The 487587-nt window shown below is 50.6% G+C and overlaps 24 protein-coding genes, 2 long non-coding RNA genes and 1 other non-coding gene across 77 annotated transcripts; 10 read left to right on the top strand and 17 right to left on the bottom strand.

Annotated features, from left to right (window-relative positions):
* Positions 1-1866: 1866 nt before the first annotated feature.
* Positions 1867-67010, top strand: DNM1 (dynamin 1). Of its 16 annotated transcripts, none has more exons than XR_013184919.1 (24): positions 1868-2198; positions 25436-25509; positions 26045-26194; positions 26569-26772; positions 27276-27374; positions 28055-28215; positions 29084-29226; positions 29305-29440; positions 30600-30667; positions 35029-35167; positions 39789-39875; positions 40060-40130; positions 40575-40626; positions 41838-41849; positions 43110-43223; positions 53413-53522; positions 54115-54226; positions 55392-55403; positions 56655-56825; positions 57002-57243; positions 57579-57797; positions 59448-59605; positions 61098-61134; positions 66327-67010. XR_013184919.1 is itself a non-coding variant. In XM_077189046.1 (23 exons), exons 1-22 carry the CDS (start codon positions 2038-2040, stop codon positions 61117-61119), a joined length of 2559 nt encoding a protein of 852 aa, XP_077045161.1. In that variant the 5' UTR covers positions 1868-2037; the 3' UTR covers positions 61120-61134; positions 66327-67010. The 16 variants fall into 16 exon arrangements, 13 of the variants coding, with proteins under 13 accessions (XP_054502322.1, XP_077045161.1, XP_054502324.1 ...); XR_013184918.1 differs by having other exon boundaries at positions 64930-67010; XR_013184917.1 differs by having other exon boundaries at positions 64927-67010.
* A 1477-nt stretch (positions 67011-68487) lies between these two features.
* GOLGA2 (golgin A2) lies at positions 68488-87604 on the bottom strand. 4 transcript variants are annotated; one of them, XM_077189042.1, is made up of 28 exons: positions 87414-87604; positions 86097-86219; positions 85676-85756; positions 82251-82385; positions 81647-81690; positions 81459-81522; positions 80940-80999; positions 80383-80463; positions 78634-78672; positions 78049-78111; positions 77720-77813; positions 76974-77080; positions 76370-76428; positions 76017-76158; positions 74927-75016; positions 74653-74760; positions 74469-74556; positions 73621-73967; positions 72692-72805; positions 72189-72413; positions 71771-71870; positions 71612-71688; positions 70890-71043; positions 70684-70751; positions 70310-70412; positions 69955-70061; positions 69630-69798; positions 68488-69522 (listed from the first exon to the last, which is right to left on the bottom strand). In XM_077189042.1, exons 1-28 carry the CDS (start codon positions 87459-87461, stop codon positions 69275-69277), a joined length of 3138 nt encoding a protein of 1045 aa, XP_077045157.1. In that variant the 5' UTR covers positions 87462-87604; the 3' UTR covers positions 68488-69274. The 4 variants fall into 4 exon arrangements, with proteins under 4 accessions (XP_077045157.1, XP_054502409.2, XP_077045155.1 ...); XM_054646434.2 differs by having other exon boundaries at positions 71612-71691; positions 87414-87601; XM_077189040.1 differs by having other exon boundaries at positions 71612-71691; positions 73621-73964; positions 87414-87560.
* Positions 87460-91054, top strand: SWI5 (SWI5 homologous recombination repair protein). The gene is made up of 6 exons (XM_077189395.1): positions 87460-87532; positions 88236-88566; positions 88656-88704; positions 89067-89188; positions 90117-90211; positions 90462-91054. The coding sequence occupies exons 1-6, from the start codon at positions 87460-87462 to the stop codon at positions 90524-90526; spliced, it is 735 nt and encodes a 244-aa protein (XP_077045510.1). The 3' UTR covers positions 90527-91054.
* A 1860-nt stretch (positions 91055-92914) lies between these two features.
* Positions 92915-97206, bottom strand: TRUB2 (TruB pseudouridine synthase family member 2). The gene is given in 9 exon segments (XM_054646358.2): positions 92915-93546; positions 93549-93803; positions 94441-94577; positions 95026-95098; positions 95651-95732; positions 96030-96091; positions 96585-96659; positions 96757-96885; positions 97020-97206. Coding segments are annotated over 9 exon segments (957 nt in total). The 5' UTR covers positions 97120-97206; the 3' UTR covers positions 92915-93502.
* Positions 97207-97369: 163 nt separating this feature from the next.
* Positions 97370-102548, top strand: COQ4 (coenzyme Q4). The gene is made up of 5 exons (XM_077189195.1): positions 97370-97504; positions 99594-99696; positions 99804-99933; positions 100712-100805; positions 101355-102548. The coding sequence occupies exons 2-5, from the start codon at positions 99628-99630 to the stop codon at positions 101515-101517; spliced, it is 456 nt and encodes a 151-aa protein (XP_077045310.1). The 5' UTR covers positions 97370-97504; positions 99594-99627; the 3' UTR covers positions 101518-102548.
* Positions 102549-103544: 996 nt separating this feature from the next.
* TRNAR-UCU (transfer RNA arginine (anticodon UCU)) lies at positions 103545-103633 on the bottom strand. Its single transcript is given in 2 exon segments — positions 103545-103580; positions 103597-103633. It is a non-coding gene; the product is annotated as a tRNA-Arg (tRNA).
* A 62-nt stretch (positions 103634-103695) lies between these two features.
* SLC27A4 (solute carrier family 27 member 4) lies at positions 103696-118607 on the top strand. 4 transcript variants are annotated; one of them, XR_013184949.1, is made up of 14 exons: positions 103696-103853; positions 106210-106376; positions 107044-107438; positions 108132-108290; positions 108659-108728; positions 108835-108926; positions 109445-109554; positions 109984-110193; positions 110406-110532; positions 110707-110844; positions 110971-111135; positions 111540-111686; positions 111930-112540; positions 113527-118607. XR_013184949.1 is itself a non-coding variant. In XM_077189192.1 (13 exons), the coding sequence occupies exons 2-13, from the start codon at positions 106216-106218 to the stop codon at positions 112085-112087; spliced, it is 1932 nt and encodes a 643-aa protein (XP_077045307.1). In that variant the 5' UTR covers positions 103696-103853; positions 106210-106215; the 3' UTR covers positions 112088-118607. The 4 variants fall into 4 exon arrangements, 2 of the variants coding, with proteins under 2 accessions (XP_077045307.1, XP_077045308.1); XR_013184950.1 differs by having other exon boundaries at positions 113524-118607; XM_077189192.1 differs by having other exon boundaries at positions 111930-118607.
* A 1865-nt stretch (positions 118608-120472) lies between these two features.
* On the top strand, positions 120473-137310 carry URM1 (ubiquitin related modifier 1). Its single transcript, XM_054646364.2, has 5 exons — positions 120473-120582; positions 123196-123266; positions 135192-135273; positions 136296-136344; positions 137057-137310. The coding sequence occupies exons 1-5, from the start codon at positions 120548-120550 to the stop codon at positions 137123-137125; spliced, it is 306 nt and encodes a 101-aa protein (XP_054502339.1). The 5' UTR covers positions 120473-120547; the 3' UTR covers positions 137126-137310.
* LOC143695577 (uncharacterized) lies at positions 134054-137109 on the bottom strand. The gene is made up of 2 exons (XR_013184951.1): positions 136971-137109; positions 134054-136130 (listed from the first exon to the last, which is right to left on the bottom strand). It is a non-coding gene; the product is annotated as an uncharacterized LOC143695577 (long non-coding RNA).
* Positions 137311-143709: 6399 nt separating the features above from the next.
* Positions 143710-155436, top strand: CERCAM (cerebral endothelial cell adhesion molecule). Of its 5 annotated transcripts, none has more exons than XM_077189187.1 (14): positions 143710-144099; positions 148311-148423; positions 150871-150981; positions 151174-151291; positions 151370-151504; positions 151595-151799; positions 151872-151991; positions 152099-152175; positions 152352-152458; positions 152562-152694; positions 152872-152999; positions 153075-153278; positions 154165-154401; positions 155051-155436. In XM_077189187.1, exons 3-13 carry the CDS (start codon positions 150908-150910, stop codon positions 154397-154399), a joined length of 1536 nt encoding a protein of 511 aa, XP_077045302.1. In that variant the 5' UTR covers positions 143710-144099; positions 148311-148423; positions 150871-150907; the 3' UTR covers positions 154400-154401; positions 155051-155436. The 5 variants fall into 5 exon arrangements, with proteins under 5 accessions (XP_077045302.1, XP_077045301.1, XP_054502377.2 ...); XM_077189186.1 differs by having other exon boundaries at positions 148311-148758; XM_054646402.2 differs by having other exon boundaries at positions 148311-149371.
* A 1163-nt stretch (positions 155437-156599) lies between these two features.
* PTRH1 (peptidyl-tRNA hydrolase 1 homolog) lies at positions 156600-159108 on the bottom strand. 4 transcript variants are annotated; one of them, XM_077189022.1, is made up of 5 exons: positions 158992-159108; positions 158316-158535; positions 158053-158173; positions 157408-157453; positions 156600-157005 (listed from the first exon to the last, which is right to left on the bottom strand). In XM_077189022.1, the coding sequence occupies exons 1-5, from the start codon at positions 159004-159006 to the stop codon at positions 156820-156822; spliced, it is 588 nt and encodes a 195-aa protein (XP_077045137.1). In that variant the 5' UTR covers positions 159007-159108; the 3' UTR covers positions 156600-156819. The 4 variants fall into 4 exon arrangements, with proteins under 4 accessions (XP_077045137.1, XP_077045136.1, XP_054502445.2 ...); XM_077189021.1 differs by having other exon boundaries at positions 158941-159031; XM_054646470.2 differs by having other exon boundaries at positions 158053-158152; positions 158941-159021.
* Positions 159109-159139: 31 nt separating this feature from the next.
* Positions 159140-160087, top strand: LOC129128770 (uncharacterized). The gene is made up of 2 exons (XR_008535340.2): positions 159140-159368; positions 159928-160087. It is a non-coding gene; the product is annotated as an uncharacterized LOC129128770 (long non-coding RNA).
* On the bottom strand, positions 159545-164111 carry TOR2A (torsin family 2 member A). 2 transcript variants are annotated; one of them, XM_077189020.1, is made up of 5 exons: positions 163910-164111; positions 163381-163646; positions 162117-162292; positions 161655-161782; positions 159545-161116 (listed from the first exon to the last, which is right to left on the bottom strand). In XM_077189020.1, exons 1-5 carry the CDS (start codon positions 164061-164063, stop codon positions 160872-160874), a joined length of 969 nt encoding a protein of 322 aa, XP_077045135.1. In that variant the 5' UTR covers positions 164064-164111; the 3' UTR covers positions 159545-160871. The 2 variants fall into 2 exon arrangements, with proteins under 2 accessions (XP_077045135.1, XP_054502260.2); XM_054646285.2 differs by having other exon boundaries at positions 163936-164073.
* Positions 164112-164949: 838 nt separating this feature from the next.
* SH2D3C (SH2 domain containing 3C) lies at positions 164950-188806 on the bottom strand. Of its 4 annotated transcripts, none has more exons than XM_054646284.2 (12): positions 188752-188806; positions 186227-186872; positions 181741-181780; positions 171404-171532; positions 170679-171124; positions 168907-169031; positions 168063-168643; positions 167707-167822; positions 167362-167533; positions 166549-166660; positions 165751-165957; positions 164950-165631 (listed from the first exon to the last, which is right to left on the bottom strand). In XM_054646284.2, the coding sequence occupies exons 1-12, from the start codon at positions 188789-188791 to the stop codon at positions 165456-165458; spliced, it is 2790 nt and encodes a 929-aa protein (XP_054502259.2). In that variant the 5' UTR covers positions 188792-188806; the 3' UTR covers positions 164950-165455. The 4 variants fall into 4 exon arrangements, with proteins under 4 accessions (XP_054502259.2, XP_077045132.1, XP_077045133.1 ...); XM_077189017.1 differs by having other exon boundaries at positions 165751-165954; XM_077189018.1 differs by lacking the exons at positions 186227-186872; positions 188752-188806 and adding an exon at positions 185104-185162.
* A 1110-nt stretch (positions 188807-189916) lies between these two features.
* Positions 189917-196591, top strand: CDK9 (cyclin dependent kinase 9). Its single transcript, XM_054646531.2, has 7 exons — positions 189917-190057; positions 190603-190684; positions 191107-191197; positions 193011-193177; positions 193756-193927; positions 194010-194158; positions 195953-196591. The coding sequence occupies exons 1-7, from the start codon at positions 189966-189968 to the stop codon at positions 196316-196318; spliced, it is 1119 nt and encodes a 372-aa protein (XP_054502506.1). The 5' UTR covers positions 189917-189965; the 3' UTR covers positions 196319-196591.
* Positions 196592-198241: 1650 nt separating this feature from the next.
* On the top strand, positions 198242-203072 carry FPGS (folylpolyglutamate synthase). Its single transcript, XM_054646455.2, has 15 exons — positions 198242-198371; positions 199265-199393; positions 199493-199546; positions 199657-199721; positions 199796-199910; positions 199995-200072; positions 200344-200405; positions 200508-200610; positions 200697-200774; positions 200851-200998; positions 201077-201175; positions 201357-201507; positions 201610-201685; positions 202017-202083; positions 202179-203072. Exons 1-15 carry the CDS (start codon positions 198273-198275, stop codon positions 202604-202606), a joined length of 1752 nt encoding a protein of 583 aa, XP_054502430.2. The 5' UTR covers positions 198242-198272; the 3' UTR covers positions 202607-203072.
* Positions 202922-215126, bottom strand: ENG (endoglin). Of its 2 annotated transcripts, none has more exons than XM_054646453.2 (15): positions 214938-215126; positions 210384-210541; positions 208132-208266; positions 207380-207545; positions 207037-207193; positions 206753-206882; positions 206342-206513; positions 206116-206258; positions 205846-205983; positions 205529-205573; positions 204699-204809; positions 204364-204609; positions 204129-204192; positions 203932-204033; positions 202922-203537 (listed from the first exon to the last, which is right to left on the bottom strand). In XM_054646453.2, the coding sequence occupies exons 1-15, from the start codon at positions 214993-214995 to the stop codon at positions 203368-203370; spliced, it is 1995 nt and encodes a 664-aa protein (XP_054502428.2). In that variant the 5' UTR covers positions 214996-215126; the 3' UTR covers positions 202922-203367. The 2 variants fall into 2 exon arrangements, with proteins under 2 accessions (XP_054502428.2, XP_054502429.2); XM_054646454.2 differs by having other exon boundaries at positions 202922-203557; positions 214938-215090.
* A 2461-nt stretch (positions 215127-217587) lies between these two features.
* Positions 217588-222341, bottom strand: AK1 (adenylate kinase 1). 3 transcript variants are annotated; one of them, XM_077189203.1, is made up of 7 exons: positions 222262-222341; positions 220955-220995; positions 219791-219826; positions 219128-219291; positions 218809-218925; positions 218098-218289; positions 217588-217808 (listed from the first exon to the last, which is right to left on the bottom strand). In XM_077189203.1, exons 2-7 carry the CDS (start codon positions 220962-220964, stop codon positions 217743-217745), a joined length of 585 nt encoding a protein of 194 aa, XP_077045318.1. In that variant the 5' UTR covers positions 220965-220995; positions 222262-222341; the 3' UTR covers positions 217588-217742. The 3 variants fall into 3 exon arrangements, with proteins under 3 accessions (XP_077045318.1, XP_077045319.1, XP_077045320.1); XM_077189204.1 differs by having other exon boundaries at positions 220955-220998; positions 222241-222275; XM_077189205.1 differs by lacking the exon at positions 222262-222341 and adding an exon at positions 221192-221224.
* A 2495-nt stretch (positions 222342-224836) lies between these two features.
* Positions 224837-228004, bottom strand: ST6GALNAC6 (ST6 N-acetylgalactosaminide alpha-2,6-sialyltransferase 6). 6 transcript variants are annotated; one of them, XM_077189029.1, is made up of 6 exons: positions 227850-228004; positions 227288-227402; positions 226112-226229; positions 225548-225945; positions 225248-225355; positions 224837-225168 (listed from the first exon to the last, which is right to left on the bottom strand). In XM_077189029.1, the coding sequence occupies exons 2-6, from the start codon at positions 227302-227304 to the stop codon at positions 224979-224981; spliced, it is 831 nt and encodes a 276-aa protein (XP_077045144.1). In that variant the 5' UTR covers positions 227305-227402; positions 227850-228004; the 3' UTR covers positions 224837-224978. The 6 variants fall into 6 exon arrangements, with proteins under 6 accessions (XP_077045144.1, XP_077045145.1, XP_077045143.1 ...); XM_077189030.1 differs by having other exon boundaries at positions 227808-227963; XM_077189028.1 differs by having other exon boundaries at positions 227802-227960.
* Positions 228005-228909: 905 nt separating this feature from the next.
* Positions 228910-232100, bottom strand: ST6GALNAC4 (ST6 N-acetylgalactosaminide alpha-2,6-sialyltransferase 4). Of its 2 annotated transcripts, none has more exons than XM_054646486.2 (7): positions 231981-232100; positions 230998-231074; positions 230582-230752; positions 230032-230444; positions 229789-229896; positions 229522-229707; positions 228910-229236 (listed from the first exon to the last, which is right to left on the bottom strand). In XM_054646486.2, the coding sequence occupies exons 2-7, from the start codon at positions 231007-231009 to the stop codon at positions 229224-229226; spliced, it is 903 nt and encodes a 300-aa protein (XP_054502461.1). In that variant the 5' UTR covers positions 231010-231074; positions 231981-232100; the 3' UTR covers positions 228910-229223. The 2 variants fall into 2 exon arrangements, with proteins under 2 accessions (XP_054502461.1, XP_077045142.1); XM_077189027.1 differs by lacking the exon at positions 231981-232100 and adding an exon at positions 231380-231496.
* Positions 232101-233022: 922 nt separating this feature from the next.
* DPM2 (dolichyl-phosphate mannosyltransferase subunit 2, regulatory) lies at positions 233023-235943 on the bottom strand. Its single transcript, XM_054646487.2, has 4 exons — positions 235867-235943; positions 235092-235181; positions 233707-233809; positions 233023-233419 (listed from the first exon to the last, which is right to left on the bottom strand). The coding sequence occupies exons 1-4, from the start codon at positions 235867-235869 to the stop codon at positions 233361-233363; spliced, it is 255 nt and encodes an 84-aa protein (XP_054502462.1). The 5' UTR covers positions 235870-235943; the 3' UTR covers positions 233023-233360.
* Positions 235944-237080: 1137 nt separating this feature from the next.
* On the bottom strand, positions 237081-274025 carry EEIG1 (estrogen-induced osteoclastogenesis regulator 1). Of its 2 annotated transcripts, none has more exons than XM_054646595.2 (12): positions 273815-274025; positions 271835-272526; positions 253423-253543; positions 253063-253092; positions 249452-249568; positions 248927-248973; positions 246317-246468; positions 245104-245208; positions 244626-244815; positions 244315-244436; positions 243142-243211; positions 237081-242208 (listed from the first exon to the last, which is right to left on the bottom strand). In XM_054646595.2, the coding sequence occupies exons 2-12, from the start codon at positions 271978-271980 to the stop codon at positions 242163-242165; spliced, it is 1146 nt and encodes a 381-aa protein (XP_054502570.1). In that variant the 5' UTR covers positions 271981-272526; positions 273815-274025; the 3' UTR covers positions 237081-242162. The 2 variants fall into 2 exon arrangements, with proteins under 2 accessions (XP_054502570.1, XP_054502571.1); XM_054646596.2 differs by having other exon boundaries at positions 271835-272465.
* Positions 274026-280472: 6447 nt separating this feature from the next.
* NAIF1 (nuclear apoptosis inducing factor 1) lies at positions 280473-284821 on the bottom strand. Its single transcript, XM_054646173.2, has 3 exons — positions 283864-284821; positions 282590-283039; positions 280473-282002 (listed from the first exon to the last, which is right to left on the bottom strand). Exons 1-3 carry the CDS (start codon positions 284651-284653, stop codon positions 281983-281985), a joined length of 1260 nt encoding a protein of 419 aa, XP_054502148.1. The 5' UTR covers positions 284654-284821; the 3' UTR covers positions 280473-281982.
* A 406-nt stretch (positions 284822-285227) lies between these two features.
* On the top strand, positions 285228-312505 carry SLC25A25 (solute carrier family 25 member 25). Of its 8 annotated transcripts, none has more exons than XM_077189359.1 (12): positions 285456-285589; positions 287093-287217; positions 304940-305066; positions 305154-305241; positions 305685-305720; positions 306021-306132; positions 306866-307024; positions 307770-307922; positions 308031-308138; positions 308369-308536; positions 309010-309160; positions 309982-312505. In XM_077189359.1, exons 2-12 carry the CDS (start codon positions 287176-287178, stop codon positions 310164-310166), a joined length of 1329 nt encoding a protein of 442 aa, XP_077045474.1. In that variant the 5' UTR covers positions 285456-285589; positions 287093-287175; the 3' UTR covers positions 310167-312505. The 8 variants fall into 8 exon arrangements, with proteins under 8 accessions (XP_054502147.1, XP_077045472.1, XP_077045474.1 ...); XM_077189360.1 differs by having other exon boundaries at positions 287090-287217; XM_054646172.2 differs by lacking the exon at positions 287093-287217 and having other exon boundaries at positions 285228-285589.
* A 2074-nt stretch (positions 312506-314579) lies between these two features.
* On the bottom strand, positions 314580-319943 carry LOC129128963 (alpha-1-acid glycoprotein-like). Its single transcript, XM_054646613.2, has 6 exons — positions 319655-319943; positions 318942-319084; positions 318263-318336; positions 316939-317049; positions 316124-316227; positions 314580-314721 (listed from the first exon to the last, which is right to left on the bottom strand). The coding sequence occupies exons 1-6, from the start codon at positions 319937-319939 to the stop codon at positions 314626-314628; spliced, it is 813 nt and encodes a 270-aa protein (XP_054502588.2). The 5' UTR covers positions 319940-319943; the 3' UTR covers positions 314580-314625.
* Positions 319944-322036: 2093 nt separating this feature from the next.
* LOC129128936 (alpha-1-acid glycoprotein 1-like) lies at positions 322037-325397 on the bottom strand. The gene is made up of 6 exons (XM_054646576.2): positions 324362-325397; positions 323589-323731; positions 323308-323378; positions 322872-322976; positions 322565-322665; positions 322037-322244 (listed from the first exon to the last, which is right to left on the bottom strand). Exons 1-6 carry the CDS (start codon positions 324470-324472, stop codon positions 322191-322193), a joined length of 585 nt encoding a protein of 194 aa, XP_054502551.1. The 5' UTR covers positions 324473-325397; the 3' UTR covers positions 322037-322190.
* A 1955-nt stretch (positions 325398-327352) lies between these two features.
* COL27A1 (collagen type XXVII alpha 1 chain) lies at positions 327353-471980 on the bottom strand. 2 transcript variants are annotated; one of them, XM_077188949.1, is made up of 61 exons: positions 471384-471980; positions 463556-463626; positions 457091-458514; positions 448209-448262; positions 439935-439988; positions 434369-434422; positions 432475-432528; positions 427502-427546; positions 426637-426690; positions 424222-424266; positions 421920-421973; positions 420679-420723; positions 409590-409643; positions 405938-405982; positions 403635-403688; positions 403240-403284; positions 398638-398691; positions 397884-397937; positions 397693-397746; positions 396679-396732; positions 396316-396369; positions 394397-394441; positions 393670-393723; positions 392508-392552; positions 386870-386923; positions 384074-384127; positions 383245-383298; positions 380085-380138; positions 372802-372855; positions 372404-372448; positions 372243-372287; positions 371978-372031; positions 371224-371277; positions 368929-368982; positions 367106-367159; positions 365836-365889; positions 363873-363980; positions 351208-351261; positions 350979-351086; positions 349537-349590; positions 349203-349256; positions 344831-344887; positions 344619-344672; positions 343659-343712; positions 342267-342320; positions 340280-340333; positions 340097-340204; positions 339759-339866; positions 337208-337315; positions 334898-334951; positions 334267-334329; positions 333792-333845; positions 333112-333147; positions 332391-332408; positions 331981-332016; positions 331644-331670; positions 331363-331428; positions 330802-330970; positions 330532-330641; positions 329579-329797; positions 327353-328437 (listed from the first exon to the last, which is right to left on the bottom strand). In XM_077188949.1, the coding sequence occupies exons 1-61, from the start codon at positions 471437-471439 to the stop codon at positions 328291-328293; spliced, it is 5226 nt and encodes a 1741-aa protein (XP_077045064.1). In that variant the 5' UTR covers positions 471440-471980; the 3' UTR covers positions 327353-328290. The 2 variants fall into 2 exon arrangements, with proteins under 2 accessions (XP_077045064.1, XP_077045065.1); XM_077188950.1 differs by lacking the exon at positions 439935-439988.
* Positions 471981-487587: the final 15607 nt, after the last annotated feature.

Here is a 487587-nt window from a genome sequence, read left to right as displayed (position 1 = left end):
AGTACAGCTGGTAAATTGTGTGAGGTGATTGAAGTGATGCAACTGGGCAATCTTTCTCTGTATTGCAGCTGGTGAACTACAAGTTACAGCAGGCTCTGGGAAAAGGATGGTTTTCTTCTTATGGTTCCTCAAATAAAGCTTCAAAGACCCTCATGGTCTAAAGTTCCCTGAGCTTCAGCTCTGATCCAGGGAGGAAGGTGACATCATTATTTGAGCCTTTGATACTCTTCACTGTTCTTTTTGTGGTGACCTCTTACAAAGAGCAGCTATCCATAGCAGATTTTTTCCAGAATCCTTCAACATAATTTATCAGAATGGCTGCAAGGATGCTCAAAGGCTTTTGTCCACAGTCTATATTGAATTTCTTAAGCTTATTTCTTGAGATTTACTGGGTAATTTGCTGAGAGGAAAAAATAGCATTGACAGCCCCCAAAACTGCCCACGTATGCCCTACAAAGGTGTTACCCATACAGATGGAGCAGCTCCCTTCCCTTCCTTCAGTGCTCTTACCTGCACACTGGTGATGTGTTAGAGCATGGGGCAAATTCATCCCTCACCATGGTTGCCTCAGTTTCTCTGCATGTCCACATAGGTATTTTTGCATGGATTAAATTTGATGGACATCTGTGAAATATTCATCATAATTATTATAACTAAAAAGCTGCTGGTTAAAACAAAACAGACAGCTCAAAATCTGTTGCAGTTTTTTGTATTTCGTTTCCCCCTCCACCCCCATCTCTCTCTGAGCTGTGAATAGGAGTCTTGGGTAGCACGAACTGAGAGGTGTTTGAAATGCAACATTCTCCATCCTTCTGAGTCATTGCTAGCCATCAGATGCTTTTTTGAACACTTGTTTTCATTGCTATACTTGGAAATCAAATATGGCCTCATGTTATATTCTTATTAAAAACCCATCCCTTTTAAAAACCTAAAACCAAGCTCTTCCCTCTTTATTGCAGACAAGTAATTTTAAAAACAAAAGCTGGGTATGTAAAATGAAGCACCTGTTTCCATTTCTCTAAAACAAGCCTGGCAACAGATCTACTGTTTTACAGCTATAAACAGAAATTGATACATTTTTCATCTGTGTTTGAATGAAGCAGCAGAATCATAGAATGAGTTGGAAAGGACCTTAAAAAACATCTTATTCTAGCCTCTGCCATAGAATGGGTTGGACAGGACTTTAAAAAACATCTTATTCTAACCTCTGCTATAGAATGGGTTGGAAGGGACCTTAAAAGACATCTTATTCTAGCCTCTGCCATTTTATTCTAGCTAGATGCTCAGAGAGCAGTAGCATTTTGCATACCTCCAGTTTAATCTCAAGTCTTTCCTGTATTCTGGTGATTTTACGACTGCTGCCTTCACACAAAGCCCACCCGTACAGGTGCCAGCCCATTCCCAAGTACTGTCACCAAACCGCGGTGCCCTGACTGAAGGGTGTGGCTGTGAGGATCAAATAGTGCAGGCGCAGTAACCAAGCCATGAGGGTCCTTTGATCACATTTTACCTGTTCTCTGGCAGCGCTGCACAGCTGCAGGCAGGGAATGCCACAGGGACCGTGGCACCGTGCTGGTGGCTCGGCCTCACGGACACCGCCACTGACAGTGGGCCGGGCTTACCAGGCTGCGCATCCACAGCGGCTGGGCCATACAGGTGTGCCAACCTGCCACACACAGACGCAGCCCCGGGACAACCTGAACTTCTCTGGTTTTGGGAGCGAGCCCTGTTCCCAGATCTCTGGGCACAGACACCCGTGCCATGCCCTGCCGTGCCGATCCCGGCCCCCTCGGCCCCTCGCAGCCGCCGGACTACATCTCCCAGGATGCAGCGCGGCGCAGGTACCTCTAACGCCCCCTGGCGGCAGCACGGGGCTCTCCACAGGCGCGGCGGGCGGGCTGAGGCGAGCGGAGCCCGGGCGGCGTCGAGCGGGGCGAGGGGCGCGGGCTGGAGCCGCTGCCCACCGGCCCCAGAGCCGGGGAGGGCTGCGGGAAGTGTTAGTGCGAGCTCGCCTGTGCGAGGAGCCGCGCCGCAACCATGGGGAACCGCGGGATGGAGGATCTCATCCCGCTGGTCAACCGGCTGCAGGACGCCTTCGCCGCCATCGGGCAGAACGCCAACCTCGACCTGCCGCAGATCGCCGTGGTGGGGGGGCAGAGCGCCGGCAAGAGCTCCGTGTTGGAGAATTTCGTCGGGAGGTGAGCAGGGGGTGTCCCCGCGGGCGCGGGCAGAGCTGCCGCATGGTCAGCGCGGTGCGGGGGCAGCGCCGCGGGGTCCGCGGGCGGCGCGGTGCGGGAGCAGCGCCGGCAGAGGCTCCGCACGGGCAGCGCGGTGCGGGAACGGGCGCAGGGGCAGCGCGGACACAGCGCGGTGCGGGCACTCTGAACGCGGTGCGGGCACAGCGCGGAGCGGGGACAGCGCTCCGCTCGCAGCTCCTCCGCTCCGCTCGGCGCGTGTGTGTGCGCGGGCAGCGCTGCAGGACGCCCGGGCGCTGCGGTGCAGGGGTACGGGGAAGGAGGGAGGGCTCCCCGCCTGGGGACGTTCCGCAGCGGGGTCCCCGCCGCTGCCGCACCTTGGCGGCCGGTGGAAGCCCCCCCTTGTCCTGGCTGTTACATAACGGAGGGGGCTGAAGGGGCTGTGGGGGCCGGCCCCATCCATGCCCCGCTCGGTGCGGGGCTCAGAGATGGATGTTGTCGCTGCGGGGGGGTGATGTGGAGGGTGTTTAAGTTTAATCTGCTCCGTCCCCCTCCCCCAGCCCAGGCTCGCTGTCCTCCATAGCGGATGCCATGTCAGGAGCTGCGGGGAGGCTATAGGAAGGACGGGGTTATAGCTCTCCTATATGCTCAAATCCCCGGGTGCTACCATTTTGTGACAGGCAATATACTGATGCCTTCCCTTCATGTGACCTTCGCATTCATCATCTGCAACTTGAGTAAATTGCAGACCGCGCTGCTTGGGTATCTGCTCCAGTGCAGACACACAACACCTGGGGCGGGGGGGGGGGGCTGTTCCTCACCTTTTTCCTTGCTAATTAATTGTATTAAGTTATATACAGGTTTTAGTTATGAAGGTGTTTTTTTATGCTGTAAGGAGCACGCAGGTTTCTGGTGACTTGCCTTAAAAGCAGTGACTGCTGATACCTGGTCAGATGCTTGCGTGGGTTTTTCTCTTTCAGCAAACTGCATTTGTGACAACATCTATTGGATCTCGTTTCCCTACATTTCCCTACCCCCACTTTTTCTTTTAAGCTGTTTGCTGTTGGATGGCTTATAGAGCTTTTCCACTGTCAGAAGGGTCTGTGGTGTGGATTAACTGCTTGTTTAGCTGCAAGTAGCCTCAAATTCTGGACCTGTGCAAGGGTATCTTTGAGCAGTGAGTGCTGGGTATACTAGGAGGAAGGCTCAGGGGTTGTATCTGGTATAAAGAAAGCATGGTCAAAGTAAAAATTCTTCTTCTCTGCCATAGATCAAAGAGTTTTGAAAAAATAAGAATATAAAATTTAAAGAGTTTGGTATCTCTTCTAGCTAACTTCCAAAGGTCCATGCAGTGTACCCCCCAGAGATGCTGGGATTATGCCAAAGGCAGGACATTGCAGAAATACATTCTACTAAGCCTCAGGTCATAGTCCAGGATCCGCTTGTTTGTTTATAGTCACAGAAAAAAAATAAAAATTCCTGCCACCCAAGTGAAAAACTTGCTGGGCTGTGGCTTTCGAAGAAGGGGAAAATGGATCTTCTGCAATCTTTGAGCAAAATGGGTTCACCTGTTGGCTCTGCTGTTTTCATGCTTTCTAAGTACTGGCAGTCAAACCTCGTAAATCCTTTTTAGAGGATCTGTGCAGGCAGTGCTGCAGTGGTGTCGTAGATAATGTAGGGCTGCTGGGCCAGAGGGGGATTTGTTGGAGGAAGGACAGTCGGTGTATTGGGGTAAACTGCTCCTCTCCTTTAGACCAACCACACAAGAGGATTTACTAATCCTTGGTGCATCTTCACTGGCACCAATTTAGAACCAGGGGTTTTATCTGCTTGGTGGAAAATATATGAATTCAATTATCTTCTGTCTGTTTCTGATGACTCCTGTCACAAGAGAACTTATGACCTCACCGTGTCCCATCAGCTGTCTCTCTAGCAGCAAGTTCTAGTGCTGTGGCTTTTAGAAAATGAAATAATTAAGGGTCCCCTGAGCAGGAGCTGAGAGCTGTCTGTAGAAAAGCATTTAGAGGAAATAATTGGAGGGGAAATGGAAAATGTCAGTGTGAAGAGGTCTTTCTCCATTTGATACCCCTGAGTGCTGGCTGGTTTAGACTGGTAACTTGAGACCTCTTACCACAGAATGTATGTGTATATGCTGCAAATCCCAATCCTGTTAAAATTGTGTTGGGGCCCTGCTGTAATGTATAGTCTCTTTTCTTTCTGTGTGGGTATTGGAAACCATGATAAGGAGCTATGGAAATAGTATCCAAAATGAGCATGGTTCTTCAGTGTGATTGTGACAAGGGCTGTTTTCTTGTCTGAACAGTCGTAAGAAGAAATTGTGTGTAGACCTACTGTGTACAAATACAATTATTGCTGTAGTGTGGACATGACATATGTCACTGCTCCTGCTTGATACCAGGATGGTGGTGCAGCTATTGCTCAGCAGCTGCTCGCTGCACAGGGAATGTGAGTGCTGCTGAGTTTCTCTCTGAATGGATGGAAATCTGTGCAAGAACAAATGCTGATGTGGTTGGTACTGGCTGATGGGCATGATGCAGACACTTCAGCACAGGGGCTGGGGGCCCCAGCAGGGCTGGTTTCACTGCTCAGCACCTGTGGGGCTCCTTTCAAATGATCATCAAATCACGTTTCCCTAGCGGGACACTTGCCCCCTGCCAGACCTGTGTTGTGGCTGTGCAGGGCTTCAGTCCAGGGCTGCTGCAGGCACCTCGCAGTAGCACCGAGTCCCACACTCAGTGGAAATCTACAAGCAGGGAGGGAGGAGTGATCCTGCCTGCAATCAGTCTTTAGTTACATGTCTTACCAAACTAATATTTTTCTCCTCCTGAATTCGCCGGCTTAGTAGTTGCTGCTAATTGCGTTTTCAGTGACACTTACTCTGCTGTTAACAGATTATCCAACAGTGCAGAGCTTGTATTTATAATACCAGATGTCAGTGTGGCTGCTATGTGTGCTTTTGCTGCTGGAGTCTCAGCGTGGTGGCTCGGATACCGGCTGGTGGTGATAAAATTGCTGAAGAAACAAGAAGCCATGTAGAAGCCAGACAGGTGACACATCTGTCCACAGACTGGTTTGTCCTGGGCGCCAGAACTGCAAGGAAGGTTAATTGGGTGAGCTCCAGGCATTTCCTGTTGGTGTGGTTATAAGGTTGAAGGATAACTCAGGTTGGAAGGGACCTCAGTGATCATTTAGTCCGTTCTTAAGGTGTTGTTTCTTCCCTGCAGCCTCCTTTTCTAAATAAATTGGTCCTGGAGCAGGCAGCTGTACCAGCAAAATTGGTCTGATAAAAAGAACAAAGCATGTGGTATGTGCTAATTTGACTTAAGAGCCCAAATGACTGAGGAGGTTGTACGAGACAGCCCACAAGGCTGTTTGTATAATCATCCCTGTTCATGCCACTCTTACTTTACCATGTGAAAACAACAAATATGCTTTCTTTAAATCTTATGATCTCAGAGCAGCGTTACACAAATCTTTGGGTTTCTGGGAGTATTACTGTTACCTGTGCTTTACAAACAGGAGAACTGGAAGCCCTGGGCTGTGTTCAGCTGGTTCCTGGCATGGCTGTGCCTCTGATCCAAGGCAGGGGTGCTGCTCAGCCCTGCTGGGACAGCTGCATTGCTCTTGATGGGGAAAACAAGGCACCTCTGACTTCTCCAGAACAGATGGTTTCAGGGGGCTGCTGAAGAGGCAGTGACTAAGGGCTGGGAACAGTGGGTGGAAGGACTTGAATGGAGATGAAACCATCTTGTTTATGATCAAGGGACTTAAGCAGTGCCAAACTTGTGCAAAGTGAATCAATGTTTACTTGACCCCAGACCCGAGCTGGGATCTGGTACCCCATAAGCATCTTCTCTTGGAAGCTGTGCACTCAAACCAGGGGTACTTAGCAGTTTGTCACCAGGCTCTGATGGTATATGCTGAATTCCCTGATATTTTTGTGTTGCCTGGAAGGAATCAGGAGACAGGTGTGGGCCTAAACTCAACCATGTTGGGCTAACACAATGAAATTTCCACATGGGTAAAAGAGCAGTGAAAATGCAGCACTGCAATGCCTGTGGCAGTCAAAAGGCTAAATACTCATTAGGCATAGCTGCAGTAATTGCTGTGACAAAATCAAGCATGGGCCTGGCAGCAAGTGTCTCTTTGCCTTTCTATGTCCCATACTGGTGATGCAAAGCTAGATCCTGAAACCACAGGGTTTAGTTTGGCTTCAGGTATAACTCTGAGGAAGAACTTAATACCTTCCACAATCATTTAGAGATAATTACACCCCCAAGATATGATGAGGGAATGCTTTCCTTGATAACGAATACTTTGCTTTGTTATGGAAAGCTTCCCCAGCAAAATACCTTCAGAGATCAACAGCAGTGTTTAGCAACTATGCAGAAGTGAAGGATCCTAAAGGGATGCATAAAGATATCCAGATACTTGGCCTATTCCTGCAGGAAAACAGTTTTGTTGATGATCTTTGTACTTTTAAGTTGCTCAGGCTTCTGCTGCAGTATGTGGTTTATGAGCTTGAGTGTTGAGGACTGAGATTTCAAATCTTGTAAAATAGCTACATTATGTATAGATTGGGGATGTCTGTTGTACTGGGCAATGCTGAGCATCACTGCAGTACTTCAGGAGCAGATTTAAATTTAAACAAGAAGATATAGTCATGTGCTTTGACCACAAAAGAGGTTCTTAAGAGTGATTCTTCTAAATTTTTGAGGTTTGTGATTTGAGATGTGTGCTGGCAGAGAGATGATTAATTGCAAATCATGGACCTTTAATTGTTGTATGATAAATACATCTGTGAGCCAGTCAAATCCTGTTGTCTATTTGCAGCTTAAAAACACAGGCACTGCTTGGGAACTGACTTATTCAGGGTTGCAGTGATGGTGCAAGAGCCAGGAGTAGGATTCTGCTGCTTAGAGAAATAAACTATGGTCAGGTAACTCCTTCAAATGGCAGCCAGTCTTTGGTCTCCAGTGAAGAAAATGCCTATTTTCATCTTGGATTAATTGGGGAACGAAGAAAATATGGAGCACTGGGGGAAATGGGTAAGGTGTTACAGCAGACCCCAAGATAAAATAATTAAACTTAAGAGAAATCTGTAGGGCTCTGAGCAAACACTTGTGGGAGGAGGACTGCCAGAAGAAGATACATAATTAAGTTAAAACATAACATAGCATGGATGGCTGTGAGGGAGAACCCCGTGAATCTCAGTGTTCATAGATGCAGCAGCAGTGTCTGCCTGTGTTTGTTGTCAACTTGTTTTAATCCTGTTGGGGCTGGCTCAACTAAGTACAAGTCTAATATTTTTTCTCCTTCCTGCAGCAGTTACATGTTCTCTGCAGATCTTTCTAGCTGTATCTTTCAGCTTAGCTCTTTAGTGATGATCTTGTGCTTCTGATAACTGCCCACTAGCCTTATATTCTCTAGAAGAAGGGATCTTTATGGCATGTCTCAGATCATATCAGAATTTACCTAGGGAAGGGAAACCAGCTGCAGTCCAGTGGGGAAGGTGGTGCTCAGTGTGGTGCAAGTTGGTGTTTGGACCTACTGGTGTGTGAAAATGCCAGGTTGCCTTGTCATTGCTGGAATTCATCACCTGACAGCTGACAGATCAGGGACGCTGCATTTCCTTGTGGGCTCTTCCTTGTTAGCATGATAATCCTCAAGTTGAGAGCCTTAGAACATCTTGAGGTTTTTTTATTATTTCTTACTGTACTTTGTGATAAATACATGTGGAATTTTTTGTGTGCTTTCTCAATGAACAGGATGCAGTGATACAAAGCTGTAAAGAGGGAGCAGAACCAGTGGGAAAAGGAGTCAGAAGTTCCCAAAACCTAAACTGTCAGCTGCTCCTGTTTTTTAAAACTTGGTGTGCTTAGCACACAGTGAAAAATCCTTAATAAAACCAGGCAAAGCAAAGATGACCTACTGTTTTTAAAGGGTACTGATTGTTTTCAGAAGCCATTCAATACCTATCTGGGAATACCAAGCCAAGTCCTTGACCCTGACTTTTCCAGATGCTCAGAGCAGGCAGAACCCTGCTAGACTTAAACAGAAGGAGTGGGAGTCTGTCTGCAACACCTCCTATCTGAGGCAGCTTCTGAAAATGTTATTCTAAGGCAGGAAGTTCATCCCCTTCCTGATCTGGTGAATTCCTGAATGTCCCTACTTTGTACTCCAGGTTTGAGTCTGTCTGTACAAGCATGAACAAAAATTCGGAATAAGATTTTTTTAGGATGGATCTTACTGAGGAGAAATGGAAGCAACTTACAACTTAGCATAAGTTAATTAAGAAAACAGTTCTTGCTGTGTTCTAGCTGCTGGGGTGAAACTTATTATGATGCCTTGAGCAGTGAATTTATTGGACAAGAACAAACCATGTGTGCTCCACCCATGTGAGCCAGTACTTAGTTTTTTGTTTCAGGCAGTGCATGAGTAGCAAAACCAGAAGAATTAGTGAAGGGGTGGCAGGCAGTCATCTAGAAGCATATGGTGTTCAGCCTATGTGCCCAATGTAAAATTGGTTTTGAGGCGGTGTCTGTGAAAGGAGATTTACTGATAATGTGCAGGGTAAACCCACTTCCTTGATATGCCACTAAAAAAACCACCCCAAAAACTTTGGGTGTAATACTTTCCTCCTTCTTGGACTCACAGATCTGTAACCATATGAGTCAGAGTACTGCTAGTTGGGAGGAGAGACTAAATTAAATCTGGTCCAAAAAAAACTAAACCCCAAACCCAGAAGTCTAGTCATGCATGGTGGGAAAAATAGCTTACTAGTGGGACAATTTCTCCTTCTACTTGAAGTTTCCTCTTCCTGGCCTCTGAGCTGGTTTTGCACCTTCTGATAGAGAGTGGAATCTCTTGGTTAAGGAATATTGTCTCTAATTACAGACAAATGGGCATGTTCAGCCTTGAGGTAGAATTCTGTTCTTTGCTCTGAAGCTAAATTCTTAGTGATTAATTTTTATACCTTTTTCTCCATCCTTTGAGGCTGTTGGTGTCTCCCATGACATGTAGGTGTATATCATTAAGGACACTTGGACACTGGACAACGTTAAGCATAAAGTGATGCACTGTTTTTCTTAACAATAAATGAAAACTCTGTAAAGATGGCACTGCAGTGTCTGTCTGAGCCCTTGCAGACGCTTGCCTTCTCTCTAGAAGTGTTGTGCCAAGAACTTTAATTCTTCATTTGCAGCAAGTATTTTGCAGGTTACTTAGGTCTGCTCTGCAGAGGTTGGGTCTGGTGCAGCCACCTTTGGCTGCTGGCATAGATCAGGTGCAGGATTTGAGGAGTGAGGGTGTTCTTAGAAAGCACTGGAGATGAGACACTGTCCTACTGGTAGCATTTGAATTTTTGAGCATGGTGTTTCAGGGCAGGGATGGGTAGCCCAGCTCTACAGAGGAGTGAGCCCAGGGTTTTGTACCTAGGGACTTTCAGTACTTGCATGTTCTGGTCAGGTTTGGAGGTGGTCAGCCTGCAAGCAGGTACTGATTCTGGAAAAACTGCAAAAAAGTAATTTCTCCTAATTTACATTTATCTGTGATCCATGTCAAGCACACATCATGCCTATTTTGGGGTGACTTGATGGAGTTTAGTAATGCAAACTGGAGAACTAACTACTATAGATACTGGGTTAGCTACAAAGAGAGGGCTGAGAACATTTCAGTGTTTGCTGACAAGCAGGCAAGACTGCATCAAAACACTGATGGGCAATTTAAAGTTAAATACTTAAACAAATATTCCAGGTGACTCATTGATACTTTGTAGTTAGGTCCAGCTTTGTTTTCAAAGTCCGTTAGTAAATATTTTAATAACAGTTGAATAAAAAGTGGCTCCACAGTTTTCTTAAGCTGTCTTATGTCAATGGGCAGACAGGACAATTAAGTTGCTGGCATTTGCTTCCTTTGTGACCTTCAGGTTTGTCACAGCTCCGAGCCTGCTGCTGACTGTAGTAGATAACTGCTTTGCTTTCCTTCAAGATGCAGTACAGGAATAATGAGCCCTGAGTCTGAAATCGTAACAGTGTCTCTGTTTTCTCCAGAGCATCTGACATGGAAAGTTTTGGCAGACCCTGCCATGACCAAATGGAAGTGAGATGGTCCCTGGTTAGTAGCTTCTTGCAATTCAGCATAACATGCTTTTGGGAGCTTCTTGGAAGCAGACGTTATGCAAGCTCCTCAAGCTGTGTCTTGCTGACTGGAAGCAAACTTGCCAGCTTCTGCCATTTTTCTGCAAGTCTTGTGACTTGTGTGGCTTTTCTTAGAGCCCTGGCCACAGCAATTGAGCGAACAGAAGAGCAGTGTAGCTTTTGTATTGAAAACAGCAATTTCTAACATGGAGGTTTGAGGGTATTTTTTTTTCTCTAAAAGATGCTGTTTCCCTAAATGCTTCTGGAGACAAGTATAAAGACTCTGAAAGCTTCTAAGACCTGCATTGTCATCTCTTCCCTTCCTAAAAATCAGGGCTTAGTCTCAAAACTATAAGCTCTGCTGAAATACTCGTGTTGCAGTGGCAATGAACAATAAATGAGGTTTGGAATAAACCCAGTACCTCACTTGTGACGGAAATGGGAATTGAACTGGAGTCTCTGGGGCTGAAAATACTATTTTAATAATGTATTGCCTCAACAGTCTCCTTTAACTCTCCCTTTCCTGTTTCTTATGACTTTAGGCTGCATTGTTGCAGCCGTGTGGAAGGGTGAAGAGTTAATACAACCATAACAGACATGGTAAGTCCTGTCTGACTGCTCAGACTGTCATTTTGGGGCTGGGAAACACTCTTGCTGCAAGAGGGGCCAGTGTAGTATATGTGATGCCTAAGAGAGGACACAGCCAGTGTTAAACTGATACTGCTGTGGATTTTGGCTGCAAAGCCAGGCAGTGTTGCTGTAATGCTGGATAAAAGCTGATCATAAATTGCAGCTGTATTTCAGAGTAGTTTTACAGCTGCATTCAGACCCTTTCTCATATCAATAGGCAGAAGTCTACAGAGATGCTGAGCAGTCGGTTCTCAACATCTGCAAATGTTTTCACAGCACAGCTAACTTACCCTGGAGAGCACTAGGAGAAACTACAGTGTTTCCCTTTATTATAAAATTGAGAATGGAGATCCAGTGATGAGGGAGGTGGTGCTGAATTTTTTAGAACAAGGAAAGAGGTACCTAAAGGCAAAAATCTTGAAGTCTTTGTTCAGTTCCTCCTCTTTGTCTTCCTGCCACTCTTACATGTGTAGAGACAGAGTAAGTTACCTAGGATCTGGCTCAGTGCTCTGACAAATTACCAGACTGTTTCAGCCCTGAGAGCTCTTCCTCATCCACATAGTTACAAACCTCTAAAAATGAGGCTTATAATGACTGTCCATTTGCCACCTGCCTTCCAGCACAGGAACAATTCCCTGTCAGCAGGGGAATATGTCTGGTGGCCTGTTAGTTCAGAATTAAACCAATAAACAGCAAAGCTCTAACCCTCACAGGTTTTATGCTGTTATTTAGCCTCACTGACTTGTTTATGATTTACTCTGAACTTACACTGCTCTGGGTCATGATGGGACCCCTGGATTCTAATACATGTTAGGTTTTCTCTCTTTCTGGCTGCTGTGATCTCTTGTGTAATCTCTGGCTATTTCTTAAGCTGATTGTGCTTTTACTTTTAATAGAAGCTCCTCTATGAATAGCTGGGAATTGCCTGAGCGTGGTGGTGGCCTTGAGAGGAGATCTGTCGCAATGGGGTTAAAGCTACGGGTGAGGAGGAGGAGGCTGGTACATTCCAAAATGCAGAATAACCTTTAGGGATTGGTGCATGACATGTGTCACACTGCAGAGCTGATGCTGCAGCTCCAGCACTGAAACTCAGGTCACCTCTTCTACATCATGCAGCTCTCAGCAGAGATCCCAGCAATAAACTTCTTCCCTCTGGGCTGTGCTACTTTGATTTGTTCCTGTTCCTAAGAATTACTCTGCTTATGCCTATTCGTGCAAGATGTGTTTGTTATCTCAGGCCTGCAAACTACCAAGCATCCCAAACTAATTTTGGAGAAAGAGATCCATTTCCTGAATGAATTTGTATAGACTATTGAAGGAATGATATTTAAGGAATGTTTACTGCAAAAGAATAAGTGACTTACTGCATTGGCACTTGATACTTTGCCAACTTCTGCTTGGACAAAGTTGAACTCACATTGGACACCTGGAGGGGCAAAAGCAGATGTCTTAGAAATCACTGTATTGGTGGAGTGGAGATACAAGAGAGAGATATTTAGTTAAACCCTTTACTTCTGGAAGATAAGGAAAGGAATGGAAGGCTGTAAGACTGTGGTCTGTCCAAGTCACTACACCACAGTTTTGCTATCAGAATGCTCACCGATAAGGCAACACCTGCTTTGATCTTCCTTTTTTGTTGTTGTTGTTGAATTTAAGTGCAGCTTTTTTGTCACCTCCCATGGTCACTGCCCAAATTTGACTAGAGCAAATGTGCCTTTTGTGCACATGAGAAGTGCTGTTCCACTGGACATTGGAACCAGACAGGAGGTCTGAAGCTCATCTCTTCTGGGACTATTGATCCAATTTTTGTTCTGGTACAGTGGGAAATGGAGATGTTTGTGTGGTTTTTTAAGTAGAGTTTAATGCTTCTGACTTTGCTCTGCACTAGAGGTGTTTGCAATCAGTCTGCTGGGTCTTCTTCAAGGGCTTTAAGTGGCAGTGCCTCTGCACCATGTTCCCAGCTTGGGTTGATCCTAATTATATCTGGAGCTGCAGAGGTGCAGTGCATAGCAAGGAGCCTGGCACTGTTCCTGCATACTTCTCCAGGCTGAGCAGAGATGTAAATTGACATCTTAAATTCCCTCTGCAGGACAGCTGTGCACTGTGGGCAGTTTGGTCAGGATGTCTGAGTGCAGCATAACTCTGTTACCCCATGGAATTCTGTCCTTCCTGCCTGGCCTGTCGGAAAGGAAGCAGGCTGCCTCCCCATCCACAGCACTCTCTGCCTCTTACCACTGACCTGAGATAAGCTTTGGGGTTCATGCATTCAGCTTTATAAACTCAACACCAATATGCAACACATCTTGGCTTGTTGAGGTAGCACCCTTCTTCGTGCAGCTTCTGTTTGGTTTGTGTCTGTGGGCTCATCAAAGTGACTTTGCCTTTCCCAATGAACTCTTTCAGTTGTCTGTACCCTTTAAGGAATTCAGGCTCTGGGCAGCCTGTCTCCTTTGCTAGCACACAGTGCTGTCTGGGAGTGGAGGAAGTGTCATGCTGCAGTGATGAAATGTGCCTCCAGCTACGTTTGTTCTTCTCTTGGGTCTTGCAGCAAATATCAGGGCTCCAGAGGTGGAGTTTTGACAAGAAATCTAAGATAATACTTAGCACAACTATTTGATATCTTTGAATTTGCCATTGTACCTGGTTTCCTTCTCTGAAGGAGAGAAGGACAAAAAGGGGGATAATCCCCTTTTTTATCCAGAGCCTCCACATGATGAGTAGTGTGAATATTAGTCACTGCTGCACAGTATGATGGTGTCTCTGAGCACAGGAGAGCTTCTACTGCTGGGCAGCCTTTACACTGCCTCTGCTACTGGGCAGTCTGGACTCAGCTGCAGCCTGGCTCCAGAGATTAAGACACTGGTGGTGGGAAATAGCCAGGTCAGCCTGCTGCTCGTCAGTCTTAGCATCCATTAATCCCAGGGTGTTATTGTGGCTGTGCTTTCCCATCAGCCATTCCTGTCCCAGAGTTTTAGTGTACAGCTTGTCCTTTTGTTTTCTCACAGCTCAAGTTGCAGGTGCTGAACAGGTCACGTTTTTCAAGGCTGCAGCCTTCTGTTACAGCAGTGCCAGGGGTTGGGAGCTCTGTTTGTGCCAAAGCAGAGCAGTGTTGCTGCAGTGTTATGACAGATCAGTGCGGCTTGAAAAAGAGGCAAAGATGCTGGGTCATGGGTTTACCTTTCTGGCCTTAAAAAAACCTGTTTCTTCACTACTGTTATAGGGACTGAACTAATTTGATGCTCTGTGGTGTTGCTGCTGTCTGGTATTGTCTTCTTGGGGACTGGAAATTACAGGGAGATTCTGCAATTGCAGAGTTTTTTGCCAGGGTATATATGCTTTTGAAGTAGCAAAAGGAAAACTTGCTTTTGTGCTGTGATGGTGAAAATTAAGCAAGACAGACATAAAGGTCTGGTTTACAGTTTTTGGGGTGGAGAATGCATCATGCAGTGCAATGTTTCTGGTGTTACTTTTTTTTTTTCCTCACATGAGTAAAACCAGCCTTGTTTCCTTTCTCCTGGGATTGCAATTCTTGAAATCAAAACTGCATTTTCCACAAATGTGTAATCCTTACTGCCACATCCATTCAGGGTACACCAGGCTGCTTATTCTCTTGAGTTCCTGATATTGTCATGCAGAATAAGTACTGTATTATTTTTTACCGTGAATATCCCAAGGCAGCAAACAAAATCCAGGATTTCATTTTCTATTACTCAGAAAATCCTAGAAGAAGCTGCACAGCAGCAGTGCTGCAGTTTTGTGCTGTCTCCAGCCTGTGCTTCCCCAGCTCTGCAGCCTGGAGTCAATGCGGCATTTGCTATAACGGGCAGTGACTTTTTGAGATCAGGCAGTGCACTCTAGGCTGTACCACTCTAAATAATTCTCCACAGTAAAATGCAGAGCTCCAAACAAGAAAATGCCTTTACAGTTTTTTCCCTGCAGAAGCACAGAGTAAATTGGCTCACAAGTGCACGTGAAGTGCTGGAGTATTCTGTTTTGATTTCCCATCTGTGTTCTACGTCCTCACGTACTCTGGACTAACCCATCTGCAGGAAGATAGCAGGGAGGGAGCTGGCAGATAACTCAACCCTCAAAATGGAGGAGGAGAAGAATATTCCTGATTAATTCTCTCACAGCAGAGATGAACTGAAGCAAATGACATTTTGGATGAGATGGTCAGGTTTGTATGCTGGGAGTGCCTCTTATTTCTCCTCCAAACTCTTGACCTGTGACTGTAGACACTTGCTTAAAACCTCAGCAGCTTGGGGCTGATGCCCACCAGTGAGGGATGCAGGAGCTGTGTGGACATCAAACTGATTTGTTTCTATGGAAACAGTAGATTTCACCATGTTTTAGGGAAGTAGGAGGGGAATTATACCCCTGGGCCTGGTTCTGGCTCTCAGATTGGATTGGTTGCTGCACAGCAATTGTAGAGCAGCAGCCCATGAAAGGATTATCTATCAGCCAGTGATCACAATTAGGGAGGGAAGCACGTGGCTCCAATCTGCCCCCATTGTGGGATTCCCAGGGTCACTGCCCTCCATGGCACTTAAAGAGTTTAACCTTGGTTACTCATAGCCCCCAAGGAGAGCTGCATTGCAGTGCAGGCAGCTGCACCCAGACTCCTCAGCTGGGATGGCTGAGGGAATGAGCTCTGCTTGTACCTCACAAGAACTGAAAACTATTTGTGGGATCTGCAAGGTCTGGGGGAAGCTGAGATCTTTTAGACAAGCTTCAAGTGATGCCTGGTGATGAAATTATTGTAAGTGCAATTTGTTGTACTGATCTCAGAAAGTCCCAGCACTTGAAGTGCTGTGACTAGGGGTGATGATTTTGAGACCTTTTTTTTTTAAAAATGAAAGGTAACCTCATGAAACCACAGAAGGAATCAAAGCATGAATATGAACCTCAAACAGGTTCAAGGAAGAAGAGTTTTTACTAAACCCCATATATTCTTAGTGATCTGTAGAACTGAGTCTCTTCAAACTGGCCTGGTGCCCTTGTGCAAGATCCCAGTGCTGGTCCTTCTGAAGGAGTTAACCAACATCTCTGTATTTCAGACACTCTGCTCCTAGAGGCACTTACCTATCCAGGCTCTAGCACTGACTGAGAGGGGGAGCTTGTGTTTCTAGATAGAAAGAAGGCAGACCATGGAAAACTGACAGAAAGGGCAATGCCTGTGTGTGTTTGAACCTTTTCCCAAGGTACTCCTTGTTTCCTACAAATGTAGGACAGGAGCTGTGTAACTCTCTGTAATGGGGAGAAATTCTCTTTGCTCAGCTTCTGTTTCCTCTTACTGTATATAGGGACTTCCTATATTCCATGTTATGTAAACTGAGTTAGGGATGAAGGGCAGCTTCCAGCAGAAATTCTTTCTTTATGCTTTGTAATATAGCCAGTAAGTCAATTGGATGGGATAATCCTGGTTATGGATTTGCAGGGGTGCATCAGAAGAATGCAGCAATATATCTGCTTTACTTTCAGGTCATCTAAAAATATATATATATATAGACCTTGAAAGTCAGCCAGACCCTGCTGTAAGGTTTACCAAGCATACAGCTGGGGTGTGCTGGCTTCTTTGGAATTCCTGTAGACATACAGCAGCAGAAATGCCTGGGGCAGACTCATGGCTATGCCAGTTTAGTCTGCACGCTGGCAGGCCCTCAGGCCATTGACTAGAAGTGTAAGATTGCCTGTGACTTCCTTGGAAGTCCCTTGCCCTGTGGAAGCAGGGCAGCCAGGAGGGCTCTGTGGTTGTGCATTTGATGAAGTGGTGCACAGCAGCTCCAGCACAGCCATGGCTTGGCATGATGCACACAGCTGTCTTCCAGATTCTGATGTATCCTGAAGCTAGTGGAGTGTGAAACAGAAAAATCAGCCCAAAGGATTCAAATTAAAATAAACAATAGCAAAACTTATCTTATCCTACTGCTTCCAGCAACCTGCATAGAGGCATGTACAGGAGAGGGGCTGAGATGCAGAGAAAGGAGAGGTGGATGTGGAAAGAGTGGATTAAAGAGGCCCCAACTGCTATGGATGGCTCCTGGGAACCAGTCTGTGCAGTGAGAGATAAGCCAGAAAAGCAGAATTTAGTGCACTTGGGGAGGGGTGGGGGAGAGAGAGCTGTTTCCAAGTGAGCATTCATGTAAAAATTGCTGTGTGCTTTCCTTCTGGCTTTAGCAGTGTTAAGGAAGGTGCTGCAGGCAGGAGACTGAACACAGCCACTGCAGCTCAAGTATCAGTTCTGTGAGAGAACATTGCCCCAGGGTGTTCCTCTCTCATTGCCTGAGCCCCCTCAGCCCACACTTGGCTCAACAAACACATTCTGAGTGGGCAAAACACGTTTTTGATTAACACTTCTGATGTTCAAGGCTTGTAGGTGCTCCCAGAGGCATGAGAGCACATGAATATGACAATGCCTCCAATAACAAAAATCTTTCTCCTGTTCTGTAGGAAAGATCTGGGCACTACCAAAAATTACCCAGACAAAGTACTGGACACTGTCATCTCTGTATATGTAAATCAGTGGCCAGTAATTGTGTTGTGTTCCAGGGTGAGGAGACAAGCTGATGATAAAATAGCTAAGATGGAAGCTTGAAATTCAAGCTGTCCCTCTGTGGCACATCATTTACCCCAAATGTCAGTGAAACAAACCTCACCATTATGCCTGTCCATGAGGAACTGGATTTGATTTGCCAAACTCACTGTGTAGGCTTTCAAATAGCCAGACATGCAGCTTTCTATGGAGGTGGATTCTCTTGGAGGGGGCAGTCTCCTGAAAGGTTTCTTGTCTTTTCAGCAGAGACTGTGGTGTGGGGTCATTGTGGTTTTTGAAATGTTGTGTTTTGCAATAGATGTAAGTTTATGATGTGGCTTTGTTGAATTTATATGTTAACTCCATAAATACACTGTATTTTTCTTATTTTGAATGAAGTGAGAGCACAGTGTGGGAAAAAGATACAGGAGAGCTCCAGAACATGGCATATCCTGGTCATTGGTGAAAGAGCTGCAGGAACCACAGCAAGGGTGATTCTTGTGGTGAGAATCATGGCAGTTCTGGAGCAGGATGTGGTGTGAACATGTAATACTACTATTGCTACACTCATTACACTGAATTAGCCTAGCTGCTGTCCTTTGATGTTTGGAAACCTCAGTGCCTCAGTCTGCACAAAACCTTGGGCAGAACCTCTTGCTGGCCCTGTGGTGGTATTGGGTGCATTTCTGCACAAGGGAATAGAACAACTCCAGGCAGACTGGGAGAAGATGCCAACTCCAGAAGTTATTTTCTACTTCATTCTCTACCCTCTCTGACTGGTGTTTGCAAATTATCCAGTATTATGTTACAAATGTGTCCAGCTTATACTGGCATTTGTGTTTTGCCCTGCTTAGGCAGCACCTGCGAATTTTCTAGGACAGTCCCTGGGAACTCACCTTAAACACAGCAAACTTCCACACTTGAGAGGCTTTTTGGTCCTTTTGCTTACTAACTTGGGAGAAGTGACCAGGTGTTGGAGAAGCTGGCCTGTTTGAGGGTCAAAATTATTTAACAAAGCAATTGTAAGTGTTCCAAGCCAGCACAATAGTGTTAATCTCCCTCTGCACTATTGTAAATAGGAACTCAAGGTACAAGGCAGTGGGAAGCCTTCTCTTTATTTTTTTTTGTTTCTCCTAACATGTATATTATGATGACACTCATGAACTATTGCCTGTCTTTATTTTTCACAATTGTTTTCTTGAATAATGAATCATTGTGCACAATAATATTGCCAGTATACTGGAAAATGGTGTACTTACAATAGATCTTTATTTCTATATGTATCCATTGTGTGACCAGTACCAATTGCATCCTAAGAAGTTACATTATGTTAAGTGCTTATGGAATTGCTCTTGTTCACTGTGGGTCAGGACTAGGCATACTTGTGCTGTGGGGATTGGCTGATAAATAATGCACATCCTCTGGCCTAAAGCTATCTAAAAGTGCTAACCTTAATGGAAAAAACCATGGCTTAACTAGGAACAAGATTTAGATTATGATTATGAGTCTGTATGACTGGTGTCCAAGTTGACGTGAAGCAGTATGAAAGGAATATGAAAGCTTAGGGCAGAGGAGAGCAGAATAGCAGGTTGATGGATGTTTTTGTTCATAATGCACCTGTTTTTAATGCTTGCTGTTCCTCTTGGCCTGTCTGGCTTTTTTTTTTTTTTTTAGTTGAGAAGTGCTTTGGCTCAGGCAAGAGAAGAGCTCACAGAGGCACCAAGTGGAAATTCTGAATCTGCAATGCAGCCCTCTTGGAAACCTGCTGGGTGGCAGAGGAAAGAACAAACTTGTCCTTGTTCTTGCCCCACACCTGAATTATGGAATTGCTTACAAATGTACTTGCATGTTGCTTGAAGGATCAGACCAGGAAGGTGCTCCAAGGGCAGTTCTGCATCTTTCTTCCTTGTAGTAGAACTACATGATGTCTACTGTGAAGGAGCACCAGGAGTCAGTGACCAAAAAGTACAAAGCTCCTGCTGTTTGAGGTGCTTTCTTTAGGAGTCAATATGATTAATAGTAAATATTGTCAGTGTGTGGTTAAAGTGCCCCATAGGTGTCAGCCTGTGTGTTAAGGATTCATTTTGATGTGCTGAAGTAAGAACACGTTTGAAAATACAGGTGCTGTGAGATGAAGTGCTGTTCAGGGAAATGTGCAAGCTGTCCATAGAATGCAGCTTGTGTGAAAATGTCACTGTTGCTGATGGGCACAGTGATCAGAAGAATCATGTGTCAAAGGTACCAATACCTCTGGATTGGCTTGGGATTCTTGTTAAGCACTGTGCCATCATGAGCTAAGCAGGAACTCTTGATCTGGATGTGTGAGAATGATGAATGATCAATTATAAGCCTTGACAGATGAAAATGGTTTGAAGCTTAGGCAGGAGCAGGTCTGAACTGTGTAACCAGACAGTAAAATCCATAGGGACAGAACTGTATTTCTTGTGGTATATTGGCATAGTGCTTTGTGCAGTGCATTTCTGACTGAATTGCTGTCCCCAGGCACCATCAGAACACAGGAAGTTACAAATACTCAAATTAAAATACAAACAGCCATGTGAAATTATGGAGGCTGTGTGAATTTTAATTTTCTGAAGCGAATATAATCCAAACTGGGGATTAATGACATCCCTTAATACCCTGTTTTTCTATAGATGTTTAATAAGAAATCAAATAGAAATTAAATGATCAGATGCTGGTGTTCCCTTCTGTTCTTTGCAACTACTTTTATGTCTTCATAAACTGCTGTTTTGGCTCTTCAATTGAGGCTTTACCTTCTCTGGTGCATTCTAATTCAAAAATCTCAAAGGTCTGGCAAACAATTGACTGCAGCTATGCTGTTGGTTTGTCTAGACTAGGCCTAGATTTGTATTTCAGAGCCCTCTCCAAACAGTTTTCCAAGCATTCCAGCTTCTCTGGAGTCAGGGAAAGCAAGGTCTGAGTTCATGTGGACCAAGAGATGGTACCTGGGACTCTGTTCTGGTTCTGACTGCTGAAGAGTTCTGCTGCAACTTCAGTGAAGACAATAATCATGCATGAAAAAGCTTTGACTCAAAGTCCTTTCAGAAATACAGATTACCAGTGGATGGAGAAGGTGCAAAACTTGAATTTGCTGGAAGGAGGGAATAAATGATGCTCATATTTGCAGTGGAAGAGAATCTATGGAGGAGCAGTTGCAGCCTGAGCTGATGTGTGGGGATGCCATTCTTGCTGTTCCGTTAGGAAGTTGTGGTTATCACTTCTGATATCATGGCTACAGGGTCAAAAAGAGATTTGCAAACACCAGATTGCTGGAATGAAACAGCACTGTAAATGTTACAGGAATCTCTAAGCCTTGGAGCACAAACCTAAAGCAGTGAGCTGACACTTCTGGCAAAGCATGAAGGGACAGACTGGCTCATGCAATCACTTGTCTTGTACTTATCAGGATTTGAGAGCATTTATTCCAGCAAAGCTGGTGGAGCAGGCACAACATGCCCCTGACAGTCACTGAGATGCTCAAAGAATTGCTCTCAGTGTCTCATTTCACAGGACAACTTCAGATCCAAGTGTTTGACCAAAGGAGTAAACAAGTATTCTTTGGTCTGAGCAAACTGTGTGTGTATGTGTGTGTGTGTGTGGACACAAACGTGCCCCTACTGCAGCAAACTAACTCATCTGAGTATCTTTTAATGGACAGTCACATTTTCTTCAGTGTAGCAACAGTGAATAAACACAAGCAACATATCTGAAAGTTTCAGTATGTGCCTCTTCAGGTAATCCCAAGCTTTCCATATGGGTATGTGTCCTACTTTTTTTGATTGCATCTATCTTTGCTTCCCTTTCCATACAATATATGTTGGTTTATACAAGCAGTTTGTCAATTTCCTTTGTTTTATGAATAGTTTGGGCAAAGTATCTTTGATTGATGCTACGTTTAACTTCCAATCCTTTGTATTGTGCAAGTCATTAAATGAATTCTGAAACTTGTTTATAGAGCAGAGGTGGTTTTTTTGGTCACTAATAGCCACTAATAACCTTTCTGTTCTGTAGGATTCTAAGTTACCTAATGCATGAATGCTTTTCGTAGATAGTGTCTGGCTTTAGTTAAAAGCCTCAAACAAACAAACAACAAAACAATTAAGGAAAGCCCAATTCCCAGTGCTCTGATTATAAATGGATTGTTGCATGACATCAAGATTGCTTTAATGTGTTTTCAAGGTCTTTGGATTTTATTTTGGTGTTGCTCTACAGTAGCTGCCTTCCCTTTAATATTTTTTTACTGCATTACAAATGCAGCTTTCAGCCCAAATCTGCACTCTCATGCAGCTCTGCATATGAAAATAGTCATAAGACTGGAGGGGATGCTGTGATTGTGCTTGCCCTGAGGTAGCTAGTCAAGAACATGTGTAAGCACTTCAGAACTGAGCAATGCAAAATACAACAATAAATGCCTTTTCAGGTCATTTCCTTGCCTGAACTCTTTCAGCCTGAGACCTGTTAAAATTTGCATCCTTGGTTCTTTGTGTTGCTTTGGTTTAGAGGAGGAGATCTGTCTCTGGCCAAGAATTTACCTACCTCAATATTCTCTCTGCCTGTTGTTAATTAAAAAATGAGCGTGAAATACATAGAAATAAGTCTTTCAATAAGTGATGTTTTGGGAAATGTAATTATCTGAGCCTAGTTTTCCAACCTTGATAAAATGCTTGGAATTGCATTGCTAGAACTGATACCTCAGTATCTTGATTCAGAATTTTGAGTCAATAGCTAAGAAAGCTACAAGCAAATTAAGTATTTATATTCCCTGAATACAGCTCTGTCTGTTTTAGCTGCTGCTTTGTGTATTTTCTAGATGAAGCCTAGCCTGGAGGAGTGGCACAGTGTTGTATTCCTGCTTTAAAGCACAGGAAATCAAATGTTGTCGTGCCCTTCTGTGTGTTACAAACAAAGAAACAGAAAAAGGATTTCCCAGTTTTTAAGATAAAGAGTGAAAGAGGAAAACAAGGGGGTTGGTGCCCTCGACCTGAGTAACATAATTCAGGCAGTCGTGTACAGTGGTGTATGTAATGAGGCTCTGCTGCCATGCTGCAGGCTGCCTTGTCTCAGCACTCCAAGCCTTTCTAACATTTTATCTCTGAAGACTTATTCCATCTTTCTTTTTCCTCCCTCAGCCTTACTCTTTTACATCTCCCCTGCTGGAAGTGAATGAGCCATTTTAACCCCTCTGCTCTTGCCTGCCTAGGTCACCTGGTAACCTGGTGGTTTTTACCTGGTGTGTTGCCTTCCTGATTCCAGCTTGGTGCCATCACTTTGGGCTCTTTTGGAGCAATAGCTCTGTGTGTGTAGCTCTTCCTTCAGGCTCTGAAGTGAGCTCAGCCTGTACTGGGCATGTTGTCTGTGCCACACGTGCTCTGTGGTTGTATTTATTTGCAGCAGCAGTTTGTGCACCCTGCAAGAGGGCAGGCAGGGCTCTCCACTCCTCCTGCTCCTCAGCACTCAGCCAGCTCCCCACAAAAGTTACTAATCTCTGCTTTTTGGTTTCTGTCATTTGAAAGGCTTAGCTGGAGCTGGAGGAGGAAGGGGTTTTCCAACAGGCTGTAGAGAGAAAGTAAATGAAGAATAGGAAATAACATGGAGACAATGGGATGATACTACATCAGTTGTAGGGTTTTTGTAATAAAGCTTTTTGGCTGTGACTCCTGATAGGAGTGTAGAGAAGATTGGAAAGTCGAACTGCATATAGCTCCCAGTACTTTGTGGGTAAGAACACACATTCATTTTCTGATATTAGGGATCAAAATTGCATGTATTTTCACTCAGAACTAGAGCAGCACTAAAGATTCTTGGTTTAGGTGACAAAATCTTCCATATTGATTTGTTGTCTTGTCCTCTAGAGGACTTGGGGTTTTTTCTTTGGAATAGCCTGGGTGGTACTTGAGTTAATAAATAAATTGGATCTTTTTAAAATAATGCTGGAACCCAATGCCATAGGCTTTCTATCTCTTTTTGTCTTGAGATTTTTTTTTTCTTAGTAGCTGTGATAAGGACAGCAGAGAAATTGGGATTTTAACCAAAGCAGAAAGATCCAGGAAAATGTAGTGCAGATCAATAGAATCTTGCTTCCTATTGATTTCATGCTTATAAATGCAAATGGTCCTTTTTCTACAGTAAAGCAAGATTTGATACTGCAAGTTGGAAACCAATAACTAGAGGACTGTCTTGGTGTGCTGGAAAGGGAATCTGTAGTAATGTGATTCCTTTTTCTTAGGTATAAGTTCAAAATAATTTAGTGGAGCTCAAATGGATTTGTTACACTAACAACTGATACAAGGATAGGACTTTTCCACATATTAACCACAGACATCCATAGGAATGGAGCTGAGACAGCAGAAAACTGTTAGAATGATGCAGTGTCTCAGAGATTCCAGGGTTAATCCCACTGGAATGGAAAAACTAGAGCTGTGTTATTTGAAAATCAAATGAAAGGTAATCCCCAGTTAACTCTTTATACTTCTGGAAAGTCTAAAATAATGAGAATGAGTTTCAGTCTAATTTTAACTGAATTCCATTACTCCTGGCTTAGTAATTAACAGGTGATATTTTTATTTGAGGTGTTAGAGGATATACGGTGCCTCCTTACACTCATTTCACTTGAACCTAGTCTTCAGTTTTTGATATTACCAAGTTACTCTGACATTCCCACAGATGGGGAATTACTTTTATAGCTGAGAAAATGGAAATAGAGAGAAGCAGAATAACTTGCATAGGCTTACACAGGAAATGATTGGCCAGACCAGGAGCTGAGACAGGGCTGCTCAAGGCCTTGTCTGACACAGAAACTCACTTCTCATCTTCACAGACTTTGTCAGTCTTAAGTTCATGCAGGAGTGAGAGGAATACCTCAAAGTGGAGAGCCCTGGATTTCTCATTCAGCAGAGTCAATAGTTACTCCTGAATCAGCAAAATTATTCCTTGCCACAGTTCTGAGGGGAAGGAGGATTGTCTGCCAGAACCCTGCCAGTGTAGGCAGGGCTTCTTTTAACAGAGAATGTTATGTTCATGCTGTAGGAAACATATTTTGAAGTGATGCTTCTCCCAGTAGGCGAGGAAGCAATTGATTATATTTTCAGAACTGCTCAGTGGCTCTTGAAGAGCCACATGAACAGCCAAGTAGTAGAAAACCAGACCACAAACTAGCAAGGTCATCAGCAGATGCAGTGAGCACGCCTAGCTTTGAATTGGAAAAAAAGGAAAAGCAAAGGAGAACTGGTGGGCTCTGGCTGCTAAGTCAGCATTTGGAGAGTGTTAGTACAAGGCTGCTTTCCCTTGAAATTACTTGGAAGTACACAAAAATTTAGGATTCTTTTAAATATAGAAAGAAACTGCAGCTTTTGCCTTGGCAATACTGATATCTTGATAGTTCTAGCCAGGAGAGACCCTGTGTGGAGACATGCCTTTGGCTGCTGGTTATTTTCTCAGTTGTATCACGTGGTGTTTGCACACTGGGACAATGTGGTGTCTTCTCAAGCCTCAAGTGCAGGGTGTGAGTGAATTTGTGTAATTGTTTTTGCCAAAAGGAGGCATGCTAGTTCTTTGGCTCTGTGTCAACTTCTCTTTTCTTTCTGAAAGATGAAAGTGTATTTTTTCCAAAGTACAGACAGCTGTATTAAATGGGCTTGTTAGCTAACTTGGAACTTCAGCTGAAGGAGCTGGACTGCCACAGACATGATTAGAGGGACTGTGCTGTGAGTATAAACTACTTCAGAACAAGCTCTTGCCCTTCTCAAGGAGAGGCACTTTGTTTTTAGTAACTTAAACTTTTTTGTGCTCATAGCTGGGACTCCCCCTTAGAGTCCGTGTACACTTAATAGAAGCAGAAAAGCTGTAAAAGGGGAAGGAAACAATCACACACTCATCCAAAACTTCCTGTTTCATTGCAGGGACTTTCTGCCACGTGGATCTGGCATCGTAACCAGACGCCCACTGGTCCTTCAGCTGGTCAATGCCAGCACAGGTATGTGAGCTCCCTTCCTCTGTGTGTCCAGCTGGATTGCTGTCCTAGTCAGGAAGTTCTTATTTGATCACTGGAGAAAATAAATAAGGATTTTACCGAGGAAAAATGACCTGCAGCCTTTTTGCCTGTTTAACATCTAATGCATTAAGTATTGAGAAGCAAAATGCTTCTTAATTTTTTCTCTTTTAATTTATTATTCAAGACTCCATGCACACACATCATAATTTTCCTTTGCCTATGCAACTGTGACTCTCATGAGTAAGACCTAAAAGCCAGAGCACCCTGCTGAAAATATAGTGCATTAAGGGGGTGAAGATGTTGGGCTCAATTGAATTATCTCAGATGTAGACCACATAAATGTGACTGCAGTAACTACTATTCCAACCTGCAAACTCTGTGGGAAAGGCTCTTGCCAGACTTCATCCTTACAATTGTGTTTTGTTATGTTGTGCTTTGGGACGTGATGCTTTCATCACACTTCTGAGTGTTTCTCTGGTTTTGGTGACTATTTCTGACTCTGCTTCTGTTTACATAGAATATGGCGAGTTCCTACACTGCAAAGGAAAGAAATTCACTGATTTTGAGGAGGTCCGTTTGGAGATTGAGGCTGAAACAGATCGTGTTACTGGCTCCAACAAAGGGATTTCCCCTGTGCCCATCAATCTCCGAGTCTACTCTCCCCATGGTGAGCCCTAATGCAGAGGGACCAGCTCTTCTAGAAGGCTCTGCACCCCATTGTGAATGGAAAACAAAGTGCTGTCATCCCTTCCTGTTCAGTGTAGCATATGTGGAAGGACTTTGAGGGCACAATTTTCCTGATCAGTGTGAAAACAAGTGATTTAAAGGGGAGGGTGATGAGATCATTGACAATCACAGCAGAAACAACCTGCAACTGGTTCTTACTGACCCATAGCAAGAAAGAAGTAGAAAGCTTTGTGTGCTTTTGTCTGCACATCTCTTATCCCTTATTGGAGTCACTTTAACTACAGGTGGTACTTAAAGACCAGAACATTCCTACCTTAACAACCTCTTGTGGTAACTCCTGTGTCCTGTTTCTAGTCCTGAACCTGACCTTGGTGGATCTGCCGGGTATGACAAAAGTCCCTGTAGGGGATCAGCCCCCTGACATCGAGTTCCAGATCCGAGACATGCTCATGCAGTTTGTCACCAAAGAGAACTGCCTCATCTTAGCAGTATCCCCAGCCAACTCTGATCTGGCCAATTCTGATGCCCTGAAGATTGCAAAGGAGGTGGATCCTCAAGGTAAATATCTCCTGATTTATCCTGGCATTACTAGACAGTGGCTGGATTTTCATTTGGTTGTGATTAGCCCAGTAGCTCATGTCTATTGTCTTGGGATGTATTTTCACCAGCATTCTTCTAAGAGGTATTAGTGAGTGTTAACAGTTGCTGTAGTAGTTTTGTTACTCCCCTTTTGTTCATTTGTCTAAGCCCCATTTCTAAAGAGTTGAAGGATTTTGTTTCCTTTAATCATTTGCATTTGGCCTAGAAAGAACTAGGAAAATATACACTAAAATCCTGTTCTGCTGTGGCATAGCTTGTGCATTCAGCAGGATACAGCTGAGAACTGATCTTGATTTTTGTCTGTTTTGCTCTTGTGGCCTCTTGTACATGATGGGAGCTGTGATATGTGACTTTAAGAGCCCTTGGGTAGCTAAGTTGGGCAATCTGTAACCTCTGTGAACAGAGCAAAATAATACATGAGTCATTTGCTGATCAAGTATGTTTGTGGTTTTTTCCCATAGGCCAGCGCACCATTGGGGTCATCACCAAGCTGGATCTTATGGATGAAGGAACTGATGCACGAGATGTGTTAGAAAACAAATTGCTTCCCCTCCGTAGGGGTAGGTTTCCTTGTGCTTTGCCCATGATCTCCTTCCTCTGCTTTCCCTGTGTGAGGTGTCCTGGCCTCATCCTCTTCCTCCCTTCCCTTCTTATAACATTTCTTACAACTTATGGTTAAACCATCTCTGTTACAACCTAGAAGTGAGAAAAGTTGGGGAACAGGGCTCAGTCATGCTGTTAACAGGAACTTTTTAGGTATTTATACCTTGATATGTTGTCCTAGCAGAAACACACTTATGCTCTTATTTTTACTTTTTCTTTCCTCCTTTCATTAAGGCAAACTGTGAAAGATGTCTAAAACACTCCCCTTGCTGCCATAGTGACGAGATTAAGTAATTCTGGGCTGTGGTACTTGCTGTGGCCATGGCAAAAGTACCTGTGCTAAGGACTCATAAAAGGAGAGTCTGAAATAAATTAAACTGGAGTGTGCTTTGTGTTAGGGGAACAGTAACAAATAAACTAATTCTCTGTTCCATACTAACTTTTGTCCTGCATACCAAAATATCAGAACCTGGGCCATTCAAGGAAAGTCTAATTTTAAACTCTTCCAGTTGCCCCTAATAATGTGTTACCACTAGAATCCCCCTTTTGTAATGCTGCTGGCTGAGTAACTTCCTTCTCAAGTCTGGGTTTTATTTACATCCTTGCAACCATCTGATCTCTAACCCCACTCTCACAGGTTACATTGGTGTGGTCAACAGAAGTCAAAAGGACATAGATGGCAAGAAGGACATTCAGGCAGCTCTGGCTGCAGAGAGGAAGTTTTTTCTCTCCCACCCAGCCTACAGACACATGGCTGATCGCATGGGAACCCCATTCCTGCAGAAAGTTCTGAACCAGGTACTGTCCACAGTCAGGAACTGCTGCCCATGGTGTCACTGGCTGTGAAACACACTGAGGCCAATAATGGAGCTTGCACCCCAAAGGCAGAGCACTGATTTATCCTTTCACTTTCAGTAGTTGGTTTGTGGTATAATACACTATCAAAATGCAAGGTCTTTCTGACTGAGTTAAAAGATACCGTCTAAATTCTAGTGATCTCTGTACCTAACAATATTTATGTGATACTGACAGTTATTTCCCATCTATTAAGGCTATCTATTTTTCATACAGCAGTGATTTGCTGTTGCTTCCTTCTCTGCTCCCTTGAAATACTCTCTGAAATGGAGAGTCTCTTTCCTATTTCTCCTTATTCAAATATTCATCTTCAAACTGGAGTTTCCCACAAAGCTGTGCTTTGTAGAGGCTCTCTTATTAGAGCCTCATGAATGGTTCTGGCTCCTTCCACCTTACCTTTTCACCCTTTTTTGTTTGAAAAAAGGCTTTACCACCACATTGGGTGTCAATGGTGTGCTAATCTGAAGGCAGAGTAGCCTTTACCCTCATGTAAAAAGCAAATGCTAATACTTTAATGTGAAGTTTATTCTTGGATTTGAGTCATTTTGGTTTGTGTGGATGGGAGTTTTGCACCATACTAGAAGGTAAACTGAAGGTCAAGAGTAGAGGGGTGCAATAGGCAGGAGCTGGGAAGGGGGAATACCTTCAGCTCATAACTGGTATTTGTCCTAGGATAGACATTTTGTTAGGACCACACAGAAGAATTGAACACAGAGAGGAGCTTTCATCTGTTTTATAGTGTGGAGGCAGCAAACTCTTCCCAGTGACTACCTAGAGGTTTATTGTCATCTTAAACCTTCTTCTTGTGCAGCAACTGACCAACCACATCCGTGACACGCTGCCAGGGCTGCGGAACAAGCTCCAGAGCCAGCTCCTGTCCATTGAGAAGGAGGTGGAGGAGTACAAGAACTTTCGCCCCGATGACCCTGCTCGCAAGACCAAAGCTCTGCTTCAGTGAGTGGCCTCTGTGTCCCTCCCTGGAAAGGCCTGCTCAGCAATGAGTTCTACTTCATGCTCTTGGTTTTCTTTCAGGATGGTCCAGCAGTTTGCTGTGGACTTTGAGAAACGCATTGAAGGCTCTGGAGACCAAATTGACACCTATGAGCTGTCGGGAGGAGCTCGGATCAACCGCATCTTCCACGAGCGTTTCCCCTTTGAGCTGGTGAAGGTACTGCTTCCCCATGCTGCTGACATACACTTTTTGTTTCCTGTTGTATATTTCTACTTCTGCCTGTCTCTTTACTCACTCCTCTTACTATATTTCATCCGTGGCCTTTCTCTTCATCTGCTTTGTTTAATGGTTTTCCCTTTTATCACCTTTTTTCACTTGTTTGTCTCCTTTATTGGGATCTTCCCATAGTGCTGATTTTCCCCTCTGTCCCTGTTTTTGTGACAGAACTTAACTTCCTCTGAGCTAAATGACAGTGTTTTTTGGACTTGATTCCTAGATGCTAAATTGAGCGTGAAAAATCGCTTTAACAGAACCCATGGTAAATCAATGACTGAATGCCCTCACAGATATGTCAAAGCTACTATGACTAAATTTCATGTAGAAGGAATGGTGCTGAAACTTGCATTTCTTGATCCTGAGCATCAGACTAGATCTAAAGTTGGACTCATAGATACCTAAGAAGCAGGAAAAAGAATTGTAGGTATACCTGGGATTACTTCTGTCTGACCCCTATCAATGGCCTAGAGGTGGGAATGGTATAGAAACTGTACTCACCTCTTAACAGTGGAAGAGGATTTTTATTGAAATACAGTTTCCTTGGATGGTGAATTACACTAACCTGATCAGGATGGGTTCTGAAAATCTTTTTATAATGTCAGTTGGAACAAACTTAAGAGCAGATCTTTCTGCTTCAATATTTTTTACATTGGCTTTCTTTTTTCACATTTGAATAAGATGAGGCCTTTCTAGTGAAATAAATAGCCTTCCTTGTGTTAGATTTACAATTCACACAAAATGTTTTATCCATTTGTGGTGTTCACTGAAAAAGCAGCTGCCAAGATCTCATGCTAAATGTTGTGAGGCAAACTAGTTTTCTTTAGAAAGCCATCTAACACTTCAGTCCTAGTGCTTTACCTCAAAGAACCTCCTTAAGAGCAGCCCGGGCATCTGTAAAGGGAGGCCCTTATCTGTTTGTGTGTGTCCAGGGTGTCCTGCTTTGGCCACAGCAGTTTTGTGGCCGGACTCTGTATCCAACACTTGGGCAAATATCTCATGTGTCACATGGTAGTGCTGGCATGGGACCTCTTCTCTTCAAAGTCTGCTGCTGTGCAAATCAGTTTCAGAAAGTTTCTGATGGAATTGTCTCCTGGTGCAGATGGAGTTTGATGAGAAGGAGCTGCGGCGGGAGATCAGCTACGCCATCAAGAACATCCACGGTATCAGGCACGTATCACACACAGGCAGAGCTCTGGCTGAAAAGCCTTGTAAATACTTCTAGACCTTCCAAATGGAGTTGAAGACTTCAGAGGTACGGTAGGTCAGCCAAAGGGAGGGATAAGCTCTGGCTGGAATCTGGGAATAGGGACAATCATTCAAGAGTTTGCTTTCTTTTCCCGTGTGGGAGTCACAGAAGCCTACAAGGTAAAAGCCTGGGTGTCTTGACATCTTCTCCATCCTTTTTGGGCCTTTACATAGGAAAGGATAGGAAGAGGGATGCAGCCCCATACTAGTCCTTTGTTTAGTTAAAACTAAAACATTGATTTTCACACTACCCAGCAGTTAGTTGTTCAAAACAAGTGTTGGTACAGAGCCCCTCCTCCCCTAGAGATTTGAGGGAACACTGGTGTGCCCGTCACCAGGGTCCCACTGGCCCCACACAGTTAACAAACAGATCTGTATTCCCTTCAGTGTGAAGGTGAGTTGTCACTGAGACCCTGAGTTGTGCTGCTCTTGGGAACATGCCCGTTGGAGCCCTTCTGCACACAGGGATGTGAACAAACGCTGACCTAGATTTATTTTCATTCCTTTCTCTTGGTCAGCTACCAGCTGAACTTGATAAAGGGTATCAGCTGTCAGTGTCCTAGCCTTTAAGAAAATCTTCCAGAGAAGGTCTCATCTCCTCCACAGCTCTGAGATTAAGTACACTGTGAAGGGGTCAGCCCCTGCCACCCTTAGGCTGAGGTGAAATGGTGACCTGGCTATGGCTGTCCAGCTAAGATTGATTTTTGCCCTCTGCACCTCCTTCCTTGCAAGTGCCAAGCATCCCTCATTTTTAATGAACTTCAGTCAGGGCTCTTCCAGGGGATGTGACACTTCCCAGCCCAAATGTCCCGGGTTTTGGTGATGGTGGTGCCTGCTCCAAGATGTGTGTGTAACTCTGTGACATTCTCCTTGCCCCTTCTCCCCTTCCTGCCTTGTCTTGTCCCCACCCTGGGTGTTTAGAACCGGTCTCTTCACACCTGACATGGCCTTTGAGACCATTGTGAAAAAGCAGGTGAAGAAGATTAAAGAACCTTGCCTGAAATGCGTGGACATGGTCATTTCGGAGTTAATCAATACTGTTAGACAGTGCACCAAGAAGGTAACCAGAGGCAGCATGGAGTTGGCACCTTCACCTGCTCGCTGGCTGCGGCGCAGCATCGTGACCTGGGCAGGGACTTGCCTGCAGCCACACTTGGTGTTTTCACCACCTCCTCAGCATGACTAGACCTGAGCAGAGCCAGCCTGGAGCGATCCAGCCAACAAGCCAAACAGAAAGGAAGCCCTGTGGAATGTGTGCTATGGCCCTGCTGCCTGAATCTTTTAGAGCTGAGGCATTCTAGAGATGTTCTGGCCACCCCTTTGTCTGTAGCATGACTCCTGGTTCCTTTGAAAACCAAGGGTATTTCTCTATGGCTACATTTTTCTTGAAATTTATTATGTGGGTTTATTTTCCAAGCCAGAGACTGGGATTTAAATTTTGTGCCCTCTGTTGTAGAAGTGAGAGGATTAATCCCAGAATTGCCCTTGGGGGATGTATGGGGCTGAAATTTAGAGCTAGAGCACTTAGAGTTGTGGGTTGTATCTCAAGGAAACGTTCCTGTGGTGTTTGGCTTGGTTTCTGGCTGGTTTGGTCCATATCCTGATCTGGAATAGCAGCACATGGCTGAGAAGAAGCAAGTTAGAAATGTTCATCAGCCTCTGGGCTCCATCTGTGCTCTCTCTCAAGAGAGAGGACATCAGGCTTTGCCCTTTGGGATCCATACTGGTATTTTTTGGGGTCGAGGGTGGGAGCCTTGATTCTGCCTTTTGGATGTGGCAGCTTTTGTTTTTAAGGTTGGGGTTGAAAGGGAGCAAGATAAGGTGACTTGTGCCATTCTTCTCAGCCATGACTTGCTGCTTCAGGCAGGGCTGGGTGCTGGTGGAAAGGCACCTCAGTTAGGACTAGGTGGGCACTGGAGACTGGAATCGCCACTGGCTTTTCAGGTGCAGGTAAATGGGCACTGCAGGAGGTTTCCATAGAGTGTGACCCCTCTCTCAGCAAGGGTGGGGACAGGTGCCCAAGTGGTGACACTTGCCATCCTTTGCACAAGTGCCTGGTCCTTAGGGCCAAGAGCCTCTGCAGAAGGACTCAGGTGTGCAGACATTTGCTTTGCCCCCCAGGACAGACTGGGAGAGCAAAGTGGATGCAGTGAGAGGTTGCTCAGGTTTCTAGAGTGCTGGAGGAGCTTCCTTTTTCTGTCCTGCTGTCCTCTCTTGGGGTGTGTGACTGTGGGAAGCACCCAGAAAATTGCCATTAGAGCCTGTTGACAGGTAAGCACAGGCCCTCGGGCTGCCAAGTATCCAGAGTCACCTGCTAACTGGATCAGAAGGGCCCTCCTTTTTCATGCCCTCTGAAGCTTCTTTTGATTTGTTCTCCATCCATCAATTGCTATTCAAAACTGCCCATTGATTCTTTCTCATTGCATCCTTTTTTCTTCAGTTCCAATTTCTTACTTCATTGTTTCTTTTTCATTCCTCTTTTTACTGATAATTTTAGAATAAACCCTCTGTTTTGAAGGCAGCAGTTCCTCAAGTGATCAGGTGGTGGGTACAACAGGGTGGGAAATACGGGAGGAGAAGAGACCAGATGGATGGAGGGGAAATATCACAGATTCAGGAATAAAGGATTCATTTCAGCTTGGATCCTACTGCTAAGGTGTTCATGGTTGACTTCAGTTCTGGTTGCTCTGTGTGTGCTCTAGTAGCCATGGTTACAGTTTTGTTTATGAAGAAACAAAATACTGTCATTCAGGTGATACTCAGGTATTGTAAGGGACTAATTTTTTTTTAAAAAAATCAGACTTCCCCTGAAGTCTGGTGGGGGAGACAGCATAACTTGAGCTTAGCTGGGCAACTGGATTAGTAGGAAACCACTGCTGGGTCAGAGGATGTGAACTGAACTCTGGAAATGCTTTGCTCAAAAGAGGCATTGTTGGCACCTGTAGAAAGACCCTTAGGTGAATCCAAATGCTGTAACATATTCCAGCTCTTTGCTGATTAAAAGGCAGAGTGGTTGTACATCCCCTAATACGTGTTGAAGAGTGGTTTAATTCTGGTGTTGCTTGGGGACTTGCAGGTGTTATCCACAGAGATGTGAAAGATGAGGTGAAGGAGTAAATACCTGATTTACATGAAGGGGTGGTTATTTATAGCCATCCCAGGATTTGTTGGTAGCTGCAGGCATCCCAGGTGTGGCTATAAACTGCAGCTTTAGAAAAGCAATATCCCATTCCCATGCCAAGGGGGTGTTATTCCCTGAAAGCACTGGCAAAGTAGTAATGGCCCATGGTAAGACAAGTAACTCAGGTTATGTAACAAAGAGAATCCAGCAGAAGCTCTAAAGTGTTAAAAGAAGTGCTGAAAAACTTTTTTTGGTGCAGTAGTCTTGAATTGGATTGATCTTGGTTATATTTTAGTAACTTTAGTTTCTGTGAACTTTCTGTTCTTTTTGAGCGGAGCCATTGAGAACACAGACCACAAAATATCAGTGGAAATTAATAGCTCCTTATAAATCACAGCAGGCCTATGTTGGGTCTGGTGCTGCAGGTATAATGGATGCTTTGTATAGCTGTGGATGTCCTGTAGCACTTCTGCATTTTCCTAAATACTGGGTGCATCTGTTCTTACTGAGGAAGCTGATGTTGCAGGGAAGGTGGGTGAGATGAAATGATGTTCTGTAAGTGGAGTGGTTTGCTCAAATCCCTGAAACTGAGAGACATCAGTTGAGTTCTGCCAAAACAAGGTGCAAGTGACAGACCTCTGAGGTCTTAGCCTGGCTCCTGTTCAGGCTTCCTGCAGCTGGAATTAGGGAAACTTGGAAGGGAAGATAACTATGGTGGGAAGGAAAGGGAAATGAGATAAAGAGAAATGATAAATGGTGAACCTCTAGGAAAAGGGACAGTGGCTCACTGACAAGAAGTTGTGTCTTGAAATCCAAAGAAGCTTTCCTTCAGGAAGTGATCACTTGATCCCTGGGGGCTCCATTCATTCATCTAGCTCTTGACAGCTCACCATTTCACTGGCCCAGCTGCTCCTACCTCATTCCCCCTTTGACACTTCCATTTGCCTGTAGACTCTCCTGATACTTGGCAGTGCACAGGCCCCATAGCAATGCTCACCTGGTTCAGTAAACTAATGGAATGAACCAAAATCTCACTTCTCATTTTGCCTTGTGTTTTCTCTCTTCTCCCTCTTCCTTCCTTCTTTCTTTCTCCTTCCTGCTCTTTCTCTGCTTTGCTTTCTTCTTCCTCGTTGCTTCCTCCCACCCTTCCCCTGCCATGCAGAACGGGTCTCTTCACGCCTGACCTCGCTTTTGAAGCCATAGTGAAAAAGCAGGTGCAGAAGTTGAAGGAGCCAAGTCTGAAGTGTGTGGATATGGTAGTGAGTGAGCTCACATCCACCATCAGAAAGTGTAGCGAAAAGGTAAAGAAACAAAAAATCAAAGAAAGGTCAATGCCCATTCCCTTCCCACACACTTCCATGCTGTTTCTCCACACACCCACACACACACACCAGGAACTCCAGCAAATCTAGAGAGAGAAAATTGATATAACAATGCATCTAGAGGAGAGCAGCAACCTGCAGGTACAGGAGCAGTTTAAAGGCAGGCCAAGGGGAGTGGGTGACACCTCTTCAGCTGAGCAGTGAGCTGCGACCCAGTGAGTTACTCTGGCATAACCTTTTCCTCTGTTTGGCTCAGTGTGGATCAAACCCTTTGTAAGACCAGTTTGCTGTGCCATTGCCTGCACATTTGGAACTTCTTAGTTGTTATTTTTAGGACCCCCTTAAATCCAGGAACTCTAGAAAAAGATAAAAAGGCAGAAAAAGACCTCCCACCCCCACAGCATGAGTGGTCTGCAATGCATACTGAACCATGGCATCTACAGAACAGCAGCTGATTAGAAGTTTGAGGTGCAAGATGTTCTGCAAGAGACATTCAGACCTTTGAGAAGAGCTTTTCCAGGCATTACACCCTATGCATCATTCTCCTGCTGATTTCTCACTCCATGGACTATGCTCAGGGGGAAGTAGTGTGATGCTTTTCCTCGCTTGCTGTGAACCGCAGGAGGTGGAACCTGAGGGCAGCAGCAGGTGGACAGTGACAGGAAAGGTGTCAAATACTTCTTGGAGGCTGGGGCAGGAGTGGCTTTGATTCCCGGGCTGGTTCCTTCCAGGAGAGGGCACCACATGCCTCCTTAAAAAAAAAGGCAGATGTGGCAATTGGTGTTAAACTTACCAGCGAGGGGCCAGAAACATCTGGCACAACGGAAGTGTGTTCTGGAAACTGAGTTGGAAAGGAATGTTCCATGGGCTATTTTAGAACTTGGAAATTACGGTTTCCTTCTTCCAGGGTTACAGCCAGGCTCACCAGCATTTTGGTGAGCCCTAAATTGGGAAGAAGGGGAAGATAAGAATTGATGTGAGTTCAGAGTGAGAGCAAAAGATGAGTTAATAAGGTCTGGCCCACTTAGAAATGCAGAGCTCATTTCCACCTCTGTAAGAACTCATCTTTGACATGGCCCAAGCTCTGCCCAGTGTATTTCTTGAAGAGTCCTGCGGTTGCCATATTGTGAGGTCTGATGTGAGGCAGAGCAACTCCTTCTCAGCCTGTTTCTAATGTGGATTTTTATTTTGATGGGTGTGATTGCTTACACTGTGTTCTGTATGCAGCTGATGATGTCTGCTCTGGGTGGGGAGAGAGAAGGATGATGAGAAAAAACCCCAGGGGTGTTGATTCTAGTTTCTCTGTTAGACCATGTCATTAGAGTGGCTGGATACCCACTTGCTCTGTGGATTTTGAATCCATGATGTGATGGATGACCCTGTGAGGATATTCCAAGGTGATGCAACCTGGGTAATCCTGTAAGGAAGGTGACAGTGATACTGTAGGAGACTAATGGTGTGGTTAAAGCCAGAGAGGCCAGGGAGGCAATGTTAGATGTAAATAACTGCCTCAATGAAAACACATGGAATAGTACTGGAAGAAAAAAAAGGAGACTTTAGTAATGTTTTAAGTCAAATGTCTGCATGAAGTGAGAAGGGTTATCTTGCCTGTACCTCCCTCTGAAAGAGTAGAAAGAAAGAAAAGGCCACTTAAGGATTACAGCTGGACTGAGATGGGTTCTGATGCCATAAGGTAGTAACAGCACAGGGACATTAGTTAATTTGCAATATTTATTTTGCATGTTATAGCTCTAACTGCTTGACATGGACAAGAGCATGTGCTATTAGGGGAAGCATCTGGAAAAGGCTACTTTAGGACTGATGCTAATTGTAAGGTAATACCCAGCCTGCCATGTTGTGGACTGATGCTGCATCTAAAAAGATGACAAAAACTTTAAATTCACCAGAAGTCCTGCAAGGCTTCTAGAAAGAAAGGCTGCTTGGGCTAACACCTCTTGAATTAGCTTAACAGTCCTGTAGCCTTGGTTTGTTGCTGTCCTGAACTGTTGTGTGTTATTGTTTATGTTCTCTCACAATTATTTCATTTCACCTCAGATGGTGAAGAAATCATTGTATGTACAGTTGATAAAGCTGTATAGATTGAATATTATGAGACTGTCAAAGAACACAGAAGGTGACAAACCCATCTGTGTTACAGTACAGTTTTCCTGTATGAAAAGTTGACCATTTCTTGACTATTAGAAAAAGCTGAGGGCTGAAGAAGACAGCTATTAGCAGCTGTCCTGTGACTGGCTTGATTCTGAGCTTCTTCCTATTGGAGGGTAGCTCCAAAAGCAGCAGAAAGCTGGTATAAGCATGCTCCCTTACATTTAGGAAGATAATGTTCTAGCTAGTGTTTTTCCAAAAGCAGGAACCTTCTGTGCCAGACTGCACTGCAGTGTCTCACAAGTGCAGGAAAGTCTTGCAAGTCAGCAGCCCTTCAGCTGAAGGTTGATCTCTGGTGTGCTGGCAAGGACTCGTAGAATCTGCAAAGAGGGGAACTAAGGAGCATTGGGACAAATTGGTTTTCAAAGAGGGCTGTAAGCTTGTATTTTGATTAAACAGGAAAATGATGCTAAAGCAGGATGGAAACCCCACAGAGCTGGGACATGATCCCAGGCTGACAGACTTTACCCCTCGAAGGGTCGCCTGCTCTCCTGTCTTTCAGAGTCATGGCATTTCTGGGTGCTGTTTGTCCTGCTGGTGATAACTCCTTGCCCCTCTACACCCTGTTGCATGTTCCTTGGTGGTGTGACATCCTGTGGCTTGTTTATCCTTTTTCCTTGCCCACCCTTGCTGCTCCTGTGCATGCTTGGGGTCAGAAGCTCCTGCATGGGGACCAATGCTGCCAATTTATTTTTGCACATGGATGTTGCTGGACGAGCTGGGTTCTGAATAAACCACTACTTGTTTTGCACTTTGTGTGCATTTGAACTGGTTGGGACTGGGATGGTAGGGGGAGGTTTCGTGTGGTTTTTGTTTGACTGTGTTTGTTTGTTGATTTTATTTTTTTAAAATTTGAAGCAAAGAAGCTGAGACTTGCTTGAAGGTTTTCCAACTTCCTGTTTTTTCTGTTCGACATAACTTGCCCATCTATCCTTTGCCAACCCCCCAAAGGAAACAGGAAGCTTTCCCTGTCTGTCTCTGAAGCAACCAGCTGCCTGAACCAAAAGATCATGGAGAACACCCAGTTTTTGCTTTTAAGACAAGGTGGTACTGGGGAACACAAATTCCACTTTTTTTCCTGCCTCTGTGGCCTTCAAAAACAAACTACACATTTAAAAATAGTGTCAGATCTAGTCCAAATTCCAGTTCTAGGCTATTGCAAATTATTTGACTGCAAGGGAGCTCAAAGGGTTTGAAACTATTTGTTGGCAGATGTTAGGAATATTGGTGGTGGTTAGTGTGGGACCTGGCTTCCAGAAGTGATGCTGCACATTTTGAGACTGTTCTTTGTAGCATGTTATAATTATGTATACAAAAAAAAAGGACAAACCAGTTTAAGCTGGTTAAGAAGCTTTCATAAATGGGAGGAACAAAACAAATGCAGTACATGTCTAGGGCAAATGAAATACTGTTTGACATCTTAGTCAAATTAGAGATAATATTTAAAAAAAAAAAAACAACAGGGAAAATAGTTTCACAGGGGATATGTGAAGTAGGGAAGAAAGGGATGGATTCTGGATCTGGAGGTTTAATTTCATTTGACTGTGCTGGGCTTGACCTGAGATGCAACAGTTGTTGCTGTAGGAATCACTAGAGGTTTATGACTGTAGGCAAGAAGGCAGGAGCTGTGGAAACCCAAAGGGCTTTAAAGGTGCTGATTCTAGAAGTGTAACTCAGGTATTATCTCTGTAAATAATCTTCCCTTGAATCACAGCTACCAGAGTCCTCCTGCTTCTCAGTGTGGGCAGGAAAGGATTCACTCCTCAGTAATGTAGCAAAAAAGTGTTGTAGATGCAATGTGAGCACAGATCTCAGTTATGTAATCCTGCCCCAGCACAGGTAGAAGCAGCTGGATGCCCAGAGCTCAGTGTTTCTTGGAGACATGAAGCCTTGAGCTGCTCAGATCCTGTGTCTCTGCTTGCAGATGTTGGAGAGAGACAGATGCTTTTGTTTGGTCCCTCAGCAAACAGGGACTGAAATCCACTTCACTTCCTAGAGGTTTTAACAGGTTGTAAGAACAGGCCATTCACCTGCTTAGCTGTTACAGTGAGATGCTGAACATCTAGAGAAACTACTCATTTAAATGGGAATGGAAAAACCCCACAAGCAAGAAGCAGTGCATTTACATCTGGGGTTTGCCAAAAGCCTCATGACAGGAAGAATGTGGTGAGTTTGGAGCAGGTCTCTGGTGAGACAGAAAGGTTGCTGCAAGACTGAAAAGGGCTTTTCTCTAAAGCCCAGAGCAAGCAGAAATTAACTTTGCCTGCAACAGACTTCCAGGAACTTGGAAAAATCTGTCTGCAAGTCCAGCTTTCTAGAACTTCCCTTGAGAATATCTGGTAGCAAGGTGTATGTGTGCATGTGTACATGTGGGGGGCTGCAGCCCCCTTTTTACCTCCCTTTCCCATGTGCACGTGTTTCCTCTCTCCTGCAGCTCAGCCAGTACCCCCACCTGCGGGAGGAGATGGAGAGGATCGTCACCACCCACATCCGGGAGAGAGAGGGCAGGACCAAGGACCAGGTGGGGATCAGGAGTGTGTGTCAGGGGGAAACTGGCTGGGGGACACCTCTTGAAGATGTCTGAGTTGGGCCTGAGCCAAGGGGTGTCTGGCTGCAGAGGGGATTGGATGAACAATGTGCAGGGCTCTGTGTTCCCTGTCAGCAGGGTCAGTCGCTGACCTCCTGTCTGTGCCTCTCTTTGGCAGGTCATGCTTCTAATAGACATTGAGCTGGCTTACATGAACACAAACCACGAGGATTTCATTGGCTTTGCCAAGTAAGCACCCACCTCCTATTGCCTTCTCTTCTCCATGTGTGTTTCCTGTGGCTCTGTCCTGTAGCTGCTCCAGTAAAGGGGCTGCAGATGCTATTGTCCCAAGAATGGTGCAGCTCTGTTTTTGCTTGTTTTTTCAGTGGCTCTGGATTGCAAGGCTGGGGTGAGAATAGAGATGCCTGGAAGGGGGTGTTACAGGATTAGATTTGTGTCAGAACAAAAAAACCCAGCAGCTATGGAGGGTTAGTGACCCAAATGAGGTTCATGTGGGAGTGAGAAGATGAGTAGTCCAGGCTGAGAGAGCAGATGGCAAAAGATTGGGTTATTAAGGTTTGGAAGCCAGTGCTGGGGGGCCCCAATTGACTGTAGCAGCTATCCAAAGGGAAGGGAATCCAGGTGATCAAGAAGAGCCTTAGAAGTTTTGAATGTCTCTGCTGTTGTTTTCAGTGCTCAGCAGAGGAGCAGCCAGATGAGCAAGAAGAAGGCAGCTGGTAACCAGGTAGGCCAAGTTCCATCTCCTTCACTGCTGCAAGGAGGACATGTTTGCTACCTGGGAGCTACCAGGTGGACAAGTGCTGGGCTGGATGCAGCACTGCTCTAAGTTGTTTTGTTGTGTTGCCTATTTTGTTTGTTTTTAACTCATCAAGCTGTTTATAACTGGAGGATAGTGGTTTAGGCTACCTGCAGTCAGGAAAAACTGAGCATCTGGCAGCAATGGAGGGCAATGGCAGCTTGATAATCAAGATCTGGTCTTGCTTTTCTGGTAGAAATCCCTATTAATTAATGTTCTGTGAATTCCTGTTTGTTCAGTCCCTTCACTAACTTTACCAACTCTCCTGCCAAGGTGAGAGGTACAGAACACCAGGTCTGAACTGTTACAGAATTGTCCTTTCCAGTTGTCTTTCCCATGAGTGGTATCTACTTTCTGAAAAGAGATTTCAAGAGAGTTCATGGGCTGTTTTTCTGAAAAACTTCACTGGAAGTGTATAAATCTGTGTACAGGGAGCTAGAGGGTGATGATAGCCATGGTTGCAGTGGGTATGTATCAGAACACACCCATGGGAGAAGACAGCAGTGGAGGGGAGGACTTCCCTTAATCCTCCAGGAACTGTAAGGAGTGTACACAGAATTAAAAAGAGAATAATGACACTTTGTCCCAAATTTGCTGGGGACATGGCAAGGCTGTCTTGGCTAGAAGATCTTGGAAACAAAGCCTTACAAGCAGCTTCATAGAGAATGGAAGCAAGTGCTTTTGCTTAGTCTTTTAAAAAGACATTCACTCCTGACATCCATCTTCATAACAGAATGTTGGCCACCTCTCCCTGGACATGACATTGCAGAGTGTTTCAGATTGTTGGCAGGCAGGTGTCCTCAGCAGGTTGGGCTGGCCAGCCAGCCATTTTGGAGCAGCTGTAGGGAATCCCATCCTCTGCAGTCCCTTCCAGTAGAGCTGAGGGTAGAAGAGTGCAAAGGGCAGACTCTGGATCTACCTCTAAAGTGCTTTCGCTTTCCTGTTAGCAGATTTATTTTGGGATGGGGGTTGCTTGTGTTAACACCTGGGGTAAAAGATTTGGTACGAGCCTCCAATTTATTTTATTTTATTTTTGAGCCTCTCTTCTCCTGCTCCAGCTTTCCTGGTAATAATCTCTCCTCTCTTTGCTCCTCTCCTGCTCTCTGCTCTGCTGCTGTTGCTATGGTTCCCCTTTGCAGGATGAGATCCTGGTGAGTAGAAGGCCACTCAGCAGGGTGTGCTAATGAACATTAATGTTGCATCTGGGAAAGCAAAACCAGGGCATAAACACATTATTCCCTCTGCTGCCGAATGGGGAGAGGAGGGCAGCTGGGATTAGACACAGATGAAGCAGAAACAAGGTGGAAAGGTAGTATGGTGAGGAAGAATTCAGAGCTGCGGGTACATCTTCGAGTGGGTGGAGATAAAAAGCAGCAATCCAAGGATGTGTAGTTCTGTTCCACTGCCCCCTCCTGTCCACACGGAGAGTAGGACTAGCTCGAGCTTAGAAGGCAGGAGCTGAACATCCGAGGCTCCTGCATTTGCCTTTACAGAGTAAATTGCCAATTAAATGATCTTGTACCTCCAGGGCAGGTATCCAGGTAGGCCACCTGGGTGGGTTGCTCACACAATGCAACCAACTAATACACAGTGCAGTCTCATGGTTTTTCCATGCCAGGAAGTTTTCAGCAAGCATATCCATACAACACAGTACAAATAAAGCATGCAGATGTTTCTGGGTGTGAATAGTGCAGTAATAGTAAAAGCTAATGCCTTTAAGCTGATGCATACCTGCATTTGATTATGGCACGTGTGGGGTTCTGAACTAGCACTTGGTGAATAGGAGTCCCCAGGAGAGTAATAGCCTCGTTTCTTTACAGACTAAACTTTAGGAACTTGTCTTGCCCAAGATTAATATGACTGCCCCAATACCTGGGTATGCTGAAGTCCAGGCTACTAATTCCAGATGCACCATTTTGTTCTGTTATCCTTAGTGATTCTTTCGCTACACTCAGTTCTTTCTGGGGTGCTTGGTTGTGTACTGAACTAGTTCCCCCTACCCTGAGTTGAGTGAAGCACTCCACACCTGCAGAAAGGTGTGCTGGTGTCCTGGTTTTCTCTAGGTGTGGCCTTTTCTGGGTGTTTTGCTGTGATTTGGTGCTTGTAGGTTGTGCCAGTGTCCAAGGCACTCCTGATGTAGTTCTTTCTGTATCTCTTTCTTCTTGGCAGAGGGTATAATGCACAGCACTGCCAGGTTCCTTCCTGCCTCCTTGTTATGCTATTCCTGGCCCTTTTGGGGCAATGACCTCCACTGGCCAGATGAATGGGGGCTCTTCTGGCAGCAGCAGAGAGCACCATGTTCCTTGTCTTTCCATTCTGCTCTGCATGTAGGGATACCCTTGGATCCCTCCTCTGTCACCTAAGGCCGGGAATGATTGTCCTTGTTAATGCTCACTGCTTCCACCCCCCAGGTGATCCGGAAAGGCTGGCTCACCATCAACAACATTGGGATCATGAAGGGTGGCTCCAAGGAGTATTGGTTTGTCCTGACAGCAGAGAACCTCTCCTGGTACAAGGATGATGAGGTGAGTAGCTCAACTCTGCTGCGTGAGTCTCAGGAGTCTGAGGAGGAGCAGCACTTCAGGTCACTGGGTATTATGGATGCATCTTGTGAGTGCTGTCTGCAGCTTGTGACAAGCTGAAACTATCCTTGGGCCAGGCTCCCCATGGCCTCAGTACTGCTGAGCACTTCAGAATTGATGTGAATGTGGCTTGTTTGACGCACAAGGAGTAATATTTATGCTTGAAGTTCTGGCTTGGTGGGAAGTTGACAGGCATTTGGAATGAATTTGACCTTTATTCGTTTTGCTGTGGCAGCTGTGATCATCAAGGGTCTGATGGGTTAGTTCCAAGATTTGGACTTTTAGGCATTTGTGGGGCAGCAGTGAGTTTTCTGAAGGCACGTGGCAGTGATTTCATGCATCTCCTGGTTCCAAGAAAAAAGCTCTCTCAGAGCAAAGCAACAGGAGCTGTGGACCTGAAGCTCTAGCTCCTTCTGACTTCGAGCAAATGAGTTAATCTCACCCAGGTCCAGCTCTTAAACATGCAAAGTAGGAATGTCTTTTTACTGATTCTATATTGAGCATGCCAGTATAAAAATAACATATGTAAAATGTTGTATTTAAAATTGTTTGAGTTGTAAATGGTCAGAGTTCTGCTGATCAGAAGTACAGTGATGTGTGGAATACCTCTGATAGGAACATGGACCTACTCTGTAGAGTTGCTTGATAATCTTGAATATTTTAGCAATTCTGGCAACATGCTGTGATGTGTTTCTGCTTCAGTGGGAATTGTTATAAGCAGACAGAATCGTTCCAGCTGAAATCACTGTCAACAGCATCTTGTTTCCAATGCAAGACAAAGGTAGATAATTGTCCCTTTTGATTACTTTGAAATAGAAAGAATAGCTGGATGGTTCTGGTAAGGATGTGATTGAAAGTGTGCTGGGAGATGAAAAATGTCTGGTATGATGTAGTGGTAAGCTCTGAGTTGATTAGGGTTTCTGATTGCAAATGAAGAAACTTCTCTGCCTCTTATTGTGGTCTGTGTCCCTCAGGTGTTCTGAGGCACTCACTATTGTGTCTGGGAGCTGCAGCCAGAACTGGATTCTTGTCTAGTTGCTATCAGTGGGCCTGTTTTCTTCTCAGCAGGTAGAAATGATGACAAATACAGTGATGAATCAGCCTCTAAATATTGCTTTCTGTATGGAGATGACTGCTGTGCTGCTATGGATGAGCAGGCAGCAATTTCCTAATTAAAGAACCAGGCATTGAAATGGCTTTCTCTAAATCAGTGTGTCTCTGCTGTAAGACCCCTGCCCTTTGTGTTCAGAGTTGCTTGGGGAGGTTTCCCTCTCCTCTGGGCTTCATATGCAGGTCGAGTGGTTATAAACATCAAGTAGTTTAATCAAAGCCAGCTGCTACATCTGTATTACAGAGATGATCAGAATTCCCTGTTCTTCCCCCAGGGAGTGGGAGGGAGGGCGGTCTGCAGTGGGGATGTATAAACTGTTGATAGATTCCAGTTGCCTGGGATGGGGATTGGACCTCCCTCCCCTCCTGAGGGAGGGCAGCCTTGGGGGTTGATAGCAACTGGAGGTCTGCACCATTTCCCTTCTGCAGAGCTGCCTAATGAAAACAGTTCCCTGCCAGCCCCTGTCCCTTAAACACAAGAGAACCAGCACCAATGAGGTCTGAGCAGCCTCTGAGAAAGGAGCCTTTGTTTTCAACTGAGTGGGAGCAGGGGGGAAAGGGAAGTGTGTGTTTTATTTGCTTCCTCCCCAAGTTCAACTCCTTGATCACTGGCTGTTGTGAGGGAGAAAGGAAGCAACGTCTGCCTGGACTCAAATATTGAATCAGGCTAAAAGTTGGTGCATTTGACGGGCAGCTGGGAGAGCCTTGGGCGTGGGGATTCCCATCCCAAACCTCAGTCCTGCATGGAGCTGACTCAACACCCAAGAGCTGCTCACAGTGCATGGTCCCCTGTCAGAGGGGATTTTTCCATGTCTGGTACAGAGCTCTCCTCCTTCCCCAGTTTGGGAGAGCTCATGTCCTCTTCAGCTCCTGGAACAGTCTCATGTGTTTTTAGAGGTTGTACACCATGGTCTTTCTGTGCTTCAGCTCTGGAAGGAAGGGGGAGGCTGTCTGCCCCACCCTGCAGTTTTGTGGGCTCCCTTGTCTTAGTTCCCCTGTGCTCTGGCTGCTTTCCAGAGGGAACAAGGAGAAAGCTGAATCTGCCTTTTGTGGATGGAAGTGCTGGTAGCAGAGCTGTGGGTGCTGATGGGGGAAGGAGCAGGGTGAGGTGGTGTGTGCTGGGGTGAGGGTGAAGGCTAGGCCAGCACCTCTGGGGCCAGCAGGGCTGGGGACACTGCCTCTCCCTGCCCTGTCCCACAAACCAAGACCCAGTGTCTGTGGAATGAAGACATCTGGACCCCATTAGTGAAATACCAGTCTTTCCGCAGCACTGGCTTGTTTTTTTCTCTGCCTCTGAAGAAAGGAACTGAAGCTTAAAATGTCTTAAAGGGCCCAGCATTACATGTTAGCAGGGATATATGGCTGTTGATGCTCTGGAGGGGCCTGAAGGAGTGTGCTGGGGAATGGGAGGGGAAGGAAAGAGTGGGCCAAGCGGGGGTGGAAAGTTGGCTCCCCACTCTGCCTTGCTGCCAAGAGCATGTGTGTGTGCTCCTGGGCTCTCTGTTTTTCTTCCTGTCTCCTTTCAATAAGTCAAACACTGGCCCCATGGAGAGTGGCCCCACAGAAAGCTTGGCCTCCCAGGACCTGGCGACCCTCCTGAGGTACCTGCATGTCCTGAACCCTGTGGGATCATGCTGCAGGCCAGCAGTGGGAAGGAGAGGTGGGGAGGAGCCTGCTCTGGCTGCTGGCAGTACAGAGTGAGGTTTCCTTGCTCAGGGAGGCCATAGTATCCCAGTGGAGCATCAGCACAGCACCAGAGCACACTGGCTGCTCAGCAAACACCACAGTGGACATGATACAAGAATTTGATTTGAATACTCCTCCTGCCCAGATCCCTTATGAAATGCACAGTGCCTGTGACTCTGCAGGGCTTTCTTGCCTGCTGGAAAAGATGGTCTGTGAGCTTGGAGAGAGCTGCTGGTGACAAGGACCTTGTAGGCAGGATGGAATGAGCACTGTGCTCTGTGGTTCTTGCCAGTAAAGCTCACACCCTGCTCTGCAGGGTAACTGTTCCTTCTGGAGTGCCTGTGTGCCACTGTGTGCTGGAGTGTTTGCACAGCTGGGTGGATGGATATATCTGCTGCTTCCTTTGGGAATTTGTGTGAGTGTGCAATACAGATGGAACCTTTTGTCCTTACTCAGGTAAATCATGTACTAGAAATTTGGGTCTTGTGTGAATGGGTGGCTACATTAGAAGAATGACCTTATTGGCTTGGGGGTGTTCACATGTTGCATGCAATGTCACTGCATTTCAGACCTGTGTGTACAAGGAGGGATGGCTGCAGAGTCTTAGATACTTTAGGTGCATGCAGATGCTTCATATTCCTTACAGATCGTGTTGATTCCTGATGTTGTTGAGCTGCTTCTCTCTCTTCATGCCTTCTCTTTTGCTTGAAACATATTCCTGTCCTGGGGAAGTGACAGGCACTAAATAGCTGTGTATTCTGTACCTGTCGGTGTCCTTTACCCAATTCTAGTTTACAAATAAACACATGGATCAGTAGAGACCGTCCCCCCACTGTACACATGCACTTCCCTCCTCTCTGGCCCCTTCCACTCCCCAATCCATGTTCTTGAGGCCCAGATCAGGTGGTAGAAATCCTTTTTCTTTACTCAAATGGCCCCAGTCATCAGAAGCTTGCTGTGATGAGTTGGCTGCAGTTGAGCTTTTGCATCCAGCTTGCTTTAAAGAGCATAAGAGCAGGTCTGCTCTGAGGTGGTTCCTCTCCTGCTTTCATGCTGCTCTCAGGTACTCTCTGGAAAATGTTCATTTTCTTTACATTCTCTGTGGCGCCTTTTCATTCATGCACTTATCTTTTTTCACAAGTGTATATTTTCTCATAATCTTACTCAGTTTTTATCAGTCCTCATTTATGCATTCACTCATTTTCTCTTCTTTCTCTAGCTGACAAACATCAAAGCAAACACAACATCCAGAGCATCCAAACCTCCAACTTTGAATCCCTTGTGGGTTTTTCTTTGTATTATGACCAATATTCTTTACAGTATGAACTCCCCTTCCTCCAGTCACCTTTCTGTGCTTTAACCTGCCTTCTCAGGTAGCAAAGCACACCACAGTTGTGACTCTGACAGGCCTGTGTGTTTATTTCTGCATTTTATGGCAAAGCTTAGCATGTGAAACACAAGCCATCCTGATCACAGCTACCTTGAGACAAGCACGTGAAACTGAAAGAAATAAGAATGGAATGAGAGAGACAGAGCAGAAATAAGAGGGTTGTGAGTAAGCTGGTGAAAAGGCAGGTAGAAGTGATGATCAGGCATGGCTCCAAAGGGTTAGACCCTCCCATGCTGAGAGATGAGTGACCTCTGCATGCAGCCATCCCCAGAGCCCACCCTCTCCAAGCATTCCCTCTGCCGTGCAGGTGTTGCCGTCCCCGTGCAGCACTGGCAGTGTGTGGTGTATCCCAGCACAGCCTAACCAATGTGCAGACTACTGTACAATCTCGTAGTCCTGAACAGGTAGTCTGAACACTGGGCAGACGGAGTGGAGCCTCTGCGATCTGCTCTCCGGCAATCAGCAGCTCGTTAGTCCTCTCCCCTCCCTGCTTTTGGGATGGGGTAGTGCGGGGCAGAGATGGGGTGAACGAAAGTCCAAGTCCTGATTGGAAAAACATCCTCCTCTGGCAGCTGGGGGAGAAGAAATGTTGCTCCTTGCATGTTTCCAATTTGGAGCAAGTCTCCAAGCGCCTTCCTCTTCCAGTGCTGGTGTCAGCCTGGTACCTGGATTCCACCTGGGAGATGCTGCACCTTTTTAGAAAGAGGGAAAAAAAAAATCGATTACTGCAGTTTGAGGAGGAAGTCTTGGCTGTCACCCAGGTGTGCAGAACTTGTTGCTTCATTCAATTCCTTCTCTTCCCCATGGAGCTGTGTGGGAGGATCCTCAGGCCCCATGCACCCTCATCTCCTGTCCTGAAGACCAGTGGGTCCAGAGCAAAGCTCAAACAGAACCAGCCTTTGCTTCCAAGCCCTCCAGAAGGTCCTTGGACAGGGTTGCAGAAGGCAACCTTGGCCAGCTGCCCTTGCAGCTCACCTCTGGCTGCTGCAGGAGCAATCCACATCCCTTCTTTCTCTCCCCCCACTATGCCCTGGCATTGCTGAGCCTCCCTCCCTCTTCTGGTTTTTGCTCCCTCCCTTCTTGCTTCCCTTCTGTCCTTCTGCCTCACTTGACGTGGCAGTGGAAAGCTAACTAGACTCGAGGGAGGAGCTTGCTGGCTGCTGGGAAGGCAGAGTTTGGCAGGAAGTGAGCGGCTGACGGATGGGGTTGCGCGGGGGAAAGGAAGGTTCCCTACCCTGCATGGAAACTTGAGGAATGCTGTCGCTTTCTGTGACGCCTGGCTCTCATCTAGTGATTCCAGATGTTAGTCCCTGCCCACAGGATTTGCTCCCTCTCCCTTGTGCTGCAGGGATAAAAGGGGACTTCATTCCTCTTCCCTCCCAGGATTCCTTCTCCTGGTGTGGATGGTTAAGATTTGTGACCAAAAATGTGAACACTTGGAAATCCCATCTTGGCACTGACTGTGCACTGGGGAGGTGTAATGTGCCCTCTCTCAGGGGTGTGAAACACTTTGTGTGTGTCTGTGTGTGTTGTGCTTTCCTTTAGCAAAGCAAGTCAGCTACTCTGGGATGGTTCATCCTTGCCCTGGCACAAGGGGACTGGGGAGAAGTGCCTGGTTGTGCTTTGTGAAGGCTGGTGGGCATTGCTGTGACGTTAAAGGGGTCGTGACGGTCAAGTTTTGGGCACTAAAGTCTCTTTTGTGCAACTCAGGCTTCTGCCTCTGCTTCTTCATAAACCCCCTGATGGCTTCCTAGGGTGGCACTTGGCTGCAGGTTTAAATCTGCTCATTCTTTCAGCTGATGTGAATAAAAATCTTTACTTTAGTGCAGGTGAGTTAATTACCATTGCTGTGCTTACTAAGCCAACAGTAATGGTTGTGATCAATCATATGAGTCCAGGTCTAATGTCTAGAGAGCTTTTGAAATAAATCGGCTTAAAATCCTAGGATGTGTTGTTTAAGTTAAACTTAAACCAAGGCAGCTTTCTGATGTAAACAAGCCATTACAGCTGCTCTGCAGCTTGGGGGAGGAATCATTCCTATAAATTATGCTCTGAGGGCAAAAGTGACACAGGTGGGCTGTGTCTGGGAAAGATGGTCTCAAGATGTGTGTATGTAGTGGGATGACCAGGGCTTGCTGGAGCAATCACATCTCAGAAATTCAGCTCTTCTACTTGCTCTTCTTGCTAAGGCAAGAAGCAGAAAGCAATTGGTAACATCTTGTTTGGGGGAGTGGAGTGGTTGGTTCAGCTTGAAAAGCTCAGCTCACTTGCTTTCAAATATTCCAAACTGTTTTTCAGGGGCTTTTTCCTAATAATCTTTTAGTGTGCATGTATCTGTGCAGTGTGTTTATTATAAATTATGATGCTAATGTTACTCCATGGGAATAGAGTTTTATTACTGGAGTTCCCAAAATGCTGTGCATGTGTTTAACAGAAACAATTTTACTGAAACTCCAGGCATCTCTGGGGCAGGTTTGTTTACCTTTACATCTTGCAGGAGGGAAAGGAGATTAAGAGGTTTAAGCAAGATGAATTTCTCCTAATTTCACACAGCCCCCAGTTAAAACAGTGGCAATGTCTTCTCCCATATCCACAGACCCTTGTCTCTGTGCAGAAGAAGGTGTTTGTCATAACAGCTACAGGGAAACCTTTAATTAGTTTATTTATGTTCCAAATGCAAACTGAGATTTGATAATTCTGCCAATTACTTTCTTGTGCTGTGAGTGCCAATTTCCAACCTTAGGGAGCCCACACATGCATCTGTCAGCTTCATTTTGCATCTATCCAAGAGCAGGAAAATTTACTTTGCTGCTGAGGCAGTCCAGGTGAATGGAGGGGATGCATGGAGTCAGGCTGGCTAAATTCTGTGAACTTCTTGCAGCTTATTACCTACAGTTTAGCAACAAATAATTCAGGTGATAGTACAGATTATTGCTATATCTGGCCAAAACCCATCTCTAGGATTTAGCCACCATAAGGAGATGTGTAGCAGCAATAAAGGACTTTGCAACATCAGGCTGCAACTGCAGCATCACTTTTTTCCTGCAGTTATTGTGCTTGCCACCCCACAACTGGAATGGCTCATGGCTCCTGGTCGGTTTCCTGGCCATGTGTATTTTCTTTCCCTGGTAGATGCAGAGTACAGAGCCATATGGCTGCATTCTGCACTGTGCTGGGGGCGGGGGAATAATCCTCTGGCACTTTTCCTTCCTCTGCAAGGAGCTTGCAGTCATCTCTTTCTGCAGCTCTCCCTGCAGGCTGAGACTCCTGGGGGAAGCAGCAGCCCTGATGAGGGGTGGTTACCCTGTGTCTACAATATTCCCCAACCAACACTGAGCACCATCTTCTGTTCTGTACAGTCTGGGGGTCCCTGCCTCTGCCACACCTCCCCTTGGCCTCATGGCTCTACAGATGAACTCACAGCCAAGGAGCACATTTTATATAACACATACTCTGCTGCTGAGGAACAGTCCTGTCCTGCCTGATTTTTTTTTTCTTCTCCTTATTGATGAAGGGCAATATGAGCAACATAAGCCTCTTGGGATCAGACTGAGGACTTTGAATACAGCATTTCACAAACTATTTTCCCATTTCGATGTGTGCTGACTCTTCCTTCTCTTCCCTCCTGACTCCAAGTCTGGAAAGCTAAAGAGAGAGAGAGAGAAGCCCTTTTCCCCTTTTGGCCAGGATGCTGCTCAGCCATAGCACACCCTGCCAGATTGCTAACGTATGGGCAGAGTGCTCAGCCAAAGTTTGGAGAGGCTCAGCCCTTGGCAGCTCATTCCACACTTTCCTGTCTCTACATTCAGGAAATGAAGTCAGATTGTTGATATAAAACAGGCTGGGTTGAAAGCTGAGAAGCTGGAAAGGCTGAAGTGGGGACTGGGAAGGGGGAGGTGTAGGGAGATGGGGAGCAGCAGGGGCTCACTGCAGCTTGCCTGGCCTGGGGGCTCCTTGTCTTGTGTCCATGTCCTCCACTCGGTTGCTCTTGCTGCCTCCACCTCGAGGACTGATAAGTTGTGCTGGCACACAAATATTTTGTCTTCTGTTGTCTGTGGCAAGATCAGCATGTGGAGATAGTGCTGTCTTGATCACGTGGCAGCATTTATTGAGAGCTTGGAAAGGGTGAAAGTTGAAACTCTGGCAAAGAGCATGTTGTTTCCATATCAGGGACATGGAATTCCCTTACTTTTGGACATTTTTTCCTGAAGAATGACACCATTGCAGAACTTCTATGGATTTATGTGGGCCTAATGCAGAAGGTTTTCCTCAGACATCTTTAACATCAGCAGTTTTTGTTGTATTTTGTTGAGTGTTTTTTTGGTGGGCTTTTTTGGGGGGGGGGATGTGGGGGTGGTGATTGATGGTATTTCTTTTACTAGGCCAGGGACTGTGGAGTGAATGCAGGGAGTTCCAGTTAAGCAAGGCTGCAATGGGGATGGTCTGACTTGGCCAGGGACTCAGCAGTTGGTGTTGTTCTCTTCTAGGTCACCAGCTCAGCCTAAGTCAACATGATGATAACCCAGAGTAACAGAAAACTGGCAAATTCTTTGTGGCTCACAGAATCTGAAGTAGTCTGAGTAGCTCTGAGACCAGTATGTGGCTGACAGATATCCCATTAGAAAAATGCCTGCCCACATCTAATTAAAACTGATCAGCAGTATTACAAAGTCCAGGGAAATTTGCTTGGAAGAATTCTCTTGTTTCCATGGTCTGGCATCTTTGAAAGGGAGTCTGGCAACAACCCAAGAGATCTCTTCTGTTTTCTAGGTGCTGTTTTTTGGGATATTCTCATTGCATGTGATTTGTCGTGAACTGGTACAGTTTTGTCTTTGGGATATCTCAGTACTGTGAGGTGCTGGTGTCCTTAGCAAACTCAAGTCAATTTAGCTGAAGCTTAAGAGGATGTTAGGCTGGACTTGCAATTGTCTGGGTGTTAGAGCTCAGCAGCTTTGTCACTTTTACCTGCTCCTCTGCCCTGCCCTTCCTTCCTGGTCAGCTCTTCAGGATCTCTCCTCACTGCCCATCTTTGTTTTCCATCCTGTTTCCCGAAAGAGTGATCATGTTGTTTCTAGCCAAGAAAAGTCTACAAACAAGATCTCACAAGGGGACAGTCTCACATGCTTGCCTTGCACATAGGAGGATGCTCTGGGTTTGGTTTGGTCTTGGATAGCTGCATTCTGCCTTTTGGAGACCAGTGTGAGGGCTCCCTCTCCTGTTATGCTGGGGTATAATTCCCAGCTGGAAAAGGATGCTCCAAATGAGGGCCTTAAACCACATTCAGTTATGTTCATTTGCTGTAGATCCAGATTTGAAACTAAGCAGGGGTTATAATTTCTGACTTAGTTTCTGAATGCAAATGTAAAAGTTAATATCAAGTTTTGATTTAAATTTTTTTAATGAAGGTGAAGGGTTCACAGTAACTAATAGAGTGTAGGACTAGGACAGTGATAGGATGAAGTAACAAAATCAGCAAGTCAAGTTTTCTGAAGAGGTAAATTTGAGATATATATACATATATATAAACATATCTACATATATATAAAAACAAACCAGATCTTTAACATAGTATTTAACATCAACGTTTATTGGCACTAAACTTCTGTATCAAACCAGCTTTTCTATTACATCCCTGGCTTTTCCTGAACCTGGATTGAACCCTTTGCTGAGCAGAGTGGTACCACAGTGCTGAGCACAATCTGGGGAGGTTGGACATGGCTGTGATGGTACCTGATCCTGGGGGAGTTAATGGGACAGGGTTGTTGGGCCACATCACAAAAGCAGTTGGGAAGGAGAAACTCTTGTTTCCAGCTTTCCCCTTCTCTCACAGACTGAAGGAAACAGAGGACTGGGTCTGAGGATGCCCCCCTGATGCTGATAGTCCATGCTGGCAGAGCAGAGGTGGCCCTGGAGCAGGGAGTGACTTGTTCCTCATTCCCTTTTCAGGAGAAGGAGAAGAAGTACATGTTACCAGTGGATAACCTGAAACTGCGGGATGTGGAGAAGGGCTTCATGTCCAGCAAGCACATCTTTGCTCTCTTCAACACTGAACAGAGGTATGCTCCATCTCAGCACAGCAAGCTGCTGAGCCAGGGACAGCATTTGTGTAACAGGGTAGGGATGAGTGTGTTAGGATAGCTGTCCAGGAAAGATGTGAGTGTCCTTCCAGGACAGCCACTTTTGAAGGAGATGGGAGGATTTAACTTCATTCCTTCTGATCTTACAGATAAGTATAATTTTTCTTTTGTTTGCCAGTGCGTGGCTTGTGGTGTGAACTTAACCCTTCAGCCTTTTGGTGTGGTTACCTTGGTCTGCCTGTGGCTGGGATATATATTTATAATCACAATGTTCTTGGTGAGTGAGTAGGGAAATCCATAGGACCTAGGATGGGTGGAGGAGTCCAGCAGCAAGCAGAATTGAAAAGGGAATCTTTTTCAGGCCTTGTTGAAATATACAACTGATTTGAGAGCAATCAAACTTAATAAAAAAAAAATCCTTTTGCAGGGTCATCATGAAGTTCCTAGCAAGGGACCAAGTGTCTCTGTCTTAAAATGACAGGAGGGTTCCCTAGTCATTGATATCCTTGTCAAATATGGGCAGATCGCTGAGTTGAGAGAGAGAATAATAAAATATGTGTCTTCCTGTCAGGAATGTTTACAAGGACTACCGGCAGCTGGAGCTGGCCTGTGAGACCCAGGAGGAGGTGGACAGCTGGAAGGCTTCATTCCTCAGGGCAGGAGTCTACCCAGAGCGTGTTGGGGTAAGTGACAGCCACAATAATGGGATGAGCAGGAGCATAGCATGTGTCTTGAGAAGGATAGCTCCATCTTCTTGTGTTTAAAATACGTCCGTGAAGGTTTTGTCTTTCCAGAGCTGAGAATCTTTCTGGTGCTTCCATTAGGGAAGCTTGAGATAAAGTAACTGGCAGCTTCAAAGGGAAGATAAAGTAGGAAAAGACTGCCTTGATAAATCCCTCTAGCTGTCTTGTTTTGTGGACATTAAATTCACAATATAAGGGTGACATTTAACTACTGTGACTGCTAACTGGTATGGTATCCACTGAGCAAAGGCACCATTCCTTTTTGGTAACTCTGTACAGCCTTAATAGGCATTTCCTGATTTAGCAGTTCTCCAACTTTCCTTCCTCCAACTAATTAGGGAGGGATGTTCTTTGAATTTTGCTTTGTGGATACTCTAATATGCTCCTTTAGCAAGAACTCTTATCTCTTCCCTTCCCCTTGTCCCACAGCACTTATTGTCAGCATTATTTTGTGCTTTAAAAGTATCTTCTAGACAATTGTGTTATTTGTTTCTGTTCAAAGCCTTTCCTGTTCCTCTGTGAGAGGAAGCTACTATAAATAGTTTTCCCATTAGAAAAGTGATAATTGCTTTTCTGTTTGTATTTGTTGCTTCTAATAGATTTCTTGCATTCTGTCCTGTTACACTTGAATATTGCTGTTAATTCCTAACAAACTGATAAGAGATTTTAAAAAGAGAGTTAGGCACTGGGCTTTAACAGTGACATGACTTCAGATTAGCTTTGAACCAGACTGGGCCTCTTAACCACAGTGGCCTTTGGCACCTGTTGCTGTGCATGTGGAGGGGTGTGACACGGGAACCCTGGTCCCTGTCTCAAAACCCCTGTAAGGAATGGCAGTGGCCCCTGCAGGTAAGAAAGTTGTCCTTTGTTGCTAACAGTATGGTTTCCTTTGCAGAGCATCCCACTTTTCAATTTAGCTAAACAGTTCACTTGTTCCTCTTCTAGGTAATAGAGGTACTGATGTATTTTTAGTGGGATTGGTCTTTTGCTTGTCAGTACTATTTTGGGACCTTCTCCAAATTCTGAGACCAACTAAAAGTCATTTTTTATTTTTTGTCCCTTTTTGTTTTAATTTTTTCCACATATGCTCAAACTGGCCTGCCAGGACAAGGACAAAGTAAGTCTGACCCCCTCTGCCTGTGTTGCCTCCTGGGGCTCTCACCAGATAGCTCTCTCATTTTTTTTCTCCTTTTGTCACAATTTCCTGAGAGGCATTTGCTTCTTCTCCCTCTTTGTACCCTCTGTTGGATTCCTGCTGTCTGTTTCTGTTCTTGGTTTGAGTTTTCCTTTTTTCTTTTTATTCCTCCCTTTTTGTATGACTTCTGAATCTTGGTGCAAGCTTCTTTTTGGGTTTTTTTTTTACCCTCACTTTTTTTTTAAGTTGTCCTGTTTGACATCCACTTCCTTTACTTTGTTTCACACTGAGACCTTGCATTCCTTCATTATGTAAGATCTTCTCAGCAAAAGCTCCAATGAACAAAAGAATTTGCCCTTTCTGATATATTTTGTTCCCCAAAACAAAAGAGAAGCCATTTCCTACATGGCAAATTGTTCAGACTAGGGCTGTTTAAAACAAAGATGTTTCATTATACAATCACAGGGCTTTTTTTTAAATAAACATTGAAGAAGGCAGCAGTTCTTTCATGCTTCAATACTTTGAAATCGATCCCAAATGGAGAGGCCTTGGAGATTGCTTGCTGTCAAACAGCACAGTCCAGGTTTTACCTTACAGAATAAAGTGTACTTCAGGCAGACAGGAGGAGAATCATCTACTTGGTGTGAAAGAAAAGATAATTATAACTTAGCATGCAGGAGTTGCAGTTGAAGGGATAGGAAGTTATTCCATCTACTTGTGGTCAGCCTGAGAGGAGCAGTTCTTTCACTTCTCTGTATCTGTTTTCTCATTTGTATAATGAGGACAAAGATGCAGCATGGCAGAGAGCCTGTGAGACTTAATTTATGGTGAATGATTCTTGGTTTTAACTGACTCTGGTCATGGAAAACCCAGATCAAATGAAGAACCTTTCAGGAAGCTGTAAACATTAAAAAGTAATAATACAGCTTTGAGATGCACCAGAGCCATGACCTCTGAACATGTGTCAGGAGTCCCTGTTGCCTTTCACCTTTTTTTAATAACTTTCTACTAAGAGAGCAGCTTTATTGCTAAAATTTCTCAGATCTGAGCTGGAAAAGTCTGTACAAACTGAGTTGTGCATTGACAATCACAGCTCAAAATGTAAGTTTAAATAAATTTAATTTATTGCATGCGCTTCCTGCCTGTTCCCTTCTGCTCTTCTCTTAGCTCTCATGGAAAGCCAATTTTGTGTTGCATTTGAAGAACCAATATGTTTCTCCTTTTTTTCTGCAGGCCAGTGAAGCAGAGGAGAATGGAGGAGATAGTTTCATGCACTCCATGGATCCTCAGCTGGAGAGACAAGTGGAAACGATCAGGAACCTGGTGGATTCCTACATGGCAATTGTCAACAAAACCATCAGAGACCTCATGCCGAAGACAATCATGCACCTCATGATAAACAATGTACTTATCTCACTGTGGTCAATGGAGGTGGGAGAGGCAGAAAGGAGAGAAAAACAGGGAGGGAGGAAAAGAATGAAGAAAAACAGAAGGCAGCTTGGAAGGAAGAGGTGGGGACAGAATAGAGTGTTGTGGGAAAAGATGGTGAAAACTGATTCCCTCTCTCTACTCACTCACAGACCAAGGACTTCATCCATTCGGAGCTGCTGGCAAACCTGTACTCCTGCGGGGACCAGAACACGCTGATGGAGGAGTCGGCGGAGCAGGCGCAGCGCCGCGACGAAATGCTGCGCATGTACCACGCGCTGAAGGAGGCCCTCAACATCATCGGGGACATCAACACCAGCACCATCAGCACCCCCATGCCCCCACCGGTGGACGACTCCTGGCTGCAGGTGCAGAGCGTACCGTCCGGACGCAGGTACCAGAGGCTCAGGGGGAGAGCCCCCAGAGCTGCCTGACGCCTCTTCGGAGCCTTGCTGGGGCCTCCCGCTGACACAGGGAGTCCTCCTCTTCTTCCTGTGGATGAAGAGTCCTGGGTGTTTCTGCTGGCAGGCTCCTAGGATGTCTTTAAAGAGATGTTCTGCTTGGGTTGGATGGGGTTGGCGTAGCTTTGAAAGCAGCCTGGTGTGGTCCTTGAAAGCCAAAGGGTGGTGTGTAAAGTGATGTGAAGCTAGAGAGAAGCTAGGCAGAGTGGTGCCTGTGGTGACATCCCAGAGCTGTTGCTGCAGTTGAATGCCTTTGTTTGTTTGGCAGGTCCCCCACATCCAGCCCCACGCCGCAGAGGAGAGCTCCTGCAGTGCCCCCCGCCAGACCTGGGTCTCGCGGACCGGCTCCTGGGCCACCTCCTGCTGGTGGCTCCACGCTGGGTGGTGCCCCCCCTGTGCCCTCCAGGCCAGGTGCCTCTCCTGATCCCTTCGGGCCCCCACCTCAGGTTCCTTCTCGGCCTAATCGTGCTCCTCCTGGTGTTCCCAGGTAAGTCCTGAAACGCTGCTCCTTGCAGGTGGAGTATGTTCTAGTTTTGGGCTGGAGCCTTGGCAGCACTTGGCCTGCCTGGGCCATAGGAGGAGAATGGAGTGGATGGTGTGGGTAGAGCCTTTGGATATTTGAATTGGATCCAGAGGCAGGAGCATTGGTGTCCTCTGAGATTCCATTGTATGGATGAGGCAGTGCCAAGGCAGCTCTCAGAAACAGAGGGGCAGCTGTTTCTCTCTACAAGCCTCTATAAAGAATGTGGGAGAAAATCTTGAACCCAAGGTTTACAACAATTGTACCAGTGCCTGTAGTCACCAGATAAATCACAGGACTGGGGTGTGATTCCCCTCTGTGTAAGGTTCCCCAAAGTCTGAAGTTGCCCCTTTTCTCTTGGCCCAGAGTTCTTCAAGGTGAGTTGGAAGACCTTCAAAGCTGTTCAGTTGCTTTCTGGCTAGGAGACCATCAAGGATCACTGGCAGGGAAATGAATTCTTAGGCAATTTTGTTGCTTGTGTAATCAACTGCAGCATTTTCCAGTCTAGAGGGTTCAAATCACACAGCTTTGCTTTCCCATTAGGAAACTCATTTCCTTTCCTGTTCAGTCACTTCAGACACACTTCAACATAGTAATAAGGGATTATCCCAGTGCAGCTGAGTATGTGTTCCTGAACAGGACTTGGGAAGCAGTCTGGAACCAGGAATGTTTTTATGTTGGGTACTTAGTTTCCCTTGAGGAGGAGGAGGTAATTGCAGTGTAAAGAACAAACATAACCAGAAGCTCCCCAGTGACATTACAGAGGGAACACTTCCCTTGTGGAAGACACCTCTCCAGTGGGTGCTGGTGGCACAGGTCTGAAACTTTGCCATTTTCTGTCAATGGTTGGGGATGGTGTATGGCAGAGTGGGTTCAATATTCCTCCAGCAATAGTGCCCAGCTCTTGTTTGGTGCTGCCTATTTGGAGGGAAGTGTTCTCTGCCAGGCTGCAGCCAGCCCAGAGGTGGATGAGTCCAGACAGCTTTATAGACCAGTTTCTGACTCTGGTCTATGCAAATGGTTTTACTTTCTTGGTGCCTTTGCCCCAGTCCTTCCTATGCACCTTGATGCAGCTCCCACAGTAACTTGCCCTCACATACCCCAGTGTTGCCCTGGAGACTGTGGAGGCACCTATGGATGTCAGCATGCTTCTACTGTGTATTTTGGCTCCTGCTTCTTGTGACCCTGCCTTTCCATATACTGTTACTTTGTGGTTTTGTTTTCAGTATACTTATGCTTCTTTATGTCTCCATTTTCCTCCTTTCACTCAGTTTCATTTCTTCACTCATGAAAAATATTCTATATACCTGGCCATCGGGATAGGATTCCCCAAATGGGCTGAAATGAATTGGCCTTTTTTTAAAGAAATCTGTCATAGCTTATCTTAATGGCTTTTCTGCCTTTTGCATGAGTACAAGGGTTTAGGGAAAGGTAGGAAAACAGCACTGGAGCAGAGGAGGAAAGAGTTTCATGCTTGACTGAGCAACCCCTTGGTTTAGGAGAGATGGTAGGTTGGATTGCATGCTACTGACTGCCCTGATCTGGAGTTGAGAATGTAATTCCAGAAGCTGTGAAGTGTGATGCTCATTCTCTGATCCCCCTCTCTGATTCTTCCAGTTGTTCATAGACTCCTCCGGATCCTGATACCAGCTTGTCATTTGAGTTCACTGATGAATGGAGAATTTCCAATGACAAGGGACTCTTTCTCTTCCTCTCCTGTATATAGAATAAGAATGTTCCCTGCTAGCACTTGGACTCGGGTCCTTCTGCCATGGGTGAACGAATGCCATCTCCATTGTTGCTTTTTTAATACCCATCTTTCCCCTGCTAACTGGGCTATGCAGTGTGTGTGAGAGAGAGGAACAAAGCTCTTGTGTTCAGCACCAGTGGGCTTTGGTGGAGGAGTTGGTGGTGTGGAGTGAGCTCACATGGGTGGTGGTGGCTGGGTGTACTTTGTGTGCTCATTGATGCCTGTGTAGAAGTTTGGTAGTTTTGTGCCTCTGGTTTGAGCATCCGATTTTATGAATGATGAGCTAATACAAGTGTCATGCTACTCCTTTTTCATAAACATAAGTGTATAAACACATTTTCACATGTAATCACCACATGGTACATTTTTTTTGCACAGAAAGATTTTCCTGCATATAATTAAGGACACTTAAGTCTTACCATCTTGCTTCTGTGCTTAGCATTTATTCAGTTTACTCTGGAAGTCCATATAGACAAATATAGCTCCAATTTTGGGAGCTGAAAGTTACAAACCATCCAAGATCCTATCAGTGTGCAATGGACTGCATTTAGGATTTGACCTGGGAAAGAAATCTATGAAGGTATTCCCTCACATATTTATTCTCTAGTTTAAAATAGTTTGATAGAGCCTGTAGGTAGAAGAGCTTGAAGGAGAACTAAGAAAATTTCAGTGTGAATGACTCAACCATTGGAAAAATGATTGAGGTTGAAGGTATAAATGTATTCTCCATTCTTTGGTATCACAAGGGCATGGGCCTGGGGTTACCTCCTGGCAGGGATGGTTCTCACTGGCTGCTGTGCTGGTCAGTACAATGGGGGCACATCACTGGAACTCCCAAAGGGTTCCTGGACTCACAGTTTCAAGGGACAAATTATCCCCTTAGTGATTTAGTGGCCAATGTCCATGCCCATGGCCAGGGGTTGGAACTAGATGATCTTTAAGGTCCCTTCCAACCCAAACCATTCTATGATAAGGTCTCACAGCTGTATGACCTGAATTATTCAGGAGGTCAAAGTAGCTGATTTCATGATTTATGACCTTCAGAAAAGCCTCCACCTGTTTTGTGCCATTTCAGGTGGTGCTCAGGACTGCATGTTATCCCCTCTTTCCTGAGCTCTTTCTTAAACATTTAATTTGGTCAGAAGATAGGAGTCCTCAGAGAGAGACAAGCCCAGCTACTGTGCCGAGCTGGGGGGTGCTGAAACCTGGGTATGACACTGGTGAACATCAGCCTGGATGTGTGAGGAGCTTGGGTGAGTGAGCAGCAGCCATAGGTGTGTGGACAGATGGATGGGGTTTGGTGCACCCCTGTGCACAGCAGGTCTGGATGTGTGCAGAGATGAGGCCATGAGTGTTTGCTGTGTGTTTGCAGTCCCCCTGCCCGTGCTGTGCTTGGAGGGGGATGTGTGACTGTGTCTGTGCCAGCGCCTGTGTATCTGTTCCACCTTCCTGACAGTCTGTGTGGCCTCTGCCTTGAACTGTCTGAACTGCCATGTTGATTTCATGTTGTCTTTCAGAATCACTATCAGTGACCCCTGAGGACTGGCAGCCACGGTAGGTTCTGCACTCTCACTGTGATGCATGAGTCACTGTGTCCCCATCCTCCAGCTCTGCTCTGCAGCTCTCCTGCTGCCCAGTTCTTGTGTTAGTAACAGAGTCCCTTGTCTGATGAACCACCTCTGCCAGGATCTCATAAAGGGAGGAGTCTTGAACAGAAAAACTGGCTGATCAGAGCCAGAGCAGCTGCTTGAGCTGCAGGAGCTGGGAAAGCTTCAGTACCTGATTTAAGGTCTGGAGGATCCTTTCTCTGCTTCTAAATAGAGAAGGTGGGATGGGGGAATGAGCTCTGACAGCAAGGTCTAAACTCTGTGTCTTTCATTTGGCTTATATCCACACTGACTGTAAGATCAGCTGAATAAACTCTGCTTTGATTTGGTCTATCAGCTCTGTTAGGATCAAGACAGAGACTTGGGGAGCTGATAGTTCAGACTCCTCTTCTTATATTCTAATGTCTGGCTGGAGAAGTGCTCCCATCCTCACTGTATCCCTAGTGCTCATGGAAGTCAAGAGGAGTTTGGGTCATTAATATCAGGACTTCCATGTCTGAGTGCAGGGTAACTCTGACATTGAATGTTCCCTTTTATCCTTGTGTCCCATCATCAGATAGATGTGAACTCCCTTTGTTTGTTCTCCACTTGACCCTTTACCTTCTAGGTTACTCTCCTGCTTCCATTCAAACTGCCTTCTCTCCTGTGCAAGAGGAAGGGTGTAGTGATCTGTGTCCCTCAAACACTCTGCCCTGAGCTCCTGTCCTCTCAGCCCATTTCCCTGTCCTCTCTCTCCCTGCATTTTGCAGCATTGTAGTGGTTCAGTGGTGTAGCAGGGTGTGGGTTTGTGCTGTGTGCTGCTCATCCTCTAAATGTCAGTGGGGGTGTGAAGAGGGACATTAGCAAATTTTCCTGAGTCCTTTTCTTGGGAACCTCCAGCCCTTATTAACAAAGAGGTACAGAGGGCAAAACAGGGCAGGTGTGGATTTTCTGGGCCCCTCCTCCCTTTCTCTGTGGATGTTGTTTCATGACAGAGGAGTGGAGAAGCAGCAGCTCCTGCAGATTCCCTTGCTGCTGATTGTGGCAGAGAGATCTGGGGGCGAGGAGCACGTGCTGAAATCCTACTTTAATAGGAATAGCAGAAGTTCAAGCCCCTGTTCTGGGGCAGGGGGTCTCAGCCAGCCCCCATCTTGCAGTAGATGGTGTCTGTTACTGCTGCACAGAACTGCAGGTAGAGCTCAGAGGTGCCACATTGCAGCGATTGCTCATGATTGACATCTTTGAGGACGTCACCGCCAACCCTCCTCATTGCTGGCATACTGCAGAGGTGTTGGAGCAATCAGCAGTTTCCTCCCATATTCTGCCTACTGCAGACATCCCTGGCAGCCCTGGAAACATGCATCCTGGGTGAACAACCTTGGGAAGGAGCCTTACTGTTGTCTGTAGCCCATTCTGGGACTCGCTGTTATGGGGCATTCTGGTTTTAATCTGGCATAAAGAGCACCAAGGAAATAAAAATTAAACAAACAAACAAAAAACCCCAAAAAACCCAAACCCACCACCAAATGATTAAACAAATTATACCCAAAACCTTTTGTAGTCCAAGGGAATAAACATATTATTTTCCCACCTCTATTAGGTACAGAACTCCCCATTTTAATAAAAATAGTTCAGTAGAACTCCCTATTAGCCCAGTGGTTCTTAGATAGGATTAGCTCAGTGTTCTCTCTGGGTATGGCCTGAAAGACTGACTTCAAAGGATGTGACAGTCACTGGAACTCATCTCCCTGGGCTCCTGCCAGAGCTCAGGTCTTCTTTCTTATGTACTGGAGACAACCACAGGCTTCCCTGTGAGCAAAACTTTGTTCCTTGTCCTGACAGGAAAAAGTGACTTTTCAGTGATATAAAAAGGCTTGATTAGCAATGTAGTCTGACTGAAGCAGCATTTTGGGGGTAAATGTTGCCTGAGAGACTTCTCTGCCCCTTTTAGTGCTGGTAAACAGTTTTCAGCCTTTTCTAACCTTACCAGGCAGATTCTGCAAGCATCTCCAAAGGACCTCAACAGAAATAGCCTACAAGTTTAAAAAGTAGCCGCAGACCTTAAAATGCTTTGAATACTGAGAGAAGTAAGTGTAAAAATCAATCTAGTACATCACAAAAACCAGCCCATCTACCTGTGAATTACTTGTGCTCCTTTCAGCCCTATTTATTCTGCTAGGGTCAAGTGGCCACTCCTGCCAGAACACTTTACATACTCTGGTGGCTTCAAGCATGTGAACCCTCAGAGGCTTTTAGCACAACCTGTACAAACTCCTGAAATGCAAACAGTCCTTTCACCTTCTCAAAAAATACCTTCTAACATGATGATGCAACAGCATCTCTCTAAATGTTGAGCTGAAGTTCTGTAAGGTTTTAATTCAGGTGCTGTTGCTATTCCAGTGACAGTAGAAGCCACCAAAGGGTTGGTGTGGCTGCATTTACACCGTGAGCACCCTTAGAGATCATGACATGTGGGATCTGTGCATTTAGCTCTGAGGCTTAATAAATCTGGAGCAGCAAGTTCTGCTGAGGTTTAATAAACAGGACTGGAGAGTTGCTCTGGTTTATTTGCTCAGTGAGGGAACTTGCCCTGATTTATAGGAATGTAACTCCTCTAGTGCCAGTGTGATTATAGACTACTGGTACAAATATCCTCATTTCTAACAGTGAGTTGATTATCTGTAATCTAAATCTTGTCAGTGTGGAGTTATTGAGGCATTAATTCTGTGACACCTGGTGATCAGTGTATGATCAGTGCATGGGCTTCCCCTCCATTTGGTCTACATGCTGTTGGCTTTGCTCTTTGCATTTCAGGCAGTTTGGACCTTAAAACTACCCTGGCTTGGTACTGAACAATTTATTTGTCTTAATGAAACATCAGCAAAATGCAGTTGAGGTTGCAGACACTGCAGGGAGCATACTTTAAAGGAAAAACACAGATTGGACTCAGTCTTACAGAACATATTTTTATTTATAGCTTTCTTACAGCCTGTAGTCTGAGACTGAAGTGATATTTCAAGTAACAATTTGAGAGCCATGTCAGGGGTCTTGTCTTGTATGTTTTTGTTGTGGCTTTTTTTTCTTCCAGTCCCTTACAGGAAGGAGATTCTAGAACTCTTATTCCATGCAGAGGGCAAACACTTAAGCTGCTGCCCATTTATGTAGCTAAAGTATCAGCAAAAGAGTTGGAACAGAATGGAGAAGAAGTAGCCAAAATTCCTTTTATTGAAGTAAACTGCATTTACTCTGTGCCAGAAGTGGAAGACTGAAAGCTGTAAGCTTGCCCCTGACATCCAAGATGAGTCTCATGTCAGAATAGCAGTAGCTCTGAGGGCAGGGGTAGAAGGTGCTCCTCCAAACCAGCCAAGAGCCTCTGGCAGCAGCGCGTCTCAGAGGACCCATCCATGCTGTGTGACTGTCATGTGCTTGATACAGGAGCTCACTGTTGTCCGTGCTTCTCCACTCATCCCAGAGCCAGGGCACTTACTGGCAGTAAATCTCTGCACTTCCAAATTTCAGAGGGAAGCAAAACTGGCAGTCCAGGGGATTGCTCTGCTGGTGATCTGTGCTGTGCAGAAAGGCCAGTGCGAGGCCGAGTAGGAGCCGCCTCCTTTGTGGAGCTGCACTCTGGGGGTTTGTGCCTCAGGTTGGATTCTTTTGCTGGCTCAGGCAAAGTGGAGAAGCATGTGTGGTTGTGACTGCAATTGCTGTGCTAACCACAGTGTGTGTTCTCTTGTTTTTGTTTCCTGCTTTTTCACAGCAGAAGGGGCCCCGCCTCACCTACTCGACCTACCATAATCCGACCGGCTGAACCGTCCCTCTTAGATTTATAACTTGAGGCTGTAGACAGCTGGCGACGAGTGCCGTGCTGGTGGCTTCCCCATTCCACCCTCCCTTCCACAGCCACAGTCACTCCTCTCATCCATCCCACACCCCTGCCTCCCACCACCCCTCCCTGGTGTGTGTAAAACTCTAGCCTAGTGATTGAGCTCTTCGTCTTGGCTCGTGCGTCCTGTATTGCTTTGTGAGCATAGAGTAGCCTTCATTCAGTGGCATGGATCCCTGAAGTACACAGGCTCCTTGGAGAGATCAGCCACAGGGACGTCCTTAGGTCCAAGTGGTGGCTGTCCGTCCAGTAATTCCATCTGCCTGGTCTAGCCTGGATCAGTGTCCTGCCTGCACCAGTTAGCTGTAGCACCCAGGACTGAGCTGTAGCTGTTTTCTTTCCTTGTAGTTTTATGACAAAAGCGTGGCTTAGCAAAAATATGCTGTCAAAACACATGGCACCCGTTAGGAACAGATTCAATGTCCTGTGTATTAGCTTGACTTCTAAGGTGCAAAAATTTCATGTTGGGAACAGTGCAATCAACTTCATATCAAAGTGAGGCAGGGAGATGAGTGAAGGGGGGAATGAAGGACCAGCCCAGTCCTGCCCGAGTGAAGTCTGAGATAGCGCACACACCTCAGCGTGCAGGGAGCTCACAGACCTGCTCACCCTGGCTCCTGGAGCCGGGCCATTCCTGCTGGGGGCACGCTGGCTCCTGCCAGCTCTTGTCTTGCATCACCATTTTTGGCTGACTTTCCTGAACCCAGCAGGGCGAGGGGAATAGACACGCTGCTCCCCCCTTGCAAACGGACAGCCAAATGTTTCAGGGAGTTTGCTGTGTGGTGTTTTGTTGAAAATATTTCTGCTCTGAACTAAGCACATCTTTCAGTGTTTTTGGGGTACTGTGGTGACTTCTTCCGTAGCCTTTTCTTGCATGTGGATGGTACGTGTTTGGGGAAACTTGTAACCATTGTTGATCAACAACTCATCTTAAGGTTTGGTTTTTACTTTTCATGCTACGTGTATTTAAAAAAAAAAAAAAAAAAAAAAAAAAAAAACTTGAGAATTAAAAAATATATCAACCCTGTACATCTCAGATGTCATGTCTCTACCTGAGCTAAATGAACCACCTGTGTTGCAGGCTGTCCTCCAGGCCTGATTGCTGTTGAAGTTCTCTTGTTTCAGTGCTATTACTCTAAAATTTCTGTTGTGGATCCTCTATTGTTCTGATGCCAGTTCCTTTCTGTATTTTAACTATTGTTTTACTACTTCTCCCCCTTCTCCTTCCCTTTCCCTTTCCCTTTTTCTTTGTTTCTCTTGTCTTTAACCTCCAGCCGGCCGGGTAAGGCCAGTCCCGCCCGCCCGGAGAGCCCAAAACCACCATTTGACATGTAGGCCTGCTCCCTCTGAGACTCTTTGCCTGCCTCTTAGCTGTTCTGTCCTGGAATGGTCTGACTCCAATCTCACACATGGCTTGTTTTGTTTGTAATTTGTGACACACACATATCAGATGTGATTGTAGTGAAACTGTTTTTGGGGTTTTTTTCTTTTTTGTTTGGGTTTTTTTTTTTTCCTTCCCAGCTGCTTAAAGGAGTTAAACAAGTATATTGTAGTAATGAGAAACATATCTTTACTGTTATAAATATCTATAAATATATATATAAGATGAAAAATCTATATATGTCCAGGTGTTAAAAGCCATTTGTGCTTCCATGTGAATTTTAGGAAATACTTAAGTAGGAAAAGAATATCTATATACATATATATATACACACACACATCCAAAAAGTTAACCAAATCCCAATGTTGAGTTTTTGAGCTGATTGTTAAATTCTCTGCTGTGTGCAGTTGGGTTATTGTATTACCCCAGACTTGTGGGTGAACTGTCTCAGTGCTGGTAGTAGCTGTGATGCAGTTTGTGATCTACCTGTCACTCTTGTTTATTGGATGAAATAAACTCTCATTTCTGTATAATGAAGGTCTCCATGACTAGAATAAAACCATCTCTCTTTCTCTTGCTTTTTCTCTGGGTGGTTTTCAAGCTGTGTTTAATTGTAACCTGATCTTTCCATCCCACAGAGTTAACAAGCTGTACATGCAATCAGGGGCTGTCACTGATAGGGAAGGTGGAGCAGAGCTGCATCAGCACTGAGTGTCCAGGAGCTGCAGTAGAGTGAAGCAGCTTGTCAGGTGCAGAAAGGTAAATCCCTGTGCAGAAGGAATTGTGTGGAGGTGCTTCAGAGGTGGGACACACTGAAGGTGGGAGTTTGCACACAAATTGCTTCTTAAAAGGGATTTTTGCCTGTAGTGCTTGTGAAGCACAAGAAGTGGACATTGAATAAAGGTGAGGTCCAGGAATCACTCCTGAAAGGGGTCAGGGTAAAAAACAAATCTGAAGCCAGAAATTATATGAGATGCTAGCCAAGAACCACCTCTCAGGCTTGTCAACAGTCTGTACAGAAAACATTCATGAAAGCTCAGTGAAAACAGCATCACTGTCAGGGCAGGTGCTTTCAATAAAGAACTCATTCTTCTCTTTTTTCAGCCAAATTTCAAGGTGGTCTATGCACAAGAAATACCTCTAGTCAGTGCCCCTCTGAATAAGTTTATTCAGAAAGCAAATTTGTAACAGGGTTAAGTCACCTCTGCAACAGACCACAGACCTTCACAGGTCTTGTCTCCTTCACAGTTCTAGAGTAAACACCCAATAACTATTTATTCCTTTTACAGTAATACTCTGTCTTAAATCACAGCCCTTCCCCTTTTAGTTATGATACAGATTTATGAATAGCCTGAGCAGCTGTGAACACTGAACAGGCTTAGTCTCTCTGCAAGGAATATACACCAATTTACACAGATACAGAATGTACATACCCCATGCTCTGGGGAGCCCAGTCACTTGTGCCATTTAAATGAAAGTTCAAAAAGCAGCTTCCCCTGGGGGCTCACAGGAAAGCACTGATGGTTCACCCAGCACAATCTCTGCTGTTGAACAGACACAAATCTGTGTGTCTGTGTTCCTCTGCTTCCATCTTGTATCTCAGGAGGTAACAGGGTGGCAGCTGATGCTGCTTAGGCAGCAGCCCAAACTCCTGTGTTTAATTACACAGCTCCAGTGACCAGGTCCCTTTGACCTCCCCTGTGGTTTCCCTCAAAGCTCCACTCTTGACACCACCCATCCTAAGAACAGGCAGTTTTTGCCTGAAGGCAGAGTCAGTTGCAGGATATCCACATCCAGTTCACATGGCATAAACTTCCACACCCAGATTTGTTTTGCTGCTGTTTCAGGGAGTGCTCTGTTCCCTCCATGTTCTATTTTCTCCCTAGAATCAGGGCTATGGCTTCAAGGCAGGGCCAGGACTACCACACTTTTTGCTCTATGTCCCAGGACCTTAAACATGGGCCATGGGATCTTGGTTTCCACTCATCTCCTGCAATCCTTACCAAAATGGGAGAAGGGGAAGGTTCAGGGATGGAGAGCTAGAACCCCTAAAGTCCAGAAATTCAAAATGAAGCATGTTTATTAAGTGGTTTCCTTTTACTTAATTTCTCCCATTTCTTAAAATAAATAAAACCTTCAGACACATACAAGTGAAACACATCATCCTTCAAAGTGCAGTTACATTTCCACCCCACTCCCAAGAATCACATAAAGCTTTGTCAAGTAACCAAAAGACCCCTCAAGGCTCCCTTGGGTCCCTTCCCCTGGCAATGAGAACAGGGCTGTGCTGCCCAGGAGCTGCTTGCTGGGGGCCTGTTCAGAAATTCAGGTGCAAGAGGCAGGGCTGCAGCAGCAAGGGGGAGTTCAGGATACGTAGTATGAAAACAAACCCAACCTGCTGAGAGTCCAAAGAGTCCATTAGCAGAACAGTGAGTTACTCTGGGAGCCCTGGAAGGAGCTGGGCTGATGACAGGCATGAGTGATGGATCAGAACCGTGGGGAGCTCCTGTGGCAGCAGAGGCTGGGACAAGGGATTCAGTCATTTTGCCAAAAGGCATGGACTCCCTTTGCCCCCAGTCTGGGCCTGGCCTAGGTGATGTGGCAGCACCAGCTGCCTCCCAGGATGAGTTAAGAGTCTGCCTGTCCTCCAAGCACACCGAGTAACAGAGGAAAGAGAAGATGAGGTCTGATGCTTGAGTTCCATCTGATACAAACTCTCTTTACTGATGTCTTTAGGAACCTGTTCTCACCAAGGGCACTGAGCAGAGGTATGGGCACATACAAGTCCATCAAGTCCTTCCAGGCCCACAGAAAGTTGCTGTCAGTAAGATGTAGCACCTCTTAAACTACCATGATTTTGACCTCATCGTTCTCATCAGCACGGTAGAAGAAGGGAATGCATGGGTTTTCCAGCAGGGAGCCCAGCCTCTCCTGAGGGTTCTGGATTTCTCTGAGAAGCTGCATTATTTGCTTTGCTGTGGGGTCCTCTTGGTTTGGCTGAGCAGCTTTGCTGTCAGCAGGGGAGAAACCGGATTGATGAACAGCAGCCTCTTGTTCTGCTTCATCTGACAGATTCACCTCTCGTAACCCTGCAAGGAGCACACAGAGGGCAGGCAGGTAACTCCTCCCATCCACACTCAGGGCTGAGAGCAGGGACTGCTCCCCCTGCACAGAGTTTGTCCTGCCTGCAGCTCACCTGCTCCATCGGTGGCGTTCAGCTCAATGCGCCTCTCTGCTGGAAGCACACCCTCAGTCTGGCTTGCCAGCACCTCTGGGTTCTGAGCAGCTGTTACATACTTGCTGTACCATTCATTTCTTTCCCTCACCAGGCGCATCACTAAGTCCTGCAGTTCCAGGAGTTTCATCTGTACCAAAGTAAAGGAAAGCCCATGAAGCATGCACACAAATACACCCTGCAGTTTGCAGTCCTACTCCTGTCACAGAATTAGGAAATGAACACACAAAGGTTTGCACTCCCCAGGCCCACCCTGCTTGGAGTAGTACCACAGAAAAGTCCTTGCCTTCATCTCTTCCTTATCCTGAGCCAACCTGCTGATGTACTCCTCTTTCTCCTGGTGCCGCTGTTTGAGGATAGCCCTTTGACTCTGGTACAGTGCAATGTACTCCCCTGGAACACAAGAGAAGCCTCAGGAGCGTCTGCAAGATTGGGGTACAAGCCCCATAGTGAGGTGTGAGGCATGAGGACCCAGGAAACCCAGCCCTGGAGTGGAGACCTAGCCCAGTTAGGCAGCAGTAGGAGACAGGGAAGGCTTGGTAGTTTGAGGGCCCCAGCTCCAAAAGCTGTTTGGGGACCTGTTCCCCACATAAATGAGGCACTGAGCAAGCTCTGCCTGTGCTGGTGCTGCCTAGACATACCAATGGTGTCAGTCTCCCCAGACAGCTGGATGCAGCGGTGCTCCAGCTCCTCCAGCCGCTCCTTCAGGTCAGCCTTCTCATGCATCAGCTCTGTGAAACGCAACTGCACACACAGAGGGGACAGTCACCCGGGCTGTCACACACAGACAGCACCTGTGCTCAAAGATAACACCCCCTGACACTGGTCTGAGCCTGGGGAACAAATCCTGCTCCTTTATAAACAGTGAGCAAGCTTTTTAGGATGGAGCATCTTTTTATGGAACATGTGCTGCTTATTCCCCTACAATCTGTTTGTGTGGTGCTTGTCTGACACTGGATCCTGGTCTGGCTGAGCAGTGTAATAGGACTGAAACAACAGGAGATGCTTTCCTTACCTGTAACTTGTCCATGGCAGTTTTCAAAGCCTCGTGAACCTCCACTGGAACAGTATCCATAATGGAGCCTGGAAGGGATGTGTGCAATTTAGTTTCTCCTGGGTCAGAATGCACTCACAGACCCAAAGGTCTGTCTCAGAGCAGCCATGGCCAGCTGGCCCAGCACCTCATGGTCACACTGTCCCCACACTGTACTGGGACTTCACCTCCATCCAGCATGACGTGATGTTGCTGCTCCTGCCTAAGAGCTGTGATTTGCTGCAGGAGGGTTCTGCACTGCTGCTTCTGAGCTGCCAGCTGCTTCCTCAGATCTTCTCGCTCCTGCTCCACTTGGGACATGGCAGAGGTCACGAAAATGACCTAAGAAGAATTTTCAGAGTGTGGACATTAGTGCTTCCCCTGTGTTCAGCAGGATCTATGGTGCATCTCAGAACAGAGTAACAGTTTACCCCATTTTATTTATGGGTGTGAAACCAAAGAACTGTGTGACTGCCCTGGAACTAAGCCAGGCAACAGCTACTGCCTCTTCTCATTCCCAATTAGTGCAGGTTAAAAACTGGATCCCTTGAGAGCTATTTGACTGCAGTATTATGACTGTACTTGCAGATAAATCTTGTAGATACTTGACACCATTTCCAAATTGCCTTCCAAACTAAAAAGAACATCATCATCAAAGCCCCATTAAAGAGCTGCTCTGCCAGCTGAGTTGTCATCAAAAGGAAACCACTGCCAGACTTCCAGCCTGTTTTGCAAGGATGCTGCAGAAGTCTTGGCTTTGCTGCTATGCACAAGGTGTTGCATTTGCCTCATGACTGCACTCAGCTGGTAGGATAACAGCTGATAAACCTCTCTGCAATTTACCTGGATTCCTTTTCTAGGTATTTGTTTAGAACTAAAATCAAAGGCTTCTCTCCCCACTAAGACTCACCATTTCTTCATGGCTTTCAAACTTCTCTGGGATCACAAGAGAAGGTTTTTGGACTTCTTCAGTCATTGCTTCATCGCCTTCTGTAAAAGAAGGAAGGTGAACAAGGAGGCAACGCTGCAGAGAACCCAGCTCTGCCTCCTCTCTGATGCAGCCACTCACCCTCCAGTTGGTGCAAAATCCTGCCATCCATTTCTGCTGCCAGCTGACTGATCTGGGCCTGCAGCTCTTTGTTTTCCTTGGCTACAGCTTCTAGACTTTCCTGCAAGAGAGAAGCAGAGGATCACAAAAACCCGCACAAGCCAGACTGCAAACAGTCACTCTGTCTTGAGGCAGTAGCACCACACACACAAACACACAAGCAGTACTTTGCTCCAGACAGGTACAACTCATCTGTATGGCACAGGGTGTAATCACAGCAGTATTATGACTGTACTTGCAGATAATTCTTGTAGATATTTGACACCATTTCCAAATTGCCTTCCAAACTAAAAAGAAGAGCCCAGGGTGGAAGGGACCCACCAAATCTCTCACTTACTGATTACCTCCCATCTTTCCACTTGTGCCTTTTTACTGTTACCTTTGTCTGCTGCAGCTCTTTCAGGTGCATTTCCACTGTCACCTTTCCCTGGACCTCCTCGTGCTGCAGGCGGTCCATGAGCTGTGTCTGAAGCAGGAATTGCTTGTGCAGTTCCTCCTTCTCTGCAGCGAGCTGCTGGAAGGCCAGGGTGTACTGCTGCAGGTGGCTGTAGCACTGGTCCCTCTGCTCCTGCAGGCCACGGGCCTCCTGGGTCTTCAGCTCCAGCTGAGAGAACAAGGTCAAACCACCACATCAAACCCTTTCTGCCTGGGGAGCTGCTCCGTGTGACATGATCCAAACTGTCAACATTGCCCCAAAGCCACCAACCAGGCAGACAGCCACCATCTGCCCCCACATGCTGGTCCCCCACATCAGGCAGCAGATGATAGGGGAAGGCTCCCAGCTGGATCTTTGCAATACCCATTTCCATCCTTCCATCAGTGTCTGGGAAGTTGCCAGCAATTTGCAGAATGCAGCCCTGCCATCCCACTGCTGGTGCTCACCGTCTCTTTGAGCTCCGCCAGGTTCTCCTGCAGCTGCCCAAGCTTCTTGGCCAGCTCCTTCTTTACATGTTGCTCTGACTGTAGGGCACTTGTAACCTCCATGTTTTCATTTGTCTGCAAGGCAAACACAACTGTGTAAGGAAACTGCCCCAGCCACCATGAAACAGGCTCTCAATAAACCACGTTAGTTCCCAGTACAACAGGGTGCCATCCCTTGTGCTTTTCTGGACTGAGGGCCATAAATTGACTGTTTAGGGCAGTAAATAGCTTAAAGAAAGGTTCAGAAGATGGGAGAAGAACAAGGAAAGAGACAGGGGAATTGGTATTGGGACAGTGCCAAGAAGACACTTGGCACATCATGCAGCCTGTCAGCTCCAAAGCAGATGGGTGGTATGAATATCCCAAAGAGAGCCACAAACATTCAAAACCAAGGAGTTCAGAAAGGACTAAAGAAAAATCCCAGCAGCTAGACCATGTGTCAGTCTGCTAGGACCCCAGAGGGGAAGTGTTACACTGAAAGAAGCAAAGCAAGAGTAAGGATTCAGCTCCAGGATGGGTAAGAATGACAGCAGCAGAAGAGAATACTGTTGAGAACTTTCTCATGGGCAAATATAAGGGAACAGGAAATGGGTTCTTCAGGTAAAAGGGCAGGAGGAATACCCAGGGACAGAAACTGCCAGGGGATAAGAAGGAAAAGGAAACAGTTCTGGACAAAGATACTGGTTCATCTGCTAGAGCACCTGAGGGAGTAAGGAACTGGAGGGAACCTCCTGGAATGGCACTATGTATCAAAGGATGGAGCAGCCACAGAGGGTAAGAGTCTCAGAGGGTAAGAGAGGGATAATGCTGCTGCCAGTTTTTCACATCTGTGCTACAAAAGGATTGCACCAGTGAGGGAAGCAGTGAGAAAAGGCACAGAAGAGACCTACCAGTTTAACAAACCCATTCTGCAGCTCAGCCAGCTGCTCCTTCAGATCTCGGTTCTGGCTCAGTGCCCTGCTGATGGTGGCCTTGTCACTCTGCATGTCCTCCAGGATCTGCTGCCTGTCCACAGCCTCCTCGCTGTAGCGCTGCACGCTCCTCTCCAGCTCCAGCAGCCGCTCCTCCTGCTCCCGGTTGAGGTGGCTCAGCTGCTCGTTGTCCCGGACCTGGGCCTGGTACTGCCCCTGCAGCTCCTCCTTCTCCTGCTGCAGCCGCTGGATCTCCTCCTGCAGGCTGAGCTCAGCTGCTGTGGGCCCTGCTGGTGAGGCAGGCTCGATATCCATGGGCTTCACTGCTGAGGAAATGCAGTCAGAGGGGCTCAGTCCCAGGGAAGTGGCTGGGTGAGACACATCCCTGCTGGATACACAAAGCACTCCCCAGCCCACGGGGCTGTGTGACCCAGGAGGGCTCAGCAGCTGCAGCATCCAATCCTCAGTGAACAGCACTGAGGGGAACAAAGAGCAAACCTACCCCAAACCCAAGCACAGCATCCTGCTGTCTGCTGCTGACTCCCTCAGCCCTAGAGCAGGAGCATCCTGCCTTCCCAAACTCCTGGGCCAGACAGGCTGACAGTACACGCAGGCCAATACTACAGACATAACCAGGCTGCTGGTCCATTCATTGCAGGAGTTCATTTGCTATTTCCCAGGAGAAAAGGGTTCTTAGGGTCACCTGGTCTCCATCTGCCTTCCCAGCATCAGACCCACTTGCACCTCCTGTGCAGAAGCACCTGCACAGCAGCACAGAGTTACCCAGCTCCACTCTGCAGTGGGAAGCCCCACTTTGGGAGCCCTACCTGATGTGTTCAACAGCTCTGTAACGTTGTCTTCCAGCTCCTGAATTTTGGCCATGTGTTTCTCCTTCTCCTCTGCCATTGTGTGGACCTGCAAGGCCACGCAGATGAAAATTACAACAATGTTCATGGGGCATTTCCTGCAGCCTGGGTTTGTCCAGAGCTGGGATGCTGCCCCTGGGGTTACCTGCTCAGAGAGCTGCTGCACCCGCTGCTGCCAAATGCTCCCCTCCTCCCTCAGTTTCTCCACATACTGATCTCTTTCTGCCTGCAGCTGCTGGAGTGACTCTGAGAGCTGTTCAAAACAAAATCAAACAACATCATAATGGCTAAATAAATCTGGTTTAAGGGATAAAACTTGAAGAAATCAGTGTTAGTGCAAAGCTCAGACTACATTTTTCTGCCCCACAAGTTTCCTTACAGACATCAAGATTTGGATCATATTTCATACAACCTCTTACCTGAGCTACCTGGGTTTCCATGCTTGCCTTCTCCTCCAGAGCCATCTGCAGCTGCTGGTTTGCATCCAGACTCCCTCCCTGGCTTGAGAACTGTTTAAAATATCAGAAAGTTAAGGCAAAATGTTAACACTCAATTCCTGCACAGCCTTCCCTCCTGAGAGTAACCTGCCACATGATCCATGTTGTAACCTTCTATCATTCTTTAAAGTGCTCCAACTCATAGTAAAGTTCAGTGTGCAAAAATAGGGGGATTAAAAACAAAGAGCTGAGATTTTAGTCCTATAAAACAGGCTGAACTGGGCAGCTCCTCCCTACCAATATTACATTTACTCTTTTTTAATTAAGAAAATAGGATTCTATCAAACTTTGGCTCAGAAATTTTGTTCATTTCTAGCATCTGCACTATACAGCCATATCAGATGGTATAAAAGGCTGTGACCTTAAAAGTTGTCAGACATGTCAGGAATTTAAAGCCAGTGTCTGGAGCATGTCAGTGGACTGAGCACCAAGGCTGGCTCAGCTGAGGCACAGGACTTTTCCCAGAAGAGCAGCAGTTGGCTCAATTTCAAGGATAACTTAAGACACAGTCTAGGAATTTAAAAAAGAGCATTTTCTTCCCTCCCAGGCTCAGGGTTACACCAAGCTTGCTCTCTGACCTGCTAACAGCTGGCTCCATGCATTCCTTCCCCAGCTGACTTCAAGCTGCCACTGTCCAATTCACCACCTTCCACTGGTGGGTACAAACACCACCCCTACTCAGCTGGTTACTCACTGAGACTGCAGAACTAAATAACCAAAATCCTGAACAGATACAACCAGAAAAGTCACTGCATTTCCACATTTCACCCTCTCTCACTGTACAACAGTTTTAGCAGACTAATGTGACACTGCTTTTCAATGTGTGCTTTTTAATCTATTTACTGCTCCAACACCTTAGAGAATGCAAACTCTTCTGTTCCCCTGAGGCCTTGCTGAAAGGTTTTTCCTAGGAGGATGTCTTGATGAGATTTCATGCCTTCCTTTAAAGCCAGGAGTTAAGTCCTTTCTCAGAAGGAAGTGTGGCAGTGTCATCACTGTCCTCTGCCCTCACCTGTTGAATCATCAGTTCAGCCATTTCCAATTTCTTCTGCAAATCTTCCACATCCAACTTCATAGCTGAGTTCTGGGACACCAGGGAGTGAACTTTCTCTGACAGCTCTGAATTCTGTTGTTTTATTTCCTCACTACTTTTGCTAAAACAAACAAAAAATTAAAGTGGCTCTGGGTCTGCTGATGTCCAGGTCAAAGATCTACAAACCAATGCTTCCTGGCAGCTAGAATCACAGAAACATCACATCTAGTGACTACTTTTTTTTGTTTTTCAGTTGAATATCCAGCCTCCCAAGTCACCACTTGTGGTCTTTGCCACTTGTTGTTTTGCAGAAATGAGCAGAAGGGACTTACCTTCGTTTGTACAGCTCCAGTTTCAGGTTGTCTCGCTCCTTCACTAACTCTTTATTATGCTGGAGAAAAAGGAAATTATTGATTCATCTATGGACTTCAGCCAAACAAATAAGGTATTAAAAAAATACTTCATTCCACCTATAACACATGAGCTAAAACAGAAAAGGTCATAACTTTGGCAAAAACTTCAAGACAGGTTTGCTTAGAACCTCCTGAATTTTCCAGGAATAAGTCTGCTCAGTCTTCTCAAATGTAGTGCTCCAAGTATTTCTGCAAACCTCTGGATTAAAGACAATACTGAAGTGTATGCTTAATGGAGATTTCTGGGACAAGGTGTCTCTCTTGTGTGGAGCTGCCAGACTAATGAAGTGAGGTGCCAGGTCTGAGGACACCAACTGGACCATGTGATTAGGCACAGAAACTTGAATGAAGTTTGCCTTGATCATGGGGAACACAGGGCTTTAAAAGGGCTTTATTTAACAATTAACAAGGTTCATTTCTGCCTCTTCTGCAAGCAGGGACTGCAGACTTTGCAGCAGTGTAGTAATAAGCAAACAGCCAAAGGCAGAGCTGCTGGTTAAGCATAAACAGAGGTGACTCTCACCTTCTCTGACTGCTTCTGCTGCATGGAGATGGAGGACAAGGTGCGCTCCAGCTCCGACACTCGCTGGCGAGATGAGTGTAAACGGGCAGCGAGGCTCTCAGCTTCTCCTGCACAAGTCAGAGCACAGACACTTGAGGCTGGACCACAAAAGAGCATTTTGGAACTGGCTGAACAGCACTTTCTACTTTGTCAGCAAGCTCTTCAGGCAGCACAGTAAATCAGCAGAGCTGGCTCTGCTGCTGGCTCTACAGGTGATTCACTAACAGCCCTGGGAGCACAGCTCTCTCTAAATGCCTGCCTCACTTTTAGAGGGAGATGATGAAACTTCCTTTGCAGAACAATAGACAGTATGTTGTTTGGGGTTTTTTTTCTATTAGAATAAACTGCTCAAATGTAGTTCAGAATAAAAAGCTCAGCTAAGACCTAGATTAACATGACAGCTGTGTGGGAGGCAGGGCAGAAAAGGGAAACCAAGTTTTAAAAGAATTAGAAAGGAACGATCTGGGGTAGTCACCAGGCCCAACAGAGCTGACAGGGCTTTAGTGATGCACAAAAGAACCTCAACTGCCATGAGACCAACAGGTTCCCATTTGGGGGCAGCCATGATGACAGCAGCAGTGCCAGTGCCAAAGGCTGCTCACAGAGGGGTCAGGGAGTGCTGTGAGCTGCCTGCCAGCAACTGTCATGCTTGTGACTTGACACCCACAGTTCAGCCACCAGCCTGAGCTGCAGGGACAGTCACGTACCTGATTTCTGCCGTGCAGCTTGCTGAGTGTGGCCAAGGGCTGTCTGCAACTCAGACTTCTCAGAAACAAGAATTCCAATAGTCTGGATATGAACCTTTGGGAAAGGAAAATCAGCTCAGCACAAAACTTCTTTGCTTGCCACTGCAACATCACTGTTTGTCACAAAAGGACAATTCAGTAAAGAGCTCCTGCAGTTAAGTACAGTGTGGCTGACACAGTTTTGCTAAAGGAATGGACTTCTGCCTTCCAGGATAAGGACTAGGAGTGCTCAATAATCCACAAAACAGCAGAAGTCAGGTGATATTACTGTAAGGGAGGCTCTGCCTTACCTGTAACTGTTCCCTCAGTGCTGCTTGCTCTTTAGAAAATTTCTGTTCAAACTCCTTCTTTTCCTGTAGAAACAAATAATGCTTGGTCAGCACAAACATGCAGATAGTTAACCCTTGTTTTACGTCAAACTAAAAAAGCAGGAATTAATTGGTACTATTGCTAGCATCTAAATGATGCCAGTATTTTTTAAGACACACTTAATTTTCCATTATTTGAACTACTGAATCATTTTTCCATCCCAGACCAGCAGCAACAGCACAGTGCAAGCATTGCAGCACACACGTGGCAGTGCTGGAATGGAAGCTCCTGGCAAGGACCTAAACTGTAACCTCCTGTCCCCACTGCACTCCTGCAACTTGAGCTAATATTGAACTTGATTTCAATATTAGCTTTGGTCAAAATAAGAATGCTGCCTGTCAGGCCCAACTCGTGAAGTCAAAATATTAAACCTTATGCTACAAATAAAACTGAATCTAACACAAGACAAGATCATGCACTCTTGTGCCACAATCCACTGTGTTTTCTACTCCTCAAAGAAACAGATACCTATTTCTGTATCTATCCAAAAATAGGACACACTTTACCTTTTCCAGCTGATTCACTGCTTCTTGGTTCTGCTGTTTCTATGGAAGAAAATTGATGCACCAATATTAAGAGGAAAATACTCTCATACTGAAACACATTTTCACTTTGATAAAGTAGGATATATGCCCAGTTAATGCAAGGAGAATTTCCATTTCTCTAGAAACTAGGAAGTTCATCTTAGCTAATAAGAGATTTGGGGCTCCCTTCACTAATACATGTGCTATGTTTTTCATTGTCCAGTACATTATCACAGTTCTCCTCCAATACTTGTGCTGAAACCCCTCAGTGTTCCTTTCTGAGCATCCAGCAACTTCAGTTTAAACTTGCAATATCCCACATTTATGCAATTAATCACAGTCAAACTGGTGTGTTAGGAAAATCAGCAAAAATGCTTTTAATGAAGGACAAATAATACCTAAATCCTAAAGCAAAAGTCCTTTCCTTTAAGTGATTCCTTGGACCTCTATCCCAGTTAACAAGTGGCCAAGTCATGCAGAGCTGCACGTACGTTGGCAGGCTCCCACCAAGGTGCTGTGAGACAGAGCTGAAGCCAGATGCAAGGAAAGGGATAATTCTGTCCCAGCCAATTTCAGTCTTATGGGTGAAACACTGGAGATCTGTGACTGCACAAAGTGCATCTCTAGGTGTGAAGGGGGCAAAGGCTGCCCAGGCAGCCACCAAACCCTGTTTGCCCTTTGCTGCTCTTGTCCCCCTGGCAGTTTCCTCTTAAGTAACTACATAATTAGTATTTTTTCCTCTTCCCAATGATTAATATTACCAAGGTGTTTCTTTATTACCACTACTACCTCAGTGCATTTTGAAACATGACTGCAGATGAAAAGGTGATGAGGTTTTGATTTTAGCAATGCCAGCACACAACCAGGAAAAGCAAAGGCAAGAGCACAAATGCAGCAAAGGCCCTACAGAGTTCCAGACAAACAAAAAAGCTGGCAAACAATGAGAATCCTGGGTGGGCAATGCACTGTACCTCTGCAGTCCAACTAAAACACAACAAGAAAAAGAACAGAACAAAAATAACCCAAAACCAAAAATGAAACAAAAAGAGGGGTCATGGGGTACACTGGGAAATGCTGAACTTTGGGAAAAGTGTGGTTTTAGAGAGAAACAAAACGGGGGAAAGTATTTCACACAAGAAAGGCTCTTTTCAGTCTGGAACAGATCCACTTAGTTGCATTTTTTGCAGTGTTAAGGCTGAAGGCTGAAAAGCAGCAGCAGCAGGAATCCATGCAGGCCACAAGACAAAGCAGTTCATTCATTGTGCCAAGAGAAGCTGAGGATATGATCAGAAAACAGCCCCAGGCTCTCTTGGACCTATTGCTCCCACTCTGCTGATATATTTAGAACAGCATCACCACCTGCAGAAACAGGTTTTCACATTGCTGCCAGCATCAGAATTCTGTATTTCAAGGATTCAGACCAGGACCAGAAATAGCTGTTTTATGAGGATGCTTATCACCCAGGGACAGTGTGAGGAGATCAACAGAGCACACTTAAATGGAAACAACAAAACTCTGTTTCTGCCTCCTCACATGAGCCACCACACTCACAAGAGGCCTTAGGCTTTGATCCTCTCACAGGTTTTCCACCCAGCCCATTTTGGTGATACAAAGTGCTGTGTAAGCAGCCTTCCTTGTGGCACTATGAGGAACCTGGAACCTTGCAGACACCCAGAGAGCAGGAGGAGCAGCCAAGACAATGTCAGACTGGTTGGTTGGATTGTTTCTTACCAATTCCTCTATCTTTGTAACGAGCTGTTTGTTAGTTAGATTGCTGGAATCCAGGGCTACTGCCAGCTCCTGGTAACGTGTCTGACGGGCACATGCATATAGGAGAAAAAGGAAGGAGCAGAAGAGGAGGAGGGAAGGAAAAAAGCAATAATTAAAAAGGACAGAAAAATAAATCATTATCACAATTTGATATAATCAGATTCTCCAAACAAAACAAAATCTGTGGTTTGAACAAAAGCAGCTGGGATGTCAACCTATTTTATCCGTTTCTGCTGAGGCCTCATTTTGACATAAAAGTGAATCAGAAATAAGAACTGCAGTTGCATGGAAGCCAGATTATCCCCAGTCCCCAAACTGGGAACATCTCTAATAACTGCCTCTGACTGTTGTGATCACAGCTACCCAATTACAGCCCCAGGTGACACTACACAGTGATTTTTGTGACCTGTGCATTCAGTTAGGCCTCACTAACACTGCTGTAAGCACAGAATCCAAACAAGTGATCAACAGCAGCAAATAAGAAAAATAAAAAACATGACAGACTGAGAACAACTTACTTCCATTTCCTTAATATTTGTGGAAGAAACAGCACTTTCTCCATTCACATACGATGTAGACTAGAAGTAAATCAAGTAAGTCAGTTTTAGTCCTCAAAGCAAATCACTATTAGGTAAGATCCCATTATAAGTGTAACACTCCTTATAGCACCTGTCACTTCAAACAACCACACACAGGCACAGAAAACACTCCTCTGGCTCAGGATAGATGCTGGCTGCCCCTGTGACAAGCTGATGTGAATTATTCAAACTGACTTCATATTCTTTTCCAGTAAATCAAGAGTACATCTTTCCATGAATATGTACAATTCATTCATCCCACTCTGCTTTTCTTCCTACTGCCGAAATCTTAAATTCCTAAACCAGGAATTTTTGCTCCTCAATGTTTAAGTACCACATTGGTTAGTAGGATGGCTGCAGATGTCTCTGAGGTTGAAGAGTGTTTCCTTAAACTGTCTGCTTAAAGTTCTACATCACACACCAAGAGAATTAATGGGACAAAAGGATGAAAAGGAGTACCTGGGAAACCAGGCCATTGAGCTGCTCAGACAACTGACGAAGACCCTCTGTTGATGAGAAAGACCTAGGAACAAAGACCTGGCAATGAAAACCTCTCCCAGAGAGCTGCCCAAATCATCACAGCATTGGGGGAGGAATAAAACCTTAATCTGCTGGGATCCTGTTGCAAAGCCAACACAGACACTCACCTGTTCTCATCCAAAGCATTTTTATGATCCTCAGCTTCATTCATCTGTGGATTAAAACATAAAAACTTGTAAGCCTGTAAAAGATGGGAGTCACACTTATGAATGTGTCACTAAGACTTGATTACACCTGGGCTCAAGTTTCACAGGTCCTGTAATTACTGCTTCCCAAAGGAAGATGAACTTAAACAACCAACTCAGCCCTGGCTTACACATAATTTCTGAGTGGTGTGAGTCTGCAATAGAGAAATTCAAGTGTATCAGGCTTTATGTCTGCTGTTCCTATTTATCAGGATAATCAACACTTTGCTGAAAAAAGCTACAACTGAATCTTTAATTAGTAAAAGGAAATACAGACTGATTGAAATAGGAGAGAAGGGGAAGGAAGACAGCTTTGGAAGCTGCAGGGCCACGTGTGTGCTAGTACTCCCTCTGCTCTCACAGACAGATGATGACTGCATGGAGAGTGGAGAATGTAGTATTTTTAACAGGAGAAAACCTGAACTAGTGATGTCATATTTATGAAGGTCCCCTTTCTCCACACTAATGTGGCATCACTAATCAGTGCTCAATGGTTCAATGGCAGTATTGATGATAAGTCACAAACCTGTGTCAGCTGCATGCTCTCAGGAGCAGGCAGAACAGAACCACAACTAGGGAGGCTGTTGCTGTTAGATAGCACAGGGACATCAGGAGCAAGCTGTTCAGCACTACGAGTGGCAACATCACTGTCAAAGTATGCCTGCACAAAACACAGCACAGGATTACAGCCTTCATGCAAAATGAACAAACACACACACACACACACATCACCTTGTGGCCTGCCTGTGAAAACCAGACAGATGTGAACAGTCATTAAGAAACATGTGGAAAGGAACCTGTGTTCTCCCCAGAGCAAAGAGGTGAATGCATCAATCACAGACAAACACTGTCCCAGAGTGTGTCCTTCCATAAATAACCAGTGTCCCACAATCCAACTCCCTTTTTAAACACAGGGCAATAACATCACCCAAACTCTAAGTTCACACATGAGATTCACTTCAAAAGATTCACCAAAAATCAAGGGCAACACCAAATGTCACTGTGCTTTGAAAAGCATCACCTTCGAGGTGTTCTTGGGGAAAACACAGATCACTGTATGCAAATGAAGATGGAAAAGAACAGAGGAGTGACTAGTTGAAAAATGGGTTAGTCAGACTCAAGTGCTCTGTCTAAAACTTGCTGAAATTTGTGGCATACCATGACCCCCCAGTTTAGAAACAGGACATTTATCAACAGGCCAGAGGGAGGGTGGCTGGGAGCAGGTGCCTGTGGCCCTGCTGCAGCCATGGATCCCATGACTAGAAGAATTTAAATAGAAAAGAGAAGAGCCAAAAAACTATTTCTGGACAGCAAGTTCCTATCCAGGCTCTGTGGGAGGATGGATGGCATCTGCAGCCCCCTCAATGAAGCCACGCTGCACTGACCCATTGCATCTCCTTGCACAGCACTAGAGCCATAGAGGTCCAGCAGTGCTCTTGTGTTTTACAGCAATTTGATTCATTTCATCATCCAGCTCTAGTAAATCATCACTTAAAAACACAACAAAACAAAGGAGATAATCTCAGCATTCAGCCCCACCAATACATTGCAGCTCTCTGCAACTCCACCTGGAAGAGTTCCCTCTTATTTCAGTTACTTCCTCCTTGGCACTTCATAGGAACCAAGAAATCTCTCTCTTGGCATTCCCTGTTTACCTCTCAGCACTTCACTCACTAATCCAGCAGCAAGGTTAAAACAGCAACAGTGGAGACAGATTTAATGAAGGCAGTAAGTTGGAAGACTACAAAGGGAAAACAAGAATTTTCTGAATTTCTTTTTAGCAGGACAGGTACTGATGCTCTGAAGGAGCAATATATGTTAGGTGCTCATTAGGAATGTCAGGAACTCCCTCACTTCTTCCAGCTAAAGGTTACTTCACCTTTATCAATCACACACTCATCAATAGAAACATCAGAGGGACAGGAGGGATTAAATCCCCAGTGCATCTCAAAATGATAATTTCTTCTGATCAGAACATTCTTTCTGCCTAATACTTCCAAGATGCAGAAACCAGTAATGTTCCTTAACCACAAGAACTCCTTCCTTCTTTCTTCACAAGGAGCAGTTTTGTAATAAACTGTCAAAAACCCCAAAACTCTTTGAACAATTGAATTTGTTGGAAACAGAAAGCATTAAAAGCAAAACACTTATATGGAAAATTATGCTTTGTGACATTCCAATAATGTAGAATAAAAATCAGTAATTCTGCTCAGCTTAGCATGTAGTAGAATCCATTTACTTTCACACAAAGGCTTTGACTTTGCTGGTTTTCCTCTGTTTCAGAGCCAAGAAAGCTGAAGTGAGAGACAAGGGAGGGCTCTGCCTCACATGAGACACCAATGGCAGCAGCAGCTCAGCTGCCAATGATCAGCTTTTCTGCCCTATTAGCATCAAGTTTCTAAACAGCATTTTCCTGACTCAGGATTTTTACAAGACAGCAACTGGAATGAGAAATTTTTCTTCCATTACGTATTGCAGTTAAAGATTAGTTTTCAAATAATTCCTAAAACCCCAGGTACAACAATCCAAAAATTCCATAATAGTCAATCAGATCAAACTGTATCTCTGAGAAAAAGAGAGAAAAAAGGGGAAACAAGAATGAACAGAGCAATAAATTCTCCCTTTGCAGAACATGACTAAAGCTGTAGACACAGGTAGGCCTTCACTGCAAGGCTAAGCACTGGACCACCTATCTTCATCTCACCCTCCAATGGGAAACAAGTCTCTTTTTCCAATATTTAACTTGCTCTGAGCTCACAAGTATTAACTGAAAACAGTCCTCAGGACAACAGTGACACTTCAGTCACAACACAAGTTTTCTGAGGCACACCCAGCACCCCAAACTGGCAATGTGTCTTCACATCACTCAAATTCTGCTGGTACAGAACCTACAAACACAGTCCAGCTGGTGGAACTCTGTGTCAGACATACTATCACACAAAAGGAAAAAAAGGAAAAAAGGATACAAAGGCAATTCAGAGGGAATTCCATTCCAACTTGCAGGTTTCACTTCATCTGTCAGGTACCCCATGTGATTGCTATAGTTATATTTATTGTTGGATATCCATGGATGGGCACTGAATATAACAATGAGCTACTTTATGACAAGTACATTGAAACAATGGCAGGGAAATAAGCTATCAAAACGATGCAAGTGAAAATGAAAAGCAGAGCTTTGGTACAACAAAACTGGAAGAACATTCTTGGCTACAAAATTTGACTTCTGAGTTCCCATCACAGCTTGGGCCTTATTTTAAATAAACTAACTGCCTGAAAATAAGTGTTTTTAAAAGGCTGTTTGTTCATGTATGCTCCTGAACACCTTTCTCTTGCTTCTTGGCTTACGTCCTGCCCTTTCCTCTTTGGGATCTTGGGAACGTGAAGACATTAAAGCCTGTACATGCCTGGCTTTGAAGTATCTGACTTCCTGCCTAAGCATATTTACACCCCTGCTACTTGCCAGACTGTACATCACCTGTGCCAGCTTCATGCCTGTCATAAAATGGGTGGCTGGAATAACCAGCCAGTGCAGCTGTTTGCCTGGAGATGGGCAGAAACATGCCCTTCAGAAACCAAGCTCCAGGAAACAAAGCAATGACACTAAGAGCAGGAGAAATACAGAATAAGGAATCACTACCTCTTCCTAGTGCAGTTTTCCTCAGCTGTTATAAATGAGTTTATTGCCTCACCCCAAATTCCTGTTTTCCTCCAAGCTCAGCTGTCTCAAGAACAACTTCTTGACGTGTTAACTTTGACACAAACCAGAAGGAAACAAGCAATGGTAACAAAGAGCTCCATGTTAATAAAAACAGGAACAAAACTGAAGCAACTGACAATGGATATGTGAGGACAAGGCTCCATCCCGGAGATGGAGCTCAGAGTGAGCAGAACCCAAAGCATGCAGGAGGGAGAGCGAGTGAGTCACTGCGAGGGACACGAGCACTGCCTCACCTTCCTCTTGTCCAATGAGGGTATGGCTACCCCATTGGAGCGGTTAAGGTCTGACACCAGCACCTTCAGAATGTTCTGAATCTACAGGAGGCGAAAGAAAAGGGGAAAGAGAAACGGCTCAGAGAAGGACAGAGAGAAAATGTCAATCCAAGGCAGCCAAGGAACCAGCCCCGTGCAGCTGGTGAGGACCACACGCCTCAGCCCAGCAGCTCTGGGCACACCCAGGGCACCATCGGGCAGACTCTGGAGGCAGCTGCACCCTCCAGAACAGGCAGCTGCCAACTGCTGCAGCAAACTCCATTCAAACAGCACCTACACCACTCAGCTCTTACCCCAGCACTTCCAGCTCCGCTCAGATTGTCCAGAAAACCAAAGAAGAGGGAGGTGGCAAATGATTTGAGAGAAAGGATGAGACACTCACATTCTCTGGAGGCTGCTGGTCATCGGTGGTGGGAGTCGCAGGTCTGCTGCCTTCTTTAGTTTTGCGTTTTTTCTTAGTTCCTGCAGTTGCTCCAGGGCTGTTCTTCTGCTGATATTCCTTCAGCTGTGAACAGAAGAAAAATCTGAAGTCCAAACAGAATATGCCTTCTATAACCCCAAAAAACCCTCAAAATCCAACTTCGCTGGTAAAAATACAGATCAAGGTGTAAGGACAAGAGAATGAATTCATGAATTCATCAGTCTGGGGGAAAAACAGGAATCAAAATAAGCCCAAGAAGGGTAAAGTTAAGACCAAAGAGATGGGTTTATGACAAGTGTTGTAAACATTCAACTTTTGTTTACAGCCAATGCTGTTCCTGGGAAATTGATACTCCACAGTGCAACTAAAAGGAGATGGAAAGCACTAGTTGGGGGATTTTCAGGGTTATAAGTAAGAGCAATAAGGCAAAATTAATAAAGGGCAATTAATCCTACATGCAAAGTGAGAAAGCACTGCTTGATAGTAAAATCTTCCACTCCATGAAAGATTTTATGAAGCACAGGTGCAATCCCCACAGCAGACACTGCAACAACTGCAAACTAAGGGGAGAAACAATCTACAAATGATTTTTTAATCTCATCCACTTCGCCCAGGAAGCGCCGGTCTGATAAGATGTAACTCGAATCTCGCCAGGTCTGCCGGCATTTCTGTGCAAGTCCTGCACGCCCGAGCCCCAGAGCGGCCGGTGCCGGCAGCTGTTTATGCAAATAACGGCACCCCCGGCCCGCACACCCCGGGCAGGGCACGGCGGGGCAGCGGGGATGGAGAAGGACGAAGGAGGATCCCATTATTGGGAGGATTTCAAAATGGAAGCCTGAACTGCTCCAGGACACTTTTCAGTTCCTGTGACTTTGACACAGAAGCGCATCCCGCCGGGACGCAGGCAGCCGGGCCGCCCGGAGGGGAAAAATACGGGGAAAAAACAGGGAAAAAAAGGAAAGCGGGGGGGGGGGAGGAAGGAAGGCGGGGGGGACACGACAGCCGCACACCAGCCCGGGCAACCCTCACAGCACCGCAGCCACCCAGGCCCGGCCTCGCCCCGGCCGCCCGCCGAGAAGGCCGGGCCGCAGCCCCGGACACCCGCAGGCTCCCGGGCCCGGAGCGAGGGGGCGGCGGCGGCCCGGCCCGCGCCCCTCGGGGGAGGCCGCGCTCGGCCCGGCCCGGGGTCCGGCCCGCGCGGGGCTCGCGGCACGCCGCCGCCCCCAGCTCCGTCGTGTCGTGTCGTGTCCCGTCGTGCACGGACCCCCGGCCCCTCACCTTCTTCTTGGCCGCGGCCAACCGGCTCTGCCTGCTGCCGTCCGCCATGTCCGCCCCGCGCCCGGGCCACGTCAGCCCGCCAGGAGCGGCGGGGGCGGTGGCGGCTCCGCCCCCTGCCGGCCCCGCTCCGCCCCGGGACACCCCGGGGTGACACAGCGGGACAGCCCGGCCCCGCCGGGACACTCCCGCCCCGGGACACCCCGGTCCGCGTGTGACACCCGGCTCTGTCCCGCTGCTGTAGTGACCCGACAGCCCAGCCGGGAGGGGCCAGCCCGGCTCCCCTCGCCTTTGCGCACCCGCCTCGCGTTCCGCCCTGGGCTGTCCGAGCGCGGATCCCGTGCTCAGCGCAGGCGGCGGGGTCGCTGTGTGCGATCCCAAATCCTTTGACCTTCCAAGCGCGGCAGCACCCGAGACTCGGGCAACCCCGGCTCTGACACACAGCGCGCACCGGGACACGGCTCCCTGCTCCGGGCTGGCCCGAGCGCGGCGGGACGGGGCCTCCAGCGCTGTCCGAGCCTCTGTGCGGGACTGGCGGGGCCGGGCCGGAGGGAGCTGCGGTGGCCCGGTGGGACATAGGGTCAAGCGGGGGCGTGGGCAGTGCTCACCTTGCGAAAACAGCATTGCAGGAGTGCTTAAGGGTAAAGACTGGACATGGCACCCAGTGCCGTGGTCTAGTTCGCATGGTGGTGTTAGATCACAGGGGCGATTTTTCGAACCAGAGGTCTTTTCTAACCAGATTGATTCAGTGATTCTGTGCGAGTGACCCCGAGACTCCCTGAACCCCCGTCCCAGCAGAGCCGCGGTGCTGAGGTGTCTCTGAAGCACCAAATGTAACTACCTCGGCTGCGGCCATTGGGGGACAATTGTGTCCTGCCACACCCAATGTCACCGGCAGCCTCACCACGGTCGGGCCCGGCAGGGGACTTCAACTCCCGGCGTGCCCCTCGGCGGCACGACTACAACTCCTAGTGTGCTCTGTGGCGGGGAACTACAACTCCCGGCGTGCTCTGTGGCGGGAGGACTGCAGCTCTCCGGTGTGGCGGGAGCCCGGAGCCCCGTTGAGCGCGGAGCCCTCAGCCCTGGCCGAGCGGGCCCCGCCGGGCGCGGGCCGCAGCCCGCCCCGCCACCCGCCGCCGCGGGCCCTGCCCAGGAGGTAGGAGCCGCTTCCCCCTCCCCTCCCGGGCCGTGTCCCCGCCGAGGCGGCGGTGGCGGCCCCTGACGCGTTGCCCTCTGCTTTGGCAGGGTCTCGGCCGGCGGCCGGCGGAGCGGCGGGGCCGCATTCAGGGCACCGGTGAGTGCTGGCGGGGGCTTAGCCCGGCCCGGGGGGCGAGGGTTTGTCCTTGAGGGTTCCCCGGTTTAGCGCCGGCACCGCAGTTTGCTCTGTGTCGTGCTGGGAGTTTCTCCTAAAAGGCACACTGTGGGTTTTAATTATTTATTTTCACTTTACACTGTCGCTCTCGAAAGTGCGGCTAGACGTGGTATGGAGCAGGCTAGAGTTATGTACACTGATCCACATTTTATTTAAACCCCCCCTCCCTGCCGTGGGGATATTTTTTTCCTTTTTCTCCTGTTTTATCCAGTGATACATACACTATTTTCTGTAGCACCTTACCCAGAGTTGAGTTCCTGCTGTGTGTCCTCTGTGTTTTACAGATCCCTTCTCCCAAGCCCCTTCAGCCTAATGGAGCCAGCGAAGAAGCCCTGCGGTGTGAAATCAAAGAGCTGAAACAGAAAGACCTCGCTCTAGACCAGGAAATTGCACAGTTACTGTCAGAGTACGTCCTTGGCAAGCTCAGTGTTTACTTGATGCCGTAATTATTTTTGTTTTTAAAATAAAATGTGATTCAGGAAGTGGAGCTGAGAGCTGACCTTCTATGATGCCATTGTTGGCGTGGTGCAATGCTGGTTACAGTATTGTAAGTGATGGGACTTAGAGACAAGAGGGAATTCTTTCCACTTCATGTGGTAAAGCAAAACAAGTTTTACTAGGAGCTTGCATAAGAGGATTTTTGTTTTAGCCTGGGTGTTCCTGAGGTAATTATGTGTTTGCAGGGAACAGATAATTTTAGCCATTTGTTATTTGTTGTGAAAGACTGATATTTTCTAAGGTAAGATGAAGATGGTAGAACAACAAAGGCCGTTCCAGAATCCCTTTTCATTTATCTTCAAGGATAAACAAACCTTCTAGCAACAGAACAAGAGGAAATGGCCTCAGGCTATGCCAGGGGAATTTCAGGGTGGACATCAGGAGGAATTTCTTTGCTGAAGGGGTGATTAAACATTGGACTGGGCTGGCCAGGGAGGTGATGGAGTCATGGTCCCTGGAGGCATTCAAGAGATGACTGCATATGGCACTCAGTGCTCTGGTTTAGTTCATATGGTGGTGCTCAGCCAAAGGTTGGACTTGATGCTCTTGGAGGTCTTATCCATCCTAAATGATTCTACAATTATTAATTTTTTCCCTAAATACAGATTAGAGATAGGTATCAATGGAATTTACCACAGCCTACTCTCAATTCTGAGAACTTGGGTGCATTGGCTTTCTTGAGCTTGTTTAGATCTTTCATGTTTAGGACTTGCAGCAATTGCACTTTGCTGCATTCACTCTCTGCTTTTGAGGTGCCAGGCTTGGGTGTCTCCCACAGCAGCAGGAAGCCCCAGTCCCTCTGTGTCATTTGTGACCTTCCTGGTGTTATTTTACAGGGGCTACAGCCTGGAAGAACTGGACAAGCACATCTCTCTGCTCCATGAGTACAATGAAATCAAAGATGCTGGGCAGATGCTCCTGGGCAAGCTAGGTAAGGAAGGGAAAGCTGTTCAAGACCTTTTTAGTTAGTGTTTTCATACAAACACAGAAAGAAGCTGCTACCATGAAGGCAAACCTTCTGTTACAGATTCTTCACTTTATTTAAAGTGTTTGGGCAAGCACGAGGCACAGCTGCAAAACCTTGGGTTTCTTGGCTATGGGATAATTAGGGAAAGAAAACCACGTTTCTGACTCACCTGATCTTTGTTTAATGAAAGCAATGCTGTTTCTTTATTTCCTAGCTGTTATCCGAGGGGTCACTACAAAACAGCTCTATCCTGAGTATGACCTGGAGCTCAGTGACTAGTCCTGAACCTGGAGAGTGCCATGTCCTGCAAAAGTGACTGTCACTGGGCCATTACACAGTGGTGTCATCCTGGTTTAGGAGACAGAAGGCTGAAAAGGAACCTTTGGAAAAGGGATGTAGGATTTTAGATAATTTCATGTACTACCTGATCAACAGGATTTTTTTTTTTGAAAGGTTGTAGTTCAGGTTGATGTTGAGCCTCTTCCATGGAGCCTCTGATTCCCTGCAGTATCCAGGGGTTGTTTGTTCCTGGATGGATAGAGGAAGTGAGGACATACACATGTGCAATGTAATAGCTGCTTTGAAAGGAAAACCCTCAGAAGAAAGGAGGGAAGAAGGCAGAAATTGTGGTTTGGGGGTTTATTTTGTTTTATCAACAAATCCAGACAAGTCTGGATGTTCTGCATTTTTGTACTTACCTGCTCTGGTATCTGGAGGTTTTGTATCATTTCTGTAGTAAATGGCAAAATGTAAAGTTGTGTTGAACTGTTCACTCTGAATAAAACAGCCTTCACATTTGTCAGTAAATCACTTTAAGAGCCTATAAAACACTGCATGAACCTGGGAACAAATTCTAAAATTTTACTGAGACAACATGAGCTGTTCAAATGTTTTCTCCAGGAATGTGCAGGTGCAGAATCACCTTTGTCTGCTCTAAGTGCAGAGTCATGGTGGCAGTGAGTGCTGTCCTGGACAGTGGATGGTGTTGGGAGCACGAGTGTTTCAATGTCAGTGTGAGGGCTAAGGGTGACTGCACAGACTAAATTTGGCTGCTTTGGGCAGTTGGAAGTGATGCTCTGCTGATTGAAGATCTATTGTCCCTTTTTCACTCAGACTTGATGTCCTTCTACCCATTTTTATTTCCAAGACCTTCTAGCCAGTAAGTTTCCCCTGTGCTCTCCAGTTAGGCCCATCCTGCAGTCTGCTTACATCCAAATTTGAATTAAATTAATTTGTCTTCATTGTGGTTGGAAGCCAGAAACAAGTCACAAGGCTGCTGCTGAGAACAGATAATTGATTTTGCACTCCTGGCTCTGAATGTGGCACAGAAATGTCACTAATAGTGTCTTGTTTTGCCTTAAAGACTGGGGAGTGGTCTCAAGCAGGGGGCCAGAAAGAGCCTGTATATTCCATGATTCATCCAAGTCTCTGCTGATGTGCAGCTGTGCAGAATATTTCCTGTGGCCAGAGCAGAGTGGACTCTCAGGGGAAACATTCACACCCCTCCCCAAGACATACCCCTCTGCCAAGTGTGGAACACTCATGTGTTTTGGAGTAATTTTAAGGGGAGGAAAAAAGGCACAAGGTGGCAAGAACTGGGAAATGCAAACTTTGTTACTCAAGTTGCTGTTTTGGCTGGCATTTTCTGTGTAGAAGGACTCATACAGCCTGGAGTGTTCCAACCAAAATGTTCCTGTGTCAGTGACACACACAACTGGGAATTGTTTTTGCAATAGAATGTATGGAAATTCTCCAGTTTGTGTGAGGTGTGAGCTGAGGGGATAAAGTATAATTACCAGAGTTACTGAAGGTTGTTCAAGGAGTGAGAAGTCCATGTTTTCTTCCCCACTATGTAGGAGCACTGGGGTTAAAACTTGCAGCTGTAGCTGTGCAAGTGTTCTTCTTGTGGCTGCAGGGATGGGTTTATGCTTCAGGCTGCACTGGGCAGGTGTCCAGGGAAGGTCCCTGATCCCAATCCCTTGTCCATGGAGGGTGGGAACACCCACAGAACCAAGGACAGGGCACGGTGTCCTTGGGGAATCCCTGCTGCTGGCACGGTGGCTCTGCCAGGTGGTGGCAGCTGCGTTCCACGACTGTTCTGGCTGCTCTGTGCAGCCCAGAGGAACCAGAACTGAAAGATTCCAGGCACTAAGAACTCCTGGGATGCTTCAGGACAGGACTGCACACTGCCACTGAGGTACTTCATCATGGCCCCCCTGACTGCCCCTCCCAAAGTTACTCTTGTACCTCTATGGCTGTCACCTGGAGGATGAAATATGCTGGCCCTTGTCCAAGTCCAGGAGAGGAACAGAACAAATCTGCTTTCCATAAATAGATCTCCAAACTCATTAAGTAAGTATATAACTGGGAAACCATTGAGTGCAATAATGGTAAGTGTAATTCCAGTCTTTTAACTTCAATTTAGAAAGTGTGTTTCTGCAAAGTCAGACCCAGCCATAATGAGCTAACAGAGACCAAATGGTATCACAGTGTTTACAGTTTCACCCAAGGGCAGAACCTGCTGTCTGCAAGGAGCTGCTGCAGAGGACATCAGAGACCATTGAACCCCCTTGGCTCCTCAGGAAAAAAAGGGTAAAATAAAGTAGCACTTGCTGGGTTTTTATGGGGCAATGTACATGGCTGAGTACTGAGCCAAGAGCCAACCTCTTCCCTGTTAGGTCATTTTCCATTTTATTTTTCGTGTGTCCTGTGCATTAGTCCCCATTATAAGCCACTTTTCATCACATGCCTACTCTGGATAAAACCATTTCCTTGCATTGCTTTGGGTAAGCTGTGTTTTCTTCTGTACATCCCTCATTTAGCTTGCTTTTGAGCTCTCATGTGTCTGAGAGCAGGGCTAATGGAAAGAAAATACTCCAGGAGAACACAGGGAAAATAAAATCCATACAGCAGATAAAGTATGCTGCCAGTTGCAAGGAACAAATTGTGCAGTCAAGGGAATACAGCTTTCTAAGACACTACTTCCTGCTGCTAAACAATACAGGAATGGGATTTTATATCCCTTAGCAACCTAATGTTCTCAAAATCAACAGGAATTTTGGCACAGCTACCTCCTGTTAATGAACTGTTCGTGATGCTTTTAAAAAAACGATACAGCCTGTCACAGAAGAAAAAAAAGCCTCTGATAAAAGTCATCTCAAGGAAAGGGTGGAAGTGAACTGCAATTAACCTCTTTCCTTCTGCTGTCCATCGCGTTGCTGGCACGTCGCTGCCCTATTGTGCTGCAGGGATTGCTCACGGACGCTCCTGCAGAGCATGCTCAGCTGTGTCCCCTCCAGCTGATGGAGAGCTCTGTTCTCCTCATGTGCTGCCAGGGTTTTCTCCAGCTCTGTTTCCACTTTGAGCTGACAGTTCCTCATTGCCTCCTGGATGCTCTGCAGGTTCCACTGAGTTCTCAGGAGAGCGTCGTCCACCGTGAAAACGCCGTCGCGCGTCCTCCGCACTTGTGTGCACACAGCAGATGATTTCAGCTCCAGACCAATCTCATGAACCACCTTCCGCAGGTACTGCTGAGTCTCATGCAAGCAATGGATTTCTAGGAGGACAGAGACATTCCTTCAGAAGCAAAGCTTGGACACAAGCTCTGACATTGTAAATCCAGACATCACTCGCAGTTACGCTGAAAGAACTGGTTTGGCAGAAGACACTAAGAGCATGGTATGATTTTCTGGAACACTGCAAGGTCTTCCACACCCTTTATAAATATTTATATAAATTTATTATTATATATTTATATATAAATACTTTAGAAAACAAACCTATAAATATAGAAGAGTAATGTAGAAATTCAGGTATTTCAAAGGGGATAAAAAGGCACCTTTTTTAATAAGACAAATAATTTGTGAGGGAAAGGGGACTGACTACAGGAAAACAAATGACACTTTAAAAAAAAACCCAAAACCCAGAACTGAAATGTATTACACTGAAACATTGTGCTAAGAAGAATTTCCCCCATAAGTATTCATTATCCAAATTTTAAAGACTTGGGTTTCGATCTGAACTGGAAAGGTAAAAGCTATGAGCTGGCTGGATTTACCAGAGAAGTTGTAAGTTGATAATAAATTCCCACTGACTCATTTAGCATTAAATAATGAGTAAGAAAATTAGGTTTACCAACTTATTTGCCATAATACATACTCAGAGTTCCCCAGTACATTCTGTGCCAGTCCTACCTAGCTGGAATTCTGGAAGTGCAAACTGGAGGCATCGGATTGCTGTGATTATTGGGGGGCTTTTTCCCATGGGGCGAATCAACCCTTTGACAGCCAGCTCATATGCCTCTTGTGTTTTCATATCAATGTTAGAATACCTAGGGAAAAAAGAGAGCAGCAGAGACATTTAGAAATTTCTTCAAAGAGATTCAAATTATGTCCATCCCAAATAAAAAAGAGATGCAATTTTGATTCTTAAAACCATCCAGTGAGTTTCTGCATATATTTTTGTGGTGTATGTACTATCAGTAGTGTACCACAGTTTGGGAGGGGGGTACTTGGTCATGTCTACAAGTTATTTGTATAATAACATATGTAGCAAATTGGTCCTAAACCAGCAGATTGGAGATTTTGCCATACAAGAAGAACATTTAACTGCAACCTCTCACCAGAGCACAGAGCACTCAGAGTAACTGCTCTCTGCCCCTTGTGAGCACTCCAACCTTTACAGACTTCGATTATGGGAAACAAAATCCTCTCATTAGTTTTGAAGACCAGCACGTGGCAGTGGGATCAGATCAGCTCATTGCTCTGGTGGATACGCACATCAGCAGGGCCTTTTGATTTGTCCCCTGAATGACAGCAAGAATCCTCTCCAGCTTCTCCCTTGTGATATGATCTGCAAACATTAAGGCAAAAACGAAGTCTCAATTATCCATCCAGAAACTGGAAAGTCTGAAAAGTGCCACTGAGGTATTGCTGTCCCTCGGGCAAGCAGTCACATCAAAAGGGGCTGATGAGAGCTGAGGGGTGGCCTTTGCAAAGTCACTTCCCCTGGCTCTCCATGGAGCAGCACAGAGCTGGACTCCAAAGGGAAGAGTTATTTTGCTTAACTGATTCCAATACAATGATGCTCCAGTTTTCTTATTGTATGTTTTCATTCAATTAAATCTCCTAACTGCCAGCTCCAAGTGTGATTCACAGGAGATCTGGGTCCTGACCAACCCAGTAGGAACCACTGTGATCAGCATTCACACTGGCTTTGTATATATCGTGGTTAGATTTAGAACAGGGGAGCTACAACATCAACAAAGGCTAGAAGACATGCAAGATGTGGCTTTTGTCATTGTGCAATTCACCTGATTAAATGTTTTAATTTGTAGTTTGGTGGTCTCTTTAAAAAAAAAAAAAACAAACCACAAAACAACAACACATCAAATCAGTTTCTTACCAAATGTTGTCTTCTCTATTAAATTTCCTGTGTCTGAGAAGTCATCAGTGGCTTTACCAAAAAGCCCACCAACAGTATAAACCTAGAAGAAGGACAAAGAGTGCAATTTATCCAAAAAATGATCCAAGCAATTGAGCAGCAGTACTGCACCATGTAGCTGCTAGAAGTGCAGGCTATGACAGTTCTATTCAAAAAGACAGCAACATCCTGTCCTCAAAAAGCCACAAGTGGATGCTCATGTGGATGGATGAAACTCTAGACCCTCAAAAGCATTGGTAGGTTTTAGACCTAAATGCAGAATCAACATCCCAAGGCTGGTCTGGGGCACTGGGGCAGGATCAAGTTGTGATGGCACTCTGGGTTCAGAGCCAGCACCTACCTTGGTCAGGTGGCAGTTGTACAGGTCACTGAGCAGCTTGTTCCCATGGCCAATGCCAAGCACTGAAACACAGAAAATGGGAACCTGTTATTCAGCCTCACAAAAAGTCACTGATGTGCATTTATACAGCACTGAACACTCACAGCATTCTTGCCCACTGGACAGGGCTGTATCTCCTCAGGAGTCACGTCTGAGCAGTGCAATTAGACCCCCAGATTATTGTCTGGCATGAAAACCAGACTTCTTGGATTTCCCCAGAACTTTCCACCTGGGCACTCAGGGCAAATGCTCAGCAGTGCCAGCCACAGCAAAGCCAGCTGGGGTGGTGGAGCAGAGATGGGGATTGGTGTCCCCCAGCAGAACCCACTGCCCTGGGTCTCTCCATCCAGCTTGGCCAGCAGCTTGCTGGGCCGTTTCTTCTGTGTTTTAGCCCTTAACTCCCAGTGGGGCTGTGCGATCCAGGGGCTGCTGCAGTGCAATAGCATCCACTCTTCTTCCCTGCATGGAAACCCTCACAGACAGCAGGACACGGTGCTGCCCCGGGACGAGACCCACCAAAAACTCCCGAAGCCTTCACGTCCAGCCGGTGACCTGCTCCGATCTTCAGCTTCCTGAACCGCGGGCCTCGGACTGCAACGGAGACAGTGATGGAGCGGGTCCGCAGCGCCTGCCCGGGGCTCCCAGCGGTCCCCGGTGTGCCCCGGGCCAGGCCCCGCTGTGTCCTTACCGAGGGGGTGGTCGGCCAGCACCGGCACGCTGGCAGCCACCAGCTCCACGGCCCCGCCGCCGCCCGGGGCCGGGCTCGGTAGGAAGCGGACTCGCTGCCGCGGGGCGCGTTCCGGAGCCGCGTTCAGCTCTGAAAGAGAACCGGGGGGAGAGCGGGGAGTCACGGCCGGCCGGCGAACCCCGGGAACGGGACGGGACCGGCCGGGCCCCACCGGCAGCCCCTGGGGATGGGATGGTCTAGGGGGTCCCGCCGCCCGCGCTCACCGCGCAGCAGCCGCGTCTCCAGCGCCTCCCGGACGCGGCCCCAGGCCACCCCCGCCGGTTTGTACACGGCGAACAGCCCGGCCAGCCCGGCCGCCGCCATGGCCGCCGCCCCGCCCCGCTCCGGGCGCTTCCGGGGCAGCGGCGGGGCCGAACCGGGGATGCGGCAGCTGCTGCTGCGGGCGGCGCGGGCGGGGGTCCCGCTGCTGCGGGGCGGTCCCGCTCACCCAGGCAAGTGCAGCCCCCGCAGCGTCCGGGCCGGCCCCGCAGCCGGGCCCTCCCTTACCCGCTGCTCCCCGCAGGCAGAGCCCGGCCGAGCCACAGCGAGCCGCGGGGCCGGGATGGACGCGGCCAGGAGGAGGAGGAGGAGGAGGACATGGAAGGGTGGCAGCAGCTGTACCCCGGGCACATCCCCACCAGCCCGCTGCAGAAGGCGCTGCTGGCCGCCGGCTCCGCGGTCATGGCGCTCTATGACCCCTACAGACACGGTAAGGCCGGCGAGGGCAGCGCCTGCCACCCGCGTCCAGAAAATCCTGCTCCCTGCAGCCTGGAGGCTTCATAGGAGAGTCTGGGACAAGCGCAGGGCTGAGAATTGAGCCGGTGCAGGAGGCTGTGAAAGAGAGGGAGTGAGGAAACCCAAACACGCCCCAGTCTGACCCCTTGTGATGCCACCCAGACCAGTCTGTTTCTCCAGAGTCCCCCAGGCCTCATGACTGCTCCTCCATCCCATTCCCAGGAAGGGTCATGTGGGTGACACCAGGGCAGAGTGGCCCTGAAGCTGAAGATCTGTGGTTTATGAGATCCCCACTTTGCCACGGGCTTCCTGCCTGCTCCTGGTCAATGGTTCATTGCCCTATTTCCTCACCTGCCAACCAAGGATAGCTGGGTGTTGCGAAAGCAGCTCTTGGGTCACTCTCTGGTCTCTCTTTCAGACATGGTGGCAGTCCTTGGGGAGACCACAGGCTGCCTGGCCCTGCCAAACCTGCGAGACAAGATGAAAAACCACCCTGAAGGTTACCGCATCCTCCAGTGCGTCCCTCCCATCCCTCCCTCCCTCGCTGCCTGGTTTGTGGTGGGGTGGCAGACACGAGGCCAAGCAGGTTCCTTGGCCCTGTGAAGGGAGAGCTTGGAAGCAGCACAAGTGTTTTGTAGCTCTAACCCTCCGGGCTAACTTTATTTTTAATGTTCACAGGAGCCCTGTGACACATCTAAGGGCAGGCACCACTTGCCTGTCTGTTCTGCTTCGCTGCTGGAACTGGCAGCTGCCAACACCACGAGATGCAGCAGCAGGCACAAGGGAGAAATCCATGGATGTGGATGCTGAACAGTGATGAGAACCCACTACATCCATGGATTTCTTCCCTGTGCCTGCTGCTGCATTTTCTTGCATTGGAGACTCTGTCTCTGCTGGTCTCCTCCTCCTTAGACACCTCCATATTTTTTTCCTGGCTCAAGCTGAAATGAGGCCAGTTCTCTTGTTTTCTTTTTTAAGACTCCATCACTTCTGCTTTCTTATCTGCAAGGACTTGTTGAGTGCAGCAAGGCTGAGGACCAGGAGGGATTTCTCTTACTAACCAAGCTCTTACTGCATACCTGCTTGCCTTCTCCCTACTCCCTGTCATGTGTCACATAGGAGCTTGAGAAAAGTTGCCTTTTGCCATATGCTTGTGCAGACCAGCCTCATCCTGGCTCGAGAAGTTGACTTGGTAAAACATCCAGAGCACTGGAATGGGGCTGAATCCCAGCAGAACTGCCCAGGGAGAGGGTTAGGAAGGGACATACCCACCTGCTCCTTGCCCTGTGGTATTGCAGGGATTTGCAGTGGTCTGAATTGGGCACACAGGTCTTTTTGTTTTTATCCCCCAATCTGCTGAGGTCCCTTTGACAACAAGTACACAAGGAAATATCTGCAGCCAGTGTGAAACTGGTGCCAGTGATGCTTATCTTCCTGGCACCTGCACTCTAGGAGCTGAGCAGCTCCTGGATCTTTTATCATGGGAAGAGTTTACCCTGTGAATGGAAATAAAAAGGCTTTTGTTTACTTCCAAGGCTGTGAGGCACCTGTTTGCCAACAACCTGTACAGGAGACCGTGGCTGCCATGTGGCTGGTGGTGAAAGCCTGAGCAGGGTTGAAATTAAACCTGTGCTTAGAACAAATTCCTTCTCCTCTTTGAGGTTGCTCCTTTGAAGCTCTGGCTGCTGTGCAGGGGCATTAAATTTCTCTGCTCTTCAGGGCTGGCTGTTGCTGGGGTCTGTGCCTGGCTGGCAGCCCACACAGCAGCAGCTTTTCAGTGCAGGGGACACCAGTGTTTTTCCCACCAGAGTTGTTACAAGCAGACAAGATAAAGGCCCTTTTATTGCCAAGGCTTCCGGTAGATCCTTTAAGCAAATCATGTCCCAGCCTCTGCAACAGATGTGCAGACAGTGCTGCCCCTGCAGTGAGCAGTTAGAATATGCACAGGGAAAATAGCACCGATGGGTAGAAGCAGGGGTGGGGGTTTCCAAGGACTCCTTTTCTGCAGGACCTGCTGCTGTGGATTTCACTGGGAGTCTCACTGAGCTGTGTTTTGCTTCCAGGGAACGGCCTCGCATCCGTCTGTCCACCCTGGACATGGCCAGGCTGCAGGGGCTGCCGGAGGGCTCGCTGGGCCGGGAGTATGTCCGGTTCCTGGAGGACAATGTGAGTGTGGGGTTTCATTGGGTGCAGATTTCTGGGCTGATCCCTGTGCTGGGAGCACAGGTGAGATTGGAGCCACAGAGTTGAGCTGGGCCTCTTTGGACTTGCAGAAAGTTTCTCCAGACACGCGGATGCCGCCCAAGTTTGTCGATGATGAAGAGCTGGCGTACGTGATCCAGCGGTACCGGGAGGTGCACGACCTGATGCACACCCTCCTGGGCATGCCAACCAACATGCTGGGTGAGCAGCAATGGGCTTACAGTGCTGCACTGCCAAACCCACTGATTGTGCTCAGCTGCCTCCCAGAAATGGAGCAGGCTGGGCCAGCTGGACTCCCTGATCCTCAGCCCAGAGGGGAGGATTTTGCATCATCACTCTCCTACATCAGTGGCTCTGTGGTGACTGAGAGGCCATGAGATGTCACCTTTTCCCTGCTGGGAGATGCTCTGCCCAAGCCCTGGGCACAGGCAGGCACTGAATGGGTGGTTTCTGCCTGGCAGAGAGGGTGGCATAGAGGGAGGGATGTTTTGCAAGCTCTTTGTGAAGGCAGAAGGGAATTCCTAGTTGCTCCTTATCTGCATGTCTCTGTGTCCTTTGCCCTCATTTTGTGTCTGACTCAATAGCAGGTCACAGGCGCAGCCTTGCTGGTACCTGTGGGGACCAGCATGACAGGGCTCTTCAGGCTTTGCCTGAGTCCAGGCAGTTTTGTAACAGGCCTGTGCTGGGAGAGCCACACGGAGCATCAGGCCTTGGCACTGCATTGCCGAGGTCTGCAGGGAGTTGGACTGCCTGGGATGTGTTCCCCAAGCTCCCAGGGTGTGTGGGGTGCCATCCCTCTGGGGTGAATGAGTGCTGTGGGACAAAGCCCATCCTGGCACAGGCTGAGGCCATGGCCAGGCTTAGGAAGCATTCCCATCCTCAGGAAGGGCAGATGTACAGCCTGTGCTGAGGAGCCACACAGCCCTGGCTGCCCTTGATCCAGGTGCTCTGTCTGCTCACAGCCTCCCTGCTCCCCCAGGTGAGGTGGTGGTGAAGTGGTTTGAAGCCATCCAGACGGGGCTGCCCATGTGTGTCCTGGGAGCAGCGTTCGGCCCTGCCCGGCTCAGCTCACGGTAGGTGCCCGGTCCCTGCCCTGGGTACTCCCAGCCTGTTGCTGCTTTCCTGTGTCCACTGGGGACAAAAAGGGGACACTGCTGGTTTGCAGTGGGGAGTCAGTCACAGATCCCTCCATGCTGTCCCCACATCCCAAGGAAGTGGTGACAGCTTTGCCTTGTCACTGAAGCAGAACCTGATGCTTAATATGCATTCAACACCAGCTCCCCTGTGCCAGGCAGGAGCAATTTCCAGGCCTTGGATGGGCATGTGTTGAGGGCCAGCAGGACCCTCACCACTCTGGGAGCTGTTCCCTGCCCCAGCACATCTGATTTAGTGGCCCAGCAGTTTCAGAACATGAGTTCTGGCCTTGGGTTGGTGTTGACTGTAACCTTCCTGGCACACCATCCTCTTCTGTGGCTCAGTTTCCCCTGTGAGTTAAGCAGAGGGGATGCCAGAAAGTTAAAGGGATACATAGGACACATGGGCTTGGCATCAGCCTACAATGGAAAAGGAAATTAACAAAATGTGGATATCAGAACTGCCACCACCTGTGTCGTTTGTTCCAGAAAGCTGCAGGTCCTGGCCACCGAGCTGGTTCCCTGGGCGATTCGGAGCGGGCTCAGTTCCAGCTGTGTCCTGAACGTCTACTACGAGCAGCGCTGGGAGCAGCCGGTGGAGTCCCTGCGGGCGGAGCTCGGCATCCTCCCTCCCCCGGCCGTGCGAGTGTGAGAGCTCCTGTGGGGATGGCCCAGGGGATCCCTGCTGGCAGCAGCAGCCCCAGGCACACCCCGAACCCTCCTGCCCTGCCCGGGGCACAGCGCGGCTGTAGCTCTTCCACCAGGGACCCGAGGGCTGTGTTTCCTCCTGCCAAGAGCTGGCTCCAGCCTGTTGGTAGGGGCCAACTGGCACCTCCCTGTGCTGTGACAAAAACTTAACCTGTTTGTGATTTGGGTTGTGGGATGTCAAGGTCAGATGTGCCTTTGCCAGCTGGTCTGGCTGCTCAGCTCTCCCAGCAGCAGCATTCCAGTACTGATGCTCCCAAGTGCTGGGATGGGGAGGGAGCACACTGCAGCAAATGGATGCCTTGGCCTTCTGCAGCCCCAGGGCTGTGCAGGTAAATCCTTCCTCCCACCCTTCCCATCCTGGGAAGATTGAGGCTTCAAATCTTGGGGCTGCCCTGGACTGGAGCTAAACCCATGATTTTCCAGAGGAGCACAGGGGCAGGTTTGGTGTGTGCAGTGGTGAAATCCCATTATGTACTGGTGCCTGACTGGTCTCCTGTTGGGTCACACTAGATGTGCCTCACTTCCTGCCTCAGAGACCAGGCAGTGTGTGATTGTGCCCACAGGGCAGGCACAGAAATACCTTTGGATATTTTCCCTCCTGGATTGGCTGTTTTGAGAGCTGATCCCAGTCTGCTGTGTCTTCCTGTAGTCCCTCCCATCAAAAATGATGAAATCCACATGATTGTGCTGGTTGTTCAGTAGGAATCATCCCTTCCTTGGGCAACAAAATGACACAGTTGGGATGATGGGATTGAATCCAGTGGGTGCAGAAACAGCGGCTGCTGGTGCTGTGTCTGGGAGCTGGTTGCTGTCTGGGTTAATTAAACTGTGCTCCAGACTGCCAGCAGCCAGGGAGCAGAGTTGCTGGATGTGATGGCAAAGAGCCACGAGGCCAGGGGCTCTTTGTTCATGTATGTTTGCTGTTGGAATTCCTTCTTGTTTAATAAATCCACACTGGGGCTTGTAGTGCATTACCCCTGTGCTTTTGCCCCATCTCCCCTCCTGAGCTGGAGATCTGATGTGAAACCTCACCCCTTTTTGGCTCCAGCAGGTTTTCTTCCTGCCCCCAGATTTCCTTTTTCTAACTTCTCCCTGCATCAGCCACCCCACGAGCCAGACTTTGGGTTTTTCTCCAAATCCTCCCTTGGCCCCCAGAGTTATTTCAAACAGATTCTAAAAGTCAGTATATAAATACATCCTTTAGCTGCCAGTAAAACACACAGTGTGGGGGTTATCCTAGTGCAGTGGTCGAGATGAAGAAACATTTGCCTGTAAAATGACCCAGAAATGTCAGAACCTTGGGGTGAATAAACCAAAGGGCAGCAAAGATTTGCTTCCAGGAACTGTCAAGGAGACGTGGGAAATGATGGCCGTGAGAGAGGTTTTTGCTGCATTTTGGGTTATTTAATGAGGCCTTGAAGTGTCCGGGCTGTCAGTGCTGGTGGTGCCGCCTCCGTGCAGCCACGTGTGGCTCAGTGGGCTGGTGCCAGCGCTACAGAAATGGCACATCATGTAATTTTAAACGGCATCTGCTCAGCCGGATCAAGTAACAGTGTCTGTGGTTCCTGTTCCTGCAGCCATCACTTGAGGAGCCTGCGGAAAGCAGGCGGCAGAGGGAGCTGAGGGTGGTTTGGGGAGAGCAGACACCAGCCACATGAAAATGCTTTTTTTGGAGAGGATGTATTCGCTGTGGACAAATGGCAGCTCCACCATGCCCGTACTGCGGGGCCTGGTAACAATTAACTCCTGAAATGCTGGGATGGATGCTGGGCACGCTCCGGTGGGGCCGCGTTTTTTGCGGTGCCCGGGCCGCCCTTGACCTCGCTCCCAAAACGGATCTGCCGCTCTGCGCTCTCCGGCAGACCGGCGGACCCTGCGCGGCGGCAGCGCCCGGGGGCGGCCGCGGCTCCCCCCCGGCCCAGTGCGGCCGCGGAGCCCCGGGAGCGATTGCCGCGCCCCGGCGGCAAAATGCGACTCTGGTGGGACTCGAACCCACAACCTTTGAATGACTCCGGTCACATGCTAGAAGTCCAATGCGCTATCCATTGCGCCACAGAGCCCTCGCTCTGCCGCGCCGCCCTCACCGCCTCTTCCGCGCGCCCCGCCCGCGCTACCGCTCCCCGCCGTTGCGCCCGTCACCGCGGGGCCGGGCCGGTGCACCGGGCGGGACTACAGCTCCCGGCGGCCCGCGCTCCCGCCCCTCCCCGCCCCTGCCGCAGAGCCGGGCGGGCCCCGCTCCCGGTGCAGGTGGCCGGGCCTCAGCGGACGCCCCGGAGTCCGGTAAGAGCGTGGCACCATCCTCCCCATCCCGCTCCGTCAGCCCTGGCGCCGCTGCGGCGGCCGCGCTCCCTCCCCGCGGGCGCCCCATCAGGCGCCGCGGCCCTGCGGACGGCACCAGGGTCCCTCCGCTCCGCCGGTCTCCCCCGGCATGAGGTACCGGGGCTCCTCGTGGAGCACCGTGGCAAGCGCCGGGCCCCCTCCGTCCCCTGGTCTCCCCGCGAGCGCGCCGCGGGCCCTGGCCCCGCCGAGAGCGGCTGTGCCCGGGCGCTTCCGGGGCCTGGCGGGGTTGGGTGGCGGGGCCTGGCTGCGTCCCGGTGCGGGGCCCTCCCGGCCTTTCTGCCTCGTGGGATGGGGGTGGGCAGCGCTGCTCGGCCTCCCTGCTGGCGTCCCCAGGAGGGTGACACGGGGGTCTCTGCCCAGGGCAGGTGGGGGACAGGTGCCTCCCAGGTGCCATTGGCGCTGGGGCTTCTCACAGCCCGGCCACCTGCCCCTTGTCCCCCCTGGCACCCGCTCCTCGGGCTCGGTGCTCCCCGGGTGGATCCCCGCGCTTTGCCTCGGTGCCTGCTGGCTGTGAGCTACAGGCATGGCTTCGTTTCCTCTGTGCTGATGCAGCTGGACAAGACCTGAATCTGTAACGCAGGGCTGGAGGTCTCTGGCAGCCACACACCGGGTATCTGTCGGGAATCTCTCCCGGGTATCTGTCGTGAATCTCTCCCCGGTTATCTCCGTAGGAGGCATCGGGATGCCGGAGTGAGGTGGAGATAGGAGCAGAGGATAACAGGGGCTTGCCTGAGCCTGCCTTGCCTTCAAGCGGGAGATTAAGCCCTTTACTGCCCACACAGAGTGGGGCTCCCCCGCTGCTGCCTCTCCACATCTGGCTGGTGTGAGGCTGTAACCGAGGGCCCAGGTCCTGGCTGAGGCACAGTAGTTTGATGGTGATCTAAAAGCTGCCCTGTTTAAATGCAGAGAGAGGCTCCCAGGCAAAAGCACAGTGAGTCCTGTCCCTAAAAGGCAGAGGGACAGTGTTGTGGGACATCACATCTGGGAGGTAGGTGTTTGGTGGGGAGCGTTCAGAGGTCACTCGCACAAGGGAGAATCTCAGGGTAAGGGCTATGGGTGGGAAAACGTCTCCAGGTGTCCCCCTGGGAGTGGCATCTTGTGCTCTGATGCATCCCAGCCTGCTGCTGGTGGCACAACTCGGAGGTGGGACAGCCAAGGAACAAGATGTGACCATGTGGCACTGCCTTGGCTCCCACCCTGCCAGTGTCTGGTATAAAATCCACAGAAGCTCCCTGGATCTGGAGGGACTGCACAGAGCAGAGGGAAAGCCACAAGTGTGGCTCCCAGCCCCACCAGTTGTAGAAGAGCCCATGCAGGACTTCCAGCTTCAGAGCAGGGAATCAATCTTCAAGAGGGAAATGATGCAAATGTTTCCTTCCTTTTTGGCCTGTGTCCATGCCAGGAAGGGCCAGTTTTATCTAGGAGCTGTGAGGGTCACATCTCTGTCATTTTCCTCCTCGCAATGCTATTGCCTGAAGACAAGACAGACTCAGACTGTCTCTGAGTCTCAGAGCTACTTCTGGGGTGTGTCTGGGATGGGGACAGAGATGCTATTTTGGAGGGACAAGTACCAGAATCACTGTCCCCAGGGAATGGGACAGGGGCCTGGGCACTCCTCGCAGCAGTGACAGCCCTTGTTCTGCCCACTCCAGCCTGGCCTCATCCCTGACCTGCTCTGGCAGTGTCTCCAGCCTATTTAGGCCAGGAAACTGCCTGCTAACATGAGGGTTTGCAAACACAAGCAGAGCTCAAAGAACTGAGTTTCCTGTCCCTGATCTGTCTGAGCTGTGTTGTGGGGCACATGAAGCTGTGCTCTTCCAACAGCTGTGATGGCTGTCCTGGAGCCAGGCATGCAGGAGAGCTCATGCTCGGGGCCTGGGAGACTCTGGATTTTGAGGACTGAGAGATTCTGGGGTACAGTGGAGGCTTCCAGTCGTCTGTACACAGCCTCCTGCCATGACTTTGCTCACACATCCATGGAAGTGACTTTATCCTGCATCTCATGTTGCTGGGGCGTGGCCAGACCCCTGGCTGGTGTGCAGGATGTGGCTCCCCAGGTGGGAACGGCCGGGCTCTCGTGCTGATGGCTCAATTGGAGGCCATCTCCAGGGTCAGATAAAGTTACATCTCTGGGAGCTCTGGGCTGCTGGGTTACATCCTCACTGCCAGGAGGACTGATGACTCAGGGACCTCAGCCAGGAAACTGGGGGCTGCTCAGGCATCCCACGCCCATGGGATTGTTATCACCGGCTCCATGGTGCGTGGGTTGATGGCCGTGGTTTCTCTCTCCCTGCAGGCCACAATGCTGCGTTTGGCTGCCTTTGCAGCTGTGCTGCTGTTCCTCAGGGTCACTCTGGAACTGTCCTGGATCCAGGCCATCCCTGCTCTCTTCATCTTCTACCTGGCATCTGGTGGATGGGAATTCTTCCTCATATTCCTCAAGACATTACCAAGGGACTTCAGGTAGGTGCCCTGACTGGGAAAGTCCAGCCATCCACCCCTGGCCCTCTGCTCTGCCCTGGTGTATGTGTATGTGTGAGCACAGTCCCTGACTCCTTGCACAGCCTGGGTTTCTGCTGGCACCTGGCCTGGCTGGAAGGAGATCTCTCTCTGCCGTGTCCAGGTGACTCCAAACTCTCGGGCAAACTTTTCCCAAGAAGGATAGATTTCAGCTGAGCTCAAAGTCTATTGACTGTCCTTGTACTTCACCCTGTCCCTAAAGCTGCTGGCGTAGCACCAGGTCCCTGTGCAGGGTTTGTCCTGAGTTGGTACCAGGCTGTGCCAGCTCCTGGCAAGGATATGAAGGGGAGGGAGTGGTGGTACCTCTTGGAGAGCACTTGAGGCTCAAAAATGTCCTTTGATTGGGGACATCCCTGTCTGTAGACTTCCAAACACATCTCTCCCTGGCCTCCATCAGTCCCTGGCCGAGAGCCTCTCTGCAGATGCGTTCTGCCTATGCCCACTGCTCAGGGGAGCACGCAGAGCTGCTGCTGACCTTGAGTGAGGTCTGGTGTAAGTGCTGGGCTCGTGCAGCTCCTCAGAAGGTCCTTCTGCTGTGCTGGCTTTGCTGGAGGAAGTGATTTTGCAGGGGTCACTGAGCAGCTGCCCTCTTGCTCCCCCTCTTTGGCAGCACGGGGCTGGTCCTGTTGCGGGTGAAGTGGCAGGTATGGAGGCACGTGAGGGAGAAGAACACCATCGCCAAGATCTTCCAGAGGACCGCAAGGAAATATCCAGAGAAGACAGCACTGATCTTCCAAGGCACGGGCGAGAGCTGGACCTTCCGTCAGCTGGATGAATACTCCAACCAGGTGGCCAATTTCTTCTACAGCCAAGGCTTCCGCTCGGGGGACGTGGTGGCGCTTTTCATGGAGTCCCGCAATCAGTACGTGGGGCTGTGGCTGGGCCTGGCCAAGATCGGCGTGGAGACGGCCCTGGTGAATTCCCACCTGCGCCTGGATGCCCTGCTGCACTGCATCACCATCTCCAGCTCCAAAGCTGTGGTTTTTGGGGTGGAGATGATGGAAGGTGAGGCGCTGGCAGAGGTGTTGGGAGCGCTTTGGACTGGAGGGAGGTGTGTCTAGTCACTGGGTTCAGTGTTCCTTTCCTGCCCACCACAGAACAGAGATCTGGAAGAGAATGGGCAGTTGAATCATCCAGGAATTAGATTTGTGTTTGGTTTTTTTATTGTTAATTCCTTTGGACACTGGGCTGGATCTGGAGTGCAGTGCTGTCTGCCTCCCAAGCAGGTCAGCCTGGGCATGAGGATCCTTCCTTGTGTCTCTCCAGTCCATTCCCAGCATGGAGACCTGGGTTGGACTGGGCCTACTCCACTGAACAGGAGGAGTCTCCCCTTGCTCTCCATGGCTGTTGCTACATCCTTGCAGCACCTTGGCTCCAGTTCCTTGTGTGTTTCAGCCCACACCTCTGAGGTTGAAGGTGTCAACAGACCTCTTGGCACTAAAGAGGTTTTGGATGGGGGAAGGTGGAAAACAGGATCTTCTGGTCCCTGAAGAGGTCTGGGCTGTGGCCCCAGCATCTGTTAATCATGGGAACAACATCTGCCTGGGATGGCTGTGAGCCCTTTGGGGACTCTGCCAAGCACAGTGGGGGTACAGCTACATGGGGCAGGCTGTCCCTCAGGCTGTCTGGGAGGACAGGGGGTCTCTGTGCTGTAGCCACCCTGCTGCTTTTCTCCAGCTCCCCTCTTTACTTTCTCAGCAATTCAGGAAGTGCAGCCCTCCCTGGATAAATCCATCCATCTCTTCTGGTCTGGGGATGAAAATCCTAAATCCGTGCTCCCTGGTGCAAAACACCTGGACCCCCTCCTGCAGATGGCCCAGCGACACCAGCCAGCTCCCCCTGCTAAGGGCTTTCTTGGTATGTGCTCAGCTCTTGGGGCCAGACATGTGGTGGTGATTTTGAGGGTCAGCTGGTTACAACTCTGGCAAAAGACTGCTGGGGATGCTGATGGCAAGGGGTGTTTGGGATGGGTCTTACTCCAGTGTTGGAAACCCAGCCCTGTATAGAGCAGTATCCTGTCATACCCTCCATGTGTCCAACAAACCTGATTTGCCCAGGGTGATCCTAGGATATTCTTGGAGCTGTTACATGAGAGCTTTGGCTCAGCTGGCAAGAGTAGAGTGTTTAAATTTTGTTTGTCCCCCTCTCCTGGTTCAGCCTGGTTCCTGGTCACATTCCCAATTCCTAGATTGGGAATGTGACCCTGTCTCTTCATTGCTCCCCAGATAAACTCTTCTACATCTACACCTCTGGCACGACGGGGCTGCCCAAGGCTGCCATTGTGGTGAACTGCCGGTAAGGCTGTGGACAGGGGCTCAGGGAGGATGGGGCTGAGCTCTGCCCTCTCCTAGCACAGCAGCCCTGGCCCTGCTCCTGACATTCCTTCTCACCCTCCCCTCAGGTACTTCCGCATGTCCAGCTTGGTTTTTTACGGTTTTCGGATGAGGTCCGATGATGTGATCTACGACTGCCTCCCACTCTACCATGCTGCAGGTAACGTGTGCCAGCCATACAGAGCATCCTGGGACTGGCTCTTCCCTCAGCCTAGCCCAGGGCTCAGGCTGGAGGCTGGTGTGGCTGTGATCTCCATGCTCAGGAGGATGAGACTGCTGCTTGCAGTGTGTGACTGAGGCTTTTCTGCTTTTCCCCTGGAAGCCAAGAATTGATCTGGCTGACCTTTGGAGCAGGGAGTGTGTGGGGAGGGCATTATCCTACCCTGCTTTTGGAATACCTGTTCTTTATTGCTGCTTCCTGTGGAAAGTAAGGGGGGAAAGTCTAAGGAAAGGGGAAGCAGTGCCTGCCTGGCTGGCTGAGACATGCTGGGGTATTTAGGTGCAAAGTGCTGCCCTACATGATACTGCCATGTGTCTCCTCCCTTGTGCAATGGCCCTGGGGGCTTTGGCTTGGGCAAACCCCCACTGCTGTGAGCCAGCCATGGCCTCTGCCTTGCCCTGCCAGTTCTTTCCCTGGGTGTTTGGGGACTGAGGGTTTTCCTGGCTGCTTCTCTGCAGGGAACATCGTGGGCATTGGGCAGTGCCTGCTGCAGGGCATGACAGTCGTCATCCGCAAGAAGTTCTCAGCCTCACACTTTTGGGAGGACTGCGTGAAATACAACTGCACGGTGAGGCTGTGAGGCAAGGGGCCAGCAGGGAGTGGGCAGTGAAGCCTGGGGGTCTGTGCCAGGGAGAGAGCTCTCTGTGGGGAGAGCCCAGCTGCTGGAAGTGGGGGAGGCCTGGACCCGTTCTGTCTGTCCAGACCACCTTTCAGGGTGGTGGGGCTGTGTCCTTCCCTGGGCTGGTAGCTTCACGTGTCCTCCTCACATTCCAGCATTAGCCAGGAGATAGTGGATGGGTTTCACAGGCTGGAGAGGTGGGTTAGCTGGATGAGTTAGCAGAACTTCATCCAGTTGGGTGGATGAGTTAGTAGAACTTCTCCCTCTTTAGCAAACTTTGGGTGTTTTGTGCCATTCCTTCCTGCCCTGAAGCAGCCTCAGTGTACCCAGGGCTTGGCAGAGGGATCCTAGTGAGTCTTTCCTCTCTGTTGCTCCCAGATCGTGCAGTACATCGGGGAGATCTGCCGCTACCTGCTGAACCAGCCGTACCAGGACACGGAGCGGCAGCACCGCGTGCGCATGGCCGTGGGCAATGGGCTGCGCGCCTCCATCTGGAGGGAGTTCATGGCCCGCTTTGGCATCCCCCAGGTGGCCGAGTTCTACGGGGCCACCGAGTGCAACTGCAGCCTGGGAAACTTTGATGGCAATGTAAGGGCCCACAATCCTCCATCATGTCCCAAAGGGTGACAGCTGGCCTGGGCAGGGTTGGAAACCTGAATGGGATGTTTGCTCCATCCGCCCAGAAGGGTTTTGGCTGTTGTGTGGTGCCACCTCTGTGGTGTTCTGGTAGTGTGTGAGCAGTGGGTTCAGGTGGGACAAATGTCCTTGCTGCCCACAGCTCTGAGCTCTTTCTGTTCTAGGTTGGGTCATGCGGCTTCAACAGCAGGATCCTACCAAATGTGCACCCCATTGGTTTGGTGAAGGTAGATGAAGACACTATGGAGCTGATCCGGGGGCCGGATGGTATCTGTATCAGCTGCAAACCAGGTGAGGACAACCACAGGGATAAGTGTGGGTGTGAGTGTTTCACGATACCTCAGGATAATTTCCCTGGATTTGTCTCTGCTCAGTTAAACCACACCAACCCCATTAGACACCCTTTTTGCTTGGGGGGCAGGGGGTGGTGGTGTTTCCCCCCTTCATCCCCTCTTCTCACTGCAGGGGAGCCGGGGCAGCTGGTGGGTCGCATTGTCAGGAGCAATCCCCTGCAGCACTTCGATGGCTACCTGAATCAGTCAGCCACCAACAAGAAAATTGCCAGGGATGTGTTTACAAAAGGGGACGCTGCCTATCTCACAGGTGAGACCAGCAGGACCCCTCTGTCTGCTGGGAGTGGAGGAGAAAGGCACCTGTGTGGGAATGGGGACTCTGAGATGCTCCAGGGTTGCTTCTAGCCAACACCTCATGTTTTTGCCTGTCCAATAGGGGATGTCCTGGTGATGGACAAATATGGTTACATGTACTTCCGAGACCGCACCGGGGACACCTTCCGATGGAAAGGGGAGAACGTCTCCACCACGGAGGTGGAGGGAACGCTGAGCCGCATCCTCAACCTGACGGACGTGGTGGTGTATGGTGTGGAGGTCCCAGGTAGCTGAGAGGGAAGTGGACAATCAGGAGAGGCAAGCAGGCCTCCAACACTTGAGTGTGAACAGTCCTGCATGTCCAGATTGATGAGGGTAGGCTGGGGCTCCCTGTGGGCAAGCTGGGAAGAGGCCACGAGGGGTGTGTCCTGCAGGAACCAGAGGGTTTCCTCCCTCTCTCAAGCTTTGGTGTGATTCTGGCTGGTTTGTAAGGACCCTGTGTCCTCTCTGGCCATGACTGTGACTGCAGGGTGTCACTGGTAGCCCTGGCCACGGGGTGATGACACAGCAGTGACACAGCTGGACATGCCAGTGCTTCAGTACACAGCAGGGTCTTGCTGGTGCAGGGCAGAGGGGAGATGATGCTACAGGGATATTGTGTCTCAGTGCTCTTCATTCTCTGCCTCTTAGGGGTTGAAGGGAGGGCAGGAATGGCAGCCATCGCTGACCCAGAGAACTCCTGTGACCTAGAAGACTTTTCCAGCAAGCTGAAAAAGGCCCTGCCACTGTATGCACGTCCCGTCTTCCTGCGGTTCCTGCACGAAGTCTCCAAGACAAGTGAGCCATGGCATGCACAGTCACACTGGACATGGAGCTGGGGGAGCCTGGGAGGGGAAAACCTAGTTACACCCTCTGTAGGGTGGGGATGAAGCCTCTCTGCCCCACAGAGCCTGTGGCCAGTTCCTCAGGTGGTTTTGAGGCATGGGGACGCAAGGCTGGGTCTGGGGCTGCGCAGGTGTGGTGGGGATGGAAGCGTGTGTGGCTAGTGAGCCCTTACTCCTTCTTCTCTCCCCATTTCAGGCACTTACAAGTTCCAGAAGATGGAGCTGCGGAAGCAGGGCTTTGACCCCGCACTGGTGAAGGACAGGTTGTATTTTCTGGACTCCAGGCAAGGCTGTTACCTGCCACTGGACCAGGCAGCGTTCAGCAGAATCAAGTCTGGAGACCAGAAGCTGTAACTGGTGGGGCTCAAGCCAGGCACCTCCCAAATCCTGCTGGGGAGAGGGGGCAAGGCAGGCACTGGGGAAGGAAAGGTTCACAGAGTGATATAAAAGGCACGCTAGAGATTTTATTTGACAAGTTTTATAGATAAGGGTTTGGGAGGAACACAGAGGGGATTGAGGGGAGGGGGATGGTCACATACCAAAGCATTGACTCATTATGGCTTTATTTTCTGCTTGATACAGTGGTGGTGGTCCCATGCCATGGGAGGGGCAGGGCCCTGGCCAGTTGAGGAGGGGTGGGGTGCCCCTGCCATTCCACTTTGCTTTTCCTGTCTTTCCCTACCTTTTCCTGCCTGCAGCCACCCTTCCTTATGAAGGCCATGAAGGGACCAGTGCTGGTCTCTTCCCCACTTCTCTACCAAGCAGCCAGCTTCTCCTTGGCACAGGGACCCAGTTGGCAGAGGGAAGGTGGGTGCCAGGCGCAGCCCCTTCCCTCTGCTTGGCCTTGCTGGTGTTGTGTGTCTGCTGTGAATCAAGGGAGCAGGGTAGTATGGGGCTCAGGAGGGGGACAGAGGTGTGTTTCTGCCATGCCATCTCTCTCCTGGGGATGACATTTCTATTTTTCAGAATTACACGCACATTATATTATATTATATCTATATATATATGTGTGTGTGTGTATATACATATATATATATATAATACACGCTGACTTTTTTTTTTTTTTCAAATCTTAATTTATTGTCCGTACTTTTGAATGTGTCTCGGGTTTGTGCAGTAGGTGGAGGGATAGCCCAGACCTGTCCTCTCTTGGAGAATCCTTTTCTCTCACAGGGAGGTGGGATGCTCATCTGGGACTGATTCTTCTCTTCCAGCATGGGTGCAACTGTAAATGTCCTTGTGGCCTTGCTCCATGGTGGAGGACATGAGCAAATCCCACTCTCTTGTGGACACTTCTCTGGGTCTTTTACTTCCATCTTTTGTGGATGCAGCATTGTTTTGTGGACCTTCTTCCTTGCTGAAAGCAAGTGGGAGAGTAGGAAGAAGGGCTGAGTTTGCCTTTGCTTAGATGTACTCAGGAGGTAACTTGTGAGGGGAGAGAACATCCTCTGGAGGGTGGCCTCTGTGAGAGCCTCTGTGCATCCCTTCCCAAAAGATGTGCTCTGCATCCCTTCCCAAAAGAGCCCTCCCTGTCTCCAGCACCAGAGCAGGGCCCTGAACTGAGATGTCTGTGTGAAACACCTGACTTGTGCTATGTGAATTCCCCATGTTGTGTCTGATATGAAACAGCCTCAGCTGCGATGTTCAATTCCAGTTCTCAGAAAACAAGCAGAAATTTCTCTTCCAGAGAAAACTCTGGGTTGGGTTGTTTTTGGGTTTTTTGGTTTTTGGTTTTTTTTGTTTTATTTTTGATTTGGTTTTTTTTTAATAATTTGTTTTTATGCTTTTAGCAGGGTTACTCCTTAAAACGACATCTGTCTTTTGTGAGGGCAGGGTGTGTCTGCTCCTCTAGCTGTGCTTCCACACCAACGTACCTGCCTGCCTCAGTCCGTCCTGGTCTCACAATTAAACACAAGTATGGGTCTATGCTGCTGTTTCCTACCTCTTCCTTGTACAGTCCTGCTTTGTGAGGGAAGGTGGGGGACTTTGCTGGTTTGGGAACTGCCACTCCAGAGCATCACCTCCCTGTGTGCATTTTGGCTCATCTTAGAGCGGGGGAACAAGCCCCTTGCTGCTGGGTTTAATGACTATGTGAACACAACATGCTTATCAGACCCTCCCCAGTTTCCTCCACTAACTCTCCACACAATGTTTTTCCTTGTTCTGTCCTCAGCATTGCCATCCCAGTTCTCCCTGTTTACCCTTGGACATGTGGCTCTTCCACCCCTCTCCTGTCCTCTATTTCCTCTTCCTCCTGCTTTGCTCTGTGTTTGCCCATGCTGAACTTCCCATCTCATTTCTGCCCTTGCAGACAAGTTTTTTGGTAGCCATTCCACTTCCCTTGCTGCCAGAACCATCTTTTACACCTTCTGAATCCAACCCTGGTGATAGGAGAACCTGGCTCCTTCTTGGTCTGGGGCTGCCAGGGACAAATATCTTCCCTGAGCCTGAGTGAAATGTGTTGCCAGGTGAACCACACCATGTTGGAAATTTGCATCCTTTATATACCAACTTCACCTTTGGACACGTTCAAATGGGTGTCTTCTCCAGCATCTCTAAGCTGAAAGCTTTAGTTTTTCAGTGCCCTGGACACTCACAAGCCTCTGTCCCAAAGCAGCCAGTGGAAAACAGACATCATCCCCACAGCCCTGCAGCGTCCGGGGGGCTCAGCCCTCAAACAGCAGCTTTGCCACGAAATTTACCAAGGAAATTTTGCATTCAGGGATCATATTTAGGGGCCAGGGAGCTGGTGCAGGGAGTGCAGCACTCCGTCGGTTCTCTGCTCCCACCTGCGGGCTCTGTTCCGCTCTTAGCCACCAGAGGAGGGCAGGCTGGGCTCGGCAAACGCCTCCCCTCGGGGGGACACGCTCCGGAGCTGTCACAGCCCTCGTGTGCTGCTCAGAGCCCTGCAACGCGGGATGTTGGGGTGGGAGGGTACCCACGCAGGGAGGGGGCCTGAGGTGAAGTTTTGGATACAGATGATGGTGCTGGGTGTGAGGCCAGGGGCAGTCCCAGGCACTGGTGTGCTCTGTGCTCGGGCTCCTGGCTGGAGACTGTGCCTGATGGAGACTTGGGCAGCAGCCAGGTCACCAAGCTGTGCCAGGTGACCTTGCTGGTCACCTTGCTGCTGCCCAGGGGTGGTGGGCAGTGACCTGAACCACCAGGTCTCATCCAGCCTTCTGCTAAAGGCAGTGAAGAAAAGCTTGGCCTCCCTGAAGTCAGACCTGGGGGTGGTCATCTGGAGATGGGTGGTTTGGAGTGGTAGAGGGAGATACAGGGGGATTGTGCTCCCTCCCTGCAGGAGATGGCTGTGCTGAAGAAAGAGGGGTTGCAGGGCAAAACTCAGCACTGTGTTTCTGTCTGTCTGAGAGCAGGGTAGGTTAAAAAAGCCTACCAGGGAAATTATGCATTCAGGGCACTGCCTGTTAAATGCAGATGTGAATAGCTTTGGAAGCTTATGGAAATATGGCTGTTACTTGTTTGCTGGTGAGCCCATACAAATGGAAACTGGCTTGAGTTGTTGGGTTTTGGAAATGGATGGGAATTATAGGCCTTTGAGAGGAGCAGGATGGAGCCCTTGCTGGTGCCAACACAAGTCAGGAGCTGGGCCTGGCTGGAGCATAGCCAGGAGCTCACCCCAAGCCCTGCATTTTGGGCTGGCTGTGAGGAAGGGGAGCTGCACAGTTCAGGCAAGAGGAGCAGGATGAGGCCCCCCCAAGGTGAGAGCTCCTGCTCTGGGGAGATGGGAGGTGCTGAGTCACTGGGAAGGAGCTCAGCAGACATCACAGAGAGCTCTGGTACTCAATAGCAGAGACCTGCAGGGCTGTGCCAGGGGGCTGGGGTGTGCACGTGCCACACACACCTCTGTGCCAGAGCATTCCCCAGGGAGAGGGGAGCCCCAGGGAGGTGTGTTCATAGCCCTAAGTTATGCTCAAAGCAGCCTCCCTGTGCAGCAAGGCTGGTGTGGGGGGGTTGGTCCTCTCTGGAGATCTGGTGCCTGGGGACCATTCACCATTGGCGCTGTTTGTCCTGACTGAGGAGGGTTGTGTGCTCTTGGCAGTGCTTCAGGATTCCCTGAAACACCAGCTACACCAATCAGAGGTTTTCCGCTGGCTGTCAGCTTTGGGTTGAAATCCTGGGGCCTTTCTAAAGTCCCAGTTCCTCTGGAAAAATGAAGTTTATGTGCAAGTGTCCCTGCAGCTCTTGGCCCAGAATACAAGTGCAGGTGTGGTGCTGAGCCTGGGATCAATGCTGACACACAACACTTCCAGCAGAGAGGTATTTGGAATGAAGTAGCCAGTGTTTAATCATCTGATTTTTAAAAATATCTTTTTATTTGTGCAGTTTTAAGGAGGAGGCTAATTGAATCCTCTATGATTAGAGACACCTTGTGAGACTTCCCTCCCCTTTGATCAATGCACTAGTCTGGCTCAACAGCTGCCTGTAGATAAAAGTCCTATACATAAAGTACGAGGTATTGTTCTGTTTTAATTAAAACACTTAAAATTCTGTTTGCATGAGGTTAAGAAAACATTAAAATCCTTTCCAGGGTTATTATCAAACTGCTAATTTAAGCAAAGCCAAAGAGCTTTACAAACGAAATGTACTCTTCCCCATGGAGATCACTGCTTCTCCCAGACCCTGTGTCCTGGACAGTGACAATATATCAAGACAAAAAATGTGGCAACTTTTTTTCTGGTCTGCTCTAGGTCCAACCCAGCCAGGCCATGCTTAGTGTGCAAAACTGGAGTGTATTTTAGCTTTAATGCAGATGGGGGCTTTGCAAGTTGCTCAGAATCTTTCTGGGTGAAATTAATTTCTGCTGCTGAGAAAGTCAGTGACAATCTTTAACACTGCATCTCTCCAGCCTCCTCCTGCCACTCTTGGTGTGCCAGAGCCTTCCCAAACAATGACAGCTGCCTGCTCCTCTGCACTACGGGGAGCTGGCTTTGCCTTTAAGCAGTGACAGGGAAATACTCTGGACCAAAGAAGAGACTATCCTTTGGTGCACTCTTTAGAAATGGAAATACTTGATTCCCCTGAGTGGTTCCAGTGTAACCAGGAGCAGAGCCAGGAGTGGCTTCTCCCTCTCCAGTTTGAAGGGACTGTGTGGCCAGGGATTCCACCAAAATGATGGTCTGTGAATGTCTCATCATGCTGTGTGAGAGGGAAGGGACAGCAGCTTTCCTTCCCAAAGCAGAGAGGCTTCACAGGGGAAGGACAATGTCCTTAGGGCTGTTTGCTGCTGAGCTCCTGGACAGCACAGGATGGCTGGACTGTGTGCAGCTGAGCGAGGCTCAGGGAGCAGGGATGGGTCCTGCTTTGCTTTTTTTGAGCCTGGCCCATTTCAGTGGCAAATCCCACGTTCTGAAGTAACCTTGTGTTTGATCTGCTTTTCTCCTGGCTCATTAAAAATCCACACATAGGCACAAAATCATGGCAGGCCAGGCTCTGGGAGAGCTTTGGGCAGTTGAGATCATGCAGTAGGGCTGGCAACCCCAGGAATTGCAGGCAGTGGCGATGCTGTCCAAGTCCAGGACCTGTTCCTGCTCAGGATGTGGGTCACTGCCCAGATCTTCCCTTATCCCTGACAGATGATCCCAGGCTTGTGAAGTGGGATATAACCCCTGCCTTCCTCTAGTCCCATCCCCGAGGGTGCGGAGCAGCCTCCCAGGGCCCCCAGCATCCCGGGCGGGATTTGTGGCCTGATCCTGCCCTGGAGGTGACACCTCCCACGACCTGCCCGGGGCTGTGCCAAGGGCCCCGAGGAAGTGAGGGCAGCCAGAGCCTTCCTCCTGCCCCCGGCCATGCGAGTGGCTTGGCCGCAGGAAGAGGCTAACAGCGGCGGGCGAGCCACCCCCTCAGCTTTGAGTATCACTTTCAGCTATTCTGAAGGTTAAACGCCTGTTTAGAGCTCCCTATTGAAGGTAGAGCCGGGGGTGCGGCATTGTTGGGACGCCCTCCCGCTTTGTCTGGCCGCTTTGAGGGATGCCCTGAATGGGAAGCGGCCCCCCCAGCCCAGCACCCCGGCAGAAGGGCTCCCGAGGGAGGGCCGCTTCCTCCCGCCCTAATGACATTCAGCCCTCCATCGGTTCAGCTCCCGCTTTCTTTCTGCTGCAGTTTAACCCGGGCACAGAGGCCGGGCTCCATCTTACTGATCTCTGCTTGACACCCAATTACCACATGAATGGCAGAGAAAGGCTGCAAAAGGCTTTAACTCCCACTGACCCTCCTTCCCCTCTGCCTGCTTCCCTCTCTCCCCGTCCTACCCCCTCGCCTTTCTCCGGCGGAGGGAGTTCAAAACTGAGACGGGGAAATCAAACAAAGCCCCGAGTAAGGAAACCCATTGTCACCGCCTCCGCGATGGCTCCCCTTTCGCCGGCCATTGTTCCCCTTGAAGTTTGACTTGCTGTGTGGAAGGATGCGAGCAGCTGTTTGCGCATTCCCCTGATGTTTTATTGAAAAATAATTGAATCGTCAGTTCGGGGCTCTCTGATAAAATGTTTCCTCGTAACGCCAGGCCCTGCTACATTTATACACTACGTGTCCCTCTAGAATGTGATGGCGACCTAAGACATTTCCCCCAGGATAAACCCTCAGTGGAGAAATGGAGGTGTGCTCCTTTTACACTCAAGGAGAGGGAGAAAGCGGGCAAATGGCAGGGAAAAGGACAGAAGCTGGGAATGAGACAAAAGAAATAAACCCCCTCTTCATTGCCAGGCTCAATTTCCAACCTGTTCCCTTTGCAGTAGGCTCTGTGGGAGGGGAGTGGGAGCAGCCCCCTGCCCCAGTAACCAGGGTTTTATGTTTTATGTACCTGTTTATCAAACACCGTCTGTGTTTACAGCACTCCAACAACAGCAGCATTACCTTTTCTTGAGGAGATTGTGTGCTTAGTTTCCCCATCCCAAACATAACCCAGAGAATTTGTGGTGCTCTCATTTCAGTGTGCAGCACGGAGACAGGACTCATTCCTCTCCCAAGCACAAAATGTCTATAAAAACGTCCCCTGTATCTCATGTGGTCACTTTTTGTCCAGGACAATTGTTAACAGTAACCAGCTTTGAATGCTCGAATGAGCCAAATTGGTGTTTATGATTACTGTTCCCTTTCCTGTAATTTATTTTTACTTTTCCAGGGAGGTGCTAGCACTAAATCTGTACCATTTTGTTGTGTGAGTCAGGAATCAAGATTCTTTTAGGAGCTAGTTCTGCTTTTATTTGGCCTCATAAATGATTTCTGGGAGCAAGAAGAGCTCATATAAAACCATAACTGCAAACACTGATCTGGAATCAAGATTACCAGATCCTCTGAACACAGAATGCTTCACTCATTTCTGAAGTAAAGATTTTTGTCGAAGGCTTCTTTCCTCAGACACTTTCCCATACAATTCCATCCTGGGCCATATCTCCAAGATACTCAAAAGCCTTGGGATTTAGAGATACGTAAAATCCAGCTGGAATTTTTGGATGAAGACCACGGTCAACAGCCTCACGGCTCTGCCATCACGTAACCCCGGCAGCGACGGCAGCATTCATCTGCCGAGGGACCAGCCTTTCCTGGGGCCCAGCCCAGAGAATGATCTCCTCAGAGAACAAAAGGCCATTACAAACACCACCACCTTCTGCTCCCGGGGTTAGGCGTACTCTGACCCCCGTTAGCATAAACCAAGAGCAATCTGTCTGTGTAAATTTATGCCCCTTACACATAATGCATCATGTATATGCATAGCTATTACATTTCTATCTGCATGTGTGCACATGTACATGTATTTTTTTTTAATCCCAAACCCTCCTGAGTGGAGGGAGGGTTAAGAGGCTGCAGTTTTTCTACCAGCGATGCCCCTGTGCAGCTCTGTGTTGTGGGGGAGAAGCAGAGCCCAGCTGTCACCGCCATGGCAGCGTTCTGCCTGTGTACACGGCCCTTCTCTGGGGACAGGAGGGGAAAACAAACAGGCGACAGATGTGAGCCGCGTTGTTTAACGCTGTGCTGGGGGAGCCTGGCGCCGTGGGGATGTGCTGGCTGCCAGGGGCTGCCCGAGCACGAGGGGATGCTCAACAGCCACCCCCGAAGCAGAGCTGCATCTCCCCGGTGCTGACAGGAGCTGTCCTTAGCATCACCCAGCTGTTTCTGCTCCCCCACAGCAATCCCGAGGAGCAGCAGGGTGGCATCACAGAATCACAGAACTGATGTGAACAGAATTCACAGAATCACAGAGCTGTAGGGCTGGGAGGGGTTTGGTCCGACCCTCCTGCCAAGGCAGGGTCACCTGGGGCAGGTGACACAGGAACACATCCAGGTGGGCTTGGAATGTCTCCAGAGAAGGAGAATCCCCACCCTCCTTGGACACCTGTTCCAGTGCTCTGCCATCCTCAATGCACAGCAGCTCTTCCTCATGCTGAGCTAGAACTTCGTGTGTTTGTAGCAGCTTTGACGCTGCAAAACCTGTCTGCAGCTGCTGCCTTTGCCAGCCCATTGCCCTGAGCGAGCAGGGCCCTGCGTGAGGCTCTGAGCCCGTGAGGGGAGCGCTCTGCGCGGCCAAGCCTCAACTCGGTGTAGGAATCGCTATTTTATATAATATACACCAGCGTCCAGGTGCTTTAATAACACCACCGGGGGCACGGGCCGCACTGCGCGCCCCGGCACTGCTCCGGGGGAGGAAGAGGAGCGGGAGGGAGAGCCCCGGGCGGGCCCCGGGCCGCGGGCAGAGCCCCGGGCCGCCCCCGGCGCGGCCCGGCGGGACCGGAAATCCTCCGCGGCATTTCCGGCGCGGCCACGCGTGCCCGCCCCTCCCTCCCGCCCGCCGCCGCCAAGATGGCGGCGCCCGTGTCACTGCAGGTGGAGTTCGGGTGAGCGCGGGCGGCGGGGCCGGGCGGAGGGCAGGGCAGGGCAGGGCCGGGATGGGCCGCGATGGGCCGGCCCCTCGGCGAGGCGGCCGCGGCGGTGCGATGGGGCGGTTGCTGCCTGCGGCCTGGGGGGCCGCTACGGGCGCGGCTGGGCCCGGGAGCAGCCGCTGTCACGGGGCTGCGGGCCGGGGTAACGGGAGCGGCCGCCGCCGGGGAACCGCGGAATCGGCCATCGGCGGGAGGGGCCGGACACGCCGGAGGGTGTCCGCAGAGTGCGGCCGGGCTGTCTGCCCGTCTGTCCCGGGGCCTCGCTCCCATCTCTCTGTGAACGTCCTGTGTCAGGCCTTTCTTTTTCTTTCACCTCTTTCAACCTCTTTGATTTGTTTAGGTTTTTTTTATTTTAATTATTAAAATTATTTATGAAAACCTCCCCCTCGTTTCTCGGCTTTTTTTTCTGAGCACTGTCTGTGTGTGTGTTTTTGTGTGGACACGTGCCCTCACTGTGCTTTGTGTTTGAGCCCTGTCAGGTCTGTAAAGCTGCCAGGTTCTCACTCTGTAGCATTTCAGTTTCCAGGCCTTTGCTGCTGTAGTATCAGCATTGCTCATGCTCTGCCCTGGGGTCTTAAAGCATTTGCAGTGGAAGCTGTGCATATTTGTGGAAATACTTGTGTTATTTCGTTAAAGCCTCCTTTTAGCAGAAGCTAAAAGGCTGCTATTTATTCGCTTTTTCCCACCCTTTCACGAACACAGAAATGCCATAACCCTTTAAATACCCTTCTCCTTAAGAATCCTTTCCTCTATCTTTCCCGCTTCCAGCTGCAGCAACTCTCCTAATTTTCCCAGAAGAGTGAGATGCATTTTTGCTTCCCTTGGAAATGCATAAATGAGCTCTCTATGTAGGAACCACAGCTGAGTTCCCCACAGCTCTCGCCTTACAGAAGGACCTTATCTTGCAATCTACATTTCCCGCTGTAACAAAGCGTGACCTTGTTTTCATTACATGAAAAAATGTTTTTCATATCATTGTTATGACTTGTTCCCTCGCATGAATCTCGGCTCATGTTCATAATCACTGCTTCAATTTTGAGATAACTATTTGTTGTGAGCTGGTGGAAGAACACCAACAGAGTGCTCTTTAGGAGAGCTGCTGCATATAAGTAATGCTGCTGAAGGCATAACAAGGGTTCTGTTGTGCTCTGCCATTGCAGAGCCAAGGAAACCTACTGTGGCATTTTTAGATATTGAATTTAAAGGAACTTAATAACATCTGGAAGTATCTTTGTTGATATTTAGGTGGGGATTGCTTGTTTTAAATATTTCTCTTTATTATGTTGGTTTCCAAGAGAGGAGAGGCACCAGTAAGTTCCCAGAAAGTAACTTCATAGGAAAAATTTTCCAAAGTAATTGGCATTTAAGTTGGAGGAACATTCTGCCACAATTTTATGCCCTTTAAAAATGGGTTGGTAATTTTTCTACCTCAGTTTAATATTAAGTGAACTGAGTTTTTTAAGAGTTCTCTAGTTGTTAGAACTTTGGCCAGCGTGGAGTTCAGTCTGGAGTCAAAAGCTCACACTCTCTGCTGCTGTGTCCTGTAACTTAAAGTAGCTTTTGTGTTTATTATCCATGTCCCTACTCACATGGTAAAAGTTTTATAATCTGAGTTTGGCCTGTGGCCTCACAACATCATGGAGAATGAATGATGTTGGTAAAGCTCAAGATTTTCACAATTGTACTTTTTCCAGAACAGAAGGAGAAACAAGGAGCTTGCTGAGGCTTCTGAGCTGTAGTTACAAAAATAAATGACACCTACCTAAGGTTAGGTGCCTGGACCCAATTCAAATTCCATTGTATTCCAGTGTGTTTCCAGTTCCTTTACCTGCCAACCTCTGCATATCCTGATCTCCTGTGCTTGCAGAGGCCATCAGTTGTTATCTGAGGGGATCCCCTAATTAATTCAGAGTGTCAGAAGAGGGAGAACATCAGGTTGTTCAGTGGAGGAAGATTGTGTATTTATTTATTTGTGTTTTACCCTGTCACCCTCATCACTTGCTTCTCCCAGTCAAGTCTCCCTCTCTGGGACACTTTGTAGTGAGCAGATCAAGAAAGAGTTGCCAGGACTCTCAGCTGCTGGCTCTGACTTGCTCTGTAACTTCGTGTGAGTCATTTCCCTTTTCTGTGTGTTCACACTTGTGAAATAGGGGAATATTTATTCCAGAAGGATGCTCAATTTTGAGATTTCTGGCCAGCAGGTGTTAGGGATGAGCAGTGCTGGATGGAGTGTGGTGGCTGTGGTGTTGTTTGAGTGGAAGCAGCTCTGCACAGGGGTTTGGGAACACATGGAGATGGGAACTGTCCTCCCATCCCACTGGATGATGCCTGGCACCGTGGGGTTCTGGCTGCAGCAGAGCCTCCTCTCTGTGCTGGCAAAGGGAACTGGCAGCTTCCCCTGTGCACTTCTGGTTTGTGACAGGAAAGAAAAGACAAAGGGAATCCTGTGCTAAATATAGTCTGTGTCATTTGTTTTCTCTGTTGTGGCATCTATGTAAATCGCCTCTTTTGTACTGCCTTCTTTTGACAATAAAGCAGAATCTCAGTGGTTCATTGTTTTTATTTCAGAGGTGGTGCAGAGCTCTTATTCGATGGTGTCAAAAAGCATCAGGTGACTTTGCCCTGTCAACCAGAGCCTTGTGAGTATCAGAACCTGTTGGATAACTTCACAGAGGAACAACAAATGAAACAAAGCTGGTTTGTACAGCACTTAGAGTTGCCAGCAAGGATCAAAGTATTTTAAAAGCTCTTTCAGACATGCCATGGATGAGGCAGCTTGGCAAACAGGGGTTGGTTCTCAAAGTCTGAGGTCTTTCCTGTCCTCTAAGCACTTGTGAATCAAGTCCTTCCTTAAGACTTTTGCCTCCCTCCTGCTGGATAGACAACAGCCTCTGGATGTTTCCATCAAGTCTACGTTTGTCTTTCTTGGTACTTGAAACCACCAATAACATCCTCTCTCCTTTGTTTTTTCCTGCCTGTTCTGAGGTTTCCAAGAGGCACATATGTGTGTGTGTGTGTGTGTGTTTATGTGGTGTAAGATATGTGAAGGGGTGTGTAGCAATATAACATAATGTTGTTTATCTACTCATTTGACCTTTCAAGTGATTATTTTAATATGAGCTCTGCAGTTGAAAACAGTAAACCTAGTGCTCAAATACGATGCTGGACATCCTGCCCATGGCCTTCACTGCAATAAAAACCAGCATTTTAGTGTTCAAGGGATAAGCAGTCATAATTCCTGGTTTGCAATTTGGAATATCAATACTGAGCAGTGCTGCACTAACTCACTCACTTATGTGCATACTTCAGTTGTAGTGTAATTTTGCCACAGGTATGTTCTGAATTTTTCTAGCTAGATAGCACTGTTTTATTCTATTGGAGTGGGATTATAAACCAAAATAACATAAAGCCATGAGGGAATGTTAGCAACCAATATCTCAAAATGGCTGATACCATAATCTAGGTGCTGGGAACCTCCAGGCCTGAAATCTTTTTGCTGTGCCTGGAAGTAATTAGAGATTGGTAGAAGTGCTTTTGATGCTTGGACATAAGTATGTGTAATTCAAATATAATAGGAATACTGCAATATTGTGTTATCTTGTGGTTAAGGACAGGGACTAAGACTCCAGAAACATGGCCTGGTGCTGATTTGCTTTCTGAGTTCGGTCATGTTGCTTAACTTTCCCCTGTTGCTAATGATTTTTCATGTATCACAAGAGAATTCAGCATTAAATTCCAGCACTGCTGAAGCACTTAAGATCCTTAAATGAAAGGTAGCAAAGAAATACTAAAACACTCATTTAGCTGGTTTATAAACTTGGGGGCTAGAGCATAATTTTCTTCAGCGCTCTGCAAATTTAAAATACCCAGTAGCACCCACTGTTTTGGTGGTGTTCAAACCACGATCAGATGCTGAAGAAAAGGGGGTTATTACAGGAGATGTTTATTCCTGCCAGGGGAGGAGGCTGGTAATACCAAAGAGGGATTCTTGCAGCCCTGTGCCTGTCATGCAGTTCCATGTCGCCTGATCCATTCCCACTTGAAGCTTCTGGGAAGACTTCTGCAGCCTTAGTAGGATCTGCATTTATCCTAAGGGATAAATCTCTCCCTGCAGGCCTGTCTCAGCCTCAGGGTTCAAACTCCTGATCTCCAGTGATTCATTCCAGACCCAGCTCACCCATTATTGCTCCCAGCTTTTCCCTCTGCCTTGTTTTCCAGACACTGCTATCCCTGTGCCAGGAGGGGCAGAAGTGGCAGTAGCCCCTTGTCAGCTGCCCAGGTTTGCTCTCTCTTGTGCCTTGGCTGTCAGGGAGGTTTCATTTTGGGGCTGGTTGTGGATTGCAGCATCTGAGGAGCATAAACTGAGCTGTGAGGCAGCTGCTGTAGTGACATTTACACCCAGCCCAGGGATGGGGCAGGCAGAGGTGGCCTGAATGTCTGACAGTAAGGGATTACTGCAAACACCCCTCATGATACTTCCAGAAGACAATTATGTTGTAGTGGTGAGGAATCAATGAAATCATATCAGAAATTATGAATCATTTTCTTGAAATTTTATGTTGTTCCTAATGCTGTGTATTTCCCTTGTTCACGCTAAGAAATTTTAACTCTCCTATCTCTGGATAAATAAAGATATGCATAGCCAGATCCCTGCTGCCCTTGTGCAGCCAGAATTGCAATGATTAGAGAACTAAAACAGCTCAGTTCTACTGGGCACATCCTGTTGCTTACCTTACCCTGAATGTCCATCACTGAATTCTCCAGGGAAAGACCTGTAGTATGAGCACTACTTGAAGACCTGCACTTCTAACCCCATTTTAAGTGATTTCATTAGCTGCCAAGTTTATTTTTGGCCATTTTGGCCTCTCTTACCTACTCTTCCTTTTTTCTAGGTTATTTTTGTCTTTGTCCTCCTTTTTGCAGAACAGTTGCTTCTCTCTGGGTTATGGGGCCCACCTATATTTTAATTGTTTAGGCATTTTTATATATATCCCAGAAGGGAAGGGAGGTGGAAAATTATATGAAGAAATACCTACAAATATTTACGTGAATAAAACAATTTGTGCTCCATAGTTGGTAGGGGCAGTCAATGTTCTCTAAATGATAATGTTGCTTGAGCTTGAGCAAACTCTTTATGTGGTCATTTCTTTTTTCCTGATAACAGGCACTAGATGGAAAGTAGGTGGGTTCCAGATCCAGTTAACTTTTTCAAGAAGATTTGATTCTCTGTCCTTTTCTAATGCTTGGAGTTGGACTCCTGGAGGGGTTGGGAAAGGCAGGAGGAAGGAAGCTGCAAATGGGACAGGAGCAAGCCACAAGGGATACAGCCACATGGCAGGACCTATTTTTATTATCTGAGGGGCATCTTGTATCCTGATGTCAGTTCTTTAACAGTTCTTTATTTCCAAAGTGGAGCTGTCTCAGCCTGCATTTTGAAGTTGCTGCCAAAGTGGGAGCTTAGAAAGTGTGGTGTATGTGCACAGGCAGCAGATTTACCAAAGCCACACTTTGTGCAGGACTGTGTAATCTTGTAGAGTTGTTGCAGAAGGAAGACCTCAAGTTAAACAAGAATGTTGTCCCAAATTTCTGGCTATCCTGATGATTTCACTGATAATTCTGTTTGAGGATCTAAAGGCATTATGCCCTGTTGGCTTCTTCTGCATAAAAACAGTGTGTGTGGGAGAAAGCAGCTGGGGGAATAACGATATTTGTCACACGGAGAGAGGATTAAATTGGCAGGGAAATCAACTTTATTTTCAAGCATCTAAGAGGCTATTAGAGACAATGGAGCATAAAAAAGAGAAACCCTAGATTAAAAACTGAAAATGTATTTGGCAGCCTCCTCCTGAAACAAGCCACAGCAATTTAACCAAGTGCTTCAGTAATCAAATAGATCATTGTATGACAGCTCTGCAAGTGATGCTGGAGCTTCTTCCTCCATCTCACTGGGACTCACAGTGGTGGATTTGTCTTGGCCATGTGAGTTGCATGGATGCTGTTGGAAGGGTAGGAAGTCACTGGCATTGTTTAACCCTTGTAGTGGTTTCAGGTTTAGCTCAGCTGCATCATCTGATGAAGAGTGTTTACAAAACCTCTCTGCTGTGCTGTCTTCTGGATGTTGTACCCAGAGGTTGGGGTTGTGTTAAAGTCTCTGGCCCATGTGCTGCAGGCTGCTCAGCTGCTGTCACAGACCTTTGAATTCCAACTTCTCATGTGGCTTCAGTGGTGGGACTCGTGATTTTGGAGCAGCAGCTTCACTGGTGCTCACTGGGACCTTCTGAGCTAATCAAGAATTCAAAGAATTCACATCTATTTTGGTACTTTACAAGTCTGGAAGGTTAAATTATTAATCAGCTTGTTTTGGTAATTGTTTGTGGTTTCCCTTTACCAAAACTCTAGGGAAAAAAAGCCCACTGCCAATCAGATTTTTTTTTAAGAGGGAAAATTAAAATAATCTGCCAAATACTGCTTCTTTTGAATCCCTGTAGAGAAGAGCATGGTGTGCTCCTCAAGAGCTTTGCTTTCCAGGGGCCTTGTTCTGCACAGCATGGGGGACTGCTGGGGACTTGGGAGCATTCATCTTCTGGGAGAAGAGCCTGGGGATCCTGAGAGATCAGACCTATGTTACAGGCAGGATGGCTTACAAAATAGAGTATGGCATGTGTTCAGCATTGACTGGGGTGCTGGACCAAAAGAACCTGTAAAATCCAGAGAAGCAGTTGGCATTGGCTGTTGGTAAGTGCCTAGTGCTGGGTAGTACATGGTAGTTGAGTCATTAATATTCTGGCATGCTTTTATTGCTCTGTTTATTATTCCTAACATTTTAAAACTTGCTCCAAAGAAAGAATAAAAATATATTTGCTAATGTAGAGGCTTATTAGAAGAACGGTAAAAAAACCCCCATAGATCTGTGGAACTTCATGCAGTCAAATCTTCTTAACCACAGTGTGTGGTACTTGCAGCTCTCAAAGGACTTGGGTTATTCCCCTCCTCGTGCATCCCACTCGTGCATCTGTTTTAGGCAGGAAATTACAGATTTGGTGGCAAGGGAAGGGGGCTCGGTGGGTGATGCAGGGTGGGTGCTCAGCACTCAGGCTGGGTGAGCAGTGTTGGCAGTGTCAGAGCTGTCGCCATGGGATGGAGCATTCCTGCCTTGGGGCTCAGCTCCAGCTCCCTGTCCCAAGCGAGGCTGCAGCTCCCTTTGGAGGGAACAGGGAAATAAACGCTCGTCCTCACAGTCCCATCACCCTCCTGGGAGGCCGTGGAGCCGCTTTACCGGATCAGCTCATCCCAACTCATTGTGGAAGGAGCTTCCCAGGCACTGGGAAACCAGCTCTTGTGTGTGACCAAATCCCTGGGATAACAAAGCCTGGCTGTTACACCCTCCTTCCCAGCCGCTGTATTGCAGTGCGGACACCTAGCAGGATAACCCCTGTGTCCCACCCCCCTCCTCTGGCTCTTTTCTCTCGGTGGGATTTGCTGTGCTGACAGCGCTGTTCAGAGGGTGGCAGCGGAGCAGGGCTGGGGAGGAGGATCCGGGCCCTTTAAACCGCTTAGCATGCGGTTCACACGGCTCCGGGCCAGCTGTTCCTTTCTCCTCCTGCCCTCACTCGCAGGAGTTGTTTGCTGAGCTCAGAGCTCCTGTGCAAAATTGCTTTTCAAAAGAGCCACTTTCTGCTTAATTAAACAATGAGCCGCCGTCCCTCTGCACATCTGTAAAGCTCCCTCCGCAGCCCCTTTATCCCACAAACTGCTCCATTCTTACCTCCATTCACTTGTAAATCTTACCCCCCCCTCTCCTCCACCCTGATCATCTCACTGGCCCTTTCTTTTTCCCTTTCAAGTAAGACTGAGGAGCTTGGAGTATCTGTGGGGGTGGCTGGGTTGGGTGGACAGGAATCGGTTTAATGGTGCTTGGCCCTGTATGAAAGCCTAATAATAGCAAAGCAGATCTGAGCCCAAAAGTGAGAGGCGATTTCTGTATTTAGAGGAATAAAATCATGGCAGTTTCCTGAGCTGAGCTGAGACACTGACTCATCCAGCAGCCAGAGGGGACACAGCCACCAGCCAGGCTGGGAGGGGGGCAAGGATTTGACTTCAAGGCATTTTCTGATCCAGCTGGCAGTGCCAGGGAAAGCCCAGCCCGGGGAATTCCCTCGGCCAGGCTGGCTGTGTGCAGAGCAGTGCCAGGCTGCCAGGGAATCCCTCTGCACTCTGGCAGGAGCAGCCACCTTCCTCCATGGTTCAGGGTGTTTAACATCAGCTCTGTGTTGTCTCTTTAACAGCAATCAGGTTTTCATTTTCAGCCCTCAGTGCACACACCCAAAACTCAGAAACCAGGAAAATAGGAGAGAGGGGAAATTTCAGTTTGCTGGGTTTTGGCAAAGCTTTACACTGGTGGTTAGTAATGCATTCTCTGAATTGTCTTGCTGAGAGCTTAAAAAAAATTAACCAGTAACATTCAAGGTTAAACAGGATAAATGAATGGAAAAGTGATGAGGTGGGATATCTCCTTTATCATTGAGAAGGACAGATTATAGCCAGCGTGATGCAATATCATCTAGTATAGATTGATAGGGAGGAATGAAAAAATGAGACTTTAGTGCATTAGCAGAAGATTCCTGACTGCAAAAACTATTAGACCATGGCACAGTCTCCTTGGGGTTTGGTAGCAGGTCTACAGTGCTCAGGCCTCTTAAAATCAGAGCAGACAAGGCTCAGGACAGTCTTTTGTTGAGAATAATTCTGCACTGGTAGAGGGATAAAATCACAGGACCTGTTAAGGAGATGCTTTTTTTAATGTCTGCGATCCCCAGGCTGGTACTTGGCTGCTGGGGCAATCGTCTTTGAGGCTCTCTCAGTTCCTTCCTTTGACAATTTTGAACGAGAGGCAAGACCCTGGGCCAACACTAGTGATCAGTGATCCTAATTAAAAGAGACAGTTTGGTGCACTGGCATTTATTGGGGAGCCTGAAGTGACAATAGCGTTGGGTGTTACGGGATTAGATGCTCTGACTTTGGAAATGAGTAGGGATTAGGTTTACCCTGAGAATCAGCTCGAAGCTGCTTTTTTTGTTATGGGAGCTGATGGATCTGGAGACTTGCTGCTGGCTAGCAGTGGGATTGGAGATCCCTTGAACTTGTATTTCCCTACCAGCAATCTGTGAGGAGTGGAAGATCCCAAGCAGCTCCTCTCCAGTTCATAAGGATTGTGATTAAAACCTCAGGGCTGAGAATTGCTGGGTGATAGCTGGGATCTGAGTCCTCACTGCTGACAGGAAGGCTGTGAAAGACCTCTGTGATCCTTTCCCATTTTGTGGACACAATAAAATTAAGAAGAGCATTGCTCTTCTCCATGAGAAGCAACAAAAAGACGTCTTAAAGCAATTAAAATTTACAGAAGCCAAGACCTTGGTGTTCATTTGTAGCAGACAAGAACAGATGAGAGCAACAATTGCAATTCTCTTATGCCTGTTACCCCCTAATTAGTTACCCCCTAATTTCTTCCCTAGTACTTAAATCACTGCCCATTCCAGTGTGTGTGGCAGGATGGCTTGTGCACTTGTCAGAGAAAATGGATTTTACTCTTGCTGCAAAATTTGCCTGGCTGCTCACTCTGCGTAATACCAAATCCATTTGCCTGTGACTCCATTTATATCAGCCATTCCAGGTCTTCTTCTGCAGTTTATGGCACACCATGGTCTGCTTCAGAGAGCGATTTGCATATCAGATGGGAGGCTGGAGGAGTTGGAAGGATCCCTTAGATCTGGTTTTGAGCTCTTTTAGAGAGCAGATCCCTGGAGGGTCTGCTCGGATCCGAAAGCAAAGAGCAGTCATGCACCTGGAAGAGCAGCAGGTATTGGGAGCTGGTTTGTCTGTTTTAAAACAAGCTGCTTAAGCAGGGAAAGGGACATACAAATTGTTTTTCCATACATTTCCATGCAGGCAGGGGGAATAATGGCAGAGGAGCGGCAGGGAAGGGGCTTTGTCATGGTTACAGGCCGGTGGCTGAGAATGTGGGTGGAGCAGTGCTCGTCCAGAGTTAGTGACCTCAGCAAATTGGAGCTCAGCCATGGTCAGTATGATAAATGATCTTATTCTGGGTCAAAGAAATGGTACCCCACAGGGAGGTGTCCGCAAGGCGGCCGGGAAAGCGCCGTGCTCCTGCAGCACTGACCCCTTAGTGACCAGTGCCACATATATCTTATTTACTGCAGACCAGAAGGGAATTTTCCATGGTTCAGCCTTTATAGGGATCCCCTATTTCCCTGAAATAATCTCCCAGTTCTGCAACCAAGGCAAGAAAATGGATGTAATTACACCTTCTGAGTGCCCTTCGAGGCTTTGTGCAAGATTGTACGTGGATTTTAAGGCAGGGGACACAGAGATGTCTGGTCCTTGTGTGTGTGAATCTATAAGCAACCTGTGCAGCTCCCTGGGAGCCAAGGGCTGTGTGTCTGTGTCAAATGGTATCAGGGTTGCACAAAATCCTTCCATGTTTCTGCACCTTTATAAGTTCATTGTGAGATCCCTCTAGTGCAACACCCAGTTTGGTGTTCCTTATTCAAAGCACCTGGTTTCTCTCTGCACACAGTGAGTACCCTCTTTTCTGAGTTGTCACTGATGGATCTGTCAGGTCCAGGAGGTTTTATTGAGCTAGGAAAGATCTATGGATTTCAGCCCAGCTTTTGAGGGTGCAAATGAACCCAGGCAGTGCTAAAATGGACTATTAGAGAGGAAGCTCAGCAGATTCTTCATAGAGGAGGGCAGTGCAGGTGGTCAGGCCTCGGAGGATTCAGAGGAGGACAGAGCAGACTGTGCAGTTCTCTCTGCCACAACCAGGAGTGTTTGTGGTGCAGCTGGGCTGAACAGGAGCCGAGGCTATTGGGGCTTGTGTGCTCTCACTGCAGTTCCTGCATCCTCTTGCGTGACAGGCAATGACTTTGTGTCACTCCCAGCACACATCTCATTTTCCTGAGCGCTGTGTTTCGCTGGGTGATGGCTTTTCTGCATTCATTGTGGGCTTGAGCTCCCATCTGTGCACTTGAACTAAGCAGTTTTCTCAAACGATTGTCGGTTTTTCTTTTTTTTTAATTAACTTTAGATTATTTTTTTTCCTAAGAATTTTGAGAGGGTTGATGTAGTGCTAGCACAAGCAGCAGAAACTGTCTCTGTGTAGAAATAAGACAGGGATTTCCTACCATGTGCTTCAGTCCCTCCTTTGCAGGTTGAAAATATTTCTGCTTCCTTGCCTGGTTCAGTCTTGCTTCTCCTCTGATGCTGCCAATGGAGAGGACAGTTAATGAGAATTAAGAGTGCATTTTTTGATGTGATATTTGTTTGCTGTGAGTGAAATGGAGTAGGCTACCAAAATTTTTCAATAAGACCATGCAGCAGTAATAAAAATACATCATTACTGGGATGAGCTGGGTTCCAGTTGGTGATGCTGGAGCAAAATGCTGTATTGTCTGAGCTCTCACCTGAACCTCCCTCTGGAGCCAAAATGCACAGTGGGTTTTGCAGCCAAATCACAGCACCTGTAGTACAGCTGTGCTCCTGCCAAAGCAGATGCCTCTGTTCTGTGATGAGGGCCAGCTTCAAACCGACACGAGTGTGAAATCGTGGCATTATAATGATGGTTTAACTTCCCAGCAGATGTGGGGCCTGACCAGGCTGAGATTTTTTTCCTTCTTTCTATGTCATCTGTAGAGAACCTGCTGTTTGCATAGAAAATCCTTGGCCCAGGCAGCTGGAAACATGTTAGACCCATAGCATAGTATCAGAAAGAAAATGTCTTAGGAACACTACATATGTCAGCTGTAAGAGATGAGCAGTTGTGCTATAATTTACCTCTTATTATTTCCATCATGAGAACACAGAGTCCTGAGCTGTTGATCAAGACTGCTGTTTGAGGCACTGAGCTGCAAGATGGCTTCTTCACAGACCACTTGCAATGGAAGTAATCTTGCTCCTTTTCAATATCTTACTTGTGGGAGATAGTTTTGGTGTGGCTGTGGTCATCTGTCATCCTTTATAATTGATTTGTTCTAGTAATATTGGTGTATAGCATATAGAGAAATGAAGGTGAGTGAAAAAAATTCAATGCTGATAAAACAGATGAAAGTATTGTCTTAAAGTTGGCTGTGGAGAAAGGGTCTTAATTTTTGTACCTTTTGGAGTAGGCATGCATAGAGATGTCTGGGGTTTTTTCCTACTGTTTAAATTCTTCAGTATGTGTGTACGTGACTCTGGGTAGGAGTAAATGAATGTCGGCTCAGGTGGGACTGAAAATAACATTTGTTATGGGAGGAGATGGCTGAGGGAGTCTTCCAGCTCAGCCTGGAATAAATCAGTCCCCTCGCCCCTCCGTCCAGGCTGCTTCTAGGTGGCTGCCTTTTATCCAGCCAGTGCAGTGTGTTTCTGTTTAAATGATCTCTCCTGAAAGGTCCCAGAGGAAAGGGCTGCTTATTCCATGCAAGGAGAATGGTATATGGCACAGCTCATTGTTGTGTGCCCTGCTGCAAGTGCATAAATATGAAACAGCTCGCGCGCGATGCTGCGGTGGGGTGGTGTCCCCTTCACACCCCCCTCCCTCTCCTGAAGGCTCCTCTCCATCTTCCTTCCTTTACAGCTTTCATTTCTTGGTGATGGAGAGCGGGAGCCATTTGGATGTGAGATCCTGAGGGCTTGACTGCAGCAGTGTTTTTCAGGGGAAGGTGAATTAATGTGGTTAACTCTTGTTCTGATGGCTGACTGGCTGTGGTGCACGTGTGTGCGTGTGTGTGTGTACATATATATATATTATATATCTATATGGATGGATGGATATGTATGTAAATACACACACCTTCTTAGTGGTGCTCCCTGTCCCCAGTGCATGTTGCTAGGAAGGAGGCAGAAAATGGCCTATTTTGTTCTTTTAACTACAAATCATTACAAGGCAGTCGTGGGTTGGCCCCAGGCAGGTGATCCAGCTCACCAGGCAGTTTGGAGGCACTAAGCAGCTCCTTTTGCCCAGATCAGAGTGATCCAGTGCTTGGAGGTAGCAGCACCTGTTGTGCTCTGGGCAGCTCTGTGGGGAGATCAGGGTTTTGGAGCAGAGTGCTGGTTTGGAGGCAGCAGTGCCCTGGGAAAGCAGGGGGAACAGAGGGAATCTCAGAGCATCCCCCTCCCCCTTTCCCCGGGAGAAGAGGCCCCCATCTGCTGCAGATGGACATATCCCCATTGCCTAGTTGATGTGCACCTGTCTACACCAGGGCTGTTCATCCTGGGTATGACAGAAGCAATGAGGGTGACATTATTTGGAAGAACCCCAGTTTGGCTCTGGGTAACACATCCATGATCCTATAAAATCCTGGGTAAGGCCTGGGCTGAGTCAAGCCACTACAAATGCACATATGGCTGGTCATGAAGCAAACACATGGGGAATGGTACACAGAGTGAATTTAATTCAGAGAAGCACATGTGGAAAGATATCTCATGACTACAGTGAGGTTACCTCACATAAGAAACCCATCCTGCCATCCCTGCTCCTCCTGGAAGAGGGCTGCAGCCCTCACTGGTGGATTTGTGCCTTCAGAAAGCTTCCTTGCTTCTTGAAAACAAACAAAACTCTTTTGGGGCTTTCAAAGGGCTGTTTAAAGGAGCCCCAGGAGAATAACTGATTGTGGATTCGGAATGATGAAGTGGTTTGTGGAACAGTGAAATATAGAGGCAAATGCAGGAGAACTCCACTTTGCAATTTGTCAGCTTCTCTAAACCCTGTAACGGATTGTTCCCCCCCTCTGTCTCTTCTCACCTCTCCAATAGGAAATTAACTGATGCTATCACTAAAGAAATTGTTTTTGCCTCACAAAGTAAAATTGATACTATAAAAACCCGCCAGCAGTGTCTCCTCCTCCTTTTACATGAAGACAAATCCTTCCTGTCACCTACTGAAATGGAAAGATAAAGGCTGAGCTTTAATAAAGAAGCTCTGAGCATAAAGTGTAGAAGGAGGGAGCAGGCACAGCATGGGGAACACTCCACAGCAGCAGGTGTGATGCTGAGGGATGCTGTAAGTGTCCAAAATGCAACTATGGGCCAGGGCCCTCCTGTCTCTTTAATGCATGGCCATGGACAGGTTTGGGCCCCAGAGCTCCCAATGTCTCCAAGAGTTTGTGCTGGTTTTGGTGCAAAAGTGCCTGTCTTTGTTCCATTCAGGTTCTTAGTCTTTCTTGTTTGGACTTTTAAAATCTAATTAAATGCACAAAAGAATTAGACATGATTTGTTGGGTGTTAAGATAATGCACATGAAATGGGATGTGTCAGAGACCTGAACATCAGGATCTGCTGCCAGATTGGTGCTTCAGCAGGAACTGCATTCGTTGTTAGTGGGATGAGTTTTCTGTGGGAAATCTCTTCTGCCAAACCACAGGGACAGGACTGACTGTGAGTTTCTTTGCAGCTATCCCCATCCATCCTGCATGTTCCTCATCTGCTCTTTTGTGGATAAACAATCACTTTGCTCTGGCATCACCGGGAGCCATCAGCTTGTTTGTAAACCCTGTCCTTCCTTCTTCCAGGGGATATCAGAAACCTGCTCAAGTGGATCAAACAGAATATGCTGAAAGAGCGACCAGAGTTATTCTTGCAAGGGGAATCTGTGTAAGTACAACTGTTAGGAATCCTCCTTGTGTTTCTCTCTTGATCCCCACAGTTTGGGGGATTTTTCCTCTGGGGCGGATTTCCTATTGAGTAAGTCAATGACCATGAAAACACAGGATTTGCTTAAGTGATAGTGGGAGGTATCCCACCCACACCTTGCACTGTCCACAGAGAGCATCTTTTGCAGCCTTCACCCCACATCTTTAAACCTTAAACATGAAGCAGGGCCATTTATGCTTTCTCTTCATTGTTACTTGGAAGAGAGCAGCACCTGTATCCTCAATTCCAGGAGTTTTAGCAGGTCTGTCTGTTCCCTGCTGACATCACTGGGACTGAAGCAGTCATTCTGAGAAATGCCAACAAATACTTCTTCTGGGAAATGTATTTTTATTATCAAAATGGGGCCAGTCTCGTGGAGAGGGGGGGGGGGGGGGTAGAAAAAAAAAGGAAGGCAAGAGAAATGGAGCAGAGTGAGCTGTGCAAGCCATCCCTGACTGCGGGGTGGCGCTGGGGGTGTTTAACATTCGTCACGGATCTTTGTGAGCTGAAGCGTGTGCCAGGTCCCCTGGTAACAGGAGAGACAATTGCAGGACACTGAAGATCAAAGAGGGGGAATCCCTTTGCTCAGAACCAGGGGCTTGGAGTGGATCCCAGGTGTTTAGTGACTCTGCTAGGGGCACTGGAATGGCTTTTCCTGCCTTCACACTGAGCTCTGTGCGCTCGCCTGTCGTGCGTGGGTTTTAATTACCTGGCTTTTCTGCACGGTACGGAAATGCAGTCATCCTGGAGCATCCTCACCACGGAGCCTTTTCATTCAAATGAGCTTTGGGATTGCTCCTGCGTCCCCTTTATTTGATCTAGAAAGGGCACAGACTGTACCTGTTTCCACCTCCATGCTAAGATCCCTTTTTTGGCGTTACAGGCAGTCAGCCTGTGATCTGTGCTGTGACATCCCTTGTTCTTAACTATTTGTGGAGCTTTTTAGCAGCCCTGTATTCTAATTATTTCTCTCTATTCTGCAGGAGGCCAGGAATTTTGGTGCTTATCAACGAGGCAGACTGGGAACTAATGGTCTGTACTCCTTCAGTTTGACTTTCTTTGTTGAAAATATTGCTCGCTCTTTTCTGTGGTTGCTCTCATAGCAGCTATTTCTGATTCTTGCCCCAAGCAAAGCGTCTCATATTTGAGGGGGAAGGGGCAGGCTGGAATCTATCTCCTGTACTGTGGCTGTTCAAAAGCCTGGAGCCTCTCTCTAACCTGCTGAGTCTCATCAGCCAGGCAGGGTCTGAAGAGAGATCACCCTTTTTCCCTCGTCTCTGGCACTGGGTTTTGCACCTCTGGCTGCTGGCAGGTCCCCCCACATGTGGGGTGACAGTGGTGGGGGCACCTGGGACCTTCAGGCCCCACACAGAACCACCTTCCCTGAAGTCAGGTGGTGCCTGGCAGGTAAAGGCCACAGGGAGATTTCAACTCAAACAGGCACCTGGTAAATGTCTTCCCTTCTCAGCCCACTGTTGTGCTCAAACAAACATCCCCTTGCCACTTCCCTGCCTCAGGCAACCACCTGTTCTGTCAAAACCCTGGTCCAGAAAGCGATGTGGGGTGATGAGCATCAGCAGTGTGGCTGATCTCTCACCTTTGCTTCTGTTATGATGAAAACATCAGTCTGTCCCCTTCTGTTCTCCCTAAATACTCACCATCTTTTTATGAGCTGTTTTCTCTTTGCAGCTTGTATTTGGAAATGACATTTAAACAATTTTTCATTTTTTTTCTTGGCCTGCAGGGTGAGCTGGATTATAAACTCCAGGACCAGGATAATGTGCTTTTCATCTCAACACTGCACGGCGGGTGAACTCCTGAAAAAACAAGAGGATGCAAATCCAAATCCCTGGGAAAAAAACAAACAAACAAAAACCTTAACCCACCTAAACCTCTCTTGAACTGCCTGTGTCCAGTCTCTGCATCTTCCCCCTGCGTTCACTTGTTCTAGACATCCAAATAAAGCCCCGCCAGCCTGCGGCCTTCTGTCCACCACAACAGCATCCATCTTTTGGTCCTCATTTCACCTCTCCTGACTGCACTTCCAGGTACCCTAACTAGCAGAGAGCACCTCAGCATGTGGGACTTTGTTTTTCTCTGACAGGAGGAAGAGGGGTGCTGAACCCTGAGTAGGATAACATGTCTTAACATGCAGTGAGGTGTTCTAGTGCTGGGAACCAGGATTCTTTTAACACAATGCTTAATGTTGGTACAGTCTCTGCACCAGCCATGGGAAGGATGAGAAAGTGCAAGAAAACAGAAGGGAACTTGACTAGCTTTTGCATGGGGTAGCAAACATGGCAGCTCCAGAGACCTCAGAAGCAACTTTCACCTTGTCATGATATTTATTTATGGGAAGCAGGAGAGAAATAGGCCTTTTGGGTTTGGTATTTCTGATCCCTCATGCTGCTTTCTTACCAGAGCTGAGGCAGAGTGAAGTACTGGCCCATGAATTATGTCAATTTATAATGATTTGCTTGGAGGGGAAACAAACCCTCACCCGGCCTGAGACAGCACAGAGTGATCAGGGCAGCAAATGATCTTTCTGTCACCATGATAGACAGAATTGATCAGGCTGCACTGCATTCTGTGCAGGTGGGAGCTGCAGTCTGGCTGGAAAAGGGCTGGGGCTGGAGATGCACAGTTAAAAGTGCCAAGATCCAAGAAAGTCAGTGGCTTTTAACCCTTTGTGTCAGTGGGAGGGAGAGGCTTCTTGCTGCATGCTCTGTGTGGGGTTCTGCTAGGGCACAGGTGTTGTTGGCTTTCCAGAAGTTTCCTCAGAAAGACAGACTGGCCCCTGCCAGCCAGGAGGCTATGGCAAGAGCAGAGGGATGGGCTCAGAAAAGACAGCACTGGCACCAACAGGTCTGAAACATGCTGCACGAGCTGCCAGGAGTGCCTGACCAGGACTGTGCTCCTCTCTCCCCCCTGCCCCGCTCACCTGTTCCGTCGCGGCTCCAGCGGCACGCAGGGTCCAGCAGCAGCTCCTGCCTGAGCCGCGGCTGTGGTGGAGCTCAGGGGGTGCCTCTAGAGCTGATCTGCACCACGGGCTGCTCTAAGAGCCCTGGATCTTCAGGAGCTGCTGAGGAGGTGGGGAGCACCAGCCCTGCTCAGGCAGCCTGGCCCAACACCCGAGAGCAGCGCACAAGGAGCCTTTCCCGCGCTGCGCCTGACAGGAATTCCTCTGATGCAGAGAGTGATTCCCTCAGCTGACTTCTCCACTGACTCCTCTCTGTCTACCCCTCCACAAACTGCCTAACTAAAGCACCCACAGCCTACGATGCTTCTGCATCTGAGGAGCCCCAACTTCAACCCAGTGCTGGTGCCAAACCGATATTCAGCCTTTTCCAAATCCAGCCACGGCAACTTGAGTCCAGCTCACTCCATTTGTAAGTGACACAGACAGGCCAAAGGCTCTTCTCTGCCCTGAGTTCCTGGCCCTTAGCTTAGCTGGGCCAGGACAGTGGAAGGGGATTCCAGGTGGTGGTAGAAGCTGGCTGAAAAACAAGGAACCTGTGTGGCGTGCAGCTTGAAACGGACTGAAGCACAATGGGAAAAAGCAGGTTCATCTTCAGCACTGCTGCCTGCCCTTCCTCTACCCTGCCTCTGCCTCAGGCTGGGCTTGTCTCTTCTCATCCCCCCCAGCTGTTTGCTCAGATAAGATGGGTTCCTTCCCCAGGAGCTATTATTCCCCTCGATAGTGCAGGTAGACCCAGGTGGCTTAGATCCTGCTGTAGTAAAAGCTGTCAATCACTGCTAAAAAATGCTAGAAATGGGAAGGTGAAGGAAGCCAAAGGGGATGGAGAAGAGGGGTACAACAAAATCCTGTAACAACAAGAGCAACAAAAAGTTTCTGAAATAAAAGCCTTTTAAAACATTCTCCCCTCCAGCTTTGTCCTAGATAGGCTCTTGGTGAAATTCTGCTCGGATCTTGTAATGCTTCCCTCCTCCTCCTGGGTTTCCTTGGCAGCCCCGGCCGAGCCGTTTGGCTGGTGGATTCATAAAGCCTCTCTGTTAGAAGGAGCCTTCCTCCGGCCGCCGTTCCGCGGGGGCTGCTCCGTTCCGAGGGGCTTCCCGAGCCCCGCCGCGGCGGCGAGGGCCGTGCCCGCAGCCCGGAACCGCTCTCGGCCAAACCCGCCCGGTGCCCGAGCCAGCGGCGGGGCCGATTCTGGGCCCAACGGAGACCCGGAGCGGCCTCCGTGTGCCCGGGGCCAGCCGGGGCTGCGGCAGGAGGACCGGGAGAGCGTCCCGGTGCAGGGACACGGGGCGCACGCCAAGTACGTTAAATGAAATGAAGCCGCAATGTTAAAATAGAAAAATAAATAAAGATAAGAAGGATAAAGCGGGATGGAGCCGCAGGGCCGAAGTGCCCGCCCGCCGCGCCGGTCTGCGGCCCCACCGCCCCCGGCCAAGCGCCGGTGCCCGAGGCTCGGCCCCTCCGTCCCTGCCTGCCCGGTCGGGGCTGTCCGTCCCGGGGATGATCCGGCCGGGGTTTGACGCAGTAACACCGAGCACCCTCGGCCGCGCCGAGCAGAGCGGAGCCGCCGCCGCTGTTTCCTTAGTTTGCCTGAAATCCTGGCCCCGGGAGCGGTTACCTGCCGTGCCCCGGGCCCGGGGAAGGTCCGTCCTCTGTCCTGTGCCCCGAAAACCGTCCTGGAGCCCCGCCGGAGGAGGTGAAACCTCTGCTACAGATGTCCAGACACAATTCTTGGTTCGTACGGCTCCATCGCACAAGAATTGCGTTTGGACAATCAGGAGCGGAGATTCCCATCCCTGAGCTCGCGGGATCTTCCAGGGGGAATCCGGCTGGAGCCTGGAAAAGAAGGACACGGGCCCTGAGCCGGCTCCCGCCGCCCCCCGCTCCCGCTTCCCGGCCCCGCCGAGCCGCTGCTCCAGCCCCGACAAGTTTCGAGCGCAGCCGCGGCGTTTCGCATCCCGGGTTCCATTTAATGGCACCGCGAGGAGTTTAATTTTATCTACTTATTTCTTACCCCTAAAAAAAAAAAAAATTAAAAAAAAATTAAAAGCAGCCCTATTTAAAAAAAAAAAAAAAAGAAAGAAAGAAAAGAAAAAGAAAGAAGAAAAAAATATTAAAAAATTAAAAAAATAAAAAGAAAGAAAGAAAAAAAAAAGAACAAGAAAAAAAAAATAGAAAACGAAAACCGACGATCCTTCCCTGCCGGAGCAGCCCCGGTGGAGCGGGGGCTCGAGGCTGGCGGCCGCGGCGGGGCTCGGTGCCTCCGGCAGCCGCGGGGCTCCGCGGGGGTGATGCTGCGGGCACAGACTCCGGCCCCGCGCTGCAGCCGCGCCGCTCCTGCCTTGGAGAATCCACCAATTCCAAGCGGATCGCCCTCAAAATTCGTGCACTTTGAACAAATCTCCGAAATTTATAAATGACCGCTGGAGGGGAAATATTAATAATAATAATAATAAAAATAAAGAAAAAGGATGAAAAATTCAGGCTTCTTCCCCAGCCCCTCCTCACCGACCGGCGCCCACGAAGTTGGGACCAAATCCCCCCTCTCCAGCCAGGGAAAATCCCGGCCCGCTGCCGGCGCTTCCCCCGCCGATGCCGGTGCCGGTGGCCGTGGCCGCTCCGCGGCGGGGCCGGGCAGGTCGCCCCGAGAGAAGGCGGGGGGCTGCGGGCGAGCGGCGGACCCCCGGCTGCCCGAGCCGCCCTCGGCCCCGGCGGCCCACGGGGCTCCGAGTTTCCACGGGGCGCGGAAAGTGCGTCCCGCGGGGGCGGAGCGGGCGGCCCCCGCGGCTCGGCGGGGCACAGCGGCGGGGCTCCCGCGGCACCTGCTGCCGGCCCCGAGCCCGGCCGAGCTGCCGCGGCTCTGCCCGCTTCCTCCACGCCGTATCCACCCGGGAGGGTCCCAAATCCGCCCGGGAGGGATGCGCACACCGGGGCTCTGCGGGCTGCGCCGGGGCCGGGCAGGGCTTTTAGTTGAACGGCACAACAATAAATGTGTTGCAGAGCCGGCGAGAAAAGAATGGGGATGACCTTCAATTGGTACTGGATTTGAATAACACCACGGGGTGATAAATGCCCATTGTGTTTTAGGAGTAATGAATCTCCACTGTCTCTATAGCACAGAAACAGCAGCTGCAACCTGGAGCCAGCCATCTCTTAAAGACACAGCTCCCAAAGCCCGGCTCCGGCCCGGCCCGCAGCCGCCGCACCGCCGGGCCCGGGGCGCGGGGTGCGCTCTGCCCCGGGGGCTCCGTGCCCAGCCCCGGGGACGGCCGCGCTTGGCCCCACTCGGGGTTGTGGGGATCCCCCCCGAGCCGCCGGGCAGAGCTGGGTCTGGGGTCCCCTCCCACCCACTCGGCCCCCCTTGGAGACCCCCTCCGTTCTGCTGCCGCGGGAGTGACACTGCCCGGGTACCCCCTGGGGTATGGGGTCACCTGCACCCCAACTCGGCCCCCCAGCGGCAGGGAAAGTGCTGGGGATAAATAATGCTCATTGTTTTCCCCTAATGAATATTACCGAGGTGCCAGGCCGGCAGCTGCGGGCTCCGGCCGGAGGAGCAGCGGGGACATCGCCTGCCTCTCTCCGCCCGGGGACCCCCCAGCCCCAACCTGCCCGAGGTCCCCGCAGCCAAAGGGAAGAGCCTGGAGGTGGCCGGCGCCTTCTCCACGGCTGCCTGCCACCACCCTGGGTGTCACAGGGGTCCCTGGGCAGGGCCGGACGGGAGCCTGGAAGTGTTCACCGTGGAGATCCCCGCTTGTCCTCGCCTTCCCTCGTGTCCTCACACCGGGACTGGGCAGGCGGGGAGAGGGATTGCTGAGTGCTGGGACAGAAACTCCCGCAGCCCCAGGGATGCTGGGGGCAGCCCAGCCCCACGGAGCTGCAGGGTGGCCCCAGTCTCTGTCCCCAACCCTCAGCAGTGTTCCCTGCCTTAGGCCTCACCCCTGGAGCCCAGGGTCAGTGTCAGAGACTGTCAGGCCCAAACCCTGAGCGGGGACCAACAGGGCAGGGATCTAGGGCTGGACATTGCTTCCCACAGAGTCTCATTCTCTCCCTGGGAGGTTTTGCGCACCCTGAAGAGGCATGAAGGTGTCCCAGGGCTTGGGAACAGCCACATCCTCACAGCCCATGGGCCAGGGCCAGGGGCATGCCCAGCTCCTGCCACAGCCATGCACCTCCCTCGGAAAGGCTCCTCTGCGTCCCAGCACAGCCCTGCCAGCGCTAGTAGCAATAAACCCACTTCCTACGAGTGTGAAAACCAAAAGAAAGCCAGCATTTAATAAAAAGAAAAAAGAGCAGCAGCAGCTGAAGGCCCCTGAGCTGGGTTGCAGCCATTGCCTGGGACTGGCCACTCTTTGGGAAAGAGGAACCATCTGAGGGAAGCCCCTGTCGCTGCTGCTCCGGGTGTTCTGGCATTGTTTTAGCCCCGGACCTTTTAACTTGTTTTAATTCCTAATGCTTCCCACCACCCTTTTTTTTTTTTTATTTTTAAGTCTCTTTCCCAAATCTCAGCCGAGTTAATGAAGTTATGTGATCCTATAAATGTTAATTGTCTAAACTTCTCTTCTCTCCCCCGTTTTTTTTTTTAGGGTTTTTTTTTTTTCTTCTTTTTTTTTTTATCTCTCTCCTCCTTGCTGCTTTCTGCTCCACTTGTAATAAAGAAAATATCTTGGCTGGTCTTAGCCAGTTGCTTGGCAACCTCAATAGAAAAAAAGAGAACAGAATGTAACCAATCCCGAGACAACCGAAAGATTTTGGTGACATGTGACCTCTCGGAAAAGGGCAGCCTTAAACTGTCCCTTCTGTCCTTTGCTCTGACCATTAGGGTCTCTTGCCCTCCTTCCCCCCCCGGTTCCTTACACCAATAAATATGGATTAGTGAAATACTTTTTCCCACACTGATGAAAAGCCGGGATTGATCTTTCCACCTCCTTTATCTACCAACCTGACAAGTTTCTAAACAAAATTAAGAGAGAAGAGGCGAAAGGAGCCATCCCAGGTTGTGCGGCCGGGGATGGATCCTGCCCCGCCGTGGGGATGGGGGGTCCCCGGCGGGGCGCTGGCGCCGGCTGTGCCGGGGCTGCTCTGCTCAGCCGGTCCCGCTCTCCGTGTGCTGGGGAGAGCCCCTTGCACGGCACCAGCGAGTTAAGAAATAAAAATGTAGCTCTTCTAAGCCAAAAGGGGGGAAAAAAATAAAGCCCTGGCCAAGCCCTGCTCTCCCTCGATGGGCGCCAGTGTGTCCTGGGCAGACCTGTCCTGCTCCTCGCCGCGGAGCCCCAGCGCTCGCGGGCGGTCGGGGAAGTTGTCTGCAAATTTCATCCTGGAAAAAAAAAAAAACAAACCCACAACATGATGTCATTGATGTCATTGGCTTTCTGGTGTAGCCCGCCGGCGCCCCTCCACCTGCCGCCGGGCGCTGCTTGGCCGTGAGCCTCAGCAGGACCAGAGCCTCGGCACGATGGTCCCAGCCCGGGCACAGCCCTGAGCTGCTCGGGCATCGCTCCCGCCCTCCCGGCTTTCCCAGGCTCCCGGTGCGGTCAATGCCTCTTTCAGCAGCAGTTCCCCACTTCCCCAAAAAGCATCACCTTGCCAGCTCCCTTCCTCCCACCAGCTGCCAGGAAAAAAAATTAGGGCAAGGACAGGGAGCGAGAGCAAAACCAATGAACTTGTTTCCAGCTTTTCCTTCGCATCAGCCGTCCAGCACCGGGAGAAAAACATTTCTTCTGTAAAAAACCTCCCCTCTCCGTGCAGGCTCCGATCCCGTCGTCACTGGGACACGCTGGACACTTGGTCTCAGCTCGGCAGCAGAAGACACCGTAAGTCGCCTACTTAAACAGTTTCCTGTTTTGTTTTTGTTGTGATTTTGTGGGGCGGTTATGCCACGGTTTAGGGGCTGAGACCCACGGGGATGGAGGAGGAGGGTGGGACAGGGGGCAGTTGCAAACTGGGGGGTTTGTGGGGGGCGCAGGCTGCGAGGTGCGGGCAGGGTGGGCACCGGGCAGGGTGGGCACCGGGCAGTGCCCGTGCCGGCGGCGGCCGGCGGTGCTGGGTGCCGGCAGCCCCGGGGTGCACAAAGCCCCTTTGAGCTCCTCACAGAGGAGCTGCTGATCCCTGGCCGGCCCTCGGAACCGGAATGGCCACTGCAGAGGAGAATGGAACCCTGGGCACCCGGCAGGGCTGGCGGCGAGGGGAGCTCAGGGCTCTGGGTCAGGGACAACTGCCCGTGGGGGCCTGGCCCCAGCTGAGCCCTGAATTTGGGGTGCCTAAAGCATGGGCTGGTCCCTGGCCAGCCCCGCTGGAATGGGGAACTGTGGGGAGCAGGGGGAGCCCCAGCCATCCCACGTGGGGATGGGGACTGTCCCTCCCAGCACGGGGCACGGTGACATCCACGAAGCCACCGGGCTGCGCTCTCCAGGGTGGCCGCGGGAAGGCTGCGGTACAGACTGGAGAGGCAGGTGGGAGCAAATAGGACCCAGTGGCACCTGCTGGCACCCGGTGGGACCCGGTGGGATCCAATGGGACACAGAGGGACCCGGTAGGCCGTGGCAGCCCTGCTGCCGAGGCCGGCTGGCCAGGCACAATACCACGGCCCCTCTCCTGAGCCGCCGCCGAAGCCCCTTTCCCAGCGTCGAGCGCCTTTGTCTCGCCTTTGTGATGGAAAGAGCCCCCCCTCCTAAATCACTGCCCTGACACCCCCATTGTCTCCTTCCCGGGGAGGTTTGAAACTTCCCCCCCCCCTCTCGAGGTCAGGAATGTGGCCGGTTTCTATTGGGACGGAGGAGCAGGGCTGGGTGGGGGGCTGCGGGGTCACGCCGGCTCGGCGGGTCAACCCGAAAACAAAACCTTTTGAAGTACCTACTCTCCATCACTGCCAACATTGTCCCCTGCCAGCGGGGGCCTGGCACGGCCCCTCGACGCCTCCAGCCCGGCCGCTGCCCACCCCAGCGGTCAGCAGCTGGGGGGGGACAGAAGGGTATTGTGCCGAAGGGGACAGCTTTGTTTTCGGTCACAGCTGCCCCGGGTTGGGACGGGACCGACCGTCAGCCCCACCGGGGTGAGAGGAGGGAGGGACGGAGGGGACGGGAGTGCAGCGGTCAGCGCCTTGCAGGGGGGACCTGGTCCTTGGGGTACCCCTCTGTCACTGTCCCTCTGAGCTGTGGCACTGGGGGGACACAGGGCAGCTCCCTGTTATCCCTCAGGGTGTGCAGCCTCTCCGTGCCGGTGGACAGCCTAGCGTTGGTTTCCTGCCTCAGTTTCCCCTTGCAGTGGGAGGTGTCTCTCTGCCCACTGACAGGTGCCTGGGGTGCCCTTTGACAGCCAGAGCCAGGGCACTGCTGGCCCTGGTGCCAGAAGGTGGTGCAGACTGGGGAGAAAAGGGACCGTTCTGAGGCTGAGCCAGCTGTGCCACCCAGGAGGGTCAGGACAGGGCCACTGCAGGGCTTCCATGCGGTTCCAAGGGAGGCAGTGCCTTGCAGGTGGAGCAGAGCACGGATTCCTGCTCCCAGCAGAACATGAAGGAGGATCCCCAGGAAGCCTTCACACTCCCAGGATTTCACAGGAAATTCCACCAGGAAGACCCCAGTGGGTCTGCCAGGGGGTTGGGGTTTGGGGGACGCTGGCAGAGTCTCACTGCCCCATTTAGAGTGGCACAAATCTCCCTTTCCCCACAGCCAGAATGAGAATGCTGCTCCCATCACCCCCCAGCTCCTCTGGCACATCATCTCTTGGGTGGGCCAAAATCCCCCCGGGTGGCCAAAATCCCTCCCAGGATGGCCCAAATCCCCCCAAGATGGCGTAAATTCCCCTGCATTTTTCTGTGTGGGAAGATCTGTGGGTTTTGCTCACTGCAGAAGCAGCCTGGGAGGAGGAAAGTGGAGCAGAGCCCATGGATGTGATGGGTTTAGCAGAGACCTGGAAGGAAAACCCAGCTGAGAGGGGAGTGCTGGCCTCCTGAGCTACCCAACAGCTGGGAGGTGGGGAAAACATCTGGAACAGCTGGAGTGGTGCAGGATGAGGGGCTTGCAGAGCAGAGGGTATGGTGGATTCACAGGCACTCCCTTGGTTCCACAGTTCCCCCTGGACAGGCACTGGGAGGCTGAGAAGCAGGGGGGAGGGCTCTGTGCCTCAGTTTCCCCAGCAGGAAACAGCTGATGTTTTGAGGTTGGGTAAGTCAGGGGAGGTCTGGAGAAGGCATGTCTGGAGGGGAGAGCATCATTTGGGCAATGTCACAGCCTGGGAATGGGGACTCTTGGGAGTACCGTGGACTTTGGGCAGCTAGTTGGGTCCCCAGGATGTTTTTTCTTGTGAAAAAAGATTAATAAAAAATGTTTTATTGACCAAGGGACTTGTAGTGGCCTTGGCCATGAACCCACACACAGAATATCTGCATTTATAGATATATATATACACACACATATCTTTATATATTTGCCTTTTGCAATCAAGGTTGAGCCTTTTAAAGCAGAAAAATAGGACATTTGAGGAAACTGGAGCTTTTCAAAGACTTTGCTGAAAATCCTAGAAAATTTCAAGGAAGGGGCGGAGAGAGGTGGGAGGTAACCAAAATCCTCATCCCTGGGTCCAAGAGCAACTTTTTCCTGTAAAAAAAAGAAAACATACTCCTGTAAACTTTGTGCAGTGCTGCTCCTGCCTGCAGCCTTGGGGATGAAGGTGTTTTTCCAGGCAGGATGCTTGCAGGCCCAGTGCTGGCTCTGTACTGCAGGTATCACCATGAGTGCATGGAGCTGTGAGGATGTCCTGAGCCCCCTGGGGACACCCTGGGCCCTGTGGGGACCTGCCAGCTGCCTTCCAGTCCCGCTCCTGGGGCACAGGAGCTGTCACAGCCCTGTGACACCCTGAGGGGCACACAGCAGGAGCCCTGACAGGTATCTCCATGTCCCCCTTCTCCTCGAGCTCACCCAGGGCTGGTTTTCCATTGTATGCCCCAAACTGCTCATAAGGTGCCACTTGGCCGTCACTGGGCTCTGAGGGTCCGTTGTGAGCCCGGCAGCAGCCAGGATGTGAGGGGAAGGCAGATTGCAAATGCAGGGATAATTCTGACCCCAGCTGAGCTTGGGAGGACAGGCACAGGGTGCTCTGTCCCTCTCCCACTCCCAGCCTGTGTGTGTGCAGCACATTTCACTGGCTCGTGCCTCAGTTTCCCTGTGTCACAGGGCAGCCCCCCTTTCTCTGCCTGCTTTGGGGGTGATGGGGCTGTGGGAAGGGCAGTGCCCCCCTCTGTTCTCTGCTCTGGAACCCACGGCTCGGGAGTGTTGTGAGGGCTGTACCAGGGCAGTGGGGCCACGGCTGTGCTTGGGTGGCTGAACTGTGTGGGGTGCCTGGGCAGGTCCAGCTGTGACCCTGAGGGACAATGCAGGGATGGAGGGATGTGAGGATATCAGGATGAAGAAGGGAAGGGATGCAGGGATGGAGACATGAAGAGATGAAGAAGAAAAGGGATGCAGGGATGAAAGAACGGAGGGGTGAAGGGCTGGAAGGGTGTGGGGATCAGGGATATGGGGATGATGGAAAGCAGGGATGAAGAAAGGCAGGGAGAGGGGGTTGTGGGGATCAGATGCCGTTCGGGCAGAGCCCGGGCTCCCCACCGAGAGCCGGGGCGGCGGCGCCGGGAGGTGGCAGCAGCGGCCGAGCCGGGGCCGCGGTGCGGGGGCGGTGCCGGCGGGGGTGTCCCCGAGGGACGGGGGGGCCGCGGGCTCCGGGGCATTCCCGCTGCTCTGCGGCCCTTGCTCCGCCCGCATCCCCTCGAGGGCTCCGGGCAGAGGGGCTGCCCCTCGCTCAGCCTCACGGGGTGGAGTCCCGACACGGACACGGGTGGGTCCGGCTCTGCTGGGCTCTCAGGAGCCTGCCCATTCCCGCAGCTCCTCCATGGCTGGGAATTCCCGGCTGCGCTGGCGCCGAGCCCTTCCCGAAATACTTGTCCGAGCCGGGGCTGTAAACAGCATTTTTCTCTCCTTGCAGTCGCTGCCGGGTCCTGTGAGTCCTCCGCCCTCTCTGTTGATTCTTTCAGGTGTTCTGGATTGTTCACTTCCCAATCCCTCTGCTGCACCCTGACAGAGCCCCGCCGGGGGGACACGGAGCCCGCGACAGCAGCTGCCCGGGGCACCCCTGACCCTGGCACGGGTGGGCACAGTTCGGCCTCGTGTGGCATCCCCCCGTCCCTCCGCAGGGCTCGGTGCCACCGCAGTGAGAGGTGCCCGGCATTGCTGGGGGGAGCGCGGAGTCACTGCCCGCCCTGCAGGGCGTGAGCACCCCCAGGCCTGCGCTGCGCCGGGAGCTGACTGACAGCTGCATTTATGGATTGGTGGAAATCCAGAAGGATTGGTCAGACATCCCACAGGCCCCGGGCCTGCCCCTGCCCGCGGCTCGGACACGTCGCAGACACGCCTGTGGGCCTGCGAATGGCCAGCCATGGGGACAGCGTGGGGGGACACGGCTCAGAGGGCTGGGCTGCCCTGGTGAGGACGGCAGCCATGAGCCCCACTCACCATGCAAGCCCCCCTCAGCCACAAACCTCTCTGGCCATGATCCCCTTGTCCATGAGCCCCCTGGCGATGCTGCCCCCGGCAACCCTTGGCCATATTGCCCCAAACCATAACCCCCCCTCCCATCCCATTGCTCACCCACCCACGCCGTGCAGGCACCGTGGGGACCCGCCCGTGGCCATGGGGATGCCCTGGAGCATCCTCGGGAGGGGGTTCCGGGGTGTCTCGCCCCCAGCCATGGGCTCCGCACCAGTATCGATTCTATTTAAGGAAGCCCGACCCAAACCGGCCCCCGGGGCTTGCTGCGGCGGCGGGGCCGGGCCGGGGCCGGGGGCGGGGGGTGCGCTGAGCACGGCGGGTCCCAGCCCGCCCCTTCCCCGCCCGCCGCCTCCGCCATGGGCGCCGCGGGGCCGCTCTGCGCCCTCCTCCTGCTGCTGGCCACCGGCACCGGCACCGGGACCGGCACCGGGGCAGCCCCACCGCGCCTGGTGCTCGCCCTCCTGGCCCGGAACGCGCAGCACTCGCTGCCGCACTGCCTGGGAGCCCTGGAGCGCTTGGACTATCCCGCGGGCAGCATCGCCCTGTGGTGAGGCAGCGGGACCCCGGGGGGAGCGGGCAGAGAGTAGCACGGATCCTGAGGGAGGAGAGGGCTGTGGGGGAATGGGCATCTCGGGGGGAGCCGGGATGCTGCAGTCACAGGGACCGCGGGGATAGCGGGGAGCCCCGGGGAACGGGGATAGTGGGGGGAAGGTGGGTCCGGGGATTAAGGGAGACTGAGGGGAATGGAGAGCCGAGGATAGCAGGGACCCGGAGGAAAATGCGGGGGTGAAACTAGGGAGAGTGGAGGAACTGGGGGCTCTTGGGTGGGCAGAACAGACTGGAAGGAATGGGGATCTTTAGGGGACAGGGACCTTCGCGGGGAACAGGGACCCCGCTGGTGGCAGCGTCCCCAGCCCCACAATGTGAGGGGTGGCTCTGCCCCGTGTGTGGGACCCAGCAGGGCAGCGGGAGGGGCTCGGGCAGCCCCGCGGTGCAGGGGCAGGACCCTCACCCTTCCCCTGAGGGAGCTGTGGGGCTGATGAGAGCGGGGACCCCTGGACACGAGGGGATTCTGCATCTCCAGGGACAGGCGCTGCCTTCCCCCTCCCCGCAGGGCTCAGCCTCGGGCCCCCTTTCCCAAAGACACCCCCAAGCCCCTTTTACCGTGCCGGGGGTTGGCTGGAAGAGGAGTCTCCCGTCTCCTCGCTGCGCCACTGCCGTCTGTCGCCTGAACTTGTCGGAAACTTTTCTGCAGCTGCTTTTGCGGGGGCTGGCGGGGGATCCTGGCGGGGCTGGGGCGGGGATCAGCTGCCGGCAGGGGAAGGGGAAGGAGGGTCCTCACCTTTACCTGCTGCACCCTCCGGGAACCCCCGGCACAAGGATCCTGCAGGGTGTTTCAAGAGCAGCCCGTGGAGCTGGGGGGATACAGATCCTGCCTTCTCCCCTCAATCTGTCAAATGACGCCAGTGCCTGGGGGATGTCCCGGGGCTCTTTGACAGGTCGAGGGTGCCAAGGAGTGTGGGAACTTGGGGTTTGGCCCAGTGGAAGGTGGGCTCAGCTCTGTCTGTGCTGGGCTCCCTGTGAACATTGTTCTGGGGACGGGTGGGACAGCTGGGAATGGTGATGGTGCCCGGCAAAGGGAATGTTCAGGAAAGGGGATTTTTTGCTTTTCCTCTCACTGCTGGAACAGTGGGATGCATGAGGGTACTGTGGGGTGCAGGGACAGGGGGACAAAGCGGCTGTGCTGCAGTGCTCATGGTGAGCAGTCACAAGGCTGGGGTGAGGAGAGCATGTCCAGGGCTGCCACTGGACTGCAGGGTGGGAGCCGTGGAACAGCCTGGCTGGTGGTGACACTCAGGAAGAAATTTTCAGTTGGCATTCCCCCTCCTGCCTGTGCAGCCCTTGTTCCTTCAAATTACACGTTATGTTCCCAAGCAAGTCTGTCACTGGCTCAGTCTTTTGGCCCCGTGAACATTTCTAGTGCAGGGTGAGGTGCTGGTTGTTCCTTGAGGAGGACCCCCAGAGGCTGATGTTCCCTTATCCCAGGTGTGCAACAGACCACAACTCTGACAACACGACAGCAATGCTGCAGGAGTGGCTGGGGGCGGTGGGGAAGGACTATCACTCGGTGGCTTTGAAGGTGCAAGAGGAGCCCAGGTGAGGCTGGGTGAGTGCTGGGTGGGGGCAGGTGTGAGCTGAGGGGCTCCTGGAGCAGCATCAACTCTTCCTGGCCAGCGACCAGGAGGAGCTCAGCAGAGTGGGGCTGACTCAGCCTGCCAGCTTGAACAGCCTGCACCGAGTTTGTGCATTCCCAGCGAGTGAGGTTAACCCCTGCCTCCCCCTCCCCAGCTCCTACCCTGATGAGCTTGGTCCCAAGCACTGGAGTGACAAACGCTATGAAAACGTGATGAAGTTGAAGCAGGAAGCTCTCATCTATGCCCGGGAGCAGCAGGCAGACTACATCCTGGTAAGGGATTGGGGCACTGGTGGGGTGGGGGCTGAGGTGGGTTTCTCCATGTCTCCAGAACCTGTGCTGTCTCTGCAGTTCATGGACACTGACAGCATCCTGACCAACAACCAGACCCTCAAGTTTCTCATGGCGCAGAACAAGTCAGTGGTGGCCCCCATGCTGGACTCACAGACCTTCTACTCCAACTTCTGGTGTGGCATCACACCCCAGGTAGGTCCCCAGAAAGCCCTGGAGATTGAGACAGCCCCGTGGTGGAGGAGCTCTCTGCCATGGAGGCACTGTGGGGCTGTGATACCGCAGGGCTTCTATCGCCGGACAGCCGACTACTTCCCCACCAAGAACCGGCAGCGCCGGGGCTGTTTCCGTGTGCCCATGGTCTACGCCACCTTCCTGATCGACCTGCGCAAGGAGGAGACCTCGCACTTGGCTTTCTACCCGCCCCACCCCAACTACACCTGGGCCTTCGATGACATCATTGTCTTTGCCTACTCCTGCCAGGAGGCTGGTGAGGGTGATGGAGGTTTCGGGGGGTGCAGGGGCTGGGGGGGTTGTGCTGCTCACCTGTCTCATCTGGCAGGTGTGGAGGTCCATGTGTGCAACCAGCATCACTTTGGTTACATCAATGTTCCTGTGAAGGCCCACCAGACGCTGGAGGATGATCATGCCAACTTTGTGCATCTCACGCTGGAGGCCATGGGTGAGTGCCCATGGCCTGGAAGCCTCCAGGTCCTGACAGGGCTGTCAGCCCCAGCTCCCAGCCAGGGGAATCTGGGCTCCACTGAAGAGTGTCTCCTCTCTCCACAGTGGACGGTCCCCCCATGCAGCGCTCCAGGCACATTTCTCTCCTGCCCAGGCCACTCACAAAAATGGGCTTTGATGAAGTAAGTGCTCAGTGGAGCTGCTTGTGTTCCCCTGTCCCCTGGTTGCATCCATCTCTCTGATTGCATCCATCCATGGCAAAGCCCGAGCCCCTGTCCCCATCCTGCAATAGCCAGGCAGCCTCTGTGTCCCCCATGACAACACACCCCATTGTTGGGGCTCTCCTCTTCCTCTCCAGATCTTCCTAATCAACCTGGTGCGGAGGCCAGACCGACGGCAGCGAATGCTGGCATCCCTGCAGGAGCTGGAGATCATTCCACGGGTGGTGGATGCTGTGGATGGCAGGTGACCGTGGGGGAACCACTCAGCCAGTCCCCTGTGTCACCCTGGGGAGGGGATGGGGAGTGTCTGGTGGGACACCTTGCTGATGCAGCCCCTTGCCTTGCAGCACCCTCAACAGCAGTGACATCAAGGTGCTGGGTGTGGACTTGCTACCTGGGTACTACGATCCCTTCTCTGGCCGCACGCTCACCAAGGGCGAGGTCGGCTGCTTCCTCAGCCACTACAATATCTGGAAGGAGGTATGGGGCCACAGCGGCCACAGGCTCCCTAAGGGCCACCAGCAGTGGGCAGGGACCCTGTGAGCATCACAGATGTCTGGAGGACCTGGGGAAGAAGGGGTGTCCTGCAGGGTCAGTGGCCCCAGTATGGCCCGGAGTGGTACTGGGATGGGCTGGCACCTCTGTCCCCTCTCCCAGATTGTGTCCCGGGGCTTGGAGAGGTCGGTGGTGTTCGAGGATGACGTGCGCTTCGAGGCTGCCTTCCCAGCACGTCTGCAGCGGCTGATGGACGAGCTGGAGCAGGCACAGCAGGACTGGGACCTCATGTAGGTGCTGGGGCTAGGGGGATGTGGGGTGGGGTCCCCAAGGCTGGCTCTCATGGTTCCCTGGCCACCCCACAGCTACCTGGGGAGGAAACAGGTGAACGATGAGGATGAGGCACCTGTGGAAGGCGTGCGGAACCTGGTGGTGGCCGGATACTCGTACTGGACACTGGCCTACGCCATCTCCCACCACGGGGCACAGAAGCTGCTGGCCACCAAACCCCTCTCCAAAATGCTGCCCGTGGACGAGTATCTGCCCATCATGTATGACAAGCACCCCAAGTAAGGAGCAGATTGTGCAGGAGGGTGCTGGCCTGGCCATGCCAGTGTGGGACAATGTGTTTCTTCTCTGCCGTCACCACCTCACCCAGTTCCCCCCCTTGCAGGCGTTACTCACACTGGAGGAAAACATCTGTAGCATGAGCTCATTCTCAGCTCGCCGCTGCCTGGCCTCTGGCCGCTGGAAAATGGCCCTCTGCCAGCATGGGGTGGGGGAATGGGAACGGAGCTGGGCTTGGTGTAGGCCCTGCACAGGGTCTTGGCCCCATGGGAAGGGGTGGGGAGCAGCCCCCTGTACCCTCGTGCTGGGGGGCTGTGTGGTCCCCTGCCCCTGCTTGGGGGTCTCAGCCCCAATTTGGAGCAACTTCATGCACCTCTCTGGGATGGGGGTCAGCAGTAAGGCTTTGTCTGGGGAGGGGGAGGCAATTTAGGGGGTGGGTGTCCTGGGAGAGAAGGGATTGGGCAACCCAGTGAGCAGGATGGACAAACACACAGATCAGGCATGTAAAAGGCAGGCTGGAGGTGGATGGAGGGACAGATTAGGGCTCTGGACATGCACCAGCAGCAGCTGGAAGCCCCCTGCTTGCAGGCATAACAGCACCAGACAGCTCTGTCTCAGGGCCAGCTGGATGCTGTGCCAGAGACCCACTCTGTGCCAAGAGCCGGCCCCAGCTGGTGGGGAGCCACAGGTCCTGTCCTCTCTGTAATCCCTCCACAGTCCCTGCCCAGCTTCCTCGGCTCCATGCCTGCTACCCCACATCCCTCCCCAGCCCCTGCCCTGCATGGAGCCTTCCCCGGGTGGTTGATTTGATCTTCCCAGTGCTTTTTCTCCTCTGTGTGCTCCTCTGTAAGCCAGTTTTTTCTCTTGGGTCTGCTCCACTTTCCCCAGTGAGGATTACAAGCGGCACTTCTCCCCACGGGACTTGCTGGTGTTTTCAGCTCACCCCCTCCTGGTTTATCCCACTCACTATGCTGGGGACAGCAACTGGCTGAGTGACACTGAGACCTCCACCATCTGGGATGACGATGCCAAGAAGACCGACTGGGTTGGCTCACAAAAGACACTGAGGGACTCACGGGGCAGCGCTGGCCACCTCCGCTCCACGGCCCGTGACGAGCTCTGATGGTGAGCAAGGCTCTGAGACCCAGGCACAGGGGACAGAGCAGCTGGGGAGTGTCTTCCTGCACGTACCATGTTCAGATGTGTCCCACGTGTCTAGTTTGTTTTTGTCATGGGGCAGCAGCTCTCCCTGTCAGACTCAAAGCATTGGGAAACAGAGACCAGACTGTCTCTTCCAGGTGGGGAAAGGGGTGGGGACACACATGTCCCATGTAGGGCTGCACTGGGCTGGAGGGGATATGGGGACAGGGCCCTCCCATCTCCCTGAGTCCATGCTGCTCCCCAGCCCCTCAGATGAGGAAGGGAGAACGCTCCTTTTCCTGCTGCAAAAGTGTGGAAAGAGCTGGGGCATCTCCCAGGGGAACATTTCAGCCCAGCACTGCTTGCTCCCCTCAGAAGTGGGTCTCCTTGTGGCTGTGGCCATGCAGGCAGGCAGGCGACCCACACTGGCTCAACCCCAGGGCAGCACAGACACAGTTAATGCTGGGTCAGACTTTCCCTGCCTGAGGTTGCTTGTCCTGGCAGCAGAACTGCCCTGGGAGCTGCCAGACCGGGGGAGGCTGGAACACAGCCCTCCCACTGCCTCGGCTGCAGGCGTGAACACGCTGGGGCTGCTCCTGCCGTGACCACTAATGTCTGTGTCCGTGCCTCCTAGGGATGAGGGATTGTGATCCAGCTGGGAGCACCGTGGGCAAGGACCTTTTACTGCCCACTCCCTCTCAGGAGATGCAGCTGCCCTGGACAGAGCCCCACAGGGTTCTTTGGATCTGCATATGATGAATCCACCCAAGGCAGGATTTGCCCCAGGAAAGCCTTTCCCTGCCAAGTGGAGAGACCAGAGGAGCGCTGTGCTCCATCTCTGCTGAGGACACATCTCCAGGACAGTCCCAATCAATGCCAACTCTGTCGTCTCCCACCAGCCTGGACTTTGGGGAGTGGACTTTGGGCTGGCACACGTGGTGGCCTCCTGCCACTGACTGGGCTTGTCCCTCGTGCCATGCCTGGGTGGAAGCCCAGGGAGGATTAAAGCAGACTGTTTGAGCTGGTGTGCTGGGTGCTGGCATTGCCCCAAGTTCCCAGGGGTCACCTCGGTGCTGCAGGGGCGAGGGTCTGGCAGTTCTCCCAGCTGGGAACTTTGGGAATGAAATTTGTAAGGGAGAGAGGGAAGGAGAGAGGTGGTGGGGAGGAAGACTGAAGCTCACCCTTGGGGTCTGGGTGGAAAAGGTGGGTGGCATCTTCATGGAGCTCAGCTCTACACTGGGAGTGGAGGTGATGGAGCAGCAGGTCTGCCTTGATAGCAGACACCCAGAGAGATGTCTGAGACTACAAGGGATTCAGGAAAGCCTAATTTGGGGCAGGTTGAACAGCTACAGCAGGGACCTTTGGAAGGAAAACAACCAGCTCCAGATCACACAGGACCTGAAGAGCTGAGTGGATCTCCTGGAGAACAGGGAGGAGAAGACCAAGTGCCTGTTCTGCAAGTGCAGGGTCCCAGCCAGTACAGACATGGGTGAGGAAGGGGTGACAGGTTGGGCACATTTTTGCTTCCCAGCTTTTCCCCTGGCCCAGGCAGCCTCAGTGCTCCAGGAGGAGCTCAGGAGCTGGGGATGGAGCAGATGAATGTCTGGTGCCAGCTGGAGCAGAGGATGGAAGCGACAGAAACACTGTGGTATACGTCAGCCAGCAAGTGTCCCAGTGCGTGTTCCAGTGCCTGCTGGGATGCAGGAGAGGAGCTGCCTTTGCTGGGTGTCTCAGTGTTCCTGGGATACAGAGCTGGGCAGGCCATGCTGGCACACCCAGGACTCTGGGACACAGCAGTGGTGAGGACACACTGCCTCAGTCTGTGCTCTCCACGAGACCTACAACGGGTCTGTGGGAAGCCAGCACTCCTGCAGCTGTTGGAAACTCCACAGTTTCAGCCAAAACCACTGAACTCAAGAACACTGTGAGGCCAGCTCTGAAACTTGCTGCAGCTCAGAGCAGCACGCTATGGGATTCCAGGCTCTCTGTGCTTGCCAGTTTCTCAGCAAAGCTGAAGTGCCTTTGGACTCTACAGAGGTAGCTCCTATTGCTCCCCATTTCTCACTAGAAGCCTCCCTCCCGACTGTGCTGGTCGAACAGGGATGGGAACACAGATTTGAGCTGCAGTGCCAAGGACAGCCCAAGCCTGGCAAGCGGCGCATGGAAGAGAGGCAGGAGCAGGGCAGAGTCAGGGTGAGGGTTTATTTAATTTCTGTGCCAAACTGAGGCATGGAGCCTCTGCAGGGATTCAAGTGGGACATGAGCTGCCTGGATTGGTGTGGGCATGGAAGGAGGCTGTCCCAGCTCCCAGCCAGGCTGGGCCAGCTCTGCTCCGCACCACGGTCACTCCGGAGTGCCTGCAGCACCCTGTCCATCAGCCACAAGGGTCCCGGGGGGTTTGTGTCAGCCCCTGTCCCCTGGCTCTGTAGGTGCTCGGCTCTGGATGTGCTGCAGCAGGCAGGTCACTGCCTCGGCCAGGATCTGCTCCAGCTTCTCCCGCTCCCCAGCACTGAACGGAGACAGGACATAGCTGGGCACTGTCACGTCACCCTCTGGCCGCCCGATGCCGATCCTGAGCCGGGTCATCTCCTGGGGAGGAAGGGAGAGAGCTGGGGGAGCTTCCCCTCAAGTGTTCAGACAGAGCTGGGCAAGGGGACAGTGCTGAGAGTGGGGCTGGGCAGCAAGGGAACAGCTCCTCATGTTTTCCAGGTGGTTTTGAGTGTTTGCTCCAAGAAACATAATTTTGGAAGAGGCTTTAGCTGGGCTGTGCCGAGATCCCAGGCTCCTGCCAGGCCTGGCAGAGGCACTCAAGCTAATTGTTTCCATGTCCTCCATGGCGGCCAAACAGACAACAGCCCTCCAGGATGACGGGGAAGGAGAAAAGGGGGGGAAGGGAGCAGGGGTTTGTCTAAGAGGAATCAGAAAAATGGGAGTGGGGGAACGAGCCATGCATTGAGGGGGGCACAGGATTGATCCCTGACATGCACTCACATTGGACTGCAGAGCACTGATGCAGGATTGGACCCCGTTGTGTCCCCTTGAGAGAGAAAGAGAAAACCCACACTTAGTCTGTAAGGGACAGCCCCTCATATAGCCCTGGGTCTCCTGCTGCAGGAATGTGGTCCCAGCCAAGGGCCGCAGTTCCCATGTCCTGGTTCTGCAGGAACATCCAGCCCTGGGGGCTCACAGCAGTTGGCTGGGGGATTTAGGGAAGCAAGGCTGGGACAGCACGTTCTCTGTGTGTCAGCTCTTGCCACAGCTGATGCATGGGTGACTGAGCACAGGGCCCAGCACCGTACCTGCCCCATCCCGCAGTGGAAGCTTTCCTAGGTTAAATGTCTGGTGCTGGGCAGGCACAGTGGAGGCAGAGTGCTATAAAAAACTCATGTGGTGCTGTCAGTGGGCTGAATCCAGCCCATAGCCGCTTCCAGGAGGCTCCCTGCCCTCCCTGCCAGGGCAGGAACTGGGAGGCTGCCCAAACAGCCAGCTGTTGCCTCTGCAATAGATCGAGCCCAGGCAAGAGCTGAAACATTACAAGGCTGGTGGGATGGGGCCAAGAACAGCCCATGAACCTGTATGGGCATGTTAAAGCCTCAAACCAGCTCACACAGTCAGGGAGCTGGGGCTACCCCATACCTTGCACTGCCTCCCAGCTTGATGGCCACCTTGCCCAGGGCCTTGTCCAGGTCGTCATGAACCAGGTAAATGTCTCCAGGGCCAAGGCTGTAGATCTCAGCTTTGGAAACAGAAATACAACCTAAGAAATAAGGGGAGACAGACTCACCAGGCCCTGCCTCTGCAGAGTGGGGCTGTAGTGAGCCGTGGAGGGCAGGGAGACAGCAGGGCTGTCACAGGGGGCTGGTGCCACTAGAGGCTTTGGGGCTGACCCAGTTGCTCACCAGCACTGGCAACGCTGAGCCCATTGAGGTTCATGAACCTCCGTGGCTTGAGCAGCACCAGCTCCAGGCCGTGGGCTGTGGCCAGGGCCACATCAGCGCAGCACCGCTTGTCCACTCGCCACCCCTCGGCCACTGCCAGCTGCCGGGCCAGCCGGTCCAGCACCTCCATGCCCACGCTGTGCCGTGTGCCTCGCAGCCCGTAGTTGCCCAGGCCGGCCACCTGTATGACAGCTGTCAACAGGGCTCTGACGGGCCACCATGAGGCCCCTGCACGGCCTGATCCCCTCCAGCAAGGCTCGGACCTGCTCCCTCCATGCTCCCCGCAGCTGGCTGGGTCCTCACAGCCTGGATCCCCACAGCATTCTTTTCAGTCCGTCTTCCCTCGATGCCTCCCTCACAGCCTTGATCGTGCCGGTGCTCGCCCATGACCTGATCACCCCGGCACTGCCCTCACAGCCCCGCTCCGTCTGCTCGGCTCACAGTCCTGATCCACCCTGTTCTCCTCACAGCCCCGTTCCCCTCACAGTCCATCTCCATGTGCTCCCCTCACAGCCCCGATTCCCCCGTTCCCCTCACAGCCCCGTTCCCCTCACGGCCTCCCCGCCCCCGCTCCCCCCGCCCTCACCATGGCGCGCGGTCCCGCCCGCCCCACGAGCGCTCGCGCGCTCCCCGCCACCTCCGCCGCCAGCATCGCCCTCCTTGCCCGCGTGACGTCACTGCCCCGCGCCGCTCAACGCCCTGCTGACGTCACCTCGCCCTCCCGCCGCCATCTTGGTTACGGGCAGCGCCGCCATCTTTCTAGCGGGCGACGGGGCGGTGTCGCGATGTCGGGGGCGGTGTCGTGGTGCCGGGGGGCGGTGCCGCCGCTGTGACAATGCCCTGCGGGCCGGCTGGAGCTGGAGGTGGTTGTGGTGGGGACGGCGAGGCGCGTTAACGGGGCGCCGCGGCCTAGGACCGCCCCCCCTCCCACCGAGAAGACCGTGAGGAGCTCTGCAGAGGGTCCCCGAGGGACTCGCAGGAGCAGCGAATGCCCAGGACGGGGCCTCGCGGTTTGTGTGTTTGTGCCCGTTCAGTCTCCACTCACTCTGCCAGCAAGGCACAGCTTTGTTCCAGGGCACCGGGACAGTTCCCCAGCCCAGCAGGCCCAGCAGCACATCTCTGTGCTGGAAACTGGAAATCTCCCAAGTCCTTCCACACTACATGCAGTCAGGAATCCATGTAAACACCTCAACTGTTTCATTCTTATAAGATTTATTTTAAAATTAGAAATTCATATTTCTGCAAGAGGCAGAATTTTTGCCTGTCTTTGGGCCAGCTCTTGGGCAGCCTTTGCGTGGTGTCTAAAATCCCCAAAGCTCAGGGCCTGGAGCTGGAATGGTCCCAAGCACTGGCAGCTCATTTCCATACAGGGAACAAGCAGAGCTTTGGAAGATTTGCAAAGTGTCCTTACACCCATCCCTTGAGCACGTTGTTCCTAGAGAGTGAATGACTCTGGTTCCCCTGACCTCTTATTCCATAACAGCATAGAGGATATTAAAATCAGGGCAAAAACCAGGCAGTGCGTCCCATGCTTGGCAGTCTGGAGCACTAATCTTCTCTAACTTGTCCCCAGGTTCCCCACTGTGACACTCCCCAGAAGCTGAATGGCTGCTGGCCCAGCCAAAGCCTGCAAGGTCTGACCAGCACAAGGATGTACAAGAAGCTCCACAGCTCAGAGCACCAACTCTGCTGTAGAAACCATCAGTGAATAAAACTAATTTTCAAAACCGTTAGCAGCACTGTGGGCTCCCCTGGAGGTAGGATGAGATTCTTCAAGGCTGGTAAAACAAGAAGTCTTTTGTTGTTGTTGTTTTCCTGGTTTGCTACAGGGAAATCCTTTGGCCCTCAGGGGAAACATGGATGAAGGGGTGGTAGGGGAGCCTGGCTCATGGCAGATCAGGTGTTCCCCTCTCCCACATTACCCCCCTCATTTGGTGTTGAAGCTACCAAGCACCTATTCACAGTGAAAGGAAACTGGAATGTGGGTGGCTCTAAAACTTCCTTGAAAAGAAACCTTGGTTGCCATGTTGAGGTGTTCACAGGAGTCAGCACCAGTACGTTGTGCCAAGGAACTGAGGCACAGCTATGTTTAAAAAGGTTTAAAAAAAACTGTTAAAATGCTGTAAGGAAGAAATATTCTTCTGTGGGCTCAGAATCTTAACGTATTGGGTATCAACAGCTGCCAGAAGTGGGGAGAGCTCTGGAGGGGTGCTGTTGACAGGATGAGAACCTTCCTGACACTGCAGACCCTCTCAGCATCTTCCCCATGTCATCACACATGTCTCAGGTGGTGGATCCACCTTTACCTGGCCAAAAGTCAATCAGTAAAGTGCTTTAAATGACATAATTTGCACCTGGTCCTGCAGCTGCATCCTGCAGTGGACTCCTTGGAGCTGGAGAGAGTTCAGCAGGAGAGCACTTGTGCTGTGGGGAGTGACACACCATACCCACTGCACATCCCACCAGCCCTGGCTGCTTCTAGCTCCATGTGGATCTGAGAGAGGCCCTTGCCAGTGACTAGAAGAAAAAACTGATGCGAGAGGCCACTGTTTTGCAGCCTGTTGATGAGAATAATTTCTCCTCTTCTGGGAAGTAGGGGATGCTGTCAGCCACTTCCTGGACGACATCCGGGCGTACCTCGAGGCCTTGCTGGGTGAGCTCACTGATAACACACTGCTTCACGTGGTGGTGCTTCAGTGGGAGGAAAGGCACAACAAAATCGATGAGGTGCTCATTAATGATCCCAGATTTCCAGAAACCACCTGCACAAGGAAAGGGAGAGAAGGTTTTACCTTCAGAGAGGCTCTGCAGTCCCTGCAATTCAAAGAGCTGCTTTGTGTGAAGCCAAAATATTCTGAAGAGAGATCTTGCTGGTTTTGAACCCATCAGCTGTCACCTCCCCCCAAATAGACTTTCTCCCCCCATAAATGGGGGGATTTAGCTTGTCTAGTCAGAATTTAAGCTCTGCTCCCTGTGCTAAGGGCAATGCAAGCAGATGCAGGCAGGCAGTGGGGATCAATATAGCTCAGTGCTGTTCTGGCAAGTGTGCTGTGCTGTCTGCCAGCCCCCAGCTGCAAACACACCTTGTCTCCCAAGAACTTTGCTAAATATGGCAACAGGTTCTGCTGGCTCAGAAGGAAGGAAACCTCAAGGGGCTCACAGTTCCAATCCCTCAAAACCCCCTTGTCCCTTTCTGAGTGCCTGGGAGGTAGCAGGTGATGTGGGTGGCTTCCTAGAACAGGCCTGGCTGCCTGTGCTGGGCTGTGGGGCTACAGGAGGAGCTCAGCTCCATGGACTCACTCTCAGGGTTTTCAAACACGGCCTTGGAGATGGCTGGCTCCAGGTCCTGCAAGCTGATCTCCTCCCGGTCCTTGCGGGCACGCCACAGAGCCAATGTCACGTTGTTGATCTGCTCCCCTCCTGCATTGCTGCACAAGAATGAGAGCCTTATCCACTGTGCAGCCAGGAAAATGGTGTCTCAGGTGGCACCTGACACCCACCAGCCTGCAGAGTGCAAGCCAGCAGCTCCCAGCTGCCTGGCCCAAAATAACTCCTGTAGAGGCAGCCAAATAACATGCAGAGGAGGCTTTTTCACACTCTCCAGATCTGTCTGTTCACAGTGAGACTGCATCTCTTGGCATTTGTAGAGGCTCAAGGCTTGGAGAAGGGAAGGCAAAACAAGTGTGTGCCCTGAGGTAGGTGTGACCTCTGCCCAAATGGGCAGCAGTGAGCTGGAAGGGCCCATGGAGAGGCCTCTCTCACCTGATGAAGATGAAGATGGCTTTGCGGTAGTTGGTCCCGTACACAACCCACGAGGGCCCCAGGAACGGGATGATCACATCAATCAGGCCTGGGTGCATCTTGTCCATCTCATCAAAGAGAAATGCTGAGCGTCCACAGCTGGTCAGGTTCCCTTGGATCCAGCGCTTCAGGCTTTCCTAGGAAAAACCCCACCGAGTGTGAGGCAGTGAGAGGGCAAGGAAGGCTCAAACACCCCAGAGTAAAGGCTGAGGCAGGAGCTCAAGCACAGCCAAAGGTGCTGAGAGCAGCATGTCCCTGCACAGCACCACACACTTGGAGCTGAAACACCCAGTGCTGGGGAGGCCCCTTTATTCTGGGTTCCACACAGTGGTGTTTATCAGCTTTTTTTAAACCATTGTAGGTCTTTTTATACAGATTTAAAGGAGGAGGCAGCACACTAAAGCTGGAGATTCAGACTCCTACAGCTCCTCACGTTCTTCTCGCTCCCTGTTGTATCTACAGTTCCCAGCTTCTTGCCAGCTCCCGTTCTGATGCAGAAACATGTGCCTGCACTGACCCAGAACAGCTCTTTATCACGGCTGAAGGTACCTCCCAGCCCACACAAAACCACTCACATTGCCTGGGGGCATGTGAAACTCCTCACTGAAGCACTTCAGCCAGGAAGGGATTTACTTTTCCAAAAGCGTTTCCTCTAAGGACACAACACAACAAATCACTTCTCCAAACACCCAGAAACTAAAGGTCCAGGTGTGCTCAATTCCCACTCTGCTGAAAATCTGGCATTTTGATTTCTCTCTTTTCTCAGCTCTAAGAGACAGAATGGCACCATGGAGAGTCTGGAGCTGCTGTTAGGGAGCTGTGTGCTCTGTGAGGAGGGGATTACAAGTCTAGTGATATGCAGGTTTTTACAGCCATCAGGCTGTTTGGAAAGCAATGGGAAAATTTTAGTACCTTTCATCTAAGCCAAGCACTTTTGTCTGTGTGCTCAAAGAGCTGTGTAAATATTTAAGAATGAGAACACGATCAGGGCAGGGACTGCTGTGGAGAGGACGAAAGTAATAACTGCGTATATTGCAGTTACTAGTGCATCCTTCAGCCAGTGTATGGAGCCACTCTCTCAGCTATGTTTGTCTGAGAGGGTAAAACAAAGAGCTTTTATTCCTGCTGCACTTCAGGAAACAGCTTGAATGCATATGTACTAAGGATCAACCCAGACACAGCCAAAACCCCCAGTGAAGTGGCACTGCCGAGCAGTGTCCCCTACCTTGTACTGCTCTATCTGCTCAGCGTGGGGGAAATGCACTATGGGGGAGAAGTGGTGAACATAGGGGCTCTGGAGCCCCCTCTGGAAGAGGTAGCGGATGAGCATGGAGCTCACGTAGGTTTTGCCTGTCCCTGTCGAGCCGTGGAAGGACATCACGAGGGGTTTCACTGGATTCGGGTTCTCCAGGAACTCCCTCAGCCCCTTCATCACCTGCTGCCTCACCAGGGGCTGCCCCACCAGGTTCGTGGCCAAGTCAAACTCCAGCCCTGAAACGAAATAAAACCAGGACTTGGAGAACGCGGGTTGTCATCGCTCCCCGTCCCGTCCCTGGGGCCGCCCCGCTGGGCCCTTCATCCCCGGCTGTCGAGAGACCCCGCTCCAAGGGACGCCCGGGCAGGCTCTCCTGGAGATCCTCGCTGGCTCCCGGGACCCCCTCGCCTGCTGCCTCCCGGCCTCGGCGGCTGCGCCCCCCGCCCCTGAGGGTCCCCCTGCCCCCAGACCCCCCTCCCGCCCGGCCGCTCCCGCTGACCGCGCAGGTCGGGCCCGAAGCCGCACTCGCAGTCCGCCGAGAAGCCGCAGCGCAGCGTCCACAGGTCCCAGGCGGCGGCGGGGCGGGCGGCGGCCGCCAGCAGCACCAGCAGCACCCGGACCGGGACCGCGGCCGGGGCCGCTACGGGGGCCATGGCGGCCGCGGCTTCCGCACCGCCCGCACTACAACTCCCAGCGTGCCCCGCGCGGAAGCGGGGCCAGGAAGACCCGCTATGGGAAAGAGGCGTGGTCATGCACCAAGAGGGCGTGGCCTGTCCCATATAGCCCCGCCCCCCACCTGGGCAGGGTCCCTGTCCCCTCTGTCCCCTCGTGCCCTGCGGACCCGCGACCCTCTCGCAGAGAACAACCTCTGAAATTCAACAAATGCAGGGTCCTGCACCTGGGGAGGAACAGCTCTGAACATCGGTACCGGCTGGGAGCTGACATGGAAAGCAGCTCTGCAGAAAAGGACTGGGGGTCCTGGTGGACAACAAGCTGTCTGTGAGCCAGCAGTGTGCCCTGAGGGACAACAACGCCAGTAGGATCATAGAGGGGATTAGAGAGAGTATTGCCAGCTGGTCAGGGAGGTGGTCCTGCATTTCTGCTCATATATATATATATATATGTATATGTATGTGTGTATGTATGTATGTATGTATTTATACACCTAAGGTGGGGTGCCAAGATGGACCAGGCTCTGCTCAGTGGTGCTGCAGACAAGAGGCAATGAGTAGAAGCCAATGCCCAGGAAGTTCCACCTGAACCACAAGTAAAAACTTCTTTACTGTGCAGTGACCATGCACCAGAACAGATTGTCCAGAGAGGTTGTGGAGTCCACAGGGAGGTGGGACCACATGACCCACTGTGGTCCCTTCCCATCTGAACCATTCTGTGACACCACACAGCCCTCCTCAGAAGGACTGTCACTGGGCCACCATGGGGTCTGGGGCCAGGTTCAGCATGGTGATTCCCCCCATCAGCCCTTCCCATGCCCTGCTCCCCCAGGGGGGCTCCTTTAAAGGACACCCACAGGACAGGGGGTCCCCTCGAGGAACAGGATAAAAGTTTATTGTATGTAAGAACCAAACCCATGAGATATGTACATGTATTTACATGACAAAATGAATAAGCCCTAATTATTTACAACAGGGACTGTCCTTCACAAGTCTGTACATCAAGAAATCATTATGAAAATATATTTACACACAGGATCCAGCAGCTGTGGGCAAGATGGAGATGGAAAAAAACAAAACCAAAGGGTGAGGTGAGGGGCACCATGTAGACCTCAGCAGGGCTGGGTGTGGAAGCCAGTGCTGGCTGGCCCAGACACTGTCCCCACTCTTCAGAGTAGCAGTGTGGACCCCTGGCTTGTGTCCTGAAGAGGTGGGTGGTAGATTTGAGATGGCTGCTTTTCTTCCTCTTTGTCTCAAAACTGCCGACCCACGCCTGTGCCTTTCTGGGCCATCTCTCCTCCTCCTGATGCTGGGCCTGGTCCATTCCCTTGCCCCAGAGCCACTGGTGGGATGCAGGCTGGGAGCTGGAGGGGTTCACAGCTCGCTGAAGCGCACTGCTGGCTCCAGCTTGTGGGACAGGGCAGTGAGCACCTTGTCAAACTTCTCGTAGCGCTCAGCCTGGCTGCTCTCAGCCCCACGGCTGCCCCAGAGCAGCCGCAGCTGGAACTCGGTGCTAAACACTTCCAGCAGCTCTGCTTTGCCCTGGAAACCTGCAAGAGGGAGGGAGAGTCAGTTCCCTGGGATGGCACCCCCTGGCACCTGTGGGATGCCCCACCCTGGTACTGGGATGTGGCAGAGGGAAAGGAGCTCTGCTGTCCCTGCTGCTTACCCTGCAGCTTCACCTCGGCGTTGGTGTGGTAGAGCCCACCATGGTGGGCCACCATCCGTGCTGCCTCCAGGTGGGCCATGACCACCTCCACGCCGCTGTCAGTGGCCTCCCAGGGCTCGGGGCGTTCCGTGAGAGCCTCATCCCGCTCCAGGAGAGTCACAAGGGGTATGATGTGGGGAAAGGTGGTGTTGGTCAGGGGTGGTCCTTCTGGGGAGAGAGGCACTCTTAGGACCCCGCATGGCCCCGTGACCCTGCGTCCCCCTCCCCATCTCCCTGTGGAGAGCTCGTGTGACACCAGGCTGCCACCATGCTCCCAGGAGAGGCTTCAAGGCTCAGCTGGACACAGCAGCTGCTGTGTTTGTGCCTGGGGCCATTGCTTGTCCAACACCAGCTCCCCCCAGCCAGGGTTTCTGGGAAGGGAAAGCTGATGGCCATGCTCAGGCTGCATTTCCCGGGGCTGCAATGAGGAGCAGGTTTGCAGACACAGGGCACCAGGCATTAGAGACACATGGCTTTTCATCTTTCCAACTGGCTGCCCTGTCCCTTGGTTTGGCACTCACTGCCATGTGAGCACAACGTTTGGCTCAGCTGCTGGTTTTATTTAGTTATGAAATGCTTCCTTGGGAAGAAAGGGGCAAACAAGGCCAGACGGGCTCTGCTGAGTGCTGGAGTGGCTCAGCAGCCAGAGGGTGTCTGGCACTAGCTGGGGCAGGGTCAGAGCTCTCAAACAATGATGCTGAGCCCAGACAAAAGCGGGAAGGAGAAAACAAGTGAGACAAGGGAAGTTGCTCCTGTTACCTTTCCCTTCATTCAGGCTCTTCAGGAATGGCTTAAGCTTCTTCTCATAGAGGATTGCACCCTCGGTGTGCCGCTGCCTCAGCACCATCCAGGTCTGCTCCAGCCGGGCAATCTGAAAGGAGATGGGGCAGGTAGAAGGTGCTGGGCAGCACAGCTTCCAGGCACCAGGGAGAACAGCCTGACCCTGGATCCACAGTCCCCAGCCTTGCACACAACAGTGCCAAACCAGCCTCCTCCACCGGTGCTCATGGCCAGACACGGCACAGCTCTGGCACTGAGGCTGGGCTTAGGATTTCTTCCCCTGCCCGTGCCCCAGGACAGCAACCTCCCTGCGTTGCAGCGGCCTTGAAGATGAGATGCAGGGAGGGGGCAGCCATTCCACCTCCTTTGTGCAGGCAGGAAGCAAGACTTCCCAGCTGGGCTCGATTTAAAATTGAATTTTAATCTCCTTTCATCTTCCAAAGGGAGCAGTGTGGCCCGGAGACGCTGCTGCCACAGCCTTGAGACTGATTTGTATTGTACCGGAGGGCAGATTCATTTCCTCCCAGGAACACAGCCCAGCACAAAACAAAGAGCCCAACCACCGAAAAACAATTGGATCCTGGCGGGACAAGGCTGTCTGCTCCGTGGAGGGATGGCTCTTCCCCTTCCCTGCCTGCATCCCAGCGGATGTGGCCCCATGCCTCCCACCCGGGGCATTCTCCCCTTTCACCCATCCCAGTGACTCTTGGAGCCTGCAGGACACAGGGAGAGGGATTCATTTTGAGTAAGGGCTGAGCCCAGGACATGAGCACTAAAGGAGTGTCCCCATACCTGTGTCATTTCCAGGGCGCTCATTACAGCTGCAAAGCTGAACATGTTCCCCATGGTGCTCTTCAGCTCGGCAGCCAGCTGGATGGTTTTGTGGAGCAGAGCTGCCCGCTCCTCCGTGCTGCCTGTGCAGCCCAGGATGTCCACAGCAATCATGATGGACATGGTGTGAAACCTGCCAGGGGGCAAGACACAGAGCGGGGTCAGCACGGGAGGGGGGATGCTCTGGGGGCTTAGACAGGGCTGCTCCTCTCCCCTGGCCTGTGCCAGGCTGGGAGCACCCAGGGGAGCTGGAGCAGGCCGTGCAGGGCAGCCCAGAGGGCTCACTCTGGCCGTGCCGTGCCGTACCGTTCCAGCAGGTCCAGGCGGAGCTGGTGGCCATGGGGGAGGGTGAGCAGCTCCATGCCAGAGCTCACCCCCATGAGCCGCTGCATCTCCACTGTCACACCCAATATCCGGGCCACCTGGCAAGGAAGGTGAAAGCTGATTAGAGATTTGTTAATTGAGGAGAGGCTGAATTGTCCTCGGCAGCCTCTTGCCCCAGCCCAGCCTCTGCCTGCCCTGGCTGATCCACCAGGCAGAGCCCAGCAGGGGTGCTCCAATGCTCAGGGGTTGTCTGATGCTCAGGGATGCACTGATCCCTGCCAGCCCAGATCGATCAGAGGGCAGCAGCACCCATCCCTCCCTCTAGGCCCTGGCCATACCAGGCAGTCCACTTTGGTGATGTGTTTGGCCAGTGTCTTCACGTCCACCTCTGCCAGCAGCTCTTTGACCTTCTTTAGCACAGTCATCTCCAGAGGTTTGTTATCTAGGGGGATGAGCAGGGACTGGAAGGCAGCAGGATTGAAGGAGGAGGTTGTTTCCATGGTGGGGGGCACAAAGCCCTTGAAGTCCAGCTCTGCTTTCAGCCTCTGCCCTGCCTCTGCTTCCCCAGAGCTGTTCTCCACAGTCCCTCTCTGTCCTTCCTCCACCTTTAGCCTCTCGACGTAGCTCTTTGCTGGTGGCTGCCTGGTGTCGTGGGCTGGCCTGTCCCTGCTGATGGGAGAGCTGGGGTGCAGCTGGCAGTAGTGCCCCGTGTCCGGGTCGCTGTAGCTGCTCACCGAGGGAGAGGGGGAGGCACGGGCGTACCCGTGGCAGGGAGTGGAATGGGAGCTGTGGGCAGGGTCTGCAAGAGGTTTGCTGCTGTTCCCATGGCACAGCTGGGGCTCGCTGGACCTTCTTATGACCGGAGAGGCTGGGGTGATTCCAGATGCTTGGCAGGCCCCATGTGGCTTTAGCCGTGTGACTGTAGGGAGCAGAGGGGACACTGATCAAAGCCTGAAGATGCATACATGCATAGGGACCACAGATGCAGCAGCCCAGGGACACGAGGTTCAGGGAAAACCCCTCTGTCCAAACAGAACCACCTTGATCCCAGGACAGCTGCATAATGATGCAGCTCAGGACTGGCTGAGGTCCTGTCCCTAAGGTCCCCCTATCACAGTAGTGCCAAGTCCAAGCTAATCCATAGTCCCACTGTCCCCAGAGGGATGGAGGGGCAATGCCTACCTGTGCTGTAGGCAGGTGATGCTGGGTTCTCAGAGATGGGGGACATGGGGGAGTGCAGGTCTTGGATCTGGTCCACGCTGACAGCACAGTTGCGGATGATGTCTCTGTGGTGGGGCAGGGACACGCTGGGGAGGGGACAGAGGGCACAGGTTAGTCCCTTAAAGCAGGGCCCAGGCAAGCACAGAGGGCTGGGATGAGGGTTTGCTGCCCCTACACTTCCCTTGGATCATCACCTCCTTCCACAACTACCCATAACAAGCTCAGCTGGAGCAGTGAGCAGGTAACCCCTGCAGCAGCCAGGAGCAGAAGGGGTCCCTACCCACTGACTCCCATAAACCAGAGACAGACCTGCCTGCAGGGACCCTGGTCCTACAGAGGAGAGCAGAGCAATGTAACCATATGCCATGCCAAGCCAAGCTGCTTGGGATGGGATGAGTTTGGTCCACCCCAGGGTGCTTTGGGGAAGTGGATCTAGCAAAGAAGTCATGGAGAGTTGTTTTCTAGGGTTGTGCTGCAAAGTGGTATCTAACACTGCGTTACTCTATTTCTACCTGGGAGCTGTGTTGGGCTAGTTAGGTGTTGCTCTGACCCAAAGCTTAGGAGAGCTGGAAAGTGCCTGGAAACGGGACTTGGGAAGTTACATAACAAGCAACGAGGTCCTGGGTTGGTGGGGCAGCAAATGGTGGCCTGATGCAATGGTGCTGCAAAACATGCTGAGTGCAGGGAGGGTTGCAAGGAGTTATGGCAGGTAATTCACTGCCCTCCCTGCTGTGGGTGAGGGCTAGGCTGCTGTGATGTGTTTGGTCTTGAGCACTGTGCCTCAGCAGTGGGAGGAGAATGGGACAGCAGTGGTGGTGATAAGGGATTTGGGGAAAATGTGAGTGATGAGGAAAGACTGATGGATCTGGATTCTTCTGGAAGTCTGAGTGTTTTCCTTTTCCCAGCCATAACAATTGGTTCCCTGTTTTCTGCTGGTGCATTCTCACCCTGCCCCTGGGCTCAGAAGGTCAGGGTGGTGAGAAAGCAGCTTGGCTTAACAACAGGCTGTGTCCTGCTGGAGGCAGGGGTAGATGGGTCTGCCCTTGGCTGCTGCATGTGAGGATATGTGTGTGGCCCTGCCTTCCCTGCAGGGCTCTGGGCAGCCTGGGACTGCCAAAAGTGAGCCATACAAAGGAAGTCTCCTCCTCCACCTCTGGAGAAGCCCAGCTGGCCAAGGTTAATGTGAACAGCTCAGCTTTGTGAAGGCTGTGATCCAGGGTCTGTGCAGACTCCATCAGCACAGACCCATCAGTCTCCTCATGCCCATCAGGCTTTCAGCCCTGCTTGGTAACTCCCTGCAAATGCTGAATGGAAAGGGTTCTGAAACTAAAAGGGCCATTCAAATCCAAACAACAAATGCTGTCTTGGTGTCTGGGAGTGACTCTCCTCTCATGTTTGCCTGGGAAAGCTCAGCTCCATGGCTCTAACAAGCCCTGACATGCTGGTAATCCTGGACTGGGTGATTGTAAAACACTCTCTGGCTTCTGGCCTGAGATGCTAAAGTCATGTCTGCTCGCTGGGCGTCTGCTGTGGTAGCTCAGCATGGCTGGCAGCCAGCCTGGGAGAAAAACCCAGTTCCAGCTGAGTACTGGTTCTTCCCCCCATGCCTCTGCTGGTCATCCCTGATCCCCAACCTGTGCTCTGCACCCAGAGAGCAATGACTGAGCACACCCTCCCTCATTCCCGAGGCCGATCCTCTGCTCAGCTGAGCTGGGATGACCCCACACGCTCACCTGGTTGGGCAGCCCTCAGCCCTGGTGATCTTGTCTGCGGTCAGACCATCTGTCATGGTGATGCTCCTCCTCTTGATGTGCCCTTTCTGGCTGGAGGGGCTGTGGGCTCCCCCGTGCTTGCCGTTGGCCAGCCCGTAGCTGGCTTCCAGGTAGCGCAGGGGGAAGGTGCGGTTGATGGGGCAGTAGATGATGGCCCCGCTCTGCTCCGAGATGGCCTTGCGGTTCCCCACGTAGAAGCGCACGAGGGCAGGCACGTGGTCAAAGCTCTCCTGCTCGAAGAGGTACTGGACATGGCTGTGGCCATCACTGGACTTGACCGTCACCTTGTTGATCTTGAAGTGCAGCGCCTCGTTGCGCCAGCGGCACGTCAGCACGTAGTCACCCAGGCTGGTGAGCGAGTCACGGATCAGGAAGTCACCGTTCCTCTGCACAAGGCTCTCAGACACCTGTCAGGGGCACAGGGCACAGCTCAGCCACAGCCAGGCTGGATGGACCACAGGGCAGGAGGGGATGCTCTGCTGGGGTGTTATCTGGGGCGCTGGTTGTTCCCCTTGCCCCCAGCTCTGAGCCACAAGAGGGCATTTGGTGTGGCAAAATCAGGCAGCTCAGAGCTAATGAAGCCCTGGACCAGATGTTTCCCAGGAGGAAAGGCTGGTGGTTCTGTCTGGCCTCCCACAACATGCCAAGTGAAGGGTGCCTGGAGCCATCCCCCTTCCCCATCTCACCTCCCGGGGGATGCGGCCGTGGTACCAAGCATGGCTGCGCAGGTCAGTGCTGCTCAGCTTCAGCTCCTCTTCCAGCTCCTTGTGAAGCTTTTCTGGAGATGAGTCAAGGATGTATTTCTCCTTGGAGAACTGTACAGGAGAAGAGAGAGTGTCAGGCAGTGCAGCAGTGCAGGGACTGGGGAGGGAAGGGCTGGCAGGATCCCCATGTGGGGAGTGTGGCACCTGCCAGGAGCACGACTGTCCCCAAAGGCCAGGTAACTCAGCTGTGTGTGAGGATTACTGCTTGTGGCAAAGGATGTGGTAATGTGCCTGTTGATGGCCAGGTCCTGTCACTTGGAGGGGCTCCTGGTGGCACATCCCTATCGTGCCTGGCCACCCTGTGTCTGGTGTGCTGCCCGTGGTTGGGCAGGAGAAAACCCCTTAAACATCTCTGGGGCTGAACTGCCATGAGAAGCACTCTTTCAGGAGGAAACCTGCATTATTGCTCCTCCTTTAAATTTCTACCACAATTTTTCTTTTAAAGGGTTAACTCACTGTGTTTAGCCTGACGGCAGCATAAATAGTAATGACAAATGTAAAGGGAACCTTCTGCATTGAAATTAGCTTTTAGAAATTAGCTTTCACCAGCACTGGTGCACCTGAGCCTGGAGCATGCAATCTGCCCCCTCCTTTCCCCTGGAGAGATAAGGGATGATGGCTTCATGTGTCTGTTGGCTGGAGCCTGCCTGCCTCCCTCCTTGCCTGCTGCTGGGCCAGTATTCCCAGAGTGCAGCTGCTGGCATAGTGGAGCCAGGGGATGTTTGGGGACGTGAGCACAGCTTTGGGGTTCCTGTGTGCTTCACGAGGCTGGTTCTGTTTGACACAGTGGCTTTGAGGTGATCCTGCTGTGGCACCGACAGAGCTGTGTGATGGAGCAGGGCCTGGGAGCCAAAGCTCCTGGGTTCCCTCCATATCCCAGATGTGTGGTGTCCTGAGAGGGGGACACATGTGCCACTGCCATGGACTAAAAGCTTGGATGGGGCTGCTGGGGTGCCCTGTTCCTCTGCTCCCAGGAGTGAGGGTGGCTGGTGGCCTGGCTCCCCTCTGGTGGCAGTGCCAGTTGTAAGGAGGCAGTGAAGGCTGGCCCAGCTCCCAGTGCCTGTTGGGGCAGGATTCCGGTATTGTCTCCCAGGACAGGCATGGGCTTGAAGCCCTGCTGACACTGCTCTGGCCCTGCCAGAGGAGCAGGCTGGCACTCACAGCTGACCCTGTGTGGTTCACCAGAGCACAGGGGGCTGCAGCCTCATGCCAGCACCTCAGGGACTTGCCTTGGAGCTGACCTTTCTGCCCAGTGCCTCATGCTCTGTGCCTTGTATTGATTCCCTCTGCTCCTCTACTGGTTGTAAGCAAGGGAAAGTGTAGAAAACTGTGCTGCTCTCCTGCCTTTACCCACTGCTCTTGTGGCATTCCTGGGACCCCACAGAGTCCCTCAGCAGGACCCTGACCCCAGGCCTCTCCTTCCCCAGAGGAGATGCTCCATCCCTCCTGGTAGCTGCACTCATTCACCAAACCATGCAGAGACCCTGCCCTGGGGACCCTGCTCCAGCCTGGGGAGATGGAAGGAGGCAGTGGCAAAGGGCCTGTGCCCTGGACTGTGCTCTCCAGGGCTTCCCCTCACCAGCCTGGACCTGCCTTTATTCCTCCCGCCCCAACTCCTGTCAAGTCAAAGGTGGTGGGAGAGTGGAAGCAGCCTATGAAAACAGTGTGGATTGAACTCTGACTTGCTCCTCCAGCCATGTTTATTCTCCCTATGAGAGGGTCCTGTTGAGTGGAGCTGCAGGGATTTTTGCATTGTCCGCCCTGGCCAAGGGCTGCAGGGAGCTCAGCACTTGCTGCTGCTCTGGGCCCTTCTGCAGACAAAGCCACCCGGTGCTGCTGAGCCCGATTAAAAATAAATGGTGGCTGGCGGATGCTGCAGGGGTCCAGCTGCCTCCTGGGGGGCCCAGGCCGAGCAGATGCTGTTTCCATGGTGACAAATCCATTGCCACGGAGCAGACCTGGCTTGGCCCAGGGGTGCTGGGGGACCCTCGCCTGCAGCACCCTCTCTGTGACACGGCCCCCCCCAAACTCTGGGGCATCAAGGGAGCCCCCAGGAACCTCTGCTGTTTGTGCAGGTGAAAGCCATCAGAGCTGAGCTGGGAGCAGTGTGAATTACAGCTCTCCCCCCACCACCCCTGGAGCAGGGATTAGTGCCTGTTCTGCTCAGCATTGTACATCTGGGTTTTCCTCCAAATCCTACCCATGCAAATGTGCAGGGTAACAAAAACACAAGCCCAGCTGAGCAGTGCCTGGTGTCTCCAAGCCCAGATTTGGGCAGAAGCTGGCTGGCATCCATGCCAGGAGCCATGAGCTAAGCTAGCAGGAGAGAACAGGAGGTTTGGGAGAGGCAAGGAAGGTTTTGCATCTTGCAGATGGGGGAGGGAGCCTAGTTGTGAGCAGAGGGTGTCAGGAGCCACCTTCTCCAGACATGTGGAGGGCACTGTCCCTTCAGCTCCTTGTCTGAGTAGCTGATTTGCATGGCCACCAAGAAGCCACTGCTTGGAGTGACTGTCAGGCTATAATGGCTGGGGAGACAGCATGAGACTGATCACAGGGAGCCCTTTTCCTTGGTGTGATGTAACTGAGACAGGTCCTTATTGTGAGTCTCTCATGCTAATCCAACATGCTGCCAAAATCACCTGTCTACTCCCTTTCTGTGTGGGAGCTGGGTTCCCCATGAGCCCTGTGCTGTGCAGGGCCATGCTCCCTCCCAAGCCCTCCAGCAGCGCTCGAGCTTCCCCCATTCCGTGGGGAACGTGTCCCCAAGGAGCCGGGCTCACAGCTGCCAGCTGGATGGGTGCCGAGGCGCTGGCACGGCCTGGCATGGCACAGCCTGGCATGGCATGGCCTGGCATGGCATGGCACAGCAGGGTGTGAGCGGATGCCTGAGAGCCGCTGAAATGCCATGCTTGGCGCTCCCGGCCGTGCCAAGGGAATGTCTCACCATGCACGGCCCCATGTGAGGTCCTGCACACTGAGGGTTGGGTGTGGGGAAAAGCCTGGACTCTCATTACCATCCCATCTTCATGCTGGGCTCTAGCATGAAGAACCCCACAGCATCTTCCAGCCAAGCAGGAGAAAATGGGGATGAGAGCAGTTCTCCAAACCAGCCACACCAGATAAACCAGCTCAAAATGTGCCAGAGATGATGCCAAGCTTTGCTTGAGGAATCCCAACCAGGAGCCAAGCTGGCTCGGCTGGAGAAAGGAGAGTGAGTGCCCCCATGGGCTGTTTCACAGTTCTGGGGCTGGGGAATCCTCTGGAGCAGCCATGCAATGGGGAAGCTGCCATGAAAAGGCAATTCCTGAGGCTCTCCATCCCTGCCTGCTTCCCTGACTCTCTGTGCTGCTTTCTTGATGGAGGACATGCTTCCAGCTGAGTGGCAAGGACTGAAACTGGTAGTGGAAGGGCAGGAGCTGCAGGGATGGAGGGTACTGATGCCTGTGGTGTGTATAAAACCAGCAGCTGTCACTCTGCCTGCTCTAGGGAGAGCTTCAAAGGCTGGCATTTGGCTTTCTATCCTTGCAGAGGTAATCTTATGAAACTGGAGTGATTTCCATCCTGCTTTCCTGCTCTTCCCTCCCAACCTGGAGGAGTTGCAGATGAGGATGAAGTCAGCTTGGAGAGCAAGGTGTACTCACACCCCACCCTGCTGATAACATCTGACTAACCCCAAGGCACCAAGCACATCTGTTCTCCCTCCTGCTCATGCTGCCTACCCTGTGCTGGGATCCTGGCTAGGGAAATCCCAGCTCCTTCTGGAGTTCTCCACCCCTGCTCTGGCTGCTGGAGCAGCTCTGGGGCCTGGGAAGCAGAACTGTGAGGAAATGGAATAACAAGCCATTGGTGTCTGGGGAAAGCCACAGACTTGCATGAGGGGTCTTCTCTGCTTCCTCCACACCTTGCAATGGGCAGCTTCAGTGATGTGTTTTGGAGCAAATATCCTTGCATCATCATGGCAAACCCAAGAACCATTCTGCCTGTCTGATGCAGGACTGCTGCACTTACCAGTCCAGGCACCACCCAAAAATGATTACTCCACCCTGTGTGACCATGAGAAAATCCCACCACAAACAATGCCTAGGTTGTTATGGGCTGGCTCTCAGTTTGCATGTCCTGCTGTGAGCCAGTCTGTCCTGCTGATCTTGATATCCATATGGAAAAGAAAACCCTTGTTCCTCTGTTCTCTCTTGCAATGAGTCTAGGAACCTAAATGGCCTCTGAGAAGGCATCAGCCTATCTGCCCACCCCATAGGTGACTGAAGGCATCTCTTGGTTATGTCACATCTCCATTAGTCCCCACTGAAGGCAGATCTTGGCTCAAGATCTTTGTTCTGGAGTTCAAAGCCCTTCCTAGGACTAGTCCGGGCTACCCTCATGGTCTCCTCTCCCCTTGCCTGTGCTCCTTTGTGGCAGCTCTGGAGCAATTCTATCTCGCTGGCAGGGGTGGGGTGCAGCTGGGGTTGATGGCCAGGAACATCTGGGTGCTCTAAGGTGGGACAAGCACCCCAGCTTGTGTGGCAGGGTGGTGGAGTATGCTGCGACTGCTACCCCGGGGGAGCAGGTCTCCAATGCAGTGATGGTGTGTGTGTGTATACACACATTTCCATCCATCTATATTTTACTTATCTCACTCCAAGACGGCGGCAGCGGCTGCTGCTGCATCCCTTTTCGGAGCTGCTATTGGCCAGAAATGATGTCAGTGCTTCCCAGGCTGGGTGCACCGCCATTGGCGGTGAGCAGGGATGCGGCTGTCAGCTGGAAGTGCTCCAGTCATTCATGGGGACTTCAGTGTGTGTTTGCTGGGCACGCTTGGACACAAATAGATGGTGAAAGATCTGGCAGAGCCAGGTGAGCACTTAGGGCTTCACTTTTAACTCTTTCCAGGGTTGGGATAGAGTGCCCTTCATCCCTTCTCACATCCCCGCACGAGAGCCAGATGCTCACCTGTCCCTCCCTTGTTCTGGCAGCAGCTGGCTGAAAGCACCCGCTCACCCCCTGCAATGTGCAGCCCAAGGGCATGTCCCCGTGTTGCTCAGTGGCCTTTGGACAAGTGGAAAAAGCTCTGCTGCTTTTCCCTCTTCACCCCCACCAGCAATCAAAATCCCTGGCTTTGCGCTGAGATCAGCCGCAATCATGACAAGACTTGAAATGCTGCTCCTGGGCTCCGTCTTACCCAGAATAATCTCTAAAGCTCAGCACCCACCTCGCTCAGCGGGAGTACTGAATAACACTGCCAGCTCTCTTGGCTGCCGGCTCCCTTCTAACTTGCAGTATACTACAGCTCGTGCTTCAGACCAGAGCCTGCTTGGCTCCTGCAGTCCTAAACACCTTTGCTCTCAAACTCAGTAAATGAGGGATCCAATTCCCACCACCGTGTCCCCCTTGTGCAAATGCCAGAGTCCAAAAATAGGACACCTAGACTTGTGCCCAGACAGTGGCAGTGCTGGAACCACCACAGGACAGGTGACAGATGGATCCCAGCCTTCTCCCACCAGTCAGACCTGTGCAGTGCAGCACAGAGATGGAGACCCGGGCCAAAAAGCTGAGTGTTCATCTGGGCTCGATCTCCCTCCTGTGCTCAGTGATGCTCTGGGCACATGCCACCTTTTGGGGGATGCTAAATGCTCCCCCTCATGAGGTCTGCTGCAGGTGAGGGCTGCCTGCAGAGACTTTTCTGCCTGTCAAAGCGCTGGTCTGGCTCTGCTGGCTTTGGCTGCTCGGTCCTGGCTGCAGGGGGACCGAGCTCTGCCCCCGACCCGGCGCTCGGCTCAGCCCGCGCTCGCTGCCCGCAGCAGCTTCGTGTGAGCGGGGGCACCGCAGGGCTCCCCGGGGAGGCTCCCCCGCGGGTCCAAGCAGCTCCCGGCGGGTGCGTGGCCGGGGGTCCCCCGCACGCTTCCCCTCCCAGTGCCCCCGCCGCCTTCCCCACGCGTGCGGCTGCCCGGCGGCACCGCGGGGGCTCCGCGCCGAGCAGGGCAGCAGCCGGTGCGCTCCCCCCGGTGCGCTCCCTCCGCCGCCCCCGCTCACCTGCACCTGCATGAAGGAGCCGCGGTAGAAGCAGCAGGCGGCCGCGGACAGGGCGCTCCACAGGCTGCACCGCTCCGTCATGGCGCGGCGCGCCCGGCGGGGGCTGCCCCGGCCCGGGCTGCACCGCCGCTGCCTCCGCCGCCGCCGCCGGGCTTCAATTTCAGCCGCTTCCCCGATTACCTCATCCCTTGTCGGCTGCGAGGGGCGGGCACGGGGAGGTGGCTCCGCCCCGGCCCGCCCCTGGGGGCCGCCCCGGCTCCGGGGAACCGAGGAAGCGGCACCTCGGGGGGAAGCGGGACCCCGGCTGTCTGCGCCCCGCGGGGGAACCGGGAACCGGCTCCTCCGAGGGGAACCCACGCTGCCATGGCACACAGGGAGCCGCCATCCCTGAGGGGATCGGGCACCCCCGCTGCCGGTGCTCTGAGGGGAACGGGAACCGGCTCCTCCGAGAGGAACCGGCACTCCCATGTCGCAAAGGGAACAGGCATCCCTGAGGGGATCAGGCACCCCTGAAGGGAACCGGCACTCCCATGTCGCAAAGGGAACAGGCATCCCTAAGGGGATCAGGCACCCCGGCTGCCCGTGCCTTGAAGGGAACCGGCACCTCTGAGGGCATCGGGCATCCCCGAAGGGAACCGGCACCCCGGTTACCGTGTCCTCAGTGGGGCTGGTTCCTCTGAGGTGACTCAGCTCCTCAGAGGGGAACAGACACCCCTGAGGGGAACCAGCACCCCTGGCTGCCGCTGCTCTGAGAGAAAGTGGCTCCTCTGAGGGGATCAGACACTCTAAGGGGACCCAGCCCCCCTTTTCTCCCCATCCCAAATCTGCCTGCTCTCCCCAGTGATGCCTGTGGGTCAGGGGCAGCCTTGTCCCCTATTGCCCGTCCTGTCTTCCTTCACTCCCACATGGTGATACCTTTCTGGGAGATACACCGGTGCCCACCTCGCATGGCGGGGAGCCAGCTGCCTGTTTCCTGTGTAGGCTGTCTCTGACTTGTGTTTAATTAAGGCTCTGCTTCAGTTTAATTAAGGCCACAGTATCACGTATGGGATGTGCAAGGCAGCACTGATGACTCAAAGCACTGCTCCAGCCTTGACTCTTGAATAAATCCCCCAAACCCTGCCTGAACCCACTGCAGGGAGCTGTGCTGGAGACAGGCAGGGGCTCCCTCAGCCCTGGCAGTGGCAGGGACCTACACCTTGCTGTTCTCCCTCCACATCTGTCCTGCACTGCACGGCCTGGATTTGGCTGTGCTTCAGTAACTGGGGGCTTCACCCTCCCATCTGCAAAGCGTGTCCCGGCCCAAGGAGGAGCCCCATGCCTCCCAGGCAACGCTGTGACCTCGGAGAGGTATTCCTGCTGCCACCGACCACAGAACCCTGCAGCCTTCCTGCTAATTAATTCAAACGAGCCCCTCACATCACCAGGCAAGGAGACAGCATCCGAGGCTGACGAGATACAGGTCCCTGCTTGAGCAAGCAGCCCTTCTGCACAGAACAAAGAGCGCAGAGGCGCTGGCCGGGCTCTCACTCTGCCCCTGGATTTGCAGGGGAGAGAGGAGACAGGAGAGCAGCATGGCTGAACAGCAGGACAGGGCTGAGGCATGGGAGGACTGGTGGCAGCACACAGCCTGGGGGCAGGGAACACGGGGCAGCAGGTCCCACGGGTCCCACGGGTGCCTGCAGCCCCACCAGCATGGGCAGGGACTCTCCTCCTCGCCTCCTGCCTGGGGACAGAGCAGATGGCACTGTGCAGGGACATGCTGCTCCAAAAAGATGCAATGGTGAATCATCCTCCTGCCAGGGCTTCTCCCCATGGTTTCCTACTGAGCCTTTCACCAACAAGTGAGCGGGACCCTCATGGGGTGCTGCAGGGTGAAGTCCTCCAGCTGTGACTGTGCTGCCCCTCCTCACAGGGAAGCTGAAAATCCCTGACTGAGCTCTCACAGGACATGTGACAGCTCTCCAGAAGGGTAACATCTTTCTGCAGCTCCTTCACCTGCACAAAGGGCAAAGCTGGGGTGGCTGGGATGTTGAAATAGAGAGCTGGGTGTGCAGATCCCCAGGCAGCTTGGAAATAACAGCCCTTAGGCTATTATTAAAGCACATTAATTACCAAGTGCTTATTGATCCTGGCTTTCCAACCCTCTCTAGCTCCTGGTTGCACATCCAATCAGGCCAGGCTTGGTGATAGGAGCACCAGCCCTGGCCGTTTTGCAGCTGAAGCTCAAGGGCTGATGTTTGGCAGATCCTTGGGTGCACACCTGGACACAGACCTGCCTGTCAGCCCTTGCTCATGAGGGCTTTGCAACACATCCTCTCCCTCTTCCTGACTCTCTCCTTCACCAGCTCTTTTCCTCCTGTCTTTCCTTTGCTCAACCCTCACCAGTGTTTTCCCCTCTGCTTGTTTCCCTCCCAGCTACACCGACCAGTGGCAGATCCCAGCCCCATCCTCCCTTGCTCCAAAGGCAGGCACAGCAGCCTCTTTCCCACCCTAAATCCTGCAGGATCTGGGGCTGAACACTGCTGGGTGCTGAGCACCCTGCAGCTGCACGGGCTGCCAGCCAGGCACAGCGCTGCAATCAGCTGGAGTGTCCCTGTCATCCTGGTCACTCACACTCTGGATAATTACTGATTTGACTAAAATAGCTGCTGTCACTGCAGCCATCAGTTGCTTCTCTGACCAAAGGGAAGTGGTGTATAAATCACAACCCGTGGGCTGTTTCTGGACACCACGGGGATGGATGAGAAATAAAGGCCAGATAGCTCAGGTCTGGGATCTGACTGGGATGGTAAGGAATTCTCCTGGCTCACCAAAAAGTATTTGATCCCAAAAGCAGAGCCATATCCATTGCTCCCCACCTGTATTGTTTCAGTCTATTAAATCATGAGCTGTAAAATGTGTCCATCTCTGGGTGCACATGCTGACAGTGCCACGGAAAACACCCCCAATTATTCTGTTCCTCCCCTCACCCCCTCCTTGCCCTCACAGGATTTGCCTGTGTGAGCAGGAGTTTCTCTGCATATCCTGAGGTCCCCATACCAGGGCCCTGCCCTGCAGAGGCCAGTGTATTGGCTTTGCAGGGGAAAATGAACTAAATGAACTACATCACAGCCAGACCCAATACGCCCAGTCAGAGCTTTGTTGTCCTGGCACACGTCCCATTCCAGCCCTGAGCTCCCATTCTGCCAGTCCCACATGGCTTAAGGGCACAGAGAGGAGAGCATCCCACCCACAGGGTCACTCTGCTACACAACAAAAACCTCATCTGACCCCACTGCCCAGAGGCTGCCAGTGCCAGACTCGACATGTGGGGTCCTCATTAGCCACAGGGATGGATGTGCAGGGAGGTGACCCCTGTTGGAAGCAGCAGATGAGCTCAGGGTCCAGCCAGCTCTCTCCCAAGCTTGCCAGTTGGTGCTGCCACAGGGGGTTCCCATATTTCCATGTCTGGCTACAGCCACCAGCAGGAGCCCCAAGTCCAAAAAATGAAGGTGCAGGGCTCTGTGCTAATTAGACCACCCAAGGTGGGCACCACAAGTCACTTCTCAAGAACCCCATTTGCCCAGTGGCAAACTAGATTAGATCCCCAACTGGACTCAGGAAGCTCCAACTCTCCTTAAACAAACACCCCAAAGGCCATGGCAGTGACCACCCTGTCACTTCAGTGGGTTTCAATGCTTTGTGCCCAAACTTCACAGCACCCCTGCCACCGCTGCTCTGTGCCTGCCCAGTGCCCCATGGTGCCAGCAGCCTCCTGCAAAAGGGCCGCTCTCCTCCAGAGCCAGGCGCCTCACTAATGAATTTCTGGCCAGACATGAAGAGTCCTCAGGAATGTTAATAGTTTGCTGGAGGATAAGCAAAAGATTTGGAGAGATTTACACCAACTTTCATGTGACAGCCACGAAAGTGGCTCAAACCCTTCCGTTTCTTTACGTGGGGGCGGAGGGAGGAGGCTGCGTCTGTGGGCGTTCACAAGGATCTGGGAACATGAAATGCAAACAGCTCCTGTGGGAACAGCACTGGGGCGACCACGTAGGGTTTGTGTCTCCTCTGTCTTCCCTGGCCTTGCCAGAAATATCTTCCAGGGCCAAAGAGAGAGCCCAGATGGGAGGAGGGGTGCAGAACTGAGCAGCTTGCTCATGTAAGATCTGGGCAGTTCCAGGGCCACCATCCCCTCTCCAGCCCTGGCACCCAGCTGGGACAGGATGTGATCACACTTTGTGTCTTACCTTCACGTATTCACTGCCAGACTCCAGGCCATCGTGGTGACTAAAAGGAAGAGGAACAAAAAAAATACATAAGTAAAGGGCAGTAAGTTGTGACATTCAGATTGAAGGCAGTGGTGGCACAGCTGGGGGAGCTGGGGTCTGTGCCCCTTGTCTTGCCACAGTGCCAAGAGCGTGGCCATGGTTCTGGGAGAGGTTCCCAGGGCCCCAGCACTGTTCCTGCCTGCTCTGTGCCCACTCTCAGCACAGGGCTTATCCTCCCTAATGCGATCAGGGCAGAATGAAGCCTTTATAGAGAATCTCGCCCCAAATCGGCTTGGGACCGTGTGAGCTGAACCAGGGAGACCCAGCAGCCAGGCAGGGGTCCCTGCAGGTCACAGTGCTGGGGGATCCATGGCCAGCTGGGGGGTCCTGTGTCCTGTTCCCTGGCAGAGCTGCATTCCCAGTAGGCAGATGTTGGGACCACACCACCCAGACAAGCATTTTTGACTTTATGGCTTTGTGCAAGCCTACAGAATTCAAACTCCCCCCAAAGCTAGGTCTGAACTGTGATGCCCTGACTGGGACTGCTTTTCATGCTCTTATAGGTCCAGATAAGTGTCCATATGGAAGAGTTCCAGGGGAACAACACAGAGTTCAAAAGGAGAGAGGCTCTAACAGCCTGAGCTGGGATGTGATACCTTGGAGTCTCACCTTTCAGAATAAAATACAAAAATCCAGATGTCTTTAACCAGAATGCAGAACCTGTTGGCTCCCCAGTGCCAAGCTTCAGTATGGACATCCTGCTGTTTGCCAAGGTTGCTTGCCTGGGCACAAGGCAGCAGCAGGGGCCTGGGGATGGCAGGCTGCCACACCAGGACAGGCAGCTGCAACTAAGGAATAACCAAATCCAAGGTCATCATAGACCTGGGATGTCCCTTCCCTGCCAGGAAGGGACACAAACGTCAGACACATACGGGAAACTGCTGAGGATCCTGCACACAACTTCTCCCTGAGACTCACACTGGTAGCAACCCTGGGGAGCCAAATTCCTCCTCTGTGGGCTCTATTCAGGTGGAAGGTGGTGCCTGGTGGCCTCCCCAAAGGGAAGCAGGGACAGCAGAGGCAACCACTGCCAGACATTTTTCCATGGACATCCCCCACGGCATTACAGTGGGTTGTGACAGAGTCTACATCAGCCCCTCGTAGTGTCCAACCATCCAGAAGCAATTCCCACTTCTGAAACCCTTGGAAGTCTTTAAAAAATGTGTGGATGGGCACCTTGTGCCTCAGTTTCCCCCTCTGTAGAGCTGCCTCCAGGGAGGTTTTGGCTGGCAGGGCTGCCAGAGGGGTCTGCAGGGAGTGTCAGGCAGTGCCTGTGGGAGCAGCATTTCCAGTGCCTCACGCACGGCATTTAAGGACACAGTTTAGTGGTGAATACAGCAGGGCTGGGTTGATTTTTGGACTCAATGTTAGGGCTATTTTCCAACCTTAGCAATTCTGTGATTCCCCAAGCCCACACTTCAGACCACATCCCCTGGTGTCCAGCTTGGGAGGGGGGGGAAAGGGGGCTGGAAATCAAGCCTATACTTTTTTGGAGGTGAAGAAAATAGCAGAGCATTTGGGAGCGGGGATGGATGCAGAGTCCCCCGGGCAGCTGCGGGCTGCCTGCCCACCCCGGCGCTGCTCTCCAGCCTGTCTGCCCTTCACACGCTGCAGAGCTGCCTGGTGCTGCGAGAGCCGTGAGAAAAACCGGCAGGAGGACGGGGGGCCTCTGGGCAGGAAGTCGGGAGCATGGGAGCAGCTGGGAGACGCTGGAGAGCCCGGGCAGGAGAGGCCCCTGCGCCGGGGAAGGGCAGCAGCTGGGACCGCAGCCCCCCTGGTTCTGCACATTCCTGGAGGAAACGGCATTTTTGGGGGCAGACGAGAGCCTGGGAGAAATTCCAGGGCTGCCTTTGGAGTGCGGCCGTGGCTGAGCTGCTGAGACCCAGAGCTGCAGCAATGGTATTGGGGAGTGGGGGGCTTGGGGGGGTGGCTGCTCCCTTTGGGCTCGGGAAGGCATCACCACAAGTCACAGATGTGCCAAGCTCCGGGCTGGCTGCTGGGAACAGTCCAGGAGGATCCTGTGAGTCCAGCCCTGGTTTGTAGCCTAGGCTCTGCTTTCCTTGGGACGCTGGTGCAGGCTGTACCCCAGGGGAACCAAATTTGGGCACTGTGCCTCAGTTTCCCCCTCTGTGGAGCTGCCTCCAGGGAGGTTTTGGCTGGCAGTGCAGGGAGTGTCAGGCAGTGCCTGCGGGAAGCAGCGTTTCCCCTGCCCTGTGCATGGCCATGCACGGGGAAACCGAGTCACGTCCGCCCTGGGAGCTGCCAGCGGCCACCTCCCGTTAGTCAGCGTGTCCCTGCCGGAGTCACGGCCACCGCCTCGCTCGGAGCAGCTCCACAGGCTGCCTGCCACTCCCTGTCCCACAGCAGCACAGTTCCCCCCTCACAGGCCTGATTCTGAGAAAGCCCTCTGCACAGGAGCATCCTCACCCACCCTCTTCTGGGGACTGTCCCTACCAGAAATACTCCGGGGGGGGCAGGTGGAAATGTGCCCCAGGACCATATTTGTTTCCCCCCCCACCAGGGAACATGCTGCTGGCATGGCCTGGCAGGAACAGACTGTCCCCAACCCCAGGGATGTGCCTGCACAGGAGGAAGGGCTGGGGCGCAGCTTTATCCCGGTCCCACTTCCTCCCAGCCAGCAGGGCCTGGCCTTGGGATGGCTCTGGCACATGGCTGCTCCCTGAGCCAGGGGCTGTGGCAGGGGCTCTGGGTTAGAGTGTGGAGCAGCAGAAATGACCCTGATGCCAAGACCTGCTCCGGTCACTCTCGTGCCTCAGTTTCCCTGGCAAGCAGCAAGGCTACACCCATCATTGGGGAAGCCCCACAGCATGCAAAAATGCATTTGGCCCCCAATTTTTGGGAACCCACTCCCCAGATTCAAGACACCCACGTGACCCACCCATGTCCCACTGCTGCTTGGCTCCCAGCCACACTGGCTTGGGATCTAAGGAATTTCTGGGAGACACAGGGTCTGGGTGAGCCCTCTGCAGCCTCCTTGGGGACTCTCTGCCACTCTGTGCTCACCGAAGGATGCGGCACTGCCAGCAGCCCCCCAAACCTACTAGCCCCTGCCCGCAGCCCCTGGTGTGGTTCCAGCAGCTCTTTCCCTGAGGAAAACACCACCACGGTCTGGGGGCCTCGGCACCCGAGCAGGGCTCAGCTCCGGCATCTGCCTCCAAGTTTCGTGCCCGCCCCAAGCAAAGCCCCTTCGCAGCCTCTCCCTCCCCATCCCCTCCGCTGTGCCGAGGTGCGAGGGGTGGCCGGGGGGCCAGGACCCCTTACCTGCCCTGTCCCAGGGTGGGGAACCTCCTGCCCAGCGCTGTCATCGGCCCTGGGGATGCAGCAAGCGCCGTGCTCGGGGATGGGGAGCGGCTCTCCCGCGCTCTCCCGCCTCGCACTGAGCGCCGCGACTTCGGGGCGCGCAAGGCGGTGGCGGACCCTCCTCCTTCCCGTCCCGGCCCTCCTCCGGCCCACCCTTCGGGCCAACAGGAATGTGTGGTCGGCACAGCCCGGCTCCCACCGCCGGATTTCTCCTCCTCACCCCGCTGCCGGGACCACCCGGAGCTCCGGAACGCTCAGTGTCAGGAAAAGGAGCCCCCGGCCCCGGGGCGGTGCAGGGGAAACAGGGACATCAGGGGCCACTTGAGTGCAGAGAGAGGAGAGTCGGGCCAGGGAAAGGGGGAGAAATGTTTTCGGTAGAAATTTGGAGCCGCCTTTGCCCGTGTCCCCCCAGTCCCGCACACCCTGCTGGGCTGGGGTCGCATTTGGCCCCTTACACCCAGAGATGCCATGGAATAAAAACCCCTCTGGCTGATTCTGAGGTCAAAACCCTCCAAAAAATCCACCCGTCACCTCAGAGGGCTGAACCTCCAAATTCCCCCGCAGGGGGAGATTGTGCCTGGAGTGGGGGATTTGTGCCCAGAGTGGGGGTTTACTGATGAAATGGGGACGGAGTGTCTGGTTTCAGGATTTGCCCCTGTGCCTGTGGGAGAGGCAGCGCTGCTTGGCAGAGGGGGAGAGGATAGAGGGGGTGGAAAAGAGGAGAGTGAGAGGAGGAGGAGGCTGTAACAGTGCTGGTGTGAGCTCTCCGCAGCAGCACATCCCGGTGCTGGAACGCGGCCGCCGCAGGACAAAGAGATGCCGGGGCAGAGCGGGGCTGCGAGATGTTTCCACCCCGTCCGGAAACAGGAGGGAGCAGAAATCCCACAGGAAACCTCGTTCCCATGGAGCCGCTGACCTGAGCACGCTCCAGCTGTGCTGTCCCACCGGCCAGGTGCATCCCGCTGGCACTGCGGGCACGGGGGGACATTGCAGTGACCCTGGTTTGTCCCAGACCCCTCCTCTTGCCCTGGAGGGGCAAAAGGGGCATCTTAGCAGAAGGCAGAGCAAACCCCAAGGCTTATACCTGTCTGGGGAGATCTTGTCAGGATGCTCTTGTCCCTTTTCCAGCAGATGGCCATCAGTGGTCTCTGCTCCAGTTGCTGTGTCAGGGCTTGTGGTTTGGCTGGGGTTTGGAGCCAGGCTGGAGCTCGGTGCCTCTGTCCCAGGGCAGGAGACATTTCCTGCAGGCTCCTGGTCTGTCCTGGCCATTGTTACCTCCCCAGGTTCAGCTTTTTCCTCCTCCTGCTCTGCTTCTCCAGCAGCCAAGGGTGAGTCTGTGCCAGGGTCAGGGGTGCTGGACATCTCAGGGCACTTGAGGCTTGAGGGGACTAGGGCTGTCTGAGGGATTTTGTTGTTGGGAGTCCCTTTGTCCCAGCAGTTCTGGCTACTCTTGTCTTTGCCCAGGCTCTTCCCTGCCTTGCCCAGGCTGACCCTGGGCATGGTGCCCATGTGGGAGTACATGTTTGATGACTGGGCATAGGGGCCAGGGCTCTTGGGCACGGTGTTGAGGTCATCCTGGGTGCTGTCAAAGGGCTCTCCCAGGAAGCCGTGGGGTGGTGGGAGATGAGGTCTGAGACTGTCAGGAGAGCTGGGATCCGCAGAGGCGCGTCGGAAGGTGAAGGAGCGGGGGATGCTGCTCAGGCTCCCAAAGCCTTTGAACTTGAAAAGCTCTGGCAAGGAGAAAGGAATGATGAGTGTGGGGTTACTGCTGTGATGATGGGGAATCCCAGAGCCCCTGGTCCTGGGTTGGGGTGGGCATGGGGCTCTATACAGCCTTGTGTTACACCCACATCTGCAGGCCCAGCTCAGCATGACATCCCTCTGAGGTGTATATGATGCTGCTTGAGGCATCTCTGTTGGGTACCAGGTAACTCTGCCCTGGCCCCTCGGGGAGCAGAAGTCTCCTGTGCCTGGCAAATCTAGCAGCTGCATCTTCCCACCACAGCTGGGGGGTGGAGGAGGCAACCCCGGTGAGCAGGCAACTCTAGAAATGATTTCTGCCTGCCTACTTCCTCCAGGGGACTCTGGGCAGGGCTGTGCTCATCCCCACAGCCTCAGGGCAGCCCTGCAGATGCAAGAATGGGACACCTGGCATCTCTCCAGGGAATGGGGGTCCTGCAGGCCCTGACCTGCCCACATGTGCATGTCTCACCGGCACGGTGCAGCAGGAACCAGCCACGGGTGCTGCTGCAGGCGGGAGATAACCTCCCCACTTCCTCACCCAGCCCCTCGCCTGCTCCAGCTGCCACCTGCAAGTACTGAGCACGAACATGTTCACCAGAGAAGTATTTATAACTCTGGAGGGCGGCTTTGCATTTCACACCTCAGCCCCAGCTCAGCCCTGAGCGTCCCGGGATGGTGCCGGTGTCAGCGCCTGGGGTAGGGAGCCTGTGGCTGCAGTGCTGCTGAGCAGCGCTTCCCTGCCGGCCGTGGGTGCCTCCGGGGTTTTGCAATGTTGATGTTGCCCTGGGGCTCTGTGAAGCAGGGCGGATTTGCCTAGGCAGGAAGCGACACATTGCAGAGGTGCTGAGCAAGGACCCGGGTGTCCCTGGCTGCTCAGCCCTTGGATTTCCACCTCCACTTGCCACCCATGGGCTCTGCAGGGCATCCCTGCAGCTGGACAGGGTGGAGTGGCTGCATCCCAAAAGCCCCTCTGTGAGGCAGAAACCTCATGGCCTGAGTGCAGTTAGAGGCAAAACTACTTTGTGCTAAACATCCCCTTGGAGTCCAAGCATCTTCTGCTACCTGCTGCTCCTGGGGCTGCTGCAAGGTGGGAAAGGCAGCACCGGGGATTTTGCCCATTTCCCCAGCACTCCACCACAAAGGAAAATCCCAGCTGGGATGGGGCCGTGTGTTTGGCCAGTGGAGGGGTCCCGGGGGAGGGGAGGGACTGGCCCCCCTCTGGCGCCAGCCCCGCGGCAGGAATGCAAGAGAGCACAGCCAGCGCTGGGAATGGGGTGAAGGCCACTGCAGCCTCCCCCCGGGGCTCTGGGGGAAAGCTGAGGTCTGTGAGAAAGTGCAGAGCTCGCTCCCGGTGGGTATCGAGCACTTCCTCCCTGAAGAGCCAGTGGGAATCCATTCCCAGGCTCCCTCCCCGGCTCCTCTGTGTCACCCTCATCCCTGTGCTGCAGGAGCACCCTGGGGTGAGGGTCCCAGCCACCCCTGGCCCCCAGCACCAGCTTGTACCCAAGCCATGCACCCTGAAGGGTGTGATTTAAGGAGTGAAGACCCCCAAATCCTGCTGTGCATCCCTCTGGTCACATCCCAGCATCCAGCACAGGGCTGGGATGCAGCAGAGTGGTCCCAGTCCCAGCACCCAGCCCTGTGGATGGAAACCTCCAAAGCCTCTCACCCCAATGAGTTTCCTAAGGAGAGCAGAGCCTGTCACAGCTCCAAACATCCCTGGATGGGATGACTCCATCCCTGCATGGGATGACCCAGGGAGTGTGTGAGAACACACTCAACACCAACTCTCACACATCCTCCTACCCACTAAGATGCCCAGGTGAGCACCCCATTGCCCACCTTCCCTGTCCCCTGGCCACTTACTGAATTTCTTGAAGCCCCGTCGTTTCTGGGCCTCGGCCATGGCCGCGCTGCTCGGAGGCCGCGGGGACCGAGAGGGACAAGTCTGTAACTGTGAAGCCCTTCCCTACCCGCTCCTCCCTTCCTGCCCCCCCTGCAGTCACTCATCGCTGGCTCGGCGTTTCCTCCCCAGTGCTCTCCTCTGCTCCCTGCCCTGTTCCTCCCCAGGGCTCTCCTCTGCTCCCACTGCTGTCCCTGCCCCGTTCCTCCCCAGTGCTCTCCTCACCACTGTCCCTGCCCACCCTCACGCTGTCCCCACAGCTCCTGCACTCCCCGTGGCTGCTCGCACCTGCCTGGCTGCTCAAGAGTCACCTCTGCACCCCGGTTTGGAGATGTCTGCAAGATGTGGACAACCAAAAACTCTGGGTGCCAGCTCTAGAGGAAGGTGGCAGCCCTAAAAGAGGGTGGCAGCCCCATGGAAGAAGGTGGCAGCCCCAGAGGAGTGTGACAGCCCTGTGGGTGAGGTTGCCGGCCCTATGGATGAGGCTCCAGCCCTGCAGACAGGACTCTGCCATGCACACCTGGTGCTCAGCCCCTGTGGGGTGCGAGCTGGGTGGCATCGCTGCCAGCAGGAGCACTGCCCACCAGCCATTCTCTTGTTCTGGGGACACTGACGTGCTCCATGACGTGCTCCATGACGTGCTCCGTGTCACCATGCAGACAAGGTGGCCTGGACCCAGCAGGGGTCTGGTGTCCGTGTTTCCCAGGGAGCTGGTGGTTCCCACCACCAGGATGCTGGCAGTCACCTCTGCCACAGCGCGGTCCTTGGGTGCTGCCCACCCTGGGGACCAGGTTCGAACAGGCCGAGATCGAGCTCTTTGTGCTGCACCTGAACACAGCGATGGCCGGGGGAGGAACTCAGCTCCCCTCAACCAGACCCTGGAGTCCTCCTGTCTGGCCATGGCCTCCCTACATCACAGCCACAGCCGCAGGAGCAGAAGCTTTGTTTAACTCCTGACGTGTTTAAGCACACACGAGGGACACGGCGCTTTAGGGCCACCGGCACCGGGGACCGCTCGGTGCTCCCTCCCGGGCCACGAGGAGGGACAACATGGCGGTGGCCCCAAGGCCTACAACACCCACAAGGCCCCGCGCGGCGGCTGGGTCACGTGACTACGGTCACCGGGTCACGTGGCGGAACGGGCGGGACGCGGTGCTGTGGCAACGGCGCGGCCGCCATGGCCAAGCAGTACGACATGGTCGAGTGCCCCTTCTGCGACGAGGTTTCCAAGTATGAGAAGCTCGCCAAGATCGGGCAGGGCACCTTCGGGTGAGTGCTCGCCGGCCCCAGCCGTCCCTGGCGCGGCGCGGCCCCGGCCTTCCCCGGCTCAGGCCTGCAACCGGGGCCCAGCCCCGCGGCCCATCGGCGCCTGCCTCGGGTGCTCCGTGCTCGCGTGTCCTTTCCTCGGCCGCCCCTCTGGCTTCAGAGAACCATTCTGCCTCCTGGAGCCTCTTTTCCCCAGCCTGAGACCTCGCTCTGTCCCAGCTCTCGCAGAGCAGAGTTAACTTCGAAAACAGTTAGGGTGGGGACCTGTAACTTGGCTCCAAATGTGCAATTTGGCTCCAGATGTGCAATTTTTTGCTCAAAATGTGCTACATTACTGAAAACCCTTATAAAGCTACAAGAGCTCTGGGGTCTCTGTTGGTTCAGTGAGTGCTGAGGGCCTTTGGCCCAGGGAGAATGTGGCTATATTGGCTCAACACAAAGATCTTTGTAAAATGCTTTAGTGTGTCTTTGTTTGGGTTTGTTCCTTGTAAGGGGCACGTGGCTTCTTTCTTCTGCTGCTCATGGATTTTTTTCTGTTTTTTTTACAGGGAAGTTTTCAAAGCCAAACATCGCCAGACAGGCAAAAAAGTAGCACTGAAGAAGGTGTTGATGGAAAATGAGAAGGAAGGGGTAAGTGTGGGTCATGGCTGGGTTGGGCCTGTTGTCACCTGGGCTGCAAAGGCACATGGCAGCAGCGAGGGGACTGGGCTGCATGGGATGGCTGCTGGGAAGTGACACTTCCTGTATGTTTCTTCTCCTCCGGGACCCTCAGCACAGGGCTCCACACTGGCTGTGCTTGTGGAGGAGCTGGGTGATGTGTGAAGCACATGCTCAGGGGTTGGGCAGAGAGTTAACAGCTTAAACAGCAAAGGCAGCAGCCAGAGAGGCTGTTCTGCAGCTCAGGCTGGGCTGTACCATGTCCTGGTGTGAATGTAGGTGAGGAGAGGAGGGCAGGACCTGCCAAGCTGCCTGGTCACACCTCTCCTGTTCTCTGGCAGAGGTGGCCTGGCCTCCTGCACCTCCAACCTCCATTCTCTCTTTCTCTTTTCCAGTTTCCCATCACAGCCTTGCGAGAGATTAAAATCCTCCAGCTGCTCAAACATGAGAATGTGGTGAACCTCATAGAAATCTGCAGGACCAAAGGTACTTTGCAGAGTCTCCCTCATGTTAATGATGGCTTTTCTGAGCCCTGCTGAGCAGGCTGGTGTCTTGTGCTGGGAGTGGGGTGGTCTAGCTGAGCATGGGTCTCTGTTCCTGCCTGGGACATGGGGTGACAGGTCACTTATCTTGGAGAAGAGTTTCTAAATGAGTCAGGACGTTGCTGAAGCTCAGCTGGAAAAAGCTGTTGTAGTCCTGCCAGGATGTGCCTGTGCCATAGCAGTGAGTGCTGCCTGTGCTGGGAAACTCCCTTCTGACAGGCTTTAAATGAACCAGCACTGGACAGACTTTGGAGCAGAGGCTCCTCAGCCTCTCTTGGTTGGCTTGTGATGGTTTCTGGCAGCTCTGAGCTGATGACACAGCTCCATCTGAGGCTCACTCAGCATCTCTTTCTGTGGCTGATGTAACTGCTTGTGCTGGGAGGGCTGGGACTCCACAGGGGCAGTTCTGAGCTGCTCTTCCACCTCCTCCCTCCCACCTGATGCCATGTGCCCCCACTGCTTCACAGGCTCAGCAACCTGGCCTGGCTCTGTTTACAGTGAAACTGCTATTTAACATCTGCTAGAGTTTATATGTAATACTCTCACATGGATTTGTACTGGAAAAATACTTTGGAAAGTGACAGTTGATGTTACAGTCTGCCCTTCCCTAGCCAGTCATATCAGTGAAATAAAAACAAAACTGAATAGTATCTGGTGTTTTTAAAAAAAATCCAGTCACTGAACGGGCACTGTCTGGCCTAGGGATGGGAAATTCAAGATACTCCAGTACTCAGCTGTGTGTAGATTTCTGTCTGAATAGGTATGAGTAAAAACATCAATGACAAGTTAATTTTTAATTCACTCTGTGATTAAAAGAGCTGTGATGATTGGATGTCTGGCATACCAAAAGTAAATATTTTTGTAGACATGTCATTTGTTCCCTTTTTATGTTTTGTTTGTATTCCAGTTTTCATCCAAATCTACCTTGACCTCAGTTTGCAATAAAGTAGAAATGTTTCATTTACTGTTCTCAAACGTGAGGCTTTTCTGTTTTTACTTTGGAAAGGTGTGTTTGGGGCAGTGTCTGTGTGAGGAATGCAAACCCAGTGCAGCAGGCACCCTCCTGGCTGGGGAGCACAGCACTGTGCTTCTCTGGGGGCTAAGCTTTTCCACTTGGAGATGCTGATCAGCAGGTTTTGCGGATTACAACTGATGAAAATCAGCTTTTCTTTTTAATAACGTTTTGTGTGGGTGCTCTAGGAACAAGATTGAAATTGATTCCTTCACCTAAAGTCTGCTGTCATTGGCTTCAAATTGCACTTGGAGTTTTGTATCGCTTTGATCAAGATCAGTCGTTTTTTGCAGATCCTGTTTGAGGTTGCAGGAAATCTCACTTTTTAGTGTGAGATAAGACAGATTTTCTGTGTTTCTGCATTTTTCCTGGGGCTGTCTGTGGGTGCCTCCTCTATCTCTGGTGCTTGGCTGGCAGCCACAGCTTGCAGGGAGGAAGCCCCACAGCCGTTACGTGCCCAGAGCAGCACGAAGTGAAGCTTTCAAAGGTTGCCATGCCCTTTCCTCGCCTATCTGATGACATTTGCTGCACCAATCCTCATCTCCTGTTCTCATGTTGCTAGTTTTTGCTCAGTTCTTCTTTAAAAAGGACCTTGAGGCCTGCAGGCTGTCTGGTTCTCTGTGTTCCTGTGCCCTGAGATTCTGTGTAGGGGGTGTTGTATGAGCTGCAGGGTGGTGGGAGGTAAGAGGAGCTGTGACCCAGTGAAGGGTCCCTCACTGGCAGCCTCTGTGTGCCTCTCCTGCAGCCTCTCCATACAACCGGTGCAAGGGCAGCATCTACCTTGTGTTTGATTTCTGTGAGCACGACCTTGCTGGCCTTCTCAGCAACGCCCATGTCAAGTTCACGCTGTCAGAGATCAAGAAAGTTATGCAGATGCTCCTGAATGGACTTTACTACATCCACAGGAACAAGGTAATGGCACAGACTCCTGCTGTGCTCAGAGGGTGTGACCGTGTTCACAGGGGTCTGAGGATGAGGGAAGAGACGAGGATCTGACTCCATGTTTCAGAAGGCTGATTTATTATTTTATGATATATATTATATTAAAACTATACTAAAAGAATAGAAGAAAGGATTTCATCAGAAAGCTAGCTAAGAATAGAAAAAGAAAGAATGAATAACAAAAGCTTGTGGCTCGGGCAGGGAGTCCGAGCCAGCTGATTGGCCATTAATTAAAAACAATGGCATGAGACTAATCACAAATCTACTTGTTGCATTCCACAGCAGCAGATAACCATTGTTTACATTTTGTTCCTGAGGCCTCTCAGCTTCTCAGGAGGAAAAATCCTAAAGAAAAGATTTTTCAGAAAATATCATAGCTACAAGAGGGTGGCTTTCCAAGGAGCAGGTAGACACCTGCTCCTTGCTCTTAGCACAGGCTGGAGGGAAATCATTGTTTCCCACCTCTGCAGCCTGAGCATCGTGCTGGTGCAAGACACCCAAGGAGGGCACTTTAGTCACTGAACTCTTCAATGTCTGTGCTTGTACAGATCTTGCACCGAGACATGAAAGCAGCGAACGTGCTGATCACGCGGGATGGAGTCCTGAAGCTGGCAGACTTTGGGCTGGCTCGAGCTTTCAGCCTGGCTAAGAACAGCCAGCCAAACCGCTACACCAACCGCGTGGTGACCCTCTGGTACCGGCCCCCAGAGCTGCTCCTAGGTAGGAGGAGCCCTGGCTGGGCTCTGCCGGCTTCTTGGCCCTTCCCAGCCCTCTGTGAGGCTGACTGGGCATCTCCGTTTAGGGGAGCGCGACTACGGCCCCCCCATTGATCTCTGGGGTGCAGGCTGCATCATGGCAGAGATGTGGACCCGCAGCCCCATCATGCAGGGGAACACGGAGCAGCACCAGCTCACCCTCATCAGCCAGCTCTGCGGATCCATCACGCCAGAGGTGAGGATGAGGGCAGGGATAGGCTGTGGAGAGCAGGAATGTGGGCAGAGTCTGGGACCAGGTACTCGGGCCTCTTCCCTGCCCTGTGTGCTGGCTGCTGTGTGCTCCCAGCAGTGGAGTGTGCCTGCTGCTGGCAGGGAGGCTGGAGAATCTCTAGCCTGCGTTTTGGGGTTTTCTCTCAGACAAACACTCTCAATTTCTGCCTAAAGTAGGGTGAGGGTTTTTATTCTCAGGTGTTCTGCGCTGGTCACCTTGAAAAGCCTCTAGAATTCTGTCTTGTGATTTGTGGCATCAGCTCAGCTCTGGTGTGAGCACCCGGCCCCTTCTCAGCTCCTCCTTCATCTGCAGCTCGTCCTGCCCTCTTGTGGGGAGCAAGCTGAGGGATCTCAGCCCAGACTGAGATGTGGTGCTGGCAGCTGCCGAGTCCTCATCCTGCTGTCACAGTCATTATGTAAATACTCTGAAGGCGCTTTCTTTGGCAAGTAGTTACCTGCTGTGGTTCTCCCAGATCGAGATAAGTGCTGGTGATTGCAGCAGGCTTTGCTTTCTAAGGATAAAAGGTGCCACATCCAGGTGATTATTTAGCAATCAGTTTTGTCAGTTGATCTTTCTGATGTGGTAGCTGGCTAGAACCATGCTCTCTAGTAGTTCTTTCATGGGGGAACCAGAAATCCTTGAGCATCATTTCCACACCAGGAAGACTGTCCTGAGTTATCCACATGTCTCCAGGCCTTTTGTTCCTCTTTGTTGCTGTGAGAACAGTGTCTGCTAGCTTGGAGGCTATAAAATAGAATTGTTATTTTGGTTTGCCTGAGGGTGTTTGAACCAAAAATGGCTTGTCCTTTCTATAACTTCTTGCCAACTCCACTTCCAGCAGTGCCAGAAATCCCAAATAAACCCCATCCTACGCCACCCAGAGCTCATCTTCCCATTCCCAGCCGTGCCTGGGTTATCCTAAGGAATAATCTCATAGGATTTTTTTTTTTTCTGATGGACAGATCATTTTTAATTCCCTTTCCAAAGCCATAGGAAATCCTTTCAGGGCATCAAGTTTTCAGGGCAATCTCCAAGTGGGATAAAACCACTTGAGAATTTAACAGGAAAAAAAAAATCAGTAATTCCATAAATAAAAATAAAGTTTAGGAATAAATCAGGTTTTCCTTGACTAAAGCAAACCCTTGGAGCTGTAAGAGATGCCTGACAGGAATTGTCATTATTTTTCCCTAATTAAAAGACATTCCTAAAAGGAATCATTAAAGACCCATCAGCAACAAGAAGCAGCTAAAAGAAAAAAAACATGTTTTTTCCCAAAATAATCAAATTATACCCCATGGATGCTCCTCCTGGAAATGCCTCTTAGAGCAAAAAAGCTGGAAATCCTTTTAATTATTCTTTGGGATAATGTTGGAGCTGGATGCAGATGAGACATGATCCAGGGAAAGCAAAGGCACTGGATAACATTTATGAGGATTCAGGTAGTGACATTTATGAGGATTAGGGTGGTGATAGGAGATTGGGTGGCTCATGGTAGCGGGAGGAGTAGGGTGATTTCTAAGTCGAACAGGAGGAAGAGGATGGCTACTAGGAAGAGGTGGATTGAGAAGGGGAGTCAAGCAGATCCCTGGGGGTTGAATCCGCATTCGTATGGGGATGGTTTTTCTGAGTCGGGTTATTTGGGTGAGTCAAAAGTTTAGTGCAGTTTAGTGCAGTTAGGAGGATGCTTAGGGTCAGTGATAGTTCCCACTGCTGGAACTGCCATAATTTCTTGCCAACCCCTTTTCCTACCCTTGCCAGGTGTGGCCGAACGTGGACAAGTACGAGCTGTACGAGAAGCTGGACCTGCCCAAGGGGCAGAAGCGGAAGGTGAAGGATCGCCTCAAGGCCTACGTCAAGGACCCCTACGCGCTCGACCTCATCGACAAGCTGCTGGTGCTGGACCCCGCCCAGCGCATCGACAGCGACGACGCCCTCAACCACGACTTCTTCTGGTCTGACCCCATGCCCTCAGACCTCAAGAACATGCTGTCCACCCACAACCAGTCCATGTTCGAGTACCTGGCCCCGCCGCGCAGGAGGGGCGGGCACATGCCCCAGCAGCCGGCAAACCAGGGCAGGAACCCAGCGGCCACCAACCAGACTGAGTTTGACAGAGTGTTTTGACATCCGGCAGGGTCCTGGCTGGGCTTCCCCACGTTGAGTGGAGATGTCCTGGCAAGGTCTTTCTGTCTAGGAAAGGACTTTTTTCAAGGTGAATTGACTGATGGTATTTTCAGGGCTCGGCCATCTCCTCGGCCACCGCAGAGCTGCGTGGCTTGGGAAGGTGATACCTGTGAGCTCGACGTTGTTTCCCTCCAGTTTCCTGTCTCAGAACTTGTTTTTGCCCCCCAAAAGTCTGTATTGGTTACATTAAACTTGCAGATCAATTGGTATGGATCTGGTGATGGAAAATGTGTCTCCATCTATGCTGGGGCTCTTGGCAAATGGTACCGGGACTGGCAGGACTGGGAGTAGCTGCCCTGGACCAAACTGGGCCCTGCTTGGAGATGTCTCAGCTCTCTTGGTCTGTCATAGCTCCTGCATGGAATATGCTCTGAGCACTGAAGTGTTGGTGAAGGATGAAGCAGGTGCTTCTGAGTCATCAGATGTGTCTTGGGGAAGGCAGAATCACCCTAGACAGCATGACTAGCTCTCCTTGGAGACTGGAATCTAGCCTAAAAAGGGCTTACTGGGCAAACTAGAGAGGTGGCTGGCAGAATTGGATGCTCCATGTAGCTAGGAGACTGGGATAGCTGGTTTCTGTGACAGCACATGGCGTCCATGCTTTCTTAATTGCAAACCATGACTGGGAGTGACATTGGATACACCCAACCTGCTGCAGCCAAGCCTGTGCCTCAGGCGAGACCTGCTCTCCTGCTGTCTGCAGGGATTTCAGGATAGTGTGGCAGGGCTGGTCACTGTGCTGAGAGCAGGGGGACACTCATGTGTCCCCTGCTCTCTCCTGGAGCTCTTTACATGAGACTAGAGCAAGACCACTGCCTCCTTTGGGCACAGTGACTAGCCTGACCTGCTGGGATCACCTGTGCACACTTTATGTAAGAACTCGTCAGGATCAATTCATAGAGAGCAAGTGCTCTTCCACAGCTGCACAGTGTCCCATGGCTATCAGTTGTAGCCAGCCGTCTTCTCCCTGAGCCCCATGAATGCCAGGATCCCAGGATTCAAGGTGTGCAGCTGGTGATAGCATTTGGCACTTGGTAACTTGTCTGTTAACAATTACTGACAAAAGCCGTTGGTAGTGTAAAGTCTCATGAGGAAGTGGTGCTGAGTGGGGCCATTCTCAGGCTTGATGAAAGGCATGTACAAGGTAACTCTGTCTTGGTTTGGGGCTCTGAAACAGTGTCTGTTTTGGGGGGGGTGGGGGGGTGCTTTGTTTCTTTGGAAAAATAGTCGGTTATGAGCAATAAAGCTGTTGACTTGTGCCACTGTGGATAAACATGGTCCGGTCCCAAACAGCTGCTGTGTCCCTCCTGTCGCTGTGCTGCCTAAGCGAAGACAGCGTTGGGAGTCTGCAGGACAGCACCCGGCCTTTCCGAGGGCAGTGCGGGTCCGGGCGGCCTGAAACCCCCGTCCTGTTCCTGGGGAGCTGGGGGGGCTCAGCTCCATCAGCGCTGTCTTCCATTAACACACCGGTACCGCTGCTGCGGGCAGCCCGGGGGCTCCGCTGGCACCGGGCCGGGGCGGTGCTGCCGGCCGAGGGCTGCGGAGCTCCGGGGGGCCCTGTGCCCCAGCTTGGACCGTGAGGGGCTGTAGGGCCATGTGCCTGTGCTGACATCACAGACAGGGCTATGCCTGATGCTACGTCCCGAGCGGGGCGGCCGGCCGGGACCCCGGTGTCCCTGCCGCGGTGTCCGGATGGCCACGGGGGCGGGGGCCTGGCTGCCCCTCGCAAAGATGGCGCTGCCCCCTCCCTCATGCGACGTGGCGCGCGCTGCCAGCTTCAAAGATGGCGGTGGCGGCGTCGGGGGGGGGGAAGGGGGGGGGGGTCCGTGACGGCCCCGCCCCCCTGCCCTGGGCGGCGCGCGCGGTGCGCGGGGGCGGCGCGCACGCGGCGGGGATGGTGGCGCGGGGGCTGCGCGCGCTGCGCGGGGCGCTGCGGGCCGGGCGGCGCCGCTTCAGCACGCGCCCCGCGCGCGCCCCCGCCACCGACTACCAGGTACCGCGCGGGGCCGCGCGCCGGGCGGGCACGGGGCCGCGCCAGCGGCGGGGCTGCGGGGCCGCGCGGGGCGGCGACAACGCATCCCGTCCCCTCGTCCCCTCCTGATCCCCCCTCCGCCGCCCCCCGCGGCCCCCCGCCGTACCGGCTGCCGCCCGCCACCGGTCCCCGCTTTCTGCTAGGGTCACCCCGCAAAGCGCTGTGCCCCGTAGCAGCAGCGGGCGAGCCCGGCCTGCAGCGGTAATCGCGGCGTGTCCCGGCCGCACGCGGCTGCGCCGGATGCCGTGGGGATGGCGGCGGTGCCCGGCGTGGAGCGGTCCCGCTCGGCAGAGCTGAGCGCTCCCGGTGTCAGTGCCGCTGTCTGTCCGTTGTCTGGGTGGAGCGTCCCCGCACTGGGGACATGGGTTGGTGTCCCAGCTGCCGGGTCCTCCCTGCAGCTCACGTCCCCTCGGCGTGGCTTTGGGGGGCTCGGTGACAATGGTGACCTCTCAGGCGTGCCGTGCCGTGCCGGTGCTGCGTTGCTGCTTCATTAGCGCCGCTCATTAAACACCAGCCCTTGGAGCGCTGCCCGCTCCGGCCGGCGGCGACCTTGTCCCCGTGGGCAGCGCTGGGAGCCGGCCTGGCCCGTCCCGTGCCCCAACGCGGGGCCAAGGGGCGCCTAGGGAGGGGCGGGTAACCCCTGCCCATAAGTAGCCTGGCCCCGTGTCGGGATCTGGCGCTGCCGGCACATCCCCGCGGCACCATGGCAGAGATGCTGCCGGCCTGGGTGACCAATGACACCGCCGAGGGGACTGAGCCCGAAGGGGTGGGTCAGGGTGCAGCGGGCTGTGGGCAGAGTGGCCACAAGGCTGCTGTGTTGGGCACTATCCCGACTGCTCTGGGCGTCTTTCCAGGATGCAATCCGGATGCTCAACACCCTGCAGACCAATGCCAGCTACCTGGAGCAGGTGAAGCGGGAGCGTGGTGACCCCCAGGCCCAGCTGGAAGCCATGCAGGGCTTTTTGGAGAGGAGCGGGCTGAAGGTGAAGGGCTGATCCCTGTTCCCCCTGTCCTGGTAGCAGTGCCGCCATGCTTGGTGCTGGCTGCCCTGGGGGTCTCACAGGGTGGTTGAACTCTTACAGGTCGAGGACCTGGATCGACTGAACATCATCCACGTCACGGGGACGAAGGGCAAGGTGAGGCGGGCGGGCGGTGCTGTGGGGGGCTCAGGGGACACTGCTGCTGTCTGTGGCTCTGTTTTTGCCCCTGCTCTGGAACAGGGGGTTTAACACAGCTGTCTCCTCAGGGCTCAGCGTGCGCCTTCACTGAGTGCATCCTCCGCAACTACGGGCTGAAGACAGGTTTTTACAGGTGGGCATGGGGTCAGGAGGGTTTTGAAGGGCCAGTGGGGCTGTGCCTGACTGCCCCCTGCTCTGTACCCCCAGCTCCCCTCACCTCGTGCAGGTGCGCGAGCGGATCCGCATCAATGGGCAGCCCATCAGCAAGGACCTCTTCAACAAGTACTTCTGGCTGGTCTACAACCGCCTGGAGGAGACCAAGGTGAGGCAGCTGGGTTTGTGGGGGTGCTCCCTCCCTTGGGTCCCCGCTCCCAGGGTCGTGTGCTCACCCTGCTCTGCCTGGCAGGACCCAGCACACGCCAGCATGCCGGCCTATTTCCGCTTCCTCACCATCATGGCCTTCCACGTCTTCCTGCAGGAGAAGGTCAGTGGTGGTGGCCTCCAGCTTGTGACAGAAATGTCAGGTTGGTGGGGACCTCAGGGAGGGGGGATTTGGGTCAGAATTTGTGTGGATCAGGCTGTCATGGCTGTAAATGGGATGCTGTGCCAGGTGGATGATGCCCCCACAAACAGGGGTGTGCTCAGGTGTGGGTTTGGAAGGGCTGGTGGCAGCGACCTGTCTCCAGCCACATCCCTGAATCCATGGGGGCATTTCTTGCTGGTGGCTCTGATCGCTCATATCCCTCTGTCCCCAGGTGGACCTGGCAGTGGTGGAAGTTGGCATTGGTGGCACCTATGACTGCACCAACATCATCAGGTAGGAGCTGGCAGGGCTGAGCCTGGCCCCAGGGCTGCCAGGGCCTGATGTCCCCATGGTATAGGGGGGAACAGCAGGGACACTGTGATGCTGCATTCCCAGGGCACCAGTCGTGTGTGGGGTCTCCTCCCTGGGCATCGACCACACCAGCATCCTGGGGGACACCATGGAGAAGATTGCCTGGCAGAAGGGGGGCATTTTTAAGGTAGGGAGATCTGGTCTTCTGTCTCCTGTTGTGTTTTTGGGGTGTGTTCCCCCACGTTACCCTGAGCACCCCCATGTCCTCCCCAGCCCGGCGTGCCGGCGTTCACCGTGGCGCAGCCGGAGCGGCCGCTGGAGGTGCTGAGGGAGCGAGCCCAGGAGCGCAAGGTGAGCTGCTGGTGGGGGTGTGGATTGGGGGGTACCCCATCCCATGGCAGGGGGGCTCAGCCTTCTCTCCCCACAGTGTCCCCTGTACCTCTGCCCGGAGCTGGATGACTTTGAGGAGGGCTGCCAGGCGCTGGAGCTGGGGCTGGCAGGTGCCCACCAGCGCTCCAACGCTGCCCTGGCCTTACAGCTGGCACGGACGTGGCTGCAGCGCCGCGGCTGCCAGGGTAAGGCACAGGGATGGGGATGAGGGCCAGACCCCACCAGGGCTCCTGAGGGCTCAGTGGCATGCCTGTCCTGCCTAGGTCTTGGAGAGCTGAAGGAGGTGCCACCAAGCACGGAGCTGTTGGGGGGACCAGTGCCACTGGCTCCTGCCTTCCAACTGACTGATGCCATGATCCAAGGTGCAGTATGGCCATGCCAGGACCCCCTCCCTCACCGTGTCACAGGGCATAGCAGGGCCATGCTGGACCCCAGCCCGTGCCATGTGTGCTGGAGGGCACACTCTGCCCCACACTGGATCCCCACGGGGTACCAGTGCTGGGGAGGGTATGGGGGTCCCAGCCATGCCCTGTGCTCCCCCAGGCCTGCGGGACACAGAGTGGCTGGGCCGGACCCAGGTGCTGTCCCACGGCCCCGTGACCTGGTACCTGGATGGAGCTCACACCACCAGCAGCATCCAGGCCTGCGTGCGCTGGTTCCGCCAGGCCGCCCTCAGCCAGGACAAGCCCCATGAGTAAGGAGAGGATGCAGAGGGGGGCACACCTCGTGGGGGTGTGGTGGTGGTGGTGCTGCAGGTCCCCTGGGGGCACGGGCCACTTGCCCTTTCTCCCTGCAGTGGTTCTGAGGTGCGTGTGCTGCTCTTCAATGCCACAGGCGACCGGGACACGGCGGCGCTGCTCAAGCTGCTGGTGGTGAGGTTTGGGGGGCACCGGGGGGGTCACTGTGCCCGGGTGCCTGGGTTCTCTGCCGGTTCTGGGACCTGCTTTGCTGAGGGTGCAGGGAGCCACGAGGTGGAGCTGGCACCCTGTTTGTCTGTCTGTCTGTCCACCCATCCTGCTGTCCCGGGGTGTATCCCACCTCAACTGCCCCCTGCAGGGGTCTCACAGTCCTGGGTGTGGGAGGGGACGTGGATCATCCCCTGCCCCATTCCCTGTAACCCCGCTGGTGTGGGACTGCCCCAGTGGAAATCCCATGGGTGGGTCCTGAGGGTTCACACAGTGCTGATTATTCCTGTTTCTGCAGCCCTGTCACTTTGACTATGCTGTCTTCTGCCCCAACTTCACAGAGGTGTCGGTGGCCAACAACGCAGGTGAGTGATGGGGAGACAGGGTCTCCCCCATCTTCCCTTTCTGATCCCTCCCAGCTCCCCCTGCAATCCCTGACTGCTGCCTCCATCCCTCCCAGACCAGCAGAACTTCAACGTGACGCTGGAGAACGCCCTGACCCGCTGCCTGGAGAACCAGCGGACATGGACGAGGCTCCTGGAGGAGAAAGTGGGGCAGGACCCCTGGCTCCCATCCCCGCTGCGGGTGGGGGGGCTGCTGCAGCCGGCCCCCGCCCGGGGCTCCCTGCTGCTGGTGCCCCCAGCCCCCCGGCCCCTCAATTCCCCGGCGCTGGTGTTCCCGTGCCTGGCGCAGGCGCTGCGCTGGGTGGCCCAGGGCAGGGACCCCCAGCTGGCCGCCCCCACGGCCTCGGGGGCTCACCCCCACCCCGCGGCCAGCAGCGGGGCCGTGCTGCTGCGGGAGGCGGCGGCCGTGCGGGTCCTGGTCACCGGCAGCCTGCACCTGGTGGGAGGAGCGCTGCGGCTGCTCGAGCCCGCCCTGTCCCAGTGACGGGCACGGGGCTCGGCACCTCTGTTTACATGAAGCACCAGTTTAGCCCCCGGTGATGCTCAGAGGCATCTGGAGGGGGATGTGGGGCTCCCCCCCACCCCATCCTGGCTTGGCTGTTTTCACCCCAGTGCCTTCTGCCTGTGCCCTTCCCGGGACACTGTCCATGGGGGGATGCTCCTGGTCTCCATCCCCGCCCTAGTCAGAGTGACTGGGGGACCCCTGGGTTTGGGGAGCTGCCCCAGGCTGTGATGAGCTCCAGTGCCTGGTAGGTGGGAGCCTCAAGCTCAAGTGGCAAGGCTCAGCGTCAGGGCGCAATTAATTTAACATAGAGAAGGTTTTTATTATTATTGATAAGAGTTTGTAACTTGGACGGGGAGCTGGGGGGAGTGGTGGGTTCTGCCCATCGTCCTGTGGGAGGGCAGCAGCCTTGCACCATCCTCCACAAATAAACCTCTTGCTGCTCCCACTGGTGCCTGCTGCCTTCCTGGGGGGAGGCAGGAGGGGCACGGGGGTCACCCCAAGTGCTGGGGCATGTCCAGGGGGCGCCCACTTCTTCTTCCCCCCCCATTTGATGGGGAGCCTCGTGGGAGGTTTTGGCAATAGCTGCTCTTTCTGCCTCCCCACTGCAGCGGGGGACCCCAGGGGGGGTTACAGGGTGCCCCCCCCCGGTGTGGGCTGCCCTCAGGGGGCCAAAGCATTCACTGAATGAGTAATGGAGGCCCCCTCTGGGCTCAGCCTGAGATTTGGGGCGAAAAATCAGCTTAATGGCACTGGGCTGGCTCCCCAAGTCCGTTGGCCGGGGGCTGTGCAGGCTCAGGGGGGCCCAGGGGCGTCAGGCCATGCTGCTGGTGGAGCAGGGGGTGCTCTGGGTGCTGCCAATGCTGTGGTTGGTGCTGCTGCTCTCCGAGGCTGGTGCCGTGCTGGAAACCGGCTGCAGTTTGGAGATGGGACCTGGCTCACACCGCCCGCCACGGGGAACACCAAGGGGAAACCACACTCAGGGCAAACAGTGGTGGCCTTGCCTCAGCCCCAGGGACCCTCCAGCCCTCGTGGATCACTCCCCAGCTGACCCCTGAGCCCCTGGGATGGAGATGAGCATGAGACACCAGGAGTAGGAGGGAGGGCAGATGGCAGAGGGGACCCGGAGGAGCTGTAGACGCCTGGAGCAGGGTTATTCCCCTATAGCACTGTACACATGAGGAGCAGCCTCGTCTCTGACTCATCTGGGGACTTTGGCCAGGAGGGAAAAATGGGCAACCCAGTAAGGGACACTCAGGGGGCCCCCCCATCCCACCACGGGGGCCCCCAGGGTGCTGGATACTCACGGGTGTGTGAGTAGATGTACCAGAGCACGGCAGTGAGGAGCGCCCCGATGAGGAAGGCGCCGAAGGTGATGCCCAGGACAGCACCCAGCCCCAGCCCACGGTCTGTGGGAGGACAAGGCTATCAGCACTGCCACACTGGGAGAGTCCCTCTCCCCCTCCCATTCCCATCCTGACCACCTCCCTGGCCCTGAACTCACAGTTGAGCGGCCTCCAGGCATCCTTCACTCTCACCTCCAGCACCTTCTCGAAGATGGTGTCGTTCTGTGGAGGTGGAGGTTGGGGTGAGAGGGGGGAGATGTGCACCCCCAGGCTCTGCAGGCCAGGGAATGCTGCTCCTGCATGGGCTCCATCACCCAACGGCGTGGGACAACATCAGACTGCAATGGGGACCAGCCTGGTGGCATCCCAGGGTGGGGAGGGGGTTACACTGACCTGCAAGCCGGCCTTGCACCGCAGGAAGGCAGAGAAGGGGATGTGCCCGCCCTCAGGAACGCTGTAGGTGAAGCGGAAGCGCCAGACCTTCCTGCCGTGGCTGCTGGGGGGCCCCTCCAGCACAGCCACCCCTGCTCCCCGTGCCTCCCCACCCTGCACCAGCAGCACAGGCTCCCGCTCGGAGGCCACCAGCCAGCACTCCTTGAGCTGCAGGTCAGCTGGGTGATCCATCCACCGCATGGACGCCTGCACGGGTGGGAGCGGGGCACACGGTCAGGGTCGGTGCCCCAGGCAGGGCTCACTGCCCCAGCCTGGGCTCTGGACAGTGGCAGTACCTGCACAAAGGCCTCCTTGTTGATCTCCAGCTCCGTCTGCGGTGCCTTGAAGTCAGCGGTGGGGAAAAGGCGCAGGAAGAGCTCCCGTGGGATCTCGCACTGGAAACCCACCTGCAAGAGGGGGGCAGCACTCAGGGGGCACCCAGCACCTGTCGGAACCCAGGATGTTTCTCTGGCTGCCCTGGAGGGCTCGAGACCCTTGCAAGGGGCTCAGAGACCTTGGCACAGATGTCTTTGACTCTTCGATTTTAACCCATGGAAACAATTACCAACTTTGTGCGAGGATTTACAAGCCACAAGAGTTTGAGTAGAATGATAGTTAACTTGTCACAGGGTGAAAAAGTAGAATTTTGGGGTTTTTAGAATGAGGATTCAAGAGGAAAATGGAGGAATCTGGGTGTGTCCTGCCTTTCTTCTTCTTCTTCTTGGCCTCCATCTTCTGCTGTGATGGTGGCACTTTTGGATTGGTTTAGAGTAGGGACAGACTGTCTAACATAGGTGATAGGTATTGGAAAATTACTGTAAATAAAGTACACATAGTTTCTAGTATAAAAAGCCAACACCACCCCAAGGGCAGTCAGCGTGCCTCAACCCGACCTGCTGGACAGATCTCAGCAGGTCCAAAAAAGAATGTGATAGATAAGAGAGAATAAACAACTTTGAAAACCAGAACTGAGGAATCTCAACTTCTTTGGTTGCAAGGCTGGGAAAAAAGACTCTTTAACACCTTGGGAGCCATTCCAGCAACACAAAACCCGAGAAGCACCCAGCTGGCAGTGCCATCTGCACCTTCTCCCACCCCTGGACATGCTGGGAAACCTGGTTCTTACCCGCACGCTCCGGAGCACGGCATCCTTGGCCAGGCTGAGGATGAGCTGTGAGAAGGCAGAGGGCTGGGTCAGTCAGGTGGTACCCATGGATGGGATGGGATGGGATGGGATGGGATGGGATGGGATGGGATGGGATGGGATGGGATGGGATGGGATGGGATGGTCCCACCCACACTCCCCCCCATCTCAGCCCTGGCCTGCACTATGATGTTTCCAGCCATGCAAAAGCAAGGAGGTCCTGGTGGAGAAGCCCCCCCTCCCCTTCATGGGCCATCAGTGGGGCTGGAGGCAACACCCCCAGCTAACCCCCCTCTCACCTCATTGTTGGCATAGCCCCTGCCCTCCAGTGAGGTGCCACAGTGGCTGAGGGGGCTTTTCAACATGAAGTGGGTGGCATTTTTCTCTGCCTGGCAGCGGATGTCCCTCAGGGTGATGTTCACCACGTCCTTGATGGGCTGGGAGGAAAGCACACTGTGGTCACCCACTGCCTGGGGACAGCCCCGTGCCACCCACCCCAAGCACCCAGAGGAAAATGAAACTTCTGAGTGATTTTGGTGGACATTAGCACCTCTCTCCACCCTCCTCACCTCCAGGTAGGACCTGATGATGACAATCTCCATGGTTTCATCTGTGCACTTCCAGGGCTTGAGTGTGCGCAGCACCTGGTGGGGCAGGTCTGGGGGCTGTGTGATGACAGTGGAGGTGGTGCTCACAGGCGTCTCGACCGTCTCTGCAGGACAGGGAGATGGGGGGGCTGAGTGGGAATGCTGGAACCCCCCATCCCACCCAGCCCTGGGCTGCTGGGGGCCTCACCATGCTCGTGAATCTGCAGGCTGATGTGGGTGCTGGCAGGGATGGCAGAGTAGGAGGCAATGACAGTGTAGTTCTTCTCAAAGGCTTCAGCAATGAGGCCCTGCTCTGTGTCAGGCAGGGGATTCCCAGGGATCAGCATGGGGAAAAGAGGCATCTTGTAACTCCCAGAGACCTGCAGTGAGGAGAAAAGGAGGGAACACAGAGGGGCTGAGTGGAGACAGGGACAGCTGGGGGTGCTCAAGGCAGGGTTCATCCCAGTAATGAGGGCCTGCAGCAAGGGGGCTGCCACTTGCCCATGTCTAATGTCTCCAGGTGCCCTCCTGCCACCTTCCCCATGACACCAGCATCTCCTGGGCACCTGGCAGACCCCTCGGTGGGGGTGGTGGGGAAAACATGTTCCCCTCAGCATACCAGTAACTGGATGTTGCACTCTGCGGAGAGGAACCAGGTGAAGTTGGCCTTGCTCTGCAGGATGAGGATCTGGTTGCCAGCAGAATTCTGAGAACAGCTCAGAGACAGGTTCACCCCTGAGATGGAGGAGCTGCAAAACCACAAGACCCCCATTCTCAGCATTCCATACCAGCCAGTCCCACATCCAACTTGGGATGTGGGGCTCAGCCTTTGGGAAGCCCAACAGCTTTCCAAGCATCTCCAAGCATATCCCCCTGCCTGTCCCACTGCTGGCACTGTGGTACCTGGGCTCTGACTGCAAATGGATGATGTGGGCAGCCCTGGTGCTCTGGGCATCACTGCGTGAGCAGCTCTTCACCCCGTGGAAGAAGACCTCAGCCTCAAGGTGCAGAATGGCATTGAAATTCTCCTGGGGAGTGCACTCTGGAGGGCTGTGGGCATCTGTGTGGGTGGCAGGGTGATCAATACTGGGCTCAGTGGGTGGGAGATGCTCAGGGCCAGGGGCATCAGTCCCTATGGCATCTCCCTGGGAAGGTACTTTGCCCCAGGAGGTTGTCACCCTTCTGGAACAGGGAGACCATTCCTGCCCACTCCAGCCCCCCAGTGCTAACCCCCAGCCTCACTCACCTTCTCCCAGGTGGAGCTGGAGCCTGCGGGGGTCCTGCAGTTCACTGTAGGATGTGATGCCCCCATAGGTAGCCAGAGCCCAGGCCAGCAGCTGCTCCTCGCTGGAGATGATGAGTGGCTCAGGGTTTGGTGCTCTGTTGGTGCTCTCTGGGATGAGGCGGGCGTCCTGTGGGCCAAGGGACAGCCTAAGCCGGGGTGAGGAGCAAGGTCATCCCTCCCTTACACAGGCTGGCATGGGGAAAGCAAGGAAAACCTTTCCCCTCCGTGTGCAGGATACAAATGTGAGCCTAAAACAGGTGAGTGTCCCTGGAGCCTGGGCTGGGGGTCACCCCAGATAAGTGGGGATTTTTGGGGCTGTGAGCTGGGAGCAGCGAGAGTGGCTGGTGGCACAGGGAGGGCTCAGCCCACTTTATTATTAGCCACAAACAAAGCAGGAGGTTTATTTTGCTAACAAAGCGCCCGACCCCGGCTCAGCTCGCTGGAGCCAAACCCCATCCCTGACCTTCCTCCCGCCGGCCGGAGGAAATGGGAGCTTTTTCCAGCCCTGTGCGTCATTCCCTGCCTGGCCAGCGCAGGGCTCAGCGCCGCCAGCAATGCTCGGGAGCGTCCCCTCCTCCCCGGGGCACCACAAGCATCGTGGCTGGTGATCAGGGGGACCAGTCTCCACCAGTGACCCCCTCAAACATCCCCATGGGTGGCCCGAGCCCTGCTGCCCCCCGGGGTGGTTCCTGTTGTGGGGCTGTGGCACTCACGGTGCGGATGATCAGGTTTGAGCACGGGGAGGTGATGGTGGCAAAGCAGCGGCTGCAGAGGAGGATCAGCACTGCTGGTCGGCTGCAGGCATCAGCTCGTGGGGTGACTGTCACCGTCAGAGGGGCAGGAGAGGCCTGGGGGGAAGAGGAGAGTGTCACCACTGTGGCCACCAAGCCCCAGCTGCTGTCACCTCCCTGGCTGCCCCCTGGAGCCCGAGGGAGCAGGGAGAGCCCTGAGGCTGGCCCTGAGATGAGCCATGGCTGGGTTTAGGGGCAGGGATGCCATGTGTGTACCTACACTGGCAGGGCAAACACGCCCTGGCTCCCCCAGGCAAGGGACCAGCGAGATGCCCACCTGGAAGATGGTGTTATCCCCACACTGGTGTCCAGGACACCCCACATAGTGAGGTCTAGGCACCCCCTTCTTAGGCACCAGGGCATCCTTGAACTAGAGACTAACTAGAGACTAATTAATCTCTTCACTGGCTGTGACAGTGTCACCCCACTGGGGGCTGGGGTATCCCCACACTGAGGACTGGAGCATCCCCACCCCGGGCACCAGAGCATCCTCACTGTAGGTACTGGGATATCTCCCACTGAAGACTGGAGAATCCCCACCCTGGGCCCTGGGGCATCCCCCTGGCAGGTTTCCCAGCCCCATCCCTGCGCCGTGCAGCCGCTCCAGGCTCAGGTGTGTCCGTGCTGCAGTGCAGGAATGCCTGGGCACAGAGGTGGCACACACCATTCCTCGTGGCTAGCACTGCCTGGTTGCCTCTAGCCGGAAATCCGGATGGGGAAGTCAAAACTCCAGGCGCTAAGTTTGGCAACTGCTGCCCGAGTAACTGCTCGCAAAGTTCCGAGCAGAGGGAGAGGAGAGGGCAGGGGAAGCCAGCCGGGGACGGGGCGGGTGGAGGCTGCTGCCCGTGCCCTGCACAGGGCTAGCGAGGCATCCCGGCCTCCTGGCCGCGGCCCCGTGGCAAGCGTGGGTGGCCAGGGACCCCGGGTGGCCCCGAGTGTCGGGGAGGAGCTGGCGGCTGTTTTTCCTGCCGCGTGTTTTGTGGCGCTCCATTGTTTGGCTGCGCGAGTGGCGGGAGCCTCGGCGCTCCCCGCCGCCGCCTTTCGGGTTATTTTTTTTCTTTTTCTTCTCCTTTTTTTTTTTTTTTTTCATCGTGGGGATCTGCTTATAGAAAGCGGCTTCCAGTAATTCTTCTATAAGTGGAGCCGCGTCCCTGCCCAGCTTCCCCCGTGCGCCGCGGGGCTCAGCGCCGCAGCCGTGACATCAGTGCGTGTCCCCTGTCGCCGCTGGTGACAAGCCCGGGGCACCCCCGGCCCTGGCACCCGTCCAGGATGCCAAGGCCAGGTTACACCGGGCTAGGCCAGAGGGGTCCTTGCAAAACCGACCCTCCCCAGCGCCTCCTGGTCTGGCTCCCCCTCTGCTCCAAAAGCAGAACTGGGAGAGCTGGGAGGTGGCAGGGAGGGGGGAGTGTGGCGCCAGGGCTGGGCCAAAATCGGGTGCTGGGCCCCAGCCAGCGTGAGGGAAGCCTGTCTGTCCTGCAGAGCTGCCATGCCAACCCGTGAGCTGGTGCAAACCCACCCAACAGTGCCAGCCAGTGCCAGCGCTGGCCCTGACACCGCCCTTGTCCCAAAGCACCCTCAGTGTGGTTATCAGCCCTCAGCATGGCCATGCCAGCTCTGGCAGACAGGTTTCTGCTCGATTGGACACCTTATAATGATGTGCCTCCTTCATCCCTTCACTCTTTCCTCCATCCCTCCCTTCATGCCTCCTTCCATCTCTTCCTCCATCTCTTCCTCCATTCTATCTTCTGTCCCTTCCTCCCTTCCAATTTCCACCCATCCCTCCCTCCCTCCCAAGTGTGGTCACCACTGGGTACCTGTGGCTCTGCCCAGCCCCTGAGCCAGGGCCAGAGCCAGGCCACCTTCACAGAGAAATGGGGTGTCCTGAGGTGTCCAGCATAGGAATATCTGCTTTGGCAGCATGGGCTATAGAGAATTTGCCTCCAAAATCTTTACATTCCCAGCAGGGGCAGAGATGCCCAAGGCTGTGCTTGGAGGAGAAGCTTGGACAAGGTGCCATGGAGGAGGTTAATCCACTGCTCCTTAATTAGAGGAAGGTTTTCACAGCTGGACACTGTGCCAGCTGAGGGCAGTGACAGGATGGCAGTGCTGTGGTGACAGTGTGAAGGACAGTGTAAGGAATTCTGCGGGGATGTACTGGGACCCCTCTGGCTCACCTTGGACCACTTGACGCTGAGCACATGGACTTCATGGTCAGTGCCCATGGAGCTGTTGCTGACACAGCCCCGGGGCACCGTGCTGGTGGCATAGGAGAGGGTGATGGATGGCTTCTCTGTCACGGGCTGCAGGTCACAGCCCTCGGCTCTCCCGGGGCCTGCGTGGAAAACAAGAGACCGTCAGTCCCTGCCGCACGGATGTGGGGTGACACAGCCCGGGGGGACACGATGCAGGAGGGGGCTGAATCCCTGCCAGCGCCGGCGCTGCCCCCTCAGCCTCAGCCCCCAGCCCGGCGTCAGCCCGGCCCCTCCGGGACCATCGGCTACGTGTCCGCCACCGCCAGCCCCCTCCGCAACCCCGTTAATGACCCTTGGATCCGGGCTGGAAAAATCCACTGTCCCCGCTCGGCGCTGCCCGTGCCAGAACTCGCACCCAGCCGCCCCCAGGGCCGGGGCGGTGGCGGAAGCCCCCCCGCATTCCCCGGCCGCAGGAAAGTGGGAAGCGCAGGTATGGAAATGGCTGTAAAGCTCATCCTCCCGGCCGCTGAGGCGTGAGCTTTGCCCCATCCCAAAGCCCCCGGCGGCGTGCGGCGAGCGGGGCCGGCCGGCGGCTGCCAAGGGAAATCCTGAGCGCAAACAGCCATTTGAAGGCCTGATCCTGTAAATCCCCACGTGCCTCGACAGTTTCCTCCCTGCCTCAGGCAGCCCTGCTGTGGCCGGGCTGTCCTTAACTTGGCCCCGAGGAGCCGTCTGCATCCATGGGTGCTGCCTTCCAGGGGGCTGGGAAGGACAGACCCCCATGGTCTGTCAGCCCACAGCTGGGCTTCTAGGGGCCTTCTATGGGGAGACAGCGCCTGGGATGCTGTGTTTCCTTTGGAGGTATCCACTGAGTTCTATCCCTTCCCACTCCAACTTTTCCCATCCCTGGTGGCTCCAGCCAATGCACCAGGAGGTGATTGGACCAAACTCCAGTCCACCCAGCCACCCCTATCAGGACTGGGGCTACAGGGTGTTATGTCACAGACATCTTTTATGAAAAATCCTTTCCTTAAGGTTTTTCCTCCTGAGAAGCTGAGAGGCCTCAAGAACAAAATGTAAACAATGATTATCTGCTGCTGTTGAAGGCAACAGGTAAATCTTTGATTGGCCCATGTTAGTTGTTCCTAATTAATGGCCAGTCACGGTCAGCTGGCTCAGACTTTCTGTCCGAGACACAAGCCTTTGTTATCATTCCTTCTTTTTCTATTCTTAGCCAGCATTCTGATGAAATCCTTTCTCCTATTCTTTTAGTATAGTTTGAATACAATATATATAATAAAATAATAAATCAAGCCTTCTGAAACAGAGTCAGATCCTTGTCTCTTCCCTCCTAAGACCCCTGTGAACACGGTCACAGTGTGATGCTCCAGGTCACTGAGTTTTTGGGATCAGCACCCTGCAAAAGGCCGTTCCATGCAAGCCGTGCCCATCACAGTGTCCCTGACCTGTGTCTCCCTGCTGGGGTGGCCCGGTGGTGGCGGCGGGGTCACAGCACAGACCCCCGGTGACGCCGCCGTGGGCCCACCAATTGTCCGGTGCTTCCTCCCCCCCGCGCGGCCGCAGCATCGGGAGGAAGATAAACAGCCGCTTATCTGGGCTCCGCAGGCTGCGTCCCTCTTCCCTTCCACTCCTGCCCCGACGGCACCGGGCACGGCTCCGGCGCTGCCGGGCACAGCACGGGCAGCCCGTGGCTCCCGGGGGAGCAGCATCCCCCGGGATGGGCAGGCAGGGCTGGGGGCCGCGGCCGGGATCGCCCCCGGCAGGGCAGGGATGCCGGCGGAGGGGATGGTGCCAGGCGGGCACTGTCTGTCTGTCCCTGGGGAAGGCAGCGGGCTCCAGCATTATGTCAGGATCAGATAAGGGGGCTCAGCTGGGCCGCCGGGGCGATCAGATAAGGGCACTGTTATTTTTGTACTCCAGGAAAGGGAAAAAAAATTAAAAGGAAGAAAGAAAGAAAATCCACTTTATGTTTTTCCAACCCGCATTCTCCCTGGCTTTGGTGCTGCTGAGATCAAGGAGCAGGGATGGTCCCACTGTGGCTCCCCCGTGGGTCAGGGACTGGGGGAAATTCCTGGGATTTTGGGAGCAGAGAGCAAAGCTGGGGTGTGGGGTGCAGGGCAAGGGTGGCTCTGGCAGTGCAGGATGGCCATGGGATGGGCAGCACCACTTTGGCACCCTTGCATCTGGCTGTGTTGCCTTGGTACTTGTGTAACGAGCTGATCCAGGACAGGAATGGGGATGGATCCTGCACTGAGAGGGAATTGGCATCCCCTGAGCCACCACTGGCTGTTGGACCATGCTGAGGTGGCACTGGGGGGCAGATGATGGGGTGGATGGGTCCAGACTTCCAGCCTGACACAAACCACATCATTCCTGCCACTCTCTAACTCAGACAGGTGCCCAGAAGCCTCTCCCCAGAGATGGGAGGGGTGACCCAGCACCATGCTCACCCCACGGGGAGCAGTCCTGGCCCCTGTTCCCCCCTCTGGGATCTGGCTGTGTCTGTGAGACACCCTGACACTGCACCCACCAAGAGCACCCCAGAACAACATCACTGCACCCACCATGGACATCCCAGCCCCATAGCACTGTGCCCACGGCTATGGGGCACTCAGTCCCATAGCACTGTGCCCACTGTGGGCTCCCAGCCCCAGAGGCTCCTGTGAGGAAGAAGCAGCCACTGGACAGGATGTGGTGAGTAGCACAGGTAGGCAGGATGGGGACCACGTGTCACAGGTACACAGGACATGGAGCATGTAGCACAGACATTCAGCATGGGGACCACATGGCACAACTGCATAGGACAGTGACAATATGGCACAGTGATAGAGGATGGGGTCCATACAGCACAGCTGCATCCCTTAGGGGTGGTATGGCCAGAGGAGATGGGCTGTTTGTATGGCAGAGTGACACAGGGACCATACAGACACATACAATAGGGACTGTATGGCTCCATTACAGAGCACAGGGACTGTGTGCCACATGTATGTTGGATGGGAATCATTCAGCACAGATAAATAGGACAGGGACCACAGAAACACACATTCAGGGTGGGGACCATGTGGCACAGCTGTGTGGGACTCAGCCCATACAGCACAGCCCTGCTAGGGCATGCATGGCACAGCCACATAGGGTGGAGACTGTTGGGGATGAATACAAAGGTCATGGATGCATGGCACTGCTACATAGGACATAGGTGACATTGCACAGCTGTGTGGGATGAGGACCAGATGGCACAGCTGTGTGGTATAGGGACTATACATCACAGACAGGGAGGACAAGGCCTCTGTGGCACAACAACACAGGATGTGCCACACATATGGCACAGCTATAGGATGGGGACTAGGATGGGTACAAGAAAGTGACAGAGGACACAGACCTTACTGCACATCTACATAGGGACACCATGGCACTGCCCTAGGGCAGGGACAGTGGCACAGCTATAGGACGGGCACCCAGCCTCACAGTTACACAGGACATAGACCTTCCTGTACATCTACAAGGATGGAAACTGTATGGCACAACTACAGGGGACATGGCCCCCATGGCACAGCCACACGGCACAGGGACCGTCTGGCACAGCCACCAGACAGGGCTGTGATATAAGAGGGTGGGCACCAAGCCTGGCAGCGGGGCCACCCCAGCACCACCCATGAGCAGTGACCTCTGAGGTGACCAGGAGGGACCAACCCAGCCAGGACACTCAGTGCTGCTGGCCCCAGCCTCTCTGGGCGGCTGCTGCCTCCCCAGTTCCCTTCCCCCTGCCAGCAGGCGCTGTCCCCGAGACCCCAGCTCCCTGTCCCCCAGCTCCCTGTCCCCCAGCTCCCTGTCCCCCAGCTCCATCAGCACTGGGGTCCCTCCCTGAAATTCCCCTGGTGGCTTTGCAGGGATCTCGGCGTGGCTCCGACTGCTCCCGAGGTGTCTAAGCCCTCTGCTCCCATTTAGGCTTTAAGGGTTTTTCCCGTTTCTCACCCCCAGCTCCATCCCCACATTCCGTATGAGGTTTTAAGGGTTTTTTCCCATTTCTTTCCAGCTCCGGTCCCACATCCTATGTGAGGACATAAGGGTTTTCTCCCATTTCTCCTCCCCATCTCCTGGTCAACCCCTCCATACTCCGAGGTGATGGGGACCAAAGCCACCCCCGCTCCCCCGTGTGCCACCGTCTAGGTCAGGACTCAGCCACGGCGCCTTCAACACCTCCCACGCCCAGTGACGCAGCCGGGATTTCGGGGGTCCCAGGGAGCGGCAGGGCTGTGCTCGGCGTGTTCCGGGAATCGGGGTGGGTTCGTCCCTTCCCACACGGACACTGCTCCCTAAAACCTCCTCTCCCGGGGGGTTCCCGGGGGTGCCAATCTGTGCCTGTGCGGGCACAGCCGGGACCCCTTTGGCCCCCGCTCTGTAGTCCCCGGTGGTCCCGCCGCGGCTGTCCCGTTCCCGGCGGTCCCGTCCCGCTGTCCCATCCCGCGGCTCTCATCCCCGGGCTCCGGTTGCCCGGTGCCCCCCGTCCCCACTCACCCGGGCGGCCGAGCAGCGCCAGGAGCAGCGGCAGGAGCGGGACGGAGCGGGGGCCCATGTCCGCCTGCGGCCGCTCCCCGGGAGCCAGCGCCGAGTGCGGGCGGCGGCAGCGGCAGGAAACCGACTCCCTTCGGAGGAGGGTCCGCGGCGGAGGAAATGCCGCTGGCGGCGCTGGGGCCGGGCCGGCGGGGCCGGGGGGGCGGAGAGGATGGACCCCCCCCTCCCCCGGAGGCGCCGTGCCTCAGTTTCCCTACAGCGCCGTGCGGGGCTGCGCCTCCGGACGGGGGCAGGAGGAAGGCACTGGTACCCAAGCTAGGTGCCTCCAGGGCCTCCCAGGGCTGGCACTAGTGAGTGGAGGGTTGGACACAGTGGTTCTGGTGAGGTCCACCCACCCAAATTATTCCCGAGCTGCCCCAGGCCATGGGGAAGGGGCTGCCCCCGACATTCAGCCCCCCCTGCTCCCGGTCAGCCCCCTGGCAGGGCCACCTTGGCTCAGGCTGGTGGCTGCCCCATGGATGCCCAGGCTGGCGGGCAGGTGGAGGCCCCCGAGCACAACTCCCTGCTTTGTCTGTACCCTCCGCCAGGCCACAACTTGGGGTGCCCGGACACCCCCACCCGGCAGGTGGGCTTGGGGTCAGGAGATCCCCTGGGACAAGGGGGCCTGGGTGAGGGAGGCACGGGCAAGGTGGCCACGGCTGAGCATGGCTGAAGGGGGACCAGGGACCCCCTTGTGTACTCCTGCCCCATTCCTCCCCACACCTCTGCTGGCCGAGGTGAGAGCCCTCACGCAGCAATCAGTGGGGCTGGGACCCTCACGCCGGGGGTGGGCGCAGGTCCCTGGGGTGGGGTCGAATGGGGCATGGGGACAGAATGGAAACGTGCCAGGGAAGTCAGCGACGCCTGTCCTCAGAAGCCAGGCTGGCCCCGGAGATGTCTGTGACCGGGGTGAGCAGCAACCATGTCCCATGACAGAGCACTGCCATCTCCTGGGGACCGCGGGGACGGGTGCTCACCCGGGCATGGGGACGGGCATGGGGACCGGGACTCGGCACGGGATCCTCTGGGGCCCTCGCACTCCTCTCTCCGCGGTGACACCACAGGGCAGCGACTAAGAGACCCTCGGTGATGGGCACTGGGACGGTGGCAGCCACAGTGTGACAGAAGGAGGGTGGCCGTGGCTGTGGGGGGGCCACATGTGCAGCCCCCTGCACCCATTTGGCCCAATATCTTCCACCCTCGCCGCACAGGGGATGGCCTTGAGATTTCAAACCAGAGGAAAAGCATCTAAACATCAACACCAACACTCAGGGCTGTACTGGGGAGCAGAGCAGGGCTCCTGTCCCACTTCCTGCCCAGGGAACCACCTGGGGAAACTGAGGCACACTCACAGCACACCCACAGAGGGCTGGAACCACCAGAGAGATGTCTCTCCCCACTCCTCAATTTGAGGCCGTGCTGTCCCAAACCACACAACCCCTCTGCCTCCTTGTCCCACCGGCACGAGGCGGGCCCCAGCCCTGGATCGCTGTCCTGGCAGTGTCCCAGCCCGGCCGGATGGCTGCATCCTTCCTGCCCGCCTGCCTCCCCGCAGTGCCCCGCCTCTGCCAGCGGCCCGTGGCCCCGGAGCACGGGGCTGACGTCGGCCTGACTGGTGAGTTTGGGTTTTCGTCTTGGGGAGTTTTGTTTTTTCCCTGCTGGCTTCCTTTCTCCGCTCTGACTCCTTGGCCTCGTGGCCTTGGCTGACCCCAGCGCTGCCGCCCCTCCTGCCCTCCCAGCCCCCTGGCTCCGTGCCCAGCTCCCAGCAGCCCAAAAGTAAAGTGGTGGGGGGCCCTGCTGGGGTTGCAGCTCTGCTGCCTCCTGCCCTCACTGTGGCTGGGTAAACTCTGTCCCCAAGCTCCACTGCAGCCCCTCTGCTATGGCGTTGTGCCTGTGTGGTTCTGTGGGTGCTGGGGAGCCCCCACATCCCCTGTCCCCCACACCAGCACCCCCAAGTGCCTGTCTGTTGGGGTCTTGTGACTCACCACCAGTCCCCCAGCCAGGAGGACACTCAGCCTGGTGGCTGGGCTCACCTGGGTGTCCCCAGAGCATTCTCTATGCCCCAGGGTAAGGGCTGAGCTGTGAGTGTCCAGGCACAGCAGGACAGGGAACACCCCACTCCAGGGCATTGTGCCTCTACCAAGCACCACAGCGCAGCCACCGCGTACCCCAAAAACCCCTGACAGCCAACAGAAACAAGGAAATGCCAAGGCATGAAAGTGCTGGAAATCCCCATCCCAAATCCGGTCGCCTCCAGCCCCTGGCAGGCAGTGGGAGAGCTGGGAGGCATGTGCAGGACACACACCCAGACACCAGGGGGTTCAGCAATCGGGACAGAGCGAGGGAGGCCGGGACTGGCTGGAGGATGCCGACGCAGGCTCCCTGCAGGCACGGATTGGGAAGCCGGGGCGAGCGGCCGGGATGCTCCCTCCCTTCCTCTGAGCGCAGCATCCCGCTGCCCCGGCGGGATAAACACCCGCTTCCTGCCCTTAATCAGCTCCAGAGGGGCTGGGGGGAGGACAGAGAGGCAGAAAAAAAAAAAAAAAAAAACAACCCAAAACCTCTGGAAAGAAAAACTCATTTCCTGCGACAGAAGAAAAAGATAAAGTCTGGATTCATTACAGTGAACTTTACTGGGGAGAGACGGGAAAGAGCCAAACACAATGTCCTTGAAATTTCCTCCGCACGGCTCCGTCCACGAAAACAGGATAAAGCCGCTTCCGCTGTCTCTGCTGGAGTGCACTGGGGGGAACTGGGGCCGGGGGCTGCTTACAGGCAGTCGAGGTGGGTGCAGACCTGCTGGAAAACCTCCTCCACAGAGCCCTCGGCGTTGAGCTGGGTACAGAGGGGACAGCTGGGGGATTTGCCCGAGGGCTCTCATCCGAGAGCAACTGGAACTCCCAAGGATGCATTTTGGCCATGGGTGAAGAGACCAGGGCTTGTTTAGGGCAAAGGAGTGCAGGCCATCCTTGGAGGGGGTCATGGGTCAGGCCCATCCCAAACTAGACAGGATTGAGTTTTCCTGCTTCCCTCATCATCCCCATCCACCCCTTCCCCTCCCCTGGGACACAAGCCCCAGGCTGTGGGGCTGGGGGTGCTGGCAATCAGCCGCGTTCCCGCTTACCTGGCGGACAATGCCTCTGCTCTTGTAGAAGGCAATGACAGGCTCAGTGGCCTTGTAGTAGGTCTCCAAACGCTTCTTGATGGTCTCCTCATTGTCATCCACCCTCCCGCTGGTCTCTCCTCTCTTCAGCAGGCGTTTCACCATCGTGTCCTTCCCTGCATCCACGTAGAGCAGCAGCGTGGGGGGCGCGATCTGTGCACAGAGGGGACGTGGCTGTCACCACACTGAGTTGGTGTGGCTCTGGTTTGGTTTGGGGGGTGGTGGTGGTCAGCATGAGGGTCACAAATGTCCCCACACCACCCTCTGCCTCCATCCACATGGGTCTGGGGGCCAGCAGGACACAGAGACATCCCCACACCATCTCCTGCCTCCCAGTGCTTTGGTCTGGGAGCCACCAGGACACTCTTCCACTGGCCTCTAGGGCCATGTAGAGGAAGGCAAAGGCACACTGCAGCCAAGCCCTGGCTCTCTGCCATCACCATCATGTCAGCACTGCTGTCACGCTCTGCCAGCCTGAGGACACCCTGCTCCCTCCCGCTGTGCTCTGGGCACAGGCTGTCCCGAGGCAGGGGGACCTGCTGCCCAGTTTAGACCCTTCTGGGATGTGATCTCTGCTGGGATGGGGAGCCCAGGCTGCTGCTGGATTGAGTCCCTGTGCTAAGCTGGTTTGTGGCACGGCCCAGCACAGCACAGCACGGCACCAGTCCTCACCTTCTTCTCAAACTCCTCTCCCTGCTTCACCTCGCGGGGGTATCCATCGATCAGGAAGCCCTTGGACACATCTGCTTTGGCCACCATGGCATCCCTCAGCATGTCCAGCACCGTGTCCTGGAGGGGGAGGACAGAGCTGCTACAGCTGATATGGGACAACAGGACTCCCACCCAGCATCCCTGGGTCCCTGCAGCAAACCCTGCCCTGGGATGGCAGGGCCAGAGATGCCTGAGCCGTGTGTTAACCATTACTGTGGTGGCCCCACTGCCACCCCTGCACACCCCATAATGTGACAGCTGGTGGCTGGTAGGGACTCACCAGGGGCACCAGCTCTCCCTTCTCCATGATGGCCTGCAGCTTCTTGCCCCGCTCCGAGCCTGAGCTGACCTCTGCCCGCAGCAGGTCCCCCGTGGACAGGTGGGTGTAGCCATACTTCTGCACGATCTTCTCACACTGTGTCCCTTTGCCCGAGCCAGGGCCACCTGCAAGGCACACGTGTGCCCCCAGCCATGGGTAAGGAGAGGGAGGGTACACAGGAGCAGCAGCACAGACACACACGAGCCCTCAGAGCTCAGTGACATGTCTGTTGGTGTCCCCAAGCCCAGCACCAAAGGGATGGACAGAGCTCCTCGTGGTTGCCCAAGTGCTTGGGGGTGACACGGGCTGCTGGGAATTGGCATGTGGGCACCACACCCTGATGGCACCTAAGGTTTTGTCACATTACCTCCCAGGGATTTGTTGTCACATCAACCCCCACTGATTTACTGCCACGTTACCCCAGATGCTGCCACCCCATGCATGGCCAGAGGTGCCCTCCTGGGGGCACCATACCCATCTGGACTCAAGGAGCCAAGCTGGAGCCATCCCACAGTGCCTGGGAATAGCCCAGTCTCAGCCTCCAGTCCTGTTTCCCCAGCCTAGAGGTACAGGGAAAAGGCCTGGGCTGACCCCACCAGTGACAGGATCCAGACACAGACTTACCCACCACAAAGATGATTTTGTGCTGCTTGAGCTTTTCTGGAAAAGAGAAAGAAAAAAAAAAATTATCAAAAGCCAAAAGGTCCATCAGGGAGTGAGGTGTCCCCAGGGGGTGCCAGATCCAGGGCAGGCATCCCTGGGGATAGAGGGGCCCGATCCAGGAGAGTCCTGGGGGAAGATGGAGAGGGAAGCAGACGTGTGTCCTGGTCACCTGGGCAGGCTGGGATGTGTGGCCACGTCTGAGCACAAAGACCCCATGGCACCTTGGCCATGGGGCTGGAATTCCAGTGCCACGTGGTGTCCCAAAGGTGCTCATTGTCCACGGCTCCACTGCAGGCAGGGACTGGCCTCATCCATCCCTGTGGCTGGCTCCTCACCCCGCTGGGCTAACTGGGGCCATGGCAGCCTCGGCTGGCACGGCCACCTCGAGCACCTGGCACAACCCCGGCAGTCCCTGGACCCAGCATCGGTGCCTGGACTTGGTGGCCGCTGTGCAAGTGGCACTGAGCGCCCCATCCCCTGCCCAGCACCCTGGCACAGGGCTCTCAGCACCTGTGGGGTCTCTGCACCAGCCGAGGTGTGGGGCGATGCCAGGGTGTGATGCCGAAGGGGGAAGCAGAGCTAAAAATAAAGTTGAGCTGCTCTGGGGCCACTTTCCCATCTCCTGATTACAGCTGGATGAAATTTCAACTCCTTGGCACCCAGCACTCCCCAGAGCTGGGGATGGAGCCAAGAGTCTGGCAGGGACCAATGGGATGTGGGGCATGTGGGGGGGCTGGAGGGACATGGGGAATGGACAGAAGGGAGGGAGGCAAGGACACAGGGGCACGTGGAGGGGGGAAGGCAAAGAGGACCAGGGCTGCACATAATGGGGACAAATGCAGGGACAGAGGCAGGGAGGGAAGGGGAATGCAGAGGGGGTGGATACAGGGAGGCCAAGGGGATGGATGCAGGGGGGACCCAAGGGGTTGGATAAAAGGGGACAGGGGCATGCAGAGGGGATGGGTGCAGGGGGGACAAAGGGGATTAATTCTGGGGGGGGATTGATGCAGGGGGCAACCAAGGAAAAGGACACAAGGGAGACAGGGAGATGCAGAGGGAACGGATGCAGGGGACACTGAGGGGACGGATGCAGCTGGAATGCATGCAGGGAGATGGATCACTCACCTGTCGCCATGCTGATGGTTCAGGCACAGGAGCACTTAAGGCTGCCAGGAAAGAGAAGGATAAACAACTCAGCACATCAGGTCACCAAGAGTCTGGGGAGGAAAAGGGTCTCCCTTTTTAGCCATGATGGTGCCCAGCTTCAAGCCCAGACTGGGGGGATGGGAGAGAAGACACAACTTCTGGCTCGGCCCAGGAACAGGGAGCTGAGGGATCCCTGCCTCTGCGGCCATCACTCACCTGGCTCCCAGCAGTCACCCTCCGCATCCGGCTGCGGTAAGGGCATCCCCATGCCGGGTGACGCGTGGTGACGTTGCCGGCTTCCTCCCCTGCCCTGCCCACATCCCAGCCTGGGGTGCTGCCCGACAGCAGGAAACCCGCTTGGGATGCCCGGTGCCACCACAACACCGAGGGATGGAGGCAGCACCCCCAGCTCCCCACGGGCTGGTTTTAGGGGGGTGTCCTAAGGTAGGGGGTGCAGCACCCCATGGCACCCCCAGGACCTGGAGGGTGTGTTTGGCCACCCCACCTGCCCACACCCAGCCCCGCAGCACCCGAGCTGCTTGGCCACGGTGCGTCACCCCGAACCGGCCGGACGGGGTGCAGGGAGGGGGCATCCCGCGGCCAGAGGAGCCCGCGGCCGCTGGCAGGTCGTGTTACAGCCTCGAAAGGGCAGGGGCTAAGAATGGCCGGGCTGAAACCGGCACCGGGTCACATCCCACCGGGTCACATCCCACCGGCGCTGCGGGGACAAAGTCCTGACATGTCCCCCAGGGGCTCTGGGGAGCGCGGGACCCCCGGGTCCCTGACTATGGGGGTGCTGAGCCCCAGGACAGCTGGCAGCAGTCCTGGTGGGGTGACAGGGGGCTGCGGGCCTCAGAGCGAGCTGCGTGCCTGGTCCAGTGCGGTGCCACGGGTGCCGGTGAGGGCGGTGTGCAGGTGACCGGTCCGGAGGCGATGGGGGGCGCTGACCCGCTGGGGCCGGGGCTGGGGAGGGGGCTCAGGGTGGGAAGGGGGCTCAGGGTGCCCTTGTGCCTCCCCAGTCAAGGCCCTTGCGGGCTGCACCCGGGGGTGCCCCAGCGATCTCAGCTCCAAGCCACCCCTCCCATCCCATCCCATCAAACGGAAGGGGAATGCGCGCCGCAGCCCCTCCCGGGGACCGGCCCCGCACCGGGCTGCTCCAGCGCCGCTGCAGTGCCCCCGCCACCCCCGGCAAGCGCCAAGCCAAGCCCCCCGCGCTGCCCGGGCCCGCGGTGCCCACCCCGGCCCGGGGATCCCGTACTGCCCTGGCCCGGGGGTCCCGCACCGACCTGGCCCCGCCGCCGCCGCCGCCGCCGCCCGGGCCCGCCGGTACCGCTATTTATAGAGCACGGCGGCGCGGGGCACGCCGGGAGCGCGCGGCACCGGCGGCGCGAGCGAGCGGCGCGGGGGCACCGGGAGGGACGGGCGGGGACACGGCGGGGACGGTCACGGCCGAGGCAGCGCCGCCCGCACGGGCAGCGCCGCGGGAGCGCGGTTAAACCCTCCCGGCTCGGGGGTGCGGGACCGCCCGCGAGGGGAGCCCCACCCGGCCCGGCCCGGGGTGTCCGGGGCGCCTCCGCCCCCAGCTCCTCGGACGGGAATGCTTTTCGTGTCACTGTCCTCGTGTCGCCTCCCCTCTTCTGCCCCCATTCCCTTCTCATGTCCCCATCCCTATCCCCAGTGCCCATCCCTGTCCCTGATGTCCCCATCCTTGTCCCTAATACCCTCATGCTCCCATCCCATCCCTATGCCCCTCCCTAATGTCCCCATCAATCTCCATGTCCCCATTCCCATCCCTAGTGTCACCACCCTTGTCCCTAATGTCCTTATGTCCCCATTCCCATCCCTACTGTCACCACCCTTGTCCCTAATGTCCTTATGTCCCCATCCCTATATCCCCATGCCCCCACCCCAGCTCACACACCTCTCTCCCTCAGCTCCAGGGGTGTAAAACCCCGCGGGTGTTGTGTCTTTGTTAACATCTGCTCACTGAGAGATGCTGGATGCCAAAGCCAATAGTACAGGTTTTATTTAATGATAAAATGTGAGGTAGAGAAAGAAATAGAAAAGAGGGATTGTGGATGTGGGGTAGAGAGAGAGATCGGTGAAGCAGAAGATTGTCACCACCTGTGGGTCCCTCAGCATCCCACTGGTCCTTCCCCACCCTGGTGTTTGTGGTGGTGGGGGTCCCGAGGTTGTTGAAAACTTCTCACTATTTATACATTTTTGCAAATGAAGGCATTAATGCTCATTGGCTACACAGCTCCTTCATTCCATTGGTTAAATGATTCCCTCTCTTCTAATGCTAATTAATCCCATGCTCAGTCTCTCTTCCAGTCGAGTCCCTGTCAATCTCCCCGTCAGAATTACCTTCCACCCAGCTGGAGCTGATCCCATCCACCAGTTACCTGGCTGGCTTTCCTTGTGGATTCTTTGTGTCCTTTATCAGTGACACATTCTTCTCCACCAGTTTTATTTACCACCCCTAATCTGAGATAATGCTCGGACGATAGCACCACCTTTATCTTATCTCAAATTCCTCTTACAATTCAGCAGGAGGAAGAGGAGCTTCGGTGGCTGCAGGTGCTGTCTATCCCACGAGCTGGGGTGATCTGTTTGACCAGTGACATGTGTATGAGCAGCTGCCCCTGCACAGCCCGTCTGGATGTGCCAGACCAGGCTCAGAGCCAGTGCCATGGTGCTGCTCCCTTCTGTGCTCATCTCTTGGCAAAGCCCTTCTGTGCCACCAGACTTTAGACAGGCAATGGTGATCTCCCAGTCCTGGCACTTACCTGCCCTTCCTCCTCCTCTGTGGCTGCAGAGACCCCATCCCAAGACCCTGTGACCCCAGGGCACCTGGCTGCGGGTGACACAAGCTGGGGGGGTCTCAGGTGTCACCTGTCACTGTCAGAGCTGGAGTCAGCCAGGGACTGGACATGGATCCCACCTGGACATGCTGGTCACCTGAGTGCCCAGGGACCGTATGGCTGGGGGTCACTGCCTTCATCCCCAAAAACCCATCCAGAGCCAGGGCTCAAGGTAACAGACTGCAGCAATATTTATTCCTGTACAAACAATTACAAAACATGGGTGTCCCGCTGCTTCCCCCAGCATTGAGCCCCCCAAAACCCCAGCCACAGCCAGAGGGAAACTGAGGAATGGATTCCTGCCAAGGCTCAGCACCCAAACACACCATCTTCAGGTGCTTTCCCCAGATCAACTTCTCTGCTGCTGAGAAATTAGTAACAAAGTCCTGTCCCAGCCACAGGGTGCCAAGAGGCACCACTTCCCCCCACTACCTGCCCACTTCTAAATTGTTTATGAGCAGCTGCTGGCTCTTTGTTTCCACTAATGAGCAGCCCCTGCTCACTCCTTCATCCAGGAAACCCCAGTAGAAACCCCAGGATTAGAAGCAGGAGAAAAAAAGCCAAAACCCCCTAAAAGCTCCCAAAAATCCCATCTTTCATTTAGAAAAGGTTTTGGCAGTGTGGGGTGCAGAGGTGCTGGGACAGGGAGGGTGGTAATGTCACCCCTGTGGGGTCCCACCAGAAACTGTGGGGTTTTCCTGTGGGAAGGATGACTGAGGACTGGGATGAGGGGCTTGGGATGCCAGAGGGGGGCTGAGCTCCCAAAGGGGTCTCCTCACCCAAATGTTTAAGGGAAAGAGTCTCTGTGGTGACCCCAGAAGCTTTGCAAACCAAAACTGAGCCAAGGGGACCTGGAACCCCCTTACAGCCTCACAGGGGCTGCAATGTGCATGGACCAGGATGGGGCAGGATATCACCCCCAAGTATCCTGCACATGGAGGGGGGACACCCCAAGTTTTACATTCACCACCTGGTCCAAAACCCAGCTCAAAACCCAACACATCCCAGGTGCCAGGAGCCACCATGCACAACAGCAGTGGTCCTGTGGGAGGCAGCTGGGGGCACCTGATCCACCACTGCCAGGGGGATGCAGGGGACCCCCCATCCATCCCAGCTGCCCAGCAGGCGTGGGGCAGCCCCTAGGTCCAGGTGGGGTGGGAGAAGGTGATGTTGTAGAGGCTGGCCCAGCTGGCAAAGACTCTCTTCTCCGTGATGAAGCGGTGGTGGTTGCCGCGGCGGCTCCGCTCGTTGTGGATGTAGGTTGTGCACTCGTCGGGGCCCTTGGGCTCGTAGTAGTGGTAGGGCAGGCGGCGGGGTGGGGGGTGGCGGCTGCAGGGGGCAGAGAAACACGGGGTGAGCCCTGTGGTGGGGTCAGGGAGCTGAGGGGGAGCCCTGAGGGTCTCCTCACCCGCAGTAGCTGGGTGGCACCATGCCATAGACGTGGATGGCGTCACACAGCTCCACCGCGATCACCATGGTGAACCAGCCAGTGCTGAGCCACGAGCGAGACTTCTCCCTGGGGAGGAAAAGCAACAGCAAGGATGACAGGGGTGAGGTGGTGTGGATAATGGACACCCTCAGTGTCCCCAATGTGCCTCAGGGACTCCCCCAGCTCAATGCTGCAGCCCATGAAGCAGCTCTGAGAGTCAGCTCTGTCTTGGGAGCCTGCAGAAAGGGGGGCACAGCACAGGAGGTGGCTCTGAGGTACCTGTCCTTCCCTGTCTCTCCCCGAAACAGGTCATCAAACTGCTTCATGCGGCTGGGGGAGACAACGTAGGCTGTCATGTTGGGGAACGAGGCGCAGACGCGCTGGATGATCTTCAGGAGGCTCTTCTGCATCTTGGTGGGCGGCCCCCAGAAGATGAACATGGTCTCTGGGGTCTTGTTGACGAACTCCTGGGGCCGCTTGAGGACACGGTAGAGGCTGGAGTGGGCCACCACACGGAAGCTGGTCTTATTGCCCACATCAGCACTGTAGCCCGTGGTGGGAGCATCGTTCATGCGGATGGTGCACTCAGCCCCGTCGATGGCCGTGCCCAGGTGGGTGCCCAGGAGGTGGCTGGAGCTGGTGACAATGACGCATTGGTGGCAGCGGGCAGTCAGGGTCTGGTGATGACAAGCACCATCAGCAGGTGACTTCTGGTGTCACCGTGGGCAGGGCACTGTTCCCTGCGGAGCCGCTGTCCTCGGGAGGGGACAGTTGGGCAGGATGCCAGCAGAGGGACAGACCCTGTGTCACCACCTGGGCCCGGCCCTGCTGCCCAGCCCGTACCTTGTTCCCACAGACAGGCAGGTACCCGCTTTTCACCCCCCACTTCTTGAGGTCGGGGGGCCGGCGGGCTCTGCCCCGCAGGCGGCTGTAGGGGAACACCTCGCTCCCGTTGCCGGAGCTGTAGATGATCAGCAACATGATCAGGGCAAAGAGGACCCCCAGGGCGGCGGCGCGCTGGCTCTGCGGGCGGGGGGACAGCGTCAGCCGCTGCCCCCACCCACGGGGGTGCATCCACCCCTCTCCCAAGGCATCTCCAGCAGGATTGCCTGCTGTCCCCAGGAGGTCCCCGAGGTGATTCTCTGGCACTCACCGTGTTGCCACTCATGTCTCTGTGCCAGCCTCAGCACACAGCGATCGCCGGCGTCCCGTGAGCACCTGCAAGGCGTGTGGTCACCCCCAGCCTGGCCCACTGTCCCCATGCCAGGCTGGACAAGTCTCCATGTCCCCCTCTGAAGAGGAGAACAATCCCCCGGAATTTATGAGGGGGAAAGAAATGCTGTTGACAGAGGCTGGGCAGACTCCAGGGTGTGGAAGAGCCAAATCCAGCTGCAACTTGTGCCTGGGGAATCCCCACGTTAAGCTGGGTCCAGGGAGGATTATCCTCCCCTCGTGGGGATGAAACCACTCAAACCGCAGGGTTAGGGAGGGTCAACCTGCTGCTCGTGCAGTGAAATTCTATTAAAACCACCACCACAGGAGCCTTGGATCAGGAGGGAATGGAAGGAAGTGAGACCTGCTCCACTCAGTGCATGCATTGGATTGCATCCGTCCAGCCCCGGGACCCACTCTAACTTCCACTCCAAGTGGACTGACCCAGTTTAGTTCTGGGAGCCCTGGTTAGTGAGCCCCAGCCATTCCTGGAGCGCTCCAAGCAAATGGAAATTAAAAACCACTGAAGCCTCTTTACTAATTGTCACACGGAAAATTATGCAACAGCTTGAGATCAACCCCTGGGGGGAGCTGACACCTCGAAACGCTCTCAGGGCCGCCGGTGGTGCCAGAAGGTACCAGCCTGCCCGGGGAGCCCAGGCCGCGGCCGGTGTGGTGACGCTGAGGGGCTTCGTTGTCCAAAGGCTGGGGAGCTGTGAGACCCCACTCCCGGACCCCACTTCGCTCCCTCCACAGCTCTCGGGCCATGTGGAGCCCCACGGAGGGGTCCCGGCGGCCTTACCTCACCTGCTGGGGGCTCTCATGGGGAGTCCGTCACCTCCTGCGCCCCGCGGGCGGCGGGCGCTGCCCGGCCCCTCCGGCGGGCTCGGCCATGCCCGGGACCGGGGCTCACATCGTCGCTCTGCGGGAAAAGGCTGCTTCAGAGCCGGCCCCCTCCTCCGCCGGGCGTCCCCCGGCCCCGGATGCGAACCCTCCCGCCCTCCGGGAAGGGAAAACCCCCCCGGCCCGGGGTGCGAACCTCCCGCCGCTCCTACGGGCGAGTCCTCCCCCGCCCCGGGGAGCATCCCCCACCCCCGGCGGGGGCCGCGGCGACACGGGAGGGAGCCGGACCCTTTCCGCCCCTCCATCCCCGGACCCTTCCTGCCCCTCCATCCCCTGTCACCGGCCCCGGGGGCAGGGGCCGCTTCCCCCCCGGCCGCGGCGCGTTCCGCCCCTGCACCGGCTGAACGGGCCCGGCGGGGACGCGCGAGCTCCACCGGCCGCTCCGGCCCGCAGTGCACCCCGGTACCGCTGCCGATACCGGTACCGCTGCCGATATTGATAGCGCTGCCGATGGCGGTGCCGTTACCGCGGCCGTCACTGATATCGCTGCCGCTGCTGATAGCGCTGCCGATCCCGACCGCACCGCTCCCGCCGCCCAGGCCGGGTCCTAGTGCCGCCCTCCCGGCATGGGCGAGCACCGCCGGGTCCTAGTGCCGCCCTCACGGGATGGAGAAGCACCGCCGGGTCCTAGTGCCGCCCTCCCAGGATCGGGAGAGCCGCCGGGAAAGACCGGGACTGATTCCCCGGTCCCCGAGGGCACCGGTGCGGGCAGCGGGGATGGGGGGCAGCGCTGCCCGGCCGTGCCAGGAGCAGCCCGCCGTGCCTGCCCGCTGCCGGGCGCAGCGCATTGCTGGGATGCCGAGGTCTCACCCACACCGGCCCGGCAGCTCAGGGCCCCGCTCGGGGGTTTCGTGGCGCAGGGGGAGAGCTCCAGCTCTGGCAGGAACCGGCATCCCTGACGCGTGTCCAGAGCGATTCTGGCCTCGCTGTGCCGGTGATGCCTTGCCCTGCGCAGGGCTGTGGAAGCTGAGGTGGCAGGCATGAGCTCCATGGGCTCCTGTGCTGCACTGCCCTGCAGGAAGCAGCCCTGGCAGCACCCCCAGTTCCTGCACCACTCGCTCCTCAATGCTCCCCCTCTCATGTCTGCTCCTCTTCTTGCCCCTGGCCCCCAGACAGCACCGGACCCACCCAAACGGTCGGCATCTGTTTACATGTTCAAAGGGCTGCTGTGGGCTCAGGGCCATGCACTGGCCCATGGCCTCTCCCATCTCCCCAGGGACATGGGAGCTGCCAGTGCTCTGTGACAGCCCAGCAGCACTGAGCTCTGTGGGACTGAGGATCACCCCAGACCCAGCACCCATCCTGTGGAGATGCAGCTGCTGGTTTCCAAATAACCTCAACTGCTTTCAGCACCCTCTTCCATGTTTAGGCTCAGCTCTACCCCCTTGTCACCTCCTCATCTTATTTATAGCCTGGCAGCCTGTGATGAGGTGTTGAGTATCCCCCCTCCCTCACTCCCTGTCCTGTCCTGCAGCCACAAGGGGCACAGAAAGGGGCACCACAAGGGGCACTGCAAGGGGCACCACTGAATTAAAAACAATTTTAATGGCCACGTTTGCTTTGGTCTGAATCCAAGGACACTTGTGACAAGGCAATTCATAGCCCCTAGGGCACAGGTCGCTCCAGGGCTTCCAGCTGAGGGGCTGCAGGCACCAAGCAGCAGAAGGCAGAGCCTGGATCCAGCCTGCACCCCACACCCAGCACTGTCCAGAGGGTACAAGTGGGGCAAGAACCACAGCAGAGCTTCATACCTGTGAGAGGCACAGGTTTGTGGCCCTGGCAGGGCTGAGCATTTCTGCCCCATGTCCTGCTGGAGTCCAGCAGCACGTCTAATCCTGCATTAAATATTCCTCCTGGTAGAGAGAGCAGAAAACCAGGTCTCCCTGGCTCCATCCAGTTTGGAGCCAGTGGGGCTGCATGGGTCAGGCCCATGCCCCCCATGTACCAACAGGGGCTTCCCAGCCCATCCACCAGCTGGGAAACAGGCACTGCTACGGCAGAGATGGAGACTCCCTGCTGCAGGGCTTGGCAGAAGGTGTCCAGCCGTGCCACTGGCAGAGCTGAGACGTGTTGCTGCAGGATGAGAGCTGCCCTGCTGCTGAGGCTCCTGCTGGCTCACGCTGTGGCTGGTGCCCTACCTGCCTGTCCAGGATGAGTGGTTGAAGACAATGTTCCTCTTCTTGGCCCAGCGGGAGAAGATGGCTTTCTCAGTGATGAAGCGGTGCCCGGCACGCCGAGCTTGCTCGTGCATCAGGTACATCCTGCACTCGTCCAGCCGGCCCTTCTCAAAGTAATGGTACGGCACGCTGGAGTGGTTCTTTTCCCTGGCAGGAGGGCACAGGGTGAGTGTGGGACTTGGGGGGACACCAGACCACCCCACACCTGCCCCTGCCAGCCCCCCACACCTGCAGTAGCTGTCGCTGACCATGCCAAAAACACAGATCTGCTCGCACAGCTCCATGGCCAGGATCATGGTGAACCAGCCCGTGCTCAGGAAGGAGCCGGATTTCATCCTGCAAAGCATCGTGGTCACACTGGAGTGGGTGGCACCCCCTCGGGTGGTAATGCCACCACTATGGGTGTTTGATGGGGGATAGGTACATGAGGGTGACCTCATGAGACCTCCTGACCTCAGGAGCCAGCAGTACCTGTTCTTCCCTGTCTCATTCTGGAAGACATTGTCGCAGTATGTCATCTTCTCCTCAGTCAGGGTGTAGATCTGCAGCTGGGGGTACTTCTCCATCACCTTGACCAGTGCCTGGTAGGTTGAGCCCATCTTCTCCCTGTTCATCTTTTTTGCTGGCCCCCAGATGAAGTAAAGGGTCTCTTGGGACTGCTGGAAGAAGTAGGGCTGGTTCCTCAGCAGCAGCGGGACGCTGGTGTGTGACACCACCCGGATGGTGCTGCGTGTCCCCACGTCCTGCTCGTAGCCGGTGGTGGGGGCATGGTTCATGCGCAGGACACACTCCTGCCCGTCGATGGCCGCTCCCAGCTGCGAGCCCAGCATCTGCCCCGAGCTGGAGACGACGGCGCACTGGCGGCACAGCGCTCGCTCCAGCGGCTGTGGGGAAAGGCACCGTCAGCTCCTCCTTCCCTCCAGCTGGATACACCACAGCCCCTGCCCGCCCTTCCCAAAGGACAGGGAAACCGAGGCACAGGTGGGCCGAGCTGCCCTAGCGCTGCTCCATCCCCACGCACCTTCCCGTCGGGAACGCGGCTGTAGCCCTGGAAGCTGCGGACGCCGGACGTGGCGGGGCTGCCCCGCAGCGCCGGGGCCGAGCAGCAGCGCTGCACACGAGTGTGGGAGCAGAGCAGGATGTACAGCACCGCCGTCACCGCCACGCACACCAGCGATAGGAAGAGCCGGACCTGGGAGCAGAGCGAGGGGAGCTCTCCGGGCCTGCCCACGTGCACCGGGCCCGTGCCGGCTGCCGGTGGCCCCGCGGCCATGGGGGAGCTGCCCCTCGGAGGGTGTTGAGGTGTGTGGGGGGAGCGGTGCGGGGTGCCGGGCCCGGCTCACTCCGTGCCCTACGGGCTCCGTGCCGCCCGCGGGCACCGGCAGCAGCCGGGCTCAGCCCCCCGGCCCCTCGCCCCCTGTCCCAGCGGGTACTCACCAGCGTCTTCATGCTCGGGGGCCTGGCGGATCCCCGGGCGGGCTCCGGGGGTCACCGGCAGGGTGGGGGCTCTCACCCTGCAAGCGGAGGGGGCTCAGCGGGATCGCCCCGGTCCCCAGCGCCCGGGGTTCCCCTCCACGCCTCGTGCCGGGACCCCCCCGAGGCCATCACCGCGATCCCCCCCGCGCATTCCCATTCCCATTCCCATTCCCATTCCCCTTCCCAGGGGTGCCCCACGTGTGCCGTTCCCCCTCCATGCGCCGTTTCCCCTCCGTGCACCGTTCCTCCCGTGCCCCTCGGGTGCCGCCCCGCCGGGCAGGGCTCGGGCCCGGGGGGTCTCCCCGGAGCGGCATCCCCGGTTCCCGGTGCCGGCCCCACTCACCGAGCCGGGATCCACCGGCGGCTCCTGCATCCCGCCCGGAGCGGGGCTGCCGGGCCGCGGCGGGGGCGGAGCCGAGCGGGCACTGCCGGAACCGGCACCGGGACCGCCCCCGCCCCGCCCCGCGACCCCGCTCCTCGGCGGCGCGCCCGCCCGTGCCCGCGGGCTCGTGCCCGGCGCAGCGGGACCGACCCCGGCACCCAGCTCGTGTGTCCCGGTACCGATCCCCGCCTCTCGCCCCACCGTGTGCCTCGGCAGCGACCCCAGGGCTCTTTCCCGCTCTCGCTCTGCCCTCTCGGGGTCCCGTCCCGCTCGGGGGTGCTGCAGCCTCCCTGTGGCCTGGGCTCTCTCACCTCCGCGCACCACGGGACACCACGAGGATCCGGGATGGCTCAGGAGTGGGATCAGGGCAGGTGAGGTAGCCCAGACCCCATCCAATGGCCCCAGGGGCTGCCCATCACCTGCAGCCCTACCTGACCGGGTCAGGCCACAGAACACCCATGGGAAGTGTCCCCAGAGCGAGCTGCCTGCTGGCCTGGGTGGGGGGGCATCGGATTTCTCCTACTGCAGATAAAGAAACATGAGATGTTACCTTGAAACCAACCTTCTCTTATTGTCCTGCACAGCCTGGGACCACAGGGAAAGTGACAGGGACAGCACTGGGCTCCTGCACAGGAAGCGAGGCTGGAGGAGGAGGTTACACCGGCAGCTGCTCAGTTACTGTGGAATTCTCCACTCTTTGCTTCCTTCTGCCCAGCCCAAAACCAGCCCTGTGGGATGGGCTGAGCCCTGAACGCAGGTGAGCAGCAGGGAAGAGCAGCAAGAGGCTCGACAGCTCAGCATGGCCTGGCAGCTTCTGCAAGAGCTGGAAACAAACCCCCAGCCAGAGCCTCACCTCTGGACCCTCTGCTGGCTCCTGCAGCCAGGCTCAGCTGTGGCCCTCGGGGTGTCCCAAGCCACCAGCATCACCGTGGGACATGCTGCTGGCAGGAAGCTCACAGTACATGCAAGAAGCGTTGGAGTGCTCCAGATCTGCCCTCCCCAGGCAGGGGACAGCAGCCCCAGGCATGGCAGAACCAGCGTTTCTGGCCAGGTTGTCTCTGGTGCTTCCCTGCCTGACCTCACCAGCAGGATGCCATGCACTGCCAGGGCCATGCAGCTGAGCCCACCCTGGCAGGCTTGTGGCACCCCTTGGCATGGCAGAGGACAGGGAGAGAGACTTACAGACCTTTATTGAGGGTGATCCTGCTTGCCATGGTCCAGGGGAGCTGCCAGGAGAGGAACCCCCCAGGGAAAGGACACTGCCACCACAGCTGCCTGCTCAGCCCCAGCCTGGCTGGCACATGGAGCCCTGTCCAGGGCAGGAACCCAGCCAGGACTGAGAGCTGTGATGGGAACCACTACCAACACTTCCCTGTGATCCAGGACATCTCCTCACCACCCCCTCAGCTGGGTGGGTCACAGAGGGCAGCACTGTTCCTGCTCCCTCTGCACACCCAGCCTCATGGGAGTCCCTCTTCAGAAGGGCAAGAGCCCCCAGCACTGTGATTAGCCCTTCCAGAAGCAAATGGAGAAGGCAAACCTGTCCTTTCCAAGCCCAAAGTCTCATTTCTCTCCTTTCAGACGTGAATCAAAAAAACCCCACAAACCGTAGGTAAACTTTTAAATAAAATTCCCAGAAGGAACAAACTACTGGGCCGAGCCAGAGCTGAAGGGAAGGAGTGCCCAGAGTGGGCAGGGCAGCCCCAGCTGGGGAGCAGGTCCCTCAGCAGGGGCTCTGGTCCCTCACTTGATGAGCCTTGGATGAATCCTGCTTCTCTTTGGTCAGTGAATTGTAAACTACAGGTTTAGTCTCTGCAGGAGGGAACGTGGGAGCAGCTCAGTGCTGGGCACCTTGGAGATGTCTGCCTGGAGCTGCAGGAAAAGTCTTTTCCTGGCTGTGATGCTGCAGCGTGGGCACTTCCTCATCTCCTCAGCTGGGCCTTCAGTCTGATTTCTTGGCGTGTTTCCCACTCTTCCACGTGACAAACATTATAAAAACACCTGCCGAGACAGACAGAACCAATTCAGGTAGGAAACTTTTAATTCCAGGCACTTCTACAACACCTGGCAATGAGAAACAGAATATCAACAGAGAGCAAGAAAATTCTGCTGTCCAGAGGCTCAAACAGCCAAAACCCACACACAAACACAGCCCCCGTGCCAGGCTAAGCTGCAACAGTAACCACAGAGAGCGCTGTGAGTGTCACACATTAACTAAACCCCTAGCAACCTTTTTCTCTCTTCCTAATTTAGAAGTTTCTAATTAGAAGCACAGAAACAACTCTCACCTATAAATAGCAGCAGCAGCAGCCCGGCTGTCATGGGGATGATAACTGCATATTCCCGAGGCAGGAAGAACTGGTGGATCCCATGGTCGCTGTCCATGAAGGGCTGCAGGGACACAGAGGGGGTCAGCAGGTGCCCACAACACCTCCGGTGCAGCCTCGAGGGTTTGGGACAAACATGGAAATGTCTGGTGTGAGATGGCTGAAAAAGGTGCCCAGACCTGCAGGTGGCTCGGCCACAGAGACAAGAGCGGGTGGGCAGGGAAGGTTTGGGGTTCAGGGGACAATGAGGGGGGGCTGTGGGGCTGGCACAGGGTCCCACAGCCCCGGAGGCTCGGGGTGGGCAGAGCTGCTGGTGCAGAACACAGCAAACCCCAGTGTCTGTCCCTCTGTCCTGCAGGAGGGAGCAGCTGGCACCAGCTCTGCTCCGTGATTATCCCAGCAGGATCCCTGTGCAGAGGCTGTGGAAGGCTCTGGACACCAGGGAGCACTGGGAGGACTGGAATGCTCCTGCAGCTCTGGGAGCACTGGGAGGACTGGAATGCTCCTGCAGTTCTGGGAGCACTGGGAGGACTGGAATAATCCTGCAGCTCTGGGAGCACTGGGAGGACTGGAATAATCCTGCAGCTCTGGGAGCACTGTGAGGACGGGAATGCTCCTGCAGCTCTGGGAGCACTGTGAGGACTGGAATAATCCTGCAGTTCTGGGAGCACTGTGAGGACGGGAATGCTCCTGCAGCTCTGGGAATGCCGGGAGCACAGACACGGATCAGGCAGCAGAGTGAGCGATGCAAGAGGGGAATTCAAACCCCTTGGAGGTGGAGGGGAAGCTGGTGGGAGTTCAGATGTTAGTCCAAGGCTGAACCTGGCCTCTCATACCTGGAAAGCTCGTGAGGAGAAGTTTCTTTCCAGGGAGAAAATCACCAATGACCTCAGCTGACCTCAGATGGGCAGCCTCACTTTCCCAGAGCCCTGCATTCCCTAAACTCTTGTCCTCCCTACCAGATTTGTTAAGATTTGTCTCAATGTTTCCCTCTGTCATCTCCCACCAGAACCAGGAATCTGGGGGATGTGGACATTGATGACTACACCTCTATCAGGGCCAGGCTTCAGCTCTTCCCAATGGCTCATCCAGCCCTGGCTGGGTCAGCCTGGCTTGGAACAGCAGGTGGCCACCACAATCAATGTTTGGTCCTGCCCAGGCAAGGCCAGGGACACCCAGATGGGACAAGGACAGTGCCAGCACACAGAGGAAGATCTACCCTGACATTTTTAACCCAGAAGTCAAAAGTCCTTCAGGCACACAGACACATCATCACCCGGACAAAGGGCGGGGGAACACGTGAGTGTGGAGTGACTGGGCTTATATTGGCCAGAGGAGCCGCGTACCAGCACGATGATCCAGAGGGTGTAGTAAACAAAGAGGACGAGGCTGAAGGCGACCAAGCCAAACCCAACCAGCTGGTCCGTCGCTGTGGCCTGCAAAGGAGAGACAGAGCGGGATGGCCACGCCTGGGCCCGAGCGGCTCAGGGCTCCTGCGGCGGGGAGCGAGACCGGGGGCAGGGGCACCGCACCGGGGGCGGCCGGGCCGTGTCACCGGCAGCTCCCTGTCACACACACATTTTATGAAAAATCCTTTCCTCAGGAGCAAAATGTAAACAATGATTATCTGCTGCTGTGGAAGGCAACAGGTGCATCTGGATTGGTCTCATGTGGTTGTTTCCAATTAATGGCCAATCACAGTCCAGCTGTCCGGGCTGTCTCGGTCAGTCACAAGCCTTTGTTATTCATTCCTTCTTTTTCTGTTCTTAGCTAGCCTTCTGATGAAATCCTTTCTTCTATTCTTTTAGTATAGTTTTAATATATATCATAAAATAATAAATCAAGCCTTCTGAAACATGGAGTCAACATTCTCGTCTCTCCCCTTATCCCAAGACCCCTGCGAACACCATCACAGCTCCCTCAGCCGGCTCACGCACCGCATCTCAGGGGCCGCTCCCGGGAGACTGGGCCCAGTCTCTCCAGTCAGGGAGCCTGGCCAGGGCTCCGGGCCGCGATCCGGCCCAAGCCCCCCGTCACACCGGGACGAGCAGGGACCGACCCTCCCCTCCCCTCCGTCCCCGCCTCGGGGTCCCGCTCGCTCCGGGCCGGGCCCGCACTCACCATGGCGCCCGGCCTCCTCCCCGCCGGCCCCGCCTTTCCGGCACGACCGCCAATCAGGAAGCGGTGCGCCAGCCCCGCCCCGGGAGCGGCCAATCAGCGGGGGCGGGCGGGGCGTGCGAAGCCCCGCCCCGAGCTCCGTCACCTCCCGGAGCCACGAAACGGCCGGGAAAGAGCCGCGGGAACGGAACGGGAACGGAACGGGACCGGGACAGAGAGAGCGGCGGGAACGGAACGGAAACGGGACAGAGAGAGCGGCGGGAACGGAACGGGACATAGAGAGCGGCGGGGACGAGCCGGGCTCGGGGCGGGAGAGGATGGACCGGGTGCGGGGCTGGCCCGTTCCCGTTCCGTTCCCGCCGCTCTCCCTGTCTCACCCACAGGCCTGCGATCCTTGTCACCGCTCCGCGCTCCTGCTGCTCCAGCGCCGTTGCCTTCAGCTGCGGACTGTTGCATCCAGCACCCGTCCCCGGGACCTGTGGTGGTGATGGATCCTGACACCAGCCCCATCCATCCCGACATCCCACACCCTGCCGTTCCTCCAAACACACCCGGGGGCAGCGGGAGGAAAGGAACAAGCGAGACCAAACAGCCAAGGGACAGACACAAAAGAATCATAGAATCCTTTGCCTCCCCTTCCTGATACAAGGGAAAAGGGAAGAATTTGCTTGGGCCTCAAAGGTGCACTGACCTTTGTGTGGCCGAGGCTCTGGGAAGGTGGAAGAGGCAAAAGCTGCTCCTGCTCCCCTCCAGCCCTGTCAGCCATCAGTGACGAGTATCTGGGCACTGAATTTGGCTCACCCTCCATTAAGGGGGTGCTGAGCCTGGGGTGGGCAAGGGGCTATGCAGGCCCAAGCCCTGAGGATGCAGAGTTGCTTATTCCTTGTGCCCTGCTGGGCTGTGGGCCCAGTCCCCCAGCGAGCCTGGTGAGGTAGGCCCAGCAAGAGAGGCAGTTCAGGCAGAGCCTAGGCTGGGACAGAGCAGAGGACGCTGCTGGCAACTCGGGCAGATGTCACCTTTTGCCAGGATTGCTGCTTCCATGGGACTGGTGCTGTGCTGCCAACTGCCCTTTCCATCTCCAGGGAAGGGCTGGCAGGGATCTCTGCTCTCAGCTGCCAGAGCAATCCAAGAAGGCAAAACCAAACTATTCCAGGCCCGAGCATGCCCCTCTCACCCCACAGCATTTAAAACAAGAAACAGAGCAAGAAGAATCAGTGTGAAGTACCAAAAAAACCTTTATTTTTCCCCCAAACCATAACAACATTTGACATTATACTGATTTCCTCATATATTTGTTATTTCTCTACATTAGGAACCAGATACAGAAAATACAAACACGATCTGTTGAATCAAAGACGGCACAGCATTCCGTTAGAAAAAGAAACAAAGAAACTAGAGGAGCAAGATAGAAATGGTGAAAAATAGTCATTCCCTCCAGCCCAAACTTTCCAAGAATCATCATCAAAATAGAGCAGTGGAAGTAGCTTCTCTTTCTAAACGCACTTCTGCTTTAAGACAAAAGTTAGATTTATCTTTAGATTTTCAAAGTAAAAAAATGTTAAACTATCTTTCAAGCAATTTTGGAAGTTTGCATAGACCCATTCCCTTTCCAAAAATATCAGCCATCTCTCTATAGAATCTGATACAAATCGAGTGCGCCTCAGCCGAAGGTCACCAAGCTCAATTCACTTTCAAGAAAATAAAACACGATCTCCCCTTCCCCTCCCTCCCCCCACAAAAATATGGGCTCTACCATTATTCCATGTGTTTGAGGCAAGTTACCAGGCTCATCCCTCGCTCAGAGCTTCATCCCAAAATTCCTTTTAATTTCCCAGGTTTCCACTCCTGCTGCTCTGCAGGCAGCAGGATCGGGGGGCACAGGGTGGGGGCTGATGGACACAGCTCTCAGCAGGGAAGTGGGGGGAATTCTGCATTCACCAATCCCTCCCCGCAGCCAGGAAGTGGCTTTTCAAGGACAAACACCTGCAACCAGGCAGAGTTTGTAGGAACTTGTCCCTGGGGACTGGCCTTGTCCAAAGGGCTCGGTCACCAGAGCAAGAGCTCAGCTAGAGACCAGGTGGGGCAGCAGGGAGGGGCAGGAGGGGTGGAGGGGGGTCTGCAGCCCCCAGGTAAGGCAGCCAGGAGGGGAGGGGGAGCCCCTCACCAGGAGGGGTTTCACTGTGGTGCTCTAGCGTACCTGGAGTGAGGTTTTCCCAGAGGTTCCTGGCAGCAGTGCAGAGACCAGCTGCACTGCCACCCGCTTAAAAAGAAACAGCAATGACAAAATAAATAAAAAGTGAACCCCTCCCATTCAGATGAGAATGGAATACTATTTCTTCAGGCCCCCACCTGGTTTGGAACCCTCTAAAAACTGAAGCAAACGTTTAAAAGGGCTTGTTAACCTTTCTGCAGGGGGCAAAGTGATGTGGCAATGAGGGGGGGAGAAATCACACGCCTGCTGCCCATCACTCCAAGGGTCAGAACAGCACGAGGCCCCCATTTAAAGTGCTGACCATACAAAAGATGATGATGAGGGAGCAACATCCTTCTCCTCCCTTTTCCCATCACAATTTCCAACTGAAATCCATCTCCTTCACCAAGTAACAACTAAGCCTATTCTTCTGGACACTCAGTTTTATATTGGTTTTAAAAAAAGAAAAGAAGTTAGTAAAAAAGTTACACTGAATTTCCTAACGCTTTGCAATGTGCTTCCACCAAAACTAAAGGTCTGGAAACCAGGAGCAGAGCCCACATGTTTTGCCTGATCCCAAGACTGAAGCAGAGAGCCAGCTCTGCTCTCCAGGGCCAGCCAGGCATGAGCAGCCCTGCTCGTCAGCATCAGAGACCCAGGGGATGCAGAGTCTTGCCAATAAGGTTCTTTTACTTGTTTAAGCCACCTCTGAATCCCCTGAGAAGGGGAACAATGTGGGGAAGAACATTCCCCCCCTAAGCCCCCCTGAAATAAAATATCAATGAAACAATAATGCAGTCAAAAAAACACCAGCCTGCTGGGTTTCTATTAAAAAAAAAAAAAATCCATAAACTTCACAACAAAAAAGAAAAACCCAAAGGAAACTAGCCAGCGGTTTGGGTCTGGAAACTGATTCACTTCTTAAATGTTCAAAGTCCAACAAGGAGCAGGCAGCAGGGATGCCACAAGGAAAAAAGTGCTCGTGAGATGCAGCTTCCTGAGGCAGCAGTGAGTGTGTGGGACCAGGGACCCCACAGCCAGTGACCACCTCGGGTGCTGCCTAGGGACTGCTGGGCACTGCTTGTGCTGGATGCACAGCAGGAGCTCTGCTTCCTACAAACAGGAACAGACTGCTCCTTCCTCCCTCCACGTCTGCTCCAGGTCCCCCAGCTGTGCTGCACAAGGCTGCATGACCAGGACTACCTACTCAAAACCAGGGGCAGGAGAGCTAAAAAGCCACACAAAGATCAGAATCTGTGGAGGGACTAACGTGGAGACAAGGAGGAAATACCCTATGGGACACAGTTATCAGAAATGCAAGCAGTGATGTGCCAAGCCACTGGAAGAGAAGCCAAAGACATGCCCAGCTTGGCCACAGTGATGTGATGGAGCAGGTTATGCCTCTGCCAGCCTGGGAAGAAGAGACCAGTGCTCTCAAAAGCTCAACTGCTTCTCCTCCTGCTTTGCTGGGAAGATATTCCTATTCCTCCCTCTGTCCCACTGATTTCGTGACATGCCGAGCTGCCAGTGCCTCGGAGCAGCCAACCCTGGCCAGTGGAGGCCAGGAGAATGCCCTGGGATCCCAACTGCTCTGACAGTGACTGCCATTGTTTCTCATGGGAACAGAAGCAAAGCAGCAAAATGAGCTGGGTTTTAGCCTCTTTCCTGGCTTATGCTTGCTCCTTTCAAGTCCTGGTTGGATCTGATTTCCTGAGGGGCTTTGTTGGCCCCTGGGGAGCAGCCAGAGCCTCGGCTCTGCAGGGCCATCCACAGAGAGGCAGAACATCCACAGAGAGGCAGAATAGCCCCTGCTGCCCTCGCCCTGACCTGAGCACACGGTCAGGCCAGGCCTGGCTCTCTGGCACTGCCCCAGGGAGAGAGAAAGACAAACAGTTCTGTCCTTCCTGCAGACATGTGGCACCCAAGGAACAGGGCAGGATGCTCAGCAGCCTGCAAGCGAGTGCCAAACCTACCCAGGCTGAATGAAGAAGAGATCACCATTAAAAAAACCTAGCAAGTGTGAAAGAGCTTTTGTTCTAGACAGTCTCAAAAGATCCAACACTTTTCCCCTGCATTAAACCAAACCAAGGTGTTGTCTGTATCCCCTTTTTACCCTAATTCAAATTTAATTCCCTTTGAAGGGAAATGGTAGAAAAGATGCATATCCTATATGTGGTCTGTCCAAACACAGAATGAAGCCTCTTGACTCCAAGAGAGAAACCATCAAAACAGAGTAAGCAACTGTATAGTTTTACCACACTGCTGATCACCCTCCCCATGCAGCATCCTTAGCTAGGAGGGTAAAAAAAAAAAAGCTAAATCAAGGCCCTTTCATTCCTTGTTTCTCATTCTGCCAGATTCCCTTTTCCAGCAGCTCATCTGCATGCATTCTGGCCAAAGAGACCACAGTTAATGTTTGTTTTTTTTTTTTCCTCCTTTAAAAGAGGCTTTACAATAACTATGAATTTGAACAATGTGATCAGTTACAAGTATTTCCTTGCTGAGCAGTGAGTGTGTGCCTGAACACACACCCACAAGTGCCAGAGGGGAGCCTGTGGAGAGGGCATGGCTGCTGAGTGCTGCCACAGAACACTGGCAAAAGAGGAATGGGCACCACACAGAAATAGCTTATCAGCTGAGGGGCTCTGTACAGGGAGGGCTGCAAGCACAGCCTGCTGCTGGCCCACAGCCCAGGGCTGCCCAGGTCCTCTGGATTCTGGAAATTCAGCTGCCAGGAGCAATCTCCAAGTGGGAGCTGAAAGGGATGGACATCTCTGCCACACACTGCAAGGAAAAGTGTCAAACAACTGCAGAAACCAAACCCAAAGAAGAGCAATTGAAAGATAACCAGAGAACAGTTTGAAGCCTTGTCAGAAGAGTTCACTCACCACAGAGCAGGTCAGAACAGCTGCTGTGGCTAATGCAGCAGCAAACACCCCTTCTACCCTTGAAGGCAGAGACAGTAGCTTCTCCTCAGCCCCAAAAGGAACCAGCACAGGCACAGATCTCTGCTGACAAGATAAGAAAGGCCAAGCAACACCAAATCCCTTACTGGCCCAGGCCAAGAGAGGCAATTGACTTCACCACCTCAATAGAGAGACCACTGCAGTCAACTGCAACCAGTTCTGGCCCAGGGAAGGGCTGTCAGACAAGATTCTTTTCACAGTCCAAGAAGGGCAGTTCCCTTCCTGAGCCAATGAAACAAGGAAAAAAAAAAAAAAAGAAAAAAGAAAGAGGCTTTGTATTCCAAGCTCCAACAGGACTATTTGCTGAATCAGTCCAGCAAACACAGATTATACTCCTGGAATAGTGAGTAGAAGCCTCCTCCAGGTAAAATCTATAAGCTCTAAAGTGCTCCTGCTAATGCTAGTTGATGAACACCCCCTTCCATGCCCAGCAGTGGAAGGGCTGCTGCAGTCAGTGGTGTGATGAGCACTCACATTTAACCGTTCACCAACTCTCAGCTGGATTGCAGTAGAGTTTTCTGAAATGCACTTTTGGGAAGTATTTCCTATGAGAAAATGTTGTTTGGGGATGTGAGGATAGGAAGGTGAAGTGTACACCACAGCATACCTTGTTCAGTAAAACCATTGCCTTGGGAGGTGATGTTCCCTTGCAGAGTCAATGGAATAAAGCATCCTGCAAGTGGCCATGTCACCATGTCCCCAACAAGCAGCTCTGGGTTTGGTTAGAATGGTTTCCCCCACCCCCAGTGGTTTGAAGAGTTCACAGTGGTATTACCCAATGTTTTGGGGAGACAGAAACTGAGACGTCCCCTGCTGCAAGTGAATGGGTGGAATGAGGGATGCAGATGAGCAACATCCTCTGGGACTAGCCCAAGGAAAAGTCCCACAGACACCTTGTGTCTGAGCAGGAACAGGGGAAGGCATGCACTGGAAGGACCAGGAAGCAGAGAAGGACAATGCAATGCAGGGAAAGTGCATGTTCTGGAGTGGTCTCGGAGTAGTTCTGCAGTGCAAACATACGGGGAGGGGTGTGGAGAAATCCCTTCTGGAATGCTGCATGAAGAGAGGTAAAGGTTGGCATCCAGGTGGCAGCAGACTGGGTAGGGGGCCTGTGTCCAGCAGCTCTACCCTGTTCTTCACATTTAGTGGGTTTCAATCACCACTGGCTCGTAAACTCCAGATGAGACCCTGGGGAGGCAGAGGGGGAGAGAGGCTGGTTATTTTCCAGTCATTTTAGCAACCAAGTTGTGGTTCAGAGCTCTCCACTCTCAAACACCATCTTCTAAGCCCACTCAGAACACTGCCAGTTACAAGTCAGCCTTGTGGGAAGTCAGTCCTTGGAATACAGAGGGGACAAAGAGGTGGCAAGCCAGCAACAGAGCCCTGGAGAGAGCTGGGTGTGACACACAAACCCTTCTGTACAGGACACAGCAGAGGGGGAGTATCCCACCCACAACAAAGCCAGCCTGCCTGCCTTTGCTGTGCTCCCAGTTTTGTTCCCAGCTTGATACATCTTTGCATTACCATTACTGCTCTTTTTAATTCAATGAAAAGATGCAACAAAGCCTCAAACACAACTGGCCCAGAGCTGTCCTAAGAGCTGTAATGGCAAGAAAAAGTTTTACTGCTTCAGAAGGCGTTACTGAGAGAACAAGCCCTTGGTGGTTATGGAAGAGGCAGGGAGAAGGGACAATAAGAGGCAGGGAGAAGGGACAATAAGAGGCAGGGAGAAGGGACAATAAGAGGCAGGGAGAAGGGACAATAAATGCTGCTCTGCTGCAGTTTTGCTGCAGGCCAGCAGGAGGCAAAGCTCCCTCCTTCAGGAACAAACGGGAACCAGCCTCTACCATTTTGTCCTTTCACTCCTCACTTCTGTTCCTGGGTCTAGCAACCAGGATCCCATTGTCCCTCTGAGCTCCTGCTGAGAACTGCACTCATACTCGAGTGCAGCTGCAGCCTGCCACCAAAGGGATCCCAGGGCTGTTAATGTGGGAATGAAGTCACCATGTAGCACATGATGTTTAGAAATCTCTCCTGTAGCAAAAAGTGGAAGTTTCCTAGGTACAGAGCCCACCAATCTCTCTGGGGCCCCTCTGGCTGCCAGCTTTTTGGGAAGCCTACCTGTTTCCCAGCTGAATACCACTCAGAGTAGTTGTTCCGTCTCTGCTCACAAACAACCTCAGGTTACTGTCTGCAGATAGAAAAGGAAGACAGACATCAAAATCCAGAACTGCTGAGGCTGCCAGGAACTCCCCTCCCAGACACACAATCAGCACAGAACAAGTGTGTCTCAGCAGATGCATATCCACACTTTCTGGTGGTTTTCCCACAGTCATGGAGCCCCTGGGAACCCTTTCCTTGCTCCAAAGGGAAGCCTCCACAACATGCAGCTTTGGAAGAATAAAGGCAGAAATATTAATTCAGTCATACACCTCCAGCTGCCTCTTTTAAAGCAATTCCATTGATGCAAGTCCTTGGTCACCTTATACACATCTGAACAGATAAGATGTGGGGCCTCAAACTGCTTTGGTAGAGTCACTGGAGGAGAAACTCAGCCTGTTCTGCTGGGGAGAGGCAGCTGCATCCAGTCTGGTTCTAACCCACACTGAGTGAGGTATAACTCCCCACATGATAAGAGTGCTGCCATGTGCAACAATTTAAGGTGATTAATGGTAAATTAATGAAGCACAGATAACAAGCTAAGCTCAAGTCTAAAACTTAACAGAAAACCTCAGATAGAAAAAAAATCAGATTAGAGGTCAATTTCTATGCTGAAGTGGAAAATGAAACTGAAAACAAAAGCAGTTACATTATTAGTTTTCCCCTAACAGATGCTGTGAGTGCAATGGAGAAAACTCCTTAAGCTCCCCAAGAGACCTGATCACCAGCACAGGGTAACCCACGTTTCTGTAGAGATGTGCTGCTTCCCTCCAGTTGTGCTCTCCTCTTTTGATAAATACCCTTGGCCTGACCCTGGACAAAGGCCACTGGAGCTGTGCAGACAGCTGATCTCCACTGCACTGAGAATCAGTGTTTTTCCTCTCTCCCTGCATGTTTGAGCTACTCTTCAATCTCTGCTGTCATGTGTGGAACAACAGCAAGTGCTATCTGTAAATACATGTGCAGCTCTCAAACCCACATGGTTTATCTACCACAGAAACACCCAGCAAGCACTGAAAGCAAACAGCTGTCAAAGGAGAAGAGAGCCCATGGCAGATGAGATCTGACTGTAAACACTTGGCAGCCCTGCAAAAGGAACAACCCAGACATCCCCTCTGAGGCTTCTCCTCTCACCTTCAGTATTGCTGACATCTGTGAAGTCCTGACTCTGCATTATTTTCTCCACTATATCATCAGCATCGATCCTGGTGTCATCCACTCGGGTTGGGTGACTCTCCATTGAATCCTTTTTCCTCCTGGCAAGAGGAAATCCAGGACAAACTTACTCAGCTTCTCAAGACACAGACATCTACACACTGCCCTGCATTTCTTGGCCACAGCCTCCTCCTCAGTGGCCACAATCTGTTCCACTGGTGCCTGAAGACAAAGGAGCAGGTTCTGTCTTCTCCTTCCCAGAGAAAAGTCTCTGCTCCACTGTTACTCACCGGGAGGGTCTGTCCAGCAGCAGGGGTGGTCTGGGGGGCCGAGGAGGCTTCTCCAGCTTGTGCTCCCTCTCCCCCTCAGGGTACTCCACAGTCATGCTGAGCCCCCCGGAGGCGCTGCTGCTGGTGGACGTGTTGCGGCGGTGGGTCAGGTCGGACATGCTGGAGGAGCGCGAGTGCTCCGTGCTGTAACCTGCCAACACAGGGGCCACAGAGCTCAGCTGCTGCTGCTCCCACTCCTGGCAGCACAGACAACAGCCAGGGCAGCTCCACAGCAGCACTTCTGCTCCTGCACACAGAGGTTTAGACATCTGTGGGCTCATGGGCAGAGACTGAGCAGGAGGCTGGTATTACACAGCTGGGGTGAGTATTACAGAGCTGGTATTACAGAGAGAGATGGCTGCAAATCACTCTCACAAGGGCCTTCTGCAGAAAGGAAAAGGGAAAAAGGGATGGCAGAGCTGTGTGGATCAGTGGTTACCAGAGATCTTGGACTGCTGGCTGGCATAGCTCGAGTTCCGTGAGTGCCCTGAGTGGAAAACTTCCTCTGGGCTGGACAGGTTCTGATCTGACTCCTCTGGGACACCTGCCAAGGAAAAGAGGACACTGCTTACACCACAACCACTGATCACTGGGAGGGAAGACTGATCTTGGAATGACACATCAAGGAAAGGGCAGTCTACTGGCCAGAGCCCTGTGTAAAGGCCAGCACAGGGCTCAGAAACACCCAGGGAGTAGGGAAGACCACAGTGAACTCTGTCAAGTTTATCACTATTTCTATCCAACATGTGAATTCACAAACATCTCTGGGGGCTTGTAGCATCTAGAAGGACAAGCAGTGTCTGAAACTATCCACAGTTAAAAGCATCAAGCTAAGTAAGCACCACATGGCCACTGGCAGTAAAGTATTTCAACCTCTGTTTGGGTGCTTCTGTTACCACCTTTCCTTTTCTATTACTTCTGAGAGAGCCTGTACCATTTAAATAATCTCTGATTTTGATACAGACACTTCAGCATAACCCCTGCTCCTTTGCCCTGCTTGTCTCTCTTGCAGGAAGCTTATCCAGAAGTGCACAAATGTAACACATTAGCCAGCTTTTGAAGAACACCACTTGCACCACGTGCTCTGTCAACTGAGGGGATGAGACTCCAGTGCTATTTTGGTGCAGTGTATCTGCCTGCACATTTGGAATGTGCTGGGAAGGAAAAAAACTGATGTGAAAATGCAGTGCCCTTGAAAACAGGCTCATACAGAAGGCAAAGAACTGCATCAGCAGCTGGAACAAGGCCACTAGACCTTAAACCAACCTCTAAAACCTTCAGAGGAACTTTTCTAGAAGATAAGTCTGAGCAACAGAATAGCTGAGTGCAGAACAATGGTAAGTATCATTGCACACAGTGAAAAGCAGGGATCAGTGCAGTTCATGAATTATTAAATCCCCAGCAAAAAGAACAAATTGCTTTATCTCCACTAACAGAAATATATGCACGTGGCAAATAGACAACCTTCCTCTCCTCAGTCACACTCAGATGGCTTTGTTATTCTCAATATTCTGAATGAGCAATGGGGGTTGAGGATGGGTGTGGGAAAACATGAAAGATTAAAGAGTTTCTGTGCTTGCAACTGCTGGGAAAAACAAAGGAGTGTCCAGGCAGAGCCAGGCATGGCATGGCTGCAGGGTGGGCATTCAGACCTGAGCTGAGGATGGCAGTTCTTGGCTTGGCCTGGCGCAGGGAGCCAATTGTGGAGGAGCTGCTGCTGCTGGTGGTTCCCTCGCCCTTGCAGGTCAGCTGCAGAGTGGAGTCCTGCCCTGGGATGGTGATGGACTTGGCAGTGGAAGGAGGCCTGGAATCAGAAGGGAAGGAGGTTACAGACTGCCAGGCAGGGAGCAGGCATCATGCTGTCCATCCCACCCTTGTCAGCAGGGGGAAGCTGGCAGCCCTCTGACCACCAGCTCAAATGGGATGTTGGGTTTTGTTTTCTCACATGCAAGACTGGTGTCATCCCTACCTGGCACTGCATTACAAGAAAAACCAAATTTTTGAGGTAAATTAAGGCAAAAAGGGGCCATTCATTCATTACACAGGCTCAGAACTTGCACTGTCCTCCAGGACACCATCCAGAGCTGCCCTTTCAGCCCCAGCATGTGTCCACTGCCCAGCTGGCTTCACAAACAGGAACCAGTTTGCTGCTGTCCCACTCTCAAGTCCAGCTTCCTTTCTCTTACACCTCTTTGGCCAAAATGAAACCTTTTATCCCAGCAACCCTGTCCCCTTATGAGAGCACTTTTACAACAATCAAATAACCTTTCCCTTTTTTAACTGACTATTAAACTCCTTTTCAGTGAAACTAGAGTGTTTTTCCAGCTGTCAGAATTATTTTTCTGGTTATTCTGTGAGCCTGCAACATCCCTTTGTAAATGCTGACTGCAGGGCAGATCTGTGAGTGCCTGGAGCCCCCTCCCTTCCTCCAGAAGTGCTTTTGGGTGGAAGCCACAGCATGTGCAGCGTGGCAAAGTGAATATTCCTGTTGGAGCCCTAACCTCTCTGCAGCCTGAAGTCTGAACTGGAACTAAAGAATCATATTATGGATTTTAAGTGAGGAGTAAGAAATAAAATCTTTTGTCTCACTCAGAGCTCTGAGGGAAGATGTTACATGAGAGGGGATCTTTGCGGTATTTTGGAAGGCAGAATATTTAATGTGGGCAGCTGAAGGGCTGTAAAGCTTTCAGGAAACTCACAGCATGCCTTCACCAGGAAAAAACCTCCCTAATCACCTTATCAGTGATTTGCATGCACCCAGGTGCTTTGGGGACTTGGCTTCACAGGTTTTTAAGGCTTTTACAACCTTAAGCAAGCAAACTGCTCCTGCAGCAGCTGTGGGAGCAGCCCCTTGGTCTGTCAGCTCAGCTGCTCTGCCCCTTTCAACAACCCCAGCAGGAGAAGGTTCATGGAGTGCTGCAGAAAATCAGTGCTTGGAAGTGATTTCCCAGCACAGTTTAATTCCTGCCTAACCCTCTAATGAGTGTCATTTACCAGAAGCTCTACTGATCAAGGACTATTCCACATGCAAAGTTTCTATTTTTAGATATTTGCACATCATCAACATAAAAGGGAAAAGTGGGAATGACTGCAAAAATCCTTCAAGAAAATTAGGTTTGACTTTCAGACTGAACCTACTTACATTAAATGGATATTTATATCCTATTCTGTGCAATTTTCAGGCATTCTAAGGGTGGGACTTGCTTCCATTGCAAAGGAGCAACAGGTATTTTTGTAAAATATTACTACCAGACATCCCAGTACCCTAGATTTAGAACACCTGTTACTGCTATAAAGTTATGGTTTAAGATACTCAAAACTTCTACATTACACTTTCTTCTGAAGCAGAAATTATTCAGGATCAAATGACACTGATGTCAGGTTCAAAAGTGTCAGAAAATACTGCAGCACTATGAAAAGCCACTCACAAAACAAACCTACCAAAAGTAATGCAGCATTTTAAAAAAGAATTTGAGCTAATTTATGCACTCCAAGCCAGCTCCTAAAATTAGATCTACAAGAATTGGCCTCAAGGTAAAGCTTTCTTCTCTCATTCTGTTGGGAGGCAACATGAAATATTCCTTTGGGCACATGGCAGCCCTGCTGTGCAGTCACACACCTTCCAGCACACCCAGCAGGGCTGGGACTGTGATGCTGCACTGTGGTGTGCGATCAGGATATTTATTGATTCACCAACAATTCTTTAAGCAGCAAAACTGCTCCCCAGCCTAACTGTACTTATTTTTTCCTATCATTATGCATTAAAAAACCCCCACATTATGGTAATTTCTCTGCTAATTAATACAAATTGTGAGCCCTGTAGGAAAAAAAATTAAAATGATTCAGCTTTGAAGTATTTTTGTTGCTGTTTCAATCTGAGATCTTTATCCCCCATGGTATGTGCTGAAGCGTGTCCACTTCCAAGACTGTTTTCTTTATTGACCTTTCTCCTCTTGGAGGTCAGTGAAACCAAGCCCAGAGCCATGAGAAATTCCATCCTTCAAGCAAAACATGAAGTTTGCAATCAAAATCTACTGGTTTCTAAAACCTAAGTTGCACCAGCAGGGAAAATACTGTGCACAGCAATAATCAGAGCTGGGAAAGCCAGAGCAGAGAACAAAACCAATTAACAGCACTGGCTGGCTGTGCTTTTCTGGTTGATTCAAGCAGTTTTACTGTACTTCCCAATATCAAGGGCATCTTTTCCCCTCCCTTCATCAATTTTAGTGTCTGCCCAGAACAGGGTACAGCCAGGAACTCACGTTTTGAAGCAGGGGTCCCCAGAGAGCAGGGACATTCCAATCGTGACCTGGAGAGGGGACACAAGGCACATCATCAGCCATGCTGCACTGAGCTCCTCACTTCACAACACCCAGGAGCTCAAGGGCTAGGTGTAAAGATCAGCCAGATCTAGCTCCTTTCCCAGGGAAATCAGCTTCAGGGATTTAGCAAAGTATTCCCCTCCCTGCCCCAAATCCCTGCATCAGTCACTCCAAGTGGCAGCAGCTCAGCAGGACACCAGCTGGGTCATGCTGACAGTGCCTTGTAACATTTCCCTCACTCCTGCTCCTGGGTTTTTTTTTGTCAAGGGTCACTGCTTGGCCAAATCAATGCCAAATTATCAAAGGGCAACTCTGATAATGGGAAGCTTCCCAAGTCAGTCTAGCAGCACAAAAGCAAAATCCTGTCTCTGTACATAACAGGACGTTCTGCCAGACTGGCACTGTGCTGTGATCTCCCCAAAGCCCTAAGCAGGGTTTCTGCTGTGTAGGTTCTAGCTGTTGTACCTTTAGGATGGAGTTGTCCTGTCGGGTGTTCTTAGTATCATATCCTTCCAGCAAGCAGCAACGGACAGTGGATCCAGAGCCTGCAAATTCTGCCAGATTTAGATCAGCAAAGCCCAGCTGCAGCCAAGAAAACAATGGAGGGGAAGGTGAGAAAACAGACATTACTCCATAAAGGGATACACAGTGTCTCACAGACCAAAGGGAGAGAACAGGAGCCAGGACACAGAGTGGTGGCTGTGAAGATTCCCTGTTCTTGAGGATGTACAGGGTCACATTCCTAACCCCAAGCTAGATGGACACTTGGAGGCCTTCAGGAGGCCAAGCCCACATGGAGGAAGGGTGTACAGCAGTGCTGGTGGCCAGGACAGTGTTAACCAGCCTGCAGCCATTGCATAACCAAGGACATGGAAGGCACCAGGTCAACAATGTGGAAAAAACAGAATCACACATACACAAACATAATAAGGCACTCTTTGTATCGGACCATCCCAGAATGCAGTGGAGCATGTGAACCAGGAGATGAAAGGATATTGTTACAGGGGAAAGTGACACCATCCTGACAAAAACAACAGACTATGGGCACGGGGAGCTGGAGGCCCAGAGCCATGTGGCACTCACTGCCTGTGCCTCACCCCTCAGAGGCAGCTGCTGGGCTGGGCAGCTCCTCCTCAACCCTGCTCAGGTTTAACCAGCAAGGGGTTGGTTTGACACGCAGAAGGAAGAGAAATATTTGGAGAGATTTAGTTGTGAGCTCTCTAAACCTTCTCTAGCAAATGGGAAGCAAACAGGGAAGGTGACAAAGCTGAAGATCACACGCATTTTTTAAAAGGGCACCGATCCCTCCAGAGTAAATACACACACAATGAAGAGCACCTTTGTTTTCCTGCCCTAATCCCTGGTGTATTAACACAGTGTTTCAAAGAAAAAGTTACAGCTTGTTTTATGCACAGCTTTATGAACAGCAGGCAGTTGTGTCCCATCTCATCTGATCAGCAGGACATGCTGTACTCTGGATGTGGCCAAAGCATCCAGGCGTGGAGCATCTGCGTCACGGCAGCAGCAGCAGGGCAGCTCCCAGGGGAGCAGGGAACACAGGTGGAGCAGCAGCAGCAGGTCCTTCTGGGCTCTGCAGCACATCCCTTCTGCCCTGCTGCTGACAGCTGGATGACAGCTGAGCAGAGAGCCCCAACAGTAGCACCATCCTATGGAATTGTGGTGCCCCTGTCAGCTGAGGAAGCTGATGGAGAGTCCCAGCACAAAACAGTCACTGCCAGAGGAACCCTGGCTCCCACTGCTCCAAGTCAAGAATCACAATCTGATCAAGATATATGATTGAGGGGGAAACAGCAGCAAGATTAATGTAGCTGCTTCCTTCATCCCATCCTCAAAGGGCAACTTCTGATGGCTAATGAACAAAGAAAAGTGGGATAGAGAGGGAACCTTTTATCAGGAAAAAAAAATAACCTTTCTTCATCTCTTCTCACTTCTTAAGAATTCCTTTAATGCAAGTGTTTCTTCAGCCCTTGCTGCAGAAATTTCTCTGTCTCTTCTATGCTGTTTGGTAATTATTCACCAATAAGGAAAAAAAAATTATCTCAGAGATAAACAGGACAGAGGAAAGCCACAGAGGGAGATGCAATCCATCACTGTGACAAAGACACAGCACCACCACACCAGGAGAACAGCATGGCACAGGGGTGGCCCAGACGCAGATCCCTCTTCCTCCAGCACAGCACTGAATTCTGAGAGGAGACCAACACTGGAGCACAGAGTGTGGGAGAACCCTCCAGCAGCCCACAGTGTGCTGAGGTCAGAAGCTCTTTCAGGAAGCAGACTCCCAGTATATAGAGGAAAGATCCCTTAACAAAAGGATGTTTTCAGATATAACCTTCCAGAATCGTTTCCTCAGTTTTCCAGCCAGCTGATGGTGTTTCTCCCAGCTCAGGGAAAGAGTTTCTGCTTTATCAGTCCTTCCTGTCGCCTTCCGCCCTGTCACCCCTGACACTGAGGTGGCATTCACGTCAAACCCCAAGGTGTGCAGGGCACTGGAAACTGCCTGGAGCACAAACAGCCCCATCACCCTCACTCCCTGCTCATGGGCATGAGGTATGCCAGGTACAGAGGGCATTCACAAGTTTCATCTTCCTCTACATCTGCTGCTGTGACTGGAGGAGTTCTCAGCTGAATTAGGATAGTTTAAAAAGGTGGGGACTCGTGGTGCAAAATGAGAAAATAGCTGCATAGACATCCAGCACAGACTTCTGCTAGAAACATTAGGCAGCCCAAGTCAGATCTGTCATGAGAACCTGCCTAGAACAAGCCTGGTCCACTGGGCAAGACTGCAATCACTCTTGTCTGGTGTGACATCGCTCATTTCTGAGCTGCTTCAGATCCTCTTCTCAGAGAACACATCTGTCCTTTTCACCAAGCAAGATACCAGCCCAAGAGACAACACATACTTGAGATTTGGTCTCCAGCTCTGGGCTGGAGGAAGTCAGTCTCTGTTAAATGCCATTAGACACAACTGAAGACTGAGCAAAAAGGAAGTAGGTTAGAACATGACCTGAATAAGGTCTCCAGGTTAACTCCACCACAGAAACGTGCCTTCAGGCCTCCTTTAATCCTGCCTTCCCAAATCCTACAGAAAGCTTCAGGATGGACATTGCAGGAGGCAAAGGCTGATGCATTTGCTATACCTCTTCCTCCAGCTATGCTGCTCTCCCTGGACATGCAGCCCTGCAGAATGAATAACCTTCCCACAGTGTGAATTCAGTGAAAAAGAGACTGATGGCCCCAGAGACCATGTCCTAATTAGCAATGAAAAAGGAACAAAGCCATATTGCCTTCTCCCACCCAGCACAGCACAACACAGGAGCTACTGCAGTAGACCTTTCACAGCCAGTTGCCTCCATGGCCTCAGAAAGGATTTTGATGAGAAGGAATTCTTACATGGCTGTGTGTGACCAAAGCATCTGTTTGTTAGAAGCCAGCAGCAGTGACTCATTTTCAAACAAACATCATTTTGGGCACTGTGTGAGCTCAGCTTCTAAGCCAACATTGTCTCTTGATCCAGCACAAGGAGGAGAAGGGGGTGGCCCATTGTCTGTCCCACAGCACAGGCAAGAAAATGCAAGGAAGAGAAACCAAGACTAAGATCCCTGCTGATCCATTTGGCTTTTGCCTTGGTGTCTCCTGTGCTCTGGCAGGCAGTGATTTCTGCTGAAGGCTCCTGCCTGCTCTCCTGAGGCAGTGAGGTGCCTGCCCCAGCTGGCTGCCAGCTCTGCAGAACAGAATTGGAGCCTGTTTCTTTATTAGAGACATGCTGCCAGAAGCCAGAGAGTTCAGATCTGACTCAGAACTTCCCCAAAGTTTGAGGACATGCAGATCATCTCTCCAACCCCCATGTCAAATCCATATCCAGTGCAATCTGGATCCTGTCCCAGCAAGTCGAGTTTTTTGGGAAATCTCTTAACTCAGACTCAAACTAAGAACTAATGAACATCTCTCCAGATTGGTCCACTCAGCAGCCACTGGTTTCTAATGGGTGTAAAGCACAAGCAGGAGACAAGACCATCTTCACTCTGTTATATTTGCCCTTTCTATGCTCTTACCTTTGAGTAGGTTTTTCCGCCCTTCAGCTCCTATATTGGGAAACAAAACAAAACAGGAAAAGCAGCTATTATATGTGCTGGGGCAACAGGGGGAAAGTCATTACTCAGTCCTGGAATCTTCTCTCAGGATTCACAAGCCTCTCTCTCAAGGGTTACCACCACCTTGGTCATTCCCATCCTCCATCAAGGACTCTTCTCGGAGAGAGAGGCTCTGCTCCAGCATATCCTGTCCCAAACAATCTTTCCTTCCCACCACAGTCCACACAACTTTTCTTGCTGCCAAAAAGCAGCCAGAGACCAACTGCCAGTACAGTACAGCACTGGTGGTGCTCCCTGCCAGAAGCAAAGCTGGGTGCTCACCTTGCGGACAGACACTCGGCAGATGCAGGGGTCCAGGAGCCCTGTGGCAGGGTTGGCACTCATTTTACACACAAAGGTGAATTTCTTTTTCCAGCGGACACAGTTTTCCTGAACTTCCTCTCTGGGAGAATGGAAAAAAAAAAATCAAATAAACGTAGAAAGCCAAATCAAGAGCAGCTATTAAGTATCTTTTTTAATGACTGGCATCCTAGCCCATAAAGATCCTCTGCAGCAGCTTGCTTCACCTGAAACCGAACCACACAAAGGTGTTAGGTTAGCATCAAACTTTTCACTAGTCAATACAGGTAAAATCCACCCAGGTTACAGAAATACTAATCATCTCATCAACAGAATTTGCCTTCAAAACTCTCCCAAGCTCTGACATTTCCTGCTCAGCCGGTTTAGCTCATTCTCTGTCCAGCCTGCATGGAGCAAATCTCCACACCTGAACTGGGCTGAAGGTTCACAAGCTTATCTCCCTCCAGCATGTCTGTTTGTACAGCCTCTGCACAGCAAAGTGCTCTGTGTCCTGGATGGCCTGTCCTTCCCTGCTCCTCGGGCTGGCACTAAGCCAGCGAGGATGGCCAGCTTAAAGGAGGACAAAAACACATGTGGAAATGCTCCTGGTGCAAGCAGACAGGGTCACACCAAGCAAACATTGCTCCAAATCCTGCAGGGGCTTAGCCAGGGGAAAGGTGGTTTTGCTTGCACAGCTTCTGAGCAGACCATCATGATCTCCAGGCTGAGTGGAGAACACATGGCTCTGGCACAGCCTGAGCCTGCAGGAAGAAGAGAAGAAGCATTCCTGAGTGCAGGAATCACTTCAGCTACAGCTCTGGCTTCCACACAGCCCTCAGGGGAAGCTGGATTTTACCTTTCCAAGGAAGCTGATTCAAAGGAACCTGGAAACAAGGTGTGTGGGTCCTTCCACAGGGCTCTAGTTTCCTTTCCTACTGAGCCTCTACAGGCTCAGAGCTTGGCCCTCAGCCAGTGCAGTTCTCAAAGTGATGAGGCTGGGGAGGAAGGGAAGGCACTGCTGACAGCTGTGAGCAAGCAAGTCTGACTCTTATCTCTCCTCCTAGCACAGGACAAAGGTGCAAGGGCAGCTGATAAACTGTTTGCTTTAGCAGGGAAAGGGAGGCTTCCCACCATCTGAGCCAGGCCAAAGGGACTGGTGGCAAAGGGGAGAGTGATCAGCCTGGGTAGTGTCTCCACTCTTCCTGGGAAGGAAGGGAAGAAGCTGGGGCTCACATTCCCTTAGGGCAACCTCGAGGTGAGCCCAAGGGGACAGAGCCAGGGACTCAATCCTGAGCCAGGAGGTCCCTGCTGGTCCTCCAAGATGTCCTGTGGGACCAAATGTGCCAAGCAAGGGAGACACAGAGAATAGAAAAGGAGTAACTGACAAAAACCTGAAACCTGTAATCCTCTGTAATGCAGATAAAGGCTGATCATCCCTGTTTAAAACAAGAGAAAACAGAAGGCAACAATTCCTTCAAGGTAGAGAACTTAAATCCCTTCCAGACAGAACTCAGGCTCACTACTGAAGTCACTAAAAAGTGAGACATCTAAGTGCCAAAAATACCTTTGAATCGGGGATTATTAATTCAAGATGAGATCTGGTTCTCATTACTTCACTCAACTCACCCCAGCTCTCTCAGACAGGAGGAAGAAACACATCCAGAGGGATTAAAAAGGTTTTGTCTGTAATAAAATATTCACCATGCCAGCCAAATTAAGCATGCTACATTTCAAATATGGGTGCCTTAAACCTGCCTCAATAATAAGCATCTTAAATGGCCTAAAGGAAGAAAAAACTCAAGATACAGATGAGAAAAGGTATGCAACAGAATGGAAAACCACCTGTGAATGCAAGGCAGGTACAGGGGGATGCAGGAAACACTGAATATTTTAGGAGCATTAGTCACCTTTGGAAAGGAACTGCTATTTTCTAGAAAGCAAAGCTAATGCTAAAGCTACCACTGACACCAGAGCTCCAAGGGATTGCTGGGAGGCAGCTACAAGTGAGAGCTGTTCAGTCAGCCAGCAGCACACTGGAGCACACCTTGCTCCCAGCCCTGACCAGACAAGAGCATTCAGGGATGCTCCCTCCAGCTCCCAGAGCCCATCCCTGGCTCCCAGAGCTGCAGGAGCCCCAGTGGGATCAAGAGCTGCTCCAGCATGTGAGTTGAGTTTCCTTACTCAGGAGTTCTTGCTCCTTTCTCAATGCAGCCATGATTAAGCATCTGCTGGATGCTGCTAAGTCCAATGAAGGCTAATTACTTCCAAACGTGGTAAAAAGTACTGATTAGCAATCCAGAGCTCCATAGCTAATTTGCCTTTAGCCTAAGCTCCTCTAACAGACATTCTGCTTCTTATTAAGGATGTACATTGGCTTTCCAGAACTGCTGTAGATACCACACAGTGCAGGGGATTAGGAAAAGGATTTGGGGGTGTTATGTTACCCACAGCACTGTGATCATGAACCTCAGCTGCAGGTGCACACACAGCTTAGGGGTTTTGTGCCTTTGGAACAGTCTGCACATGGCAAGAAGGAGTTTATAAGACAAAATCCAGAGCTGTTTTCCAGTCACAAGTTTCACAATCATTCGATAATGAATTTCAACCTTTTTTGGTTTTTTATTTTAAAGGGTGGGGGCTGGATCTGTGTCATTAGACAAACAAGCAACAGCTCTATTGTTTCAAACTGAACACTAAAAAATTAGTTCCACATTTCCAAAAGATGGCATGGTGGAGAAGAAATGGGCTTTGCCTACCCACCTCCCTTCAAGTTAGGCTGGTAATTAGAGAACACTAAAAAAGGGACAAAAAAAAAAAGGAGAACTGAGATGATGAGCAGTTTTGTATATAGCCCTGGAATATTCTCTGATGTACAATTATGAACCATCATACAGAAACAAAAAAAAAACACCCAAGAAGCATGGTGAGGGCTGCACTGAGGGAAATTTTCTTTCATCCTAATCACAAGGCAACTAAAAGTAAAGGAGAAATGAACAGCTTAAAACCAGAAGTGTCTAATTTTAAGTTTCGCTCTGTATTTGGAGAACCAGAAATAGTTCACACCAATGCCAGGTCTAGGTGCCAATTTAACGGATCTTCAGAAGTTTTATTTAAAAAAAGCTGTCTGTATCATTTTGCAAAAAAACTCCCAGAAGGTTGAATCCCTGCCAAACTAAGCTTTGCCCTCTTCTGACTTCAGACTTATTCAAAGCTGTGTAATTACTCTTTCCAGACCTAAATATACCTCCTCAGAATAAACCAGTGCAATCCTGTGGCAGCTTTTGTGAAAAGCAGAGTTCTGCAAAGAGCTTTGTGAGGTTTTCTAATCCTGGAGCTGCTCATCTACCTCCAGCTCAAGGAAGAGCTTTTTGCATCCCTCTTTCTACCTCTCAAGAGAAGATTCACCAGGAAAAGAGCAGCTGGAAGATGCTTCACCATAGCATGGTGAGAGTCAGGCGATGGGAATGATGCACAGCAGGGACCCACTGCCCTGCCTGATTTTGGAGAGGCAAACACTCAGGGAAGCCTCCAAGGCCACTCTGGGTTGAGATCTCACACACAGCTCTGGAGACAGGCAGAAAACATACAACAAACAGGCCTTAAAGAAGAGATGTTTCCCAGCTGTGGTGTGAGTGCCATGGACAGACCAGCACTCTGAATTCAAGCTGGTAAAGCAAACAGTTCTAGAAAAAGGCCACATATTCAACCCATGCTATCTTGGGCTACACTGTGAACCTCTCTCCCACATGAAAACCCAGCTAATGAAACACTAGAGCAGAGATTAAAACTTCTATTTACAGACTCAGAGCTGAGCTGTGGGTATCAACCTTCCAACACACCACCCCCTGAAACACTTTTGCCTTGCTGAAGCATTTAGAAAAGCAGATGTTTCACTCCTGCTTTATGGCAGTTGTCACACATAAGACAGTGTCATAAAAAGGCCACAGCCTTACTGAAAGGGCTGCAGCAACAAAAAAATAGCTTTTAATGTCAAACATTTCACTAGAGCAATGTGTCTCAGTCTGATGTTTCATGCATGGGGCAAATGTGGGGAAACCTCAGGCTAAATGGGGCAGTAGAGATAAGCACACACAAAGAGCTTCTTATTCAGATTTACTCCTCCTCCTTACACAGAGGGGAAGGGTAACCTTTCCTATTTCTGATGCTCAGTCCACATGCTCACTGTCCCCCTTCTGAGATGTGGATCTGTGTCAGAGCCTTCAAGCAGAACTAATCCCTCTCTCAGCAGACCTACATCCTCCTCCCTGGTTCACCACTGCAGCAGGAGCAGCAGCATCTTATCAGATAAGGCACAGGAGAGATAATACCATTTTAAAGAGGCTGCCAAACCAACTCCCAGCTCAGATTCTTTTAAGTGCAGTGAAAAACAGCTCTTCAAGGGGCCCTGACACACACCAGCAGTGTGTCTTTCGGGGAGTAAGGGAACACAATCCCTGCAATGCAGGTACAATCCCCTCAGTCACAGAGAAACAAAATATCATGTTATTTCAGCAGATTGCACCTGAAAGGCATCTTCTACACCATTTCTTTACAGAGCTCTGCTTTCATCTGCAGAGACACAGTTAAAACAGTCCCATCTAATCCCCAGCCCTTCCAAAGGCTGAATTAGAGCAGAATCACTGACACTCCCATAGCTTGGAAAAGCCTAGAACAATCCTGCATTTTGCTCCAGAGAAGACAGTTACTATTTTAACTAGGTTATCTAGAGCAAAGCTGCAGGAGACACCTTTGCCAAGTGCAAGGAAAAATCCCTGAAAAGCGTGTTTTGAAATTGACTTGCTAGGATGTTCAGGAACCAGAACACCCCGTTGTTCACAGCACACCAAAATATATCCCATCCTACAAACACAGCAGGTCCTGCCACAAACAATGCCTAATCACTGCCTATAAAACACAGGAATTGCAAAAGTGGGTGAACATACATGTGTAATACAAAGCAAGCCCTCATTTAGCCATTAGCTGCTTTAGAGTTACAATCCAGAACCTGCAGCTATCTCCAAATAATGGGCTTAGGACAGGGCACTTCATGGCAGTACACACGTTATTAAAGAAAAACACAGCTCTGAGGCTTTGCCATCCAGATGCCTGGCAAGGAAAAGGAGAAGAATGCACAGTGAGGAGAATGCACTGTGGGCAGCCGCCACAGGAACAGGTCACATCAGTGAAGCTTAGGGCTGCCAGCATCTGCTCCATTTTGTTGTCAAGCACAGGTAGGAAAGCAGAAGCAAACACAACGTAGCAATAGGTGCTGGGAAGCTCAATGGGAACACATGCCAGGAAAATTGAGAAGTGACACACCATATCCCTTGGGGGACATCATTAAAACCAGCTGGATACACAATGTATGCAATCCTAGACTAACCTGGGGGCTGACATATGCCTTGCAAGTTTACACAGAGGGGTTTTGCCTTCCCTGAGCAGAAGCAGGGCAAGGGCTGCAGGGAACTCCCAACAATAAAGTCACTCTGCAGTGCCTGAGCTTACATCACTGGCCAGAACAACTGCCAGCCCAAGGAGCTGGACGTGTCCCCCTCTGCAAACAACCCTGTATTCTCCAGCTGACAAGTGCTGGTTGTTGTTCAGTAGACATGAGCAGTTATGATGGAAAAATGGCTCAGAGACAGATGATGCAGACTGTGTTACTGAGAGAACTAAGCAAGCCTTTGTCATTTGAAACAAGTCTTATTTGGATGTTTCACTGCAAGTGTTTTAAACAAGGGTTCAGCAGTAAGGTCACTGCATCTACCAAGCTACTCACAAAATTAACTTTTGAACTCCCAGCAAACCCATTCCAACGGCCCAGGGTGAAGAAGGACAGCCACCCTCATCTCTCTTGTGGCATCAGCTTACACTTGTTCAGTTCTTCATTTGCACCTGAGCAGTGATTTGGAAAGGCTCCCTAAATGCTAAACATGTACACCAATGCTTTTAAAATGAGCCAATTGCACAACCCAACATTTTTGAGGGAGAACAAGGCAAGCTCCAAAACTTCTGCAGGGCTTCACCTGCTGTCTCCCAGCAGGAGATGGACATATATCCACTCCTGCTGCTCACTGGCAGCTGGGGAGGAGTGAACAGGGAAGGAAGAGTAGGGGAAAGTCAGCTCAGGAAACCAGATTCCACTGATGCAGTTAAGAGCACAGGCTGCCTAATCCCTACTTGACTGGACATGAGACAAATACAGGAAAAAGGATTAATGGCAAATGTACAGGAAAAAGAAAAAAAACCAAAAAAAGCTAATGGAAGAAACTCCAGCCACAACTGAGAAACCAAGCTAAGGAACAGTCAAAGCAGCTTCACTAGGGGACAGGGGACGATGATGACAGCACTGAGTATGTGAAAGGCAGCTGAGGAAAGAACTGGAGCAAAAACAATAAGGCAAGCATGAAATAAAAACAGTATTCAAAGAATGATTTAGATATCATCCTTAGGAGTAAGCAGGTATCTAGCAGGCAAGGGATTGACTTTTGATGGTTTTAACCATCTTTATTTCCAGAAAAGCCTATTTCTGAAAAGCACATTTTTGGAACTGTGTGTTACAGTTCCCTCCAGGGCAGTGATCAGTCTTGATGAAGGTCCACCAGCACAAGCCAGGAAGTGATAATTCCTCCTGGAGAATGGGAGTGGCAGTCAGTCAATCACCAGAACAAAACCCTCCAGCATCAGCATCCCTAGTTGTGTATTAACAGCTTCCTTGAAAGTAATTCAGTTATGTCTGCACTCCAGTCACATGAACCCAGACACGTGTCTTTGGAAGTGACAGACATGAAATGCTGCACCTCATGCTCTATGTCCCACAGGCAAGAGCTTTCCAGTGCAGCACATCCCATGTACTCCAGATCACTGCACTAGGGAGCCAGGCTCTCCAGTACATTCAGGGCTTCTCAAACCACTGGGAGTTATTCTAGAAAAAATATTTCCAACCACTCCTTGTATCTAAATCTTAAAACTATTAAGCTCCTCCTAACATGAATTATGTTAAAATGCTATAAGAAATGAAACAATGGAGGTTATTAAAAAAATCACATGCAGCTGGTGACCAAGTGCTACAGGAAAAGCTTCATAAGGAAACAAAAATTGTGCCAAATGGAGAAAGTAAGTCACAGAAAAATGACCCTTTAGAACTTAAGTTATAGAACAAGTCCAATAAGTTTTGGAAGGGTAAGCAAGGGTGGAACAGGGAGAAAGCATGGAGAAATAATTCTAACAGACTTGGCTTCAAGCAGCAAAGGATGGGTACATGGCAGTTTAAAGATTGGACATGCCCAGCAGAGCCACTCTGCTTTGAGGTATTTGTAATTTACATTCTGTCATCTGGAAGCACAGAAGAAAAGCTGGACATCAGGAAAACAAATCCAAGAAGGGAGTGTAACAGTAAATGCTATGCAATCTATTGTTACACACTGTGCTAAGGCAGACCAACCCAAAGCAACAAATATCCAAGGACTTCTTGCCACATCTACAGAGCACGAGCTCTTCCTGGTCTGAGGCCAGGGATGTGTGCCAGGAGCAAAAACATCACAAGCAAAGAACTACCAAACTCCTAAGTGTAAAGAAAGGAATAACTGGATAGATGAGTCAGTTACTAAAGCACAAGTCTGTAATAACGTGCGTATTGAATGCTGAAAGACGCATTTGCTTTTTTTGAACTCTCATCATGCACTGAGTCACCCCACAACTCCTACTTCCATTGTTCTGATAGACTCTGTTGGAGCTGGGTTAGCCAAGAATGAGCCATGTGCCAGGCTGCCAAGCCCACCACCAGTGCTCTCCTCCCAGAAGCAAACCCACAAGCGTTTAACTTCCAGAAGAAACCAGAGCAGGTCTGCCCAGGTCGGCCACCAGCTCCACACTCAGGGCTTTGTGTGCCAGTGGTCCCAGCCTGGCTCACACACGTTGTTCCTCTTGCTTTGTGCTACCTTGCAGCTCACACCCACCACACTGAAGAACTTGTCTAACTCAGGGCCTAAATACCTCTAAGATCTCATTCCACAACTACAACCACTCAACAATCAAATGTGCATAAAACAGGCATGAGGGCAACTTAACCAAGTTACCTCTTATGAACTCTAACCTACGCCTCCCATCCAGCCAGCTAGACTCACAGGGACATGAAAAAAACCAAGCTGAGAGAATTCCCTGCTACTGGGGGGTGGAAGGCACAGAAGGAGGGGTGTTCAGGCTCATTACCAACAACTGTATAGTAAACTCCACAAAATTTAAAACAGGGTGAAGAAAATCCCAACTCTTCCAGGGCCTGTTGGCCCTTTAGACAATCACAATTCAAATTTCCCCTTTGGTTCTAACAGATTGAGGACCTAAAGTTTCAGAAGGTCCCAAACACTTCAGAAAAACTCTGAAGTTTGCTCTGTACAGATGCTTACAAGATTAAGGTAGAATACAGTAAATTTCTGAGCCAATATGTGTTTCTGTATCACAGCGTGGCTTTTCTTGAAAGCCTTTTCACTTTTGGCAGAGCACAGATGTAAAATGAAGATTTGCTGATTATCCATTGCTGGTGTATATTTATAAACTTTCTTCATCCCCTAAGTGTTAGCTGTCATTCTGAGAGATTCCAGATTTGGATTTTGCTGACTAAATTTAAACTCTCAGTGAAGAAAGGCAGCAATGTAAACTCCACCAAGGAGAACTCTGATAATGTGCCCACCTCACAGGGCACAAGACATGGCTACAAGTCTGTATTTTAAGAAAGCTAGCTTTGGACACAAGATGTTCTTATGAAGAAAAAGCTACTTATAAAGAAAAAAAAGCTACCTTAAAAAACAAACAAACAAACAAAAAAAGCAACACTTGCCCCCAAATATGAGAAAAATCCAGACATGGGTCAATTCAATAGGCCCAGGCTTTGCTGGGACAGTAAAAATGGCAAATGAAAACTCAGAGGGAATCAACACAAGACTAGGAACAGCATCACTAACACAAGTGGTGTGCAGACACAAATGTTTTTGCCTCTAAGGCAGGTTTAGGGCACGTGAAGACATAATGATGCCAGAATAGTTAAGTGACTTTTTTGCCAATATCAACCCTGCTTCAGCTGGGAGAGTTTGCCAACGTAGCTGTACCAGAGAGGTCTTTATAGTGCAAATTAACCTGCACATGAGGCCAAGTTCATTTCTGGAATAATTTCATTAATAAAGTATGATGTAACATCACTGCAATTTGGCTCGAACATGCTGAAGAGTCTTTCAGTAAATAAGCTGCCTCAAGTCAACCCTGTGCTAAATGTGGGTTTAGTTACCCAAGAGGTAACACCCAGCCATGCTCAGACGTGTTTCCCTATGAGTCATTTCTATAGAGTACACATTTACTCAAAACAAATACAATAGCCCAGGAGAAGGGCTTTAATATATCAACAGCAACTTTTTCATTCCAGGACCAACACAGGTGTTTTGGGATGGCTCCTTTGTAGAGGCACCATTCAGCAGGACAAACCAGGTGACTGGTTTTATGGACAAGGTTCAAACATGTTTTCCCTGAACCTCTGTCCCCTCCATCAATATCTATCACTGCTGGTGTTTATCAGCAAAAAGGCCACTCAGCAGGAGAGGTTTGCAGATGAGAAGAGGCTGCTGAGCAAAGCTTGTTGACCCCTGACTCAACACTGTACTAGTGGTGATGGGCTGGGACTCCTAACTCAGCCTCTCCCAACTCTCCCTTCCCTTCTGCCCCAGTTTCAGTGTCAGAGCCAGCAAGAGGGGAGATAAAAGGGTCTGAGACACAGCAACTAGAACTGATTTTTCTCCTCTGGAGCCAGAGCTGCAGACAAACAGAATTCTCTAAGAACGACCAATATCTCATGGTGCCACTTGTCCTAATGAGAGAAAGGTACTTTCATAAATTACATCTTGTTTAAAAGCAGAATCTGGGAGAGCTCTGCATTTAGTGCCAGCAGCAAGTGCTGGTTAAGGCCTTGGGAGATGTGAGCATAGGATCCCACTGCAGGAACAGGTTTCTGAGGATCAGCAAGGCTTTACCTCCTGTGTGGCTGTCACCACAAGCTGTATTCAGACATGCTCTCTTGATTCTCCCCTGCTGAGAGCAAATGACATTGGAGATGTACTGCATCACTTCTGGAGGGAAAACAACAGGCTTGTTTTGAGAGAACAGATGTAGCTGCACTTACAGCAGGAAAAGTCATCACTACAAACCTACATCAGAAATGGACCTTAAAGAGAACAGGAGCCACATCAGCTACTCCCCATCCAGCACAAAAAGGGTGTTCAACAAAGCAGAAAGGCAGCAAAGCACAGCAACAGTTGTAGGAAATTCACTCCTCCACAGCACAGTTTCCCTTGCAGCAAAGAGCACTGCAGGCTCCTGAAGTACAAACGAGCAGCACTGTGCTTGAAAGAATTTGACATTTATACAGATGCAATATCCTGGTGTTACCAGAACAGGCCACTGACAGAAGCCAGGCAAAGCTTCCTGCAGAGGGGTTACTGCATAATTAATCTGTAACACAGGCAAGCAGACTACCTCTGCTCAGCCTTGCTGCTCAGTCTGGAGGCAGGAGGCTGCACCAGCCAGGGCTGACTGGTTACAGCAAGGCTGCCTAAGTGCAAATGGGATTGCTTCATCTCAGAGCAATGGAGCATTAACAGCTCTGGAAAAACTGCTGAATTATAAATATCCCACAGGCCTCCCTCACATTCTCTGACATGCAGGCACAGCCTAAGTGAGGATGGGAAGAATGGGAGCTAGCAGGAGAAATAGGCATGATGGAAACACAACTAGACTGGAAACCCTCTCCTCAGCCTACACAGATGCAAACAAAAACCCACTGAACACCATGATGCCATACCCACCTCACCTCTGCTGTCTCAAGCATAGATAAAGCCTCAAAGTCTGACACAACACCAGGTAAAAAAAAATTCCCTACGCCAGGCTTTTTTTCCAAAGAAGTGCTTCCTTCCTCCTCTCCTGGCCATCTGCATTTTTATTTTGATGAACAATATTATCCCTTAAAGACTGGAAACAGAAGTGACCAGACAGAGAACAAGACAACCCAACCACATGACCTCTTCAGGTCTCCAAAGCTGCATTACTAATTAGTGCTGCAGCTTTCTAGCCCTTCCAGGACAGTAAATGCACACACTCTCTTCCTTCCTCCCATGTAAGCACTGATGGTGCTTTCAGGCTGAACAGACAGAATTAATTTCTTATTTAAAGTACAGCATACAGCAGTAAAAGTATTTTTAGCTTCATCCTATCTCCTACTACAACATGGGACCTCCTTCAAGGCCTCCTCCCACCAATGAGGTAGGATAAATCCAGCCAAAGGAAAGGCATAATCCTGCTCTCCTGCCAGCTCAGCTACTCGCTATCCGCAGGGAGTGTGGCCTCTATATGTGCTACTGCTTATGTAGAACATCCTGTCTCTCCCACACCTGCCTCCTCCCAATCCTTTAGTCTCCATGTGCTTCCTCTTCATTGTCTTCCTCATCCCCATAACTCCACCCCAGCTCCTTGGCCTAATCCACTGAGCCACAGGGGTGACCCATGTGAAGCACGTGACAATCAGCGATTTCGAATCGTGCACAACAATTCCCTTTCTTGCTCATCAGATTAAAAATACACCAAACAAGAAGGCTGTTCATGCAGTGAACACTGGCACAACTGTTTGTCTAGTGGGAAGTGCCTTTCAAACCCAGGCACTAAAATGAGAGGCCGAGTCCCACTGTATGGTACCAGAGGGATCGTGATGCCAAGTCCGCAGTTACAACAGCGACGTGCATCGTGTCTCCCAGCAAGTGCACTTGGCACAATATGAATAAACTGCAAGAGGGAAAAAATAAAGTCTCTCACCCTGCAGGGCAAGCAGCTGGTACTGGGGTGGGCTGACACATCCTGAAATAACACCTGAAATGATCACCTTTACAACATGGATTACTGACACACGGTCACAGGATGCTACAGAAGAAATAAGCAGATCCAAATGTTGGTCCAGGGAATTTCTAAAGGCTTCTGGTTATTAAAAAATACCCCAGCTATGAAATAATTTCTGATCCATTTCAGAGTAGGCTGCAAGCAAGTGAAGAGCTGGCAGCCCACAGAGGATGCAGAACATATCCTGTTTGAAGAAGGGAGGTCACACACAGAGCCACATCCGCCTGTCCTCGCACGGATGAGGCCTCACAGAGCCACACACACAGGTGGATGCTGCAGAGTTCTCCAACCCACACTGCCAGGCCTGAAGTGAGGGAGGTTTCTGATCTGAGAAGACATCGGCCTCTTTCCTGAAACACTACCAGATGTAGTTTCCTGCAATAAAATAATACTAAGAAAAAAATCTGTACCTGCCTCATTTATCTAGAGACTGGTAACAGAACAACTTGCCACTGGCAACTTATGGCCTATTAAAATACCAACTGCTGTGCAGAGAGACCACAGGCTGCCCAAGGCACGCCTGAATTCCTCAGAAATTCAGCTACAAAGCTAGAGTCAACACTAATGGCAGCTCAAGAGCACAAAGAATAAAGAGACTGGAAGCCCTTTAGGTCCTTCTCTGTATTTCAGGAAAAAAAATACATGCCTTAAAGGAACAGGGCCACTCTCACCTACCTACCCTGATTCTCAGCCAGAACTGATGGTGTTGTCACCCTGCAAATTAAGTGGGCCACAGAGCCCCGGTTTCCCAGTAGAACATTAATTTTCAGTGAGTAATTTTTCTGGGCCAAGGGCTGCTTAAGTCACACAGATAAGGCTGTTGCTAAGAGTCAGCTGTCAAAGCAATGCCAGCTCAGAGTCGGCGCTGAGGGGGAAGTTTGAAAGCCGCCTGTATCTGACCGTATTTACTGATGCTGCACACACAGCGTATCGCTTACAGCGCCTCACATCACAGCTTCTGGTCAGCAGAGCAGCCTCTGCCTCAGCCACAGCAGCCAGGACAGAGCCAGGCCATGAACAGAGACTGTTCTTTACCCAACAGGATACAGCCCCCATGGCAGGAAGGTTTGAATGTAATCCTGCCAGTCTTGTGACAGGCTTCGATGCGGTGACCGGTGACAGGAAGCGGCAAGCACAGCACAAAGCAAATCAGCCTGCTCCAAAGCATCTGTCACACCCTGCAGGTGTAGCAGCCAGAGGCCAGGAAAGGCTGCTACTAAGGCTGCTGCTAAAAGTGCTTTGCAAACTCAAAGCACAACTTAAAATGGTTTGTGCCGGCGACTTTGCGGTGCTCCAACACTTCTGCAATTTTTCCAACACTCTCAACTTGTGAGAGGTTAAACCTCATTCACTGCTTCTGCTCTCACAACTTGCACCTACATTTAGCTGCACTCCTGCAATGAACCCCCTTTTTGTCATCTTTGCTGTCTAGTTTCTCTGTATTTGTTTCAGAATGCAAGGCACTGCAGGTACTATGCTTGAATATAATCTTGAAATAGGTCACGTTTTATTGCAAATCACTTCTAGAGGCTGTATTCAAATCACTTTTCCATTAACACCCCCAGCCTATTCCTGAGGCTCTGCCAGGAAGGAAGGATGTTATGTGAAGCTGCTCTGGAACATGAAAACTAAGTCTATTGATCTGTATAATAGGAGTATTTGTACATGTAGGGAAGGTCTGCATTTCCAGACACATTTGCAACAAAAGTATCTTTAAAATGCCTTAACACACCACATGCCCTAGCAGAGGATAGAGCCAAGCACATACTGTCCTAAAATATGGAACTGGGAGAATGGTTTGAAGTCACAATCAAGTTCCTTGCTCTACTAAATTGTGACAATCCCACTGGAATCAAAAGGCAGCACTCAGCAAGTGATCCCCTTTTCACTACAGCCAGTTTTCTTTCCTCTTGAGGACTCCAGAAGAAAGTATTTAGTTACCTAACCTTTGCTTTTTAAGGCAAAGAGTAGCCAAGATTCAGATCTCAACCAGGCTGAACCAGTCTTTCAGTCCCTGATTAAACAAACAGCTAACGATTTTCCGGTCTGAAAAAGCTAAACATGGTCAGCTTAATTACCTGAAGTGTCAGGCACAATGACTATTTATGTAAAGATAGTGAAGTAGCTGATTTCTAACTCCCACCACCAAGAGCTGCATTCTGGAGGTGGCACAACTTGCACCTCCCTTCACAAAATGTTTTGAATCACCAGCCCTGTATTAATAGGGCAATGTTTTACTCCTTTATTTATGCCCCACAGTAGTGAATAAGTTCTGTTTATCACTAAGGCATTATGATGCTTTTTATCCCACCAGCTGCCAAAAGCAAGCAGCTTCAGCTCATTTGTGCCTACACGATGATGACAGAGCCACACTTACACAAAAGCTGACCTCAGTGCACAGGGAGCTGTCAGTGTGAGGTGCCTTCCCAAATATCAGTGTTTCTCTGGTATTCTGGATGAAGCTTTACACCCCCAAAAAATAAATCAAATACGCAGTGCAGGAAATGGCCTTTCATAGTGACTCAATTAAAAACTGCAAGGCTAAGAACATTGTGGGCTCAGGCTGCAGCACTGACACACTTGGAGGTCAGACCACCCCAACAGGGTCAGGTCTTCCCAGATCCAGCCCACATGCAAACAGGGCAGGGCTGCAGGAGACAAGCTACAGTCATTGTTTCAAACTGCTGCAATGAGTGCCAGGATCAGAAAACCAAGCTGAAATGCTGCAGATGCTTGGAAAAGCATGGTCTCAAAAAAAAAAATACAGTGTAAGGTGCCTTCAGAAGACAATGAGGAAGGTGGGAAATGCCCTCAAAGCTGCTCAACTCATGCGAAACAGTCTTTCCTCTAGAGTCAGACAGGGCCTTTCAGAGTACAATCCCTTCCTTCAAATCCAGAAATACCAGAGTGAAACTCCTGGCAGGCTAACAGAACAATGTAGGATGAGGTGTCAGGAGTCTGTGGATAACACCTGGCTTTCCACTTCCTTCACACTGTGTGCCAGCAACGCTCGCTGCCAACACAGAGCCAGAAATCACTCAGCAGCAAGCAAAGAGCATCTGGCTGTCACTCAACATGAACTGTAAGCAGAGAAGGGGAATTTAATTGAGTCTTCCTCTTCTGGGATACCCAAAGATGTACATGAACTTACTACATCAGCCTGTAGCTTTAGGCACTCCTTTGGACACCCAGGCTCCTGCCTGTGCTGAGCCATGGATGGGATACTGCCTGATGAATTTATTGGCTCATCTCTCTAGGAACAAAGCTGCACCACCCCCCAGAAAGCTTCAGACTGGTACAAAATGCAGCCGCCCACCTGCTCCACAAAAACGGTTGCCATGAATACATCCCTACTTCTCTGTGCCTGCTATTTTTAAACATACTTGGGAGGCAACTGAATTCACTGGTGGTTGTGCTATTTAAGTATCTGGATTAAAAATATTCAAGGAATATATTGGTACTTCTCAATATATTGAGAAATACAGCATCTGCCTGGCCTACACCTGGCTCAGATGCCTTTTAGATGCCCAACTTTTGTAATCCAACTGCAAGGTGATAAACTCACAGACACAACAGATGCTTTTAACACAGAGCACTGTAAAGTGAAACCTGTGAGTTTTATTCTTCAGAAGTCCCTAACAGCCTAAGGAAACTTTACAAAGGGAGAAGAAAGGACAAGCCAAAAGATACTTGCAGTTGAAACTTTAGTCATTAAAGTACCTATAATTTAAGGCAAGGCCTGAGCATAGGAAGACTGAAATAAGAGTACCTGCGTGCAAGAAAACAGTAATTTAAAAAAACCCAAACAAACCAGAAAACCCAAGAGAGGCAGATCCCCAAAGCTAAATGTGCTGACAGGACCTGAACCTTTTCCAGACATCCTTGAATTCCTAAGAGCATTTAGTCATAACACATTTCAGACAGGTTCCCCTCCAGGCAAAAGAGTGAGCAGTCTGGGAAGGGGGTCCCAGCCCAGTGTGTGTCCCACTAGACACAGAGCACCAGGCTCTGGCAGCTCTGTATGTGCAACCCAGGCTGAGCTGGACTTGGACCAGGACAGGCTGATGGGAGCCAGCAGCACAGGCTGCTCCTTCTGCCTTGCCCCCAGGTCAAAATGATCCCAGTGTCACCTGGAACTCATTGGGAATTTCATATTCCCACCTCCTGCCACAGACATGCATGAGGTGTCAAGTAAGCTTATTGTAAATAACCTGAAAAATCTGTCTCTGGAGGTTCCTGTATAACACACTCCTCTTTCCACAAGACAACTACAAAAACTGATTTAATGTTTCCTGTGAAAAGTTCCTATACCTACTTCTAACCTCAGTTTACAGACTCCAGGTGACAGGGGACACATTATTCAGGCCAGTTCTGTGAAAACTCATGGTCATGAAGAGCTACAGCTCAGCTCAATCACAGCCACAGACCTCCAGATAGCCCAGATCACAGAAGCCCAAATCGATTGCAGAGCAAACACCAGATTTTGGACACAAGCAGCTCACAAGAGATTACCTGCCAGACATTACAACCTCAAACCCAATCAGTTTTGGAAGTGGTTGGTTTCAGAGAAACAATCATAAACTCTAAACAACTTATAGATTTCTAACAGAACACATATACAGTATCTCCTTTCCTTTCACCTTTCCCAGTGAGTATCAAAAAGGTGATAGAAATGAAGAGAGGAGCACAGAGCAAAGCCGAGGCATGACCTGGGAGCCTCTCCACACAGTAACTCTTCTGGAAATTCATCCCTCCTGAAGTTTCTCTAACTGCAACAGGGAAAAAATATTTGGAAAAGGTCAAATGACTCAATACCACTGAGACCCATAACTTTTCAAGCAGGAACAGGTTTCCATGTGCTTTCAGTTAGAGCACAGACAGGTTGGAAAGGCGGGAAACCCCCCAGCCCTCTTTGCCTTTGCTCGTTTCAGAGCTATGTATGTGTTTGGTTTTGAATTACAGTTGATTTTGGTGCTGGAACACATCTGCAACGCTGAGCGAACTACTGAACCCCAGCCAGCTCAGAAAACAACCCACACGGCTGGCAGCACCAGCAAACCCCAGGGGTGGCTCCCAGGAGCTGCTGTCAGGGACAGCAAGGAGAGGGAGATGGACATTTCCCTGCACAGCTTTTCCTGAGACACCCTCCAGTGCCACTTATTGCAGGAAGCGGAAGGGTTAATTTCTTTCCAAGTTCACATACTGTTTGAATTCCTTAGATAAACTGCTTCCACCAAACCCAAGGATCTAGCCCCAGGGGAGAACACTAAGGAAAAGCTCTTTTGATAGATTTTCTTCAAAAGAGAAATTAATTCAAAGTCCATTTCTGGAGGTGTTCCACACCCTCAGCTTCTATGGACTTCAGATGAGTTTGTATTGTGCCTCTGGAAAAAAAAAAACAACCCAAGCTTTGAGCACTGCCCTAACACTTCTGTTTGCAAGACAGAAATGTTTTATGCTTGCCCAATAAAATCTTCTCTCCTGAAATGAGAAATTGCTCCAGTACAAAGCACTACAAAGAGGAAAACCAGACCCAAGCAGGCTTTAGTCCTGGGATAAAGCAGTTAACAGCTAGCACAAATTAATCCTGTGCCTTTAAAACTGAGCAGTCACTCAGCAAAGTAAAAAAACAAGTTTTGAAAGCCACTGAAGGCTTCCTTCATATTTTGAAGCAGAAAGCAAGTCTGGGCTGTTATGGAATTTGTGTTTGCATAGTGTTCGTGATAATCTGTGTGCATAGTTGGAAACAAAACAAGTTTTTATTAGCAATTAGTAACAAGAGTAGGGACAGACCTGCCTGAAGGAGGCAGAGAAATGCCAACAGAGGATGGCAGAACCTTATAATACGTGTAGCAGAAGGATTCCAACATGACATAGAAAACACTGCTGCTCTGAAGTGGGAAATGCAATGGCATCAGTTCAAGGAGATAAACTGGGTCTTTAACACTGACAACTTTGCAGGCAGCAGTTTTCCCTTGCACAGCAATTTACAATGCAAAACAAACTACTTCCACCCTTACCAAGAAGAGAAATTCAGTATCAAAGGGGGGAGCACAGTCGGGAAGGGTTGATTTGCTTAGACATAGTTTCCTACAGAGTTAAGTTTCAAATAAGGCATGAAGGCAATACAGAACAGGGTTTGAAACAGTGTGTGAGAACTTGGGCAAGGAGGAGGGGGAGAGAGAAGAGAGGATTTAATCCCCTTTCAGAGTGACCTCCCACTCCCTCCCCTCACCTCTGAAAAATTCAATCCAGCTCAAATCAGCCAACACCACCCAGGTTCAGAGCTCTCAGCTATGCACTTCCCCTGCTCTGGGGAATGAAAGGGCATGTGGGGCCCTACAGCAGAACTATTAAAATCCCATCAAGGGGTAAGCAAGTGGTTGCCATATGCTAAACCATTCAAGGGAAGAATAACCAGGGAAAGAAGCACAGCCAGGCAGCAAGTCTGCAGACAGGGTCTTACCTGCTAGATAAACTAGCAAAGTCTCCTCCATCTAGCAGCCTGATTTTGCAGAACAGAACCCCATTGACAAAGGGGACAGCAGTCAGCTCCTCTAGAGTAAAACTTGTCTGAAACTTGAATTTCTTCTTCTTCATCAAGAAAGCCATGGGCAAATTCAGCGTGGAAAGCTCAGGAATTCCAAACAAGATCAGGGAGAAGTGGCTCACAGCACAAACAGACGAGCAGAGGAAGGGCAGTCGTTGTGGGAGCAGAAGCAGGGATAGATTCCAGTTCAGTTACAACGAGGGCCCAGCCTCAAACGCACGATTCTCTTCTCTTTGGTGGTCGGATCTGGCTGTGGGGTCATCGCCACGGCAGGCTTCAGGTGAGCAGGAAGAGGTCAGATTAAATCTCTGCAACATCTCCAAGGGAAAAGGGAGGGAGGGAAGTTGGGTCTCAGCTCCAGACCAGCAGGAGCTGTCCCAGTTAGAGGCTGCAGTGCTCTGTCTTCAGCACAGCCCCTCCTGAAAGCATCTCTTGTGAGAAGTCATCTCAAGTCCCAGGAGAGGCCTTAACTCTTCGGGCAGCACATTCAAAGAGCTTCCAGTCTCTATCTCTTGTGCAACTCTTTGATACAGGTCTTTGGGTCAGCCTTTGGGAGGGAAATGAGTAAATTAGTTCCAGCCAGTTTTGGACTCCTCCTGCTCTAAAACCTGTTTGGATAGGTAATATTCAGTCCAGACTCATTCCAGTCTGAAGAGGTATGGCCCCAATTAGTCCAGCCCCAACATCCTCTTTCCCCTTTTTGCCTAGGGCAAGCTTCACTGTTGTCATCCTCCTTGTAATTTCTGTTTTGCAAAGCAGCTAATAAAAATTTGCTCTATTTTCAGTCATCATACTTAGAAGCAGTTTACAGCGCAAGATCATTCTAATGTGCAGTCTAACAAGAGGAAGGAAAAGCCGTCTCAAGAAATGCAAAATATGTTTCTCTCCTGCATTTCCAAACCAGCCCTAAGTGTTAGCACCTGTATCTTATAAATGGAGAAAGCAGCAGAGAGGGGGAAAAAAACAAGCAGCCTGCTCCAGATTACACAGCATAACAACCAAATCAGGTCATCTGGCTGTCCAATGGCCAGGCCCACCGGGAATGCTGCCTTCCCACCGGCTCTGCACTGAGCTGTGCCCTGCACAGTTCAGATCTGGGGCTGCAGACAGCGATTTCGTTACACATTTACAAAACACCTAAACCAGGGAGGCAGGAGCTGATTAACATCTCAAAGGGACAAGGTTATGAGCACCGGGCAGTAAACAATCCTCACTGACTCTAGGAGCTGCCTGCGTGGGTGGGTGGGTGGTTAAAGACCCTCTCCTGCCCGGTGGCTGAGGGAGAACCCAGCCGGCTCTGCCAGGGCCGGGCACCTCCACGGGGGCTCCGCTGTCCCGCAGAAACCTTGGAGCAGAGCGAGGAGGCAGGTCAGTGCTCCACACTGCTGCCAGCTCTCAGCCCTGGATACTGTGAGGTCACAGCCTGTCCCCTGGCACTCCGGGGGCACGCACTGAATGGTATTCGGGACCCAGCTCCCTGTCCAAGCTGTGCACCGAGCTGTGCCCAGGTCCCAGCTCCCTGTCCAAGCTGTGCACTGAGCTGTGCCCAGGTCCCAGCTCCCTGTCTGAGCCGGGCACTGAGCTGTGCACTGAGCTGTGCCCAGGTCCCAGCTCTCTGTCCGAGCCGGGCACTCAGCTCTGCCCAGATCTTAGCCCACCTCTCGGCCCTCCGAACCCCCGACTGCCCTGCAGCCCGGCCCCAGGGGCCAAGCACCGAGCCATGCCCGGGCCGCAGCCCCGCTCCGGCCCCACAGCCCGAGCACCGAGCTGCAGCCGGGTCTCAGCACCTTCCCAGCCCGTACACCGAGTGCAGCCCTATCTCACCCCTCTCCCGGCCCCCCATCACCAGCTGCCTTACGGAAGGTCTCAGCCGGCTTCCCAGCGCCCTCCACTGACCTGCGGCGCGGTCGCGGCGCGGTCCCGGCCCGGTGCCCGCCCGGCCCTGCCCGCTCCTCCAGCCCGCTCCTCGCACGGCGGCCGCCGCTCCCCGACACGGCCGCCTCTACCCGCGCTACGCCAACTGCGGCCGCTACGCCGATAGCGCAGGCGGTGCGCGGGCAGCGCACGGCGAGAGCGGCGCCGCCGCGCTTCGGGAATACCGACGGCACGTAACACCCGCCCTCCCCCGAGACGAGAGAACGCGAGCGGCACCGCCCGATTGGACAGCAGCAAGGAGGCGGGCTGAGCACTGCGAGGCAGTGATTGGTTGTTTCGGCACGGGGCGGGGAAAAGAGCGCGAGGATTGGAGGAGAGGGCTGTCGGTTTGGACAAACCCCGCCCCCTGCCTGAGGGGGCGGGCGGGAAGCGGGGTCCTCGGTGTCCCCTCAGCGGGAGTTGGGGCGCCGGGCTTCCCGCCTCACACGGTGTCTTGGAGCCCCTCTGCAGGCTGAGCAGCCCCCAGCTGGCACAGACCTGCCGTTGGGGTGTCCCTGCCTGCGCCGAGGTGATGGCAGAGTCATCTGGCATGAGACATAAGGAGCTCCTGGAACTGGGTCCAGCGGAAGGCAATGAGGATGACTGGGGAATTGGAGCATCTCTGCTATGAGGAAAGGCTGAGGGAGGTGGGCCTGTTTAGCCTCGAGAAGACAACTGAGAGGGGACCTCATTAATATGTATAATTACCTAAAGTGGAGTCCCAAGAGGATGAAGCTAGGCTCAGGTCAATGGTGCCAACCACAAGGACAACAGGCAATAGGCAGAAAGCGATGCCCAGGAAGTTTTACTTGAACATAAGGAAGAACTTCTTTCCTGTGCAGTGATTTCTCACTGGCTCAGTGAGGTTGTGGAGTCTCCCTCACTGGAGATAATCCAGAACCGTCTGGACATGGTCCTGTGCCACGTGCTCTGGGATGACCCTGTGTGGTGGTGTTCGCAAGGGTCCCAGGACGAGGGGAGAGATGAGAATCTTGACTCCATGTTTCAGAAGGCTGATTAATTATTTTATGATATATATTATATACTAAAACTATACTAAAAGAATAGAAGAAAGGATTTCATCAGAAGGCTTGAAAGGAATAGAAAGGAATGATAATAAAATCTTGTGACTGCTCACAGCCTCAACACAGGTGGCTGTCATTGGTCATAAAGTAAAAACAATTTCACATGCTGGGTAAACAATTCTCCAAATCACATTCTAAAGCAGCAAAACATGGAGAAGCTGAAGCTTCTCAGCTTCTCAGGAGAAAAGATCCTGGCAAAAGGATTTTTCATAAAATATGTCTGTGACAACCCTGCTTGAGCAGGAAGATGGGGCCAGATCACCCACTGTGGACCCATTCTGTGGTTTGGTGACAGACGTCCTCCCTGCATCCTCCTGACAGCCAGGAGCTTGTCCCAGTGCCCAAGCAGCTCCTGTGACATCCCTCTCCTCAGCGTGTCCCACGGGCTGCAGGCACACGGCTCCTCGGGCCACTCAGCGCTGTGGCCATGCTGTCCCCTCAGGGCAGCACAGCGTGGCTGTGGGTCAGGCCAGCAGTGCCTGGGCTGGCTGGAGCAGGAGGGAGCCCCAGGTACCACAGAGCCCTGGGGAGCAGCACCAGGCAGGGCCCAGAGCTGGAATCTCACCCTCCACAAGTGAGATGTGGCAACCAGCCGGGCACATCCCTTCATCAAAATGGCTCCCTGTTATTATGTGCTGCTGCTGCTGCGTCCAGCGCTGCGGCTGGGATCCCTGGTTAGGCTGGATTCCATCCTTTAAGGGCAAGCAGAACAAAATGTCTCTCCTTGTCCTGAAGGAGGCTGCAATCATCAACGTGATTTGCCTGGATTTAAAATTTAGGTGTTTGCCCAAGAGCCTCTGTGGCTGAGAAGTTGAGGCTCATGTGGGAGGGACTGTTCCCAAGGCTGATATGCAAAGCTTGGATGAAAGCCTGGGAGTCCTTGCTCTCTGCCAGGCTTTGATGCCCAGACTCCTTGCCTGTAATCTGCCATCTATGCAGACAATATCAGAGCTATCAAATAATTCCACCACAATGTGAACCTTGGGAAAAAAAAAAAAAAAAAGAGTCTGCTAAGAAAAGTACACAGAAATGTTCTTGGATAAAAGTGAAAAATTGGATCAAGTCAAATGCATTATGATTTTTGCTTACCAGGTTAAGCTTACACAGACTTTGGACTGGGAAAACATTTTGTATTGGTACAGTGAAACCATCACAGGACATACCAGGAGTTACCAGGAAACAGCAGGGCTTACAGGCTGCTGGTACAGGTGAGGCTTGAATCCTTCCATCAATTCCTATCTGGTGTTTTCAAGGCTTTGAGGCACTGCTGGAGAGGGGCTGGTATTTTTTGATTTCTGTTTCCAGCCTATTAGGAAAGAGCCTGCTAAATATTTGATATTTACAAGCTGTGCTGCTGAAATACCAGAGGCATCTGAAGAATCCAGCCCAGTTCTCGCACCTCTCATGCCCCAGCACATGGCTGACAGACATGTGGATGCTCTGCTTCCATCCCTAGGTAAAGGACAAACGATCCCTGTGTGTGGTGTGGGAGGAGACTCTGCTATCTGCTATGATTCACTCTGGTAAATAACCTTCTCCAGGGCTTCTCTTGTTTATAGCAACAGCCTCAAATGCTGAAGTTTACAGAGACTTTAATCCTTGCTGTTCTCACGCATATTTACTTCGCAGTTTTATCAGAAACATCTCTTGAAAACCTCAGTGTTTTTATAATTAATTGAATAATGTGACTGATGTTAAAAATAAATGGATTTGGAAGAATGCCCAGTGAGCTGCTGAGCAGTGTGTAGTATAGCAACCGTAGCTGCAGTCTCAGGGATGTGTGTATTTTCCTAACAAACCCAGTCTCATGACTGAGAGATTAAATCTTTATTAGTTCAAAATTCACCCTGTTGATTTTGCTGTGTTTATGCTGCATAATTGTTTCTGGAGAAATTCACATGTTTTAAAGGGACAGTGCTCCTGTTTACAGAGGGGATGGGTTAGTCTGAGCCTCCCACAGAGGCAATGTGGGTGCAGGGTATCTTCATCCATCCACCATCCCTCTGGCTTTATATTATTTTCTGCTCCAGGTGCAATCCATGGGGCCATATGTGTGTGACCAAGGTGCTTTGATTCTGCTCATCCCAGACTCACATCCTATGGATTTCTCTATGGCTGTGCCCACCTCACCTCTGCTCCCTGAGCCTCAGCCACATCCCTGCCCTGTGCTCTTCCTGACCTAAGCCTTTCCTGAGGCCGCTCCCCAGTGCCGCCACCACTTCCTCAACTTTTGCTGGCTCAGGGCACTGTCTTATCAGTCTGGGATATTTTTATCAGTCTGTGCTGTGCAGTTAAGTCTGGGCCTCACCTCTGCTCTCCTGGAGAGGTGTGCCCAGCTGGCCAGGGCTGGGACCGCTGTGCTCTGAGAGTGAGCCCCAACAGACATGCCTTGTCTTGCCTCCTCTCTGCTCTGAGGACAGAGATAAAGCAGCAGTGGAGAAACAAGGTGAGATAAATACAGGAGGGACAAAACTCACTGAGGTGAAGTGAGGTAGATCCTGTAATGCATTTGGTAAGCCTTCAAATCCTATCTCTTATCCCAGGGGAATCCCAGATGCACAAGCCCTGCAAACTACATCATCAGCATCTTCCTCTGGAAAGCATCATCACACTAATTCATTTGTCCTGGCAGCCAAATGATTAAAGTTTTAAAACTAAATTACACACGTTGCTGTAACAGCATAAACACAGTAATGGTTCTCTGTTACACCTGTCGCCTCTGCTGTAATGGCCTTAATGAGCTTTCAGCCTCATCATCCAAAAAAAAAAAAAAAAGAGATTATCACAGTCACTTTAAGCTGTAAATGCATTCTTGGGGCTGTGAGTGGGATGCAATGCCCTGCTCCAAAGAGCTGTGGGTGGGAGCTGCAGTGGGTGGGTGCCTTCCCCAGAACTGGGGCAGGTCCAGGCTGGGGAGCTCCCAAAATGGGGCAGGGGGTGCAGACTCCACAGCAGTGCAAGCTGTAGCAAGCAGGCAGATGGAAACCCTGTCAGGGGAATGGGTACCTATCTCCATTGCACAGGATTATCCTATGGTGTGGAGTTATTCCAAGCTTGCATCTTCTCAGCTTAATAACAGGCTGTGAGCTGCACTTTGACCCGCTTGTGTTTTTCACTTGTTCCACATTTGACTGAACTCATCATCATAAAGGCCAGGAACTGTTTCACTTTCTGTGCCAGGCTGGGTTTCCTGTTGGATGTGCAAAGGACACACCTGCACGGTGGGTTTCTGGCCTGCCAGCACTGGGAATCCTGTTATTGAAAAAAGGGAACCCAGGAATCTAGAAATCTGGAAATTTTCAGGTCTAACCACATTTTTGAGGAATCTTTCCTCAAAAATGTGGTTAGACCTGAAAATCCAGCTGCCTGGCTTTTTTTGTTTACTGGTTTCCATGTCTGCTTCAGTGTGTCCTGGGAATGTGCAGCGGAGCTCTCCGCTTCATTCTGTGAGGTCTGTGGGTGGAACTGGATCTTGTTTGCCCCTTCCAAAATCTGCAGACTTGCAACCTGCTTTGCCTCAAGGCTTGTTGTGTTTATCAAGCCCTATCCTGTGTCTGTAGCCCAGCTTCCATCCCTTCAGTGTTTGCTGGACAAGAGACTTGCTGGCTGTGGCCCTGGTCTGCCCCACTGCCTGCAAATGCCGCTGTTACCCCAAATACATCAGAAGCAACCGTAGGTCTGTGGTTCTCCCTTGACACAGCAACCTCTAATTTGGGGCCCAGGTGACAGAGGTGAAGGAAACTGTCCCTGCTGGCGCTGGGATTGCCTGGGGTTAATCACCTGCACATCTGGGACCCGTTTGCAGATGATACCGACTTCATTCCGCCACTCAAAACATGGGCTGGAAGCTGTGCTCCTCAGTCTCATGGAGTTTCTTATCAGGTGCTTTCAAGCAAGACAGAGAATATTAAATGCTTTAATTTTCACACCCTTCTGCTGACGATACTTGCTGGCAACAACCTCTCACGTGACAACAGGAAAAAACCCACAAACGATCCCCAGAAGGATGCTTTGCCAAAACAGGCTTGAAAACTTTAAAATCGTGCTGGAGGAAGTAGAGGTTATTTGGGTGAGTGTGCGGGGCAAATCATTCTGTCCCTCGGAGGGGATCTGCTCCCAGAACTGCAATGCAGTGATGGTAGTGGTGGGAAACTGACAAATGTAAAAAAAAAAAACAAAAAAACACCCCCTAAAACTTGTTTAAAAAACCTTAATACCTGTCCCTTTGCTTATAATGAAGGACTTGTGTTTTTTTAAATCCTGTCCTTGCCCATTCGGTTCTGCATTGAATTCATCCCAAAGGCAGACATCTCAGTGTCCTCTGCCACGTCTTTGGGAAGCAGAGGGACCTGCTCGAGTCCCCAGGCATCATGACTTTTCCAGGTCTCATTGCTGCGCTCTGCCCTTTGAATTTCCTCCTGTCAGATCTCTCAGCCATGAAAAGATTTGCCAGCGGAGGGTGCAAGCCGATCCCACCAGGGCTGGAGCTCAGGGTGCTCCCGGGCCGGTGCGGTGTTCGGGATCCCGGCGCGCAGTGCCACCTCCTGGAAAGCCGGGCTGCACCGCACACATCGCAGGTGGAGCTGTGCTCCAGAGGAGCAGCGGTGGCTTGGTGCTGCCTCCGTGGCTGCAAATATTTTCTTCTCACTACCAAGAGTCCCCTGCCAAACTTCCCTTTCCCCAGCAGGCACGAAGATGCTGCTCACGCCCATGTCCAAGGCACCCTGTGGCAGAACATCTCTGCATGGCTCCTTCCCAGTCTGGATGTTGAATACAAATCTTTAGGTACTAAAAGAACAGTAGAGGAGAACAAATAAACATCTATAAATATTCCTCTTTAGCTTTTGTTCTGTTTGGGCATCAGCTGGTTGTTCAGTTGAATGTCCCATGTCCTTGTTTGCCCTGTCAGTGTCCTGTTCACCTATTCATCCTGGTTTTAACATTAAGGGACCCTTTTCTCTGTCCCCACCAGTTTGGTGACTGCTTCATGAACAACAACCAAGCCCCTCATTGCACAGTTCACCCTGTATTTAAAATGTTGCCACATCTTTTTAATGAGACAAAAATCTGTACACAGAACACATGCTTGGATGCTGCTGGCTTGACTCAGCTCTGCATTTATCCTGAAAAGACAGGAAAAATGTGTGGTTGCAATGGCAACATGTTTAGTCCTCTAGAAAAGCAACACAGCTGAAGTGCTTAGTCACTGAAAAAATGCACACTGCAATTTAAAGCCATAGGCTGGTATTTCTAGCATTATTTTAGGCTATTGTGGCATGTTCTGAGCAGTGGGGAGATTACTGTATTTCAGTATTCCATCAGACACTGTGAAATAACTTGTGCTCCAAGGTAAGTCTGTAAAAGCTATTATTTGAAAAAGACTGTAATTATGTAAATACAAGGCCACAAGATTCACAAACAAGAGGAAAAGCTACTGTGACCTGTGATTGTTCACAGCTCTCCTTGGTCCCTTCACAGTGAGGATTCTGTGTTGCAAAGTTGTTGTCAGAAACTCATTTTCACTTCTGCACACACCAATGAACTGAAACAGCCTGTTTACCAAAATGTATTTTTTATTAAAATTCATATTTGTAAAGGAGAGATCATTACACAAATGAGGTAAACCAACACATATGACATAGTTCTCACTCTAAAAATAAATTTCAGTTCAGCAATTGATTTGATTCCACAAAGTCTAAGAGGAAGAGTCAGGCAAGTGCTACTCATGTGGTGAGATGCCAGACAAGGCAGGATCCACCCTGACTCAGCTTGGAGGTGTCAGTCCCAAGGGCTTGGGAGTGTTCCAGGGACCAAACCCTTCTCACTGTGGTGTCCTTTTCTCCCCCATCAGATTTGTAGAAAGGAGGAGATGAGTAAAGGCCAGGGACTGACAGCAGTGACCTCGTCACCTACTGCTCTAACCAGGGGTCCCCCATCAGCATCTCCCCATTAAAGGCTGTGTAAAGGTTTCATTTGATTGTGCAAATTCACTCCCTTGTCAGCCCTAAAGGAGACTTAACAGCAAGTAAATACCAGCTCTGGAAAAGTTCAGTTTTAAAAGTAATAACCTGGCAAGCAACAAGCCTGTAAAACGTAAGCCACTTTGCAAGGCAGAAGGAGAAGACTTACACTTCTGTTTTTTCTTTCCCTAAGTTTTCTTCCATGCATGTACAAGTGGACCTTTAATCTTAAAGTTCATGAAGTTACTGCAAGTCTGTGAGAATCATGTTGACCAACCTGTGCAATGAGGCTTTCTCATTAAGGACCAAGATCCACAGAATGCCTCAGAAGTGGCTGTAATGTTGTTTCACCCTGTATAAACGGTATAGGACAGTGAGGAGAAGCTCAGCTCTGTTTGTCAGGATGAGGCCAGCCAGCAGACAAACATGGAATGGCTGCACTGGCTTCCAGCTCCCAAACATTACAAACAAACACCACCAGAACTAAGTACTGCCCCAAAATTCACTCAAATCAGTGGCTGACAAACTCCTCAACACTGGGAATTCCTGTGTGGCTGCAGTTTAGTCCAGGACCTTAGTCCGGGTCCACTTTGACGGGTCAAGGTATTCTGGAGGTGACAAACGATGCAGACGAAGCAGAGATGGAGTTTCACTGTTCCATCCACCCCAGGGAAACTCATCCAGGCCCTGGGGTGTTTACGCTGTGACAAAGACATTGTGCCAAGACATATCCCAGGAGAGTTTCTGGTACCCAAGACATGAAACTTTCATCACATCTCCCAAGTTGATAGAGAAATTTTGTGACGGCACACAGATAAAACATGAGGTGAATGCACTGTTTCAATCCCACTGGGATCCTCAGGGCAGGTAGGTGGGACTGAAAATGCACAGAGGCTGGGTGCTGGTCTGCATGGGCAGGATGTGACACTGCAGGAGCAGGATCCAGGGCTCTCAGTGCAGAGGGAAGGTTCTACCACATCTGGTACCATGTTTCCACTAAATGCTTTCAGCAAGAGGCAGAAATGCATTCACTGTGTGCACTGTGGGTTCACCATCACTGTACCTTGGCAGCTGCAGCACTGATATTCCGACAGAACTCTCCACGTTAGAAGTCAGTTTTAAAGCCTATAGAAAGAGAGACAAACAGAGAGGCGTCATAATTAGGACAGAATTTTTTTTTCTAACAGAAATTTAAAAATAACTTAAAAAAAATAAAAATCTATTGTTTGAGGAACTAAAGCAATCCATGTTAAGTTGCTGGTTTATTACACATCCTGCTATGGCTCTGTATGAGAGTCTGAAAGGGCAGATTAGCACAAGATTGGCAGAGAAACCTGTTTAGACTCAGCTGAACTCCAAGGGAGCCATTCACACTGAGAAGAGGCAGCACCCCATGCTCCCAAGTGTCCTCTGCCAGCATAGGTAGGTTTTTAGCAAAGCTGATGTCCCATAGAATCACAGAATTGTTTAGGTTGGAAAAGACATTTAAGATCTGAGTTCAACCGTTTCCCCAGCACTGCCACATCCACCACTAACCCGTGTCCCCGAGTGCCATATCTACACATCTTTTAAATCCTTCCAGGAATGGTGACTCCACCACTACCCTGGACAATCTGTGCCAGGGCTTGGCAACCCTTTGAGGGAGGAAATTTTTCCTAATTCAATCAATCTAAAGCTCCCCTCCCATCACTGTTTCTTTCACTGGATCATACCATCTTGCTGCCCTGTCTGGCCAGGCTCAGTGGTGACCGATGGGTTGGGTGTATTGCTCTGCAAAAATCGACGGAAGTCCTTAATCATGGGGCGGAGGACCTGGATGAGGGCACTCAGAGCCGCCTGTGTGCCCTCCATGGCCTGTGCCTGCCGCTCCTGGGCACACGCCTGCACCTCCTGCGAGCGGCGAATCATCTGCAGCAAGTCGTTCTGCTGCTCCAGGTGCTGGGCAATCTCCTTCACATGCAGGTTGGTCACCCTCTGCTCCTGCAGGAGCTTGGCTGAGTTGAGGGCAATGCGGCTTTTCAGCTCCTGGGGCTTGGCAGACACCTCGTGCTGATGGGCCATCATCTCCAGGGGCGCCTCGGCCGTGACGGTGGTGGGGGCTTCCGTGGTGCAGTACTCCACAACGCCGTCCTCCAGGCTGTGGTAGGCTGTCTCTGCAGGAACTGAGAACAAAGGACAGAAAGGGAGTCAGGAGTAGCTGGGATACAGGATTTTTATCTACAGGACTATTCAGTGAGTATCACAGGAATACGGCCTGTTCAGTGAGATAACATACAATGGCCAGCAATGCACAAAATGACCTATTTAAGTCTACTCCACCCTCAGTCGAGCTTCCTTCAGGGCTGTACAATCCAAAGGAATAGGGAATGCCTTATCTGTCTAGACAATATCATCTCTCAATCTCCAGTTTAGAACAATCTTTCCACGCAGCATTAACTGACTGACATAACAGCAAAGACCCCCATTGGCCCCTGTCGGTAGAAGAACTGCTCTTTGGGAAACTGCCACTGGAAAATCAGCCCTGAAGATGTTTTTCCCCAGAGAGGGAATGAAGAATCTCCCAAGGTGCAAAGGATCCTTGATTCCCTTGTCCTTAAGGCTGAGTCCAGCTGTCAAAGCTGACTTTCAGTACCTGCTGTCTTGTGGCCACTCCCCTACACCACAAGGGCAGACTGGGAGGAGCATTTCATTACAGAGATGTGGGGATTTCTTTTTGTTGGGGTTTCTCTCTGTCCAAAGAACCTGTGAGCACCCTATCCCTGGAAATGTTCAAGGCCAGGCTGGGCGCATCAACCTGGTCTAGTAGAAGGTGTCTCTGGCCATGGCAGGGGGTTGGAACTGGGTGCTCTTTAAGGTCCTTTCCAACCTAAACCATTCCGTGGCTCTGTCCCCACACAAGGCTCGGGGTCCCTTCGCAGGGGGGTGTCAGGGGCTCTGTGTGACCCTCCAGTCCAGCCCAGAGCGTTCGGGCGGGCGCAGCACTCACTCTGGGTCAGGGTGACCGTGGTGGCCGACGCGGTGATGGGGATGTCGCTCCCGTCACCCGCGCCGCAGTCGCCGCTCGGCAGGCTGATGATGGTGGCCTCTCCCAGCAGGTTGCAGATGCGCTGCTGCATGGGGGTGAGGATCACCGGGGCGGCCGCAGCGCCCGCCGGCTCCTCGCCCTCGGGCCCGTTGCCGCCGCCGTTCTGGCTCTCGCCTCCCCCTTCCATGGCAGCCCGCACTTGGGCCACTTTGCGCCGCACCTCGGTCTTGAGGTCGGACCACTTCTTCTTGACCTCGGGCAGCTCGCGGTGGCAGGTGGCGACGGCGTTGACGCGGCGCAGGATGTCGTGCCAGGCGGCGGCCTTGGCGGCCAGCGGCACGCCCGCGTTGAAGTGGTTGACGAGGAGGTGCTTTCCCCGCTCCAGCTCCTCCACGATGATCTCCACCTCCCGCTCCGAGAAATTCATCTTCCGCTTCTTGGCTGGGGGCGCCGGCGGCGACGCCATGGCCATGGGGGGCACCGGGACGGGGCACGGGGTCACACCTGGGGGGCCTGAGGGACGCTGGGCAGGGCCGAGGGGCGGCAGGGCCCCCCCACCCCCGGGGCCGGGGACAACAGGGGGGCCCCGAGGCCCCTCAGGGCCCCGAGGGGTCGGTCCCCCCCGCTCCCCCTTTGGCACCGCCAACGATACGCAAATTGCGTACGGCGCCCGCCCGGCAGCCCCGCTCAACGGCCCCCGCCCTGCGGCACTGGCGTAATGGCTTCCAGAATCGGCCCCTCTTCCTGCCATGTCTGATTGGCTCGCCCGCCTGCCCGTCACACGAATTGCCCTCCTCCCGCCTGCAATACCGCATTATTATTGGTCAACAGCCCTGTCCATCAGGCAGACAACAGGCGGCCCCGCCCCGCCACTGGTCTCAGGGCACTGGGCCTGCGTGGGGCCTGCGTGGGGCCGCTGAGGGGTTGAACCCGCCCGTGGCTTTCCTTGTTCTAATCCCATTGGTGTTTCTCCTGTCCATCATTTCAGAGCGCGCACTCCTTTCCAACCTACCGGATGCGCGTGACGTCCGTCAAGCTCAAACTGCCTGCCGGACCCCGCTCTGATTGGAGGAACTCTCCTTATCACCGCCCTCCCAGGCGGTTCAGCCAATCGCAGCTTGGCCCGTGCGCCTGCACCTCCCCCTGTGCCGCACTCCGAAACACCGCGGCGCTTCCTCCCGATTGGTGCAGGCGGGGGCGTCCCCCGTGACGTCACGGTCCGACGCTCCGGGTGGGCGTAGGAGGGCGTGTACCAGGGCGTGTCGCCCGCTGTGATTGGCCAGCGCTGGGCGTCACGTGGCGACGACGGCGCGTGGCGCGAAGGCGGAAGCGGCGCCATTTGCCGGTGCCGCGGGCGTGAGGGGTGTTCGGGGTGCTCGGTGCCGGCGCGGCCATGCCGGGGGCGCGGCGCTCTCTCGCCTCCCCGGTGGTGAGCGGCGTTCTCTGCCCGTGCGGGTCCCCGCACGGATCTGCGGTGGAGAGCGGCAGCAGCAGCGGTGGCGGCGGCGGCGGCGGGGGGAACGCGGGGTCCTGCGGGCGGTCGCTGTGCGAGGCATCCGAGCAGGACCGGCGTCTCCGGACCCTGTTCCAGAAGCTCGACGTGAACCGCGACGGCGCGCTCTGTATCCACGACCTGGCCGTGGGGCTGGGCCGCCTCGGGCTGCACCGCTCCGAGCTGGATCTGCGGGTGAGAGGCGGCGGGCGGTGGGGTCTGGCCCGGCGGGGCTGAGCGCTCCCGCCTTGCGGGCTTCAGGGAGGGTTTGGCCGCTCCCCATGTCCCGTGTCCGCTCCGGAGCCCTCTCTGTGTTTGTCTCGGGAGCTGGACGTGGACTCTGGAGACTTTCTAGCTGTGTTTTGCCATGGCAGCACCTGGGTCCTTTTGCGTCCCGTTCCCCGAGCGAGAGCCGGGCTGGGATGCGACACGGCCGCTCCGCTCCCCTCCCCAAGGTCCTTGTCTCAAAGCCACCCCGCTGGCTTCCACGCTGGGCCCGGAGGAATCAGCTTGCTTGCTACCTGTAGGCATGTACGGTATTAACTGTCCGTAGTTAATAAGATTAAAACTTAAGTGTTTGGGCAGGAAAAACCATAAAGGAAATCGTGTTTCTGCAGGACTCAGGACAGGGCAAGTTGCATGCTGGCTTACACTAGTGGAAGGTCCTTTGGGAGCGATTCCTGCAGTCAGGATAATTGTGCAGCTTTCAGTCCATCACTGTGTTTCTCATGTGAGTCTGGCAGCGTGTTGCTTCTCATGTTTGCCCCGGATGGCTTATGCCAGACTCGTTTATTTTATGGGTTTGGAAATATCTTAGAATGTAGGGAGGCTGCTGCACTGTACAATTTGCACGTATAAAACATGCAGCTCTGGCTTTCTTTTGCAGGGAGCTTTTTGTACTCACCGCTCTGTGTGATGCTGTACTCTGAGGGCTCCAAGGTTCAACGTGATGCTGCTCTAGTCACTGTGACTAGTGCAATTTACATGTCTATGTGGCTTGTCCTCAGTGCTGCACAGTCTTCTCCTGCCTAGTCGCTTGTATTTTATGTGCAGGGCCATAAAAAACTCGGTACCATCTGAAGATAGGAGATAAACACATGGGTGCAGCCAGGGATGTGCCACTACAGAGTGCCTGAGTCCTACAGGAAGGAAGAAGAGTTTAAGAATAACTTCTGAGTCATTGAAAAGATAGTTAATTCAAGTGACAGCTCCTATTCTCTCCCTGTTCTGGGAGTGGTGCCCCACTTTGAGTGCTTTAATTACACAGTCCTTTCCTGAGTTTCTAGTTCCTTTCTAACTTTGAATCTCTAGCATCTTAACTTCTGACATTTCTTTTTGGTTGGCATCTTCCTAGCTGCTGTAAAATACGAGAATTCCTTGGCAGTGTGATCTTGTGAGTAGTTTAGTTGTGCTGTTTCTAGAAAAAACATGAGTTCTGCTGGGTGCATTTGGGTATGTCGATCTGCTTGTACCACAAGTCACCTGTGCATGCCCTGTGACACTGACCTGCTGCCACCTCTGGGGCCAATCCTTGACCTCTGGCAAAAATCCCCTATGACCCAGAACGTTCTGTGCTTACACCTGCACCCCTGCCTCCGTTTGCTTTCCCTTCTCTTTGCATGCAATTCAATCCAGCCTAGCATTCTGTAGCCCAGGAGGAAGCACCTTAAAACAAACTGCATTTTTACTTCCCAGCAGAGAGTTTCTTTGCTTGGCGGGAGCGGCACAGAGGAACCATTCTGCGGGGACCGGAGCTCGCTGCTGAGGGAAGCACTGGCTGGATGCTGCTTAACAATCCTGTCTTTCTGCTGAAGCCCTTGTCTGTCAGTATTGTTCCTCAGCCTTTTCCTTCCTCTGACTCCTTTTCCACATCAATAGTGTGAGGGGGGTGAAACACTGGCAACAGGGCGCACAGAGAAGCTGTGGCTGCCCCATCTCTGGAAGGGTTCAGGGCCAGGCTGGAATGAGCAACTTGATTTTGTGGCAGGGGGTGGAACTGGGTGCTCTCTTTCTCAACTCAAAACATTCTGGAGTTTGCAAAGCATTGTTAGTATGGTAGAACATCCCCTTTAGCAGGGTAAAAACCATTGAGAGTGAAACCGTTGAGAGTGAGGATGCAGAGTTCAAAACTCTCTCAAGTTCCAGATAAAAATGTGGGAACAGCCCTCAGCTGGCTAGCAAACTTCCATGTCAAGCAGTTTTTAGGGAAATCAGATAAACTTCCTGTTTCCAAGGCAGTTCTATTAATAAGTCAGTCCTTTTTCTGCTCCATCCTTAGCTAATTATGGCATCTCAATGCCTAACTAATGTGAGGTCACGCACAGGGAAAGTGCTCAAGTGTCAAGATAAAAAACCCTTCTGATTTATCGAGCATGGTATTTGGAGACCAATTTGGGCATAAATCACATGGATTACTTGTGATTAGTAAATTACTTGGTGCCTGTGGTGCACTTTCTTTTTCCTTCCATGCAGCAGTACATTTGATATGGGAGTTGCCTTCTAATGTTTGGGAGCAGATGGAGAAAACATTGGGCTCGTAAAGTGAGGTTATCGCCAATCTGGGCTGCGAGCTGCTAATCTCCCTGCGGCAGTGGGCTGAAAGTCCTCGTGGTAACAATAACTTTTGGGCTGAACTTGAAAAGAAAATGAGCAATATTTTGGCTCCTTCAATGCCTGAGAGTTCTTGCTGAGATAAAACCCTTTGTGGCATTCTTGGAAAATTGCTGCTTTCTGTTTTAGAGGTGGCCTTCTGTGGTGGGGGAGAGAAGGGCTTGCACTCAGATGTCCTTTGAGGTGGAATTTGCTTATGTAAACGATGCTTTTTTTTTTTTTTTGTTTTAACCCATGCTGTTATCTTTAAACCAATTGACAAATAACAGTGTGCCAGACCAGTGAGCCTTGTAACGAAATGCTTGTTTGCACTGGTCAGCATGAAGCAATCCACATACTTCACTCTGTTTGGGCAGTAAAATGATAACCATGTGAAGAATTTTTTAAAAGCCTTTTTTGTTCTACTGTGTGAAGGGATAGTATTTTACTGCTAAATTTCATCTATCTCTGGGATGGTAAATGTCCTGTTACTGTTGCTTTCTGACTTTATATAGACCTATGGAGCTTGAAGTATGCACTCAATGGAAATATACTGAAACAGAACTGTTTCCTACTTTGTGTCTGGGGATGTCCTATTGCTGAAAGAATGTGTGATGGTAATATTTGTGTGTTTGCTAATATAACTGTTTTCCTACTGATCCTGATTAACTGCAGGGCTAGAATGCCATTCCAAAACTTCATCTCTGCTGCTGAAGTTCCAGACAGTCTGAACTGGTGGAATTAATCTCAGCTGCCTAGAGACAGACTGAAGTGGTGAACTTTGTCTGCAGCTGCCTCTTCTGTAGTGCTCAGCATCTTCTGCTGGACTAGTTCACTTTAAGAAACAGAGAAAACATAACCCTTGTCTCTTTTCAGTCCCAAATGTCCTCTTTGCCTCTACCCTAAACAGTGATGTCCTCCTTGGTCTTGTGATACTCTCCCCTCCTAAGTTCATGTACTCAACTGTGATTGCTCCCTTGGAATCAGCTTCCCCATGGAAAACTGTATCAGCTCCCAGGCTGCTGAGATCTGCTTTCATCACTTCTTCCTTAGCTTCATATCTCCACTTTGATATTCAGGTCCTGGCTGTCCAAACTCCCCCCAAGGTCTGTTTTTTACTTTTCCCATGTACTGTAAAGCAAAGCTGTGCTGCTGCAGCTGGACTCTGCAGTGTTCTGTTTGCGTCAGGCCTTTCTTCGGAACAGCTTTGCATTTTAAGTGTGTCCCTGGACTCTTCCAGCTGTGCCTGTGCCACTCTGGGATAATAAATCAGTTAGCTCTTTGGCAAGTGGCTCCATGGATGGATTGAGAAACTCTTTCTACTGTAGCAGTTGCAATCGTAAAAAAATTTAATCTTGTTTCTGATCAATGCTTTATCTTCTGTCATGACGTCATTTAATTCTTCCTCTCAGGCTCTGTTTCTGTAACTGTTTTTTTGTTCTTCAGCCCTTTGGAATACTCTGTTTTATACTGTGCACAATGTACTGCAATTCTTAGCAACTGTAAGGTGCAGAAGGAGCAGGGACTTTTTCCAGTGTGATCTTTCACCTGTTTTCCATTTACAGCCATCTGGAATTGGAGGACCTGAGTTTTGATTGTATTACAGAAGTCAGTTTATAATAAAAAGAGCAAAATTCCAATACTGTTCTGTAATTTGGACTGGAATATCTCTCCAGCTCTCATTTAGATCTCACAATACATCTCCAAACCTATATACATTTATGTATTATCACATTTTTATGGTTTATGTGTCCTGAATCCTGCTGGGGCACTTGTGGAGCTTTTGACTGGGCTTTTGTAATTCACCTTGAAGGACTGAGCAACACAAGGTTGTATCAGACAAGTACTGTTACAGTTTGATATTCCAGTTGATAGCCTCCCCTCTGCTGCCAACAACTTCTCATCCACCCATCTCCTTACTAATCCCAAAGGATTACCTTTTGTGAATACCCCAAACCAGTTTAATACAAGGTGAAACCATTTTCAATAACATGTTAATTAAATTCACACATTCATGAGTAATGTTTATTAAAATAATAAACAAAATAGATCATATCTGCTGGATCTGCAGGGAGTGGAGGCCTGTTCTTGCTCTTTGTAATTATGAAATGTGTGGTTTGATGGAGACCCTGTTCTCATGCACTTGAGCAAGAGCAGAACTGTAGGTCAGTGATTTAATTGTAGATAAAACTTTCAAATCTGTGGTGAGTGGTTAGTTGGTATGAATTTGGGGTTTGTTGCCTTCTCTGATTTAGGCTGAAGACGCAAATGAACTCTAATCAATCACATGAGTTCTTGACAGCTGCAGAAAAGACTTGGAGAAGACAGGCCTTGGCTTTGGCACAAGGAAACTTCTAGTGTTGGTTATTAATAGCCTTGGCCAGGAGCCCCACAGTGAGAGCTTTGGGACAGGGGATGTCAGGGAGACGGGCTGGCACTGCAGCCACCCGGGCTGGGACCCTGCCAGGTCCTGCAGGGACAGAGGAGGAGAGGGGTGCTGGGAGCAGGGAACCTCAGGCTGTCCTGGTGAAAGGCTTGACCCACGCCTGGTGTCTGGTCAGCCCTGCCTTAGTGTGATTAATGCATGAAATGGGCAGTGTGTGTCCACTCTGTGTTCTGAGGGGAGGTTGGGAGACAGGTTTTAGATGCAAATATGCACAGGAGAAACTTGCTCCTGCGTGTTTTCCTTGCATATAAACAAACAATTGCAGATTAGACAAGTGTTGCTTTATGTACATATAGGACCAGGTATATAACTCCTGTGGGATGTTTGTTCTTCCAGGATTGTTTTTGTCCTATCTTGCAGAAAATTGGAGGAGCCTGATGGTTCTCTGGTTTATTTAGCAGAGACCTTTGTCCTATTTGCACAGTGCTAATGACCAAGGGCTGCTGGCTGACCTTTGAGAGATGTAGGTGCAACTTTGACTAGAGCATATAAATTTTAAATGTCAGCATTGTGTAAGTAGAAGGGCATCCTGAGTATCACTGATGTGGCCTCACAGTATTGCTTCCTGCAGGATGGGGTCTGTTCTGAACTGTGTAGGGAAGTGAATGCCTGTAGGAACTCCTCAGCCTGAGTGGAATGAAACAACAAGACTCATCCAAAGCAGCTGATTGTGCCTGTGTAGAATATGCAGCAGTGCTTTGGTCTTTCAGTGTGTTCTGTGGGGCATTTTTTAGTGACCAGTGCTCAATACCTTGGTAAGTAGTGGACACATCTCCTTGTCCTCATCTGCACAGATTTTTAGAAGAATTGATGTTGGAAAGGACCTCCAGGATAGGGTCCAACATTTGATGCAGCACCACTGTATTACCTAATCTAGCACTAAATTGTTTTGAGAACACCTCCCGGAATGGTGACCTCCCTGGACAGCCTGTGCCAGTGCCTTACAATCCTTTTGGTGAAAAAATGCTTCCTGATGGCCAACCTGAACGTCCTCTGGTCTTGCTTGAGGCCATTTCCTCTAGTGCAGTTGCTGGTTGCTTTGGAAAAGAGGTTAACTTCCTAAAACCTCATTTCAGGGAGGTGTCAGATTACTGAGATAACAGCAGGTAAAAAAACTCCAGCCTTCAGCATACTTACTGTTTCTTTTAAATTTTATTTTTAATTTCGCTGAATATTGAACAGAACCCTTAAATGGTTGGTGAGCATTAATAAAAAACATCAAAGCCATAATAAGGACTTGATCTTTTGTTTGAGAGTCCTACAAAATAGTGATGCTGCAGCCCTGGGCCCTTGGTTGCACACAGTATAACATGATACAGTGTTGGGAGGAGGAGAAGGGGGAGGGAGCTTTTTCCTACAGCCCTACTTGTAGCAAATGGGAAATGAGTCTTTGTTCTTGTTCATGTCCTATTGCTATATTTGTCCCTGTGAATGTGGGACATGAGCACAGTTTAATGATGGCCCAGTCTTTGTCTTGGGTGAAGAAGCATAGCTGTGATAACTCATGGGAAGGCAGCTGAGATGTCTGAGTTTTTCCAACTCCCAAGTCATGAGCTGCAGGGAGGCTTCTGGCAGCTAAAATGGTTTGCAGTGAAGAATTCTGCTCTAAGAGAAATATTTGAAATTTTTAGATTATGAGTTGCCTGGAAAGGCAGAGCTGCTTGGTATGTGAACCTACATAGCTTAGCCTAAGGAGAGCTGTGTGGGGGCAGGCCTGGGCCTGGGCTGCTGCAGGGCTATCCTTTCTCACTACCTGCTTTCTTGCTTAACTGTCTGGTGCAGCAAGAAGTTGATTCTCTGATTTCTGAGTATTCAGGATGCCCTGTCTCTTGGTTAATCCCTCTCTTCATATAATATGATATGACCTTGGTGGAACTCTCAGTCCTGGGCAGTGGCTCTGTGCTCCCTGTCCCTGGCCAGCTCTCTCTGTATTTTTGTATTTGGCACTGGCTGTGGATGCCTGAATAGATCAGCCTGGGTAGCTAATTCCTTGTGCCAGGGTTTCTGTAACAGAAGAGACCTGGGTTGCTTTGTAGTGTTCCCTGAGCTATGCTGTGTCACCTTAATATATGAATGTACTTGAATGTCACCAGACAGTTTAATTATTTAAGCAGCAGTGGCCAAGACATTGAGATTTTATGTCATGGTGTGAGAAGCACCATGCAGGGTTAACTTCAACTGTTTAAAAAGTGTGAAGTAGTGACATACTTAACGTTTTCCTCTTTGAGAAATGAAATTTGAAAAGATAAGAGGTGATTGGCAGAGTCATGGTGGCCCATCCCAGCTGGGGGCTGGGTGCTGTTTCTGGGTGCACACACATGTAGGCAGCAGGGCTCCTTGGGGTGTTTCCAGGAGGCTCCCAGAGGGGATGAGTCACTGCTCATTCCTGCAGGGTCACTCAAGGAACCAGAGATGCCAGCAGCTCTTCCTGTGCTGGGGGAGGAGAGGGGTCACTGCCCCCAGCACAGCTCCCTTCCCTCTCTCCCCCTTTCTTTTTGCCCTCCCTCTCACATTTTTTATGTGTTAGCAAGTTGTCGGTGATGAGGCTTACAAGTTCACAGGAAAACGCTGTGCATTTATTCAAAAGTCTTCTAGAAACCATCTTAAAGCAGAAGTTAATTTCTGCCAGGTGTACCAGCCTGGAAAAGGCAAGTGTCTGTCTGAAAAGTGGAATTTTAGACTCAGAAGGTATTATGATGTGGCTGAAAAGGGTACCAGGATACCTTAATTTATGGCTTATGCAGAACCTCCCTCTGCCAGCTTGCAGTACTGAGGAAAATAATTGAGCAAAACATGTCAGTCTCTTGCTTTTTTCTCTCTCTTTTGTCTCCATTTGGATAGATTACAGCTCTTTATTGTCAGCTTCTGCTCAGGCTATCTAATGACTCCTCATTTTGGTGTGCAGGGCTCTGAGGCCAGCTGCCACAGGCGCCTTCTGTCCCCAGGGGCTGGTGTGCTGGCCCAGAGCCAGAGTTCAGATCAGCCCTCCTGCTTTTTCTGCCTTAAATCCCAGGTCTGGATCATGTCAGCAGCTGGAATTGCAGAATAGCTGTCTCCTAATGAAGCTGAGGTTGGGAAAGCTGTTTCACTGTGGTCTAGGTGTTCATTCATGATTTCTAGAAAAAGTGAATTCTTGTTCCTTGTGTTCCTTTGTGTCACCTTTCATGCTGGACTCACAGTATTTATTACATCTTTTTTGTGTCAATGATTGGCTTCATGGTGGTGTTGGTAGAGTAATATTTCCCTACAGATTCCCTGTAGGAGTGCAGTTGTCTTGCTTCTAGCTATAATCATCTTGCTGTTACTAGGTTTATAATTCTGGCCTAATAAAATTCCCCACTTGGTAAAATAAATGCTTTTTAATTTTTTTTTTCTTAAATATGATTAGAAACTTCTGCCTGTTCTCAAGGAGTTGTGTGAATTAGTGTGGTGGCAGAATTCCTCTGAGGTTTCCTTTAGTGAGGACAGAGGCCAAAGAAGCATTGCTAAGTTTCTGCTTTAATTACACCCCAGGCATGTAATTTCTTGCAGAAATCATTATTTTCTTATGAAATCTCTGCATGAACAAAGGAAGATGTGCACACACCACTAATATTAACACTAATGCAGGGGAACAATTGTAACAGTGGCAGGTAACATCAGCTGGTTAATGGGGCCTTGTGAGTATTAAGTGACCACAGAGGACAAATTTCAAGTTCTGCTTTGGGTGCTTTGCCTTCTGTATGGTGTCCTGTAGCTGTGTGAGTGGCAGGGCAGCCTGCCTGTTGCTGCAGGCAGCTCAGATGCCCTTTCCACACTTTTCTGGACCCCATCCATGAGTAGCCTCAGCTGGTTACCTCAGCAGGAAAGCTCTGCAGGTTTTTGGCTGGGTTCATGAGGTTGTCAGAAGAGCATGGGAGCAAGGTAAGTGCAGGGCTTAAGTGGATGTGTGAGATGACTTGGAGTGGCAGTAAGCTTCAGATTAGTTCACAGCTGCTTGTGAAACCACAGCCTTAGGCTAATAGAAGCTGATTTTGAAGAACTGTGCCCAGTTCAGAAAATCTGCTTAGTTCCTCTGGTTTGACAGCATTAAAAACTTCCAAATGTCATCTTAAAGGATCTGATTCACTATGTGTTAGAAAGTAGTTTAACTTTTGTGCTTGTAGCTGGGATGACTGACAGCAGCTCAGGGTAATGGAGGCATGACAAGAATTCCTCAGTCTTTTCTGCCTGTGCCTGAGCTGCTGACTGCATCCCAACTAGAACCAGGCTGTGCCATTCCTCAGAGAGGGACTGGGCTTTCCCACACCCTCACCCCAGAGTTACTGCCCCATAATTTAAAATTTTTTTTTATGTGTGGTTACTTGTTGGTATGTGTCAAATTTTAAGATAAAAAACTTTGTTGCATACTGCACATAGACCTTGTGATTAAAAAGCATTTTTTTCTTGTTAAGTAATTCTGGTGTATGTGCAGAAGAATTTTTTTAATGTGGTGTCTTCTATGTGCTTGTCTCTCACTTTTTCCATTACTTAGGTTCATTATAGAAATTCAATGACAGCAAGTTCCCAAAAGTGATGCTCATCTCAAAATTTATGTGTAACTTGGCTGCTTAAGGCTCTCAGACCTTTTAGATTTTGGATTGTATTTTCACATTTAATATCTATATACTGGAAGTGTTCTGCAGTCTGTCACTCTCAAAAGTTAAAAGCTGAACACTGAGGTCCTGTGCTTGCTGTGGCTCTTGCTGTGTTGGGTAGGGAGCCCCAGGTGATGGAAGCTGTGGGTTTGTACTCATTTTTTCTGCCTGTTAAGACACCCAAACTAAGGGAAGAGTCACAGTACTTTGGAAGTGAGGCATGCAGTGCCCTCTGTGGACACAAAGAATCTGGGAATATGAAGTAAGTTGATGAACTGTAAAATGGAAAATGCTGGGTTCCTCCAGGGTGGGCTCTGGTGGGAGGCCGATACAGCTCACTAATCAATGAATAAATGCTGCTGTGGCAGCAGAGGAAAGCGTGGCGTTCCTTGCAGAAATCCAAGCAACATCGTGTGTCCCTGTGCTTATATACATCCATATCCTACCTTTGCCTAGCTTCCTCCAGCAGAGCTCGGCCAGCCGACCAAGCAGCGATGGTTTGAGCCCAGCTCTCACTCTCACTGCTGAATGGCCGTAGGCGCTGTGCTGGCAGCACAATGCAGCACCAGGAGCTATTGTAGGCACGGATGAGACCATAATAGACCGGGGAGAGAGAGAGAGAGAGAGAGCGCTTAGAGGTTAATGCGGCCACGGCTGGGCAAAGCCGGCTTCTCTCTGCGGAACCATCTGCCGCCCTAACAAAGAGCTGCAGCCGGGGAGCCACACGCACCCCTCGGCCGCTGCCCATCGCTCCGGGGCGGCAGTGCCGGTTCCCGGGGCGGCAGTGCCGGTTCCCGGGGCGGCAGTGCCGGTTCCCGGGGCCGTTCCGGTTCCCGGGGCCGCGGGCGCGCTCCTCTGCGGGCGGCCTCCCGCGCTCGGGGCGCGCTCCCGGCCGGCTGCGCGCGCGGCCGCGCTCCGGAGCAGCGCAGTGTCGGGAGCGAGGATTGGCTGGGCACTGCTGCAGTGGGGACGCAGCCCCGGTGCTCAGCATCGCTGCTCGGCATCGCCTGCCGTGAGCCGGGACGCGCAGCTCGGTGTGCAGCTCTGAGAGGCTCCTTTCGGAGAGGTTCATCGTTAGCTTTCCTCCCAAGCGCGGCGTCTCGGCTTCTCTGCGCGAGCAGTCTCGGCTTCTCCGTGCCAGGGGGCTTGTGCTTTGTCTGTTGCCATCAGATTTCTGAGGCTCTGGTACAATGAGCTGCTTGTCAGGCCAGGCACGACTGCAGTAGCAGCAATTTCAAAAGGCAGGAAGCGTCCGCAGGAGCGGTCTGTAAAGAATCGGAGCCGGTGGAGTCGCTGGGTTGAAGCTCCCGCTGGCTGCCGTGCCGATTCCCGTCTCGGGGGTGCTTGGTAGTGCAGTCACATCATCCTTGGCAGCGGGCAGCTCCTGAGCGCTCAGGGTTTCCCTGCCTGGGATGCTCGCTGGAGCAGCAATGCTGCAGACCCTGTGGCATTTTCTGTCTAGCTTCCTTCCCAGGGCCATATGCCAAGGTCCTGCAGATGAAAAAGAGGATGAGGCCAGAAACACCACCCCACTTCCAGGCCCCGGGGAGAAAGGGCCAAAGGTGTTGGGGAAGACACAGGACAGAGGGACTGATCCCACTGAAAGGAGACCAACTATCCTACTGGTGGTTGGACCCGCAGAGCATTTTCCAAAGGTAATGGGATATCCAGGGGCCTGAGGAGGGGTTGGTGCACATGACAGTGGAGTGCGTGGTCTGCTGGGAGAAGGGGTGTTGCAGGTGGAGTGTGTGAGTAGCTCTGTGTGTGTGTGTGTGAATTTGGGGAGGGGGGAGAGGCACAGGAAAAGGGAGCAGGGTCTAACGCGTGTGCTTGCTAGAAAGGAAGGGGGCGGGGGGCAGGGGAGTGACTGAAGAGAGGAGGTGATCTAACCCTCCAAACATGATGTTCAAAGTGTGGGAGAAAAATGCTGTTTTAGGGGCAAGGGGGAATACGGGGGCCTCCAGGATTCCTGGGCAACTTGCAAAAAGCATGACTTAGAGGACAGGGAATGATAATGCAGGTTAGTGGCGAGTCCCACCCCTGCACCCCAGACCAGCAAAGAATCAAATGCATCCTAAAATGTTCTGGAGTCAGTCTCTGCTAATTTGGCAAGCCTTTGGTGAAACTTGCATATTTTGAGCAAATGAATAACTGGCTGAATTATTTGAATGGCAGAGCCCGGAAGAGAGTAAAGACTGCCCCTGGGGAGCGGGTGGCATAAGGGAGAGACTAAAATCTGCGTGAGGATGGGAAGTTCCCAGGGGATAGGAGAGTGGGGAGGTGGTGGGGGCGCACAGTTGGCAGAGAATAAATGGTGAGGCTTTGTCTGGGGGGAGGTGAACAAAAGCTGCTTAGTTTAGTGCTGGAGCTCCCAGCACAGTGCTGGCCGACTGCAGTTCTGGCTTATTTAATGGAGGGAAGTGCTGTCTGTCTCCCCTGAGGATGGTGCAGTCAGCTCTGACTACTTGTGGTTTAAAACCAAGGGTGTGAGCTGGGATTAGATGGGAAGGAGTTGGGGATAAGGCCTCTGAAGGGTGGGGATGATACTGAAGGGCTGCAGCAAGGATAGGGGTGTGTGACTTTCAGGATGCAGTTTATTTCACAGGGAATTGGGCATGGTTGTTGCTGTGAGCTTTCTCTTTAAAATGAGGGATGAACAGGTTTAAATTGTAGAGAGGATTAATATCTGTTCTGCTGCTGTTTTGAATGGAAACAAGCAAGGCGGCATTTCACATTCTGGAGAGCAGAAGCCACTCCCTGCTTGAATCAGGCTGAAAAATCTGCAGGGACTTTTGCCTTCATCTCTATCCTTAGCAGTTAGCACTGTGCATCCCCTTCCAAAAAAGGAGCATGCGCATTTTCAGGAGGACTTTGGTGCACAGAGGTTGAAGAAGGACAGAGGCTCAGAACTGAAGGAAGTGGTGACGAAAACCTTGGAATTACAGGGCTGAAAATCTCTGGTGTCTTCCAGAGAACAATGGTCTCTCTGTCAGGGAGAGTCCATCTGTTCACACCTGGAAATAAAGCTTTCTCTGAAAGCTGATACCAATCTCCTCTTTCCTGTGTGACCCTGGGAAGTTCTGCTGCATAAGAACCGTAGGATTGGCTGATGGAGAAATACCTAGAGGATAAGGATGTGGTAAAACAGAGTTATTGCATCTTAGGAAGTAACTGCCCATCTGCCAGGAGGTTGTGACTGAGTAATTTTAGCTTGCCCTGATTGTTAAGTGAAATACAGTGTAAAGCTCTTCTGTTGAGGATTATGCAGATATGTTTCACCTTGCAATTCAGGCTGGCTTATGCTTCATCCAGCCCATGGCTCAGCTGATGGACAGTAAGTAACTTGTTAAGATGCAATGACTTGTTTGTGCTTGATCAGATATCAGTGTTCCAGTTACCTGTCTGAAGGAAAAGTGTTGGGAGAAGTCTCATACAGCCTTAGGGACAGATAATAAACCACTGTGAGCAAAGAGTGTTATTTGGTGTTAATAGAAAATGAGGGCTTTTGTTCTCTGCCACTGGCTGCCTGTAACCTTGGGAGCAGTCTCTTGATTGGTAGGCCACTTCATTTTGTAAAAACACCTGTTACTACTTCTCCTAAAACCACACAAAATATCACACCTGGTACTGGGGGTTCTGTAGGAAATTGATGTGTATCCATAAACTTCACTGGAGGGGCTTCCTGACCTTGGTTCTTCAATCTTGTTATTGCTGTGTTCCTCCTCAGATGTTTGCCTGTTCCAAGCTGTTCCAACATGAGGCTGTTATTGCAAATATGGGGAGAAAACACTGATTGCAAATGTGTTATGTTGGCCCTGGATCTGTGTACACAGGAAACAGGCATGATCTGCCCCTGATGTCACCATCTGGACTTGTAACTTTGGATCCGTGTGTTGTCGGTGGAACAGGTCACCTTCCCTGGTTACCTTTATGTCAAATATCACATAGTGCTCTCTGCTGTGCCTGCTCTCTTATCCCTCCCCTGGCAAAGCCTGGGCTGGTTGCAGCTCTTTACTCTGCTGGGGTCTCTTAAATCATTAACTCTCCTCCTTCTTACACTGTACACTCTCTGTGCTTTGTGAGGACTTTCTGTACTGTCCAATTAATTATAAGCTAGTTTCTAGAAATTAAAAAAGACCAAGTCAGCAGAACCCAGTGAAACCTTCTAGCAGTAGGGTTGGAGCCCAGAGAGCTGTTTTGCCTCTGAAGGAGGATGTTACGTGACTGTGACGCTTGCTGGTACTTGATATTTTTAGAGCCTTTTTTTTTTAGCAAAGAAAATTCAAAATTAAACAGCATACTTTCCTGCTCCTTGTATGGCTGCATCTTTCTGTCCCTTGGGAGGTACTTTCTGGAGGTGATGTAGTAAACCAGTGATGAAGCAGATGCTCAGAAGTGTACAAATAATGTGGAAAGGTTAGCAAGGATGGCAGGGTATGGAAACTGGTAACTTGTGCAGCATTTAAAAGAACCAAATCCTATAAATAAAATGAAAATGAGTTTGCTAAAGGGAGAAGGAGCTGTGTTTGCCTTCCTTCATGGCTCACTTTTCTTGTCATCAAGGCATCTGCAGAGGGTATTAGCCAGGCTGGCTCCACATGGCCCAGAAATGTGTCGGTTCAGTGTCAGAATTGGTGGATGGAAATATCAGGGAGGAGTGACTTCATTTGAGCTCTGTGCCCTGTCCTTGCTTTGGTCAGGAATAGACAGTGCTAATGAGGGATGTACTGTCCATAGCTGGTGCCTGGAGCCCTGGGCTGTGTGTGCTGCTGCCTGCAGGTGCTGGGGCAGTGGGACTGGCTCTGTGTGTGCCGAGATGTGGCCAGTGACCCCACGCCAGTGTCCCAGCAGCACTGATCCCTGCAGCTTTGGAGAGCTGCCTGGCTCTTGAGTATTTCCAGCTTTACCAGGATTTTTAAGGCTGAAATACAAAAACTTCTTAAGACTTAAGTTCCCTTTGTCGTTATAAGGTGAATTGCTGGTATAAACTTCATTTGTAATCTGTCTCTCCTTCTTAGCTCACTGTTCTGTAATTAATACCCTGCTTAAAATCAGCTTTAACTTCATTAGCTTTCTCCTTTCCTCTGACGTAGGTAGAAGTGCTTTTTTTCCTAAAATGTGCCGATTTTGCCTTTTGTCTCTAGCTGCCAAGTCCAAACAGAGTTTCTTAGGAAAATCTGCATCATGTTGGCATAGCAACTGAGCTGCCAAGCAGCTATAATAGTGATGCTTGGCAACTCGTGGGAAGGACTACGGAGATCTTAAGGCTTTGTGAAGCAAATCTGAGTTAGATTTGTTCACTTACTGCCTGTTGCTGGGGGTACCCACTCTGCTCCCCTCTGTGGGGGTGTTTGGTGTTGGACAGTGGGGTGTAGGTGTCATTAGGGTGCTGCTTGCAGTGAGAGTGGCCTTGGTGGGAAGGCTGGGCTGTGCTGTGGGCATGCATGCAGTGAGCTGCTGCAGCAGCTGATCTTTAAGAGGATCTGGAGTCCCTGAGAAGATCCTGTTTTCATGCAGAGAGACGTCAGCAGGGAGTAGGTTAAGCCTAGTTAGGTAACCTGGCCATGGTGCCAGGGTAGGTGAGGTGCCCCAGGAAGGCCAGAGGACGCCATTGTAGGTCACGAATCCCAAGGGTACTGAGTTGCTGTGGGTTGTGATCCATTAAGCTTTAAAAAAAAAAAAAAATCCTTGAAATGAAGCCACAGATTAAATATTCCCAGTTGGTGTGATTGACATGCAGCTCCATGAACAGCTCATTACAGACCTTGGCTTTGCTGTAGAGAACAAAACACCACGGTAAAGACGCCCAGGCACCCTGTGCATGAGGGCCTGAGGAGGGGAGTGCTGCTTGGACTTTGCTCTGTCAGGCAGGCTGTTCAAACACAACCAACACTTGAAAATGTTGCTGTGTCCGCAGCAGTGAGGAAGGCTGTTATCCTGGCTGGCTTGAACCAGTTCAGCAAACACATTTTGTTACTTCTGCTGCAGATAGGATTTCAGTGTTTGGGTTATGGGCTGTGGCTTTTTGCATCTTGCCTGCGTGATAACGTCTCTCTGATTAAAGCTAAGACTATAACTTTATTTAAAATTGATGTCAGCAGTCAGTGATTCTGTCCTGAACAGCATTGTTACTCCTGCACATTGGTACTCTCTCTGGAGAGCGAGGTGTTACCCTGTACCTCAAACTCCACCAAATGCTCAGGAAGCTGTAATTATACCTGCACTAAATGGTGCTTGTGCCACACTCCCTCCAGCCTGGCTTGCTCCTAATGGGAGCTCAGGAACTGCTTACAAAGCAGTTAAACTGTCAAGAGTGGAAACTGGAAAATTGTTCTGCCCAGGACACTTCTTGTAGCACACAAATGACTGCAATGTTTAATTGGAGTCAGAAGAGGATGAAAAAAAATTAAGCTGGTGTAACTGCTGTGTGGATGCTTAGCTAGGAGGCTTAGAAGCAGCTGGGGCTGTTTTGAAGCCTGCCCTTGATTTGGGTGATTTTCTCTGTATTTGGCTTAATGACAAACCTCCACAGGCTTTATTGCTGCTGTGTTGGTAACTGGAGTGCTACAGAGGGGAGAGATCTTTGTGTGCAGGGGTTGTCTGCTCTTAGCTGGCACAAGTGGTTTCAGGAGAACTTTCAACCAAAGCCAGTCAACTCTGGCATAACAAAATAACCTCGTAAAAGTGGAAAGTTTTTGCTTAAGCTGGCTATCCTAAATGTGTACTAAAGCAGTAAGTGGCTTGCATCCTGTTCTTACTGCACTTTTAAAAAATAATTTCTGGGAAGGCAGTGATAGTCCTCCCGTGTTGTGGGAAGGGAGAGGTTGTGATCAAGACTTGTGCCCACTGCTACCTGTACAGATCCCTACAGAGGTGAGAACAGGATCAGGAAGGAACTGATCAGCTGTAAGGCACAGCAAGAGAGTGTCCTGGCGCTTGGCCAAGGGGTCGTGGGTTAAGAGGCCCCCAGTGCGGGTTAAGTGGCCGCGGGTGTGATGTAAGGTTTGAGGGGAGCCAGGTGTTGAGCAATGGCAGCGCTCACGTGTGTCCCTGCCCCGGCTGGGTGGGACCGGCAGCCCCGGTTCCCTTTTAAGTAGAAGGGCAGGGCTTGTGCAGCCAATCCCGCCGGAGCCGGGCTCGCTCATAGGCGTGTGTCATGAGACTCGCTGGCATTTCCTTTCCACTCGCTGCTGAAATTAGCTCAGGGGAATCGCTCGGTTTGACTTCCCTTCCTCGCCGGTCGGAGTGAGCAGGGCAGCGAGTGTTGGGCTCAGGAAGATGCTCTGCCTCTGTCTGTACGTGCCGGTGTTCGGGGAGAGGCAGACGGAGTTTGAGTACTTTGAGTCGAAGGGGCTGCCGGCCGAACTCAAATCCATCTTCCGACTCAGCCTCCTCATTCCTTCCCAGGAATTCTCCACCTATCGCCAGTGGAAGCAGGTACGGCCCTGAGAGAGGAATAGAAGGGATGGGGGTGATGTTTAATACATTTAGTGGCTTGTTTGAGAGGGGGAGAAGGTTGTGATGGCTCTGTTGTAATAACCGAGTGAAGCATGGAAATGCTTCTCGTGCCCCTTGGCAGGGATTGCTGAACCGGTGTGGAGTGAACACTTTTCTTTTTGATTCTTTTCTTTTGAATTTGGTGAAGTCTCAGTGCTTATTAGACTATTTAAACCAGTTGATGTGAGTTAAATAGAAAAAAGGGGTTTTCCAAACTATGGAGTCTTCTGCTTCTATGGGTCTGTTCAGATACAGCATTTCACATCCTCTTCCTCCTTATTACATCCTTCCCCATGCCTCCTCCTGACAGCAGGGCTGGAATGTAGAGTCAGCTGAAGCTGGTGAAGGTGAGCAGGTTTGTGCTGGGAGGAGGAAAGCAGCTCAGTGAGTGACTCAGCCAGGGGTGGGTGGGCTGAGCTGGGGAAGGTTATGCAAGACCCTTTTGCTTTGCTGTGGAAGGGACATGCACTAAATACGTGGAATTTCCCATCCTGATGTGTCAGAGCTCTTGCTTTCATCTTGCTGCTACTTTTTTTTCTTTCATGATCAGGCTGTCAAGAGCCCAGAGAGCTGATTATTGATCAGCCAAGCAGGGGAGGCTTTTTACACCTCTGAAAGGACATGGACAGCAGGCTGGAAGGTGTGTGGTGACCACAGGAACTTCTGCAGCCAAAATAGCTGTTAATGGCCAGATTTCATGTTTGCTGCTGAAAGCGAAGAGGTGCAGGCAGATACTTGTTCACACCTCCAGAGAAGATGCTGGGAGCTTGGCTTTCTCACCCCTCACACGTGTGCTGTGGGTTACTGTCGGGCAGGCAGCGTTTCTGTGCTGTGGCTGTGGGGGAGGAAGGGCAAAGCTTTTATTGCCTGCAGTCTCTGATCACTCAGGCTGCATTTCTGCAGCCGAGAGAGAGGGAGCAGTTGCAGAGTCACATCTCTCTTACAGTGCCTCCGAATTATTAATGCCTGTCAACTGGTTGGGGGTTGCCAGTGAGAGGGAAGCCCTGAATCAGCTGTTCAAGCCATGTGCTGACAGGAGAGGGGTGTTGGTCTATATTTAGCCCACAGGTTGAATGTGAGGTCGTATCTGAACTTCACAACGGTCATATGATAAATGGCAGGGTAGGAATACTGGGCATGCCTTGGAGGTCAGGGCAGCTGGGACAGCACTTTCTTATTTAAGGTTCATAAAGTGATTAGGAATAATCCTCATAGCATTAGGGCTAAAGAGGCAGGACTTGCTGGGTGAGGGAGAGCGTTTCAATAATGAATGATTTAGTACTGAAGTAGTTTAAAATGACATTGAAACAAAGACTTATGGCTTATGAAGGGGACTGGTGGTCACAGACTGAGGACATACCACAGTGAGTTTAGGTTTGCCTAATACTTTGAATGCTAAATATTGAACAAGATACTGGTGAACAGAGGGTTAACCCATCTCAGCTCAGAGCTTCTTTAACAACCCATCTGTTGTTAACATAAATGTTACAAGAATTAAAACAAAACTTTGGGTGATAGCTAGACTGAATCACACCTAATTGAGTGTTGCTCGCTGATGTTGGAAAAGACTTAAAGGCTGTCAAAGGCAAGTGACTGAATCAGAAGGGGGATAGGAACTCCCTGAGCCACATTCTTGTAGTCTGGAGATCACCTCACCTGTCAGCATGCAGCCATGTGCCCTTAGAAAGGACAGTCCATGGGCTCTTGCCTCACTGAGTTGCAGTGAGTTAATTAGTCATTTACCTTGTCCTAGATGTCTGGCACAGTTTGATCTTGATTTTAGCTTTGTCCTACTAAGAACCTATTCTTGCTCTATATGCATCTCATGGAAACTTGTGTAATTAAAGCACGTAGCTTCAGGGTGCCTAAACCACTTCACAAAGGTTTTTATTTTTGGCTGCGTTCACTAGGGCTGGACAGGATTGTGCTGGCTGGAGTTAGTTACTGCCAGAGGGAGCTTACTTCTCTAAGGATTGTAGCAGGCATGAAATTCCTTCTCCTGTTCGGGCTTTTTTTAAATAAGTTCAAGTTTTGTGATTCACTTTTTATGCAGATCTGTTGACTCATACTTAGTTCTAGAACCTCAACCTCCACAAGGACTTTGCAAGATGTTAATCAAGGTACAGTCCTGAGATTAGACACGTGACACTAGCATAATATCCCTGATAAAAACATGAGGCATTTCATCTGTAATGGACTTTGGGAAACAGTTGGAATCAGGTGACTTTTCTATGCTATGGCATTGCTCAACTCTCTTAGGAGAATTACAGTTCTGTCAGCTACTTTTTGGAGAAAAAGTCAAAGTTGTGTGGGAAATGTTTTAAAGATGGTAGAAGGGGAGATAGATCTGTCTGAGTGAACAAAGGAACTGACAGTTTTTGGTTGTTTTCTGAACAGAAAATTGTGAAGGCTGGAGACAAAGACCTGGATGGACAGCTGGATTTTGAGGAATTTGTCCACTATCTCCAAGACCATGAAAAGAAGCTGAGACTGGTTTTCAAGAGTCTGGATAAAAAGAATGATGGTAACCACCTTTCTCATGCTCAGGGTGGACTGGAGCATGTGTTAGCCTGTGATGTGTATCCTTGAGCTCACTGGATTATCTTCACAGGCCGCATCGATGCCCAGGAGATTGTCCAGTCTCTCCGGGACCTGGGGGTCAAGATCTCTGAACAGCAGGCTGAGAAAATACTGAAGAGGTGAAGATTCCTCTGGTTCTTCTGTTTTATGTCAAGGGAACTAGAAAGAAATATAGGGACATGGAACCCATCTCTTTTTTCCCCTGTATGCACTTTCCAGAGACTTTGGTTCCTCCCTTTTTTCCTATTACTTTCTATTTTGATTTTTCCCTGTGAATTGGCATACAATTATAAAATCATAATGCTTTATTGAGACTTACTGTCAGAGTCTCTCCCTGACCTGTTGAGGGGAAGTGCTTGCACCTAAGCTGATTTGCATCCCTGTCTGACTGTCCTGCTGCCCTGAGCTTGCTGCTGTGGAGAAGGACTGTGCAGTTGCTCTTTGGAAATGCTAAGTGCTTTATGCATGTGGCACTAACATGTTAACAACCACTTATTTGTGCTGTTTTTTTCCTCTTTTTTTCCTCTGCTACCTTCCCTCTGTCTGTTTGCCTGTGTGTCAGAATAAGGACGGGACACTTCTGGGGTCCTGTCACCTAGTAAGTATTATTTTCCCTTCAGTGTCAGTTATGTCCCTGAATTTGGTAGGAGGGGTTGCAAATACTGTTGTGGGCTGGTTAGAAGGGAGAGAGAGGGGAGGAAAGAGAGAGCCCACTTCTACCTCAGCATTGTTTGGTGAACAGAAGGTTTCCTAGCTTTGTCTTGTGTCTCTTTAGAAGTCTTTTAGTAGTTGCTTTGCAAAGCTGTATTTGGTGTAGGCTTGGATAATCAAAGGGAAGGGGAGGAGGAATTTGTCATCCAGTGGGAGTCTGTACTCACCTGATGATCAATCTTTTTAGCATGGATAAAAATGGGACAATGACAATTGATTGGAATGAGTGGAGAGACTATCACCTGCTGCACCCTGTGGAGAACATTCCTGAAATCATCCTGTACTGGAAGCACTCCACGGTAAGAAAAACTCCTGTACAACAGGTCTCAGTCTTTGCCCAGCTTCTTGGTCCAAGTCCTGGCCCCCAGGAGCTGCTATCAGCAGTCCTTATCTTTCTCTTCATGGTTCACAGCTTCCCTGTAGCCCTTGAAGCTCAATTGCTTCCTGTCCTCTGCTGTAATCTTGCCACATATCACTGTCACAGCTGCTGGCACTGGTGATGACGACTGCAGTACTGCAGGGAGCTGAGGGAGTTCTCTTGGTGTGCACCTCCAGGAGCTCCTGCCAGTGGCCAGCCCCAGCTGGTTCAGGACCTGTTAGAACTAGATCCTGATTCCAGAGGCAGCCATCCTTCCTGGAGTTATCTGTATGTGAATAGTATTTAATGAGATTTAACAGGCTGCCAGCTTGGAAGGTTCTGGAGAGGTCCAGCTTCTTTGCCATGCAGCTGCCTGCAGTGGGTCAGTTTGTTCCTAAATACCTGCAGTATTTTGATGTAGACAAATGTTCAGCAGTTGCCAGGATCTTGGAGAGAATCTTGAAATCAGAACTCAGTTTCCCCTGTGACATGTTTTAGCAGTGGCAGCTCCTGTGGCCAGGCACAGCAGTTAGTGGCTGTAGATAAGCTGCTGGCTTGGAATAAGCAGGTCCTGTACTTCAGCACCTGCTGCTAGTAAAGAGCAGTAAATCCAGTAAAACTTTAGCAAGATCACTGGCTGATGAAGCATTTCTCAATACCTTCTCCTTTTGCAGATCTTCGATGTAGGAGAGAATTTGACTGTCCCTGATGAGTTCACAGTGGAAGAGAGGCAGACAGGGATGTGGTGGAGACATCTGGTTGCAGGTGGAGGTGCAGGTGCCGTGTCCAGAACCTGCACAGCTCCCTTGGACCGTTTGAAAGTGCTCATGCAGGTATGATGGAGCAGTTCCAGTTCCAGTTTGTTTAAATACCTGAGCAGATTTCTTTAATAGTTATGGTTATAATGTTCATCAACACAGTACAGCACTCTGGCCAATGCTAATCTTGTTGTTCTTTTATTGCTATTTTTAAACGCGTTTTGAATTATTTGAGTGATCAAAATAATAAAAAAGTTATTATTTGTTTACTAGAAAAAGTACAGAGAATTTTTTGGAGGTAGACATGTCAAAATTGTCAGTAGTGTACTAGACAGTTTAATGGAATACTTGGTTTTTGGTGAAACAGGTTAAAATCCTGTGATCCTCTGAGAAACCTTGAGGCCACGAGAGTTGAAGTGAATGTGGTGGTCAGTTGGCAGAGGTTGTATTCAGTATTATCAGCATTAGGAAGGAGTTGGAAAATTTTGATTTTAGCCTGCTTTGTCACTGCTCTAGAACCAGCTGAGAAGTTGATGGGTAGTTGATCCTGTGCTAGGTATGGGAAAAAGCCAAGACAGTTGCCTGTTTAACCTTTCCTCCCATTCCAGAGGGAGATATTGATTAGATTGATTAGTTAACGCTAGACTTGGCAAAAAAGAAAAGAAGCTTGCTTTCCCATTGTAGAAGTTATCTGGAAGGGATTAAAGCCTTGGCAACTCTGCGGGTAAATAAAAAAGCGCCCTTTTGTCCCTGGATTACAGAAAAACGTTGCACTGTCGTAATGGGGCTGGAACTGATCCAGGCTTGTCCCTGTCCCCAGGTCCACGCCTCGCGCAGTAACAACATGTGCATCGTCGGCGGCTTCACGCAGATGATCCGCGAGGGCGGCCCCAGGTCCCTGTGGAGAGGCAATGGCATCAACGTGCTCAAGATTGCACCCGAGTCAGCCATCAAGTTCATGGCCTATGAGCAGGTGAGGGCACAGCTGTGACTGCAGAAGGACCAGCTGGAAAGAAAGCGATGGCTGAGATCAGTCAGGGAGCCTCACTGTCTGTCTGTCTGTCTGTTGTGGCTTCTGCAGATCAAGAGGTTCATCGGCACTGACCAGGAAATGCTGAGGATCCACGAGCGGCTCCTGGCTGGTTCTCTGGCTGGGGCCATTGCACAAAGCAGCATCTACCCCATGGAGGTGAGGCAGGAGGCTGAGTCCAGCCCAGGAGGGCTTGTGGATGGGAAAATGTGGGTAGAACACCATCACTGGGACAATTAATTAATGAGTTCTCAGAGGTGGTACCAAGCAGTCCTGCTTGCAGGACACTTGCTGTGGTTCTGACAGTCGTGCTCCTAAGAATGACCTTGTACATTGTTCTCCTGCTGGTTCTCCTGTAGGCCTTCATGCTATTTATTCTTGTCCTCTAGGTTCTGAAAACACGGATGGCTCTGAGGAAGACAGGACAATATTCAGGCATGTTGGATTGTGCCAAAAACATCCTTGCAAAGGAAGGAATGGCTGCCTTCTACAAAGGCTACATCCCCAACATGTTGGGAATCATTCCATATGCTGGTATTGACCTGGCAGTCTATGAGGTATGAAGCCTTTAAGCTATTGTTAGGTTAAGCCTCACAATTATTATATTATGTTTTATGTTATTGTTAGCCTATTGTAGGGCTGTGCTGCTTGTGTGGGCTTATCACTGTCAGACCTTTCAGTCATGACAGGAGTTCAAGTAATTTATCAAAGCTTTCTTGAACGGCCTTATGGGGCACAAATGTATTTTTTTACCCCAAAATGGCTTAAAATATAATCCAATATGTTGATTCTAGTTCATAAACCATTGTCAGCATCATTCATGGCCCCTTGTTTCTTTTCTTAATGAGAAAATTAAAGGAAGGATTTTCCCCAGCCACTATGGCAACAGCAGCTCAAAAAGATTTGAGAAGCCCCGTGCTTTTGACTGAACTTTCCTGGAACTTTCTGGGCCTTTACTCTAGATCTTTCATGAAATGTGATACTCTTTTCCTTGCCTCTTCCCTGCTGACCTCGGGCTTGTTCCTTCCAGACACTAAAAAATACCTGGTTGCAACGCTACGCCGTCAACAGCGCTGACCCTGGGGTCTTTGTTCTGCTGGCCTGTGGCACCATCTCCAGCACCTGTGGGCAGCTTGCCAGTTACCCACTGGCCCTTGTGAGGACACGCATGCAGGCCCAAGGTGAGAACTTTTGGAACAGTGGGAACTCCTGTGGTGGTGTTTGCAGGGATCCCCAGGACCAGGGAAGAGATGAGAATGTTGCCTCCATGTTTCAGATGGCTGGTTTATTATTTTATGATATATATATTATATTATTTTAAAACTATACTAAATAGAAGAAGGGATTTCATCAGAAGGCTAGCAGGGAATAGAACAAGAATGGAATGAATAACAAAAGCTTGTGTCTGACTGAGAGTCCGAGACAGCTGGACTGTGATTGACCATTCATTAGAAACAACCACATGAGACCAATCCCAGATGCACCTGTTGCATCCCGCAGCAGCAGATAATTATTGTTTACATTTTGTTCCTGAGGCCTCTCAGCTTCTCAGGAGAAAAATCCTAGCAAAGGGATTCTTCAGAAAATATCATGGCTACAAACTCCTGTCTTTGTTTTTGAGCAAAGCTAAAAGATCTTTAGTGTCAGCATTGCAACAACAGCCTCAGCTGGCCCCCGCAGCTGACCAAGGGCTGTTTGTGATGCTGCAAGGGGACAGTGGACTTTGTGCTGCCCTTCTAACCTCTGGGACCAAGGACCTCCAGGACAGAGGTTCTGTTTTGCTCAGATCAGCAGTTCTGGGCTGAGGGCATCTGCAGAGCAGTTTGAGAAAATACTTCAGTGTGGAGCACAGAATGGGCAGCTGAGTTAAGTTAATGCTGTCCCCCACCAAGCACCTTTGCTCTGTGAACATCTGAAAGCACATGGATCAGTACTGCTCTTGGAAACAAAAGTGTTTTCACCACATAGGCTGCATTATTTATTGTGGCTTTCCCTGTTGCAGCTTCAGTGGAGGGTGCTCCTGAAGTGACCATGAGGGGACTGTTCAAACACATTCTGAAGACAGAGGGAGCGTTTGGGCTTTACCGGGGTCTGGCACCCAACTTCATGAAGGTGATCCCAGCTGTGAGCATCAGCTACGTGGTCTATGAGAACTTGAAGATGACTCTGGGCGTGGACTCACGGTGACCAGGAGATGCTGAGGACTTGGAACTCTGAAATCTTGGGATGCAATCCCAAGACATATAAGCCATCTCTCATTCTGTGAATGTGTCGACACTAAGCTGACTAAGCAAAGCTGTGAAATCTCAGATTGTGAGTCAGTAAGGAAGAGGGAGGGGAGGATCTTGTGTCCTTTGCCATCTTGCTACTCAGAGCTCCACATAAACCATCACGGGGTCCTTTTTGTTGGGCCTTTTGGGAGACCAGGAGCTGAACTCCTGGGAGATCTTGAGGTGGGAGTTGCTGAGGTCAGTCCCCAGCAGTATGACAGAGTAGCAAAGATTTGGGTTACAGGTCTGCTCTCAGCGTGTTGCCTGTTTGCCTACAGATGAGCACCTTCTGACTTGCTGAAAGAGCTTCTTTTTCCATTCAGAGAGCTGCTTTTTCCATTCAGTTGTTTAACTTCCTGCCCATTGTTTAAATTTGTACAAACCTTGTGTAGGAGCTGCTGCCACACCAGGCTTGTTATGTTTACAAATATTCCTTTGGGTGGGAGACATTCATGTTCTGCTTCCAAGAATTGACATGAAATGTAACTTTGATCTATAGTGGTTTGGAGGGCTGGTGGGCAGTGGTTTATCCCAGCCAGGCTGAAGGTTACTTAAGCCAGCCTGATGAAGAATTAGGATTATTTATTTTTTTATAGGTTTAAGTGTGTCTCATAAACCCACTAACAAGATGCACTTACTAACAGGAGCAGCAGACTAGAGCCTGCATGCCTGTATCCTTTGCATGCCGGGATTGGCTTGTCTTATTCTCTGCAGGGGCTTGGAAAGGGGAAGGAGGAGAGCCCTGGGCTGCCCGGCACTGTGATGCATGGCTTTAGTGAACAAAGACAAAACCACCACAGCTCCTGTGCAGCTGAGCTCCCAGCATGACAGGAGAGCCCCTGCACAGCGTTGCATGGACCTCTGAATCCCAGCCTGCCTGGTGCCAAGAGAGCTCGTGAACCTTTTCCAAACCCCGTGCCTATGCTGCTATCTTATCTCTTTAGACCTCTTGGTAGATCCATGTTCAGGTTTCCATTGGTGCCGTGCAGGCCCCAAGTCAGGAATGTCTGCTGTGGGAAGGGGTGTTAGGGAGAGGGGCTGTCACTGGGAGAGGGGAGATTTCAGTCCTGAGGACATGCTTGCCTTTCAAAGGGTGCTTTTCATAAGGCTAAGGGAAAGAGATGGCTTTAAAATTTCTCTGATAGCATTATGGGCTGCTTTAGTTAATAGGATCCAGCTTCTGAGGCTTGGGAGATCCTCACCCAACTCTTCATTTTGGGTAAAATGGACCAGCGTTGCATTCCACTGTTTTACTGCTTAAAGCATATTTATTTTGTATTTATTTGAACAGAGTTATTTCAGACTATTTTTATAGGTTTGTTTAAATATTGTTACTGTGCTTGTATTTCTCCTGTTTTAAAAAGTTCTCTATTAGTTCTTTTGCATCACACAGCTGAGTCGTGGGGAGGGATGCTAAAGTCACTTTTGTCCCTTCCCTCTGGGGCTTGAACTGCCTTTCCCACGTCTGGGTTTGTTGCTGGAGGACCTCAGCCCAGAGAAATTCTGTAGCAAGAAGCCATAGGAGAGAAGGGAGCAGATGAGGAAGCAGAAGTTAGGGGAGAGGGTGCACTGTGAGGCTTGCCTTAGCTTGGAATGGCCTCTGTGCATGGCAGAAAGGCTTTGGGGGGATGGCTGAAGCTGGGAAGTGGAAGGTCTGTGGATGTTGGATGTCACAACAGTTAATTAAGAGAGCTTGGGGGAGTTTTGAGGTAAGGGGGGAAGAGAGAAATCTCAGGGACTAAAGACAATACACATTTCCAGAGAGATGGAAGGAAACTTGCACTTGGACACGAGCTGCTACAGTTGTGCTTCAAGGCTGAATCAGCAGCCCCTGCTGCTGAGCCAGTGCTCATCACGTGCAGGAGGACACTGTGGAGATGTGTGGGAGAAATTGGAAAAGGATTTACTAAGCACTCAAACAGCTGCTTTATTTCTGACAGATTTTGGTGGTCATGGAGAGTCTCCCAGGTGAGACTCTGCCTTCACTTTCAGTGGTGTAGCCACGTGGAAATCTAACCAACAATGGATTAGTGATATGATTTTTTTTTCCACCCCCCTCTTCCTGAGACCTGTCATAAATTCTGCAGTGGCTCCTTCCTACCAGTGTGGCCTAATGAGAATATGAATATCAGAATGCAAAAATCAATGCAAAATGACAACCATCTTTGTAGCTGTAACCACAAATTGTTATAATGCAAATCTAACACGGATTCTTCATGTAGGGAACAGTCTGCTAATAAAGGTCTGATAAAGAGATACCATGTCTCCATCTCTTTCTCTGTGGTTTATTGGTGCTCTTTGGGGCCACACTCTTCCTGGGGTAATTCTCACCAAGGACACTGACAGTGGGAAGGATTCTCACTGTGAGGACCTGGGAGAACAGAATTCTTAAAAACAAAGCCAGCAAGATCAAGGCTGATGATAGTGGTGATGAGTCAGGGATGTTCAGACTCTGTTTACCTGTCTGGGTATTGCTGGACTTTGCTCACCTCTGCAGTATCCACAACACTCTGTTCAGAGAAGTGAATTTCCCAGAAAAAACAGAAAGCTCTGCAGTCCAATTATCCCCTTGAAGGAACCTGGCTAATACCATGTCCAAAATAAAGGCTTTTTGTACAAGTTTTTTCATGAAAAACAACGCAGCCAGGAGCTGCCCTTGAAGGTCATTCAGGAGCCACAGCTGGTAGTGCAAGTGGCCTCTGATTTGGTTAACAAAACTTGCTCTGGGGGCCAGACTGGCTTTGTTTGTTCCTTATGTCTCCTACTGTAATTCAAGGCTTTTATTCAGCAATAAATCTACTCATAAAGTCTGGGTTTTTGTAATCTGAGCCACAGCTCTCCAGTGCTGTCAGCTGAGATGGGCCCTTGAACTGCAGCCCTGGAGGCTGCTGCCAGCATCCCCTCAGCCCTCTGGAGAGGTTGGGAGTTGTGTTTCACATCACAAGCTGATGAGGAGGTGGGTGAAGCAAGGGCTGCCTGGCTACCTGTGCCTCAAGACCTGGAGGGAATGGGCTGAACTTATGTTTTTATCCAGCAGAAAGCAATCTGGGGGGGGACCTTCTCAATCTACAATTCCCTGACACAGGAGGATGCAGTCAGGCTCTGCTCCCAGGGAACAAGGGACAGCAGGAGAGGGAATGGCCTCAAGCTGTACCAGGGCATCAGGAGGAATTTCTTCACTGCAAGATTTGTCAAGCACTGGAAGGGGCTGCCCAGGGAGGTGGTGGAGTCCCCATCCCTGGGAAGGGTCCAAGGGATGACTGGATTGGTGCTCAGTGCTCTGCTCTGGTTAACAAGGGGGGCATTGGTCACAGGTTGGACTGGACCTTGGAGGTCTTCTCCAACCTTAATGATTCTGTGATCTTGTAAAATTCATTCTTGCCAGAGCAGTCACTCCAAAGGCTGAAATACTGCCTGGTAAAGGCAGCTGGACAGAGACAGAGCACCCTGGAGCTATGAAGGGGGAGCTCGCTGCAGCCTTCCCTCTGGCTTCTCTCATTTTCTTCCTTTTTAAGGAAGAGAGATATTTTCAGCACTTAATTATGAGCTGAGACTGAATTACTCTCCAGACATGCAGCAGCAGTCTCTTGTTACACTTGCCCATTTTACAATGGCAGGGATGGTGCTGTCCCCCCTTTGGGGCTGGGATAAGGGGTGTATCAGATGCCTGACAAGTGCTGGGATGTGCTGGAGGCATGGACAGCAATGCCATCTTTGCCACTTCTCATCTCCAGGGCGATGAGCTTGCTGAGAAACGAGAAATTGTGACATTTTCTCTGAAAACTAAAAATCCAGGCTGGGTTGGGTTAGCACCCCTTCCCTCTGGCAGGAGGGTAATTTCTCAGTGTCAGACACGGTGTGCAAACCAAGCTGTGGATGGACACGATCAGGGAGCACTTGCCTGGTCCAGAGGCTTTGGGCAGGAACATCTGTCTCACCTGGGCTACCTGGCACTCAGCTGCCAGGAGAACCGGCTGGTCCCTTTTAGCTAAACCCCCTTTTCCTCAGGCTGCGCAGTTCCAGCTCAGCTTCCAGCCTTCTCTAGATCCCAGTTACTCCTGAAACGCTTGGTTTGCTTATTTAAAATAGTCAATGATTGCCCTCTCCTGGCTGGTCTCTCTTACTGCTGCATTGCAGCGCTGCTTTTTGGCAGAGCCAGAGCCCTTTTCCAAGCTCGGTGGGAAGCTCCAGGCTGATTCTCCCAACCCCTGGCTGGATGACTCACACAAAGTGAATCGGGTGCTCGTTCTCTTCTTGCAAACCCCACTTCTCAACTCTTCAGAACCTTCTGCTCTCAAACAACTGGCACCGAATTGCATCTAATTTGAAGGAAACGTTTATTGCCTTGTGTGGGGTCAGTTCCCTGCACTCCCAGGTCAGGAGGTGCCTGGGGCAGGGGAGGCTGTGGCTGCAGCCCCGGGCTCTGGGTGGGGGCTGCTGCTGCCTTCCGCTGCTTTCGCTTGACACACCTCCTGTCAAAACAACAAAAACAGAGTAAGTGAATCTGCCAAGGTGCCAGCAACAGAGAATTTACTCAAGAAAGAAGGAATTTTCCTCTCCTCTTTTAGCTGATTAAGAGGGCTTCCCTGTCCTGTCCAAGGCTCAGACAAAGCTTGCCCAGGTGCTCAGCTCCTGCTGGTGCCATTTTCTATGCCTGTGCTGGAAAGAGGAAAAAGTTTCTGGGGCAAAGTTAGGGTAAGTGTGCTCTGAAGGAAAGGGGGAACTCAGACTTTGGGGGAATTAAGTAAAAAGCTTGTGCTGCTCAGGCACTCAGCATAGGTTAAGTTCCGTTAATGCCTGCAGGTGGCACAGGGCTTTGTGAGTTTGCTCCTGTGCTCTGCTCACATCCACTCCTTCAGCCTGATCACAAAGGGCCCCAAAATATTTTCTGTGTTTGTTTAGTTGTTTTTTTTTTTTTTTTTTTTTACTCCTCAGGTGCAGTTGCTTACTTTGGCCAGTAACTGCCAACCCAAATTGCACCAGAACTTTAAGCACAGACACTCCTGACCAATTCCCCTCATTTTGCCCAAATTTAAATGTGATCCAGAGCCTGCAATCCCCAGTTCACAGCTGCATGCAGTTAATGTAGAGGAGCTGGGCTCTGCCTCCCAGGTGCTGCTTGTTTGCTAAATTGGAGGAGACCTGCCCCAGGTGCAGCCCCATTCCCAGGGTTCCACCCTCTGTCTCTGTCCTCTGTTCCCCTCAACCTGTGGGGCAGTTTGAAAAGCAGCTCTTGAGGCTGGAGAAGTGTTGGGGATAACGTTGGATCCAGCCTGGTGGCTTGGAGTGGGGTTTTGGGCCCCTCTGAAAACTCAGAGCCTGCTGATGTGGGTGAGCAGGTGACCAGGACAGAGCAGCAAAGGTAAGATGTTCTTCACCTTCACTTTGCAAACAGGAGCCCTGTCAAGCTGACTTAGGGTCTGGGTTATTTGCAGGATAAAATGTCTTAAATCAGGTGGCAGAGGTGAGAACTGGACCTGGTTAATGCTTTGGTGGAAAACCTGAAGGAAAAAATCCCTGGGGGTTCCTGCTCTTTCTGCAGCTTCTGGGGACAGCTGGTCCTTGCCAGGGAGCAAACCCAGGGGTTTCAAGGCAAAATCTGTAACTTCAGGGCAAAAATCCCTCGCCTCTTTCCCCCTGGCAGGGGTCGGCAGGCTGTCACCAGGGCTGCCAGAGGAGATGCTCAGTGCAGGCATTTGCTTTAGGGCTGCTATTTCAAACCTCAGCTGACGCAAGCCTGTGATGATTTAATCCTCTAAATAACTTCCAACACCTTGAAAAGGTGTCTGAGAGCCCAGTTTGGCAGCTGGGGGTGCAGCTGGGCTCTCGCAGCCCTGCCTGGAGCTGGTTCTGGTGGCCCAGGGTGCTCGGTACCGTTTTCCAGGGCGCGTACACGATCTGCTCCGCCCTCAGCCCCAGGCACTCGGCGTGCTGCTCGAATTCCTCCCGGTCTGCTGTGCTTAGGCTCAGGTTCCTGGCTGGAGAAGGATTTGTCAGGGGTTAGGTATGGACTGGTGGCCTCGGCACAGCCCTTTGTGTCCCTGTCCTGCTGCTCCCCTTCCCCACCAGTGCTTGCAGGGGATGTGCTCTGTGTGGGGCTCTCTCACCCCCATGGTGAACACACCTGAACAAAACCAACCCTTGCTTAACCCTCTCCCAAAAAGCTCTGGTCCTGCATGTTTAAAGGGGTTGCAGGATGGTTTGATACTCCTGGGGTGTCAGGAGGGACCAAGGTGGAATATGGAGGCAGTTTTCTATATGTGTCTTCAAAATCTCTTAAGCAACTGCAAGGTGATGGGGAGCCTTATCAGGATCAAAACTGCTGCTTTATGGGTTTGTGGTTAAATCTGATCAGCCTTAGCACTGCAAAGCCACATGCTCTGCCTGGGAGGTAAATACTGAAACATCATGGTTGGCTTGAAAATGTTGAGATTTTACAATTATATCGACGCTGAATTGTATTTGCTTCCTGTTCTTTAAATATTTATGCTGTAAGTGGGTTTGGTCTTTAACTTGCTTTTCCTGTTCTGCCAAGAGATGTGGGGTTTAATGGGGTTTGCAAATCCCACGAGCCCTGGAGCGCTGGTCACTGACTCTTGGTGAGACCAAGCTGCTGTATGGTTTTAGTTGATAACTTTGTGTGGGTGTGCCATGATAGCTTTAAATGACTTTAGGATGGAGTTTCATACCATAGAGATACTGCCCCAAGTATGTCCTTTCCCTCTGCATTTGGTACTGGATGAGTAAAAGGTTTTCAGAGCTCATGTTCATCAGCATCCCCTCAGTTTGCTGGGTCATGGCTTGGAGAGAACAGACACAGAGAGAACACAATAACTCAGATTTGCAATGCTGCAGCAGCAATAAACTCCAGCCCAGCTGTGGCAGTATCAGTGGTCCCTGGGATTCAACCTTCAGTAGCAGGTGAGGAAAAATGTCCTGAAATAGGGTGATTTTTTTTGGCTCTTGGTTTATATAAATTGCATTTCTTAAAAATGGGGCCGGGGTGTGAAAGAGCCAAAGTCCCCCAGCTCCTGTCCTGCTGTGTTGGGACTCAGGGTTGAGGGGTCAGTGCAAATGTGTCCCAGGGGGCTGCAATTCCCACCCCAGACTGGCTCACCCCACTTCCTCAGCAAGGAGGAAGAGCTCAGAACAAGAGGCTTCATTAATTCCTGAAACCTGCCCTGGGTGTTCCCTCCTGCCCCCGAGGGATTGTGCAATAACTTCACAAACAGGATGGGGTTCTCCTGCAGGGACAAGGGGGAGCAGGCTGGCTCCTGGCACAGCATTGCTCTGGGGTTTATGTGCCTGCACAGCAGGGCTGGGACCCCTGGGCTGCCCCAGGAGCTGAGTTTCTGAGCAGGAGCAGAGTTTCTTCATCTGTTCATTTCTAAAATAGTAATGTTCTGGATGCTGTTATACAGGAACCATAATATTAGTATTTTTTTCTTATTTTTGTGACCAATCTGTTTTGTTTTGCTTAAAGCTAACAAAGTTATTAATTTCTTTAAAGCACTCATTAAAACCTTTATCATATTACCTTCATTTCTGTGGTTTCTGACACAAAGTGCTTGCCTGAAAGCATAAAGCAGCTGTGCCTACATTTATGGATATTAGAAAGGCCAGTAAGACATAAAAGCTAAGTTACAACACCAATACTAGTAAGGCTAATATCTAAAATTACTACAATAGCAAATAAATGAGCAGTATAACCAACTGATCCCTGTGTTAGCCTCACAATATGCTTAACAGGATTTCCCCCTTGCAGTCCCATCAGGTACACAGCTCTGGGGTATCACACTTCTGGGCTGAGTCCCCCTATCCCCTTTATTCCTGGTGCCCTAGGGGCAGGAATACCCTGGGTGCCCCCTGCTTTGGAGCCCACCGAGGCTTCAGACAGGCAGAGACTCTGGAATAAAATACATCAGATAATGTAAAACAGGGAAATGGGCCCTTTGTGTGTCTCAATCCGTGTGAAACCATGGGCTGGGTGTTAACCCCTTCCGTGCTGCTCACCGTTCTTCACCAGCGTGGCGTTACCAGCAGTGACTTCCAGGTAGGTGAGGTTGTTGGTAAAACATTGGTCCCCCCTGGAGAGAGAGGGGAAGGGGGTGATGCCGTTGTGTGGAGCGAGCAGCAAAGCCCCAGCCCTGCCCCGGGCACCTGCCACCTCCTCCTCCTCAGGGTTAATTTCTCTCGCTGTTCAAATCAAGGCGTTTCTCTCCCTCCAGTGGCAGCTCATGGTCCCAGCCCTGCCATTGTTCCCCCGCCCCTTGGTGGTCAGACGTTTTCCACCCTGAAATAACCGAAACCTCAAAGCGCTGCCTGTGTTGGCACAGAAAAATTCATGCCCTGAAATTCTGACCCTGTGGGGGAGCAGCTTTTGGTGCCTGGCAGGGTCAGCAGCCACGGCACAGGGGCTTCTGCAAAGTTCTCCTCCCCTGGAAAGGTCTTCTCTTGCCTGCAGGGCTTGGTGCCTGTGAGACCTCTGTGCCCTGCAAAACTTGTCTGAACCTGCGGCCGGCTGAAATAAATGAGGAAATAAAAAGGGGATGAGGGCGAGGGGTGCACAGAGCAGGCAGGAGCGACTCCTTTTGGAGAAACCAATCTGGAACCGTGCTCGGACCTTGCGCAGGAAGATTTTAGGGCTGTAGCAGAGAGGGGCTGGGTTGAGGGCACGGGGACCGCATCTTACACGGCCACGAAGTGGCTGATGAGCAGCTCCTGCCCGCCGGGCGCGGGCTCCAGGCGCAGCAAGGCGTGGTCGATGAGCAGCATCTCCACCTGGTGCTGGGGGAACTGGGCAGCCCCTGCCACGTACAGCCAGGTCCCCGGCAGCTGTGGGGAGGGAGGGGACAGGGGGACGGGTTGGTTTGCAGGAGGAACCATGAGATTTCCACCCTCCCCGTGGCAAAATTGATAGCGCTGCTAGCTCTCGGATATCCTGCCAGGGCTCTTGCGTTGGCAGCGATAAGGTGAAATATTTGCAAATGAGCTGGGGAAAGAAAAAAATAGCTGGGCGTGGGGGTTGGGAGGGGTGCTGGCACCGGGACAGGACAGCCCGGCTTTGTCGCGGGGGATTTGCACCCAGAAATACCCAGCCCACCCGCCTCCTTTCGAGGTCACTGCTGAGAACCTGAGAAAATTGGGTCATTCCAGGTGTTTTGGACATGAAACATTTCCCGTTTGCTGCAGGTGTTTCACCGACAGCGCCTCGGCAGATGCGCTGGGGGAGCGGGGGGCGCACGGTGGGGCCGTGCCCCGTCCCGGGGGGCACACGGTGGGGTTGCTCCCTTTCCCAGGGGCACACGGTGAGACCGTGCCCTTTCCCAGGGGCCAGCGAGGCTGAGCAGAGCCCCCGGGGCCGGCAGCAGCGGGGGCAGCCCCAGCCCCGTGTTTCTCGCCTACCTTGGAGGCCGTGGCGCTGTCCGGGCGCTGCGCTCCGCAGGGCAGCGCGGCCGCGGGCAGCAGCGCTGCCAGCCCCAGGATGGCCACGAGCGCCGGGCCCATGGCTGTGCGAGCCCTGCACGGACGGACAGACGGACACACAGGCGCTGCTGGCTCCGCTGGGAGGGGACAGGATGTGCCCGGCCGGATCTGCCCCTGTGTCGCAAGCGGTGCCCGGCATGAGCCTCGGGCTTGGCGCTCGCCCCGGCCGGGATGCGGCTGCGGTAGGAGCGGGCGGCTGGGCATTGAAAATCAATAGGCTGGGCATTGAAAATCAATAGGCTGGGCATTGTAAATCAATAAAGGGGAGAGAATGATGCATCTGACTCCATCATCAGAAGGCTAATTAATTACTTTATTATGCTATACTGTGTACCTTGTACCTGAACTGAATCTGCCCCGCACTCGCTCTTGCTCACACTGCTCAGAACTACACTCATCATCTCCGATTCTCTCCTCACTCTCCCGTGGCAGTCCCACACACAGACACTTCTTGGCCAAGAGAACAAAACATCCTCACTCTGGGTAAACTATCTCCATATTGCATTCTACTTTGTCACAACACAGGCACAGCAAGCGAGATAAGCATCGTGTTTTCCTCCTTCTCTGCTTGTCTCACAGCTTCTCTCTGCTCAGAGGGCATGTGAATGCCACAGCTGGTGATGCAGTTACTGCATTTAAAACTCCAACCTGCCCTGAATCTGCTCATTTTCCCCCGTGAGCAGCTGCTGTAGTCACCTCTTGCTCTGCTGTTGAGATGTGCAGCCCTCCCGGTGCTGGTTTGGCTGCAGACCTCCCCATCCCCAATCTCAGGCAAAGCCCAAGGGTGTCACAGGCATATTTTATGAAAAATTCTTTTGCCAGGATCTTTTCTCCTGAGAAACTTCAGTTTCTCGATGTTTTGCTGCTTTGGAATGTGATTTGGAGAATTGTTTACCCAGCGTGTGAAATTGTTTTTACTTGATGGCCAATGACAGCCACCTGTGTCGAGGCTGGGAGCAGTCACAAGATTTTATTATCATTCCATTCCTTTCTATTCTTTGCTAGCCTTCTGATGAAATCCTTTCTCCTGTTCTTTTAGTGTAGTTTTAATATATCATTTTCTTTTAATATAATATATATAATAAAATAATTAATCAGCCTTCTGAAACATGGAGTCAAGATTCTCATCTCTCCCCTTGTTGGGATTGCCTGCAATTCCACACAAGGGGGCTTTGAAGAGAAGGTGCTTTTGCTCTCCTTGGCATTAAAAGTGGTGTTTAGGGGCCTCAGGGGTCACCCCTGTGCTGTTGGACACATCCCCAGTGCAGCTCCTGCCCCTCCCTGTCCTGCTGCTGTCCCTGTGTGTCAGACAGGCAGGTCCTGTTTCTCTGGCATTTGGGGTGCCTTTTCCTCTCTGAGCCTCCCTGAACGCTTTGGTCTGGCTCTGGGGGATGGCTTTTCCCATCCTCTCCCCTTTCCCCTCCTCAGGGACACCTGGGGAAGGTGCAGTGTCACCTCTTGTCACTGCAGCTGTACTGGGAAATATGTGAACAAGGAATTGTTATCCTCTTGATTTCTCAGCCAAGCCAATTACTTAAAGAAGAGATGGGTTTGGAAAAGTGGAAACTAATTCTATGCTGGCAGGTAATTGTTCTTCCCTGCTAAAACATCTATGCTTGGATGATTTTATCTGAGAGTAAAGTTAGCTTTCCTTATGCTAAAATGAGAGTCCTTGTCACTGATTTCCTATTCACTGGGCTGTTACTCTCAAAAGAGTCAGTATTTGCAATGATTTAGTACAAGACAAAAAAAAAAAAAGAAAAAAAAAAAGAAGACACAGTTTGTGTCCACTGCATGAATTTTACATTTTTTAACTTTATGGGGATTTCTTCTGGAAATTACCCTTGATAGGATAACTTGGTGTGTTAGCCCCAGCCAAATGCTGTATGATGCAGCTGCTTGTTCAGTTGCCCCACACTCCTCTGCAGTGGGATAAGGAGAATCAGACAAAGGTAAAAAATTGTAGTTTGAGATGAGATTGGTGTAGATGGAGCCTGGTGGGGTTTGGCTCGAAAATGGAGGGTGGGGATGCTCAGGTGCTGGGAGTGCTGTGGTGGGGGAGGCTCGGGGGCTTGGCAGGTTTGTGTGTCACCCTGGGGGCTCATGTCCCAATGTCCTGAGGCTGGGAGGGTCCCCTGCCACCCCAGAGCTGGCGTGAGGGCTGTGCCTCTGTGCCCACTGCTTGGCCCTGGCTGGGTTTTGTCTGGAGCATTTCACAGCCCTGGGTGGGTTTGGAGATGCAGCACCATGGGCAGGGCAGGCGGGAGGGTGTCCCAGAGGAGATGGAGCAGGAACAGCCAGTGGGTGAAACACAGGAGTTTATTTTGGGCTCAGCTGAGAACAGTGAAACTGGGTGAAAACCAAAACATGGACAGGAAAAATAGGATAAGAGGTTCTGAGGCTGTGCTGAGCCTGGAGGAGGATGAGGATGGAGCAGCTGACCCGGTCCATGGGGTTACCCCAGCTGAGGATCTGCATTGTCTTCATCCCCAGGCAGGGGACAGGCGTGCTGGGGGAGAGAGGAGAGATGAGTTCCTGGGGGAGAGGAGAGATGGGTTCCTGGGGGAGAGGAGAGAGCAGCTCCTGGGGGAGAGGAGAGAGCAGCTCCTGGGAGAGAGAGCAGAGAGCAGCTCCTGGGAGAGAGAGCAGAGAGCAGCTCTTGGGGCTCACCCCAGCCCCAGGAATGGCTGGGGCAGGGGCCCGAGGGGGAGTGGGGATGCACAGCAGGGAGGTTCTGCTGGGGGGTCTAAACTCACATCCCCCAGAGCCCCATCCCAGCTGGGAACAGAGCCTGGCCTGGGGCTCACCCGGCCCAGGAGGGGTTTGTACCTCTGTGGAAGCGTAGAACACCTCCTGCTCAGTGAAGCCCAGGCACTGCAGGTGGGCTTTGAACTCCTCCAAGTGCTCCTTGCTCACGTTGGGTGTCCTTGCTGCCAGAGAAATGGAAAGGGAGGGAAGGAAATGGAGTTTTAGGGTTGCTTTGCTCCTGGGTGATCCCTGCAGTGCAGATGGGAGCTCACTGCCTGCCCTCATCTTTCCCCTCTCTGTACAAGGGGAAAAGGGGTTTATTGCCCTGCTTGTGAGCACTGGAGATGTCCATGCCCCTTGATCTGTCCCTGGGGAAGCATCTGCTCACCTGAGAGACTCAGATTTGGGGAGTCAATGTTGATGTGGTTCAGGATCAGCAGGTCTTTGTCACTTTGGATCAGTCTGGCCGTGGAAGCCACCCCGTTATCATCAACTGGGAGGGATGGAGACAGTCAGATTTCCCCACTGGTCAGGATCCACCCCATGCTGAGCCTCATCTGCTTCCATCCTTGCCACTCATCCCAGTGGGGGCCACTCTGGTCCCACAGTGCTGCCATAGATGTGTTGTGTGGTGGAAGAAATTTTTTTTCTCCACCTCCAGACACGATTTTAGGTGCAAAAGGCTCAGGGTGTCACACACTGGGGGGCAGAAGCAGGAGGGTTCAAGGGCTGGCTGAGTCCCCCATTATCCCACCCCATTATCCCATCCCCATCCCATTTCCAATCCCATCCCACCCCATTATCCCATCCCAGTGGAGCTTTACCATGCACCAGCGTGGAGTTCTCGTGGAAGACCTGGATCTTGCTGAAGTTCCTCACCACACAGGTCTCATTCCTGTGGGGCAGAGAGGTCAGAGGGAGCAAACACCCCCCAGCTTGCCCCAGCCAAACCTGAGGGGTTTGGAACATGAGCAGGGCTGCAGAGCTTCCATAAATGTGGCACAGCTGCTCTCCAGCCCTGAATTTGTGGGGTGTCTCAGCCCAGAGGGTGGAAATACCCCTGAGGATGGGGGAGCCAGATCAGGGCATGAATCCCTGTCCTTACATCCTTATGATTTCAGTGATGTTGAGCTCGTCCTTGTGGCTGCCAGGAGAGAAGGAAAAAGCCTCAAATGTCACCGCTCTCAGCTCTGCCAGGTGAGGGGGGTACCTGGAGGCACCAGCGATGTAGAACCACTGTCCCAGGAGCTGCAGAGGGGAGCAGAGAGGGGGAGGTTGGAGGGGCTGTGCCAGGCTCACCCCCAGGCACCCCATGAGGGAAAGCAGAGGCTGTGTCTGATGTCCCAGCCAGGAGCAGGTGTAGGCACTGCCCTGGGTAGGGGTCCCTGGGCTTTGTCCCCTTCCTGTTAAGGCACTGCTCCAGCTCTCAGCATGGCCAGTTCTTTCTGCAATGCTGTTTCTCCTGCTCCAGGCCAGGCTGTCATTGCTTTCCTCCCATTAAAAGCTCCCGAGGGATTAAATTCTGTTTATGCAGTGAAGGGTTTGCGGATGGAGACTCGTGACCTGAGCCACCACCACTTGAAGGACTTAAAATAGAGTGGTGAGGCAGTGGGATGGTGCTGCCCAGCCTGGTTTGCTGGGAGATGGAAGCAGGAACCCCCCAGAAGTGCCTGGTCATGAGATGATGGGTGCAGAGCTCAAGGCTTCACCCCTTCCCTGTGCAGCAGCCGGGATCTTTTTTAGGAAAACAAGCATGGACAGGCAATGAGCTAAACACTGAGCTGCCAGTGGTTCTCCCATAACCTCCTCCTGTGTCCATAAGGGCTGGGGGCTGACAGGAAAGGAGAGGGATGGTGCCTTGGCTGAGGCAGGGCTTACCTGAGGGATGGTGGTGCTGTTGAAGGTGATGGGGACGAGCGAGGTGCAGCTCTGGGGCTCGCTGGCCAGGGCCAGGGGCAGCCCCAGGAGGAGGGTGAGGGTGGCCAACATCTCCTGGCTGTCCAGGAGGATGCTCCTGCTCTGCCAGCTCAGCTCTGTCCCTTATATAGGGCTGCAGCAAGGCCGGACATCCCCAGCCCCGGCGTCCCTGTTCCGCTGCTGGGCTGTTTGCTCAGGCATGAAGCAACAGCAGGTGGAGGAAATCCAACTTGCAAAATCTTGGATTTCTCCAGCACAAAAGGAGGAAACACCCCCCTCTTGCCCCAGCCTCATGCTTCCCCAGTGCAGGCTTTTGTTCTCAGAAACTGCAATTAATTTTGTGGGTGCCTGGCAAAGCGCTCAGCAGCCTCAGGTGTGTTTGGAGACCTTGGGGACACTGAGGGCAGCAGGACATGGCATTCCCCCACAGGGCAAAGAAACCCTGATGGAGATGGCTGGCAGCTCTGGGAGCTTTGTTCCACACTCACCTGGTGGCACATGGGGCTTGCACAAGGGCTCAGGTGTGCCCGTGCAGGGCAGGGGCCATGGGGGCTTCCTTGGGGGAGTCCATGGGGCAGGGGCCGTGGCCAAGAGGCAGGGAACCCATCAGTGCAGTGGGCTCTGACCTTTTAGAACCATAAATTAGGCTCAGACCTTTTAAAAACCATAAATTACAACTTCTTTAAACGCAGCATCTCCCTAACAGCGCCGTGCAGCTCCTCTAATGTTGGCATCATAATCGAGCGTGGCGATTAATTAATTAATTAATTAAACAGATTTGCCTTCACCCTGCCCTCATCAGCCGCTCCATACTCGGGGGGGGACAATCACCAATCACCGGCCGGGCTCTGGCGGTGCCGGGAAGGGCCGAGCGGGGCCGGGCACACGCGGCTCTGCCCCTTCCCGCTGCCGCTGTCGCAATCTGCCCCGGCCAAGGCAGCCCCGCTGCTTTTTGACCCCCCCAAAAACCAGGTTTTTTTTCCCCTTTTGCTTCCTTCTTTCCATTTGCTGCCCGCTTTTTTTGCCCCCTCCCCCTGCTGTTGCCCTCGTCTTTCCCCTTTTCTCTCCCTTAGTTTTCCCCCTCGTCCTTTCCCCCACCCCAACTTTTTTCTTTTTTCTTTTTTCTTTTCTCTTTTCTTTTCTTGCTTTTCTTTTTCCTTTCCTTTCCCTTTTCCTTTCCCTTTTCCTTTCCCTTTCCCTTTCCCTTTCCCTTTTCCTTTCCCTTTCCCTTTCCCTTTTCCTTTCCCTTTTCCTTTCCCTTTTCCTTTTCCTTTCCCTTTTCCTTTCCCTTTTCCTTTCCCTTTTCCTTTCCCTTTCCCTTTTCCTTTTCCTTTTCCTTTCCCTTTCCCTTTCCCTTTCCCTTTCCCTTTCCCTTTCCCTTTTCCTTTCCCTTTTCCTTTCCCTTTTCCTTTCCCTTTTCCTTTCCCTTTTCCTTTCCCTTTTCCTTTCCCTTTTCCTTTCCCTTTTCCTTTCCCTTTTCCTTTCCCTTTTCCTTTCCCTTTTCCTTTCCCTTTTCCTTTCCCTTTTCCTTTCCCTTTTCCTTTCCCTTTTCCTTTCCCTTTTCCTTTCCCTTTTCCTTTCCTTTTTCCTTTCCTTTTTCCTTTCCTTTTTCCTTTCCTTTTCCCTTTCCTTTTTCCTTTCCTTTCCTTTTCCCTTTCCTTTTTCCTTTCCTTTCCTTTTCCCCCTTTATTCCCCCCCCCCTTTCCTCCCTTTTTCCTTCCCTTTTCTTCTTTCCCCCCTACTCTTGCTGCCCAGCACGGTGGCAGGATGGGGACATAGGGACAGGGATGTGTCACAGCAGTTGGGAGCCAAGGGGATCCCAATTTTGTGCATTTGGCATCACAGGAAGGTTTGGGGTGTGGGTTTGGCTCCTCAGATCATTTAGGGGAACCCCTGGGAAATGGGGTGTTTCTGCACCTCTTGCCCACCTAGTTTCTTATGAAGAAAACAAAAAAACCAAACCACTGCAGTCCTGTTCCATTGCCTCAGTTTTAAATATTTATTTAAAGTTAAAAAAAAAAAAGGAAAAAGAAAAGGAGAAAAAAAAAAAAAAGCTTTAAGGAGAACAAATGGTAACTGCAGCCTTGAGAAAACACAAAACCAATGGCATGGGATGAGAAATGGAGGGATCTGGAGTATGGGGGGTTGCAGGGGGGCAGTGAGTGATGGGTGGTGGTGATTCTGGCCTGGGGATGAGGTATTTCTGGCAGGGGCTGCGTGGAGGGCGAGGTATTAGGGACAGATCCTGTTAACCTTTTCTGATGGTGATTGGGAACCAACCAGCAGGCAGTAGTGACAAAAAACAACAGCAACAAAAAAAAAAAAAATACACAAAGAGAGACTCACAGATAATTTTTTTCCCCTCAAAAAAATAAAATCCATAGTCCGTATGAGACATGAAAACTCCAAACAGGCACTGAAGAGTTTCTGATACAGTACAGCTCTGATTACATCAATATTATTCCTTATATAGAATTAAAGATTACCATAATTATCCTCTTTAAAAAAAAATTCCTCCAAATTTACATATAGAGACTAAATTTCTACAAAACTTAACAGAACAAAACCCTTGCAAGCTTGGCTGGGTTCTGAAACAAGGTACCATCATGTCAGTCTTGACAGAGGGGCCAAGGGAAGAGTTGCAGAGCTGGGTTTGAACGTGAGCTTAGTCCAGGGAGTCCTGTGGGCAACTCAGTACAGCCCAACCCAACCAGCTCCAAAGGAGCTCTCTGAGGCTCAACACTTCCAGATGAGCTGTGTCCCTCACTCCCCTCCCAAAGCAGTGAAGTGCTGATGAACAAAAAAACCAAATTTGCTTGTAAATTATCCCGTAAGTGATGTTGGCTGTGGTGTGAGTTGTGTTATTGACACCCATGGCCACTGAAGGATCCCTTTTAAGGTGGCTGTTTCTCTGATTTAACTGTAGAACATAATCTGCTCTCTTCCCAGAGAGATGATTCTATGGGGCTTTTATTTTTGGGTCTGTGGCAAGACATTGTAGCACCTTCACAACCTTAAATAAAGTCATATATATAAAATAACACACTTTTTTAAGAGCACCAGAGATTTCACAGTGAGAGGTAGAAACAAATCAGATGAGCCCATTCCCTCTCTCTATTTTAGCACCAATCTCTTCCCCTCTCCTCTTTCCATTCCCCCTTCTTTGCTTCCTGACTCTCCCCTACTCCAACACCACACCTTGAGAGGGAGTCTTGATTAAACTCATGGAAGGAGGAACTTGGCTTTTTTTTTCTTTTTTTTTTTTTCCTTTTTCTTTTTGCTTTAAATAATATAATATATATATTTTGTTTCTTCTAATATTGCACATCAAAATGCTTCCTGTACACAGAGCAGCCAGATTCAACTTGCAGCTCCGCCTGGGAGACCTGATGCAGCTCGTGGCTGTCCAGAAGGCAACAAGCTCTGAGAGGGAAGCTCTATTTTTTTTTTTTTAATCATTTTTTTTTTCCAATGGAAAGAACATTTGGTAACTCAGGAACCAGACAAAAATGGGTGGGTGGGTGGATAGGGGGGGAAAAGAACAAAAAACCCCACGCGCTGCAAGACGCTTGAGGTTTCTCTCAATGTTTTCTTTGGTCATGGAAAAAGCTTTGTGTGTGTGGAACCACAACACCCAGCCCCCTGATCCCTTTGCACTGCTCACTCCTGACTGATGCCTGCTTCCCCCACGTCCTTGTTCCTCCTCCTTTTTCAACAACTGGCTGAGTTCAGTAGATCACGGGCTCTTGGAGACCTCGAGCCAAGGCTGGAGCAGGAGTTGGCCCAAGAGGCACAGCCCAGCTGTCCCTGCTGCAGAGAGGGGCAGAGAGAGCCCCTGTGAGGACAGGCCAGGGGGGGTTGGAGCTCAGAGCCTGGTCCCACAGCTTGGTTCAGAGGAAGCAGACGGGGCCAACCTCGAGGTGATACTGCTGTCCTGGCTGGGAGGGGGGCAGGTTCTGGATGCTGACAATCGGCAGCTGCTGAGGGTCCTGGGTCCGGAAGGAAAAGAGGGTCCTGTGCCAGCGTCCATCCTTGATCTGCACGGGGAGGGGCGAGACATTAACTGAAATCTCAGCTCCTCTAAAGTCTCTAAATTCCTTACGGTTTGAGATAAACTTTATTGGAGTTGATTGAAATAAATGGGTAGGCCTTGTAGAGTTAGTATGAGTAAGAGTTAGCAGTTAACTAATAATTGATTGCTTGTCAACACAATGTTTGGTTAGCTGGGTTTATAATGAAGAATATAGAAACTTTATGAATAGCTTTTAGGAACATAAGACAATTGTAGGCCTCCTCTGTTCTGAAATAAATTGAAGACGGGGAATGGGAGTTCTACCAAGGGTTCATTTGTCAGATTTGCATTGAAAAGGTAGAAAGGTAAAACTGAACTTTGGTGGTACCACCAAGACAAACTCCTAATGCTGTGAGCCTGAATGCAGCCCTGCATCTCCTGACTCTGTGTGGCACCAGACCAGAGCCAGGGTCACCATCCACGGGGAGCCATTCCCCCTTCTGCCATTTAACTGCTGCTATCCATGACAAGTAACTTCAAAAATTCATCTTTTGCTTTCTATTTGAAGGCTATCTGCTTCAGAGGAGCTGCATAGCTTCCTGAACTGGAAAATTAATGGTAAACCTGACCCTTCTCCCTTGTAGGATAAACAGCACAGGTGTTACTGGAGCCCCAGAGTGGGCTCCTGTGGTATTTGCAGGGGTCCCCAGGATGAGGTGAGAGATGAGTGAATCTGACTCCATGTTCTTAGAAGGCTAGTTTATTATTCTATTCTATTCTATTCTATTCTATTCTATTCTATTCTATTCTATTCTATTCTATTCTATTCTATTCTATTCTATTCGGATACAGACAGAAGGCTTAACAAGAATGATCATGAAAAACTCCTCAAAGTCCAACACAGCTGATGGTGATTGGTCATTAAGTAAAAACAGTTCACATGAAACCAATCAAACATGCACCTGCTGGTAAACAATCTCCAGCCACATTCCAAAGCAGCAAAACAGGGAGAAGCAAATGAAATAATATTTTTTTTTTTTTTTCTCTGAGGCTTCTCATCTTCCCAGGAGAAGAAACCCTGGCAAAGGGATTTTTCAGAAAATATGACAGTGACAGGCTCTGGCATTTCTCTCCACTCATTTTTTCCCTCTCTCACAGCAACATACCTTGCAATCATCAGCTGCCACTTCTGGCCTGAGCTGCCCGGTGGCCTGGAACACCTGCCCGTTCCAGGCCCTGAAGCGCAGGGCGCGCTCCGAGGGGCTCTCGGAGGAGCCCTCCCTCCACACTGAGGTGTTCAGGCAGTGGATGGTGATGTGCTGCACCACCTCCGAGCTCAGCAGCCTCAGGAAGTTCATCTGGACCCTCCCGATGTCGAAATCCAGCTGGAAGGTGACAGAGAGGTCATGGGGACACCCTGCAGAGGGGCTGAGGGGAGCAGGGTTAGCAAAGGTGGGGAGCAAAGGGGGTCCCTGTGCTCTGCTTCATTCTGCAGAGCTGGATCTGATGTCAGTATGGACATGAGGACCAGATGACCATACTGTTTTTATGACACAAGTTTTTATGACACAAAACTTTCTAGTTTGTTCTGCAAAGCAGGTCCTTTGCTTTGCAGAACAAACTGGAAGGTTCTTAAGCAGGAGGAAAAGAATGTAAACTTCAGACTCAATACACTTGCAAATCAGGTTCCAGTTCATCTGCAAACGAGCCCAGATATTGCTATTTGTATTTTTAGTACAGGTACTTCCTCAACAAAAATCCCGTAGCAATAACTTCATGGCAACTTGTGTATTTAGGCTGACCTCACTTCTCCAGGTGGCAGAAAACAAAATGCAAGAGTGACCCAAACATAAGTCAGGTCAATAAAGGATTTGGGAGCAGCATGTTTGTGAAATTACTGGTCATGTTAAGACTATGGGTTCATTAAACACCACAGGAACACAGGGCTTTGTCTTGAGCCTTGGGTGTATTTTTTAACTCCTGAGAGCAGTTCTGAGTGTCACCCTCACGCTCCCCCAAACTGTGTGCTGTGTCCTTGTGCTCAGTGTCCTGGGACAACACAGGCTGTGTAAATATTTTATCAGTGGGAAATGCTGCTCTGGGGCTGGGCTGTGCCTACCTTGGAGACAGTGACAGGGCTGAGACACGTCTGGCCACCGTTGGTGAAGTTACAGGTGACCTGGATGGTGTCTGAGGAGCAGCCAAGGTTTGGGTCAATCCAGTAGGTACCTGAGGAAATGCAGGATTTGGGATTAACAAGGACACTTCACCTTTTCTGAGAATGACTAAAGCACAGTTTGGTTTCTTGGTGACTGGTCCCAGGGAAGGGGAGTGTGTGAAGCAGCCCTGTGGAGGGGGATGCAGCCTTTGCACATTTGGGGCCTCCTACCATCAGTCATCTTCTGTTCACAGTTCATGAGGTCCCGGCAGATGCGGGCAGGGTTCTCCTTGGTTCCCAGGGGTCTTTTGATGCTCTGAATGAGGTTGCTGAGGTAGTGTAGAGTCTTAAAGATCTCCCCTCCATGGTCCAGCATGAGAAGGTCTGGGTGTTGGTAACCCTGGAGAGAAAAAAAGGCAAGTCAGGGGTGCCCTGGGGGCACTGAGGGCTGTGGCCACAAGGGTTTCTACATCATTTTGAGAAAAATCAGTGGTCAAAGACAGGCTGTGGTGGCTTGGGGCCAGTGAGCCACAGGCCTTGGATTGTCCCAAACAGGACATTGCTGAAATGCTGGCAAAGTCATAATGGCAAAGTCAGGAGGTCTGCAGCTTCACAAATCAGTGGCACAACAGAATGATATCCTTTAACTGGACCTTTGCCTGCATAAATTCCAGATATTCCACTAGAACAGTTACAAATCAGGGCTCTGTATCAACCTTCTGCACACACAGAAAGCACTGATGGGCCCATTCCCAGTCTCCAGCCCAAGCAAAGACAAAAATGCCCTCGTACCTCTCTCTTGAGCGCGGTGTTGGAGTCAATCAGGGTCTGGAAAGCTGCCCCAAAGCCATCTTGCTGCTGGTGTGGTGTGAAAAAGATGGAAACTGAGACTGTTAGAAGCTGAGCATGCCCTGATGCAAGAAAACACTTCTCAGCCTAAGGCTGCAGCTGAAGCACTGCTCTGCTAACAGAGCCTCTCCTGCTGTGTGTGCCTGCAAGGTCCCAGCAGCACCTTGGCTCTGCAGGGCTTGAGATCATCATTGCAAACAAACATACAGAGAATGGCAACTTACAAATGAGGCTGGAACTCCTGGTGGTCCCTGGAAATCAAGGAGAAAAGGGGCATCAGGCAGGAGGCTGGTCAGTCACTGCTGCACAGATACTCAGCCGTGGCCTTTGAAATCCCCCTCCGTGCAGAGGAGTGAGAGAGGCAGCAATGCTGTCTCTATAAAACTCTTGGGGATGGTTTGGACCAAAGCACCAGAAGCACTGGTCCATTCACACACATGGTTTTGCATGTGAGGAACGGGGCTAAGCCATAATTTCCAGTGAGGGAGCAGCCCCTCTGGAGAGCGTCATGGCAATCGTTTCAGCTTGGTTCAGTCATGAACTCTTCCCCCAGATACCTACCGGAGGGCCAGGGTGTCCTCGTGGGCCTGGAGGACCCTAAAGACAGAGTGGCATCAGTTAGTGAAATAGCTCCAGTTTTATTTCCATTTCTCATGGTTTTCACCAGCAGGAATCTGTTCCCAGCTGGATTTTTGGCACCCCACAGCAGCTGTCCCTCAGAGCCTTCAAAAGAGAGGGGGTGACCCCATTTTGTCCCGGCTCTGGGTACATCTGTCTATACCTGGTCCATGCCTGCTGCATCCCTTGTTCCCAGACCTTTCAGCTCCTCAGTTGTCACTAATGCCCCATCCCCAGGCACTCAACCCATTCCAGGAGTGCAATTACCCACCCTGCAGCTTTACACTTGCTAAAAGCAACTGTTTTATTTAAATACAAGTTATCAGTCAGAAAAAGGAATGTCAAATACTTACCCTTGGACCTTGAAGACCCTGCAGGGGAAAGAAAAGTGCAGAAGCTGTCAGAAAATGCTCATTACTGACCCAAAATCTCCCTGTACACCCATGTGCTGTTCCCAAGGTGTGATGGAGTTCACAGGAGTCTTAGGATGAGGGAAGAGACACTGATCTGACTCCCTATTTCAGAGGACTTGATTCATTATTTTATGATATATATTACATTAAAACAATACTAAAAGAATAGAAGAAAAGGTTCTCCTAAGAAGGCTGGCTAAGATAAGAATAGAAAGGAAAAGAATGATAACAAAGGCTCTGTCTCAGACTCTCTGTCCGAGCCAGCTGGACTGTGATTGGCCATTAATTAGAAACAACCACATGAGCCCAATCCCAGATGCACCTGCTGCATTCCACAGCAGCAGATAACCATTGGTTACATTTTGTTCCTGAGGCCTCTCAGCTTCTCAGGAGGAAAAAATCCCAAGGAAAGGATTTTTCATAAAAGATGTCTGCGACACCAAGGCAAGGGCAGGAGATCCCCCAGCTGTGGACAGCAAGGTGTGGTGTTGCTGGGTTAAGGAAATGGAAATTGTACCAGCAGAGGGGTGTGGATGTGTGTGCACATCTGTGAGCAGTGTCTTGCCCTCGTGGGAGCCTGATGGTCACAGCAGAGCCCAGAGTGACTCTTGGCTGTTCAGAGCCTCTCTGAGGGGCACCCAGAGGTGGGAGCAGCACTTACCATGTCCCCACGGCTGCCTTTGTCTCCCTTGGGGCCCTGCAAAGGACAGGAGGCGCTGTCACTGACCAGGCACAGGCTGCCCCAGGAGCTCCTGGCAAGGACTCATCTCTAACTCATCAGCTTAGGTTGTCATATTGGCCTCTCCATCCCAAGGCAAGAAATGCCATTGCTTTGGAAATGTCTGAGCTCATCTGACTGGTTTTTATTTCTGCAGCCTCTGGACCAAGCTCTTGTGTTTTCACAAAGCACTGACCTGATCTTCCATCTGTGTTCAGGGCCTTTGGCATTTTAGGGCAGGCAGGGATTTTCAACACCTCCCAAAATCAAATGGTTCCCAGTTTAATACATTAAAAAAAAAAAAGTTTATTTAAATGTGTTTCCCCCTACCCCAGACCAAGTTCTTTGGGTAATCTGCAATAACATTCTTGTCTTCCAGTCTATTGAAAACCTTGCCCTTCTGCATTGCTGCTCCTCACTTCTCAGCTAATAATCTCCCAGAAATTGTCTATGCAGCCAGAGACTAAGCCTGCACTTTTCTGAAGCTGCTGATCTTAAACCCATTTTATTTTCCTGGTTACAGCAGGATTTGGGGGTTACCTGTGCTGGCCTCAAACATCTTGGATGTCATGCATTTAAACTCTTCTAAAAAGTACAGGCAGGAAAGAAGTGTGGGTACTTACAGGGCTTCCTGTGGGACCCTGAATGCCCAGAGGACCAATAATTCCTTCTTTTCCCTAGGAAAGAAAAGACTTGTGAGCCACCAGGTGGGACCTGACAGTCATTTCCACTAGGGCAGATTCAGTGAAAACTCCAAATCTTTGTTGTTTTTTTTTTCCTTTTTCTTTTCTTGGTGGTGGCTTTGCTATACCTGGAATAAAAACCCATTTCCAAAGAGACAAGTCCTCACAGTGTGGTTTTCATGAGCCTTGTTAAACCTCAGAAATTCCACCAATAAAGGATTTCAGTGTGGCTGGAGTGCTCTGGGCAGCGTGGCTGTCTCTAAACCCTGTGCAGGGGAGGTCACCTGCAGCTGTGGGGCTCAGAGGTGCTGCCATGGCCTTGAGCACTGGGCTCCCCACAGCCCCTGGAGCCTCACAGGAATGGGGGTGAAGGGGGAAAAATCCTCCCAAAGCCACAAACTGGAGAAGCACTCACCATGAGACCTGGTGGCCCACGTGGTCCCTGAATGCCTTTGAACCCAAGGTCTCCTGGGGGGCCCTGTGAGCAAAAAATGAGATGTGAGGTAAATACTACTAAATACTACCACTAATTAACCAAACCCCGTGTTTGTGCCCTTGCTTAGAGCTCTGCTGCCTCTTGTCCATGGGACAGGGAAGATCCAATTTGTTGTAAATTCTTTCCCCACTCCTGTTTTGCAAGGCTTTTACTTTTGACAGAAACCAATTTCCTCTTCACCAGGGAAATGATATGGTGATAAAATGAGTCTGAATTTCAAGCCAAGGCTCTCAGAGTTAGGGATGCACATTGGTGTCTCAGGTGCAGGCTGATGGTTGATGCTGGAAATACAAATGTCAGAAAGGGGGGAAACAGCCACAGAATCTCTAGGACAGCCCTTTTCCTCCAACAAAGCATGTGTGAGCACACACTCACTTAACAAATGAAGAGTCATAAACTAAAGAAATTGGGATCAAAATTCAATTTCCACAGAAATTGAATTGCTTGCAGAGCTGCTAGCAGTGCAACAAGTGTGGCATGACAAGTGTGGCATGACCTGTCCCCAGTAAAGTGAGAGTAGAAAAGCAGCTGGTCCCCAGCAGCCTCTTACCTTTGGCCCAAAGAGTCCTGCAATCCCTGGGAATCCTGCCTCACCAAAGTCACCCTGCACAGCCAAGACAAGAACAAAAGACAGCAATAAATTCACACTGGTGGCTGCAGATCTCACTCAGAGATGCACCCAGAGTTCAGCAGCTCCAGAGGCAGAGAAAGCTGCGAGCATCCCTCAGTCTAAGCAGGACTGATGAGAAAGAAGAATGATAAACACCTGGAGGAGGAGCTGCACAAACATCAGGCTTGAAGCAACTCACCTGATCCCTTAGAGCTCACCAATGCCACCTTTCTGCCCCCACAGTGGGAGGCAGACCTACACTATTCCTAGTGGATGCTTCTCTGGCTTGGCCCAGCATTAGCAGGATGCAGAGCAGCTACTCTGAGATTGATCTTGGAATTTCATGCTGCAAAATAACAGCCTCAAAGTTCTTTAAAACAAGCTCCTCTTTTATTTCTAATACAAACTGGACTGACCTACTAATTCAAACTGTGATTTTAAACTATGCTCATTCAAGCTGTTAAAAAAGTGCACGTTCTTACAACATCACCTCCCACTCAAGCCCAGGAAAACCATGCATATCCCTAATTCTTCTCCTATTCAACTCTGCAGGGATTTTCCCTCAATTTTGTTAGACAAATAATAATAAAATAGTTGAAAGACCATCAAGCTTGAATCAGCACATAGCATGTACTCTGAGAATAAAAAACCCACCCTGGGTAGCATGTCCTTATGTAAACATCCTCCTTTCACCATGCTGGAGATGGTCATCCTTTGATATTTTTGGGCTTCTCAGATGTCAAAATTCAAGATGATTCAACGTTTAAAAAAAAGAAAGGGGCCAGAAACCTCCACCAGATGATTCTTCTCCAGTGTTAGGAACATCGGAGACAGATAAGGCTTGTTTGGCCTTTTGGCAGGACTGTCTCACCCATCCTGACTGCGCTTTTTGGGGTGTAATACAATGGTTTGGGAATGACCCAAGTGATGGGGCTTCCACCCCCTTTGTTGCACAGCTGTTCCAGCATCAGCCTAGAAACCTCACTCTTAGGAAGCTTTCCCTTGAAAAAGGCCATGAGAGTGAGAAACTGCTTGGCAAGAAGGGGCTTGGTTGGACTTGGTGGAGTGTAAGAAACTTTCCAAGGATTCAAATTGATTTAATTGCCCATTTCTGGGTCCTGGAAAGGAAAATTGCTATTAACAGGGGACTGGGGTCTTTCCTGCATGAGGAAAATCAACCAAGGCTTCTTTGTAGAGGAATTTCAGGCAAAAGCACACGGAAAGTCAGAAGGGTTTAAATGTCATGGAGTCATCTCAGCCAAAGGGACACAAGGTCACTGTTCCTGTAGCAAATCAGGCAGTGACAATATGGGGCAAAGGAATGTGTCACTTGTGCACAGAGACAAAATAATCTGTGAGATTGATCTATGACCAATGACAAAATGATATATGGTGGTGTTGGTCACTGCCTTTCAGCCTGAAAACTGTTAGCACAAGCTTTTATATAAAACAGCCAAATAAGTGCACTTTATTGAGGTAGTTTGGGTTCATTCTGTGCCTTGTTTCATATTGAGAGGAATAGTGGATTTGTCTTTACAAACAAGCTGTGGGTCTGTTGGTAGATAAAACCAGCACTGGGAAATAAAAGGAGCAATGGGAAGGGAATAACTGATTGATGAATGGAAAAAGATATTTGCTTTTACAAATAAACTTTAGGTTTGCTGATAAATGAAATTATACATTGAAAGATGAAAGAAACGATGGGGAAGAAAAACCCCTAAAGTCCATAAGAATTAAAAATGAAAAGGGAGGGTTATACATTAGAGGGAAATCTTTGGTATCAGGTGTTTTGGGAAATCTGTACATCTCAAGTACCTCAGCCAATGGGGAAAGAGAGAAGGGAAATGTGGCTGGGAAATTGGGATAAAAAGGAGGCTGCATCCTACAAAAATCTGAGAGATCCCAGGGGAATGCCCCATGGCCTCTCTCTTTATTAAAATAAAGTAAAAGGACTCCTCTGTCTCCTTTTTGGACATAAACCTCTGGTGGTTGTGGATTAATTTTCCTGACAATATCAGTCCTAATCCCTCTCCCAGAGTGATGCTCCAGCTGGATATGGGCTCCCCTGTGCAGCCCCTCCCTGGGATCACTGTGCTGTCCCAGGCTGGATCTGCACCCTCTCCTGCAGGGCTCAGCTCTGCTCAGCCCCACCACACCAACCTGCTGTCCTTTGGCTCCAGCACCACCAACCTGCTGTCCTTTGGCTCCAGCACCACTAACCTGCTGTCCTTTGGCTCCAGCACCACTAACCTGCTGTCCTTTGGCTCCTGGGTCTCCAGGGCTCCCTGGAGGGCCCGTTCCTCCCGGTGATCCTCGCTTCCCTGCTTGGCCACTCTGTCCAGGCAATCCTCTTTCACCCTAAAGAGAACAGAATTCAAGTAATTCCAAAGGAGGGGAGCTAAATATAACAGCACTCAGCTGGGAAAGCCATAGATGGAAGGCTGGCAGAGATGGGATGAGGAATGTGGCTCCATCAGGGGATGCCCCAGGTCTGCTGGGGCAGGATGCTCAGGGTGGGAGCAGGGTGGCCATGGCTGTGTTCCCTCCTGGGCTGCCCCCAGAGCAGGAGCTCAGCAGAGCTGTCCCACCTGCATGGGGACAGAAAGGGCAGCAAATGTCTTCTCTTTGCACTTCCTACGTTCTCTCTCTGCCCTGCAGTTTCCCATAATCTCTTCCCCCAGCAGGCTGGCAATTGGTGATTAATTCATGGAAAATGCTGAAGGCATGCCAAGAGCAGGACTCCAATCCAGAGGCTGCAAAGCCAACATTTCCCCCTGTGTTAACCCTACAACTTCAACCCAGAGAGGGCCTTCTGCCACCCAGCACCACCCTTTGCTCCCCTTGCCAAATTCCAGGAGCAGCACAAGCTCCAGCTGCTCAGTCTGGGGCAGGCTGGGAGAGAGGAGCAAAGGCAGGGGGGAGCCTTGGACGGTGGAACAGCCAGAAAAGGGGCAACAAATTCCCCTAGAGGCAGGGTGAGAGTGTGTGACAAGGACACAGTCTCAGACACCTCCTGTTGTACTGCCCAAGGCAGCTGGAGGGCAGCAAGTGACAGATCAAGGGCTATGGAGTCCTAATTTAAATCAGATCCCAGAGACTCTCCAAACCCAGCTGGAGTCTTCCTATTTACAGAGTTTTCCTATTTACAGAGTTTTCCTATTTACAGAGTCTTTCTACAAATGACTGAATTGCTGTGGGTCCAGTTTAGATCCTGTGGTGAGCCTGGATCAGGGCAAGGACCAAGAAAAACCCCAAGGTCACAAAAGCAGGTTGTCCCTGCTTCCACCCAGAGTGATGTCCAAGCCCATACTGGCTCCAGTCATTCTAACCAGTAAATATGCTAAAAACCAAGCAGCACAAATTTCCCTCCAGCAGTTCAGGTCTTGCAGAGCAGTAGAACACCTGAATCTCCCATGGAATTGTCCATTCTGGATATCCTACAGCTGGCTGTAGTTCCTCTGGAACATGTCCATGTTTTTTCTAGCCAGGTTTCTCATGATAAAACACTCAAGTGTTTGTAATGTGTCTGCAGGCTCCTGAGCTCCTTTGGTAAGGGAGGAAAGGTCTCTGGGACATTCAGCTGCTGTGTACATCAGGAAAATGGATGGAGGGATGAGGGATGGATGGATGGATGGATGGATGGATGGATGGATGGATGGATGGATGGATGATGGATGGATGGATGGATGATGGATGGATGGATGGATGATGGATGGATGGATGATGGATGGATGATGGATGGATGGATGGAGGGATGGATGATGGATGGATGGATGGATGGATGGATGGATGGATGAGGGATGGATGATGGATGGATGGATGGAGGGATGGATGATGCATGGAGGGATGGATGGATGAGGGATGGATGGATGGATGGATGGATGGATGGATGGATGATGGATGGATGATGGATGGATGGATGGATGGATGGATGGATGGATGAGGGATGGATGGATGGATGAGGGATGGATGGATGGATGGATGGATGATGGATGGATGGATGGATGAGGGATGGATGATGGATGGATGGATGGAGGGATGGATGGAGGGATGGATGATGCATGGAGGGATGGATGGATGAGGGATGGATGGATGGATGGATGGATGATGGATGGATGGATGGATGGATGGATGGATGGATGGATGAGGGATGGATGATGGATGGATGGATGGAGGGATGGATGGAGGGATGGATGATGCATGGAGGGATGGATGGATGAGGGATGGATGGATGGATGGATGGATGGATGGATGAGGGATGGATGGATGAGGGATGGATGGATGGATGGATGATGGATGGATGATGGATGATGGATGATGGATGGATGGATGGATGAGGGATGGATGGATGGATGGATGGATGGATGATGGATGGATGGATGGATGATGGATGGATGATGGATGATGGATGGATGATGGATGAGGGATGGATGGATGGATGGATGGAGGATGGATGGATGATGGATGGATGATGGATGGATGGATGATGGATGGATGGATGATGGATGGATGATGGATGGATGGATGATGGATGGATGATGGATGGATGGATGGATGATGGATGGATGATGGATGGATGGATGGATGGATGATGGATGGATGGATGGATGGATGGATGGATGGATGGATGGATGGATGGATGGAGGGATGGATGAGAAGAAAGATCTACAGAGCCTCTGGCTAAGTGAGAGATGGCAGCAGGAGCTGAGACTATATTAGACCTTGGAGAGCACAAGCTCAGAGGCATCAGGGTCACAGACTGGATCACTCACAGCAGCATCTGAGGCAGTCAGAAACTCACCTTGAATCCTGGTGGTCCCTGGGCCCCTGGCAGTCCTGGCACGCCGGGGTTCCCTCTCTTGCCTGACATCCCGGTCACACCTTCCTCCCCATCATCTCCCTGCTCTCCCTGGGAAAGAAACACACAGGAGGTTATGGAACAAAACCCTTTCCCCTTTTCCCCTTCTGCACAGCTTCTGGGGGGCCAGGGGAGTGGTGGGATTCTGCTGTCAGCAAGAGGGGGCCAGGTTTGCAGGGCTGGAATATCCATAGCTGGATCACCCCATTTGTCCTGTGCTACCTTGCAGTTTTGCAGCTCCAAGGCTGTGTTTGCTGTCCAAGGCTGCAGTTGAAGCTTACCAGCATCCCAGGCATGCCGTCCTTCCCAGGCACTCCATCCACTCCAGGGGCACCCTCTTGCCCCTGCCTTCCCACCACTCCTCGAGGACCTGGTAGCCCAAGGATGCCCTAAAATCACAAAGGTATTAGAGAAGGAGCTCCCAGACAGCATTTCCTGGGGCAGAAATCTGAATTTTCACCTACCGGTGAGCCCCTGCTCCCTGCACTGCCCTGTGCTCCTTGCTTTCCTTTTTGACCCTGCAAGTAAAAAAAAGAGAGACATCTAAAATTGCAGCAGTTCTAGCACAGCTCCACTTGGGACTGTGACTTCAGGGTGTGCTTTTGGATAATGATTGGAAAGGGTTTTATAAAAGGGACATTTATAAAGTCAGTTGCTCCGGTGCTGGGGAATGAACTGCTATTTGGTTTTATTACAAGTGATTCTTCGTATGTCTTGAGAGTTCTAGGGCAGGAATGAATAGCTAGAAGGCAAGGACCTGCATTTTTCCTAATACAGAGCAGATGAGGACAAAAAAAAAGCGGGATGAACTCGAGGGAGGATTTGGTACACTGGCAAACATTAGAACAAGATGCTAAAAACCTGAGTCCTCCATCAGTTCATTGACAGCAAACCCAGGACCCAGAGAGTTCTCTGAGGGGGTTCAGGGGGGGCTTCTCTCTGAGAAGTAACTCTGTTTTGGAGAGCTAGTGGAAATTAAAAAGGGTGTCTTCTGTCTGAAATTTGCAATGCTGCTTTGTGAATAATGGCAGAAAATAAATACTCCTGAGGTTTATTAGCTGTAAAAAGGATTAATTTGTGCAGAAAGAATGGAAAACTCAGCCTCGTCACCTTCACCAGGGCTCTCTTAGTGAGGTCATGTACTAAAGCACTTTTAAATTGAAGAATTCATTTTCTGTGCATTGTTTCTCCATCTGCAGAGGACCAGGCTGGCCAGCTACATTAAAGAAATATTCCTGGGGGTGCTTCCCCTGCTATTCATTAGACCCAAAGACAGTTCCAGATTATGCATCGTTGGGCAGAATTTATTTCTCTTATCACCTGGTAGACTTCTTGCCAAGAAGACCTAAAACTATCTTCTGGTATTACCCCCAGCAGGGTCAGATAAAAAACCCTGACATCTGCCAAGAGAGAGCAGGAATTTGCTGAGTATTGAGGTCACATACTTATGTTTTAGCAAATAAAGCCCCTGGTCTGTGAGAATAATTAGCAAGCTGTCATAACAGCCAGATGTGGAGGTAGGAGTGGGTGGGGAGTACCCCAGTGAGCCCTGAAGGACCCATGTGCCCTGGGCTCCCTTGCTCAATAAGGACAAGAAGTTAAGAGGGACTGTTCCAAGAAACAACTCCATGGATAAAAGGACTCTAAACCCAGAAGGTTCCAAGCCAGAAAAGTTTATGGTTCAAGGGGAAGGGACAGACTCTTGCTGGCTCAGCCCTCCTTGGGGATGGAGGAGCCAGCTGTGGCTGGAGACAGCACTGTCGCTGACATCTTTTATGGAAAATCCTTTCCTTGGGATTTTTCCTTCCTGAGAAGCTGAGAGGCCTCAGGAACAAAATGTAAACATTGATTATCTGCTGCTGTGGAATGCAACAGGTGCATCTGGGATTGGTCTCATGTGGTTGTTTCTAATTAATGGCCAATCACAGCCCAGCTGGCTCAGACTCTGTCCGAGCCACAAACCTTTGTTATCATTCTTTGCTATTCTATTCTTAGCCAGCCTTCTGATGAAATCCTTTCTTCTATTCTTTTAGTATAGTTTTAATATAATATATATCATAAAATAATAAATCAGCCTTCTGAAACATGGAGTCAGATCCTTGTCTCTTCCCTCATCCCCAGACCCCTGTGAACATGGTGACCCAGCACAAAGAGGGCACAGGAAAGAGACACAGCCATGGCAGGGACTAAAGACCTGCCCAAGAGTCACCATCATGCTGGAGCTGCAACAGATCTTGATCTTCTCCAGCTCCACAAAGCCAACAAACCTCTGGGCTTGGACACCCAAATGTTTACAGCCCTCCCACAAGGATCTCCACAGCCTTTCCAGGCATAGAGCATAGGTTAAAAAAAATCCCACATGCTGGGCAAAACCATGAGAGTCCTCTTAATTAGAGATTTTCTTTAAGTCTTTAAATTGGGACACTGTAAATCCACCCTGCTGAAACCTACCACATCACCTTTGGATCCCTTTGCTCCTGGCTTGCCTGGTGATCCAGGATCCCCCTACAAAACATAAACAAGAAAAATCTGCTTAAAATTCTCTTCTGGCAGCATCTTGCATGAAGTACAAAGAACAGCATTTTTTGTGCCCTAATAACACTGACTGTATGGAACCAATTCAGGGAAACTGCCTGCACTCAGACAGGCCCTAGGGGAAAAAGGAGCAAGGAGCTGTCTCCAGAGAGCATTAACAGGGTGTCAACTGGAGAAGAAGCAACTCTGCCCCTCGCTTGGGTGGTGCCTGTATTTGTGGAAATCATTCACCACATTGCAGATGGTGCCTAGAGAGCTGGGAGGTGAGCAGGAAGGAGCCTGTGTGCAGAAATTGTGTGCACAATGAGCAATTTACACAGTGCCTGCTGGTGCCACCTCCCTCCTGAGCACTGCAGCCCTTGCCTTGGTTTCACCTGGGGGTCAGGTGTTAGAAAGCTGCCTATGGGGTAAAGCAGGGAGGGTGTTTCACTGCTCTCTTCCCCATCACACCCATCTCAGTCTTTTCTCCTGGCCAGCCAGGGTGGGGTTTTTTGGTATTTGTGTCAGTGGCAATTTCTGTACTAACATCAAATAAATGGTAAGGAAGGACTCCCACCAGAGCTCTCCTTTTTCAGCCTGTTTTTCAGCCACGTTTCCAATGGATCTTTACTAAAGACAATCCATCTGAGTCATCTGAGGGGCTACCAACCCCCAAATAAACTACATCCACTGGGGAATGCAGCAGCTCTACTCATTTCTGGGCCATATAACAGAGCACTACCATTTAAAACCCAAAATAGAATCTGTTGTTCTTCCCAACATCCTTACAAAGAGTGGGAATTGATTCAACTTTATTTCCCAATACAAACTACATTTAGTGTGCTGCTGCACTCACAGTTGCAATTGCCACATATAAAGATCAGATGCTACTGTATGTAACAAGGGAATAAAAAGTCCTTCCCTGGAGTTTGGATTTAATTTAGCCTTTCACAAAGTCCTTCAGTAGTTTGAGAGGAAACACCTTGCAAGTGGAATAATATGGTTTTACCTCACCAGCAGCACATCAAATGGATCATTTCCAAGCAAACCCTTCCATTGCCATCTCTCACCACCATCTCCTAAGATTTCTATTTCCTCAAAGACAATTCAGAAAGGATGATTTTGGAAACAGGCACTGGGAGTGCTCCCTGTTTTGTCACCCATTTATCAGTCTCAAATGTGGCTCAAAATCCCCATTCCATAGGCCTGGCTGATGGAAATGGCCACATTTCACAGCTCCCCACACACTCCCACTGCAGCCCTTCCCACCTCCCTGTTTCTCCTCTGCCTGGGGCACTGGGTACCTCACAATAAAGCAGCATCTCTTACCGGTGAGCCTTGCTGCCCAGGTTTTCCTCTTTCTCCATCAAGCCCTTCCTGACCCTTAAATAAAAAACAGAGAGGGAACATGCCTTTGTTCTTTTGTGGCAATGAGAAAGAAAAATGAATGTAATGTGATTTAAGGGGCAGAAGAAGGCACATGTGTCTGCATTCTGCTGATACAGAAACGGGGAAGTTGTGGGGAGTGCCGAAATCCTGTGGATGTGCTTTGGAAAGAGGAACTGCTCAGCACCAGCTAAGCAGCAAAGAAGGTGCTCTAATGCATCCCAAAATACACACTAATGGAAGGGAGCAGTTGGAGACAGCTGTCCTAGAAAATAAGGCAGCAGCACTGTTACTCTGATGAATTAAAAATCTTCTAATTACTATAATGGGTCACTCTGACCAGGTGCTTTTGAATGGAGGTAACACTTAATTCATGGAGCCTTTGCAGATCAGCCCCAATCAGCTGAAAATGTCCTGCAAAGAGGGAATAAGGAGCACAGCAGGATATTTCATAGCCCTGGTTTTGTTTTTGAGGGAAATCTCACAAAGATTTTGGAACTCTCCAGATCTTAAAGTTCACAGATCTTCCCATGGAAGAATCTACAGCCATGGGCACATCAGTCTTGAAATTTGTCCAGCAGTGACATGGACTGCCATGCACACATCTTGTCTAGGATGTCTGCTTGACAATCACAGAGAACTGTTCCCAAATGGTCCTGCTCATTCTTTTAGCCTCACTCAGCAGGTGCAGCCAGGGTGAGGTGCTGACTTTCTTGCCTTCAGCAATGTTTTTACTGCTTTAGGTAAAGAATTGTTCCTTGTCTGAATCACAGCCGTGTGCAGCAGCTGACCAGGCACAGCAGCAGGTTATGAACTGGGACTGCAGTGCTGTGGGCTGATGTGGACTGGGAGCACTTCCCCAAGGCAAACATTTTTCAATCGTGCATTTGGAATAAGACTCACAGGATAACCAGTGTCTCCAGGCTCCCCTCGGTCACCTCTGTCACCAACAGGGCCCTACAAGAGCACAACAGAGACTTGAGGTGGGTGTAAACAAGCTGCCATCTGCAATATCTCAGTGGCTTGTGCATGTTCTACAAGTAAGGCAGCAACCCAGCTAATCCACCCCCCAGAATCACTCCAGGGTTGATCAGAGAAGGGATTTAACATCTTACTCTGTCTCCAGGTGGTCCCTGAGGGCCTTCTACCTTCCCGTCATCACCTTGTTGTCCCTGTGAGTAAAATGTTAGTATGAATATAAACAGCAGATTTTAGAGCAGATGTGTCTCTACAGACCCAATCCAGTCCTTCCATATCACGGGAAGTCAAAGCCTCTGTTGAATTTACTCCATTTCCATCCAAAGAAAGACTAAACAAATTTTTGTGTTGTTTGTTTCACTGACTCTCCACATTGCTTTCCTGATTTCTGCTGGTTGTTTTTCCCTGCTCTAACTCTCCTCCTTAAGTAACCAGGTGCAAAGGGTTACTTTCAACAACTCCTAAAACTCAGCAAGCAGGATGTAATTACAACAACATGGGAAATAGCTCTGTGCCTCTGAGTTTTATTGCTGACAGTTCAACCAAACTCTTTAATCAAGCATTTCCCCGCTCTCACTGAGTGCTGCCTGGGCTGTCCTGGGAGCAGGGGTGGTCTGGATGGGCTCCTGGGTTGTGTGCCACCATTGTAGGCTTGTTTTACAATCAGCCAGGTGAGACAGCCTCTCACACCCCTCTCTCTTTGCTGGGATGCTCTCACACCCCCTCTCCTCACTGGGATGCTCCACAGCACGAGCTCAGAGCTCATGGTTTGGCTGGCAGATAACATCACCCGGCTTATTTATGGCTGAGGTCTCTCCAGAACATCCACAGAGAGATCCCTTAAGACTTAACAGAGACACTATCCTTTTAAATTCTGTTGTGAAAGTCACTCAGGGTCACAGTGTCCTGTTTTCTCTGGAGCCCAGCTCAGAGATGGCTGTTTCTCAGCTCCCCATGGAAGAATGCAACATTCCAGCTCCTCCAGTTTTTCACTACTCCATTGCAGTCTCTGGCACTTTGGCTCCTTAGGATGAACGTCTCAGAGCTCCTTTGGTGCAGTTTGGGAGGTTCTGGCACAGTGGAGGTGCTTGGGTGCTCCAAGAAGCCTTGACCATACAAATCTCAGCAGATTGCAGAGCCAAGTTTTTCACAGACTTGTGTAGTTCTCAGTGGTTGCACCCACCAGCCCTTTCTGGTGTATTTACAGCTCTCTTTGACCTTCTCTTTGGGCTACTCTCCACTTGGAGTTGCAGCTGCTGATAGTAAGGAAATTTCTTGGTGAGCCTGCCTGCCTCTGAGAGAAATGAGGAGAGGAGAGGGAGAGGGAGAGGAGAGGAGAGGAAGCAAACCCTCACAGGCTCTGCCAACAGTTTCCAGTGCTACTGAACTTGCTGCTGGAAGCCAGCAGCAGCAAAATACCTGGCAACTGGTTTGCCTTCCAGCCACTATCTAAGGAATGTTGCCTAGAAGGGAAACAAAGCCACCATTTCTCAACTCTCAGGGAAAAGAAATCATCCCAGTGTGTCTGTTGCTATGCAGAAGTCTTGGCACTGATTGCTTCTTCCAAGCAGGATGTGCTCACCTTTGCCATTTGGGACCTGAGATGAGTGTGATGAACTCAGAGAAAGCTCCTAACTCTGGGGACCCTTGAAGAGCATCAAGACTCAGGGATTTTCTCCCCATTGTGGCTTTGTTTCCCCTTGAGGCTGATCCCCACCTTGTTCTCTGTCTCCTGCCTGAGAAAATCCTGCAGCCTGGTCAGCTCTAGGACTGTGAAACCGAGCTCCTCCAGAGCTTCCTGGTGCCTCAGCTGCTTGAGAGGGAGATGAAAGGTCTGTGCTCATTCTTCAGAAAGTTGCAGTGAAAAAAAGTTAGAGTAAAAGGGCAGCAAAGTAAACATGTTAGGATACAAATGGAAAATGCATGGCGAAGAAGGGAAGGCTTGTTGTTGTTGGCTCCTGTCCCAAAGTGAGATACACCAGTTTGTAATTTTTAAAAGGATCCCATCTGGACTGCTTTAAGCAGCTGCCAAGAGCAGGCGTCTGCTCTGAGCAAGGCCTCTTTGAGGAGCTGCAAATGCATGAAATGTGGTGGAGTGGCTGGCTGGGATGGCACAAGGGAGCAGGATTCCACAGCAGTGCCTCTCCCCAGCCTTCTTCTCTGAGAAAGGGAAGGCCTTCCCCACCATTGCATCCTCCTCCTTCAGCACGGCTCCATCCACCATGTCACTTAAAACTCACGGAGTGCTCACGGTCCCATTTCCATTTTCTCTTTATTTCTCACTTTCAGGCTTCCATTTTTGTGTTCACACTCCTGTGAGAGGTTACAGATGTCTGGAGGGAAGGAATCTGTCTGTCCTCAGGCTGGGATCCAGGCAGCTCTTGGGAGATGAGGGAGGGTGGATAGGAAAACTTAGATGCAAGGTTTTGTGGGGCACCTGGATGCTGCAGGAAGGGGTGCTGGAGGCTCAGTGCCTGGTTTGTGCTCTCCTAGCTCAGCATCTTCTCCTTCTGCTCCCCAGCAAGACCCACTGGCCTTCCAGGAGAACATGAGTGAGGAGATCCAGCTGCCAGTGGTCATTAACAGAGCTCACTGCTCCTAGCAGGGTGCATTGAACGCTTTGGTGGCTTCATCAGACCTCAGCTTGGATACTTGCATGTAGAATTAATTTATCATAACACTGCTGTGCTCTTCTGACACCAGATCCACTCAGGGAATGCTTTTCCAGTGTCCTTTTGCAGAGCAACATCTCGTTGATGAAGGGCAAAATGCTCCACTGAGCACTTCAGATGACTAATCTGGGGATCATTTGCTACTGAAATGACAACTTCAAATGATGGCAACTTCAAATGTTTTCAAATAAAACTACAGCTGCTATTTCAGCAATGGACATACATATCTGCACATCTCAATGGCTGCAGGGTCAATGGCTGACCTTGCTTTTGCTAGTCACGACTCACAACTTTTTGCCAGGATGCTCAAGATTTGACAGTGGAATTGTCAGGAACCTCTGGGGCAGGTTCTGGGCTGACAATGTGCCTGGTCATGAGCTCTCACATCATCCTGGGCTGGTTGTCCTTGTCTAACACCTGCCAGGGAGTTCAGCAAGGCAGCAATGGAGATAGGGAGCAAACAGCTGTTCCTCCATGGATGTGTTTCAGCAGCAGGAAATGTGAGAAAAAGCACAATGGCCATTGTTCACCCCCAAAGAAAGATTTCTGAGTGTGTGAATGTCTCAGTGGAACACAGCAGCTTGCCCTGCCCCAGTGACTCCTGGCTGCAGGGGGATCTCCAGGCAGAGCATGGTGTGAGCAGGAGCCTGAAGGGATCCACTCAAAGCCCCAGCAAGGGCAAGTCCTTGTAAACTCATTTTATAAGCAATGGAGCTCCTGTCTGCATTGCAGCTGCCCTCCCACCTGTGTGCAGAGGCAAAGCTGAATGATCTCTTGGTGATGGGGAGCAGAAAAGAAAGGGTTCATGCATCTCTTCTCTTCATGGGGACCTCACAACTGACCAGTCCCCATCACCATCACTTCCCTTCCCACACCAAGGGAGAATCACAGAATGGTTTGGGTTGAGTGGGACTTTAAAACCCATCTTGTTCCACTCCTTGCCACGGGCAGGGACACCTTCCCCCAGATCAGGGTGCTCCAAGCTCCATCCAACCTGGCCTTGGACGCTTCCAGGGACAGGGCAGCACTGTGCCAGTGCTTTACCACCCTCTGAGTAGAGAACTTCCTGACCAAAGTCTTTACACTTTTGTTTTAAAAGCATTCTCCCCTGTCCATTGTAGGAATCTGCTCCCCTCTTTTAGACAGCCCCCTTTAAGCACTGGAAGGTCTCAAGGAGCTCTCCCCAGAGCCTTCTGCAGAGAGGTCTCAGGAGGGAGGGAGCCTTGCTGCAGAAGGCATGTGAAGGACACCATCAGCCCTGGGAGAGCCAAGCAGCCCTGGAGCCGACAGGAAACCACTGAGCAGTGAGTCACTGCTCCAGCCTGGACTGGTTATGGCTCTGCTGACTCAGCAAAAGGGGGAAAACTCCCGGGAAAAGCCACTGTGGAAAGAGGGCTCTGAGTCAGGGCAGCTGCAGCCAGGGGGCTGTGGGAAGGTGGGGCACAGGGAACGTGGAGCAAGGGCCATGGAGAGGGGAAACACCAGCAGCTGGAGATCTGCTCCTTTGTGCAGGGAGTTACTGTGACCTGATCACAGAAAGCCACGAGTCTGATTCCTTTTGGCTTGGGGATGGAGCTGAATTCCTGTGGATGCAGGCAGAGCACATCCTCAGGGTCCATGCTGGCTGGCTCAGCCCCTGGCACAGGGCACAGGGGTGTCTGGGAAGGACGTGCTGGTGGCACAGGCAAGGCTGCAGCTCTGAGGGGCTGTATGAGAGGCTGTGTGGTCAAGGAGGCACCTCTGCCTCAGTTCAGGGTGAGCAGAGTGCAGATGCATGGGAGTTACAGCAATTGTCTCATTGAAGGGGAAACGAGACGGCCAAACCTCCTGAACTCACCTTTTCCCCCTTTGGCCCTGGTGGTCCAATTGGCCCTGGTGGTCCTGCATGTCCCTGTGGAGAGCAGAGAGCACGTGAGGAGCCAGGAAAGGGCTGTGGGACTGAAAGTCCTCCCTGGTTCCCTGATCCCACGAGCCCTGGGTGGTGCATGCCAGCTTTGGAGGGACACGTGGGTCACACAGGCAGAGATGAACCAAATGCAGGTGGTGCAAATGGAGACTTGACAGAGAACTAAACTCGAGGTCAGAAATAAAGAACAATTTGCATCCTGGAGTGGCAGTTTTGGTGTGTTTAAGAACAGATAAAAGCTGGGGGGTGAAAATAAAACCCTTACCTGGTAACCCTTTAAGCCTGGGTCCCCTTGAGCACCCATCCTTCCTGGAGCTCCCTGGAGAGGCAAAGACAGCGGGACTGAGAGAGCAGCCCATGGTGTTGGCACGAGGGGAGGAGGCACTGGGCTGTGCAGAGCAAAGCTCTGCACGTGTGGGAGCGTGGCCAGTCCTTGTCCTGGCCACCACTGAGCTCTGCTGCAGCCACCTGATGGCTTCTCCTTGGCTTTAACCTCTTACACATGGAGAGGGCTGTGCCAGGAGGCCTTTCCATGCCTTTGCCTGCCTGCAGCAACAGATTCCCCACCTCACTCAGATTTGCTGTCAGAAATGGCTGCATTTGTGTGCTCTTCATCTGCCCTCCTGCATGCCTCTATATCCAAATATCCAAATTAGTGTTGTGCTAGGAAGTCCACCAGACTTCCACAGACCAGAATCACACCCTCAGCACAGTGAACAAAGGGGTTTAAATCAAATAATCAGATTAAAGTGAGTCACAAAATTTCCATATAATCCCATTTAGCATGGAATAAAGCCCTTTCCACAAGACAAAGACATGTCCACTCCAATAGACTGTTGCTCAGAAATTGCTTTGCTTCCTTGTGAAATAATCCATGGAGGCTTTGCCAAAGACTATTAAGGGAGGATATGTGGTGAGGCCACAATTTTTAGTGCAGGAAAACATTATCAGCAAAACCATCACTCCATCACTCATTTGCTACTGTTCTGAAATATCACCACTATTCCTAGTTCATAAATAATTCCTGATTTTGCACTAAGTTCTATCAAATGGAGTGCAAGAAGTTTCCTAACCGGCCTGCAATGCACGAGAGGCTCTTTTATGTACCACTGCTGTCCTGATGCATTTATCTCTTGTGCCTAAAGCAAATTAAATTTCTCCCTTCTCTGCCATACTATGGGTGTTCTCTCTGGAAGCCTCACCTTCAGTACCCAGTTCAAACCCTTTCCCATGCTATATTTCTTGCTCCAAGTGTTTTAGATAAGTAGATCAAGAGTGGGTGTAGAAACAGGGCAGAAATCCAAGGCAGAGTTCCTTATAACAACACAGCTTGACTTGGAAGCAGCTCTTGCCATGAGTGTGCAGTCTCAAAGGGGAAGATCTTAGCAAAAAATAGCTTATCAGCTCACTCAGCTGAGGAAAAATCCCCAATATTTCAGCAATTTCAGCCTATCTGGGGAGTTGTAAAGAACTGCCTTGATGCAACGTGAGCTGGGCTCACGGGGCACCAACCCAGCCACCCCTATGGACTCTCTCCTGTGCTGCTTGGGACAAGGGTTAAGATGTGTCTGCCCAATTAAACCCATCTAACAGCATTTTTCAGTGCATTTTTCGGGCTCTGCTGGGCTCTCTGCCCCAGTCAGGCCCGTGCCCACCAGTGCCAGGTTTCTGTGAGTTGTGTTCAGCCGTTTGCAGAGCTCTTCTCACCATCGGTCCCAGGGTACCTCGGGATCCTTTGGGGCCTTGGTTCCCCTTCGGCCCCTGCTTCCCTGGGGATCCCATCTCTCCAAGCTGCCCCTGGTAGCCTTTGCTGCCCTGCAGAGCAAAGGCACTGACATCAGTGTGGGACAAAACTCCTTCTGCAGGAAAACGTCAGAGACGAGGAACAGGAGGGAGAACCACAGGCTGTGACGTTATCAAGGAGAGATGTTCCTACCTTCTGGCCAGGCTTGCCCTTTTCCCCCTGTTTTCCTGGTTTCCCTTCTGGTCCCTGGAAGGGGGAAAAAAAAAAAAAGCTGTTGGAATGGGAAAGCAAAGGAGTCACATCCCAACCAGCCACTCCCAAGCCATTTCCCTAGCACACAAAACTTGAGAGCATCCTCACCACACATGGGGGCCAACAAGGAGGCCAGGGAGTTGTGCAGGTCAGATCACAACCCACAGCTGCTACAGATGGAGGAAGGCTCATTGCTTAAAGGTGGAAAGCTCTTTGTGCTCAAATGGCTATGGGGCAGCACAGCTGAAAGGTGATATTGTGATAATGTTGATGATGGTGACTTTGAAATGACATCCTGAAGATAGGTGGGTCATGGAAAACTGTGTCCATCTGTCTCCAAGGGTGCAAAAGAAGGATCTCCAGAACTGCACCTTCCCAGCCTCTGCTACAGAATGGGCTGAAATGTGGAAAACACATTTATGCTGATTCCCACAAAAGGTTTCCTCTGGTTTGCTCCTGAACCAGCAGTGAACCAGTAGGTATCAATACTTGCTAGGTACTAAATTAGGTATTAATATAGGACCCTACCATTGATTCCACAGCACTTCTCCTTATTTTTTACCTTGTGAAAAAAGGCAATGGTTTCATTCTCTGTGCACCTACCATGCACAACCTCCTGCACCCAGTGAAACCCCCTCCCACACGCAGAAACCACAATCTACTGATCAGGCTTCTAGAAATGCAGTGGGATGCAAAACTTGAGGTGGGAGCCATGGCAAGCAGAGGCAGGAATGCTGAACTGCTTTCAGAACCCAGTGTGGGTGCAGAACCTGCTGCCCCTCCTCGCACCCACACCACAGGCATGTGCTACCATGAGCAGCTAAATACAGCAGCCTCTCCTTAGGGACCTCAGGGAACTCATTTTTTCCAGTGTTTGACCCTGTTGGCTGCAAGGGAGACAGAATATTTTGAATTTGACAGAAAGAAGCAAAAAGTATAACTGAAGGAAATAACTCATGCTTTTTGACAATTGTGACAAACTTTCCGACAGCATCTCCACACCAGCACCACCTCTCTCCCTCTGCTCCCCTCCTCCCAGCTAAGAAGGTATAATTTTCATCATGGTTGGTCTTGCAGTCTCAGCTGAATAAAAGCAACTTTTAAAGTGAGACATATCGGGGGGTTTTCACTCTGATCTGAAACATGGGCCTCAGAAGTGCCTGCTCTGAACACAAAGGAGCAATTCAGCCTCATTCCAACCCTAAAGGATTGTGCCAGTTCACTTCCCCAGAGGGAATAGCTCCATTTTACCCAAGTCAAACATTTCAGGAGTCCACCTTGCCAACACCATTAGGCTTCACAAAGCACAGGTCCCTGCAGAGGAGCACATGAGCCTTGTTCTGTGTCTCTTCCATACTGCTCAGGGTTGGTTTTTTTTTTTTTTTTTTTTTTTTTTTTTGTGTGTGTGCTATTTTTTGCTGCCACTTTCCCAGAGATCACTTTTGGAGCTGCTTTCCCACAGATGCTGAGCAGCCGTGGCAGATGATGGGTGCCAAGCCTCCAGCATCACCCACAAGATTTACACTTCTGACAGGAGTACAGAGAATGAAAGCACTGATTTCACTAATGAAAGCATTAGAAATGGCCAGAACCTTCCAGCTCCACAGCAGCTCACTGTGGGACCTGGTACTCAGCACCTGAAGCACAGAAACTCCACAGCCCCTGCTCTGCAGCAGTGCCCTGGCACATTATGGCTTAAAAATGTGGAGAGGGAATAATAGAATCAGTCAAAAAAGCTTTGCTGTCAAAACAAGATGTGACTGAATAATGAGACAACTGGGGTTTTTAATCAGTTGCATAGTGTTTTTCCATCAGTCTCCCTGGACTGTCCTTTAAGAGCTTGTGGAAGCACAAGCAGTAGATGCTTCCTGCAGACAGGAGAAAGCCCATTTTGAGCTAGATCTGTTTCTAACCCAGTGATGGCCAAGGCCTTGGTCTGCTCCAGCAGAGCAGTTTTGCACACTCAGGTGTGCTCCTGGAACTGCAGTGCTGTGGCAGCTCATGGAACAAAGATTTCCATGCAAAGGTTCCACCCCCAGGCTGAGAAAGTGTTATATTGTCTGTAAAAAATGCAGATAGCAGGACATTGGTGAGACACACTCTTTATCACTGGGCAGAGCAGGTGGTCCCTGTTCATGGGGAGGTCATGAGGATCTCACAGCTACCTCAGAAGAGTCTGAGGTACAGCCTGGCTCCCTCCACCAGGATACATCTCCCATGGGAGTTTCATGACTGAAGCTTCTACCCTGCATTGGAAAATGTCTTTGTTTTTCAAGAAGACAAGTTTAGGCTTTAAATTTTCCCATCTGAGAAACAAAACTTCCACACTGCTCCTAAAATCTGCCAGCATTCAAGTTCCTGCTTGCACTCACCATCACGGAGTACAGATAGAATCATCTGGGAGAGGGTGAACAACAAAAACCAAACCAAACTTTGACAACCTCCTGCTCACAAAATTGAGCTCAATCCACAGTGAGACTGTGCTGAGTACAAACAGCTTCTCAGACTTTCTCAGGCCTCCTTCAGCTTGTCTTTTCCCTTGGTGGTGGGTGTGAACAGAGATATGGGCTCCAACAAACTCCTTGTACCATCTCCCCCTATGACACATCAGCCTCAGGGAGCAGGGATGTTCATCTGCTCCAGAAGGTTCTCCTGGGTCCTCCAGCTGGGGTGCAGCTCTCTCTCCATTGCTGAAGAAAAAAAAACCAACCAACATTGGCAGCATCACCAGGTCCTGTCAGTGCCAGGGAGAGGAGCTGTCACTCACAGGAAGCCATGGAGACCTCGTTCCAAGCCTCCCTTGCTGTTCTTGACTCTCATCCACTGGTTAAAAGCTTGGCTGGCCTAAGAAAATGGGTCAAACCAGGCTGGCGACGCCACGGGCAGAGACGTGGCTCAGATTCTGAGTTCCTGAGTCACCTCCTCGAGAGGAATGAGCTCTATCAGTCAGGGACATTTCCCTGCTCTCCCAGCACGCTTTCTAGGACTTTGGCCAGCAAGCTCTGCTGGTGAGTGGGAAGCCTACCATGTGTCTGATTTTCCTGGATATGCTTTCTCCAACTGCACAGGAATTCTGCCCAGATGAATTTAGAGGCAGTTCAGCACTTGTCTGGGGTTCCCAGATATGTGATATCTCTACTTGTGATGATCCAGATGTGGTTGCTGTTGCAATCCCAGATGTTCCCAGGGCAGATATGCAGGGGTTTGCACAGTTCCCAGAAATCACTGCACTGCCCTGCACATTTCACAGGGAAGGAAAAACCCAGCAACAACTTTGGTAGCCTTCAAAAATAGTCCCATCCTTTTTCTCTCCATTCTTCTGACTCATCTGTCCAGGGATAAAAAAAAAAATTAGGGCCAGAAAAGGAAGAAAAAAGAAAGAAGGGATAAAAATAAATTTCAATGAGATGTTATCTTCATCCAGGCTCTCCCCAAAGTACATTGGGAACCCTTTGGTACCTCTTTTACTGCAGTGTGAAGTTCCTCAGGTTCCTAAGACTTCTTCTCTCTTTAGCAGAGATAGGAGTGAGGGCAGAAGATGTACAAAAGCCTGCACATCAAAATAATGAAATCTAAGCTCCCTTTGCTGGACTCACATCAGCTGGGTCACTGTGCCAAGGCACTGAACACTTGGTGCTTTTGTTCCCAAGGTTTGTACACATTTTGTTGTATGCCTTGGGTTACTGGTTTGCTGAGAAAATATATCTTCTTTCCAAGCTTCTTCCATCAGTGGGGCTATTTTTAAATGGTGATTTCTCTTTATATGCTGCAGTCTTCACTAGAGAAGCATATCAGTACCTCAAGATGATGATGGTATTTGTGACCAGGGACAGTGGAAAGAAGCAGTTTTATTAAGTCACATGCCTTCAGCTATGCCAAAATATCCAAGGAAAGCAAAAAAAAAATTATAGTCTTAGGTCTAGCATGTTTAAAATTTCACTGTCATCTTCAGTAAGGACACAGATTTACAAGGATTTTTTTTAGTATAGCCTTAGATATTCCCCTAAGGGAAAGAAGAATGGTTTATTTTCCAATGCAAATTGGTTAATTTTTAAAGAAAAAGAAAAAGAGACTTCCAGCTGCTGATGGCCTTGACAGAAAAGTCAGATCTATTGCCCAGCACAACAGCAATGTTTAGTGGGAGCAAATAGATGAGCAGCTCAGCTTTAAATTCTCCAGACATCAACAGTTGAAATCTATGTTCTGACAACAGCATCCAGAAAAACAAAACAAGGAAGTTGAATGAACTGCAGAGAGATATGCCCTGAACAGAGCCAAACAACAAACAGGGCTCAAATCCTGACCCAAACTTCCCCACAGCCAGTGATGCTCTTGCTGCAGGCAGTGGGTAACAGAGATGTGAGATGTGACTCACCATCCTGCTCTGGCTCTTGGCATTCCAGAGGGCAAATGTGTTCCTGCCTTCCTTGCAGCACAGCACAGCACAGGAAGGAAGCTCTCAGGGCACAGAACTGCTGGGAGAGCTTCCCAAAGCTTGCCTCAGGTTGTTTCAGGATTGCTCAGGACTGCTGTGGAGCAGGAGTATATTTTCAAACTATTGTTTTTTTTGTGTGTGTGTGTCGTTGAGTGAAGGTCTGAGGTCACTCCTCCCTCCCAAAAATAAGGCAGGAAGAAACAGAACCACCAGAATACAGCTACTGAGCAAAGGAAAAAAGTGACATGGTGACAGGGAAAAAAAGAAAAGATAGTTTGAGGCACTGGATGTAAAAAGGGCAGGAAAACTAAAAGCAGCAATAAAGGTAGGAAGCATGAACCATAGGATGACCATGCCCATATTGTCCAGGCCCAGCCAGTGAGCTCATTTAAAGGGAAATGAAAAAGCCCCATATAATTTCCTACTGCTCAGCAATGTCTCCATATGAGAACCTCTACTTAATAAACTTTGATGGAGAGAAGCCTCCCCCCATGGAGGACAGTTCACAAACACTCAGGAAATTAGTGGGATTATTTAGGCCGGGCATTTGAAGACATAAATGTTTTGGATTTATAAGAAACACATTTCATAATCACTCTGCCTAGCAGTAGTCTGGAAGGGGAGGAGACAGGGCAGCAGCTCCTGAATGAGTATGGGGAAAGAAGAAAGACTCAACTGTTCTCGAGAAGAAAGACCTGATTGTGCTGTGAGCTTCAGAGGGTTTCACTGGGAGCACTGGGAAGTAATGGGCTCTTGGCCTGCCTGTGGAAACCCGAGTGGGGAGTGCAGGTAGAGCTGGCTGTGCTCAAAGAAACAGCAAATTGGGGAAATCCTATAAAAAGGTCTTGGATGGCAAGGCTGCAGCCAGAGTGGCTGTGACTTTCCTTTCAGCTGAGCTCCTCGGCTCAAAATGGGAATCCAACCCCAAGTTGTGTATCCTGAACTCTCTGCTTAAGAGCAAACTCTTATCTGCATGCAGCTGTTGCTCTGAAACTTGCTGCTTTCAGTTTTGTGGAGGAGGAGATCTATTTAACTTGATTTTTCTGAGCAGCCACAGTGTAAGGCAGCAAAGAGTCCTGCACAGAGCAGTGCTGTGTGCTCTGAGCTGCTCTGGTTCAGTCTGATAGCCCTGAACTGCCACTAATTTGTTGTTTCTGGGATAATCCTTTTTTTTCCCCACTCTCTTTGCCTCTCCTTCTTCATCTCTAAGAAAGCACAGGAGACAAGATGCCACTGAACTGCTTGATGGATGAGTGGAAAGTGTAAGAAAAGTGCAAGGCCACATCCCCACTGAGCTGTGAAGCTTTCATACACAGTGAAACCAAAATGCTCCAAAAAATTAGTGCTGGAATCTGACAATGGGAAAGAAAAGAGTAGAGAGAGCACCTGGGCAGCACAGCTCTGACTGACACTCCCCCAAACACTAAGGGTTAATAGCTTCCTTTTGAAGGACACAGATGCCCTGGGGTTGTGGAAGAGGAGGGGAATGAAATCCTCTCTTGCAATAAGGAGGGGAATCTTGGAGCAACTGCCCAAAAAAGTGTGTCTCCTTCGTCTGAGTCAGGAAAGAAACCGTGCCAAGCCAATGGGATTTATTTCAAATTCTGGCTCATTTTGACTCCTGTTAACTCTAAACTAAGACCAGCTGGGATCAGGCTGCCTTCCCCAGCAGCAGAGCCTGGCCCCTCAGCTGCTGGAGAGCAGCCTCAGTTGCTGCAAGCAGCAGTTCCCTGGGGATTGGGAAAGCTCTGTGATTCCCTGCAGGATGCTCAGGGCTCACAGGCAGCCCTGCTCTGCTCCAAAGGTGTCAGTGGATTTTCTGGGCTGAGTCACAGAGAGCAGAATGGCAAATAAAGGGGGAAAAGTCCCACACAATATCACCCAAACAACAAAATCCAGCATGTACCTCTGCATTAAGTGGGTGTTCAGGAAAGGCTGACCATGGGGCCACCAGCACTGATTGTCAAAGCAAGAGGAGAAGCTGATTGCAGCTGTGGGCAGGGGTGCCCAGGGATGCCCACCTTGGGTCTAGGAGGGGAAACAGAGAGACCCAGACCTGCATCTCCACAGAGAAGCATTGCCCTGGCTCTTGGTCTCAAACTCTTCAAAGCAGAGGTTTTCAGCATATTTCACTGCATTTCTGAGCAACTTTATTCACCTTTGGTTTGTGATGCAGGACAAATACCTGCTTATGGCTTTCCTGGGTGTTGGTCTGCACGAGCAATGATACTCCAGGGATGTAACTCAAGGACACACCAAGGCCAAGTGCAAATACCTTCAGCCCTGGAAAATGGGCTCCAGTATAGGAACTGGCCCCCTGATATAGCAGCTACTGGAAAGGACAGGCTGTAGGGCAGGGGGATGGTCTGTTGTGACCCCCTCTGCCACTGACTGACCTCCTGCATCACCCTGGACCCCTTTACTGTCCTGTGCATCTGCTCCTAACACGTTATTCAAGGGCAGGATTTGGAGTAACACACTCATTCCCTAAGATTTAGGGTGTGAGGATCTTGCTGGTACCACAGATACACTGCCCTCCCCTGCACAGCCAGCCTGGTGTTCTCCATTCCTTCCTCTGCTCAGTCAGAGGGTGACCCCAAACTCCCTAGCTGGGGCATTTTAAGAAATTTCATTCAAGTAATTACTGCACAGACAGCCCATGGTCCAGGGCACAAAAATCAGCTTTTCCAGGAAACAACAGCTCAGTACATTATCAAAAAAACCCCATAAAATTCCTGCATGGAGAGCAGAGATTAAAACCAGGGGTGACTCCAGGATTGTCCTCAGTGTTTTCAGGGAGCTGGATGCCATGGATGTGGTGCTGCCAGCTGTGGCTGAGCTCATGTGCATGCAGAGAATGGCTGGATTCAGCAGCAGCAGAGCGAGGGGCTTTGTTGCAGAAAACCTTTGAATCGTGTTTTCAGTGGCAGGAAACAGAAAAGAACAAAGAGCAAAAACCACTCTGGGACAAATTCTGCTGTAAGTGGTGTTTGGACAGCATTGTACAAGAGCAATGTGTTGGATGAGAAGATGCTCCTGCTCTGCCCTGGAACTGCAGAGCCCAGAGGGCAGCCTGGCATTGCAGCTCTGCCAGCTCAGAGCAGAAGGTCCATCCTGGCCAGCAAGTCATCCTTCCACTTCAGGATTGTAGCCTGGAGATGAGACAGGGACAGAAATGTGGTGGGAAGGCTCCTCAGGACACCATCCAGAGCTGTGTGTGGGGCTGCTGCTGCTCTGGGGAGCGACCACAGCACCAGAGCCAAGAGCCACGAGTTCACTCCATGCTCTGCACTGGGCTGGAGAGTGGCTTGATCTTGTGAGTTCCCTCAAAAAACCTTCTCAGCTCTCCAGCCCAGCCCAGCCCTGTCAGTCTACCCTCCTGAAGAGCAAATGAAAGGACTTTGGATCTTGTTGCACCAGAGCAAAAGGATTTACAGCCCTTCAAGCTCTTCTGGGCTGATGGTGCACATCTGCATGCCACAACGGGGCCGGCAAAGGCAGCAAGATCTTCTCTGATGTAATTGTTTATGGCAATTCAGAGCACTGGAGTGTCTGGCTCAAAGCTTTCTGAGTCCTGACATGGCTCAAATGACACTGCAGATAGGATTTCAGGTTAAAATTGAAGTGAAAAGAACTCGACTCCCAGTTTTGCTGAACAATGAGGGAATTTCTTGTTTCCGAGCATGTTGTAGTTCAGTATTTCCAGGCTCTCCAATTGCTTTCCTGGAACTGTAAACCCCTTGCTATCAGATGTCTGCCGTGTATGGCAACCAGCACATTACACAAACCACAGTGCAGAGCCACAGAGCACAGCTGGAAACCCATCACCTCCCTCCTCCAACTGGCCTGGGCCTTCCTCAGCCACTGCTGCATCTGTCATCCTCCCAGGGAAGGGCTGGAATGCCACATTTGCTGTCACTGCAGAGGAGAAGCAGCAGAGGGAAACACTTTTTGGGGGAAGAGGTTGTTCTCAGGGCAGGTTGTTGGTGGCACATCAGTGACTTCAGCCTCTTTTACCATCCTCTGATGCCATGAGCAGCTCTGATGGGCAGTCAGATCCTTTGTGAGTGCAGGTTACTCTCCAGGGATGTTCTCTGGGTGTTTCAGGCTCTGTGGCACTATTCCCTCACAGCCTTACAGATGAGCAGATAAATGATCTTTTTATTTTGGCAAACCACACCATGACACTTGCACTGCTGAGGGATGCCTTGCCAGAGTTCACCAGGCTCTTGTACTTTCCAGTGTCCCCACACAGTGAGAGAATATCCTTGTTCTGCCTTGCCCATACAAAAGTTCTGGATTTCCAGCCAGTCTCTCTGAATGCAGGTGCCCAAACAGTCCCTGGTGCTCTGCAAGGAGAAGGGATTTTCAGCCTTCTGTTGTTCAAACCAGGGGACAAATGGCCATGTTCAGAAGAGAGTCAAGGTCAAGTGAAGGCAGTGAGTTTGTGTTAGAAGACAGAAAACTCTGGGAGGAGATAATTCTTGGGCAAGCAGCTCAGGAAAGGTGCACATCTCTGGAAATTCCAACTGGATTTCTCTTTTATGGCCAGGGGGACAACTGGCCCATTCCTCCACTGAGCAGGAACTAGAGCTGAAAGGAGCAGTGTGAACTTGGACAAAGTGACCAAAAGATAGAGGATACTCATTTATCTCAGCTCCAGCTGCCTCGAGCCCTGCCAGCCACAGCTGTGCAGCTCATGGACCATCTCAGCTGCCAGGTTTGTTTGCTGAAATCCACTGAAACACGTACAAACCACCCCTGGAGACTCGACTGGGGCCTCCCTGCTGCTTTTCGTTTGAGACTCAAAACCACAGTGGAAACCGGTTTGCAGATATGTTAATGCTGGAAATGGCTGAGCCAAGTGCAAGCTAAAGAGCTCTGGAAAACCTTCCTTGAGCACTGAGGGAAGTTTGGTTGTGCTCAGGCAGTCATTGCTACCAGCATCAGGATGAGCCTCTGGAAAATGAAGCCTTGCTCAGGAAAGCCAGATGTGCCTGTGCTGAGCCCACTGATCACCAGGTGAGTGTCTCTCTTCTGCAGGACCCAAAAGGGCAGCACAGACCCTCTGTGCTTCCTCCAGCTTTCCAAGTTGCTCTGGGGTACATCTGCCATCTCCAGGGAGCTCCAGGACTGCAGAGCCTCCAATCTCCTACCATCCTTCACGCTGGCCTGCTGCCACATTAGGTGTGAGCTGGTGGTGCCAAATTCCCCAGCTCCTCTACCTGCTCTGCCAGCACCAGCCTCTGCTGCAGCCAGGATACACAAATCAGGCTGAAAATGTACCAGCAGTGAAGTCAGATCCTTTCAGAGCAATCTGGCACCTCATTTCCTACATCTGTCACAAGGACACTTGATAGTGAAGTGTCACATTCCTGTAGACATAAGCAAAATAAAGATTAAGACTAAACATTTCCTTGGCATTAACGACAAACCTTCAGGACATGGTGTGGCTGCAGAACCCTGTGATGAAAAGGGGTTTTTCCAGAGGTTGTTGCTGTCCATGGAGAGCACATTCCTGTGGGTGCTCCCTCTGGAGTAACACAGGGACAAGCCAAGGTTTAGGAGAACCTTTTACATGTCCACAATTGCAGGTGGGCATCAGATTCCTCAAACTAACTTCCAGAAGCAGAAGATGAGCTTCACAGCCCCAAATGGAGCTAGAGTTTGTTGGCACAGGTAACTGCACAGATCCTTGTGTGTGCATCTCTCAGAAGCATCAACACCTTCCCTGTGCCCTTTGTAGCTGAGCAGGAAATCCCAACAAATACTGGAGCTGAGGAAAAGCTCAGGAAAGCGTCACTGGATCCTGGCAGGATTGTGGTGAAGCACAGATGCCAGGAGAGGCCAAATGGAGATGCAATAGCCAAAGATGAAGTTCTTACAACCATCTAAAGTGACTATTGGACAGCAGGACACTGTCACATCAGAAGTGTTAGAACCATTCACAACAGGGTGGTGTGGAATCACTCAGTTCCTGTACATCCAACCCCAAAATGCTCCCTCTCCCTCCAATCCAAGCACCTCCAACACCTTCCCCAACCAACTTCTATGCCAGCAAACAAATCCTGGACATGAGTTTGTCACCTTGATATCTGCCCTTGGGTGAACAACTTTCACAACTTCCCCATGACAGATTTTTTGTTATCTTAGTCCAGCAGCCTTATAGACTTCTGTGCATTGTGCAGTTTGTGGTGGCTTTTGCAGCATGTCCTCCAGGGCATGGCTTGGCTGGATATTCCAGCTTCTGACCCTCAGAGGGCTTGCAGTTATCTCCATCTGAGCTGTGAACCTCATCTTGACTGAAATCTAAGGAAGATCCCACTGATATTTCTACTCCCCATGGGAATGTAGAATGAAATTCTCAGTAATGGGAAGAGGAAAATAATTTGTGCTTCTGTCAGAGGAATTCCATATTTAAATGACCTCAGTGAGCACAGGAGGAACACCAGGCTGTGTATTAGGTAACAGTGTCTGGCAGGGCAGGCAGCACTATCTGGAGACTGTGCAGGTCTGAAAGTCTGCCTGAGCTTAGGCACAAGGAAATACAAAGAAGTATATTAAAATAGTAGATGGAAATATAGCACTTTGCAGTAAAAAAAAAAAAAACCAAACCGAAAGGGAGTGATTATGAGCAGGAATCTTGGCTCTATTGACTGCTTTTTTTTTTTTTTTAATAAAACAGAAAACACCATCATGTTCCCAGGGACATGCTGGCAAACAGCAGGGACAGAGTCTGACAGAATCTGTATTTTATACTTTATAACTTAATATGGCTTTTGCATGATTTTCGTATTTTTATTGGTTCTTAAAACATACACAATATAAACACGTGAAGCAGCCAGAAGTACAGCACAGCACATGGAGGGCCACTGTCCAGCTGTGCCAGCCTGCAGCTGGGAAGGAGCTGGGCTGTTGGGGACCACCCTTGCCTGTGGCATGATCCCAATCCTGAAAGGGCTCCCTGTTGGGGACAGGGGCCTGTGGCCAAGGGTGGCCTTATTTGGGGCAGGACTACGGGCTTCTTCTGCACATTTATGGTGCTGCACTACAGCATTAAGCCAATGTTTCCACTTTCTAGTTGAGTCAGTGCTCAAATCCCAACCTCAGCCCAAAAATAACATAAATCCATCTCTTTTTGCTGCTTCCATCCCCTCACACCCTTCTCCCTGCCCTCCTTTTAGCCAGCCACAACAGCACCAAGAGGAAAATCAACGTTTCACCACGGAGCATCCACCCAGGGCTCGGCAGTACCTGCTGGCCCTGCTGCTTCACACCCAGCCCAGGCTGGGAGTTCAGAGCTGCCTTTACACTTGGGCTTCTTGTTCCTTCTCCACAGATGTGTGGGGTTGGAGCTGGTGTGTTCCCCAGCTGCAGGAGGGGTAAGGCCACAGGGAGCAGTGAATCCCACTGAGCTGGGCTGCCCCTCTGCTCTGTGAGCCTTGCAAAGCCATCACTGCTGGTAACTCTGATCCAAGACAACAATCACAATGAATAAACCACGTCAGCAACCTGACAAACTCCACATCTCAAGCAGAAAGGCCTGACTTGCAGAGCAGCCCACTGGGGCACTGGGCAGAGCCTTCTTTCACCTGGCACTGCCCTGCTTCCTCTCATCTCAGAGCCAGAATCAAACTTTTTCTTTCTACAGCACCAAGATCAGACCTCTAAAACCCAGACATGCCCAGGATATTCATTGAGAATTCATGACTCATATCCTGCTGATTTCTTCTAGTTGTTTTCTATATTTAATGGGGAAATCCTAGAAGGGAAGAGCAGAAGCAAGCAAGTAACCATCAGAGAAGGCACAAGGTGGCCAATTCCAAGCTCCTGGCCCAAGCCAGATGTAGATGTGGCAACCAGGGAAAAACCAGCCCCTCTCAGTCCTCTGGACCTCCCCCTCTAACACATCTTACAGAGGTGTGGGAGGGAGGCACATCCCTCATTTCTCAAAGCCTGTGGCAGGTCAGATTCCCATTCTCAAGTGTGAATCCTAGCTGAAAAACCAAACCCTCTCCTGGACATATTTTGTAATGAAAAACAACACACTTTACCATAATGTTTAGGACAAGTTACATCTCAGGGGAGCTCCTGCCCTGAGCAGTGGCCTGGGTCACAAACCCATCAGAGCAGGAGCCCAGGGGTGCCCAGGGCTGGTTCACAGACTCACTCGGACACCTGGGATGCCGGGATATCCAGGAGCTCCTTCCTTCCCCTTCAGCCCTTCACTGCCCTTCTCTCCTTTCTCTCCTTCTGGGCCTTGCTCTCCTTTGTCTCCCTGTGGAAGAGAGGAGGGTGGGAGGTTTTCATACCCACACAACACGTGGGTCACTCTGCAAAGGTCCCTGTGAGGGAAAACCCCACCACATAATTAATATTTCAGGAGTCTGAGAGGAAAAGAGCCTGCAAGAAAAGGGATGAATGAGGATGAGTCATAATACACTTGACATTTAAAAAAAGGAGCAAACCCAGGTTTCTTTTCTTTAAAATCTCTTGGCTGAAGGAGAAAGAACTCCCCCATTACACAGAGTAACCTGAACCCCTTTGCTTCTCCTGAACCTCCCACGTGAATGAGGCAGGCAGACAAGATGTGAAAGTCTCCCTTGCCTCATCCAGAAGCCCTGAGCTTGGGATACTGAAAGAATTTTAATGGGATGGGTTTGTCTGGAACAGCTGCTCAGCTCCTGCTGCCAAACAGAAATCAGCCCAGGGCTCCAATAAACACTCTGTGAAACTGTGTCACTGTGCCCTGTAAAGCATCCATGGCCTGAGCAGTGGGTATGCTGTCAAATCACTGCTCTGGCAATTGCAGAATCACAGAATCAAAGAGTCATTTGGGTTGGAAAAGATGTTTAAGATGAATTAATCCAAGCTTCAACCCAGCACTGACAAGGCCACCACTGAACCATGTCCCCAAGTGCCACTTGTAGGGACAGTGACTCCACCACTTCCTGTTATAATGCCTGGCCACCCTTTCAGTGGAGAAATTTTCCCAATACCCATTTAAAGCTCCCCTAGTGAAACCAATTGTTGAAATTTATGAAAAAATCTGGCAGATAATAAAATTTCAGCATTTGGCAAGATCAACCAACTGGAACACAGACCAGAAATATAATAATAGAAGTGTAAGAAGTAAATGTATAGCTGCTTTTTTAAAATCAAAATAAATAAAATATTGTAAATATTTTGTATTATTCATTACTACCACTCAAAATTATAGGGAGACAATGATAAAGGGCAGTTTTATACTGAGAGCAACATGTGCAGCCAAGCAGCCTTGAACTGAACCATTTTCCTCTTGCACCTGTGTTGGGAGAGCTCAACAAGATCCCATCTGGTTAAAGAGCACAGACACATCTGCTGAAGTGTCCAGAGACACATTTGGGGTGGAAAGAGCTGGTTTGGTTCAAGAGCTCCTGGGCACAGCCAGCAGTGCAAGGGAATACAGAAGCCTTGATTGTCCTCAAGGAAGAGATTTTTGGTCCAACATTCAGAGATAAGCAGAAGTAGAGACACATGGCGAATAGTTTAACTAGAAAGAAGCAATAAAGTGCATTGTTGTGGGATGGGCTGCTCTTTCTTTCCATGGAACAAAATTGTTGGCCTGTTTGGAAAGGCTGGCTGTGCAGGACAGGAATCAGAGCCCTGTTCCAAAGGCAAGGTAGCAAACTCCCAGCAGTGAGAGACAGAGCAAACCCTGAGTGAGATCCTGGGGCTCTGCCAAGGGAAGGGGATCTGGTTTCTTTACTCTCTAACATTGTTCTGGTCAGTGGTGCAGGGGAGAGTGATGGACAATCCTTAATTTCCCTTGCCAGGCCCAGGAATTCCTGATTAGCTGGAAATTTGATCTGTAAAGACTCAAATAAAACAGACAAATTGTTGGAAACCAGATTTTGAAGAACTTGACCTTTTTGGAGATCTGATCAGATGCCAAAAAACGTGGGCAGAGGAGTGAAACAGGAGGGGTTTGTTATGTATGCTCGCAGAAAAAAATCCTTAGAGACTGCAGGGCAAAGGTTTATTCCAGAGAGGACCCAATAATCCCCTCAGCCTCACCCTGGCTCTGGGAATCACAGGGATCTGAGTGCACAGAGGTGAGTGTGAGAGCTGCAGCTCCATGGAGTGAGGCTTACCTTGATCCCATCTGGCCCAAGCTGCCCGCTGTCCCCTTCCAGCCCAGGCTCTCCCTGTGGACAGAACAAACACCATGAGGCTGTGCCTAAATGTGCTTTCCCCAGCAGTGATGGGAGCCCAGCCCTGCACTCTAACATGTCCTGTCTCATATCCTGATGCTGAACAAGGAGCAGGAGCAGGAATTCAGCCTCCTGCTCTATTCTGAGCCACAGTTTCTCCTCCATGGGCCCACTGTGGGAAAAGGAGCTCAGTCTGAATTCATTTAACCTGGGCCTTCCTCCTCCAGCTCCAACAACTGACCTCAGTCCTGGGAAGGGACAGAGCCCCTGCCAGCCTCAATCCATGCATTCATCCCCCTGCCATGCCCACACAGTGTGTGCAGTGTTTCCCTGCTGAGCTGCCTCTGCTCCAGCCTGCACAGCCCCTGGCAAACAGGAGGGGTCTGTTCCCCCCTGTGCTCCCACACTGCCCCTTTCACACTCACTGGGGCATCTCAGGGGCTCACAGACACTGCAGGGCCCGGGCTGAAGGGCTCTGTGGGGAAGGAACTCAACTCAATCAGCAGGTCTCAAATCTCTGCTGATCACAGGGACTCTGAGATAGGTACAAGACTCTTTTCCCAGCCTGGCTGTTGAAGAAGGAGTCAGGATTCTTCTGTTCTCGTTCTCAAGGTTGTTCATTGTTTCTTATCTATAAAATTCATCCTCCTGACCTGCCAAGGTCTGTCTGGCAGGTCAGGCAGAGGCACACTGGTGTTGTCTTTTTATACTAAAAACTACATGTACACTATTACAATAACTTCCCAATACCCATCACCTATGTTAGACAGTGAGTTTCTACTCTAAACCAATCTAAAAATGCCAACATCACCCAGAAGATGGAGGCTAGAAAGAAGGAAAAAGGACAAGGCACACCCAAATTCCTCCATCTTGGGACCCAGAGCTCCCATTCTAAAAACCTCAAAAATCTATTTTTCACCCTGTGATAAATTCACTATCATTCGACTTAAACTTTCATGGTTTGTAAATCCTCATATAAGGTTGGTAATTTTTTCCATGGGTCAAGATCAAAGGCACAGGGGTCTTGGGCTCTGTGCCAGGGTCTCTGAGCCCCCTGGGCAGGGGCTCCAGTCCTCCAGGGCAGCCAGAGGAATTTCCTGGGTTCCAACATGGGGGGATGCAGAGAACAGGGTCAGCCTGTCCAGGCTGTGGGACAGCAAGGACAGAACCCCTGAGGAACTGATGAGGCACAGAAAGTGGCCATACTCACTCTTTGGCCAATGAGACCTTGCTCTCCAGGGATCCCCAGCTGGCCAGGATCACCCTAAAAGGAAGGAAGCACAGACAGGGACACAAGCTGTTTACTGACACCAAGGGAGTGTGAAATACTTCCCATTGCACTCCTAATTTTGTCTCTTTCTTTCCTTCTCCCACACAAACACCTTCAGCTGAGGTTTCAAAGGTGCTTCAAAGGCCCAGCACAGCCAAGAAGGACACATCTCACAGGCTCTGTTGCAATGATGCAAAGATGGACAGGACAGGGGTCCCAGAGGGTCTGAGCTGCCTGAAGCTGCATTTTCTGGCATGGCCCTTCACAGACAAGCAGCAGGATGGGTGCAGTGTGGTGTGGGGACAGACATGACCAGAGTGAGGGAGGACAAAACCCAACAGCTCTTTTAGACCCAGTTCCAGAAGAACCAGAATCTTTGATGGCAGTTAAATGAGTGAACAGAAGGAGCTGGCAAACAAATGGATCTTGCCAATGTGGCACTGGGGTAGGATGGCCACAGGGCAGCTCTCTCCCAGGTGTGCCCATCCAAGCAACCTGCTCTGCATGGAAGAGAGCTCTGGAAAGGCAGAGCATTCAAGGGAATGTTTGAGATATCCATAAACCATAAATTCCATAACCATAATATCCATAAATTCAAGGGAAAAAGGTTTGAGGTATCCATAAACCATAAATTCTATCACCATAATAACCATAAATTCCATAACCATAATAACCATAAATTCCACAACCATAATAACCATAAATTCCATAACCATAATATCCATAAGTTCAAGGGAAAAGGGTTTGAGATATCCATAAACCATAAATTCCATAAGTTCAAGGGGAAAAGGTTTGAGATATCCATAAACCTCATCCCCCAGCAAACTGCTCTGCACAGGCCAGTCTTGGTCCAGCTCCTTCCAGCTTGGAGAAGGAGCAGGACAGGACCCTCACTCCACAGCTTCCCAGCAAGGCCAGCAGGTCAGGGGGTGTCTGTGCAAATCATCAGGTCCTGCTCCAGGGAGGGCCAGCCAGGAGCACTGGAGCTGAAACACTCCTGCAGTGTCAGGATGCCAAAAGCACGGTAGCTCCAGTGAAGTGTCAGAAGATTTGCCAAGGAAAACATGGCAAAGGATGGGAGGGAAGAGCAGCACAGAGGAAATTGCATTTAATCCCCACATAGAGTTTGTTCAAAAGCTCTGCTCACACGAGCAAATGTTCAGACCAAGTGGGTTAGGATGAAATAAAACCCCCTCTGAGCTGCCCAGCACTGGGATTTTACTCAAACAAAGAGATGGCTTTTATGTGGACAAGAAGGTGCATTCATGGTCTGCAGCAGGGCACCCTTCCCCCTTAACCATCAGAGGAGTTCAGTCCCCAGAGAGCTGAGCCTTGGAAACTGTGGCAGGACCTTGTCTGAGGGTATTTTTAAGTCTGAGACCTTCCTGAGACCCTTCTGGTTTTGAATTAGAGGCTGCCTGGATCTCTGAGTCTCAAGGACTCCTCTCTCCATTGAGATTTTGGATCTGCAAAGAGCTGAGCTTCATTTCCCAGGCCCTTCACAGCTCTTGAGGCACGAGATCCTTGGGATGGGGCTTCTCCCCAGCACTGACTGCCTCTCCCTCAGGATGGGGCTCAGGAATTTGTAAAAATGGCAAAAAATAACCCAGTTTTAGGTTTTTTAAACTTTATCTTTTATTGAATGCACTATCTGCTTTGGCTGCTGCAGGGTAAACCTGCAATGTCACTCAGTCCTTCAGGAACAGAGGTTGCCATTTGTCTCCCCAGTCTGACAGAGAAACCACACTCAGGGTTTTTCTTACCTTCATGCCAGGTTCACCTGCAGGACCAGGTTGTCCCATTGCGCCTGGCGGTCCCTGGGAACAAAAAGAAAAACCCCAACAAGATAATGAAAAAACCCATTGTAACAAAGCAGAAAGCAAGATCAAAGACATAACTCCTTTAGCAGAGCTCTCCTGGGACAGCCAAGCCCTGGTTGCAATGCAATCACCTCCCTGGAGCTGGCTCGGGGTCCAGAGCATCAAAGAGGGCCCTGGTGCCTGGGAGGGCTCTGAGCAGCTCTCACACCTCCCCTCTCCCCAGCCTCCCCTGCCAAGCACCTTCCTCTGCTCCTTGCAATCCCTCTGCTCTCTAAGGTTTGCAACCCCAGCAGGGAGCAGCACTGGAACCAGCTGGGATGGAAGGGAAAAGGTCCAGAATTGGGTTTGGAAGCTTTTTGCAAGGGTCCAGCAGGCTGGGCTGGTACAGGGGGTAACAGGAATGTTTGGCTGTGCTCTTGCTCTTGCTCCCTGCAGCTCCACTCTCCATTCCCACCTGTGTGAGCACATCCTCTGCACCAACAGGCTCCTTCTAATGAGGGACAAGCTGCCCCACATCTTCCAGCTGAGCCTTTGCCCCCCTTCCCAGAGAGGCAGGGGCACCATGGTGCTGCTGCTAAAGGGAGCTGAGGGCAGCAAGGTGACACTGGGCCCTCCAGCACAAATATTGGCCAGATTAGCCTTGACATCCATCAGCCATCTGTCTCTGGCTGTGCAGGGCCAGCAAATCTCCAAAGGCCAACACCTGGGCTCAGACCAGCAATCCACAGCCCAGGCTGGACTGGCTGAGAGAAAGTTTCTCCTTCTTGTGTGAGCACAGACTCTGGTAGAGGGGTTTGGCACCCCTCAGAGACCCAAAAATGAGTGCTTGGCCTGGAAAAAGATAGGAATTAAGATAGAAAGATGGAAGATGTGAGAATGACCTTGCAAACTGTTCTCACTGAGTCCAGCTCCATGTGCAGCCCCTGACAGTGGGGTCACAGTCATTCACTATCTTTAGAACCAAGATCTGTTGGGAGCTTTCATCTTTGTACATTTGCTCCTACCTCTGAGAAGCGTGGGGAATGAGAGTCTGTAAAACCAGCCCAAAGATGGGACAGTAAAGCTTCTCTTTAAAGGATTTGAGTGGTTTATTTACTTATGATATTTGCATTCCAGACAACAATCTCCCTTCTCTTTACAGTTGGGAATAAAGGAAAAAAGAGCACATAGTCAAGGGAGCTACCCAGGGAATAAAGCCAGTTCCTGGCTTGCTGAAGTGGATTCAAGCAGAGGAGGGAGCAGGGTGTGTGTTGGGTTTGTGAACAAACGCTCATGTCACGCAATGAGAAAATTCAAGCTCCAATGAAAGCAAAAATCCTGCTTTGGTTTCTCCAGAGGTGCCAGTGCAGAGAAAGGCTCCTGGAAGAGTTACAGATTTGAATGAAGGTCTGTACTTTCTTGGTTGGCAGCATCCAGAGTGGCTCAGCAGCAGCTTTCCAGCTCCCCAGTGTGGTTTACCATGCTGAGAGCTCACTCCATCCAGTCCAGCAGCCATAAGAATGGAAACTTTCATGACTCACACACTTTGCATAGACTGCATTCAAAGCCACCTCCACGTCTGTGCAACAGCTCAGGACCTACAGAGAGGAGCTGTGCAAGGGGCACTGGCACACGTGATAAAAGAGCCAAGACTGTATTATTTTAAGAGTAGTAAAATAAAGGCAAAAGTGTGGGGGAGTTGGGGGAACCATGGAGGCATCCCCTGCGCTCCTTTGGGGCAGTGTTTGGCAGCTGCTGGTTGGTTTTGGTGTGTTTGTGTCAGTGCTTCATGGCAACCCCAGCCCAGCAGCACTGTCAGCAGCAAAGGTGGCTCTGAGCTTCCTGCTGGGGCTGCCTTGGCCTCTGCTGGGGCTGCCTTGGCCATCTGGGCAAACCTCTGTGTGTCAGCAACAGCACCAGGGAGAGGGAAGGACTGGCACTCACTCTGATTTGTGCTTGTATTGGCTCCCTGGCTCTGCACCTTGGTGCAAAAGTTGGTCCCTGCTGTGGTCACCTTTGAAATGCATCTTCTGTTGGGAAGATGGGTCTGCACTTCCAGCAGCTGGGTGGCTGTGGTGGAAAGGGTGCTAAAATTCCTGATTTTCACTGTTTGTTTTGGAAGCTGAGTGTCAGACTTCAGGGAAATCCTTCCTGCTCATTCCCCACTGTAGGTGTGGAGGGAAGTTCCCCTGCACGGTCACTCCTCCCTCAGTCCTGCACTCCTGAGGGAAGGGGAAAGCAAACAAAGCTCAGACCTACCTTCTGCCCCATTTCTCCCAAAGGCCCAGGTGGCCCCTGTGGTCCTTGGGGACCCTGCAAAAGAGAGACACAAGGCTCTTTTCACACAATTGTTTTCATTTCTGAAGGGCCTTCATCACTTCCATGGTCTGTAAGGGAAGACTCCAGTTCCCTCCCACATCTCAGAGGAGTTCTCACTGTGCAAGACTTGGTAGAGGGATGGAGAGGCCAGCAGTGGGCGGGGTGAGACGCCTTACAGGCAAAGAGCTCAGAAGACCTTCCTCTTCCTGGCTCCCATCTAAAACAACTGCAGTGGCTAATCTGCAAGTGTCTGGTTTACTCTCCCCCTTCACAGTCCAGCACTGCTGGCCCTCCTTGAGGTCTGTCTGTCCCCAGTGACTCCCCCAAAGCTGTGGGCTCAGTTCTGACACCATCAGCCTCCCTCCTGCTCCTGCTTCCACTCCAACTCCTCCTGTTACATCTGACCCTGTCCCAGACCCAGCCTTGCCCTTCTTTCCTACCTTCCCTTCCAAAATCCACCCCAGGCTGTATCCTACACTCTCCCTGTAGATCCATGGCTCCCTTTGGCTTTCCAGGAGTCTGACCTTGTCTTTCCTTCTGGCTCCTAGGACTCTAGCTTAGGACTCTGACCATGCTGGAGTTGGCAAGGACAGAGAAGCTGGGAATGGGATAAGTGGTGGGAAGAGACAGAGAAAGAAATAAAGTGTCTGTGTGCAAGGAAAGACAGATGGAGAGAGAGTGATAAGACACTTGCCGGGTCTCCTGGAGCCCCTTTTGCTCCTGGAGGTCCAGAAGGTCCTTGGATACCCTAGAAAATTAAAAACACCAGGGTCAGCTCCAACCCAGCAGCAATCCTTCACATTTCTCAGCAGAAATTGCACCTCAAAAGTGCCCCAGTGACAGGAAGGGAGAGGTGGCCCTGCAAGTGTGAGATAGGGTCCAGATTCTTCCACCTGGACCAGGACTCAAAACTTGAGGACTTGAGGTTGTGAAAGGAAGCAGGAGGGATGGACACTTACTGGGAAGCCGCGTGCTCCAGTCTCCCCAGTCTCCCCCATCTTGCCCTGTGAACACACAGTTACAGCAGTTATCACCTGGGGATGTGCTGACACACCTGAGGTGCTCTGAGGACACGTGGCTCTCCCCAGGCTGGCAGCTGTGGCTCTCACAGAGGACATACCTGCAGCCCATCAGGGCCCACCCTGCCTGGCTCCCCTGCTCGGCCCTGCAAAACAGAGACAAAAACAATCCAGGGGGAGCACAAGCTGTTGGTGATGCTCTTCTGCCCCAGCCCATCTCCTCTCGCATTTTTATGCATCAAATTTCCCTTCCAGTTCCCTGCAGCTTTTGAGAGGCCAAAAACCTGGGATGATGCCCCAAGGAACACCCAGCCAGCTGGGAGTGTGGGCAAAGGCCCCGATACCAATGCTGGATAGATTTCACTCTGGTTGTAAGAGACTCATCCCTGCTGGTTGATCCTCATGGAGCAATTGAACATCCCTGTTCCTGGGGGAGGATGTGACCTTGATCCTGCCCAGAGCATTTCACAGCAGAGCTGGGAGCAGCCTTGGCACTCACCTTGGCACCTCGCGGCCCTGGCTCACCCACGGGGCCATCAGGCCCTCTGGCACCCTAGGAGGAGGCAAAAGAGAGGCAAAAATAAGAACACAGAGGATATGGCTCACTGGAAAATCCAGCTGTCACTTCAGCCTTGGCCACCAGGACAGTCCATGAGATCAATCCTGGCTTAGCCAACTTATACCTGCTTGGGTTGAGCACAGCAGCTCAGAGCCCAGGACTAAAAGGATTCTTTCTGTGTTTTGTTGCCTCATTTCTCACTGTTACCAGCACACAGCACTTTTTATTCCTGTTAAACCAACTACCAACCACTAACCCAAGCCAGAGGAGAAAAGCAGGCCAGGAACAACCTTATTTTCAGACAATGGTTACATGACAACAGTTTTGCAGTGCACAGACAAACTTGCAGTTCCAGCCTTATTGACAGCAAACCTTTTCCTTCCTAGAAACGTTGCTTTTCCAACACCTTTGCCCTTAACCCTTGCCACACCACGCTGCCACATGGTCACAGTGGTGGTACAGAGGTACAACAACCCCCACTGTGCAGTACCTTCACATTGGGCCCCAAATTCCTCCCAAAGAGAAAGGTGCATTTGCTGGCAGCAGAACTCCAAGCCCTCAGCTACAGCTGAGTGATACTTAAAGATCTGGCTGCTGTTAAGGACCAGGCAGTGCATATGGAGGTGGGGAGGGTCTGGTGCCATGCCTGGCCTCTGCTCCTGGGTGTGTGAGTGTGAGGTGGGCACAGGGGCTTTGGGAGGTGTTGCTGCAAATGAGCAGGTGTGAGTAGCTAAAATTAAACAGTTCATGGTACAGCTTGGGCATCACTGAGGAAAGGGCATCCTTGTTCTTTTAGAGGGTTCCAAGTGAGGAGAGCCCTGGGAAGAGGGTAAGGATATGATCAGAGAATCACAGAAAAAATGGTTTGGGTTGAAAGGGACTTTAAAGACCATCTGTCTTTCAAGAGAAGCTGAACACACAACCTTCTGCACCATTTGACCCCCAGAGACCAGTGTGTAACACAGACAGAGAATAAAGAGCCACAGTGAAAGAAAATAAGAGTTAAAAAAGGGTGTATGAAGAGACTCTGTGAACAGACATCATGTTCATAATCAGTTCATGAGCTCAGTTAGGACTCTTAGGCACTACTGCAGTATAAATAATAAATAAAAGCACAGAGCACTGCTAGGACGTAGTGGTAAGAGGAATTCTGAGAGCTGGCCAATGCAGAAAGGGAAAACAGGAGCCAATGTGCTTAATCGGGATGCAAAGCCAGTGCCAAAAGTAATAACAGGGCTAGGGAGCCAGTGTGTTAGAAAAGCAACTCCAGGATGACAGGCAAAGAGAGAGACTCACAAAGAAAAGCAGTGTACAGCAGAAATGTATAGGAACCCCAGCCAAATTATTACAGCAGACAAACATTGTCAATATAAAATAATGCAAAAACTCCTACTGAGCTTGGCAAAGCCCTGTGCTGCTCAGAGGAGCAGAGACTGAATAACCAAGAGCCTATATTGCACTGCCAGTATGGCCCAGCTCTGAAGAATGCTCAGCCTGGCCCCCAGGACAGACAGACAGACAGACAGACAGACAGAGGGCTGTGCCCCAGCTGGGACCCTCACAACCAAAGGGGTGTTTCACAGCTGGGGCTGTGCTGCACAAATGTCACCGCACCTCTCACCAGCCCAGCACCCCAAGTGCTGTGGCTCATGCTGGCCCCTAGATCAGAGAGCAGTAAAGACCAAAAGTTTTATTAATCCATGTCCCTATAAACCTCAAAGCACAATGACAAAGACCAGAAGGTCCCTTAAAAGCTGGGTGAATGACAGCAGGAGTCAGACAGCCCTGTTACTTGGGGTGGTGGAAGAGCAGGGCCTGGAGGCACCTTGGAGCTGCCTGGGGTGATGGGACACCCAGCAAACACCCAGACCTGCACTGGGAAGGGAGGTGGCACCATGGGTGTGATGCTGGCATTCTGGGAAAGCACCCTCAACAAACAAATGCTCATCCTCCCTGGCAAACAGACTGTTCCCTTCTTCTTTGAGCAGCCAGTTGGATATTTTGTGCAATTATTGCATCTCTACTGTCTGAGAGGATGTGGTGAGCTGCCAGTGAAGCAGGGGGAGGATGTGCAGAGGGCAAAGATTCCTTAGCTCAGGCCTGGAAGAGGGAACAGGAAGCACGAGGGACATGGAAATTACAGTGATGACCCAGGTTAGAGTTGGGAAGGGAACTGGAATGAGTCTGGCCTCTCCAGACCCATCTTCTGTAGCCTGTCCTGCCCTGTCCAGCCCCTTTGCCAGTGCAGGGGCTGCACTGAGCCAGGAGGAGTTGGTTGGGTGCCCTCAGTGGTGGCTGTGGCTCTCACCAGGGCTGGCTGGGGAGGTTTTTACAGGATCCTCCTCTCTTCCAGCAGAGCCCTGTCAGCAGCATGGCAGGATCTGCCAGGCCAATCTCCCTTCACAGCTGTCACCTGCCTGATCCCTCCACAGCACCTCTCATTGGCATCTGACCTGAAGAAGGAGAAAGGGACACTCTGTTCTCAAATGCATGTGGCAGCTTCATCTTCTCCAGCTTCCTGGGCTGAAACCTGGGATAAAGGCTTCCCCTAATCCACCCTGACAGGAAAAGCTACATTTAGTCAATTAGTTAAATTTTTAAAACTCTCTTTTACTGACAACACTGGTTAGAGATGAGTGAGTGAGGTCCTGGCAGCTCTCCAAGGAGCATCCCAGAGCCAAGAGCCTCAAGGCTCCTCAAAGGACCTCAAAGTGCCTTCCCCCTGCAGACCTGGCAGCCTGGCCTTGCAGGCAGGGCTGAGCACAGCCCCTGGGCTCCCCTGGGACCCTCAGTGCAGGCCAGGCCAGCATTTCAGCATTTCCCTGTGCTGAGCCACACCAAGCAGTGCTATCAGAAACCCCAGGCTAAACAAGGGGTTCCCACATGGCTGGAGGTGACAGCTCACAAAGGCAGGCAGGGGAACCCAGCTCCAGGCTTTGTCCAGGTGAGGCAATGGGGATATATCTGCTGCTGAAGCAGACAATGCTCCTGCAGAACTCAGCAAGGTGTTTCTGCAGAGCAGTGCTGCATTCCCTGCTGTTAAACACCTACTCAGAGCTCACACAGACAGTGACCAGCCTCTCTACAGCAGCATGGAGCAGCAGGCAGTAGCTCCTTTCCAGAAACCCAAAGCTCCTTCCTTACCCAGTTATCCAAATATTGATATTTTGCTATCACAGCCTGGCCAAACAAAAAAGCAAGCAGATGCCTTGAGTGAAGCCAAAGGGAGACATCCCTGGCCATGGATCTGGAAAAGAGCTTTTCCTCAAACACTTCTAAGGCTTTCTCAGTCAACCAGAAAGATCCCTGGAAGCAGAACAATACCCTCCACTTCTCCATGAACAACAACCCAGCTGGGCTTGGAAAGACAAATATTTTCAGGTTTGCTTAGATAACACCCCTTTACAAATCCCTGGCATTTATAAATTCCTGCAGTTGGTGATGCTGGAAGTCATTGGGTCCATGTGGCAGAGGCAGCAATTCCTTCCCTCTGGCATGGAGCAGAAAGGGCCTGGAGTGCAGGTGTGCTCCCCTTATCTTGGATTTACAGGAGTGGATGAATGAAGGGCACAGTGGAAAAGAGAAATGGGCTTTGGGATTTGCAAAGCTCCTCTGTATCACCTGAGCCAGAACCCAGCAGTGAGAGGATAAAATTCTAGAAATACTGGCAGGCACCTTGGCCAGGAGAACAGGGCAAGGAAAGGCACTTTACAGCAGGGCTTCAGGGGCAGCTTTGTAATGTGGGCTACAAAATCATGGCTCTGGTTGATACTCAGCCTTTCATAGACACTCCCAGTCTTTTTGATGACATTGTCCTTAGGAGATCACACATTTTACTGCTGTGGGGAGCAGATTAAGAGAAATGTGCTTTAGGATTTAAGTGACATAGGGCAAGGGGCTTGCTGGACCAACTGCCTCCAAATTTAAACCTTGATTTGGTTAAATAATTAGGTTTAAGCATGTACATAGCTGTCACTAGCTGGATGTTAAGCACATGTCCAAGTGCTACACTGAGTACAGATGAAGGGAAATGAGTCTGGGCTCACATGTCCAAATTTCTTCTCCTTAGGGAAGACTAGAAAGGAAATAACATTTGAGGAAGATTGTTCAGTATCAGTTTGGTGGAATAAACAAAGACTTGTGAAGGAACAATAGCTCTGTCAGGACTAAAAAGAGGGTTGCAATTTTTAAAAAGCTTTTCTTTTTAAAATATACATATCTTGACACTGTGAAAGCTATCACAACATAAATGCAGACCCCAAAAAGTCTCCATTGTTCTTAACAATCAAAACCATATTTGCTATTTACGGTTCCTTCAAAAGCAGAATAACTTTAATGAAGCATCCACAAACAGAGCTCATGGAATCCACAAACATCTGGCAGGGGCTGCATTCATGTTTCCACTCTGAATTGAATTACATCCCTTCTGTGAGCTGGGATAGACAGAGGGTGATGGCTGAAATTAAAGCTGGGGGATCATTTCCCCATCCTGAGTAAAGCAAGAGTTGCAATCACAGGAGCAAGTAAGCAAACATAGGATGCTGTGTGCCTGGAATATCTTCTGAGGATATGAAGAGAATGAAAATGTGAATGAGAGAGATTTGAACCAGAAATCCTCCGGGCAGGAGATCTGCTGGTTCTTACTGACTTCCCTGCATCAGATCCACTGAAATCTGTAGAATTCCATGGCAAAGCCCAGGTTTGCCCTTCCTGCTGGGGATCTCAGAAAGTGCATCTCTCTGCCTCGCAAATTCTGCATGGATGAAATCACTGCAGTGCTCACACAACACCAGATCTCCACCACAGCCCAGCCCAGCAATGGGAGCTGAGAGCAGGAGCACCAGCAGCAGATCCAGAGGCTCAGTCCTTGCTGGTAGAGCTTTAGGCAGAGTTTTACCCAGTACTGGTGTCCTTAGGGCAAGACCAATTCCTCAATGCTCCCTTTTCCCCAGGCACTGCCTCCTTTCTGCCTCAATGCTCTGCACATCCTGAGGTGACTTTGTGCAGGCACTGCAGCCTGTCAGGGTACAGCCACTGCTGCATTCCTGTTTGCAGGGCTGGGATGCACTCTGGGGTCTGGCTCCCTCTGTGGAGGCATGTCCAGAGGGAGGGAGTGGCACAGGACCTGCTGGGCTGAACATCTGGAGAGGAAATGGAAAGCCAGGCCATGCAGCTGAAGGTCTCTGCTGCATGATGTGCCATTCAGAGCATGGACAGTGCTGGTGGCAGCTGATGTTCCACAGGATTTCTCTGGAAGGTTTGACACCCTCTCTCTGGATCCAGCTACAGCCAAAGGCAAATCCCTGGTGTCCCAGGCAACCTCCTGCCTTGGGAGCTGAATCCAGCTGTCCTTGTGGGCTGGGGACTTGAGGCCAGCATGGATGTCAGAACCTGAGGAAGGTTTATATGAGGGAACCTTGGACAACCCCAGAGCCAGACAGTGCAGTGCCTGTGCCTGCTGGAAGGAGAAGGACAGGGATGGGGATGGGATGGATCCCTGGCTGGCAGCTGGGAGGAGGCAGCTCCTGGACTCCTTCTCTGTCACTGCAAACATTAAAGGCACTGGCAGAAGCACCTGGTGCCCTGAGAGGACCCACCTCTCCCAGAGCCCTCACATTCACAGCCTGGATCCCTCAGAAGGTGCTTCCTGCTCAGCCCTGGGCTGCACTTTTACCTTGGGGTATTTTCCACCATCCATTCAGAGCCTGCCATGAAGGGACACCTCCAGTTTCTCACCCAGCATGATCAGAGAGCCCAGTTAATCCCAGCTGGGCAGCACAGGGGAATCACACTCCCTTTGCAAGGGAACTCCATGGGCCTTCCCACCAAGGAGCACAGAGGAACGGGAGCTTTTTCTTAAAAGATGAACCCTGATAAACATCTGCCAAGCTTGGATGTAACTGGCATCCTTCTAGATGTGATTTTAAAGTTTAGAGCAGTTCCAGAGTACATAACTCCATAGTTACAAAGCTTCCTAGTTGGTTATTCCATTTTCTTTTGCTGGTCCCAGCTATTTGAAGAAAACATTCACTCTGGCATTGGGAAACACAAAATTGTTGGCTGTCCTGAATCCCCCAAGCAGAAGTTGCAGGAGAAGCAGAGAGTGGGAGTAGGTAAAATGTATAGTTTACTCCAGCGTGTGCCTTTGAAAATGAAACATGGAAACAGATCCTTGGAGGGAGAAATGCAAAATATGTTGTTGTTGGGGCCTTCAGCAGAACTCATGTGTGCTGGCTATTAATACTTTGTAAAGCAGCTGGACAAGGAAAAACAACCCAAAGCAGGGATGCTGCTGCAATAAATATCCCCTTGGAGAAGAAAGACTGAGGAGCTCAGTGGGACAGGGGCTGGATGTCACAGGCAGGAAAACAGGCAGCCTTGGCAGGTCTGGAGGTCACTGTCCCACCAGCTGTCACCCAGACAGAGCAGGGGGAGCCACACAGGAACTGACTCTGGGTGTCTGTGAGCTCTTTATGGAGGGAAATGTGAACTCACAGCACTGCCAGGGGTGCCAGGCAGTGGCACCCAGCATGGGCTGCTCTTGCCAGGCAGGGTGAGGAGTCCCCTGTGCTCACACGGTGGTGCTGTGAGGTACACATCAAATTAGGGCTGGAAAAGTCCTTAGAAAGGCACAGGACATGTTTATAATTTGATCTAGTGCCAATGCAAGGCACACCTTCCATGCCTGAGGAGCCATGCTGGGAGGTCCTGTGGGATGGAGGGGAACACATGGGTAGAACAGCCCAGCTCTATTTCTGTCAGCCTTGCCTCTCAATTCTATGTCATGACATAACATTTCCTCCTTCATCTGCCTCTGGGTATAGCACAACACTTCATATCTCAGCTACTTTTTCTCCCACAGCAACAAAGGCACATTTTCTGCTTTTCTAACTGCACCCTTTCCCACGATTTCAGACAACTAAATCTTCATTATCCTCACCAGAAGCATCAATAAACTGTGTTTTGACATGGCAGGTAGTTGGAAAAGACAGGCTGGACCACTTCCATGATAAGCTCTACTCTGGGCACCCCTCTGCCTTTACACATCCTTTGCATCCACTTCTTTGGTAAGATTTGTTCAAGGACCTCTATGAGCAGCAGAAACATGTTTATGGAGGTGCTGCTCAGCTTCTGCTCATCTTCACACCCCCAGACCAAACCAAATTTAGCAGATTATTTTCCCAGTGTCTAGAAGAGGAGAGGGATGACAGCTCAGTGCTTACCCTGCGACCTTTCATCCCTCGGACCCCTGGTGCACCCCGGGCTCCTGCTGGACCCTGCAAGGGGAAAAGGACACAAAATGAGGAAGGCAGCACCTTTGGTGGGACCCTACATCCCTCTGTGATCTGCAGGGGCCTCAGATGCAGACCCTTGATCAGCAGATTGGTTCATTAAACACTTGCTAAAAAACATCACCATTTTTAATTGCCTATAAATGGCTTTTTTTTTTTTTTTGGTCACAGATTGTCTTTGGATTGTGAACATTTAGGCCAAAGATCCTGGCTGAGGTTTGCATGCTTAATGACCTGCAGGCTGTTATCTGTGTCAGTGGTGTGATGTGAAGAGAAGTTGAACATCCAGAATCCTCTCTGAATCTATTAAAAGCAGCTGTTTCTCAGCATCTGTTCAAAAATAATAATAACCAGGATCTGGTTTTTAGATGTCCAAATGCAAAATCAGACACCTCATCTTGGGTATCCAAGTTTGATCTTTTCAGCCAAATACTGACTTTATCTTTAAGTAACTGTTGCCCTGTTAATGCTGCATAAATATTGATACTGGCAGATAGATACTAATTTAATGTGACTGTTGGTGTTGTGGATGATCCTGTTCTTACAATTACAGAAGGATTCCAGGTTTTCTTTTAATCTGGATTTGTACACACATGATTCATTAATATGCATACAGAAAATGCAGAAAGCCAGTTTTTTTTCCCTGCTAGAATATTTATCAGAGTAAAAAAAAATAAAGGATACATTTATTTAATATCTGTATCACAGCTTTTAAACCTGATATTTAAAGTTAGTGCCTTTCTGCTGTCAGAAAAGGAGACCTGAAAATGACACATTCACTCCTTGCTCTCTCAAACCTTCCACATCAAATTTGGCTGTTTACATGTTAATAGCTTTTACCAACTGTCAGCCCTGCAAACTCCACCAAAGATCAGAACAGAACTGGGCTGTGATCTTCCTACTGCTCCTACAACTGCCATTTATGAGGATTTTGCTTTTGTGCATGGCATGTAAGCTCAGGATACAAATGCTGAGCTGTTCTCACTGAGGATGGAAAAGGCAGTTGACTGTAACTGTGTTTGTGATCACAGAACATCCCAGTTTTGGTAGTGAGGACAGTGGTGACTGGCACAGGCAGTGGATGTGTCAGAGGCCTGTTTTATAGAGATTTTTATGATAACCATGTGCTGAAATGAAATCCTTAGCTGGTATTTGGAATCTCCTCTGGAAGTCTCAGCCTATCCCAAACAGCTTATGAAAGTACAAGGACAGAGACATTCATTGTGATGGCAAACGTTGAGGGAATAGCTAGATACCCTGCTGGAATTCCATTGAACTATTTAGGAGAAGATAAATGACCTTTAATATTCTTATATATACACATTATCTCCAAAACTGTGTATAAACAGAAAAGATGCACCATAATGGTGAGTAAGAAGAGGAAAAATAATTCACAAGCCTCAGGAAGCTGAAACCAAGGGCAAAGTTTCCTACCATTGACTTTGCTCCCCATTTCCAATCACTTTTTGTTGAATTAATCAGCCATCACTGCTGAGGCTCATTCAAAGATTTTAACAGTTTAGGACAAACAAGAACTGCATGCCTCAGGTCTGGCTTGAAAGGCAAGTAAGGAATGTTTGGTGGAAAAACAGCTGGAGTTAATGAGTGGGGATTTGATATTAGGAGATTATTTGATTTACTGGCTCTGTGGGGAAGTTTGGCTTATTGAATTATGACTTTTTAAAATGCATTTGTGGAGCAAACATTTTGCTTGGATGAACTTGTTATTTGCCTGCAGGAGAAGAGGGAACTGAAGGAAGCAGAAGGACCTGGGGACAGTCTCAGCTCCCAGAGCTTTGCTGAGAGCTTTGGGTATCTCCACCTGCATCTGATGCCTCAGCTCTTTCTATTGTTATGCCCCAGTGAAGGCAGACAAAATTTGGCTTCACTTGAAGGTACATTTAGTGGTGCATGGGATGGTGCTCAGGGCTGGAGCTCTCAGAAATCCACAGCACAGAAACTGCCTCAGCCACGGGTGCTCACAGCCTGGAGCAGGAGGGAGCCCAGTGCTCCAGCTGTCCCCAAATAATGTGGCAGCTAACATGATGGGAATTGCTAAAAATGAGACATCTACAGATACACAGCTGCCTCTAGGCTTCTGTCAACAGCAAGTGCTGCCATGAGGGGCCACAGAGCAGCTCAGTGCTGGGGGCTGTGGGTGGCATTGTGCTGCTTTTACTGCAAGGACCTGGCTGGTGCCACACTGCTGCTCTCCAGGCAGAGATGGGCCACCCTGAGGTGCTGCTTGAGCTCAGATTTTCTCTCTTCCTCGCCTCCACTCACTTGTTACTGCACAGTCAGAGCCCAGGCAGCAGCTGCCTGCAGCCAGTGCACCCAGAGCATCCTGGAGCTCCTGGCAGTGGCACAGCTGACCCTGATTTGGAGGCCACACCTTTGGCACTTCCTGGGCATTTCACTGCTGTGATCTTCCTCCCAGTCACCAGCACTGTGGGAATTCACACACTGAGCAAAATCCATTCCCTGCACCCACCCAGGGCTGCCTTTTTGTTGGCTCCAGCAGCTCTTGTGCTGCTGGGAGAGCCTGAACTACATCTAAGGAACATCTGTGGGAAACTGGAGCCAGGCTAAAATCTGCCTCCATGGCCATTGCATGCTCCAGCCACAGCTGCAGTGTGCCAGATGAGCCTGGCCAGATGGAGGGTCTGTCTGGGGGAGCTGCTCTGCTGCTCCTCTCATGCCAGCAGGGGCTTGGACCAGGCAGGATGGTCACGCTGCATGCCATGGTCACTGTGATAAATGACCATGATAAATCACTGTGATGCATCACTATATCACATATCACCACACTGCCAACCAGTCCCAGCCCAGAACACCTTGAACTAGGGAGCTTGTGTTCCTGCCAAAAGATTGAGACTGGATTGTGATATGTGCATCCCTCCTTAGGAGTACAAAATTTTGAATTAAGCACTGTGGTTTTTTTGTGTCTTTCCATGTTGCTCCCACCCACGTCCCATCCCTCTCCCCATATCTCTGGTTTGTATCAAACTCAAATAAACTGGAATACAGTTGCTGACTTAGCCCATGCGTGCCCAGGATGTGGTGTTACAAGGTGATGATAGCCTTTACTTACTGTTGGTCCAGGGATCCCAGGAAATCCCACTCCTCCTGGCATCCCAGGGTGCCCCTAAAAGGGAAGGCAGAAGAACATCCTTGCTGTGAATGTCCACAATCTGCACAGACCTTCTTCCTCCCAGTGGGAAGACAGGAAAAATGGCATTGCTGGCTGCTGGCAAGGTCAGGCAGATCTGGTATTTGTCAGGGTAAAATTGCTCAGGGGCAGAAGGAAATGGCCAGGCTGTCACTAGCCCAGCTCCAACCCAGCCAGTGATATCAGCAGCAAGATTTTCTGAACTGCCCAGAAGAGAATGGGCTGAATTAATATGAAAATATGTCTTTGGGTCTTGTACTAGAGTAGACAGGAAACAAATGTCAGAGAAGACAAGATCCAGCTGAGGTCCCCACTGTTAAATTCCTAAACGTAGTTCCCTGAAAGGCAGAGCACAGCAAGGCACAGTGACTGTGATGCCCAAGCATTCCCAGCTGCCCTGGTCACTTTGGACAGATCCTTGTTGGTGGGCACTGCCTGTTCTACAGCCAGGATGGTTGGGAACAGGCATCAGCCCTTCAGCTCCTGGGTGTCTCCATTTGACACAGCAGACCCCCAGCTGATGGAGCCACAGAACACACCTCAAACCCCAGTGAAGGGAAAACTGCTGGACTCAGCTGCTGGGGAGAGGCTACACCTCAATATCCACTCAAATGCCCATTCCCATCCCCACAGATAGGGGAAGAAATTGCAGCTGTTGTCATGAAACTCAAAGACAGGAGAAGCTGCACCCTTGGCTAGGGCAGACAGAGAGGTGGCAGCAAGAGTGAGAGAATGCAGACTTACTCCTTACCATCGACCCCTTGACTCCTGGTGGGCCTGGGGGTCCCACTGGGCCACGGTCACCCTAGGAGAGAGACACAGGGAGAGTGATCTAGAGCAATGAAACAACTAACAAAATCCACAAATTCACCTCTGTGCCATCCGCTTTCTACCAGAAATGCTTCCAGTATTGCTCTTTCCATCCATCCCATCAGAGTAATGGAAGAATTGCAGGAATTAATCCTCCACATCCCAAGAGAGGGGACTTTACTGTTGCCATCAAAAGCACCAAGGTATGAAGGAAACAGGCACATCACCTTCAATTCCAAACAGTGCTAGGGCTGAACCCAAGGAAATCTCCAGCCCTGCCCACCCAAGGCATGACATGCCTGTTCTGCAGTACCACAATCCCTACACATGCTGGCATTTTCAGAGCCATGGATTAGAAATCTGCTGTCACAAGACCCTGCTGAGAGCAGGGAATCCAGCTGGAAAAAAACAGAGATGCTGCCTGGTGCTTGCAGAGGAGACTGTGGGTGCTTTGGAGGAACTCCCTGTCCTCTGGCTCATACTGAGACCACAGTGCCAGCAACAACAACCTGGAGGTCTGATTTATGAGGGGCTCGGGGCTGGATGACTCCCCAGCCCACCTCAAAGATAGGATCCCTTCTAAAACAAGCAGTTAAAGAACTTGATGTACCAAAACATCACTTATTCATTGCAAAAGTCTTCTTTATCCCCTCATGCAGACCATCTCACTTTCCTTGAACATGTCCTTGACCCAAAAGCAGGAGACAAGAGGGTCAAGCCCCACCAGCACCACCACAACCTGCTGATGTGAGGATGACACAAAGGTGTGGCTTTAGCAGGGGGACATCAACAGCTCCTTCAGGGGACAGTGGCAGTTCCCACACAATTACCTGTAGTCTCCCTGCAGCCCCAGGGGTGCACTGGGAATTAGGTGTGTTAGGTTTGTATGCTCAGGGGGATGAGGAAGGAGGATTTAGCAAACGCTGCCAATTAGTTTATGCCCAAAATCTGACCTACCTTCCAACAGCAAAAAGTGTAAGGGGAAATATTTTCTGGGCTCAAAGGAGCTTATTAAAAACAAACCCCAGAGTTTGTGTTGTCACCAGTTGGCCCTTGCAAACCAATGTACGGATTTTTTTCTCCCTGAATGGATGGATTTTATTAAGTGTGTATTAACTGTATTGTTCTCTTTGATAATCTTTGGATTCTACTGGCTTCAGTCTTAACTTTTGCAGCTCTCAGGATGGAGATTGCTGACTCAGCTATGTCTAATGAAAGCATATTTCCCACTTCATTTAGCTCATAAGAGCGTAGTTAGCTGTAGGATACTATGCCAACTGGAGGCCTGGTTGAGGTTTTGATTTGATGATAGCTATTTCTGTCATCCCTAAATTTGTCCTGGTAGAGAAGCCTGATGGAAATCCCAGCTGTGCTGAGGATCTCCAAGGGCAGATTTTCAAAGGACAGCCTGGGTTTGCCTTGACATTGATGTAACATCATCACATTACAGAGCTGATCTGGAACCTGAGGAGACTTCATGTGGTCAAGGCTTTGGCATGGAAAGCACAGGGACAAATTTGAACTTAATGGAATGGAGGAAAAGATCTTCCCACATCTCCTGCATGGCAAACACCTTATTCTTCATTCAATTCAGGGCTGCAGCTGCCAATGAGACAGCTCACTCAGGCACCAATTTTCTGCGTAACCACCCTGGACACATCACTCTTTATTCTCTAAAACACAGCCCACATCATGTCACTCTTTTTAGTTCTTGTGAGCCTTGACAGCTTGGACTGAGACTGACTCTGCTACTGCCCCACTGGGGCCCACAGGACAGAAAGGCCTTTCCAAAGGCTGCTGTGGACAGACAATAAAATGGATCTGCAACAAACACAGTATAACTGTCACAGAGTCTTTACATCATTACCCAGAGGACAGGGCTTGAAGCAATAAAAGTGAGAAAGAGAGCACTGATGTGTGGAATGCATCGTTTTATGCTCCTCGCTATCTTTACGGCCGCACTGTGAATAATTAAAGCACCAATGAAAACCAGCAGCGTGCGAGTGAGGTACAATGAGTGACACAGATGATTTGTCTTTGGGAGCTGCCTCTGAATGAAAGTTTACACTCTAATAGAAAACAAATTAACGTCCTTTTAGGTTTTGATGTGAAATAAAGCCCTTTTTATTCCCCTGGAAGAGGTTTGTGTCTGTAGTGTACACAAGAGGGCACCAGCCCTGAGTGTGCCCAAAGCAATCAGGGCAGCCAGATGGGATGGTCCTCGCCAGATAAAAAGGGAAATATTTGGACCAGCTCAGATGGGTGGCTGCACTCTTGTACACCTGAGAAATTGCTCAGACCTCCTGTTCAATGCAGGCTCAGCTCTGGTCCTGCATGACCCCCCTGGCAACCCAGAGGACAGCCCAGCAGAAATCTGTAACCTCAATCCCATAGACTCCTCCCATGACCAGCAATACAGGGCTGATGGATCTCTCATTCCTATAAAAACCAGAGCTGACTATTAAATACAAATTCCCTGGCATATTATGAATGAGGAAAGTTAATTTTTCAAAGAATATTTGACAGCATCTCCCTGGAGGGCAGCGCATGTTAATTCCTGAATGAGAAGTGGATGATTTTGGCCTGGTCCTAGTCTAGCTCAGACACCCTGGACGTGCCTCATTCCCAGCTGGGTGTGGCACTCACATCACAACTTAAATCTTCACAACCCTTCTCCCACCCCAGCCTCCCTATCCTGCAAAAAGTACAACAAAGATTTCATTGCAAGCAATCTTACCTTTTCTCCTGCTATTCCAGGCTCCCCCACCGGACCAATGAAACCCATGAGACCCTGAGGAAAGAGAAGAGCACAGCTAATTTTCAGTTTTTATTTGCTGAGAAAGTAAACAGTTCCTTTGGTCCACCTTGCTGGTTGCAATAGCACAGCATCCCTCATCTAATGCTCAGTAATTCCTACTGGCTACCAGAGCGGATGGAGTTGCTCCCGGCCATGGGAATGTCTAACTCCACAGCTGGTTCTGCTTTAGGGGCCAGCTGGAACAGCAGCACCAGGATCTGCAAGAACCACAACACACAGAGCAGTGGATGAGTGAAGGAAGGAAGGCTGAGTCCATAGTGTGGCTTTGTTCTGTGAGCTTTCCCCAAAACAGCTTCCCCAGGAGCTCCTGGGTTGCACAGAGACAGAGACCCACCATCATTTTAACAGCTGGACTGGGTAGGCTTCTTCTGGGTTAATCCAAGCTGCCTCAGCCCTTTGTGCAGACTAATTTTGCCCTGGATAGTGTTGTGCTGGTGGGATGCCAGTAGGAAATAAAGGTTCCTGCAGCCAGAGAGGCCAGCAGGGCAGTGGATCTTGCACACCACTCAGAAACCATCTTGGAACAAACCTCCGGTCTAAGCTCAGGGTTTAACAATGTTCGGGATAACGAAGAGGCAAACAGAGCTGCTTTTAATTAGGAAGATGGAAACAGATGCAATCTCAAGAGAAGATTCCTGAGAATTAAGAAAAAGCAACCTCCCTACCAGCTCCAGTGGTTTCTGGCTCTGGAGATGCAAGGGGCTGTCCCCTCTGCCACTGCAGGCACTCGTCTCCTCTGTGCCATGATGGAAATACCAATTAGCCATGGGACGACAGCTACAAACAGAAAAGCTCCACACATCCTGTAGGGGTGTCACCAGCCTTTCTGAAGTGGTCTTTGCTTAAAAATGGCATTTGTGTCTGAAGCTGAGGCACTCCTGGAGCACAAGGTTGTCATTGTGGCCAGGCTGCACTGACCAGACACCCGTGGCAAGCAGAGCTGGACTCAGCACAGATTGCCCAGTGCAGGAATCAGCTGGAGAGCAGAAAACTCTGCAACATCTGCCTATGCAAGGTTGCCACTGGGTGGCATTGCTGAAGGCTGCTGGATCAATTGTCCTTTCAGTAAGACACAAGAGCAGGTACACAACTGCATCCAGTTCCTGAATTTTTCCAATAGCCCAAGGCCACGAAGAAGGCAAATGTTATGGCAGAGAATGGCAAAGCAATGAGATGCAACAGGGAAATGCATTGCTAGGCAGAAATAGACAACAAAGGAAGAAGGAATACATCTCTTGTTCATTTCCAATTTCTTGGAAAACCACAAAACTCTTTCTCTCTCTCCTGGGAATATGGTCTTTAAGAAATTTCTGGTTCCTTAGGGCAGTCCCTGCAGAAGAGGGATCCCTGCTCTGCAGAAAGTGTTGGTCCCATTCAGAGCAAGAGTGTTTCAAACTCCCTTCCAAGGGGTGCTGCATGTCCAAGCTCAGGCTTGAAGGCCAATCTTCAGACCCACTGTCCATGCCAGCATCCACCCTAAAAAGCCTCTCGGGAATCTGGTTCCTGAAGCCAGGTGTTCTGGAGATGCTTCTCAGGCTGGCCTGCTGGTGCTTTGCAGAGGGGTTTGCAGGGATCTGGGCACACCAAGAGCCCCCAACACCCTCCTGAGACCCCCCCTTGCTGTCACAGATGTGCTCCTTGTTATGGCAGCTTGGGGAGAAACCTGCTGGCATGGCCAACACTGGTCCTGCTGCACAGATGGGATGGAAGGGGAGCACAGCCAACATCTCAGCCCAAACCCAGGGAGAATTCTGCCTGTGCTGGTGCACTGTGGGACTGCACAGGGGAAGATGTCACTGCTCCCCACGTGAGAGGAGCATCCCATGGTTGTGAACGTGAGATGCAGAGCTGGGACCTTGTAGCTTCCAGCACAGTAGCTCTGCAGTGTTTGCAGCCAGCACTGTCTGCTCTGGGCTAAATTAACCGACGTTGCTGTGTCTGCAAGCAGACACAAATTGAGATAGATATGTCTATGCCAAATAAATCTCAGTAACTTATCAGGAGTATAAGAAAAAAACAGGGGAAGATTGGGTAATGATGCTCTTCACTGGCCAAAATGGGATAGACACTAAAGGCGAGGAGATTTAGGTCTTAAGACAAAAAGATTTAGGTTTTAAGAACCAGAAGAGCTGCCAATGGCAAATATTTAATCAAAACAGACACAAATTGTGGTCATTACACTAAAATGGCTGTGGCACAACATATTTTTCTCAGGTTCCCAGGGTTGAAAAGAGGGCCTGCACCAAGCAGGGCTCTGGGCAGTGTGTGTAATGATGCACGTGAAGTCCCAGCAGCAGTGGCTGCCCGGATAAAGGCCCACACTATACAGGAAAGAATGTAAAACATTTATATTAGACAGGAGTTCAGCATGTCGCTCATGATTCAGTCTGCTGTACTCCCCAGCCAAGGGCATGGCGGAAAAGGGATGGAGATTGTTAAAAAGTTGCTGGGGGCTTGTGGAGGGCGGGGGGGGGAAGGAAAGGAGGGGGGACTGGTGGGTTGTAATTCCTAACTCCTGTCTTGCTTTCCCCATTTATTGTCCAGCCCTGTCATAATTAAGCCCCCCCTCTTGGCTCCACCAACAGAGAGCAAGTCAGCACTGAAGGCTTGCATAAATCAGAGCCCATTTGGGAGGGAGAAGCAGCCCAGCATGAGCAGGGTCTCCCAGGGACGGGCCCGCTGGTGGCTCCCAGCGGGAACCGATGGCGGCCTCTGTGTTTGACTGGTTCACCAGAACTCAAAACAAAACAAACCAGGCACAAAGGGAAGGGATGGGAGGGAGTAAATGTACAATCCTCCCATTCAGATGAAAGAAAGGGAAAGTAAAACAGTAAATATCGCGGTTTATAGACAGGAGGACGCTCTGACCCGCAAAGAACGGCCATGTGGTTTAACCCTCTGTGCACCGGGCTCAGCCCAGACCTGGTGCTGGGTTGGGTTTCCACCATCCTGGGAGTGAGGGAAGGGAAGGGGGAGAGGCGCTGTCGAAACACCACAGTGCCTGAAAATCCCTGACTGAGACGCCTGGAGGTCAGAGATGCCCTGGAGGAGAAGGTGAAGGGTTGGAAAGGAGCAGTGCTGACATGTGGGAAACACCAGGGCAGTTCCTGTTCCGTTCTTGGTGACCCTCTTGACCTTGGCCAAGACAACCAGGACGTCCCCACCTGCAAACCTGACATCATAGCCCCTCTCCTTTGGAAGGGGAAAGACATGAAGGAGATGGTGCTGGTGTCCTTTGACAAATGATCTTAGAATGCTCATACTGAGACAAAATACTTTGACCTTAAAGGATAGGAGAAGGGCCTTGGCTGCCCTTCCCAGCACAGAGTGATGGGTACATAGCTGACCTTGACACAGCCCCGTGAGTGAGCAGGGCTGTCACTTCTTGTCCAGGGGAAGGGACTCAAACAGCTGCTCCTGCTGTGACAGCACCTCCCAATCCCACTGAGGACATGAGGCAACTGGAGCCTCTTTCAGCTGGCACAACTCTTCACTGGGATTTTCTAGTGCCAAGCAGGGGCTCCCTGGGATGGCAGCACCTTCCTGCCTGCTGCAGGGTGCTGCTTCTCCCACAGGGCTCTCTGACCTTCAGCATGGACATTTTGGTGACATTCTCCTGCTGTGCACTCCCCAGCTCGGGGACAGGAAGGCTGGTGGCTTCCCTGGCCAGAGGCCTCGTATTCCTCTTCATATCCTTCCTACTCCATCTCCAGGCAAGGAAGGGTTAACCCAGAACATTTCCAGGGTACTGGGGCGCCTGGCAGCTGGAATCCTTCCAGCACAGGGAGACAACAAGCATCTCATGAATGATCTTCCCCAGTCTGTGTCCTTGCAATGGAAAAACAACGCATCAGGGGCTGCCCTGTGCCTTAAAACCTCATTTTTCAAGGAGAGCTCAAGTATCACCGGAAACCTCACAGAAACTCCCATGTTTTCCTAAACAGATGTCCCTAAGAAAGGGGAGAAATCTCCAATGAGATGGATGGCTGGTCTCTTCTCATGCTGTTATGCTGAGATTTTCTACTCTGAGAGAAACCATTTGTCAGGCAGAGCAGCAGGACTGAGAAGTGTGATGTTTTCCACCCTTACTGTGGAATAGAAAACATCAGGGTCTCCACAAGAGAAAACAGGGTGAGGTGATGGTGTCTTCAGTGCCAAGGGCTCTGCAAAAATCCAACCCAGCCCCAGCACCAACTGCTGAAGTTAAAGTGGAGGGAGGAAGGAAACCCCAGCGCTCCAGCATCGTTCAGTGGAGATGTGAGGGGAGAGGAGGTTATTTCTCATTACTCTGGTGAGACATTTTCGTTCTAACTACTTGACTGGTTCAGAAATGGAAATTTTCTGGGTGATATTCCTAGACAGAGACTAATTGCCTAAGAATAACACAGGCAGCTTTCCTACCACTGTGCTGGTTTCAGTGTCAGCAGAGGCCAGCTGTGTTTTCTTTTCGATGAACAGTGCCTACAGTTCTCATCCAAGGTCAGTCCTGAGGGAAGTTAAAGAATAATAATCCTAATGATGCTTTGCCCTTCAAGGACAATGTCTGGTTAAGGATCTCAAAGCACTTCTAAATATTCATTTTTAACAGTGTCCACAGGTGCCGCTTCAGAACAGGAGGCCCTGGGCTAAGCTCTGCTCAGGGCTGTCTCACACCTTCCACAGAAGGGGAAACTGAGGCACAAAGCACTGGAATGTGTTGCCTGAGATTGTGCAGAATCTGATAAAGCTGCAAGTAGAACTCAGATGTGGGGAACTTTGCTCCTTCAGTAGTTGCTCTTCAAGGAGCAAATTAACAACCATAACACAGAAATGGCTCTAATTTCCAAAGAGAAGTAACCACCTCTGATAGATGCAGAGGCTGGTATCAGGCTGCTGGTACTGAAAAGGATCCACCTTGACTTTTGTAGACTTGCTTGGTCAGAAACCCTTGGAAGAAGTGACCTGAAGAAGAGCCAGAGAGGCTGACAAGCTAAACCAAACCAAGCTGACCATCCAGCAGGGAAAGTGTTGGGAAGGACAGCAGTGGTGGGAAGCAGCACCCACAGTGCCAGGGCCAGCTGCCACAGCCACTTTGGTGTGGTCGTGCAGGAACACACAGAATTTGTTGGAGGCTCTGTGGCTTCACTTTCAGGGTTGTTGGTGGACAAGTTTGTTGGTTTCAATGACAGAGATGTGGGAACAATGGTTGCTTTTTCCTTGATGCCTGTGGTTCCCCCAAAGCCTACAGGGATCGTGCATGTCCTGGGTTATGCCAGCAGAATGTTCTCCGTGGAATTACAACAAAATGCAGCTCAGTGTCTCTCTTCCCCAGGGTCTGGTTTCTTCAGCTGCTATCTCCTCTACTCCCCAGAAAATTTAGGGCAAGTGAAAGCAACATAGCACCCAAAGCAGAGAATCCTGTCCTTAAAACCTGGAACCTGGAGCACCAGGGCTGCTTTGAGGGCAGCTTTGAGGTGGCAAGAGGGCCCTGGCCACTGCCCTCTGCCGGCCCTCTGGGCACCCAGGACACGTTGTACAGAGGAGATCATCAAGGAGGCAAGGGAAATGAGGAATTTACCTGCTCACCAACTTTCCCTGGTCGGCCACGGTTTCCTGGCTCACCCTGCAGGACAAGGAGACAAGGGCACATGGGTTACTGGGCACTGCCAGCCAGACCCTGGGCACAGCCTGGCTCTTTGCACACCCATTATTTGGGCTGCAAAGTGTGAATTGGAGAAAATCTGTGAGAAACAACATCTTACAAAACCAACTGTGACTTGGAGGAAGAAAGAACTTTCTTACTTATCCAAAGTAAGAATACTACATGGAGAAAACATTTTCTGTTCTGGAATGAAATGCCCCAAAAGCTGGTCCTGCTGTAGTAAAATAACTTTCAGAGAATCACAGTGAAACATAAGATATCTATGGTATAGGCCCAGCCTAGTCCTTGTTACTTTATCCCAAAGTTTTACAAAGCATAAGAAGAAAAGACAACCCAAATATTCCCAGGCAATGCTGCCCCCTGATTCTGTTGTTGTAAAACCTCAGACAGGCACACGTTACAGTCACATGGAGCCTCCACAGGAAAACCACAGCAAGAACCTATGTGAGATAAATCCCAGTGCAGGAAGAAGGAGTTCAGAGCATGAAAATGGTGAGGGGTGAAGGAGAAAGCAGAAGGAGAAGGCAGTCAGAGTGCCCTGCATGGGCCAGCCAGGCTCACCAGTAACCAGCAGTGTCTCCAGGACAGCAGCTGTATTTTCTCAGTAGGCAGATACTCCAGATGTGCTGCCAGAGCACATTTTTGCTATTTACTGTTTGAAGAGGTTGTTTTTGTTGGGTTTTCTCTTTCCTTTCGAGTGTGGGTTTGTGGAGTGCATTGCCCTGGGATGGCTCCTGCTGATAATTAGGCAGCAAAGATAGGAATGATGTGCATTGTTTTAGAACAAAACCATGGAGAAGCAATGGAAAATGAAGTGATGATGGAGGGAGAAGTTGGTTAATATCAAAAGAGGAACACATTTGTTTATAATAGCTCAAAAAATGCACCATCATTCTTTTTGAAGAAAGAAGCAGAAGCTGAGACCCCAAAATTCTGAGAAAAAGAGGAACCCTCAGTTCTCTTGCTCTCTCTGGAATGAATGCTTGGGAGAGTGGTAAAGGTGAGAAAAGACATTTCCCTCTTGCTCTCCTCCCTTCTACCCACTGCTTTCCTGATCAGGAACAAACTCTTTTCTTACCTTTGGACCATTGGGACCAGGTGTTCCTGGAAATCCCTTCCGACCAGACCGACCCTGAAATACATGGAAAAACCATAAACATCAAAAGCTTGCAGCTGCTTTGCTCACAGGTGCTGCTTACATGCTTGTAAAATAAAAGATAAAGATAAAACATTCATTTTCTGATCCACCTATTATCAATTTTTGGGATACTTTACTATCCTGAGGTGACAATTATGTACAGACCCATTACAAAATCCTGAGCTGGCAAGCACACAGATATGATAATATTCTTTTTGTTTTTTCTAACTGTGTTTCTGTGATACATCACAGAGGTCAAAAGGACTCTCTCTGACTATCCAGTCTTTTTTTTTTTTTTTTCTTTTTCCTCTACTCATTGAAAAATACTATAAATCAAGGAAGAAACACAAAGGCTGGTTATGGAGATGGTTTCCAATCAATGTCATTTATCTTGAGGATGAACAAACTGTTTAAACATTAGAGGGTTTTTCAAGGTTTGAGACTCCAGGAAAGTCATAAACTCAACACCCTGTGCAAGGCACTTCCTGGACTTTCAGCCATCCCGGATCAAGCAATCAATCAAGCCCTGGACAAGATAATAATTCATAGCAGGGCAGATTAACTTCCCAAACCAGGAGGGTGGAAGCTTTTTGAGAATTTAACTACAATCCCATTGCAAGGTCATCAGAGCTGGTAATAACTGAGTGAATAAAGGAATGGAACCTACCTCTGGACCAGGGACTCCTGGCGGTCCTAAGGGGCCTTCATCTCCCTGAGGTGAAAAGAAATTAAAATAAAAGGCAAAGTAGTGACAAAATTTGGACTCACTATGCAGCAAGAAATGCCTGCAGTATGAGCAGCAGTTAAACACAGGCTGTGTGTTCAGCTGTCACATTTCAACAGCTGAGCCCTTTTCTATCTTAGAGCAGCCTCTGAGGCTTCTCAGGGAAAAAAGATCTCAAGTCAAGCTCTGCCAGTAAAAGCCATCCAAAATCTGACCAAGGGAACACCAGTTGATTTGGTCTATGATGAGCTGGATTTGGCCACTGGGGTACCCTGGACATGCTGCCATAACTCTGCTTCATTTGATTTGGCAGGGATGTGAATGCTATAGAGTTCTCTTTTTCTCTCTTCCCCCCAAAAAAGCATGCTCCAAAATTTCCCACAGAACCACTTGGCAACTGTATGAACGTTTCCCTTTTGCTTTCAGCTGGGACTACACATGCTGCAGAATGGAGCTATCACAAAATCTCACACAGCAATTGGACTCGCTCCTCTCCCTTGGCTCCACACCAATTTCTAATGTGATAGGATCAGATCTACAGTTTCTAAGAGACCTTCAATTAAGCTTCACAAAAATTATCTCAAGTGTCTAAACCCAACTGCCAAGAGAAGAATTAAAAGCGCCCTTGGCAGCCCCAGCCTGGCTGCTCTCATTTTGGTGGGCAGCCCTGGTAATGAAGGGGCACTGGCAGGCTGAGGGTGGGACTGGGGGTCAGGAACCCAGCTCCAAGGGCACAGACAAGCCACCCACAATACACCCCATTTCCAGAGGCATCTAATTCAATTCAGAGCCCTGACCCAGTGCCCTGGGTGAGCACAGTGGTGAGAGCACAGTGCTGTGCTCTGCTGCACACTCTGAGCCCTGCAGCACAGCTCACACCAAACTCCATGTCCATGTCTTTGGGCTCACTTTTACACTCACTAACTAAAGCAAATTGAAGGCAGCTTGGTCACGCCTGCCTGAACCTGGAATGCAGGGCTTCGATTCCCTTTGTATTTTGGCTGGAATATTTTTTTTCCCCCCCCTATTTCACTGCAAATAAATGAGCTAATTTGCATTAATCCCATTTAGAGAACAAGCAGAAGAGTTCCCAGAAAAAGTTAAGAATTATTAGTGCTATTAAAACGAGCTCCTGCCCATGCATGTGCTCAGTATTATTTACACAATGTCTCGTGACTCTGGACAAACAGCTTACACTGGCCTGAGTGAGAGGAAATTACACCAATGTCACTGGAGTTACAACAGGATAAACAGGGAACCCAGACATTCTCTGCTGCTCCCATCATGTACAATTAAATCAGTGACAATTGTTCCCTTCCTAATGACTGCAAGGGGAATGATGCTTCAGGTTCTGAGGTGAAGCAGTGAGGGAAAGCTCTCAGGTGCTGGGCAAATGAATTTCTGCAGAGCAGCAATTCCCATCTCCTCCTCTTTTTACAGAGGGATGTCTCTCCGTGTGAGAGAGTGGAGTCTGCAGGTCTCATGGTTGAAAAGGAGCACACTTAAAAGGAGCAGAAAGCAGATGCCAGGCCAGGGCATGTCTGTGCAAGGGGATGCGCAGGGAAAAGGGCTCTAACACCCATCTGGGGGTGGGGAACAGGCTTTAAAAGCAAAGCCAAGGCAGAATTTAGGGTCAGCAGATGCCAGCAGTGGCTGGAAGCAGAGATCACAGGCCTTGGAGATCACACAGCTCAGAGGAAGCTCCTCTTCTGCAGGTCTCTGATCACTCAGTATAAGCATCTGCTTCCAAATTCAGAGGGACCAGAGCATTTTAAACCACAAACACTATTTCACCACGCATTAATTTAGAAAATTCAGCATTGTTCTTTAAATCAAACCTCTTTTGAGCTGAGGACACTCACCTCTTGTCCAGGCAGTCCTCTTGGCCCAGGTAAACCTCGTGCTCCTGGCTTTCCCTGAGAAAGAGCCAAAGGAAAAGATACTCAGAAAATAGAAACATAAGCTCAGAAGGGCAATTAAAATGAGAAAGTCTCTTTCACAGCCATGGGACATTATCCAATGTCAATTTTGTTACAGAAAAAAAAATCTGAAGAAAAGAAAACGCTGCACTTGGAGGCACCTCAAGCCAAACAGACCAAGCTGAGATGCTGGCCAGGACAATCTTTAGGAATCTCCTGGGCTTTCTCTCTTTCCCCCTTCCCACTACTTTGTTTTCCCTGGCTGCTTCCAACCCCACACAGAGCTGCAGTCTCTGCTCCACTCACCTTCAGACCTTCAGGACCGTTTTCTCCTGGTGGGCCAATGTCACCTGGGAAGCCCTGGAGGAAATGAGGAACAGTCAGGGTGCAAAGGTGGAATTCTGCCGGCAGTGTCAGCCTCTGTGAGAGGTTTAGTTAGAAGCTAAGGGACAAGGTGTGTTACATGCTGGCAGTGTCCATGTGGGGGCCACCACAGCTTTGGGAGGGAATGGGACACAAAGGAGCAGCACCATCAGTTTGATGGAAGAGCAGCCTTTCCCTAATTCCCTTTAGGTCCATCCTCTTACAAGATTTATTGCAGAGAGGGCCTCCCTGTCATCACACAGCTAAAAGCAGCGATTTGGGTTTTAATTAATCTTTCTGAGCCAGCTCATAACCTCTGTGCTCCCAGAAAGGAGCTGCAGCCTCGGCGACAAAGGGAAGCAGGCGAGGAATTAGGAAAGGTGCTGACACCCTCATTAGCTGCCGTCAGCCTGGCAAGGCTCCTTCCCACCCAGCCACCCACCCATCGAGCAGGAAACAAAGGAATCCCTGCTTATTTCCAATAGCAACAAAGAGGAACGATTGCTAAGTGGCAGCACTCAGCTGAGAGCCCTTCCAGACCCTGTGAAATACCAGAACGCTGATGAGGGGAAAACAGACATCAGTTGTGCTGGAAGGGGCTCTCCAGCATCTTACAGACCTTGTCTGGTCACTTAGGAAGGGGAAAAATGCTGGTGTGCTGGTGGAAGCTCATCCTGCTTCTAAGGTATCACTGTGACCTTTTTTTGGTAAGGGAAATAAGAGGATTTTTTTACTTTAAATGGTGTTTTGAGGGGGAAGGACTGAAAAAAAACTCTTTCATTTTATCTATGAAAAAAAGGGGAAGGAAAAAACAGGATCTCATCTACATAAGATGTAGAACGGGTCATGAACCCATCTTGATTCTTCCTACCCCATCACCACTGATGTGCCCTCATATCCCAGCAAGAAGTGAAGCCTGAGGCTGGGAGGATGTGAGAAGGAGGTGGTGGGACATACCTCAGGGCCAGGTGGTCCTGGAAACCCAACTGGTCCTTTGTCACCGACTTTTCCCTGCAGAAATTGGAAAAACATGGGGAAAAGTGAGCTGGCTGCTGGCTGTCAGGTTTCCTGTTTGGAACAGCCAAGCTGTCTTTCCAGCTGGGCACAGAACCTTAGAAAGGGAGGTGAGGGAGCAGAGGGTTACTTACCAGGGGGCCTGCCTTCCCTCGTGCCCCAGGGACCCCAGGCAAACCCTGGCTGCCCTGAGAGAGACACAGTTTTTTCAGAACACAATGAGGCATCAAAAAAAAAAAAAAATTCCAATTCCCCAGGCTCCAGCTTTGCTGCAGAGTGAAGAGCATCTCCTAAAGGCTGAGCTCAGCCCTGCCTGGAGCTGGGGCAGCTGCACTAATGTCAGGGAGATGTTCCTGAGGACAGCCCTGAATTTAGCCCCAGAGAACACAAACTGCTGCAGTTGGCTGTGGCTCAGAGCCACGCAGGCTCCAGCACAGGGCTATGTGCAACATTTGTCAGCCACAGGCAGTATCACATTAAATCACAGGGGAGAAGTCATTTGATCAGAAGTTATACAGAGCATTAAGTGGTTCCCTGGGTCAGGGTTTAAGTTGCTGCACTGAGCAGACAAAATCTCCTGAGTCTGCAGCCTCTGGACCACACACATTCACACACATCCCCATCAATCCCATCACTTCCAACCTCTGCTAGGAGACATAGTTCCTACAAAAAAAACCCTGCAGAACTGCTTTTACTATGGTAACTATAAAATCCATATTCTGACATGGATTTTAGAAAGGCACAGCATACCCCAAATGGGAACAATCCAAGCAGGGGAACCTGACAGCAGGAGGCAGCTAATTCCAGCTCCTAGTGGAGGAACTGAGATAACTGGTGGCCACTGCTATGTGAGGGGAGAAGAACAAAGGAGAAAATAAAAACAATTACCTTGTCTCCTTGGAAGCCAATATCTCCTGGAACACCTGCTCTTCCCTGATCACCCTGGGTACACATCACCAGAGAGTTAAAACAGGCAACAGCAACAGCCAAAATGCCCAGGTTGGTGCTCAGGAGGTGCAAAAGGCTCAACAGCAGCTGCACTCAGAACTGAGCTGCTGGCAAGCTGCAGGTCACATTGAACACAGCAACAACCCTGAACAAAGTGTGGGTTTCCCAGCTTGATTCTAAGGTGAGGAAGGAAACTGCAGGAGAGCAAAACCCAGGAATTCCCCAGCATTGTGTATCTATAGGAGCTGCAAGAAGAGAGAGCACATTCCTCTGGCTAACAGGCACCATGACGGTGGTGAAGTGTTAAATTCAGCTGAACAGAAGAGTTCAGTTTTCAATGAATGAACCTTTTCTCTCACAAGGCTCTATAGAAAAGCAAACAATCCTCAGGGTTTCTGTGAGCATATCCTAGTCCTGACATCAAACATCAATCCTCTTTCATAAGAAAACAAGAGCAACCTCTGGTAATGCTTTAGTAGTACCTCACTGCCAGTCTCTGAGCTGAGATTCCCTGGGAGGGGTCAGCTGGTGCTCACTGGGATGGGGAGCCCATCACTGACAGTATTTCCTCACCAAGCTGTCTGTCTGTCTGTCCCTCGTTGGACCAACATAACAGATTCTGACTCCCTGGCTGGAAGCCAAATATCCCTGAAGGTTTTCCAAGGAGCAGTGGGCTACCTTGCATTGGCTCTCAGCCCTGCTGTGAGCAGCTCTGGACCAAATCACCTCCTGATGCCCCTTCCAGCCTCATGTGTTTAGTGATTTACTTAAACAAAGGATGAGTCAATGATGGGGCAGAGAAAGGAAAATTCTACTTGGGAAGTCAAGGGAGGAATGACTACAATAACTTGGTACAATGACAAGACCCAACAAAAATAACTGCTGAGGAACTCTGTCCCATGAACTTGGCTCCCCAGCAAGGGAATGAGCCACTCCAGGGCTATATGTTTAAACATAGCCCACATGGAAGACATATGGAGTCCTGCAGCAGAGCCAAAGTCCACAGAGAGATGTCAGAGAAAGTCCACTTCACTCCAGAAAAACCACCCACTCTCACCCATCAGAGAGCTGAAATAATTGCAACTACTTCAGTAACATGCAGGGGATAATCAAATTGTGGATGGTTCAGGTTTGAGTTAGCAAAAACTTTTCAAAGACAATTTTTCAGAAGAAAAATAATTAAGAACTATGCAGATTCAATGATGGAAACATTTCATGGATTCATGCTAAATTTGCTTAAATGTTTTGGCAAATGTTCCCGGAACATTTCACTGAACCATCTTCAAAACAAGTCTTTTACGTAGCAAAATTAAAATGTTGGTCTTAAAAATGTTAAATTGATTCTACTCATTTGGTTTTCAACCTAAAATATTTTAATTCGAGTAAAATAACCAACATTCTGTTTCATCGGAACTATTTTCCATATTTTTTTTCTTTGGCAATGCAAAATGGAAACAATCAGCTCTTTACACAGCTTCAGTTCGGAAGAAACCCAAGTATTAGATAGAAAAGAAATGGTAAAAAAGCTACTGTGTGACCCAGCTCCTTCACAGATTTCTCTCATCTTCTCTGAATTTTTGACTTATTTTATGTAGTCCAGGGCTTAAAACACTGAAATCTACTTAATTCTGGCTCCCGACTGAAGGCAGCATGAAAACAGCTTTTCTGGAAGTGACAGGTTGGCTCTGAGATTTGGCTTTTTCATCAGTTCTGAGGGTCAAAGAAGAAAGATTATATTTTTTATTAAGCAATTTTCTACCCAGAGAGTACAAGTGGCCATTGAAATACTGTTTCACAAGAAATACTTGGACACTAAGTAATAACTACTAAAATAAAAGAGTTTCCTGAGCATAGCAAAACGCAGGAACAAACTTTTGTTTCCAACCTTTAGGAAAAGTGGGGCATGACAGTGAAGCCAGTTTTCAAACAACTCTGAGAAATGGTCATTAGGGAGGGCAAAAAGGAAGCAGGGAAACAAAACTCATCTCTTAACCTGAGCTGGACTTGACACCAGATGTTCACACGTTATTGTGATAGCACAGCAAAATGTCACAGTATGAATAGTCCATCTATGGCTGTCAATCTCTTAAACCAGAACTGAGCACTGGGGCATCACCTTTTACCTGCCCTGGAACTGGGACTTGGGATCTGTGTCCTTAATACGAGGGGAAAATTACAGAGGAAAGAGGTCAGGCATGTTTGTTATTAAAAACTGAGATGCTGAGATGACGAAATGGGCCTGCAAGGACTTGGTTCACGGGGCAGGAAAAGGAATGTAGGATCTGAAATTACAAACAGCCCCTGCCCATGGGATGTTGCCTGTGCTTCATGTTTCACCTATAAAAAGAAATGCAGCTTCAGACACCCCCAGGGCTTGTGTAACCCAACACAAACAGAGAGGGGCTACAAGGGAAGGGACCAAATGCACAGCTGTGGGATGTGTTTGCTGTCTGGGGGATGCAGAGGAGGTTGTTGTGCAAAATCCCCTCAATTTTCCTCAACTGGAGTCTCTGTTCCCAAGACTTCCTGCTTAGCAATGCAAAGGGAGCTAACGCCACACAGCTCCAGAGGTATTTGCCTGAGCCATGTCCTCCACAAGTTACAGATGTCCTGATTCATAAAACTCCTTTGTGAGAACAAGTAGCTGGGATTTCCTCTGCTTCCTCCACCTTTCCCCTGCACTCATCACCCCACGTGGCCTTCTCAAGGCCACTCTTGATTTCAGAGTTACACAGTAATTGCACTTCTCCCTCTCTTCCCCCTCTCCTTGCCTCCATGAAAACACAGGAATGCAAACACAAGGATGACCTGGGTCTGCCTGTCTAGCTTCTAGATAAAAGGATGTGATTTTTGCTGGAGGAGTGAGATGCTGTCCCTTATTCTGGTTCACACCTGGCCATGTGATGTGAGGACATTCTCCCAGGTGGATTGAGGTGGCAGATCCAGTGACATTCCTGCTGTCTACACAACTATCCAGCTGCCCTGTCACTGTTCTCAGGTTTTACCAGCATCCATCTGACTGCTGCTGACTGAAGGGAGTTTTCCTCAGCTACAAAAAACCCAACCTGTACGAGGCCACGTGTTTTGGATGTGACCAAGACAGATGGGATTAATAGGAGCTTGCAGACATCCAATTAAATCTTCATCAAGCCAGGAAGGCAGGATGACTGCAGCCTGAAGCTTGCAGGGGGAGGCAGCTGGGGGGGAAGGAAAGGTTTCCTGTACCTCAGGAGCATGGGATTGTTGGGAGGATGGATAATTCTGCACTTGGGAATATTGTAAGGATAACTCCAGAGAGAGCCACAAACCATTTGTTACTGTGAGAGCAGTGGCTGGGGAAATACTGGGCTTAAAAGAGCAGTTTCTATAAAGTGATGGAGACTGAACTGTCCAGGAAGGTTAATTTTGCTAAACAATGATTTAGATCTTGGTGATTTTTAAGATATTTAACCATTTCTCCCAAGGAGTGGATGGAGGAGTCTGTGGACTCCAGGATCTGAGGTTCAGTCCAGAAACCAGCTACAATGCCTTAAACTTGTCCTAAAGAAAAAGCCCTTCTCTTGCCCTGTCATTGCTCTCAACAGAAGTGGGAAAGCAGCACAAGGGAGAAATGGAAATTGCAGACAGGAGTCCTGGCAAAGAGCTGCTATAGTATAAGAAGAGTTGAATCACTGGTTTGACACTACTTCCCCCCTGTGCAGTTTTGGGCTGCTAAATCATTCCCTAAAAGCAAACATCTAAGAAGAGAATAAAACATCCGACAGGAGGAGGAGAATACACTTAATGGTCATTTTCCACTGCCCTCCTGAGCAATCAGAGCCAGCAATAAATAACTGCACCTCCCACTCCTTCAGACTAAATAAATCCTAGAGCTGAATATCTGTAGGAGGAGGGTTCTCGTGACAGTGAGACATTTACACACACAGCTTCATGCTGATTTAGCTGAAGCTGTGTGGTTTTGTGCCAGCACCACTAAATCACTGCAATCAAGGCCCCTCTCCATTTTGCTTTTTCTAAAGTGATTTATATCAGTTTGGGACAAGGCAATTTCCTCCCAGTAGGAAGCTGAACTGAGGTGAGGCTCCTTGAACAGGAGCAGAGGTATCCAACACACAACAGTTTTTCCAGGGGATCCACCTGGTTTGTTTGATACAGGGCTGCTTTTTCACACCACATCTTTCTCCCAAATGCATTAATGCAAGCTCACTGTCAGTGTTGGATCACCTCCTCCCCATCCCATCATGTAAATAACAGAAGAACAGTGGAACACCAGGTAATTGTACATTACTGTCATCATCAGTGGGAGATGGGAGCTCCAAAGAGGATCTGAGCATAACTTATCTATACTCCATGGAAAAGGGGATGGGGCAGATATCAGAGAAAGAAAAATCAAAACTAGAGTGTCATGAATGGAGGGAGAGTGTGAGGATGGGGTATAGATGGCCAGGGTGGAACCAGCACTACAATGCTGAATAAGAAACTACAAAGGGGGTTTCACATGCAAAATTAAAACACAGTGCAATAAGGGAGTATTCAGATCACCTTATCACCTTTCAGTCCATGTTCTCCAGGGTTCCCCATCAGCCCCTGAAAGAAAAGAAAGTTCAGAGTGAGGTTGAGCCATGGTGAAGACTTGCTTGGGCCAGTGACATTGCTGTTTGCTGATGGGGCTGGTGGCTCACATCCACAGCACTGGCCTGGGACAGTCTCAAGGTCCAATGCCAGACTGCTCCCAAAGTGTGCCTCATCACACATTCTTCATGTGGGAAAATGCTCCTGGAATTCTCCACTGAGAGCACCAGTGGGATGTTTTGTCCAACATCACTGCTGCCCATCCTTTATCTCAGGACAGTCACCTCTGCCCCAAGGAGGAACAGAACAACCTTCAGCCCAGCCACGGAGGGATGAGAGCTCAGAGAGCTCAGAGATTCCCTCACCTTTAATCCTTTTGGTCCTGGATAGCCAATTGGTCCAACAGGGCCCATGTCACCCTAGTGAGAGAAAGAAAATTACCACAGTCATTAGGTGCAAACCCAGCAGAACCCTACATGTGGTGTGAAATTCCTCTGATATCCAGCCTCAGTATCCCTGAAGAATGCACTACTGATACCAACAGCAGCATCCTGGCACGAGTCAAGGCTCTTTGAATGTGCACACAGCCCCTAAATAAATGCAGCACTCACAGAAAAGAGAGGAGAGGCAGGAGGTGGGGACAGAGGGGTCTCATCCTGCTGCAGTGAGAAGTCAGCGTGGCACTGTGTGCAGTCTAACACGGGAGGACAGCAGAGCTCTGGCTGCTGTGGGCACCCATGTGTGATGTACAACAGAAACCCTTCAGTGCTGGTGTTGAAACGGGCTCTGGCTGCTCCCTGCCATGAAGAGAGGCAGTGACAGGGTGCCTGGCCTGGCCTCAGTGTGTAAATAAACAGGGCAGGCTCCCTGAAGGAGCGATTCTCCAGCCTCAGCCCCGGGCCCGCGGTCACGCAGGGAGAGCTGGGCTGCAGCCACCCCAACAGAGCCCTTTTCATAGCTCCCAGCATAAAGGCTGCTTGTGGAAATGCATTTACTTAGAGCTCTGCCCACATGGTTAATTAGGAGAGCAAGAGGCTTTAGTTACACCTAATTCTGCTCTTCAGCCTCTCTTACACTGTAAACCAAACTCTGCAGAGTGCGTGAGCAGAGCCTGGCTGGTCCCTGGGGTGGCTGCAGGTGGCAAGGAGGAGACTGAGCAGGGGCCATGTGTCACCTTCTCCATGCCCTGCAGTGTGTGCACACCCTGGGGAAGGAGCTGGAGCTGTCCTCCACAGGGAGGACAGGGCAGGATGGATGTGCTCCCTTCTCCCCAGGAGGACTGAGGAGGTCACTCTTGGTCTGTCCTACTAGAGATGCTTCAGCAGTCTGAATTCAGGAGCTGCATCTTACCCTGGGACACAAAATCTGACTCAGCTTGACCTGAATCTCAGTTTGAAGTTTGGCTGGGCAAGTGTGGACGGGAGCTTCTGACTCCATCATCTCTAGAAGGATCATGATGACATTTGCCATCTCTGGCCTTACACTTTCTAACAAACACAATATCTGTGAGATAATGGCTACAAGGAAAAGAGAAAACTTTCCAAATATCTGTGAGATAACAGCAGCAAGGAAAAGAGAAAACTTTCCAAAAGCAAGGATGCCTTCAATGGTATTGTTTTAAATAGCAATCTTCATCTTCCAGTTTTTTGACAGGAGCACATCCTTTCTGCTGCTATAGCTAAAGTAGCTACTTTCATCTCCACTAATGAAGGGAAGCAGAGCTAATTCCTGGTTCCATGGAAAACCTTCCTGTGAATCCACCTCTGCCCCAATCCCCCATCTCCAAGATGGGTGTTCCACCAGATTCCCTGCTGTTCCTTCCAGGAATGTGAGATTTCTGGGTTTGTGCAATGCCTAGTGCAATGGAGGCCTTGATCTAAGCTGACACACACTCCTGTAGTTTAAGCTATGGAAAGGCAAAAGGGGAAGGTTTTAACCATTCCTTGCAAGTCAAGTTTCCATGGTTTGTCACAGCTGAGGAGGAATCATTATGAAAGAATGCTGTAGTAGTAACAGAGCCTACCAATTTATGTGCATGGAAGGGAATAACCTAAAACAAGTGCTGAGACCTAAAAATAAACCACACTAAGTTCAGCTGGGCATTGACAAACCCCCAGCATGGCTGCCAGAGGAGGAGCTGCCACCCATCCTTACAGCCATTTATCTCCTGCTGGGGGAAAAGCCGTAATGAAGGGTGGAATTTGGCTGAGTAAAATTACCTGGATTAGTGATGGGATGGTGAAAGTGCTTTTAAAATTCCTGTCTACCCAGAGGACTGACTGTTCCTGCCCTCAAACTCTCCAGTGAACAAGAACTGTGTGTCCCTGAGGTCACTGCTGACAGGGACTTGCTTTTTAAGAGATCCTGGTGTGGAATGAATGCTGCATCTCTGAAGAAATACCCTGGCAAGTGCTATCAAAAGGGCATGTTACCATGAAAGAAAAAAAAAAAGACACAACAGACTTCTAATCTGTTTCCTTTTGCTTGGATAGGGTTTGCCCTCCTCCACCTCTGAATCCACCAGGAAACCCCCTCTCTCCCCAGATGCCACAGCTCCCCCATGCAAACAGTCATCCTGCTCACAGGAAGAAGAAAATCTGTGTGCAGTTAGGCAGGCTGAAAGGGTTAAAGCCCGACAAGCCAGATCTCCATTTGTTTTTGTACTTACAATGAGTCCAAGGACTCCAGGAGGACCTGGGGCTCCCAATTCTCCCTAAAAGGAAAGACAAACCCACATGGTTACAGAGCACTTTATAGACAAGCAGAGACTGAAAGGCAGCTTAGTGTTTCAGGGGTTTGAGGGAAGGGAAAAGAAGGGAAAAGATGCCTCCCCCTTCCATCCCCCCTTCCATCCCCAGACTCTTTCCCCTCCAAAGCAATCCAGAACTTCCATTTTCAGGAGAGCACATCCTGGGAAGACACAGGCTGCTTGTTTTTGGCAGTAATTCCCAGGGCTGACTGCCCTCCCAGGAGCAGGCTGGATGAAAGGAACAATTCAGGGGAGAGGTGGGAGCCTGCCCCAGGTGAGACCCAGCCCCTGGCAGGGAGAGGGAGCAGGGGACATGGGGAGAGCAAGGCTAAGGTGGGAAGGAGAGGAAAGCTGCTTTAGCACTGGGAAAGGTGAGTTTTGGGAGTGGTTATGTAATAATAAAAGGAAAAGGTAGGAAATAATAGGAAAAGGTAGACTTGAATGAAAATGCAACTGGGTAGTTTGGGGAGAGGGTATGGCAGGTTCTGGTGCTGGCAAATGGGTCCTGGGAGTGTTTTGGCACCTTGGAGCTCATCATTCCAAGGGTCAGACTGCTGATGGGGCTTGTGGAGCTGGTTTGGCTGCTCAGCTTCACCACAAACGTTCTCTGTGTGAGCTCTGCAAAGCCATGCAGAAGCTCTGGCAGGTACCTGATGGCATCTCCAGGTGAAGCAGAGCAGAGAAGCTCTGCCAGACCCTCACCTACCCAGGTCCCTGAGCAGTTCAGCAACCATGGGGTGCTCAGCCTGTCCTGTGTCCCCTCTGGTGGCCTCCCTGGCCATGCTAACAGTGAGCTGCTGGCCAGGGCAAGGACCTGCTCTGACACACCTCCATCTCCAGCAGGGCCTCTCAAAACAAGTGCATTGGAAATGCTGAACTTCCCTTTCACTCAGACAGTCCTGCCCCTGCTCTGGATCATGCTGGCTACTTCCTCTGACAGCCCTGCTCAGTTTATGGTGCACATCTGGTGGAGCCCCCTCCAGTGCAATAGAGCTCCCCTTTTATGGAAAGCTTTGCCTAGTGGAGAAGGAAAGAGAAGGGGATGCAACGTGACTGAATGTGCTCAGGGCTCCTTGGCTAAAGGGTTACGTGTGTTTATTTTATGGGAAGTGGAGTAAAGGACTATTGGGCAAGCACACACACAAAAAAGCGTTTCATAATCTCAACCAGCCTAAAATTGCCTTTTTTTTTTTTCCTTTTTTTTTAATGGCCAGTTCCTTTCCTGCATACTTGGGACATCTGTGGAGCAATTGTTCCTCATGGGTGGGATTTCTGTGTCCTCAGAGCTACTGTTATAAGGTCGGCTGCAAGCTTTCAGCCAAGGCCTGGCATTACTGGCTGAGGAAGGAGAGGGAGCATCCCAGGAATGCTGAGCACAGGAGCTGCACGGTGGCCTGGGTTCCCCAGGAAGGGTGGCTGGGCTGCAGGCTGGGGGGATGCTCAGCTCTTGGGCCCACCAGCTCCAAGAGGCACTTCCCAGATTTTCTGACTTGTGTCCTATTGCTGTTCCTCAGGAGAACGGCTGTCTGTGGAAATGCATGAGCTCACAGCTAACAGAAGAGGATTTCCTCTTGGAAGAGGAGGGGGTGGACTCCCCTGAGAGATGAGGACAGGACTAGTTGTTAATTTGAGCCATTCCCTGGTCTAGGAAATGGAGGATTTACAAGTGGCCTTTCCTGGCTATCAGTCCCTGACCTGTGAGGGAAATCAGGCTCTATTCTCCTTTTTTCAGCGCATGGACCGGGCACTGGGACAAGAGAGAAGGAGATGAATCAACAGCCCTTTCCCACGTCTAATTCCTGTGATTAGGAGCCTAATTGGAGTGGCTGAAGCACTCCGGGGGAACTGGGATCTGGAATGCCATGGCTGACAGTTCTCATCAGCTGGCAGGAGGGAAGAATGGCCCTGGGCTGGAGGAGCTGTGCCCGGAGGGGCTGCAGAGGAGATCAGAGGCTGTGGCTGAGCCTTCCCAGCCAGCAGGGGATCAAACAGAGGATGTGGCAGCCGGGCCTGAGGCCATCCTGCCCCTGACAGCTCAGCTGCACACCCCACCTACCAAACCTAGCATATTTGTGCGCTCCACAAACAGACTTTCTGGCATTTTTCTGCGTCTGTGACTCCACTTGTGACCCTGTGAACCTCCCTTTAAGTCAGCCCAAACAGTCTGTTTTCATTCTGCCATGGCCAAGGCACATTAATATTTAAGAGCCGTTGATAAGATGAAAGAGGAGCAATCCTTCTGGGTGAATTAACGGGACATTTGCTGCTCTCCCAGGCTCTGGGAACAGCCATTCAGCTGACTGGCATTGAGAACATCTTCTGAATGGGGCTTAGACAACTTGCATATTCAAAAGAAAACAAAATAAGTTATTTAGGGAAAACAAAAAAAAAAAAGTCTTCCTGTCCTGCAGGATTCCTGCTCTTCCTGGTGGGCTGGCTGGAAATAGCAGTACAATCAGAATGTTTTCCACTTTGGGACTACTGATTCCACTCTGACCCATGGCTTAAGTTGACTGAAGGATGGGAAAAGTCCTGCAGAAGTGTTCCTTGGGAACATCATTCTCTCAGTTCACTGCATTTATGATTCTTGTGCTGAATTCCCACAAAGGCTGGAGCTGTAGCTGAGCTTGGCTTGGTGATTGGAGTCTGTTGTGAAAATAACTTTTATGCTGCATACATGACGAATGGGAGCTTGCAGGCACATGTGGAGTGGGTTACTTCACACAAATCATCCCCTCAAACCCCAGAGCAGCACGGTGATTATGTGTGAATAACCGAGGCAGCAGGAATTTCAAAGATGAATCAGTGCTGCTCACATGCTAATTCGGGGAGAACCAACAAAGTCATTCAGAAAATAATTTAGGATAATTAATACATCTGAGAGCTGCTGCAAACCACGAGGACATGTTCTGTGAGCAGTGGCAGACACAGCACATCCCCACAGTTTACTGCTACAAGAGCAGAGCAAATTGAACTTTATCAGCACCCAGCTGCTTAAATGACCTCAGTGACCATCCTGACCCAATTCCCAGGAGACACATCCCACTCTTAGGAAGCCAGCAGGGGTCAGATGAAGACTGAAGGGCAAGAACTCAGGAGACTGGAGACTTTTACTCCCCATGCAGTCCCAGGGCTGGCTGAGGATGGGGCAGGCAGCAGCTTGGGCTGTGGATTCTGTCCCTCGGTGCTCCCAGACACTGGAGCAGGGAATCTGTGCCCTGTGGTGAGGACAAGATGGTCCAACACTGCCTACTCTGCCAAAGCAACATCCTTGCCTTTTTTCTCTTTATTTTCTCCTAGCCACACCTTCTGGATAAGAAAGTACCTGTCATGACTGAGGTGCAGGGAAGGCAAGAGATGGAGACAGAAAAGTGATGGCAAATGACCTGACAGTTACAGGAGCCAAACACAGGAATTTTCAGCAGGGATGTAGATTTTTTTTTTTCAGGAGGGGCAAAACCAACCAGCAGGTGCCACCAAGCTTAAAAAAAACCCCAAAAACTAGCATGATGCAGTACAGTGTGCTGTCTACTGCAAAGAAAAAAAAGAAAGGAAAATGTTATGAACTTACTGGGTTCCCATCGATGCCTGGAGGTCCTCGTTCTCCAAAATTCCCAGGAAAACCCTGAGAAGAGGAGGCAAACATGAAAGTTAGTTATTGAGGCTCCCTGGTGCAGTCAATCAGTTACAAACCACTCCCCCTGCACCCCGTGCAGCACTTTGGGAAGCAGCAGAACACGGGGACACGTGGGACAACCAGCCTGCCTGTCCTCATCCAAACCACTCCTGCCACACCAGCACAGCTCAGCAAGGCCAAAACTCCTGATTCACAACCTCACTGCAGTGACTAGATTAAAAATGGATTGCCAATGTGAATTATTTAGTGCTGTCTGCTAACAGGACCCTTTGAAGAGCATCCCCTCCTCTCAGGATAGCTGGACAGCACAAAGCCTCTTGGAGCCCATGCAGATGCTCAATGGAGCTGATGGGAGATGCCTGGTGAATTCACTCCCTTTCAGCTTGCCAGAGGAGCAAACACTTCCAAACTCATTCCAGCCCACACCCCAGGGCTGTGAAAGGCCATGTTTACTACAGGAAAAAGTCACCACAAAAGAAGACTTCATCTCATTATATCCGAGACAAGTTTGGAAGACTTCAGACAATTGTAGAGAAGGGAGGGGAGGTGCTGAGCCAGAGCCAGAGCACAGTGCTGGGACACGTTCTCTCTCTCTCTTGGACAGACCCTGTGCTCCTCTAAGCCCCCCAGTTCCCTGCCACAAGCAGATCCCAGAGCAGATTTCTCTTCCCTGTCCTGCCATGCTCCGTCTCCCACAGGAAGAGCTCGAATTGGGAGTCAAAGTAAAAGTGCCTTTATCTCCTTCTCTGCTCACCAGAATATGAAGGGCAACATGGGCATATTCTGAAATACCTGAGAGCTTAAGAAACAGAGAAGAAGAAAGGGAGAGGATGCTGTCCACTCCTGCCTGCTTCCCTGCATGCCACAAACACTGGGAAAAGCAAATCTGAGTGGAATGCAACAGCCAATGGTGACAATGCTTATCTGGAAACCCATCAGCAACAATGAAAACTGAAATGATCACAGCAGACAGAGCAGGAAAACCACACTGGGAAACTGTCATCCAAGACCTCCCTTGACCTTTGGGGGTTTACAGCTCCTGGTGAACAGAAAAGGTAAAAAGTTGCTCAGTAAAATCTAAGGTGAGAGATGGGAGACCTGTTTAGGTCAACAGAAATTCTGCTGCTGACCTCAGAGCCAGCATTTCAGCTTTTCTGTACCAATTCTCTACAGCATGAAGGACTGAACTGACATGAGCTATTGCTTGCTTGGATTCAACACTTCTATTTTGTGGGAATCATTGAGAATAGGAAAGTTGTCTGCCTTTCTCCAGCTAGGCACTACATCCCTGAGGCCTGTGCACATGCCAAGAGGCTGTGGTAAGCAACCACTGGAAACAGCCTTCTGCCATCTAGAGACAAAGATGTCAAATATAACGAGAAGGCAGGGGGGCCTACAATTTTCTTTAATGAAAAAAGGAGAAAAATAACTCTTCTACATGCTGAATCAATCAGATCAGAAGAGAGATGTGCAGGGAAAACTCATTGCTCAGGCAAGACAGAAAAAAAAAAAAAAAGAAGATTGCCAGAATATTTTGCTGTTTACAGTCATGTGGCTTGCCAAGGAAAATATGAGTGTGCACAGACTGATACTGTACTTACACTGCTGCAGATTTCAGCATTCCCCCATCTCTCCTTCCTTCCTCAGGGAACAGAGCTGGGCATGGAGTGGCCCATGGGTGCCACTGAGCTGCAGCCTGGCCCTGTGGCTGCTGAGCTCTCTGCTGTGGAGCTGAGCTCTCACCAACACAGGGAGATTTTACTACTTTGAATGGTACAATGAAAACAATATTGCTACAGCAGCATAATATCAGCTAGGGGAATGCTTGCTCCAGACTAAAACAGCACTGTCTGAATTTGGTTTAAAACTGTGGCAGTGTGACATAAACAATGTGCTCCTGTGCCAGAATAAAAGAATTCAGATAAGGAACTATTTAAATGCATATGTTTTGCACATGTGTTTCACTTTTTTTTATGCCTCAGTTTCCAGCATTAACCTTGCTGCTTAAACACAGGAAATTTGAGGCACTTGGTTGATAGAGTTAATAGAAGTCTGAATTTACACAGGTTTTCCAGCACTAGGTCTCCAAATATCTAGAAAACCAGTTTATTCCTGTGTTTGGAAGGTGAAGCTGAGCACCTGAGCTCACTTGGCCAATACCACCCAGCAACCAAGAGATTCAGCAATAAAACCTGTTCACAGCAGGCTGTGACTGCCCACAGAGCTCGGGTTCTGCCAGCCCTCAAGAGGGCATGGAAAAGGGTCAGAGTGGGAGGAAGCAGAGAAGAACAGCAGAACAGGCCCAGGACAACACTCAGCACCAAAGCCCCATCCTGGCCAACACCTTTTTTGTCCTTAACACAGCATCTGCACTACTGGCACAAGCACCCCCAACCCAGCTCACCCATTGCTGGGGAGGTGGCTGGTGTCCCCCTAAATGTCCCCTGGTACATTTTGGCCCAAACTGTAAAACAAACCCAGAGGAGGAGACAAATGCAAGGAGCAGCTTCAATTCAACTACCCCCAGGCATCCTAGCCCAGAAGTCGAGCTTAGCACAGGTTTTGCACATTAAAGGAGGCTGAGGCTGGTGGCTGTGGCATGGAGAAGGATATTTCAGCCTTCATGCAGGCTGCAAAGACCCAAACCAGGTTGTGAAAGCTGTCCCAGCACAGCTCTTGCACAGCAGGAAACAATCAATCTTTTAAGCCCCTAATGAAAAAGAAAGCACTTTGTTTCCATGGGGTAAGCAGTAGCAGTTTAAACCACAATAACAGTTCCAGTGACCACAGTGTCCTAATTTATTGGATCTCACACGTCTGTAAAAGCCATTTTTTTGGTGCCTCTCCTGCCTGAGTCTAAAGGAGAGAGCTGTTCCCTAGGAACAGAACTAGCACTATTCAACTAAAACAAGCAGCCCAGAATTTACAAGCAGACTCTGTTATCCCCCTGGTTTCACTCCCCTAAGCAGTGACACCTCTGCTCTCCCATGCTCTGCTCCAACAGCCTGAGGAGCCCAGGCTGAGGGAGAACACATGGGGCAGGAAGCTCATTTTATGGTGCTGGCAGACAGGAGGGTCACAACTGGCAGCCCATTACAGGAGACTTTTGAAAGAGATTAAATACAGCAGATTCAGAGTCTCCTGTGAGTGCAGAAGGGGTTTTGGTACAGAAAATCCATAATTTTCCAAGGTGTTTTTTTTTTTTCAGGAAAACTAGTCACTGGAAATTATGCTTAAGGATTGGGACAGCAAAGGTAAACACCCCAGTGAAAAATACAGAGCCTGCTCTGTGGGAGGGACAGGATGGACAGAGAAGGACCAGGCCAGGGAAGGGAATGGCAAATGGCAGCAGAAGTAGGGAGAAAATGCTCGACTAACAAGTTGTGCTGGCCAGGAGCCAGCAGGGTGCTCCTCCACAGCGCTCCAGTCAGGTATGACAAAACTTTTGGCTCTATCTCACAGCTGGGAAATTCAGAGAGGAGGTGGGGGAAAATGTCCAGCTGAATGGATTTCACATTGTCTGAAGGAGAAGTTCAATGAAAGAAGCAAGATGAGGAGCTGGAGAGAGAGCACAGAGGCAGATGCTTTGCACCAACAACCTCTGGGTGCTCCTGTGCTCCCCTGTCCCCAGCCCAAGCAGAGCTTTACAGGGGTTCACGATTTGTGAACTGAGACACAGAGATACAAACTGATTTATCCCAGCTTTCACTGAGGAGTCTGCAGCTGAAGCAGCAACAGAGTCTCTGTCTTTGAGATGTTCCAATAGTGCCTTAATTCCTTTCATCCCCGCTCCCTGCAAAGGGCATCCTTTCACAGAGCAGGAGCCTCCTGCTGAGAACAACCAGACCTAGACAGACACTGGAACCAGCTCCTCTTGCATCAGGGGATTACATCCCCCTCCACCTCCCCTTCCTTTCTTCCACTGCTCAAAGCAAACAGAGCAGCCTGCCCTTTCTGCTGTCAGCCAAAGCACTGCTCCTGTCAGGGCAGCTCCTTGTCCCTTGTCCCTGGAAGCAGCTAACCAGTCCTAACCAGTCCCCAAGGAGCAGGGACTGGTGACACACACGGTGTCCTTTGCTCCCCCCAAGCCCTCTCAGGTGCTCACGTGTGGCTGGGTGTGTTGTGTGTGTACAACATCTGATTCAGTTTAAAGCACTTTCCCTGAAGGAGTAAGGGAGGCAGTCTGGCAGCTGCTGCTCTGAAGAATCCTGGCAGGTCTTCATGCCAACAGAATCGTTCTCCAAAAATAGGATTTTATTTTCCTGTTGGCTGAAGGTGAAGCTGCTCAAACCAACCAGCCCTCCTGTCTTGTCTGCAAAAGTCTCTATTTGCCAGTTGGCTCTGGCCAGGTGAATCACTGCCCAGGAACCTCCACAGGGACAGAACTTGCAAGTCAAATAATTTAAGTTAGGAAAAAGGAAAAAAAAAAAAAAAGGTGGTGGAGAAGCAGGGCTGAGGGTGAGAGAAAGCCTTCACTGGAAAAAAGAAGGAGAATAAAACAAACAAGTGTAGCTTATGTTGGCAGCTCACACCTCTGAGAGAATTCCTGGTGTGGAGAGCAGACTGAGCCCCTCCACAGGTGGGCAGGGGGTGGCTCAGCCCCAGCAGGATTCACCCCAAAGGGAGCCTGGCAGACCCTGTGCTCCTGCTGTGCCTCAACAGCTACACTGGGACCTCTGCCCTCCCCTGGGTCCAGGCACTTCTCATCCCTGCAGAGAGGGAGAGGTGGGAATGGAGGGGGGTCCTGCTGCAGCTCTGCTCCTCTGCCACCTCAATGGAAGCTTTGCTCTCACCCCCAGGAGACTTCACAGCTCCGTGTCACCTCTTGGGACAAAGATTTCAGGGCATTTTTAAACAAAACTCTCCCTCCAGCTGTGGGAGTACGGCAGGAGCAGCACAAGAAAAATTTCCTGAAGCCCCTCCAGCCAAACATCACTCAAGTGAAACCCCAGCCCCTCCACACTCCTGCTCCATTCCTTTCCCACTGGCACAGGATCTTTTCCTGCTCTGCAGGGCTCTAACTGAGTTACCAGTGCACAGACACCTTGGCCTAATGCCAGAGAGCACTGAGCCTGCCACTGCCCCTCCTTATCTCTGGCCAACATTGCCAATCCAAGCAGCCTCCTGCCCAAGGAAGTCAAGCAGCTTTAGGGGTCAAAATGCTTTCAGACTCATAGGTGACAATTGCATTATTTTGCTTTACAATTTCTAAGGAGAATAGTTTTTGAGCTTTGATTTATGAATGAGCTTTCCCCTGAAGGATTGAAGATGCCTGGAAGACCTTGGTTCAGTTCCTCATGAGATTTCTGAATGAAGATGGACAAGTCAGTTAGGAGCATTCTTGGGAAAAAAATATCTTTGGGATTGTTTCTTTTCTTTCAGTGGAAGTTATAGCTCTTGGCACCTTTTCCCTGTGTTTTCTGTACCTTGTTTTGCCCATTCTTAAAAAATGAAATACATACTGATATTGTCAACCTCTCCAGGTTATTTGGATGGTGTAATCCTGGACATAGGAACATGTGAGAAGTAACCATGCAAGCACCTCACCACAGAGATCTGGGAAACTCCAGACGTGTGGAACACAGCTCAGGCCAAAAAGAGATGGTGACATTTGCTCTGGGCTCACGCTTGCATTTCAGAGTGGTGAACCAGGCCAAGAGGGGTGGAGAGACCAGACCAGCTGCCCAGCTCCAGTGTCCAATTTCAGCATTAAAAAAAGTCACTGATTGCTCAAACCACATCTATTTTAAAAATTCAGGTTAATAAAGCAAAAAAAAAAAAAAAAAGCAAAGAATTTACTTAAATGGCTAACAGGAAACATCTGATCCATGGGCTAAAACTCTCTGATTAAAAGAAGAGCCTTGTTCATGGCTGGTTTTCAGGACCTCCACTGGACTTTTCATGCAAACAGAATGATTAAAAGCATATTCTGTTTTTAAATTAATCAGTTCCTGAACAAGGCACCAAACATTTTGGTGCTATGCTGGGGTACTGGCACAAGACAGCACTGCCCAGTCCTGTCCATCAGCTCCTACAGACCATTTGTGCTCCCTCCTGAGGCTCATCTTGTGGAGTTACCTGTACACAGCTCTTCAGCCCACTCATTTCTCTACTGGCTTTGGCTGGCCACATCTGACAGTACCATGAAATGCTGTTACCAGTTTCCCAAGTGCTCATGTGGTGCAGGAGACTCTTGGCTCACTCACTCAAGGAAGGGTCTCAGCTGCATCCAAAGCAGAGAAAAGACTGGAGCAAGAGAGGAGATGTTTAGCACCTGAGTCCCTACAGAGAGAAGCACCATTTGTTTTGTCAGTGCTCTGTGGCCATGCCAGCCCCTGCAGACCCACGGCAGAGCCTGGCTCCCCACTGTGTGCATGGGCAGCAGCTGGGCCTGTGAGCCTTGGCAAACCCCAGGCTCTGACACTGGATCTATCCAATGGATGGATCTATCTCAAAATGACATTGGATCTGTCCAAGGATGGATCTATCTCAGCCCTCCATCAAAAGGTTGGGGAGGCTACAAAATGAAACCTTCCTGACCCAGAGGCAGCCCTGCTTTTGGCTATCCAGACACAATTGATGCCTTTTCATAGGATGCAAGAGCCTGCTCATGCTGGTGGGGAGGGCAGGGGTACCCCATGACCTTCTGACAGCTTATCAGATGAAGGAAAAACCAATATATTGCATCTTGGTGCTCACTGGAGGCAGGAGTTAATGCATGATAAGGCACTACAGAAGAAGACAGCACACATGGAAAAGAGCTTGGTGAGAGGGAGGGTGCCACTCTCTGTGAGAGCTGGAGAGGGGGATCCTGCCTGTGGCCAGCTCAGCAGCCTGGCACTGCACTGGTGCTCCCAGCAAACTCTGAGGCTGGTTCCAGTGGCTGCCAGCTCCCTTTGGCTCTCACACTGTGGGTGACAGAGGGGAGGGACCCTGCTGGACTCACTCCCATGCTGATCCCTGTGACTCCAAATCCATGTGCCTTTTGATGGCACCTCCTCCTCGAGACATGAGCTGTCATCCTTGGCATTTCCACGCTAAGCTTCAGCTGCTGAGCTCAAAGGAGAGCTCTCCAAAGACAGTGCTGTCCCTGGCTTGCACAGAGCTGGAAGAGCCAAGCAGCTTGTGTGACACTGTGTGTCATGGGGAGAAACCAGAACGATGAGCACAGAGACAGAAATATCTGCTCGTGATGCTCATGGCTTGCTCGTGCTGCTGTTACCAAACCCTTCCAGCCCTGATCCCTGTGCTGTTTTGTGGACCTTTTGGGCCAGGGCTTTTCTTTCACAAGGTGTTTGCATGGTACCTGACACAGTGAGGCTCTGAGGGCAGGACCAGCACCAGGTTCTTAGAAAAATGTAAGGAAACCTAAGTTGTGTTTAACTGACTTGTGAATAGACCTCAGATGAACCTCAAAATTACTAAGTATGTCTTTGAATTAAATTTCTCTTCCTTCTTTTCTATCTCTTTTAAAAGAATACTACTAACAAAAAGATTGGAAGCAAAAAATCATAGATAAAAAATAGCACAGCTGGTGCGGAGTGAACACTCTATGTGAAAAAGAGAGATATAAGCACACATCAAAACCAAAGATGAACCAAAAAAGAGCTCAAAGCTCTTTGGATATATTTCCTGAAGTTTTGCCTTTAAGTCTTTTCCTCTAGCAGAGCTTAAGAACTTCTGAAAATATTCCACTCCATTTGAAGTTTAATACAATCTGCAGTGCAGACACTCCTGATTGTGGCTACCCATCTCCCACAGCACAAGAACAGCTTGGTGTTCCTTCAGCTACTTCTATCTCCTACTCTTCCTATGAGTCATTTCCTACAGTGGCAGCACAGCTCCTTCCCAAAGCTGAACCAGGACTGGCACATTGTCTCTGCATGGCAAGACAAGCTATCAACAGCTTCTCTCACTCCTTCCCCCAGCACCCCTGATGGGGTCTTGTTTTTATATATATTTTTTTTTCCCAGCTGCTCAGCTGAACACCATAAAAATCCACAAAAATCACCATAAAAAGACATATTTTTCAGCCACTGCACTGGCAAGACTGAAGGTTTAATCAGGCAGCTGCATCAGCTCCAGCTCCCCAGCCCACCTCTAAACCAAGCAGATCCAGAGATGTACAGACTCCTGTTATTTCAGCCTCCTTTGTGCACTGGGCTCCAACCATAACTCTGCTCCCAGCCCACCCCCAGCCCTCTCCCTCTCCAGAGCTCATATTTTGGGATGCACTGGCCTCCTGCATCGCTGATGTCGGGCAGGGAGAGGTGGAGTCAGCTGTTTCCACGACAGACTCACCATGTCCCTCACAGCTCTGCAAAACTTTACTTCCCTGGAAGGATTTCAAGCTCTGACTCATGTCCAGTTCCTCTATTTTAATCATTCCCTCTTACATCATTCTCAGAGGCCCACGGTGTCACATGCAACCTCCCCCAGCCCCCAGCTCCTCCTCGGCTGAGCACTGATACAGTGCCAGCTCTCCTCCCAAACAAAGCTAGGTACAGAAATATGTGTGATACCAACTCCTTCCTCCTCTCTGGAGCATTCACCAGCTCTGAAGGCAGCTAATATGGGCTTGGAAGAGCTCCCCTCTGCAATGACAACACGGAGACAGCAGAGGAACAACAGCCACACCAGCAAATCTAAGGGAGCAGGGATGGGAGAGACCAGAGAAATCCCAGAAGGCTCACAAAAACCCCAAGGCAGCTGGGAGGCAGCAGTGGCCAGGAGATAAGTGTTGGAAAGAGAATCAGGTCAGCTGGTTCATGCTTTCCATTTCTCCCAGAGACTTCCTGAATAACTGTGGATGTCACTTAATCTTTCTGTTCACGCTGGGAAGTTCAAATCGTCAGCATCGGCCCATTCAAGATTTCCTATTAAACCTGATATCATAAACCAGGGATGGAGCCAGAGCTCTCTGAAGGAGCCAAGCAGAACAAAGGTGCTCACGTGTAGCCATTTAATCCCTTCCCTAGATCCCAGCCTGAATGCCTCCACAGCTGAGAGATTCCCTGCTGATCTCAGGGGAGCCCCTTGCTCGTAGCAGTGACCGCCAGACCGAAACCCTTGCCTGGAAGATTACAAATCCTGGCCAGCCAACAGCTGGAAGGCTTTGAGCCTGCAGCGTGCTCTGTGCAGAGAGAGCAGAGAGCAGAGCCCCTGCACCTAACAACAGTTGCTGTGTTTGTTTTGCCCTGGCCAGCGAGTCATGGTTACACCACGGACGCTGCACTTATTCATCACAGAGGTTTCTGGTGCAACCAGCAGCTTGCAAAAGATCTGGTATGGATTTCCAGTACCCCTCCAAAAAAATCTGCTTGACTGCTCCCCATCTCAGGCAAAGGAGAGGCAGGATGGATGTGGCACTGCTGAGGTGTCTGCACTGCCATCAGAACCCAGGACATCCCTCTGGCTGTCCTGGATGGCTCAAGCCCCTGCCAGGGGGCTCAGAGACCCTGGCACAGAGCCCAAGACACCTGGGACTTGAATTTTGACCCATGGAGCAAATTATCACCTTTATATGAAGAATTACAAGTCAAGAGAATTTAAGTAGAATACTAGTTAGTTGGTCACGGGGTGAAAAGTAAATTTTTGGGGTTTTAGAAAGGGGGCTCAGGGTCCCAAGATGGAGGAATTTGAGCGTGCCCTGTCCTTATTTCTTGTTCCTAGCCTCCATCTTCTGAGTGATGTTAACACTTTTAGGTTAGTTTAAAGTAGAAACTCACTGTCTAACATAGGTGATAGGTATTCGGAAATTATTGTAAATAATGTACACGTAGTTTTTAGTATAAAAGACAACACTGCACCTGGGGGCAGTAAATGTGCCTCTGTCTGACCTGCTGAACAGACCTCAGCAGGCCAGAGAAAGAATGTTATAAATAAAAAATAATAAACAAGAAGAATCCTAACTCCTTCGACTGCCAAGCTGAAAAAAGAGACTTGCACGTATCTCAAAGTCACTCTGACCAGCAGAAATCCTGTAAATGCCAAGGTGTCTGCATGGCTTTTGCAGTGAGAACATCAGTGAGAGGTGGGCGGGGGGCTCCTGGGAAGGGGGACAAAGGGAAAGCACTGGATTTTTCCATGTGTGGGTGAGTGGACATTTTGCAAGAAGCCTGTGAGTGCAATGATGTCCAGAGGTCAGAGGAAACTCAGGCTAACGTGAAGGACAATGTGCAAAGGCAATGAGACACAACAGAGCTCCGACATGCTTGAGCTCTCTGCTGGTTCCTGGAGCAAAAAGCTTCATCCAGCTTCCTAAAGGAGGCATACAGGACTGTTTGGAAGAAGGTTGATGGGGTAAAGTCTTTCCTTTCTGTCCTTTCCTCTGCTCATTTCAGTATTTTTCCCACTTGCTTTTTACTAGAGTCAGCACAGCCCCCCTTGTTCTCCTACACAGCTCTCACAGTTGTCTTCAGCCCAGCTTGCAAACACCTCTTCCTCCTGGCCGAGCTCTCACATCTCCCTGGTGCCTCCTTGCTCCTCAAACACACCTTCCCCAATTCTGTTGTACCACCAAGAACAAAAAGGTTTCTACACAAAACCACACTTGCATTACACAAACCAGGATGGGACAGGGGTTGGAGAGAGACACAGAAAGAAGAGAAGATAGATGTGATAGAAGTGACAGAAGCTGTGGTAGAGCTGGTGGGAGTGCCAAGCAGGAGATGGAACAGAGCCAGTACAGACACCTGGGACACTGCAGCCATGGCTGGGAATTAAAAGGTGCATCTAGGGAAGCAACTGGCCAGAGGCAGGACAGGAAGGAAGATGTTGTAGAAGAAAATCTGAGAAGTTTAAGATCCAAGGGAGCATGGGAAAAGAGCAATAAAGCCTGTGAATTGAGCAGAGCATGGAAGAAAGGAAGAGAGCAAAATCTCTATCTTGGTTTTCTTCCTGCTTGAGAAGACAGACATGGAAAGGTTTGTTTGAAGATATGAAAGGACCCAGCCAAAAGCCAAATGTCGTCTTCCCAGTTTCATTCAACAAGGTCTGCATAATAGACGAGGAAAAACTTTACCGGCCTACCCATCTTGCCCCTCTTCCCAGGAACTCCAGGGATCCCCTGCAAGGAAAAAACACAGAGAGAGAGAAAAAAAAAAAAAAAAAGTTCTGGTTGAGAAATCAAACAGCCAACCAACAATACAAAGCAAAATGAGAAGAGAAAGGAGAATGCAAAACAGGCTAATGACTGTGGCATTGTTTGGGAATCAAAATGTCAGCTACTTGCAGTGGGCTGCGAGAGCAGAAGACAATTAACCTTCACCCATTAACTGCGGCCTCCCGAGGCCACGTGCAGGCAGCATCCCCAGGCTGGGGCTGGGCTTAGCAGGAGCAGTCATTAAGCTACTGGTCTGGAACCAAATGAGGGCCACTGCTGAGGCACTCGCTGCAGAACTCGTGTTTATGTTTCTTATTTAGTTCTACAAGCATTAAATCAGCGTGGCCAGAGCGCGGGGCAGGCCCCTCCCAGGCAGGCACACTCCCACATGGTCCCAGGGCCTCTCTGCTTTCTGGAGATTGCACTTGAGGGAGGAAAGGCTGGAATCCAACTGTGTTTGGCTTCCAGTGATCCTTTTAGGAGCTCTTGTAGTGGGGAGAAGGGGAAGAGATCAGGCAGGTGGGAGGGTGTGGAGACGGAGAGTGGAAAAGCAAGGGATGACCTGTAAAGCTCTGGAAATTTGGGCTGGGGGAAGGCACGATGAAAAGGATGGGAGGAAGGGAGGGCACAGCCACAGCTGTCCACTTACAGCTCCAGGCTTGACTGCCCAACTCAATGCAACTGGAAATAAAGCCATTTTCAGAAAGCTCAGCACTGTCCCTTCCAAGAGCCAGGCTCTTTCCAAACATCTCCAGCCAGGCACACAAAATGTTGAGACAGCGTGGCTGGGAGGGGATTCCTGTGGGAGCAGAGAATCTCCATGGACATTCTCCTCACCCTGCCCCACCTCACTAAGATGAGCTGGCAAGGGGGAGAGGGAAGGCAGGTTTTCAAGTGAAGGAGAACATAGAAAAATTCCTCTGTAGTCAACAGCAAAGTCTGATGGCCCTGCCTGAAGCCTGGGTTCTCCTCAGCTGAACATCAGCATTATACAGGGACACAGATCCTCATTCAAGGGTAGGAAGAGACTAAAGAAGGGATAGGTAAGCATTAGGCATGCTTGCCTCCTTCCTCAGGGAGCAGGGATAGAGAAGATTACATCAGGCTCTGAAGAACTGCATTCAACCAACACACCAAGGTTTTCTTCACAAAATACTCACTCGTTCTCCATCGGCTCCTGGTAGCCCAAATAATCCTGGGAGACCAATATAGCCCTAAAGAAAAGAGGAAACAAGCAGTCAAACACATTTCTCCATTGGCATGCAGTAAAGCTGTGCTTCCTGAAGAGCAGAGCAGCCTCCAGCGCTGGTCAGTGGCAGCCGTGATGAAATAAACCTTGAGGCAAGTGTATATGCCCATGGACTGCATGGTGCTGGCTTCCACGATGTAGTCCAAGGGCACATACCCTCACACCAGGGATCAGGAGGACTCCAGGCAGCAAGAGGACAGCCAGAAGAAACCTTACCTGGGCTGGCTCTAAGTGTACCTGAGGGAAATGGAGCTTGGTTCGAGGTTAGCAAAAATAATCCACTGACCTACACCTCCTTTTGTCTCTTTCTTTGCTTTTGACACTCATTTCCAGCTGTCCTGTTGTACAAGCCCTTTCTGTTTGTGTTGTGTCACCTGGTGGTCACACACTGCAGCCCCTTCTGAGGTAAGCCCCCCTTTTCCTGGCACCAGGGCTGCCCCCACCCTGCAGTGAGTGCTGGCTCTGCCCAAGGCCTGTCCCTGCACACCAACACCATGTGCAAACCTGCGTCACCCCAAGCACTGAAGGCCCTGCATGGGCTGGGAGAGGCTGGACCTGACATTCCAGGCTTGGGGGATTGATGTGAGGCTCAACTTGCACACCCACACCATGGGGAAACCACCTTTGCACCAGCACATTTCACATAAAACCTGCTGCTTCCACGCTCATCAGAAACCTTGTGTTTCCAGGTTTCTCTGTGGCCTTGGGGCCCTGCTGAGACAAGACACGCTGCATAAAACACAGTGTTTCCCTTCCCTTGCCACAATGGCAGCCTTGTGTTCAATCCCTTTGCTCAGCAGCCTGGACAAAGTCACCTTGTGTGCTGGGCCTCTGCAAAGGCCCCACTGGTGCCAAGCATGCCAAATCCAGAGGAAGTGAATTTCAGCAGGGAGCCCCCTCTGTGGCACCTCACTGTTACAGGAGCCAAGTGCTAACACTGCTTTTCTCTCATCTTTCTTTCTCCATCATTGCTAAATCTCTATCTGCCAACCCAACCAAACCTTTTCCCCAGTCCATCGCTCCCTGTGGGCTGTGTTTCCTTTAGGGACAACACCTAGCTGGGAAATAATGCTACATTTAAATGATCCTGCCTGCCTTTGTCTCCTGAATCCTAAAAGAAACCACATTACTCCCAAACTTTTCCTGGAGAAGGAAAAAGTAGAAGTGGAGGATGAAGAAGAGTCCAGAGCTGGCTCCCTTAAACCACAAAATGCACATTTCTTACCTTAGCACCCAATTCTGATTTACTGAAGTTGAACTAAGAAAGGGCTTCCTTGGGTATTTATAAATATTTCAGTCCTCACCACTCAGGGATGCAAAATGGAGAATAAGTTCCAAATCTTACATTCTGTACATCTACCACTTGATAATTACACAAGGTCCTGGTTAGGGCAGTGAAGAGATGCCCCAGGGAAAACTTCAGTCCTTGCAGAAGTGGGGTGAGTCTCACATTTTCCTCTTCTGCAGGAACTGAATGTGCCCTCTCCCTTCCCAGCTCAGGAATACTGCTAGCTACAGGGTCAGCATTTGTTTATTCCTTGCAGTTTTCCTAGTGATGAAAGCCAGCTGCTTGAATTTACTGCATATAGAGAAAGTATCACGTGTTGGAGAAATGGGGATTTATTGGCTTAGGATCTCATTGTGAATTTATAATTGCAGGAAAAGAACAAAATGTGATTAACAAGAGCCTTAAGTAGTAATAAAAAAAGAATCCTTTGCAGTGAGAATAAAACCCCAGCAATTATTTCTGGTGAGCAAAACCAGACAGAACGGAGATATTGTTTGTATTTGCACATGGCTTCAAGATGCTGGCTTGCTGTTGTTCATAATGATATAGACCACTCCCAAACCAGGCCTGTGCCCAAATGAGCCCATACTCAGCGTGGTTAAAGTCTGCTGAACCACACTGATTGAAACTAAAGAGGCCTTTGGGACATGGGGCTTGCAGGCTTTGATAGGAATTTGTAAGCCATTCTTTCCTCTCCTGCAATGTGAGCTCTGAAGGGGCTGACTTTATCATCAGCACTATTGGGGGACTTTGATCAAGGTACATTCCATGTTTAATTAAAAAAAACTTAACAGTGCATGGTTCAAATCCCCCAAACCCAACAAATTAAAGCAACCAGCTTCAGAATTGCAAAATCAAGCCTCAAGTTTCTTGAGAAGTCTTTGATAAAAACAAGCAGAGAGAAGGCAAATGAAAGATTGCTTACCCGAGTGCCTTTTGGGCCAGATTCCCCTATGGGGCCAGGTAAACCCTAGAACAGAAGGGAAAAAAAACAAAGACAAATGTGGACAAGCTTTAACTTAAAATAACAAGCAGTGCCAACCCCCCAAGCACCATCCCTGCATGGTTCTGCTTTAAGTGCTTCTTAAAGCTTTAAGTACTGCATGGTTCTGCTTTAAGGTTTTGCTTTAAGCATCCAAGGAGTATCAACAAAGGAGAAAAAAAAAAGACCAAATGCAAATAACAGATCTGCCATTGTTGGGGAGCTGGCATTCGGCAGAACCTGAGACTGCTGCACACATTGAGCCTTCCCTGGGGCTGAATTTGAGATTTCTGATGATAAAGACCACAAGGGCTGATGCAGTGGGGTGCCCAGAGGTTGTGTTACACTTGGGATGCCAGGCACAGTGATGCTCTCCACCCATCTTCCTGCCTGAGCAAACACATGCACAGCAAATGTATTCCAATACCTGCTTAGGTGCAATGAGAAATTCCTACAGCTCAGAGAGTCACTTAGCAATGCAGGTACTGTGATATCTCTAACCCTTTGCAGCATCAGCTATGGAAAGAATTGAAAATTAATTCCCCATTCTAATTCTATGCCTAATGCTGCTCACTCAAAATACTGCAAAGAAGGAAAGTGCAAAAATGCAAAATAATTTTTCATGTTTATTGCCTTCTAGCAAGTTTCCAGATCAATTTTTTTTCAAGCTCCAAATTTTGATGGGATTTTTCTGGGGGAATAAAAAAAAAAAGGCTAAGTCCATATTTTGTTCAGCTGGCAGCAGTGCAGGCTCAGCCTGGGATGTGAAAGTTGGGTTGTGCTCTTTCCTGGCTCCTGCATCGTTGCCAAAGATTTCAGGCATTGGGGTGAAGTTACAATCCTGCCTGTGATGCACAAACCAAACCTGAGCCAAGCACTCTCTCCCATGGCTGCAGAGCCAGCACAGCTGACAGGAGTAATAAGTAGTAAAATCTCTGTAAAGTAAACAGCCCTGATGCAGGATACACACAGGATTCAGATAGGCTGAAAAAAGCTGCCTTAAAAAAAAATAAAAAAAGTCACTTTCCTGACCCAAACCACGTTTTTAAGAAGGTAGATTTGTTCTTTGAATGTAAAGGCACAGATTTCATCCTGCTTATCTGATGGGCTGAATTGCTGAACAGCATTCATTAACCTTGTATGTCCAAAATCTCTTGGACTTCTCTTCTCATTAGCCATCTAACACACATTCACACCTAGGAGACTCTCTGGCATGCTGAGCTCTAAGAGCCTTTCAGAGTATGAATGGAGCATTTAGTCAGGTGCATAAAGCTCCCATCCAGTTCTGCCATCTGCACTCTCCAGTGTGCTAAGCAAGGCAGCAGTTTGATTTTCAATTTAAAATGGGTCATGCTTTATTGACAGTCTGCAGCAGAGAGATGCAGACTTGTTCTGCAGGTCTAGTTCACATTTAATCCAATAACCTACACATCTGCATAAAAAACTCACATCCAAACTCATGATAAGTCTGAAAGACTCAGGACAGAGCATTTGGAATCTTTGACATCTGCCTGGTCTCTTGGCTTACAGATAAATGTGGCTGAATCCAACATTAAATGTGTCCATTTTAGAAAACCCTGACAAACTTAGAAAACCCTTCACCACAAAAGTTATAGGGCGGGGTGTTCTGTCCTCCAAGAGATTCCATTTTTTAGAATCTTGCAAATTCTCCTGTTTTCTTTACACTACTCAGCATCTTCCATCATTAGGACAACAGTGTCCAATCTTGATCCATTACCCCATGCACACTCTTCCATTCCTAAAGTTGTCTTTGTGTGATTTTTTTCAGCATGAGAACAATGACTTGATTGTCTTTCATTATCTTTTTTGCAGCTGCAAATATGATTTTTATATATATATATATTTACAGTTCATGCATAACACTGTGTGTGTATATATAGGTTTTATGCCAGTGCATTTTACTAGTGGGAGTTCATCTAAATCCCCTCCTCCAATAATAAATACACCTTTTTCCATCCTAGGTTTCTAACTTGTCCAACATTAGATGTAAAATATGCCTAGAAAAGAAGGGTTAGCAGCTTGCACGTGTTGTTCTGTGCTCTGCTGTTCTGTTTTTTCCCTGTTGTTATACTGAAGAAAAATCTGCCATAATTTGCTGTAGAAATTCAGGCTTTATGTATCATAGCCACAAAATACTTTCTAACAACATTTCAGAGTTGAAAGACTGTGTTATTGCTACAACACCTTGAGGAGGGAAGAAGGAAAATATTCAGAGATCAAATATTCAAATATACCAACATTTTCTAGAGGACTGCACTGTCCTTAGTGGGGCATGTCTTTAGCTACCTGCACACCCAAATCCCTACTCTGTGCACAGCACGATGAGATTTACTGCACCTGCCTGCCAGGATAACCTTTGGCACCTGGACTTCCAGCTGGTCCTCGTTCACCCTTTGGAGAGAAAAAAAAGCAAAAGCACAAAAAGTCAGGTGAATGTCCCACTTGGGAAGGGGTTTTAGCTGAATCATTTTTGAGGGGATTAACCTGATGCACATTTATTGAGAGGAAAACAATATTAAGGGTCCATAATGAATTTAATTAATGGGTGAAAACACAGGGAAGGGATCCATGCACTGCGCAAGTGCTGCTGTTTCTCCTTCTCCCTCCATTTGGGGGAAGGCAGCAGAGAATCTGGAACAAGGACACTAAGAGAAGGTGTAAGGCTGCATCTATATCTGGCATATGGAACCGTTTTGCTGGTGGGAAAGCACTGCCAAAATTCTTCAAAACTAAATGGATTCATGTATAATATCCTTTAACATCATTGCTAACAAGGCCTGCTATTCATTGCCTTTTTTTTTTTTTTTACTGCATTGCAAACATCAAACTTAACCAAATAGAGAGGGAGGAGAAAAGGGGAGGGGGGGAATGGGCTTTGGGAAGGGAATCACATAGACTTAACACAGCGTGGTTAGTAAAGTCCAGGTGAAATTAATGTAAAAAGACAAATAAAGGGGTGGGATGGTGAGCTGGTTTTTCTTCCCCCAAGTAAACTGAGCAGTAAAAATTAGAAATTAGATGTAGGAGCTCCAAGGCAGCCTCCTCCCACCTGCCATGGATGCTGGGTCTGTGTGTGTGCCCAGCTGCCCTGGGAGCAGCTGCCTGTCCACACTGAGCAGGCTGCACCAGAGCCAAACCAGCATCACAGCCAGCAAATCCATCCCTCCTCAAAGCTCCCCTGTTGGGAAGTGGGAAAACTCACCTGGTCTCCAGGGTGACCTGGTGGTCCAGGGTAGCCTTTATATCCCTGTCAAAAGAGGATGGAGGAGATGAATACTAAGAAACAAAAATGCAGTACAATAATCTGGGTTTGGTTTCTATTTCTCTTTGTAGGTGGGACTAAAGTTCTGAGGAGAAGTAGGATTTTAGAGAGCATTACACAATCATGAACACTTTTATCAGGTTGCTTTGTGCTTGCACCATCCAAACCTGCTGATGTGTCCTGCTGTGGTCTGGGGTGGTAAATACTCCAGAAGGAATTGCTCCATGAACACATTTGGAGTGGTCTCCATGCTCAGATCCATTTGTAATCTACACCTTGAGCAAGGCTGCCCTTAATCCTCAGGAAACCACAAAATTAAATGTTGGCTTTGGGCACATTGGGGACTACAGCAACATGAGCCATTTGTGTTTCAGAGCTCTTACTTTTGCTTTATGGTTTGAAATGCCACAGGAAACACCAAAACAACCATTTACTGTCACAGGAAACTCCAATTTTTCTACCTTGAACTTGTCCAACTTCCAGCTTTTCTAATCTAATTATTACAAGATCCAGAGTGCTCCATTATGAAGCTACTAAAAATGGTGAGCAAGCTGCCTCTCAACCTGCTTTCTGCTGAATTAATTAGAATGAGTTTCTTAATCCACCTTGCTTACTGGCAAGTGTTTCAGGCTTCAAATCATTCTCACAGGTCTTTCATAATCCTGCTGCAGTTTGTCAATATTTCATTTTTTGGGGGGATGCAGACACTGGAGCAGGACAAGGGCAGCCTGTTTGACTGCAGACTGAGCACTTTGTGTCTTTAAGGGAGTTTGCTTTCTCCTAGATTTACCTAGAGCTCCCTTCAAACAGAGTGAATTTTTTATGTGATGGACAGTTCAGATTTTTTTCCCTCTTCAGCTGTTTAAAACAAGCTTCCATCAAGAGAAGCAGATCAGGAGATTGAACTCAGTTACAGAGATGACTGGGCTAGCAGCAAGATTAAAAAAAAGAAAGAGCAGAAAATTTAACTTGAAACAAATGGGAGAGGAAAAAAATAAACATGGAACAATCCTTGAACAAATACTAAAGAAATAACAAATTGCTTTCAAGAGTGGGTTACAACTACGTGTCCCTCAGTCCCTGCCACTCACCCTGTCCTGGCCAGGGCTCCAGCACACCTCATCTGTCTGTGAAGCCCACAGGGAGTGTCCCTGCTCTGGAAGCCATCACCAGTCACAGGGGTGACCAAGCTCTTGGCCTTTGGCTCCACTCTCCTCACGAACCCAGGACTGTTTCTGCTCCCAGGTCCACACCTCTGCTTAACAGCTTTTTTATTCTTCCCACGGGCCATTCCAGACCTGCAGCCTGAGCCTTTGCTGGCAGGGTGTGCAGTGCTCCCAGCCATGCTGGCCACTGCCCTCTCCCCTCTGCATTCCTCCTGCCTTGTTATTGCAGACAGTCTGGCCTGCAGTGATGCTGATCCCCTTCTCACCAGCTCTCTCCTGCTGGGCTCTGCTGAAATGCCATGGCTCTGGACAGAGTTGCACCTTCTGACAAGGCTGCCCTGAAAGCCCCTGGTTGAACCACCTCGAGGGTCCTTCCTCCAAATGCTGTGAGGACATTTCAGACAGAGATTCCTCACTGGAAGTTCTTGGAGTAGGACCAGCACACAGGATTCCCTGCCCCTCTCCAGGAATCTGCCCCATGAAATCCTCTCCTGCTCATCCTCTCCCTGGCTCCTTGGCAGAGGCTCACAGAGAGGAGGGAGGATGCTTCACCCTCCTTGGGTGTCTGGCCTGAAGGTGAGAGCTTCCAACAGAAACATCCCTGAGTTCAGCATCCCCAGTCATTCCCTGGAATTTAGATTTCCATAGGGTTTTCTCCTGGGACCACTGCCCAGTTCTTCCAGTCTGCAGCAGGAGCTGCCTTGTCTCTAGACACCTGGAGCACCATGCTTAACAATATCTTACTTTTCCACTGATAAGAAATATGTGCCTGGCTTGGCTGCTCTGAACCATTCTGCTCCAGCTGGATTTCTGCAGGATGGGGATTTTGAGCCTGCAATGTCACCCAAAGCAGGTGGTTGCATGATGGTCCCTTGAGATGCTCAAAGAATGTCCTGAACTAAATTTTGCACCAATTTTGTAGTGGTAAGTGAATGACAATTAGGTTAAATATGTTATGTTCCATTTCAAATATATATAACATATAAATATGTTATGTTAAATATGTAGGCAGTGTTATGTGCTACTGTTATGTTATATTAAATATCCTCCTCACTACATATTCTGGGCTCTGGAGAGTTTCAAAGATGTATTTCCTCACAATATACCCCAGTTATTTCTGCCTCAGGTGAATTACAATGAAGGAAAACCAGGAAAGCTTGTGTATGTTACAGCTTTGTGTGAAAGTATTTACCTGCTAAAATCCTCTTCAAATAGCACTAAAATGACAGGGCAGAGGGTATGAAAACAACTGCATTTGCTCTTTTATCCAAACACTTCGTGATGATTACAGGGCACTCCACACAAAGGGCTGTGATTTGGAAAGGAAATTGCACTCCAGTGAAGGATTTACTCATCTGGGATGATATTTATAATCCACTCTCTCCTAGCTAAAGGGATCATCCTGCACTTTGGTAGGAAATGTGAAGAATTAAGGGGCCAGGGGATGAGACCTGCATAGAGGATGTTTTGAAGCTCTGACCACTTCCCAGCTCTGTCTTTGCTCCCTGACTCCAGTGAAGCTTTGCCTCTCTCACTGCTGTTTTCTCCTCTGGAGCAATGATGCTGCTCTGCTGAGCTCTGTCTCCAAGGCAGCCGTGGTCTTCAGCCCCAAACCAAAAGCCAAAGCCCACAGATACCTCACAGGCACAGAGGGGACACCCAAGTCCTGCCACCCTTCCTGGTCTGCAAAAGCACCATTTGCTCTGTGTGGAGAGGATGAGAAATACACCTAAGGCAGTTTCATGTGCTTGTAGATGTGTGGAGCTAAAACAGCTTCAGGGGTGCTCTGAGATCAGCCTGTCCAATCCTACAGGCCCAATCCAAGTCTGCCAGCATTCCCAAGGCAGGCACTGAGGATTGAGCCACACTGTCCAAAACCACAGGCTGCTGGTTGTGGCTCCAGCTCAAGCTGCTGAGACAGTGGTTTCATTTAGTGGGAAATGCATTTTGTTTCTCCTGGTGAAATATTTTACCCATTTGAAGGTTTCTACATGGTGTTCTCTGATCAAAGCCCTCAGAGCCCTTTTTGCAGCACCTCCATGGGGTGAGAGGAGGGATGTCCATTTCCAAGGCATTGCTGTTTTCCAGTAGCCAAGATATGTTGCCCACCCTCAGCCAAGCAGCAGTGTATTTTCACTGGGAGAATGCCAGCAGGCAACCAAGATTAAAAAAAAAAAAAAAAAAAAAAGAATTTTTCCAAACATTTCTCCAACAGCTGTAAATTTTTGCTTAATGCAAGATGCTAATAAAAGCCAGGTTACACCAAACCCACTGCCAGACTAGTGCTACTGGGAGGTGTTTTTAAGCTGCACCAAAGGAAAAATTTCAACATCCAACTTGCTCATTACTTGAAGAAACAGAAGCATATCCCTGCCTTTACCCTGTCCTGTGGGAGTTAAGATCAGATGTGAAGGCCATGTGCTGGACTTGGGAATGTTTGTTCAATCTCCTATTCCTTCTCTGCTTTTTCCACTATGAGTTCTTGCACTTCTGACATTGCATTTTGCTGATCGTAACCACAAGGTTTTGTTTTATGAGCTGTTATACCAGGAAAATGGTATTCTTTGCACCCTATTAGTTAGAACTTGTTTGTGACAGCATAAGATCTGTAATTAATCACTCAATTGCTCCTACTCCACACAGCACCCCAAGCATGACCAGCCTTGGAGTAGAAAAATAAACTCAGCCCCTCCTCCTGGCAATTTGGTTCTAGTATAAAGCATACAACAAATAATGGTGGAGAGGGAGGGCTCCTTTCAGCCTCCTCCACACCTTCTCTCTCTCCTTGGAGTCTTAAAAAATACCAGAGGAGGTGTTTGTGTGCAGCTAATTGACCTGAGCAACAGTGTATGGTCAATGGCCCATTGACTGATGAAGTGATGGAAACAAGATGCTAATTTTAACTGTTCAGGTTAGCTGTGGCAATGTTGTCTTGCTGGGAGGGGGAGTCATGGCCACTGAGCCCCACTCAAACAGCTCCCTGCAACAGGACCAGCTTCCAAAAAAAGAAACCAACCCACCAACACAGCCTGGAACTGGAAACTCAGCTGAAATGTCCTTGATGTATGAAAGATCTGAGCTCCAGGTATGGATGGCTCAGGTATTGCTGTGCAGGCTTGAATGCATGGATAGAAACACACCCTGCTGCCTCAGGAAAACAGGGATGGATCTTGTGTTTTATCCCTACATACCCTTTTCTAGGCATGAATGTGTTGTTTGTGATGATAATGGTGTTGAAGCATCAATATGGAAGAAAATAAAGCAAAACCTGACCAGTGCTGACAGTCTCCAAGCAAAATAAAGAGGGAAGGCACACAGATATGTTCTTGAAATGTGCTTTACCAGGATAGACAGTGGTGATTTCCTTGGAATGCCAGCACTGTTCTGAATTCATGCTTTGAGTATTGCTGTTGGTTGGAGATCCCTTTAGATGATGCACTGGCTGCACCAGGCCTAAACTGAGCTTGCTGAGGAGCACCCAGTGTCAGGGTGCAGAGGGATGAGGAATACAAAGAAGGAGCAGAGTTCTGTACCCAGAATTTCATTTCATACTCTAACATAGTCTTTAGGCAGCTGCTTCAGCCCATCTCCCCAGGTTATACACCTGCTGAACAGGCATAAGGCTCTTTGGGTGGATACTGGGACTTTGAATTAAATCTTTCAGGCAGAGTTATAGAAGAAAATTTTAAAATAAAATTTTTAAAAATAAAATTACTGATCTGATTCACTAGAAAAGAACACTCTTACCTTTCTACCAGGTGGTCCAGGGAACCCAGTTAAACCAGGTAAGCCCACATCTCCCTGTAGGAAGCAAGCAAGTTCAATCAGTTTTCAGCAACATTTTCCCTGAGCTTACTGCAGTTACCACAATTATTTTGCTGACACCAGCCCACAGCTATTGATATTTCTGGTTCTAATCACAACTCTTCAAGACCTGAGTGGATAAGAAGAGTAGATTTACAGAACATCTCTATTAACTGGCTCATATAAATAATAACCCCGGTTAATTAATGGCAGCTGCTGCTGGAGTCCAGCTCTTTGCAAGCAGAATGAATGTGCTTTTTTTCCCCTCAATGATCTCATTCAGTCACATGCTTCATTCGCCTTTCAATAGGCATTGAAATCGCCAAGGCAAGGAAATTTTAGATTTTAAATGCAATAAGAACAACAGGTACCTGCTGCCAAATCCTGTGATTTGCTCTCACACTCTGCTACTGCACTGGCTCAGCCCATGGCTCCCGTTGGGATGGTGCTGGTGGTGTAATTATTTAACCTGTCTCTCTGACATGGGTTGAACCTTGCAGGCTGCTGGTGGGAGGGTTTGCTCAGTGGCCTGTGCTTCTGAAAAGGGATTGCATCACATCCCAGCTGGCAAACCCAAAGCATCACAGAACGGGTGAGTGCATTGCTGTGAGACCTCTCCAACACCTAGCCCGCCTCTGTGAGCCCACTCCGACCAGGATCAACAAACCCTGGAGTGCTTTCTTTCTGAAATTCAACAGATTTCCAGTATCTAGATTGAAAATTAGGCATCACTCCAAACTCCTGCTGGAAACTCCTTATTCCTATTGCTGCTAACAGGGATAAAGCCTTGTTAACACAAGCTGAAGGTCATCTGGATGTCTTCCTTTTTTACACCAAGAATTGTCTTCAATAAAACAGTTCCAGACCCTGCAGGTGGATGATTTCCACGTGATGCCACTCCAAGATTGTGTACCAGAAATTTCAGAAGGCATCTCATGGTGTTAAGTTAAAAGCATCATTTCAGACTTAGCCTTCTGAATGTTTTCTAGCATTGCCTTCCATCCTGCAGTCGTGTGGCCTCACTGTACTTTATGGGGGCATCTGGTGTCAAATGAAGAGCCCAAGCTCCTCATGGCTGGTGCTTTCTATGAGCTGTGCATTTGTAGCAAGATTTATGGTGAGAGGAAGAGAACCAGGCTTCTGCCCTGGACATGAATTACCAAGGATTGTGCAGGCATCACTGAAAGAGCTAATTGAGGTAGGTGATGTGGAGCCCTGATTGCCCTGCTGTTCATTTCTAGAACTCTGTGAGGGCTTGTTGCCTCAGTAAAAATCACTCAGCTGTGAAACAGCAAAAATGGGAGTTGTAACTTATTGAAAGGAATTAGCAGAACTCTGATCCTCAAAAACTGCTAAGCCCAGAAAGCAGCTTTCCTTCCCAGCTGGGTGCTTTGTGCTGGTTTGAGCAGCCCTTGGTGGTAACCTCTCAGTGAGGTCCATGCCTTAGGAGCCTCCACCAAGAAACCTCTACCCTGATGGGGCTGCAGCATGAGGCAAACCCCTGTTCCTCATCTCCTGGGCAAGAACATCCTTTCCTTGGCCTCCAAGGTTTTTATTCCTTACCCTGGCATTGCCTCTTGTTGCAGTTTCATGCCCAGAGCATGGCTGTACCTCAGATGTGCTACTTGAAACACTTGGCTGGAGCCTGTGGGACTTCAGCTGGGCTGCAGATTGTGGATAAACTGGATAAACTGAGTGCACTGTGATCATTGAGAACTACCTCTCTTCAGTCCTGAATCCAAGATCTAAGCCTTATTTCCCAGTCCTGCAGTACAGACCCCCTGTGATTGTGTGCACAGCTCTGGAAGCCCACCATGGCCTTGGGGTGACATCTCACCTTCTGCCCATTGCGAGCTTTTCCAGGTGACAGCCCAGGATCACCTTTCTGACCCTGAAATGAAAAACTTACATTAGTGACATAACCCAAGGACCCATCCCACAGATGTGGCTCTGCTTCCACCAAGCCTCCAAATTAAAAAAACATTTTGTTTTATTCCAGTCTTCCCTGACATCCCAAATGTATTAAAGTGGCCTGGAATAGCTGTTGTGCTGGGGGTGGATTTGGTGAGTGATTGCTGCTGCTAAAGAGTTGAGTTTTAAATAGTAGTTGACAGTATTCAATTGGCTAAAGAAAGGATAACTGGAAGAAAGCAATGTCAGGACTTTTGATACTTATTAGACCAGACAGCTGCAATTCCTTCCTTGTCTACAACTACCATCACAAAAATAATTACCAAGCCTATTACTGGGGCTGAACCATCCTCCTCGACAACTCACTAGATGCTGTTGCTTTTTTAACTGTGAGGAACAGATGAGACTGCAGAGAAAGTTGCACTAATTAGACACCCCCAACAGGCAGAGCAATTGTGAGGCTCCCAGGCTGGCAGAAAGCAGCACTTGACCTTAAGTGGCAGTATTCCTTATTTTCCTCCTTAACAACCGTGACGAGGGAAATTACAGTTTGAGGCTGTGATCTTCTGACAAACACAGGCTGGAATCTCAGCAGCATTTGATCATCTAATTCCAGCAGATTCCTTTGGAAATCCCATTTTTCAAGAGGTGGAAAGGTAATGTGAGCACCCAATAGGAAGGGATGGAAGTGGGAAAATCTAGAAGAGATTGAAGAGTGCCAGGTTCTTTGGGTAGAGGAGAGGTAAAGCTCAGTACACAGAACCTCTCTTCTGGCACAGCCAGGATGGGTGTCCCAGAATCAGTCACTATTTAACACCCAGGAATCATAAACAAGCCACAACCTCTGTGTGTCCACCAGCACAGGACAGCTGGGAGGGTGAACTAATGGCTGTCAAGTGAAGGCTTGGAGGGGAGACCCAGAAAGGAGCAATAGTTGTCAGAATTCAGGACATCCCTCTGGCTGTCCTGGATTGCCAGGACCCCTGCCAGGGGTCTCAGAGACCCTGACACAGAGCCCAAGACACCTGTGGGTTTGATTATGACCCATGGAGCAAGTTACCAACCTCATATGAGGATCTGCAAGCCACGAAAGTCTAAGCAGAATAATAATTAGTTTGTCACGGGGTGAAAAGTAGATTTTTTTGGGGTTTTAGAATGGGGGTTCAGGGGGCAAGATGGAGGAATGTGGGCTTTCTCCTTCTTCTTCTTGGTCTCCATCTTCTGCTGTGATGGTGGCACTTTCAGATTGGTTTAGAGTAGAAGCTCAGTGTCTAACATAGGTGATAGGTATTGGAAAGTTATGGTAAATATTGTACACGTAGCTTTTAGTATAAAAAGATAACAACACTGCCCCAGGGTGCAATGTTAGTGTGAGTGCCTCTGACTGTCCTGCTGAGCAGATCTTGGCTGGCCAGGAGAAAGAATTTTATAGATAAGAAACAATAAACAACCTTGAGAGTGAGAACTGAAGAGCTCTGACTCCTTCAACTGCCAGGCTGGGAAAAGAGACTTCCTAACCTATCTCGGGGTCACTGCGAGCAGCTGAAGTCCCAAGAAATAGTGGTTATTAATTGGCATTTCTCATGAGCAGCACAGAGCTCTGGTCACAGCCTCACTGGAATACATTCCACATGTACTTCCCACCTTGCACAGAGTGTGAACCCTCCATTCTGCTCCTCCTCCAGCATCCACCACAGGCTGTGAGATTCAGCAGTGAGACTGCTTGGCTCTGGACTGTAGGGAGCACTGCTGATTCAAGGCAGATGTATCTGCACAAATTCTCAATGAAGGCTCCAGCTTTCCAAACAGTAAATGAAGTCATGCAGATAATCTTGCTTTGCATGCAGCTGTTATCAGGGCAATTCTCCCACTCCCTGAGCTTCAGAGCAGCCAGTGGGTGCTGGCACTGCTGGGAACAGATTAGAGCAGCCCTAGGGATCCCTGGGTGTTCGTTTCTGCTCTGCAAAATTCATTTACTGCAGCAGGTAGACACCCACCACTTTCCCTAAATCTTCCCATATGCTCCATGCAATGACTTTGAGACGTGGAAAAGAACTTGTGCTTTCCCCTGGGAAGCTGCAGATCACATTCAGCCAGGTCTCTGCTTTGCACTGGCTCCGTGTTCAGCCCTGCTGAGCCCATCACACAGGTGCAGAGCTCAGCCATGAGCAGGATCACATGTCCCCAAGATCCATCAGCAAGGGCACCAGCTGGATGTGAGGGCTGAAATTGTGGATTAATTGCTTGAGTCTTCTTACACAGCAATGACAAGGGGGGAATTAACCTAAATATTGTCCAAGCCAAGCCACAACACCTTTCCCACAAGTTTCTCTCTTTCCCATCCTAACTTACTGAGAACTTACTGAGAACTTACATCTTCCTCTTGTAAAGGAAAAAATTGTTTTCTTCTGGGAATTGCACAGGCTAGAGCTGTGCAACTTAAACATCTCAGTTTTGCAATCCCACTAATACTATTTTAATTATCAGTGAGCCAAACTGATGAGCTACCTTGGAGAGAAAAAGCACTCACTAAACTGAAAATACAGTATTTTTCAAGTGCTTTAAGAAGACATTTATCCAGGGCAGCAAATCACCCCAATACCTGATACCAAAAGCCTCCAGGTGAGAGATGCAAACCCAGCTCTTGCGATGGCTTTTGAAAACACACCTTGTCTGACATCTGCCCAATCCCAAATGCTTTTAGGGCATCCTGAGAGCTACAAAACAAAGCAAAACCACCCTTCCTGTCCCCAGCAGCTTTCAGGTGACAGCCCCAGCCCAGCCTGTGGCTACAGCTGTTGCAGGGGTTATCTGCAATAATCAGTCTCTGCCAAAAAGATGCAACAGCAATTTTACAACTGCCAGAATGCAGGAAGTGGCAAGAATCCCCCTTGAAGCAGTTTCACACCAGGAATTGCTGAGCTGAGCACCACAGGCTGAACTCCCAGGTGGCACAAGCAGGTGTAATGCCATGGAGTCAGTGGAACCATGCCCAAGCAGATCAGCAGGATTTTGGCTCGACAGCTACAAACAGCTCTGTGCACAGGATCAGCTCCCTAAGCCCAGGGAATTACAAGTGCTGAGCTCCAGGGGTGAGGATAAACTGGGCTCTGCACTGGGCTGACTGTGAAATGCAGAAACACAACCAAAGCCCTGCAGCCAGGCAGGAGACACAGAGAAACACCCAGAGGCTGCAGTGCCACTCCACAGCCCTTGCACAGAGCTGCCTGACCTCACAAGGGCTCTGCTCATCCAGCTGATGAATATTATGCTCCTGAGTCCCTTCTTAAGTGACAATGACTTGGTGTTAGTCATGGTTTCCAAGCTGTGTCTATGTGGGAAACTTCAATTTCCTTTCTTAGATTTTTTGGGGGTTTTTTTTTGTGTGGGTTTAGCTGCTATGTAAGCCAGAGCAAGCCCAGCAGCCTCTCAGCAAGAGAAGTTCCACTTGGAGCTGCTTTGCCCTGCAGTGCAGGCTGAGCTCTCACAAATCCAGAATTTCTGCCATGTGCTGGGTCTGTCAAGAAGATTCCCATCTCTGAAAGTGTCCAAGGCCAGGCTGGATGGAGCTCTGAGTGACCTGGTCTAGGGGAGGATGTCCCTGCCCATAACGAGCTGAGCTCTCAGGTTCCAACCCAAACCATTCTTTGGTGATGAACAAATCAGGTCCCAGATGCAGGCAGTTAAAACATCAGGGGGGGAAAAACCACTTTTTGGGGCAAAGTCCATTTTCTGGGACTGCTGTAACACCAGAGAATTGAAGAGGAGGAGGGGAGTCAAAACTCTGGCATCTGATCCACACCTTCCAAAGAGCATTTCTGAGGCAGAGGTGATGTAACCACAGCTCACCAGGCTCTCCCTGCTAGAGGTGAACCTTCACCTGGGCTGAGCTCCAGCTCTGACATCCCATTGCAAACCTAATACTTCATTTGACAAAGCACCATGAGCAGAAAAATCCTGCAAATGGTGGCTGGACAAAAATAAAATACATCACAGAGCCTGATGAGACCAGATCTCTGCTGCAGGCTCACAGCTCTCCATCCACTGAGATTTCCTGCTGCCAGACTGTGCATTGAGATGGAGGAAAAATGCTTACAGAAAGACTTAATTTCTATTAGGTGACCAACTGAAGAGAGCTTTACAGCCAAATGATGATTTCTGATGAGTCATTAGGCTAAAAGTGTTTAAAAAAAATCCTGTAGAATAGAAACATAGCTCGACTCCACAGCTTGGACCAGGCTGGATTTGCAGGGCTGGAAGTTAGATAAAAGAAGTTTGATTTGACTTATAAAACTCAACAAGTGTGATCTGGAAGTCATTGATGGAGAATAAATGCAGAACACTAAGATGTAGAACTTTTACAGGCTCACTTTTCAGGCTGTATGTGGAATTTAAACCAGCTGCTGTTCACCAGCATGTCTCCAGTGCCTAATTTTTAATCACATAGAGGCAGCATGCCAAGTTTCCAGAATCTTTTTCCCAGAGCATCAGTAGTGCTCAGAACATCTCTGCCTACTGATGAGATCATGAAAAGACAGAACTATTGCTCACACCTTTCTCTGTTTGGCTGAGATGTCCTTCAGCTCCCTGGTACTGAAAATCTCTGTTAAATATTGCCTCTCCAGGCTCCATTGTTCTTTAGTCCAACACAGATGGTATAAAACATAAACCTATTCCTTTGTAAACAATCATACCAAAGCAATCCAAACCAGTTTTCCAGGAACTTCAGTCTTTAGGTAACACAAACCCTTGAACACAGAATGAGCTGGGATTTAAAACACCTTTTGGAAGGGTTTTGCTGCACACTGCAGGGTTAGGACCCCTCCAGAGCCACATCTGTGCTCAATCCCAGGCAAAGGGAGAGGGTCCAGCTGCAGGGGGGGGAATTTGTGTGTGCAGGAGAAAAGCACAAAGCACAGGGGCCCTGGCACTGCAGGAGGCTGTGAGCCCTCCTGGGAGAGGGGGAGGCATCTAGAGGGAAGCCATGAGATCGGTTTGGGAGGACTGGGGGAGCCCAGAGATCCCAGAAGCTCTGGAGAGGGGAGGACAGAGGGAGGAGTTTCAGGAGGAGGAAGGCAGAGGAAGATGCTGGGTGCTGCCACTCACTCCTGCCACTGTGCAGACTCAGAGGAACTGCAAAATCCAGGGGGGAGAGATGAGAAAGCAAAGGAATTGAGAGCTGCTGGAGCAAGGATTCCACTGCCCTTGTCTGACACAGCAGTTTGGGCCTGGCACAGGCATAGCTTAAGCAGGATCCTAATTTGGCAGTTTTGAAATTGAGGAGAACCAAGGAGGCACAGACACAGAGCAGGGTCTCTCTGGGCACAGGAAAGGCTCAGCTGTGCTGCTGGAGAGCCCTGGGGAGAGCAGGAGGGAGGGAGGAATGGCTTCAGCTGCTTTTTGTCCAGAGCAGGAGAAAAGGAGGCTGTCCTTCCCCCAGGATGTCCCGTGGGGCAGGAAGGTGAACGCTCCTTGCACCAGTGCATACTTACTTTCAGTCCTGGGGGGCCAGGTGAACCAGGGTTTCCATGGGGGCCTGGGGGACCCTAAAACACACAACAAACACAAAAGAGAGTCAAAAGGAGATGCTGGGAATCTGCATGGGTGCTGGGGCAGTGCTGTGCCAGACTTAGAGAGCCCTGGGGTGCCCTGGCAGGGGATGGTGGCACTGGGACCCTGCCTGGCAGCCACAGAGGGAAGCTCAGCCGTGGGTTCCCAGCAGGCTCTGTGGGAGGGGGTGTGTGTCTGTCACCACAGGACACGCCATGGCACTGGGATAATTCGGGTAAAGCAAACATTCCAGGGGTCAGGGGAGCCCAGGCTCTGGGAGGAGCCCAGCAGAAGGGGATGGAGGCAGGCAGAGGGGAGGGGAAGTGTGTGGGGGTGTTAACAACTCGGGTTTTGGTCAGGATTGAAGAGAACAGAAGTGATTAATAAAGGAAGATTGTTCAGCTCTTTGGGGTGAACTCATTTTCCCTACAAGCCAAACAGATTTTTGCCTTTAGAGATTGGAAAGAAAACGGGTAATCAGACAGCAAAACAGTGGGAATAGTAGGACATCCATGTAAACTTTTAAAATCCATATTTCACATAGTTAAATCTGTATTTTTCCTTAGTTCTCACAAGCCAGTGACACTGCCAGAGTATCTACCTCAAATCACAGACAGCAGTATCTCCTTTTACATCATATTTTAAAAGCACCCTGCATATTTTCCAAGGCCTATTTAAGGAGTTATCTGGAATAAGCAGCTAAGAATAGTTTATGCCTGGGTTATACACAGCACAGAAGATCTGCTAACCTTTCAGGCAGGGTAATAACAATTCTAAGTCCTCTTGAACACGTTCCTGGGAGATGAAACAACCTGAAAATTCAACTCCAAGAGCTCTGCCAAGAACATGTGAGGGCTCTACCATGAGGAGGTCTTTATGTACCCTCAAGTTAGGGCAGCACAGGAAGGGGATAAAAAACCACTCAGGCACATTCTTAGCAAGCTGTAGGATTTCCAATGAGCATTTTGGGGCCAAAATCTTGAGGGTCTGATTTCCAAGGAAAATCACTGCAGTTAAACATTTCACTGGCAGCCAAGTTCAGTGCCCCTGCTGTCTTCTGAGAGAACATCAGTGCACTGATCTCTATTCAGTTTTATTTTTTACTGCACTTTAATAGAAAATAATGCCTTTTAAAATTGCATCTTGTGGAACAGACAGTTGCTGAATGCTCAGTGCTATTTCACAACATGCTGCTCTGCTGCAAGAGGCTGTTTAATTAAAAGATTGAGACTGAACTTTTCAAATGGCAGTTTTTACCCAAATTAACATCCCATTCTTAAATTCCTTCCAAATTTTCAGCCTGAACCCAAATACATTTATTGCCTCATTCTTAATTTCCTTCTAAATTTTAACCTGAAATTTTTGTTTAGCATGTCTGTGAATTTCCAGTGAAACTGAAAGAGCTTTAATTAAAACTAAGGTGCTTGAATATCACTTTCTCACTTCAAAAAAACCCCCATAATGCTGCTGGAGCCAGAGTACCTGGACACTGAGGAGTCTTAAATAAATTCATCTTCCCAGCAAACTGTGGAATCACCTGCCCACCTTACTGGGTGGAACACTGAAACAGAGACTGAATGTGCTGCTTAAGGTAATTCAACAAGTCTGTGGTGGCAAAAATGCTTCAGCCCAAGTCTTTCCAGTCTCAAATATGTAGGATAATGAATAATAAGTGACAGAAATCAGGCCAGCAAAGTCTCTATAAAAGATGAATTCCTAAAAAGCTTTTACACACAAGCAATAATCGAGGCAGCTCTGAATGGGGTTCATAAATCCAGCCTGCTGCTGGATTTGAGGAGGGAATTCAGCTGTAATTCAGCTTTGGAGTGAGGCAGCTTGGCCCAGAGCCCACAGCAGAGCAATCATTTGAGGTTTGTGCTCCAGCACAGCCCAGGGCAGGCTCAGAGCAGTGTCAGGGAGCAGCTCGGGGTGCTGTGACCCCCAGATGAAAGTGATGGATTCCAGAGGAAACCTGGATTGTGGGAAGCTCAGCTGCCAATCCAGAGCTCCTGGATAAGAGACTAAACACACCCCCAGCAAAATCTGGTGCAAGTTCTTTCAGAGTAAACCAAAGCACAGCAACAAAATCCTAATGCCACTGTCATATTTTCTGGAAAAATCCCTTTGCCCAGGAGTCCTCTCCTGGGAAGCTGAGAAGGCTCAGAGAAAAAGGAAAACAATGATTATCTCACTGCTTCTCCTGTGTTTTGCTGTGTTAGAATGTGCTTGGATGTTCTTTACCAATAGGTGATTGTTTCATTGGTTTCATGTGAATTGTTTTGACTTATTGGCCAATCAGGGTCAAGCTGTGTCAGCACTCTGGAAAGAGTCACAAGTTTTCATTATTATCTTTTTAGCTTTCTGTCTGTATCCTTTCTGTATTCTTTAATATAGTTTAGGATAGTATTTCTTTAATATAATATAGTATCATAAAATAATAAATTAGCCTTCTAAGAACATGGAGTCAGATTCATCATTCCTGCCTTCATCTGGGAACCCTGCAAATGCAAAAATCCTAAAAAGCCTCAAGCAGAAGGAGGGAAGAAGGGAGGAAGAATCCAGTCACAGTTTCTAGTGATTAAAAGTGTGATTATGAAAACAGAGACTCTTGAGATAAAACAGAGCCTTCAGCACCGAGTTCAATGAGTCTGACAGGGTGCATCCAGTGCAATCCAGGCAAAGGAAGGTCAGAGACTCATCCTGTCCCTAAAGACTGATGTGGTTTTACCCTAGTGGAAGTGGCCACATCCTGGTGATGAGATAATAGTGGGAAGTCCAGTCTGGTATGAAGGAAACTGCTGTGACCAGTTCTGGGGCTTGTGTTAGGCATCTGAAACTGCTCTGGCAGCTGTGGAGAGAAAAGGGTGTAGGCTGCCAGCAGTCCTAAAAATTGTAAAAAATAATTGATCTTGATGTGTTCCAACATGGTGAGTCCTGAATTTGGGATTCCACCCACATTCTTGGCAGGGGAGGAAGATGCTGTGTGGCACAGTTAGATGGGCTAAGTAACAAAAGGTGCAGGATAGCAGCTGCCTCAGGAGCTGTCAGCAACACTTAATTGCTCTATTGCAATAATTAATTCAATTTACCACTCCCACCTAGAAATTTGGATTCTCCCAAATGTATTCATCATCAATACATCAGTTTTGCTCCTCTTATCTACACACAGGGTAGGACAGTGCTGAGACCATTAAATGAAAAAAATATCACTGCATGTGTCACATTTGCTCATTTCCCCAGCCACTTCAGCTTCCTTTATCTGCTGAAACAATCCAACCTAGCAGCAGGCAGACTTGCATCTGGAAGCTTCCAAGCCTTGTAGCAGAAACTCCATGGAAAATGTGACATGGGACAGCAGCAGCCCCAGGCTGCTCCGTGGCACGGAGAGCAGAACAATCCCTGAATGTGTTCTCCAGGGCAGGAGGGGTTTCCCTGCTCCCTGGAATGCCTTCTGTGTGAATGATGCTGCTTGAGAAGGACCCTGAGCCACCCAGCAAGGCTTGGGGGAGCCTGGAGATGGGACCCTGCTCACAGAAGCCCTTTTATGCCTCGTGGTTCCCAGCCCACAAAAATTAACAAAAGTGTCACTGTGCATAGCTCCCCCCAAACCCTCCAGCATTCACAGGGAAGGGGGAAAAAAATCCTCCCAACTCCTGCTAAATGCTAAAGAGCTCCAGTCAGAGGAATGACCACTCATTTGAAACTCATTAAGTCTTGGGGTTTCACTGTGTAAAGCAACTTTTTCTGCTTCTGACCTACAGATCCCACTGTGACCTCTAGCTTGCTGAAAAAGAGCTAAATATTTGAAGTGAAGCCAAGCAAACTGTTTCTTTAAACACTTTTCAGAAATTGGAAAATCTTCCTAATGGGATGAGGATACTGGGGAATCTCCCCAGCTGACTGAGCTGCTTGTTTCAGGAGGGAAGCCCTGCATTTTGAAGCAAAGGGAGATTTTTTCCAAGCACAGGCCAAATGTAACAGGGGCATGTTACAATGGGACCTCCCAGTCTTTCAAGCTGCTGTGGTTCACAGGAGGATGGCAAATGCATCCTGAAGCATCAGGGAGTGCATGTGTGCTCCCTTCACCCAAATCCATTTGGATTTCCCCCATGGTGTCTCAGAGTTTAAATAAACCAAGAACAATTACTCAATAAAGCATGTCAGGGCTTTTTATTGCTGATTCTGCCTCTGACCTGTGGTGTGGACAGGGATGAAACATTTCTTGTACCAGTGTTTGCTCCCCTGTTGGAGAGGGAGTGACTACCAGTGGGACCTGGATTATTAAAGTGAATTCCTGAATTATTTAAGTGTTTTGGAAAGTCTGCCTGTTGCTCTTTTCCTGCTGTCCTGGGGGCTGAGCAAACAACCAAGGCCGGGTTGGACAGGGCTTGGAGCAGCCTGGTCTAGAGGAAGGTGCCCTGCCCATGGTGTCAGGTTGGAACAAGATGATCTTCAAGGTTCCTTTCAGCCCACACCATCCCACGAGCTGGGCTCCTGTCTGCCATGTGCCTGAGACTTGCTGTTTCCTTCATGCAGAGGCAAACCAGGTAACTGGGATTTTCCACAGCCTCATCTGGAGGGCAGGGTTTAAGACCAAGTGTCACTCTCACCTCTCTTTTCTGCACACCCCCTCCAACTTTGGGTACTTTGCTGGTCAAACCACACCAGAGGAACGAGTCCCAGCTTGTGGTGGATGCAGGTGTGCTGTGCAAAGCCCCTCATGCAGGCAGCCCTGGGTGAAGCTCCCAGAGCCTGCAGGGAGGCAGGAGCAAGCTGCAGTGCTGAAGGAATGATGGATTGCTCCAGTGGGAGCCCTTGGCTGACAGCTCCTTGTAGAGCTTGTTGGCACATCCCTGAGAGCAAATCCCAGCCCCAGCCTCTGCCTCCCTGGGAGACCCTGAGTTTTGGAGAAATGCAAAAAGCTCAGCACCCGTGGCTTGCACAGAGCTGGGGGTTTCACTCAGTGCCACCACTCAGACTTGCCACCATGGCAAAGGTGTCCTGTGGCCTGCCTGGCATTTCACATCATATAAAGCAGGGGAGATCCTTCATGGCTAGCACTGCCATTCCCTCAGATCTTACACAGACACCTGATCAGGCACACAGCACATTTATCCAAGAATAAACAGTGTGGACAGACTTATTCCTATGTCTCAAATTCTTTAATGCAGACATGAAAGCTGAAAACCATCCTGAAAATCAGCTGGATAGAGACAGAGAAACCCTTCCTGGAGAGCACACATGGCACTACAGCAATATCTCTACAGACTGGAGAGCTCCTGATAGTGTTATTAGCCACTCCTGGGATAGTGTTATTAGCCATTCCCATTGCAATTTTTAACTCATTTCTCTTGGAGTCCCTGAGGAAATAATGAGAAGAAGAAACACCCAGTTTTCACTTGTTAAGAAAATGAAAATTTCCTTTCATAGCTGCAGAGAGGAGAGCACAGGAATAGCCTGAATCTGTCTCAGTGGGCCCCTGCTGCTGGAGTGATTGGGTGTGCAATTAATTCCATGCTCCTGGAATGGGGATTGGCTTTCAAAAATTGAGAAACTGTAATTTTCAACAAAACTACCACACTATCCACTCTGCTACCCTGCCTTGGATTGCTCTTGAATACTGAGATGTGTCCCAGTCAGAGCCTCTCCCATGCTGTCACAGAGGCTGGGGTGTGTTTTTGCAAAGCAGGTGGCATTACCTACATGGAAGAGCCACCCTCAGACTACACAGGCAGGTCTGGTGATTCTCATCTGCTGAGAACCAGGAGACAGATCCATGGGAGCAGCCAGATTTCCTTACAGACTCTCACCTACTACAGTCTCACTCTCGAGGCAAAGGCTGGCCAGAGATTTCATTTTACCCTGATCAATATGGGGGGAACAAAGGGAGGAGACAATATGGGGTGGAAATTCTGCACCACACATCAGCATGAGGCGACTTCACAGCTACAGAAAGTCACAAGTCAAATGCTGCTGCTGGATTTTCAAATGTGCCAGGCAGCTGTATAAGCATTAATAAGACAGAAATTATACAGAAGTTACAACAAGGGCAATTAATCTCATGCATTAGGCCAAAAATTGCATTGGTGACAAAAAGATCCCTCCTTTCCTCTGCATCCAGCACTGCAAAACTGCCTGCAATGTTCCCCTCTCCTGTGGAGCTCCAAACTTGGGCTGTAGCCTGATGGGACACCTCATGGCTCATCCATGGGCTGGTGCAAGAACTCTGCAGCTGCTTTTTTGGAGGATCAGGTTAGGAGAGGTAGAACATGACCCCTGCAATGTTGCACGTTTATTTTTAAGTTTTTCAAGCACAACAAAAGCAAAAGATGCAATAATTCCCCTAAGCCTGTCTTAGTTCCTGGCAGCTTCACTTTCCAATGAAATCCCTAAATCCCAAAGAGACACAAGAAAAAATTACCAGGAGGAACACTTCCCAAAGCCCAAACAATTCAGGCACTGAGCAGTCCTGTCTCCAGTGCTCCAGGCCAGACATTCACAGAGTGACCCTTCTGCCCCCTCCCAAAATTAGCACAGCCTCTCTGAAGGGGTCTGAGCCAAGCCAGGCTCAGCTGTGCTGAGCACTTCCTAACTGGGAACTCTTTCCTGGACCAATTCTCAGCACCTCTGGCAGGGACTGAGCTCAGAAACCCTCTGCTGCTTATTGTCTTTCAGAGGATCATCTCAAATATAGGATGGAGCACGCCACAGCTGGGGAATAACAGACAATTATGACACAGCCTCCATGATGCTATTTCCTTCAGAAGAAACTCAAGTGGAATTGGGCTGTGGAGCTGAAATTTGATCACCCATAGAGCAGGCAGGGGATGCAGCTGGGGGCTCCAGACCTGCAGTTTAGTTTGCAAACCACAGGATTGCCAGAAGTAACAGCAAACAACCCTCATAAGCAATGGGCTGGGGTAGGAACCAACTTCCAGCTTTCATGGGGATGCCAAGAAATGCAAACTCTGGGCAGTCTACTGATGTGGGAGCAGCTTGGACACTTGTGAAGAAGACATCAGGGCTGATGCTTCACTACAAACAGATTGTCCCATCTGTAAACACAAGCCTGGTGCTGCCTAACCCCCTCACTTACAGCCCAAATCAGCTTTTGATTCCCACAGGCCCGGGCTCCAGGGGTCCTGCAGAGCTGCATTTCACTGTTGGAGAAAAGAGATGAGTTTGTTTTTGCTGGTCACTGTGAGATCTCACAGGAGTGTAACAAGTGTCCTGGGGGAATGCCTGAGAGCCTCCCAGCTCAGCCTCCTGCTTGCTCTTTAAAGACATTACACGGGGCTTGAGCTTCAGCCAAGTATGTGTGAGGAAATCTCCCTCTGCTGCCAGGCCAGGATGCTGCCTGCATCACAGATCCAAATATTCCCTTCCTCCAGCCTCAGACACTCACACCTTTGGATTCCCAGCCCACAGCAGTGCTGAGAAAGGGGATCCATGGCTGCAGCCTGTGGGACAGCCCTGTGCTCCCAGGAAAACAGCCCCAGGCTGCCAGGAGAGCAGTGCCAGCACTGCACCGTATCCAGGTCAGGCACACTGCCCAGCCCTGGGAGAGCTGGGCCAGAGCAGGAGGCTTTTCTCACAGCTAGCTGCAGCACTCAGCTCCAGATGTTTCCTCAGCACAGCACTCAGTGTTCAAAGATCTGCAGCAGAATTTCATTTGGGAAGGAAGAAATTCTGCGAGGGCCATTGCGAATTCCTGAGCTGATAAGGAATTCTGCTCTGGAGCTTGAAAAGGAGTCAGAGAGCAGGTCTGGGGAACAAAAAAACCTCATCACTGTGTGTGCTGAGTCCTTGGTCCTGGACCTTGGTCCCACCACTGAAGGACCTTGAACTAAACAATTTGTGAAGCTGGGGAGAGGGAAGGGGAGTACAAAAAGCAGCCAAAGCTAATATTCAGCTAATATTCAGCTTGCAAGAAGGAACAGAGGCTGGAAACAAAATGAGACAGTCAGATCTCATTCTTCTGACAGCCATTTGGAAACGTCCATCCCCAGCTTTTGCTGATGCCAAACCTTAGCTCAGGGAGGCTGCAAATCACCAGTGTGAAAACCTCCAGCAGGGAATGAGAGAGAAGGAGACCAGAGCTCAGCAGAGAAGGTCCTGAAGAAATCATTACTCAGCCACAGGTGCTACAGCAGCCCTTGGAACAACAGGACGGGCAGATTCAAATACAAGTAGAAGGAAGTTTTTAAAGCACTTACTCGAGAACCTCTCTTGCCAGGGGGTCCTGGTAAGCCTGGCAGACCTGGTGGGCCCTAGAAAAACAAAAATAGGTATTAGTGATGGTTCTGCAACAGAATGGTGCTCCTGACAGTACTTCACAAAGAGAGAGACCCATAACACAATCATTTGGAGAAGACCTGGGGAGAAGGGCCAATTACAGCATCACAGCCAAAACTTCCCTTCAGCTTATGCTATTGCTACAAAGGGATAAAAAGCCACGCACAAAAACATCTGCAGGAGCACGAATTTCCAGAGAGCAGAGACAGAGCATCCCCATCTTCCTGCTGCAGCCTGCATTCCCAGGATCACAGCTGTGCCTTGTGCTTGCCCTCTCCTGGGCCTGTGCTGTGCCACAGGGGTAACACAAGAGTGTCCCAGCTTTGGGTTTTCCTGCTCTGTGTCAGCACCTTGGCAAGGGAAGCACATTGTGTGCTCTAATCTCTGTCAGATGGACACGTGCAGCTCTCGGTGTTGTAGGTTCCTACATGAGTTACAACAAAATCTGTGATTATGTGCAACCCCAGCACTTCATATTTCAGAGCAGCAGGTTATAAAATGTAATAAAATTGGTGTCAATGTTGGAAATTCTTAAATATGGTTCTGTAGCAAAGGAAAGGTCAGGTCATACATGTCAGAGTAGTGGGGATCTTGTAAGAGGGGAGGAACAAAGTGGAGATATCAGGAGCCCAGCTGTGCACTGATCTGAAACAGGTTAGGAAAAAATACTTAACCAACGAGGTTTGAATTTGTTCATCTATTTATTCTTTTTTTTTCCAATGGGCTGGAGAATTCAGATTTCTGGAGAGCCATCTGCAACTCCTAATAACTCCTCAAAACTTCTTTTTCCCCCAAGCCAAACATGTCTGACAAGAATAACTGTTAATTAAAGCCTCTCCCAGAGGATTTATATTCTGGTAGCTTGCTACAAAAGACAAGTTTCCATTGCATTCAGTGGAGACACATGCAGAGCAGGCAGTGAAGGGTGTTTGGAAGGCAGCCTGAGCTCTCTGCCTGCATGGCAGGTCCCAGGAACAGCATTCCACAGGGATGAAGGTGCAGGGCCTGGAGCAGGCACAGGATGAAGCCCATTCTGGCCTTGCTCCCTTCCCACTGGGCCATCCCTGTGGGATCTCCTCCCTGCCAGGCTGGCCCTGCTGCTCACAGCTGCTCAGGCTGGTGGTGCCCATGAGCAGGAGCCAAAAAGCTCAAGATCTCTCCTGCAGCTCCCAGGAGTCACCAAGGGCATGACTCAGTGAGAAAAAAATCAACCCAGGAGATCCCTACTCTAAATCTCATGCCCAGGAAAAGATTTTGGAAAGAGAAAACTTGCTTGAACCGTACAGGTAACCAATGGATAATTACTCCCCTGATATGACCAACCCTCCCACATGTAAACAGCACATTAAGTTGTATAAAAGTCTATTATCTGAAGTCTTATCTATCTATTTTAAGAGCCAAACTTGGCACAGTAGAAAAAAAAGTCAAGGAAGGCATAAACAAAAGCCTAGTGTCCTCTGTGCTATCAATTTATCAGCACAGCAAATAAATAGTGACTTTCTTCCCTGTAGTGAAGATAAGAAGAAAGGTTTGTTTTAAAGGAGCCTGCACAGCAGAGAACAGGTGATGTCCCTCAGTGTGACACAGGGATGCACCTCTGTCACCACAGGAGCCCCAGCTGCTGCCCAGCCCTGCCTGCCCTGGCCAGGCCCAGCCTCCAGTGTGGGACACTTCATCTGACCCCTCTGCCAGCTGCTTGGTGCTGGCCAACACAGTATTAGTGCTCTTTGTATTAACAACCCTCATTGATACAGCTGACCCTGATTTTAGCAATATCCCAGTGTTTTAACCTGCCATTGTGCCAGCTCAGGGCCCCGTGCATAATGCAATTATACAGCTGTGCAAATAGACATGTAATTGTAGGGGTTTTTTTAAGCTTCATGTATAATTGTGCTCCAGAATCCCAGATTTTATTAAAAATATCCCCCTGCCCTTTTAGTTGGGATGATAACTATCAAACCACGAATCCAGTGCAACTGAGGCAGCAACAGGTTTAATAAGAGTTTATCAGAGATTAATCCATGTCCTTGATCTCTCCTCCACCAAAACCCATCCCCATTTACACCCTTAGAGGAGGTAAAAGAGGAGATGCAACTGTCTGAGCATGGTGTTCCCCATGTACCAGAATTGAGGTGACCTTTTCCACCTTCCTGCTAACAGCAGCTGCAATTGTACTTGGCTGCTTGAGCAAAAACCTTCTCCAAAAATGTGAGCTGCTCAGAACAGACTGAAACTAACACAAAAATAGGGAGAGAGTTAATACCAGCACTGGAGTGGGAATACAGGGTTGAGAGAAAGGCTTCTAGCTGGAAAAGCACAGAGCAGCACAGAGCTCAGGAGTCCCTGCCATGGTGCTTTGATCTGCCATCCCTTCAGACTCATGTTTCCTTGCTTGAGGAGTAGGAGGGATAAGGGGAAGGTGGGATGAGTGGCTCAAAGGCGCCAGGCACTACAGAAACTGCAGAAGGTAAGGATGTGACCACATTTAAATTGAAGCCAGTGAAGGTGGAAGAGGGCTGGGGCAGTGGATGGGCACAGGCAGTGCTGAGAAGTGACACCCTGTGAGGCCACTTTGTATTTATTTGTCCCATTTCTCAGTTCCTTGGTGGCTGGGTTGGATGGGACATGGGCTGTGCCCTCCTGGTGCCTCCTTTCCCCTCTGCCTCTCTATGCCCCAGCCCATGCTCTCAGACAAGAGGCTCAAGCTCAGGGAAAAGAGCCCCACATGTCACAGCTGGGGAGAGCAATGCTGAAATTCACTCAAGGCAAATGTGCATCCAGAGGAGAAGGGCTGGGTCAGGGCCCAGCTCCTTACAAATGATGGATGCAGTCAGGAGATGTCTGTCAGTGAGCCTGCACACACAGCTCAGGTCACACAGAGCCTTTGGGGACCTCTGCACTGTCCCTTGGGCACCCCTGGGGAATTCACCAGGAGCAGAGGGCAGTGCTCCAAGGGCAGGAGGGTTTCCTGCTGCTGGCAGTGGGGTGAGGATATCAGAGCTCTGCCCCTGCCCTCCCATCACAGGGATGGAGCCTCCTGTGGGAGCTCCTGCCCCTGGCACTGCAGCTCTTGTGTCTCTGGCTCCTTGCCTGCTCCTCCTGCAAACGGATGGCAGAGAACACCCACCCTGTTATCACACAAAGCCAGAGCAGAGATCAAGGAGAAACTCAGCAGCAGCAGCAGCAGACACTCTCTCTCTTCTCCAGCCAAACAGCTGAGCTGTTAACCAGCCTGAACAGCTCCTGAAGCAGCTCAGGGCAGCCACAATAAAGTTTAACCCTTCTCAGTTTCCCACGGTAGCATTAGCAATGACGACCGACCCCACCAAATGATTACAGGATTTATTCTAAGCTGCTGCTGGGAAACTTGCTGCTGCAAAAGGGACTTTTTTTTTTTAATCTTAGCTCTCTGAGCTTCAAATTGCAAATGGAAAATTAAACATACTTGTCTGAAAGGAAAATACATGGGACCCTGAGGATAAGGGAAATCTTGCCATTTCCTCTTGCTGTTAATTTATACCTCTGCCTCTCCCACACTGTGATCCCCCTTCACTGCTTCCTCTGCCCACAGCAGTGCTGCAGGGAGCAAGGTGCCTTCTGAGCTGCTCCAAACTCAGCAAGGCCAAACCTGCTGTTGAATTAAAGCACACTGAGTGCAAGAATTGGTGCTGGCAATTGGGAAATGACTGCTGAATCACCTTGGTTAGATAGCAAAGGATTCCTGTAATGGTTTCCTCAGGGGTGAGTACTCAGCCTGGCAGCAAAGAGCTGAGATTTCCCAGGAAACTATTAAGCTCATCTTCCAGTGCACACTGACAGATGGACAAATTTACTTTAGGGTATTCCCAATGTATTTCTGTCCAGCCACTAGTGGCACAGCTCTCCTGTGTCCCAGAAAATTCAGTTTCAGAAGTGCAAAACGCTGCTAGGACTGAGGAGAGAAGACAGAACATTCCTCTTTCTCAGGTGTCAATGCCTGTAGTAAAACTCAACTTAAAAAGGAGTTCAGAAAACACACCAAAAGCTTCTCCCCACACTGGCACCATGTTCTGAGCAGGGAGTGACATTCCCCCTGCAGATAAAAGACCTGAACTGTTTTCTTCCAAGAAGAAAAGAAATATTCCTGCAGGAAAGATGGCCACTGCCACAAACCTACCCTTTAGCCTTGCATGTCTGGGAAGCAGCAGCAAGGACAGCACTGGAATTCAAAATTCCCTGCTTAGGAGAATAGAAGAGGAGGAGAAAAACCCTCATTTTCAACAGCCTGGCAACCTCTCCTCACCTCCCCATCATTGCCAGGCTTCAAAAACTGCCTGAAACAAAGCTAGAATTTTAGGGGGGAAAACTCCCAACACGTTGGTTACTTTCTTCTCCAAGGCAGGCTTATCGTATTAAAATTTGGACATGTCTGGGTTTCAACCAGTGTAAAAACAAAAAGCCCTCATAATTCTGGCAGGAGCTGAGCTGCTGGTGCAGAGCCAGCCTTGTAACACGATTTCCTCACCAGGCACAGATGTTTGCTCTGGGTCTGTGCAACACCTATCACACAAAGGTCCTTGTCCACAACTGGGTTCCTCACAGGGCAGCAGCACAATGCACAACAAAATATGAGTGTTCCAGCTTGATGAAAGCCACTTTTCTGCAGAGACATTTCAGGAACAGGCTCTGCAGGGCACTGGAGCGATCCCAGGCTTTGGAAGGCAGCCTGAAAGGCTGGGAAGGAATACAGGGATCACCTACTCTACTACTCACTTTCTATTTTTAAAAATTTATAAAAATACTTGTGTGTACTTGTACAATCTTAGATCCTTTGCAGCACATTTATCTCAAACACACTATCAACTGTCTCTCTTCAAAATTAACTTTATTTTACACAAACAGACCTCTCTGATGCTTGGTCATTTGCCTGCAAGATTTCCCTTCTGGGATATTTCCGGTTAAATCACCAAAAAAATTTGATCCAATTATGTGAGCAAGGATAAAAACTTTCCCCATGCATTATACAAAGCATGCAGTCTCTCTTTTTTTATTATTAATATGACTCATTCATTAATAGATATTCAAACACGTTGTGTGTTCCTTAATTTATCATGGGCTGGCAGCTCAAACAGCCTTTTCTGGTGTGAGGAGAACTGGAAATAGGCACTCCATCTATTTTATCTGTGTTTCCAGTCACCTCTCTCCCCTGCCCACTGATTGAATTGGCTGGGATTGTTTCTTTAGGGAAGGAGCCGTGCTCCAAGACAAACTGCTCGTGCAGAGGATGGCAGCTGCAGCAGTCTAGACTGGGGACCTTGGAAACACATGTGCCTTGCAGAGAGGGAGACAGGGAGGGAGGGAGAGGGAGCAGCCTGCCAGGCACCACCACTGCCTCCAGCCTGGGGCCACGGCCAGGCAGATGGAATTGAGGGTGTGAGCCCCCCCTGTCCTCTGGCTGGGACTTTGGGGTGTCCTTGAAAAGCACTCCCTGCTCCTCTTGCCTTAGCACTTCCACAGCCTCTCAGTGATCCCAGCCTGCACATTCAGCATCAGGGGTGGTTTTCTTGCTCTAAAAATAACCCTTAGGCTTGTCGAGAGGCTTGGAGGGACAGAATTGCAGCTTTTTTTATAGGAGGAGAAAGGTCTGACTTGGGGTGTGCTGTGCTAGACCCCAGCCATGCCAGGGAAGGGGTTTAGCACAGCTTTACCTGGCAGGTGTTGCTGGTGGGCAGGGGAGAGGCTACAGGAGCCCCCCAAAATCTCCCTGCCAAACCTGCTGCTGGTCTAGACAAGCAAATGACACCCCATCCACTGGAGGATTCAAACACCCATCACATCACAGCCTTAGTTCAGGAGTTTGACATGCTCACAACAGATACTATTTTCCAGTATGAATCTTTCTTTGGAGGGGGGTTTTAGGCTACTTCCAGCCACGTGCTGGGGTCATGCTGCAAGGCCTGGAGCTCTGGAGCAAGGCTGGCTGAGTTGCTTTGGGCAGTGGGGATGATCCAGAGGGAGTTTTGCCAGCTGCTGAGTCAGTGCTGCGTTACAAACTTCGCACGATATCTGGGTGTTCCTTTTGTTATTTCTCCCCTCCAAAAAAACCATAGAGCTGAGATCCCAAATGCTTGTGGTTATTAATGGTTCCCAAGAAGTTTTTCTTTTTTAAGAACATATTGCCCTCCCTCCTCTAGCTGCTCAGCAAACCCAATGCTCCTGAAGAATTAATGCTCTGCCTGAGTTCCATGTGGGATGCAGCATCTCCGTTTCCTTTTGCACAGCATCCATGTGGTCCTTCAAGACAGATTAATACATGGAGGGTGCTGAAATTTATTCCTAAATAAATCCTTTCAGTCCTTTGCTCACACTCCTCTAACCATCAAACCCTTCCTCTATTGTTGGATGGGGCCTTTCTGCACAGCTAAGAATATTTCATTGGTTATTTTAGAAGAATTCACGAAGCCTCAAGTGCAGACACCACACAGCCTGAGTCATCACTGCCTCACACCATGGCTGCCATTGGGATGATCAGGATGAACAACAGTCCTTTTTCTCTAGGTGGAAGGGTTCTGTGGCTGCCACTCTGCCCAGAAATCACAGCCAAGGTGGCCCCAATCCTTGCTGAACAGGCAGAAGGCAATTCCCCCCCCCCACACCACCTCCTCAGGCTGACAATCTTCTTGAAGAGACCTCATATCAGGCAGCAACTGGGAAAACCAATTAATCACCTTCTCCTTCCCTCGGTGTGCCAGACAGCTGATGACATTCCCAGCCCTGGCCAGGCTGGGATATCACTGACCTCATCAGCAGCGGCAGCACGAGGATGGCGCCAGGTAATTACTCAGGCACAGAACATTTATCAGCACTTTGCCCTCAAACATGCTCATCTGGCCATGGACGTGCTGCATTAATTTCTCAACATGTCATCCCCATTCTGATATTTTTTCCTCTTTCCCTTCCCACGTCAGAGACATCCAGGGAAGCGTGGTACCGAGATCTCCGAGTGACTCACAGGAGCTGCTGAGCACTGTGTGGCAGCCAGCTCCAGCCAAGCCATAACCTTTCCCTCCCCAAGCCCTGATTTTGTTTCCAGCAGTCAAAGAGAATAAGGCCAGACAGAGCCTCAGAAAGTTCTCCTTTCCCTCGGTTCAGGACTCCAGTTGTTCTCAGACAGGATGGAAAAATCCTGCCATCTCTTCCCTCAGCCCTCCACAGCCTGAATCCATTTCTTTGCTATGATTCACAAGCCCGAGAGAGATTTTCCACTCCAGTTCAATAATAAGCTCTTTACATTGCAGGGGCTTAGAGCTTGGTCACCCTCATGACACTTGAAGAGCAAGAAGGTGGCAGAGGTCAGGATTGTGGTGGGCTTGGAGCAGGCATCCAGATTCACCCCTTAAAGCTAAGAGGTGTTTTAAGGGAAATGCACAACTGCTGGATTTCTTCTCTTGGAAATACGCCTGAAATGACTCTCCACAAAACACAGAAGCCTGCCCAAAGATCAAATTGATGGAGCTTGTTCTGTCTACTCAGGGATTTAGCAAAACTTCTCCAAGCAGCAAGACTCCATCAGGGATGGGTGCCTGTAGCCCACGCTCAACCCCTGCCCAGAATCACCTTCACCTCTCCCAGGGGCAGGAACCTGGGAACAAAACACCACCCTGGGTGACTCCATACCCAAAGAACAGGGAGAGAAATCACCACCCAGCTTTGAGATGGGACAGGAGGAAACACAAACTGCTCATCTACCACTGAGGACCTGGGGAGACCCAACCATTCCACTTTGGGTGTTACTTGCACCAAGGAGCAGCTCTGCAGAGACAAGTGCTGGTAATTCCTTACACCAGCCTCAATATTTCCATTTTAAACTCTTCTTTCACTATTTTAAGAAGTCAGCTATAAAAATTCCCTCTAGGCTGGATCTTGGCAACAAAAGGCTCTGTCTGGGAGAAACTTATTTTACATGTACAACCCCTCTCTCCTATTGACAGTTTGGGTTGGAACACCAAATCCCCCTAAAAGTTGGCCAGTTTAAAGATCATGTTTGCATTCTCAAGTTTGGGAAAAAAAAGAAGAACAGCCAGCAGATAATTAGTGGGGCCTGAGTGCTTTTAGCATTACAAAACGTGTGTATGCTTTTATAATGGCCAATATATACAACCTGAAAGGAGTTATTTTTTATGTGGAATGCAGTAGTTAAATTTATAAAGGAAACTTTTTGCATGTTTTAAGTGCAGGCTATGAGAAATAAAAACCAGAACAAAACACCCAAGAAAAACTTATACCATAAAAACAAATGAGACTTTGTTTGAAAAAATAAATCCTGAAGCCATCTCTGCATTTCCATTTGCTGGAACAGGGCACAAATATTTTCTAGATTTGTGAATATCAGATACAAAACAAATTAATAACAAGTGCCAAGAAATAGTTAACTTGAGGCATGTTTTTAAAGCATCTGGGTTTTCTATGGAAGATGACCAGAGATAAACCAAGGGTGTGGAAGATAGCGCCAACCCGGTCATTAAAATTTTAGCCAACAATTTAAAGGAAAAGAAGGTGGGATTTCTCTTTCCCTCCTCCCCTTTCTTTTAAAAAATCTGACATAAAGCAGCAACTTTAACCACAAATGTTTCACGGCATGCACCATCACTGAACACTCAGGTTCAAACTGAGATTTATGCTGAAATTGTGATGATCAGGAATGCAGCAAGGGCTTGGCTGCCACACTTGGATGAGCTTCACAGAAACCCTTGGTGCTTGTGGTCTGCCAGCCCTTGAGCCGAGCTGTGACTGGGAACAGCCACCACGAAGAGCCTGAACCTACCTGAGGTCCTCTCTCTCCTTTCGCTCCTGGAAATCCCAGTAAAAATGGAAACGGAGTGGGTCCCAAGGGGTCAAAGATTTGATAGCCATCTGTGGCAGCTGGGGTTGTGAGGTTGAAGGCCCTGGCTCTGGAGCTGGGCCGGGCAGAGCCCAGGGGTGGCTTGGTGTACACCAGAGGGATGATGCTGGGATCCACTCTCCTGCTGGGGGATGGCTTCTTTGGGAAGGGCCCACGGCTCGGGTTCTGCGGGGTTTGCTTCAGGGTAACCAGGTGGACACTGCTCGTTGCGTTATCAGTCACCCTCCTCAGTGGCTTTGCAGTACTGAGCGCTCCAGGGGGCTCAGTGGTTGGTTTTTGGTTGTTCTTCTTTTTGGTCTCTTGCTCAGACTCCTTCCTGCTGGCCGTGACCAGGCTCTGGCTCGTTGGTGGGGCCCTTTTAGCAGTGGGAAGGGGAGTTTTGTCCCTGCGTGTGCTGGGAGTGGGCTGAGACACCCTGAGGGTTGTCCCCACGCCCCGAGGGGACTGGGTGGGTACCTGTGGTTTGGTACTTGACACAACAGGTGGGGCCACTGTGACCTTGGTGGCTTTGGTAGTCAGTCTTGGCCGTGATGGTGGGGTTGACAGCAACGTGGGGGTTGTTGTACCTGAACCCCGCGTCTTGAGGGGCGCAGTGACCCTGCCAAACTCCAAGCTTGGGGCAGCAGTGGTCAGGTTTTTCAGACCCTGCAGTGAGGGCTCTGTATGTTGTGGGGTACTGGGGGAGGCACTGGGATCCCTGGGCAGGAGGGGGATGAGAGGGGGCAGGTTTGGCCGGTAGGTATCTGCTTGCCTGCACTGTTTTTTCAGGTATTTACAGTAATGATGAGCTGCCTTGGCGGAAGGATAAATATCAAACTGGCAGATGGCTCCTTCAAACTGCACGGAGTGCTGGCTTATCTTCCCAAAGAGGAAAGATCCTTGTGGATCCAACGCCTCGTCCTTTTTAAAATGCAAATCCGCATGTACTCTGCGCTTCCCACAAGAAGTAAATAAAGTGACAGTCTGGCCACGAATGTTGATGGCCATGTTGTGCCACCGGCCATCGTGGACATTGTAATCAAAATATACAGAGCGCTTGTGGCCCACGTACACGATGATCTTCCCGGGCACAAACTGGACCCCCAGCTGCAGTTTTTTCTTTTTGCTCCTGACAGCAAAGAGGAAGGCGTTGTTGATGCGGTGGGAGCAGAGGCTCAGCACCAGGAGCAGGTCGGAGCTGGAGCCTGCGGGGAGCAGGGCGCTGAGCGGGGCTTCCACACGGGCTCGCTGCGTGAAGATGACCCCTGATTTGAAAGGAATGACTCCTTGAGGAGCTGCACGTGAGGAGGACCATCCACTCGATGGCCTTTTCCCTGACAGGCCCAGTCTTTGAAGAACATCCACATCTGAAAGGGAAGCACAAAGGTTATGTGAGGTGCTGGATGGTGTGCAGGGAGGTCAAACTAATCCATGAACAAAGGCAACAGGCTACAGGAAATCCCAACTTTCATATCTAATCCCACCCTCTCACATGTATATTCCCATAACCAGCATGGAGAGCTCACAGCTCTTCTCACATGGTGTGAGGAGCAAGTTCATGCTCAACGTGATTACCAGCAGTTGCCAAAATGCATCAGCTCCATGGTGCATCTGGTGAGTTCCCCTGTCCCACCAGGGACCAGCTCAGATGTTCTGGAGGGAGCTGACCTCACTCCAAGGAAATTTCCCACTGAGCACCCCTAGTCCTCTTCCTGGGATTTAATTCTGAGTACTGACCGCATAGCTGGAAAGGAATTCGAACAACAGATTGAGCTGGGATTGCAAAATTTTGTATCCCCGGAGGGCAAGTAACAAAACTTCCAGAGGAAGCAAAAGCCTTGTATCTGTCTCTCTCCAAGCTAGCAAGCAGCAGCTTTTGATCTTTGGAGAGTTTAGGGAAGTGCAGGTGCCTCCCAGCATGAAAAACATTACACCTAGATTTCAGTGAGCTGCTCAAGGTCCTCAACAGCAGTACTTTTTTTTTTCCCAGCAGATCATCTTACAGCAATGAATTTTTTTAATAGGTTGGAACCAGACCTGGTTTGTGAAGAGCTCAGAAGTTGGTTATGGCTGCCACTGAGTAGTGGAGGTGAGATTTGCCTCCTGTATAATGTCACCTAGGAGCCAGGTGCCTTGCTCAAGCCGGGAGGAGAGGGGCTGATGAACAGAGGACCTTTCTTCCCCAACTCCAGGAGGAATTTGCAATGGACAGACAAGCAGAACCCCCTGCCTTCCGCCCCCGAGGTCTATCAGGAGTCATTCACAGCTCAGATTAGCAGGCACCAGCAACACAAACTGGGGCCAGCTGGCAGCAGCCTCAGCTGAATTATTTAGGAGAAGATGCCGAGGTCTATGTGAGCAAAGCTGCAAAGGCAAATGTGCCCAGACCTGAAAAAGGTCCTTGTTGAGCAGCTAAAGGAGCTCAGCCTAGAGGAAAAGGAGGCTCAGGGGAGAGCCTCTCACTCTCTACAGCTCCCTGACAGGAGGTTGTTCTGCTCCCAGGTGACAAGCAACAGGATGAGAGGAAGAGCCCCTCAGGTTGTGCTGGGGGTGGGGGGTGTTAGAATGAAGAGTAGGAAAGGCTTCTTTACCAAAAGATTTGTGAAGCATTGGAATGAGCTGCCCAGTGAAGTGGTGGAGTCACCATCCATGTAAGGGTTCAAAAAACATCAGATGTGGCCCTTGGGGACATCTAATGGTTTAGTGGTGGGCTTGGCAGCCCTGGGTTAACAGCTGGGTTTGATGATTGTAAGGGTTTTCCGACCCAAATGGCCCTGTTAAGGTGTTCATGGCTCCTGTGACACCAGCACTGGTGACAGTGAGCTAGGAGAACTGCACCTCCTCCCCTCTTCCTGCCCAAATGCCATCCCCACCACTCCTGGACCAGCCAGATCTCCCATCTCAGTGCCCTTTGGGGAAGCCAGTCAGGGCTGTACAACACAAATGCCAATGTTGCAAGGCAAGAATTTAACACTCAGAAAGGTGGTGGTGCCAATCATGGCTGGCACCATGGAATTGCAACTTTTCTAGATTAAAAGTAAATCAACAGTCCTCCAAAGGAAAAAAACCAAAAAACACCTAGCTCTTTTTCTAAAGGGGCCTTGGTATTCAGCTGCTTTCACCCTTAACTATTAAATATTCTGCACAGAACACAATATTTGGAGAACTGACACATAAAGAGCCCCTTGGTGCTGGCCAGAAGGGTTGTAGACTCAAGCAGTCTGAGACCTCTTATGCTGCTGGCCAAGAAGGGAGGAGAATGATGAGAAAACCTCTGTTCCTTGACTTTGGCAAAAACCTTGGCCATTTTTCTATATTAAGAACGAGTCAATCAGTATTTACTTTGCCTGAGTTTAGCTTTATTCCCACCTTCCTTTTATAAAGCAGCTTGACTCATTTTCTAGCAGACACTACCCTGGAGAAGGTGTGTCAGATGTAGAAAAGGATGGAAATGTTCCCACTCTGTGCAGAGGGGTAATTTACTGCACAGCATGTCCAAGTGTTAATGACAGCATCTCTCTCATTCTCTGAAATCCTTGGTGCCCCACTGGTTCTATTCCATATTGTCCAACAGGGCTGTCTCCCAGCAGCCTTCCCCTCTCTGCTCTGAGCAGTGTCTTCATTCTGGATAATCTCCAGGGCTCATGAAACACCAAAGGCCAAAGCCTGGCTTTAGTGAAGTGAAGTGGGACCTTTGCCACAGACTTCAAAGGCATCAGGATTTATCCCTAAGAAAATAAATTTACCACTTAAGCAAGCAGCTCTTCTCCAGCTTCTAATTTCTACGTGTATTTTTAGGTTCTCCCTCAGAGGCAGACAGGGCTGTCTCTGCTAGAGATGCTGCATGCTCTAGGAGTTATTTATTTGGTAGCTGCTCTGCAAAGACCTGAGGATGTTTCCATGCTCAGAGGATGCTGCTGCTGCTGCTGTTTGCAATCCCAATGCCTCGTTAGCAACAGCATCCAGGAGTGCTGAAGGGAAAAAAGCACAACCCAAACACTGCTCTCCCTCAAAAGCCGCTAAGGTGGAGCCAAACTCTGGTGCCCACGCAGAATCCCAATAAAGCATCCTCCTGCAGGACACACATGTGAACTTTCCAGCACCAGGTCCAGGCACAGAGCTCAGGGCTCCTCCTGTGCACCCAGCCCATCTCCTCTCCTGTCCTCTCCTCATCCTGCTGTTGTCCTGGGCTGTTGGGTCACATCTCCTGGGATACGGGATGTCATCAACCAGTGTGAAATGCAAGGTAATTCTGACTTCCTGAAGCAGCTCCAAGTTTAGCAGAGGATTTTTTTCCCCTTCAAACTTTTTCCTCTGTGGATTTTTCCATCAAAACACATTATTTAAAAAGAACATTCACTTAGAGCTGCCTGATCCCAGGTGCCTCAAAGCTAATAGCAACATTACTGTAGCAACATTTGAGCAACTGGGAAAAACTCTTCTATCAGACTCTGTGCATGAAGTGAGACACACAGAGATTCCTGAACAACCACATGATCACCTCTGAAAAAGGGGAAAAAAAATTATTGTTCTCCTTCCCCTCTCTTTCTTTCCCTCCCCCTTTCACCACACAAAAAGCTGTACAAGAAAAAGAAGCCAAAAGGCAGGAGAGGAATAACTTGCAGCTTCCCAGATTCCAACAGCCAAGATGTGATGCCCACAGCTAAAACTGGGTTGAATAAGTGCAGCAGTTCCAAAAGTTACTGCCCAGACCTTTAGTCAGCACACAACAAATGAACTCACCTCACAATCTTTTGGATTTGTAACACTTATGGAAAGATCATCCTCTGTGCTCCCTGATTTTCCAGCATACAGGAAGGCTTCTAATCCTTAGAGTAACATCCAGAGTGTTTTCAAAATCCCACAGCACTGGCTGAATTTCACCCTCACATTGCCCTGTGAACAAGTTCTTACTGCTGCTGAGTCTCATGTTTGAAAATCCTGGGTGATAACACAGCCCCAAGTCACCCATGTTTTCCTGCAGCCTTTACTTCCCTGGAAGGTTTTGTTTTCTGGCACTCAGAAGGAAATGCTCTCTCTCACTGTGCGGAAACCAGGCAAGTTTTTCAAAATTCTTTTATCACAGAGAAAGTATCTCAGAGGGGAGCTATCAACTACACCAAGGTAAGTACAATGAGAGTGAAATGAAAGAGTTTGCTTTAGGTTGATGGTAACAAAAGACACAGCCCCATCCCATAATTATAGGAGTAAAATGATGGATAGAGGTGAATCTAAGCAGCATATTATAATCTACTTGAAAAGCAAGATGCCAAGACACAGTATTTGTTCTGCCTCTTTATGAGCTGACATAAAACTTGCTCTGAAAACTGCTTGACTAAGTAATTCAGCCAGATGTTCACCTCCTTTGCATGGAGGCAGAATTTGGAAAATATTACATTTTTCAAAATTGCTGATGGCAGGGATCTATTCCCTCCCTCCTGTAAAAAGTGGTCCATGGGCTGGCTGACAGCTGAGTGCTGACCAAATTTTTATTTTTCCTTCATGTTTTAGAGACTGAGAGGAGAGCCCTGGAGCCTGCTAGTCCACTTAGTGTTGTCTGCTGACAGCAGGGGAAGCTGTTCACTTCCAGCAAATACCCATGTAAAGCATCCATGTGGGAAAGGTGTTGCTATTTTGAGAGGAGAAGGCTCCTTTTCAAACAGATATTGCAGAGATGCTTAGCACCCACTATCGACTGCTAAAGATTAATTTTTTTTTTTTTGTGTTTTTGTTGCCTTTCAAGTTTTAATCTCTTTTGTAGGGTCGTTGGTTATTGTACCTCAGCCTAGTCCTGCTCCTGGCAGCACCAGGGAGGTGATGCCTGGAGAAGGGGTGTGAGGCCAGGCTGAAGGTGTCACTCCCCTATAGAATATTCCCTTACAGCACAGAGACTGAACCAGGTGTAGCCATTTTATTGTCAATCAACCCTGTAGGATTTTCTGCCCTTAAATTTGCTCTTATCTTTAGAACTCACATTATTTCAGTATGTGACATCCCCTGTGCTGGCAGAGGTGCCTGGGGTGCACCAAAGTCACGGAAAAATCTGCCAGAGACATTTAATTTCATAAAGTCCCGGTGTCAAGGGGCAGTTTCTAAGAGCAGTTAACTCCTGGCAAGTGCAGGTGGATGCCAGTGACATTTTAGACACAAAGTGCTTCACTCCCACCAGTTCCACCAGACAGACAGGCTCTGAAAATCCTGTGGGACATGTAATCACCTGTACAAAACCTGGTTCCTTTGCCAGCTCTTAACTGCACTATCTATATCATGTGTATTGAAACTATCAGCAATAAATGCATCTGGGCTCAGACATTGATTGTTCAGTTATAATCCTACACTGGTACCACAGCACTTGGCTTTTACTTTTGTTGAAAGAGGAGAGGAAAAATAAAAAAAAGTGTAGTTTACCTTCAGAATTTCCCTGTGTGAATCCCAGGAACCAAGTAAAACACAATATTGTCCAGAGAAAGCAGAATCCCCTGAAAATGGAAGAGAAGAAAAAAACAATCATGCATTTCTACAACAACAGTAACAAACCCAATTCCATTGTTAAAGGTCTTCTCCTTGATCCCAAGTCCAGCAAAGGCTGTGACAGTGCCAGCATGACTCCAGGAAGCAGATCCAGCCTGAGACCTTATTTTTCTGTTTCAAAGCCATCCAAGTCCCACTGAACTTAATGGAAAGGTTTCCCAGGGGAATTAGGAGCCTTGAACAAGGAGCAGCCCTGTGTTTTGAGAGGCAGGGCCATCACTGCTGGGTCTTTGCTGCTGCTGCTGCTCTTTGGCACTCAGCCCACCCAGGACAGACCACCAGAAATGCAGGGGAATGGAGAAACCATTCCAAGCTGGGAGGCCCAAAAGCCCTGCCAGGAGTGCACGTTCAGGGCTGTGGGGACATGGGGAGGAAATGGGCTGGCACTCAGTGCCCTGTCACCTCAGCAAACACCCCCGAGGCCTCCTGCTTTACTGTGTGCTTAACAATGTCCTAAGCATGAAAAACCCTGCATGGGTCTGTTCCTCATTTTACACCCAGGTGCAAAGGTGGGGGCAGCTTCTCACCACTCAGCGCCCTGTGCTGAGCCACCGAGAGCCTTCTCACAAGCCTGGCATGGCAGGAACGCTTAGAAAATGGGAGATCCACAGACTTCCAACCCTGTGCTCCCACAGACCCTTCCATGCCTGAGAGGGAATTTGACAAACCTCTCTGTTAGCTCAGCTTTAAGCCTTCAAGTGCCATTGAAAACAGCAGCTCAGGGGAAAAAACTTGTACCAGAAAGGTAACTAAACCCCCCCCTTTCCCCCATCAGCTTCCTTGATTTGTAGCCAGCTAAAGAACATGGGAAACTCCTTGGTTAGGCTCACTAAAAGCTGTCAGTGGAAAGTTTGAAGATTGAATTCCCTCATCTTCTAGAGAGGGTATTTAACAGCTTCATCAGCAGAGGCTGCTGGAAGAACAGACAGAAATGTAAACTACAGAAAGTGCTCAGGCAGGAGGCAGCAGTGTGGGACACCCACAGGTTGGTTGTCACCTCAGCCCAGCCAGTGTGAGCACTGGACTGTGCAAAGCCAGGCCAAAGTGCTCCTCTCTCCACATCTGATGCACAGGTCATGAATCAAACCAGTCTTCTCCTGCCATCAAGCCTCAGATTTAGCCCAAGAAATCATCCTGAGACAATGTATTACCCTGGCCAATCCTCACCCAGTGCAGCAGACCCTTCCCAGAGCTAAAACAAAGCCACAGTGATTTACATCAGTGGGGAAACCTGGCCTTGAATGTAAAAATCCATCCAGGAATCCAGCCACTAACTAATATTTTAAGGCTTAAAGAGATAAAATCCTGGACTGATCCCACATACACTGGGAAAGAAATGAGCTAAAGCAATCCATGCCCTCCTTTGCTGTTTCCATCACCCTGACACCAGCCTGCACATTTCAGGAGCTCTGGGAGTGCTTTAGTTTATGGAAGAACAGCCAGGAATAGCCCAATCCTGGTGTTCTTTTGCCATGTCCTACAACCAGCCATATCCTAGCCAGGAGACCCTCACCATGCTGCAGAGATCTCCAGCTGGGGAGCCCTGGCTCCTTTCTGACAGCTCCATCCCTTGGGATGCTGTTGGCATGGAGACACTGCTGAGCCCAAGGAGAGCTCCTGCCCCAGCACCTCCAGGGAGTGGAGGAAGGGAAGCAGAACAGGAGGATTCTTCATGGACACCTCTGCCAGTATTTTTTTTTTTTTTTGGCATGAGAGAGGCTAAAATCCACTTCACAAGACAACCTGAATGTCTGTGCTCATCCCCAGCAGAGTTTAAGATGTGGACACAATTCCATGGAGCAAAGATCTGACTGGGTGTCACCAGCTTGACTGCCTGAAGAGAGCACAGGAGGGCAGGGAAGGGGATCAGCAGCAGCAGCAGCACTCCCAGGTGTTGAGAATCTGTGATCTGGTGAGGATCAATTTGTGCAGCCACTGCCACTCACAACGCTCTGAAGCCCACTTTTTGTTTTTATTGAGGGGTACCTTCACCAACCAAGCTCCCTGTTGATTGGCACAATGAGGAGAACAGGTCTTGGGGGAAAATCCAGCACGTAATTTCGTTCCAGTGACACTCCTGGGCTGTGAAGGAGAGGAGTGCACAGTGTGGGATCCAGCTGGCCCCAGCCCCGCTCCTGGACCCCTCACATGGCCAACACCGTCAGAGCTGAGAGCGGGGCCGGGTGCCAAAACACTGCAGAAAAACACTTTGGCAAAATTCACCAACTTAATGGAAAAAGCAAAAGCAGCTTCCAAATGGCAGCTGTGTGAGTGATGGGGCTGTTAATTATCCCAGGGTTTTTAATGCAGGCTCTTTTTCCGTTACAGCTCTGCAGCCACAGAGCTGCACAAGCAGCTCGAGTAGCAAGAGTAAAGAAGATTTTTCTCCTTATATAGAGCTATCAAACCCACCTTGCCTTTATCTCAGCTTCCTCTCATGAGCAGTCATTTCCACTCTATCAAGAGACACCACTAAAGGCGTTTATTTCTTTTATTCACAGGCTCTGTGAGTACCACAATGAGGATCCCGGAGAAGAGAATGCTCAAGAGAGAATTTAGAGCACCTTCCAGTGCCTAAAGGGGCCCCAAGAGAGATGGAGAGTGACTTAGGACAGAGGCATGGAGGGATAGGACAAAGAGAAAGGCTTTAAACTGAAGATGGGCAGATTTAGAATTGATATTAGGAAGAAATACCCTGTGAGGGTGGTGAGGCACAGGCTGGCCAGAGCAGCTGTGGCTGCCCCATCACTGGCAGTGTCCAAGGCCAGGCTGGACAGGGCTTGGAGCAGTCTGGGACAGTGGAAATGTCCCTGCCCATGGCAGGGGATGGAATGAGATGAATTTTCATGGTCCTTTCCAACCCAAAGCACTGCTGCAGCCCCTGGGTGTAGAGGTGCCCCAGAGCACACATGATGTAAGCTCACATGAGCCTTTAAAGTTTTCCAATGCAGACACCAACTCCCTTTATAGCAAACTGAAGTTACTGACTGACTACAGCTTAATTTTGCTTCCCTGCTTTTGGCAAAGTCCTGTGGATCAGTCCACGGGAGCTGCCCAGTGCCAGGAGTGCAAGGAAAAGTACAACTGAGAGGGACAGAGAAGCACAAACCCCCTCATTCCCTTCTGACCAGACAAGTGCTGGGATGGAGCCCTGCACTGAATGAAGGACAGCAGGAGCACAACAGCCTTCAGGGTAAACTTGGTCACAAATTATCCTCGAGGAAGTGACAATTTGACAAAGCTGAGGCAACCTGTAAAATAATTGTGATCAGCTAATTCACCACTGTTTCTGGAACTGGTTTGGAACAATTTCAGCTTTTTTTTTTTAATGAAAGGTTTGCCCTGACTTAAAATAAGAAGTCCAAATGATTTTGATATCTTGTTTGTTTAGATGATGGGTTGAAGATGGAGGAAATATTTCAAGGGCCCATGGCAGAATTTAATTTTTATTTTGTTTTCTCCCTCATTTACAGCGGGGAAATGGCTTTCAAATTGCAAACGTTACTGCAAGGTGGAAAAACAATTCCCCCATCACTTTTCTCCACTCAGGTGTATATTCTTCCTGTTCAAAAGACCACAAAGCCAGCTGGAGGCTGAAAATTGCTTTTCAAGAAAAGCAAACCTGCATTTCTAGCTGTAGATCAGACTGTATCTTAAAAAGGAGAAAATGCATGTGTGGCTTAAGATGTTTGCACATGACTGGAGGTGATATTCTGTAAGTTTTGACAAACAGGAAGCAAATCACAACCTATAAACTGAGGCTCAGAGTTGTACTGTGCATCGATTCCATCCCAGCTTTTTGGGGTAGAAATCTTATTTTGTACCAGCAACCTCCTCTGTGGAGCTTCTGGGGCTTCTGGAAATGATGGTATTTCTCCACTCCCCCTCAATTTCTGGCAAGAGCAATGGAAACACACAACTGTGTGGATGTCCCCATATTGACCCTGCTCAGTCCTTTGCTGGACCTCTCCTGCAGTATAAATGAGGTATTGACTTACACCTCAAGGCAAAGATTTTGTACACAGGCACTGCTGCAAACCCCAGCTTGATAAGAGCAAAGTTTCTGAAACATCTGAAATACTATTACTTTTCAATCCCCATTCAGCAGCTACATTTTTAAGGAAAAGTATTGAGCAGGCAAAGAGATATGCCCCCTAGAAATCCATTCTTCAGGTCATTTAAAAATACTAAAAAACCAGAGTGGTCTAGAAAATGTCAATATTAAGTAAGGAAAATTGAAATCCCTATCCCTGGAAGTGTTTAAGGCCAGGTTGGATAAGACTTAGACCAACCTGGTCTACAGGAAGGTGTCCCTGCCCATAGCAGGAGAGCTGGATCCATAAACCTTTGCTCATCTGGCACCTACAGCTCCTCTTAGGGCTTCTCCAGGAGGGCAATCCTGACCTGCAGGGCACAGAGGTGGGGATGAGGCACCACCATGGCCAGGGTGACCTCACCCCTTGTCCTCTCAGGGGTTTAGGTTGGCACCAGCAGACAGAGGACTGAAAGGTCCCCAATTGATGGTTCTTGTCCTCCTGAGTGGAGCTGGAGCCTGTGCACTCCCTGCACAGAGCTGTCCCAGGGCTGAGCTGCTCCTGGGGCCAAACCTGCTTCCCCACACGAGAGATGCCAGACTGATAGGGCTCAAACACCCTGCAGGCAGCTCCCAGCAGCTCTCCACACTGGGGGATCCTTCCTGGGAACCCATCACTCACCTGCCCTTCGCTCCCCATCCCTGTCTGTCTGTCTGTCTGTGATATTGGCTTTGCTGCTGTGTGAAGTGACAGCACTCAGTGCTGGCCCTGGCCTTTGTGTTCCACAGTAACTGGAGCCCTCCACAAACAGAAGTGCTAAGCCTGGTCTGTCATTTAACTCCTTTTTTGTCCTTCCAACAAACACCTTTGCATTCCTTCATTTTGTGAATGGGGTTTGGCAGAGCCATATAGAATTCCCCATAGTTTCCTTTTGCTTCAGTAAAAGCGTCCACCATTTCTACTCATGTCCCCAACAAATTGGCAAAGGAAGGGAAGAGGGAAAGATAAACCCCACAAACCCTGTGTTTGTCCCTGAGCAGAGATTTCCAACAACAATCTCACCACAAACCTGGGCAACCTTCAGTCAGTAGCAGAATCTCCATGAACAGAGATATTAAGCAGGGCAGATTTTAACCCCTCAACCCATTGCAGAAAGGGGATGAAGCTGGAGCTTTATTTTAATAAAGCACACACTCAGAGAGACACATGGAAATGACAGGAGGGTGGTCCTGGACTATGATGCTGTCTGTCCCTCATGGGACACATCTCCAGGTGCAATTGCCTCCTCTCTACCCCCAAGCACCCAGCACATACATCATTTGCCACCCTATGGCTGGATTTGTCCAGCAGTGCCATGATCTGTCCCCAGACCACCTGGATCCATGTCTCCCTGCATCCCTTTCAGGCTGTCACCCATCAGAGGTCTCCAGGAGCACTGAGCCTCCTCCATGGCCAGCAAGGGGCACTGGGGCTGAAGGGCCAAAGTCACACAAGCACAATGGAACAGCACCTGGACGTGTGCTCCATGTGCAGTGCAATGCAAACCCTCCCCTGAGTTTTGGGGGGGCCTGTGCTCACTGAAAATCACCCAGAGGGCCACTCTAAGCTTGAAGAGCCTGTACAACTTTGTGCTCTTCTGCTTTTACAAACTTTGGCAGCTCAAGTCTTCCAGCACACTCTGCCACTGCCACTCCTCTCCTGGGGAGCCAGCCCTGCCACTGTCACCTGCAGGTCTCCTGTGGGGCCACCAGGAGCTGCCACCATCCCTGCTCCAGAGGCAGCTGCAGGAGTGCTGGAACAAGAGAAACCCCCAGTGCCACACGGGGATCACTCCCATCAGCAGCTGTCCCCAGGCAGCAAGGCTGGCCTGGTGACCCCAGGGACAGGCAAGCCACGGGCTCAGGGCACTGTCCCCAGGAGCGGTGACCTCAAGGGGACCCTGGAGCCGTGGGATGCACGGCGCTCTGCCAAGGGAATCAAACCCAGCACCGAAATTCCCTCCGGGAGAGGATGCGAAGGGCAGCAAGCGACCTCTGCTGAGGAGGGACCGGAGCAGCACACGGCGGGGACAGGCCAGGGAGCACCCGGGACAAAGGCGCTGGTTCCGAGGCACCGGGACACAGCACGGGCACATTGCCCGGGGCACTGCCCGGCTCAAACCCACGGCAGGGCTGTGCCAGCCGGGCACACCCTGGGGCACATCCGGAGCTGCTCTGGCCGCTCCCGGGTCCGAACGGCGCTCGCACGGCTCCGATCTGTGCCCGGGCAGGACCCGGCACCCGGGCAGCGTCTCGCTGTGCCCGTGGGTAGCGTGGTGCCCTGTCAGAGGCCGTGCTGGTGCCGAGTGTCGCTGCAGAGCTGTGTGTGACACGCTGCTCCTGCTCGGTCAAAGGAACCTTTCTCTGCCTGCTCCCCCCTTGGGGCTGCTCCCTTTCTGACGCCAGCCACCCTCGCACGGTCCCAGGGCGGTTCTCCCAGACCATGCCCAGCACGACAAAGGTGTAAATGCGAGATGCTGCAGTTACCAGACCACGCCACAGCCACATCCACGCCAAAATAAATAAATAAATAAATAAATAAATAAATAAAAAATTCCAAACAAAACCCCCGCACCGTAAGAACCCCAAAGCGCCGAGATTCAGCCCTTGCGAGTATTTAAACACAGAGAAAACCGGTCAAGGAGAGCAGTTGCAGCCCCCGGGAAGGGCTCCGGGCTCTCCGTGTGGCTCCACACACAGACTGAGCCTCCAAAGGGAGCTGCCCGCTCGCCCACCCCCGGCTCCGGGATGGGGCGGCAGCAGGGTGACCCCGGCCCTGGAGGGGGGCTGCCCCCAAACCCCCCGGCCCCGATCCCCCTCTTTCCCCCATCTCCCAGCCCAGCCGGGCACAGGGATCCTGTACACAACTTTTTCAAACTGCCAGGCAGAAGAATCCCAGCCTTTCCAAGGGAGTGTCGGTAAATCATCAGTACATCCGACAACGCAGCCAGCGGGATTAACCCTTTGCGGGATCCCAGGAAAATAACAACAACGGCAACAAAACCGCCACCAACAACGCGTTTAACAATGAAAACAGTAAAATCTGGCCCCGGCTGTGGCAGAAGGGGGACGGGCAGGGTGTGCGCCGGGATCTTTCCATGCACGGATGGAGAGGGAGCAGCGTTTTGTGTGTGCCGAGCACATGAAGAGCACCGTGCCTCAGCCCCCCGGGCTCTCTCGGCTCCCGCAGCAGCACGCAGGTCCCCGTGTCCCCAAAGGACAGGGTGGCAGCAGCATCCCCAGGATGCTCCCAGGAGGGGCTGGGACCCCCCCGTGCAGGCAGGGCTGCGAGGGGCAGCGGATCCGCTCCTGCATCTGCCTGGGGGCTGCAGCGGCCTCGCGGAGCAGCCCCCGGGGCTGGGAGCCGCTGGCCCCGTGCTGGGTTTGGGGGGCCCGGGGGCTCCTCCTGCCCATCCCCGCACAGCGCAGCCCCATTTCCCCGTGTCCCGCTCCGCAGCGTGGCCTCCCTGCCCGCAGCCCCGTTCTCCCCTCCAGAGCGGGAGTTTTCACATCATCCCCTGGCACAGGAATGTCTTCCCCCAGCCCGCTCCCAAATCCCTGCGGCTCCCCGGCACCCCCAGCCCGCCCGGGATTCCCTTCCCCAGCGCCGGGAGTAGCGGAGTTTGTACTCACCCCCTGCCTGCCGCTGTAGCTCTGAGTCTGGAGACCGGCTCTGATTCCGGCTCCATCACGTTTAGTGCATTGTCTCTTTCGGGCAATTTTTGCGGCAATCCATCAGAAATCGGGGGATAAGGCGGTTTGTGGGTACATCCTTCCCAGGAGCTCGGCTCTCTGCCTCGCTAAGGGGTTCGGCTGTGTCACAGACACCCCTGGCCCGGACGGCTCACTCCTTCCTCCTTCTCTTCTGGGTCCTTTTGCTTACACAGATCTTTTAATCCCATTTAACTCCCTCTCGGCAGACTGCAATTACCTTGGAAAAAGGAGAGAGAACACAAAGTACACTCTAGGAAGCCAGGCTGGCCCATGGTCGCTGGATTTCTTGCCTTTTTTTTTTCCTCTCCTTATAAATAGTGCAATTTCTGTGATCTCTGATTCCCAAAGTCCGTGATTTCAAGTGTTTTCTCTTAGCTGTTACATTTTTTGTTGTTGGTTGGTTGGTGGTTGTAATTATTATTTTTATTTGCAATGCAGATGTGCCTCCCACCCCCCAAGGATCTCTCCTCTGGACTTAGAGAGAAGAGGAAAAGGCAGATTTTGAGAAATGAAAATTATTTAAGGATGTCCTTACTGCCTCTCTCTGCTGCCCTCCTCTGTAATAGTGAAGCATTTACGAGAAATTATACAAAATAAATAAATAATTTGGGGGAAAAAAAAGCAGAAGAAGAAGAAGAAGAAGAAAGAAAGAAAAAAAGAAACTCTTTTGGCCAGAACTGCAGGGAAAGAATTGAAGACCCTGTCCAAGCTCCAGGGAGGGAAGCACAGGCCCTTCTGCTGATGGAAATTGCAGCCCCCTGCACTCACCTGTCCAGGAGCCCCAAACTGGCCTGGACCCACCTTATAAAGTACCTGCCATGGCTTTTCCCTTGGGATCAGCGCTTGGTGCAGGCGAGCACCAAGCTGGGAGCCTCTGGATGGGACTCAGGCTTGGAGGAGAAAAGTCCCCCATGGCCCTGTTGTCCTCCTTGAGCTGCTCTGCTTCCCCAGGGCATCCCCAGAGCCCCTCTCATCCCAGCCCCGAGGGAGGGAATCTGCATCCCTGAGGGCAGGAACGGGGCACTGAATTTCCCTATGCGAGCTCCACCAGAACGAGCTGGATCCTAAATCCACTTGGCCAGCTCTGGCAGGAGAGGGGACTTCCACATGTGGATAAAACCTTCATCCCTGCTTCCCCTCCTCATCCAAAGTCCCACCCTGGAGCCACCGGCAGGTCCCTGAGGCAGGTGAGGGCAGCGGTGCCACCTCCTGCCTGCACCCCTGGGTGCCCCTGCAGCCCTGGGTGTCCCTGCAGCCCTGGGTGCCCCTGTACCCCTGGGTGCCCCTGCACCCCTGGGTGCCCCTGCAGCCCTGGGTGCCCCTGCCCTGCTCCCTCCCCTGCCAGCCCCTCTGCCTCGGGCACTTACTCTGCAGCGAGCTGAGAGGCTGAGCAGCATCTCCGTGCAACCCCATGGCCCTGGGCATTCATTGTCCCAGCAGCTCACGGCAATTGCTACTTTAAAAATAATAACAGCTAAAAAAAAATTTAAAAAAAAAAGAGGAAAAAAAACCCCACTGAAACAAAGCCCCTTCCTCCCTCCTTCCCCTTCAAGGTGTCTCCTGCGCTGCCAGCCCGGCAGAGGCGGCCGGGGTGAGGGGCCCGGGGCCAGCCGGGGCTCTCTGGGGTCCCCCCAGGTTCAGCAGATAATCCTTCCCCGGGGCTGGCGCGTCCCCCTCGGGCCGGGGCTGCACTCGTGGGTCATGGATGCTGCAGGGATCCAGGAGAGAAGGGCGGTGGGGAGCGGGCGCTGGGAGGAGGGACATGGATGTGAGAGAGGTGGGAGCTCTGAGGCTGCCCTTGTCCTTTTAAATAGCTGCAGCCCGGGGACTCCGGGCTGGCGGGGGTGCCCCAGGTATCCGGTTTCAGCAAACAGCAGCTAATGAGCAGAGATCCAGCCTCCGAGGGGCAGGATCAGCGCTGCCGCCGGGCAGGGGGGCACCCCGGGCACCCCAGCAGCAGGGGAGGCGAGCGCTGAGGGGCAGGGGCTGCAGGGCAGGGCTGGGGACAGGGCAGGGGGTGAGGGACAGGGCTGAAGGGGCTACAGGACCCCCAGGACAAGGGGACAGGGCTGCAGGGTTAAGGGATGGGGCTGCAGGGTAAAGGGACAGGGCTTCAGGGTAAGGGTGACAGGGCTGAAGGGGCTACAGGACCCCCAGAACAAGGGGATGGGGCTACAGGGTGAGGGGACTGGGCTGAAGGGGTTAGAGGACCCCCAGGGCAAGGGGACAGGGCTGCAGGGCAAGGGATGGGGCTGCAGGGCAAGGGGACAGGGCTGAAAGGCAAGGGGCAGGGCTGCAGAGCAAGGGGACTGGGCTGAAGGGGCTAAGGATCCCCAGGGCAAGGGGAAGGGGTGCAGGGTAAGAGGACAGGGCTGCAGGGTAAGGGGACAGGGTTGAATGGGTTATGGGATCCCCAAGGCAAGGGGACAGGCTGCAGGGTAAGGGGACAGGGCTGAAAGGTAAGGGGACAGGGGTGCAGGGCAAAGGGACAGGGCTGCAGAAGCTTCAGGATCCCCAGGGCAAGGGGAAGGGCTGCAGGGCAAAGGGACAGGGCTGAAGGGGTTACAGGATCCCCAGGGCAAGGGGACAGGCTGCAGGGTAAGGGGACAGGGCTGCAGGGCACAGGGCAGGTCCTGAGAGGTGCTGAGCACCCAGCCCAGAGCCCAGACCCCAGCGTGGCTCTGCCATCAAGGCTGAGCCACCCCAGGGGCTCCCTCCACAAAGGGGCTCTGTGTCTTACTGCATTATCGATCCCCTGAGATGGGGAAGGGCTGAAGCACCCCACAGCTGGGCATGGGCACTGAACTTACCCACTTCCCATGAGAATACACAAAAATTACACAAAATTACACAGGCACAAGCAGCACCCCACATCCACCCACCAAGTACCTGAACTCGAGGCTAGAGGAGAGTGATGTTACATCACGTTCAGACCAGAAAATTCAAGGACCCACTGGCCTGACTCAGCAATGCAGGCTTTACTCAAAATCCTGACCTCAGAGCATGGCCAGAAGTTGAGGTTTCCCCCATAAATCAGATCTCCTCTATGACATATTCTGCTACCATGCATGCCAAGGGCTTCTCTCCCTTAATGCATATATTTGGTTTCATTGTGCTTGCTTGCTGGAGCTGTGGTTTTCCATCTCCCATTTTCTATAGGCAGAAGATTTTATTCGTACTTTTGCTCTGAAGCATCTGCATTTTGCTTCCTTTCTCGCTGTAGCAGATGAAGTTTTAAGTAGAGACAGCAAAAAAAATTTGAAACCAGCAGTGTTGGGACTGGGGCTAACTAAGAGTCTCACAGTTCCTCTGTCCTCCACAAAACCTTCTCAGAAGGGTGCAGCTAAGTTACACATCCTTGTCAGAAATTCCTATTCACAGAAAAATGTGTCTCCAACCCCTCTGGAAGCCCAGGAACTCAGATGACCCAAACAGTCCAGCTTTGAGGATTGTGACTTTAGGGACAACAGGCAGTGACACAGCTTGTCAGAAACACCATAAAATCTCTATTTTTCTTAGCTATTTTTTCCCCCAGCTGTTCTTTCCATGTTTCTCAGTCACACATTCCTCACTGAGAAACATATTCTAGCCATGCTGAAGTGTTTAAGATAAAGCTTTAATCAATTAAAAAAACCTCCAACTCCACATAATTGTAGGTTAATCCCTCTCCTGCTTATTTCTTCCTTTTCTCTCATCTGAATGCAGCAAATATTTAGTAAACTCCCTTCCCCTCAAACAAAACCAAACCCCACCCTACTTGAAAGGAACAAGGCCTGGCTTTTCAGAGAGAGGGACAAAAAGGAAAATGATGTGTTGCATCTTTTTGCAAAGATTTATCCAAAGTGGATGTGCATGGGTAGTGGGAAAAGACTGATGATGCTTCAGGTCCACAGCATCTCACCAAGGACCACCACAAAACTCACTGAGAGCCTCATCCTCAAATCCTCTGCCCATATTTGCTCCCATGAACATTTTCAAACCAAACACATGCCTAAAAGCTTTGCTAGCACGAAGACATAAATGTATCCCAGCAGTAGGAAAAAGGGAATTACTTTAAAACAAAAGGAAACCCAACATTGCTGAAGCCAAGACTTGTGCCAAATGAATTCAGGTTCAAAAATTAGACCTCATTCTTCAAAAAGAGAAAAGCCACAACATATGATCTGAATAGAAATATATTTAGCAGATTTATTTTTCTTCCCTTCCAAATTTAAATAGAAGCCATTTTAAAACACTAAATAAACTGAAGTAAAAGAGCACAGCAGTGAAATGAGAAAAAGGAAAAAAAAAAAAAAGGAATTGGAATTGAATAGATTAATTAGCCAAAAAATAAAAAGTACAGGGGAGGAGGAAATGCCACCACACATGGGGGACAGGGAACAGAACACTTGCTTTTGATGAAACACACTCTCTCCCAAAAACCAGCATGTCATTACAGCCTGAATAAATACGGCATCTTAAATATTCCCCCCTATTTAGCCACTTGCCAGAAGAACCAGTACCCACCTCTCCTCAGGAGCTGCAGCTCGCTTGAGCACCAAGGCTCTCATTAATATAATTTTGTCTCTTTGCTCCTCTCAGAGAAGCGAGTGTGGAGGCAGCTGGGAGCCAGGGCAGGCGGTGTCACAGTGCCCTGTGTGACACACAGAGCCCAGCTCCACGGACAGAGAATCCCAGCCTAACCTGGCCCTACCAGCCCTCTTTGGCTTGGCCTGCAGGACAAGCTGAATTACACTGCGGGCATTTGCACCTCTGCCCAAATCCAAAAAGTGCCCTGGATCACTCACTGCCCCCAGAACTCACAAGGAATTACAGGGATGTATTTGGATATATTTAGATAAATACTCCATTCAGGTTTCAAAACCGTGGCATAACCAGGCAGAAGTGAAAACCGCGGCACCGGAAAAACTTGTGGGAGGGATCAAACAAACAGGCGAAGGAAAGGTGGGATAAAGAGCCTTTCACTCCCTGCTGGGCTGGGGATCCGCACCCAGCCTGGAGCAGCAGTGTCTGAACTTGGTGCCTGGCTAAGAGCGGCTGGAGCAAAGGCAGCAGGGTGATGGTGCCAGCCGGGGTGAGAGAGCTCTGCAGGGAGAGCAGGGCTGGCAGGGACAGGGCATTCACCAGGCACGGGAGAGGGGCTCATCCCAGCCCAGACACGGGCACGGCACCCCGGGCACAGCACCAGCAGGGGCACAGCACCCGGCAGGGGCACAGCATCCCCGGGCACAGCACCCGGCAGGGCACAGCACCCCGGGCACAGCACCCGGCAGGGGCACAGCATCCCCGGCAGGGGCACAGAATCCCCGGCAGGGGCACAGCATCCCCGGGCACAGCATCCCCGGCAGGGGCACAGCACCCCGGGAAGGCACAGAATCCCTGGCAGGGGCCCAGCAGGGCTGATCCCAGCCGCACACGGGCACAGCACCCAGCAGGGCACAGCACCCAGCAGGGCACAGCAGCCCTGGCACAGCAGCCCTGGCACAGCAGCCCTGGCAGGGCCCAGGAACGAGCCCTGCTGACTCAGCACCCGCACTGCAGCATCAGCAGCCTCGGCAGGCAGAGCCCCCGGGCTGGGGCTGATCCCTGCCTGCCGGGCTGGCACGGAGCTGTTTCTGCCCAAGAGGCCGTTTCTGTCCCTTTGTCCCCCCATATCTGGCTGCAGTGCTCTCTCAGGTATGTAATTCCCTGAGTAGGATTTCCTAATCCTGACATGAGTTTTCTATTCAGATAACATGGCACTTTTCACATCCATGGGCTCTGCTCAAATGACTGGCACTAGTTCAAGCCCTGGATTAAAGTCTTCCCCACCCTGCAGGGACCTGACTATGAGCAGAAACCTGCTCAAGAGCTTCATTTGCCTGCTGAGAAGTCTCACCATCCATGTCAGTCAAGATCTGAAGAAGGCAGAAGCTGGCCCAGCTGGGATTTAGTCAATGAATGCTCCTAATTTGGTCTCTCTGGCCTCAGCCATCAGTGCAAGCCAGGAGGTTTCTGCAGAGGAGCAGAGCATGCAGCACTCCTGGTTTTAGGGTTTGCTGTTTGACAGCTATTCATGATCCAAAACCTGCTGTGGGTTGTGTTTCTCATTCCCAGTGCACTGTGGAAGGTATTAATTATAGAGGAGACACACAGAAAGCTTGAAAATCATGTATGTAAGAGAATTGCTGCTCAGTGTTATCCCCCCTCTCCTCAGCCCTCCTGACAAAGCCATTCCTGTCCTGTGCCACCGGCTGCCGGTGACACGTTTGAACTCCTGCAGCCTTTTGATGTAAAATGTTTTAAATTCTTTTTGGGAACACTAAAGGCTTTTGTGTCCTGGCCGGTGCTGTGGGGATGCCGCGTGTGGCAGAGACTGATCTTTCTGTGCTTTCCAAGTGCACCATGTCACACGGGGCTGCCCAGCCAGCCGAGAGGTGGGAATGGCTGTTAATCATTAAATGGAGCCCTTCTCCATGGGAATGAAAGGGAGCACAATGCAGCCAAACCCACCCTTCCCATGGAGAGGCTGCCTGCTGATTACAGCTCTGTCCTGCCCTGCCACGGAGGTGTCTGGGGAGCTGCAGTTTCACAGGATGGCTGGGAGGTGATTTTTCAGCTGATGGCAGCAGCAGCAGCGTTGGGCTGATAGGTCAGCCCTGACAGGGTAATGCATCACCAGGCTTTGACAGGCAGATATTACAGCTCCTAAACCCTGACTGCCTTTAGATATCAGGCAAAGACTGCCTGGTTTTGTGAACATCCCTTAATTTCTCTGTTTGTCCATGTGCTCTCTCTCTGGTTTAGGACCTATTCAGTCACTGGTGCTGGTGGAAAACACAGGAGAATCAACACCACCAGCCAGTTTAGAGCTGTGTTCTCCAGCCTAAACACCAGCCCAGGGCCTGTGGCACAGTGTGGTGATCCTACATTTGAACAGAAGAATACCAAGACCTGTTTCCCCCTTTTACCATGGAGGGGAAAAAATAATTGACCATGAAATGCCCTGTGGGCTGCTGCACAGGAGAGCAGCTCTCCCTGCCTGGGGTTTGCTGGTGAAGTGCAGAAATGCATCAGCAAGCACAAAGCACTTTTCCCACCAGTGTGCAAAGGAGTTTGTTCATGCCATGGGCCCATGGAGATGTTGAGAGCTGTCCTGGATGAGTGCAGGTAACACGAGCTCTCTAAAGACACAGCCTATCTGTTCTTCATGAAACAGAACCACCCTGAGAGTGCCTTCCCCCTCAGCAAAGGAGTCACACCAGCACATTAAAGTGCCTGCTGATCTCAATAATTCCCTGCACATTAAGGACAAAAGGACAACTGCCCCTGTGGCTGCTGCTGCTATGACAGCAATTTACCATGGCAGGGAGCACACAGCAGTGTGTCGTGTTTCAGCCTGAATTCTGCAGGTCACACAACTCTTAGGATTTTAGGCAGCAGTGCCCAGTCCTGGTGTGGTCTGCCAGAGTTCTGATATCCCAGTGACACTGGTGCAGGTGTGGCTCAGCGCCTGTGCCACAGCCCTGCACCCACAGCACACAACTGATGCAGGAGAGATGAACCTGACCTGCTCTGTACACTCTGGACAAGGATTTGGGAGCTGCAGGCAGCAAACATGGGAAGGTACAGGCTGTGGAGTCACTCCAGGTCCTTCTGGAGCAGGGATGCTGTTTGCTCTGAGGAAGAGGAACAAGCCTGAGGGTGAGAACACAGTGCTGGTGGCAGCTGGAGCTCATGTGCACACCCAGGCAGCCTCAAGGCAGAGTTCAAAGGGAGATGGAAATCAGTACAAGATCTTGGCCCTGTGTGCTACAGCCCAAGTGCCTGGGACAAAGGTTTTGTGCAAGACAGAAACTAAGCCTGAGTCAGATTCTGAGTAGTTTCAGTGGGAAAGGGAGAGGAAAAAGAAAACATCAAAGCAAATGTTGGTCATAACACAACGTTAGGGTAATACTATTTAAATCCAAAAGGTAGTTTTTCTACTGTCTAAGCAAGATATATTCCTTGTTTCCCACTGCTGTGGGAAGATAATTCTGTGTCCTGTTTCTGGGCAGGCCTGTGGGAGCAGTTCAGGGAAATCAGACCTGCAGGAGGAAGCTGAAGTGGAATTGATAAGCCCAGGCAAAGTGAAGGAAGGGTGAGACCAGACAGATTTGAGATGAGAATTTCTTAGGCTCCACCCTGCACTGGGCTCACTAATGACAACAGAGGAGCTCCTTCAGCAGTGACAGGGATAAGGCAGCCCTTGCAAAGTACACATGGATATATTAAGCTAAAGCCTGTACTCTGCTACATCCTGAGGTATCAACACCAAAAGGCAACTGCCATTTGGTTTGTGTAATCAGAGTAATTTTAAGACATGACCCAGCCATATCCAGGAATTGCTGAACCCAATGTGAGCCACAGCACTGCTACACCAGCACTTCCCTGTGCAGGATGTTGAGCTCTCTCTGTGAGGAGCTGCTGTGATGAGAGGTGCTGAGGCTGCACAGAGGGGTCTGTCTGTCTGTCTGTCTGTCTGTCTGTCTGTCTGTCCCTTCCTTGGAGGCTGTTTGGGGCTGGGTCCTGGGGCAGGGCCTGGCAGCCCCACCTTGCTGAGGCTCACACACTAACCCAGACCCCAGCAGGGCTCAGGTTTGCCTTTCACACCTGCAGGGTGACCTGCAGCAACTCAAACCCCTGCTTTTGTGCCATTATTTTCCTGTCTCTAAAGTGAAGCTTGTGATAGAGATCACCTTGTGTGTAAAGGGGTGTAGGACCCCCAGACACCAAGCGCTGCCAGGGGCTGTCAGTGCTGCACTGTGCAGCTGGCAGCAGCCCCTCGAGCAGGAGCAAGTGTAAATCTGTGTCCCAACCAGTTCCACATTCAGCACAACCTGCCATCCTCCAGATGCACAGTTCATTAGAGACTGCTTGGGTTTATCTGGCTGTAAAGGCCTGTGTAAAAAAAAAAAAAATAAAATAAGGCTCTGCTGATTAAACATGCAATTCAAATCCTGGAGCAGAGCAGACAGTTCCTGGTGCTTTATCTGCACTGACTGAAATGCAATCTGTGCCACTTAGAGCAGAACAATGCTGGATTTCTTCATACTTCACTCAAATTGTTAACACATAAAGCAGAAGCACAGCCCATTTCCACAGAGAAGGTCTCTTCTGACACACTCAGTGTGTTAACCCAGGGTATACAAATCTGCTTCAAAGCTAATAGGCTTTTTTTCCTTCCTGCAAACACACTTCTCCACATCTGCACACTCTCACTCTCTCTACTTCAACAGCAATAGTATTTGGTAAAGCTCTCCAAACAGGACCCACTGCAGAAAGGCTGTATTTACTGATGTTTGGGTAAGAACTAATAAGAGACCTGGTTGTGTCTCTGTTCCTAAAAAAAAAAAAAAAAATCAAGTCAATAAGTCAATATTTATACACCCACTGGTGAAATAAATCCTGCCCTCCTCAAGAAGAGGGAAATAAAATGAAGTGATTGAATCAGGGTTTCATGGAAGAGGACTCTGTTTCCTTATTTGTTTTCAGAGTTTGGGATATGTTTGGGATTAAAAAAAAAATTATTGTAATTTGAATGCAATTGTACTGTACAGAGCCCATCAGAGCAGCTTCACAGTGGGACCTGTCACTGAGGAGCAAAAAAAACAAAAAAAGGGGGTGCAGGGAGGTGATCCTTAAATGTCCAACCCCAGACCATTCTATGTGATTCTGTGATATTTCAGAAATGCAGCCAAGTCCTCATTTGCAGCATCCAGTGGCATCACTGTAGAGGAGCCTTTGTACAGACCAGATCAGGAGATTTTTATTCCCATTTCCCATTCTCCCAGAATCTGTGGGATTGAAGAGCCTTGTCACCAGCCAGAGTTAGCTCAGGGTCAAGCTCTACACTCCAAAAACCAAGGAAAAAAATGCTGTTTACTCTCCAATTTCTTAGAAAACAGTCAAATCCCTCTTCACATGGAACTTCTCATTTGTGTGCCATCAGCAAACCTTTCCACTGGCAAACTCAGCACAGGTAAACAAAGTTTATATTTTATCAGTGTAATCTCCCTTCAGAGCCAGCCTGGACACCTGCCCTGCTGCTGTTATATTGCTTTTCTCTGATTTTCTTCATTATGAGCTAAAATTAGGCTATTTCTTGTTTAGCTTAAAAAGGGCAACTTTCAATCTCATTTTACTGCTCAGTGTATCTTGAGATGCTCCTCTTTGAACAGCTCTGACTCTTTTCCCATCAAACACCACATTTAGCACACAAACTCACTGCAAAACTTGCATTAATCAGCAGAATGGGATAAATGAGACTATTTATATTTCCCATCTCCAAAAGCCTTGAATAAGCAACAACGTTCTGCTGATTTTCTTGCCGGTGGCTGTGCCCCAGGCAGGGAGCAGGTTCAGTTTTTGCACCTGACCCCTCGTTTTTAAAAGGCCAGCAGTCATTAACTGGTGTGGGAAACGAGGCTCTCCCCTCTGCCTTCCTCAGGACAACATCCCAAACAGCCATCACAAAACCCCCTCACTCTGATGTCCCCTAAAGTGCCTTTCATCACATCCCAAAAGCACTTTGCAACGTTGCTGTGGATGATCCTTGAGTCATCACCCCCCCCCAAGCAGCTTTCCTCAATTCCCAGCTGGATGTACAGAGAGCTGCAGGTACAGAAAGGGTTAATTCCGAACGAGGGCGTTCTCTGGGAGCTGCATCCACCACCCCAACTCCAGAAAGGGAACCCAGACCGTTTGTGATGGTCCCATCCCCACCCCAGGGGGAAGCAAAGCAAGGAGGGCCCAGGAATCCCTGCCCTTGACCACTGGGAGCTACTGAAAACTCTCCTGTCCTGTGCACACATCCAGCAAAGGGACCTTGTGCAGAAAATAAAGTTTCTCTGTATCCTTCACCCCTTCATCCTCAGCTGGCTTTTACTTTTTTTTTTTTTTTTTTTTTCCCCTGACATGCAATTATTAAACAACAGGAACAAACTAGCTTCTGGGTAAAACTTCCCCCAAAGTAGTTGAAAGACAGCAAGAAATGCCAAGATTTCTATTTCCCTCCTTCTTTAAAGGGGAAATAACATTAAATTTAAATATTTGTAAATGCCACTGATTAGCATTTTATTTTATAGCTTTGATTTAAAAAATTATTTCTATTTTTCAGCCCAACAAAGACCCCCTTTCCCTGAAGCAATGCTAGGAGGGGACTCTGCTGAAAATTATAGATTCCAGAGTTTGCAAGAGAACCACAAAGGCTTAATTATAGTTATTGACATTCCAAACACCCACTGAAGGCCTAATCTTCCCTTGGCCAGAAATAACCACAAAAAATGAAGGTAGAAAAGTAACATCAAACCACCTCAAGAGCTGGGAACTGCAGTGGGGACAGAGAGAGGTCCTGGTCCCCTCCTGCAGGGGACACTGATGGGGCTGGTTTCCTTAGGGAGATTTATCCCCCATAAATCAGGGCTGCACAAGGTACCCCCTTCTCTAAGAAAGGACCTGGAGGAGCTCCTGTCTCTGCTGTGGGATTCAATCCCTGTATTCTGCATTTCTAATGCGTTTGTGCTGCTCCCAGACCACACGGGTGCACCCCATGCCCCTGGGCACCTGTGGCAAAGGGAGGAAGGCTTTTCAGAGAGAGGTGTGACACTCCTTGGAATTAGAAACTCCTTGGAATTAGCAAATGCCTTGGCTGCTGTGCCCCATCCCTCCTGTCCCAGGCTGTGCTGGCAGATCCCCAGGGAAGGGTGCAGCAGACTCCACACCCCAGCAGCTGCAGCCACATCAAAGGCTGAGGCCTACAGAGATGCTAAAAGGGTTAGAAAAGGTGCAGCATCTCTGGGGTGATCCCAGGGAGCCTCCTGAGCATCATTCCCTCCCCTGGATGTGCCCCCGTGGTGAGGCTGAGCACTCTGAGAGCAGGGCCCTGGTGATTCAGGGGCTGCACTGCTCACACAGAGCCCCCTCAAACCCACAGCACCAGCCTGGCAAAGGCAGGAGGAGCCCAGGACCTGGCTCATGGTCACAGGCAGAGACTGAGCAGAGCTTGGGAGACAAAGCACAGCCCCCTGCAAGAACCCAGCCTGTCAGAACCCAGGCAATTCCTCTGCTTGCCCTGCAGGACTGGAGCCCCTGCCCAGGGGGCTCAGAGACCCTGGCACAGAGCCCAAGACCCCTGTGCCTTTGATTTAGCCCTTGGAAAAAACAATTGCCAACCTTAGGTGAAAAATTACAAGCCATGAAAGTTTAAGTAGAATGATAGTGAATTTATCACAGGGTGAAAAATAGATTTTTTTGGGGTTTTTAGAATGGGGGTTCAGGGGGCAAGAAGGAGGAATCTGGGTGTGTCCAGCCTTTCTCCTTCTTGGCCTCCATCTTCTGCTGTGATGGTGGCACTTTTGGATTGGTTTAGAGTAGAAGCTCACTGTCTAACATAGGTGATAGGTATTGGAAAGTTATTGTAAACATTGTACATGTAGTTTTTAGTATAAAAAGATAAAACTGCCCCGGGGGCAGGCAGAGTGCCTCTGTCTGTCCTGCTGGATGGACCTTGGCTGGACAGGAGAAAAAATTTTACAGATGAGAAACAGTAAAAAACCTTGAGAGTGAGAACTGAAGAGCCCTGACTCCTTCTTCAAGTGCTGGGCTGGGAAAAGAGACTTTCTAACACAGCTTGGGAGAAGAGACTTTCTAACACAGCTTGGGACAAGAGACTTTCCAACACAGCTTGGGAGAAGAGACTTTCTAACACACCTTGGGAAAAGAGACTTTCTAACACAGCTTGGGATAAGAGACTTTCTAACACACCTTGGGAAAAGAGACTTTCTAACACACCTTGGGAGAAGAGACTTTCTAACACACCTGGGGTCACTGTGACCAGCTGAAGCCCCAGCCCAGCCCAGCTCCTCTTCCACTGCCCCAGCAGGGCCAGTCCCTGCTGCTGTCCCCCCAAGGCCAGGCTGTTTGCTCAGGGGATGGGGAAGGTTTCTCCCCTGGGCTGCTTTGCCCCAGGGCACTGCTCCCCATCCCCGCACCACCAGCACTGCAAAGAACAATGGGCTCCACCACAATGCCCCCCTCACACCAGAGCAAGGGGGTTCATGCAAAACCCTCGGGGAAGCCTGAGGAGCTGTGGGAATAAAGTGCTGACTGCAGGAAGGTGTTTCACACCCAGACCCTGCCCCTCTCCACGGGGCTGTGGGGATCAGAAAGTCCAAGGGAAGATGGAGAGACCAAGGCTGGGTGCACTCCATGGGCTGTGTGGGGCAGGAGGGTCATGGCTATGAGGAAAGCGAGTCCAGGAAGGCTTAAATTCCCTGCCCTTGTGTTTTTTCCGTCAAGAGACGCTGCCTTTGCCCCGGCTCTGGACAGCAGGGCTGTACCTGCAGCTCAGGGCGCTGCCCCCAGCCAGCAGCCAGTGGGATTCCATCCCTGCTCCTGCCACCAGCCCGGATGGGAGCAGCTCCCCAGCCCCCCACAGGGCAGACAAAAAGCTTTTGTGACAGGGGGAAGGTCGGAATTAACCCTTTTCTGACCTGCAGGCCATGTGCACCCAGGAGATTTGTCACTCAGCATCGTGGCCCTGTGCCCATCCCGTGCCCTCCCTGAGCCTCTGAGGCACAGGTGGCATCTGCAGCCCCAGACACAACCAGGAGGCTGATGGAAAACTTCTGAGGGAAGGACACTGGGAAGCAGAGACCATCCCAGGAGAAGTGTGGTACCAACACAGATCCCACGGTTACAGCAAATGCTTGGTGCTCCCATTCACAAGAGCGATCAAATAAATCTCCTTAAATCTAGAAGAGAGAAAGTAAATGGAGTAAAAGCTAAAATTGAGCAGGCTGGTTATTGAAAACAGCAGTATTATACTTATTTGTTTCTCCTCTCCTGTGCACCAGCTTTTGTCCACTGAATAGCTACAGAATTCACTGGCATTATTCCTAATTTTACAATGATTTGGAAGAAGAGGAGACAAAGGCAAGCAAACAAAGCTAATTGCCTTCAGTGTTTTGTTTATCTGGGTTTTGTTCAGCCAAACAAAGAGGACGTTCAGGTCCAAGCTGACTGTGGAGCCACAGATCTCTTTTGCTTGGCTGGTCTGTTTCAAAACACAGTTTGCAATTTTGGCATCCAGCATCTTCAGCAACCACCACTTGACGCTACTTTCTTATCTCCAGCTGGTCACTATAGAAACTCTGGTCACTCCAGCCACCATTACTACAGATTAATCAACCTTGCAAAGCCCCTCCAAAAAAGCAGGAAGTCCTCCATGAGCCAACCCCTTGGTCATAAAAAGAACAAAGCCAGCAGGAGATTAATCACTGGATGCTATTTCCAATGCAAGAATCCTAGCAGGACAAGTCCCAATTTTAATAACAAAGCTATGCATTGTCACCCATCCATACCAGCAGCCTTTTGTTCCTGGAGCCAGGGAAGAACATGCTGAGCACAAATGTAAATAATATGGCAAGGAGAGCACGCTGCTGGCAGCACCCCCCAGAACAGGGGCTGCAGGAACCACAACCAACCAGTTCTGCCAGCTCTGCTTGCCCTCCCTGCATCTCACATTTCCCAGCAGGATTTCCAGGCATCAGGCAGAGGAGAAAGGCAAGGGAGAGGAGTCTGGGAAGGCAAATCCAGCCTGCTGTGGTTGCTGCAGCTGTTTGAACACAGATGTGCCCAGAACTGAGGTCTCCTGTTCCTCCAAGGCCCTAAGAGAGGCTCTGACCAAAGCTCCCCAGGTGTTAAATGTGCTGGTGAGAGACAGTCCCAGGGGTGCCCACAGGTCTGCAGAGGCTGCAGGTGGGACCTGAGAGCCTTCAAGGAGCTGCACAGAAGAAAAAGGAGATTCCTAACAGTGTCACCTGTCCCAAAGTGCCAAAGCCAGCAGGATGCAGGGTTTGGGAGAAGCCTGTGGTGATCAGAGCATCAACAGCTCAGTTTAGTCCTTGCATTTTCTCAACCAGGGTGCAGGATTTGTTCCCTGTTAGTAATTCCTAGCTGTGTGCAAGAATAGAGGTTTCCTAGAGCTGGGGAATGTGTGTAAAATTTTCTCATTCAGAGGAAAAAAAGGTGTTGGCAATAATTTCTATTTCTAGAAGGAAAAATTAAAAAGTCAAGTTTGAGAGCCTTGCTGTGCTCACTGCCTTGAACACCTTCTTCAAAATGATTTAATGCTTCAGGTTACATTGGGATCTTGGCAACAATTTGTAAAAGTTGGGCTCCTGGAGGCTTTTCTGTTTCTAGAGTACCACAGGCTGCCCTGTGACATGAAATGAAGGGTGAATTTGGATGAGCCTTTTGCAGTGTCCAGGACAGACAAGGAGAAGGAGCCTGACCTGCTCAGGGCTTGTTGCTCAGTAACCAGAGCTGCTACAGTGCTGACTCTACAGGAATTTGCCATTAATCCTTCCAGCTCAACTATAAAATGATGCTTTAAAAAAAAAAAATTAATTAATATGATTATTTTTGTGTTTGCACGGGCTATTCTCAGAGTGGGCTCACAAGGAGCACAGGAAGGTAAGAAACAAGGAGAAGCCAATGCAAACAGTTTGGGAGGGACCCTCTGGAAATCAGGCAGGGTTCAAAGCTTTCTCTTTCAAGTGGCCTTGACTCTCCTCACATCAGGGAGGGAGCACAGAGGAACTGGGTCACTGAATCAGGGAAAAGTCAAACAAGCAAAGCTCAGCTGAAACCCCCAAGGCTGGCATGTCATGATCCCATTTCCAAGGGGGGAGTTCCTGCTAAACTTGACTGAAACGTGAGCAAGATGGGCTTTAAATAAACCAAGGGGGTGGCACACATTAAACCCTGCCCAGCTTGATTTTAAATATTGAGGAAAATGAGAAAGAAAAATTAAGTGCAAGGCATTGGATCACCAGACCCCATTTTGCTTTGGGATGGAAGCCAGGAGGGGAAAGGGGAGCAGCAGCCCACTCTAAAGTCATGTTGAACTCAGACCTGCATTTGGCAATGGGATTTAGGGTCCTTGGTCAGTTGTAAGGCCCTTAAACCCCAGCTTTCAGTAACAGAGTGGAAATTAAACTCTTATTCTCAGTTTGTAAACACAGACAGAGGCAGACAAATGTCAAAGACTTCAAAAATGACTGGGTCAAGATGCTTCCACTTTTGCAACTCTACTTGTATC

This window comes from Agelaius phoeniceus, chromosome 21, assembly GCF_051311805.1.
Source record: "Agelaius phoeniceus isolate bAgePho1 chromosome 21, bAgePho1.hap1, whole genome shotgun sequence".
NCBI lineage: Eukaryota > Metazoa > Chordata > Aves > Passeriformes > Icteridae > Agelaius > Agelaius phoeniceus.
Note: the sequence above shows the minus strand (reverse complement) of the source record. Positions and strands in the feature narration are given on the sequence as shown.

Coding starts and splice junctions, on each gene's coding strand:
- DNM1 (XM_054646340.2), top strand. CDS start 2,038: ATGGGGAACCGCGGGATGGAGGATCTCATCCCGCTGGTCAACCGGCTG. Junction 26,195..26,568: donor CCGAGTCTACTCTCCCCATG/GTGAGCCCTAAT, acceptor TCCTGTTTCTAG/TCCTGAACCTGACCTTGGTG. Junction 57,244..57,578: donor AGCGTACCGTCCGGACGCAG/GTACCAGAGGCT, acceptor TTTGTTTGGCAG/GTCCCCCACATCCAGCCCCA.
- SWI5 (XM_077189395.1), top strand. CDS start 87,460: ATGTCCGCCCCGCGCCCGGGCCACGTCAGCCCGCCAGGAGCGGCGGGG. Junction 87,533..88,235: donor GGCGGCTCCGCCCCCTGCCG/GCCCCGCTCCGC, acceptor GTGTCTCTGAAG/CACCAAATGTAACTACCTCG. Junction 88,567..88,655: donor CCGCGGGCCCTGCCCAGGAG/GTAGGAGCCGCT, acceptor CTGCTTTGGCAG/GGTCTCGGCCGGCGGCCGGC.
- GOLGA2 (XM_054646434.2), bottom strand. CDS start 87,461: ATGGCGGACGGCAGCAGGCAGAGCCGGTTGGCCGCGGCCAAGAAGAAG. Junction 78,112..78,633: donor CAGTGAATCAGCTGGAAAAG/GTAAAGTGTGTC, acceptor TTGTTTCTACAG/GAAAAGAAGGAGTTTGAACA. Junction 70,413..70,683: donor CTGCCATGGACAAGTTACAG/GTAAGGAAAGCA, acceptor CTGTGTGTGCAG/TTGCGTTTCACAGAGCTGAT.
- COQ4 (XM_077189195.1), top strand. CDS start 99,628: ATGGCCAGGCTGCAGGGGCTGCCGGAGGGCTCGCTGGGCCGGGAGTAT. Junction 99,934..100,711: donor CATGCCAACCAACATGCTGG/GTGAGCAGCAAT, acceptor CTGCTCCCCCAG/GTGAGGTGGTGGTGAAGTGG. Junction 100,806..101,354: donor CCTGCCCGGCTCAGCTCACG/GTAGGTGCCCGG, acceptor CGTTTGTTCCAG/AAAGCTGCAGGTCCTGGCCA.
- SLC27A4 (XM_077189192.1), top strand. CDS start 106,216: ATGCTGCGTTTGGCTGCCTTTGCAGCTGTGCTGCTGTTCCTCAGGGTC. Junction 108,729..108,834: donor GCCATTGTGGTGAACTGCCG/GTAAGGCTGTGG, acceptor CCCTCCCCTCAG/GTACTTCCGCATGTCCAGCT. Junction 109,555..109,983: donor GCGTGAAATACAACTGCACG/GTGAGGCTGTGA, acceptor TGTTGCTCCCAG/ATCGTGCAGTACATCGGGGA.
- URM1 (XM_054646364.2), top strand. CDS start 120,548: ATGGCGGCGCCCGTGTCACTGCAGGTGGAGTTCGG. Junction 123,267..135,191: donor GCCCTGTCAACCAGAGCCTT/GTGAGTATCAGA, acceptor TCCTTCTTCCAG/GGGATATCAGAAACCTGCTC. Junction 135,274..136,295: donor TTCTTGCAAGGGGAATCTGT/GTAAGTACAACT, acceptor TCTATTCTGCAG/GAGGCCAGGAATTTTGGTGC.
- CERCAM (XM_054646402.2), top strand. CDS start 149,181: ATGGGCGCCGCGGGGCCGCTCTGCGCCCTCCTCCTGCTGCTGGCCACC. Junction 151,292..151,369: donor AGCAGGCAGACTACATCCTG/GTAAGGGATTGG, acceptor CTGTCTCTGCAG/TTCATGGACACTGACAGCAT. Junction 151,800..151,871: donor CTACTCCTGCCAGGAGGCTG/GTGAGGGTGATG, acceptor CTCATCTGGCAG/GTGTGGAGGTCCATGTGTGC.
- PTRH1 (XM_077189021.1), bottom strand. CDS start 159,006: ATGCTGGCGGCGGAGGTGGCGGGGAGCGCGCGAGCGCTCGTGGGGCGG. Junction 157,454..158,052: donor AAGCTGGGAGGCAGTGCAAG/GTATGGGGTAGC, acceptor TTCTCTCTCAAG/GGGACACAACGGGGTCCAAT. Junction 157,006..157,407: donor TCAGTGCTCTGCAGTCCAAT/GTGAGTGCATGT, acceptor CTTCCTCCCCAG/GAGATGACCCGGCTCAGGAT.
- TOR2A (XM_077189020.1), bottom strand. CDS start 164,063: ATGGCCCCCGTAGCGGCCCCGGCCGCGGTCCCGGTCCGGGTGCTGCTG. Junction 161,783..162,116: donor GCCATCTTCATCTTCATCAG/GTGAGAGAGGCC, acceptor ATTCTTGTGCAG/CAATGCAGGAGGGGAGCAGA. Junction 161,117..161,654: donor CGTGTTTGAAAACCCTGAGA/GTGAGTCCATGG, acceptor TTCCTTGTGCAG/GTGGTTTCTGGAAATCTGGG.
- SH2D3C (XM_054646284.2), bottom strand. CDS start 188,791: ATGGCCGAGGCCCAGAAACGACGGGGCTTCAAGAAATTCA. Junction 181,781..186,226: donor GACAAGATCTCCCCAGACAG/GTATAAGCCTTG, acceptor TCTTCCTTTTAG/TCACCACGATGGCCTGGAGT. Junction 167,823..168,062: donor TCACCAAAGTGGACTGCCTG/GTATGGCCAGGG, acceptor CTTCCTTGCCAG/GTGGCCCGGATATTGGGTGT.
- CDK9 (XM_054646531.2), top strand. CDS start 189,966: ATGGCCAAGCAGTACGACATGGTCGAGTGCCCCTTCTGCGACGAGGTT. Junction 193,178..193,755: donor ACTACATCCACAGGAACAAG/GTAATGGCACAG, acceptor GTGCTTGTACAG/ATCTTGCACCGAGACATGAA. Junction 193,928..194,009: donor GCCCCCAGAGCTGCTCCTAG/GTAGGAGGAGCC, acceptor ATCTCCGTTTAG/GGGAGCGCGACTACGGCCCC.
- FPGS (XM_054646455.2), top strand. CDS start 198,273: ATGGTGGCGCGGGGGCTGCGCGCGCTGCGCGGGGCGCTGCGGGCCGGG. Junction 199,394..199,492: donor TGGAGAGGAGCGGGCTGAAG/GTGAAGGGCTGA, acceptor GAACTCTTACAG/GTCGAGGACCTGGATCGACT. Junction 201,508..201,609: donor AGCCAGGACAAGCCCCATGA/GTAAGGAGAGGA, acceptor TTCTCCCTGCAG/TGGTTCTGAGGTGCGTGTGC.
- ENG (XM_054646453.2), bottom strand. CDS start 214,995: ATGGGCCCCCGCTCCGTCCCGCTCCTGCCGCTGCTCCTGGCGCTGCTC. Junction 206,514..206,752: donor AGTGCAACATCCAGTTACTG/GTATGCTGAGGG, acceptor TCCTCACTGCAG/GTCTCTGGGAGTTACAAGAT. Junction 204,193..204,363: donor GGTGCAAGGCCGGCTTGCAG/GTCAGTGTAACC, acceptor CCACCTCCACAG/AACGACACCATCTTCGAGAA.
- AK1 (XM_077189203.1), bottom strand. Junction 219,292..219,790: donor CAAAATCATCTTTGTGGTGG/GTAAGTCTGTGT, acceptor TGTGCCTTGCAG/GTGGCCCTGGCTCGGGCAAA. Junction 218,926..219,127: donor AGGGAGAGCTGGTGCCCCTG/GTGAGTCCCTAC, acceptor CTCCCCCTCCAG/GACACGGTGCTGGACATGCT.
- ST6GALNAC6 (XM_054646570.2), bottom strand. Junction 225,356..225,547: donor GGAGAGACAGGGAAGGACAG/GTACCTCAGAGC, acceptor TTTCCTCCCCAG/GGAGAAGTCTCGCTCGTGGC. Junction 225,169..225,247: donor GTGCCACCCAGCTACTGCGG/GTGAGGAGACCC, acceptor TGCCCCCTGCAG/CCGCCACCCCCCACCCCGCC.
- ST6GALNAC4 (XM_054646486.2), bottom strand. Junction 230,445..230,581: donor GCCGCGTTCCCGACGGGAAG/GTGCGTGGGGAT, acceptor CTTTCCCCACAG/CCGCTGGAGCGAGCGCTGTG. Junction 229,708..229,788: donor GTCAGCGACAGCTACTGCAG/GTGTGGGGGGCT, acceptor CCCTCCTGCCAG/GGAAAAGAACCACTCCAGCG.
- DPM2 (XM_054646487.2), bottom strand. Junction 233,810..235,091: donor CCCTCTGGATCATCGTGCTG/GTACGCGGCTCC, acceptor GTGTCCCTGCAG/CCCTTCATGGACAGCGACCA. Junction 233,420..233,706: donor GCTGCTGCTGCTATTTATAG/GTGAGAGTTGTT, acceptor CTGTCTCGGCAG/GTGTTTTTATAATGTTTGTC.
- EEIG1 (XM_054646595.2), bottom strand. CDS start 271,980: ATGGCTTTCTTGATGAAGAAGAAGAAATTCAAGTTTCAGACAAGTTTT. Junction 245,209..246,316: donor AACTGCCATCCTCAGCTCAG/GTCTGAATGCCC, acceptor TTTCCTTGGCAG/GTGTCCCAGAGGAGTCAGAT. Junction 244,816..245,103: donor CCAGCAGTCCAAGATCTCTG/GTAACCACTGAT, acceptor CTGTGTTGGCAG/GTTACAGCACGGAGCACTCG.
- NAIF1 (XM_054646173.2), bottom strand. CDS start 284,653: ATGGCAGGAAGAGGGGCCGATTCTGGAAGCCATTACGCCAGTGCCGCA. Junction 283,040..283,863: donor CACGGTCACCCTGACCCAGA/GTGAGTGCTGCG, acceptor CTTTGTTCTCAG/TTCCTGCAGAGACAGCCTAC. Junction 282,003..282,589: donor CCAGACAGGGCAGCAAGATG/GTATGATCCAGT, acceptor CTCTTTCTATAG/GCTTTAAAACTGACTTCTAA.
- SLC25A25 (XM_054646172.2), top strand. CDS start 285,296: ATGCCGGGGGCGCGGCGCTCTCTCGCCTCCCCGGTGGTGAGCGGCGTT. Junction 305,067..305,153: donor TCTGGATAAAAAGAATGATG/GTAACCACCTTT, acceptor TTATCTTCACAG/GCCGCATCGATGCCCAGGAG. Junction 308,139..308,368: donor GCAGCATCTACCCCATGGAG/GTGAGGCAGGAG, acceptor CTTGTCCTCTAG/GTTCTGAAAACACGGATGGC.
- LOC129128963 (XM_054646613.2), bottom strand. CDS start 319,939: ATGCCCAGCCGCCCGCTCCTACCGCAGCCGCATCCCGGCCGGGGCGAG. Junction 316,228..316,938: donor CTTGGGGCAGTATCTCTATG/GTATGAAACTCC, acceptor ATCCTTCTCCAG/CCAGGAACCTGAGCCTAAGC. Junction 314,722..316,123: donor TGTACGCGCCCTGGAAAACG/GTACCGAGCACC, acceptor TTGTTTTGACAG/GAGGTGTGTCAAGCGAAAGC.
- LOC129128936 (XM_054646576.2), bottom strand. CDS start 324,472: ATGTTGGCCACCCTCACCCTCCTCCTGGGGCTGCCCCTGGCCCTGGCC. Junction 323,732..324,361: donor ACAGCACCACCATCCCTCAG/GTAAGCCCTGCC, acceptor TCCCCTCTGCAG/CTCCTGGGACAGTGGTTCTA. Junction 322,666..322,871: donor CCCAAATCTGAGTCTCTCAG/GTGAGCAGATGC, acceptor TTTCTCTGGCAG/CAAGGACACCCAACGTGAGC.
- COL27A1 (XM_077188949.1), bottom strand. CDS start 471,439: ATGGAGCCGGAATCAGAGCCGGTCTCCAGACTCAGAGCTACAGCGGCA. Junction 372,449..372,801: donor CAGGGCCGCGAGGTGCCAAG/GTGAGTGCCAAG, acceptor TCTGTTTTGCAG/GGCCGAGCAGGGGAGCCAGG. Junction 344,673..344,830: donor AGGGACCACCTGGAGACAGA/GTAAGATGTTAA, acceptor GTGCTCTTGTAG/GGCCCTGTTGGTGACAGAGG.